This window comes from Sminthopsis crassicaudata, chromosome 3 (genome assembly GCF_048593235.1).
Source record: "Sminthopsis crassicaudata isolate SCR6 chromosome 3, ASM4859323v1, whole genome shotgun sequence".
NCBI lineage: Eukaryota > Metazoa > Chordata > Mammalia > Dasyuromorphia > Dasyuridae > Sminthopsis > Sminthopsis crassicaudata.
Window position 1 is genome coordinate 302,161,042 of NC_133619.1, and position 440,344 is coordinate 302,601,385.

The 440,344-nt window shown below is 35.4% G+C and overlaps 3 protein-coding genes across 9 annotated transcripts in view; 2 read left to right on the forward strand and 1 right to left on the reverse strand.

Moving 5' to 3' along the window:
- Window positions 1–15,489: 15,489 nt before the first annotated feature.
- CMSS1 (cms1 ribosomal small subunit homolog) lies at window positions 15,490–428,691 on the forward strand. 5 transcript variants are annotated; one of them, XM_074301006.1, is made up of 10 exons: window positions 15,490–15,743; window positions 391,017–391,117; window positions 402,008–402,091; window positions 404,053–404,182; window positions 414,020–414,079; window positions 415,060–415,162; window positions 420,287–420,347; window positions 421,932–422,019; window positions 425,338–425,426; window positions 427,714–428,691. In XM_074301006.1, the coding sequence occupies exons 1-10, from the start codon at window positions 15,668–15,670 to the stop codon at window positions 427,795–427,797; spliced, it is 876 nt and encodes a 291-aa protein (XP_074157107.1). In that variant the 5' UTR covers window positions 15,490–15,667; the 3' UTR covers window positions 427,798–428,691. The 5 variants fall into 5 exon arrangements, with proteins under 5 accessions (XP_074157107.1, XP_074157108.1, XP_074157110.1 ...); XM_074301007.1 differs by lacking the exon at window positions 15,490–15,743 and adding an exon at window positions 230,788–230,844; XM_074301009.1 differs by lacking the exon at window positions 15,490–15,743 and adding an exon at window positions 310,451–310,603.
- Window positions 19,437–260,886, reverse strand: FILIP1L (filamin A interacting protein 1 like). 3 transcript variants are annotated; one of them, XM_074301002.1, is made up of 8 exons: window positions 260,752–260,886; window positions 206,362–206,488; window positions 160,230–160,491; window positions 159,426–159,599; window positions 142,312–142,490; window positions 42,665–45,437; window positions 23,974–24,161; window positions 19,437–19,562 (listed from the first exon to the last, which is right to left on the reverse strand). In XM_074301002.1, exons 3-8 carry the CDS (start codon window positions 160,479–160,481, stop codon window positions 19,457–19,459), a joined length of 3,672 nt encoding a protein of 1,223 aa, XP_074157103.1. In that variant the 5' UTR covers window positions 160,482–160,491; window positions 206,362–206,488; window positions 260,752–260,886; the 3' UTR covers window positions 19,437–19,456. The 3 variants fall into 3 exon arrangements, with proteins under 3 accessions (XP_074157103.1, XP_074157105.1, XP_074157104.1); XM_074301003.1 differs by lacking the exons at window positions 19,437–19,562; window positions 23,974–24,161 and adding an exon at window positions 31,218–39,587; XM_074301004.1 differs by lacking the exons at window positions 142,312–142,490; window positions 159,426–159,599; window positions 160,230–160,491; window positions 206,362–206,488; window positions 260,752–260,886 and adding an exon at window positions 75,194–75,354.
- A 4,032-nt stretch (window positions 428,692–432,723) lies between the features above and the next one.
- Window positions 432,724–440,344, forward strand: part of LOC141559518 (cell cycle control protein 50C-like) — a 26,646-nt gene continuing 19,025 nt past the window's right edge. Inside the window, 2 exon segments of the mRNA XM_074297370.1 lie at window positions 432,724–433,506; window positions 438,342–438,452. Of these exon segments, the coding sequence (XP_074153471.1) occupies window positions 433,306–433,506; window positions 438,342–438,452 (312 nt within the window). The 5' untranslated portion in view covers window positions 432,724–433,305.

Consider the following 440,344-nt stretch of genomic DNA (forward strand, 5'->3'; position numbering starts at 1 on the left):
TAGGCCAAACCTGTGTCACCACCAGTAGGAATTTCTCATACTCCTAAGGCAGATGCTCGTACACAATAATCAATAAACGCTTACTGAATTAAACAAAGGTAATTTGTATTATACCATCCACACAATCATCTTCACATGAGTAGTTTTGTACTGAACTGTGATTTCGCACATAAAGTGTGTATCCCCCACAAAAAAACAATCGTGTCTACATCATATAACCTTAGAAAAGTTAAATAAGCTATCCAGACTAACACAGACAGTATGTGTCAGAGACAGAACCTCAATCCAGGCCTTTCTAAGTCAGAGTCCAGCTCTCTTTGACACTGTACTCCTCCTAATATGACTTTATAATGTGTTCAGTATGATTCATAACAGGAAATAAAGGCTTAGAATTCAGGGCCAGAAAGGATCTCAAAGGCAATTTTGCTCATCATCACCATATGACAGATGAAGGCCTAGAAAGGTTAAAAAACAAAAAAAAAAAATTCCAAGGGTCACACTGTTATTCATTCAACAAGTATCAACTACTTACTATGCTAGGGGAGACCTAAAAATGCCATACCTATTACATGCTAGAGGCTAAAGATACAAAGACAGAAATGCAATAGTCCTTATCCTTAAGTGAATACATTCTAATGTAGAGAGAGAATCAATACAAAATGTAGTAAAAACAAAATAACTCTGAGAAAAAGCCAATAGCAGCTGAGGGATTTGGGATAGACCTCAAGTACATAATAACATTTGGGTAGAAGCTTATAGGAAGCTAGGGATACTAAAAGTGATCATAAATAAAAAGATAATTCCAGGCGTATGAGGAGAATATTGTCATGAATAAGAAAGATAGAAATATTAAATACAGAGAACAATAAGTGGACCAGTTTATCTGGAACATAGAGGGTACATGAGACAGGGAGAAAAGCTAGGTATATGGGTAATTAGAACGTTATTCCCATAGCTGTCATCCATGTTAAAAGCAGTTATCTTTAACTTCTATTCATCAACATCATGGACTGCCCTGATGTTTACAAAGATTGGTCCACTTTCTCAGAAGAAATAGGTTATAGCAGAATAGGAATTCTGTGCAATTTTTATAACCAATACACTCATAGTGGGTTCAGAGAAAGTCTATTCCCTCAAAGTCCAGGATCCACTTTCACTGGTCTTTTGTGGCTAGAGGGAGATGTATGCTGTTAATTTATTCCTAGGCTGTTGGAATCCCTCAGTTAGAGGACCTTCTAGTCTTTTTCTATCTATGGGTAGTATAGAGACACAAATGATTTTTTATTATAGCTTTTTATTGACAAAACATATGCATGGGTAATTTTTCAACATTGATCCTTACAAAAACTTCTGTTCCAACTTTTCCCCTCCTTCCCTCCACCCCTTCGCCTAGATGCCAGGCAGTCTCATACATGTTAAACATGTTAAAGTACATGTTAAATACAATATGCATATACATAATTATACAGTTATCTTGCTGCACAAGAAAAATCAGATTTAGAAAGAAGGTAAAAATAACCTGGGGAAAAAATGCAAGCAAACAGTAACAGAAAAAGTGCAAATGCTATGTTGTGGTCCACACTCATTTCCCAGTGTTCTTTCTTTGGGTGTTGGTTCTGTTCATCACTGATCAATTGGAACTGATTTGCTTCATCTCATTGTTGAAGAGGGCCACATTCATCAGAATTGATCCTCACATAGTATTGCTGTTGAAGTGTATAATGATCTCCTGGTTCTGCTCATTTCACTCAGCATCAGTTCATATAAATCTCTCCAGGCCTTTCTGAAATCATCCTGCCGGTAATTTCTTACAGAACAATAATATTCTACAATATTCATATACCACAATTTATTCAGCCATTCTACTCATTTTCCATTTTCTGGCCACTACAAAGAGGGCTGCCACAAACATTTTTGTACATGTGGGTCCCTTTCCCTTCTTTAATATCTCTTTGGGATATAAGCCCAGCAGTAACACTGCTGGATCAAAGGGTATGCACAGTTTGATAAGTTTTTGAGCATAATTCCAAATTGCTGTCCAGAATGTTTGGATCTGTTCATAACTCCACCAACAATGCATCAGTGTCCCAGTTTTTCACATCCTTTCCAACATGCATCATTATCTTTTCCTGTCATTTTAGCCAATCTGACAGGTAAGACACAAATTATTTTTAAATTGATGGATGTGCAGGATTAGTCCTTGAACCAAGCCAACTAACTGTGGTTTCTCTAAGAAATTTGCTACTTTTGTTGTTTAGTTAATTAATCATGTCTGACTCTTTGTGACCCCATTTGGAGTTTTCTTGGCAAAGACATTAGAAAGGTTGACCATTTTATAGTTGAGGAATCAAGTTAAACAAGATTAAGTGACTTGCTCAGGGTCACAATGCTAGTAAGTAGCTGAGGCCAAATTTGGATTTAGGTCTTTATGACTCCATGCCTGGCACTCTACTACCATAGAGTGTACTCTATGTTCCTCCTACGTGTCCAATTTGTTGTTACCTGATCAAATTTAATGTATATTTAAAAAAAAACTATGGGAGAGTGATCTATGTGTACATTCTGAATTGTTGGGATGCTTTTTATGGTTTACAATTAGAAATAAACAGGTTATTTGTGCTGATGTACAGCATGGGAAGTACATTAGATATGAGTATATGTAAATATGTAACAGATGGGCTATGGAATTCATGACAGAAGATCACAAACAACTGGAGACCATTATTATAAGTGGGAAAAGAAGAAACTTTTTTCCTTTTAATTTTGGTTAAAGGAATAGGAATAGGTTCAGTAATCTTGCAAGGGACAAGAAGATTCCCACTGCTTCCTCTCTGAATTATTTCTAATTTACCCTGAATAAATCTGTTTTATATGTAATTTTATATCTGTTGTCTCTTCTATTAGACAGGGTTTCTTAAACTTTTTCCACTAGTGAACTCTTTTTGCCAAGAAATTTTTACTTGACCCTGTCCTGAGTCAAAGTGTTGCTGACAGCATTCGTGCATACACAGTGCAAAATGTGCATATTGTGTGTTCAGAACCAAGGCTGTAGTGAAAGAGAAATGCAACATAGCAAATGCTGGTAGAAATACCTTGGATTCATTATGCCTTTGACTTTTAATTAATTTTAGGTCATTGCATGGATTGTGACCCATAGTTTAAGAAGCTTTGCATTAGACTGCTAATTTTGTGTATGTGCATATAAAATAGTCAGTGTGTACATTTTTCCTTTCTACATAATTTGATGTTTTTCCCGCCAGCTGTCTGACCCATGTCTTGCCACTAGACTCGAATAACTGGAGGAGAGTGGCTGATGCCTCACTTAAATCCAATTCAGTTGCAAGTCAATAAATCACTCTCCTGATGTCATGGATCCTCTTGAAGAATGAAGGATAAACAACAACAATCTATCTTCTTAGCAAACTATTTTTACAAAAGATAATAGTATAGAAGGGGCAGCTAGTTGACAAAGTGGATAAGGTGCTGGGCCTGGTGTCAGAAAGACTCATCTTCCTGAATTCACATCTGGCTTCAGACACTAGTTGTGTGACCCTGGCTAAGTTACTTAAACCTGTTTCCTGTAAAATGAGACAGAATAGGAAATAGCAAACCACTCCAGTGTCTCTACCAAAAAAGTAAAAACAAAAACAAAAACAAAAAACCCCAATAGAGTCACAAAGAGTCAGATGATGGAAAAATGGCTCTACAACAACATTACCGAATCACTTGGGAAGTAGTAAAGGATATTTTCCCAGATTTGGTGGTATATGAAAGCAGGCTAAGTTCAATAACTAAGATGATTGCCAATCAATAGAAATCTCTGATTCAGTGCAATCTTCACTATGTCAAAGATCACTTCAGATTTTCACTAGAGTGACAATAGTTTATGAAGCATCCTTAATGGATAGAACAAAATTGTGTTGCAATAATGGATTCACTATCTCACCTAGTAATAGAAATAACTCCAGATACCTGTGTAATCATGTATAAAACTAGTATGATGTAGTGTGACTGTTTTCAAAATTTTTTGCTCATAACACAATATTCTTCAAGCAATCTGAAATGTCTAAATTGACAAAAAAAATTCATTCTGCATTCTATTATCCAAATCTAAGGAGTTCTCTGTTTCTCCTTCTCCTTATCTCTTCACCCTCTTCTTTTTTTACCTCCCTAGTGCTTAAAACAGATGTTACTGTGTTGATAGAGCTGATATTTGACCTTAAGTGGGCAACAAGTTACATCTGGGGACAGGGGCTAGGGAATTTGAAAGTCTTGGGGTGTAGAGAGAAGTTTCATAACAGACTTAGTGAAACTCCTGGATGTCTATTATGCCATGGGATACCCTCTGAGAACTACTGGCATAATTGAAAGAGCCCTGGTCCTTAAGCAACAAAGGAACTGGGTTTAAATGTTACTTTTTTCACCTACTCTGTAAACATGGTAATTTACTCTGAGCTTGAATCAGACTAGACCACTGAAGATTTATGATTAATACTGAAAAGAAATGAGACACTTGTAGGTCATTCATAAGTTAAGAAAGGGGGATTGATTCAGCCATAGTGGAAAGATGTTCAGCAAGGATCTCCATTGAAAACACACTAAGATGACTCAGCTGAATGATGCTCCTTGCCTCTGAGTTGCCCAAGTTGCTATACCCTTCAAGAAACAGAGAGTACCAACACAAGCTTCTCTTTGCTGTACTGAACACTCTCTGAATAGCCAGGCACAGAAATTAATGTTCCAAGTCACCAGTCCTTGGAGAAAATGCAAATCTCCAAGACAGTTTTAATGCTTTTTAAAGGAAAAACTAGTCTAATTTTCATGAGGTTGCAGAGTTAGGATATTGCTTCTACTACACAGGGACAAGTCAGTTAACTTCTTTGAGCTTAAGTTTTCTCTTCTGTAAAATTGGCATAATTTCCATATTAAATAATGTAAGTACCATTAGGACCGATAAAAATGTTGAGTGGATTAGACCCAAAGATGGATTACTAAAGATGGACCCAAAGAACTCATCTAAAGACCTTTCTCTAGGCTGACATTCATAGATAAATGAACTCCCTGGGACTGGTCATTCAATCACTTTTGAATTCATCTTACTGAATAACCTACATATTGTAGATTATTGATTCATCTTGCTGAATAACCTTCATATTATCCATAGATTATATCATTAATTTTTTTGTCATATGCTTGCTGAAATTTAAGTATATGGCACTATGACATTCTCTTGATGTACTGTCAGAATAAATCTATAAAAAAATGAGGAAATATTAAAAAAAATGAAAGTAAAGTGCTTTGCTAGTATTGTATAAACAAACCATATAAATGCAAATTATATGTAAATTATATATAAATGACAGTGAAGTACTTCCTCCTCTATAATCAATAAGATACTGTTTTTGGAAACCCTTATTAGTTAGAATCCTCAGTGAAATTCCTTAGGGATACTTGAATATTGTTCTCTATTTTATTCCCATTTAACTTAAATGCCAAAAGATTAAATGAGTTTTCTTTCTTCTCTGAGTTCAAGCCTTTAAGTCTCCTTTGCCTCTACCTACATCCTACATTCTAAAGAACATTGTAATAGTCCAGAAGTCCAGTTAGCTCAGGCCATGTAATTCTAAAGCATTTATAATAAACCAACGATCTACCTTTAGTCATTTTGCATTGTTTTTGTATTTCTGGGATTATTTCTTCTTGTATTTGTACAACTCATATGTTTTCTCATTTGGTCTGAATCAGAAAGGCTGAGTCCTTGCAATTGACTAAGCTTTAATGCATGTTTGCAATGGGTTTTGCTGCAACTTTTATGTTTACTCTTCATCATGCCATTTGTAAATGAGAGGCAGCATGATTCAAGGAAAAATGTGAAGGACAGGGAGTTAGAGATTTAGAATTAGAGAATTCTAACTCTGCTACTAATTACCTGTATCGCCTTGGATAATCACTTTACTACTATCTCATTTTTTTCATCTGAAAATATTTGTAGTAGATCCTATTAAGTGACCTCTATAGTCCCTTCCAAATCTAAATCTGTGATTCTATGATTTGTACTGACTGAAGCTTCTTGAATATATGTAAAAAACTTCCCTTGAGACAGTTCTGCCAGGGCAATCACTCCTAAACAGTCCTGGGATGATAGATTGATACTGACATCTGTGCCAGAATTTGGGAATTCTGGGACCTGGGATTGACTATGTAGCTTTTCCTTCTAATCTCATCCCTACACAGTTAATTCAAACCATGACTAAAGGCACTGCCAAACTAGGCTTTGACCCACACTTAACACCTTAATGGGTTCATGACCTAGGCATGAAGAATGAGATTTTAAATTAATTAGAAAAACAAAGGATAGTTTACCTTTCAGACCTGTGGAAGAGGAAGGAATTCATGACCATAGAAAAACCAGAGATCATTATTGATCACAAAATAGAAAATTTTGATTATTATCAAATTGAAAATTTTTGTACAAACAAAACTAATGCAGACACGATTAGAAGGGAAACAATAAACTGAGAAAATATTTTTACAATCAAAGGTTCTGATAAAGGCCTCATTTTCAAAATATAGAGAGAACTGACTCTAATTTATAAGAAATTAAGCCATTCTCCAATTGATAGTCAAAGGATATGAACAGACAAATTCTCAGACGAAGAAATTGAAACTATTTCTAGCCATAAGAAAAGATGCTCCAACTCATTATTAATCAGAGAAATGCAAATTAAGACAACTCTGAGATACCACTACATACCTGTCAGATTGACTAGAATGACAGGGAAAGATAATGTAGAATGTTGGAGGGGATGTGGGAAAACAGGGACACTGATACATTGTTGGTGGAATTGTGAATGCATCCAGCCATTCTGGAGAGTGATTTGGAACTATGCTCAAAAAGTTATCAAACTGTGCATACCCTTTGACCCAGCAGTGTTACCACTGGGCTTATATCCCAAAGAGATTTTAAAGAAGGGAAAGGGACCTGTATGTGCAAGAATGTTTGTGGCAGCTCTCTTTGTAGTGGCCAGAAACTGGAAACTAAGTGGATGTCCATCAATTGGAGATTGGCTGAATAAATTGCGGTATATGAAAGTTATGGAATATTATTGTTCTGTAAGAAATGACCAGCAGGATGATTTCAGAAAGGCCTGGAGAGACTTACATGAACTGATGCTGAGTGAAATGAGCAGGACCAAGAGATTGTTGTATACTTCAACAACAATACTATATGATGATCAATTCTGATAAACATGACTATCTTCAACAATGAGATGAACCAAATCAGTTCCAATAGAGCAGTAATGAACTGAACCAGCTACACCCAGCGAAAGAACTCTGTAATATAACTATGAACCACTACATAGAATTCCCAATCCCTCTATTTTTGTCCGTCTGCATTTTTTATTTCCTTCACAGGCTAATTATACACTATTTCAAAGTCCGATTCTTTTTGTACAGCAAAATAACTGTTTGAACATGTATACATATATTGTTTTTTGTTAGGATTACTAAGTGAGAACTGAGGTTTTCTGGACAATTACAAGGTGAGAACTCAGGTTGACTTGATAGAGGGGGCAAGCTCATTGGCTGGGGTGGTTCTTCCCAGAAGCCCTTGCATTATCCCACGCCCATTCTCTGGGAGAATAAAAGAGAGGACTCCCAGAGACAAGAAGAAGACTCTGAATTGCATCAGGCTTGACGGGGCTCTCTGCAGGAAGGGAAGTCACTTCTTTGGACAAGAGTTAACAGCAACTGCCTGGAGACAACGGTTCATTACAGGAAGAAGAATCTGTCGGAGAGATTTGAGTAGAAGACACAGCAGATCTCTTCCCAGAGAGTGATCCGGCAGCTTCTAGAGACAACAGCTCACTACAATTGGCGTCCACACGTGGGGCAAGGACTTTTGCTTATCCTGACAAGAGGAGCTAGACCAGACCTTTGCAATTTGGCGCCCGAACAGGGACAGACACAGTCCTGATTCCAGTGGAAAAGCTTCCAATCTAGATCTCAGTCTCTCTGACCCAGAACCGTGAGTAACGAGGAAACTTTGTTAAAGATTAAGTGAGCGTGCTAATAGATAAACAAGGAACTTAACTTGTTAAGGGCTAAACGAGGAATCTCTTATAGCTGAAATGGGGCAGATGTTAGCTATATTCAATCCCTGGACTTCAGCCGACTCATCCCCAGCCCCAGAAGCAACCTCAGCTCCACCCCCATTCAGGAGTGGTACTATAGAGAGTATAATCAACATAATTGAGGAGCAGAGTTTACTTGTAACCTGGGTACAGATTGCTAAACTCTTGGCTGCATTAAGACGCACATCTCCTTGGTTCTTAGAGGAAGAAAAGATAGATGTAGATAAATGGAAGCTAGTGGGATATGAAATGAAAGAATTTCAAGCAAAAAATGGGCCTCGTTCAATTTCTGCAGAAGTATTTTATATCTACAACATAGTTCAATTAGCCTTAAACTATCAAGAAAGTTGTAGGAGAAGGAAAAGTTCTAAAAATGAACAGAGGAGGAAGTGTGAGGAAAAAAGGAAAGATCAAGATCTTTCCCTAGAGCAAGAGGATTTAAATGAGGAATTATGGTATGATTCTCTTGAAGAAGCTTCAACCCTGCCTAGAGAACAGATTATTGACAGGCCCACATCAACCCCACCTTCAGAGATGGAGGAAGAAAGAGGGGAAGAGGCAGAAACACAAACAGAATTGCCTGTGAAGAAGCCTAAGCCTATGACAAGATTAGAAAAAGCATTGGTTAAAGCTAAGAGAGAAGGACAGGATATAAGTGATTTTATACATGCATATCCTGTGATTGAAAATACTGACTCTGTAGGTAAAAAAAGGAGAAGATATGCACCTTTAGATTTGAATACAATTAAGGATTTGAAAAAAGGTTGTACCCTTTATGGGGCTACATCAGCTTATGTCAAAATGTTACTAGATGGTTTGTCTTATGAAGTCCTAACCCCGAATGATTGGAAATCCATAGCAAGGACATGTCTGGAGCCTGGAGAAAATTTATTATGGCTTGCGGAATTTCATGAATTATGTAAAATTCAAGTCAGATGCAATTTGGAAATAGGAGTTAACACACAATTCACTTTTGAGCACTTAGCTGGTGAAGGTCAATATGGAGAGAATTCGGAACAGATTAATTATACCATGACAATATATGAACAAATTGCTAAGGCTGCAATAAAAGCTTGGGGTGTCCTTCCTGGACAGAAAGATCGTGGAGAGGCTTTCACTAAAATACAGCAAGGTCCCAATGAACCTTTTGCAGATTTTGTGGGACGTTTGCAAACTGCTGTCAAAAGAACTATTGGAGAAAATTCAGCTACAGAAATAATGACCAGACATCTGGCTAAGGAAAATGCCAATGAGATTTGCAAAAGAATTATATGGGGATTAGACAAAGATGCTCCTTTAGAGGAGATCATAAGACGCTGTGCTACAGTGGGAACAAATGCTTTTTACACCCGGACTATGATGAATGTGGAAAGGCAGGGTCCCTCCTGGCAAGGGCCTTCTAGAGAAACTCGGCGATGTTTTCAATGTGGAAAAATTGGGCATCTAAGAGCTCAGTGTAGATATGGAGATACAGTGAGAAGACCTAAAACTCCATGTCCAAAATGTCACAAGGGCCTCCACTGGGCCTCCGAATGTAGATTGACCCAGGGAAATGACAGGTGGGACCCAGCTTCAGCCCCCCAAGTGGGGCATGATGGCAGCCGAGGTTACATCCAGGGAATTTTAAGACATGATCAATCAGCCAAAAGGCAATCAGATGGAAGAAAGGGATTGAAATTAGGAAAAATAGAGTTGTGTGCAGTAGAGACTACCGAGATACTCCCTGGAGAAGTGAAATCTGTTCCTGTTGAGCCTATGGATCCTTTGCCTCCAGGCACAGTAGGCTTGACCATTTCACCTTCTGAGAGTGCCTACAAAACAGTGTCCATCCATACACTGATGTGGGAGACTGGAGAACGTGTATCTAATATCCCAGTCACTAACACAGGCAGACAACGTGTGATTTATCAACCAGGAGAAGTAGTAGCATCAGGCTTATTGTTACGGACCCCTAATAAGCAACCTAGTGATAGTCGCCTAGATTTTGACTCCAATGAACAAAATCCAGGAATATATTGGACAGCAGCTGTGACAGCTGACCGACCTATGCTTACTATTTATATAAACGGAATACCATTTGAAGGATTGGTAGACACGGGTGCAGATCGTACAGTTATTAGAGGTGCCAATTGGCCCGTTCACTGGCCAAAGATTAAAGCAGACACCTATATGTCTGGGGTGGGAGGATCAATAGCAGCAGAAGTTAGTGCTAGGCCTTTGAGATGGGTATTTGAAGGAGAAACAGGAGCTTTTACTCCTTTTGTGGTTGAAAAAATCCCCATCAATCTGTGGGGAAGAGACATTTTACAGCAGATAGGATTACAAATAAGCACTTCGGCTTTTTAGGCAGGGCTGCTGTTGAAGGCCTACCTGCACTTTCACCAGTTCCTATTCAGTGGAAGACTGATTCACCAGTGTGGGTAGAACAGTGGCCCTTAAGAAGTGATAAAATTCAGGCCTTATTAGACATAGTGCAAGAACAACTTGACCAAGGACACTTGCGGCCTTCTCTAAGTCCTTGGAATTCCCCAGTATTTGTGGTGAAAAAGAAATCTGGAAAATGGAGGATGATAACTGATCTAAGAAGAGTAAATGAACAGATGGAAACTATGGGAACTCTTCAGCCTGGACTTCCATCTCCTACTCAGTTGCCAAGAGAATGGCCTCTATGGGTTATAGACATTAAGGATTGTTTCTATTCTATTCCTCTAGATAAGGAGGATATGAAAAGATTTGCTTTTTCAGTGCCTAGTGTTAATTTGGCTGAGCCTTATAAAAGATATGAATGGACAGTTTTGCCACAGGGAATGAAAAACAGCCCTACTATGTGCCAAATGTATGTTGCAGCTGCTCTTGCTCCAGTAAGAAAAGCCTTTCCAAAAGTAATATTGTTACATTATATGGATGATATTTTGGGATGTGCACCTGAGGAACAAATGTTAGAGGCATGTCTACAAAGGACCATGGAAACATTAAAGTACTACAAACTGCATATAGCTACAGAAAAAATTCAAAGACATGCTCCTTTTCAATATTTAGGATATGAAGTATATCCTAAGACACTCACAGTACAAAAGCTTTCTTTAAGAACAGAGAAGTTGAACACCTTAAATGACTTTCAAAAATTAATAGGAGATATCCAATGGCTGCGTCCAGTGTTAGGCTTAACTACCAATCAACTACAACCTCTATATGACATTTTAAGGGGAGACAGTGCTTTAAATTCACCACGCCAGCTTACAAAAGAAGCACAAAAGGCTTTGAGAGAAGTTGAACTGGCTTTATCCAATGTGGTTGAAAGAGTCACTCAAAAACCCTTGGAAATATCAGTTTTTGCTACAAAAGAGGCACCCACAGCAGTCCTTCACCAAGGAGACAGAGTGATTGAGTGGGTGAACCTCCCAGCACAACCAGAACAAAGCCTTACACCTTACCCAGTGCTTGTGGCTAGGATTTTATTAAAGACTATTAAGAGAGTAACACAATTATCTGGGATAAGTCCTGAAAAAATATACACATTCTATACTAACGCACAGATTAATGTATGCTGTGAGACCATCCCAGAATGGCAAATTTTATTGGCCACCGCTCCAAATTTTGCACATGGATCTCCATTAAAGATTACCCGGCTACTACATAATTGGCGATGGATTTTTGAAGAAAAGGTTTCTAAGGTTCCTCTTAAAGGACCAACAATCTTTACAGATGCCTCCAAAGAAAATATTTGTGCCATATACTCTCATGATTTAACCATAAAGAGAGTAATCAGGACTCCTTTTCAATCCACTCAACAGAATGAATTATTTGCTATCATGCTAGCTCTCACTTATTACCCAGGAGACGTAAATATAATTACTGATTCAGCCTATTCAGTAGGTGTAGTACAAAGAATTGCCACAGCCCAAATAAAATTTGCAGCCTCCAATATTTATCAGCTCTTTAAGGAACTTCAAGAGCAAGTGAGAAAACATCCAGGCAAGATTTATATCTTGCATGTCCACTCACATAGTGGACTTCCAGGTCCCATTTTTGATGGAAATTCAAAGGCAGATAGCCTTCTAACCATGTTAGCCAGTAGTCCTTTATTTCAGGAAGCACAAGAATCTCATTCTAAGTATCATCAGGCTGCTCGAGCTTTACGTTTACAATTTGGAATCACAAGAGAGGAAGCTAGGAGCATAGTAAAAAGCTGTACAGCTTGTCTTCCTTTCCACGCTCCTACACTCCCTCCAGGGAAGAATCCTCGTGGTTTGAGACCCAATGAAATCTGGCAAATGGATGTGACCCATTATAAATCTTTTGGTCGTCTATCTTTTATTCATGTTGTGGTAGACACCTTTTCAGGATTCACATTTGCAATGCCAGCAGCAAAAGAGACAGCCCGAGTGGTCACTGAATTCCTTATACAGGCTTTTGCAATTATGGGTGTGCCACAAGCAATAAAAACAGACAATGGACCTGCATATACGTCCAAACATTTTACACACTTTTGTGCACAGTATAAGATTTTACATACCACGGGCATACCCTTTAATCCTCAAGGGCAGGCAATAGTAGAGAGAAGAAACAGAGATATTAAGACACTCCTCCAAAAACAAAAGAAAGGGGGAGCCACAGGTAGCCCTAGGGAACTTCTAAATTTAGTTCTCTATACCATTAATTTTCTAATTTTTGACAAAGATGCACTGGCTCCAGCAGACAGGTTTTATAACCCACCAGAAGGGCAGTGTCCAGTGAGAGCATCTCCACTGTCCTTAGATAATCGCCAGGTGATGTGGAGAGATCCAGAAAGTGGTGAATGGAAGGGACCAGATAGGTTAACTGCCTGGGGGAGAGGGTTTGCTTGTATTTCTTCAGCAGGAGAAGGAATCAGATGGGTGCCAACGAGTCATATTCGCCTTGTCCATCAGAGAGAGACAGAAAAAGAGAAAGGCCTCAAAATAAAGGAGAAGATCTAAGAAACATCTGACACTGAAAGAGCATGGATAATAAGAAGACTGTTAAAGAACTTTAAAAACCAGCAGGAATCATTGGACTTCCTCACACAAGATGAGACTAATGGACAATGGACTTATGGACATTTATAAATTTTCAATTTATGATTATGTTATATACTTCTAGCATGTGTTACGTTACTATGTTACTATGTGCTTATGTAATTTATGTAATTATCTGTAATACTTCCCATATTGATGGATTTATGTTTCAAGGTCATGACTGTCCTATGTTCTAAATCAAAAGAAAGGGGGAGATGTTAGGATTACTAAGTGAGAACTGAGGTTTTCTGGACAATTACAAGGTGAGAACTCAGGTTGACTTGATAGAGGGGGCAAGCTCATTGGCTGGGGTGGTTCTTCCCAGAAGCCCTTGCATTATCCCACGCCCATTCTCTGGGAGAATAAAAGAGAGGACTCCCAGAGACAAGAAGAAGACTCTGAATTGCATCAGGCTTGACGGGGCTCTCTGCAGGAAGGGAAGTCACTTCTTTGGACAAGAGTTAACAGCAACTGCCTGGAGACAACAGTTCATTACAGGAAGAAGAATCTGTCGGAGAGATTTGAGTAGAAGACACAGCAGATCTCTTCCCAGAGAGCGATCCAGCAGCTTCTAGAGACAACAGCTCACTACAGTTTTTAACTTATACTTTAACATGGGGAGGGGAAAGAGGGGAAAAATTGGAACAAAAGGTTTTGCAATTGTCAGTGCTGAAAAATTACCCATGCATATATCTGGTAAATAAAAACTATTAAAAAAAAAAAAAAAAGACTAAAGCCACTGCCCTCAGCCCCTTCGGATTTCTGATTGGAGGGTTGAAAAGTAGATATCAAACTCCTCCTAATACCTTTCTTTATAGAGAGCAGAAACTGGACTTTTAGGTTTACTCCACTCTACATCTGCTATTCTGCCTAGTTTCAATGACACACACACAAAAAGGCCTTTGACTAGAGACCTTCTGCAGTCCTCCTACTCCTCCTTATCCTTCTACTTCTTGTCTCCTTGTGTGTAAATTCCCTGAGGGCAGGGAATGTTTTTTTTCCTTAATATTTCTCTTTCAAAAACTCAAATTATGTTAAATTCTATTTATTCTTATAATTTTTAGTGTTGTGTTTTGTCAAAAGTTTTTTTTGCATCTACTAATATAATCATATAATTTCTGTTATTTTTGTTATTGATATAGTCAATTATTGTTTGTCTAATCTTAAGCCAATTCCACATGGTATAAATCCAACTTCAGATATATTGCTATACTAATATTTTATTTCATCTTTTTCTTTCTCTTTTTTCTTTCCCTTGTTTATGTATTAAAATAATATATTTTATATATGTAAAAGCTTACAACAATAAAAGAGAAAAAGAGCAGATCCACAAATTGGGCATGCAATAAAAAAAAAAAAGAAAACACAAATTAAAAATCTCTACTTAAATACCATATTAAATATCCTGAAAATTAAAGGTAACACTAATAAAACTGAAAATAAAAATACCACTGAACCAATAGATAAGACTAGAAACTGATTTTATGGGGGAGAGGAAACCAATAAAATAAACCATTGACTAACTTGATTACAAAAAAAAAAAAAAAAGAAAAAGAAAACCAAATTAAAATATAAAAAAAAATGAAGAGTAAATGCACATCCAGTTAAGATGAAATTGAAGCAATTATTAAGAGCCATTTTGCTCAACTATTTGCCAATAGTTAACAATAGAAGTGAAATGGATACATATTTGCAAAAATATGGTTTGCCCAATTTGACAGAAGAGGAAATAATAAAGTACTTAAATAACCCTATTTTTGAAAAAGAAATTGAACAAGCCATAAATAGCTTCCTAAGAAAAATTCCCCAGGATCAGATGGATTTAAAAGAAAATTCTACTAAAAAATGTGTGTGTGTGTGTGTGTGTGTGTGTGTGTGTGTGTGTGTGTGTGTGTGTGTGTGTGTGTGTGTGTGTGTGTGTGTGTGTGTGTGTGTGTGTGTGTGTGTGTGTGTGTGTGTGTGTGTGTGTGTGTGCGCGCGCATGCTCATTTCTTATAGTGAGCCACAAGTAGCACACTTCAGGATATCCAAAAGACACACGTGGGTCGGACTTTTTCCCGCGGCAACATCCCTTTAAAACTGAAGGGAAAAAAAAAAAAGAAACGTTCTTTCTTCTTTCTAGCACTTTCGATACTATTTTTCAGTCAAATCAAAAATTACAAAAATATTCCTTGAATATTTAATTAATAAATAAATGCCGATAAAACGTCTCTAAACGACATTCTATTTTTCGTATAATTTTTTCCTCGTCACCGTAGAGGTTCTCTCCCTTCACCAGGTGCGTGGAAAGTGCGGACAGCTGTGAGCCGGCCAGGAAGGAAAGACTACGTCTGCGCAGTAAGGGTGTCCCGGGAGGAGTTCGAGCGTCTGTTGGCCGCTGCGGGTGCGCGTGGGTTCGCCACTCCGCGTGCTTCCAGTAGGAGCGCAAGCGGCAGCAGCTGTATCTGGGGAGCGATTGCACTGTAGGCGCTGCGGTGTTCACTTCCTGGAGCCGGGATGGCTGACGACCTGGGAGACGAGTGGTGGAAATCGGACGGGGTAGGAGCTGGCGGCGGCAGCGGCAGCGGCGCAGGTACCCTTCGCTTCTCTCCCGCTTCAGTTCTGTTCCTTCTGTCGCGTTCTTCTCTTCGCCCTTGCAGACAACACGCGCACGTGCCATTTAGCTCTCTCTTGTAAGCCCCTTGAGCGCCCCTGGAACATAGCAGGCACTTAATCAGTGTGTGTCGATGAGATCGATTTTTCTGGTGTGATGGTCCACTCCTGACAGGTGCCCTTTCCCGGTGTTGACATCTAGCTAAAGGAAGAAGCCTTGTCTGTGGGCTGACTTGCTCCTTCCCCGCTTCTTCAGGTGGCACTGTATCCCCGGGATGCTCCTGGCACTCGGAGGTGCTGATGATGTGTACATATCTCTCTCTCCGATGACGGTCCCGGAACTGGAGACAATTGGCAGGTGCCCTTTATCCCGGGGTACTTGTCGAGTTTGGAAGCTAACGTTTAATGGGTGGGCACAGTTCCGTAAACGAACTGTACCATATAAGTCCGCCCGGCAGCTAGCTCGCTCCTTTGAGCGCGGGTTATGTTTTGTCAGGTTTTTTGGACTCACTAGCAAGTGGGTAAAAGGAAGATGGGCCTGTCACATGCACTTTAGTCGTTCTTAAGGTTATTTTTTTGACGGGGCACAAGGGCATGATAAACCATGACAGCTAGAGAGCGAGAATCTCTGACATCCGAACCCGCTTTTGAGGCAGTGTGACGTAATGAGTAAAGATGTGGCGCTCAGATCCTTGACTTCTCCCATTAGTTTTGTGCTGTACAAAATGAAGATAATTAGAACAGCTATCGATGAAGATGATAATAGATAGAATTTCTATAGAGCCGGGGTTCTCAAACTACAGCCGCTGAGGACATTTATGCAGCCTGCCGGGTTATGGCAAATGGGCTGAGGGGCGGAGACAGAGTGTGAATTTTTGTTTTTACTATAGTCCAGCCCTTCCACAGTCTGAGGGACAGTGAACTGGCCCCTATTTAAAAAGTTTGAGGACGATGATTAGAGCCTGGAGGTAGTAGAAAGCCCCTGGAGTTTATTGAGCATGGATGTGGGTAACATAGCCCTTTGCTTTAGGGGCTGAATGGAGGAAGGAGTGGTGTGAGGAGACCCTTGAGGCAGGCAGCCCCACGCGTAGGCCGTGCAGTAGTCCGGCTTGAAGTGATGAGGGCCTGCTCCAAGTTGGTGTCAGTGTGTCAGGAGAGAAGATGCTTGAGAGATGTTACAAAGGTGAAATCCACAAGCCTTAGCACAGATTAGGTCTGCGGTCTGAGAGATGGGAGGAGTCAAAAGTTTACTGCGTTGTTGTCTTCTATGATCGTACAGAAAGGGGTGGAGATGGGGAATAATAATGAATTCTGCTTTGGTGAGTTAAACATTTCTATTAGACATAGAATTTGAAACATCTGAAAGGCAGTTGGAGATGGGAGATTGGAGGTCAGCAGAGAAGTTGAGGTAAGAGAAATAAATTTGGGAATCATCAGCATAGAGTGATTAAAATCATGAAATCTAATGAGATCACCAAGTGAAGCAGTGTGGACAGAGAAGAAAAGAGGGCCCAGCACAAGCATAATTGGGAAAATATAAGAATTGCACCTGTGTAACATATATTGGATTACTTGCCATCTAGGGGGAAAGAGAACGAGAAAAAAAATTGGAGTGCAAAGTTTTATAAGGGTGGATGTTGAAAACTAGGCATATGTTTTGAAAATAATTTTTTTTTTTTTTTTTTTTTTTTTTTAAAGAGGGCCAGTACAGAATGCTAAAGTTAGAGGGCATTATAGGTGCAAATCAGTGAAGGAAACTGAGATACTCAGAAAAATTGGAGGAGAGCCAGGAAATAGTGGCAAAATCCTGGAGAGTAGCCAGGAAAACAAGTGTCATCAACAGTGTCAAAAGCTTCAGAGAGGTCAAGGAGAATGAGGATTGAGAAAAGGCCATTGGATTTGATCTCTGAATCCCTTCTAGTTTTAACTCAACATATGATCCTGTGATGTGACATGAATTACTACAATTTTAATGACCATTTTTATAGATTTGTGTAGTAAAACCATTAAATAGATAGAGACCCAGCTCTTTGGTTAGAATTAAGTTTTGAACACCTGATTTTTTGACTTAAAGTCCTAGTCAGCAAGCATTTAAGAACTGATTATATTCTAAGTTATAGTGATACCCATGGAAGCAAAAAGAAAAAAGTCTCTGCCCCCAGGAAATTTACACTCTAGTCGGGGAAGAAACACAATAAAGGGAACTATAGGAGGCAAAAAGTTCTAGGCATGTAGGACAGATAGTGAAAATGCTGTCAGAAGACAACCATTGTCATTGGATGCAGACTATAAAGAGAAGGGAATAAAGGTATAAAAATATTGGAAAGATAGAAAGGGGCTAGATTATGTAAGCTTTAAAAGTTAGTAAATATTTTATTTTGGAGGCAATAATAAATATATTAAACTGAGTTATTTCTATTTTTTAAAATTGGGCCTAATTAGCAGTGATAATATGCTTCCCAAATCTTAAACATGTAGTAGAACACCTTAAGTTGCAGACATTCTGTGGTTTGAGCACGCAAAACATAGACCTTGCTAGCAGTGATTTGTATGTGATATGTTTCCCAAACTAGGCAATGTATTTTCAGCAGAACACCTTAAATTGCAGAAATTCTGTGGTTTGGTCATGTAAATGATTTGGCACTATTCCCTTTCTTTTTGTGGAGTGCCAACTGAAATACTCCTTGCAAAATAAAACACCTAGTAAAGTTCTACTCTAACTGTATTCAGATTTAATGTTTTAAGTGATGCTTTGACAGAAAAAACTTTGTTTTCCAAGAATTTGGGGTTTCTGCTCTGTAAATGAAAATTAATTTTGGGGAGCAGCAAGGTGGCATAGTGGAGAGAGCACCAACCCTGAATTCAGGAGGACCCGAGTTCAAATGTGGTCTCAGACACTTAACACTTCCTAGCTGTGTGACCCTGGGCAAGTCACTTAACCCCAATTGCCTCAGCAAAGAAAAAGAAAAGAAAGAAAATTAATTTTTGTAGTTGAAGATATTGTCATCTGGGATCACCATGTTTCCTTACATGATACTGTTGAAAGATGCCTAATATGTATTTTTTCCTAATTTCTTTTTAATATCAGGAAACGTTCTGGAGGCCAACTGTCTTCTTCAAATTGTACTTTTTCAGTTGTCCCCAATCCCTCGGGAGATGTATCAGATGTGGACTATTTGGGTTCATTTTCTTTAAACTTGAACAACTTCAGTTACAAGTTAGAGTTCGGTGTTATTCTGGAGTTTGGCTTTATTATATGCTCTTTTTATATTCTTTGAAATGTTGTAAAGCAATATAAAAATGCAGATTCAGATTTAAAATGTTTCAGTAGACTTATATCCAAGAGTAGAAGTACAGAAAATTTTATTTTCAGAAACATTCACTGAACATTCACTGCCTGTCTGATCCTATGATGCTTCTAAATAAGTGGAAAGATACTCTATGCCTTTATAGAATTTGCTTTCTTAGATAATAGATATATATTTCTGAAAATGGCTATATGTAACAAATTTATTGAAATCAGTAAAGATCATGCTTTTAGTGACAGAAGTTTAAAAAAAGAGAAAAGACAAAAGTATGCTATTAGTTTTAAATTTTATTTTTAAAATCTCTCTACAGTGAATTTTGGAAAGGATGAACAAAAATTACAAGGAAATTAAACAGAAGAGAAAAAGAGGGTTTTATGTTTTGTTTTTAATTAAGACCTTGGGTAGTAGGTAAATGAGAACATAGAGCAATGAAGGGGAAAGCGGGAGGAGAGAAGATATTTTGACAATTAGTGGGATCCTGATTTCCAGCACTGATTCAGGGTAGAGGAGACAAAAAAGGCATGGGAAAAAAAAAAAAAAAAGGATGGGTCAATCTTTATTCTCTCCTTATTTTTAGATTTCATGGTAAAAAAAAATTTTTTTAAGGTAGAACTAAAAATAAAAGGTGTTATGAACCTATAATGAAATTATTCTTTAAAGCACTTTAAAAAAAAAAACTACAATTTAAATACATCATCAGTAATACTTGCTAAGTTTATGCTAAATGTTTTTTTATATAAGTTGATAAAATGCCTCTTGATAATCTTTAAAGCCCTATACCTTTCTAGATTAAAAAAAAAGTTAACTCTCCATTACATCAGTGTAGCTGAGTTTTTTAAACCACTGCATGTTTTCTAAATGCTTTATTAAATGTCCTGTTCCCCCCCCCATAAGAACAGAATTTAAACCAAGTATACCTACGTTACACTACAACTGCTTGATATTTTGCTAGCTTTATCATTAACCATGTTATTAAACTGCTTATAAACAAAATCTTTTTTTTTAAAGGATCTATAAACCCTCCTCAGCTTGTCTGCCCAGGCTATTGATACAGAGTATTTCTGAGTAAGACAGAATACTTTGAAAGAATTCAGTAATTACTTTGTTTTAAACTTAAATCTGATAAGCAAACTTTTCATCATTGATCATTTCAATTACATTGATAACATCCCATTAAAAGACAAAACTTTTATTTAAAAAGTTTGAATAGGGTAAATTTTTGAAAATCATAATGTGATAATACATATTGTAAATTACTCTTAATAAAACACTTTACATAGCATATCAGGTTTCACCCTCTCAACAGTCCTGTGACTTCGTACCTGCAAACCTTAGTACCATTTTATAGACGAGGAGATTGAGATTCTGAAGTGAAGGGATTGAAGTTAAATAACTGGAACTTGAATTCAGATCTTTTTATTCATTTTCTGCTCATTCCATTACATGAAGGTTGCTTTCCACATAATCATGACTAGGTAAACTTAAAAATGACTATAGTCTAGTGCAAAAATTCTAGGTCTTTGTGTGTGTGGTGGTATTTTTAAAAAGGATTTATATTGATTTACTTTAATCTACTGTTGCTTTCTGGTTTGTTTTTTAATTAGGCAGTTAAGTGTAAGTAGTTCAGCAGAATTTTTTCCTTTGTTTTAATTTAAAACTGCACTAAGACTTTTGGGACATCATGTTTTCTGTTTTTGCTTTTGTTTTTGTATTTTTAAATTTTTATAGCATCCGGGATTACTTAGAAAATATGCAGACTTTTCTTTGCAGTTTATATTTATAGAATTTATATTATATTTATATTATAGAAGTTTTGGCATGACCTTCATTTACAATTGAAGGTAAACTCATACTTCTTACTATTTTAACTGTTTACTCACACAAAAACTTGGTGTTTTTCTAGATTATATTACTTATTTTTATTTATTTTATTTACTAACTCATTCTTGTGACCTATCCTTTACTTTGTTAGCTTGATATATATATATATATATTTTTTTTTTTTTTTTTTTTTTTTTTTTTTGGCAAGCCTAACTGCCCATGAATAGGAAAAAAATAAAGAAAAATCTAATTTCATTAGTTTAGCAGACTCCAAATATAGAAATATTCTCCAACCCAGATGTAGCACATCTGTGACTTAATAGACAGATCTTCAGGAATTGCCTGAGGAACAGAAGGTGAATAAATATCTTGCTTAGTGCCACACAGCAAATAAATGTCTAGAGATTTGAACGCTGGACTTTCCCAGAACTCTTATTTGTTGTGGTATTCTTCTATAAACCTATTGGGGGGGGGGGTTTGGAGATTGGAGGGGAAGTCTGATGGATTAGTGAATCTCAAACCTCAAATACAAAGTATTCAATTATAGAATACTTTTTAAAAGTTATATTAGATATATTCTTCAATTATATACTTTCTCAATGATTTTTTTCTGATAGTTTTTCTTGTATTTTATTTCACATTTTATGTACTGCACCTATATTTTTTATCTGTCTCTATTGTTATATATGAATCCTCAGGCACTTTTCATCAATGACACTCTCTGGATTATATATTGCTCAATAAAATGGATTTTCCTAGCCTTTATCCTAGCCTTTGCTTCTTAGTACATTTTTGCATTAAGTCATGTCATGTTTTAACTAAGTGACCAATCCCTCACAATCCAGTGTACATATTCTCAGTTCATGGCAAACTTGTATTGAAGATTCATTGATAGCTTATGCTCTCCTATTGGATTATTACTTCAGTATTATATGTGTGGTAGTGGGGCTTAATGTTTCTGGTCATGTCTGACTCTTCATGACCTCATTTGGAGTTTTCTTGACAAAGATACAGAGTGGTTCACCATTTCCTTCTTCAGATCATTTTACAGATGTGAAAACTAAGGCAAACAGGGTTAAGTGATTTGCTCAGAGTCACACAATAAGTGTATGATTTCAATTCTGTGAGATGAGTCTTTTTGACTTCAGGCCTGGTATTCTAATCCACTGTACTAACTCGCTGCCTTGGTATTTAATATACCTATTTCGTTTCACTGTTCTCTTACACTCTATTGTCACTTCACCAAAGGTTTTTTCTTCTCCTCCCTTTTGAGACTTTTAAATCACCTTAGACCAAACCACCATCTTTCTCTCTGTCCAAAAACTGGCAACTTTACTACTTATTTTCTCTCTGTCTCTCTCTCTCTCTCTTTCTCTCTCGCTCTTTTACCTGCTTAACCTTTCAGGATAAAACAGCAGGGCGAAACTTTATTTCAAGAGGTAATTGGATCACAGAATTCACAAGATTTAGAAATGGAAAGGATTTTGGAGATTGTTTAATCTCACCCCCCCTTCATTTTACAGAAGACACACTCAAGAGCCATATAAGCATCTTACTCAAGATCAGATAGGTGAGAACCATGATTGAAACCATGGTCCTTTGTCTCTAAATCCAGGACTTTTCCCCCACAATAATGCCTCTTATGCACATTGCTGGTGAGAGGCAATAAGTTGTTCCAGCATTTAAATAAATCCACTAGAAAAATGAATCTGAGGCTCTTATTAGCATTTTTGTTTCCAGTACCTGATGTGTTCACAGAGTTGGAAGGAACACCATCCATTCAAACCTTGTACATTACCACATACCTCTCCCCAACATCCACAGTAGACTACCATATACTTTTTTGCCTGGAGATCTCAAGTGAGGATGAACTCTTTACCTCTTGCTGTATATCTAGATCCTAATTAATTCGAACTGACTCCCTTGAAGTGATCACATGTATTTGAAGTTATGATTATATAAAATATGGTCATTGGTTTCTTGCTCAGTTAAAGTATGTGAAGATGAATTTAGATCATATGATCATTTTAGCAGATTCATTATTTACACAAATTAAGTCTGTTACATTATTAGATAGTTCTGATTGCTATGAAGTTTTTTACCTTAAAGTGAGCTGAAATTAGCCTCTCTGCAACTTTGACCCTTTTCCCAGAGTCTTTTCTATGGCCAGAACAAGAAGTCTATCCCTGTCTAATAGCTTTTCAGAATAGTTATAAATGGTTAATCTTCCTTTCCCCAAAGACCTTTTTTTCTAAGCTAAATTATGCCCCACTTCCTTCAGTGGGGTTCCTTAAACAAATATGTGATTTTCTACTTTTTTTCTGGTAAGCTGCTGAAAGCGACTTTTTTGTTGTTTTACTGTTTCCTTTCCTGCTAGCACACAATAAGTGCATAACAATGTTGATAAGCTGATTGCTATTTAGAGGAAAATAAATAACCTTTTCCTTTCTTATGAGATTACTATAAAAACTTCTTATGACAGTTTGGAAACACTTTAATGTTTTTCTTTAACAAAGTTACTGCTAAATAAAGGTCTATAGAAAGGGACAGTATTTCTAGATATATTTGTAGTCAGGAAATTTAAGGCATGTAACTTGGAGAAACTAAAAGAATATCTAGCAAATGGGGAAATTAGCTTTGCAAGGACTGAAGTGTTAGTGTTCTTGCCAGCTTGTACTTTATTCTTTATTCTGAAAACCTGATTTCACTTTTTTGTGTTCTGGACTAGGAGAGTACGACCTAAGGATTTTCCCTGGGCTGAATTGGAAATGAAGAGGCTAAGAAGTTGGATGTATCTTCTGCCTTATTTTTCCCCACATAGCTGTAAATGTTTAAATATTTAAAAAAAATTTTTTTAAACATTGCTGGTCCTAGACACAATGTGGCACATTACTGGTATACTATCATAGCAAGCTGAACTTTAACCTCTTCCATCAACTAGAACAATTTCTTAGTTTCCTATTCCACTGTGCACCAAGATGGCAGCCCTTGGCCTGCTTGTCCTTCTGGAGTGGTGACTGGAGTTTTCCAAGCCTTCTATTGAATAAAATAGGTCATGATGGCCTTAGCAGCTTGGTTTACCTTTTCCCTCCTACTTGAAGATAAGTGTTCGACTTGATGGTCCTTGTGATATGTAGCTTCCCAAAGTCAGAATGATGCACTGTTTTTTTGATGTGCCCTGGGGGAGGCTTAGCAGGAAATTTGGTGATTACCATAGACTTCAGTTTAGGAGTCCTTGTTGGAATTGTGCGCTGGTACACCTCCTTGATCTTGAAGTAAACAGAAGGAAATGCAGTTAATAGTTTAATTGGTACACAGACACACAAAGGGATTCACTAAGGGTTCAGATCAGACATGAGAAGTTGGGAAGAAATTAAAGAGTGGAAACTCTGGCGTTTGAGAAAGAGAAGGGATAAGTTGTTTCAGTTCACTTTTTAAAAATAGGCAATTGGGGGTAGTATATTGGATAAAGCAGTGGACCTCAAGTCCATTAGAGTGAGTTCAAATGCAGCCTCAAAAACCTACTAGCTTTGTGACCTTGGGCAAGTAACTTAATTGCTGTCTGGTTCTGTTGCTTATCTGTAACATTGGGATAATAATACCTAACTCCCAGAATGGTCGTAGGGATATAATGAGATATTTGTAAATCACTTGGCAAAACTTAAAATCCTACATAAATACTAGTTTTTGGCTTTTCTTTCGACAAATACACAAACTATATATCTGTCTCTATATATATTTTGCTGTCAGTAGATTTCTTAGAATAATAATTGATAAAAATATATCAACAGTTTCTTTAAATGTGGGAAGCAACAACTCATGTGTCTCCCTCCTTCCCCCTTTTAAAAACCATGGAGATTTAATAACACCTTAAAATTGTCTTCCAATAATCAAATGTATTGGAAGCCATTTTTTTTTTTCCCCTCAGATTTATACCCAATGTAAGGAATAGGAAGTTTCAGTGACTGAGCTCTAGATTAAGCTAACCTCAGCTGGTCCCTCTCTGTTAAGTTTTCCTTTTATTTTACCCTTATTTATTCCTTATCTCATTCTTCTTGGTCACTGCTAAACTTTTTGTCTCAAATATCAAACCTACTTCTGCTTCCTCTCATTATAACGATACTTCCTCTTTTACAGGGATCAAAGATTGCTACGCAATGATTGAAACACACATAGTAGCTAACAACCAGTGCTTTCACCTTGCTATCACCATCATTTTCCTGAAATTTATTTATTTCCCACTTGACTTTCTCTTCCTTTGGACTCTCAGCAACCTCATCATCCTATCAGATCCAGTCAGCCATGGTGCTCCTATCTCACCAGTACCCTCTTCCCCTGAAACATCCAATCAAAGAACTGAAATCTTCTGTCAAGACTTTCAGTTAAGGGGGGCATCCAGGCCAGCTATGTCTTTGTCCCCTCCTCCCCCCCCCAAACTGTGCTCCTTTGGATTTTTTCATTATGTGAGTGAGTCCTAATACTGTACCTCTCTTCCCCATGCCTGTTTTTAGCTTCCTTTTGTATATCATCTTCATCCATTAGATTATAAGTTCCTCATATTTTAACATATTTAACATGTATTGGACTACCTGTCATCAGGGGAGAGGGGTGAGGGGAAGGAGGGGAAAATTTGGAACATAAGGTTTGCAAGGGTCAGTGTTGAAAAATTACCCATGCATATGTTTTGTAAATAAAAATCAAAAAAATAGATTATAAGTTCCTTGAGGGCAGGGACTGACTTTTCATTTTCATATTTGTATCCCTTGTATTTAGCAAGTACAGTATCTGGCACACAGTAGGTGGTAAATAAATGTTTACTGACTGACTGAAATTACTTTCTTTTTAAAAAAAATTCATTTCTGAATTTTCTCACTTTCTCTTCCTTCTTTTTCCTCTCTCACCCACTGAGAAAGCTAGAAAAACAAAACCCAGGGCAAATATGTATAGTTATACAAAATCGTTTCATTAGCCATGTTTAAAAAAAAAAAGAAGAAGAAGAAGAAGAAAAGAAAAGAAAAAACTTCAATTTGCAAAATGTCATTTATTTATTTATTTTTGGTGGGGGTATTGAGGTTAAATAACTGGTTCAGGATCGCAGAGCTAATAAGTATTAAGTGTCTGAAGCCAGATTTAAACTGAGGTCCTTCTGACCTTGCTCTATTCACTACCATATAGCTGCCCCTGCAGTCTGAATCTTTCCTTTTTCAACAATTAACTTTTTTTTTTTTTTTCCCAGCCCTCATTATTCTGGAGTTCGCCATAGCAACTGATGTTGTTGACTACCTTAATTATTTTTTTCTCTTCGTTTAATTGACATCAGACTCAGTTGATTCTCTTCTCCTAATCCTTCTATTCCTTTCCTCCTGACTTCTTTAAGATGAATGTTCCAAAAGCATTTTTCTTCCTAATTTTTCTTTTCTCTTTACAGTCCCCTCTAACATACATAGTCATTTCCCTTCTTTTATCTAAACTTGAAAATATGTGGCCCTCTTGAACTCCAGACCCAAATTTCTAATTGACTACTCCATGGTTGTCAGTAAAGAAAAGAAAAATCACCTTTTTATTACAAAGATTTGTTATCACATAGTTATTACATCACAGGGACCTTACAAATTGGGATCTAATTGGCCTGAGAGGAGCAGAGGATGACAACAGCTCTATTAATAATACTTGCAGGACACACTGGCCACTTAATCAATACTTTCTTCCTGGATGGTATTTCTAAATCCTAAAGTAGATCAAGGATCAATATGGCATCTCATATGTCTTTTTAGGTTCTCAATAAAGGAGATTTAATATAAAAACTTGTACCTTTTAAATTCATTTTATTTTTGTAGTAATTTTTGAAAATAGGTACCTCTACACGAGGATTGGTGTAGAGGGTTGTTTTTACATTGTGGTTATTACTAATTTATTGGCCAAATTCATATTAAAAATATATAGGATAGAACTTTCCCAGTGTTCCTAGAAATAATCACCTTTCAAAAAGTTGTCAAAGCAGTTGAGATCTCCAGTTGTGTGATATATCCTCTTAGTGTACAGGATTGTGTTTTGGAAATAACCTGGCCTTTTATTCCTAATTTTTCATATTATCAAGGTTTTCCTTTTTTAAAAATAGTATTTTATTTTTCCAAATACATGTAAAAACAGCTTTCAGCATTCGTTTTTGTAGGACTTTGTGTTCCATATTTTTCTCCCGCCCTTTCTTACCTCTTCCTTTTGTAAGACAGCAAGCAATCTCATAAAAGTTAAATATGTACAATCCTTTTAAACATATTTCCTTATTTGTCATGTTGTACAAGAAAAATTAGATGAAAAGGAAAAAAAGCCACCAAGCAAACAAACAATAAAAAGGTGAAAATACAATGCTTTGATCCACATTCAGTCTCTGTTGTCTCTGGATGCAGATGGCTCTTTCCATCACAAGTCTATTGGAATTGTTATCAAGGTTCTCTTTTAGAACATCATTCTTGCAAGTAAAAACAATTAGTAATATTAATATTTAACCCCTGATAATGGCATATATTGTGATCATTAAATATTTGACTACTGAAGGCCCTACTCAGCTCTAAGTTTTATGATTCTATAAGAGCATTTATCAGTATCATCTGCAGAAGTTTCCCCAAGATTCTTCAGGGAGTCCTCAAGATCAGAAACTTTTCATAAGAATACTAAGATATTATTTGCCTACTAAAAATATTCCTATGTTTTTCATCTATATAATTTTGAAGTCAGCTTTTCTTCATATATTTCAATCAAAAGAACATTAGAACAGATAGAATGCAGAAACATAAAGGAATTTTCTGTCTTCTATTAAGCCAAGCATTAAAGGTTTACAAAAACATATAAAACAATATCAATTTTCTCATAAATTTTTTTTGTTTTAGGTAAAAATATTATGTATGTAACATGGAGTGGGTTTATCATTGTTATTTTTAAATGATAAATATTTTTTAAATTATTTGTATTAATTTCTGATGCAATATTGATATCTAATACACATAAACAAGAGCTCTTTGGGGTTCTCTGTGATTATTAACAGTGTAAAGAGTTTCTAAGACCAAAAAGCCTAAGAATTGTGACTATCAAATACCTCTTAGGGAGCCTTCCTAGAAAGGACCACAAAGTATAATAATAATAATAATAGTAATAGTAACAACAATGATTCATATTTGTATGGTGTTCTACAATTTGCAAAATATTTTATGTACATTATCTTAACTTATAAACACTGCATTCCTTAATTTGTTTTTTAAAAGTTTTTTCTTCAATACTTATAAGCTCTCCTGAGGCAAGAATCATGTCATTTATTTGTTTTTTGTATTTTAATCAACTAAACCTGTCATATATGACATGACAGACAGTTAATTCTAGTTGGTTTATATCTTCTATTATAGTAATTTAAAATGGAAGTTTCATTGCTCTAGTTTGCACTATAAAGTTTCTACCTCTAGATGGTAGCAAAGGCTGCCTCTTTGCTTTGGAATTGCAAAAGCAAATCCATGTTTAGTTTACTTACTAGGGGAGCAGAGAATAAATGTATAAAAAATAATTACCAGTTGCACAAATGTAATTATACTACTAATAAAACTTTATTAAGATTTTTATATATCTATAAGACATACAAGAATTGCCTAATTTTTATATCTATTCCTGTGTTGATTTGTGTGACTAGAGGTCATATTATTTAACCTTCTCATTTTATAAGTGAAGAAACAGCACTGCAGAGAAGATACACCCATATAGATAGTAATTAATGTAGTCTAGGAGTTACAGAACTGGAGTCAGAATATTTGCTTACTCTGAATGAAATTACATTTTCCAAGTGCTTTGAACTTTTTGAAGCTACATGGTTAAGTTTTGTAGAGAAAATGATACTCTTGGAAAATCTGTCTGTTTGGGTTGATGCTAAAGGACAGCCATAGGACATAACATCAACTATAGGATTTTTAAGCAAAATGAGTCTCTGAAAGATCCAGTCATTTTGGGATTTAGTAGAAGGGAAATAAACAAAACAAAACACCTTAGAATTGAAAAAAAAAAAAAAAAAAAAAAAACCAGAGACGAGATATCTAGTCTAACCCCTTATTTCATAGAGGAATAAATTGAGATAAGAGAAATTAAATAACTTGTCCAATATCACTCAGAAAGTAGCAGAAAGAAGTGGGACTTAAAAATCTATTTCCTCTGATTTGACTCCATTCAAATCCAGTGCTTTTTCACCTTGGTGTAAAACTTGTAAGAGGTTTTCCAAGCTTCCCAGGTTTTCCAAGCCTCCCTGACTTCAGATAATGCCTTTACTATGGAATATCTGGATCAATGCATTATTTGAACATCTTTTCTATATTTTTGTTAAGATGCACAAAGGGACATAGTAGGACTTATAATTCTCTATCTGACTGGTTTTTAATAGACTTTTCCTTTAAGTCCCTAAACATACTACTTGCTAAGCCTATATATACTTTATTGTTTCTTACAATGCTTTCTATGTTTGTGATAACTTTCTCCCTTTTTTCTTCTGCCTATTAAAATTCACTTCCTTTCATTAATCTTATGTGACTACCTTTGGAAGACCTTTGATTCTTATTTGTATCTCATGTAGCATTATGTAAATTGTGTTCTAATTATTCATGTTCTTGTTATTCTCATACTCTAACCAAACTGTTATTCATATGTAAGAATTACATCTTATCTCATATACTATATAATATCCTTATATATCCCTGTATTATATAGGAATACACTATATCCCTGTATACTATAATACAAGAGGACGTTTATGCGGCCCATCTGGTTATAGCAAATGGGCAGAGGGGCGGAGACAGAGTGTGAGGTTTTGTTTTTACTATAGTCGGGTTCTCTCACAGTCTGAGGGACAGTGAACTGGCCCCGTGTTTTAAAAGTTTGAGGACCACTGCTATAATATAAAGAAAAAAATCTTGTAATAAAGGGGGAAATTTATCAAAAAAAAAAAACTTCCTTTTGGAAACTGGAAGATTATTGCTATTAGGTTGTTGGTGGGTGGGAAAAAATCAAAAGATGACAAGCTAAACAACCTGAAGGATTAGACTATTGTTTTGTATATTTTTCTCTTATTCAACATTATCATTCCTTTTTAGAATAAGCCTTTGTCCTCAAGAGTCTGACCCTTTTGCAAGGAAAAGAATCCTTTAGAAGGAATCTTTCCTATTGAAAATAATTTATCTAATGTTAACTAGTTGGAAGACCTATGAGGTAATTAGATCATACCCATTAACCTTCTGAAAAGAACATTTAGTTTTAAATAGATTCCCACTGTTCCTGAGTGTTATGATTTGTACTCTAGGGCGGTCCAATTTTGAGGTGAAGATTATAGTAATTTGGTCTTTTTAGATTATGATGTAATATGTCTTTGTGGTTTCTGGGTCTTTGACTGAAAAGGGAAATGTACTAATCTGCCTACCTCCTAACCCCAGTTACCCCTCATTTCTATTTCTACTGTGATTAAACTATGGACAGAGGACAATAGAAGAGTAAACTCTGACTCTAATTAGTCCACTCCCTTCTCTATCCATTCATTTCCTTCCTTTTTTTTTTTTTTTTTTTTTTTATGCCAGAGGAATATAATTGTATATAAAAGCATTTATTTAAAATGTACTAACCTTAGACAACTTGGAACCCTTCCTTGCTTTTTATTTCTTTTTGTCCTTTATTGCATGTGAGTTTTTCTTTCACAACCTTTTTCTTCCTATTCTCCTCTCCCTTTTGGTTTTCTTTCCAATTGTTTGATACACATTTTTTCAAGGCCCCTTGCTCTCTTTTCCTATCTGGCATTCCTTTTCCTCAGTATCTTTAAGTTGCCTGTTCCTTCTTATCGATTCCAGTTTCCCATCTTTTCTATCATTTTTCTTACTTATTTCCTTATTTATTCTTTGTTTCATTTATTTAGTTCCTTTGGGAGAGAGCAATTAAGGCAAGTTAAAATTATATAGTAAAAAACAAACAGGTCATTGACTTTTAATATAGCCATCGTTAGGCTGGAAAATCTTTATGTCTGATCATTAGTTTTTGCTATGCCTTTAGTTTATATAATGTTTCTTTTGCAGTTTTGCAGTTTCTTTTTGTTTTCTACTTGCCCTAATAGCTTTTCTTGTCCATTTTTCAAAGTTTATTTGAAAACACCTATTTTCAACACTTGCTGTTTTTTAAATGTTTCTCCTTTATCTGAAAAAGAACATTGTTCTCTAAGGATCTCTCCAGTTCTGCTTTTCTTTGAGTCTTTTCTTTGTATCTGTAGCAACTCATCTTACTACGGGGGATACAAAATGCATAGGTGAAAAGGTAGTCATTTCCACATTTTCCTGCAGTATGTCATTTGTTGCTAGAGTTGGTGTGCAATTGCAGGGAGGGAAGGACAGAAGTAAGCTGAACACTTAGCCTCCTTTATTGCTGATCGTTACTTGAATTGCTCTCATCCACAACTACTTGGCTTCTTTTCTCAATTGCATCATTAACTGAAGAAAAGTGAAATAAAAAATCTTAATGCAGATCTTTCTTTTTAGGTCTTTGCAGATCTAAAGAAGTATCATAGCACACTGAGGAATTAGAAAAAATAATCTCTTGGACCAAAGAAGCTCTAACATCCTTTAAGATATTCCAAGCACTTTCTGAAATGATTTCTCATTTGTTATTGTTGTGTTTCTGTCCTTTCTGACTGACCCCATTTGTGATTTTCTTGGCAAAAATACTGGAAGGGTTTGTCATTTCTTTCCCCAACTCATTTTGCAGGTGAGGAAACTGAGGCAAATAGGATTAAGTTACTTGTCACACAGCTGGTAAGTGTCTTAAAACTAGTTTGAACTTAGATGAGTTCCTAACTCCAGGCCTGGCACTTTATCCACTATACCACCCACATACTCCAACAAAGTAAACCAACTTTCCTAGGTTTCTAGAGTCTTTGGAAAAACTGACAATTGTTAGGAAGATGAAATGAGATAATGTATGTAAAATGCTTTCTAGCTATAAATCATTGCATAAATGTCAACTATTATTATAATATGTAACAGCCATTTTGTTTGCTCAGTTGTGAGAAAAATGATTTAGTAACTGCCTCATATGCCGTGACTGGCACTGCTGATAAAGGTAGATTTCTCAAACTCCTAGAGTCCTTCACAATTCGAACCTCACAGTTAAACTTACAGTAATCTTATTCTCTCACATCAATAGGAGTACTTTCAGGCTCCAATTATGAACTCTAGGTTCCTAAACTTGTCATCCAGTTCTCTTAATACCAGATTTTTGAATAAGAATAACCATGGGAATGGTGGCTGGACACCAGGAAAGGGGGCTAAATAAAGCATCTTTCACAATGGTGAAGTTTTGCTGTAGCTTTGGTTTCCAGAGTAAGGTGTCCCTATTTCTTCTTATTTCTCTTTTTTTCATGTTTCCTTGCCCCAGAAAACAAGAAGGCTACATTTATATAGGCTCCTGCAGTAGTGCTCATGAATCTCTGCAAAGCCTGATTCTAATTTTTAATTACTAGAACTCTGAAAGATTTCTTTAGCTATTACAAGTGCAGCTGACCCACAGAGAGATTAATGAAGTTATAATTTTCTTTTTTATTTGTTTAGGGATGAAAATATTGTAGGGTTGGCTCACAATGTAAAGGTTCTTGCTGTTCATTGCAGCAAATGCTACGTGCCTGACACCTTTACCATTCTGTCTGGGTAGTGTTGCCATTATAGAAACTTTCACTCTCTTGAGAAATTCTTTAAGAGGAATAGGAACAAGAATAGGCAATTCCTTAAATCCAGTTTTCCTACCTTATTGAGAGTCATAATCAGAGAAGTCTGGGTTTGACTTAAAATTATTATGTATCTTCTTGTTCTCCTAGTATTCTTTACTCTCTAGAGAAATCTAAAAATTGTTGAATAGAGAGATTTCCTTGAAACAGGTAGCATTTCCTGCAATATAGCTTGTGAAACAGATCTTAATTCAAATGGCTTTAAGACTAGACTATTGTGTTAATACACATTTTCCTGAGCTTGCTCTGGTAGGCATGATGCCATATCCATATCCTTATGGGAAATGTCGGGCCTCTGGATGGATATTATATTGTACTATGAACTTCATTGTGATATGAAGCTATTTACAAGCTAACTTTAATTTCTATTATTAACATTTTTCCCTGTTGAGCTAACTTTACTAAGAGTTTGATTATTGGACTGCTTAAAATAGAAACATTAAGGGTTCTTTTTGAAAGCAAAGACACTTTTTTCAGAGGAAAAGTGTTGGAGAATAGTTATATTACTGGGAATTACCTTAAGAAAAATGGCAATATTGTCTTGTCTTTTCAATATGTCTTTATTTATGATACTGAGAAATATGTAGTCAATGACTTATGTTTATTCCCTGTAGCCTAACCTTTGAGATAAGCATTTACTTGTGGCATAATTTATCTCCACTCTGTTGACTGTAATTGTTGGGGGAGGGGGAAAGACATGTAGCATTTTTTAGCACCTGAAGTTAGATATTCAAAGCCTGATGGTAGAATGGGAAGCCAGTATGCAGATCCAGTTCCTCTATTATCTTTGGTAAAAAGTATATATTGTAAATTAATTAAGTTTATTTGAGAACCACTAAATTTATAACTGTTAAGGGAGCTTTGATTCAGTATTTATTTGGAAGTTGTATTAAGTATAGGGTTATCCCACACTCTTGTGAAAGCCCCTCTGGATCCCCATGAATTTTAGTGCATTCCTTTGGCTGATTATTTCCAGTTCATTCTATGTATAATTTGATTGTAAATAATTATCTGCATATTGTTTGCCCTTTTACATTGTGAGCACCTTGAGAACAGAGATTACCATCTTTTGCTTTCCTTGAATCCTCAGCAATTAACACAGTATTAGACACATAGTAGCCGCTTAATAAGTCTCTATCAACTGATTGGAGACTCAGGATTTAAGAAGGGCAAAATTATAAAGAATGATGGAGATCTATAAAGAAAGGGAAGGAATAAATGGAAAAGAGAAAATGTGTTCTTATGATATTGTAGTTGTGTGGCCACTTTACAGTATCATTAGTTACCTTAATGTAAATATATGTGAATTGGTAGGATTTTTGTATAATTGGTAGGATTTTCTTAAAGTTAAAAACAAACAAACCTCTAAGTCTTTTAGTCTGAAAAGAATACTACAACAGGGACATTTGGATTGTTGAAAGAAAAACTCATGTTAAGAAATACATTTCAATCTTCAAAATATTACTTTAAGGGGATCACAAAATCTCAATCAGTTTTATGATTTTAAAAATAAGTTTTTTGGAAGAGCAATATTTTACCCAAGAGGGGAGCCTTTAATGCCAGAGTTCAGATCAGAGTAGCATTTGATAACATCCATTCATCTAATAATCTGATGGAGTAATTGCTGAGATATTCCTTAGTTAAATTCCTTGAATAACCCAAGTAACAATATTTCTTGCAATCATATTATCAAATTATAAAGCAGTTAGGTTTCTTTATTTATTTAGTTTGCTGAGCTCTCTGAGCATTCTTAGCCCTATAATTTCTTTTTTTTTTTTTTTTTTTTTTTTTTTTTTGGATAAATAAAAGGTTTATTGTAGAAATTGGAAGTAAAGTTCAGTTAGAAAGACACCAGGGCCAGAGGTGGCCACTGGGTGGGCAGGAACCCTTACATGGCCAGAAGGATACCATGTGTTGCCTAACCCTATAATTTCAACTGTCCATAAGATGCCTGGCATTGTGCAGGCAATCTGTTTTTTCCATTCTTGATTAAATTTGAAAAAATGGAAAGAGTCCAGTAGAAGTTCCAGGAAGGAACTTGCGACTTAAAATGGTTTTAAATTTTAAAGGTATGTAGGATTTTAAAAATCATTTCTATCAGATTTATTTCAGTCAGCAAAGGTGAGAGACAAAGTCCATATTCCTTCCTTTTCCTTTAGGAGGTAACTTTTGCCACATGCTTTATAATTGTATCTTGAAACTGTTCCCAAGAAACACAGCATCACAGGATCAAAAATCATGAAATTTTCAAACCGGAAGGGATCTTAGAAGTCATTTAGTCCAACATCTTTGTTTTATAGATGGGAAAAACAGGCCTAGGGACATGAGGTGACACAGGGAATTAATTTGAAAAAGCTGGCCTAAAGTGGGTGGAATTTTTTCTAGGTTTGATGTGGGGGTGTGGGATGAGTTTGGGATGGGGAAAGAATGAGAGCTTCCAGCCATCATCTGCTTCTTCATCAAATAGCAAGCATTTAAAAAAAAAAAAAAACAAAAAAAAAAAAAAAAAACCTTTATTTTACTATAAGACTCCTACTGGTCCTTGGATCCAAGTTAAAGGAGACTCTCTCAGGGGATTCTGTTTCACACTGACCAGAAGAGTGGAATAAGTTGAATTCTAATTCCATCTGGCAGAGTAGAAGTGTGCATATAACACCTGGTGGTGTCTGTCTCCCCTCAAGCTTCTAAAATGTTTTCCTCTGCTTATATTTTATTCTGGCTTGCAAAATTTTTATTGAATAGTGATTTTTATGCAGAAAAAAAAAACATGTACAGGGAGAAGGATTTGTGTGATAATTTATTGGAATATCTTTCCTTTTCTGTCTAAAAAGTCTTAAAGAGGAATCCCTTTTTATATAGGATAATAGGCATTTTGATGTATAACTTTCTGGAATATTACAATACAATTAATGACAATCCTGAGGATTATAAAGAAATAGGAAAATATGTAAAATAATGGAAAAGTGAAAGCAGAAATGGGACAAGAATCTCATTGACTTACATTTCAGAAAAATGTTTATGCCAACACAGGAGAAAGTTGAGACAGAGGGAATGATGGGGGTTAAGGTCCCTTTAAGAACACCCCCCCCCATGGCTGACCTTTAATTTACAAATCCTGGTCACCGAGCTGTCCCTTCCCCCTCTGGATCTGAACTAACTTGAGTTTTCCCAACCCCCTCAGTTTAAACCCATTGATTTCTATTCAGCGCTGACCCTAGCTGAAAGACTGCCAGGAACTTGGGGCATCACTCACAAGCCTCTTTTAGGTATAAAAGAGCCAGACTGGAGCTCTCTCTTTGCAGGAGCCTTTCCCCCAAAAACATGGTATCCTTCCGTTCTTGTAAGGATTCCTGCCCGCCCAGCAACCATCTCTAACCCTGGTGTCTTTCTACCTTTGGTTTTTTGGGCCTGTAAATTCATTTACAGGGGACACTGCTCTGTCATGGGACTATCCTTGCACCAACTAAACAGGGTTCCCCCTTTCCTATCTCTCATCAGGAATACTATACCATAGGCCATAGGTATAGTTAAATTAAAATTTGTGTTTTAAAATTAAATAGTTTAATCGATTTACATCAGGAATTCTTACCCTCATGATCCCCACTGATAGCCAGGTAAAGCCTGTAATTCCCTTCTCTGAAAAATGTTCTTAGGTGCATAATATAAAATATATGTTAACAGAGGAAACCAATTACAATGAAAATACAATTTCCAAAATATATATTAAAAAAACATTCTAGAACATCAAGTTAAACATCCATAATTTAGATAATACTTAAAGTTAATAAAATACATTGCTCCCTTATTTAGGACAGACTCTTCAATAGAATCAGGATTGTATCTAAACCATACCAGATAGAAAAGTAGCAAATTTTTTAATAGATTGAATTCTGCTTTGAATTCCTTTTCAGTCCTCTTCCTCATTTTCAGATGATTTGGGGCATTATTTTGATTGTAATGAATTACTAGATTTCCCAGAAATGTGTGTTCCTATTTGCTTAACAAGGTCACTCAGTATCATATGAAGTGACAAAAGTAGGGGTTGTTAACACTGGCATTCCATTTAAAAAAGCCTCTGAACACTTCCTAATTTTACCCTTCTGATAACATGAATTTTCCCTGTCTTTCCTTAGTGGAAGTTTTTCTCCATGAACTAGCATCATACATAGCATTTGCTCATGCAGCTGTATAGAAGGAATCTGACCAAGTCACTATCTTGCCTTGGTAAAAATTTCTGCCCTTCAAGGGTGATGTCACAGACACCCCATTAATACGGTACAGATTTCCATTTATTGCACAACCTCCTCTCCCAAAAGGGTAATGGATTTATTCTTTTCCTTTCTATTCTTATTTGTGAAAGGACTCACCTCAGGATTAGGGTATACAGTTTTTGGAACCCTGTAAAGCTAGCTGCCCTGTGGCAATAGTCAATACTTTGATTTGGGCATCCTTGACACTATTTTCTAACTAATTTTGTTAATAGCCACAAATGATTGATAATGGTTTAGTTTCTATCTCTGAAGATGCAAATAATAATGGTCAGGAGCGAATAGCATTATCCATTTTGGAATTCTAATGTTGGAAAACAAGTACTAAACACCAGTGATTATGCCTGTATGATGAACCTCTTGTTCTGAAATTTTTTAATTCTTTGAACTAAATTTGCATTTGTTAGCCACCATGTTTGAAAGATATTCAGGCTCTAGAGAGCCTAACATAGTAACTGCCACATAGTAGATGCTTAATAAATCTTAAAGCTTAATAAAAAAGAAATGATTAATTTGACTCTAGGAATACTCTTAGTCAGGACATTGGAACATCATGGGAAAAATGTTGCATAGTGGTATTAAGTGTTGACCATTTTCAGTCCTTTCCCAACTGTCTGATAATTTTAATTCTTATCTTTGGGGCTCTTTATAGCTCTAGTCCATGGTGTCAGAACAGCAAGAATTATTAGCTATGCCAGACTCCATAGTGGTTTTGTGATGGAGTCCCAAGTAGCTATTAGAGGGTAAAATTGAGACTGCCCTACTCCTTTTCACTTATAATATACGTTGGACTGGAATTTACAAAGTTAAGACTAGCCAACAACAACCCATTTTAAGTATAGTAATTCTTAAATTCAAATGATAGATGTTTCAGTATTCCCATATCCAAGTCAAAAGATAACTTTTTTTTTTTTTTTTTTTTTTTTAAATAGAGGAACATGAAGTGGGATTTTAGATTTCTCCCCCTCCTCCCCCCCAGGCTGGGGTTAAGTGACTTGCCCAGGGTCACACAGCTAGGAAATGTTAAGTGTCTGAGATCAGATTTGAACTTGGGTCCTCCTGAATTCAGGGCTGTTACTCTATCCTCTGCACCACCTAGCTGCCCCTGGGATTTTAGATTATTAATGCCCTGGATTTGTTATACTGCAGAAATTGTCTCCCACAAGTAATATTGAGAATTGTCATAAAATTATCAGTAAATAAAAATTAAGGAAAAAAATCCTAATTAATTTGGATTTTAAATATCTCTCAGTACTTTGGGGAAGGAAGAATGCTATAAAATCTGGCAAATCACTCCAAAAAGATTGTTAGGGTCTGACATTTTGAGTTGTGCGGAAATTAAAATTTGTCCTAAATCAAATCTGAAATTTTAAAAAGAGATGCCATTTCTTTTTAAAAGTAAATTCCATAATATCCTTTACATCTTTTAAGATCCTTTTTTTTTTTTTTTTTTTTTTTTTTTTTTTTTTGGAAAAAATATGGTCAACTCTACCCAAGCCTCTTTGACTGGTTTTGATTTTCTATGTAAATATTTCCTGGTGCTACCTTCTATACCCCATGTCATACATATTTTTGCATCTCTTCTGTAATGCCAATCTTGCTCTATCGATTTTACGTTTCAAAAACTTCTCCCATATGTCTCCTTTCCTACCTGATGCTCCTACCACACTTTGGTGCTGGTCCTTATTACCTCATGTCTGTGGGCTATTATAATCCCTTCTCTCAAGTCTCTCCCCCTACAGTTTATATACTACTTATTGCTATCAAAGTAATCTTCCTAAAGCTTAGGACTGACCATGTCAGTTCCCCATCATCTTGAGCATCATATATAACATCCTGTTTGTTGTACAGTGCCTTTTAGAATCTGCTTCCCCTTTGCAATCTTCTTAAACTTTATTCATTCACTCTTCAATCAAGTGATCCTGGCTCCTTGCCATTCCTCACAGGAGACACTCCATTTCTTTTCTCCATATATTTTTGATTATTCCCCATTCCTGGAATTCTTTCCCTCTCCCTCATCTATTCTTTGACTTCCTTCAAATCCCAACTAAAATCCTACCTCATAGGAAACCTTTCCTGATTATTCCTCAATGCTGTAACCTTCTCCCCCATTGTTGATGACTCTCAGTTTATCCTGTATATCTTGTTTGCAGATGATTGTTATTGTTAACATGTCTCTCCAGACTGGGAACTTCTTAAGAACAGAAACTATCTTAAGCCTTGTTTTGTATCTCATGTGCTTAACAAAGTGCCTGGAATATAATAAGCATTTAATAAATGTTTATTAAAAAATATAAAAAGATGAGGGAAGGTGGAAATCCTCCATATGGCACTAATACAAAGAAATATATTTTCAAGTGAAGAAAGATACAATTTCTTTTTCTTTCATGGCTTTTTAAAACCTAACCATAAATATGTACTTCTAAGTATATGGTTGTGTTTATATGGTTGTGTTTGTTTTGTGACTAGATATTTCAGAACCCATCATCATCATCTTTGCTTGACCTGCTAAGATGTTTTTAGCCCTTAGAAGTTTAGAAGTGGCCATCCTGGTGGGAGGACAAAAAGACCTCAGAATGGGGAGAGAAGTTCATTTTATGGCCCATTTCTACCCCATCTTCTTGTTGTTATGTTCACAGAAAATCCTACAATATAAGAAAAGGTGTGGAATTTTACAAGCTTTTCTTCATTTAATGAAGACATCTGAATTATTTAACAATCTGTTATAATTCATTTACCAGAATGTTTTCATTTTCTTTTTTATCTTCTCTATCCTTATATCATTATATATATATATATATATATACAGCTCACTCTCTCTCTCACTCACACACACACACACACACACACACACACACACACACACACACACACATTTTCAGGAGTCAGACTTAATGTATTTTAAAATTATGAACAGATGTTAATTGGTAGTATGTAAGAGGAAAATACTACAAAGTTTAGTTCTACTTAAGTGAATATGGAGCAGAGAACAGGAAATAAGATAACTTGAATACATTAAGATTGGGGGACCATTTTGCCATTTTCTGTCCTTGAGCTTTTAACACATGACTTTTTCCTTTATATAACAAAAGTACAATTTTTTTGTCAAATGAGAAATTATCCTAAATCAAAAACTAAGAGGTAAGAAATTATTTGAATAGTCTGAACTGTGATTTAAACTTTTATTACTTCAAGATCTAGCTGTACATAGATGATTTTGTGGGAAAAAATAATTTTTTAGAGATTTAAAAAGTGAGGTATTTTTCATAAGTCATGAAAGGTCTTCACTATGTATTCAATATAGGGGAATTGGAAAACAAAACAAAAACAGATTTAGGTATAGTTTATTAAGCTATTAATGTTCCTGAAATTTTATCCCATTTTAAAACTGTGAAGTAAAATAAGTCTAATGACTTTTTGTTAGAGAAATCTCTGAAAGAAACTAACCCTTTGAAAACGCTATTTTCTTCAGATTTGAGTTTAACACTAGGGGTGCCTAGCTACAGAAGCATTCATTGATCTAGGATGACAGTAAGACAATTAGTGCTTTGGAATCATGGCACAAATAAATGTCATCATGATGAAAACCCTGCAGTCCTTCAGTCTAAGGTAATATTTAGCTTTACATTGTAGTAGACATTAATTCCATGGAGTAATGGATATTGCTTATGGCCCAGATGTTCTTCATTCTCTCTAGTACTTATTTGAGTTGTGACCAGTCATCCCTCTCAAATACAAGGCTTTTAACTTCTCTATTGTTGAAATAGATATAATTTATTAGGAAACATGACAATGAAGCACTCTGAAATTTTCAGATCATCAGATGCTGGAGAAATGATTTTAGTTGATCCTAATAAATAATGCCTACCTTTTAAGGACTAAGACTTTGTATGTAATTTTTCTTAAAGGTTTTGCTTAAAATTTCATAAGACTAAAACTCCTTTAAACTGCTAAGTATTTTGTGGTATCTTTTCTTCTAGCTGGGTCATTGCTGGTTCCCAAGATAAATGTGTCTAAACACAAGGTTTTCCCTACATCGACAGACTCTGATTTTTGCCAAACTCACTGGATAATGATGCAATCCTGTGAAGTTGGTGTTGGAGTTTGTCACCATGGAGGTGTTTCTGTCAACAAAACCTTAGCTTTATGGTCCTTTAATAATTGATTATACAGAAAAAGCAGAGGATGCTTATGAAAGGAGGAAGATTGGTTTTATTTTTAATATCTCTCAATTAAGAGTGGTGAAATGAACTATAATAAATTTGGAACTGTATGAAAACTGAGATCTCATTGAATTAATAAATGGTTTTAGAGTTGGAAAAGGGAAGGTGTAACGGGCTGATTTGTCTTGGAACTCAGTCTAATTCAGGAACTCACAATGTTTCTCTCTGAAAAGTTTTGTTTTGTTTTTGGATTGAATGGATTTAATATAATCAATAAATCCCATAATCCAGGTTCAAAAAATTTCAGGAGTTTGAATGGATCAGTTCCTTATAAATTACAAAGGGTATAGTTGGTAACTAAAGAAGAATCAGTTCAGGTTATTTACATATATATACATATACATACATATACATATATACACATATATACATATATATACATGTATATATATGTGTGTGTGTGTGTATATATATATATATATATATATATATATATATATATATATATATATACTCTAGGTACCTTCTTTTTCACCCCAAATGAGTTCTTATTTGCCAAAGAACTCATTATACTCAAAAGCTTGTGTCATATATATATATAAAGCTTTTGAGTATAATCTAGTTATAAAAGTGTGGTACCAAGAAGAGAAACCTCAAGTTTTTTGTGAAGTAAATTAGCAGGGAATTACATTTTTTCTTTGAAACTGGTTGAGTGACTGTTAGCACAGAGCTTATTACATGATAATAGTTGACAGTAGGGGTTGGATTTTTTTCTTTTTATAGTTTTGGATGAGACATAGAAAAATAATAAAAGCTCTGTCATCCCTAAAAAAAATTTAATTTTAGACTGGCTACAGACCTGTATTTCAAAGCTAGTGTTTCCTATTCTCTTTTAGGGCTCAGAGGATGCAAACTAACTTAAACAATAGCTTATATAAAATAATTCTGAAAATATATTTTAGACAATCTGTTCTTTGGATTATTTGTGCCATTCATCCCATTCTTTTAATGTGGATATTCAAAAATATAGATCAGTAATACGTCTTGTTTTAAGGGTAGAATTAATAGATACTTTAGACATAAAATAAAATTCTATTGTACATGCAAAAATATCACACAAGATGACCAAAAGAAAATCCAGCAAGCAATGGTAAAAATAACAAAATTATTTACTGTTTTATAAGGTTAAAGTATTTCATCAAGACAAATTGCAGTCAAAATTAATGTGAGTTATGGAAAATGAAATACATAAAGATGCATTTATACAAGTGCAGACTAAATATTTCCCATACAGATAGGTAAATGAAAAAAACAAACAAATGATATACAGTAAGTGCACACTTGATATGACTATGCAGGCAAAAACTTAGTTAGTTTTATATATTCTTGTACAGTTCATGCACAAATCTCTCCCAAGTAAAAGTTCCGCCTTTTTTTTTTTTTTTTTTTTTTTTTTTTTTTGAGAGAGAGGTAAGAAGAAAGGGGAGGGTAAGTTCCTTGTAAGAATGTCAGTGTGGATGATGATGATGATGAGGGGGTCAGTTATATATATTACTTACTGTAATTTGTGATTGTCGAGAGAGAGGAGTAGTCGTTGGTGTGATAGTAATACTGCTGGTGACTTTATTTGTTGCTTTGCCCGCTATTCCATTAATTAGGGCTGGAGTTCGGGTATCTTGTGGTGGAGTTGAAGGACTGGCAGGCCTCACAGGACTGGCCACAGCTTGCATATAAGGGCTTCCTAAGTGGATGTGGATTTTATTATCCTCAGTAGTTATCACACTTGAACCATTGCTGTTTGACCTTTGAAACTGCCACGTTGATTGTCTCTCTGGGGAAACTCTGAAGACAGCATGCTTGGCCCCTACCTCCACTGGCTCTGGTGACCGTCCCTGTTCTGGGGAACCTGTTGAGCCAGTCACAGCCAAAACATGAATGGGAGACATTGTCCTTTCAGGAGTTAGAGAGCCACAGGATTCTGGCGTTGGTGCTCTGGCAAGGGCAGCCATGGCAATAGGGGATGTGCCTTGCTCTAAGTTTATGGGGCTATCCATTGAGGATTTTGACTTTACTGGAGTTATGGAGGCATTTTGAATAATGGTTATTCTTTGCTTTGGGGTACCACAGTTGGGTATCACTGCAGTACTTGTATAAGAGTGAGGACTTTCTGTAGTAGGACTTGTGATTTCAAGAGTGGCTGTATTTTGCCCATGGTCTGGAGTAACCTTTATGTGAAGAGGTTGACCAGGTGTGTGGCTTAGGACCAGATCCCCAGGCTGCACATAACTCCCATTCTGTTTGGCTGGTATTTTTCCATTTTGAGGATGACCTTCTTTGGATTTCATCCAGGGTATCCATAACTTTCTGTTGACTGGATGTGCAGTAGATGAGTTACATTTGAAGGACACTGTTGACTCATCATTAGGATCATCATCCTCATTATCACTTTCCTCATATAACTGACCATTAATTACAGCTCGATCCAAAGGAATGAGACTTTTATAATCAGGTGGTTCATTGTCTGCTGGGTCAGTTTGGACTTCTTTAGAAAATACTTGAAGGTCAGAAGTTCTTCTTCCATTAAGATTGGGTCGGAGATTCTTACTGAAATGTCGATACCTCTCCAATTCTTTAGTGAGACTTTCAATCTCTCTTCCTAAGTCCCTATTTCGGTTTTCTTGTTGATTGAGTTTCTTTTGTAGAATTGTATGGTCACCCTGTAAATGACATATTAAGTCTTCAGTTGCCATATATTCATGAATTTTTTCCTTTAATGCATCTACCTCTCTTGAGAGGTGACCAGATTTGGCTTCTTCCTCTTTAAGCCTTTTGAAAAGCCACTGTTCCTGACTGGACTCCGTCTTTTCTGCTAACTTGTACCTAGCAAGTTCCATTTTAACATCCTCAAGTTCCTCCGATAAAAATTTAGCTTTCTCTCTTTCATTAGTGTAGCGTCGCTCAAGAGACTCATATTCATCTTCAGTTTTCATGAGATCATCTTCAATAGCTTTCATGTCTTTTAATTTATGTTTCAGTCTCTCCACCTCTTGAGAAAGCTCTTTAATCTTATTGTTTTCTTGGTGTACAGCTATTGTTGACTTACCCATCTCTTGTTTTGATTTGTTTTTGAGAAAATCTTTCTCAATAGCTTCTAGTGATTGGAGTCTCTTTTTCAGAATGTTAACTTTTGACAAAAGATCATTTCCTTTCTCTTCTTCTGCTTTAAGCTTGATCTTCAGTTCATCCCTCTCTTTGGTCATACTGTACATCTTTTCCTCTATATCTGTATTGGATTTTAACGCTCTTTTGCTTTCCTCAATTAACTTTTCGGTAACCAATGTCACTTTACTTTGTTCTATTTGAAGCTGAGATGTAACAGCTTGTAGCTTATCTTCTGTTTGCTTCATTTTTTCACTCATTGTTTTCCTTTCATCAACCAGCATCACTGTCAATGTTTTCAATTTAGTTAAATCCTCTTTTAGGGTAAATTCTGTCTTCTCTAGCTTATTCTCAATTGTTTCTAACTCTTTGATTCTAACTTTTAAACCATCTAGTTCTTGAGACAATTGCTTTGTTGTCATCTTCTCTTTTTCCAGATTGCATTTCAGAGCATGACATTCCTGCTTGCTTTTCCCAAAGGCATCTTCCAGTTTTTCCAAATCCATGATCCTTTTGTTGAGTTTATCAACCTCCACTTTAAAGTCCTTACTCTGTGATGTCTCCTTTTCCAGTCTCTGGTGGAGATCGCGGCACTGCTCTTCCATTTTTATAAGTTCTTCATCTTTGCCTTCCATCTCTAATACTCTTTTTCTCAGTTCTTCCACTTCTGCCAGGATATTGGAATTACCACCTTCTCCCTTGTTGATCTTTTCTCTTATTTCTTGTAATTCTTCTTCTGCTTTCCTTAAAGACCTGTTTGTCTCTTCCAACTCATCAATTTGGCGGCTGAGTGCTGCCAGTTTTAGTCGGAGCTGCCGATTTTGACTGTCTTCATTAGTGAGTTTGGCCATTATTTCTTCCTGGTTCTCCTGAAACTCTTTTGTTTGTCTTTGCAATTCTCTTTCTAGCCTGCTCACCTTGTGCTCTTCTTCCTGAGCTTTGGCTTCAGCAACAGCTAGATTCTTGTGTGCTTGCTCAGCAGTTGTGGTCAAGTCTTGGATTTTCTGACTCTGCAGGGTGAGCTGTTCAGTGAGTCTCTGTTGTTCATCCACAACCATCAAAGCAAATGATTTCAGTTTGGTCAGCTCCTCCTTGAGTGCTGTGACTTTCTTCTTGTTCTCTTGTTCTCTTTCTTTGTGGTAGGCTGTTTCTTGGTCTATTAGCTTTTTAACTCTGAAAAACACAAAGCACATTCTGTTTTACTACTTTTGCCCTAGTGGATTGTTGGTAATAGTGAATCATTCTATAATTTTGTAAATCACCATCATTGGCTAAAGGATATTATCTGGGAGACAATATGGTATTGGTAAATAGAATGCTGGATTTTGAATCAAGAATACCTAGCTTCAAATCATGCATGTTTTCATGCAATCTTTTCTTTTTTATTATAGCTTTTCATTTACAAGATATATGCATGGGTAATTTTTCAGCATTGATAATCATGCAATCTTTTCTAGTCATAGTTATTCATCTGGCACATATTTGGGGTTATATAAATGATGGAGTTCAACTTGGTAGCTTTTCAAGGAACTTTTCATCTAAAATTCTATAATTTTATGGATTCTTTAAATTTTGGAGGGGAGGAAAACCTTGTTAACAAATTTAGGAGCTTGCTTGGTGCTCTTCCTTGATAATAATTTTGGTTTTCAAAGAATGCTGAGGGAAGAGAGTATTTGAATAAGGAAGATAATATTTGTTCTAAAATAGCTTGGAGACAGCCATGTGAGGGCTTAATTTAAACATTTTTACTTAGGTTTTATAATGAGTGGGAAGTTTAGATTTTAGACGACCTGGTTTCTTGATCTGCTACTTAACTGTGAATTTAAAACAGGTATTTGTTCTCTTTTGTGTCTCAGTTTCCTAGTCTATAAAAATAAAATCTAGGACTTAATGACTTATGAGGAATTCTTCTGGTTCCAAATCTGTATATAATGGTGTAATTTTGCCAGAATACTGGAGTAGTTTACTCATTTCACATATGAGGAAATGGAGACAAACTGGGTTAAATGACTTGCCCAGGATCACATAGCTAGTAAGACTCTGAAGGTCCCATTCAAATTTCTTCCAGGCTCAGAACTCTATCCTCTGGGACACCTAGCTGCTCAAAATCATCATAGTTCCTGCTTAAAAAGGGCTATCTTTGCTACACATCTGAAGTCTTAGGACTATAGAGACAACATGGGAAAAGGGAACAGGAAGCAGTCTCAGGTTTCTGTGAATGTGTTTGCTTGCTCTTTGGATCAACATTTATACTGACTTTATATATAAAGAGATGCTTCTGAACTAAGATTGGAAGGAACTAGATTTTTTTTTTTAAAGTAGTAGCAAGTAGCTTTAATTGCCTAGCCAGACTTCAAAAGATGGCTAAATGGATATAGTTTGTGAGTATGGAGTAGAGTTTCTTCACAAATTTTAATATGATTGTAATTTCCTTAGTCTTTAGTAATTATTATGCACATTTACATTTCTATTTGTGATGCTTCATTGCGTTTCAGAAATGACCCTCTGTTCTCAAAGATTATTTTCAGAGGAGCAAAAGCCTCATTAGATTTTCCCAAATTTTTTTTCTAGGGATCAGCCTACCTAAAATAAGCTAAGAGGTAGCAAAGAGTAAACAATAGAATATCCTTGGTAATTATGTATTTCCTGCAGCTGATCTTTTAAACTATACTACTCCATATAACAAAGGTATTTTCTAGAGTTTTGATTTGTGCCAAATATCTAATCTTTTAGGCTTTGAGGATCTAGATTTGAAAGAGATAAGCGTTATGTGTAGAATATTATTAATTAGACATGCTCTATTTCATGGTCATAGTCTGTGCTTCTACTAAACTGAGCTGTGCCATTGGTCAGAAGGAACCTTAAGCCAAGTATGTGATTTAAATTAGTTTAAATAAAGTGATATATAAAAATATATCACTGCTTCTGAAAAAAAAAAGATTCAAAATATGTATTTTTCCAATGGTTGGTCAAGAGGTACTTTGATATAGAAAGATTAAAAGATTGTTAAAAGCGATTTCTTCCCCCTCCCCATCCCACTGATGTTCAGAAATTTAAATGAAGTATAACCAATATTATGTACTTTTTATTTTACTTTTAAAGTACCTAGCTGTGCAAAACTGACAAGTAGAATAAAATGCCTGTAAGAGAGAAGCATGTGAATAAAGGAACCATTTGTTTTAATTAATTTTTAAAATAAGATTTTTATCTATCTCTTTATCTTTATTTGTATACATATATTTAAGAATATGCTTATATTTCAGACAAAAGTAGTTAACATCACTTAGTCACAGTATTCACAAGCATGTCCAATTACTGACCCCATAGGACTAAAGAACATTTGCTGAAACCTTTCCAGTAAAAACAGGCCTTGGAAGCTGGTTTTATAGACATAAATGTGAGGTGGTTAGATCCAGAAGTGTCTTGTTACAGCCTCCCTTTAGCCTTTCTATTATAACTCAGAACTTATATAACTTATTGTGGTTTATCACTGTAATTATATGCAATACTGATTGCTTACTTTTCCTAAAAAAAAAATTATATCTGTCATTTTGAAAACTCTTTGTTGTTAACCATAATTATTCTTGTTTTACAAATTATATATTTCTGTGTGTCTTTCCCTTTACATATTTAAAGACTCCCCGGAGGTATGTACACACATTTATTTCCTTCTGGAAGTAGTAAGGCTACAAGTGTTAACCAATTATATAGTATGTCATTCATATGAAACAGTTGGCATGCTTCTAAATGTCTTTACATTGTTTTCAGCTAAGTGTCTTTATATTGTTTTCATTCTGTGGGAACTGTAGTGTTTTGGACGGTTTTTAGAAAGGTTAGCTCAGAAAAGGGATGCTAAGGTAATTACTATGTAAAAGAACTTTTGAGCCATTTATGGAAATGTTCCCAAAGTAACATTATTGTGGTCCTTTCAGAGGAAGAGACTAACAGAAAGTAGTAATAACTGATGCCTACAATTGTGCTTTTAACTTGATATGTTGCCTTCTGTTACACACCACTATCTTATTTGAGCTTGATAGCAGCTTCATGAGATGGTTTAGTTGTTATTATCCCATTTTACAGGTGACATATGAAGACCCAGAGCATAAGTGACCTCACCACAATCATTTATTTGATATCAGAGGCAATATTTGAATTCAGATCTTCCCTAATTTCAAGTCATAGTAATCTTTCAGTCTTATTACACTGCATAAACTTAAGGAAAGGAATCTGAAATTCTCCAAACAACTCCTTCCCTTCTCTAATTTCTCCTAAATTTCCAACTGGACAAACCTCTTCTACCATTGAGGGCAAATAGTGATGTAGCTACAAAATAATGAAATCTCAATACTTCCCTAGTCATAGCTTTGTGTGAGATCCTGCAGTAGTACAGCAAAAAAGAAAAATACCCTACATGGCAGAACTATACTAGTTTTGTATTTAAAATACAACCCAACAAACTACCTTCTAATTAGAAAGAAATTCATTTTTAGGGTCTAGATTAATTTTTTTTCAGGGAAAAAATATAACAAGGGGGGAGGCTCAACATATATTACTATAGATCTTTGCATTCAAACTTCAGATGGGCATCAAGAGAAGTGTCACTGAGAGATTCTGAAGGGGACTTGGGGCACTTTCTTTAAAAAGTCAAAGAAGAAGCCAAGCACTTCTGACCAACATAATGCCTGAGCTGTCAAGCTTTCCCTTACCTACAAAATAAAGCCTAAGCTTTTATGTTCCTTCAAGAAACAATTTAGTCACAAAACTTTCCTGATGTCTTCAACTGCTTCTGACCTTTTTAAACCAACATGTATTTACATTCTACTTGCTGTACTTATTATCTTTAATATATGCTCACATAATATAACTTAAATATAATATAAAATGTATTGTATCTACTGTGTGTATAAATTTAAAGGGTGTATTTTATATATGTATATGTTCATATATATAGGTATCTACATATAAAGTGTATACTATAGATGTATATATGAATACATTTATATGCATATGTTTGCTTATATATATGTATGCATGTATGTTTGTATATATATGAGGGGCATATGTTATTTATGTATATACGAACATATGTTTTATGTGTATGTATGTAAATATGTACACATATTATATGTGTTTACATATGTACATATGAATGCATATGTGTATGTGTGTATATATGTCTATGTATGCTTATACATATTGTGTATATGTACACATACTCATGAATATCTTTTTTTTTTTTTCCTCAGTAGAATGTAAGCTCTTTGCCAGTATGGAGTGTTTCCTTCATCATATTTGTAATCTCAACTTTGTGAATTTTATTCTCAGCATTTCATACATTGTGTGGCACATAGTAGGTGCTTAATAAGTATTTGATCAACTGGAGGTAGCTAGGAGGCGCAAGATGGAGTGAGTGCCAGACCTGGAGTTCAGATCTTGCCTCTGATGCTTTGTGATATTAATTAAGTCACATTCCTTGTTTGCATGGTTCCTCATCTGTAAAATTAGGATAAAAAAATTAATAATAGCAGGGCAGCTAGTTGATGTGGTTAGAGCACCAGCCCTAAAGTCAGGGGGACCTGAGTTCAAATGTGGCCGCAGACATTTCATACTAACTGAGTCTGTGAACCTGGGCAAGTAACTTATCCCCAATTGCCTTAGCAAAAAATAAAAAAATAAAAATAGTAGCATCTACTTCACAGGGTTGTTAATGATTACATGAGATAATATTTGTAAAGCATTTTGCAAAAGAAAAAAAAAAGAAAATTACATGATAATTTTATTATGTATTTTAAAAGGAATACTAGCAAGTTGCATATAATAATTTGCAGTTTCATGTATAACGTTTTAAAATTATACTATGTTATGGAAATGTTTGTTTTATCCCATAAATTAAAAAAATAAATAAATAATGTAAGGAAAAGAAAGACTTTAATATATAAATCCTAGCTATTATTGTTGTTATTAGCCAGCTGTTATCATAAACTTTCAAACTTTTTTGTGACCCTGGGATAGTCTGCTTGGAAGACAATTTTTACCCATCCAACTTAAATGCCATCCCTATGCAGTCTTCCCTAATCTCTGAAGCTAGAAATAATCTCTTCTTTTTCTAAATCTATCTCTATCTCTAGTAGATCTACTTAGTACTTCTTATTGCTTTGTATTTATTCTTTGAGTAACCCATAATGCTTATTGAACTACACATAGTGAATGTTTAATGAATTTAACAAATGAATTCATGAATATTTGTATATGAGGCTTGTGAGCCTTAATAATGTTTCTTCCTCATCCTCCCCTCCTGGCAAAAACCCAAGTCTGTAGCAGTTGAGTTGATTTAGAATGTCCTCTTCCTCTACATCATTCCCTACGCCTCTGCACCTCTCAGGTGTTCTGGTTTTCTGAGGTTACCCTCATTGAATGGTATTTTCTAGTACTATGGACTTCTTTTCATCTTATAATAATAAAAAAGCCAACTTCCAGGAAAGATTACACTGATCATACTTGATGCCATGATAGCCCAACACTAGGGCTTTGTTGAGCCTTGACTTTTAAAGTATTTAATGCTGTAGTATATAAATATAGTATTGATTTGATGAACTATTAATGCGGGGGGAAATTCAATCTTTCTCTGGAAAATCTTTTAGTTTTTGCTGTCTTCCATTCTTATAGGTCCCTAATGAGAAGAGACATGTTGCTTCATTCTGATGAAGTTTTGCACAAGCTGTTGATCACAGGGTTAGTCATTAATTAAATGTTTCTATCAGCAATAAAGCTAGTCTTTCACTGCCTGACATAGAAAGGCCATGTCTGTAAATGATTCTTTGCCAAATAGGGCAGATCCAACTTTTGGCCTCTCATTTCCTTTTCTCCAGACCCTAAAAAATCCAGTAATGATGAGAATGTGTCTCCATATGGTCTCATATATCTGTTTCAAACCACTGTTTAAAACATGGGCAAGGACCCATTCAGTTGCCTGGTTTTAAAACTGGGAATGTTCCCAGGGATATAGTAGGATGTGGAATCTGGCTGCTATTTCCTCCATTCAACAAATACTTATTGAATTCCTACTATGTGCTAACTATTTTTCATTTTGCTTGTCTTTTGAAAGCCTCTCTATGAATGTTATTGTTACATTGATAACTCATAACAGGGTATCTTCTTCAATTTAGGAAAACTTGTGTTCAAATGTGGCCTCGGACACTTAACTAGTTATCTGACTCTGGGGAAGTCACTTAACTCTGCCTCAGTTTCCTCATCTGTAAAATGAATTACAGAAGGAATTGGCAAACTACTCCAAGAAAATCCCAAGTGGGATCATGAAGAGTTGAACTCATTTGGAAAACAACCTTACAACAACAAAATTCATTATAGTAGCATGGGTTCTATTAAATGATTCCATTATAGTAATTTATAATTGGGATAGGACCTTTCTAGGGGCAAGCCAGTATTTTCAAGGCTAATGAATTTATAGATCTTTAAGATATCTATTAGGTTTATAATGACAATCCCATAATCATGGGTAGGATTTTATTTCTCTATCTATTATTTGCTTTAATTTTTCTGCCAGTTGCATGCTACTTAGATTAGTTGAATTGTTAGTTTTATCAACTTGCAGAATGCCCAGTCTTATGGTGGAAATTTGTTGGTCTGTGGTTATGGATCTCTCCCAGTATATTTTGTAGTAGTTATTTTATAAGATGTAATTACTAATGTTAGCATTTTGAATGGACAGTAGCTGAGTAGATTGTGAAATAATTCCCAAGTTTCAAGCCCATTTGTTGAACATTGATTCACATTTTTTCATTAAACTCTTGAGGTTATGGGATTCAATGAAAAGGGTATTTGATTTGAAGTTAGAGACTTGGGTTTACAGCCTGAGTTTGTTAACTTTATCTCTCTGTGACTCCAGGGAAGTCACTTAACCTCTAAGTTTTCTCTTGCCTAAAATAAAAAGGTTTAGACTCTGAAATCCCTTCCTGCTCTGAATGTAAGATCCCAAGATAAGCAATTAATAGCTATTCTTAAGATGTCTATTTCTTTATTGTCCCCATTCTTTCTTCAACAAACCTAGGCCATATTTAGTGACATTTTTAGGCTTACTTATAAAAATAACTGTGAAGAGTCTTTTTCTTTGTATGTATTCTTGTTTCCTTTATTTCTTCCTTTGACAGTCAAAGGTTTTAAAAAAAAATTATAGCAGCAATAGCATACCACAGCCATAATGTCATGAGTTGGATTCATTTGGCTTGGTCAGCATGATGTCTCAGAACAGTAACACTTTTTTCTTTTTTTGGTGTCTGCCAATAGAGTGTGTGTCTGTGTCTGTGTCTGTTTAATGTCTTCTCTATTTAAGAGCGTGTCATCATTGAGATCATTGAGAAATACTACAAATGGGTGACTACTAATCTAATGAACTAGTTTTTTAACTGTTTCCCTTCCATGTGAACAAGGCATTTGGGTATGGATAAGGCAAATGAAGAAGGAGGAATAGTCTGGAAGTGGAGCTTAATTTGTGTATTTGGAATTATATGAAACCCTGATAGAAATATAATATTTCTGAAGACAATAACTATTTCCTCTAAGTTTCTAGCAGAGCAGTTGGTAAATTTTTGGTCATTTTGCAGTCATGTCCAACACTTCTTTGATCCCATTAGGGATTTTCTTAGCAAAGATACCGGAATCATTTGCCATTTCTTTCTCTAGCTCTTTTCACATTTACTGATGAGAAAATTGAGGCAAACAGCTCAGGGTCACACAGTTAGTAAGTGCCTGGGGCCAGATTTGAACTCAGGAAGAAGAGTTTCTGATTCTTAGTTCTTTTTCCACTAAGCTATCTTGCTTCCCACCCACAATAAAAGTAATAGCTAACATTTATGCTAGGGCAGCCAGGTGATGCAGTGGATAAAATTAGGCCTGGAGTCAGAAGACTCATTTTCTTGAGTTCAGATCTGACCCCAGAGACTTACTAGTTGTGTGACTCTAGGCTTATCATTTAATGCAGTTTGCTTCAGTTTTCTCATCTGTAAAACAAGTTGGAAAAAGAGTTGGCAAACCACTGCAGTATTTTTGCCAAGAAAATCCCAGTTGGGATCATGAAGAGTCAGATATGACTGAACAGCATCAGAATACAGCCACCTACTGTGTGCCAAGTATTTTACAATTGTTATCTGATTTGATCCATACAACCACCCTGGGAGGCAAGTGCTCTTGTCCCCATCTTACAGATGAGGAAATTGAAGCAAACAGAAATCAAATGATATGCCCAGGATCACCCAGCTAGTTAGTGTCTGAGGCTGGATTTGAATTTATGTCTTCCTGATTCCAGAACCAGTGTTCTAGTGCACTCAGTTAAGCTACCTCAAAATTTATTTATATATATATATGTATATATATATATATATATATATATATATATATATATATATATATATATATATACATATATATATATATATGTCTATTTGTACATACATAAATATGCATATTTATATTACACATATATTTAGACATATATATACAAAGACTACCACCACCACCATTCTTCTTGTACAATTTTAGACTTGGAAGGGACTTTGGAGCCCATGTAGCCTAAATGGCTTAATTGAAAGATGGAGAAATTGAGGTCCAGAGACAATGTGGAGTTTACATGAAATCACATAGCTAGTTGATCTTCCCATTCTACTCTACTGCCTGTAGTAAAAGTTAGTTTGTAATTTGAATCCTCTGACTATTTCTCCTAGATATAATCAATTAGTCAGCAAGCATTTATTAATTATCTACTAAGTTTTAGGTACTAGGGATCCAAAGGCAATAAAGTAATTCCTGCCTGCCTTCAAGGGCCTTGTAAATAAGTGAATAAATACAAAATGTATTCAAAATAAATAACTTGGGAGGAAGTTGGAAAAATCTTTAGTTTTCCAGATGCCTGGAAAGATTTGAATTAATCCATCAAGCAAACATTTATTAAGTATTTAGGGAGCTAGGGATTCCAAGAGACCAGATAAGGATGAGAATATGTTTCAAGCATGAGGGATAGAGAGCTTATGTGGAAAGACAAAGAGATGGAGAATCCATTTCCTGGAAGGATTTATCCTGGAAACAGCAAGTAAGCTAATTTGGCTAGAATGTAGAACTGGGGGTGAAGTGTTGTTGTTCAGGCTTTTCACTTGTATCAGTCTATTCATGACCCCTTTTGATGTTTTCTTGGCAAAGATCTGGAATTATTTGCCATTTCTTTCTCCAGCTCATTTTATAGATGAGAAAACTAAGACAGATAGGGTGAAGTGACTTGTTCAAGGTCATATAGTTAATAAGTGTCTGAGAGCAGATGTGGGGGTATAGGATAGTTAGATACAATAAACCTGAAAAGCAGGTTGGTGTTAGATTGCAAAGAGCTTCTTTGAATTTGAGTCTGAAGCATTTGTATTGATCCAGGTGAGTGACATGGTCAGATTCATGATTTAGGCAGTTGTGTGGAGGATGCATTAGAGAAGGTAGGGATAAATAAATGTTTGTTACCAAAAACAAACGAACAAAAAAACACTTGAATCAGGGAGACCAATAGACTTGCAGTCATCCAGCAAAGAGATGATAAAATCCTGAACTACAGTGATGCAGAGGGTCAGAAAACCCTCTTTTTAAAAGCCCAACTTTAGTGAATCTAGTTCTTTCTGACTCTAAGTCCAATGCTTCGTCTACTGCTTCTGTCCAAGTTGACTCTTGAGATCCCAGATTTAGTTCTCTAAGCTCACTTTACAAATGAGAAAACTGAGGCAAGCAGGGCTAAGTGACTCATCCAAGGTCACACAATTCTGAGGTCAGATTTGAATGCAAGAAGATGAGTCTTCCTGACCAGGCCTGGTACCCTATCTACACCACCTATCTCCCCAGTGCAACTATAAACTCTATCTGGAGGTGTAGAATACTACTAGGTGTTCTGGACATCATGCTGTCTCTCAAAACCCTTGTTTTTAGAATGGACAAATGTAGGCCTTATAACACTCATATCTAGAAAACTTGTGTATGAGGCATTTCAGGAGTGATATATTTTATATTTATATAAATATATTTATACCTGCAAAAAGCTCAAAGGGAAAAATTTATTTTATGTAACTAAGGAACACCTTTTTGTTTTATAAAAGTTTATGTATATGGCTATAGCACACACAGATCTCAATAGATACTGAATAAATATTTGTTGATCACTTGAATGAATCCATAAAATAGCTGAATTGACCTTTTTTTAAAATAGTGCTTTTGTTTTTATTGATCATCTTTTTTGTTGCTGTAAGTAGTACTAATAAATTATTTTGCTAATTTATTTTTGCAGAGAAATCCTATTCCTATATATAGAAAAAAAGTATTTTGAATATAAATATTCAATTCTTTCAACATTTATGAAGCACCTACTATGTTTCATGTACTGTGGTAAGCACTGGAAATACAAACAGAGACAAAAGGTAGTCAGAATAGGCTTTTCCCTTAAGGAATATAAATCTCTAATAGGGAAGACTCCAAAGATTCATTACCAAGTATTGGATCCAGAGTTTTGCCTACCATTTGACCTGTTAGGAAATTACTTTCCTGTTAAAGGGAATGTGGGGAGTGGCTGAGAAGAAGAGGACCATTATTAATGCTAGCTTCTCTCACCCATCAGTTTAAGGCTTTAACAGTATTTCTGCTAGAAGTGTTTTTTGACTTATCCCATATCAAATATATTAATAACAATAATTATAGCTAGAATTTATAGAGCACCTTGAGGGTTTATAAAGCATTTTATAAATATTATCTCATTTTAATCTCACAATAACCCTGGAGGATAGGGCTATTATAATCCCTATTTTACAGAAAAGTCAACAGAAACAGATAAAAGCTAAATGACTTAATGAAATTCACACAGCATATTCTGAGACTGCCTTTAAATTTAGGTCTCCACTAAGGTATATCACTCTATATACTTACTGCCATCCAGCTGCCTAACCATCAGCAACACATATTTGTTGAACCCTTTCTATGTACAAGATTTTCTACTAACATTGCCTTTAAAGTGTACAAATTGCTGTACATCCAATTGTCACAATAGTCCAGGGGAGGTGGTTGCTATTATTATTCCCATTTGATTGATGAGTCCCAAGGAAAAGAAGTGTAAGAGGCAACATTTAAGCCAGGTCTTCCTGATATCAAGTACAATCCTTTGTCCAATTAAGAATAGAAGTTGTGAGGAAATACAGGAAAATCTATTCTTATTTGAAAAAGTAAAATACTACTAAAAAAAAAAAGTTCTTCATAGTAATTCTGTGAGATAGCTGGTGAAAATAATATTTTTTAATCTCAGAGAGTTATTGAATTTGTCCAAACCTGCAGAGTGGGTAGAGGTATCCCTTGAACCCAGGCCTTTTTCTTCTTCTTAGCCCTGTCCTTGACTGGGTTCTTCATTTTAACAAAATGTCCCCTTCCTCATGCATAAGCTTTAGCTAAACAAAAGACAGCTAATTTTCTGTAGTTGTTATCACACCAGGAAAGGTAATTTCGCCTTGAAAAGGCTCAAAGGCATCGGGAGGTTCCATGCAGTTAGTGGATAACCTGGATTATGATCCAGCACAGGAGAACAGGAGGAGGAGGGGTCGTGCCCCCAAGAGAACATCCCAGAGACAACAGGGGAAATTGCCAGTGCCAAAGGCTGCCCAGAGATTGCAAAAGGATGAGGAGGGAGAAAAGACTGTCAATTAGTCCTGTAGAAATCATTGGTCAATTTGGAGATTGCAGCTTTTATGTAGCGATGAGTTTTTGGAAGCCAGCTGAGTGACTGGGAAGAGAGGGAATAAGAATTTGGTAAGGAAAGAGCATGGATTTGGAATCCCACCCATCTTCTTGAGTTCAGATCTAGCCTAAGACACTTATTACTTGTGTGACCCCACCTGGGCAAGTTTCCTCTGTGCCTCTTTACCTCAGTTAACTCATCTTTAAAATGAGCTGGAAAAAGAAATGGCAAAGCACTCCAGCATCTTTGCTAAGAAAACCTCAAATGGGATCCCTGAGGGTCTGACTGAAATGACTAAATAACAACAAAAAAGATATAGACTAATAGTATGAATGAATTGTTTCAGATGAGAGTGTTTTAAAGGCTAAGGGGCCTTGGTTATAGGATGCAAGGAAAGAAGGAAGGAATAGAGTGGGAGAGATTGAAGATTCAAAAATTAGAATGATTGTAAAGGTAGTCTGCAGGAGAAAAAAGGGGGATGCAATCAAGAATATATCTAGAGTTAATCCTTCATGGGAAACTGAGTAGAGAGACTGATATCCGAGAATTTGGGATGCAGAGAAGAGAAAGTAAGAATGTTTGGTCTCTATTTCTCAGGAAAGGTGGCATCCTTAGCTGAGAGGGTAAAGGGGGAAGATGGTATGGGATGTTTGAAGGAAGAAAGGAAGGTTTGGAATAACCTGCAGGCATTGAACTTGAAAATCAAGCTAAAGACCCTCTTGAGGTCAATGACAAATTTGTAGTGGTTCTTGCTACCTCCTTTACTTGGTGTCCTTCAGCTCCATTCATCTGCATATAAGGAGGAATAGAGGAAATGAATGGGGAGGAGTTATTCAGAAGTAGGGGTGTTACTTTATGCATATTCACTATCAAGGAATTTTAAAGCTGGAAGAGACCTTAGAAATCATCTCATCTAGTATTTCCCAATCCAAAGTATATGGAGGAATAGTAAAATGCCTAAATTCTCTATCTGGAACTTTTTGGTTATCCTAAATTAAACCTCAGCTCATTGGCAGTTTAGAGGGAGAGAAGAGAGAAGCTAGATGGCACCGTGCATAGTATTAGTCCTGGAAACAAGAAGACCTGACCTCAGACACTTTTAGTGTGATCCTAGACAAGTCTCAGTTTCCTCATGTGTAAAATGAACAGGAGATGGAAATGGCAAAACACTTCTGTATCTCTGCCAAGAAAACCCCAAATGAGGTCACAAAGAGTCAGACATGACTGAACAACAACAGCTTCCTGACTCCAGATCCACTGTGCCCCCTCCCTGCCCCATAAGGCAATGCTTCTGAGTGATAAAGCCAAAATGGTGAAAAGGGGCAGAGTTTTAAAAAACACCAGCACCTAAGAGAGCTCCACCTGTGCTGCTATGCTTAAAGACTGGTGACATTCATTAACTCTCTAGGATTGACATCAGTCTTCCTTTCAGTCCTGTTCTCTCCCATGGAAGTCCCAAATGGATTGTCATTTCTTTTTAATATATTTAATGAAAATAGTTTAAGAATAACTTATATTTATTGAATTCTTCATAATAGTGATAATTCTTGGTTTTCTCACCCAAGGCTCAAAGTTATTTGAGATCAGCCATTAGTTTTCATTTCTTCCCCCAACTCCTCAATATTATTCCAGAGTTTGAATGATGACATCATGTACCTTTCCTTGCATATATTTTGATTGTTTAGTATTGCTAAGTAATGAATTCTTAAGTGAAAATCTGATAGTTTCAAAGGGACGTACTTTGCTAAAGCTTGACCATCCTATCTTTACCTCAGTCTTTAACTAGTTGTGGGACTCTGAGCTAGTGACTTAGGCCCCATTTTTCTTCCCTTCCCCCCCAAAAAAAAGCATATAAGAATCAGTTTTAGAGAGAGTTTAGAAACCAATTTAGATAGTTCACCTTATCTTGAGCCTGAGAAATCTCACAGGTTGTCCATGGCAATGCCAATATTTGAACCTAGGTCCTCAGTATTCTTAGCACTGTACCACTTTGTTGTTGTTTTCTATTTGTATTATCTTTCTATTGGTATTCAAGTCTTAGACTTTATCCATTTATGTCCAGAAAAGGTTGGGTGGTCTCATGGGTAGAATGCTGACTTCTAAGTTCCATGCTTTTCCTCCCTTCCCTTCCTCTTCTGTTCACCCCACTCCTTTAGACTTGACTTTGTGACCTTAGAAAGAAATGTTGGAAGGATTAATAAGGATTTTTGTAATACTTTTTGAGCTGCTCAGAAAAAAGGTGCTAGATAAATACAAAATATTGGTGTGAAGATGATGTAATAAGTTAACAAGATGTCTCATGCCCAAATAGTCTAAGAAAAGCCAACAAACCCTTGGAGTTTTTGATGTTTATGCATTGAGTACTGGGGACTAAGCAATTCATTTTCTTAGAGAGTTTTCTGTACAGAGTTCAAGTGCATTGATTATTGGTATTGATTATAACCATTGATTCTTGGTAAAAATTTCATTGTATTGTATTTGTTAGTTATTAGTTAGCTATTGTAGTTACAGGACTAGAAAGGTCCTTAGAGGCCATATTGAGTCTAACACTTTCATTTGACAAAGCAGAAAAATGAGGTTAAGTGATAATACAAGATCTCACGACTAGTATCAGAGATCAGTTTTGAATCCAAATGTTTCTGACTCCCAAATGGCTCTATTCTCTCTGCTACATCGCATTCTGATTTTGGAGATCATAATCTTTCTCAAATAGGGAGAAAATAATGAAACTCATCTTCACCACTTAGAAAAAAAATTAAAATTCTAAACTGAAATTAGTTTTACAGTGCTTTTAAAAATAGAATAATATACAATGAAAATTTAAATCTTTAAAATTAAAGTGTTATAATAGCAATAATTATCTTAGTTATATACTATCTTGATCCAATATTATATCTTTCTTCATTCTCCCTGTTTGAAAAAGAATCATATGTAATATTGTCCTGACTTTTAAAATATGTGATATAAGTGACTTGTCAAAATCACAATTAATACATAAATTAGGACTCAAGTCCAAAATTCTTATCTTCTAACCTAATTCTAATTATCTTCTAAAACCCTTTCTACTCCAGGGTGCTCTAATTGTGCTTATTAGATAGATATCTTATACACATAAACATTTACATGAGGCATAAAAAGAAAGATGTAGATTTCCAAAGGGTTTTTTATTTAGAGCTTCTTAATTAGACTACTTTAGGACATATGTTTATGGTAAAATGGGATTCCCCAATCAAATTTAAAAAAAAAATTATACAGGATATGACCATAATTTATTAAGAAAAAACTTTTGAAATCACTTTCTGTAAGTTTTATGTGACTTTTGGTCATCTTCACACACTAAAATCATTACCTTATTAGATTAGCAACACATTAAGTCCAATAATTTGGCATAAATTAATAATTATTTTAGTATAATTTTTAAAAATTGGAGTTTTGCAAAAAAAAATAATAATACCCAGGGGAGGAGGATGGTTATAAATAACATTTCCTCGCAACATTTCAAGGAATTAAAATTATCGGAAAAAATTTTAGCAGGTAGTCTTATGCAAGTAGACATTGTAGGCCTGATACCATGATTCTCAGGCATAAGTATTGATTTTTAATTAGCAATTAATAATTTATGTGGATTTTTTCCTTCACTGATCAAGATTTAACCAATCTATTTAAATATTTCTTCTGTATCTTAAAAGTTTAAGGATTGCACAAATAGACCACTCCTCAGAAAAAATATATTTTATCTGTGAAGTATCTTTCCTTCTATTTTTAATTTCTGAATTCCAGACCACAGGTTATCTTCACTTATTAAAACGACAGTTTTTGTTTTGAGTTAATATGCAGCATTGTCTCTTTTAGCATCTTGTATTTAACATAAAAAACCTAGCTGGAGATCAGTTAAGCCATGTGCCTGAATGGATGAGTTCATCAGTGTTCACCTCCTTGTAGTCTGGCTGCCTAACATAATATCAGTGGCTGACATGGTATGTTTAAGAAACCCAAAATTTCCTAACTTGTTTAAAGACAGTTGCAGACTTAAACACACACACACACACACACACACACACACACACACACACACACACACACACACTCCAGAAACCAAAACAAAAGAAGCTTAAATTTTACTCTGACTAGTAGATTTTTTGAAGTTTTGGGAACTAGAAGAAAACCAAAAACAGTGGAATGTGTAACATTTTCTCTTGTTCCCTTCATGGAGAATTGTTTCTTTATTGCAGTTGCAACTCAAAGTAAATAAATGAATAAGTTAAGGGACAGAGAAAGAGAGTGGCTATATTCAGTGGAGGAGTGTGGGGGGGAGGCTTTTTTCAGGAAGTACTTAAAAAGAGTAAGTGGATTGAGTAAGAAATAATATGATCCTTAAAGAAGACATAGCATCTCAAAACCACTCCCCCTTTCCCCTTACCCCTCACTAATTTTCTTTATAGTAACTGAGGATAATTGGTTTAAGTCTTTGCTGAGATTTTTGGATAGCTCCAAGTTTTAGCCATATGTACTGCTTAATCACAGGCAGGTGGAAAGTTTTATTCCAGAATTTCAGCAAAAGCAAGTGGCCATTTTTCCTATGGCCTCTATTTTCAATGCCCCCTTGCGTGCAATGTAAAAATCTGTAAAATTGTTTTGGTCGTCCAAGCCTTGTTTAATTTTTCCCTAGACTAGCAACTCAGGACATTTGGATTACATTTTCCTATTCTCAGTTGCTCCTTCCAAGCTTAGAGAAGATTGAATGCACTGACACTTAGCATAGTTTGTTAAAACAAAAACAAAAACAAATCAACCCCTTGGTTTTTACCCTGTAATTAAATATGTGTCTGAATGAGAAAGGTAAACAGTCTGCATCCAACAATCTTAATGATCCCAGTTTGCAAATAGATTTAGAGCAGAAAGAAATCTAGGTTAACCACCTTCATTTTATAGATAAAGAAACTGAGTCTGGGGTCACAGAGCTTATATGTCTGAGGGAGGTCTTGAACCCACAACTTTCTGACTACTACACATTTCTACTTTTTTATGTATGTGGAATCTCATGACCTAGTTGTTTTTGAATGATCTCCTATTTGGTGTTTGCTTTTCTTACTTTGTGACAAGAGCTAAAATTTTAGGTATATCTTAATATCTTTTCGTTTTAGATTCATCAATAATTTATAAAGCTCTTAATGTCCATTATATCATTTCAGTCTCACAGCAAACACTTTTGGTAATTTTTTTAAACCCTGTTTTATAAATGAAGACGCTGAAATTCCTAGAGGTTACTTAAGTGACTTGTCTCTGATCATACTATGAGTAAAGTACTCAAAGATTTAAATGGAGGTTTTCTAGATTCTAAAATCTTAGCCCTGGCAACTGCCAGAAAGGAAGAAAAGGAGCAAATAACAAAAATCTCCCTTCTTAAAGAACTAAAAACCTTCCTAGAATAATAGGGGAATCCATTGGATAGACAAGGATTATACCAGTAGGTACTCTACTTCTCATTCTGTGACTGAATGACTATGTGGCTTTGCCTGAGTCCCCTAATATATCTTCTTCCTTCCCTCCCCACCCCCAATTAATGTTTTTCTTATGTCACACCTGCAAAAAGTCCAAAAAAAAAAAAAGTATTCTGCTGTTTTCTAGCTTATAAAGCCTTTGGGGAGAATAATACAACTCATATGTCTCTTCCTCTTTAAAATTTGTGAAATCATTTCCTCATATGGGTAAGGAAGCTGAGACTTAGGGATGCTGGGTTTTGTCAAATGTTGCATTGCTGATGTGAATGCTAAGTCTTGAACCTATGTTCTCCTGATTTCTGCACCTCTAGTCTAGCAGTTTTAAACCTTTTTTTTTTTTTTTTTGGTCACAGAGAGGGGAAGGGAATCAGCTTTTAAGTGCCTGCTACTTACAGTGCCAAAGTCTATGTAAATACTATTTCAGTTGGTCCTTACAGTTTCGTGAGGTAGGTACTATTATCTCTATTTTATGATTAATGAAACTGAGGCAGACAGATTAGATGATTTGGCCAGGGTTATTCAGTTAGTAAATTTCTGAGGGTGAATTTGAATTCAGGTCTTCCTGACTCCAAGCTCAGCCCTCTATATTCTTGCCACCAGCTGCTTCCACAGACCCCCTGGGGAGATGGATAAAACTTACAGAACTCTTTTCAGAATGTTTGTTGCCTATATTATAATTTATGGAAATGCTAACTTCAATTAGAGGCTAGTGAAAATAAAGATGTAACTTTTTTTTGGTCATTCAAGTTCACAGATCTCTGAAATTTATCCACATATCTCAAGTTAAAAACCATTGTTGTGGTCTCTCTGCCTCCTTCTACATTCCCTTAAGAATCTTCAAGTGAAGCTTTAAAAACTATAAAAATAATTACAAAATAACTTCCAAAGCAAACTCATGTTACAACTATCTTATACCTTAAGTGGTAACTTAGAAAGATTAGGTGTATTTCTTGTAACCTTTTTAGAGACAGGCTTTAACAACATGCTTTAAAAGCCTTCCTTTGGGTTTTATATTAATTTTTGTTTCTTTTTTAAGTAAAAGCATTAGCAGCAGCTACAACTAGTGATTTCATAAAGTTAAAAACAAAACAAAACAAAAAAAAACAACCAAACTTTCAACAGACTATTTTATTGAAAAATACCATACTGTTTTAGAAGAAGACTCTTAAGCAAGGAACTAGGGTGTGTAAGGAGCCAGTTAGTTTTCCCTAAGAAGCCCACCTTCTTGAGATTCATCTCAGTTCTTGAGTACAGGGTTATCAGATTTGGTCCTTATAGATGAGCTTTTTCTCTAGTATCTCTGTCCAATAGCAACCTTATTAAAGGGAAATAGATTCTTTGTGTCTTTAAAGAGGTTGACTGCAAGATACACTCACACATACACATGTTATTTCTAGTTTATCTTTTTATTATGTAACCATTTGAATCTTGTCTCTCTTGTTTGAATATGAGCTCTTTGAAAGTGTTTTTCTTATCTTTCTTTGTATCCCCAATATTTAACACAATGCCTGCTACGGAGGAAGTGCTTAAATCAGAGCTTCCTACAATTCCAGATCCTACTCTGTGCCCTCTGATTTCTTTTCAATTTTGAACTCTTAGAAAGGTATTTGTATTGGGGACAGGGATTGGAAATTATTGAATTGAAAGTTAGAGTCGAAAGAGACTTTAGTTAGATATCACCAATTTTGGAAATAGAATCATGGATAAAGAGGAGACCTCAGAGACCATCAAACTTTTGTCCAGCCCCCTTATTTTACAGATATATAGAAACTGAGGTCCAGAGGTTAAAGTAACATAACTAATAAGTGGCAGAACTGGGGTTCAAAGCAAGGGTTTTTGGTTTGTTTTTTGAAGAGCAGTGTTATTGTTTTCTTTTACAATATGGCTAACGTGGAAATATTTTTAGCATGATTTCATTGTAAAAATCCATATCAGATTATTTGGTTTTTAAAGGGGGTAAGGGCAGGGAAGAGAAAATTTGAAGCTCAAAATTTTTTAAAATGAAAGTAAAAATAATTTTTAAAATAAGAAAACACTTCACTAAACCCAATATATACTCTTCGAAACACCCAGGGTTAGTCCCTTTAAAACATAGCAGTTCCTCCCAGCAAATCTACCTGCTTTTTTCACTTTGATTTTGGGGCTTAGTAGAATATGAGTTTTTCAAGTATCATGACAAAAATCTTATTAAAGTGCCAAATTTTTTCCCCATATGATCTAATATCTTTGTTGTTTTCTGGGATTCATCTTTCTGGACACAAGTTATTTCCCTTATATACCAAATAAGTCAGTTTCACTAAGTGATCTTCTAAGGTCTGTTTATCATTTTTAGTATAGACCTCCCCCTTTGCCTCCCACATCATCTTTCAGTAGCCTGTTTTCACTTTTATTAGGAAATAATTCTTTGTAACTTTTTAAAGTTACAAGTAGATAACTTATTGCTTAGGGTAGTAACTTAGATAAAAGTGGAAAAAAATACAAATCCTCAGCCCCAGATGTTTAAAAAAAAAATTAGAGGAAAAACAGCCTTTTTTCCTTTTACCTAACTTGATATTCAAGGAATGAATCAAGTTACTGCCCTTAAGAAAAGCAATACTTAATTTCTCATGTGAGATAGCCAGGTATTGTAATAGGAATTGTGCTTGCCTTGGAGTCAGGAAGCTCTGAGTTCAAATTCATCCTCAAACACAAGCTGTATGACCTTTGAAAAGTTCTTTAACCTTGTTTGCCTCAATTTCCTTATCTGTAATATAAGGAGAAGGTAATGGCAACTACTGCAATATCCTTGTCAAGAAAACCTCAACTGGAGTCACAAAAAATCAGACATGATAGAAAATAAGACACCACCACATTTCTCATATAGTAGGACTTTGTAACTGTGTATCATTCTCTTATCACTTTTGATTCACAATTGTAGTTAATCTCAATTAACAAATGAAACATGATTTACAGTGTGGTTAAGAAGGAATTTGCTATAGTAGAAAGATCAACTGCTCTTAAAGCTAGAAGACAGTTATAACTGAATGACCTTGGATAAGTCAGCTACCTTCTCATTCTCTGGGAACAATAATAATAATAATATATTTCTTATCTTACCTCAAAGGGCCATAATGAGATTAAATTAATTATTTTATATAAAAATACTGTAAAGTAGGGAGTGATCAAGTTATTTTTATTGTAGCACTTTGTCACACAGGTGATACACACTTTTATTGTATTGAATTGTACAATTAATATCTACTGAATGACAAAGTAAAAAAGAGAAGTCATGAATTTTCAACTCTTGAGGTAATGCTTAACCTGCATCATGTAGCTCCCCCAATTTATTCAAATTTTATCATTATTAACATTACTTTTAAAAATAATTTGTTAACTTAAATATGAAAGTAGCAAAATGTAGTTAAAAAAAGGAATCAGGAAATACATGTTTTAGGATCTAGGGTTTTCTCTAGCTGTGAATCATTAAATCTTTGCTCATCTGCAAAAATAATAAAATTATATTAACATTAACCCATGTGCTTATGACACTTTAGAGATCACTGTCCTCACAGTTGCTCTATGAAGTAGTTAGTACAAAAGTATTATCTCTCTTTTACAGATAAGGAAACTGAGGTGCACAGACTTGCCTAAGTCAGAAATTACCCAGTTCCAAGTCCTCTGATTGTACATATTGGACTTCAGGTAGTCTCTGAGGCCCTTGTTAACTCTAAAAGTCACAACAAAACTTGAGATGCTGCATTTTGAATGTTTTTCCACTCTAATACTGATCCGTGATCAGGAATTTATTTTTTTTTTTTTACTTAGAAAAAAGAAAACTTATTTCACCTTTAAACTTTTGTTCTTGTAGTAGAATTGGTGTGCTGTGAGACACAAAATTTGGCAGTGGGCTCCAGTCAAAATGGTCCATCTTTATGCACTGACCTCATCCCTAAAGCTGTTGTTAGTGTCATGATTTTGAGCTGTAACAGACTCAAGTATTGAAGTAAAGATCTTTTATTCCAACTAAAGTAATAAATGTGATTCATATATACTTCTCCACTTTTTTTGTTTTGTCTTTGTTAAAATAATAATAATACCATGAATTTTTGCAGTCTTTTTCCCCAAGTAGCTTAGAATGCCATACAGATAGCCTTATATAGCATTGTTTTTTCGTTGTTAAGATTAAAGGGTACATGATTATTTTCCTTATTTTAGTATGGGGAAGATAAAGCTTTATGAGAATAAGCAGGCTAGCTCAGAATCAGTTGTGGAAGAGAAAAAAAACTAACAATCCCCCATTGTTTTCTTTTGTCTTGTGATTGTGAGTGTCTGGACTCTTCTGTTATCTTCATTATTTTATCAGGACATGAAGAAACTTATGTACAGCATTTATGAAAGAATTTTTTAATTGCTTTAGTCATTATCATTAATCCCTTACCAATTATGTACAAGGTACTAGATAGATCAAAAAGATAGTATAATTCTGCAGTTCTCAAAACTTCTTCATCTCTCAAAAGGTATTGAGGATCTCTTGACCAAAGAGTTCTTGTCTATTTTGTCCATTGATATTTTCATATTAATAATTAAAACATCAGGATGAAAATAGTTTTGACTTCATAGACTCCTCAAAGGATCTCCTGACTGATTGCAGACATATCTGGATCACACTTTGTGAACCCTTCTGATATAGCATGTAGAGAAATGGATCATAGGAACTATTATCTAGTAGTAATCAGCACTCAAGTGTTTATTAATGGTAAGGGCCAGGAGAAGTTTAATCCTTGGAGTAATGCTCTGCATAGCTTTGACATTTAGACTGATTACATTTGTGCCAATGGAAAAAGTCACTTCTTTTTTTGGTGAAATAAGGCATTTGTTGTCATTCAGTGATGTCCAATTCTCTGTGACCCCATTTGGAGTTTTCTTGGCAAAGGTATTGAAATGGTTTGGTGTTTCCTTTTCCAGCTCATTTCACAGATGAGAAAATAGGCAAATGGGGTTAAGTGACCTATCTAGGATCACCCGGCTGGTGTCCAGTTTGAATCTGAACTCTGACCTTCCTGACTTTAGCCTTACCTAGCCAACTCCTGTATTCCTAGAGAGGATCACCAAAGTATGGAGGAAGCAATAGACTATTGGGAAAAACTAAATGTAGTCATAGTGGATTTTTTTCTTCAGCTTATCTTCTAGGTCCCATCTGAAACTTATCTTGATAAGAGTAGTGCTATGAAATCCAAACTTCTCTATGAGCACTTTATTAAATCTAAACAGGACTATTCTATTCCCCAGGGCTTTTGACCTGGTACTCTTTCATAATACTCAATATTATTTATTTTGTGGGAGTATAGATGGGGATTGTGTTATACTATATACCTCTTGGTCCAAAGCAAAATCATTGTTTCCTATTTGAGCCTCTTTTTATTTTTACAACCAATACAACCTAGTGCTTTCTGATGACAGTTTAAATAATTGACTTCGAAAGAAAGTCTAGCAAAGTAACTACCTCCAGATTCTTGCTTCCAAAAATATCCTCACCCATATATATTGAAGTGGTTCCTTCATGGGTTTTGAAGCCCCAGGATGGCATTAGTGATAACTTTCTCCCTGTGCATGTCACAGAGCTATCTGCTGTCTTTCTCTGCTTCTGCATGGAGGCCATGTTGAAAGCAGGGAAATTGTTAGCAGAAGAAGTGAGCAAGGATAGAGCAATGCAAGATATTTCGTTGGAGGACTCAAGAGAGCGATTTCTTTTATTTGAGAGGCAGCAAACATTTTATTAAAGGCTGTTGGTGTTACTTTGATACATGTGAGGGAAGACACAATATAAAATACAGTATTTGCTCTTTTAGAGTTGTTTTGTCCTTTTTTTTTTTTCCTTTCTCATCTTTCATGTTGTTCTTATTTTTCAGTTATTTTCAGTCATATATGATACTTCATGATTCCATTCCCACATCTTGGCAAAGAAACTGGAGTAATTGTTACTTCCTTCTCCATCTCATTTTACAGATGAGGAATCTGAGGCAAACAGGGTTAAATTACTTGCCCAGCATCACACAGCTAGATTTAAATTCAGGAAGAAAGATCTTCCTGACTTCAGATCTAGCACTATCCACTGTGCCACTGCATTGACCTTTTTCTCATTTAGCCATGTATTTTTACATCTTCCATACTGCTTTTTTTTTCTTTTTTAAAAATCTTATAATCCAAATGTCTTTCAACTTTCTTTATTCTTACTAAATTACAGAAAATCATGAGACTTAATAATTTTCTCCTATAATGTCTTTTTTGGCTGACCAGTTAAGTGGCAGGAAATTTAAAGACTAGAACTTGTGTTTGACTAATACCATTCATCCACCACTAACCTGGACAATTTAATCAGAAACAAAAGGTGTGTAGAAATTTCAGGATTATTGCCTACTGTCCAAATGCATGTTTAATCAAAGATTCCTAGTATCTGGGCAATAAAATGCTGTTTTTTAAAAAGCATTTATTCAATCATTGGACATTTTGAAGTGCTTTCTATTTACAGAGTACTGAGTGAGGCACAAGGAATAAATAGAATTTAGATAAAATGTGGTTCGTGTCCTTTATGGGCCATAGTTTCTGTATAATCAGGAGTTTGGACCAGATGTCTTATAAGTAACTATTTCGCTCTAAAGCCATAATCCTATAAATTTATTTGGTTTGCTTCAGTATGGTATACTTTAGTATATTTAGTATTACATAGCAACACTGTGAGTAATAAGACGGTATTTGCATGATAACTATATTAGAGAGTTAAAAAAAAGTAGTTTGAAGAGGAAGGATACTTCTGGCTTTGGACAGGGAATCACGGAGAGTTTTATGGAGGTGATAGCACTTGAGAGGTATAGGAATTCAACCAAGAGAGAGAGAAAGACTATTTTAGATATTCAGTACAAAGAGCATGAGCAAAACATGGAGATATGAGGATACTGGATAGAAAATGGTGCATTTTGGTGAAGTGGAGAGTATATGGAAGAACATAATATGAAATAAGTCTGGAAAGGTGGGTGTTGGATTATGAATGGGCTTTGCATATTGGAAAAAAGGAATTTAAATTTTACTCAGTAGACAATATGATGCTACTAAAGAAAGTGCCAGATCTCTGCCATAAAGAAAATAATTATGACACTGATGTGGAAAGACCATGTAGGAGGTTGTTGTTAAGTCATTTTTCACTTGTGTCCAATTCTCCATGACCCCATTGGTGTTTTCTTGGCAGAGATATTAGAGTGGTTTGCCATTTCCTTTTTCAGCTTATTTTATAGATGAGGAACTGAAACAAACAGGGTTAAGTTGACTTGCCTGAGTGTCTGAAGCCACACTTGAACTCAGAAAGATGAGGCTTCTTGATTCCAAAACTAGTATTTTATCCACTGCGCCACCTAGCATCAGGGTATTTCATTTAGTTCAGGTAAGCTACAGTGAACATCTGTACAAGAGTGATAGAAATGGGAACAGAGAGAGGATATTTTGGGATGTGTTAATGGGGTAGAAGTGGCAGGACTTGGTAGTTTGCAGATATGAAAAATGAGTATGAACCAAGAGGCAAAGATAATTATAAACATTTAAATATGGGAGACGAGGTGATTGGTGGTGACATAGACAGAAGTAGCAAACTTATCAGTATGTTACTTGAAAGGTGCCAGGTATAATAAGACAAAGTGAAACAGCATAATGAGTTGCTACTTCACAGATTTGACTATGCCATAGGTCAGATCATGTCCACTCAAAAAAACCTGAATATAAATATATTTAATATAGAATATGCTGATCTGTATTAGTCTTAAGCTTCTTGTACCATGATATTTCCACCATGGCATTTTCATAGTCTCCTGTTTTTTTCTCCAAATTATCTTAGCATTTTGGTAGAATTCAGTGGGTTAGGGCCTAAACAATAGTGGTGAAAATTGCTCTGTCCTAGAGGTTGGCAGGACTAGGGTAGAGTTTTAGGAGACAGATTCTAGTTCTATATTTGCCCATAATTAACTACATGAGCTTGGGAAGTGTGTTTCATTTCATAATTTCCCAAAAGGTATTATGTGAAATGATCTCTAAACTCTCTCTTGAGTCTGTAAATATCCCTAGCCATTTATGTACATCCCCCAAATGTATGTAGGTTGGATGGCATGGAATGACTCAAATGACTTATGTCCATGTAATAACTTGTTTGTATGGGGTCCTTTAAGTTATTATGAGCACCTTCCTCATAATAAGCTTTTGAAGTTGGTATTATAAATATTATTATGCCTATTTTATAGATAAGGACCTTGAAAATGGGAGAGAGAAAATGAAAATGACAAGTCCAGGGTCAAACAATGAGTACATTCCAGAATTGAAAATGTATCTCTTGACATTGAAAGCCATTCTGTTTCTTATATAGCATACACTCTCAAGGTATAATGTAAATGATTGAATGAGTGTTCATATTGCTTCTGGTGAATAAGTGTCTGTTAATGTTTCTCCAGAAATGATAATTTAGTTGCTGGACTTAAGTGGTTGCTATGGATATCTTTTCAAACCTAGGTTAGGGTAATGATTGCCATGTGCTTAAATGTCCTTAAGGAGAGAGTATTTAGCAACTTCCCTCAAACTAATTACTACTCACACCTGATGAGTTTACAATATTCCTCTACCTTTATAATATGTTGTTTTATGCTAGTAGCCTCTGGTATTCAAGCTGGAACCAATAGTTAACTTTACATATGGGAAATCAGGCATTTAAAGTTCCTATGTGTGCATACATACAAGTGTTCTAATGACTATATATAGGATAGGCTCTATTACATTTCCTTCCTCATTCGAATATCCAGTAATATTTTAAAATTTGATTCATATTATTCTGAATTGGACAGAACATGAGGCTTTAAAGAAGGGAGAAAAAAAGAAGAGCTATTAATCTGGTATTCCCTTAAACAGCCACTATCATCAACTCCACTACTTAGAGATAATGTGTGAATGATTGATACATAGAATGAGATAATGCTCATGAACTTCAGTTTGAGAGAAAAAAGGGATTTTAGAGAGAATCTAGGCCAGTTCCCCCATTTTAAATAAGAGCAAACTAAGACCTAGAAAATGGTAACTTCCCTAAGATCATTATAAGTAACAGAGACATGATTCAAAAACTGAGTTCTTCACTAACTACAATACCAGGGCATTTTCTACTTCTTTCACCCTGTTTTCCCTAGTACTCAGGAAGGATAAGTGGTCTTCCTCACTTCATGCATCCAGAATTTCCCATCTATGGTAAATCAGCTTATTCTTTTGATCAGAATTCCTTTTAGTGTATCATGATATGATGGAGAGAAAGAAGGCTGACTAATCCTATGAGCTGTTCATTAGTTCTATATCTTTCTACTACTCCCCTGGATTCTGTTCCTTAATTGAACTCAGAGACTGTTTTCAGGCTAGAGAAAGAGTACATCATTCATTTAGCCTGTGCATGAGGTTGATAGATTTACCAGAAGCCCAAGAGTCTTAACTTCAGGGGCTGACTTCATTCTTTGATGAAAGGGCAGGGGGTGCAATATGCTAGGATTATGTAAAAACATTGTCCCATGCCATCCTATTTTTAAAAAAAATTTTCTTCCCTATATACTAATTTTGAGTTCTTTTTTCCACTTAGAAGTGTAGAAAAACAAAGCAAAACCTGACACTTATGTTCTCTATAACACACTAGTTCATTTCAGTGGGAAAATAGCTCATTAATTTATCATTCAGTGAGTACGGACTGACTCAAAAAAAAATTGCTAAAATACTTAGGATGTTGATCACCTGTTAGTACCTTTTCAGATTTTAAGCTTTGGCCAGATACAACTTGAGAACCCTAAGGATACACTTTATCTTGCTGCATACATCACAGTAGTGTAAAGTATGTAAGGTTTTTTGTTGTTGTTGTTTGTTTGTTTCAGGGGTAGAAGGGAAGAAAAAAAGTTAAAATCTTTATTACTTGGGTCAAGCCTCTAATATAGGTCAGAGGTCTGACATTTGGAATCATGGTTCCTTTCCAGTGCTTTTTATTAATGTTAGCCTTCTTCAGTCCCTCTCCCTTTCTCTCAAAGGGTCTTGGGAATCTTACCGCCAGTGATTGGTGTTACTGATATTATTATGATATCTGTATTGCAAAAGGTGTCCAAAAAGCAGAGTGATTTTGTCCTCCTCTCATTTTCATTTTGTCATACCAATAAATGTTTGGCACAAAAAAAATACTGGGGGGAAGAGTAGGAACAAAATCCCAGAAGCCTATTAAAGAGTTATATCTAATGTGAATTTTAGTTTGAGTGAACATTAAAAAGGGCTGGTTTGTATTTTCATATTGGCTGTTACTATAGAATCAATCACGAAAATAATACAGAAATGCCAGTGTTGAGCAGACGAGGACTGTCTCCCTTCACTGAGTAAAGAGGTAGAGTTGCATTAGCTTTATCAAGTTATATACATTCATTAACTTTGAAAGTTATAAATACATCAATTTAAAAATAACTTTTCTTAACATATAGATTTCCTGAGAATTAGGAAGTGATTATCCATCCTAAAAGAATACAAATTTAGAAATAATTTACATTTGAAATAGAAATGACCTTTGTTTAAAAACAAAACAAAACAGTAAACTAGGAAAGAGCTGTGGAATGTTGAGATGTAATTGGGGTGGAGGTAGAGGCATGAGGTCTTACTTTAAAAAAAAAATCCAGACTATGGGAAATGCAGCTGTAAAGAGCTTTTGATAGAGGTTATGATTTTCAACAGTCTAGCTGCAGCTTATGATACAGATGATACTTTGGGCATAGCTGAAACAGTAATTAATGGTTTCTGTTTCCCTTCTCTATTAAATTCAAAAGAGCAGAATAACCTTTTGCCTAAGGCAGGAATTTTTTCCTCTTCCAATTACAGCCTATACCAAATAAACAATTTTGTTATTGCATATTCAGTATTTCTTCACAATGGTCTGGGTGTTGGCCATTTTTTCTTTCTTATTATTATTGTAGGCTTCTCTAAGCTTAAAATAATAGCTAGGAAAACATTTATCAGTACTAACTTGCAGGTTCCTTAACCTGTTTTCAGCCTGAATGAAAAACGAATTTTTCTCTTAGAGTGCTGGAAACAAGAGCCTCTGATTGCTCAGCTACAATGAATTGGTAAAATTCTACTAATTGAGCAAAAGTGGAAGATATTATTGTCTTCATGAATTTATAAGAACTTGATAATAGCAGATAATAGTCATATGCATGCATGATCCAAATTTAGGGTGTATAAAAATTTTTACAAATGTTAAATTTCCTACTGTCTGTTTTGTCTTTTCTTTTAAAATTTAAATATTGAATAAAAAACATACACAAAACAATACACCGAATAACATACAACAATAAAGAGAATCTTAGCACTATGTTATTATGCTGCCCTGTTTAATCTTTAATAACAGTAAATGAGGTGGGAGTATTCATAGTCTATCAAATGCAGCGGTAGCTTTAAAAACTCAGTTATGGTTATTCATGTGTCAGTAAGCTATGCCTGTGAAACACTTAGTCTCCACCATACATACTATAAAACACAGGGGTGAGTTTTAAGAGGAAATAGTTCTGTCACAGTAGATTTAATTTTTATGTCTTCTAATATATGTTTAGTCCAAGTACAGCATAACCAAAAAAGCATATTACTATTTCACTCCAACTACAATATAGAGCCAATCTGGTTTCTCAACTTGGAAGAACTGTATACTTGTCATTAGAAGAAAAAGAAATTCTGCCGAGTTTAATTTTGGGAAAACAAGACAAGTACTATACATATTTTTAGTAAGCTTGCCGATTATATCTTCTTATACTATCAGAATTAATGTACAACAGGTTTAGATGTCAATTACATTTAAAATCCCAACACTTTACTAAATAACAAAATATTTCTTGTAGACATATGCTATCAAGAAAGAAGTTTTCTACAGAGTACACCTTGATCCAAGATATTATCTTAGAGTGAAGAGATTTAGCTCACTTATCCAGTAACTAGAGTTAAAGAAAAAAAATTTAGAACTCAAAGCTCTGGCAGTTACTTCCTCTTTCCACATTGACATTTGCATGCTCTATTCAGAAGGGAGAAGTATTGTGTATAGATAGATATAAACTAGTTAAATAGGGAGACTCAGGTTCTAAGACTTAAATTGGTTTTACTTTCATGCTGAACGTATGGTAATTTTTCAACATGTTCTTAATATTTAACACGAAGCTTGCAGTTCAATCACTAAATCGGTAAGGAGTATAATGATGGCATATGTGACTTTTGTCACCAGCCACAGTGATACAAATGCAGGAGCCAGTGAGTGATTTACAATTCATCTTTACTTTTTCTCAAGAGTTATTTAAACATAGGCAATACTCCATGTGCACTCACTTGGAAAGTGTGTGTAATAACCTAACTGCCCCCCCCTTTAATATTTAAAATAAAATGCCTTTTCCCATTCTTCTACAGCTTTTGTTTAAGATAAATTGAGAAAGGTTTTCTACAAGGGTTAATGTAATATACTTTGTGAAACTTGTTTACAGCCTGCAATTCTGAGAGCATGTTCAAAGAAAGAAAGGGAGAGAACAGACCAATCTACATTAGCTCAGTTCTCTTTCTGACAGAAGGGCCCCTTGTTTTCTTAAGAGGAAAAGAAAAGCCAGCATTCTCTGTCCTACCTTAGATGTGTTTGCTGTGAAATCCCATGGTTTTGCTCCTGCTCCTTAGTGCTGAGTCCTCTCCGACAGCAGAGATGTGAGCATTCCAGGACTTGTACTAAACAATGAGAGATAGACTCTTTGCATGCCCCAAGCCTATGGAGCATTACGTCATAGCATTGCCATATAAGGAGCTCTGTGTTGTGCAGACTCGTCGTGTCTGACTAGTGTACTTTAGTGATAGCCAGAACTGAGAAAGCTTATTAATGGGTTCTGGCTCCCACTGACGTTCAGGACTGTGTGAAGTATTTCATTTGTCTGTCCAGTTCACAGGGAAAAGAATGCACAGAAGGACAAGCTGCATGAGTTCCTTCTTATTTTTGATAATAAAGACACTGAAAGTTGATTAGGTTAATAACACCACATACCTTGGTTCCCTAGCTTTCCAAGCCTGGAAGGTTTTTGTGAATTGGCTTGGGGGGTTGGAAGGAGAGATAGGGAAGAAGAAGTAGGCAAGTAAATTGAGGAGAAAAGCCTCTGAAAGTGATTTAAAACCTCAAAAAAAAAAAAAAAAAAAAAAAACCACACACCAAAAAACCTTCTCTTTGTAAAGAGTTGGGGTCCTCAGAGGATAGTATTTTATTTCCTGATGATGTAACTACCAAACAATTCCTCATGTGATGATGGGAAGGCCAGATGAAATTTTATGTTTTTGATATTTTCCCCCAAAAATGAACCTTTCCTCTCCCTGAGGGACCCTCCAATTTTTTACATGCCCTTATTTTAGTTAATTCAGTTAGAAGTAATCAATTTCCTGAGAAATCTTTTTAGGAAAAATAAATGCCTTGTTTTATATTCACAGGGAAAACAATAATAGTAAGATTTAACTTAAGAACTATCTTCTTTATTATTCCTTCTTTCTGTTTGTACAATTTCTTAACACCTCCCTCCCACCCCCCATACAAAAACAATAAAAAGGTGTTTTCCTCAGACTAGAAGAAAATATAAATGAGTAAAATCTGCAACCTTCTAATGAAGGAAGTTTGCTTCTATAAATCCTATTTAGGGTTAATGAGAGTTATCTCTCCACAGGAATTAAGTTCTAAAGTTAGGGTCCTCACTGAATTGTACAATTTTGCTTAGTAAATTATAGATGTGGCTGCTTTATTTGCAGGCTTCAGATAAATTGAATGATTTTAATAGCTTGAATCTATTTAGAAGCTCTTTAAAAATTGCATTAAAGTAGGATTGCTTTCTAATATGATGTACATATGTCTATAGAATTATTGTTTCCATATGTTTGGCCAAATAAAAGTAATGAAAATAATGTGTTTTCTATTATGTATGTTCATGTGTTGAAGTTTTAGAAGATTAGATAGGAGAGATGATTTAGAATAAATATATTGAGTAGAAATTATATACTATATTTGACTTGATTGTTTATTATGGGCTTGGTTTAGCTGTTTCTCCATTGGATATCAAATCACTAGGTACCATCAAGACAGAATTTATACTGGCTTCCATCCTTTGATTTTTTTAATAATTTGTTTGCCTGACTGGGAAGGATGAACAACCATATTCTTTAGTCAAATTTAAAACTGAATTTGCAAACATCTTTCCATTAGCTTTTTAAAGACTAGCATGGTGTTGCTCATTGTCAGTGAGCATTTCTGTACTCTGAATTCATAAAATACTTACTTTACCATCATTTTATTGGTCAATTCTCCTTTATACCCCAAGTGGATTGAGAAATCTTTAGGAGGCTTTTAAGCCATATCATTACAAGATTGGGCATAGTGACTCTTATGAATATTATATGAGGCATAAGCTATTTTGGCAGAAACTCAGCCCCAGACTGATTACAGAGTTTCTAGTTAAATTTACTCAGATTTTCTCTATATTGAGTTTACCTTTGTCTCAAATATAAGTAATAGTGTATATTTACCAGTCAGACTTTGCTGTTGGTATTTTTAAGTGCTTTGTGTTTTTTATAATTTATTCTATATTTTTAGTTCAGATATAAAATAAGTTAGACTTATATTTTCCCTTCTCCTTTACATGTAGCAGAATCAGAGAAAGAGTTATTTGAAATCATCTTGCCCAAAGTCTCCATGTTATAGATGGTAAAATCAGAAACACAGATAAGTTAACTAGATGAAAGATAAAAGAGAAAGGCAGAAAGGAAGGAAGGAGATGGGAAGACTGGTCTGATGTCCATTTCTAGGATACTACATTATTCAGGTTCTAGGCTAAATCTGACAATATGACACCAAGAAGTCCCTTTAAAGGAAATGATGAATGTGTCCTAACTTGGGCTGCTTTTTGGCTAATTAATTCAGTGACCAGGTTAAGGTATGGTGCTAAGAAAGTGATTTAATTAATGCATTCCCCAGTTAATTTGCCTTCATAGCCATATTTTCATTACTCCATGTCCAACTAGCCATCCTACAAGACTTCCATCTTGCAGGTCATTAGAGTACAGCAAGCAAAAGAATGAATAAGGTTCAGTGCAAATCCATTTCTATTATGAAGATTGAGGGGATCTTTTAAAGTGAATTCCTTAGTGCTCTGGGTCAGAAGTGCCATCCTATTGACTCATACTTGAACCAGGTCAATTTAAGCCTCTAAACTTTTCTTGTAGTTCTTTGGATTTTTTTCTACGTGTTCATTCCCCTTATGAGGTATGTGCAAAAATTATTTTGTTCATTGTAGAACTAGGAATCATTCGCTCCAAACTTAGCTTAATTTTACATAATGAGAAGAAGCATGGCATAGGCACTAGAATGTTGGAATTGACTTCTGGGAGCCATGGGTTGCTCATGACACTAGCTATGTGATCTTGAACAAGTTTTTTAAACCTCTGAACCTCAACTTCCTTATCTGTAAAATGAGAAAATAGTACCTATTTGTTATTGTTGTTCAGTTATCGTAGGTTGGACTAGTGATGACCCCATTTGGAGTTTTCTTGACAGAGATACTCGAGTGGGTTGCCATTTCCTCTTCCAGCTCATTTGACAGATAAGTAAACTGAGGCAAAGATTTATGTGATCTATATAACGTCTGAGGGCAGATTTGAACTCGAGGATGAATCATCCTGATTCTAGGCTCTGCTCTATTACTGCTGTACCACATGCTGATATATAATGACTATAGTGTTTCAAAGAGTTATTATAAGGCATGAAATAATATGCATCCAGTTTTGTCTTTTAAGTTTCTAAGTATTATGTAAATAAAAGTTATTATTATATGAGAAATCTATTACAACTTATATATGAATATTATTCATTTCTCTTTTGGAGATGAATTCAGAGAAACTTCAGTTCTATAGAACTCTCTTGTATAGAAATATTTATTTTCTTGCCTTTCCCCCTCCCTAAATACTTTCTTTATGCAAATTTAAAATAGAATTACTGAGACTCAGATATTGCTTAAGGAAATAAAAAAAGTTACTGAATTTCTCATGCCCATTCTTTCTGTTTGCCATACAACTGACAACTTTATTTTTATATACAGGAAGTTACAATGCATCTTAAAATTTAAATCTTTCCTATCTTTGGTCATTCTGTGCCCCTTCTTTATCAGTAGAAATTTTAATATTTTTATCTATGAGGAGTACTGAAATTTTTCTTCCCAACTAAATGCTTTCTGAAATGTGGGAGGGTGATATATAAGAAATAATGCTGAATTGCTAAGAAATATTATTAGTTCTATACCAACATTATACAAATTACATTTTGCAATACAATAATTGTTATTTAACTATTTTTAAATGCTCTGAGTGCAGTAGGCACTTTATGATTATCAAAGACAGGACTCTTCTAAATTATTTTTCAAATGGCCTCAATATTTACAATGACTACTATAATACAAATAAAGTTAACTTTGAGAGGCCACAGATTTCTACTTAAATATAATAGTCATCATGAGTACTGTAGTATCAGTTAACAGGAATGCAGTGTGACGTTAACATTAACATTCAATAAATTGTTTTCAGATAATGTGCTTTGAGGTGAGTTTTATTTGGCTGTTTATTGGGGAATGACTTGTGTTATTAAAATATATTAAAAATGTTTCAATCTCTCCTTAAATTTTTTTAAAGAAAGTAACCTGTTCTTCCTTTCCTTCTTTTTTCATTTTTCATTCATTATATTAACTGCCTTATCTTTCATCGGTGATTTGGACCCATCTTCTGGCATTTAAGTCCAGTAAAACTTAGATTAACCCAAACCCCAAGCTCCCTTAATCTTTTTTGCCCATTTGTTCTTGGGGAGCTCATAGATAAAGTCTTTGCTTTGGAGTAGTCTGGAAGAATGCTTATTCTAAACTTGAAGTTGTCATCATCATTTGTCTGAAACAATATAAAAGCACTAAAAAAATCTTATGTTTGTGTTGAGGAGTAGATTAAGAGTAAAATGTGGAGAACAGAGTGGGAAAAGAGATGGGTACAGGAGTTCCTCATTTCTGTGTTGCATTAAATTCCCTGTTTATAGTTGGTGTTGGCCAGAGTGTGACCCTTTAGTGTTAATTTATTCTGTGCCACGGTATTCCCTCACATGTGCAACCCTCTTGCAAAGCAGCTGTGCCCCCGTGCATTAGTCAAGCCTGCAGTTGCCTGTTTCCATTTGCTCTACTGCCATACAATTCAATAAGAGAAGGCAGAAGGTGATTTTTTTTGAACACCAAGTAGAACAGAGAACTTGGCACCAAAAAGGAAGGCCGGAAGAGAAAGTCTCACTGCATAATGAAACCAACAAAAATGAAACCTGCAAAAATGTCCTTCTATCCCATATACTGCCTTCCCTCCAATGTGTGTGTGTGTGTGTGTGTGTGTGTGTGTGTGTGTGTGTGTGTGTGTGTGTGTGTGTACAAATATATTAATACAAAATGTTTAGCAAGTCTATATGCTGTAAGAAAAAGTCTCTCAAAATTCAGGTGCTTTTAACCACATCATTTAACTGAATGACTTTAAACTTTTGCATTTGATAAAACAAATCTTTTGCTTCCCATATTTAAGATTTGTAAGTTCATTTCTGTTCCCCAACATGTCACTTAATCCCTGTGGGCCTTGGATAAGCTGTTCACTGATTCTCATCTGTAAAATGAGAAGTTTGGGCTTTAATAGACTCTAAAGGTCCTCCTGGCTCCAAATCTATGTCAGCAGGTCCTAAGTGATGTACTATCTAGTACTGGGCTTGGAGTCACGAAGATTCATCTTTGTAAAGTCAAATCAAATGGCCTCATACACTTAATAACTATGTGACTCTGGGCAAGTCACTAAACTTTTCCTTCGTTTCTTCATCTGAAAAATGAGCTGGAGTAGGAAATGGCAAGCCATTCCAGTATTCTTTGCCAAGAAAACCCCATATAGGGTCACAAAGAGTTTGATACAACTGAAAAATGACTGAATAACCACATGACGCCCAGAAAAGCCACCTAACTTAGGCTGACTCTATTATTAGTTATCAGGCTATATTGTTAGTCTCATGATACTATTAGATAATGTTATTCCTTTTAAAGATATATTTACCTATTCAAATCTAGCCTCAAGCACTTAACACTTTCTAGCTATGTGACCCTAGATAAATCATTTAACTCCAATTGCCTCACTAAAAAAACTAACCAAACTAAGAAAGAAAAACATGTTTATCCCAAATCAGTGAAATTTAAGGGAGGTTTTTGTTTACTTTTATCATCAGGTTACTTTTCTGAAGAGCTTGCTGTGCATTCTCTCCAGAAATGATTACCTTGTAGTAAGTACTCTATTTTCAACCAACATTAACTGGTATTTGTAGAGCCGTTTAGTTTCTTCCTCCATATAAAGGTTGATCTTGAGTCCTCCAAGTCCAAAGGTTGAGCAAGACAGGCATGGAGCCTTGTACTTAACAAAGATTCTTCTATTTAATAGAAAATCTAATAGACTGAGTTTACACAGTAAGATATGAATTAGCCGCAGTTAACCCAGTGAGAGTGCCAGTAGGTCAGCAGGATGACTTGGCGAAAATTAAGGATTGATAAAATGACTCCACCATAAGAGAATTAAATGGGGAAGAGGAAAGCCCTGCTATTTAGGTTCTGTAAGTTTGCTTATTTATTTCTGCAAACATGTTTCGTTTCCTTAGTAACTAATAATAGTTTTGAGAAATTGTTGTACTCACAAGTATTACTGCAGGAGCAAAAAAAAAAAAAAAACCACCAAAAAAAAAATCCCAAACCCCTAGAATCACAGAAGTTAGACATGGGAAAGACCTATTAGGTCATCTTCTTTGTCCTTTGCCAGAACAGATTGTTCCCAGTGCTTTATCCAGTCCATTTTTAAAGACATCATGTCAAATAGTTTATGATTATTATACTAATTTTTTTAGTAGTGAACTTTTGAAGAAAACAAATGTGGCAGATTGTCCTTTTGTATATACATGGAGCTATCATTGACCAAGGAAAAACTATTTTTAGAAAAGTCCACAGGTACCAATTACAGTTAAAAAATGGCTTTATTTAAAGTGAATGGAAAATACTTTAGGGTATCACTAAGATGTTTGGCCAGAGTTAAAAAGGAGAGGTAGATTTAGTTTAACTATTCCCTTTCATCTTTGGAAAATCAAATATTCCTTATATTGATTAATTCAGGAAATTAAATAGTTTTACTTTGTTAATATATATATAGCTTGGTAAAATTGGCCTTTTGATTTGAAAATGTAAATCTACCAAGAAATAAATAAAAGACATATATTTATGTATGAATTTATATAGCTTTTTTCTTACATATAAACATACACACATTTTATATGAAGTAAAAATGTCCAGGTTAGTAATTTCTTCAAGTAAAATTCTGACCATCTCCTTCATGAATCTGTAATGGTATGGTTTTTAATTCTGGATCTGCCTCTAATAGTATGGATAGGGATATGGACCAAATCTGTGATTTCATTGATTTGGGATTCTCCTGGATGAGGAAAATATTCCTATTTTTGCAGGTCTGTGTAGAGTTTTAGGTAATTGGTTAGGGACATTTTTTACACACACACACACACAGTCATTATGTATCAGTAGTTGGACTTGAACCTATATCTTCTGTTAACAAGGCCAGTGCTCTATCTGTTGTACCATGCTATCTCTTGAGCCATATAATCATGAACAAATTGCTTCATCTCCCTGGTCACAGTTTTCCCACTTGTAAAATTAAGAAGTTGGATTTCATTGTCTACTCCGTTCTAAAAATTAATTTCCTTTGCTTTTATGTTTTCTTTCCTTTCCTCTCTTCTTCTTCCTCTCTTCCCCCTTCTCCTTTTCTTCCTCCTTTTTTCCTCCTTCTCTTCCCTTCCTCTCCCTTTTTCCCTGTCCTCTTCTTTCCTCCCTCTGTCTCTTCTTCTTTCCTTGCTGTTTTCCATTTCTTTAAAATAAAATCTATACCCAAGGACTCCACTTCCACTTTGGCCATGATGTTCTCATTATTCTATAGAAGTTGCACTCTCAAAGGTCACTAGTGACCACTTATTATGTCAAGATCCAGTGACCTATATTTTCATTCCTCAGCCTAATTAACTTCATTTTAGTCTTTTATACTTTTGACCACTTTTACCTTCTGGAGACTCTGTCTTTTTGGCTCCTAAGACTTTGATCGTATCTTTTTAACTCCTTTTCTCTTTCCTCTTACTCTTAGTTCTTTTCCTGATCTTCAAACATGGTATTTCCCAAGTTTCTGCCCTTCATTCTTTTTTTTTTTTTTCCTTACATGATTTCTTTCTTGACAAACTGATATTCCAACTAAATTTATATCTCCAGTCCTGGCCTTTTGCTTAAATTTTGATCTTTATCTCTGTGAGCCTAAAGAGACATCTCCTATTGGATATCTGATTTGTACCTTAAATCCAACATATCCAACACTGATATTTCCCTCCTATGCTTTTTTTTTTTAATAGCTTTTTATTTACAAGATATATACATGGGTAATTTTTCAGCATTGACAATTGCAAAACCTTTTGTTCCAACTTTTCCCCTTTTTCCCCCCACCCCTTCCCCCTGATGGCAGGTTGACCAATACATGTTAAAGTATAAGTTAAATACGATATATGTATACTTGTCCATACAATTATTTTCCTGTACAAAAAGAATTGGACTTTGAAATAGTGTACAATTAGCCTGTGAAGGAAATCAGAAATGCAAGTGGACAAAAATAGAGGGATTGAGACTTCTATGTAGTGGTTCATAGTCATCTCCCAGAGTTCTTTCGCTGGGTGTAGCTGGTTCAGTTCATTACTGCTCTATTGGAACTGATTTGGTTCATCTCATTGTTGGAGAGGGCCACGTCCATCAGAACTGATCATCATACATTATTATTGTTGAAGTATATAGTAATCTCCTGGTCCTGCTCATTTCACTCAGCATCAGTTCATGTAAATCTCTCCAAGCTTCTCTGTATTCATCCTGGCCACTACAAAGAGGGCTGCCACAAACATTCTTGCACATGTGGGTCCCTTTCCCTTCTTTAAGATCTCTTTGGGATATAAGCCCAGTAGTAACACTGCTGGATCATAGGGTGTACATAGTTTGATAACTTTTCTTCATATGCTTTTTAATATCATTACTGTTATCAGCGACATTTGCATTTTGATGTCATAATCATCACTCACTCATTTCCCATGTTTAAAACTTTGGTGTTATTTTTTACTCTTTATTGAGTGTTCCTGTTATAGGAATGTTATATAATGACTTTGCTATAATAATAGTAACAGATAGCATTTACCTGGTGATTTAAAATTTGCAAAACACTTAAGAAATATTTCATTTTATCCTCACAACAACACTGTGAAGTAGATGCTGTTATTATCATGTCCATTTTACAGCTGAGGAAAGGCAGAGTCGCTTGTTCAAGGCTGTTCAGCTAGCAGGTCTTTAGAGCTTCTTCATTCCACTGCAAGCACTCGACTGATTATGACACCTTGCTGCTTAGAACATGTAGGCTGGGGCATAAAAAGATGCCTAAGTATAACTCACTCTTTTCTCATCCCTTTAGTTATAGTAATACCAGCCTTCAGTAGACTATATCCTTATCAAGGCTGTTGTTTTTTTTTCTTTTATGCATATGGCTTTACTGATAGCCACATAAGCATAATCAAATTTCAATTGAAATTGTGCAGAAAATAGGGTCAAAAACTTGGATAATCTGCTTTGCTTGATCATGAATTTAGTCCTCAAACTCATTTATCTGCATTCAAACTAGAAACTTACGTTGAATTAAAAACACTTTTATGTGGAAAGAGCTAAAATTGGAGTCAGAGAAGCTGATTTCAAATCCTTACTTTGCCAGTTGTTTGATTTTAGAATAGTCACAATTATCTGGGTATCTGTTTCTTTAACTATAAGATGAATAGAGGAAATAGTGAAGGTTAAATAAAAGACATCAAAGCTTCCTTTTAGGCTCTAAATCTATGAGCTCATGAAATTTTTAGCATTTGTGTCTGGAAATGTCAGAAAAATAAAAGTCTTTCCTTTGTCCCCATTATTTGTTGTTGACCAGTATATCATTCCTTTGGCATAATTGTTGTGTAATATTTAAGATGGAGAATTTAGACAATTTTGGAAAAAATAAATAGTGTTATGTCATTTCCTCTTTTTTCTTATTATTTTGGCGGGGGGGGGGGCAGGAAGAGGATCTGTTCTTGTGTCTTTATCAGTCTAGAGAACACCCATTTATTTGGAAAAATCCATTTTGAAACCACTTCTATTGCTGCAGATATGATCAGCTATCTATAATTAATAGTCTTAGAGAATTTCCTGTGTCACTGAGAGGTTAAATAATTGCCTAGAGCAACATTGCCAGAAGTAGCACTTGAAACCAGAACCTCCAAACTTAATGCTTCCCCTCTCCAACTTTCCTTTCCCCAGAGCATAATAAATGATTTACCTGGAGGGTATAATTTATCCTCCTAAATTGCTGAGGAACTTGTCATCTTGTTTTAAAAAAAAAAAAAAAGAGTAGGTAGTAAGTACAGCTTTTTTTTCAGTTAATGTCTTAAAGATCACGTGTCTTCACATGTTGCCCAGAAGGTTTGTAATTCAGGTACAGGTTGAACTAAAGGACATGTGAGGTGTCTTCCAATTCCAGTAGTTTTGGATTTTGTGACTTCCCCCCACATTTTTGTAGGTTGGGTGCTAGCTTTAATATCAGTCATTGAATATTTATTAAACATCTATTATAATGACCTGTGATGAGATTCAGCATATTGTAGGATCATGAACTGGCCTTGAAGCCAGGAAGACTTTTTTTTTTTTTTTTTTTTTTAATCTCATCTCTGGCACATACTGGCTTGTATGACTGATCCACTTATATAACCTCTCAGTTTCTGCAGGATTGTAAAGTGTACATAGTCAATCAATAAGATGTATCAAACACCTATTAGGTGCCAGACATTGTGTTAAGTGCTGGGGATACAAAGAAAGGCAAAAAGACAATTCCTGCCCACTAAAGACTCATAGTTTTGATGGGGGTTGAGGTTCCTTTAAGATTCCTTTCTAATTGCCCAACCCATGGCTGACCTTGATTCACAAATCCTGGTCAAAGGCACCCTTTGAATATCCAGGCTCAGCCCCCATCATCAACTCAGCTTTCCCCAGCCCTCATCTGATCTAACTGAAAAGCCCGCCAAGAATTTGGGGGTACCGCCCATCATCTTCTAGGTATTAAAGAAAGGAGCCTGAGCGCTCTCTTTGCAGGAGCTCTTCCAGCCAACACATGGTATCCTTCCAGCCATATAAGGGTTCCTGCCTGCCCAGCGGCCATCTCTGGCCCTGGCGTCTTTCTAACTGAACTTTACTTCCAAACTTCTACAATAAACTTTTTGTTTATCAATCTAGGTTTTCGGGCCTGTAAATTCATTTACAGAGGACAGTGTGCCTCATGGGATTATCTTACTATCTATGCGCCAAGAAATGGGGTTCCCCCCTTTCCTTTCCCTCATTAGTTTAATGGAAAAGACAATCTGCAAACAAGCTGTATGCAGGATAAATAGGAAATAATCAACAGAGGGAAGGTGCTAGATTAAGAGCATTGGAAGAGGTTCCTTCTAGAAAATAGGATTTTAACTGAGCCCTCAAAGGAAATGAGTTCCTTCAAAGGAAGTCGGGAATCCAAGAGGCAGAGATGAAAAAGGAGAGCATTGCAGGAGGCACAGAAATCACCTGGAATTAGGTAATAGAATGTCTTGTTTAAAAGGAAAAAAAAAAAAAAAACCCAGCAAACATGTCTGTGTCATTGGGGATAAAGGATGGGAGCAGGAGAGAAAAATGTAAGGTTTAAGGAGACTGGAAAGGTGGGGGCCAAAATCCAACACACCTTTGCCACGCACCTGGGAGTGATAGGGAGCCATGGGGGGGAGGGGGAGAGGAAGGGAGAGGATGTGTGAGAAAAGTGTTAGACATGATCTGACCTGTGCTTCTGGAAATCACTTGAGCAACTGCATGGAGGATGAACTGGAATGGGGTGTGACAGAAAGAAAGAGGAGGTGATGATGATACTAGGTTGTAAGCCTGAGGGGACCAGAAGAATACTTTGAGAAAGAAACACAATAAGTTCAGTTTAGTTTAAGGTACCACAGAACGTCTGGTTGAAATGTCTGATAGACAGTTGGAGATAGAAGATCAACAGAGAGGTTAGAGCAAGAGAGGTAGATTTGAGAATCATCAGCATGGAATCCATGAGACACAATTATGAGTCTCAGTGAGCTTACCAAGTGATATAGATGGAGTAAAGAAGATGACTCGGGACAGTAGGGGTGACTTGGAAGAATATTCAGCAAGAGAGGGAGTCATCAGATAGGTAGGAAGAGGAATAACTAGGAGAGAGCAAGGTCAGAAAAAACAGAAGAGAAGAGGGTAATAAGTAGAATAGCACCATGAATTGGAGAGAAGTAAAGTAAAAGGGCTGAGAAAAGACTGTTGAGTTTGGTAACTGAGCGACTATTCATAACTTTGAAGTGGTCAGTTTTGTTGAATGATGAAGTTGGAAACTTGACTATAGAGAATTAAGAAGGGAATGAGAGAAAAGGAAATGGAAGTACCTATTGTAGAAGAAAGATCCTCTCAAGGAATTTAGCCACAAAAGGCAAGAGAAGTGGAAGACCAAGTGAGAGGCTTTTTTTGAGGATAAGAGGAGGACTTGAGCATTGTGTAGATAGTAGAAAGTGGCCCTTAGAGATGGAGAAATTGAAGATAAGTGAAAGAATAGAAATGCTAAAAGGGGTACTTGTAGGAGACTGGTTGGAATGGGATTACCTGTGCATGTAGAGATTGGCTTTATTAAACCGGACCATCTCATGTAAAATGGAATTGGGGAAGGGTTAGTAGAAGAAAGGCATCTGTGGTGTTGGGAGCTTTATCATCTCTTTGTTCCCTTTGCTAGTGAAATCATTTGTGAAATAGTTTTTTTTTTCTGTCTCTTGGGCTTAGCCCTGTATTAGACACTGGAGAAGCAAAGACAAAAAACCAAGGCATAAGTGATCCCATTGCATCCCATTTTCTCCAGCAAGTTGATTCGTCTACTATCTCTCTTGCTAATAATCTCCAATTTCTCCCTTTCTCTTGGCTGCTTCCTAGGTGAGGATAATTCTGCAGTCTCAAAACACCCTCCCTTGATATCCTCTCTGGCTAGTCCTATATCTCTTTTCATTTTCCTGGCTTCCTTAAGACTATCTACAGTCAGTGTCTTCACTTCCTTTCCTCTCCTCTGCAGTTGGGCTTCTGATCTCATCATTAGATCAAAACCCATTCTCTCCAATGAACTCTTTATTGCCAAATCTTAAGATCTTTTCTTACTCCTCATTCTTCTGGAATTCTCTGTAGTCTTTGGCACTGTCATCATTATCTCTCTAGGTTTTGGGGATACTGCTCTCCACTGGTTTTCATTCTACCTAATGGATAGCTCCTCATTTTCCCCTGGTGAATCTTTTTCTAGATCATACCTCTTCACTAGACTCTGTTCTGATTCTCTTCTCTTCTCCCTTTATAAATTTACTTGGTGATCTTATTAACTCTCTTGGATTTAATTACCAGTTCCCAGTGGAAGAATTTAGAATTTTATTTATCTTATCCTAACTTAATCTCCAGTCTTGCATTCTGTACTATTTATTAGATTTCTTGAACTGGATATTCTATAGACATTTTAAACTCAACTTGTCCAAAACTGAAATTGTTACCTTCCCCTCCCCCTCCATCCTCTTCATTTCCTGACTTCCTCTTACTGTCAAAATACCACCATTCTCCAGTTACTCACACTAGCAACCTGGATATTATCCTCTTATTCATTCCCTTTCACCCTTACCCCCATATTCCATCTACTGCCAAATTTGTGTCCATCTTTTCTTCTTTTGCAACATTTCTTGAATATGCTCCCTTCTCTGCTACACTCCCTCCTCACATCCTGCTTATAATATTGTAATACCTTTCTCGTCGCCTTTTCTGCCTTGTTTTTCATTTCCTTAAATCTATAACTCCAGTTCATCCTTTATCCAACTCACAAAGTGATTAATCCTAAACCACAAGTCTGATTAAGTCACTACCCTAATTCAATTAATCCTAGTGGTTCTCCATTACCACTAGAATCAAATATAAATACTCTTTGGGGTCTTTAAATCTTTTGCTTTGACAAGGAGAAAGTACATCTACTTAAAGGAATAGAGACAGGAGATAGCGGGAGATATATCTGAATACTATGAAATTACGTTGGGAAAAGAGGAAGCTCTCATTGTCTACATTTATCTCAGTAAAACATGAAGCAAAATTCTTAGCTGAGATGGGGGGAGAGAGAGAGAGAGAGAGAAACCATGAGAAGTTTTAGGAGAGATGAAAAAAAATGAAAAAAAAATCTGCTATTGGAGAATTGAACAGTGAATTTGTTAGGTGCAAAAGATTGCCTTGCTGCATTGAGGACCCAGTTGAAACAAAATTTTTAAAAATAGTAATTTACCTACTTATAATAGCTTAATAATTTTCTCTAACTTCATTCAGCAACATGAATATGAATGAAAAAAACTATGAATTATATATATATACATATGTGTTTGTGCGTACATATATAAGCTATTAAAATTTAAAGTGTCCTAAGACTTTTTGGACACTATGTACACATATACACACACATATGCATTATACACATACTTATACATACAAAATAAACTAAAAGTTAATATAAAGTTAGGGAGGGAGGTTACTACCAGTTGAGGGGCAAAGGAAAGGCATCATGCAGATGGTGGTGTTTAATTTGCAATTTGAATAAGTTAGGGGTTTTATGAGGTAAAAGTCATTAGGAAGTTCCTTTGAGAGCTGTGACCCAGCCAGTCTAAAGGCAAGAAGATTGGAAATGGAGTGCCTTGTGTGTCATTTGTGGGGAACAAAGATAAGACCAATTGGTTGCATCTGAGTTTGGGAGGAGAGAAAATGTGCAGTGAGCCTGGTAAGATAAGTCAGGGCAAAGTTCTGAGAGACTTTAAAGACCAAACAAAAGAGTTCATTTGTTGTCCTAGCTGCTGCAGTGGGAAGCCTTTACAGAGTAAGGGAGTGGTATGTTCGAATCTGAGTTTAAGAAAAGTCATTTTGACGGGTTATTGGAGGCTGTATTTAGAGTGTAGAGAAATTTTAGGCAAGGAAATCAATTAGGAAATCAATGGCAACATCCTGGGAGAGAGTTGGTGATTTAAGGTAATAGCTGTAAAATAAAAGATTAGAGAAAAAAGGCTGGTTGTAGTTGTGTAGGTTAAAACAACCAAGCATGGTGACTGAGCCAACTTGCAAGATGAAATAGACTAATGCTGAAGTTGTGAATTGGGAAACTGGAAGGATTCCTTTGGCAGAAATAAAGAGGTTCAATAGATGAGAATGTTGTGGGAGGGGAACTAATATTTTATATTTAGGGTATTGTGAGATTCAGAGATCTCCAGGATATCCTCAGTATTTGGTGATGAGGGACTAGCCCAGGAGAAAAACTGGGACTGGTATACATATATGTGTGTGTGTGTGTGTGTGTGTGTGTGTGTGTGTGTGTGTGTGTGTGTGTGTATATATATATATGGAAGTAGCTATTATTCTTATTCCCATTTTATAGATGAGGAAACTAAGGCAAATAGGATTAAGGGACTATACCTAATAAGTATCTGAGGTAGGATTTAAATCCCAGTTTTCCTAATTAGTTTTCTGTTCATTATACCTCCTCACTGTGTCAGATTCTCTCAAAAGCCCATCTTTTTAACAAAATTATATTTTCTTCATGTATGTAGCTTTCATTGTGTACAGTACTGGCTTCCTTCCTATCTCCCTTTCCAATAGAGATAATAGTTAAACCAATGACAGGTGACCAAAACAGAGCAGGCAGAGGGAAGAAAAGAGATTGGGCAAACTCATAATTAATGATGGGATAGAGATAATAATCCAGCAAAGGAAATGAAGAAGTGAGTCAGACTTGGCTAGATGCTAGGGATTGTTGTTGACGTTGTTGAGTGGTTTTACTTGTGCCTGACTCTCTAACCTCATTTGTGGTTTTCTTGGCAAAGATATTGGAGTGTTTTGCCATTTCCTTCTCCAGCACATTTTACAGAGGAGGAAACTGAGGCAAACAGGGCTAAGTGACTTGTCCAAGTAACTGCCTGAAACCACATTTGAACTTAAGAAAAGGAGTTTTCTGACTCCAGAGTTGAAGCTCTATTTACTGTACCACTACCCTGCCTGGCACATAATAAATAGGTGTTTAATAAAGATTGATTGATTTATTCACTTTAATTCCTATGCCCTTTGAAGCAATAGTGGTGCAATATATTGTCTATTTATACTTATAATAATTCTTCTGATTTCATAAAAGGTGATTATTTTTAGGGGGTGCTAAATAAATTAATAGAATTATTGATTTTTTGAGCTGCATTTAACTCTTTACATTGAAACCCCTTAAGCTCCCTTTTTATACATGAGGGAAAGTAGAGCACTGAGTTCAACTTTCCCAATATTAACAAAATTTCTGAGGTTGAATTTGACCTAGGTCTTAGTTATTACTTCAGAGCTAGTGTGGCTTAGTATCCAAGTAGTTGGAAGTGATGGAAACAGTAACTCTTTATAGAAAGCAATGAAGATAACAGCGTTTATATAATGCTCTAAGGTTTCCTCACTGCTTTACATATCTCTTCTTTGGTTATCACAAAAACTCTGAGAAGTAGCTATTATTCTTATTCCCATTTTATAGATGAAGAAATTTGGGCAAATAAGGATTAAGGGATTATGCCTAATAAGTATCTGAGGTAGGATTTAAATCCCAGTTTTCCTAATTAGTTTTCTATTCATTATACCTCCTCACTCTTTATACCTCAAATTCTCTCAAAAGCCCATCTTTTTAACAGACTATATTTTCTTCATGTATGTAGCTTTCATTGTGTACTGGCTTCCTTCCTATTCCCCCTTTCCAATTTTAGACCATTTGTTTCCAGACTAAACATTAGGAATAATTAACTTTGGGTAATTCATTTAAAAGAGATGAGTTAATTCTCACATTGTCTGGAGTTGAATTTATAGAAAAGTATAGCACTTAAAATCATTTTAGGAAAAACAGTCTCTCTTCAAGCATGAAACATCAAATCTGTTTGACCAAATTAACATGCATACCTTTTAAGATTTATTCACTCATTTAATTCTACACGTGGCGAGTCATTTGGCTTTGTAGAAATACCTAGTTACTCTAACTCAGAGTTGAGACAGCCTGTCATGAAAAAGCTATGATATTAGCTTTAATTTCTCAAATTGTAGTTTTATGTGATAAATTAACCAATGTTAGCTTTTTAGCTTATATATTCACAAACTTTATTTCAGTCTTAGGTAAAGCAGATATAACCTGGATTTTAAGAAAATCCACTCTTACTCTCCCTAATATTTCCTATTCTCTATTTCCAAAACACTTTTACACTACTACCATAATATTTTAAAATTAAAACAGGGAAATAATTTTGAAACAAAATGTTAGAAGTTAGGAGATACAGGTCAAATTGATAGAAATGTCCCTGAAAATTTTGCTGAAACTTTCCTCCTATGTACCTGACTGACCTAATTTCTTTTTGGATCCTATTTCTTTTACACTTGTGACTTTGGGTACTTAGATTTGAAGCTGGTTATTGAAAGAGATATTTCTCAAATATTTCTCATTTCAATAGCTTCCCTTCTGATATCTTTATTGAGCACTATATCATAGTTATTTGAATTCTGAGATCTTGAGAATTAAGGAAGTAATGTCTCCCATATCTTTCATTCTTCTAGTAACCACAGTTTAAGGAGATTGAGAAGCTGGAGTGTCTAAGGAGGGTAGCTAGGTTTGTGGAAGACCTTGAGAATGTCACGTGAAGATGGACTAAAGAAATTGGGCATGCTTAATCAGGAGAAGAGAAGATTAAAAAATGATATTACTAGTGTACTTTACTTGTCATCTCATTAATGGAATAATTTTGGGATAATATTGCACATGTACTAGTCAATAGAATGTAGCTTATCTTGCCATCATAAATTAGGAAATAAGATGAATCTGGGAAAGCTCAAATATAAGGTCTGCAACTTATAAATGAATTTTGTTCCCAGAAAAAAGAAATTAGGAGTAATTTGATTGCTTGAAACTCAGAAAATATTTACTTATGGACAAAATAAATTGTACATCTAGTTGGTGTTACAACAAGGTATTAATAAATAATTCTGTCAAGAATGCATAGGATTCAATCTATATGATTGATAGACTTTTATGAGTTAATTTGCAACTTGACTTCTATTTACAATATTATTTTCCTGGCAAAATACATTCAGATATTTCCTTATGTCAGGTATATATTTCCTTTTCCTCATGACAAGCCAGTATCTAGAATAGAAGAAATTCAGTGACTTTAGATCCAAGTCTCCTTTACTATGGATTGTCTAATTGGTAAAACATTAAATTAGTACATTTACATGTAGAATGTTCACAAAGTTCATAGACCATTAAGAATCTGTCTATTTTATTTAGATAATATAGTGCATAAGTTTCCAAGATTTGTTAGCAATGGGGATATTACTCCTAAATCAGCTGTCAATGTGTAGTAAGAGCAATGACTTGTCATTGCAAAAATCAGATTTAGTTAAAAAAAAAAAAAAAAAAAAAGGAAAATGAGTAATGAGAAAAATGTGTGACATAAAGTTGAAACATCTCAGTCACAACTGTTTATACTGGTAATCAGCTCCAAGAAATGGACATAAAAAATTACATTGACATGGATTATAATTTAATATAGAAGCTTAATGTAAATCCTTTACTAAAACAAGATCACAAGAGTCCAGAAAATGCCTTAGTCAGTAAACATTTGATTTACTTGCTAAATGAAGAGAGACAGCCTCCACAATCAACAGTGGTTTAAAATATAAATTCATTTGTAAAATCGCATAGAAGGTAGATAGACAATTGTGAACAGTACCAATTCATAAAGCAGAAAGAAAAGATCTGTAATTACTAGTTTAACAGTTTTTCCCATCTGATAAAAACCGTGGAATTGCCAGAGTTAAACCCTAATATCATAATACTAGTTGTACTCACAGCAGAGTTAGAAATGATAATGAAGAGACAGAAAAGAGAAAAAGAGTCATGTTGCATTAAATGTTTCGGGAAGGAAATACAGTACAACTCTCAGAGAGATGAGACGTTGATAGGCCTCAAATCGCTAAAAGATAACAAAAGTATGTTTAAAAAAAAAAAAATCTAGGATCCTACTAATAAACCCACTCTCCCAAAAACAACCAAGAAAACAGTAACAACTACCAGCATGTCTGACTGCTTTCCTACATTATGCAAGTCATCTATACATGAATCATGGATCTTTGATGAATGTTTAAGTAGGGAGCAAAAGGCTTTCAAAGGAAATATTCAGCAAAGGGATCACATTTTTATCCTATCACAACTGACTGAAAGATATCAAAAAAATATGATCCCATTAAGTTCATTGTTAGATAGTTATTTTAAAAAAAAGAGAGATCTCTCATTTATATATGAAAATCACTTGAGATTCAAATATAATGGTAAAAATAACTTTATTTAATGACTGATGCTAAGTACTAAGTTATTGTTAAATACAAAGAGATATTCACCACTGTGATGGAAAAAAGCTATCACCGTATCCAAATTGGGGAGAATTTTTCTGTTGGTGTGAGGTCTCTAAGATGTTTCAGTTTATTGGTAATATACTGGTTGTTTCAGTCTCCAGAACATAGTATAGCCTCTTCTAGATCTGTAATTGTGCAAAAAAATAAAATAAAATAAAAACAAAACACCTTGGCTTGACCATCCATGCAAGAAAAACCAAATAGGTGAAGATTGTTGACTAGATTTTGATATACATTTGGATGGAAAACCTATAAAGCCCAGGGTATATGTTTGAAACCATCAATACAGATGGACAGTGAGTTGGAGCCAAAGTTAAAAAACAGGAATAGGGTAATCTGGAATGCTTTCATGAAATTACAAGGTTTATTTAATCACTCCAGCATTGGTGTGCTGTTGTGTGGCAACATGGAATACAGTAGTCTCTGCAGAACTGAAAAAGAGTATCACAGAGGGGACCGTGAAGGGTCACATAATGGGTAGGAGCAACCTATCATATATGTTCATCAAAGAAGAAGAGTGAAAAATGTGTCTGAGGAGATGGATGATAAAAAGAAGAAAAAAAAAAGCTTTGTAATGTGAGAACAGGACATAGAAAGCCGTCAGCATTTTCAGTGGATGCCCTTCTGGAGAACTCATGGAAGAACATAGGCACAAGATAGTTGGATTGCTGTCTGTATTATGGGATGGAAGTCTCAAATTGATGAGATCATAGATCCACTTGAGGTTTGAGTAATATGTTCAATTTATCTGTATTTCATTACTTTCTATTCCTTAGTTACCACGTTTCATTCTGGCAAAGTTCAAATCACTCTTTTTAAAGAGTGAGTCATTCTACAAGCTTTGCAGTTAGCTTTCAGACTCTCTTGGGCTGTCATTTGATAAAATAATATACTATTTGAGTTTTTAATACATCCAGTAACATTTGATTTTTATTCCATGTACATTTGTTTAATTTTAAGGTTCTTTGTTTCTTTCTTGCTTTTTGGCTGAGGGCATAATTTTTGATTGACCACCCCTCCAAAGAAAACATGGGCAACCTTTAGGAACATCACTAGAAAACATTTTCATTTAAGAAATTAGTATAGCTACATATTGTAGCCATGTTAAGCAATAATGTTTTAATAATTCCTTTTTACATTATTTCCTGCTGATAAAACAAATATGTATAGAATTTCAAAAAGTTGTTTTTTTTTACTAATGGTATTTGTCAAAGAACATCTGAAGAAAATGCATTATCTTATTAAAATGCAATGCCAACTATTTTGCATATTCTTTCTAGAATTTTTTTGGGGGATGGAGCAGTTTCAGATTCATAAAAGCAGAATAACAATATAAGAATATTTTTTAAATTTTTAGTTATTTTCATTTTTAAATGATCTCCAAGACCCTCCATCTCTAAATTTCTTTGGTTAGTATCTATAAGTATAATTCATTTATTTTTATTATTATTTTTATATGTTTATATTGTTATCATGATAGATAGAATTATATGTTTATTTTTATGTTGTATATCAAAAACATAGATTTTAAAACTGAAAACAGCCTTGTGATTCAAGAAGGCAAGCCATTCATTTTATAGAATAAGGATACTAAAATTCAGAGATCAAATTACTCATCTGAGATTATATACTTATTAAGTAACAAAACTAGACCCTGAAGTGAGATCTCCTAATGTTTAGCTTGCATTACTCTTTCTTGATACTCTTTCTACCACTTTTTTGGGGGAGGGGAAAGAAGGGACGTACAGTTTATTTCCTATTTGTGAAGATAACTCTTTGTTCCTTTATGCCTTCTTCATCTTTAGTGGAAAATCTAGTAGGGGGTCTTACCTCCATTCTGTTCTTTCCCTCTTTGCTTTCCCCTCGTATTATCAGCTGTTGACAGACCTCAGGAAATAACCCCACAAGCTAGCCTGACCTCAAAGAACAAATGCTTCATAAAACGATTGTCTATTAACTGTTGGTTAAACTGTAATTGTGAGTTTACGTGAAAGGAATGTGAATGCTTGGGGAGGGGGTGGTTTGCAAAGGAATCCTCCACCTGGAAATAAATGTTTAAAGACAGTTGTAAAGGTGGCCTTTTGCTAATAGAGAAATGGAGGTGGATGGAAGACTGGGAAATGAGGGCTTCTGCAGCATGTTGTTAAAATGCTATATTCCAAAGCATGAGTCATGGATGTCTTTATGGTTACACATCCTTCCTTGCATATGAGGAATAAACTTTAGAGAAAAGGAAGTTAAGAGAAAACAGAAGTGTGAATAGCTGCTAATGGTGCTCTCTCTGGCTCCATTCAGTCTACTATTTCATCATACATATAGGGGGTAGTTCAGAGATTCCTTTCCTGGCAAATAAGTGGCAACATATGTTTGAAACAGTGAGTGGAAACTATAGGGGAAAAAAATGACAGGCATATGGCAGTAGGGAGGCAAGGGGAAATTTGTTGCCCTAATGTTAGCCACATAATTGCTACTCTTAACTATAGAAGGGCTATTTTAAAGAAACCTGCCTAGTATGTCAATGTGATTTTTCTGTGGATAGTAAACATTTTTCTAGCTTTTCTATGCCTATTACTGAATGAAAGTCACATTCATATCACAATTATATGTAAAGGTTATAGAGAAAAAGGATACAAAAAAGAAATGGTGACAAAGAGTTAGCAAAGAGAAAACCTTTTAAAAAAGCCTATCCTTAAAAAAAGAAAAAAAAAACACTTAGTTCATTTATTGAGATGATTGTTGTTTGTCCTTCATTATTGAAGAGGATCATGACATCAGGGAATTGATACTGTGACATGTAAGTGAATTGGATGTAAGTGAGGGAGGACTCCACAAGGTCACCTGCCTCACTTTCCTCTCCAGAGCCATCTGTGTCTAGTACCCAAATAGAGATCAAGAGGATTAGAGAAAGATATTAGCAGATAGATCACAAATCACTGTTTTATTTAAATGGATGTGAGTGACTCTCTATAAGACATTGGATTTTATTCTGTAGCTACCATAACTACTAGCCTTTGTATAACCATTGGAGAGTCCAAAATGTCTAAAAAGGAAACAGTGGTAATTTTGTGACCTAATTTTTAATAAAATACATTTTTACCAAATAAGTATAATAATATTTTTATTAGCAAGCCATTGAGAAATATATATGAAATATATATATATTTCATAGCCAAACTGCAATTTTCTCTCAAATTGATAGCCTTTTCTGTACTTTAATTATATCCTACTGTACCAGTAAATCTGTGGTCTCATCCTACACCCAGAGATGGAACACTGGGAAGTGAATGTAAATTGTTAGCACTACTGTCTATCTACCCAGGTTACTTATACCTTCGGAATCTAATGCTTAATGTGCAACAAGAAAGTGGTATTTACACACATATATTGTATCTAGGTTTTATTGTAACACATGTAAAATGTATGGGATTGCCTGTCATTCGGGGGGAGGGAATGGAGGGAAGGGGGGATAATTTGGAAAAATAATACAAAGGTTAATATTATAAAAAAAAATTACTCATGCATATATACTGTGAAAAAAAATTCTAAATAAAAAAAAATCTATGGTCTCATCAATGCAGATTATCTCTCTTGATCATAGTTCTTTTTTTCTTTTTCTTTAAATAGCTTTTTTTTTTCAAAACATACACATAGATAGTTTTCAACCTTTACCCTTGTAAAACCTGTGTTTCAAAATTTTTTTCTCCTTTCCTTTTTCCCACCCCCTCTCTAGACAGCAAGTAATTAATATATGTTAGACACATGCAGTTCTTCTATACATATTTCCACAATTATCATGCTGCACAAGAAAAATCAGATCAAAAAGGGAAAAAAATGAAAAAGAAAACAAAATGCAAGCAAATAACAAAAAAGTGAAAATACTATGTTAGGATATACACACTCAGTCCCCAGTCTTCTCTCTGGGTACAGATGGCTTTCTCCATCAGAAGTCCATTGAAAATTGGCCAGAATCACCTCGATGTGATCAAGCTTTTTTTAAATGAGCAAACAGGAGATTTTTTTTTTAATGGGTACTAACTGAGTTGTGTTCTAATAACTTCATCATTGAAAAAGAACTTCAGGAAGGAAACAAGTATTTGTTAAATACCTATATGTGCCAGACACTGTGCTAAGTGCTTTACAGATATCTTAACTAGGAGATTGGTGCCATTATTATCCCTATTTTATAGTTGAGGAAACTAAGATAGACAGGGGTTAAGAGATTTGTCCAGACCAGGGATAACTTTGAATTCTCCAGTCTCAGTGGTCTATCTTCCTCAAGGAAAGATGTTTATTATTCATCTGCAGAATTTTAGTATTTCTGAAAAATAATTTAATAAAATTTTCTAAACAAAATGAGTCTCACAAATTTTATTCTTTAAATCTTGAAGTTGATCCAGGAAATCATTCATAAGAACATATTCGTGTATGTGTATACACATATACATGGCTATAGATGTAATTGTTAACAATAACAACAGATATATAGGGTACATTAAATTTTGTGGAGTATTTGCTCATAATAACTGCAAGATTTGATGACCCGGAATTCTCTGTCCTTCCTACTTATAATTCTTCTAGTTCTTTAGTTCTTAAGAGTCTTGATTTTATCCTCCACCAAAATCAATGACTATATCTCCAAACCTTAGTAAATATTATTCTCCATGAGTTTCAGTGCCAAAAAAAAAAAAATCTAGTTTTTTGGATGAAAATTAATCCAGGTGGTCACTCCTCTGGCGATGAGCCTCTGCAAACTACTTTGTTATATAGGCAGAGCCTAAAAAGATAGTAAAATCACCTGTACACCAAGATGAGAATAGTGACTGACAGGTAAAATTGAATTAGGGTACTAATTATGACAAAATAATTTAAGTGCCTAGGGCTTTGCTTTTAAGTTTATTATCATTCCCTCCAATATCAAGTGCAATATTCTGCTATAAGTCAATCAACATTTATTAAGTGCTTCCTACATGCCAACATTATTGCTAAATATGAGGATAAAAAAAGGCAATTCTTGCCTTCAGGGAATTCACATTCTACTGAGGGAGATAACATGCAAACACACAAGTTACATACAGGATAAATTTGAAATAATTAACAGAGGGATACTCCAGATTTATGAGGGTTAAAAAAGCTTTTCTGTGAAAGATGGGATTTTACTTGGGACTAAAAGGAAGCCAGAGAAGCCAGTATGCAGATGTGGAGAGGAGAGAGCATTCCAAACATTAAAGAATTCCTGTAGCTAATAGATGGAGTAACACATTCATAGGATTTCAAACGTAATAATGTATGTAAAAAGTACATTTTAAAATTTAAAACACTATAAGAATGATCTTATTAATGTTCATTGTAATCTGTTGTAAAGTTCACATACAGTAATGACTGATGTTTATATAATACTTTATAATTTAGAGAAAGAAGATTTTGATCACAGCAGTCCTATCCACAGATGAACAGATGGGACACCATGGAATGGAAAATGAATTGTCTTTGATGGTTTTTTGAATTTTGAATTTTTTTTTTTTTTTTTTTACAAGACAACTGGGGAATTGAGGAAACTGATTTGCTCAGGGTCACACAGCTAAGAAGTGTTAAGTGTCTGAGGTTGAATTTGAACTCAGGTCCACTTGACTCCAGGACTGGTGCTAGAGCACTGTGCCATCTAGCTGCTCCAAGAATTGTTTTTGGTATTAAAAACAGGAATTTGAATACTGGTTCTTTTTACTCTCCTTGGAACTCTTTGGTAAATCAATTTAATTGGACTTCATTTCCTAATCTAAAAATGAAAGGGATAGGAATCACTAAATTTTAAGATTGTATAAAACATAGAATGTTATAATAGATTTAGAATTGAAGAGATTTTAGATATGGCAAACTGTATGTGATTCAGAATTGGCAATGAAAACATTGGAAACAGCCAAATGTTTGGCCTTAAACACTTAGCCTTTTCTGTGCTTTTTTGGAATCAGGATTAGCTTCTTAAATTTTGAACAAGGATCAGAAAACTACATTAGACTCTATACAATCTCCTTTCCCCAAAGACTATATAACTTGTTTTGAGAATGAACTATATAATTTATGGGAAAGCATAAAAGTAGCGTTACCTTGTATTCTTTTCTAAAACACTTCCTCTTTCTGACTTCTGTAAGAACAACGTTCTCCAAATCAGCCTGTATCTTGAAACTTTAGTGTTCATCCCATTCTGCATTTGTCTCTATTTTTCTCTTCCTCTTGTTACCACCCTAATGTCAAGGCCTTGATACCTCTCACCTGGACTAACCAAATAACTTTTTGACCAGTCTTGCTTCTGAATTTCTTTTTATTCTAACACACTTTTCATTGCTGTTTCCAAAGTAGATTGATTTCTAAAATCATTCATCTTTTGCTCAAAGGTCCCATTCCTTATCAAATAAAGCCTAAGCTCATTTTTTTTTGGCATTAAAGACTTTTTATCATCTAAAAGAGAAGCCATTGTGTGGTGGAAAGAGGCCTGTTATCCAATCAGAGGTCACTGATTCTAATCTCACTTCTCATGCTTAATGCTTTTGTAACCTTGGGTAAGTAAATTAATTTCCTTGGGCCCCAATTTCCTCAAATTTAAAATGATAGAATTGCATTATTAGAAATTCCTAAGTGTTTTTGTCTTGTGCATCCCTTTGGGAATCTATTGAAGCATGTGGATCCTCTTATTAAATTCCAATTAAAACTTAGTGAAAATAATGGTGTAATTTTTTTCATCCAAATTCAGGGACCTCCTGAAATCTCTCTACAAACCCCAAGTTAAGAACCACTACACTAAAGGGTCTCCAGAGTTTCAAGTTTCTATCTATGACCTTAACTTCTCAACTTTTATCTCCCATTGCACTTCTTGTTCTAGAATTGTACTTCCTCTTCTCCAAATATGCTTAAAGTCTCTCCTGGCCTTTGTTGTTGTTGGGTTATTTCAGTCTTGTCTGATTCCTCATGATCTTATTTTTTATTTGCTTGGTAGAGAGTAGTTTGCCATTTCCTTCTCCAGCTTATTTTACAGATGAGAAAACTGAGGCAAATAGGCTTAAGTGGCTTGTTGATAGTCATACAAATGCCTTAGGGCCAGATTTGAACTCTGGAAGATGAGACTGACTTAAAAGTACTCTGTTCACTATACCACACAGATGCCCCTTGCATAGTTCATTTTGTGGGATTTTTTTCTGGAATGATTTTTCTTGTTTGCCCTTTGCATACATACAAGACTATTAGTATGATATGGAAGTGAATTTAAATTTCAGATAGCATGAAAACAGAGACAGATATTCAAGCGAGACTTGACTACAACTTCTTGACCTAATCTGTTGACTTAATGATTGCTCATTTATATAGAAATTAGAAGTGCTAAGCATAGGTTTATAAATAAAAAATTTATCACTTTTGCTCTGGAGCATTTTATATTGATAATTGCACATTTTTTTCCTTGATCACAGATTTTTACATGTGAAATTTTTTGAAGCCTTCAACAAGTGGTCCCATATGAGCCTTTTTCTGTTCCTCAGCCAGAAATAATTCTTTCTACTCCTAATTCTGCTAGCTTTTTGTTCATACCTCTCTTTTTTAGTATGTGCTGTGTTCTGTGTAAGTTTTATATGTATGCTACCATATTAGAAACTTCCTGAGAGCAAAGACCCCATATAGTTTATCTTTGTACCTATTAGTTACTACCATGTAGTCGGTACTTGTTATATTTGTTGAATGAATGAATAAATAAATGATGAATATAAGAGCTATGACAAAAAACATTTCTGGGTTAAAAGAACCCTTGGGCATTCCTAGGACACTAGGAGACTTATCAAGGGATTGATGTAATTTTCTGTTTACCACATAGTTCTTGCCACATTTCCCATTTTGTAGTGCACATGATGAGGAATGAAGGGTTGAATTGTAAAGGATATAGAAAAATTCAGAAACTCTAAAATATCTACTATGAGCCTAGTACTGTGATCCTCAGTTTCCTTTTTTATAATATGGAAATAATTGCACTGGATAGTACCCATTTCTCAAGATAGTTAAAGAAGATAACATTAGATACCATCTGTGATGTATTTGGCAAACTTCGAACAGTTACAATTCTTGTTTACAAGATATAAAACAAAAAATACTAAATACTAAATATTTAGATTGGATCTCTTTTATCAAGCAAGACTGTGTGAAAATAGACTAGTGTTGGCAGGCAACAAAATCTATTCTTAGAGATTATAACTACTTTCAGGGAAGGCATTTCCTTATTGGCCTAGATGTACGCCCTTACCAAAAGACATAAAACTCTGAATTTTAAATAAAATCATAGCTCATAGATTTATTGCCAGAATAGACTTTAGGGTTTACCTAGTCTTGTCCCATCATTTTGCAATTGAAGTTACTTAGGCCTAAAGAGAAGTGAATTACTCAGTGTCACAAAACCTAGACTTCTGACTTTAAATCCCTTGCTCTTTTCCAAAAATTAGCATTGTTCTGTTCAGTACTTGCATAAGTGATTTGTGAATCAGTGGAATGAAATTGCCCAGCAGATGACCTATTGGCATGTTGCTGTATCATCAATCCTAACAAGAAAACATAAAAAGACAATCTGAACAAAACTTTTTTTGTGTAACCACAAATCTGCAGTAGATGGACTTGGAAATTTATGTGTATGTACTCATATACATACCCCCCCCACACACACAAACAGATGTTCATTTTGTTTAGTATATTAGTACTTTTTCTTATTTACCCTCTGCTAACACATAAGACTATTAGTATGTCTTAGAAGTGAATTTAAGTTTCAGATAACATGAAAACTGACATTTTCAAGTGAGACTTTATGGAATTTCTTGAGCTAATCTTCTGTTTATTTAATTATTGCTCATTTACATATAGATTAGAAGTGCTAAGCATAGGTATATAAATAAAAAATTTATCACTTTTGTTCCAGAGCATTTTATGTTGATAATTGCAAATTCTGTTCCTTGATCACATTACATAAGATTTTTACTTGTGGAATTTTTTGAAGTCTTCAACAAGTAATCTTTGTTTTTCAGATAAACATAATCAGTTAAGAAGAAAACATGTCAAATATTGTTCTCTTTTAATTTTTATATTATTTAGAAAGAAACCAATCAATTTCATAGAACATTGGTTATAAAAACAAACTTCTAAGATGAAAATATTGTAGTTTTGTAAGTTTTTTATTCGTTTCTGATCATTGTGGATCTTTCTCTCTTCTTCTATGGATATTACCTCCAGGATCAAATACGTAAACGTCTGTTTGGCTTTCAGAGCTCTTTATAACTCACCTTTTCTCCCTCCTCAGCCTTTCCAGTCTATAAATTACATCTTCACCTTCCCCCTTTCCTCAACCCACATATACTCTGTGATCCAGTGATGCTGGCCTCCTTGTGAGTCCTGAATAAGACATTCCATCTTCTCTTTGGGCATTTTCATGGACTGTTTCTGAATATTTGAAATACTTCTCCCCCACATTTACCTCCCCATCTCTGGTTACTTGTTTCCCTAGATAAACTCCTACCTTGTATAAGAACCTTTGCTAATCTCACTTAATTCTAGTGCCGCCCTGTATTGATTATTTCAGTAATTTCCTGTATACAATTTCTTTGTAAAGGATTGTTTGCCTGTTGTCTCTCCCATGTTAGATTAGTAAGATCCATGGGAGCGGGGACTGTGCTTTATATTTATTTCTCTCCCTAGCATTTAGGACAATAACTGGCAAATAGGAGGAACTTAATAAATACTTCTTGACTGACCTTAATAATGTACTCAACTGAAAGGGAAGATTGACATTAATAGTGGAATTATGCATGTTATTTTTAAAAAGCAAACAACTATTTGTCCTAATCATATAAATTACTTTGTGACAATTATAGAAATTAATAGCTCATTTATGTAAAATTTATTTTTGATGATTTGCTCTGTATTATTTGTTTTCTCATAGTCACTTAATATATGGTATAACTCCTCACTTGCAATATAAAACTCTTTCCAATATAAAACTGGAAAGAGTTACCTCTTAGACAACCAAATGATAAAATGAATAGAGTTGGGTCTGTTGCTACTTACTGTGTGATCCTGGGCAAATCACATAACCTCTGTTTGATTCAGTTTCTTCAATAGTAAAATGGGGATAATGACACCAGTCTTACCAGGGTTGTTAGAGGATCAAATGAGATGCTTTTAAACACTTAGCACAGTGACTAGCACATAGTAGGCACCATACAAATACTTAATCCCTTCCTCCTTATAAAATACCTCCCTAAATATGTCTTCTCTAAAATGCTTAGTTTTTTATTTATTTCAGTATTACTGACATATGTGGTATATATTAATGCCATGAAATACCAAAGTACTTATCTTAATAGCTACTTGTTTTGCTTCAAGAGGATAGAAGTAGGGTCTGTTAGGTGGCACCAGCCTGAAGTCAGGAGGACCTGACACTTAACACTTCCTAGCTATGTGACCCTGGACAAGTCACTTAACCCCTATTGCCTCAGAAAAAGAAAAAAGAATAAAAGAGGATAGGAGTAAACTTGGGAAAGGAATGAGTCTGTCTTTGAGTTTTGGTTTCACATCTTCTCTGGTGATCAGTATCAAAAACATTAAGTACTATGTGCAAAGCCTTATTCTAAAAAGCTTGCATTCCACTGTCTGGATCAAAGTCAAAGTTGTGTGCTTAAAGTAAAGTAAAATAAAGTAAAGCTCTTTGAAAGGAAAATATATATACTTAGATATATACCAGGGGTTCTCAACCTGGAATAAAGAACATGTTTTTGTTGTTGCTGCTGTTGTTAGAAATTTTTAAATGGGAGTGCCTTTGTAAATACCTGTGTTATGTAGGCAGGAGAAGGAAAAGCAGAGTATAAAGGAAACCAGGAAGGAGGAGGTTAGAGAGATAAGGATTAGTGTCAGGAAAGACTGGGTGAGTCAGAAGTGGATTTAAATCCATCTCTCTGACTTATGTTAAGTAAATTTTCAGAGTTGGCCTAGATGATCTCTGAAGTTCCCTCTAGTTCTAAATCTTATATTCTAGAAGGTATTTAAGCAGATGAGTGGCCATCAAATGCCATAGAGTTCTCAAGAAGGTTGGAAATTAAGAAAAGACCATTGGATTTGCCAATTGGGCTAGAGAAGGATAGAAGTGACCCTTTGAAAAAGTAGAGATGCCAGAGGTTACTAGAGTGTTTCTAGTTACTTTGGTTACACAGGATACATTTCAGTGTTACCTCAGGACACTTCTTAATTGTTCTTTGCCCAGATGAGGATTTTGGAAACCCTAAAGTAGAGCACAGATCTCATTTTGGTCCATGGATATTCCATCTTTTGTAGTTATTCCAGGCCTACTGGTGAATTGTAATTTTTATTCCACTATAATTTATCTTCCCACTCTTGTTCCTAACCTGATTAAAGTCTATAATCAGTAGATTTTTTTTGCCAGGATTTTGGGGACACATAGTCTGTTTTGAAAGGAAGCAGCAGGGGAATAGCTAGGTGGTGTAGTGGATAGAGCACCAGCCCTGAAGTCAGGAGGACCTGAGTTTAAATCTGGTTTCAGACTCTTAACATCCTCCTAGCTGTGTGACTCTGGGCAAGTCACTTAACCCCCATTTGCCTCAGCAAAAAATAAAAAGAAAAAAGAAAGAAAGCAGCAGATTTATGAGTATCCTAGTTTGTTTGGTGGTGGTTGTTATGGGAGGGGGGGTTGTGTATAGTGTGTGTGTGTTGGTGGTATTATTTTGTGTTAATGATATGTTCCCTTTGGGATAGAAAATTGTTGAACCTCAGTGGTCCTCAAACTTTTTAAATAGGGGGCCAGTTCATTGACCGGACTATAATAAAAACAAAAACTCACACTCTGTCTCCGCCCCTCAGCCCATTTGCCATAACCTGGTGGGCTGCATAAATGTCCTCAGCCCAAAGCATCTGGCCTGTGGGCAGTAGTTTGAGAACCCCTGATTTAATTGAAACCTGATCATTCCCTAAAATGCCCAGTTACTAATTCTGATGAGATATGGGTAACCCAGTTGTGTCATCTGATTTCAGTCATTAGATTAAGTTTCTTGCCCTCATAACCACTTCTTGGATTTTCAAAGATGACACTCCGTCTCCCATTATTTTGTTTTTGTCCTAGTCATCCCTCATGTGTGAAATGCACTCCCTCTTCAACTTTCACTCTTACAGTTTCTTTTCCAGTTTATGTACCATCTTATGCAAAGACTGCTACTGATTTCTTTCCCAAATTCTACTTAGTATTAATTGTTGTTGAGTTGTTTTTCAGTTGTGTCTGACTCATTCTGATCCTACTTGGGATTTCCTTGGCAAAGATACTTCAATAGTTTGCCATTTACTTCTCCAGCTCATTTTACAGATGAGGAAATTGTGGCAAACAGGGTTAAATGACTTGCCCAGAATTATACTGCTAATAAATGCCTGTGGCCAGATTTGGCCTCTAGAAGGTCAGTCTTCCTTATTTGAGACCTAGTGCTGTATCCACTGTAACACCTACCTGGTTTTTTATACATACATATATATGTACATGTATGTGTGTATATATGTGTGTGTGAATAGATAGACCTAGATATATAAAAATACAAAGAGACATATACAGCATACATATATATGTATACTTATATATAAATATTTATTTGTAATTAAATACTAGGTAGTTTAGTATACATATATGCCTATATTTGTGTTTGTTAACATATATTTACATTCTACATATTTTATATGTTCATATCTCCCTCATTAGTATATGCACTTATCATAAATAAGGTTTATTTCAGTCTTTGGGTTTGTATTCCCATCACCTAGCATAGCAAATAATAGATACTTAAAAATAGCTGTTGATTGATTGAGCCTAATAGTAATGGCATAGATTAAATTGGGCAGCAGAAAGTGATAATGAGACTAGATTTAATGGACTTTACTACTTTTTAAAGAAATAGTACCTTGGACCCAGGGGGCTGGAACCAACTTAAACTGTCTGAGAAGAGTGACTGTTAAATGTTTAATGTGAGCATTTACACCTTGGAAGTCAGCAAATGCTACAAAAATCAGTTTGACTTATTGTTTTGTTGGTTATCTAGAGTAAACAATGTGATGGAACACCTTTAATATCGAAAATTAAACTTTAAAGTGTGTTCTGTGGACATTTTCACCTCTAGTGAGCTGGTTTTTAAACGTAAAATGTTAACTCATAATAGAAAACTTCATCAAAAAATAATTTTTGGAGAAAAAAAAACAAACAAAATGGACATAAATAAGTAAAGAAAATTGCCCTAATTTAGCAATTCAAGCTTGGTGGTTCAATGAAAAGATTAGCATGACTTTAAAAACTGTTTGAGAGAATTGATATTTTATTTCAAATGTTTATATTTTATTGTCTTAGAAGATTAATACCAAATCCCTGAAAATGTAATGACGAGAGATGACTCATTTTAGCTCATGCCAAAACAATGCACTTTTGTAATTTTCCTGTCCCTAGAGAAACTATTAAACACTAAACAAAATGCTTCAGAATGAAACTTATTGAGTGTTTTAAATTATGTCCTCTTGACTGGTTATTTGCCAGACACTCTGGAGAAGGATTACTGCAAATCAAAGCCTGTAATTTACACTGGCAATGATAATATACAGTTTATATTGCTTGAATCTCCACAGTGTGCATTTTAAAGTTAAATAGTCAAACAAAACTTCTATTCTTTATATAAACAATTTGTGTAGCTTTATACCCAGCCAAGTGTTTTTTCTTTGTTAAGCACTGGATGGGATGTGCTCTATGGATAAGATATGCTCTCTGCTTTATCTTGTTGATAAGTGGAACTAGGAATCCTAATAAAATACTTAGCTGTAATCTCATTTAGACTTGTGTCTCTTTTAATAGGCTACATTAAATTTTCTTGCTGTATAAAGCCATATGCAAATTAACATTGTATCCCCCTCCTCCCATTTATTCCCAGAAACAAATTACTTAATATTAATATATTAATTAATACTTAATATTTCTCTCTCTGGTCTCATAGATCTCAATGTATCTTTTAATTATTTAATGTTAATTACCAAAATTGAATAAAGGGTGTTAAATGCCGAGTATGTACAATGTGGAAAAAAGTGATATCTTAATCTTTCCTATGTTTAGCATCTATTATCTTGGAGGATAGATTCCATAGAGATCAATTTATGACAGTTGGTATTCTGCATAGCACCTAGGGATAATATATATTCAGCAAATATTTATTGAATCAACATTTGATTTCTCTGTGTTGTTGCTCATAAGTTCTGGTAGGTGAGTTTTCACAGGTAATATTCCTTATCAAGACCTGGAGAAAGAATAGATGAGAAGAGATTTCTAACTGTGTTAATTATATTAACACCTGGATATTTAAATGTAAAGCTTAAGGTGACAAAGTAATGCAGTGAGCAGAGCTCTACATGTGAATTGGGAGTTTGGTTCCTGGAAGAATCAGTTAACTTAAATTAAAAAAAATTCCAGTGAATTTAAAAAATAAAAACAAAAACAGATTAAGGAGGAAGTTCAGAAAGGGACACAAAACATAAATAAAGTAATCTAAAAACTACCAAGTTAAATTTTATATGTATTATTTTTAAAATCAAACTGTACTTATTCAGTGTGATATACAATATTTTCCTTTTTTTTCTTTGTATAAGGAAATCTCATATTTGTTGATGTTTCTCAGTTTCATAATAAAAAATAATTTGAAATAAAATTGTAGACTCTCATTTTTGACCTGAGAAGAGATTTTGATTGCCTTTTCTTTCAAGAGATCAGATTATTCTATTATAGCAAAATGTCTAATTAAATCATTATAATTGCCCCAAAGACTAATCAAACAAAACAAGCCAATAATAATCTTGTGGAAAGCTATAATGTATCCATATACTTGGTGTTCTGGACAATACACATGGAGGAAAGAAATGTGAGGACTACAGAAGAGCATGCAAAATGACTGAGTAGTTGCCACAACTTCTATACTAAATAAATTGGGATTTTTTTTTTTTTTAATTGTAAACTCCTAGAGGGTAAGTGCAGACTTGTTTATCCAATTCCAACCACTAGAATTAAAGCTTAGAGCATGAAGTTCTACAATACAAATTGAGTAGTAAACATATGTAACTCAATATTCTGAATTGTTGTAGATAAATATAAATGTAGAGAATATAAATAGGTTAAGGAAGGGCTTAGCTTAATTCATAGCTGAAGAATCAAAGTAAATGATTAAGGTCAAGTTTAACTTTTCAGGACTGTGTCCTGAAAGACAGCTGTCATTCTAACCCTTAAATGCCCTTCATCCTGAGCAGCATAATTCTTTCAATAATAATTAGAAATTATTATTCAACTAAGAATGAAAAATATGAGTAACGTAATAAGGATATGTCATGAAAAATTTTTAAAAAGCAAACTGAAAGATCACTATGCACAGTAGCCATATAAGACAGGAATTAAGTTCTTAGAGGAGAGGTACTGTCTTTTGCTTCTTTTCATATTTCCAGCCTGTCTAGCTTAGCACATTGTAAGCACTTAATAATGATTGATTGATTGATATATGTATCAGTCTCAATCAAGTCTCATAAAAGTTTCTCTTAACATTTATAACTAAAATGGAAACATACTTACCCTTCTACTTACATGTATACATATATATGTGTCTGTGTATATGTATGTATTTTATATACATATATGCATACATGCATACTCATAAACATATAATACATATAAGTTTATAATTGCATATATATGTAAATAAATATATACATACATACATACATATCCAGCTTATATTTGTTAAAGGATCACAGAAAGACCACTGAAAAATAATTCAAAAATGATGTAAGCTCTTCCATCCAAATCAGCATTGCACTAGAAACTAGAAAGTGTGGGTAGAAGGGATTTGACTAGGAAAGCAGGGTAAATTGAGGTAAATGTGGAACCCAAAGGAAGTAGAAAGAGGGATTTTTTTTTAAAGGAAGCTAGCATGAATTATGGTAGTCAAGCCAGAATTTAATGGAGATCAAAAGAAGAGATACCCAAAGAGGCCAGCAGGAGCTCTCTGAAAGGAACCTAAAACTAGCCCTTGTTTTAAACAGGGATGTTATTACAAGCTAGCTTAGGCTCTAATGATGTAGAACCTGAGGATTAATCCCTAACCTGGGCCTATGAGGACAAAAATTGAGGATAGAATCAAGTAACATAATCAAACCCAGAATACAATAGCCCCTCAATAACTAAAACAAGAAAAGCCTCAGAGGAAAAAAAAATAATAGTAACTTGCCTGTATGGACTATGGGTAGCTGGAAGATATGAAGGAAGGGGTAAAAAATGAAATTATAAATGAAATGAGAGTTTGAAAGGAAAATTTTTAAAGGAGACTAAATAACCTAGATCAGGATGTGGAAAACTTGACCCACTTCCTGAAAAACAATATGAGCAAACAGAATTCCATGCTATAGTAAGAAATGTAGTAAAGTCAGTAAATTGAAAAATTAAGAAAAAGAACTGATCTGGAAAACACTAAAGACAATTTATATATCAGATTCTGATACTTGCTTCAAGGTTTTTTGTCTTGTATGTTTTTTAAATTCTAAATTATCTTCAAATTTAAATTCAGTTAGTTTGGTTCTTGATAAATTCCTATTAAATTCATGGAATTTTTCTTTTTTCTCTGAGTAAAAATCAAGTTACCCCACACTTATGGATTCATTTAAATGGACCAATTTGTTAGAAGTGAAAAAGTGCTCATGTTTACAGGAGAAAAATATGCCTTCAAGTAACAAAAAACCAAGCCTTAGCTAATTGATTAATCAGATTCTTAGTTTTCTCAGAAAAAGTAGCAATTGAGATAGGCATTTTATTTTTCCAAACAAATGTTCCTACTTCATGATCTTAGTTGGTTTTAGGATACTTGCCCAATTTTCAGTTTTTTGGTAACAGTGATTGTGATTGATGTTGTTATTGTTGCTTTTAATGATAAATACATGTTTTCAGTCCCAGCTATAAACAGTTCTGTAAAAGATCTTAATTAGGCCATATTGTTTTTCATTTGGGAAAGTTCCAGTATTAATGCTTCTTTTTTTCCCTTCCCATCATTAACCTCAGCATAGGATTCCTAGGCAATGGGAAAAAAATTAATCATTTCACAATTGGAAGAGATCCCAGAGGTCATCTTATATAACCCATATTTTAATAAGAATCCCTTTACATCACAGATAACAGTTATATAACCTTTGTTTGAGGACCATTAATGAGAAGAGGAAACCCACTAGTTCCTGAAGCAGTTCATTCTATTTTTTGATAACTCTATTAGAGAGTTTTTCCTTTCAGGATAGAATATCAGGCCTATAATCGGGAATACTTATCTTCCTAAATTTAAATGTGACCTCAGATAACCCTGGGCAAGGTATTAATCCAGTTACCAGTTTCTTCATCTCCCAAATAAGCTGAAGAAGAAATGGCAAACCCCTCCAGTATTGCTGTCAAGAAAACCCCAAATGGAGTCATGAAAAGACAGACATGACTGAATATCTCAACAAGTCTCTATTCTTTTTTGTTACACTGGATAATTCTAATGCCTCTTCCATGGAAAGCCCTTTAAATTCTGAAAGAGAACTATCATATCCCTTCAATTCTTCTCTTCTTATGACGTAAATATCTTCATTTCCTTCAACAAAATACCTCAGAAGACATAAGTTCAAGGTCCTTCACTAACTTTATCTCCCTTCTTTGGACACCATCTAGTTCATCATTGTCCTTCTTAAAATATGGCATTATGGAAAAATGGAATTAACACAATTATCTAAAAATAGTCTAATCCTGCAGGGCCACTTTGCCAGGATTGAGTGGGTGTTATTGTTTTTGTTTTTGTTTTTTAATCAAAACTTAGACTTGAGCCTGTTTAATCTTAAAATTTGTGATTTTAGAACCACCCACCTACTATGCTACTCTGATCTAACAAGAAAACATAGAGTTGGGAGTTTCTATTCATGATAGAGGATATATTACAGATGTTATTCAACAACTAATTCATTTCAGATTCTTATAATCATTGTAAGAATTTTTTTTTTGACACTTTTGAGACAACTTTGTGTTTCTGCCTCAGAATATCATGATAAGTTATTTCAAAAGTAGGAGTTATAGGTTTAATTTAGCATAAAGAGATGGCAAAGGTGTCTTGAGGGAAATTAATTCCTTTTCCTTTATCCCCAGAATTGTGGCTAAGATAGGTAGATCAGGTTCCTACTGGCTGGTTCAGTCAAAAATCTAATCTTTCATAACATTTTTTTGAAAGTATTTTTGCATAAAATAAAAAAAAATCTTCCAAATTAATAATATTTTAAATGTGAACCCAGTGAAATGAGGAATATTGTTCTGTTTGTATAGTATTTCCTAACTCATTATTTTTCCAAGGTATAATACCTGTCTTTGTTTTGGTTTGAAGAACCCAGGAATGATAGTGATAAGCTTGTTATAACTTCCCCAGCTCAGTCAATTCTGGTTTCATAGTAAGAGAATGTCAAGGATCAACCACTCACATATATTAACCTGAAATTTCAGTCTTTTCCATACCACAAAACAATTATCTGAATTATAAATGAGGATTTCTTATCCAAATCTCTCTTTCTTCCTTCCCATCCTTTATTTAAGGTGCTACAGAATTGGGATATGGATGGAACACCTAGAGGAAGAGGTGGGGCAAAAGTGGCATCAGCCCAAGAGGAGTATGTAGATAAACAGTAATTGATCATTGAATTGCTTGCAAGTAGTCCTGTTTACTTCAGGATGAATTTTTCTTTGCCCCTTGATTTCCTTTAGTCTTAAATATATATATATATATATATATATATATATATATATATATATATATATATTTTACTGCAGGGAATAGACTAACAAAGAGAAAAGTATTTTGTAACCTTCAAACTGGTACACAAATGGGAGTAGCACAGTGCTGCTCAGTGTACTGGCTTGAGAGTTGTGATAGTTTTGCAGACACTGGAATCCTAGTCCTGTCAATAATTGGTCATTGGTAGTATTTGTGGATTGGAACCTGTGGGAAGAGAGTAAACTGTCCAATTTTACTTCTTAGGCTCTCTGCTTTCTGTTTCCCTCAACATTAGGTAGGAGTGCTTGTGTTACCATTTTTTGGTAGCAACATTCTTAATAAAATGTGACATTTTTTAGTGGGATAGATGATGGCAGAAGAGAGTGATAGTGAAAAATGAGAAGATTGAGTGTAAAGCACTGTTGTCTCCGGAAGCTGCCGATCACTCTCTGGGAGGAGATCTGCTGTGTCAACTCAAATCTCAGACAGACCCTTCTTCCTGTAGAGAGCCTACTTCCCTTCCTGCAGAGAGCAGCCTCAAGTCTCGTCCAGACAAAACGCTCTCTTTCCTCCAAAGCTGCCCTCTTTTATCCTCCCAGAGAATGGGAGTGGGATAATGCAAGGGCTTCTGGGAAAAATTACTTCAACCAATGAACTTGCTCCTCCTAAGCATGCAAAACTCCCAGTAAAGGCCAGAACTAGAGAATTGTCAAGTACCTATTTAGCACTTAGTAAGAACCTAATATCTCATTATCTCATTAGCACTTAGTAAGAACCTAACAATTGAGTATTCAAAGTTGTTTGTTTTTCTTTTACTTCCATTCCCTACAATAAGCTTTCATGTTTTCATCCTGAATATGTTGTCAGGAGTCACAGATATTTCAGTGATAACCAATGAGAAAGATTTCTTCTGTGGCAGAGCCTTTCTTGTCATAAGTAGAAAGATTATAGAATTGAAGGACCTAATCCCTCTGAATTTACTAGAGAAGGAGGTCTTCTTGTATGATGAGTCAATTAAACAAAGTTAATGAAGATGTCCTGTATAATTGGTCATTCATGCTTCTCTCCCTCCACAGATTTAACAACTCCATTAGAAAGGGCAGCTAGATGGAACATCTGGTCTCAGACACTTAATACTTCCTGGCTGTGTGACCCTGGGCAAGTCACTTAACTCCCTTTGCCTGGGGGGGGGGGGGAACTCCATTAGAGTATAAATTTTAAGTTATCTGAGTTGCTATAGGCTAATAAAATCAGATTACTTATTTCTTATGACACTTTTCCATTTCCTTATATAATTTAACTGGCAGTTGTATTTTCAAATACAACCAGCAGTACAACCAGAATGTTAAAAGATCATTAGGAAACATTTAACAAAATAAATAAAAATAAAGCTGAACAGAGATAATAGTAATATATATTTTTTTAAAAGCAACATGCTGCCTGAAAGGATCCTTACGTACAGATGAGTGGCCTACATTTCTCTTTTGAGTTTGTCACCGCAGCTCAAATTCACATAACATAAGGAATGAGAATAATGGTCCACAGTGTCACTTCTTTTTCTCAATAGAAATGAACTCTTCACATTTAGAACTCATTAATCATTATCAACCAGAGCTGTCAGCATCTATCCCAAAGTGAGAAAAATCTGTGTTCTTAAGACAGACAGCTTATGTAGGCCTTAAATTTTGATTATGGAGTCATAGATTAAGAATCGAAAAGGATTGTAGAGGCCAGCTGATGTCTTTCCCCCAACCATTTTCATTTGCTCTATGAAGAGCTAAGGTCTTGGGAGTTTAAATGACTTGTTCAGAGTCACAAATCCAGTTACATGTCAAAGGTGGGCCTTGAACCCTGTTTTTCTGAATTGTAAAGCCAGAACTTTATATACTACCTAAATAAGGAACATTTTTATTAGTTATAAATATGAACTTGAATTTAAAATCTAAATTCTCCCATTACATTATTGAGCATTAGATTCCCCTATTTTATAGAGCCAATGGAATTTTTTTAATATTATGATTTTATTAAGTGTATTTATAATCTCTACTCAACATGAATTTAAATTCTGCCTGAAAATATATATGAATTTCAGAAGTTTGTGGAAAATTAAAGGGATGTAAAACATTAAGAAACTTCACTCAGTTAGCATGTTTACTTAAATGTGTCATTAGAGTTCTCAGTTTTCTTATTAGAAGACTCGGTAGGGACAGACTGACTTACATTGCACATTGATAGAATGCAAACACATTTAAAATTTTGTTGGCGAGATTAATGCAATGAAAACAGAATTCTTTGAGTTTTCAACAGTGAAGTAGGCTTCACTCCTTTAATAAATCTTCCAGTCGAGAAATTATTTGAAATTAAGCAAATATATGTCTTCATAGTTGTCCTATTCTGAGCTTAAGTGGCAGTTTCTTACTACCCTATCTGGGATAAACTCACAGTACAAAGCAAACAACAAAACAGAATGAGCTGGGACATTTTTGTAGCAAGATCTACTACCCTGGAGTTCCGTCCTTGGAAAAGACACTGAACTGGCATATAAAAGAAGCGGATTCTTGGCCTTGTTCTGCCCCCAACATAAAGTCACCTCCGTTCTCTGGATCTCATTTATCTCACTTGTCTAATGAGAGGCTCAGTACCTTCCAGCATTGACGTGATTTGAAGTGGCCATCATGCAGTAAGAAAATGGCAAGAATGTATGTGCCCAATTTGAGTAAACGGACTTAGTTAACAGTATTGATAATATTTTTCTAAGGTACCCCAGCACCCTAATTGCAGGATTTTAGTCTCCTTAGACCATGTTCTCAAAGGAAGTTACCTAAGTAGCAAGCTACTTATATGAAGTTATAGGAAGTGAAATTTCTTCTTGGCAGAGCTGAAGGTACAGTTTAAAAATAAATAGATACTCCTGTTCTTTCTTTTTGAAAGGGTAGCTTTTCTTCACTGCCATTTGTTCTAAACCTGCTATAATTAGTCAATTTAGGGCTAGGATAAAGATTCTTTGGCACATAACACATCCACACTTACCTTCCCGGGATATAGGACAGAATGAGATTCATTTTTCCACTTACTGAAACTAAGTGCCAATACCAACATATCCCCCTCCCATACCTTTTTTTTTTTTTTTTTAATGAACCATTATCTGGAATCAACCCTGTGCTTCCAGTTTATCTTTAAAATGACAGTCTAGTTTTAAAAGGATCTGGTTCTTTATTGTATTTTGCTTTCCTGAAATGCTTCATGATTTTTTCCCCCATAGACTTGACTAGATATCAGCAGTCATGTCAATATTTAGCATATTGCTTTGGCAGTACATTATTTGCACACACTGCTTATTAAAGATGATGATGACTTAAGTTGTTAAGGCATCTCTCCTTTCTTTTAGTCTTTACAGGGTACTTATTGACTTCTTAGATTATCCCAGATCTCAGCTCTTTCTTTTCTCATAAATAATTACCTGTCCCTGGCTCTTTCCTTCTTTAGTATCTACACCTACAATTTCCCTAGTGCTTGCTCTTTGGTCACAGACCAAGAGTATCATCTATCACTAAGAGGCCCTTCACTTAATACCCCAGGGGCTCTCTTATACACACTTTGGATTATATAACTAACCCATTTCACTTCATTATAGGAACTTAGTTCAATCAGTCTTTATCATAGCTGACAAAGTACTGACAAGGTTTTTAACTAAATATCCTGGATAGAGAGTTATAAGAGCAGACTGCCAAAGGTAATCCTCTAATCAGAGTTTATTTGAGATGCTGAATGAGTAATTGAATGTCTGTATTTAGACATTTTATCCTCTTGCCAGACAAGAGGAAAAGAAATGGACCAATGGGGATTGTTTTAAAGTTACAAGCTAGGAAGTACTTTGAGATTGGCTTTTAAGATTTTTATACTTTATTTAGAGATATTAACTTCACTGAAAGTTCATGAGTCTGTTCTTTGTAGGTTCATGTATTAGTTACATTGATCCATATACAATCTTTTATTGATTTATTTTGACATCAAGACATAAAATGAAAATAATATGCATCCTTAAAATAGCATGCTCTGAGGGGATGCTAGTTTTACAATTTCAACCAAACTATATTTAATTACAGTAAGTAATAAATGTTCTTATGTTTATTCATTCTCTGAAATCTGTCATTTGGTTTTACTCAAAGAATTGTCTCTTTCATTTGATGAAGACATATAACAATTAACAAAATCACAATTTGTATTCAGAATGCATCTTGACATATATCTGATGCTTTAGACCATAATTCTTTACTTAAGAATAAGATTAGAGAGACCTTTGAAATTATATTCAATGGTCCATTTTTATATAGTAATTAGTATATAGTGCCATAAGTTCTATAATATATATCCTGTGGATCATTCTAAACTCTAGAGGGGCTCTTCTCCTTATAATTTTATTGCCTAACTAATGGTTTTGACCTTTTGATTAATTTTAAGATCATTTTATACTCTTCACAGGATGTCTGATTGATATATATGTATATATTCATATTAGAGGAATTGTTATTCTTGGATTATATTCTACTTCTGTGAATAAACTTATCTTTCTCATCTTCCCCTTTCTCTTCTTCTTCCAAACCTCCACATACATGAGCAACTTTATATGCAAATAATAACTTTAAAAATATATGCATATAACTGCATATCTTTACTACATATAGTTGCTTTCCTTTTTAAAAAAATATATAACATTAAAGGAATGGAAACTGCTTAGTAGGTAGAAAAGATTCATTGCATGCTTCTAAGGAGGCAAATGAAGAGAACTGAAAGGCCAGAGTTTCTCTGAAACTTGTTTGTTTGGTTTCTTTATAAATGAACCAAGCACTATCAGAAGTACTTTCCATTATCATCACCATCACTATCATTTATCCTTTCTATGAAGAGAGGGATTAACACCACTATATATAATGAGATCAATATCTAAAGAGACTGTTAGGAAATTGTTTCAGGCTGTTGTAAGTGGCTTAAATGATGATAAATTGAGGGATCAATTTGATGTAGTGACAAATGTGAACTGATGCCTTGGTATTGGCATCCAAAAGTGATTTCATCCACATTTCTTGGTCCTTCCTTTTCTCTAAGTCATATTAAACAATTGAGGTAACTTTGTTCATCGGTTCCCTGATGACCAATATATGTTTCACCAAGGAGTTACTGCCACAAACTGAGAGTTTGTTCCAGGGCAGAGTACAGATGGAAAAGGGATTCTTTGTAGTTGGAATTCTTTAGCTCCTCCTATTTGCAGGTTATCTCCAGCCCAAATAGTCTAGACAACAGTAAATGAAAATTGTCTATTGTTCCAATAAAGGTATTACAAGTTGTGTCACCAGAAGTGTCTTTAGGCTACTCTTCAAATCACTTTAGTCTTTGTAAAAATAATAATAATAATAATAATAATAATTGTGGAAGATAGTCTGTTAAATTTTGTTCTTGGTTTAATTTTTGTCATTATTTTTCTATAAGTCAATATAAATCATACATGGCACTTGAAATTAGTAAGATTTTGGAATGGGAATTTAATCTTCAAAACCTTTTTTTGGTCATTTTTAGAAATAGAGAGAACATTTTGGTAATTACGTGAAATGACTCTTTTAATGAAAGTAATTAATTAAAATGTCTACAGGGACTCATTCCTTTTTTCCATTTTAAAAAAATGTAAAATTATAACTTAAATCATGGCCTTAAAAAAAAAAGCAGAATTCTGGAAAAGGATTAATACTTCATTCTAGTAATATTTCTGGACAGAATCAAATCTGGTACTTCTTATGCATTTTACCTCTGTGTAATGAGGTAAAGAAATAATTAATGGACTTTATCCCTCTATAGGTCTTCCTACCAAATATAAACAAATTATAGGCATCATCATCCACAAAAAGCACTTACTATTAGGGGCAGCTAAGTGGTGAAGTGGCAGAGCACCAGCCCTGAAGTCAGGAGGACCTGAGTTCAAATTTGGCCTCAACACTTCCTAGCTGTGTGACCCTGGGGAAGTCACTTAACCCCAATTGCCCCGGGGGAGGGGAGGGAGGGGAAACTACCCATTTGGTGGAGGTGTGGTTCAATTGTTTGTTACAAAAGAGGTTCACGTTTTAAGTATTAAGATCAAAAGCCCAATCTTCCTCCATTTTTCATAATATCTTTTCATGAAATCCATGAAGAAGAACAGGAAAGTGAATGTGACTAACAATTCAGTATTCTTTGAGGCAATTAAAGAAAAATGGAATGATTTAGAATCTTTGGGAGGAAATGGAATGTAGAACCTTACACCTTATGGATGGCTATCTAATCAAGATAGCCCTTCATATTTGAAAATTACATAGTACTCCTTGATTTCTAATCTTTTTTAACATTGGGGAATTCTTTATTGTACTTCATTTGAATGAGGTAAATTAGCAGTACCTGAAATAAATTTTCTCTTGTGCTTCAGAGTTTTTGTTGGTGATTTGGTTTCTTAATTTGTATTAGTTTTGATGCTTTAGCAGACGTCCAAGGGGAATGCAAGCATAGTAAATCATAGAGAACTTGGAGTCACATAGCTGTTGAATTTGAATTCTGCGCTGTCACTTATTATTTGTAAAACCATCAAGTCATTTAACTTCATTGACTTCATTTTCCTTATCTGGAAAATGAGGAGCTCAAAATGAATGACTTCTAGGGTCCTTTTCAGCCTTAGGATATGCTTATATGCAGGATTTCTTTGATGTACATACTCTCTTCAACAATATCAATTGCATATCTTTCATACCATCTCATGTGTATGAAACATTAATAATATTCCTTTTAATTTGTCTCTGGTATTTTTGCATATAAATATTTTCTGTTTTTCATTATGATTACTGACAAATTTCTCGGTATGCTGGTTTATAACTTCTCTTGGGGAATAGAAGAACATAGGATTTATCTTAACCTTTATATTTCAGTATGATCTATGTTAATATAAATTATTTGTCAACAAAATTCCTTTAAAAGATAAAATTCACTATTCATATTTAACAGGAAAGGAATACCTAAAACCAACAAGTGAAAAAAGTTGTTTAACATACAGTAAGTGTTAGAAAAGGTCTTGGAAATAGTATTTCATCAGTTGGGTCAGGTTGGTTTGCTGCTAAATATCTTCTTAAAATATTTTTATATTGGGGTTCAGTTGAATTTTTTTACTTATAGTAATTTGTACTTTAAAAATTTTACCTTGATGGTAAGGCCAAAATGCAAAGCTTAACTGGCTAGTGATATTTGAGTTCTTATAATTGCTTTTCAGTCAGGAAGGTTTGTAGTAATGTTATCAACGTTGCATTATAACAACCACAAATCTTATTAGATTTTTATAGTTTCTTCCTAGAACTGGAAGTGGAATTTAAATAATTACTCCACCAGATGATTTAACAGTCCAAAAGAAAACCAACCTTAGACAACACATGGAACCAGAAGAGAGAAGCAAAATGACTTGCAAAGTTAAATAGAAAGTCAGTATATGGTTTGGGCTGGTATATAAAAGATTGCCAAGATTTATTTGATCTATTCAAATCATTCAGATCTATTCAGATTCACCTTTGGCCAGCTCCAGAAGAAAAAAAGAAATTTAAGCATATGCTATCTGAAGAACTACAAGACGCTGCTTCATCTGATTTGCTTCCCCTTTGTTATTGTTCTAAGACTGCTTTTCTTAGAATTAAAAGAAAAATTCAAGCTCAATCCATTCTTCGATTCCAGATTTTTATTATTGTTTGTTTTTTTAAATATTATTTATCATAAATAAGATTGTAAACAGTAAGGACAGCTGAGAATGAGCCATTTTATTCTATTAAAAGAAGAATAAGGCAGATTTCCCTACTTCCTCCACAAACAAATGAAAATAATTCCAATTCTTTTTCCCACTGATTGATGCTATCATATTTGAACTGAATTTGAACATATTTACTGAATAGCTTGAGGTTCTGTGAGTGATTTAAATCAGGAAGCAGGGTTTTGAGTGGTTAGGAGATCAGTTTACAGTACAAAATAACTCAGTGTGAAGCAAATAACTGAGTTTGCTGGGCCAGAGGAATGGAGTCATGTGGAATTTTTCAACAATAATGTTGAGATTAATTTGGTCAGTAATATAAATATTGGTAGACATTCAGTTTTTGGAAATCTCTAGTATCTGATAAAGGAATGCTTGCTTTTATAATATATTAGTAGGTCTTTTGATGGATTTTTCCCATTGCACTAAGTTTTATAGTTTTGTTGTATTTTAGGGTTTTGGGTTTTTTTGAAACTTGCTGTGACATGAAATTCCATGAATGTTTTACCAAGTTTGTGCAGATAACAGAAGTCATAATTTGGCAAAAGTAAATTAGAAATAATTTTATTTTAAGCAACAAGGAAGTATAAGAAACATTTAAGTAGCATATTTGACCTTCAAATTTCAATTAACTTTCATTCCCTTTTGAAAGGCCTTGTATTTAGGAATTATTCCAGCTTTAACCAGGTATGACACAATATTTTATATGATACATTTCAAAACAACATTTTTAAGTATATAATTTATCCCATATGTTAATTTGATATTGGAAATTTCGAATATTTCAAATTGTTACTGAGATTTATTAAAATAAATGGGAAAAATTACATGTTGTACATGGGTATGTTGCTTAAGAAATTCTAGAGATGGCGAATGGCTTAGTATTTACTTCTCTGCATAATTATTATATGATCCTTAAGGACAGAGACTGTTTTATTTTTTCATCTCATCATCTGTGTCCAGAACAGTATCTTATATGTGTTGCAATTCATTAGGACTATTGTGAGGCTAGTCATATTTACAGTTGTGAGTAGTAATAGGCTATAGTTAGAAGGAATATTAAAAATAAAAAGGCTAAGTAATAGATGAGACACTTTAATATTGTGAAGCTTTCTTTCCTTCACCTATTATTTTTCTCTGATAACATCCACATAAAGCACTAACAAAATTACTCACATGAAAAAGATGGTCATTTTCTTTAAGGAGTAGCTTTTGCATATTTAAAAGCAGTTAGAAGGAAATGCTCATCAGTTGGACAGCTGGGGAACAGAGTTTATTTAGTATGTGAGTATATATGGAATATTTTTGCACCATAAAAAATGATGAAATGGACTTATTCAAAAAAGTCTAGGAGGACTTTTGTAAACAAATACAGAGATAAACTGAGCTAATCCAGGAGACCAGTTTATACAGTGACCTTTCATATCTCCTAAAGACAAATGAGAATATTGTTTCCTACCTCCTGGCAGAAAGGAGATAATCAAGATACAGAATAAAGCAAGTACTTTTTAGAGGTAGCCAGTGTTAAAAGTGTTTTTATGTAAATAAAAGCACAAAGAGCTTTTATTTATTATGAGGAGGGAGTGTTGGAAAAGATGGAAGGACACTGATAGGCCAAAGGGATAATGATAATAAAAAGAGAAAAAGTGTTTAAATGTCAATACACACACGCACATATATTTAAACAATAAAAACACAAAAAATTTTTTTAATGATTTTGGATCTTTTTGTTAAATAAGATCCTGTATTATTCAGGGGCTTGAAGTAATCAGCACGTCATCTGCAAACAAAGCCCTTCTACAGGATCTCACCACATAGGAAATTCCTCTTTGACATGCATCCTCCATGACAAATCAATGTACACTAGTCAGTCAAAAAGCATTTATTTAGTCAACTATTTACCATGTGCAATTGTTGATGCTAATTGTCGGGGACTCAAATGAGAAGAATGAAACAGCTCCTATTCTTGTCATTTTTTTGTCCATTACAAGAATATCCTATTCTTGAGGACCTTACATTCTTACTAGCTAGACAAGTTACCATTATTGTCATCAGAGAAGCTCACATTTATATTAATAGCTACTCTGTGTCAGACTCTGTGCCCTTGTTGTTGTTCACTAGCTTTGACTTTGTCTAACTCTGCGATGCCATCTGGGCTTTTCTTGGCTAAGATACTGGAAGGGCTTGAGATTTCCCTGTCTGGTTTATTTTCCAGATGAGGAAACTGAGGTAAACAGGATAAAGTGACTTGTCCAAGGTCACACACCTAGTAATTCTATCTATCTACGTCCAGATTTGAGCTCAGGAAGATGCCTTCTTGTAACGAGCTGTCGTCTCCAGAAGCTGCTGGATCGCTCTCTGGGAAGAGATCTGCTGTGTCTACTCAAATCTCTCAGACAGATTCTTCTTCCTGTAACGAACCGTTGTCTCCAGGCAGTTGCTGTTAACTCTTGTCCTTAGAAGTGACTTCCCTTCCTGCAGAGAGCCCCGTCAGGCCTGATGTAATGCAGAGAGTCTTCTTCTTTCTCTGAGAGTCCTCTCTTTTATTCTCCCAGAGAATGGGCGTGGGATAATGCAAGGGCTTCTGGGAAGAACCACCCCAGCCAATGAGCTTGCCCCCTCTATCAAGTCAACCTGAGTTCTCACCTTGTAATTGTCCAGAAAACCTGAATTCTCACCTTGTCACTATCCAGACAACCTCAGTTCTCACTTAGTAATCCTAACATCTCCCCCTTTCTTTTGATTTAGAACATAGGACAGTCATGACCTTGAAACATAAATCCATCAATATGGGAAGTATTACAGATAATTACATAAATGACCTTGAAACATAAATCCATCAATATGGGAAGTATTACAGATAATTACATAAATTACATAAGCATATAGTAACATAGTAACATAACACATGCTAGAAGTATATAACATAATCATAAATTGAAAATTTATAAATGTCCATAAGTCCATTGTCCATTAGTCTCATCTTGTGTGAGGAAGTCCAATGATTCCTGCTGATTTTAAAGTTCTTTAACAGTCTTTTTATTATCCATGCTCTTTCGGTGTAAGATGTTTCTTAGATCTTCTCCTTTATTTTGAGGTCTTTCTCTTTTTCTGTCTCTCTCTGATGGACAAGCCGAATATGACTCGTTGGCACCCATCTGATTCCTTCTCCTGCTGAAGAAATACAAGCAAACCCTCTCTCCCAGGCAGTTAGCCTATCTAATTTCCTTCTATTTACCACTTTCTAAATCTCTTCTCATCATCTGACAATTACATTGGAGTTGTTTGCACTGGACACAGCCCTGTTGATTTAAAAGGCCTGTATTCTCCCCAAGTGTAATCCATTTTTGCAATCTGATTGCCTTTTGGTTGACTGATTGGGTAATCCCTTTCTGCCATGTGATTGCTTCTCTGCTGATTGATTAAATCAGAGTCCTGGCCTTCTAAAGGTTCTTTGGGTGTAACATCAGCTGCCATCATGCCCCAAGTCTTTTTTGCCTGGGGCCCTGGACCTGAGCCCCTCATCCCATTTCCCTGAATTATTCTACACTCTGATGCCCAATGGAGTCCTCTGTTGCATTTTGGACATGGGGTTTTAGGTCTTCTTTCACCCTGTCTTCTCACTGTATCTCCATATCTACACTGAGCTCTTAGATGCCCAATTTTTCCACATTGAAAACATCGCCGAGTTTCTCTAGAAGGCCCTTGCCATGAGGGACCCTGTCTTTCCACATTCATCATTGTCCGGGTGTAAAAAGCATTTGTTCCCACTGTAGCACAGCGTCTTATGATCTCCTCTAAAGGAGCATCTTTGTCTAATCCCCATATAATTCTTTTGCAAATCTCGTTGGCATTTTCCTTAGCCAGATGTCTGGTCATTATTTCTGTAGCTGAATTTTCTCCAATAGTTCTTTTGACAGCAGTTTGCAAACGTCCCACAAAATCTGCAAAAGGTTCATTGGGACCTTGCTGTATTTTAGTGAAAGCCTCTCCACGATCTTTCTGTCCAGGAAGGACACCCCAAGCTTTTATTGCAGCCTTAGCAATTTGTTCATATATTGTCATGGTATAATCAGTCTGTTCTGAATTCTCTCCATACCGACCTTCACCAGCCAAGTGCTCAAAAGTGAATTGTGTGTTAACTCCTATTTCCAAATTGCATCTGACTTGAATTTTACATAATTCATGAAATTCCGCAAGCCATAATAAATTTTCTCCAGGTTCCAGGCATATCCTTGCTATGGATTTCCAATCATTCGGGGTTAGGACTTCATAAGACAAACCATCTAGTAACATTTTAACATAAGCTGATGTAGCCCCATAAAGGGTACAACCTTTTTTCAAATCCTTAATTTTATTCAAATCTAAAGGTGCATATCTTCTCCTTTTATGACCTACAGAATCAATATTTTCAATCACAGGATATGCATGTATAAAATCACTTATATCCTGTCCTTCTTTCTTAGCTTTAACCAATGCTTTTTCTAATCTTGTCATAGGCTTAGACTGCTTCACAGGAGATTCTGTTTGAGTTTCTGTCTCTTCCCCTCCTCCTTCTTCCTCCACCTCTGAAGGGTTAATTGAGGGAGGAGATGGGAGGTGCTCCTGTTGCTGTTGCTCAGAATTGTACTTAACTTCATTGTTATCTGATTCATCCTTTTCACCTAGTTTAGTTGACACCTCCCCATTTTGCTCCTTCATCTCTTCCTTTAGAATAACATTTTTTAAAGCCATTTGGATTAAATTATAGGTATGAATTGTATCTTTGGAAACTGAGTTTGGTCTGGAACCAAAGGGTAAAATGTCACAAAGGTAATTGTACTGTTCACCTAATTGCTCTCCTACTAATTTCCACTCATCTGGATCCAATTCTTCTTCCAGAGAAAAAGAAGGACATATGACCTTCACAGTTCTTAAAAGTTCAGTAATCTCCTCTAAAATTATAATCAATCCTTGGCTTTTCATAACCTTGATGATGCTCTCTAAACATTTTCCTTGAACAGAAGGTGTTTGCCCCATTTCACTATAAGAGATTCCTGGTTTGGCCTTAACAAGTTAAGTTCCTTATTTATCTATTAGCACACTCACTTAATCTTTAACAAAGTTTCCTCTTTACTCACGGTTCTGGGTCAGAGAGACTGAGATCTGGATGGGAGGCTTTTCCACTGGAATCAGGACCGTGTCTGTCCCTGTTCGGGCGCCAAATTTGCGAAGGTCTGGTCTAGTTCCTCTTGTCAGGATAAGCAAAAGTCCTTGCCCCACGTGTGGACGCCAATTGTAACGAGCTGTCGTCTCCAGAAGCTGCTGGATCGCTCTCTGGGAAGAGATCTGCTGTGTCTACTCAAATCTCTCAGACAGATTCTTCTTCCTGTAACGAACCGTTGTCTCCAGGCAGTTGCTGTTAACTCTTGTCCTTAGAAGTGACTTCCCTTCCTGCAGAGAGCCCCGTCAGGCCTGATGTAATGCAGAGAGTCTTCTTCTTTCTCTGAGAGTCCTCTCTTTTATTCTCCCAGAGAATGGGCGTGGGATAATGCAAGGGCTTCTGGGAAGAACCACCCCAGCCAATGAGCTTGCCCCCTCTATCAAGTCAACCTGAGTTCTCACCTTGTAATTGTCCAGAAAACCTGAATTCTCACCTTGTCACTATCCAGACAACCTCAGTTCTCACTTAGTAATCCTAACACCTTCTGGACTCCAGACCTGGCACTCTCCTGCACTTGTTGCTAGTGCTTCAAAAAATATCTCATTTGATTCTCAAAACAATTCTGAGAGGTTATTTTCTTCCTTTTTTTTCAGATGAGGAAACTGAGATAAAGAAAAGTTAAGTGACTTTATAATCTAAATATGTAACAAAATAAGCTCAAGAGAATAAATACAAGATAGTTGGGGAGGGAGGCCACTGGCACTTGGGGGGAAGGTAGAAGACCAGAAAAGGCATCATATAGAAATTGGGTCTTAAACTGATCCTCAGTAGAAACTAGGGATTCCAAGAGGCCAAAATGACAACAGAGTGCCTTCCACACATTTGCCAGTGCAACAGTATGGGAAATGGTGTCGTGTCATTTGTGAGAAACAAAGGACCAGTTTGTTTGGATTGCAGAGTATAGGAGGGGAAGTAATATAATTAAAAAAAAAAAAACCTGAAAAGATAAACTGAGAGTGAGTTGTTAAGGACTTTAAAATTTAAACAGCATAATTTTATTCTACCAGCAATGGGAAGTTACTTGAAATTACAGAGGATTGGCATTGTAAAAATCTATTCTTTTTTTTAATTAAAGTTTTGTTTTTTTTGTTTTGTTTTGTTTTTCTGTTGTGGCAGCCCTTTTTGTAGTGGCTAGAAATTCAAAATTGAATGGATGCCGATCAATTGGATAATGGCTGGATAAATTATGGTATATGAATGCTATGGAATATTATTGTTCTGTAAGAAATGACCAGCAGGATGAATACAGAGAGGCTTTGAGAGACTTACATGAACTGATGCTGAGTGAAATGAGCAGAACTAGGAGATCACTGTACACTTCAACAACAATACTGTATGAGGATGGATTCTGATGGAAGTGGGTATCTTCAACAAAGAGAATATCTAATTCAGTTCCAATTTATCAGTGATAAACAAAACCATCTACACCTAGCGAAAGAACACTGGGAAATGAGTGTGGACTGCTTGCATTTTTGTTTTTCTTCCCAGGTTATTTTTCCCTTTCTAAACCCAATTTGTCTTGTGTAACAAGAGAATGGTATAAATATGTACACATATGTTGTATTTAAGATATACTTTTAATATCTTTACCATGTATGAGACTGCCTGCCATCTGGGGAGGGGATGGAGGGAAGGAAGGGAAAAATTGGAACAGAAGTGTTTGCAAGGGTCAATATTGAAAAATTACCCATAAATATGTTCTGTCAATAAAAAGCTATTTAAAAAAGCCTTTTATTTTCAAAATATAGGCATAGATAATTTTCAACATTCACCCTTGCAAAACCTTGTGTTCCAAATTTTTTTCCTTCCCATCATCTAGAAGGCAAGTAATCCCATATATGTTAAGCAGGTGCAATTCTTCTATACATATTTCCACAATTATTATACTGCACAAGAAAAATAAAATCACAAAGAGAAAAAAAGAGAATGAAAACAAAATGCAAGCAAACAACAATAGTGAGAAACTTCTTAAAGAAAATCATTTTGACAGCTGTGCATATAGAATGGATTGTAGGAGGAAAGGACTCACAACTAAGAACATTGACTTCTGTTAATATTAAGTTCCTACTATGTGACAGGTAGTGGGGATGCAAAGACATGAAATAGCCCCTACCCTTACAGAATTTACAGTCTAGCCAGGGAATATCACATGTGCATATCTAATTATTTGCAAAAATGATTGCAAAGTAGATAGTCGACCTGTTTGCCTCAGTTCTTCATTTGTAGGAGAAGGAAATGGCAAACCACTCGTGGCTTTGCCAAGAAAACCCCAAATGGAGTTATGAAGAGTTAGACATGACTGAAATGACTGAACAGATACAAGATGATTTTTTTAAAAAGGCACTAGCAGATGGTACTTAAAGTGATACTTGAAAGAAACTAAGGATTTTAAAACATGGAGGTGAAGAAATAATACTGCATTCCAGTCAGTAGGAAGCCACCAACACAAAAGTACATAGACAGACTTCCGGCCAAGATGGCGGCGTGGAGGCAGACAGCTGCTTGAGCTCCTCGTTTTCTCTCAGAACTTACTTCATGACAAGCCTCTGACTTAATGCTTGACCCAGAAAGAAATCCACAAATTATCACCAAGAGAAGACATCCTTGAAAGTCGCCAGAAAAGGTCTGTGTTTGTTCGGGGGAGGGTCAATCAGACTGGGCGCAGACTGAGGGCAGACAGCCAGAGCAAGACAGGCAGCTCCCACAGCTCAGACCGGAGGGGGAGGGGTGTGATCTCTGCCGTTTCTGTGAAAGGGCTTTTGCCCTAGTGTGGATGCTCCATCTTGGCAGCAAGCCAGGAGCGGTGGAGAGGGTGTAAACACCGGAGGTGAAGATTAAAACCCCAGAAAGCCAGAGTCTCTCAGAGCCCGGCCACCCCCAACCCCCATCTGGACTGACTTGGTGCGTTCTCAGAGCCTCAGAGCGCAGACTCAGTACAGTCATTGCTGTTCTGTTGGTGGCTCTCTGCTGCCCTACCCCCAGTCTGTAGAGGAAGCCCATTAATACCATCCAGCCCCATCCCCTGCAAAACAGACCAATTGTTTCTCTTGTCAGTTTGTTTTCTTTGATTCCTACTCTGACAAAATGAACAAAAAATTCAAAAGGGCTCTAACCATTGACAGCTTCTGTGTGGAGAGGGAGCAGACTTCAAATGCTGAGGAGACTAGGAACAGAATGTCCCCAGATGTATCCCCTGGGAGGGATATAAGCTGCTCCTCAATACAAAAGAACCTCATAGAGGAAATCAAAAAGGCTCTCACAAGAGAGCTGGAAGAGAAATGGGAAAAGGAAAGGGAAGCTTGGCAAGAGAGCCTGGAGAAGTCATCCCATGCATTCAAAGACAGAGTGGATAAGGAAATCAAATCATTGAGAAACAAGGATTAGTGAGCTGGAAAAGGTAAACAACTCCAAGGAAAACAGGATTAGAGAGCTGGAAAAAGAAATCAGCTCTCTAAAAAATAAAATGGATAAAATGGAAAAAAATTCCATAGAAGATAAAAACTCAATTGGACAATTACAAAGAGATATAAAAAAAGTGAGTGAAGAAAATACATCATTGAAAATTAGACTGGAACAAGTAGAAATTAATGACTCAAGGAGAAACCAAGAGGGAGTCAAGCAAAACCAGAGAAATGAAACAATTGAAAAGACTGTCAAGTACCTTACCAGAAAGACAACAGACCTGGAAAACAGATCCAGGAGAGACAATTTGAGAATAATCGGACTCCCTGAAAAATGGGAGGAAAAAAAGAGCTTGGACACCATTTTTGAGGAAATTATCAAAGAGAACTGCCCAGACGTTTTGGAAACAGAGGGTAAAATAGACATTGAAAAAATTCATCGATCACCTACTGAAAGGGACCCTAAAATCAAAACGCCAAGAAATATAGTGGCCAAGTTCAAGAACCATCAGACAAAGGAAAAGATATTGGAAGCTGCTAGAAAAAAACAATTCAGATATAGAGGATCCACAATAAGGATAACACAGGATCTAGCAGCGTCCACATTAAAAGAACGCAGGGCCTGGAACATGATATTCCGAAAGGCTAAGGAACTTGGTATGCAGCCAAGAATAACTTACCCAGCAAGAATGAGCATCATTTTCCAGGGAAGAACATTTAATAAAAAGCCAGGGGAAAATAGACCAAAAAATAATTGGAAACTAAATAATCTTATACTAAAGAATGATTGGGTAAAACAGCAAATCATAGACATAATTAATAACTTCACCCAAGAAAATGACAATAATGAGACATCATACCAAAATGTGTGGGATACAGCCAAAGCAATAATAAGGGGAAGTTTTATATCTCTACAGGCCTACTTGCATAAAATAGAGAAAGAGAGGGTCAACGAATTGGGCTTACAACTAAAATTGCTAGAAAAGGAACAAATTAAAAACCCCCAGACAAACACAAAACTTGAAATTCAAAAAATAAAAGGTGAGATTAATAAAATTGAAAGTAAAAAAACTATTGAATTAATTAATAAAACTAAGAGTTGGTTTTATGAAAAAACCAACAAAATAGACAAACCCTTAGTAAACCTGATTAAAAAAAGGAAAGAGAAAAAGCAAATTGATAGTCTTGAAAATGAAAAGGGTGAACTCACCACTAATGAAGAGGAAATTAGAACAATAGTTAGGAGCTACTTTGCTCAACTTTATGCCGATAAATTCAATAACTTAAATGAAATGGAAGAATACCTTCAAAAATATAGCTTGCCCAGATTAACAGAGGAAGAAGTAAGTAGTCTAAATAGTCCCATCTCAGAAAAAGAAATAGACCAAGCTATTAACCAACTTCCTAAGAAAAAGTCCCCAGGACCAGATGGATTTACAGGTGAATTCTACCAAACATTTAAAGAACAACTAACTCCAATGCTATGCAAACTATTTGAAAAAATTGGGATTGAAGGAGTCCTACCAAATTCCTTCTATGACACAGACATGGTACTGATACCTAAACCAGGTAGATTAAAAACTGAGAAAGAAAACTATAGACCAATTTCCTTAATGAATATTGATGCTAAAATCTTAAATAAGATATTAGCAAATAGACTTCAGAAAATCATCCCCAGGATAATACACTATGACCAAGTGGGATTTATACCAGGAATGCAGGGCTGGTTTAATATTAGGAAAACTATTAGTATAATTGACCATATTAATAATCAAATTAATAAAAACCATATGATCATCTCAATAGATGCAGAAAAGGCATTTGATAAAATCCAACATCCATTCCTACTAAAAACGCTTGAGAGTATAGGAATAAATGGACTATTCCTTAAAATAATAAGGAGCATATATTTAAAACCTTCAGTAAACATCATATGTAATGGTGATAAACTAGAACCTTTCCCTGTAAGATCAGGAGTGAAACAAGGTTGCCCACTATCACCATTACTATTCAATATAGTACTAGAAACTCTAGCCTTGGTAATAAGAGCCGAGAAAGAGATCCAAGGAATTAGAGTAGGAAATGAAGAAATCAAATTGTCACTTTTCGCAGATGACATGATGGTATACTTAGAGAACCCCAAAGACTCTGCTAAAAAGCTATTAGAAATAATCCAGAATTTTAGCAAAGTCGCAGGATACAAAATAAATCCACATAAATCCTCAGGATTTTTATACATTACCAACACAATCCAACAGCAAGAGATACAAAGAGAAATTCCATTCAAAATAACAGTCGATAGTATCAAATATTTGGGAATATATCTACCAAAGGAGAGTCAGGAATTATATGAGCAAAATTACAAAACACTTGCCACAAAAATAAAGTCAAATTTAAATAATTGGAAAGACATTCAGTGTTCTTGGATAGGCCGAGCGAATATAATAAAGATGACAATACTCCCCAAACTAATCTGTTTATTTAGTGCTATACCAATCAGACTCCCAAGAAACTATTTTAATGACCTAGAAAAAATAACAACAAAATTCATATGGAAGAATAAAAGGTCGAGAATTGCAAGGGAACTAATGAAAAAAAAGTCAGAGGAAGGTGGTCTAAGTGTACCTGATTTAAAGCTATATTATAAAGCAACAGTCACCAAAACCATTTGGTATTGGCTAAGAAATAGACTAGTTGATCAGTGGCATAGGTTAGGTTCACAGGGCAAGATAGTGAATAAAAATAGCAATCTAATCTTTGACAAACCCAAAGATCCCAAATTTTGGGATAAGAATTCATTATTTGACAAAAACTGCTGGGAAAACTGGAAATTAGTATGGCAGAAACTAGGCATGGACCCACATTTAACACCACATACTAAGATTAGATCAAAATGGGTCCACAATTTAGGCATAAAGTACGAAATCATAAATAAATTGGAGGAACATGGGATGGTTTACCTCTCAGACTTGTGGAGGAGGAAGGAGTTTGTGTCCAAGGGAGAACTAGAGACCATTATTGATCACAAAATAGAACATTTTGATTACACCAAATTAAAAAGTTTCTGCACAAACAAAACTAATGCAAACAAGCTTAGAAGGGAAGTAACAAATTGGGAAAAAATTTTTACAGTTAAAGGTTCTGATAAAGGCCTCATCTCCAAAATATACAGAGAATTGACTTTAATTTATAAGAAATCAAGCCATTCTCCAATTGATAAATGGTCAAAGGATATGAACAGACAATTTTCAGATGATGAAATTAAAACTATTTCCACTCATATGAAAGAGTGTTCCAAATCACTATTGATCAGAGAAATGCAAATTAAGACAACTCTGAGGTATCATTACACACCTGTCAGATTGGCTAAGATGACAGGAACAAATAACGATGAATGTTGGAGGGGCTGTGGGAAAACTGGGACACTGATGCATTGTTGGTGGAGTTGTGAAAGAATCCAACCATTCTGGAGAGCAATCTGGAATTATGCCCAAAAAGTTATCAAAATGTGCATACCCTTTGACCCAGCCATAGAGAAGGGAAAAGGTCCTGTATGTGCCAAAATGTTTGTGGCAGCCCTTTTCATAGTGGCTAGAAGCTGGAAGATGAATGGATGTCCATCAATTGGAGAATGGTTGGGTAAACTATGGTATATGAATGTTATGGAATATTATTGTTCTATAAGAAATGACCAACAGGAGAAATACAGAGAGGCTTGGAGAGACTTACATCAACTGATGCTGAGTGAAACGAGCAGAACTAGAAGATCATTATACACTTCAACAATGATACTGTACGAGGATGTATGCTGATGGAAGTGGATTTCTTCAACATAGAGAAGAGCTAATCCAATTCCAATTGATTAATGATGGACAGAACCAGCTACATCCAGAAAAGGAACACTGGGAAATGAATGTAAACTGTTATTTTTACCTTCTGAATCCAATTCTTCCTGTGCAACAAAAAATTCGGTTCTACACACATATATTGTATCTAAATTATACTGTAATATATTTAACATATATAAGACTGCTTGCCATCTGGGGGAGGGGGTTGGGGGAGGAAGGGAAAAAATCTGAATAGAAGTAAGTGCAAGGGATAATGTTGTAAAAAATTACCCATGCATATGTACTGTCAAAAAATGTTATAATTATAAAAAAAAAAAAAAAAAAAAAAAAAGTACATAGACAGGAAATGGCATACCATGTATGAGGAGCCTGTTTGAAAGGAGCATGTGTGAAGGGGATAATAGGCAATGAAGCTGAGGCAGTAGAATGTCAGGGTCTGATTGTGGAATGCTTCTTCCAAATGTTCCAGATATTGGAAAATCATGGGAATTTATTGATTATGGAAAGAGACATAAACATTCTCCCAGTTTTATGATATTAATATCAGAGACTGATCAAATAAAGTTCTTTCCCCTGTAATATATTTTATGGTTTCTTGTATAATTTTGTGTAGGAAACACCGGTGGAATACAGTCTTTCTGAGATATTGTGTTGTAGCAGCAATAGTGGAAGACCCATTTTTGAAGTTTGGCAGTGAAAGGAAGGAGAGATAAAAGACCATCATTTGAGACTCAGGTTTCTTTTTTTTGTTTATTTGCTTGTTTGTTTGCTTATTTCTATTTATCTATTTATTTATTTAGGGGTGGTAGGGTCTTGGGCTTGCTTATTAACACCCAAGAAGGAGCCAATAGAAAATGGATAAATGTAAATAAATAAATAAATAAAATATAAGAAAAGAAAAGAAAAATGGAGAAATGAAGTTGAGAGGAAAGGAGAAAACAATGGTTGAGAAAAGCTTTCAAGACATGAAAGTAAAATGTATTAAGACTATAAGTACAGGGATTTGTCTTAACAAAAATCGGGCCAACTTTTCTCAGAACCTAGAACAAAGGATGCCAGGATAGATACAGATATATGTCGTTTGAGGTGTGATGGCCTCATTTTTTTTTTTTTTTTTTTTTTTTTTTTTTTTTTAGTAAAATTGGAAGAATGAGAAGAAAAGATTTGCAATGGGAGATGAAATAAAACATCCATCAGGAAAGAAAAAAGTGGCATTGTAGTACTGAGGACTCAGCTGTCATTAGATAACATGATTAATAATAAACAGTTGCCTTCTACCACTCATACCCTTACCATCTTTAAACCCTGAGTCAACTCCTCCACATTTACTTTCTCTGTTCTTTACCTTCTGTTGGATTCTGTTGGAGGAAATCTAACAACTATTACAAATTCATTGTGTGTAATATCAATTTTGTCTTAGCTGCTCCTTGGCATTATTTATTTTTTCTGCCAAAATTGATTTTCTGAGACCTTAAAGATCATGTTTTCTGCTCTCTTTTCATGAGAAATGAAATGAGCAAATTTATTTTGCTTGATTATATGTTTGTGTTCTTAGGGTTTTCTTTTTTTTTTTTTTTTTTTCTCTCCATAGCAAGGCAGAAAAATGGAAGGAAAAGAAAATAAGTGATTTTTAAATTGAAATCACTTTAATACTGTTTTAAAATAAAACAAAATAAAAAAATACAGCCAGAAAGATAAGTAACAACTTGACCCAGATCACATATCTATTCTGTGGCAGAATTGTCACATTTCTTCACTTTTAGGCTATATTCTTTCAATTACAGCATGTTACTCAAATTTTTTAAAAATGTCGCTCACAATACATTAAATGATTATTGTATATTAAATCTTCCTAGTAATCTGAGATTTTTTTTTTTTGCAATAAAATTTTAACTTGGTTCTTTTTTTGAAAACTCATCAGACATCAGTATTTCATTTTTTTGACTTCTGTAATTAAGCACAGCAAGATAGAAACCATCAAACTACATAGTTACAAGTATATGGTTTCATGACTTCTATAGAAAGTTAAGTTATGCCCTATAACTATAAATGAGAATTTTTTTAGTACCATAACATGAAGTAATTAATCTCTGTGCATCATTGCCTAAATCTTGTCTTACTATCTTGGGTATATGGATGAACACTGGCCTGACGTCTGTTATATGGAGTTACAATTGAAGTCGGGTTTGTGATGGGTCTTCATATTATACCTATCTGGTATACCTATATACTGGATATCCATGAAAAAAGGTCAAATGTATAAAGATCTGGTGTCCAATTCACAATTTGCAAGCCATGATCTCCAGGGCATGTAATATGTGTAACCTGTTGCCAGAAAACTCTGAAAGGAAATGATTGCATTTGAGTACAATGCATTCTACAATAGCTTAGTATATATGAAATTTAAAACTGCTAGTTGTCCACAAATGATAAATAAGTAGATTTAGTTTGCTTTGGTTAAATCATTATACAAATGAGTTATGCTTTGTAATCTATCTAAAATGCTGATATTAAGATCATAAGATTGCATCTTTTTGTGGCAATAGTGAGTTTCTTGGACTTGAAATCTCTAATAAATCACAAGTTCACAAGATAATAGTATTAGAATTGGAAGGGACCTTTAAGGCCATCTAGTCAAGCCACTTTGTTATGTAGTTAGGGGATTGAAGCTGCCTGACTCATCTAGGGATATTAATAAGTGCCTAATTCTTGATTCCAAACCTATTATTTTATCCTCTCCACTGTGCTGTCTCTATAATGAGATTCATTATAATATTACACATCTAAAACTGGAAGAGACCTCAGAGCCCATCTCATTCCCTTATTGTACAGATGAAATAATTAGGGCCCATGAAAGATCAATAACCTGATTACAGTCACCCAAGTAGTAAAGTACCAGAGATTCCAGACTCTAGAGCCGAGGGCACTTTCCACTACCTCACATAATATTGTGGGATACTTAATGTATTAACTGGAATGTAAAATCTTACTGAATAATCTGTGGAATCATAGTGATTATTTCACAGGGTCTTAAAAATATCCGTTATCCATTATTAAAAGCATCAGTCATAAAAGTACTGTAAACATGGAAGGTTTAGCTAGGGAGCACACTGGATAGATTACTAGCATTGTAAGGAAAAGTTATCTTTCTGAGTTTAAATCTGGTCTCAGACACTAACTGTGTAACCCTGGACAAGTTATTTAGCCCTGTTTGCCTCAGTTCATCATCTGTAAAATAAGCTAGAAAACGAAATGGTAAACTATTCTAATATTTCTGCTAAGAAAACCCCAAATGGGATCACAGAGAACTAGTTGAACATGTCTGAAGAACAACAAAACAAGGAAATTTTAGTTTTCTACAGGGGCAACAAAGCTGAAGGGGGAAAAAAAGCAAACAAAGAAAAAATTCAGTATTTTAGAGAAGGCTTAAATATAAGTCATGGTGGACTAGAACAGTAATAGAGTTAAATACAAAGCTCTTCAAAGAGAAAAGGAAATATTTCATACATCAGATTTTATTTTACTCCATTCTGTGAGATAGGCAGCATCCATTTTACTGAGGAAACTCGAATTCCAATTCAAAATATGCCACTAACTAACTCACTTTGTGACTCTGGGTATGTGGGAGGGCAGAGGATGGGATTCCAGGCTGAAGACAGGAAGATCTGAGTTAAGATTCAGCATCAGATACTTATTAGTCACTGTGTGACTGGGAGCAAGTTTTTTTTTGTTTGTTTGTTTGTTTGTATTTTGTTTTTGTTTTTTTTAATCTGTTTGCCTCAGTTCTCTCATCTATAAAATTGGGACAGTAATCTCACCTACCTCCCCAAGTTTGTTTGTGAGGTTCAAATAAGATCATTGTAAACTGCCAGACACACAGTAGGCTTTATATAAATGTTAGCTACTATATCATCATTATTATTTAATTTACTTGAGCCTTTGTTATCTAATCTGTAAAATAAAAGGATTGGATTAGATGATCTCTAAGAATACTTCTAGTTCTTATACACTAAGATATGGATATTAATCTCATTAACCATTTATAGTAATGGAAAAAGATAGCTTTACTCAATAAAATTAAAGACAGAAATAACTAGCTAACTCAGCTAGCTATCAAGCCATCAAGGACACTATAGCACAGGATTTGGAAATTCTGAATACAGTTGTATGGTTTGAGCTCTGTCTAAGTGCCTGTGGAGAAGCTTAGTGACTTTTGTGGCAGTAAAATCAGAAAATTGACGCAAGCCTATTCTGTGGAGTCATCATGGAATTGAATTTAGGCTTTTAAAGCCTTTGGATATCCATGTTTTGAAGCTTGATTTTTATAAGGGTACCCTTTAATAATGGTCTTCGGCCTGTTTCCATGGTTCTTTCTAAACTAGTGTTAAGACAAAAGGTTAGGTTCCACAGGAGAAGATGCTCTTTCCCTCCCTAACTCCCCCCCCCCCATTATCTTATTTGTTATACACTCTGATTTCACAAAAGCCAGTATTATAAATTTTGTTTAACAAAGCAAACTACTCCCAGTGATTTTTTTTTAATTTTTGTAAGTTTTTTTTTTAAAGCACAGACAAAATTGGCACTTTACTTATGGGAAAATTTTTCAAAATTGCCCTGACTAAAAGTGATTTTTGTTTTGACTTTCCTGTGAAGTCATCCAAAAAAGCCCAAATTACTGCCATTGCTTTGTGTATAGAACTTTTCACATAGACTGTACTTGTCCTCCAGCCAAATCAGTTAATTCAGGTCGTGGAATGACACATTTATCCACATATTGAAAATGTGCAAAAAAACTAAAGTCACGAAATCTGTATGTGTCCCGGCTTTATAGACAGACTAAACTAAATGCTATTACAGTAAAGGAAACTTTGTATTAATGTCCTTGAGAATGGGGTTTCCTGAACAGCTCCCCTCCCTTCCCCCCATTCCACTCCCCTTTCAGTAGGAAAGGCAGTTGCTTAGTGATTACAAGGACGACATCACTTGGCTAGTATGTTGGACTTAACTCAGCATGTGACATCAGGTTCTAGGGTTTTCCACATAAAATGAGTTCTCCAAAGAAAACACAAAAATTTAGCCTTAATCTGAAATCCATTATTGCATCCTCTAAGGTCTCATTAGCCACCTCAATAAAGTGTTTTTTAGTTTTTATTTTATTTCCAGGCAGATAGTCATAAATGCTACATATAATCAGGGTAAACTTTTGCCATATTTTTTAGGATTTTGGTCGTGTAGTTAATAGAATCAAAAATTCAGAGCTAAAAAGAACCTTAAAGGTCATTTAGGCCAACCCTATCATTTTTCAGATGAGAAAACTGGGGTTCATGTTTAGTGGTTTTCCTAATATGCCACAAATATAAAATTAGTACCAAATAAAAATTTCTATCTGGAAATTCTGCCTTTCCAAAGCATTTTCACTTTACTCCTCCTTATTCATGCTATGACCTAGTCAAACTCTTCTAATTACTGTTCCTTGCACAGAATTTTCCATCTCTTACCTTTCCGTCTTTGCATAAACTGCCTTTTCTCTTTTCTCCTTTCTGAGAAAAGTGAGATCCTTGAGTCTTAAACCATTTATAGCCTTCATTTCCTGAATAAGATAACCCTTGTTTTTGCCTTCCTTTCTTTTTATATTTAATTTTTGTTTCATTTTTTTCAATTATATATAAACAATTTTTTTAAACATTTCTTTTTTTAAAATGTGAGTCCTAAATTCTCTATCCACAATTTTCTCTCAAAATATAAGCTGTCACTTGTCACTAGATCAGATAAGAGGTCTTACCTGATCCAATGCCCTATTACTGCTTTTCTCCTCCAAAAAAATTTGTTTGTTATATTTTTTGTATTTACTTATGTATTTATACTTTGAATTTATAAGCTCAGTAGAATCTAAATCCTTGAGGGCAGGCACTGTTTCATTTTTATCTTTGTGTATTTTCAGCTTTTAGCATAGCACCTGGAAGATAGCAAATGTTCCACAAAATGCTCAGAATTCAGTTAAATACCTTTGTTTTCTTTAGTATGGAAATCTGAATTTTTTTTATGTAATTCATATCACTTAAATTTTGGAGATTATTAAACTTCTTTTAAAGGATCAGTTTTGTTAATGCTTCTGGAGAGGACTAGTTAAATCCTTGACCAGAAGTAGCCCAAATAAAATGTAATAACATTTTGAGTAGCTTCTTTGTGTATGTTTTATATTTCATAGCATTACCAAGAGAAAAATCAGGATCTCTAATTTCTTTTAGTTGTAGTTTTATACTTGTTTATCTGAAAGCTTTAAAACTTTAAAAAACATGTTCTTTTTTGTCTCTTCTGTATTAGGTTATGTAGAGTTTATTTTCATAGTTTGATGCAGAAAGCCTTAGAAAAGGTTAAAACCATGTATGTAGGATTCAGTATTTGCAGTGAACCTGAAAACAGAGGCACGCGCTCAAAATTCCAAGATGTGTGACTCATGATGTGATACTGAGGAAGCCAAGGGGAAATTATCTATGCATCATGTGAGTGGAGAATAGGTTTACATTCTCACACCCAAACATTTCCATCTGGAAGTTGTTCCTAAGCAAATGATATATAGTATTCTCCTATTTTTTCCAATAGTAGTCCAGGGAGGGAAAGACTTTCTTCAATAATTTTTTTCTTTTTCCTTCTAGGTGACTTGTTTAATGCCTTCTCCAAGTTGAAGGAAACTGCTAATTTTTGTCCATCAAAAGATCAAAAAAATCTTAGATGTGAGACGTTTTCATCTCATTTGTTGCATTTATTTACAGAAATATCCCTTTTCAGTTAATTCTAAGTTGCACACTCAAACCCCATCTCATATTTTTGTCTGCTTACTTTAAATATATATATTTTGTTCTTTCACATTGCTTTCTGAGTTAACTTTACCCCTTCTGTCATCATGCTTAATACCCAACAACTGTGTTGTGTTTCACAGTCCTCTCTCCGGCTTTAGATGGCTCTCTTCATCAAAAGATCATTGGAACTGGCCTCAATCATCTCATTGTTGAAGAGAGCCACATCCATCAGAACTGATCATCATATAATCTTATTGTTGAAGTATACAATGATCTCCTGGTTCTGCTCATTTCACTCAGCATGTAAGTCTCTCCAAATCTTTCTGAAATCATCCTGCTGATCATTTCTTGCAGAACAATAATATTCCATAATATTCATATACCATAACTTATTCAGCCATTTTCCAACCTACTGACTTTTAGATAGTCTCCAACGCTATGATACCTTTCAGTACTAGATGCTAATAGTCATGAAACAGTAGACATCAGAACTATGCATTTGAGGGTTGCTTCCTACCCTCTCAGAATCTCAATTGCCTTATCTTTGTTAACATAGCTAGTCCCCAAGGCAGTGACAACCCATGACTCTTGGTGCCCCACTGGGTCTGGCAGTGTTGAATAAACATTCATGATAATGAGACATGAAAGGTTATATCTGCAAATTATTGCTAGAAAACTGTTAAAGGTAAATAAGGCCATGAATGCCACAAACTATGGGGGGTTCAAAATAATATTAATATAATACTCTTTATTTGGATGGCAAGTGTAATATTGCGATGACTAAGAAAAAGAATCTCCTTGCTACCAAATCTCCCTTCCTTCCTTCCTTTTCTCCTTGCTTTTCTCTCTCTCTCTCTCTCTCTCTCTCTCTCTCTCTCTCTCTCTCTCTCTCTCTCTCTCTCTCTCTCTCTCTCTCTCTCTCTCTCTCTCTCTCTCTCTCTCTCCCCCCTTCTTTCCTTCCTTCCTTCCTTCCTTCCTTCCTTTCTTTCTCTCTCCCTTAATCTCCTTTCCTTTCCCTCTCCTCTCTCCTTTTCCCTTACCCTTTCCTTCTCCCCCTCCCTCCCTCTCTCCTTCCCCCCTCCCTCCCTCTCTCCTTCCCCCCTCCCTCCCTCTCTCCTTCCCCCTTCCCTCCCTCTCTCCTTCCCCCCTCCCTCCCTCTCTCCTTCCCCCCTCCCTCCCTCTCTCCTTCCCCCCCTCCCTCCCTCTCTCCTTCCCTCCCTTTCTCTGTCTATCTCTCTCTTTCTCTCTCTCTATCTCTTTTTTTTTTATTCCTAAACTCAGGTCCAATTTACATTTAAAAGTCCATTCAAAACAGCTTGCAAGGCCACCACAAACTTCTGAGTAGATAATAAACCTATTCTGAGAATGAAAAAGGATGCCAGATGTGTGAAGGACATGGGAATTGTTGGCAGTGAAGGCTCATATCTCTTGCCAATTCTTTTCTATTTGAGTAGACCTTTCTGTACCACCATCTGTTGCCAATTGATTACAGGATTGTTGCTGTTCAGTCTTTTTCAGTCTTTTTTGACTCTGTGACCCCAGTTGGGGTTTTCTTAGCAGAAATAGTTTGTCATTTCGCCTCCACTTCATTTTATCAATGAAGAAATTGAGGGAAACATGTTTAAGTTACTTGCTCAGGGTCACACAACTAGCAAGTCTCTGAAATAGGATTTGAATTCAGGAAGATGAGTCTATCTACTATGCTATCTCACTGCCCCTGACTACAGAATTATAAATAGATAAAATAGAAGAAATCACTTATTGCACTCTCATCCCTATAGCATTCTTGAATACATTTTCTGTGCAATTTTGTAAGGAAAAAAAATAACATCAATTTACTAGATTCTAAGGTACCCTTAATTTTGTCTTTCTTTGTTCATAGAAATGAATAATTCTCACTGTAAATATATTCCAAAGTTCTACTATCACTTATTTAGAGTACCAGGAGAAGATTATACTTTCAGTGTAACATAACTCCTGGTACTTAAAAAAAAAGTCAGTGTGGAATGTTAAAATGGGACACAACCAATACTCCACTGTTTAGTTTTAAGATTTTAAAGTATTTTCATGCCATTTTAGAATAAAAACTTACCTTTCCTGCTCTTTTCCCATCAAATTTATGAATTCATCACTCTTTTCCACGTATTCTTTATGTTTTCTTTTTTCTTCCTCTAACTCCAATATTGTTTGTCTGTGAGCTTTTCCTATTATCAAAAGCTGTTCAAGCATTCGTTTGTAAGATTCTTTCTGTTTTTCAACAACTTTGTCCAGCTATAAAGGAGGGAAAAAGCAATTACAATTCCTATACTATCTGCCATAGCAAATTATTCATGTCCTTCTAGAAGTACACATTTTGACTTAACTTTCAAATACAGTATTTCTAGACTCTTCAGAATTCAGTAGCAGGAGGATGGTTGTAATCCCATGGAAGTGTTTATTAGTGTTTTGCCTATTCATCTGGTTGTCAAAACTGTGGCTCCCGGGGGAAAAAAATTGTCTCCCTTTTCTTTAAAAATAAAAATAAAATTTATATTAGCTTTCACCCTTCCAAAACCTTGTGTTCCAAATTTTTCTCCTTCCCTCCTGCTCACCCTTCCCCTAGATAGCAAATAATTCAATATAAATTAAATGTGCAAATCGTCTAAACATTTTTTCATATTTATTATGCTGCACAAGAAAAATCAGATCAAAAAATAAAAGAAAATGAGAAAGAAAAAAAGCAAGCCAACAGCAACAACAAAAAAGGTGAAAATTCTGTTACTATCCATACTCGGTCTCCATAGTCCTCTTTTTGGCTCTCCCCATCACAAACTGGCATTGACCTGAATTATCTCATTATTGAAAACAGCCAAATCCATCACAGGTGATCATCATATACGCTTGCTGTTGTTTACAATGTTCCCTTGGTTCTACTCACTTCACATATCATCAGTTCATGTAAATCTCTCCAAAACTTTCTGAAATCATTCTTACATCACATTCATATACCATAACTTATCCTGCCATTCCCCAGCTGATGAGTATCCACTCAGTTTCAAGTTCCTTGTCACTAAAAAAAGGGCATATAAGTTTGTATAAAAACATTTTTGCACATGTATCCTTTTCCTTTTTTTTATAATCTCTTTGTGATATAGACCCAATAAAGTATTGTCTCTCTTTTCTCTTAGCATTAGGACACAATTTATACACACACTTCTTTCCAGAAAAATTAAACCTAAGGAAGCCATAGAGTGCAAAATCTGATGAACGTGTTTTCACTCTTTGGAAACTTTGGCCTTTGACCATATTCATCATAGCTATTGTCCTTGTCCTAAAAGCTCTTAGATCCATATTAAACATATCTGTCTGGGTTCATTGATTTCTCTATGCTTTAGTTTCTCATATTTAATATGAGAGGGCTGGAAAAACTGTCCACCAAGATCCCATTCATCACTAAATCTATAAAACTATGACTCTTTTTACTGGTTTGCATGTCAGGATTTTTCAAGGTTCAAGTTTTATTGACTGTAGAATTTGAAATTAAAAAAAATTAGTTTGAATAAATAAGAAGTAGATCCTGAAACTGTAGAAGTCTATAATGTAATGAAATTTTAAAAGCTTACCTGTTAGATCCATATTGTGAAATTAGATTCTACACCCCTCCCCCCTTAGATTTTATGGGAAATTTGTCAAGGATAAATATGAAGATGGAATTGGAAAGAAAGGAATCTTGGTTTTAAATATCTTAAAACAATGATTATTTTGCATAATGTTGAAGTAATGATTAGCTTTCAGTAAAACTAAGTCTGGTCCTCATGTATCTAGTTTAGAAATATCCTTTTTAACAGAGTCCATATTGCTTTTGTTTTTTACAAAGCTCATTGCTCACAACCTGTGAGAACTGAAATATTAGAGTAAGCAGCCAAGAGTGAAGTTATGAATTTACTCTGTGATTTGTAAAACCACATCTTTTTACTTTTCTGAAGAAGTAGACAAGGGGGGCATGTGGACTGAATGAGGAAAATGAGATTTAAAATATATTTTTCGTGTATTCCAATATCTCCACGCTTCCCCATCTCTTTTCCTTCTCTGAAATGATTTGGAAACATTGTTTGAAGAAAAATTCTGTTATTTGAGTAAGTTGCTAGACTTAAACTACTGGACTCTTAACTCTTTTTAATAGCAGAATACTTACAATTTCTTTTTTTGAGAATTGCCAGCACCTACTGATTCTTCTCTCTTATCAAGAATGGAATACCAAAAAGAAAGATTTTGGGATGAAGATCAAAGTATATATGAGAATTTTTTTTCCTTTTCCTATTTTCCCCTTATATGGTTAAGGTACAATTTAAGACAATACAAAGACCACTTTCAAACTTTCCCCAATTTCCCAACTGCTAGTACTTTCCTTTCCTCAAATTACTTTGTATATATTTTGTATATAATCATGGTTCATCCAAGAGTATGTAAGCTTCCTGAAAGCAGGGACTGTTGGATTTTTCTGTTAGTATCTCCCCACTTTACACAGTGCTTACTTAGCACAGAGTAGATGCTTATGCTTCATAAATGCTTAATTTGATTAACTGATTGCAGTAGTGAAAGGTCTCTAAGAATCTCTATTCTGAGAGATGTTCAGAGGATTTTCCTAAAGCTCTTTTGTTCATTTTGAATGATTATTTAAGGTTGATATATGGTTTCATTGATTGTGTAGGTGATATAACTACCCAGAATGAAGGTTCTAAAAGCTCTTTGACAGTTAACCCAAACCTTAAAAGTTTTTCTAAATGCAATAGGTTTTTTTTTTTTAATCTTTTTTTTATAGCTTTTTATTTACAAGATAGATGCATAGGTAATTTCTCAGCATTGACAGTTGTAAAACCTTTTGTTCAACTTTTCCCCTCCTTCCCCCCATTCCTTTCCCCAGATGTCAGGTAGTCCGATATGTGTTAAATATATTAAAGTATAAGTTAAATACAATATATGTATACATGTCTATACAGTTATTTTGCTGCACAAAAAGAATTGGACTTTGAAATAGTGTACAATTAGTCTGTGAAGGAAATCAAAAATGCAGGCAGACAAAATTAGAGGGATTGGGAATTCTATGAAATGATTCATAGTCATCTCCCAGAGTTCTTTCACTGGGTGTAGCTGGTTCAGTCATTACTGCTCTATTGGAGATGATTTGGTTCATCTCATTGTTGAAAAAGGCCACACCCATCACAATTGATCATCATATAGTATTGTTGTTGAAGTATATAATGGTCTCCTGGTCCTGCTCATTTCACTCAGCATCAGTTCATGTAAGTCTCTCCAGATCTTTCTGAAGTCCTCCTGCTGGTCATTTCTTACAGAACAATAATATTCCATAATATTAATATACCACAATTCAGCCATTCTCCAACTGATGGGCATCCACTCAGTTTCCAGTTTCTGGCCATTACAAAGAGGGCTGCCACAAACATTCTTGCATATGTGGGTCCCTTTCCCTTCTTTAAAATCTCTTTGGGATATAAGCCCAGTAGTAACACTGCTGGATCAAAAGGTATGCATAGTTTGATAACTCTTTGAGCATAGTTCCAAATTGTTGTCCAGAATGGCTGGATGTATTAATAGTTCCACCAACAATGTATCAGTGTCCCAAATGCAATAGGTTTTTCATGTAGAACTAAAATTCTGAGGTGAGCAGGACCATATTCCTTTCACTGCCACCATCCTAATTACTATCACCCTCTCCCCATTTTACCATATTTTCCCCAGTGAATTTTCATTTAAAAGAGTCTGTATATTTAAAGATGCTTAATATGCAAGTCTAGACTCCAATATCAAAATATACTATTTTTTTAAGTTGGATTAAATGACAGAGTTATTAAGAGCCTGGATTGGGGGTCCTTAAATCACCTACACAATCAGAGAAACCATTTATCAATGTTAATTAACTAATCTTTCAAAATATTATATCACTCTCAATAACTGGAGTATCTTGAGGGATAGTTTTTAGTGATCTCACTAATGTGTTTAGCAAACATGTCATTTGGATTATTTTTAGCAATGTAAAAAACAAACTGCAAATATAGCAAATTTCATTTTGGGAGAAGACATGCTTATAGTAGTTTAAAGATCTTTAATTTTGTCTCGTTGTGTATGCCTTTGCTCTACAGAGATCACAAAAGTCTATAACTCAGATACTCTGTGTTATTGTGGCTAAACAGTTCATCCTGTGTGACCATCCTGGTGGTGAGCTCCTCCTAACAGAACTAGGCTGGTCTTTAAACAATAGACATCTATGTAGGACTATCTCTGAGACGATATCTAAATCCTTTCCACTTGGAAGGACGTTGTTTTTGGCTCTATTGACATGGCATTTGAGAATTCAGGGTCACCTTAGTGCCACTGGGAAGCACCGGGAGCCTTTTAGTAGAGAGGTGTCTGAAGTGCTCTAAACTCGTAAAAGTCTTTTATCTGAAATGTTGCATGCACTTTGAGCAATGTGGTGTAGTAGCAGAGTTCAGAAAGTCTGAGGTTTTGCTTTGGCCCTCCTAGGCAGGCAAATATTCCTTTTCTTACTTGCTAAAAGGAGGGGTTCTATGAGACTTTTAAATTTCCATTTCTGTTTCAAAATCCTAACATATCTCTGAGTAACAGAGTGGAAGTTTAAGTCCAGGCCTGCTAGAATTATATTCTTTTCTCTAACCTACCCCCCCAAAAATTAGCCATCTAAGTCAGCTCTCTAGTGATTACTGCTAACAATAATAATAATAATAATAATAATAGATAACAGTAATATGACACTAAATTTACAAAGGATTGTGCATATTTTATTTTATCCTCACAATAGCCGTGTAGGAAAGGTTTTATTATTCTCCCCATGTAACAAATGCAATAATGCAAGTTTCCTAGAATGTCACAATTATTAACATGTCTGAAGCAGGATTTAAACTCAATTTTTCTCAATTCCAAGTCTAGCATTTCAGATTGACTTCTAAAGAATCCATATGTTCACCTTTTAAATCTCCATCCTCAAAATGACAGACATTCTTACTAAATTGTCTTTTGTAAGTTGCTGAGGATTTTTTGTTTAGCTTTTTTTTTTTTTTTTAATTCAACCGATGATGTCACCTCTTTGGTAATGAATCTGCTCAAAATTAGCTAGAATACTTGTTAAATTACAGTTGTGGTTCATCACTGAATCTGTTTTTGAAGCCTTTCTAGGGAGGAATATTTTGGTTTGGAAAGTTAGAGGAATAGTAAGTGGAACTTTAAGGGAGTAAATCAGGATATGTATTTTTTAGAAGCATGGCTAGAGTTCTAGGCCTAGAGAGAAGTGAAGCAAGCACTAATGTAGATGGATTCAAGAAAGAGAGGACAAGAATGAGAATTCTGATCCTGAAAGGTTAACTCCTCTAGAGCTTGGTCTATGGAATCTGGAAACATGGTAGCCAAAGAGGCAATATAGTAAAGAGCTTTGAACTTGAAGCCAGAAGAAATGTCAATTCAAATTCCACCCCAAAACTTAGTAGCTATGTAACCATGCATAAGTCAGTTATATCTCTGACCCTCAGTTTCCTTATCTGTAAAATAGGAACAATAATAACTATAGTACCTATCTTATAGGGTTGTTGTGAGGATCAAATAATATAACACATATAAAGTTGTTTTAATGCACTGATTATGTAAGATATAATGTATATTGTATAATATGCAATGCTAAAATAGAATATAATTATATATTGTGCTTTATGTGATATATAATAGTATGATGGAATAGAATTATAGAACATATAATGCTGTAATAGACAATAACTATAATATCTAATAATAATATAATGCTATTACTAATATTATTTACTACTGTCAAACATACCTTCTGTTTTTCTCTCTATACCTCCAAATCCTTGGAAGCACAGCTCAGGCCTCATAAAGCTTTCTTCTTCTATGACCCTAGCTAATATTGATCTCTGTTCTTTCTGAATTTATGAGGTATTTATTATTTTTACTACAGAGAATATTGCTTCATTATTTTGTGCATGCTTGGTTTGTCATCTACACTTCAGACTTCCTGTAAGCACAGAGCATGTCTTATATTCTTTGTGTGGGTCCCTGGAGAATCTTGAAACTTTAATTCTTGTTGCAAAGTTGGAACCTTATAGCTACTTGTTGGTTAGGTAATTGACATATCTGATGTATGATTGACATACATGATATATAACTCATGATTCTTTTGAGCTCTTAGCACACAATATTTTTATGTATTTTATATACTATTTTACATATGTAATATATAATATTTATATATAATGGAATGTAGTATACATGGTATTTATATACATGCATATATACATTTATGTAATTTTACAATTTTGAACCCAGTTTGTATATTTTCTCAGTAAGTATTTGATTGATGGCTATAGAATTAAATGAAATAGTCTAAATGGGATACATAAAGTCCATAAAGTCCTGTACCTCCAGAAATAAAGTAATTTGAAATTAATATGCAAGTTACATCAGTTGTTCTTTTGGTTACTACTTTATATTTGTGTTTAACTACTACCTGCTCTAATGCCCATTGTGACACAGAAGTGACTATTGGTTCCTAAAGGTAAAGCCAGCATGATACAAACCCTGACAAGTCATGTATCTTGTGAATTCAGTTGCATTTTCTTCTAATGAGTATTGTCCCTCTTTTATCCAAGCAAGAGATTTCTAGGAACTTAGAATATTGCCATTTCTGGCATAAAATTTGTCAGGGATGTCATTGCTATACCCAAATGCTAGAATCACACTTTGGGAAAGGAGATTGGTTATCCGTACACTTTAATCTCACCAACTAAATACACTGATTGGGAATCTCTGCCACCTTGATTTACTGTGTACACATTGCCTGAATCAGACTTCACCCTGAGTCTCAAAACTGCACTGCCTCCCCACATCCATCTTTTGAGCTCCCAAATTATTTATATATATATGTATACACACACACACACACACACACACACACACACACACACACACACACACACACACACACACACAGAGTCATCCACAAACTCCTTGGTATCAAAATTCTCAAATTAACCTTGCATCATCACTTGAACTTCCACAGGAACAGATACTGACTTACACTCTCAGCTTTGACATTGTTATGTCACGATTCACTTTCTCTCATGTTCCTAGTAACAGTCTCTTTCTATTCTCAATACTCTCTTAATAACTGTGGCATATTTCAACACAAACTATCCAGAAGCTTCCTGACTTACCTGTCTCTTCTGATTACCAGTACCCCAGTTAAGAAAACTTCTAACAGATCTTTTATATAGATTATATGTCATATATGTTTTATATATGTGTGTGTGTGTGTGTGTGTGTGTGTATAAAATATGTATTCAGAGAAGATGGAATAGATGGATAGCTGTGAGCCCTCTTCTTCTCCTACCTCTTCAGTTTCTAGTACTACTGGACTCCAAAGGTTTTTTAGTAAGGGCCTACCAGTCAGCTCTGTTTTAGGACCTGGCTTAGTTATGGTTGAAGATCTGACAATAAAGTGATTTACCTGTTACTTGATCTCTCTAGACCTTAGTTTCCTTATCTTTAAAATGTGAAGGGTTAAACATACCCTCTTGTATGTATATTCAGAGCATACAGACTCATTTTTACATTAGGTAAATGTAATATCATAGGTAAGATCATAGTTAGAAAGTCATATAATAAATTCCCAGTGCAATTCTAAGTGATAGTTTAGTCTGAAAGCAGCATCAGGGTTCCCTTCTATTAGCAAAGGTAGTTGGAGTTATAGATAGAAAGAAGGAAGGAAGGAAGGAAGGAAGGAAGGAAGGAAGGAAGGAAGGAAGGAAGGAAGGAAGGAAGGAAGGAAGGAAAGAAAGAAAGAAAGAAAGAAAGAAAGAAAGGAAGGAAGGAAGGAAAGAAAGAAAGAAAGAAAGAAAGAAAGAAAGAAAGAAAGAAAGAAAGAAAGAAAGAAAGAAAGAAAGAAAGAAAGAAAGAGAGAAAGAGAGAAAGAGAGAAAGAGAGAAAAGAAAGGAAGAAAGGAAGAAAGGAAGAAAAAAAAGGAAAAGGTAGGTAGGTAAGTAGGAAGGAAGAAGATAGAAGCTGGAAATAGAGATAGAGAGAAGGCTAAAGATATAAATATGTATGCAAATGTATGTATATTTGTGTGTATATGTATGTATACATAAACAATTATATTTAAATTATGTTAAACTTGCTCTTTTCCTCAAGGCTCCTAAGGTTGGTATGGAATTGAAATTGATGTAAAATGGGATCTTTTGGGGGGAAATAATGGTGGTGAACCCTGAAACCGGCCAAACTCTCCTCTGGGAGAGGCCCACCCTCAAGGAAGCCAGTTAAGTGGTCTCACTCAGTTGGAGATTGTGGCCAGGGACACAGTAGCTCAAACTCCCAGTTAAGTGATTTTATTCAATTGGAGATCTCAGCCTGATAGTCCTGTGTTAAGTAGCCCAAACTGCTCCCAGCCCCCAGGCCAAGATTTACCTTATATAATCAAGGCTTAGTCAACCTATCTTCACAGACATATTAAGCAGGACCTTGCCCATTTTTGAAGATTTTTCCCAGTATAACTCACCTTTGATATATTTCTTGCTCACTAGGAAGTCTGTCTTTCTAGGAAGCTGGCTTCTCAATGCCAATAAATCCCTTTTTGCCACACAGATTTCAGGTTTGTGAATTCTTTTACATAGGACCTGCACCTCCCATTAGAGGAGATCTCCAACCTCAATTCTCACACTTCGTCAAAATCTCTACTTCAGAAGAATGAGTTGGCTTAATTGCAAAATGAGAGATTTGAACTAGATGATTTTTAAAATTCTTATGTGGCTGGGAGTCTTATAAAAAGTTTTGAAAATGGATATCACAAAGGTAACAATGGAAAGGTACCTGGTGGGTAAGCAACATGTAATAAATGAAAAATATTAAAGAACTAGAGCAAAAGGTTTGAAAGCATGGGAATCTTCCTCTTTTTGCATTGTGGGTCTCTTTGGCTGTCTGGTAAGGCTTATGGATACCTTCTCAGAATATTTTAAAATGCACAAAATGAAATACTTAGAATTACAAAAGAGATCAATTATGTTGAAATAATGTGGTTATCCTGATATTCAAAACAAAACAAAAATTCAAGATCCCTTGAAATCTAAAGCTGTGATTTTAATGGCAGAAGAAAATAGGCTAATTATATAGGAAAGGCAGAAGATGATGGCTCAAAAACTCCATTGATATCCTCACTAGTCTAGCTTCTGACATGTATGGATGCCTTGTAGTGAACTTCTAGGAGGCCATGGGCAAGAGTTGCATTGAATATTCATTGTGGGAGGGAATATTCACAACAGTGAGATATTCAGCTCCATTCGAAATATTCTAGGTGCTTTCCAGCTATCAAACTTCCACATTTCTTACATTTTAAAGTTGCTAAATGCTGTCAGCAGTGATAAAAACTTAAAGTCTCTGTACTTAAAGACCTTACAGTTAAGGATAAGATACCTAACAGGTGAAACAAGAGTGGGTAGAATATTGCAGCTGAAGTCAGAAGGATGAAGCTCAATTTTGATTTTGTCATTGACTAACCATTTCACTACTCTGATACTTAATTTCCTCATCTGTAAAATCAGGATAATACTTCATATGTTTTTTAAGGAGTTGGAATATATAGAATCACTTTTTAACGGTAATCTGCTTTACAAATATAAATTATCTCTGTTAAACTCCCAAAGAATTTACTTCTCTGTTCCTTACTCAGCTGGTGTCTTTCGTTCTCAAAGAGAACCAAAATGACATCACTGTGTTAGAGTTGAGTTAAGGTGTGGCTATGTCACACAACACAATACAAGCTCAGGGTACTCTGCTACAGGTTAGACACAAATAGTTCCTGTGAACATTTGGGGTGGACTTTCTAGCTCTATACATCTCTCATTTCTTCTGAGCTAAGGCATTGACAGATTGTTAGAATGATAGCATTCTAAGACCTGGCCCCTCAGGATTACTGCAATATTTCCTCTAGAAACTACCCTTTGAAGGGGAGAACTGCCCTCAAAAAGGGCTACAACCCACAAACACATACATGACTAGAATGCATGCTATTACATCATAAGTATGAGAAACATTTAAAAAACAAAATGTTCTGAAATTTCTGAGAGGAAAGGTAATTATCAAAAAACAAAACGTTCCAAAATATCTGAGAGGGAAGGTTATCATCATCTGGTAATTCAAAAAATGCCCTTTGGAGGAGGTGGAATTTGAATTCAGATTTTAAGGATGGCTAGGAATTCAATAGGTGAAAAAAAGGGAAGAGGAGGCAACAGGTTGTTTCAATAAATCTGCATAAATCATGGTCAGCATTATAGAACAGCATGGGAAAGAGGTAAGATAGATTTTAGGTATAAGAAAGAATTAATTTAATACTTCACTTTCCAGGCTTATTATTCATTACAGCCTTTAATTGTCTCTATTTTTAACCCAGCCACCATTCTTTCTCTTCCTCAGTGACTTGCTGTCTTCCATTTTTGTTTCTGTTTCTGTCCCCCTCCTCAACTTTGCCTTCTGGAATACCTAGTTTCCATCAAAGCTCAACTCAGTAGGCAGGCCTTTCCATGAGGAAAGGGATAGGAAGGATGGAGAGAGAGGCAATAGGCTGATTTAATATTTCCATCTGCTAAAATCCTCTTCTCCCCTACCCCAAATTACCTTGTATATCTTGTGTATATAAAAGTGATGGCTGTCTATTTTCTCTGCATTCTTTTAGCACTTGTTACCTGTGTTATGTATTCACTTCCTGATTATCTATTCTCCCCCTATGTTATGCTCTAGTCTAGGTCTAGACCAAAAGGAAAAGCTTTTAATTGTTTTGTAGATAGAATGCAAACTCCCTTAGGGCAAGGACAGTTCATTTTTGCTTTTGTAGATATCCCTACTGTTTAGCTCTGTGCTTTGCATGGTCCTCTTTTATGATTCCCCTGTGTTTATTACCCCCATTTATCCAGCATTTTCTTTGTACCCAATTGTTTACATGTTGTCTTCTGTTAGAAGGTGAGCTTCTGGAGAGTACAAATGCCTTTTACCTTTTTTTAATATCTCAGCACTTAGCACAGCACCTGGCACATAGTAGGGCTTAATTTATTGTTTGATAATGCACTAATCAATATTATTTGATTCTTCATTTGAGTTTAATTTGAAGTTGGATAAACCTTAGCAAAAATCTGGAGTAGATACTGCAGATCCCCTTACAGTTGATCAGGGAGTGAATTAGATTGTCCATATAACTAGAAACTAGCAGAATCAGAATTTGTATCCAGGATTACTGAATCCACATCCACTGTTTTTCCTCCCACATCATGTCTTGTCTTTCTGCTAATTTAATAACTGACAATTTTGTCCTCATTTGTTCATTTAATAAATATTGGGCTAGGCAGAATTCCTGTATTGGGTAGGAGGTTGAACTATATATGATGTGATTTTATGAGTCTTGGTATGAAATGGTTACTGTTTAGATAACTTTGTATCTTCAAGGATGTTGTACTTAAGACTGGAAGATAATAAGCATTAAGAAAATACTTTTTAAATGAGAGGCTAAGTGATTTACTTGCTTTAAGTGTTTATAATAAGTATTTCCATAAGATAATGCATTCTGGAATATCACTGAGAAAGGTTCTTGACAAATGCAAAGTGGCATTATATTGAGACTTGGCACCTTTTCTGCAAGAGCTCAGATTGCAGAATGGTCATTAATTCCATCATTCTTTCAACACTCTTGTGAGGTATGTGACAAGTATTATTATCCTCACTTGAGAACTGAAGATAGACTTCAGGCCAGTGGTGGAGATTGAGACAGAAAACAGGACTCATGTCTCCTAATTGTGGAAGGTAAAGACATTCCTTACTTTACCATAAGCTTCCTTTAATTTATATAATATTTTTTAATGTTGTTTCCCTAAAAATTAGCTATTAAAGGGAATTACCACTAGTACCTCTTTAAAAAAAAAACAAAAAAAAAACCTGTTTTATGGTATAGATTTACCATTTCAAGGCCTTAGGTATCTCTTTGTGACATTAATGTATATTTGAATAGAATAGATCAGAGCAAAAAAATATTTGAAGAAGAAGGAAGGATAAAATAGAATAGGGACAGAATAGAAAAAAACTTCCTAGTTTTCTTGATTGATTCTATTCCAATCTGGATTAGTAGGTTTCTTCACTGTTAGTCAGTGCGATAGTTGGAACATCACCAGTGATTTTAGGATATGACATCTTCCAGAAACAGCAGAGATATATCTAAGACCTCCTATACACTGAGGACTTTCTATAAATGCAAAATTATTTAGCATTACTGGCTGCTTATATTATCCATCTGTCTAGAAGGTGATAATAAGAATACTCAAGAGAGAGGGTGACAAAAACATACCATTTCTTTTTTTTTTTTTTTCAATCAACATAGCTTTTATTCTCAATGAGACTCATCTGTCTTTTTTTACAAAACTATTCATTGATATAGACCAAAGTTTACAAACAAGCTTGCAATATACTCCACTTGGTTAATTTTTCATAACTACAAGGAATTTATTTACTTTTATTTATTTATTTACAAAGCATATGTGTGGATAATTTTTCCAACATTGACCCTTGCAAAACCTTTTGTTCCAAATTTTCCCCTCCTTCCCCCCCCCCCACTCCTCTAGCTGGCAGGTAGTCCAATACATATTAAATAAATCATACCATTTCTTAGAATGGTCCTAGCCAAAGACTATCTGTGGAGTTAAACAGATATAACCATGCATGTTTTGCTCATCATTGTGTTTATAAATGTAAGTTTTTTTCTCTTATTAGAGTTATGATTTTATGAAAATTTCCCATATGTCGTCAAAATTCAGAGGCAACAAGAAGAGTTAATGGTTTCTTTTGTGCAAATGAAAAAACTATATGCATATTTACATATTTTATATATTTACATGTATGTTTTATTTAAATGTATCTTTTTTTCCTTACCATACACAAATATCTAAAAGGAAAAAAAATTAGGTATGGACTTTATATTATAGTATATCCAAAGTTGAACCTTGGATCATTCTCTTTTGGCTTAATATATCCAGTAGTAAAATACTAGGTAAAGGGAGGCTTGTCTTTGTAGAATTGCACTGCTTGGAAAGATATGAAGTCCAGAGTCACAAAACTAGTAAATACATTAGGCAGGATTTGAACTCGAGTTTTATCCATTCCAAGTCCATCACACTATCTAGTACCTCCTTATTTGAGGGTTCTGTTCTCCTTTTACCTTCAATTGATTATAAGCTCCCTGGGAGCAGAGATTTGTCCCACAGAACTTATTTAGCTTACAATACCTTACACAAAGCCAAGACCTCTTGTCATAAATATCAATAAAATAAATGAGTAATGAAGCAAGCATTAATCAACTAAAATAGGAGTTATTCTAGAAATCAGGAATTATATATATATATATCCTCACTGAGAATGGGACTTTGGGACAGGCTATATATCCACTACACCCCATCTTGTAAAGTAGAGATTAAAAAAAGAGCTTCTCTTATCTTTGTTTCACAGCATGACTCACAGGGCCTGAATGCTTTGGGTTTTACCCCTTTATATGTAGAAATAACCAATCACCATCTATTTATAAAGCATACACCATGTAATAGACATATGCTAGATACTGGGATTATGACAAGAAAAGTGAAACAGGATCTTTTCTTAATTTCTATATAGTAAAATAACATGTAAGTAATGCAAGATCTGTCTAAAGCAAATAAGAGGTGATACTGTTATGAATGTCAGAGGATGTAAAAGGAAATAACATATTGTCCTGTTATCATGACTTACAGTCTCTTAACCTCCTCAGTTCTTGGGCCATCATGCCTGCACTAGCTCCTTCAAGCTTCTTCTTTCTCCATCTCGACACTGTGGTAACCAATTCTCTTGAGCCCTGTGCCCCCTTATCAAATCTCTAATCTTGCCCTGCCAAATCCCAACCTTGGATCACTCCCACTACTCACTGACTTAATCCTACTCACATATCATTGAGTGAAGCTGGAAAAAAATTCATGAAACTGGTGACAGTGTCTACTACAAATTTTTGTTACATAACTGGGCCCTCACTGCTGCAAGACATTCTCTCTATACCTACTAATTAATTCACTATGCCACTCTCCATAACAATTCTTCTATATAATTTCATCTCTCTTCAAATCTTTCATTATTTCTCTTTCCTTATTCTCCCAGCTAAGAACCTTGTTTCTTATTTTACTGAAAAAAATTGAGTCCATTTGCTGAGAGCTTCATATTCTTCCCTCTTCAGTATTTTCTATCACTCCTATGTCTTTTGCCAGATCTTCTCCTTCACCCCGTCTCACACGATGAAGTGGCCTTGTCTTCTTTCCAAAGCAAACCTCTCTAATGCACAACTAATTCCATTCCATCTTGTCTCAACAGATTGCCCCTTCTGTCATCCTCACCCTCTCACTTATCATCAGTCTCTCAATGTCTTTTAGCTGCCTACAAACATGGTTCATGTTTCTCCTAGCCTTAAAAAAAAAAAAAAACCCTCACTTTATCCTTCCATTTCTGTTATTTTGTATCTCTAACACCCTAAATTTAGCTTTTTGTGGTTAAACTTTTTGAGAAGTCTTTCTACAATAAGTGTCTCCACTTCCTTTCCTCCCATTCTCTCATTCTCTTAACTTTCTGAAAATTCTTCTGACCTCATCATTCAATCAAAAATGCTCTCTTCGGGCAAGTTACTAATCATTTTTAAACTGCCAAATACAATGGCTTCTTCTCAGTCCTTATCCTTCTTAATCTCTCTGCACTTCTTAAATTCTCTTCTCTAGTTTGCAGGACACTATTCTCATAGGGTTGTCCTCCCATGTGTCTGTCTACTTCTTGATCTTCCTTGCTGGATCTTCATCCTAATCCCTTCTGCCAGTCACGGGAATTCCATAAAGTTTGGGCCTGGGTCGTCTTCTCTTCTCCCTCTTTCATTTGATGATCTCCCCAGCTCCCATGGATTCAGTTATTTCTATGTTAATGATTCTCAAGTTTACTTATCTAACCCTGACCTTTTGCATCTCCATTTTCAGACCTCTCAAACTGAATATTCTGTAGGTATCTTAAATTAAGTGTGTCCAAAACTGAAATCATTGTCTTTCTCCCCAATATTCCCATTCCCCTCCATATTTTCCTTTTACTCTTGGAGGGCGCCATCTTCTTCCCAGTCATCCAGAATTGTTGTCAACATTGTTTTCTCACTCTTTCCTTCACTCCCTGTATTTCTTCTGCAGATTTTTACCTTTGTAATAACTCTTGATTACTTCCCCTGATCTCTTCTGACTCTGCTACTTTGTCTGTTAGCCTATTGAGAAGTCTGTTGTCATAAATGTCTCCCCATTCCAGACAATACTTCAATCAGCTAACAAAGTGATCTTCATCTAAAGTGCAAGTCTGACCATGTTGTCTTCTCCACAATAAGCTGTATCAGCTCCGGAATCAAATATAAAATCCTCAGGTGTCTAAAACCCTTCATAACCTACCTCCTTCCTTTTCAGGCTTTTTACACTAAGTGTAATGATTGACTAAAATGCTTACAAACTTCTTGAGAAGACATGAAATAATTAGCTAATAAGAATGCTTTTTGTAAATAAGCTGACAAATTGTGTAGACAATACATAGAGGATGAATTCAGAGTAGGGAAAGATCCATGTGGTTCAAAAAGTTGTAGACAGCAGAATGAAGGAAGGAATCAACAGACTATATTTAAAAAAAAAAACAAAAAACAGTAAAGAAGTTCAACCTGGCTACACTAAGGCTTTGTGCTGAGAAAAGTACTTATATTTTAGGCATTTGGAGAAAATGAATGGGGTTTTAATTTTGCATGGTTTTTAAAAGAATTATTTTGTAATTGAAATTTATGTTACTATACTATAGCACTGGGGTTGATCCATTTGCTATATTTTATCAACTTGTTTTGGAGTTTTGTCACAGCATATGCCCTGTGGTTATTAATTTGTATTGTAGGAATTTGTTGGCTCACTACTATGGAACTGGTGATAGAGGTTCTAATTGTTAAAGTATTTGGAGAGGTGTCTGTGATCCTGTATTGCTTTTAATTTGTTGGGAGCCAGTAGAATGGTTTAATATTCCTGAGTTTTCACTTTGGCTCCCCATGCTTAAAATTTGGATTAAATCGTAAGTCAGCAAACTTTGGGTGGTCTAGGCCCAACCCCTCAGAGATGCTGATCTACATAACCAAACTCCTTCACAATTTGGCAAGACTAGGAGTGTCTTTCTCAGGAGACATACAAGCTGAGAATAGCAAGGATATTAGAGGTCAGTGCTGAACCCTGTTGCCAGAGTCATGTGGAGAAGTTTGTCCAAATTATGCCTTCATGATCTTCAGCTTTAGTTTGTGCTTCGAATCTCCTAACTTATTTTTATTTATGAGAAATTGATTTAAAAAAAAATAATCCCATCAAGACTTCAAAGGAAAATAAAAAGGCTAAAACAACCCTAAGACAATTGAGAAGTGTCAGCCAAAGACTCATAAGCCACTATACATTTGCACCATGGTTGCCATGTTTAGAACATCATTTATTATATCTGCCATTGCAATTGCTGAGCAAACTTGTGTTGAAAAGTTTTTTGCTGTAAAATTTTGAAGGAAAAAGAGAGTATGCACTTATGCAAAATACATGACATAAGTGTATATTTTCAAAAATTATTTCTTGGATAGCTCTTCAGGTCATTTACATTCATGCTCAAAGTTTCTATGACATAATACCTCACTGTTAAAAAAAAAATTAACTTCTGCAGTTGAACTTTATCTGTTTTTTATTATTGCCTAAGATATTAACCAACAAACCCCTGAAAGATGTTCTAATCTCTATCTTCTCACTTTTTCCTGTTAAACAAATTCTTTATCATTTAGTAGCTTCTAGTTTGATATCTGGGAAAGAAAACTTAGCAGAAGAATACTGTTCCTGCTTTTTATATGTTCTTGATTTTCCTTAAACCATATGGTATTGAATTTTATCATGTCATATTCTGCCTTTAGTATGCTTCCTCTTCTAGTTGTTTAAATATTGAAGAAGACAAAACAAGGTTTTTACGAGCTAAGCCTGGTACTTGGCTAAGCTGTCAGATTCTTTCACCTTACAAATATACTTTAAGGTTTCCTGTTACAACACCTTATATGGTACATACCTCATTGATTGGTTTCTCATAGATGTCTTCCTGCCACGGAGCAACCTTTGCTTGAATAGCATCTCGCTGGAGAGCCTCTAACACCTTTTTTGGAGTGACAAACCCATACTGAGCTTCCAGCAAAGCCAAGTCCATTTTTTCAGCCTTTAAAATGCCTATGACTTCATCTCTAGCCTGTTGGAACACAAGGTACACAAAAACAGGCTGTCTGAATTAGCAGCAAGTGACTTCTTAATCAGCATAACAATAGTTCTGACATTTCAAACACAGTTAATGTTAAATTGTAATTCTTATTGAAGAGATAGCAATGGAGATGTGTTCCTTTGTCCTCCTACTCTTGATACCTCTTTTTAAACTAGCATCTAATTTTTTATTTCATTGAATCTTCAAATGTAGGTAACAAGATTTTCCAAGTCGCAGCAGTTGCTTTTAGGCTTTTCCAGTAGGTTAATATATTAAGTGTAGAACTGAGTACAAAAGCAGCTATTGTTATTGAAAATCACCCCAGAAGTCACCTGGTATTATTGTTATAGATGCATGTTTGTGCATTGAAGCTGAGGATGTGACCTTTCACAATATGCATTCCAATAGCATGTCTTAATGACAGCTCATTTAAAGATGATTAATTGCTCTCCTCATTGGCAGAAGGGATATGTGTAGGGAGGGGGAGGAGGAGTTTGTGCGTGCGCACACATGACCGTAGGCTGTCATGGGCATGCAAATACATATAACATATGAATGCGTGGCAGAATGTATACCAAATTTAAAATTGAAATATGGATAAGGACTCAAAATGTAACTGACCTGCACTTCCCCCTCCAGAATGCTTAGGAGGAATAACAAGTCGTCTCTTGAGAGATTGGCTTCTTTGGGAGAACTTCCATTCTGTGTAGGATCTGATTTGGGACTTCTGAGGATAGGACTGGTTTCAAGGCCATAATCATTCTTTTTATTTCCCCTCTTCATTGTTTTGACGCCTTGGATGGTGGGATCCTCATTGTATTTGCTGGTTGGTGTTTGGGGTATATGTTCAGGGCAGCTACTTCTGGAAGGCATTTTTCAATGCCTAGAATGAGAAAATCAGCAATTTTTAACCTTTGATAGAGGTGGCTTTTCCCATTTTGACAAAACACATCTGCATTCCTAATATATTTGTCAAAACTAAAGACCAAAACATATAAACTGTGTAGAAGAATACTAACAAATTAATAATTTGAATCCTATTTTATATTTCTCTGAGCAAACTATCTCTTTTAAAGTATATGCTTCCTTCATTATATGTTTAAGTAGAAATGTATTTGAATGTCCATAAGTATCTTTGAATTACCATAATTATGTTTTTTAACCAGGAAGTACATGATTTTCTTTTTATAAATTTTTGATAATTGTACTTCAATATAATTGGTTCCTTTTGTACTCCTTTGCCTTTTTATTTTATGCATTTAAAAACATTATTTTACGAAGAGATCAGAGTTCATTAGAGTGCCAAAGAGATATCTAACACAAAAAAAGTTTTAGAAACCTTATCAAAGAACTATTCTTAGTGCTATTCAATCATTTTCATTGTGTCTGACTCTTCACTTGGGGTTTTCTTGGCAAAGATACTGCAGTATCTTTTTCTCCTTCAGTACCATTTCCTTCTCTACTTTATACATGAGGAAACTGAGGCAAACAGTGTCAAATAACAGCTAGTGTCAGGTATTATAGATGTAGGTGGCATTGAGGATAGAGCACAGGACCTGGAGCCAGGAAGACTTCCTGAATTCAAATTTGGTCTCTAATACATGTTAGCTTTGCTAATCTGGGCAAGCCATTTCACTTTTCCTGGATAAATCTCTAAGAGGATGAATTGCAGATAAGCTGCTGAACTGCATTGGTGGAAAATGTTTCCTTGTGGGGAGTTGCCTGCAAGGCTGAAATCATTGGTCCTATTGTCTCCCTTTTCCAAATTCCCCCCTTAACATAGGATCCTGGTTTAAATGACCAATCAATCCAGCCACTAGCAATGAAGCTGAACCACCATTATATTGACATGGTTCCATCAGTGAAATCACATGGCAGTAGCTATAGTTAAGTGGAACAATATCTCACAAGTTATCCTCAAATAAGATTATTTAGTTTTCGTTAGTAAAGGAAATGCCCATATTGATAAAATTTTGCATATATTAATATCTCTTTGCTTTCCTCTATCTAGCCTTTCACACTTTTATGAGGATCCACATTCCTTTAATCAAGGCATACGTTTTTGTTAAACTGACATTTAACTGATACCAACCAGTAAACATTTATTAAGGACTTACTAAATGCCAGGATATGTGCTAAGCTCTAGGGATACAAAAAAGAGGCACAAGAAAGTCCCCACCCTCTAGGAGCTTACAATCCAATGACAATAATGATTTAACTCTAAATGTGTATGTTAATGGAATCCTATCTTTGGATTTGATCATTTTTTTCTTTGCCAGAGTGCACAGCTTTCTTTAAGAGATATAATAGCTAGCATTCTTATAGCATTTTAAGGCTTACAAAAGACCCTACAAGTAATCTCAGTTGATCCATACATGCTGTTTTTATTCCAATTTTATAGATGAAGAAACAGAGCCTGAGAGATTAAATGACTTGTTCAGGGTCACACAATCTAGGGAGGATTTGAACTTGGGTCTTCCTGACATCAGGCTAGTACTTTTTCTGATGATTCCCTTAGCCATAGCCAAAGCTTTAAATACTTAGCTGTGATTTCCCTCCTGCAGTGTGATTTCACTGATGCAAAGTAATCAAGAATAACTTCTTAGCCATCACAAAGAGGTTTAACAGAATGTTCTGTACTCCTAGCAAAAACTTCTAGATCAGTCTTGGATTAAAATAGTAAAAGACCTGGTCCTAGTCCCCGTTCTGGTTCCTTGACTGAAACTTTGCACTATAGTATTGAAAAGAATGCTGGGTTAGTATGAAAATGAGCATTCTCCTCTTGGCTCTATCTTCACTTATATATTCAACCTTAGGAATATAACTTAACCCTTTGAGGCTTCAGTATCTTTATCTATAAAATGAAGCAAGGATAACAGAATTAGGGGGGTTTACGCCTTTAATCTTTTATACAGACCTCTTGGACAGACTAATAAAACCTATCCCAGAATGAAAATTTTAAAATACATAACAATTTTAATAATTAGTTATTAAAATAGTAATAATTTTGAATAATGCTATATTGCCAACTATTTTATTACCTACTTCTATAAAAAGTCTGTGACATGCTGTCTTAGAAAGAGAGAGGGAAGAAAGGGAGGGAGAGAGGAAAGAAGGGAGGAAGATAGGAATGAAGGGAGGGAAAGAAGGAAAAGAGGTATGGAAGGAAGAACTATTAGACAATTTTACAAATATTATTTAATCTTTACAATAATCCTCCTTACCACCACCACAAAAAAAGTTCTCACCATCACCTTGACACTATCAACTTCTACATGATAAAATTCCTTCCCTAGGGAAGAAGTGGTTCAGTGGATAGTGTTAGCTCTGCAATCAAGAAGGCCTGAATTCAAATGCAGCCCTGGGCACTTACCCAGAGCAAATCTTTTTTAAAATCTGTCTGCCTCAGTTATTTCACCTGTAATATGGGTATAATAACAATGTCTACCTTCCAGGTTTATTGTGAGATAAGTTAGATAAAAATTACAAGGTACTTTACACAGTGCCTGACACATAGTAAGTGCTTTTAGTAGGGAAATACTTTTTCCTTCTTTCCTTTTTCAATACTTTGAATTTGAAGCGTGTCCGCTTAGATAATTTCAAGTTGTTTTCACAAGACAGGATGATTCATCTTTCATATATTACTTATGTCACTTACTATCACATGTATGACCTTTATTAAATGCTGGCTTTTACTTTAACTATATAAATTGTACCAATTTTGTCTCTTCTAGGCTGTAAATTTGTAGATTACAAGTAATACATTCTCTCTCTCAACATATAAAAATGTTCTTTCATCTTTAAGCCTTTATTAAGGGCTAGTTATATCAAAAGAACTGTGCTAGATGCTGATATTACAAATACCCAATGAGACAAACCCTTAATGCATCTTCTCTGCCTTTCTATAATAGCCAAAGATTTGTAAATGAAATTTCTGCTGAATAGCTAAGTTTCATAAATAGTACCATATCCTGAGACCATAAAATTAGGCAGTTGAATTAGAAACCCTTTCTGTGGAATCTATATAGAGCTAATATTAGTCTTACGTAACACATTTAATTATTCAGCAAATCCAGAAAACATTTGAATTCAAGTTAAAACATGCTGAATAGTTAATATACTATAAAACATAACTTCTTAAATTGTGGGTTATGACCCCATATGGGGTTCTGTAACTGAATGTGGGGCCACAGAGTTATGATTTATTATCAGTAAATGTTTGATTTTATATACTTCTATAAATTATCTAAATACACAGGTTAACTTGAAGAAGTTAAATACACAGTTTTAACTTGAGAATTGTTTTTATACATGGTGTAAATGTATGTCAAAAGTGATTTGAGTGTTTTCAGAATTCTCATCTTTTAGGGCATAGGAAGAGGTAACATTTTTATCCATTGATGAAGCCAACCCCATATTGTTTTGACAACATTTAACAATAACCAATTATTTGTAGTATCAGAAAATGCTGAAGGAAAGGAATGAACATGCTCACTTGTTTACAGTAGTTGAGAATACAGTTCCTCTGCCAACAACCACAAATGAGGAATAATGAGAAGTAATTAAACATCTTGATGAAGAAAGGAAAGAGGCAAATAGGATGATGCTCTCAAACTTTGTAGGATCAGTAACTTCATTGTTTCTTGGCAGATTCTTAATGCATTGGTCATTGACTCTGGAGGATGGGCTAGGAAAGGATATATGGAAATACCAATGGTGTCTGGGATTTTTGTGTTCACTCCCTCTCTCCTTTCTACCAAAAGAAAGCATCTGTTTTGTTTATGTGAAATGACAATGTAAATCTTATTCTTTTAGAAAGGGTATATAGAGGAGGAAAATTCTCTTCAGTTTTCAATTTTTATTCATTAATATTTCTTGATTGCCATCATTTTTAGTGTTTTATCCTTAATACTTGAAATTACTTTGTGTTAACTTTTATATATTTTGTATATTTATCTACATGTTCTATTCCCTCTTTCCCCCATAAAATTTAGATTCCCTGAGGGTAGAGGTTATCTTTGTCTCTGACCCTTTAAGTGGTTAGTGTTTGTTGAAGGGAAGTGAATTAAATAAAATTGAATGGAATGGCAGCATATGTGGTAGAGAGAGAATTTCTCCAAACTTTTAGTCTTGGCTAAACTCTAAAATAGCTGTTTTAACATCTATCATCCTCAATTTTCCTACTTGCAAAATAAAAGGTGTGGTCACAGTTGTTCAGCAAGTTAGACACAGTAAACTGGTTAATCTGCCCATAACTGTATTATCATAAAGTTTTATTCCTTCCTCCTTTCTTTCCCACCAGTAACCAAAAGTCAACACCCCTCCTTAATTGTTTGATTTCTAGATTTTAGTGACCAAAACAACAACAACATGCCTTCATCACAAAACTGGTTTTAGATTGAGTAAAGCTGGAGTTGAAATCACCCAACACTGAAATTGGGTGTTTTTATGTCTTCATGATAGATGACTTCATTTTTATGGACACGGTACTATTTAATAGAAGTAACAATTTGTTTTGTTTTCCTGTGTGATAGTGTTCAGCATTAGCTGAGTAATCTTAATTAAGATTATTGACCAAACCAGTTAAGCTAGGTTTATTTTTAGCTCTCTGTGAAGATAAATAGGGAATTGGCTATTATTTACTTGATTTGTGGAGAGGTAATTAGCAAATTGGAAATTTCATCCCCAAATAAAAATCTCTGATACTCTCCAGTGTCAGATTAATAGAGTGGAATGATTGCTAAATGTGTATTAATATAAATACAGGTTTATGGAATCCATAGAATCTCTGAGTCTCTCTGCTATAGAATTTGAAAGGATATATGGTTTAAAAAAAAAACAAGGTACATATGGTGATGTTGAATTAACCAAGCAAAAAGGACCTGGATTTACATAAACTTACTTATGCATCTAAAGACAGATTATTACATTAGAGCTATGTAATACATGTTGTCATGATATACAGTTTTGCTTAATAATTCATATTACAGTTGACATAATGTACTTTTTGCTAATGTTTGTCCAATTAATTCTTTTTTAAAAAATTCTTCTGGAAGTCCCCATCATTTTAACTATTCACTGAGACTGTTTTCTTTTGAGGTGCTTTTTTATATATAGTAGAAAGTATGTAGATATATTTGCAAAAGTATCCTATTTATATATAGCAAATATTTGTGAATATCATTTAAGTCCTTTGTTAATAAACTTTTTCAGGCTTTTTTCAAATGTAGATCACTTTATTCTGATGGAGACTTGTTAGCTTCTAACCTGCTGCAGCCAGGGAAATTTTCATCCTGAGACTATGTTTTTAGTTAGATTGGATTACAAAGGATAGTAAGAATATGGGAATATCCAGAGGGCAAAATTAAGGCTAATTTTATGGTAGCTCTATAAAAGTAATTGACAATGGGAATAAAAAGTTGAGTCTTTAAGTATCTTTATTTTTATTTTTTCAATAAAGTTTTTTTTTTTTTTTTTAATTGATCTGGTAGTTAAAAGGTAAAAGGTAGGTAAAAGGGTCTAGGATGTTTGGTAACTTTTCTGGGCATAATTACAAATTCCCAATATATAGTTCCACCAATAGATATTAGTAACTTGTTTTTTCCATAATCCTTCCAAAATTTGTCATTTTCCTCTTTTGTAATATTATTAGTCTGATAAATATGAGGTAGCATCTCAAAGTTTTTTTTTAATTTGTTTTGTTTTGTTTTATTTTGTTTTTAACTTGCATTTCTCTGATTATTAGTGACTTAGAGCATTTATTGAGTGACTACTGTGTACCAGGTACTCCACCAATCCTTGAGGATACAAAGCAAAGCTAACATTCCCTGATATCCAGGAGCTCAAGGAAAGGAAGAGATAGCACGCAAACAAATGTAAAGTATGGGTATAGATGTGAGCTTGTATTAAATTGGAGGTAATCTCCAAAGAAGGGCACACTCATTAAGGAGGACAGGGAATGGTTTCTTGCAGAAAATGGGATTTTAGTTAAAATTTGAGGGAAGCCAGGAGAGAGGTTTAGGAGGGAGAAAATTCAAGGCATGGGATTATAGCCAATGAAAATGCATCGAGTAGGCAGTTAATTACCATGACCAAGTTTTAATCTATATTCCTTGATAAACTAATCATTATAATTCACCTCCACTGGGCCCTTCTTTTTATAGAAAGAAGCTTTATTTACACCCCCACACATTTCCCCCCCCCCCCCCTTATTTCTCAGCTCTGCCCATCAAGAGCTAACAATCCATTTAGGAAATACAGGTGAAAATATCTTTGAACTGATTCTCTTGGACTTGGAAATAGGTCCTCAAGTGCAAACAATTCATTACTAAACATATTTTTATTTGATAAATATCCCATATTTTATTATGGTTTGGAGCAGTGTGTTTGCTGGCTTTGCATTTGAGTTTCATCCTTTTCATTGAACTGCAATTCAACTCCATAGAAGGGGAGTGGAAAGAGATATTATAGGATGGCCAGTCTTTAGTTGAATTGGTTGGGCTCTGGATATTAACTGTCAACGGTAAATGTGATTCATCTGCAATAATACTAGCTAAAAATAGACTTTTAATACTGCTAAGTTACAGAAGAGCCAGGTTGTTCATTGCATAGCCACATAAGGAAAAAGAGCATGTTGGCCTTTTTTTTTTTTTTTAACTTGGTGTATCTTAAAATAAAAAAATAAGAACATTGTTTCTGTGTTTAATTTTGTTTCATACTATCCCCTAGACACCAACATTTAAAGTCACTAAATCTAGCCATCCACAGTAAAACTTGATAACTAAAAAAGGCACATTGAGAACTAGATAACCTAATTTAGCAATTGCTTGTTTTTATCTCCTTTCTACCATTTTCAGTCAAATTAAATGAGCATTTCCTTTTTTGTATTCTGCTGTTTTCTCCATGAACAGGGATAGAGAGGAAGAAAGAGGCTGAACAGAATGTTCAGTGCAAATTCTCCATGGCTTCACTTCAATCTTGAGAGACTCTGTGAGAGTCTCTGTCAAAATTTTATATGGCTCTTGCCCCCAACCTAAAGTTTCCCCTGGCAACATCAGAATTTGGATTAAGAGCCCTAAGCTTCCATGAAAAGACTCAGGCTAACAAAATATTGACTATAAAACAGGTCCTCAGCAATGTTCAAATTTTTTCATTCTTAACAACAAATTTGTCATAGATCCTTTGAGTTGGATGGGTCCTTAGTCATGAAGCCTAATTTCTTATCCAATTAATTATTTTGGCAGATGGTCATCTAGTTTTTGTTTAAATCACTTATAGCCACAGAGAATTCAGTGGTGCAGGAGAATTCTCTAAATTCTTGTTAAAAACCCATTGTTAAATAATTCATATTTTTTTTGAAAATAGTTTTCCCTTTTCAGCCAAATTCTATTGCCTTTTAATTTTTTTATTCATTTGTTCTGGTTCTGTCCTCTGCAGTAATGCAGAAAAGTTTATACCCCTCTATACAATATATATCTATACATAACTGAAGAATTCTCATGACTCTAATTTCTTATTTCCTAAAGGATGAGGTTCCCAAGATCCTTCATCTCTTTTTTATATGACATAGTTTCCTGACTCTATACCATTTTGTTCAAATTTTTCTGATTATATAGTTTAAAATGTGATCCACATTCAAGTCAGTACCCTAGATGTTGAATAAAATACTTTAAGAATTGAATCTAAGTAGGTTGGGTAAGTGGAATTATATATAAAAGCCATTGTCTGCTCTGATCTTCAGGTTTTTAAAGGTTGTTTGTCATAGAGGCAGGATTCTAATAATAAATATTGAACAAAATATTCTTTTTTTATTATAAACTTTTTATTTATAAGATATATGCATGGGTAATTTTTCAGCATTGACAATTGCAAAACCTTTTGTTCCAATTTTTCCCCTCCTTGCCCCCACCTCTTCCCCCAGATGGCAGGTAGACCAATACATGTTAAATATATTAAAGTATATGTTAAGTACAATATATGTATACATATCCATACAGTCATTTTGCTGCACAAGAAGAATCAGATTTTGAAATAATGTACAATTAACCTGTGAAGGAAATAAAAAATGCAGACGGACAAAAAGAGAGGGATTGGGAATTCTATGTAGTGGTTCACACTCATTTCCTAGAGTTCTTTTGCTGGGTGTAGCTGGTTCAATTCATTATTGCTCTATTGGAATTGATTTGGTTCATCTCATTGTTGAAGAGAGCCATGTCCATCAGAATTGATCATCATATTACTGTTGTTGAAGTATATAATGATCTCCTGATCCTGCTCATTAGTTCTCAGCATTAGTTCTGAACAAAATATTCTTCCAACCTCCCTCCAGACAAATAGGTAACTGTCTTTAATCCTATATATAGTCTTTATTTTGAATATACTAGGTGGTTTGCAACTGTGATTCAATTTTCCTCTTAATGACTATTGAAAATGATTTTGGAATTCAAAGAAGAACATTTACAAAGGACATATCTGTTAGGATTACAAGGTGATAACTCAGGTTGTCTAAACAATTCTCTAGCTCAGAATTCAAAAGTGATCACTTCACCAGAAACCCCCCTACACAGCATCCCTGAAAAGTGATTATCTAATTTCCATTTGAAGACTTTCATTAATGGGGAACTGAGTGATTCCTAAAGTAACTTATTCTACTTTTTGGCATTTGTTAACAAGCATTTATTAGGCACCTGCTATGTGTTAGGCACTGTGCTAAATCCTGGGAACATACACACTCTAATAGAGGAGAAAACATGGAGCAACTAGGTATAAATGAAATAGATAAGAGTCAATTAGAAGTGTTCAACAGACAGTAAGATTAGGAAAAACTTGGAAAGGGTTCTTCCAGAGAGGGTGGTTTAGCTGGAACTTAAATGAAACTAGGGAAAATAGAAGGCAGAAGTAAGCATGGAGAAAGTTCCAGGTATTGGAGATAGTCAATGGAAATGCCCAGAGAGGAAAGATGGAATGTGATTGAATTGCAAGTACAAGGAAGAAGAATAAGTTATAAGGGGACTGGAAAATTAGAATGGGTCCAGTTTATGAAGAACTTTAAAAATCAAACAGAAGATTTAATATTGATTTATTAAGAAGTTTTCTGTTAAGGAGAGTTAAAATCCTTTCTCTCTGTAACTTCTACTGTCTTCTAGTCTTCCCCCTGGAAGCAGTTAGGTGGCCTGATATATAGTAATATATGTAATTGCCCGTATATAGTAATATGTAATTGCCAGATGATAAGGAGAGATTTAGAAAGTGGTAAATAGAAGGCACTAGATAGGTTAACTGCTTGGGAGAGAGGGTTTGTTTGTATTTTTTACAGACAGAGAAGGAAAAAGATAGAAAAGGAAACAGATGAGTGGCAATGAGCACCTGGAGAGAGACAGAAAAGGAAAAAGTCCTCAAAAAAAAAAAAAGGAGAAGATCTAAGAAATATCTGACAATGAAAGAGCATAGCTGATGATAAAGATTGTTGGAGGACTTGAAAATCAGCAGGGATCATTGGATTCCTTGAGATGAAAAATTGTTGATGAGACTATTGCAGGACTATAAAACTTGCAGGAATTATTGGATTCCTGGCACATGAACTAATGGACAATGGATTCCTTTTGGACTATTTCTGGGATTTATGGACATGTATAATTCCTCATGTTGATTCATGTTACATCACTACTAGCCTGTGTTATGTTACTATGTGCTTATGTAATTATGTGTAATACCTCCCATATTGATGGATTTATGTATACCTAGATTCACTAGTTGGGCAGAAATATAAGCAAGAAGCAATCAGGGACAAGCCCATAGGAATCCAGAAGCCCACTCCTGGAGGCGGAGTCAAGATTTATTCCAACTTCTACCTTTGTGCTGGATGGAGACATTTGGAGAGAGCTCTCGGAACCAAGGAGAGAGATAGGCCTCTAAGAAAGCTAACAGGGCCCAGGAAAAGAGACAAGACTTTGAAGAAAAAAATAAAGGATCTGGACTTTAACTCCTGGCTGCTCCCCAAAAAACCTGCTTCCAGAAAACATTATAATTTAGAGAAGAACATTACAACTGACTTCATTGAACCTAGAAAAAGAAAGATGTAAGTTCAAATCCAGCCTCAGTATGCCTCAGGTTTTTAAGCTGTTAGGTGGGGGTAATTGTGTCTGCCTCAAAAAGTTGTTATGGGGATCAAATGATAAATTATTTGTAAAAAGCTTAACATAGTACCTGGTACATAGAAATTATATAAGCATTTGTATATTGATTATATAACATATATAAACATTTATTCCCTTTTCTCTTCCCTGAAATGAAGTAGAAATCTAATCTTTCTAAAAACTTCTAAAGTCCTAAAATCTGAAATCTTTTATTATGCCTATTTCATTTCCATCTCTTCTCCAGCATGACTATCCCTAGTTTCTTCAACCAGTCCTTACTATTCTAGATGTTTTCTTTTGAACACACACTTGTTCAGTCTTCTGACTTCAAAACCACATTGTCTTCCTAGCAATCTTGAGTATTTTACTGTTGGGAGCAAAATGAACCCCACCCAAGATAATACTATAGGTTAGAAAGACTGCATAGATCCCTAGGCAAGTGGAAGCCCATCAAAAAAGAGGGAGATTTTTGATTCTTACATAACCCTCAATTATTTCCTTTTGGATAAAAATCTTTTCTAAGTGCTATTATAAAGCAAATTGCATAAGTCCTGGGACTCTTGAAGAGAAAGGAAGTTATCTTGACTGTTGATTAGCTTGTGCATTTTATGTGTCATATTAAATAAAACCTATCTTGGATTCAGTTTTTTTGTTATCCAGAGTCTCTTCATGGAAGCTTAGGGCTCTTAATCCAAATTCTGATGTTGCCAAGAGAAACTTTATGTTGGGAGTATGAGCCACATAAAATTTTGACAGAGATTCTCAAAATTGAACCCAAGCCATGGGAGACTAAGCACTTTTCTAATGGTTTGCACAAATCACTAATAAAATTGTTGAACACAATAGAGCCAATCCCTGAGTCAACACACTTGAGACTTTTATCCTCATTTATACTTATCCATCAATCACTCTTTTCTGAGTATCAGGCATACATTTTAAACTATACCTATCTAACTGTATAAAAAGACTACTTCTCTCCTAGTTCTTAGAGATATAAGGAACTTTTTCCAGAAGGCTTGCTGAAATCCAAGTATACTGTTTCTATCACAACCTCTTAGTCTTCCAGTCTCTCATTCCAAGAGACTCCTGGCCTTAGATAAGAAATAAACAGCCAGTACAGTGAACTCTAATGGAGCAGCATTACATCATGGCATTTCTTTGCTGTGTGTTATGAGACAGTTGGAGGACATAGAGAAATATAGAAATTAGTATATATAAATAGATGAACTATCCAATTTTTCCATTACAAATCAGTTACTCTTTAAAGATTGTTTTCTTATTTAAGAATGAAATATGAGTAAGAAATTATTTCAAGTCCTTAATAGAACAGGGCAGAAAAAATTACTTTCGTGTATAGTCCAAGGTCATTTTTAAATATTTTAGAATTCCACCTTCTCTTCCCTAGGACAGCACTCTTAAAATATCAGATGATTTTTTTTTAAATGGCCTAAAGATCACTTTTTACAAATCTCCCTAGTATACAGCTAGTTTCTTTGTATTCTTAAACTTCAAGGTACAAGTTCTTAAAAGCTTAGTATTGAAACATGAATGGTATATATATCCTCTTCTTCAAAGGATATGAACAGACAATTTTCAGATGATGAAATTAAAACTATTTCTACTCATATGAAAGAGTGTTCCAAATCACTATTGATCAGAGAAATGCAAATTAAGACAACTCTGAGGTATCATTACACACCTGTCAGATTGGCTAAGATGACAGGAACAAATAACGATGAATGTTGGAGGGGCTGTGGGAAAACTGGGACACTGATGCATTGTTGGTGGAGTTGTGAAAGAATCCAACCATTCTGGAGAGCAATCTGGAATTATGCCCCAAAAGTTATCAAAATGTGCATACCCTTTGACCCAGCCATACTACTACTGGGCTTATACCCCAAGGAACTACTAAAGAAGGGAAAGGGACCTGTATGTGCCAAATGTTTGTGGCAGCCCTTTTCATAGTGACTAGAAGCTGGAAGATGAATGGATGCCCATCAATTGGAGAATGGTTGGGTAAATTATGGTATATGAAGGTTATGGAATATTATTGTTCTATAAGAAATGACCAACAGGAGAAATACAGAGAGGCTTGGAAAGACTTACATCAACTGATGCTAAGTGAAACGAGCAGAACCAGAAGATCATTATACACTTCAGCAATGATACTGTACGAGGATGTATGTTGATGGAAGTGGATATCTTCAACATAGAGAAGAGCTAATCCAATTCCAATTGATTAATGATGGACAGAATCAACTACATCCAGAAAAGGAACAATGGGAAATGAGTGTAAACTGTTATTTTTACCTTCTGAATCCAATTCTTCCTGTGCAACAAGAAATTTGGTTCTACACACATATATTGTATCTAGAATATACTGTAATATATTTAACATGTACAAGACTGCCTGCCATCTGGGGGAGGGGGTTGGGGGAGGAAGGGGAAAAAATCTGAATAGAAGTAAGTGCAAGGGATAATGTTGTAAAAAATTACCCATGCATATGTAGTCAAAAAAAAAAGTTATAACTATAAAATAAAATTAAAAATATATATATATATATATATCCTCTTCTAAAACAGACAACCCAAGCAGTACTTGAACCCTGAACCTATAGACAACTCCTATGAAACTAAAGTCTTCTGAATGTATTATTCAGCCTTCTGTTTAGAAGCCTTGGAAAATTGACTGGATTTTCTGAGTTAAGTAGCATTTTCTTATTTTCATTTATTGACACATCATCAACTATAATTTAGTGAGAGAATAAATTTAAACCAGTTCAACATAAACACTTCTAAATTTCATGTTGTGCTGAGTGTACCAAATAAAACAGGTCACTCAGATATGCATATTATTAGGCAAAATTCCCAAGGGCACCAAGCCATGATTGCTCTCTCATGTCTCCCAAAAGTGGGCATGATAGTACAAGCTACTCGACAAAGCTTCATTGTTTCTTTTGGTTCATTCAACCCTATCTGCATTTAAAATTACTATACAGAACAAGATGATTGATATGGTACCCCTGGACAGTTCTGTAATATTTCCTGTCACATTGCTAGATGTTAATTGTGAAAATACTTCAATTTCTCCCCCATCTCATGCATCCTTCCCCACAAAAGTACAAAAAGACACCACCCTACAATGTCCTTAACTCAATTACATGGGAGCGACAGCAGTTGAGTTAAGCTATGAAGGATGGGTAGCACAGACATAAAGGCTAACTCCATTTAAATCAAATATTCATATTCTTGTTCTAAATACAAACTTTAAATCTGGTTTTGACAGAACTTTGGAATGATTATTAATAATTGCACTATTAGTAAGAGGCAACAACCCCTTGAAGAACAAGAAAGGAAAAAAAAATGAACAAAATATCTTCACTTGAATTGAAAAGTTGTTATAAATGTGTAAATATTTATAATTAGTTAGCTTAGATAGCATTATGAATAAAGTGCTGGACCTGGAGTTAGGAAAACTCTTCTTCAGTGAGTTCAAATCCAGCCTCAGACATTTACTAGCTATATGACCCTGAGCAAGTCACTTAATCCTGTTTGCCTCAATTTCCCCATCTGTAAAATGATCTGGAGAAGGAAATGGCAAATTATTCCCAGTATTTTTGCCAAGAAAATACCAAATGTGGTCATAAAGAGTCTGTCACAATGAAACAACTAAATAACTAAAATAATTTTAGTTGGGCAATTTGTATTTCTTAGCAGATCCCTCTGTATGTATACATTCTTTAAAAGAGAACTTCTTTTACAGCTATACTGTATATTTGTACCAAGACAAACTCTAAGGCAGTGTTTGTGCCATGTCATGAACAAGAGAGAGAATAATTTTCTTTGCATCATTTTTGCACCATTTTTTAACAAGTAAGAAATAGGAGAAATGGAAAAGCTGGAGAGTCACAACTTTTAAAATATTTTTTTCTGGATTATAATCCTCGTCTCAAACTGTGTGTGTGTGCATGTACATAGATACACATGTACATATGTACAAGCCAGTCCTGGGCCTTCTTCCTGTTTCTCTCTACTTACCCTCTCAATATTCTTACCAGCTCCCAGTGACTCAGCTATTCTCTTATGCATACATATACCATCTTAATAGTCACAGCTTGGTTCCAATCTAACTTTATGGCATCACTGGACATAATTCCCCCATACCCCATATTCTCAGATCAAGCCAAACTGACTTTATCTCTTTTCATCTTATGCGGTTCTCCATCTCCTGGCTTTTTGCTTTTGCGCTGACCATCTACCATGTCTGAAATGCACTCCCTTTTCAACTCTGCATCATCTTTCAAGACCCAGTACAAATATCATCTTCTACGTAAAGGCTTTTCTGATTCCTCCCTGCCCCTTCCAACAGAGACTATCCTCCCTCTTAAATTACCTCAAATTTAATTATTTTTATTTGTTATTATTTTTATATTAGATTGATATCCCTAAAGCACAGGTCTGATTTAACTGTCACTTCCATACTCTCCAACCTCTAGTGGCTTTCTCTTCTTCTTAAATAAAGTAGAAAATCCTCTATTTGGCTTTTGAAATCTGTTGTATTCAGCCTTCATTCTGATTTTCCAGTATCATTTCTGATTATTCACCTTCATAAAGTTTATGCTCCAGCCAAATTGACAAGTTTACTGTAACCAGCATATAATAGTCTATGTCCTCCCAGTACAGTTTTGTACAGGCTCTCTTCCTTGCCTGGAATGTAGTCTCTTATTACTTCTGAATCTTTAAATCTCAAAGTTCCTTCAAAGCTCATTTCAAGTCCTTGATTCAAGCTAGCTTGATTTCTTCTCCTTCTACTTCACTCTTTTCTTCTCCACAATTGCTAGAGTCCTCCCTTAAGAAACTACTTTATGTCTACTTTCATTTCTGTGCACATGTTGTTTTTACCTATAGAATTAAGATCTTTGAGTGCAGGGACTATTTTGTTTTTGTTTTATCTCCTGTATTTAGTAAAGTGCCTGGTTCATTGTAGTCATTTACTGAATATTTATTGAATGCCTTTACAATTTTCAGTGAAAATCATTTACTACTCTCCAGCCATTAGACATTTAGATTACATTACTTTAGACACAGATTTAAATAGACTTTTATCTCAAATGAGGACAAAATTGTTTTTGAAATGTTAATAGATATCCTAGTCTGGGGTTATCAATACTTTTAATTGGTTCAATTAACAAGGGTTTGTTAGAATTCAGCAAAGAATCTCATCCTTGGGTGTATTCATTAACAAAAAGGAAGAGGCACAAGTTGGACTACCCATTCTCTGCCTGTGTTTTCATATATGTGTATATTGTCTTCCACTACAATTCTGTTCTGATGCCCTTTTGTGAAACAAGAGGACTCAGAATTTGGGAAAATTACACTAGGAGAGTTCCAGTACTCACAGGCCCTACCAAATGGAGAAGGCTGCAAGTACCAATTAGACATGGATGCTATCTGGTCTCTGAGCATCTGTTTAGTTTTAAAAACATGAAGAAATTCATCCCAGAGGGTTGGCTAGTTACCCTGATGATGGTTTGTTTTTACCACAATAAGAATAGACAAGTTGGAATGGTGAAGAGAGTAGCTATATCAATGACATCCCAAATTCTTGATGTGCTTGAGATAAGTGTGTGAGTTCCTATCTTCCATTCTGCTAAGTATTGATAAATAAGTCTGCTAGGTATTAATAAATAAATAAATTGCTATGTCTATTGCATGTCTATTACAGCTTAATCTGAGGCAGAATTTAGAGTTTTCCAAAGAAAAGCCAGTTAACCACTAAGTGCTTTAAAGCAAAAGATCTTGATTCAACACATTATTAACTCTGAGAAGCCTTGCGTATCTTGACCTGAATCCTGTTGGGTTATGAGCAGGGAATAAGGATATATCTGGATCAACAGTGATATAGCCTGTTCTCTGAAGGGTGTTGATTCAAGCCTTAGGTGAGTCAAACCATGACAAGAAGAAGGAGGGCATAGGTGATCCACTGAGAAACAACTCTCTTCTCCAATCTAGTTCTGAGGTTATTCTGGACATTCATTCCTCCCTCCCTCTAACAGGAGTACTTAGGTATAAGGATAAGGACCAGAATTTTGTAGGAAGGGGTAAGGTCTTATTCAGGAGGCTTCTCTGATTCTATTTCTACACCAAAAATGGGGATGGGAGAGAGAGGTGAGAAGAGGTAGCAATGTTATCAACAAATACACCAGTGTGGTACTAGGACAAGGGAAGACTTGTACCTAGAATGCCCATTTGAAGAAAGACTAGATCCGGAAAACCAGAGATTTTTCACTATATAATAAAGGCATCGGGGAAGTCTAAAGAGAGGGTATGTTAGTTTAGATATGAAAATAAAAGTATTCTGGCAAGCCTTCTCTATATTCCTCTCTTATCCCAATGCTTAGGATGTGTACCCCAGAGACCACCTTATTAGCTTCTGAGCACTTTGATGTAGTATGTCTTCCAGATGACTCATCTGGCCTTCCAGCATGAGTACTTGCAGTCATCTTCCTGAGGACTTTAATCCATATGGCTTCAAAATGTCTGACTATTAACCCCCTCCTTCCTTGACAAATTGTTTTTTAACTTTGATTTCCATGGTCAGCACATCTGAAAAGAGGTGACATGGTGGAAAGAACAATAAGCCAGAAGAAGTCCAGCTCTGAAACCCATTAGCTTGGTGATGATGGGCAAATCACTTTCCCTCTGAAACTCAGTTTCCTCTTCTGAAAATGGCAATAATAATGCTTACCCTACCAATCTTATAGTGTCATTATATATAAAGTGCATTATAAACTGTAAAAATATGTGCAAATACATGGTTATAATGTGACTCTTAAATGATTCAATTTTGCTACAGAAATGAAATTACTTCTTCTAGAGAGCTTGAGAATTTTTTTGCTTTCTCCTCGTTTATAATTTTTGTTTTGTTTTGTTTTCCTGTGCCTCATTACTTGCTTTTTTATTGACTTTTTTTAAAGTGAGAAATGTCATTATATTATTCATTGAAGCAGCTATTTCAGACAGGAATCATTGAGTATCCATGTGGTTAATTATATCATTATGGCAATAGTAGCCTCAAAGAGAAAAAAAAACCACATTAATATCTGGCAGCAGTAAAAGTCTTTCTTGCCTTTCATGAGAATGAGTAAGATGCTGCTTGATGTTTACTGTAGAAAATGCTCCTGGAAGAGGAGGGAAGGAAGAAAGAGTATTCAAGATTTTCAGTGTTTCAGACAATGCATTATTTTAAGTCTTCTCACTAGTTTCCTTAAGCAACTACACAGCTCAGTGGATAGAATACTGGGCCTGTGTTATAGGCCAGAACTTAAAACAAGGTGTTTAATCAGTGGAATTGATAGAGACAATAGTTATCTAATTTAGCGTGGTGCTTAACAGTTCTCTAGTTCAGTACTTACTACAGTTCTACAAGATTAACACCTTTAAGAGAGCCACATATAAGCTAGGATCCTCAACCAGGAAAGGAGACAAGACTTGGAAAGAGACAAAAAAGGATTTGGACTTCAACCCCTGGCTGGTTGCACTTGTGATTACTGACCTGAAAGGAAGGCTGCCTCCAGAGACCCTAAGAAACCAAAACAAGAGAATATTACATTTTAGAAAAGAATATTACAGGCCTGGAGGCAGGAACTGAGTTAAGATTCTGTTTAGACTCTTATTAGTTGTGTTACCCTGAGAAAGTCCTTAATCCTGTTAGCCTGATTTGTAAAATGGACTGAAGAAGAAAATGGCAAGCCACTCCAGTATCTTTGCCAAGTGTGTGTCTGTAGGGCCACGAAGAGTAGGGCATGACTGACCAACTTCAGTGTCGCTAGGTAGTGGCTGATTGAAAACCTCACCTTGAGATATGTTGTGTTTTGACTGAGATAGGATATCATTTAATAAGCATTTATCTGATACTGTGTACAAGGACAAGAATGTAAAGAAAAGGCAAAAAAAAGATAGTCTGCCCCAGAGGAGCATTCTGAGACATTGTTAAAACAAATTTAATCATACTCGCTCTTCAGAATGAAAGCTTTGTCAATATAGTCATCATGGGAACCAATATACTCTGTGTAATAATGCTACCATGACTTAAATTGTCATGGGAACTTCTCATTTACAGTTGCCTTTAGGGCAACTAGATAATCTGGTGGTGGATAGAGTGCCAGTCCTAGCATCAGGAAAACTCATCTTCTTGAGTTCAAATTTAGTTTACTAGTTGGAAGACTCTAGGCAAATCACTTAATCCTATGTGCCTCAGTTTTCTTATTGTAAAATGAGTTGGAAAAGGAAATGAGGGAACTACTTCAGCATCTTTGCCAAGGAATACCCAAATTGGGGTCACAAAGCATTGGACATGATTGAAAAGTGACTGAAGAACTACGTTAGAGTTTTGATCAGATTATTTTGAATATCCTCAGTAATGGCAAATTTTAAATTCTTGGATGTGAATTTGAATTAACTTTAAACAATCCAATCAGTCAGGCTGGTTATAGAATTGAATCAAAATTGTTCTCAAAATAAGGAGGGTTGTGAAGTCTGGGATTAATCTTCTTGTATGGCTCCCTGTAAAGTGATTATACCTTTCTCCTTGGTGGAAGAATAAGAGACCATAAGGACAGAATCTTGCAGGTTGCCTGACATAGGCACTGGGGTCATTATTCTGGAGGGTTTTCTTTGTGATAAAATACCTTAGATAAAAAATCTCTTAGCACACTATATAAAGTGTAGTGCTTTGAAACACATTGTTCAGTCATTTTTTCAATCATGCTTCACTCTGCTTGACCCCATTGAGTTTTCTTGGCAAAGGCACTGGAATGGTTTGTTTTTTCCTTCTCCAGCTTGTTGTATACATAAGGAAACTGAGGCAAACAAAGTTAAGTGACTTGCCCAGGATCACACATCTAGACCACGCATGCTCTGATAGTGGATGTGAATGCAGGAAGATATGTCTGTCTACTATACTATGCTGATTACAGGCCTGGCACTATCCACCCCACCACCTAGATGCCCATTGGCACATAGTAATCAGAGTATAAATGCCTCTTTTCATCTGTACTAGAGAATTCATTGCTGAGAAAGAGGTGGGATGTGGCACGACTATCTGTCATTCAGTCATCCCATCAGTAGACATTGATTGAGTAAATCTTATGAACCAAGCACTGTGCTAAGCTCTGAATGTACAAAGAGAGGTAAAAGACTTGTCCTCATTGAGGAACTCAATTCAATGAGGGAGACATGACATAACTCCATAATTCGGTACAAGCAGACTATCTACAGATTAAATTTGAGACTATCAACAGAAGGAAGACACTAGATTTAAGGAGATTGGGAAAAGTTTCCTGTACAAGGTAAGATTTTCTGAGAATTGAAGCAACTGAGAAAGCCAGGAAAGAAAGTAGTTTAAGTATAGGAGACAGCCAATGAAAATGCCCTGAGTTAGGAAGAAGTGTCTGATGTTCAAGGAATAGCAAAGAATCTAGTTGTACTGGCAGGGCCAGGTTGTAGGGGGCATGGAATAAGTATAAGAAAACTATAAGTATGGCAGAGGAAAGAGAACAAAAGGCTTTGTTTTTGTTTTGTTTTGTTTTTGTTTTTCCTCAATAGTATTCAGATACATGTAAAGATAGTTTTAAACACTCATTTTTATAAGACTTTATGTTACATAATTTTTCTCCCTCTTTCCCCCTCTCCCCTCCTCAAAACAGCAAACAATCTAATTTAGGTTAAATATGTGCTTTTTTTTTTTTTTTTAACATATATCCATATTTGTCATGTACAAAGGCCTTTGATCAGCAAAATATTTTATATTTTATTTTGGAGCTGAAAAGGAACCACTGAAGTTTGAGTTTATTGAGTTGTGGGGAATGGATGACATTGTCAGACCTCCACTTTAGGACATTCACTTTGTCTCCTGAGTGGAAGAGGGACTGGAGGGTGATGTCTAAACAGCAAACATCAGTAAAACTTATTTCTGTTGAATAACCATATTAAGTATCTTTAAAGAAATTCTAAATGTGGGCAGAGAGCCTCCAAATAAGCTTTTAAGCAGATGCAGTATTCTTAGAAGTTTCTCAGTATGTAACTACTTTCAGTGAGAAAAATACTGATTTATATGAACAAATTTTGTTACTTAAAATCAGTCTCGTTGCTTTATAAAAATTAATTCTTATGTAGAAATCCTCTTCCTTATCTTATTGCCCTGGATATCTTATAGATTTAGTTTTCAGAATCCAAAAATAAGTAGAAAAATTAAACTTGGAATACTATAATAGGGGCACTGAAGTCTCACAGTGAATAGAGCACTGGCCCTGAAGTCAAGAGTACTTAAAGTTCAAATTCATCCTCAGGCATTTATTAGCTGGGCAAGTCACTATTGCCTCCCCACCCCCTTAGAAATATAGCATGACTACAAATGCAGCAAAGTTATCTGGACCCTTTTATACCTCTATGTTCCATTAAAGTAAATGCCTTACCCTCATCTCTCTAGGGAGTCATTGTGAAGTCTATCTATATGTAAAACCTGGAGTTCCAGATAATGTGTTATCCTGTGCACAGCTGGGGTGGGGAATAGCAAGCTGCTGTGACTGATTTGAATGAGGAAGAAAGAAATTACTATTTAACAGTAAGGGGATATGAAATCATCTATTGGTATTGTTGCAATTTGAACCATCTGGCTATCTTAAACGAGATTAGTTAAAATGAGTGTAAAAGATGACAAGGTTTATGATCACCTAGATAAATAAACGTGTCAAAACCTTCTATTTCCTACCTTTTTCTTTGCTTCTACTCACTATTCTTACATCCTTAAGAATGATCATTTTGCCCTTCTCTTAGCAAATGTCATACCGCTAATAGTTGGGACTATTTAAGCAAAGATATTGAATGCCTTTTGTTGTGTCCACAAAAGTCAGAGGTAAGAAAAGAGAAAGAAAAGCCTAAAGAGAAAAGAGGTAAGGGAGAGAAAGGGAAAGGGATAAGCATATATTAAATATCCACCACATGCCAGATACTGAGCTAAACAATTTATTGGTTTAGCTGTTATTAAATTGACATTAAATATTCTGTTTGATATGCCAACAAATTTGGAAAAATCAACAGTGGCCACTGGATTGGAAAAGATCAATTTATGACCCAATGCCAAAGAATGTTCAGGTGACCAAACAATTACATTCACTTCACATGCCAGCAAAGTTTTACTTAAAATTCTGCAGGTTAAGTTGCAGCAATATGGGACTCAAGAATTTTTAGAAGAGCAGGTTGGTTTTCAAAGAGGCAGAGAACTAGAGACCAAATTGCCAACATCAGCTAGATTATGGAGGAATCAAGGCAGTTCCAAAAGAACATCTACTTCTGCTTCATTGACTACACTAAAGCCAACACAAAGTGACCACACTAAAATATGGCTCACAGCAAAATGTGGAAAGTCCTCAAAGAGTTGGGAGTTCCAGATTATCTTACTTTTCTCTTGCAAGATTTGTATGCAGGCTAAGAAGCAACAGTTAGAACCAAACATAGAACAATTGATTGGTTTAAGATTGGGAAGAAGTATGACAACACTGTATATAGTCACCTTATTTAACTTATATGTAGAGTGCATCACGGGAAATGCCAGGCTGGATGAATCAGAAGCCAGGATTAGGTTGCTAGAAAAAATATCAACCATCTGTGTCATACAGATGATACCATTCTGATCACAGAAAGAGAAGACAATTTAAGAAGCCTTTTGATGAGGGTGAAAGAGGAGTATAAAAGCTGGCATTAAAAAAAAATTTATGATCACAGCAACTGGTCCCCTCACTTCCTGGCAAATAGAGAAAGAAGCAATGCCAGATTTTATATTCTTGAGTCCCAAAATCACTGGAGACAATGAAATTAAAAGACAAATGAAATTGCTCTTTAGAAGGAATGCTTTGGCAAATTTGAACAGCATATTATAATGCAGCCATTACCTTGCTAACAAAAGATTCTTATGTCAAAGCTGTTTTTCCAGTACCAACATATGGCTGTGAGTGTTGGACTCCTAGGAAAGCTGGGCACTGCAGAATCAATACTTTGAAATTATGATCCTGGAGAAGACTTTTGAGAGTCACTTGGACAGTAATGACATCAAGACAGTCAATACTTTAAAAAATTAATTCAGACTATTAAGTGGAAGAACAACTACAGAAGCCACAATTTAAATAGCATTGGCCACACTGAGAAGATGGAACTCTTGGGAAAAGATCCTGATGTTGGGAAAAGCCAAAGGCAAAAAGTGGAGAGGACAACCAAGGATGAGATGTATGGATCATGTCATGGAAGCTATAAACATAATCTTGGAAAGACATTGGGGAAAAGTGGAAAATAGAGGGGGTCCTGGTGTATTATGATTCATGGGATCACAAAAAATAGAACATGAGTGAATGAATGAATAACAAAAATATTATTTGATAGAGAGGAGGTTTCAACTATCAAAGATGATAGCTCTAAAGCTGGAAGGGACCTTATATTATCTAGTCCAATCCTCTCATTTTATAGAAAAGGAAGGTGACCCCCAGGAACAACAAAGTCAGTTTCCCAAGAACACCAAGAAAGGCAAATGTTGGTCCCAGGTTTTTTGAATTGATTACAGAGTCATGACTTTCCGCTATGTTATGCTGGATCCTTAGCATTCAGCTAAGAGACACTTTTTTTTTCCTTCTATTGCATTGGAGAACACTGATCTTTCCATTTACTTTGTGTAACTTCACTTTGCTTTTCACCAGGAAAAAAATTAGAATGATCATGAATAGGAATTGACTGACTTCAGAGGATAATTGCTGCTAGAAGTTCAGTAAAGAAATGAATCTCAGAAGCTTACAATTAAGGGGTAAAAACAAGGCACCATTACCCTCTCCAAGCATCTTGCTTTGGATATATTGGTAACAAATATGGAGTATTTATACATAGACAAAACTAAGCCTTTTGTGAAAATGCACAAAAAATGCAGAATTCAGACATATTTGAACATTTTAGGTCTTGATGTTCAGATTTCTTTGCTGCCTTCCCCCCCCCCCCCCAGGAAGAGAATTATAAAAAGCCCTTATGAGAGAATTAGAGACATTTTGACTTTAAAAACAGAATAAAATCCTGTCAGTGGAGAATCCTCTTATTCTTGAATTTCTAAATTCAGGCTTAACATAGTCAAAAAGAGGAGCCTTCTGGCATAGAATTCCACTCTCCAAACACACACACACACACACACACACACACACACACACACACACACACACACACACACACACACCACTTTGGTACCCACAATATCACTCAGTTATGGCCTTTTTTGTTTCTACTGTGTGTTAGCTTACCATAAATTTTTGTTTCCTTTTTAAATGTGTGGCATAAGGTTTTTTAAAGTGTGTACAGATGGTGGGGAGAATCATCCATTAGAGTTAAGATCATGCAGAGAATGTATTTTTGGAGTTGCAATTTTATTTTGCATATTTGGACTGCCCTATTGGACTTTTCTTTTAAAACTAGTATCCTAAAACATATTTAGTTAATCCAAGTAGCAAACCTGTGTTCTCTATTTCTTGTTATTTAGTGGTCTAATTAGGTGTTAATTCCACTCATCTGTTGGAAGATATAATGAATGGCTTAAATGCTTCCCTATCCTTTATATTTACAGTCACTTTATGTGACTTAGCACATAGGGAGAGACTATATGATTACTGAATACCAAACTGGCTTTGAAACCAGAAAGACCTGAGAGATTCAAATGCCATCTGTGTTATAGTCTGACCTGCAAGCCTGGACAAATCAGATAACCTCTCTAAGCTTCAGGCTTCTCTTTAAGGCTATAAATTATGGAGACAGTGCCCACCTTCATTGGTAAAAGAAGTTTCTCTCATGCCAGTGAAGTCACAGATCAAGTCAATAAACATTAAGTCCTTACTATGTACCAGGAGCACAAAGAAGGATTGAAATAGCCCCTCTCCTCAAGGAACTTCATTTCACTGGAGCAGATAGCATATGTATAAATTGGTATGTACAAGAGATAAATAGAACAGATAGGAGGTGAATACGGAGACAATGGCATTAGCAGTTAGCAGAAGATATCCAGAGAAACCAAAAAAGGTGGAGGGGATAAAGGATATCATTCCAGGAATGGGGGATAAGCCAGCACAGAGTCATCTCCAGGAGAGAAACTGCAGGTAGGTCAGTGGTGCTGGATTCTAGAGTTCATGAAGGGAAGAGTCAAGTGTCATTGGCCGGAGAGGTAAGGAGGAGCCAGGTTTCAGTATTAAACAGAGGCATTTACATTTGACCTTAGATGTAAATAGGGAAGGAACCCAGGGAGATGACTGAATTGTCTGAATTTAAAAGAGAAAGAAGTATGAAAGCACTGTTATTGTCTTAGGTAAAGTTTTCATCTGGAAGGTTGTGGGGAGGGTATGCTAGGGAAAGCCTGAGGAGAGAAGAGCAGATGTTCCAGATTTTGGAACATCTGCTTTGCAAAGTAGGATAGTGAATTGATTATAATGAGGATATAATTGCAGTGGAGGCTTTGGTTGAGATAAGATCACAAATTTGTAATGAACCCAGTTAGGACAGTTTTCGATGTGGATGCTGGGAACACTTTAGGAGTGAGTTTGTCAGGGAGTGTGATCCATGATCGATCAGAAGCTAAAGATTCAACAATAGAGATGGTGTACAATTGAGTTGATTCACCAAGGAATCCACAGGGTATGAAACAGAGAGTATTCTTTGTAGGGGTGAATGGCCTGTGGAGGAATTGAGGTGGTGGGAATGGGGATCACAATGAGTGTCAGTGTTAGATGCAAAGGATACAAAAAAAGGTTGAAGTAGCCCCTATTTTCAAAGGACTCACCTTCCAATAGAGGAGACAACATGTGGTTAAATAGGAACATACAAGAGATAAGCAATAGATAGTATACTATCACAGAGGTAGACCAGAAAAAGACTACAAAAGGTAGAATTTGAGCTGTGTCTTGAAAGAAGCCAGAAAAACTAAAATATAGGGGAAGATAAAATGATAAAAGATCATCATCAGATAAAAAGAATTTCAGGATTGGTCAAAATGGGAATGGACCATTTACAGTCAATAATCAAGGTAGGGGATTATTATTTTTCTTTTTAGGGAATTTCAGTACACTAGGTAGAGGTTTTCTGACCCTGTAAGAACTAGATGATCTAATTGCCTCATCTTAAACATACTTTCTGACCAAGGACTAAAGTAGTCTATGACATATGCCATATGGCACTGCTGCTGAGTGATAGCTGAAGTAAAGGCTTACTAGCCTTACATTCTCCTCTCGTCTTTTGTGTCTCGTCTTTTTGCTTTAGTATTTTGACTAGTTCATTGAGTGTTAAAGACGAAGAGCCTTTGCTCCTGATTTAAATTTTTATGAAGCTGGCTAAATTTCCTGAGAATTGACGCTAGCCGAAAAGAATTTACGTTGTTGTAAGGTCATGTTTATAATCCTCACAAGATCTTTATCACAATTTCCAGTTATTTCTTTTGTTCCCCATAAGTTTACATTTGGCTCATTAAAAACATAAATCATACTATTTATAATTAGAAAAAAAATTTTTTGACAGTATATATGCATGAATAATTTTTTTTTATCATTATCCCTTGTATTCATTTTTCCATTTTCCCCTCCCTCCATCTACTCCCTCCCCTAGATGACAGGCAATCCCATACATTTTACATGTGTTACAGTATAACCTAGATACAATATATGTGTGTAAATCCAATTTTCTTGTTGCACATTAAGAATTGGATTCCGAAGGTATAAGTAACCTGGGTAGAAAGACAGTAGTGCTAACAGTTTACATTCAATTCCCAATGTTCCTTCTCTGGGTGTAGTTGTTTCTGTCCATCAATGATCAAGTGGGAGTTGGATCTTCTTTCTGTTGAAGATACATGATCTATTTTCAGTTGCAAGGTGCAGGGAGTTAGGGAGAGGCATGGGAAATGGAGAGAATGAGAACCTGAGAGATTCTCTTAGAGAATAATTTAACATCTCCATTTTCAGTCCTTAAATTGAAAATATAGAATTGAAAACCTTTGGAATATGCATGCAAGTAGCTTTTTCTTGCTACTCATGGAAGTTTATTTTCATAATTTCTTTCCTTATTTAATTTTGTGGTAGTTTACTATTATACTCACAAATGACTTCATCATACAGTTTAGTTCCAAAAATGAGGACTTCATTTGAGAGATGAGAATGAGTAAAGCTTCAAACAAAATAAAAAACAAAGTAATCCAGACACCAGTGACATTTTTTTAAAGGCACATTTGAACAAAATAACATGGTTTTCCAGCCCGGCATTCTGTTTTTGATTTATAGTATGGCCATTATCATACTTCGACTGTATTTCTTAAAGTTGGCATCATAATACACAATCTTCTGGGTACAAAAAACATTATAGTAGAAAAGCAAAATGTTGCTGGGTTTAAAATAATAGCAGATCATGAAGTCATTTCCAAAAGAGATTCTGTCATATATCTGATCTATACTTTTGTTACAAACAGTTATCAGGAATCAGATCAATTAGTTCAAAATAAGTCCAAAATTATTTAGCTATCTCAGTTCTCAGTATGCTCTTGTTATAATGTCACCAAATATTGAAAAACTTCTCTGCTGAAAATTTTTTTATAAAATAGAGTTTAAAAAAAAAACTCAGCGAGAAATTTCAGAAATGGGGCAGAGTTTAATAGCATTGTAGACAAGTGGGTATATTGTTGTTTCTTATGGTTCTCAAAAGAAGAACCATTTTAGGAAATAAACTTTGAGTTGAAAATATTTTCGTATATAAAATTAAATTTCCTTTGGTTATAGTTTGGAGTTTTTAAATAAATTACTTCCTTAAAAGATTTAGGTACTTGGGATGACTTAGAGTCACACAGCTAGTTGGTGCAGAGGATAGAGCACCAGCTCTGAAGTCAGGAGAACCTGAATTCAACTCTGACCTTAGACACTTAACTCTTCCTAGCAGTGTGACCCTGGACAAATCACTTAACCCCAATTGACTGGGGGGGGCGGGGAACCTGACAAGTATTTGTGTGAAGTATGAAAAGAAAGGGAAACTGATAATTAGCATTAAGTTTTGAATATATCTTAAAGGATTTTGATGTTTTTGTGCAAAAATGTGTCTATTTCCTTAGGTGGTGTGTTTTGATACTTGATCAGGAATTTGGATTCAAAAAGTGGCTACATTTTGAAGCATTTGCTGATTTTTTTTGAAAAGCATATAGGAAGTGCATGATGCTATTATTTTCATATTTCTTAATCAATAATGCTTAACTGGACTTTTAATCCTGTGCCAAGAGCAATGATCATAGTTATGAAAAACTGTTGTCCTTCACTTAGAAATTATATTTCTAAAGAGAAATTCTTATGTTTTAAGAATTCCAAGTTTTAGAAGTACAGTTTTACCAGGAGTTTTTAATATGCCAACGAGCTGCTTAATGAGAAAGAAGTTCCCTCTTTCCTCTTCTATCAGATTAGCAGCATTGTGGGTGGCTTCATAAAACATTCTCAGCATTGTGTTTTCTTACACAAACTATGATTTTACCTTTTGTTTAAAAATTATCTAGAATAACATTTAGATCTGTAACCAAAGGTATGTTCCCGGATTCATTTATTTTGGCAGCCTGTTTGTTAGATTTGGGGATAAGATCTTTTCAAAGACGTAGTAAATCATTTTTGTGACCTAAAACAGAAGATGAAAGTTGAGTTTTAATAAAACAAGCTAGAACAATAACAAGTCATATTGGAGCCTTTAAACAATTCCAGATAAGACACTATATGTATGTATATATACACATATCTGTATATGTGTGTGTGTTCATTCACAGACTTAGGTTCATTCACAGTCATTTCAATGACTTCCCTTTTATCCCCCTATACCATTAATGTACCAAAAAACTAGTAACTTATTTGCTTTTCCAGGTATAAAATGCTGTTGTTCATCACATAAGTTTAGATAAGAACTCACTTGTCCTTAACTCACTTGGTATGTACAGTACAAAGCAACAGAAATTCAGAGCTACATGAAATCATCAACCGGAATTCTGCTATCCTGGCATTTTTTACATTCACCTGGCTTGTAGAAAGTGACAGCAAAAAATGCTACATGATGCCCTTCTTGATGCAAAGTTAGATGTTTAGAGAGGAAATTATTCTTTCAAACTCTCGTTATCTGAAACTACTAATAGATTTCTGAGGAAAAAGTTGTTACTGTAAGGCAGCAGTACTAGTGTTGTGTAAAACTCAGTAGTTCATCTCTAAACTATAATCTCATAACCCTTACCCATAGTCTTATCACCAGTCATGATTGGGATTCTCCCAGTTTTGATTCCTTTGCTTCTCCTATTCAAGTACTGATAGACAAAACTAGAGAAAGTCATGAAATAGTGCTGATTGGGTCCACTACTAATTTGTTATTTGATCTCCAAATAGCTTAAATACTGAAAAGATTTCTTGTAACATTTTCACAAGTAGCAGTCCTAAAGCAGACCCTGAAGATGGGCTTATATTGATTGTACAAAACTACTTTTTATTCCAATAGAATATATGTTTTAAGATCAGGAGTAGACTGATACTTATTTAATTACAAGTTCTCCAAATACATAAGGCATATTTTAAAGTTTAATCTACATTTTTAACATTTTCTTCATCACTCACAGTAAAAAAAACCCAAAACAATAAATCAAGCCCTGATTCATAATGTTTTCTGATTTTTGAGGTGTAAATGCTCAGCCTTAAAATTTTACAATGAGCTAACTCATTTTACCAAATGAGTTAGCTCCAGCATTTAGGGTATAATTTGGCATTACTAAGAACACAAGGTACTCAATATCATGTAGTATGATGCCATAAGCAAAGGACTTTACAACAAGATTTTTCTGGACAAGTGAACCAATTACTTGATTTAACAAGGAGAACTGCATTCCCTATTCGAGCATAGATGTGATCTCTGTGACAGTGTTCCACTGTGTCTTAAATAATAGTGGAACAATTCCAAGGGAGTTATTTTTGGCTTTAACTCTATGTCTCAGCTATTTTCGTAATGCACAAATTACAACATTATGTTGTAGCCTCCAAGCAGCATTTTTCTCAGCTGTTCATTTTGCAATCACATTGTCTGTTCAAATCTAGGAAACAAAAGCCAATCCTGCACACATCCATCGAGCAACTTCCAGTGATTGAAAATCAGTTTAAAGATATTTAGTCTCATGCTAAGTAAATTACTGCAGATTTCACTTAAACACGGTGAGATAGGCAAGTATATATCACCTATCTTGTACTAATCACTGTACTAAGTGCTTTACAGATATTATTTCATTTCATCATCACAACAACCCTGTGAGATAAGTACTATTTTACAATTGAGGAAACTGAAACAAAAGACTTACCCAGGGTCAAACAAATAGTAAGTGCTAAAGCCTAATTTTAACTCAAGTCCTCCTGATTCCAGGGCCAGTGCTCTATCCATTGTGCCATTCAGCTGTCCCGGGTTGTTATATTTATTTAAAATATATGTATGTCACTGTGACTTCTATTCTTGCCCCAGATCCCAGGATTTGCTGGATTTGAATCTTTCTAGGCAGTTTCAGTACTGAATTTTGTATGTATGTGTGTGTTGGGGGGGAGGGTTCATTAATTTTAGTTGAAAAGATAGACTGAAATAAAAGCTTTATATGATTATTTTTGTGCATTATGAAGACATTTGTACATATTCATGTGTGTCTGTGCAGATTCAAATCATGTCAGTGGTTTGGATGTTCTTAATTCTCTCACTTTTCCAGTTAAAGCTACCTTTTTTTTTTTTTCCTTAAAGATTCATGCCAATATGCAGGAAGTTTTTGTTTGTTTCTATTTTTTATAGATATCTGTTGTTTTTTTTCCATCACATTCATTTTCATCTTCCTTTACTTATCTGTCTAGCATTTCTGTATAACAGATTTTAAAAGAGAACAGATTCGGATAAAAACTAAAACATTGACACTTTCTGAAATTTGAATATAAGTTGCTTGAAGGAGGAATGCTATTAGGTTACCTCCCTTTTATATATATCCCCAACACCTAACAGTGCCTACACATAAGTGCTAAATAAATGATAAAGTAATAGTATATATACCAAAATTTCTTAAACTGTGATTTTGAAGTTATGATTTCATAGATATATAAATAAAATATTTATTGATGTGATATTTTATATACCTTTATCCCCGGGGTCACATTAAAATTTCTTGGGTATAAATGGGTTGTGAGTAGAAAAAGTTTAAGAGACTTTGGTATATACACTATTCCATACCTATAATTCTACACATCTCCAGGTAAGGAGAAGTTAAACTCAGCTCTTTTCTCAGTTCAAACTTGATTGTTAAAATTACAGAAAATTGAGTTTCATTTCTTTAGGCTTTCCATTTATATTGTTGTAGTAATTGTGTATATCATTCTCACTAGTTTTGCTTACATCATTCCACACCTCTTCATGTTGTGAGAAATCTTATTTCTCTTTTATATTTAATAACCAAATATTGAATAAGGATCAAGTATTTTCTCCTTTTCTGTATCCTCATCCAGAAGCCACCCAATGTAGGAAATCTGTCTTAAAGATTTATCTAGACCGAGATCTAAAAAGATAGTAAAAGAAATTGTAAATTTGGAGTGATGGATATATCCCTGGTCATTGTGTTTGCCTACATCTTGCAAAATTTGAGTCCTTCCTTTTGTCTGACAGGTAACATGTAAATTGATCTCTCTTTGACAAGATTTGGGTGATCTGAGTCATGTACCTCAAGACTTTCATTTTAATAATATAGCCCATCTCACATTGTATTAACCATTGTTGATTGGCACTCTTCAGGAACACCTACTCTTCCAAGGACACATAAACTCTAAGCCCACTGCCATTAGAGAGTCATAGTCTAAGAGAAATGGCCAAATTATCATCCTTTTATTAATAATGTGTGAGCCTTATTAATAAAATGATTAAATTATCCAGAAAGCATATCTCTTAAAACTTTTAGTCATCACAATATAAATCTTATCATATTTCTCTGATTCTTCATATTCAGTCTGTGGTACAGTAAGAATATAGACATTTAGCATAATTCAGATTTGCTTTCCAGAATGGCTAGTCCAATTCATAATTTTACCAATAGTGTAATGTGTTTCATGCAGCCTCTTCAACATGGACTCTCATCTTTGCCAATTTTCTTGGTAGGAGGTGAAAACTCAGGCTGGTTTAACTTTTCTCCATGTCATTTAAACATTGGAAATAATTTTTAATCCCCTGATACTATGAAAAGATCCCTTTTGTGTGTCCACTTTCCTTTCATTCACTTTCCAGATCCATTGAGCTATCTAACTGTCCCTCTGTAGTTGTTCATCTTGGATGTATTGAATGTCTTTTTAATTTCTCCCCTTCCAGGATGTAGTTTTAATTTTTTAAAAACATAATCATCACTAAACACAAACATTTCAATATGCAAAGAACAAAAATGTGAACTACATATCGAGTTTTTGTTTTTGTTTTTGCTGAAGCAATTGGAGTTAAGTGACTTGCCCAGGGTCACATAGCTAGGACATGTTCAGTATCTGAGATATGATTTGAACTCAGATCTTCCTGACTTCAGGGCTGATGCTTTATCCACTGCATCACCTAGCTCCCCCTTTATGGAGTTTTTAAAGTATATATTAAATTACCAAGGTAATTATAAACCTTCCATTTATGTCCCCTTTTTTGTTCATTTTTCTCACCCTCCAGTAGAATAACCTCTCTCAGCACTCCACCACCCCTCAGTAAGTTTATACTTGAGCAAATAAAATCTAAACATTGGCTCTGCCACAAAAATGTTTGTCTCATTCTAATCCAGCACTTCTCAGCCAAGAGGAATGATATTAAGACATGCTTTACCATCAGTCTTCTGTCTTGATTAGAGTTCTGAAATCTTTTAAAATTATTTTCTTTCTACATCATTGGGGTCATCATGTAAATTGTTCTGGTTCTTCTCATTTCACTCTTTACTAGTTCACAGAAATCTTTCTCTGAAATGCTTTTTTGTAGAAAAAAGAATCAAAGTTTCTCACAATCTTTCATTAATTCATCATTTTTATAGTGCAGTATTCATGTGAATAATAATTCATGTGAACATAAGTTCACATGCCACAAATTATTCACCCATTCCCTAGTTGATGTATAATTGCCCCCTCCTTCCTTTACTTTCTCATTTTCTTTTGTCTTTCTCATAGGAAAAAAAATTGAAATTTATCTCTTCTATTGAAGATCTTTCTTCTGACTCTGATCCCTACAGAATTATACTCAGTTTTGCAGTACGTTATTCTTGGTTATATTCTTTGGTGTATCATTTTCTAGATTTTCTTACTCTATTTTTCACATGGTACCCAGCATAAAGTAAGCCCTTTATAATTATGTCTTATCTTCATTGTTGCCTAGTGATCTGTGATCCTTATTGTGCTTCCTTGATAGTTTTTCTCTTTCTTTCTGACTGCTTATGATATTTGACCTGGAAACTCTAGATTTTGGTTATGACATTTAGTATTTCAGGACATTTTTCTACTATAATTTTTTGAAATATTATATCCCAATGTTAGATCATTGTTTTCAAAGAGGTCAGTGATTTTTTTTTTATCTATCTTTACCTAGATTACTCCAGTTGCTTATTTTTGATAGTAGAAACCATGCATATTTTAATTTTTTAGTTTTTAAAAAAAAATTTTAAAGCATATTTCTTGTTGTATCACTGAACCATTGAGTTCATTTTGCTCCATTCCAGGTCTTTAGTACATGGGTAAGGCTCTATCCATTCTGTGTTCTAGGTTGTTTATTCTCTCTTTCGAAGTGCTGTAACTTCATTCTTTATCCCTTGTTCCATCTCTTTATTTCTTTCATTCATTCTTGAAGTCTTTGTGTTTCTGTGCTTATGATTATCATTATTGTTAAATTATTTTCTTCTAGTATTTTATCTTGAGATTCTGTTCATCTGGAGTATTTCTTCCCTGTAGTTTGAGATCTCTTGTTCGCTTGCTGAAGATAAAATTTCAGTCTCAGTTCAGGATGGTGACTTTGTTAAGGCCAAGCTTTGTACTTTTCTATAGTCTTGGATCGGGTGGGTAAACCCAGGTCCTGTCTCCTACTGCAACGAAGCCCACAGTGAGATGATGTTATAGCAGGTCCTGGTCCTGCTCTTGTCCCTCCCTCAGTGTCCCAGTCCCTTCCACAGTCTGATTCTTGGTCCTCTCTCCCGTATCGTAGTCCTTGTCTGGAAAGCTGCCCAAAACAAGTCGCAGCATAGTCTCATCCTGAAGTTTCATGAACAGACTCCACCATGGGTCCTACCCAGTGCTATAGTTCAACTGCCCTCTAGCCTGGCCTTTGATTAGGTTTTTCCTATTTCCTCTGATATTCTTTTCATCAATCCTTCTGTGTTTCTCAGGGAAGCTGGGATTGGCTAGAACCTTTCATGTTGCTCTCTGGTCCAGAAGTTAGCTAGGACATCATTTTCTAGTATGTAGATGACACAATTATAAACTTTAAGGACAAATGAAGATTGACCCAAATTTGTCTAAGTTGCATATGTGTTTCAGGAAATATGTTTCTTTTTCTATTGAGGTGGGGATTTGGAGGGAGAGGAAGGAAATAAGTTCTATTAATTTCTTAACTATGGGGATGGAGGGCACTACAAATTCAAACTTTTAAGAAGAAATTACATATGTTCATTTCTTTTTCTGTTTTTTTCCTCATTCATGGTTTTTCCCTTTTGTTCTGCTTTTTCTCTCCCAACATAATTCATCAAGCAATGCATAGGAAAATAAATAAATTAGAGAAAACATTTTAGAAAGGAAATCACTGATCACTATATTATTAGTGTTTCCTTTACTGTCAGTCAGTGAACATTTATCAAGCACCTACTTTGTATTAATCACTATGCTAAATAGTGGAGATACAAAAAAGAAAAAGAAGACTTCAAATCTAATATTAAAAGACTATACACTAAGAAAAGCTAAAAGGGGATGAAGGTACCCAGCCCAGGAGTATGGTGGTATGGTGATATATCTGCTCTCAGGAGTACATTTGGTGGGAAATAAAGAGTTGGCTAATCCATGAGTCCTCTTTAAATGGAAGCTGTTGGAGGAGTTCTTTGCTCTACCGGGCCCACCAACAAGGGGGAGGAGTCCTGACAGTACTGAAGAGATCTGAGAGCACACAGCTGATTCAGTTTCACAGGCTGATGGTTTTACTGGTAAGGATTCCCGGTACATGATAGTGGTGGAGTCCAAGTAAGTAAGGAAAATATTTTTTTTATTTTGTTGTAAGCTCTCCCATAAAGTGGGAATAATCTGTAAGTGTTTATAATGTAAAAACAAAATACATCAATGAAACTAAGTTTAAAAATGAAAAAAATAAAGTTCCACTTAGAGAAAAATATTTGTATAATGTCTTAGAATACTCAGCACACTTTCAAATACATGCTCTCATTTGATCTGCACAGCTGCTTAATTGATAACAAACTTTTCAATAGCATCTCCAACAAGAACTTATGCAGCCTTGCTGGCAGACTCCAAGACCTCTCAAGGCAGCCTTTTCCACTCAGGCCCAACTCTGTGATAAGTATTCTTTTTTCATATCTAGCCTAAACCTGACTTTTTGCAACTTCTCTCCTAGGTCTCCTAATTCTACTTTCTGAAGCCAAGAAGAATAAATCAAGTAATCTCTCTATTATATGAGATCCCTTTGGATCCTTGAAGCCAGCTGTTATAGTTCCCCTACATCTTCTCTAATCCAGACTAAACTCTCATAGTTTGTTCATCCTATTCTTATATAGCATAATCTCATCATGGTCACCTTCCTTTAGATTCTATACAGTTGATCAGATTCCATCATAAAGACACACAGAGGAGAGGCAGATGTTTGCCCATTCTACTTTCTCTCACAGTTTTGGATTGGGTCTGTGGGCCCAGGTCCTGTCTCCCACACAATCGGGCCCACAGTAAAATGACATTTTAAGGAACCAATTAATAGGAACATCCCTCTAAATCTTGCTTGAAGGACAAGCCATCAAGCACATGCCAATCACGGGTTAGTTCAGACCTGTATCTCTAAGATAGTTCCAAAGCAAACTTTGTTCAAATACTTTTATTTGAACCTAAGTCAGAAACTTTTTTTTTTTTAATTACTAATTCAGATTGGCCTGAGGAGTTGGAAATTACTACTCTGAGTGACTAATTTGATATTGTATGATTCGATATGTTTTTAATTATTATCTTTTTAAAATACTCTTGTGTTTGTGAGAGTAATGTATGCACTCATGGTTAGGAGATTTTTTTTTTTTTTGAGATTTCTTCATCTCCATTATTTCACAATGTACTTCCAAAAAACTGTTATCATCAACTTAAATCTTCCCACCAACACATCCTATAATGCTTCAAAGCAGTTTTATGTATGACTATGACCCCTAAAACATTCATTATCTTGTAATCAACTTTCTGAACTTAACTAGGTAGGTCTCTGAGAACCAATGTGATTCTAGAAGACTCAATATGGAGAGTCAAGCCTCAGGTTAGGAGAGGAGAATAGTAGTCCTGGTAGAAGGAAGCAGATTAGTGGTACAAGGCTGAAGTTGAGATCATCTGGGTGGATGTTTGGAAAGGCTATAAAGCTGAAACATAGTCTGGTGTCTAGCACAGCAATAGATATAAAGGACATAGGGGCCAGTTTGGATACATCCCAATCAGTTGGGTTGGGCACAAGATGGAGAATTCCAAAAATGAATGAATTAACTTGTCCATGGACTGAAGACCTAGATCTTGGAAGACCTAATTGTGAAGGTCCATGTTTAATCAGGAGGTAGGGGAGTACAGAATCAGTACAGATACTCTGTGTAGATGGCTGGAACAGATGTAAAGCTGAAGCACCATGTCACCCAGTTTTGCTCTGCCTCAGTTATCCAGGCTTAAAATGGAAAACATGCTGAAAAGTCAGTAATATTATTTGTTACATATCAGAATTTCATGTAAGGAAGCTCTTTCTTGGACTCCATACAAGGAGATTCAGTCATTGAAGTACCAAAAAGCACATCATGATTTGGCCGTTCTAAGGCAATCACATGGAATAGATTCCCAGATAGTGCTATGGTGAGACTCCCGTGAGCTATCAAATTACCTTCCAGAGCGGGGGTGGGATTTTTGACTGTTGAATAATTAAAGCAAAGGATTTTGCAAAAAAAGGACTTTTATTTTAAATAAATACTGAGAAATAATGCCATGAGTCATTTACAGGCTCAAACAACACGGAGGGCATAAAACTTATGCTGTCCAACAGATTTAGGTTGTAGTAGGGGGAATATTGAGGCAAATGCCCTTCACCTCATGTAAAAAGAACAGAATAATTACATCAAACTATGGGATGTCCCATATTTCATTCTGTCTGGGTTAAAATAAAAGCTTCAAATCCTTTTCTGTCTTATGACACAGCAACATAGGAAGAATCCATTGTCCATGCTCTTTGCTACTAAAGACTATATGGGCAGTAGTAGTCTGGAGTGGAGGTGGGGCCAAGGGAGTCCTCTGAAGAAGCTTTTCCCCCCCTTTAAACCAATGGAAACATCTGTTCCTCTGCACCAAGGGAAGAATCAAGAAGAATGAGATCTTGCAGAGAATGCTTTCCAGATGACAAATACAAAGATATGTAGGGGTTACCCCAGTTTGCAATATAAAACATATACAACATATAAGACATGCCAGGTCTTATTAAAAAAATTACTAATTTGCTCCCCTTCCTTTTAGTTCTTTTATTACTTTGTGATTAAATTTGTAGCTTAAAGGTGTGGAGTCCTTAGTGATGTTAAGAAGGGGGACTCACTATCACTTTGGGACCTTTGTTTCTGCTTCCTTTTGAATGATGTCATTTCTCCTATCCATTTCATGTTTATTTACTGTCTGAATCCACATCCATTTATGTGCCTTTGGATCTGAAGTATCATTTATATATTTTTGTGTTGTTAATATTTTTAATTGGTGTTTTTAAAGTAGATGTACTTTGTGTATTTGGCAGGCCAACAAAGTTGAGCATAAAAAGGGCAGATTTTTAAAAAGTAACCATATAAGGTGAAAATTCCCTTTGTGTATGTGGATGTGTGTGGGGGGGTGTATATGTGTGTAAATGTCAGGTTTTATCAGCTGTGATATTTATTAATATTTATTGTAACAGTTTACAATGCAGACCCATGATTTCTTCAGGAATATGAATGATCCAGATGATGTAACTTTGGAAAATGCAATAAATCTATAGTTGAAACCTTTTCTTCTAATGGGAAGTTTCTTGAAGGTTGTAAAGCTAAATTGCCCCTCCAGGATGAAGGAAGCACTGCCTAGAGTTATAGGCAATCATTGTTTACCTCTTGTGTCACTTTATTTACTTTTTCCTTTATTTGTGATTGTTTTTTTAAGTGTTATGCCATGGCATCCCAAAATCATCAGTTTATATAGTAATGTCCTGAAATTTCATAGAATGATGTCAGTGGTCCTGGCCTTGGAATCAGAGGAACTAGCTTCACTTCTACACTAATGAGACCCATGACCTTGACTGAATGACTGAACAATCTCCATTTCTTATTTGTAAAATCAAACTAGATCATCCATAAGTGCTAATGTTCTTGATTCTGAGTTGGAACAAATTTTAGAGATGATCAGGTCCAGTCATCTATTTGTTACAGTAATATCTTCTCTAAACATCCTTGACAGGTGACCACCGAGCTTTTGCTTGAACATCACCAAGATGGAGGACTCACTGGAAAACCATATTCCATTTTGAGACAACTCTGATCATTTAAAAAGTTCTTTTTTATATTTTGAAACTAGACTTTCTATTCATCCTGAGTCTTCCCGTGATCCATAGAATAAGTCTAATCACTCTTCCAGATGACATTCTTTCAGCTATTTGAATACATATCACCATTTTCCCATTGTTTTGTCTTTTCTATGTTCAGTTTCCAAAATTCATGTGGTATGGTTTCCATCACCTTCACCATTCTGGTTGTCTCAATTCTTGTGCTTCATTTTGTCAGTGTCCCTACTAAAATGTCAGTAAACATATCAGATATACTTTGAGCAATGTCAAGTATATTAGGACTGTTACTTACTCTGTTCCAATCTCTATATGTCTGGCAAGAAAGTCTTAAGATTTTTAATTAATCTGGCACAGTTTATTTCATTGAGTTTATGGTCCTGTAAAACCACTAGATTTTTATTAAAGGATTGCTTTTAAGCCAGATCTTTTAAGTCCCATATATATGCAGTTGATATGCTAACTAAAGTTAGCCTTGATATTTATCTCTATTAGCTCTTCATCTTGTTTAGATGCTTCTAACCTGGTAAGATCTTTTACAATCTATTTCTGCCCGTGTGGATCAAGGCACCTCTAGGTTTGTGTCAACAATAGAGCTGACATCTTCTTTGTTGTCATTCGGTATTTTTCAATTGTGTCCGACTTTGTGACCCCTTTTGGAGTCTTCTTGACAATGTTAGTGGAGTGTCGGCCATTTCCTTCTCCAGCTCATTTTTTCAGATGAAGAAACTTAGGCAAACACAGTTAAGTAATTTGCTCAGGTTCACACAGCTAGTTAGTGTCCGAGGCCAGATTTGAACTCAAGAAGGTGAGTCTTCTTATTTTCTAGGTTTAGTGCTCTCTATGCACTATGGTGCCACCTAACTGTCATGCATATGATTTAGTGGCCCCATTTCTATTTGAGTTTGACATCAATGCTTTAAACCAGACTTGCCTCATCTAAGCAAGATGGTGATATATTGGACAATGGTTAGAACTAACCAGCCTTTTGAAATGTTCCTTCATATTTATAAAAAACCTGTTTTATATTCACTTACAGAATTAGGTTTTCCTCTACTCTAATCTTCCCTTTCCCCTTATTTTCTTCCTTCTAATTATACTTAGTTGTTTGTTGTTGTTTTTTCTTAATCTTTGCCCAAAATATATTTTTTTAATCATTGTAGTTCCCCACCCCCAGTTATGTAAAGTTTTAATGTTTGGAAATAGATGTTACTCAGTTTAGCAGGTTTTTACTTCCCCATCAAGGATTGCTATTGTACGGGGCCCCATCAAAATAGTTTGGAGACTTAGTCAGAACTGTTCTAATAAATGTAATGTGTTGGATTTGAAAAACTATTTAGAGAGCAGGATCTTAGTGAAGTTATATGGGCCACCTGTACAAGACGTAACTCTGAGGAGAATGAACTCAATGGACCGTGCTATACTTGGAAGAAATAGCTTTTTTTTTTTTTTTTTTCTTTTCCTCTTCTTTTCTTTTTTTTCCTCCCCTCTAACTGAATTAAATCAAGGTGGCAGTGTTCTGAGCAGCTTTTATTGAGAGCCCTGGATAGGAGATAAATGGAGCCTGCCTGTCTGAGTTGCTGTAGTATCCATCTGCAGTGCAGGTGAGTGTTGGCTAAGAGTCTAGTTGACCACTACATGGTTCCTTACTTCCTTTTCTAACAGAGATGGGATAGAGAAATTTTTAAGTCCTAAGGAAAAATACAAAGTTCCCACCTCCTTGATTATGAAGAAAGAGTTTTAGAAAGACTTGGATTCAGACTAATAGTGGATACAAGTACAGGACTTTTGGAGTCTGTTCTTGGCTCTTGAAATTTCCTCTGACTTTGAGCAAGTCAGCTGCCCTCTCTGTTTCAGCTTCTCCTCCTGTAAAGTAATATTCCCTCTGGCATTAATACTTACCTCATAAGGTTATCTAGAGGATAATGGTAGTAATAATGCCTTGTATGTTTACATCATTCCCTTCTCAGTAGAACTCAAAGCACTTTATAAACATTGAGCCTGAACCTGCTCATAAGAAGAGAAAGTTTTTGAAAATGTACTAAACTCACCATGGTACATTTTAAGAGTAAGAAAGTTAATAATTTGATAAATTACTCCAGTGACCTGAAAGTTTTCCATCACTTATAGCCTTATCCTCTTTCCTTGCTGCTGGGTACAAAACAAAACAACATTGAATGTTGGAATACACGGGAGCCAACTGACAGTGGCTGCTGGAAATCCAACCCAGACCTACAGAATGGATCTCCTCATGTGAAAGGATGATCCAAGGAGACTGAGAGGCAGTTGCTGTTCTCTGACCTGACTGAGAGGCTGTTGCATTGTATAACCTCTCTCCTCTTCCCTCTTCCTCCAATTTATTTCATTCTTAGTCCGCAACACATGTGTCAGCAAAGACTGCCCTACAATTCCTTCAGATGCTATGATCCACAGCTGTGAAGGTTCTTGAAGAATTGACCTGCCCCTTAACAATTGAGTTTAACTGAGAAGGATGGAAATGATGATAAAGATGGAAGAATGCGACTATCATATATATTTGGACTAAGAAATTGATGTGAATGACCAGGACAATCTACAGTGAGGGTTGAGACTTTAGGATCAGCAGAAACTCCTTATTCCTGAGAAAAGTTTGAGATATAGATAAACAATTTTTACAACCTTTAAAGTACTACATGAATACAAGTTGTTATTCTTACTCTCCTATAGGCCTCAGGACATTTAGGGAATTTAACATTGACCCTTTCCCCATCCAGCACTCCCCAGTGAACAATCACTTGGAGATTGACATTTCCTACTGGATTCTAATCTGTAAAGAATTTGGGAATATTTTGAGTGTGATTGTGGCGAGAAAGGGAAGAAGAGATGCGCAGAATTTGTCATTATTTGGCTTGGCCCATAGTACCTTTGAAATAATGATAGCTTTTATCTGATGATTTTTGTGCTAAGGAAACACAGGCAATAGTTTTGTTTTGGTTTTTTTTCCTGGGCCCATGTGTAGGTATTTCCAATACAAAAGCACTAAGAGAATCATCAATTTTTTCCAAGATCATATGTTGGACTACTGGCAAATTCCAGGAAAATAATAGTCTCTTGGTTCTGAGTCACATTGTGGTATGATTGGAGTGCTTTCCCACTAACTGAAGCTCTTATATGTTGACCCTATTCCACCTGAGTCAGGACTCCAAAGATCATTTGTCATTAAGAATCAATTCTAGCTCAATAGTGCCAGCCATACACTGTAACTTCTGTTAACTTTACCTTTATGGAAGCTTCCTATACTTTTTCACTGATTGGGCAACTAGGTAGTCCTGTGGATAGAATAGCTGTAACTTTCCACCTTTTTTTATCCTGATTTCCTCATCTATAAAATGAGCTGGAGAAGAAAATGGCAAACCACTTCACTATCTTGCCAAGTAAACACCAAATGGGGTCACAAAGAGGTGGACAGGACAGAAAAATGACTGAACCACAATAAAGATACAGAGAAAGAAGCATGGCAGTGGGGCCATCTTCCTTGTGTCTTTCCCTCCACTTTTGAATAGTTTGAACTGTTTCTTCTTCCTCCCAAATGAAAGGTTCAATGTAAAGGTAAGATAGATGATGATATTGTGGAAAAAACTGAACTTGAAAGTCAAATGATGTTGATTCATACTCCCATTCTGCCACCCTAAAAGGGAAAACTGGCCTTGTGCAAGGATTCAGAAACATTTCACTTTGAAGTAAACACATGGTGAACCCATATGGCACATTCAGCATGGACACTGGTTGAGGCATTAGAAAGTTGTTAGGTTCCAAAGATTTGCCTGTGGAAAATGAGTGCTGTGGAGAAGTTACCAGACTTTTTAATTCATCAGGGGACTCTGGTGATATCATAAAACGTGAGGGACTGGGGTCACCCAGCAGCATCGGGAACCTCCCTCAGGGTTTGATTTAGATCTGGGCCACCTATCCCATCCCTACCCATTAGTTATTACAATCATAACACGTTGATGACACAGTCGGCTCTGCTGGTTCTGCTGCCAGCTACAACTGCACCCAGTCATTCTTTCCAGTGTAAATAATGGTTCATGTTTCCACAGCTCTGTCGCGAGATCGTTCTGTGCTTATGAAGTGAACCCATGTCACCACCCTCGTTTGGGAAGACTTAACATATGGACAAAGCCAGGGAACAACATAGGAAAGCCAGGGTTTTTTTTTTTTCCTCTTTCCTAGATACAGCTTATGCCATGTGAATATTTAGATTGGCTTGGTGCCACTGATTTGTAGAAATGTAGAATGTAGGATAGAAAAATTCTATCTTTTACAACAGTCTGATTCAACAATTTCTCATTGGCATTTTTTTTCATTTTTTATGTAAAAAATAAATATCCTTTTCACAAGATGACATTTTGCAAGCCAGGAATGATTTAGACAAGAACCTCATTTGGCCCTCATGCCTTTAGGATTGAGAATAAGAAGTTTCTATAGCTTCAAGTTAGAAAAATGAAGCAATCACAAATGACTGCCTTTTTTCATTCCCAGAGTAAAACAAAAAATAGTAGGAATCTGGGGGAGAATGTCAACAAATAATAATAATACATTTATCACTTTAAGTTATACCACAGACCTATTAAAAAAAATGATAAATGGTAGTCTCTATTGTTGGTCAGAGCCAATAACAACAGAAGTAGAGGTTACTAAGATGCAAAGGGAGATGAAGCTGATAACAGTGATAAAGGTGGAGTAGGAAATGCTTTGGCTGTGGATGGAGTCAGAACACCTAAATTCAGTCCTGCCTCTAACACTTATTATCTTAAGCAGGTCACATTATTTCCTTGGACATCATTCTCCTCCTTTGTAAAATATGGAAGTTGCACTAGATTGTGATCTGTTTTCTGAGCAACTAAATATGACAAAGTTTCATACAGTTTCATAAATCAAATTACTTAGTTTTCACCCAAATTATCTAAGAAATAGTACTTACATATAAATAGAAATTGAATAAGTCAAAATAAATAAAAAGAGAATAAGTCAAAATGTTTCTCTTTTCTGTCTCTTCTTTGTGTAAATGCCTAGATGGATATTTTCAAATTTTCAAAATAGAAAACTGAAAATAAATTTTCAAATCACTAGAGGCAAGAAAGCATTTATGTCTTCCCCCCCCCCCCCAGGCTGGGGTTAAGTGACTTGCCTAGGGTCACACAATTAGGACATGTTAAGTGTCTGAGACCAGATTTGAACTCGGATCGCACCACCTAGCTGCCCCCAAGAAATTTATGAAATTTGTCAAGTAATCCTTTTAAAACAAGCCTAGACTTTTCTTCTTGATCTCATTTAAAGAGAACAAGGACAAAAGTCAGACATGCTAATGTAGATTCACATTAGAATAATCTAGAATAAATAGAAAGGAAAAACAACTTAAAGCACACTAGTACAAATACTAATATGCATACAAATATAACATGTATGTATATATGTTTATAATATTATATAGTAAGGTTTTTAAATTTGCAACTATGAGTAATAAAAACCCAAACTTTGGGTTTCGTTTTGTTTTTTGTTGATTTTAACATTTTAAATTTAAATAACAAGAGCCAACTAAATGGCAGTAGATAGAGTACTGGCCCTGATATCAGAAGATATCATATCCAGCCCCAGACATTTAATAGCTCTGTGAACCTGTGTAAGTCACTTAATTCCAGTTGCCTCCAAAGATGAAATAAAACAAAACAAAAATTATAATAACAGGTTTTATCTAGAAAACAGTTGCTTAAGTGTACAAAAATTATAAACTGTGCACAGATAAGGATATGAAAGAATTAATTCCTTTACTACAAGGCCTAACTAGCATGCAATTTATAATTGATCAACTGAAAAAATGCTTAATATTAAAAAAATATACTTCACATTCTTTCAAATTATATTTTCTTTGTTTAAACAGGGGTTCTTAACCATCTATAGCAAGACATCCCTAATCCCCCCCCTTAATTCTAAAGCCTTCCCTCTGTTAATTTTTCTTTTTTATCCTTTATAGCTTGTTTTATATATATATATATATATATATATATATATATATATATATATATATATGTATTTCTATCTATGTTGTTTCTCCCATTAGATTGTAAATTCCTTGAGGGCAGGGGCTATCTTTTGCTTCTTTATCCCCAGCATTTAGCCCTGTGCCTGGCATACTTTGATTGGTTTTTTTTTTTTTTTGCATCATTTTTGTGCCCTTTGACAGTCTTCTAAAATCTATGGACCTCCTCTCAGAATAAAAGCATTTAAAAAGCATAAAAAATACATAAAACTATAAAGAAAACCAATTATATTGAAATAGTTACCAATTTATTTTTTAAAAAAAGTTCACAGATCTGACATTAATAACTCAATACAAATTTCTTATATCCCACTTATTAGGGAACTTTGAATATTTGTATTCTGTTAGATAATTTCTGTATCTTTTTCACTTTTTACATGCTTGATCTTCATGGTTCACACATACAGAGCATCCTTCCTGTAAAGTTAAAAATAATCTTTTGTGACAAAATATTAATTATATTTTAATGAAAAGAACTATAGAACTTTTGTGATATATTCTTCAATGTCCTGTTTTTGTTTATAAGCTTAACTAAGCAAAATTTGCCTAAATCATTCTGACACTGTTTTAGATATCTAAGAACGCAAAAAGTTCTCTCAGAAAAGGGCAAATTGGAAAGGAAAGTCCATCTATCTACATTATACTCTTATGTAATTCCATACTATCAAATTACATGAAATGAATACATTGCATTTAGGGCAGATCATATGCAAGATCCTTGGTTTAGATGGTAATTAGATAAAAGTCTCAAGTAAGCCACCATTCAGTGGATTTCAAATCTGATCTTCATCTTTTCACCTCTAGCATAGACTGTGCCAAATAGGTGAGATATGGAGAGTTTTCTGCTATTACACTTCTTCCTATGATCCTCTTATGTAAATTTAATGTTGGGTCAAATTAATGTTATTTAGTCATTTAATGTTGAGGCCAATTTTAGCATTAAGGGAAAGATATGTTGCAGAAAAATAATAGCTGACATTTATACAATAATGTCTTAAAGATAAAATACTTTATATTATCTGATTAGAGATACCTATATGAAAGAAAATTAAAAATTTAAATTAAGAGACACAAAAATAGGAGACACAGACACACAGACACAGAGACAGACAGACATATGTGGTTAAGTGGATAGAACATTGGGTCTCTAGTTAGCAAGACCTGAGTTGCAATGTTTCAGATATTTACTAGTTGTATGACCCCCGGACTAATCATTTTAACTTTTTCTGCTTCAGTTTTCTAGACTGAGGAATTGGGTATAATTATAGCAGCTACTTTCCCAGGGAATTGTGAAGATCATTTGAAATAATATTGGTAATGCACCTAGCACAAGTGCCTGGCATAACGTAGGCACTTAATAAATGTGTTTCCCCCCTATCACCACCCCTTTTATCTGATCCTCACAATAATTCTTTACCAATAAACATCATTCCCATTTTACAGATGATAAAGTAGATATCAGTAGGTAATAGCAATAGGTATTCCGATTTTAGAGATAAAAATGCTTAGTTAGTTGTTCATGGTCACCAAAAAACAATTAATGCTAGAGATAATATTTGAACTCAGATCTCTGATTCCCACTCCAAAGTTCTTTTGGCTAGACCTTGCCACTCATTTGCAAAATCAGCATCAAACTTTTTAATTTTGACAAATTAAAAATATATCTTACTATGAGGTTGACCCAAGAAATGAAGATGTATATCTAATGCAGTAAGTAGTTCTCAGATGGATTCCAGTCTTCAGAACACTTCAGAATGGTAAAGATGTCTCCGCCTACTACTTCACTGCCTTCCAGTCTGTTAAAAAAAAAAAAAATACAAGAGGAGAATGGGACTGAAATATAGGTCATAAAATACGGGGCAAAAAACTAGAAGAGAACTCATTATTTGAGGAAATAGCTAGTTTTTACTAAATGTTTTAAGGAAATTATTAATCTATTTCAAAAACAAGTGTAGATTGTCCAGTAAGAAAAACATAATACTATGAGGAAACAGCAGACAACTTAACCTACTAGTGGTCTCTGGATTATATTTTTGAGAACATTATTTTTTATTAATTTAGTAAATTAAATGTTAAATTAGAAAAGAGGATACATGTATCCTTTCTATTCTTCCATTTTTATTTCTTTTTTTTTCTTTTTTTGCTGAGGCAGTGGGGTTAAGCGACTTGCATAGGGTCACACATCTAGGAAGTGTTAAACTGTCTGGGGCCAAATTTGAACTCAGGTCCTCCTGACTTCAGGGCTGGTGCTCTATCCACTGCGCCACCTAGCTGCCCCCATTTTTCAACTCGGAGAATAATGACAAAACTTGCATTTTGGAAGTCATTATGAGGTATAATAAGCTAATATTCTTGAGAAGCTCAAAGGACACCTACACTATTGCTATCGTAATCATTATAAGCAGTAAGATTCTTGCTTTCTCTTCTAAATCAACCTAAGACATTGTTCCAATTTCTCCATGCCTCACACTTAGTGCTGCCACTCTGTCATTCAAAGGTACAGAAGCTGTAATTATTTTGTACAAGATTATTAAATTAGAGAACTGGGTCCAGTGACTTTTCAGTGAGTCATTTTGATAGTCATAAAGTTATGTATACAATCATTCTAAATAAGATGACCGGGAATTTTACTATTGCTTTTCCCCCTCTTTATTAAGTGGCAGTGTCAGAAAAGTCATGTCACTGAACCCAGGATGGATTTTTAAGTATTTTCTTTCTTTAAGGTGCTTATTAGGTTTATTTTTGCAAAGTTTCATAGAGTTAAAAAACCAGAGATTCATACTACTTCTCAGTCATCAACCAGCAGTTGTCACATATTGCCTCTACAATTCCAGATGACTTCATTCTTATATTAGCTTTACAGTAATATATTTTAGATTTGAGGGGGGAAAAAAAGAATAAAAAAGGATCCTTTTCTAGAAAAGTATACTTTTCATGGAATTATTGCATCTCTGGTTGTCGGGTTTTTTTAAATAAGATTTGTATTTATTGAAATTAGATGCCAAAAAAATTAAATATACAAAAATGCTATTAGAAAAATTATATCCTCTCAAAACATGTTACCTGTTTTGACAAATGAGCCATAAATTAAATGCTTTTTCTATGCATTTAAGTAAAGGGTTCTTCATTCATAATTTGATTCTGTAGAATTAACTTTATCCTTGAACAGAAGATAGGAAACTGTCAAATGAAATGTTTCATTTTAGTATTCATTCTCTGTATTTGTTGAATCAGTCAGTAAGGCAAAGAGTTCCAGAACTGTTTTCCACCCAAGAGTTGCTAAATAGTTTCCCCTAGAAAGTATCTGTTTCTTCTTTTATCTAAGAAACTCAGGAATGTTCTCTGTTAGAAAATGAGAAATTACATTTTTTTCCCTCTTATCTCTGTTGTTACTCTAGAAATAATTTTCTACCTCCAGACTCCCTTTAGCTCTAATGTAATTCTCTGATTCTTTACCAGTTGTTGGACACATTATAGAATCTCCTATCATGATATAGTTCTACCAGATGACTCCTAGCTGCCTTCTTGAATGAAGATTCTGCCCTATGATTCCAAGTGTGAAACCTACCAAGATAAATCAGGAAAGGGTGGTGGTTGTTTTGGTTTGACTCTTCATGACTTCATTTGGGGTTTTCTTGGCTAGAGTGATTTGCTATTTCCTTCTTCCACTCATTTTATAAGTGAGGAAACAGAGGCAAACAGAATTTTATGACTTGGTCAGGCTCACTCAAGCTAAAAAAGTGTCTGAGGCCAGATCAGAACGCAGGAAGGTTAGTCTTCCTGACTCCAGGCTTGGCACTCTGTCTATTGAGCCACCTGGATCCCAGGGGTAAAAATGATGACCTAGGCTCCATCAAAGGGAGACACCCCTTAGAGAAAGAAATGTGAGTGGAGAACTGTCACCTGTGATGAATAAAGAAAAGTGACTTTTGACGTTATTAGGTGGTGGTATTTTCTCTTGCTTTTCAAACGTGTGTCCATGAAAGTCACCAGTGCCATCTTTATAGTTCTGTACCTTTGTACTCTTAATCCACTGGGATATTTTTTTCTTTCTAGGTCACTGATGATTTTCCCATCTATTCGAACATTTATTATTAGTACTGTAGAAATATGTTTGTAAGCCACCTCACTTATACTCTTCATATGGATACATGGTATTTCATCCTTCTCTCATACTGTGGTTTATTGGTTAATGGTGTTTGGCACAGTGCTTGAGAATGCTAGAGGCTTAATAAATGCTTCTTGATTGATTGATTTTGTAGCATTTACGAGAAAGAGATATCATCTCCCTCCCTAAGTTAATGCAACCTTAGTTTTATGTTTTGTTTTGTATTTAAAGCTAAAGATATAATTCTTGGCTTTTTTATTTCTTAGTACCTCAGAGTCTCTAGCATAGTTCTTGAAAAAAATATAAAGACCAAACAGATCCTCTTAAAATTTACTTCTTTCCTCTTGTACAATTATATATATACACGTGCACATATGTATAAACATTATCTCTTGTGATTTGCGTCAGTTAATAAACATTTATTAAGTCTCTACTGAAGATAAGTGAGGATACAAAAATAAGCAAAAGATAGTCACTGTGCTTAAGGAGCTTATATTCTAAGAGCAAGAAAATATTCAAATAGACATAAAATAAATAAGATAAATAAGAAATAATTAATAGAAGGAAGGCACTAGAATTGAGAGTTTGAGGAAGGGTCTATATAATATAATACACACTACCCAAATACTAAATTGATTGGATTCTTCTTAATCTTGAAGAATTTATCTTTATGAGTTGTAGGTGGCGCAGTGGATAGAGCACCAGCCCTGAAGTCAGGAGGGCCTGAGTTCAAATGCAGCCTCAAATACTTAACACTTTCTAGCTCTGTGACCCTGGGCAAGTCACTTAACCCCAATTACGTCAGCAAAAAAAAAAAAAAAAAAATTTGTCTGCACACCACTGCCTGTAAGTAGTAGAAAATATTTCTCTTTCCTTTTTTATCTCTCAAAACACATACTCCAAAAAACCAAACCAAACAAACAAAAACCAAATGATGAAGTGATGAAATGACTATCCAGGAAATAAACATATTATATAATAGGCCATCATTGTAGTTCCCATAAAAATAAGGACAGCAACAAAAGTCAGCAATTTAGTTTCCAAGAATTACCAAAAACTTTTTTATTTTAATATTCAGCAGACTCAGTAGATAAAACCGTATACTATTTTATAGTTTTCCTAATCATGCCCATTTTGTCTACAACTGAGCAGGGAATTCCTGACTATTCACCACATGACTTTGGCTTCCTCATAAACTAAACAACTGAGGCACCCACAGCCAAGTGAACATGGCATTTTTTTTTCCTGTTCCTGCATCCTTTATCATTTTGCTAATGAGCTGGAAAATTGCCAATATCCAGGCAGCTAGAAGTAGAAGCCCAGGTGCAAGAAAGTAAAAGCACTTTCTTAACTGGGTTAAAAGAACTTATTTTTCCTCACTCATTCACTGTGAAGAAACTAAAATCAGTTTTATCTCATCCCTTGAAAACTGGAAATATGATTTATGGAAAATTAGTCATTTTAACAATACCATTACAATAGGATTTTTCCTTCCCTCTTTCCTTCCTCCCTCCTTTTCCTTTTCTCAATTTGGAATTTTTTTACCTGTACACTGCTAAACTCATTTCGCTTCTCCATGTGAAAAACATTTTAACAAAGAAAAACTGATTTTTAGCATGCAATATGTGTTTAACAAATTTGAACTCCAGGGAGAGAAAAAGAGAGAGGGTAGACAAAAATTAAGAGTATTATCATTTCTGATTCCAGAGAAATTTAGCTTCCAGAAAAGCAATGAAACCAAGTCATTTTAACTAGAACAAAAGACTAATGAGGTAAGAATGGTGTAGAGTAGATTCCCACATCAGGGAGTTTCCTTTGCTATGTTTCTGTGCTCCACAATTGAAGACTGCCTAGCCAGGTAGTTTGAAAATATAAATTACCAAGTGTGGTAGTATACATCTGTAATCCCAGTTTGGGGAATTACAGAGATTGGGGCTGTCAGATCTCTTGAACTCAGGAGGTTTGAGTTACAGTGCACTAAGGTCCAAGGCCATCAACTCACATAGAATTGGGAGCCATTAAAGTAAACTTTACTGTAGGCCTCTTGTTGACTATTTTATTGTATGTTATTTCTTTTGTTAACTATTTCCCATTAAAAATTTTATCTTGTTTCAGACTGAACATGTTGTGGGCTGTGTTTGTCTACGACACTTCTGGATTAAGCCAGTAAGATGTCTTCAATAAGTAAGCCTTAATATGATTTGTACCCCCTGAAGAGGATCTAGAACCAGTTAGCTTGAGGAGGAAGAGAGAGAAAGAAGAAAATAACTCAAAATATATAACCCATTCCTAACAAATCAATAGCTCTTGATTATGAAGAAGATAATAAAGAAGTTCACCAAATTTTTTTTAATGGAGCAGGTGATTACTGGATATTGATATACCACCCATTTTTCCTTAATCATAGCAGTTAAAAGTGGAGAAAGATCTAAGGGAAGATTGTCATTGTCAAAGAAGTGAAGGTGTCTTCTCATACCTTTTCTTTGGGACTAGGCAATTTAGTTAATATATATTTTTCATTATGTGGTAACTGTTTTATATAATTTTGTTTCTTGCCTCTGCTTATTTCACTTTACTATAGCACATAAAAGTATTTCCATGCTTCTCTGTAATCATATGCATCATTTCCAAAGCACAGTAATATCCCATTACACCCATTTATCATAATTTGTTCAGCTCTTCTCCAAATGTTTGGCATTTATTTTGCTTCTACTTCTTATTTGCACAAAGAATAAATATTAGGTGCATATGGAACCTTTCTTTTTATCAGTAATAGACTTTCAAGCTCACAGGGTATAGATGCTTTAACTTATTTTTTAGCCTTATGGCTTCATTCTGGAAGACAGTTTTAAAAGTTAGAAGTTGCTAACAATATTCATTAAAATAGAAAGATTCTTTTAAAAAAAAAAAAAGATTTTTTTTTTTACATAACTTTTCAGTAGAAAAATTCCTTAGTAGTTTGCCAGAAGTACAATAATATTGTTGTACTCATCTTGATAACTGAATTAATGGAATCTTATTTCTATAGGCTTACCCATTGTTTTCTTACTTGCTCCTTATCAGAAATCTCCTTAATGTAATAATCTTACTAAAAGATTAAGCTCAGAGGATAATGACATAACAAGTAAATAAAGTTTGATTAGTTTCATATGAACTCATAAATTCTTTAGTGTTTATTAAATTAAGCATTTAACTAGGATTGCAAATGTCCTTCATGCTTAGAGATTAAATAAGAAGCATTCCTTTTATTCTCATATAGGTTTCTAAACTCATTTATGTGAGAGAAGAGCCTGGCAGATAGAACATCGGTGGCAAAAAATCAGGCTAAAGAATGTAAGAAATGGGGGGCAACCAGTAGTTAGAATACCAGCCCTGAAGTCAGGAGGATCTGAATTCAAATGTGGCCTCAGACACTTAACACTTTCTAGCTATGTGACCCTGGGCAAGTCACTTAACTCTAATTGCCTCAGCAAAAAAAAAAAAAAAAAAAAAGTAAGAAATGAAAATATGCTTTCAAATATAGAAGCATTTTACCTACTATTCCACCTAGAAACCTAGGAATTAGGTAGGTAATAGGTAATAAAGGGGGCAGGAAAGAGATTAGGCAAAGTCATCTAGGGAAAATTAGGGAAGAAGTAATCACTAGCAGCTTGCAGGAACAAATAAAAAAAATTTAATTGGAGAAGGTCATATATGGGCTGTACTTTAAAGGAAGATAAGAAATTTATTCATAAGAAATGAATTGCACAGCTTAATAATTGGTACATTGCCTGACATTAGTAAGTGCTTAAATATTGGTTGACCGATTGATAAAATTTAGATATAGTGGATTCTAGTCCTGGGGTAAGGGGGAGGTATTTTTCAGTATAGAGACAAAAAAGGAAAGTTCATGTTTAGTTCCATGGTGTACATTAAGAGAGTCATGTGAAATAAGCCTGAGAAGGTAGCTTGAAGCCAGTTTATATAGGATCTTAAGTGCCAAGCTAACAAAGAGGATATTTAATCCCAAAGGAAATAAGGAATCCCTGAAATTTTTATCAGAAATAAATGACCTAATCCCTCAGAAAATTATTTATGTAGTTATGCCAAAGATTGATTTGAGATTGATGACACAGGAGGCAAGCATACTAATTATTAGAACGCTGATGCTTAGTAAAGGTGAAAGCTGATCAGGCCTGAATTAGGAGGGTGGCTGAATTAGTGAAAAGGGGAAACAAAATGGTAGAGGAACAGAAATGGATATGTGTGTGTGCATGTATGTACATATACATACATGTGTGTATATGTATACATACATATATATAGGAAATGGGATATTATGTGTGTTTATGTAATAGATGTATTTTTTAAAAAGAAATAGAAATAGATAGAATTTGAGAGCTATTTGGATATGAAGATAAGGGAGTTGAAAGAATTAAAGTTCACTTCAATGTTATGAACCAGTTACTTTAAAAGATAGGAATGAAGGAGAGAATTTTCAAGAAACCATGTTTTGTGATCCTGTTATAGGACCATATTCTTTTAGTAGATTCCAGCATGCCTTGAGTGTTCACTAACAGCTCATTGTCTGTTTATTCGGGTGTCATGTAATTAGCATGTTATATCTGTTGTCTTGGGCTGCTAGGTGGTATAGTGGATAGAGCACCAAATCTGGAATCAAGACCTAAATTCAAATTTGGCTTCAATACGTTTAGCTGTGTGACCCTGGGCAAATCACTTAACCCTTGTTTGCCTCACTTTCTTCATGTGTAAAATGAGCTGGAGAAGGAAGTGGGAGACCGCTCCAGTATCTTTGCCAAGAAAAACCCAAGTGGAATAACAGAATCAGACATGATGGAAATGGTTGAATTTCAATAATATGTTATCTAATTGAAAAAGAACTTAGCCCCATGAAGATATATGTGGGGTTGGCAGAAAAGGAAATAGATTTAGTCGTTTGCATTTAATCATTGAATTATTTTCATTTCTTCCTCTCATGTCATTTCTTGCTTATATAAGATCATAGAGTGCCAATCCTGCTTGCGCACTTTCCTCCTACCAGTTTAAATAGGAGAAATATATATAATTATGACCACTTTTAAATCACTAGAATGGTCTGCATGAACTTATATTTTAGAATGCCATTGTAGAATGATCTTTCCTAATTCTTCAAAATGATGGTGCTTTAGAAAGCTCCCATCAAAATGATGGGAGTAGAACAGTTCAGCCCCTATAAAATGCTCATTTATTCAACAATAAAAAATAAATAAATCCATTTAACGTGGGCTTACAGCTAGAGGCAGCTGTGTGATGCATGTTTTTGGTCTTTTACATCAAAGTGAGGCAGACAGCATTCCACACCAAAAGCATAGACTGAATTTCTTTGAAGTAGAAGTTGGATATATTGCTGCCCACAACTCTATAGAATGAGTGTAATCATTGCTCTTTCCTTCAGGAATAATAATATAATCATCACACACTTTTTCTTTCCAACAATTATTATTCTTTCCAACAGCTCAATCTATTATTTCACATGCTTTTAGATTTTCCCCTCCTCCTCTCACCCCAAAGCATTTTCACTGGAACTTTTTTTCTCAAATATTTCTATGAAATTCAATTAGATAGTGAGGTACAAGCTTTCCTGGACTAATGCTCTAACCAATATATACACCTTTTTATAAGATCTAAAGTCATGGTACATAATATATCACATGAAATTCTAAAATGAAAATAAAGGGCTGGAAAACTCAATAAATGCACACTCACTAATGACCTACCACATCTACATGAAATAGAGATGCTACTGGATCAATCTGTTAAAAAGGGGATAGAAGAGAACAGTGAACAGGAGCCTAGATATAATCCTACATGAAAGGATGTAGATGATTTAATTATATATAATGTTATTTTTTTTCTTACAATTGCTTAATGAGTATGATTCAATAGCTGATATCATATATTGAGGATTTTTTTTCAATGCAATATAGAGGTTGAAATGAAAATCAAACCAATTCTCGTCAAATGTTTAATGGTGAACCCTGAAGATTCTGAAATTCTTTTGTTATGCTCTTTTTGTTGCATTTTGGACAAAACAATTGAACTATTTCTTTGGAATAAGATCACACAAACAAGTAGATAAAAAAGCTTAAATGGAATGTGAGTTTTAGGAGCCAAACATTCATACTTTGAGTATAATTTTACTAGTAGCAATTAATTTATTTTATAGAGATTCTGTCAAGTAGAATTAAATTTTTTATTTTGTCTTCTTTATCTGTAAGCAAGAGCCAAGATTAAAAAAAAAAAAAACAATCCACATAATAATATATTTTTAGTATTAAACTGTCCATTACTGATAGATAATGACAGAATAGAAGCAGAAGGCACCAGTTAGTCTGCATTAGCTCATATGCCCTGGATAACTCTTTGGTGAACTCTGTAAGAAAGATTTCTTAAACTCTACCACTATATAATGACTTTGTTATATTTCTGATATGATAAATTGTCCCCTTTCCCAGTCTTTGGTAGGTCACATCATATGTTGTCAAGATAACATTGCTTTCTGAAATCATTTGCCATGAGAAAATATTTTATATTCATTAAAATCATTTAAGCTATTAGTATTCTACAGATGTTACATTGAATTTGGCTAGTTATTTTGAAATACAAATAATTAGAAGAGGGTATGGTGTAGAAAAGGAATTCTCAACTTTTTTGCATCTTGGTCCCTACATACTCTTCAAAATAATGTTGTTTTTTAAAAAATTCATAATTGAAAGAAATATTTCATATCAGTAAAAGTTTAGTAGAAAATAAGTGTGATTTTTTTTTCTCCATCCAGATGCACAGACATGCATACATCTTCCACTACTACCACCACACAACGAAGTCTATCCATATCCCCAGCTGAAGATAGGACCTAGAGTCAAGAAGGACTGAGTTTTAAAATACTTACTAGCTGTGTGATCCTGGACAAGTCATTTAATCTTGTTTGCTTCAGTTTCCTAAACTTTAAAATGAGCTAGAAAAGGAAATGGCTAACTGCTGCAATATCTTTGCCAAGAAAAACCCAAATGGGACCTTGAAGAGTTAGACACAACTGAAAAATGACTGAACGATAGTGTGTACAGTACTGAATAGAAGAAAACTGAGTTCTGGTCTCAATTCTGCCACTAACTAGCTAGGAAAATACGAATGACAAAATTAGGATTCAAAAAGATCCTAGCAGTACCAACAGACCAATCTTTTGAGTTTTAATAAGGAGGGGCAGCGAGGTGGCACAGTGGATAGAGCACCAGTCCTGAGATTGGGAGGACCTGAGTTCAAATTTGGTCTCAGACACTTAAACATTCCTAAATGTGTGACTGTGCATAAGTCACTTAACCCCAATTGCAGGAGGGAAGGAGGAAGGAAGAATTTTAATAGGGAAAAGAATCTTGCTTCAAATAAATACCCACATACAGAATGTAAAATACATGTCATGAAAATGGTGCCAGCGGCTAAATAAGAGGGGTTTTCCAATATCAGTTCTCCATTTCAAGTTATCTTTAAGTTGTAAAGCATGCAGAAGAGGAGAATCAGAATGGTGCCATATGAGAAAATGTTGGGGGAAAAAAAAAAAGCAATATTTCAGCTGAAAAGGAGAATGACTTTGTCTTCAGAAATTTAAAGGTTTTTCATCTAGGAAAAAAATAAGAACAACTCACAATAGGCAACACTGGGCTGGTGATTGGAAGTTCTGTCTCCTCACCATTACTATTCTTCAACATATATCATTTCCCACCTGTTACTACTAATAATAACCTCCTAAATGGGCTACTTGATTCCAGGTTCTCCATTCTACAAAAATCCTTCACACAACTGCCAAATGAATATTTTTAAAGTACAGAGCTGACCATGACAATCCCCTACTCATGAAGCTTCAGTGTTAACCTTGTGCCTCTAGGATAAAACAAAAATTCTTTTCAGCATTTAAATTCAGTCACTATCTAGTTCCAACCCAGATCACTTGGTTATAGTAAAGTTCAAGGTGAATCCTCACTCAAATTTAATCTAGAGTGAGGAACCTCTCTTTAACTGCTACTGCCTCGTTTTTTTTGTTTTTTTTTTTAATTCTTATCCTTAATTATTAGGGAATCAAGGGACATATTTTAATTTCCTTATTAATTACTACAGTTGCAACATCTCTTAACTATAAGACCTGAGATCCCATCCCTGCTTATTACCTATCATTAATTTAAAAACTGGAGAAAACTCTTATTATAAATGCTTATATTTTTATAGAGATCAAAATCCATCTCTCAAGCTTAAATAAACATCATAGTGGCAATTAATACTATTTTATTAATAGTACCTAAAAATAAAACAAAGACATAAATAATTATTAGTTGTAATTACATATATATATATATATCAATCAGTACATTAGCCACAATTACCTTTAATCATTACTACAATTGCCAACTTCTCTGTTTGGAAAATAGTTTCACTCTTGTTTTCTCAAGATGTCAATTAAAGCATTATTTCAAAAGTTTCTTAATGTTTCTTTGCAAAATAGAGATTTAATTCAATTTTCTCTACAACTAAAATTTCTAAATCCTTTTCCTTTGCTAAACTCCAAGGTTGTCAAACTATTAAGTCTTAAAAAGATACAGAGAGAATGTCTCTATAGACCAGCCTGTTGAATCTGTGTTATAATGTGTTTCAGTCAAGTTGATCTCCCCCCCCCCCCCTTTTTCAGGCTGGGGTTAAGTGACTTCCCCAAGGTCACACAGCTAGGAAGTGTTAAGTGTCTGAAGTCAGATTTGAACTCAGGTTCTCCTGAATTCAGGGCTAGTGCTCTATACACTGTGCTACCTAGCTGCCCCAAGTTGATCTATTTTTGATCCCCAATTAACTGACATGCTATCTTTTGCTTCTGTTCTTTGCTCAACCTATTCCTTTTCCTGTCTTGGTGTTGCCTCTCCCATCAGTAGACTAAGCTCCTTAAGGAAAGAAATTTTCGTTTTTGTCTAGTATAGCGCCTGGCATATATAGTTGGTTATTAAAAATTACTTATTAAATCAAAATTAAAAAGAGGGACAGGAAATTTCAGTTAAAAATAAGGGAAAAAAAACTTTAATGATTAGAATACTTTAAAAATGAAATAAAAAATGTATGAGTTATATGCCCCCTTTCAATGGAAGACATACTTTAAAGAGATTCTTGTACTGAATTACTTGAAACTAGACTCTTTGTTTCTAAGATTTCTTCTAAGTTCTTAGCGTCTGCAATTCTATGAAAATGAATTGCTGGATCAAATGAACTTAAAGTCCCCTTTCATTTCTAAGACTGTGTTACTTGTAATTATGTGTCCTTGAACAAATTGGTTAATCTGTCTATACATAAGTTTCTTCATCTTCACATATTGATTATTATATGAAGTTAGTGATGTTAGGTATGTAGATAAGCTTTGTAAATTACAAAGCAGTGTCTTACAAGTCATTTTCTCATCTTTTCAACAGAGAAATTAAGTCTCTCCTTATCTCTTTCTTCTAAAGAGAGGTAAGAGTAAATGAGATAATTTAATTATGTTCACAAAACTATTGTCATTATTTTTAGCTTATTGAATTCACACTAGTTCAGAAAACAAACATTTATAGTAATCTCTTTTAGGCTAAGCACTGTAGGAAATACAAAGGTTATTTGACCCAGCCCTTTGATCTCAAAGAAATTATGTTTTATTAAGAAAAATAAAGCTAGTTTTCAAGTAGACTATCATATCTAAATCTCTATCTCATATCATATCAAATATGATAGAGGCTTGATTTAATTTGGGACGTTTCATATAGAGAAATGGTTTCTGGAAGGTATGATTAAAAAAGGTTTCAGGGTTGGGGTGGCTGTTGAACCAGGCCTTGAAGGATTTTTTTTTTCTGAATAATAGTTGGGCATTAGTTTTTTGTTTGTTGGGGTTTTTTTTTTGGGGGGGGGAGACAATGGGTATTTGGAGAATGTGCCAGGCACAAATGGAAAAATAAGTATAAAGATCCCAAAGTGGGAAAGCACAAGGAGAGCAAGAGTTGAGTTGGGAATGACATTTAATCTTATTTGATTGGAATGTAAGAAAATAGAGAAAGAAAAAATTAGAAAATTAGATAGGAAATAATGATGGAAAACTTTGTGTTGTTTTGGACTTCAAAATCATTGAAAATTCTTAATCAGCAAAGTCACGTGATCAAAACATATTAAGAAAACAATCTGGTGTCAACGTGCAGCATGGACTGAGTAAAGGCAAGGAAATCAGATAGGACATTGCAGGAATCCAAAAGAATATTTAAAGGGCCCAGAGTAGTGTATTGGCCATAGAAATGGGTACAACTGACACTTTTTAAAACAGTCTACCAGATTTGGTATCCTTGAATTTGGGAGGAAAGGTGGACACAGGAAGAGGAAACAATAAAAAATGACAGTTTCAGTTTAGTTGAGTAGCAGGAAGAAGAGCTAGTTTGGGAGAAAAGATAATGATTTTAGTTTTAGATGTACACTTTGAGTGAAATATGAGGCCATTAAAAGGAACAAGACCTTGAGACAGAGGTAAGCGTCGAAATTCAACATTTAGAAGTTATATAGATATGATGAATGAAGATATAGATACTGATAAATGGCAAGATGAGCTTAGCGAAAGAGAAAGAAGAGTGGTGAACTGAAAGAATACCTTGGGCTTTCATATTTAATAGGAGAGGGGAATAGCAAGAGACAAGGAGCAGTGATACAAAAGCATCAGTGAGAAACAGTGGAAGGGTTGTTGTTCTCCCAAGTTGCAGGAGTTAAAGTTATTAAGAAGAAGAAAAAATTCTTATTGAATGAGTTAATTTATGCTCTTCAAGAAAATAGTTTTATAGAATGATATGGACTCTAGATTGTGATGGCTTTAAAAATGATTGAGTTGCACTTCCAGTTGATCAATGATGGACAGAGGTAGCTACACCCAGAGAAGAAACACTGGGAAGTGAATGTAAATTGTTAGCACTAATATCTGTCTGCCCAGGTTGCATGTACCTTCGGACTGTAATGTTTATTGTGCAACAAGAAAATGATATTCACACACAAAAAAAAAAGATTGAGTTGGAAAGAAGGGAGGGAGGGAGGGAAGGAGGAAGAAAAAGCTTTAAACTGTACATACCCTTTGATCCAGAAATACTGTTCCTAGTTCTAAAAACCAAAAAAAAAAAAAAAAAAAAAAAAAAGAAAGAAAGAAAGAAAAGACCTATTATAAGAAATTTTTTTTGTGGTGACAAAAAATTGGATACTGAGAGGATGCCCATAAACTGAGGAATGCCTGAACAGTGTGAATGGAATATCATTGTGCTGTAAGAAATAATAGAATGGGGCAGTTTCAGAATGCTCATATGAACTCATGCAAAGTAAAGTGAACAGAACCAGGAGAACAATTTATGCAATAACAACAATATTTTAAAGGTAATCAGCTTTGAAAGGCCTGGTATTTGTGATCCACAAACAGAACTTATGATAAATCATGCTATTAACTCCAGATAGAGAGCTAAGGACTCAATACAAATTGACACATGTTTTCTTCTCATTCCTTCTTTTTATTCTTCTTTCTTTTCTCTCTCTCTCTCTCTCTCTCTCTCTCTCTCTCTCTCTCTCTCTCTCTCTCTCTCTCTCTCTCTCTCTCTCTCTCTCTCTCTCTCTTATTTTTTTTTTTTTGGTCTTGATTGATGCATAAATGTGTTTTGCATGACTATAGTTTATAATGGATTTTGTTTTTGTTGCTTTTTCAAGGAGCAGAGGAGGGAAAGGAGAAAATTTGAAATTGAAAATAAAATAAAGTTTTAAAATAAATAAAAGAATGATTAAGTGGAGAAATGGAAACAGAAAATCTTTTTTAAATTTTTTTTAATTTAAATTGGTTGTGAAAGAAACAAAAAAAAAAAAAATGATAGTAGCAGCTTCAAAGAGAAAAGATTTTTGATAGACCCAGGAAAGACTGACAACTAACCTAGTTGCAGTTTAAAAAAGGAAAGGAACTATTGAAGAAAAATAAGTTAAATTGAATGCAAAAGAGATGAGTTGGAGAAAATTGATGGAGTAAGGCATAGAGGAGATCAGTGATTTGTAACTAAACTCATAACCTCATTTGCAATAAGCCCTTTGCAGTTCTTAAGAAAAGCTGTTTACTGGGACTCCCTTCATAAGCTTGGATTTCCTATTCAGCTTTTTCCAGACTAAATAAAACTATTCTCTTTTGTTTTTAAGAGAAATTGGAAGCAGAAAGACATGAAAGTGCAGATAGAAGAGTTAGCCCTATCCAAGAGAAAAAAAAAACCTTCTGAGGCTGAAAGGAGAGAAAAATGAGTGAAGATCAAATGGGGAGTTTTGAAGTAGAGGGAGAAAGGGGAAGGAGTGGTCCCTAGGGGATCTTGATTTTCTTAGGAGAATAGGAGATGATATCATTTGATGAGAATTAAAAGGAAATAATCATTTTATTATGATTCAAAACTCAGAATTAGCACTGAACCCTTGATGCTTAGCAAATCTGTTCATTGCTACATATAATTAAAAGATTAAAATTGTTTTGAAATTCCATTTTAAAATGCCTATTCATTGAGCTGTTCACCAAAAATTCTTTTGTTTCCAAAAGTATCAAGCATTTCATTGATACTGTAAACAGTAGTTTAGATATTTTAAAAAGAAAAAAAAACCACCCTTATTTTTCCTCTTAGATGCTAAGATTTGGAAATACATATATGATGTTTCTTGTCTTGAGATCTAGCCATATTGCTTCTACATAAAAAGTGGGGAAAAAAAGATTAGATCCCTTGCCCCCCCCCAAAAAAAATGTGTGGATACTTATTCATTCCAGGGAGTACCCACTTCTTAAGAAAAATTTGGAGGTCTTTATCCTCTTTCAATAGCCTTTCCTTAATTTTGAATAGAGCCAACTTTAAAAACTAAAAGTGCTGGATTGTTTAATTTTAATAATTTCTAATTACTGCTTTTAGAAAGCTCTGGAAATTTTACTGTGATTTCTGAATTCCTCTCTAGCCTCAAAAGAAAAATGGTATTTTCAGTGTTCTATAATTTTCTGTAAATTTTTATTTTAATAGAATAGTATTGCAGTTGACAAATACTAAATAATAATAATAATAATAGGAAAAGTGATTTTTGTCATTTCATCTCAACATTCAGAAAAGTAATTGACTTGGAATGTCTCCATATCACTGTGGTTAAACTTTGAAGAGGAATTTTACAGAAACACCTGTTATGCTGACATTCCCACTTCCATCAGTGGCCAATTGTCCTTGGGGCCAGTTTCTCCCATTTGTCAATTATCCCTTGGTCATAAATTTGGCAGTTGCCTTAATTCTCCTAACACTAAATCTTAGTCTTGCACTGAATAATTAAAAGCTTTCAGAGTTCCTAATATCCTGTACTAAAATAGAACACTTGTGTATGTGTAGATACATACATGTGTATGTTATTTGCCTGTACATGATGAGGTGAAGTCTAGTTTTCAGGGCTCCCGGTATGGGACCAAAAATATGATGAGGTTTAGGTTTTGGGGTTCCTTTTCATAGGGAACCAAATGATGAGGTCTCAATTTGGGAACCAAAATGAATTTCTGGTGGTCAGGGAGTTAAATGATAAGGTCTAGTGGCAGGTTCAGGGTTCAGGGAACCAAATGGAGAGGTTTGGCTCCCCTGCATCCCCTTGGGATTTGGCGCATGGGTAGGGAATTTTGGGGAACTCTTTTCTGGTGGCGCAGAGATTCTCTGTAAAGGAATTTACAGACCTGAAAACCTAGATTGAGAGGTTTTATTACCTAAGACTGAAAAGCTTCTGCAGACAAAATTAATGTATTAATATAAAATTAATGTGGTCAAATTGGGGGAAGGGCATAGTGCAAATCTTTGTATCAGATTTCTCTCATAATGGGTTAGTATCTAAGATACATAAACTATTAACATATATGTGTGTATATAAAACTAATAGTGATTCCCTAATAGATAAGCACTCAAGGATATGAACAGTTATGAAAAGAACTGCAGAATATTCACACCATATGAAAGAATGCACTTTCATGCTTTCAATATTTGAAGATAACCATTATATCCACTCTTGGTTTTCTTTTCTCCAAACTGAACATGCCCACAGTCTCCAACCATTTCTGGAGACAAGACTCTGCCAAGCTAACTCAGTCATCCCCTTGGTGAGATCCTCACTCAGGTCAGGGCCTTGGATTTGGGCAGCAGCCCAGGCTGGCCAAACTTCTTAACTACAGGGTCCCCTCTAGGTACTTTCTCTTTAGTTCCCATTTGTGTGCTGCCTTCCCGCATTAGAATGTAAGCTAGTTTAGGGAAGGAATTGTCTCTCTTTTCTACTTGTTTTTGTAGCCACAGCACTGGCATATAGTAAGCACTTAATAAATGCTTGTTATCTACTTACTCTGTGGCCCCTCAGTATGCTGTTTGCTCTTATCTGGAAACATCATTTATCAGTGCCTTTCTTAAAATAGAGCACTTTTCCCTTACTACCCTGTGTTCTAAGGGATCAGTCTTGAAAGCTTTATTCTCAATGTTCTGTCTTGGGTCATCATCCCATATCTTGACCTTTATCTGTGGGTATATCCCAAGTCTCTAGCTTGGGTCTTTTTCTGTATACTCTCTCTAGACTTTATTTTGGTGATTTTATCAACTCACATGGTTTTCCTTAAGTTATCTTTTCCACATAGCAAGGGTGAGGAGCAGAGCATCTCCTGCATTCTGGAAAATCTGTGTAAAAGATTTTGGCCCTCCCTTTTTACCCAAGAAGAAATCTGAATTTTTTTTATGGGGTGTTTATAGTTCCTTATTGTAAAGTTTGGGTTGATATTATACAATACTATACACATTTTTTAGGCATTTCTGAGTTTCTAAACTTTTTTCTCATTAGCTGCTGGCCTTTGCGTGTTGTCTGTGACTTCCACATAACTGCCCCAAAATTTCCATTTCTTATGCTGATTCACCATGTATTAAAACAGCAATAAGGAAAGTCAGAATGTGGAAGAAATATCTGTATTCAGACATTCCCATATTTCTGTTTTCAACTGAGTCTTTTTTCTGCCTACCAAATAGTTCAAATTTGATATCCTTTAGGTGTTTTAAATTCAACATGTCCAAATTAGAAATCATTATCTTTCCCCCAAAATCCCTTCTATCTTCCAAATGTATTCTACCTACATAAGTTCTATTTCATCTTCAATTTCTCATCCTCCTTCAATACCAACTCAGTCCCAGTGCCAAGTTTTCTTTCTCTCTTTATGGTATCTCTCATGTACCCCCTTTTCTTTTCTCACATGACCATAAGCCCTGGGTCACAAGCCACGAGCTCCCAGCCTTGAGTATTTCTCTGGTCCAAACCATCCTCCAAATAGCTTCCCAAATGATTTTCCTAATACATCCATTTGACCATATTGTTCCCCTACCCAATAAATTGCAGTAACTCTATTACTTCTAGGATCAGATACAGACAAAAAGAAATCCCCACAAAGAAGAGGCATCCAGCTTTAATGAATAATCTCAGTTTAATCAGCAAAATATGACATGAAATCCTTAGCTTAGAGGGTGGGGCAAGAACTACATGGGAGGTTTGAGAAGAGAAGAAAGAAAAGATTTGGAACAGCTTCTGAGATAAATGTGATACAGAATCAATTAATGAGATGTAGAATGATTGCCTTGCTGCAGTTGAGATCAGATAATATAAATTTGTGTTGTATCCAGTCAGAATACTTTGATGACTCCATACAGCTGTGCTCAGCAGCATATGAGTAGGAGTAAAGAAGGAGAATGGTCAGAATAACCCATTGTTGGGACTTGGCAAGGCATGACAAGGAACCAGGGATCAGGAATAAGAAAAATAGATGCTATAGAGCTGAATTTGTTCTCTTGGGGGGGGAGGGGGGTTTGAGATTGCTAAAGAATGTCCATATCAGGGATAATGGCCTGGGAAAGGACTGGGAAGTGAAGGAATTGAAAGACTGAGTGAAGATGAAAAGTAGGGCTGGTTAATAAAGCATAGAGAGGAGAGATGGTATGATCAGTGGTAATTTTGTTTAATTGAATGTGATTTTTCTGATGAGTACTTAATTTTGAATAAAACCAGTATTTTCTTCAGAATATCAATTGAGGAATGGATGAACAAGTTGTGGCTGTAACTTGTTTTGCTGTAAGAAATGACAAGCAGGATAGTTTCAGAAAAACCTGGAAGACTTAGATGTATTGATGCAAAATGAAGAACCAAAGCTAGGAGAATATTGTACAAAATAACAACAGTATTTTAACTATGGTCAACTGTGAAAGACTTAACTACTCTGATCAAGACTGACTCAAGATAAATCTAAGGGACAACAAACAATGCTGTCTATCATCAGAGCGAGATCTAATGAACTTTAAGTACAGATTGAAGCATATTTTTTCTTATTTTTTTATTTTGTTTTTGCAATGAGGCTAATGTATTTTACATGATTTCACATGTGTAAATGATATACTGCTTGCCTTCTCAAGGGGTCAGAGGAGGACAGGAGAGAATTTGTAACTCAATTTTTTTTTAACAAATGTAAAAAAATTAAAAGAAAAAAGTTTTCAGGATATATAAATATTAGAGTTCTGTATAACTTTAAAGCATCTGGGCCTTTTTATGCCTTTCCTCCAGAAATATTTTCTGCATAGCTTACTATGCCTACTTGTGCACTTAAGCACAATACATGAATGGATAATTTTTTTTTTTTTTTTAGGATCCTTAAATTCATTTATTAAGTGTGTAATATGTGAAAAGCACTGGTATTAGTTCTTTTTTTTTTTTTTTTTTTTTATAATTATAACATTTTTTGACAGTACATATGCATGGGTAATTTTTTACAACATTATCCCTTGCACTTACTTCTATTCAGATTTTTTCCCTTCCTCCCCAACCCCCTCCCCCAGATGGCAAGCAGTCTTATATATGTTAAATATATTACAGTATAATTTAGATACAATATATGTGTGTAGAACCGAATTTTTTGTTGCACAGGAAGAATTGGATTCAGAAGGTAAAAATAACAGTTTACATTCATTTCCCAGTGTTCCTTTTCTGGATGTAGCTGGTTCTGTCCATCATTAATCAATTGGAATTGGATTAGCTCTTCTCTATGTTGAAGAAATCCACTTCCATCAGCATACATCCTCGTACAGTATCATTGTTGAAGTGTATAATGATCTTCTGGTTCTGCTCGTTTCACTCAGCATCAGTTGATGTAAGTCTCTCCAAGCCTCTCTGTATTTCTCCTGTTGGTCATTTCTTATAGAACAATAATATTCCATAACATTCATATACCATAGTTTACCCAACCATTCTCCAATTGATGGACATCCATACATGAATGGATAATTGAACTCATTTTTACCAATTACTTCAGTTTTTTAGCTGTGAAATGGATGGGAATTCAAAATTAGCTTTGTGGTGGTCTGTTTCTTTAAAATTGTATTATTCTTATTACCATGTATCCATTTTCAACTATTCTGCTGTGGTAACTCTGAAACTGAAAGATGAGATTAGGTATAACTTGATAATTTTTTCATTAGTGGTTAGTTGACACCAAAAATTAGATAAATTATGGAATGAATAATTAGCACTGCAAACTCAATTATTATATACTTGAAACAGGACTTTTTTTTTTTTCCTTTCTGGAAAAAGAGGGGATAAAAATTCTACAACTGCTTCCCCAAATTCCCACAGTAGATTGCAACTTGGTTTTTTTTTTTTTTTTTTTTTTTTTTTTTTGGTGCTCAGTTTAAAAAAAAACAAAAAAACTTCCAATTTATACTAATCATGATAGTGATGATGATGGTGGTGGAGGTAGTGGTGATGATAAGGACAGTAGCATGTGAGTTTTGCAAAGCACTTTTACAAATTTCATTTTATCCTTACAATAATCCTGGCAGTTGATTGCTATTATTATTCCCATTTTACATATGAGGAAACAGCGAGACAATTATTTGCCCGGTATTATAAAGCCAATAACTGTCTAAAGTAGAATTGGAACTCAGGTTTTTCCAACTCTGGGTCCAGTGTTCTATCTATTACACCAACTCTTGTATTATATATACCCAAAAGAAACTATTATTTAAATATATTTTAAATAGGCCACCCGGTAGTTTAAAAAAAAAATCCTTTCTACTTGGCATTTACTTCCTAATTAGAATAGAAATATTTCAAAGGGCATTGACTATGCATGATATTCTAATCAAATAATAAGTTATTTTTCAGATGGTAGTAAACTTGGTTCCTTCAGTGTTCCACAGTCCATTTTCAGGAGTATCTCTATTCTGTTCTCTCACATAAGATTAACTTATTTTTAAAATGTGAAGACATTTGTCTTTCAGTCCTTTTAGAATTGCCGACTTGCTGCATAGTTTAGTTCAAACTCCACTTTTTCATGAGGTTTCTTTCGATCCCACCTTTTACCTCACTAGGTACTTGTGCAGGTACCAAACAATAAGTCTAGGATTTGAATCCAGATCCTCTAGCTTCAAATCCAGTACTTTCCACTTAACCACACTGCTTCATTAGGAGCATCACTTCTCAAGAAAACAAAAAAGTCTTACCCTATTTGCCGAGAATTTAATAGGAAACCCCAGTTAAATTAGATTATTCAGATTATTCCAAAAGCATTGTAGATAAAATCTAGAACTAGAGTAAGATTCAGACCTGCAGGTGTCAATGAGAATAAAGTATGTTTCTTTATATTTTTTTTATAAGTGTTGCCTTGTACTTTGAATTAGTATTAAATATTTGAGTTAATTTAGAGGTGGATTTTTTTGTGTCTCTGTTCCTTGAAATCCCATACTAGACTGCCAGACTTTAAAAAATGATGTGTCAAAAGAACCAAGGGGAGAGAGAGTTTATTAAGAAGGGAGGAATTGATCATTTGTGTCAAGTTTTAGGGAGAAATCAGGAAGAACAAAGACAAAAACTTGGGGGGGGGGGAACAGGTTCACCAAGATGGTGAAGAAATTGGTTTTCAAGGGATTAAGAGGTGATTTAGGTGCAAAGAACATGGCAGCAGTGAATGGTGAACAGGGTGAACAATGAAGCGTTTTTTTCTAGAACTTTGACATCGAGTGTCAGATGAGGAGAGTGCCTGTTTTTAATTTGCAATAGTAACAATTTCAAGAGTGGACACCTATGTCTTTGTGGACTGTGGAGGAGCTAATAGTGCCATCCACACCTTTATTAAGTACCTACTATGTGCCAAGTGCTGGGGATACAAAGAAAGACAGTTGTGAATTCACAACCCAGTAGGGGAAACAATATGCAAGCAAATATGTACAAACTAACTATATATAGAATAATTTAAAGATAATCAATCAAAGGAAGGCACTAAAATTAAGAAAGATTAGGTCATTTCCTTTAAAAAGCAGGGTTTTAGCTAGGACTTGAAGGAACCCAGAGGAAGCCAGGAGGTATAGATGAGGAAGGAAAGTATTTCCTCAGGAAGCATGAGAGACAGCTAAACATGTTCAGAGCTGAGAGAGAAACCCTAGTGTTCGGGGAATTGTAAAGAGATGTAAGGTATAAGAAAACTGGAAGATACAAGGTTATGAAGAGCTTTGAATGCCAGAGAGGATTTTGTATATGATCTCGGAGGTTATAGCAAACCACTTGAATTTACCAAGTTTGAAATGATTCAGACCTGCATTTGAGGAAAATCACTTAGGCAGCTGAATGGAAGATGGATTGGAGTGGGAAGAGATTTTTAAAGACATTAGAAAGCCGCATCATTGAGATCACAGATCCATTGAAACAATTATGTGAGCAGGAAATTACTTGTAGACTACTGTTTTTGGCATGAATTTTTAAAAAGTGATTCTTACAGTTTCTAAAGATTATAGAATAACACTATATTTTGTGCTGCAATTATGAATTGTATCTATTTATTTGGTATTGATAGTGTTTCTCAGTAACTGAAGCATGTCATTTTCTGGATCACTTAACCCAATCTCCAACTGCTCTCTTCAGCCCTTCTATTCACCCCCACTTTTGTGTATATGTGGCATTTTCCAAATTTAAACAGATATAAAAACAAATTACTTGTCTTTTTTTTCCTTCTGCATATACAATCTCATGCTAATAATTTATATTCAACTAATTGATTCTGAGGGACTATATGATTAATGAATCATTTCAAAATAAACTGAGCATGTATGAAAGAGTAAACTGAAGGATTGAAAAAGGATATGGGAGTATTTTACATAACATCTACTCTGTGCCAGGTATCCTCATAACATCTATGAAGTAGGTGATATTCCTTGCTTAGAATCATACAATTGGAAAGAATTTGAATCTGCACTTGAACTCAGGTCTTTCTGATTATAGTTCCGATGCTGTATGCATTTTGTCGCTTACATGCCTCAAATCCAATGAGGGCAAAGTGTCATAGAATTAGAAGCAAAGTTGAGATACTCAAACCCAAATTCCTTATGCTAAGTCCAGGGCTCTTTCTATTATTTGTTTGTTTGTTTTTCTTTCTTGTGTTTTTATTTTTTTATCTGATTTTTCTTGTGCAGTATAATAAATATGGAAATATGTTTAGAAGAATTGTACATGTTTAACCTGCATTGGATTGCTTGCTATTTGGGGGGAGGAAGACAACACAAGATTTTGCAAAGGTGAATGTTGAAAACTATCTTTGCATGTATTTGGAAAAATAAAATACTATTAAAAAGAAAAAAAAATAAACTGAACATGAATATTTGTGGATAGTTGTGGGTTGTTTTTGGGTTTTCCTGTCAGTGATATTTTAGGAAGACCTGAAAAGCCCTTGCTCCATTTAGTGAGATGCTAATAACAGTTTTCAGGATATTGGGAAGGTGAAAGGGGGAGGATTAGTAAGTAATTGTTTTTCATTTGTTTTGGTTATGCCCAACTCTTCCTGACTCCATTTGGAGTTTTCTTGGCAATGATATTGGAGTGGTTTGCCATTTCCTTCTCCAGCTAATTTGTTAGCTGGGAAAATTGAGACAAATAGGATTAAGTGGCTTGATCCAGGGTCATACAGTTAGTAAATGGCTAAGTTTATCTAGATTTGAACTCAGGTCCTCCCAACTCCAATGCCAGCCACACTCCACTGTACCACACAGCTGCCAACCATTCTCCTATCAAGTTGGTCATCTTTCTTTTTCTTTGTTTTTTACTGCATTCTCCCTGTTAGCCTAATGTTAATGAAAGTAATAGTGACCTTTTTTCAAAATATTCGTGAGCTGAAACTTCTGCATCTATCTAAACTAGTTTGACTAGTGTCTGCTGCCAAGCTACATAAATTGTTCTGGTTAAAGGGCTGGTATTTCTGTAGTGCTCTCCCCAGGTGTAATAGGTGAAAAGAGAAAAGGGGAGAGGTGAAAACTACATACCTCATCAAGTGTAAATGAAGCTATGAACTATAAATTGTGGATTTTGTCTAGATAATTCGAACCAGATCTAGCTACTTCACTACAGTTTCAAATCATTATCAGTAATTCTCTGGTCGCTAGAGATTTCACTGCAAATCCTATAGTGCTAGGTGTGAGTGCTAGTGGTGGCCAAACTCTTAACATCAGAAAAACTCATCCAGGTGGAAAGCATCAGTGTGGGGCGCATACTATTCAGTCTTCCATCTCTCTCTCAAAACTTGTTTATATATCTTTACACAGTTGTGTCTATCTGTTTGTTACAAGGGGCTTTTATAATTGTTAACTGAATTCTTCCTGTAACTTATATTTTAAATGCTGTATATGCATTTTCTGATTTCCAACTCCCTATTTCTCCATATGCTTTTTTCTGCCTACAGTAGTTTCTCAATCATTAATATTGATCAGTGGACTTTTGGTTCTTAGCTTCAAAAGGGAGTTTAATGTGTTTCTCCCATCTATATATGTGAACATCTCTGAAGTCACCAATTGCTTTCTTGGCCAAGAAAGTTAAACTTTTTTTTTTTTTTTTTTTTTTAGGTAAAGAAAATGAATATTAATGAAGGCTGGATTTATACAGTGACCTATTTCTTTTTTTCAGGTAGAAAAACAAAAACTCCAAACCTTAAATTGAGTAACTAGGTAATTAAGACCAAAGATGATACTGTGCCTAAATTCTATATTTCAATCACTTTCCAAGTAATTTAAACCTGGTTTCAGAATCATAACCTAGAAATTACCTTTGAGATTCATCTAATTTCAGCATTTGAGGAAACATCCAAAATGGCTCATTCAGCTGAGTGTTATGCAGATGGTTTGGATGCCCAAAAGATGTATGATGTGCCATGAAATAGAAGTGACTAAAATCTGCAAAAACCAAATTCTTTTTGGTGGACAGACACAAGTTTTTGCTTCTTGAAGTACTATTTCAATGAAGGAGAACAATGGAAGATTAAGTTGGGGCACTCCTTGCTTTCCCTGTCATGTCCTTATATGTGTGCTCTAAATGATTCTTTGCTGTCTACAAATCACACATTCTTACAGAGTTGCATCAGAGTTGGGTGACATGATTGATGCAGGAAAGTTAGAGGAGCAATGACGTCATGGCTCATGCAAGGTTTACCTGAGAATTATCTCTAGCTATGGACTGTTTAGTGTCTGTGTGACTCATGTGCTAAAGCCCTGCCATCCCCTGTTATTTAGCAATGTAGACTCACACTTACCTCACCCTGTGCTTCTCTCCTTTTCATGCCAAATCTGATTAGAAGCACTTTTGTTTGAAGTCTCGTATTTATGAAACAGTAAATGTACTAGTATGAGTGACATGGTAAAGAATGGGGGGGGGAGTGGAAGAGTAGGTGTGGATCTTTCCTTCCCAAGAATTCTGGGAGAATTCTTGTTCCCCTCAGTTTTAGTGGTATAAATTCTCAGAGGTCGTTCTGCAAAGAGCCAAACTCTCTTCTTCAATTTGGTGGTTTGGTGGCATTTGTCCCCATGAATGATCTAAGACAAAAGAAATGGACCAGAATTCTGTGTGTTTGTAGCAAGGCAACACCATTCATTAATTCATTTAATATTTATTAATTACTCTATTTATTTATTTAGTAGATATCAATGCCTACTTTAGTCAAGACATAAGAGGAGGTACAAAGATAAAAAAAATATTAATTCCTAACTTTCTAGGTTTGTAAAGGGTCCATGGTCTCAAGAAGCTTATAACTATGATGATAAGTAAGGTGTATGACTTGTATAATTGTCAGGAAAGAGTAACTCTGTGGTTGAATTGAAATTTGCCAAATTTTGAACTTCTTTTAAAATGAAATTTTGTAAACCAAAAACATTTTCCCTGTATACTAAAGAATATTTCAAGACTTTCATCAATGTGAATTCTAATTCCAGTGCACTTTGTGACATTTATTTAATAGATAATCTTTTAGAGTAGAGGTCAAAATATTAAGGACTTTATGTTAACCTGGCAATAAACTCCAAACTTAGCTAGGTTCACCTTAAAAAAAAAAAAAAAAGAAAAAAAAAAGAAAAAAAAGACATTCTTTGAGTTTCAGCCCATATCTGAGTAGATCCTACCAGATTAACTCAGCCTCTGGGAATCAAAAGTCACTTCTGTGGAACTATAAGACATTTAAATAAGATTTTAGGAGAGGCATTAGTCAGAATAAATTTAAAATACTATGATAAATCAAATCTGTCATTTCAACTGATTCAGATTCCCAAATGTAAATACTATGGCAGTCCTGCTTTTACTCATGGCTGGGGAAAGAGCTTTTCTATGTATGACAACCTCTCTAACAACTGAATGCATAGAACATGGCACCCCTACATGGCTAAACATTCAGGAGAGGGGAGACATGGTTCCCATTTCATTCATTTCTCTCATCTGGCTCTGAACCCCAGTGTATATACTTCATGTGTGATTATATTTTGAATGAAAAAGGGAGATCTTGTGAAGTTTTTAACCAAAACCCAGCCATTGCTCTTTTTTAAGAGTTTGTTCATATACCGTTCAACACACACAGAAACAGTTTATCCCTCATTAGCCCAATCAGCAATGCAGGACCAGAGTGTTAAGCAAGAACCAGAGAATTTAAGGAAAGAAGGTGTATGTCTCAGAATCCAAGAATTGGAAGGAAGCTCAGAGATCATCAGAGAATCCATACCCAAATATTCATCTTGCTTTTATTAGGAACAAGAACTCTCCTCTGTTTTTTTTACTTTGTCATAAGTCTTATGTAGGTTATTCCACAGAGTCTAAATCCACCTAACCATACTACTGGTCAATCAGAAATGTTTTCTAAATGTCTACCATGTGCATGGCACTGAACTAAGCTCTGGGAATCAAAAAAAAAAAAAAAAGGCAAAAAATAATCCCTGCCCTCAATAACCTTAAAGGCTAATGAGGGAGAGACCTTGTGAAACTGGATATATACAGAGTGAGCTAGATAGAGGTTAAATAGGAAATGATTAAAAGAGGGAAAGTGAAGAGGGGCTAGGGAAGGCTTCCTCTAGAAGGAAGAATTTTAGTTGGGACTTAAAAGGAGACCAGGAGGACAGTGGTAGGAGTGGGAAGAGAAGTCTGGGAATAGTCTTAGAAAATGCCCTTAGCCAAGAGACAAAGGGCTTTGTTTAGAACAGCTGGGCAGCCAATATTAGGGTATCAGAGCCTGTGCTCAGAAGTAAGGGGAAAGGAGAATGGAAAGTGAAGAGGGGACTAGACAAAGGGCTTTGAATATATAAGCATGTCCCTGTTTTAGGACATAGTCTTGTGTCCTTTGTGCCTACATCTTGCTCATATCGCCGGCCAGCTAGACTCTATTTCTACAGCCTTCATCAGCACTTACCTTCTAGAAATCATTCTGTCCTCCTCCTTCAGATATTTAAGAGCACCCACTTAAAATAAGGTCATTTTAAAGATGAAAGACCCAAAACACAGAAAATTTAAGTAGCCCACCTAAGCTCATACTTCTCCTACCATCACCACCACTACTATATCATGCTTACTGCGTACCATGCACTATCCTAAGCACTTTGCAATTATTATCCCCATTTTACAGATGAGGAAACTGAGACAAATAGAGGTTAAATGACTTGTCTAGGATCACATTAAGTTTAAAAGTATCTGAGGCTGCATTTAAACTCAGGTCTTCATGACTCCAGGCCTAGAACTCTATCCACTCTACCACCTAATTGCCTCTGTCAATCCATCAATATATATATATATATAAGTATTTGCTAATCTTCTACTATGTGTCAGGTATAGTTATGCAATAAGGATAACACAACCGATGATACAAAGACAAAATTCCAGCTGGGAAGAGAAAACATATGATGGATGGATAGATGGACGGAAGGATGGATGTATATGAGTATGTATTAGATAGATACAAAATATGTATCATATATAATATGTACTGTGTATATAGGTACAAGATATATATTGTATATTATAATATGCACACATGTATCTATGTATGTGGGAACAAAATGGCATTATATATCATATTGCATAATATGTATATATGTATGTGGTTACAAAGTATATGTTCTCTATGCATTCATGTATGTGTACATATATACCTACTCACACATGAATATATGTGCACCACACATCAGGATGACTTAGGCTAGAGTCGATAACAGTTGCTAGAATTGGGATAGACTCCTGTGCAAATAAATGTCACTTAAGCTGAACCTTGGAAGAAATGAATCATTTGAGATAAGGAGGTGAGGAAGGGGTCAGGTGGAGCAACAGCTTAGGGAAGGGAGAAGATGCCAGGTGTTTGGAGGTACAACAGTTGCATGGAGGGGATGGCATAACATGCAACAGGTCTTAAAAACTTGCTTCTGGCCAAGTTGTGAAGGGCCAAACAGGAACTGATATTTGATCCTTGAGGTAATAAAGAGCGACTAGAATTTGTGGAAGAGAGATATCGTCAGATTTGCCATTTGGGAAAATCCACTTGATAGCTATGTAGTGAATGGATCAGAGAGGGGAGAAACCTGAGACCTGGAAACATGAGGAGTCTGTACACTCACCAACATGAGAAGTGGTAAGGGTCAATTAAAGTAGTGCAGAGGCCATGTGCATTGGGGAGAAGGGCACATCTTTCTTGAGATGTGGAGGTAGAAAGCCACACGATTGGCAATTTAGTTACCTAATGTGATCTTATGAAGTGAGTGAAGGTGACTAGTCAAGGATTTAGTCCCCAGGTCCTCTGCCTCCTCTTCCACTTCAAAGCTTCCATGGTATGTATGGTAATGTTGCTTTCCATATTGAGTCACTTTAAATTTTCCTCCGGGATCACTGTAACTATTCACATGTGCTAGGCAAAATTTTACATACACTTTTTTTTAGAGAAAGCTTGGTACCAGACTATGAAATAGGAGAGGATCAGATTTTCATGTATTAGAGATAGAGTTGCTTTAATTACAGAAATGTACTACTGTCCACTATGGCTGCCTCCCAGTGATATTTTTGAGGCACTCTCTAAGAGTGTTAGAAAAAAAAAATTAATTGCATAAACTATTGGCACTCATAATTTATACACATACAAGTATAGAACTCAACATTTATGAGGTAATTTAAAGTTGGAAACTTTCCACAAAACAACCCCATATTTGCAAGTACTGTTATCCCCAAATGGCTCAGAGAAATTGTCTTAAGATGATTAGTAGTAATAATAATAATAATAATTTCACAAATTCCTATTATGTTAAAAATTTTACAAATATTATCTCAAACCTTTCAACAATTCTGGGAAGGTAAATGCTACTATTATACTCATTTTACAAGTGAGGATACTGAGACAAACAAAAATTAAAGGACTTGCCCAAGTCATGTAGGTTATGGGTGCTTGAGGCTGGATTTAAATTCAGCCCTTCACAAAACATTTCCTATCCATTTGCCTCAAGATTAGACAACTAGAATGTCTAGACTCAAAGACACATAGAAAATATTGATAATGCAGTTTAAACTTGTATATGTATCCTGCTTTTCAGAAAACCAGTTGTTAAACATTTGCCAGCAAACTACAGGTAATAATAAAGACTAGTACAAAAAAAAATAGACAACTACTATATGCTAGATATGGTTTGAACTTGAGGGTACTCCTAACTTCAGTGTCATTTTCCACTATCTTTAGCTCCTCCTAAAACATTCTAAGTTCACTTGCCTCAGGGTCTTTACAATTACTTCTGTTCTTCATCATTCATGTTCAAAATTAAATTTACATATTGCATTGGTTTTCAAGAGCTTAATTACTTAGTTACTGCCAGAATTCAAATAGATATAGGTATTTTATATGATCAAAACTATATGGGGGCAGTGGGAATGTGATTGAATCACAAAATTATTTCTTGCTTAAGCTCCACCCTTTCCAAGAACATTTTCCCAGGTCCTTCCCAAAATTTTATCACTTCTCAGAGCTTTTAATATCAGAGTTGTACATTTTGTCCCTTAATTATATTTTTATAATTCTGTAATGACTTTATGTAAATTTTTATTCTCCAATTAAATTATGAACTTTAGAGTAGGATCCAAGCCTTAGACTTCTTTTGTATCTGAACCCTTCCTCTTCAGAAACATAAAAGATATAGTACACTAAAGGTATTTGCTACTTTCTGAATGAAAATACTAAGTAGGTTCTTACCTCAAATTGACAAATATGAATGATAAACTTTCAGATCTGAAAAAATGATCAATTTTCATTCTGGGAATGATTGCAATCACATTAGATCAACTTGTATTTTTCCTCAAGGCTATAGTTTTTCTCAGATTATTGTTACACTTTGCTTAGAAACTTCTGGTGTATGTTAGGATTACTAAGTGAGAACTCAGGTTGTCTGGACAGTGACAAGGTGAGAATTCAGGTTTTCTGGACAATTACAAGGTGAGAACTCAGGTTGACTTGATAGAAGGAGCAAGCTCATTGGCTGAAGTGGTTCTTCCCAGAAGCCCTTGCATTATCCCACGCCCATTCTCTGGGAGGATAAAAAGCAACAGTGGGCCTGGAAAATGAGTCTACATGGAGAAGGATAAGAGCTGGAGGAGATTCAAGGAGAAGACTCTGCATTGCATCAGGCTTGACGGGGCTCCCTGCAGGAAGGGAAGTCACTTCTCTGGACAAGAGTTAACAGCAACTGCCTGGAGACAACGGTTCGTTACAGGAAGAAGAATCTGTCAGAGAGATTTGAGTAGAAGACACAGCAGATCTCTTCCCAGAGAGTGATCCGGCAGCTTCTAGAGACGACAGCTCACTACATTTGGCGTCCACACGTGGGGCAAGGACTTTTGCTTATCCTGACAAGAGGAGCTAGACCAGACCTTCGCAGGTGTAGATTATTTTTACCTTCCGAATACAATTCTTCCAACAACAACAACAAAATTCAGTTCTGCATATATATATATATTGTACCTAGGATATACTATAAGATATTTAATATGTATGGGAATGCCTGCCATCTAGGGTAGGGGGTAGAAGGAAGGAGGGAAAAAATTTGGAACAGAAGGGATAATGTTGTTTAAAAAAAAAAAATTACCTATGCATATGTACTGTCAAAAAAAAGTTATAATTATAAAAATTTTAAAAAGAGTGAGAGAGAACTTTATTATATAAATGAAAAAAAAAAAGAAAAGAAACTTCTGGTATTTGCTATCTCAATCAGGAAATGAAAACTAAGAACAGATGTAGCTAATACTGCTTTAGATCAGATCATCACATGGACAATTATAGTCACCCAAAGTAAACAACAGCCCAAAATGGATTAAGTAATAGTACATAGGGCAGTTAAGTGACAGATAAAGCACTGATCCTGGAGTCCCTGAGTTCAAATTTGGCCTCCTAGAGTTGAGAGATCATCTTTCAGATCTTAGCTCTATCACTTACTTATCTCTATGGACAAGTCATGTCCTTAGCTATGTGAACCTGGGCAAGTCACTTAACCCAATTTGCCTCTGTTTCTTCATCCATAAAATTAACTGGAGAAGAAAGTTACAAACCAGCCCAATATCTTTGCCAAGAAAACCCCAGATGAATCTTAAAGAGTCAGACATGACTAAGCAATAATAATAAATGATCTTAAATTTTTGATTACTAAACCTTTAATAAATAAATATACAAGTTAATCCCTTCTTTTGTTTTACAAATGGTTGATATCATCAATATTTATAGCTGACATACTGGATAGTGCATCAAGAAAATTAAAAAGACCTTATTAGTTAAAGGCCACTATATAATTTTTGCCTTCACATGTAGTTTGTCCAAAACTTATAAGAAATATTTCTGTTTTTATGATTTTCTTAGCTCCTTAACTGGTGCTTTCCATGTGAAGTTCACACTCATCCCTGACTTACTATATTTCTTATGTCCTTGGCATTCGTGATTCTGTTGGCAGATGTTTGAAATGGAAAGAAAAGAAGCCATCACCTGTAATTTTCTGCTCTGTAGAGAGTCTTTGCTATTTTTTAATATTTCTTCTTGATCATCAAAGAAGACTGCCACTTGAGGCCCACAACATCTATACTTTATATTTGAAATCACTAAATGTTGGAACTGATGGAAGAAACTAAGTCATCATCTTAATCTTATCCCATGTGCCCAAAGATGAGGAAATAGAGGCGTTTGAGATGTTCAAAATTGCACAGTTTGTGACTGAGGCAGGATAAGTTTTCTGACTTCTGATATAGTCTGCTTACCAATACACCCTATAAAATTAGATGACATTTGATTCTACCAGCTCCTTAAATTACCATCTTACCTCATTTAGATTTGCCAACAAAATTCTGGAATTTACCAAATAGATGGATTTCATTTACGTTTCCGGAACTTAAAAAGAAAGCATTTGATGTAGGGTTGAAAGATCAAGGTTCAAATCTTAGCTCTGTCATTTAGCTATCTATATGGGCAAATCATTCCTCCTCTCTGGGACTCTAGTACCTGATGTGAAAAATAATAAGCTGGATGAGTTCAATCCTAAGGTCCGGTTCTTCCCAGTCCTAAATCTTAGGATCCTAATGAGCCATAAAGATAACATATAGATAGGTCCACATCCTGCATTATGTGGTAATTCAAGAGATGCAGCAGAAATTTCTGAATTACATATTTCCAAATTTTTTTTTATTTCACTTTGCTTCTGATTTTTGCTAATGTGTTTTAAAAAAAAAAAAAAAAGCAAAGCAAATCATGATTCTTTGCATCCACTATGGATTGAAACTTAAATGAATAAAAGAGAACAAAATTGCTCTTTTGACTTCCACCATAAGTAGTGATACAAGGATCGTCTCCAGGTCTCTCTTTAGAACTCTAGCATTGATTATATGACATGGGAAAAACTGGTATAGGATCACCCAGCATGATATGCTCTCATCAGAGAACATGCTTGCTCTGTGAACAAAATAGAATTGAATCACTCAGAAGAAACATGAGAGGTGTAAACTTAAAGAATCTACCCCAAATGTTCATGGGGACTATTTGGGCCCAACCTGTGGCAGAGCATTCTGGACTTGCTTTGGTTTGCTCAGCCAGTCTAAACACTGTAGATCAATTCTTACACAGTAATGTCATTTTGGGCCTCTTCAAGAACAAACATCAACAACCAATTAACAAACCAACCAATTCAGTGATGAATGGGTGCATGGTAATATGCCGTGCTTGGAGTGAGGAAAATTGGGTTCACATCTTGCCTATGACACTGACTTCAGAATGGCAGGCTCCTTAACTGCTCTTAGCTTCAGTTTCCCAGTCTGTAAAATGGGGACAAAAGGCAGCAATGTGACACATCAGTTGCATGGTCAACATCAGAGTTAGGACAAGGCCTGTCATTTTCAGTTGTGTCCGACTCTGTGACCCCATTTGGAGTTTCCTTGGCAAAGACACTAGATGTTTTTCCATTTCCTTCTCCAGTTTATTTTATAGATGAGGAAACTGAGGCCAGTAGTGTAAAGAGATTTGTCCAAGTCACAAGCTAGGAAGTATCTGAGGCCAAGTTTGAGTTCAGGAGGAGTCTTCCTGACTCTAGGCCCAGAACTCTATCCCTCCCCACCCCCGCACCACCTAGCTCCCCTTACAGGTTATATTATGCTAGGCAAGTCACATCCCCTCTTAGTCTCTTTCCACCTCCCAGGCAACTCTGAGGCTATAACAAAACAAAATGTTTGCAAAACAGGTGACAATTTACATTGGTTGAAATATTTTCCTTATTCGAGCTCCCTAAGCCAATAAAATCATGGGTCAGGACCAGAAAAAGTTGGAGAGAGTAATTAACACCTGCATTTTTTTCATTGTTTTAGGGTTGTTCGGTTGAAACCAAAATGAGGTATTAGATATTTGTTATCAATTTAGAAATATGAACCAAATATAGTCTTTTTAAAAGTTTTTTGATACTTGATAAGTTTTGGGGCTGGTCCCTTCAGTTGGGCTTGGTTTCCACCTTCCCACCTTCTGTGAGTCCTATAAACAGGGCTTCTCTGCCCCAACCTGCAAAATTGGGATAACATTTTCTATCTTTCTGATATACCAACTAATGTTATTGCAATATGTTGTTGCTGCCACAGATGATGATGTTGAGGGTATAAAACTATATTCCAGGAGTCATTTACAAAAAGAGGTCTTCAGAGAAAAGAGGAGAGAAACATTCTTTCCATTTCTCTGAAATTCTTAATGATTAAGGTAACTGCCCCACCTCTCATTCCCAATTAGGTCTCTTGCCAACAACCAAATGTTCTTGGGTCATTGCCAAATGCTTTTGTGACATAAGGACGCATTTGATAAAAGCTAAGCAGAGCAAAGAAGAAAAAACAGTTCAAAGATCCCAAATTAAAATGTATTTCCAAGATTTCTATGTGAATTATAACCAGTGTACCCTTTAACAAATTTTTACATTGGATTTGCTATGAGCATTAATACCCTGCATCACTTAGCCTATAATTCTTTGACTCAGAAATTACCAAAAAATATGAGGATGCTCATTTGCTTGCTGTCTCCTCCTCCCTTTCCATACATACACACACACACACACACACACACACACACACACACACATACACACACACACACACACACACACGGGTGTTACATATAAACACTCATGAACATGTATATTTATACATGCATGCACATACACATATGTAAAGGGCTGAAACTTTGGATAGGTGCACTTGAATCAGACAATCGAGCACTAAAGGCTAATTACCTATTGACAATGACTCTATTAGCATATGTTTGGAAAAATGGCCCTTCTCACTATTCCATACTGGCTCAATGTTTGGGGTTAAGAGAATTGTAGGTAAGGATTAGGGGGTGGTGTGAGACAGACAGAGTACTTTACTTTGCAGCAGGACCAGGAGAAGGGAGTTTGGTGACAAGCTTGTGGCAGTTTCGTCCATCTCCTTCACTTTTCCCCCTGAAGACCAAGGACTTTTGCTTATTCTGACTCTGGCTGATCCTAAGGCCTCCAGGGAGCTAGCTTGGACTTTACACACATATATAAATATCATTGAACTAACCGGGAAAAGTAGTGATATTTACTTTGTTCTATCCTTTCAACTATTACTATACATATTCATATATTTTTATATGATTCAACAAATATAATACATATGCTCACTGCTATCCTATTAGCATTTAATTATTCTCAAATTCTTTCTTTGTCAATCTTTTCTACCCATTTAGATTGTAATCTCTTTTAAGGTTTTGAGTTGTCTTTGAAATTTCCACCTCTTTCTTCCACTGACACCTAAACTTGGGCTGGCCACTTTGCAGGTGCTTATTAAATCCTTGATGAAATATCAAGATTTTTCTTAGAGTCAGTGTTAATGATAATCACCACCATAATATTTGCCACCTCTAATCTCTAAATTTCATAAATTCTAATACTTTAGACATCAGTATTCATTGCATTTTTATTATAGTTGCAACTGAATTTCCTGCTGGGAATTTATTGCTACTATCTGCTTTATGCTAAAGGTATAAATGGTTTAAAAACTAGTATTAGTATAACAATAAGAAATAATTAAAAAGAGAAGAGAATGAACCTGAAGATACTATCTATATTTGAATGAACAAATTTTGAATAATGAATTATATAATGTGTTGATCAAATAAAATGAATACTATTTGCATTCACCTCTATTCAAAGAATTTAACTGATATTTTTTGAATTCCCAGTCCTACTATTCTGGAATGAAATGATGGCTGGTAATTTTTTTTCAAATGGGCATATCCTCATTGATTACACTGAACTCACAGAACCACTAGTAACAATAACAGAATTAAATTAAATACAGGAAGACTTGCCTGCCCTATTGACAAGTTGGCAAGGGACATTAATGAATGGGCCACAGAAGCAGGAGGGAGATTATAGCAAGGTCAAAGCTTAAATATACAAGCAAGAGCAATGTGAGAAACTTTCATCACCTTTGCTATGCTGTGCCTTTTCTCTGGATAGAGAACATTCTTAATTTCCCAAGGTTGTTAATCTGGCACCTTTCATGGCCATCAGTAATCACTTTGGGCAAAATTTTTTTTTAAAAATATAAAGCAAACAAGGAAAACATCATCAGAGTGTCAAGGGAAAAAGAAAACCAGCAGAGGAAATTACAGTAGTTCTTAATACAGTGATCCTTTTTTCTTTAGTTAGAAGGAGACATGGATATTTAAGAGTTTTTAGTATGTTGCAGTTCCTTCTTAGGATGGTAACCAAAGGTCATGGGAATAGAGTGTCTCATAGCCTACCCCAGTGTAGCCTATTATAGATATACTATTTTTTCCCAAATGTTTTTGATCCAAATTTTACACAGCTACTATGTGTCAAGGGTAGAATTTGAATCCAGGACTTACCAATTTGGAGGTTTGCTCTCGTTTCTCCAATATACCATGCTGCCACAGTGTATTTTGTCTGCCCCCCGAACACAGTAGCATTTTACAGACTAATACCCCGATTGTATATGTGAGCCAAGTGATTTTGAATCAGACATGACTTCCTTTCTCCCTTGTTTGCTCAATGCTTGCAGTTTCCTTTCTAGCATTAACAACTGTTTCTATAGAAATTACTATTTCCTCCACTGGTAAAGCTTCTGTTTGTTTTGGATTGTCTACCAGTTGTTAAGATACCTGTGCAGTGTTTTTAACAATCTTTAGTATTCTGGAGGTATAAGCCTGTATTTGGTTCTCACAGGTTTTTTTTTTTTTTTTTTTTTTTTTTTCCCCTCTCTTTGTTTCTAGGTAAGGCAACTTGATTGGAATAGCTCTGAATTTAAAGGAATTTTCCATTTGGTAAAGTACTGCTATTTTTACAAAATACCATAAACTTTTGTCTTAGCAATTTCTCAAGCAGCGTTTTCCCACAGAATTGATCTCAGAAGTCCTCTCACTAGAGTCCAAAAAAGGCAATCAGAGAGGAAGGGTAACATATAAGATAAAAGAACATAACCTAGTTATACTGAAAATTTATAAAATAATATTTTTTAAACATTTCTTAAGGTTGTTTGCTTTTTAGAGGTTTAGAAAATGAAAGAGACATATTTCAGAAGAACTATACTTTAAAATTACATTATTAGAGTACCAGCCCTGAAATCAGGAAGACCTGAGTTCAATTCCAGCATCAGACACTAGAGGTTTACCTATTGTATGACCTACCTGGTCAGGTCACCTAACATTGCATTACAAAAATAAATTTTAAAAAAAATTAATGCTAATCTATACTTTTGTTTATTCATTCAATTTGTATTTAGCATTTATTTATTTTAGCACTTATTAATTACTATTTCCAAGCATTAAACTGCTTGGAATTGAGGGAAATGCTGTAATGAATATGGCAGAGTCTTAGTGAGTCTAACAGGGAGAGTTAAAAGGCAGCCTGGTATAATAAAAGAAAAACTTGATTTGGAATTAAAGGATCTGGGTTCGAATCCTGTTCCTGCTATTATTACCTGTGTAACCACTGGCAAATTATTGAAAATCTCATACTGTGAAATGAGGGGCTAAACAAAATGATTTGCAACTTTGATTCTACAAATATATTTAGGTAACATAAAATCAAAAAGTGATGAAAGAATAACAAATAAAGTCCTTGGAACAGTGATTTTTACCTGTGTCTTGAAATTCTGGAATTTTTTTAGAATGAAAATTCTTAATCTGGGATCTATGAACTTTAAAAATATATATTGATAACGCATTTAGAAATAATAGATTTCCTTTATAATCCGTGTATATTATTTCTTACATTTGTTGTTCATCTTTTGGGGGTCCACTAGTTTCCCCAGATTGCCAAAGAGTTCCATGACCCCCCAAAAAGGTTAAGCACCCCTGCTCTGTATTTTGTTAGTTTTACGAACAGTGTACCATATTGAAAGCTTTTGACATTTTGAGCCTTAACTTGTTAATTTATTATTCATTTATTACATCTTTGAACATAGCTTTTCAATAAATAAAAAAAAAAAATTCCTAGTAGAGTGGACAGAATTCTTAATCAGGAAAATACACAATTAACTCTTGTCTCTGACAATTACTAGCTCTGCTGCTGTAGGCCAGTTGATTAACCTAAGTTTCAAGAAACTCTAATACAAAGATATAGATTAGTTGTAGTTTGCTTTAAAGGAAATAGTTCCCATACCAACAAATTATAGGTGCTTGACAAATACTGTGGTAGTCAACAAAATGGAAAATATTCACCCCTACATAAACAATGAATAATAATTTACATTTATATAGTACTTTAAGGTTTGCAAAGATTTTCTTCATAACAGTTTTATGTTTCTTCTTCATTTTATTAAAAAAAGAAATCAAGGGCAAGATATTCATGTTGGAATTGGCTCAGGATCATACAGCCAGAATTTGTTAGAGACTGAGTTGGACCCAAAGTCTTTCTGGCTCAGAAGCCATCTCCTCTTTTTGACTTTTTCCTTTCCACCCTCTTTTTGCTCTTCTCCTTTCTCCCTTCTTTCTCCCATTAATTCCTCTTCTCTCCTGTTTCTCACTCTCTCATTTGACCTGCCTTTCCTGTACTTTCCCTTTCTATACTTCTCTCTCCCCCTTAATTTTCCCTATCCCTCTCTCCTATATCATGCTTGATTTCACTTGGCCCATAAAGAAATGTTTAAATAATTATGTTTTTTTTCTTAACTGGCAAGGAGTCCCCCTCTTTTTTTTTTTTTTTTTTTTTTTTTTTTTTTTTTTTTTAATTCCAAGACTGTTGGGCCTCTGGGATAAAACTCAAAGAGATGTTAGAGCATGCTATTAGAAGAAAACCATTTTATTTTTACTTATTAATAACAATTCACAGTTATATAGAATAAGATATATAATAAAATACTTGACATCTATTATCTCTTTGATCTACATTACTACCCACCTCATAGGATATTTAAAACTAAGAAAACCATCCTTAAAAAGATGAAATGATTCACCTATGTCACATATTTAAACAACAGACTTAGGATTCAAGTCCATGTCTCTCTAACCCTTTACATTTCATTAAGGAAATTAGATTGTTTTGCTAATGTACAATATGGGGTATTTAGCAAACTCTTATTGTGGTGGAAGCCAGTCATTTGCATCTTAGTTGAATCCTATTGAACAGTGATAACCCAGTAAATATTTGTTCTTTGATCTTCCAAGTTATAAGTATTGAGCCCAGAAGGCTGAGATGAAAGAAGACCTTTGCAAAATAAGACCAATGTCATTGAAAAGGAAAACTAGGACTTAGCTGGTACTTACAGAGTAGAGATTGACACATTCTCCCCTGACTCTCCTCTACACAGTGGCCTGTTTTTCCCATACTTATCATAAAACAGTGTTAGTTCTGTGTCCTATGAGATTCAACCTAAACTTAATTTTATTTTAGTCTTTATTCTTTTTTTAATAGATATGCATTCTTTTGTACTCTTACAAAAGTACTTGGTATAAGAATTTTGTACTTAAGATTAAGCCTAAGAAGCACTCTGAAATCTTCAAGTTCAATCCTCACTGGATAGAAGGGACCACAATGATGTTTTTATAATTTTAAACTGATTAGAGGAGTAGTTTGAGGTTTGTTGCTACATTACAGTCAAACTAAGAAGAAAAGACAACTTCTCATACACTGGGGTTTTTTTCTTAGATATGAAGATAAGGTGGTAACTAAATTGAGTTCTTTTATTGGAGCAAGAAAGTTGATTGATTGGATCTTTCGCTTTTGTATTCACCTACACATTGGATAGAAAGTCCTGACTTTTTCTTGTTTGGTTGTTTTTAGTTGTTTCCAACTCTTATGGTGCCATGTTGAGGGTTTTCTTGTCAAAGAGACAGGAATGGTATTCCATTTTGTTCTCCAGTTCACTTTGTAGATGAGGGCATTGACACAAACAGGGTAAAATGACTTGCCTGGAGTCACACAGGCCAGGTTTGAATTCATGCAGATGGGACTGCTGACTGCAGAGCAGCACTCTATCCACTATGCCACCTAGCTACCCTTGCCTAAAAAACATTATTTGCTGCTATTCTCATTCACCATAGTGGTTTGTAATACATTCAGAAATGTCATGTCCTCCTGCACACAGAAGATAAAAAAGAGATTAAAAAAAAAGCTATATTTCAAGTTCAGGCATTACATTTATAATCTGCACTTCTGGAAGTATTCTCATGTTTCTTACAAAGGATAGTGACTTTATTCTGGTATGTTAGAGTGCCTATTAGGTTCAAGTCCCCAATGTTTGGGGAAGTGACAATGATAGCGTAATTCTTAGGTTACTTGATATGGATATTGAAATGATCTTTCCTTTCAACAGTTCATTAACTCTGGTTAATGTGACTCCAAGATAGCATGTCCAAAAAAAAAGATAAGTAAAAACATGATGCTAATAATGAAAATTTTCCTAGGAAGAGTCAAATATTTTTCAGTAGAATCTTTTTTGGAGCTGATAGGTAAGAATATGATTGATAGAGCACAACTCCCAGAATCAGGAGGACCTAAATTTAAATGTGACCTTAGATATTTAAATGCTGTGTGACCTTTGTTCCTTGTCCTTCCTTCTTGAAGAAGACATAAGGAGATATCCTGACTTGCAGATTAATTGAATTTAAGTGAGAGAGGGCTGTACCAAATTGCCAGCCTCACTATTTGCTCTGGAGTCCTCTGGATCCAATGGCAAGATATAGATCAGGATGACTGGAGAGGGCTTGGGTGCAGTAGGGAACCATGGTCTTTTTAAACTAAGATTTTTAATGGTTTGACTAAGGCAACCCTCCATTTGTGGGGTTTCTTAGTAAGAACTTAAGTACTTAAAAACTTAGTAAGTACTTAAGTAAGAAATGAGGCAGAAAATGGGCTCTTTTACCTAATAGGGGAAAAAAATCTGAAAGAAAAAACCCTCAAGGTTTCAGTCCAAAACAGAGACAATTATTATTAGCATTTACTCTGAGCCAATTTGGGCCTAAAAATGACCAAATGAGGTTTGGCTTGGGGCTTGTTTTTAGCCAATCAATGAAAGTGAGAGGGATTTGGATTTAAGGCATGGTCCTTAAGAAAGATATCTTATTTCATTAAATCCTTAGATATCTTTTGAGATTTTTGCCATCAAAATTTATATTCCTTTAAACAGATCACCTGCAAGTAAAGTTTTGGTATCCCATGTGGACAGAGAGAAGAAAAAAGACTTAGACCTAGAAAGATTAAGGGATTTGACCAGAGTTACAGCATATTAATGGGCATGTCTAACCCCATCCTTTTGTAGGAATGGAAAACAAGCCTAGAAATATATAGAGCCATTCATGTAGGAAGGATCTGGACTAGGAACTGAACCAGGTCTTCCAACTCTCCTGTTCAGTAGTTTTTCTTCCATATTTCTTCAGTCCTTTTATTCTAAAAAGTACTATCTAGATGGAAACATCTAGGAAATCAGTCCACTGTGGTGCCTTCATAACTTTCTATTGATTTAGAATTCATAAGTTGACAACCACCTTCAATATTTGCCAGCTATTTCTTGAATGAAAATAAGCAAACTTTTATATTCCTTTGTATATGAGCCCCTTTTTTTCTTCCTCTCAACATGTTTGGCACTAAAACCCATGCTTTGTATGTCTCCAAAAGATTAGTTTCCAGTTTTTAGACACTATAAAAAGAGCTGCCACAAACATTTTTGCACATGTGAGTCCCTTTCCCTCCTTTAAGATCTCTTTGGGATATAATCTCAGTAGTAACACAGCTGGATCAAAGGGTATGAACAGTTTGATAGCCCTTTGGGCATAGTTCCAAATTGCTCTCCAGAATGGTTGGATCCATTCACAACTCCACCAACAATGTATCAGTGTCCCAGTTTTCCCACATCCCCTCCAACATTCATCATTATTTTTCTCCTGTCATCTTAGTCAACCTGACAGGTGTGTAGAGGTATCTCAGAGTTGTCTTAATTTCTCTGATCAATAGTGATTTGGAACACCTTTTCATGTGGCTACAGATAGTTTGAATTTCTTCATCTGAAAATTGTTCATATCCTTTGACCATTTATCAACTGGAGGATGGCTTGAGCTATTACAAATTTGAGTCAGTTCTCTATATATTTTAGAAATGAGGCCTTTATCAGATCCTTTGGCTGTAAAAATGTTTTCCCAGTTTATTGCTTCCCTTCTAATCTTGTCTGTATTAGTTTTGTTTGTACAAAACCTTTTTAACTTAATATAGTCAAAAGTATCTATTTTATGATCAATAATGATCTCTAGTTCTTCTTTGATCACAAATTCCTTCCTCCTACACAAATCTGAGAGGAAAACTCTCCCATGTTCTTCTAATTTGTTTATAGTATCATTCTTTATATATAGATCATGAACCCATTTCGACCTTATCTTGGTAAATGGTATTCAGTGTGGGTCTTTGCCTACTTTCTACCATACTAGTTTCCAATTTTCTCAGCAGTTTTGTCAAAATAATGAATTCTTATCCCAAAAGGTGGGGTCTTTGGGTTTGTCAAATACTAGACTGTTATAGTCATTGGTATTTTGTCCTGTGAACCTAACCAATTCCACTGATCGTCTAGTCTATTTCTTAGCCCATACCAAATGGTTTTGATGACTGCTGCTTTATAAAATAATTTTAGATCAGGTACAGCTAGGCCACCTTCATTTGATTTTCTCTTCATTAATTCCTTTGAAATTCTTGACCTTTTATTCTTCCAGATGAGTTTTGTTGTTATTTATTCTAGGTCAGTAAAATAGTTTCTTGGGAGTTTGATTGGTATAGCACTAAATAAATAGATTAGTTTAGAGAATATTGTCATTTTTATTATATTCGCTCAACCTATCCACGAGCATTTGATATTTTTCTAATTGCTTAGATCTGATTTTATTTGTGTGGAAAGTGTTTTGTAGTTTTGCTCATATAGTTCCTGACTTTCCCTTGGCAGATACATTCCCAAATATTTTATATTATCAACAGTTATTTTAAATGGAATTTCTCTTTGTATCTCTTGTGTTGGATTTTGCTAGTGATGTATAAAAATGGTGATGATTTATGTGAATTTATTTTGTATCCTGCAACTTTGCTAAAGTTGTAGATTATTTCTAATAGTTTTTTAGTAGATTATCTGGAGTTCTCTAAGTATACCATCATGTCATCTGCAAAGAGTGATAATTTGGTTTCCTCATTACCTACTCTAATTCCTTTAATCTCTTTTTCTTCTCTTACTGCCAAGGCTAGCATTTCTAATGCAATATTAAATAACAATGGTGATAGTGGGCAACCTTGTTTCACCCCTGATCTTATTGGGAATGATTCCAGTTTATCCCCATTACATATGAGGCTTGCTGATGATTTTAAATAGATGCTACTGACTATTTTAATGAAAAGTCCATTTATTCCTATACTCTCTAGGGTTTTTAATAGGAATGGGTGTTAGACCTTATCAAATACTTTTTTCTACATATATTGAGATAATCAGATGTTTTTTGTTAATTTGGTTATTGATTTAATCAATTATGCTAATAGTTTTCCTAATATTGTACCAGCCCTGCATTCCTGATTAAATCCTACTTGATTGTGGTATGTTATCCTAGGGATGATTATCTGTAATCTCTTTGCTAATATTTTATTTAAGATTTTTTCATTAATATTCATTAGGGAGATTGGTCTATAATTTTCTGTCTCTGTTTTCGTTCTATCTGATTTAGGTATCAGTACCATGTCCGTGTCATAAAAGGAATTTGGAAGGGTCCTTCATTCCCTAATTTTTCAAATAGTTTATATAGTAATGGAGTTAATTGTTCTTTAAATGTTTGGTAGAATTCACATGTAAATCCTTCTGGTCCTGGGGATTTTTTTCTTAGGGAGTTGATTAATAACTTGTTCTATTTCTTTTTCTGAAATGGGACTATTTAAGTAATTTATTTCCTCTTTTGTTAATCTGGGCAATCTATATTTTTATAGGTATTCCTCCATTTCACTTAGGTTGTCAAATTTATTGGCATAAAGTTGGCCAAAGTTACTCCTGATAATTGTTCTAGTTTCCTCTTCATTGGTGGAAAGTTCTCCCTTTTAATTTTGAGAGTAGCAATTTGATTTTCCTCTACTTTTTCTAATCAAATTAACTAAAGGTTTATCTATTTTGTTGGTTTTTTCCCATAAAACCAACTCTTAAGTTTTATTTATTAATTTAATAGGGTTTTTTTTTTTTTTCTAGTTTAAATTTTATTGATCTCTCCTTTTATTTTTAGAATTTCAAGTTTGGTATTTGATTGGGGGTTTTAATTTGTTCTTTTTCTAGCTTTTTTAGTTGCAAGCCCAATTTATTGATTTTCTCTTTCTCTATTTTATGCAAGTAAGCTGTGTTGAATCTTCTAAACTTAAATGCACTACTTTTTGATCCAAGTACCATCCTTTTTTGTCAGTTGTATTATTAGCTGTATTATTAGGTAGGGCAGGCAAGACCCCATTACAAATTCAATGTAAAAATATTTCAGTGCATGTCATGATGCACTTTTATCTTTAGTTTAGATGTTCAAAATTAATTTATCAAATATTAGATATTTTTCTAGATTCTACAAATGGATAAAAATTCTTCTTTTCTCTGTCAACAAAGATTGTGGATATCATTAGCTCTTTGATTATTTTTATTTATACAAAATCATTATGCCCCTTTAAAGTTTGCCACCTCATTAAATGGCCCCAAACTAGTTGCCTTGAAAATTCCACTTATTGTTTTGGGTTTTGGTGGAGGGATTTTTTTGTCTCTTGCTTTGTAGTCCTCTCTTCTTGCCTTGCATAGCTTGTAGCAGCTTCTATTCATCCTCCTAACTTAACTGTTTATAAATTGTTATGGACTTGGAAACCAGATTTATTAGACATATGTATAAATTAAAAGTAAATGGAATCAATCAGTGCCTGTGGGATCCTTCTGTGAGTATAAGACATACATTGGCTTTAGCTGCTGGGCCTTTGTCATCCAGCGCGAATTTTAAGAAACTTTTCTCACCTCAATTTCTCATTTCCCTGATTTCCAACTCTTTTTTTTAAGAAAGATGAGGGTCCCAGACTCCCGATTTCTGGACAAATTAAATATTACCATAATTTGCTAAATATGGAAAAAGCAGGAAGTCTACTCTTCTTATTCCTACTTTCAGCAATATGTTCAGGAAAGACTCTTCTCTTGACTATTATTCAAGTACTCATTAGGCCACATTGCCTAGTACTGACATGAAATTTATTTGCTGGCTAAAAATAGTAAGCAAAAATTTGCCCTAGAATGAAAGCTTTAGAAATAGGTCATCATCCAGTTAAAATTCACAGCTTAACTTGAGAATCATTTTGGTTTTTGCCAGAGATTTAGGTTATGTTTTGGTGCACCATAACAGAGAACTTTAATAAGATTTTTATAGCTTTTTAAAATTCAGCAGTTTGAAATCCCAGGCATAAATTAATTCTGGGGAAAGACATTTAAACACCATGTAGTTTTCCATAATAGAGCCATAGAAATGTTCATATGGATCCATATCTTTGGTCAAATTATGTATCATGTGGGGAGAATATGGTTTGGGAGAATGGGAGGAATATTAATATTTGGAAAGGTCTCCATTTTCTTATTATTTATATGACTACAAAAAAAGAAAAAGTAAATGAAATACTAGAAAAATAGCCATTCTAATTCATCTATTACCTATTGGTTCAAAAATTGGGTATGGGTTATTTAGAGCATTTCAAGAGAGAAGTTAGGACTCTTAACCATGAAACTTACTGAGTTTTTTGCCTAAACCACTTCCCTCTGCCATATGAAGAGGGTCAGCACTGCTCCTCTGGTAATAGAGGTATCCAGAAATGGAATAAGGAGTGGCAAGTTAATTGTCAGAGAACAAGGACACATTGTAATGAGATTTATGATTTGGATAATTATTGGACTCTGAAATTCCTTCCAATTTGGAATGTCTTAATCCAGGGCACCATGTTTTATAAAGAACAATGGACACAAGATACCTAAGGGTAAAAACTCTGAACAACATTTCCATATTATCTTATTTTTGTAGGGAGACAATAACATCAATATTTTGAAATAGTATCAAAGAAGATCTAGTCCCAGATCTACCTTTAATTTTTTAAAATATTTTAAAGTTCTTCATTTAGAATCCTAAGCTAGGCATTGGAGGGAGATGTATGCACACACAAAAAAGAAAACTTGTTACCCTCATGAGCTTCCATTTTAAAAGGGAATAAGTCATATTTGCAAATAATTTCAGTACAAAGTAAGACATACTAAGTTCATAGCCCTTTCTTTGCAAGGTTGATATGGTGAAATCACTTAACCTCCGAGGGCTTCACTTGCCTCATCTGGAAAATGAAGAGCTCACCCCTTTTATCTCTGAAATCCTGTGATAGTGTCATCTGTTTACAGAATCTAAAATTTTCTTATAGATTCAACCATAGGCCACTTTTCTATTTTATAATCAAGATTTTCTCTTTAGCAACATACAAATGTAACAAGATATGTGTTTGTATATGAGATTCATATTACTCAGTTCTGCATTTTTATTTCAATCTGTTACCATCAAGTTTCATCCTGTCTAGCTGCATGATTCATTTCAATCTCATTTTCAGTATGATTGGAATTGATGAGAGGAATTTTGTGAGGTCTATACTATTTATGTAAAGGGCTCTCTTTGAAATTAAAGGGCAATTTTTTAAAGTATCTTGAAATATTTATACAATATTTGTAACTTTATTTTCTGAGTAGTATACTCTTGACTTTATCATAATCATACTTCGGAGTGGCTCTGTAATTTTATATATACCCTGAGAAATCTTATCATAACCAAGAATTTGTTCATGTGCCTTATAATTAAAGTTTTTGAATCATGAAGAATTGAATTTCAGTTTATCCTTTGCAATTTCCTTTCATTCTCCAAACATCTATCTTTCTATTACCTATCAATTATCTTCGTTTATTTTACAATTCTCAAAATATTTTTTGTATTTGAAAAAATTCTTTACTATTCATATGCTAAGAAAACAAAAGCAGGCAAATGCCTTTTTTTTTTTCCCAACCAAATCAGAACATTCTTCAAAGAGACTTTTGTATTATGCTAAAAGACAAATTTATGAGCAAGAGTTCAATAGCAAAATCTTTACAAGTTTTATAGTGAAACTTAAAACATTCCCTTATAGTCATGAAACCTCAGAAAAGATGTTATACAATACAACTGGCTCTGCCAGTAGAAAAATTTTTCCAGTAGAGCTACCTTCCACACTATTTGTGGGTCTATCCATCATGTCATAAATGTCAACTCCCTTCAAAGTATAGCAACAACAATTTCTTATGGCCTTGGGAGTTTGTGAGAGCAATAAGTAAGTTGGATGCTTAAGAACTCAGTACTGCCTGGATCATTAATTATTTGTGTTGTAACTGTTACCAAGGCCTATGCAGACACCAATAAACACAAGTAGTAATGCTCTTGACAGATTTTCTAAATCCTATGATTTTTGTGATAGAGGGAGAAAAATCTAGAAATAAAAGAGACACCCACTGATTTTACAGAGTGGCTGAACAAATTTTCCAGTATGATTGTGATAGAATATTATTATGCCATGAGAAATCACAATTAGGATTACAGAAATACCAAGGGAACAATACACATAGTGACCAGAATAATGTAAAGAAAAATAATATTAAAAGATATCAGCATTAGGACCAGATTATTATATACTTCAACAACAATACTATATGATGATCAATTCTGATGGATGAGGCCCTCTCCAACAATGAGATGAGCCAAATCAGTTCCAATAGGGCAGTAATAAACTGAACCAGCTACACCCAGCGAAAGAACTCTGGGAGTTGACTATGAACCACTACATAGAATTCCCAATCCCTCTATTTTTGTCCTCCTGCATTTTTTGATTTCCTTCACAGGTTAATGGTATACTATTCCAAAGTCTGATTCTTTTTGTACGGCAAAATAACTGTTTGGACATGTGCACATATGTTGTATTTAACTTATACTTTAACATATTTAACATGTATTGGTCAACCTGCCATCTGAGGGAAGGGGTGGGGGAAAGGAGGGGAAAAGTTGGAACAAAAGGTTTTGGAGTTGTCAATGCTGAAAAGTTTTTGTAAAAAAAATAAATAAATAAAAAATGATTTTTGAAAAGACCTTAAAAAAACAGCACAAATGAAAAAGGCAGTAGATAATACACAATTAAACCAGCATCAGAAAAAGAAATTGAATTAGATCCTTAATGAAATGTCACATAAAAATACCAAGGCTAAATGAACCACTTATTGAATTCTCTTTTATAAGAAATTTGAAAAGTAAAAATAAAACAAAACAAAAAAAATATATCAGCATTAAATTAAATTCAATAAACAATTGACTCTAGAGGACAGCTGATAAAATATATCTGCTTTTTGGTACATTATTTTTGCAAGACACACTATCAGACATGGTCAATATTACTGTTTTAGTTAATGTTATTTCCCTCTTCCAAAAAAAAAGCATTCTTTTTTTTGGAAAGGGAGGTAATTTGAGGAAATAACATTATTTTGGAAAAAAATTAATAATTTTTAAGGACATTGATCAAAATAATCTAGAATTCTCTTTATGTTCTGTTCCCTGTAAAATTGGTAAAGAGCAAAAAAATTGTATTCTTGTTGCCTCAAATATAATTCCCTTAATTCATTTCTAGACTTTCATGTTAAATGTTTTCAATATCAGTTTCTCTAAGAACAAGACAATGGTTCCCAAGTGTTCATTGGAAATGTCAAAACTCAGGCCAGGAATAAGAAGCTTCATTAGAGAGAATATTCTTGAATGTTTTGCCCTAATCCAAAGAAAAGAAATAGCTGGGACAATATAGAAACAATAAGGAAAATATATATTAAGCAGTAACCCTTAGAATTGGAAGTTTGTTGTAAGTAATTGGAATTTGTTGTAAGTAACCTTTGGAGAAGAGGATTGACCTTTAGGATTTAAAATGGTGTTTTTGGCAAGCCACTGGATTATTTTTATATTTGTTTGAATTTCAGCTCTTTGTGTCTTTCTATGAATAATACTAGGTATACCTTCCAAATACTCTGAGCAGTAACAGGAATTTTAAACTCAGTATTCCCAGAGCAAGAGAGAATCTCTTCCCTTTTCACCCATCACCTTTTAGCTTTATATTCAGGGTGTACCTGGAAGCTGCCAAGCACTATGGGATTTACATAGGCACGAGTTCAGAACCTTACAATAAGAACATTTAAAATATGTTTTGATATAGAAGTAAAGCTATGATTTTTTTTTTAATCTGTTCCCTGCTGAAACAGCATGACATAGTGAATGATGTACCAGACTTGGAGTAAATGGAATTTAAATTCTGTCCCAAACACTTCCTAGCCCTGCCACCCTAGGCAGATAGTCTTACCTCAGAGGCCTGCAGTTTTCTCATCTATAAAATGGGAAATCAGGGTGAGGGGAGGTTGGATCTAGATTTGTGCTCTAGGCAGGCAGCTCCTACCCTTCCAAACTGATTTTTAAGTTTTCAGTATGAATATTAACACTTCAGAAATCAGAAAATACTACAAATCAGTACCTTGTTTATTGTTTTATTGATTGTCAATACTTATTTGTCAGTGCTTTATTTATTGTTTTATTGACTGTCAGCTCTTATTTGTTTTATTAAAATGATGGAAAATGATAGGGCAGTTAGGTCCAGACCTAGAGTCAGGAAGACTCATCTTGATGAATTCAAATTCAGCCTTAGATACTAAGTGATCCTGGACAAATCACATAATCTTGTATACCTCAAATTCCTCATCTGTAAACTGAGTTGGAGAAGAAAATGGCAAACTATTCCAGTATACTTGCCAAAAAACAAAACAAAACAAAACAAAAAAACCTCACATAGGGTCACAAAGAGTTAGACATGACTGAAAAAGACTAAACTACTACCAAGAAAGTGATGGAAAAAAATGTTAATAAATAACAGTTCAAATTTTTAAAGTTTGTAATATACATCCTTTTTATTCTGAAGAGGTAATTCTTTTGTTTTGCTGAGGTAATTGGGGTTAAATAACAAGCTCAGGGTCACACAGCCAGAAAGTGTTAAAAGTCTGAGGGCAGATTTGAACTTAGGTCCTCCCGACTTCAGGGCTCGTATTCTATCCATTGCACCACCTCTCTGCCCTCAAGATAATTGTTTAAAATTTGCCAATGTACCCCAGATTGGGTCTGATGATATCAAAAATACCTTCTAGTTTTGAGTTAATTATTCTATGCCCTGAGAAATGATGATCTTTTCCATTCTGGCCTTTCTAGAAAAGTAGGTTCATAGCTGTACATCTAGTGAATGATTTCTGATGTTTGAGGTCTTTCTCATAGAGTAATGAGAACCTTAGATGATATAAAGTAATTGAACCTTTCAGGAATCTCAGGGTTAGCTGGATTGAGTTGCAATATCAGCAGACCCCCTTCACAGAGTACTATACTGATGCTTCATGGCAGCATGAAATAACACTGACTTCTTGAAAATTCTGCCAGATAAATGCAAGATTTGCCCCATTGTGCCGATGTCATAGCAAGTGCATTATTAGTTATTTATCATTACCTTAGATGCTTTCTCCTTCTAGTTTCAAAGTCTGTATTTTCTGGACAAGAATATTCATCACACAGTTTTAAAAAATACTCCAGTTTCTACATTACCGATTGCATATGCAGGCAACGAGGCAGCTAGAGGGTTCAGTGGATAGAAGGCTGGGCCTGAAAGCAGGAAGACCAGGTTTAAACCTGGTCTCACACTTACTAGCTGTGTGACCCTGGGCAAGTCACTCAATGTGGAGTAAGCTTCACTGGAGAAGGGAATGGCAAACCACTCCAACATCTTTGCCAAGAAAACCCTATGGTGGGTCTCGGCACACTAAGGTCCACAGGATCACTACAAGTCTGACATGACTGAATAACGACAAAAATTCACATGCAGTGATCAAAAATCATGAAGCACAACTGAAGGAAAAATGCACAGATTCCTTTTGTGGGACCATGGCAATCCCAAGTTCAAGGAGGGTGTGGTGTCTTGACTTGTTCTCATATTGAGTTTGAGTGAGACAACTGCACCCAGTCATCAAACTTGCTCTTTCCTTCAGAGATTGAAATCCAATGGAAAGAAAAAAGTGAATATCACTCAGAAGATTAATGACAGTTTCACTATCTTACCCTAATAACTAGCATTATAATTGAATTCCAAACCTGCTGTGTACAGATTCACAGGAGGATCTGTAAACTCAGATGAGAGAAAAAAAATTACACCTTTATTTATATTACATCTTTCATTTTGTTTACCTTCAATTGAAATTAGCATTTTCTTCAAGTATTTATAAACATATTTCCTCAGAAGAGATTTGTAGGCTCTTCACAAGTCTGCCATATGGGTCTGAGATACATAAATCTATCTCATAGGGAAGAATACTAAATTAGTATTACAGCTAGCAAGGAATTAAGTGATATCTCTGCATTCTATCTCATCCAGTTCATCCAGGCTACAATAGACCTAAATGCTGAGTACCATGTGTTTCCATAGACACTGTTCTATGTTGTATTTCCTCCATCCAATTATTCACACCTCTTTGAAATTATCCAGAAAGAGAAATAAGGAAAAAAAGAATCTGGGAAGTATTGCATCCATCTAATGTGAGAAAAAGATGGCTTTAAAGCAGAATTTACCCCTCCTAAGTTAATACTCTTTATAATGTATCTAGCTCAAGGTTTCATACTGCTACCTAACTGCTAATTGCAGGCAGAAACTACCAAAAACACTTTTTTTCCTGGGCTTCCATAACCTTTGGCTGAAATGACTGAGTTTAAATGATTTAGAATTTAAATGAGCATGGAGAGAAGAGATAAGAGTATGATTTAGGGGGAAGAATGATAATAATATCTAGCATTTATATAGAATTTTAATATGTTCAAAAAGCACTTTAAGGACGTCATCTCTTTGGGTCTTCACAACAACTCTATGAAGTAGATGCTATTTTGATCCTCATTTTTTTTTTTTAATCCTCATTTTACAGATGAGAAAACTGAGGCAAACCAAGGTTAAGTAATTTGCCCAGGATCACATAATCAGTCCATGTTTTACAGCTAGTAAGATTAAATTGAACTCATATCTTCCCAACTCCTAGTCCAGTGTAACTCTGTCCACTGAACTCTTAGCTATCTAAGACCTAGTAATTTGGAAATGTAAGGCTTTCAGATGATGATAGAATACTACCTCGTTGCAAGGTCCTTGGGGCTCCCGAGGCTTCCTCACATCCTTCAGGAGTTCCCACTTTCCACTTTGTTTCCAGATAATGTTGTGGTACTCTCCCCCTCCCAAATCAATCTTGTAGTAGTTAATTATTTCTACCCACTGACCCACCACAAACTATTGTTCCTTGTTTTTCTATAATGCTTGTCACAATGCTATGACAACTAGCTGGTTTTATGCAAACAGACCCTGGCTCAGAAAAGACTGTATGTCTGAAAGTCAAACATGGATGGCAGCCATTGGCACGCAGAGAAGTCAGAAACCACAGATTGTTTTCTCGTTGGATGAACAGCTTAAAGCAACGTAAAGTTAATTGAAGAATTCCTTGAAAGTGAAGTCAGACTGAAAGAAAAGCTCTGAGTCTATAATTTACTAAATGTGAAAGATCTGTAAGCAGGAGTGAGGCTGAAAGAGTTTGGATAGGAAAAAAGAACATTTTTGTAAACAGATCTGGCTTGTATTACAGCCTGGGTTGTTTTAATTATTTGCTCTAATAATGTAGATTTGCAGGAGAATCTCTAATTAGGTAAGGTTTGATTTATTGAGTTGGCCCCATATAAACCATGATGTCATCGTGTACTGCAGAAAATTACAGGTCTGGTCTCGCCATTGAAAACTTTTTTTTTTTTCCCCTTAAACTTGGAATGCTTCAACTCTGCATGTCTTAGTTTAGTTTCGTGGACCCAAAGCATTTTTATGTTCTCCTGTTCTATATCCTTTACCCTAGTAAAATCTATTTATCTTATCTGTATAGTTTATTAAATTTTATCAAATATTTTATCAAACATGAAAGAACTGGGAAAGGGGAGGTGACCCCATTTCAAGCCTAAAAGACAACATACTGCTACCTGGAAGAAAACAGAGACCTTCAATTGTTTGGAGAAATGGTATTACACCATCAAATGAACATTATTAGATATAACCAAATAAATGCAATAGCTGATTGTCCCTGAACAGCAGGGCAATAAATGGAAAACTGTCTTCCTCTCCCCCTTCCCCTTCTTTCTCTCTGTCTCTGTTTCTCTTTCTGTCTATCCTTTCCTTTCCCTTCTCCAACAACTTAGTTAATAGCTTTGTACCTCTATTTCTTTGGTATCATTAATTTTCTCTAACTTTGAATAGACCCAGGGCCTCAGTTTCATTATCTGTAAGATGGGCTGGAGAAGGAAATGGCAAACTATTCCAGTATCTTCTCCCAAGAAAACCCTAAATGGGGTCATGAGGATTTGGACTCAACTCAAACAACTAAACTGAAACAAAAAAACAAAGTTTGAATAGAAAAGTTGTACTGTCCTTCAAATTAAATCTTAGAGCTGGAAGCAACCTGAAAAAAATCATCTCATCCAATCCTTTCTCATTGGAAATGAGGCCTAGAGTGGAAAACTTATTTGTCCAGTGCCTCAAAACTAATCAGTAGCAGATCCAGTTTTAGAGGATAGGTAGGACACAACTTTAAATGCACAGTCTTTCCAGAAGAACTATGGAGAGACATTAAATTCTGGTCTGTTATTTTGCCTTTGCTGGTGTCAGGTTGTTTGAGTGTGTAAATGCATTCAATGAAGGTTTTTTCCTCTTGTCAATCTACTTTAACAAAGATTTGTATCAGCCTTCTGGTGCTTTATATATAGACTAGCTTTAAAGAGGTCCAGACATACCGAGAGTGAAGATCCTTGTATTCTTCATGATTGAAGCCAAACAAGGTTGAGCAAGACCTGCTTCTTTCCCCAAACACTTAATATCCTTTAAACTAGGTGCCCTGACCATCTTTCAGGTTGCCAAATCAAAGGATTCCTTTATTGCCTCTCAGAAAACTACTCCCTTAAGGGCAATAATGTCCAGTATTAGGAATACACAGAACATCTAGCTGTAAAGGAGGTATGGAGAGCCTGATCCTTGGAGTTTAAAAATTTTTTTTTCCTTTAAATTTTTTTAAAGTCTAATATTTGTGGCCCTCTTTCTCCTGTTGTAGTTCTGGAAGCTTTGTCCAGTGGGTGGTAAGTGGAGAGTAAAGAGGGGAAAATAGTATAATGATTGTGTTCAAGGAAGGACCTGTTTATGTAGTCCTTGTCTTTAAAAGAACATTAAGCTTTATAAAATGTCTGTAAAGACATTACCACCTGAGCAGTTTTTTAATCCTCTTAAAGAAAGTGTATTAAGCAGAATTCTGTTTATTTTTCCTTTCTCATGAATAAAATCAGAGCCAAGAAGACTTGCCCAGAATCACATGGTGGCTTAACATACAGAATTAGAACAGTTTCATTACCTGGTTGCTTGGTCCATGTTCCTTGCTTGTTTCTCCATCCACTCACTCATCTCTGAGTACAAAGTTCAGAAATATCAACCGTCCTGAGTCTATATTCAGGAGAGATTTGCCCTTCCTGGTGCATTACTCCCTGGGTGTGTGTGGATGGGCGTGGGAGAAGTTTGGTTTTGTTTCTAAGACACCATTTTGTGACAACTCTGGCTTCTGATAGTTTTAATTTGCTGTAAAAACTTACCAGCAGAATTATTAAATCCCACCTCCACCCCTTCCATTCATAAGTTTCATTTTTGTTTTGTATCCCAGTACTCAACACAGTGACACACAATGGATCCTTAATAAATGCTTGTTGTTTGCATAGTAGAGCTTCAAATTAATATGAAAATATCTCAAAATAAAACATTATTAATTATAAAGAATTCTTATTAAAGTTGGATACCATTTTTCTGTAGTTGTGGAAATGATCTGTTTTTAGAGAAGTAACTGTGGGCTGCTAGGTGACACAGTAGAAAGAGTATAGAATCAAAAAGATTCATCTTCCTGAATTCAGATCTATCCTCAGACAGTTATGTGACCCTAAGCATGTCAGGTTCCTCATCTGAAAAATGAGCTGGAGAAGGAAATGACAAATCACTCCAATATCTTTACCAATATAGTTCAAATAAGGTCACAAAGAACTGGACATCACTGGAAAGTGACTGGTATATTGGGAAGAGCCCTAGATTTAGAGTCAAAATAACTAGATTAAAATCCCATCCTTGATATTCACAACCTGTACATCCGTGAAAAACACCTTAACTTATCAAATTTATCAAATTATTTTTGATAATTTATCAAAACCTACTTTTTCTTCTAAGATTATAAGATAGTAATCTGAATTCTCTCTTTACAAGATTGTTAATCTGGAAAGCCATTAATAAACTTTAAGTTCTTTAATTTCATGTTCTTATTTTAAATTGTTTCATTGAGAATAAATCAATACTGATTTAAAATAGAAAAGAAGGTTCCTGCATTCTTCCTTGAAGTCCTTATGTCCGATCTGGTGTTTTCAACATGTCTGGTTAAGAAAACTATTCCAGGAATTATCCTTTAAACTCAGATCAAAAACACTGACCAGTTTACTAACAAATTCTCTATAAAATGGGGAAGATCCTTTGATTTAAGGGGATAAGTACAATAAAAATTTTTCACAATTACTTTAAATTGCAAGAGCTTTGCCAAATAAACTGTAAGCTGAAGCATTTTCATATCACAAATTTTTAGAGTACTCTATGCTGTTAACAAATGGCTGCTTCTAGAATTCATATTTTAAGAGCCACATTGACATCTGGATGTCTTAGAATAATAATCTCTGACAGTCTTTTTCCTCATAATAAGGCCCTTAGATATGCTACCATAGTGCCTTCTACATCATATTCATTCAGTTTGAAAATTAATTGTTTAGGCTGGCATAAGTAATACGGGCTGGAGGGAGTGACATTTTTTTTCTTATAATTATGATCCAGTTTTAACTTTAAAAACATAAATTGCCATAAGTTATATAATGCAAAATTAGTGTTTTAGAATTGGAAAAAACCTTAGAGATCATCTATTTAATTCCTTACTTTACATGTGGGGAAAAATAAATGGAGCCTTGAAAAAGATAAAAAGATTTGTTCAAGATCACATTATTTTTTTAGTGAAGGAAGTTATAAACCAAAGGTCACCTAGTTTTGAGTTCTTGGTTCTTTTCTACCTTCTTATATGTTTTATTTTGTACATTTAAAAATATTCTGTAAACAGCTCCATAAGCTTCACAAGAGTCCCAAAGGGGTTCATGTATAAGAGAAGTATAAGTAGAGGAAGGGGGATGTATACCCTAAGAAGAAAAGGTGGGGGTAGGATGGACCAGGAAGGGGGATGTTCAAAAGGAGGAGTTATACTGTTATACTGAAGAGGAATTAGGGAAGAACTAGGAGGAAGGTGAAAGTTGGGAGGAATCAAATTAGGCTTGATGTTCAGAAAAACTTCCTAAAGTTATCCATATCTGATCTAGGCTGCTTTGAGAAGTGGTTTTAGTTATTTTTGAACCAGATGGTTGCTGAGATTCTTTTACAAGGTGGTGTTTTTTTGTTTGTTTGTTTGTTTTTTTTAAGAGATCAGCATTTTCAAACACAAAACTTAAAGCATGAAATATATGAATTATGCTAAGCCTGTTATTTCTAGAGAATGAGTGATTGAGACTCATGTGAAAAGAGCTACATGCTTCTCCATTGGAAATTAGGCTATGTGATTTATTACACTAGGCCTGAAATGAATTTGGAAACTACACTATAGCTAAAATTGACAATTCTCCATCTTTTCTTACATAGCCCTGGTAAAAATTCTCTTATTCCTCTTAGTCCATCTCTAATCCATTTTAGATGTGTATATTTGTGGTTGTGTATGGGGTGGGGGACGGCAGGGAGAGAAGAGGAGAGGGAAAGAAATGGCTTAATTGTCATTGTATTTTGGAGAGGGAGACTTAGAAGTGACCTTATTTGATCCCATAATTTAACAGAATCTCAGATTTGGGTGAGATCTCAAAGTCTATTTAATCCAACCAGTGCCTGATGGATGATTTCCTTCTTTTCCCTCCATCCTCCACTTTCCAACAAGAAGAAGCCAAGGCTCTGAAATATTAAATGACTTGTCCAGAATTGCAGAATTAACTAGGGAAAGGACTAGAATCTAGGTTCCTTATTTCCCCATCTAACACATTTACCACTATATCAAATATATGTTTTCTTTTAATCACTTAAGTAAAGATCAAGAAGTAAAGTAACTTTACTTAAAAGTAAAGATTTAACTTGAAATTTTATTCTCTCTAGTACTGAAGCTGCATGAAAAGGGGTCTATCAAGGGTAATTATCAAGGAGGTCTAATAAAAAGAATACTAAAATGTTTTTTCTTTCCATTAGTCTCTCCTTTAAGTGGTTAGAACATTTATAAAAATGAAAATTCCAGTAGCCTGCCATTCTTTATCTTTAAAAAAAAAAAGATACTGTTATTAGTAGCATGAGCTTCCTTTACTAATAAAATATTGTTCAGTATGTAAACCCAATGATATGTTTTCAGTCACATACAGCATTCTTTGGAACAAGATTGGTGTTCTTCTGGTTTCCCTGTCATAACGTTCAATAATTTCATAAATCTTATGAGTACATACAAACAAGGAATATAAAGTACCACAGACTTACAAACAAGATTGACCAAGACAGGATAAAATGCCAAGTCATTTTCCTTCTGTGAATGCACATATGCATTGCAATATTTCATTTATCATTCCCATAGTAACCTAGCCACCACAATTGTTTACATGGTCCCTTGACATTTATCTTAAAAGGGAGGAGGGGAGAGATGAATTATAGGGAGCCCTAGGTAAAAAGCAAATAACCTGATATTAGAATTCCTGGACCAACAGGCAACATAATAGTTCCTTTCTTCTTAATTAACTCCTCTATTTTACTAGGAAAAAAATTTAGTCTCTCTCTAATTTTTATGAAACTTTTAAAAGGTAGATGATAGCTAAGAATCATTTCTTTATTAGCAAAAGGTAAACATCAGAAATTGCCTTTTTTTTGGGGGGGGGGGGAGGCTGGGGTTAAGTGACTTGCCCAGGGTCACACAGCCAGGGAGTGTTACGTGTCTGAGATCAGATTTTAACTCGGGTCCTCCTGAATTCAGGGCTGGTGCTCTATCTACTGTGCCACCTAGCTGCTTCCTAGAAATTGCCAAATTTTTAAAAAATCTCTCACCACAAAAAGCCTGTAATGAAGGAATTCACATTTCATCAGAATCATTAAATGAAAATTCCAAAAGTGTAGAAAAACCTTCTCAACTTCTAATTTTGATACTTGCAATTTCTATTCCTTTTATAAAGAAATTCTTATCTCCATGATGATTTTCTTAGATGAAAGTAACATTTTTATACCCCCCCAAAAAAGACAAATTATAGCATTAAAGAGAAAACTGGGGAAAACCTTCAATTATAATATAGCTCAGTAACTGAATTATTTTTATCATGTGTTTGCTGCATAATAGTCTTCAGCTTTATAACTTTAATAGTCTTATAGTTTTGGAAAATCAGATCATCCCTTCCCAAGGAATGGACAATAAAATCCCTATTCACATCATAATTGGAAAAGATCAAATGCTGTGCCTTCTATGTGGAGAACGTGCCTTGCTTTGGCAAGCTGATAGAATCAATCCCACCTTTTAACAGCTACATTCTATGAGTGTATGTGTCTTTTCACATCAGTCCGTTTCCAAGCAGACTATAGTATCCTTGAACTATTCACTGTCTGAACTTGCCCCCAAAGAATTCTTCCTCTCTGTCCCACCCCTCAAGCAACAGCCAATGAGAAGCCCATGGATGTAGCAGCAGCAGCTGTGGAGAGCTTCCAGCTTCTCATTCCCACGTCCCCTTTGTATGTTATGGCTCATGGAGTTCACTGTTGTCTTACTGAAGGGCAGGACTAATGTTCATGACATTGTCAAGCCTTCACAGTAAACATTTTCTTCAGTGCCCCAACTCCTTAACTTAGTCTCTGTATTTAATTGGCTCACAAAAATCCATTCATTGCCTCTACGCTTCTTGACTGTTAACTCTTACCAGTAACTGGGAAAGCCAGTATTCAGGTCTTTTTCAAATGGTCCTTCCAAAGACAGGAAAATGTGAGGGTTCTCACTTAGCAGAGTCTATTTTTAATGCTTTCAAAAGGTAACCCCTTTTTTTTCCTAACAGGTCATATTTTGATGAAACTGATTGGGAGTTGGAGAATATTATGGGGCACTACTTTTCTACCCCCTGAAACTCAAGTCTTCTTTCCACAAGTTTTATTTTAGAATCTTAAAGGCAAAACACCCAACATGTTGATCTCAGAGGAAATAATTTCATTTTTCCTTAATATTCAGAGCAAAAACTGGCTGTTTTATGAGTGAGCAGTACTAAATTCCGTTTATAGCCAGCCTTTTCACATATGAATCATGTTATTTAATCCAGATTTCTTTAAAACCACAGCCAGACATGCTGTATGGATATATGCTTCAAGGACCTCAGTTTGCTCCTATTCACTCCACCACATTTATTTTGTTTAAATTAATAATCCATTATCACACTACGGAAAAACAAATACATTTCCATAATCCACTCTTGAAATTTGCAGGTTTCGATGATGGAAATTATGCAGACAAATACTTTTTGAGTGATAATGTGCTGTTCTACTTTGTGTCCCTTTGTTTTTTGTAGAATCCCACTGCCACTCTCCCATCCCACCCTCCCCAAGCATCCATTGCCCAACAAACTCCAGGAAACAAAAAGCATACAAATACACTGCTCTGCTATTTGGTCAAACATAGGTTCAGAGGCACAATAAGATGGCTGATTGACTCATGTTTGTTTACATGTGAACTGCATCATGTTAGCATATTGCAAGGTGCTCTATCCAAAATGGAAATGATGCTTACGCTTTTTCACATTACCTCAAGGAAAAAACCTTTTGAATGATTCTTGGTTAAAGTTACCAATTAGTGTGTATATCTCAGAAAGCCTTCCCAAAGTTGCTTGAATATTAGAGGACACTAATATGATAGCATCATAATCTTTTCTGAAATGATGGTTATTGGTCACTTAAGTTGATTTCCTTATCAGTAAAAACTCAAAGAGATGCTTATTTTTTAGGTTTTGACAGAAAATGTCTACTATTTAAGTATAGTAGTGAGCTCAAGATTTATAGAAGATAAACCCTCATAATCCAAAATAGACTTTCTTAAAAGAATGTTGATAAAGAACTTCAGCATGCAGTTTGCTTAAGGGAGGAGGGGGTTGAAAAATTCCTTTGGGATCCAAACATTTCCAGTAAGTAGCTGACCTTGGACAGTTTACATTCTCATGTCATTATGTAGTATATATATTTTTTCCTCTTTTTTTTTTTTTTCAATATAATATCTCTCTCTCAGAACTTTTAGTTCTGTGATTTTCTACGTCAGCCCTAATCTTAGTGTTTTGGCTATGAGTTTTATGCACTTGAAGAAAAAAAAATTATCCCTGAAACAAAAGCTTTGGTTTTTATTTGTTTGTTTGTTAACCAATAATTAATTTTTTAGGCAAAATCTATTTCCCTTGCTTTGTTGCTTTAAAGAGTTAATTTGAGATACTTGATTAAATAGAACATCCAAATTTATTTCATTTCAAATTCTTTTTATTTTTAGCAAGTTATGGCAATGATGATTTGCAAAGTAAACTATTAGAATTCTCAGTTTTGTAGACAAATGATTTAAATCTATATTCAGAAAGAAGTAGAGAAACAAATTTGCAGAATTTTACTCTATTTACTTGAAAATATATAGAAATAAGCATCAACATATGTCTTATGTGGTCTTTTGATCATTTACCTTTAAAAAAAAAACAAACAAACAAACCTGAGACTCTCTACTCTATCTAATAGTTAATATTAATAATCATTAGATATTTATTAAATATCTACTATGTGCAGGCACTGTGCTAAGTTCTGAAGATATAAATAAGAAAGAAGAAAAACACTCTCTGCCCTCAGTGGGATTACAGTTTCATGGAAGAAGACTACAAAAAATTGAAAAGAGAAGGCAGATGCTAGGTGATACCCAATCAATTAGCTGAGCCCACTGTAAAGAGAGATTTTGGAAGTTTATTGATCCATCCTCCATTCAAAGAGATGCTGAGCAAATATTTGAGTATTAGTGCTGAATCATTTACTTATAATGATGAGATTTCAGATAATGAGCTGGAGAAAAGGGGGAACAGCCTTTGAGACTGAAGCCAGTGGTATATAACATAACTCACTATTCTATGGATTTGGGTTCAGCTCTAAAGATCATTTCATCTTTCAAAAGATGAAAAAAACAATGAGAATGGGGAACTGTTCTTTTGGATCTGATTCTTCTAATAAGGATAAAATGGTTATAAGAGAGGAAGTGACCATTCTAACCCCATTCCCGCTTAGCATATTGTAGAATCCAAGCACATCCTCAAGTTTTGAAGATCAGATTTCCAGTGGTACATAGAAAGGATAAGTAAGATTCCATGGACTAAAATTCTGTAAGAGAAGTCAGCCCAAAAGGAAGGGAAGGACCTCAAGTTTAAAGTTCTAAAGACAGAAGGGTCAGCAGTTCTGAAAAGGAAGAAAAGGAGTTACCTAAAGAGACTAATGTGGCTAGAAATGCATTGACCTGCTTTGATTTTCTGAAAGTGATATACTGAGGATAGAAATTAAGAGACGGTAATAGGATTAATACACATAGTCCTATAAAAAATCATGTCAGCATCACTAAAATTCAGAATCAGCTGAAGTTGGAGGAAAACAAGCAATAAAGTGTGTCATATTTATTTTTTTTAATTATCCTGGAGAAAAAAGGAAAACCAAAGACAAAACCAATGCAAAGTACATAAGATTATGATAAGAGAACTATTCAGATCTTATTTTGTTACCATTTTTCCTGCCAGTAAGAATGATATTTGGACTGAATAGGACAAGAAAAAAATGACTAATACAGACTTTAAAGCCAAAATAGTTGAAGGATTTTAAGAGAGTACCACTAGGTACCAATAATTCATTATTGCACTAATAATGCAAGGGATTTCTTATAATCCTTTGCATTATTTAAATGGTCACATTATTCAAATTTACACTTTTCAAAATTGTAACTATATACAAAATATGGTCATTGGTTCCAGCCCAATAGAATATTGTAATGAAATTTTTAAAAATAAGTTTGTCATCTGTTTGCTAATGTAATATAATAGCAAAAGATAAGAAAAACGTATTTTGATTCAACTTTATTGCAAAGTAATAGCAATAGAAAGCAAAATTTTAATGCTTAAAAAATAACAATAACCAAATATATTGACAATGCAGTAAAAATGTCTTTAGCTCATTTAAAATATTTTAGCTGAAGATTAAACTGTCTCCTCTCTCTTTCATTCTTCATACATATGTTGATGGGTACAGATAACTTTATCCACACCTTCAAGGATTTGATTCAATATGTAAGAATGTGAGCATGCAAACGTTGGAGGACTTGGGGCATCATGTAAAATCATGTAAAAAATGCTTTAAGTGTGGTGTTGTTGCCCTTGAAATATTTTCTTCAACTGGTTGTTGTTTTTGTTCATTTGTTTTCAATTCTGTCTCTTCATTTGGGGTTTTCTTGGCAGAAATACTGAAATGGTTCCTTCTCCAGGTCATTTTTGAATGAGGAAACAGAGGCAAACAGGTTAAATGACTTGTCCAGGATCACACTGCTAGTGTATGAGATCAAATTTAAATTCGAGATGATGAGTCTCCCTGATTCCAGGTCCAGCATTCTATCTACTACACTATCTGCTAGCTACCCCTTATGGACAGATAGGCTAAAATAATTTGAAAATAGCTTTTCATCACTCATGCTTATTTGATTTGACCATCAAAAACTTGGAAGTAATCATAAGAAGGGAAAGCACAGCTAGATAAACATCTATTGGGAGGAATGTGGTTCCTGATCTATGGACTCAATATAAGCGTGACACAGCATGTTCATCTGGGCTTTATGGAGAAGTATATTGTCCTGACACTCGGACCTAATCAAGCCACATCTATTTGCTTGTTTCTAGCCTTTATCCTTTGCAAATTCCACATTGTAAACAGAGCACAGAGGACCTGAAAAGCATTCGTAGAAGAGTAAACAGGGTAATGAAGGACCCTCAGGTCATCCTATAGAAAGAACATTTGAAGAAACTTGGGGACATTTAGCTTGGTGAAAAGAAGACATGATAAGTGTCATTAAGTTTGAAAGGCTATCTTGGGCAAGGGAGAATACATTTGTTCTATTTGATCCCAGAAGGTAACATTTAGAAGCAATGGATAGAAATTGAGGAGAAACAAGCTTAAACTTGATGTGAACAATCTGAACTATCCAAGAGTTCGATGACCTGTCTTGGCAAGTTCAGAATTCTTCACTAGAAATCTAGTAAATCATGGATGACCATCTGGGTATGTTATATACAGATTTTTCTCATGCAGATAGGTATGAGTTAGACTAGATCTCCATCTGTTTGTCCAGCTTTTAGATTTTGTTATTCTGCAAATATCAATCAGGAAATTAGTGACCTCTCATAGAAATCTTATTTTGTAATGGCAAAGCAGGATTAATGTTGGATTGAAGCAGTTAAGTGGCTAAAGTTTCAGTAGTGGAGTCAGGAAGACTCATCATTCTGGGTTCAATTTGACCTTAGACACTAGCTAAAAGACCCAGGGCAAGTCATTTAAGCTTGTTTACCTAAGTTTCCTCATCTAGAAAATGAGCTGAGAAGGAAATGGCAAGACACTTAAGTATCATTGCCAAAAAACCCTCAAATGGGATCATGAAAAATCAGACATGACTAAAATGACTGAAGAATAATAACAATACTGGATTATTCTGAGGCTAGATAACCTTTATGCTTCTTTTCTCTCTTATTTATTTCTTCATGATTTTTGCCATTAAAAAATGGAATCTCGACCCTGTCAGTATGTGTATGATTTACAAGTAATTATGTATCCCTGGGACTGAAATCTCTTTATCTGTAAAATGAGCAGGTTGGGCTAGATCAAAACTTCTTAATATTTTCTAAATTATTAACACCTTTGGCAAATTGGTGAAGCCTATGTACATTTTCTCAGACTAAATTTTTTATTGAATAAAACATTAAAATCCTAAAATTATGAAGGAAACATATTGAAATAAAGTTATCAAAATATTTTAAAACAAGTTGATGGTCTCAAAGTTGAGAACCTTTAGATTAGATCAATTCTGAAGTCCCTTCCATTTCCATCATTGTCTTATCTTATGTACCTTTTAGCACCAGAAAACTTTAATAATATTGTGTACATTTTAAGGAGGTTTTTCTCTTTGATCTTTGTGTGTGCTAAAAGTATAAGAAAATAAAAGCAGTGATTCTATGAATTTGGAAAGGAGCTCACATTGTGCTAGTCATTCAAATATTTCTTGTTAGCTCTAAATATAAAAAGGACATTGAGATAAGAAATTAAAGCTTAAATAAACTGAGACTAAGAATAGATTTCGAGGTTTAAGTAATTCTTATTTCTAGATAAAAATATTTTTGTAGCATTTTTCCTATAAAAGGAATTAATGAAATTGGGAATATAACATAATTACTACTCATTTGGTTGAGTTCACTATGAAAGATTGAACTGAGATTTTTTTAATTTATAAATTCTTTTTCAAAAATATATCTTACATAAATGTGTATAGATAGACAGATAGGCAGGGAGACAAACAGAAAGGCATCCTTGAAGAATGGAATGCCTGGGATGCCTGAGACTCACCTTTACAATTTTATTTTCTTGTTATCCAAGACAGCAAAGTTTAATGTTTGTTTTCAGTGCCAAAAGTTCATGAGTGCAGGTAATCATGTACCTGAATGGTTAACATATTTAGCACACCTCTAGCCAAAATGCATAAAGAAATGGCACCTGGTGCTTTTATTTGTTTGTTTCTGGCCTTTATCCTGTGTTCTGTCCCCATAAATATCTAATTAATATTTAAAAATTCACTTTAACTTTTATATTGCTTACTTATATAAATCTTACAAGTATAGCCCTTCATTAAAAATAGTTGCTATCTTTACATTGCTTTAAGGATAGCAAAATACTTTGTGTGTACATTTATATCTGTTCATATGCAACCCCATAAGATAGATATTGGAATATTGGTATTTTCTTTATACAGAAAAGAAAACTGATTACACAGCAAGTATCTGAGTCACCAATTAGATCCAGATCTTTCTTATTCCAAGATTAGCATTTTTTCCTCTTTACTCTAAAGTGAGTTATGTTCAGTTTTCAAAAGGAATACAATGAACATCCCATCTATAGATGGGATAAAGTCTTTTTTGTAACGACTGTTTTGAAGAAGGAAATCTATAGAATGGCTCTCTAGTATTTGACAAGCTATCCCTTACTCAGCTTCTGGATTCCTAACAGAATTCCCATTGTTTTCTAAACTACAACCACAAACTCATCTAAGAATCCTTTCAACTGATCAATCAGCATTGGTTCTGCTCCATGGACGAACTGGGCACAAGTAGATTTTGCTGTTGTGCATCTTGACATGATCTAAGGGTAATTAAATTTTCCTCTAGCGTTCTTTTAAGTACAACAAACTTCTGTTAGTAAAGGGTCTTGCTTTTAAAAAGCCTCAGACTGCAAAATTTGACATCATTGTTCCAGTGCGGTCTTAGCTACATCCTATAGGAGACTTTACCTACTACCTACAGATATTAATACCCCATCTGAATTACTTTGTATTTACTTATATGTTTAACATGTTTCCCCTATTAGACAATAAACTCTTTGAAGTTAGATACTATTGTATTTTTCTCTTTACATCCAAATTCTAACCTATCACCACCTGGCAGATAGATTTGTAATAAATGCTTATTGACTTATTAATGACTATTTCTGCACAGAGGACTTCACTAAATAAATTAGATTAAAGAAGGAAGCTAAATTCAGTCATTAAGATGATTTCCAACACTATATTATCTACTTTTAATTTTTTCTTGTTTTCTTATTCTCATATTTCCTAATTTTTTTATTATTCTCATTTCTATATTTTCTCTATATATACAGAGATGTAATTGAGCAGATCCTTGCTGTGGTGACAGCAGAAAACTCAAAAGCATAATGCTGATTCTGGATCAAGAGATTACAGAAAATTACATATATGCTTAGATTACTTTTAGAAATTAGAATGCTGCAATTTGTTTGAAACTAGATACATTTGTTCTGCTTTTTTTATAGATAGAATTTTTAAGGGCTACTCATTGAAATTGGAAACAAGTAGAATACAGATTTATTCAGTGTCTTGCTAAGTATTCTGATTAATCACAGGATAAATTTTTAGCCAAAATCACCTTTAAACAAGATATTAAAATACTTATTAGTCATTTTTCAATGGTCCTTTTATAGTTAACAATTTTTGTGATATAGCCACCTGGATTTTACAGACCTGCAGGTGGAACTCTAGGCAAAATGAATGGGATATTTCCTCCTCTTACCCCACCTTCTCTACACACACCTGTAAGCTTTCCTGTAGAGATAAGACCTTAAGACCCAATCTTTCAGTGAATAATTAACAATCTGATATCATATAATAAAGAAGCCATTATTTATTGACTTTTTTCAACATTGTCAAAACATATCCCATGATTTTCAAATTTAGCTGCTCCATTTGTATGTTGGGCTTTTTTCTTACCATTATTCTAATAAAGTCTGCTTCTCAGTAGACCCATAAATGATATATTAAAGCACTCTTCCCCAGAGGCTTCTATGTATGGTTCCAGTTAATAACATTGGTATTTTAATAAGGAAGAGCAAAGACGTGACAGTGGCTCGAGAAGCAGCTTAGGTAATATTAAGAAACATCTGTGCACATTTCTCTTATAGCTTGAGAAAGACAGCAGAATTTTGTTTAATCTCTGATTCTGTGCCGTCTTATTCCTTCACTCTATATTAATTCCATAAACCAGTGAATGATTAGATGGAATTAGTCTAGAACCTTCAGTTAAATGATTATGACAAGCACACAGACAATCCGTGCTAACTTGGGCATGCAGACTCCATGTTTTCTTCTTGCAGCATTGAGTACATATCTACTGCACAACTGAATAAGATCACTTATACCTATAAGCTTTGAAAGTGTGGAGAAAATTATATGCAGAATTCTTCTAGGACTATGTTCATGTTATAGCCAAAGAATTTAGTATGCTTTGTAGGAACATTTTGCCTCAAGGAGAGAAATCTTGAGTCAGGGTCTAGCTGGCTATATCACCTGTCCCTAAAGTATGGATATATCTTGAAGAAATTTGCTATCAGGATGGGAGCATTATCATCACCAGGATGTAGGAAATGTCTGTAACACATTTTCTGTAACCTACTATAAAATTAGTTCTAAACTTAAAGGCTCTCCATATTATAAAATAATACAATAGTCATCAAAAGTATTTGAGGAAAGACTCATAATTGCCAAAGTTGACCATATATAACCTTTTATGTTTTCCCGAGACTGTTAGATGTGATCATAGTGGTGTTTGCCAGGTTTATTTCAACTCGAATGTAACTAAAAGGAAAATCATCATACAACACCTTTCTTCTATCTGCCTCGCCCTAAGTCACCATTTTGGAACCAGTTATGGGGTCTAAAAAGTGGTACATGTGCCAAGTTAAATTTGAAAGTGACTTTTTATGGCCAGTTTACAACTGCTTTTGAAAAACTCTGACGTCCTAAGCTGTAACAAATGAGTTGCTATAGACGATGAATGCAGGGTCATGTCATGGAGCTAAATATTTACTTTTCAGATGATTTAGTATGTCTTTGTTCCTTTCCACACTGAGCTTTTCCGTGCATTGCTTCGTTCCCCAAGCTACTTTTTGTAGCTCTGTTATATCAGTGTTTTGTGATGTTACAAAAAGCAAAGAGAATAAGGTCAAAATTTCCATTACATACCTCTACAAGAATGCCAGGGAATCTAGCCAAACTAGGGCTATAAAAAAAAAAAATTACAGGAAGGATGATTCATTAATCAACAATTGCCTTACTAGAAAATAAAATTAGTTGTATATATTTGGGTTTTAGAGGGAGGGTATAAGACAGCCCAAATAATGAGGGTGAAATAGGGTGATTATTTTATGCTTCAACAGCTCAGTTTTAAATCTCCTAAAGGATCTCTTGCAACAAAGGTACCATGTGTTCTGTTTTTTTGTCCCCAAGCTTTTGTCTGTTTGCACACAATGAATAAGTTTTGTATGATGTTACATAGAAACTATATGTCAAAGTTTAAAAAAAAACAAAAAAACAACTAGACACAATAATCTTGAAAGGGCCTCCTTATGGCAGTCAAGGGACAATGGAAATAAAGTAGAATACATACTCTCTTCTTTCCCAAACAACTCTGTTATTTCCTTTCTCTTAACTTAGAGTTCTGGAATCTTATCATGTCTCTATCTCTGTCATTTGCCATAATTTCAAGATAACACTGGTTTTACAAAGTCCAATGTGTGGGGTTTTATAATTAAAAAAAGAAAAGTCTATACTTTTCAGTTTAATGCTAATTTTTAATATAAGAATAAAACAGACATATATGTTCACCAAGTAAGCATTTCCCCCAGATTATGCTTTTTATAGAATTATTATTCTGATTACATTAAACTCAGGATACTACAAGAGCTCAATACTATCTACAGCTAATCAAAAGAGAGCAGACAAGAAATCCACAGAAGAAAAATGGTTGAGGAATGCTGATTACACTAGAGAGATCAGGGGAGGCTTCCTGTATGAGGTGGCTTATGAGCAGAAGGAAGCTCCTTGAGAGCAGAAACTTTTTCAATATCACAAAGCATTCATTAAGTGCTCCTCCTTATCTCTAGAGACTCCTGACTTCCTTGGTGCCAAGTCAAATCCAACCTGATCAAATGCCCTCCTTTTGTTGTATTTCATTCATTTTTTTTCAGTTATGTCCAACTCTTTGTTGATACCATTTGAGGTTTTCTTGACAAAGATACTAGAGCTGTTTGCCATTCCTTCTCCAGATTTTTTAACAGATGAAGAAACTGAGGCAAGCAAGATTATGTGACTTGTCCAGAGTCATATAACTAGGAAATGTCAGATCATATTTGACCTCACGAAGAGTCTCCCTGACTCCAAGCCCACTGTGTCACCTGGCTGTCCTCTTTCCTCTTTGCTTATTTCAAAATTATACTATATATAGTTTGATTTACATAGTTGTTTGCCCTCCCTCATCCCCCAGAAGACTATAGCTCTTAGAAACAGGGACAATTTGTCCCTTTTATCTTTGTGTCCCCAATACTTAGCACAGTACTTGCTACATGATAGGTGCTTAGTAAATTTTTACTAATTGATTGATATTCCAAAATTACACTAAGAGAGGTACAAAACAACATGTTGAGCAAAGTTGTAGCAGGGAAAGTCAGGAAATGCTTTGTAACAAATAATTAGATTTTAAAGTTTGGGACCAAAAAATAAGATACCTTAAAAAGTGTCACCCTAATTGAGCAAAGCATTCCAAACCACATTTAATGTCCATTACTCTTCAGATGAAGGTGCATTTTCAGTGTCCATTTTGCCTTGTTTGGGGATTTTATGTTTTGGGTCATGTAAATCTCTCTGGTGTTTTGTTTTAGTTACCACAGCAATGACAAAGCTGTTTCCCATATGGCACAATATTCCCATTTAGCTGTGGACTTTTTATGTCTTACATTTTTGTATAAAAGAAGAAAAAAATCAGAAGACAGGGTTTCTAACATGGAATAAGTTCCAAAGAAAAATGGAATGATTTTCCTCCAAGGAAAGGTATAGTGATTTTGCCATGAATGTATAATTTACCCTCCAGCAGTCCCTCAGAGAACCAGAATTTCTAAGAATGCTGATAATCTTATAGATATAATCAGATTTTGCCTGCAGAGATAGTCTTATATCAGTTGCAGCTATAATTTATTTGTTTGGTTTTTTTATTTTGAATCACAGTATTTAGACCTGGAAGGTATCCTAGAAATAATATTATCCATTCCCCTCAGAACCAGAGATGTAACATGGTTTGCTAGAATGTTCCAGAAGTAAAATTTGAATCCAACATTTTCTAAAGAGAAAAATCAAAATTCCTTTAAATGCCATTGCAAGAACACAGAGTGCTATCCCATTTGTACTTTCACAGAAACCTTGATAGAAACTTTTACCACAAATTCTTCTCTAAAAGAGAGGCCTAGTTACCAGCATCATCACTGAGACATTCAGCATATCGTCCCCATACTGGAAATCCCTACTAACCACAGGCAGAGATTATCTATCTAATAGTAGCTTCTGCCTGTGTTTAAACATGCCCAAAACCTATCAGGATAAGGGGGTGAGCTGAACAGCCTAACCAAAGACTATTGACCCCATGATAACCCCATTGTCTGAATCTCTTTATTGGTGGTCCTGATTCTAAATAATAATAGTCATGATGATGAAGAACATATATATAAAAAACACTTGAAGGTTCACAAGGAGCTTTGCTTGTGTTAACTTAATTAACCCTTACAATAACCCTGTGGATCAGGTGGCATTATTTTCCCCAATTTATAGACGAGAAAACTGAGGCAGAGTGAGTAAATGAATTGCCCAGGGTCTCACAAGTGATAAGTACCTGAACCAGAATGAAAATTCAGCTCTTCCTGATTCCAAGTTCAATATTTTATGAGATGTTCCACTAACAAAACTTCCATTCAAAAAAACATTTAAGTGTATATCACATGCAAGCAATGGGGATACAAGGATGGAAACAAGGTAGATCCTGCTTTTAAGGAATTTGTTATGTTGATGCTGAATAACAAATTTAATCTGTCATTCTAGTCTTGTCTGACTTTGGAGTTTTCTTGGCAAGATACTGGAGTGATTTGCCATTTCCTTCTAAAGATGAGGAAACTGAGGCAAATAGGGTTAAGTAACTTGCCTAGGGTCACACAGATAGTAAGTGTCTGAAGCCAAATTTGAACTCAGCAATATAAGTTTTCCAGTCTTCAGGCCTGGCACTCTATCCACTACACCAACTAGATGCCTAGGAAGTAATATAGTATAATTTGAAATAATAAAGGAGAATAACAGCTAGGATGGTCAGTAGTGTCATTGGTCCAGTTGCATGATATCCAACCTCAACTGGGCCCTCCCTACAAACAGGGCAGGCCATTTCTTTCTCCCTAACTAATTCCCTTTATCATTCCCCATAGAAGCTATTTCAAATTTCTTGCATTCTCAATCCTATCTACATACTCCTTCATGTTTCACACCCTTTGACTCTTTACTGGGGGGACGGAGGGGGAAGGAAGGCATTTGATGTGAGCACTCTCATTTCCCATTCTTTTCAAAACAGAACACTTGATATCATCTCTTGCTCACTCCACATTTCCCTAGTCTTACCCAAAGAGGTGATCCTTCACCTTGCCAAGGCTAGCCCCTTCTCCATCAGTGCTCAATCTCATCACTTCCTCTCGTTTCCAACAGATTATATCCTAATTTTCCTATTTCTCTCTTGAATCTACTTCTTCTCCCTTTCAACTTTTTTTTCCTTCCCTACTGTCTTTAAATATGCCCAAGATATTTCTGGATTATGCAGTTGAAGATATCCAGTCAGCAGTTGGAGATGGTGGTCAAGAGACTAGGGCTGGATAAATTGATCTAAGAATCATGTTGATAAAGACTGAATCCATGCAAACTGATAAGATCACAAGTGAAATAGGATAGAATTAATAATCATCCTCATGCTAAACTTGTGCATCTTAGTTAATTCCAATCTCCCTGGTTAAATATATTTAAAATACCAGTTGTTCCTTTAAAAAACATTTCTTGATATCTTGCTATTAATCTCTGAAAACAAGTGTCAAGAAGGTCAGAAGCTCTTTTGAAACTATTTGAAAACTTAAATTTTTCTGATTGAGATCTAAACAGAAATATATGCTAAGCATTGCTTAATACTTCTTGCTACTTTGGTATTTCTGAAAATAAGTATTCTACTGCAAACCATTGTTTTACGATCTGAATAGTACATAATTGGAATTGTTCAGCATTATTCCAGAATTTCCCCCAAATCATTGATTGTATAGGATCCTTTGATGATGACTGTTTTATTGGAACTTCTCTCACTTTGTTAAATTAAGCAGAATGGGGGGAAAGATATTTATGTCCACAAGGCCCGTGAGTGATGGTTATATTTAAGTCATGACCTAGAAAGGAAAAACCATCTTCTCTGCTAGAGGGCACACATTACCCACCCTTGTCATACAACACATATATTCTTATATGCTCTGTTTCCAAAGTGGGGTGTTTTGAAATAAGCATAGACTAGGAAAAAATAAAGGACCTAACCCTTTAACAGCTTAAGAGTAGTTGGAAGGAGGGTTAAGCAGAGCTACAAGTAAAAAAGCAGATGCATAAGCATAACCAGAGCAATGGCTCTAGGCTGCTTCCTAAACAGCCATCCCTGTATGACCCAGTGTCATTTTCCTTCTCCTCACACACGCTCACAGTGGTGGGCCCCTCTGACAGTTTGCTGATTCCTCTTTACTGCTGACTCCCATTTGGCAAAAAAAGAGAAGTCATATATTCTGTGACTTAATAAAAACGCTTAAAGTCAAGATTATTATACTAGAAAAATAGCACCAGGACTAATCCAAATTATTAACAAATAATTAACAAATGCCTACATCTCTTAAATGATGACCTAGATGACTTCCTATACCACAAGTTACCTATGGAGTCCAGTGGTGTCCTTAGCTGAGTAGAACATTTGGGATAGTTTAAGGGAGGTGAGGAAGATGGAGGATTGTTGAACTGGAGAGCCCCTGCAGCTGCAGCTAACCAAAGCAAGCTGCTGACATAGGCAGCTGGCTCCAGTTAAAACAGAAGGCCACCATGGCAGTAGTCCTTAGTGTACCAAGAGTGGAAGATTGTTGTTACACTCCATTGTGCATGGTAAGGGGACAAATTCTTTGTAATTTAAGTAGAGGGGGCAACTAATTCTTGAGCTTCCTCTCATTGCTGCCATTTTGCAAATTTATTAGCAGCCTACAGAAAGCAGTGTTAAGCAGATGGGTGATAATTCTCTTGAGTTCCATGATCACAACTAAGAACCATGATGTTTAGTTGTCCTGACTAGCCTCAGGGTTTTCAATGATTAAATTAACTTTTGCCATTACACATATGTATGTTACTATTTTTCTTTTCAAATCTTTTTTATTGAATCATATTTTTTTGAAAAGGTTTAATCATTTAAATATGAATTTGGACAATTGTTAATTGTACTGTGAGGTTAAAGGTCAGCAGAGAAACAATCTATTTTCAAATTTAAATGCAGTTGAATATAGTGGCCTAATGTTTGACAAATCCAAAGAATTTAAAGCTACTGGGGTAAAGACCAAAACTACTGGGAAAGTTGAAAAATGATCTTGCAGAAATAAGGTTTAAGCCATTATCTCACCCTAATATATCTCTAGATATAAAAGGTGATAGTATAAACAGATCAGAGGAGCAGAAAGAGAGCTACTTTTTACAACCTTGGATAAGGGAAGAGTTCTTGACCCAACAAGGGACAGAACAGATCATAGAAGGTAAAATGAACAGTTTGGAGTTTTGGGAATATAAAAATTTTTATCCAGTCAAAATAAGTACAGCTAAAAATTAGAAAGAACACAGACAATGCTGAATGAAATCTTTGCAGGAAAATTCTCCCATAAATCGTGATAAAGGAAATATAAAAGGAATTGATATAACTTCCACCCATTCCTCTTATTTTTTACTGTGGCCACACAGAATACACTAAAGAGTCTGCACAGTGTTCTCCCACCAATTCCTTTGAGGAACCAAATCACAGGGGAAGTTTTTGAAAATGGCATCATCTTGACCACAGAGAAGTCTTCAGTTTTTACTCTTGGCTTTGGCTGTTTTATTTTTAATATGAAAAATGGCAATTCCTCTTGCATCCTATTTATAAAATAAAATATAGCAGTGGCATGTGCTTAGCTTTTCCACAATCTTGCATTTGTGGCTTCACCTCCCATAAGTTGAACTGCCAAGTAGGCATGTTCAGCCCTTTCTTCCTTACTCCTAATTTAATACCTGAAGGGTAAGGTCTTGGAGATGACATATTAATCCCCTAAGTCTCTTCTGGTTCTAGATGTGTAGATCCTCATTAGCTTTGTAGAATCACAGAGTTAGAGTTGCATTGACCCTAAGAAACTCTCTTGAGGAAAAAAAATCCGATCTGGGGAGGTTAAGTCATTTGCCTATAGTTACATTTGTAGTAAGTCTTACAGATAGGATTTGAACTCCGGGCTTCTTCAGAGCCAATGCTAAACACACCCTAAAATCAGTTCCTTTGCATCTTCCCTTTTCTCTCTGATTACTTTTACAACAGATTCCCTTAGAGACCTTAGGGTCACCCCCTTTATTCTTGCTAATATTTTTTTTCTGTACCCACATTGTTCTTCATCATCTTTATAGTCTATTTGATCCAGTTTGAGAGTCGTATTTGTCTTTCAGAACAGATCTATCATATCCCTTTCAGTGGGATTCATAAGATATAAAGGCCCTATCTACTCGCTATTCTTTGTACATTACTCTCCATATTTTGCCTCCTGCCTTTCAATTGATCAGGCAGGTGCCCATGCTACACTTCCATGCCTATAGTTGTCTCTCCCTCCTCATACATTCTGTATATATTTCTATATACTGCTGCTTCTGTTTAAACAAATACTATTTCTTTTGTCTTCAAAGTCCCACTGCTTGCTTAAGACAATGCCACTTAAAACTTAATGTTTAAGACAAAGGCACTTAATAAGTGCTTGTTTGTTACTGATCTTATCCTAAAAAGTCCTATAGAATTCTGAAAAACATTCCTTTTAACATTAAATTATTTGGTCCCATGTTTATACTTTTAACCTGTCTTATTCCTGACCCCTTAATATGCAGTTCCCTTTTGTAGAGGAGGAGATATGGTTTTTTGGTTTGTTGTTGGTTGTTTTTGAGTTGCTTTTTTGGCAGCACCTATTTAAAAAGAAGATAGTTATGGCAATAAAATTCCTTTCTAAAGAATTTTCGAGGAAATTCCTGGCTCATCATTGCAGAAGAATTCCATATTAATCATATTTTCTTTAATCATGAAACATATTTTTGAAATTTTAAAAGTAAGAATTATTTCAAACTTTGTACTTATGTCCCCAGTGCACTAAGTGGGCTCGTAATAAATTCTTATTGATTAATTAACTGTTTTATGATTCATACTTTAATTTGAGAGTCTTTTACATTGTTACAGGACACACAGTAGTATAAAGGAGAGTGTCTCAGTCCGGAATGAACTAACTTTGGAAATACTACACAGAAAGATAGCTAACCAGGAAGTGTATGATAAATGCCAAATTGAACAATTAAGAGATAAGAGATCACTGATGAGTTCTCAAAGAGAAGAGGAGACTTTGGTCTGAGCTTAGGAGCAGGAGAAAGGAGGAAGAAGGACCTTCCATGCAGAAATAACCCAATAGTAGCATTTTAACAGTTTGAGACAAACAAAAACAACACTGAGATACCTATAGAAGTTACAATAGATAGCTTATAGTTAACATTTATTAGTGCCAAAATTCAGATCTAACATTTTGCCTTTTAATTTTAGTTCATCTGCTGTGTTTCCATTTAATTAAGTAACCTTTGCTCAGAAAGAAATACCAGCTGAATGAACTACTGCTTGTGTATTTAGGTTCAGTTCCACAATTGCCATTCCAAATGATGTCAATTTCAAACATAAATGTGGGTTTAGCTTTAGTTTAATTAATTAACAAGCATTTATAAAGTATCTGTCGCATACTATGCACTGAGGATATAAATATAAAAGTGAGATAATTCTTGTCAATAAGGTTGCATTCTATTAAGAAGGAAATACAAAATTTGTATAGTAATATCTGGAGAGAGGTCAGGTAGTATTTTGGAGAGAATGGGCATCCAAGAAAAGGTCCCATATAGGAGGTGGCACTTGACTACCAAAAGACAAAGGTCAATTGGGAAAGTATCCCAAGTATAGGGTGCAAAAGCGAGATGGATGATACATGTGAAGAACAAGAAATAAGGCACTGTACAATCTTTTCTGTTCTCCACTCAATTCTAGGCAATCTGTGGTTTCCTTATACCTAGCTTAATAGTGCTGCCATGTAACTGACCATGGCAGCTACACATTTTTTGTGAAACAGTAGGAAACTTCATGGCAGAAAACCATAACTTGAGTGGGGTAGTGTAAAGTGCTTTGAACTTGAAATCATAGAATTGGTTCCCTTATTACTTCTATGCTTCCAGCAAGTCTCTTAATATGACCTACCTCTTATCCCACGCTTGTCAGCTTACTTATCTCTAAAATGAGGAAGAATGAGGCCTATTCCCAGAATTTTTAGCTATTGTTGATTTTGGGATTTCTTTTTTCTGTCCACATCTGTAATTTCATCAACAAAGAGAGTTGGAGGTAAAGAAAATTCCCCCTGCTGATACCAACAGACACTGTTCTGCAGTTTATGGAATTAGTTGCCTAGAGGCATCAGAGAAGCTGTGATTTTACACTGCCAGTATTGTGCCAGAGATGGGACTTGAATCCACATCGTCCTGACACTAAGGCTGGTCCTCTGTTCACTATAATGTATTGCTCCCTCGTTGTATTAATGTGAACTGTTGTTATATGCCCAGCAGAAAAATAATGAGTGATTTGACACACAGTACCACATCAGACATGAAAAAACAGCTAGTGACTAAAGGTGGGTATTTAAGAAATGACTACTATCTCTATGCAGGAAAAGTTGAGAATATGGAATGTTTCTTCAAGGAAAACATGATGCAAATGTGCTCTGTAATTCTGGCCTCTCTTTTGAAAGTTTAGCACATCAAATTTAGAATCTCATTGCATCGTTAGGGAAAAAGAGCCAGTAGGGGTGTAGGGAAATCAGTACTTGATACTCAGGAGAAGGATCCTTTTTGAACTGTGGAATATCTTTTTGTTAATGGTCCTGATTTGTGTGTCTACATTTTCTCCTCAGCTTTAAAATATCACATATTTCTTGGTATTGCTAACATGTTCTGTCTATTGTTATGCATCTTGCTAAAATTCTTGTTCTTAAACTCTTTATGTGCCTATGTAAATATTATCTGCCTTTCAGTGTTAGCCTCCTGAGACCAGAGAATATGCCTTTTGCTAATCTCTGTTTCGAATTAGCTAAGTTGGTTAAAATCCAGACTTATGGAATCTTTCCCCATGGGGGACAATGTCTTATGCTGAAAAACCTCATACATTCATTCATAAATACACACACGCACATATATGGGTAGGTATGTGTTTTATATGCTTATATGTACTTTATATGTGTGTGCATATTTATGTGTATTTGATCACAGTAGGAATGAGATGAGAATGTAATTGTCTCAGTATAACCCACTGCTACTGGGAGAAAAAATGTCTTAAAGCATCTGTCCTAATGAAGAATAAACAACAACTTATGAGGGGGACTTTATTTCTTCATTTAAATAATTAAGTTTAGCTTTTACATGTTAATGTATTAATCCAATGTCTTCTTTCAACGTATAAATGAGCTTCTAAAATATTTTTGACATAGTCCCTGAAAAAAAAATAATGTGAATAGAATTTGTTTTTTAAAAACATAATAACTTCTTGTTTATGGCATTTATACCCCCACTTTTTTTTTTTTTTGCAGTCTTGAATATTTGTAGATAATAATGCATTAACAATCTCATTAATAGGCACTGAGTGGTCCATGGAATCAGGAAAAGCTAGGTACAAATTTCACCTATGAAAAATTTTGACTCTATGTCCCTGGGCAAATTAATTAACTTCTCATTTCCCTCAGGCAATTCTCTAAGGCTATGTTGTGGATCTATATTGGTAGAAATTCTTAATTAGGAGAGTCCTTTACCTAATGAAATCTCTGGTTCCATCCTCATTCTCTACCCACCCATGCCAGACACACGCACACATACATGTTTAGTTAAAAAGAAAAAAAAATTCAAGGTAACTAAATCTGGGCAGTAGGGACAACTATGTTTTCAGGCTTCTCTGAATAGTTTTACCCATTAACGATTGGTTCTCAATGGTAGCATCTTCTGAATCTATTCTTACTTAGCATTTAGTCATTGCATGGGCTTTGCCTTATACAAACTAAGTCCTAGGAAAGACTTTAATTTAGAGAAGCCAAGGTCGCCCACTCTGTCCTGGACCATCACCAGTCATCTTGACTTTGCCTTGCCACTTCTGTGACTCTTCTGGGGTGGGGGGGCTGAGTTCAATGCAGTTCTGCCTCACTTGATTGATGCACAAGTCAGGATATCACCTTCATGATGTCATCAGTCCTCCTCAAGAATGAAGGGCAAAGGACAAGAAATAGTTGCTCTTCTCACCCAGCTCATCTTTTTGGGGCCTACTTTTCTTCTTCTCCTTCTCTTTCTCCTCCTTCTCCTTCTCCTTCTTTTTTTTTTTTTTTTTTTTGGTAGTTTTTATTTACCAGATATATGCATGGGTAATTCTACAACATTGACAATTGCCAAACCTTTTGTTCTAATTTTTTCCCTGCTCTATTGGAACTGATTTGGTTCATCTCATTGTTAAAGATGGCCACGTCCATCAGAATTGATCGTCCTATAGTATTGTTGTTGAAGTATATAATGATCTCCTGCTCCTGCTCATTTCACTCAGCATCAGTTCATGTAAGTCTCTCCAGATCTTTCTGAAATCATCCTGCTGGTCATTTCTTACTGAACAATAATATTCCATAATATTCATATACCACAATTTATTCAGCCAATCTCCAATTGATGGGCATCCACTCAGTTTCCAGTTTCTGGCCGCTACAAAGAGGGCTGCCACAAACATTCTTGCACATACTGGTCTCTTTCTCTTCTTTAAGATCTCTTTGGGATATAAGCCCAGTAGTAGCACTGCTGGATCAAAGGGTATGCACAGTTTGATAACTTTTTGAGCATAGTTCCAAACTGCTCTCCAGAATGGCTGGATGTATTCACAATTCCAACAATGTGTCAGTGTCCTTGTTTTCCCACATCCCCTCCAACATTGCACATTATCTGGGGGCTAACCTTCTTAGTGATTCAAAGTTCTTGATCTACCACAGAGTTCTTTCAGTTCATCTTTACCATGGTTTCTTTCCCCTGCACCTCTGATCCCCTTGGCTACCATACTAGTTCATCTCACCTTATATCAGTATTTCAAAAGATCCTTGAATCTAACCATATGACCATATAACCACACTTCTACTGATACAGACAAGCCTTCCATACCATCTTCATAAGGTGCTATGTCCAAAGTGAGTCATCACCTGGCAGCCAGATTTTTGGTGATGAGCCTCTGCGAACTCAGCTAGACTGGCTCTCAGACTAGGCATACACAATCTGTTTCTGAGCCCATTCTGGCCCTTCTTTTCTTGTGCTTCATTAGCACAACCTTCAAGAACCTCATGCTATTTTCATGTCAGGAAGAAGCATCTCAGCAGGACTTCTATGAATGTCACATTAGCTGGGGTGCCATAAATTAGCAAAATGCTATAGAAAATAATGGATCATATTAGGGATCATATTTTATGGACTTATAATAATAGAGACAATAATTCTCTTTAAAAGCTTAATTATATCTCCAGAATCATTCAGTGGTTCTTAACTTAGAGCCCAGGAATTTGTTGGATTTTTTTCTAATATTTTTATAACTAAATTTCAATATAATTAGTTTCCTTTGTAATCCTATATATTTTATTTTGTGCATTTAAATTATTCTAAGAAGGAATCCATGTATTTCATCAGGCTACCAAAGGAATTCATGAAACAAACAAAAAAAGAGGTCAAGAACTGTCTCAACTAAAAAATAATAATTTTATGAGTCATTGGCTAAAAACATCATCCTCCAAAACCAGCCTTTTGGCAATGAACGTCTCTTAACTCAATTGATAAGATATATACACTCCATAATTCTATATGAACTTTTCACAGCTTCCTCCCCCAAAAAGCTTTTCAAAGTTTTCCTGCTTTTTAGAACTTTCCAAATCTTGCGTTCAGTCCACTAATATAGCTTTTAAGAACCTGGGTTTTGAGATAGTATATGACAGCATTACAGTAAGATGAATTCATTTCTATCCCACAAGCACTTATTGGATCATCTGCTGGATTTCCAAGTCAGGAAGACTTCCATTTGAGTCCTGTGCTTAATCACTGTGTGCACTACTCAAAGTAAATCTATTAAACTGTCTTCTGTGCTTCAGTTAATTCATTTGAAAATAGGGTAGTAATAGTACCTGCCTTGTGGGATTTTTTTTTCTTCTTTTGTGAATAACAGTAATATAATATATGTAAAGCAAACTTTAAAGTATTAGATTCGGAAATGAGGAAGTCAAACAAATATGAAAACTCCCCCATTCTCAAGGATTTTGCATATCATTAGATGAAGTTTGCTTGTTATATGCAACTCAGTCATCCATCCCTACTGCTAGAGATTTATGTATCTACCTGTGATTTTCCTTTTAGTTCTTAATTCTCAAATTGTTTGTTTGGTTTTTCCCAGACCTTATGCTCTAGGATAAGTCTTTGAGACCATGGGCAAGTGACTTAACTTCACTGAACAGTTTTCTTTTCTGTCAAAGAGAGACAAAATTATCTATAGTATCTGCCTTACAAAGTAGCTGTGAGATTCAAATGAGATATTATATGTAAGCATTTAATATGTAAGCAACCTTAATGCATTACTTAAGTGACAACTATTACTTTCATGTCTTATAGAGTTAGGAACTGGACCTAGGTATGGAAATTCCCTCTACTAATGCAGATTAGCATCTTTTCTGTATCTTATAGACTTATAGGGAAATAAGAGGTTAAATGACTTATGTAGGTCACACAGCCACTACATGTCAGAGGCAAGATTTGAACCCAGTTCTTTGTGGCTCCGAGGCCAACTCTCCACCTCTCCATATTATAAATAGATGTAATTTTATGAATGAAGTCTTTTTAATTTCCACTTTTTTAAGAGTTTAAATCAATAAAATGAGATTCATCTTCCTGTTTTTTAAATTTATGGATAACAAGGCATTGAAATTAATCACATGGTCAACATCCAAGACAATTTATCAGTGTCAAGCTGGAAAAAGGCCTTTCTGTTACCCTGCCTCACTGTAGCAGCCTTTATCCTTATCTCCTTGATCTATTAATTCTTATTCATCACACTTTCTCTTCTAACTCCCTCATCCTACCTCCCCATTTCAGGACTATTTCTCAAACTCATTTTTCCAGAAGAATACACATTGACTAGTTATTCCTTATGCCTTTAATTAAGACAGTCAGGTAGTGCTTCTCTTAAAGCTGAAATGACTTTAAACAATATTGTAGTATTTTTGAGTATTTTTAAAGGAAGAGGACTGAAACAATGCTGGGGATATACTCCCTTTAAAAAAAAAAACAGTATTAAAAAAAGGAAAAGGTTGAGGGAGGAGAATTATATGAGAATAACTAGGAAAATGGTTTCTGAATATAAACTATGGTATTATACTGAATGTATAGTATGTGTGTTCTAGACAGCACTTAGATTGTTGTGGATGCCATTAATTACTCAGTATCAATAGCCATCACCCAGCCTATAATTCACATTATATTCCTTACATTTGTTAACAATAGCTTTCCCCTCTTAAGTGTTTTATGTATATAAATTTCTAAATCAAAATTGTTATCAATTACTAGGTTAAAAAAAATTTTTTAAAGCCAAGCTATGAATATGGGAAAGCATACTTGAGAGTGCTTGAAAACAAAGACATTGCTTGGGCAAATTTGTGACATCAAATAAAGCATCCTCCAAGTCACATGGTGGGAGGACACCCAGATAAAATAATCATCAAATAATTTAAAACAGCAACTTTACATCTTTAAGAGGAGAGGCAGAGTGTCTGGGCAGGAAGATTCCAGGCAGGTCCTAATCCCTCAGCACTCTGACCATGGATGCAAAGCTACAACTCAAACACTTCCAAACTTCTCAAAGTCCAGAGTACACTAATCTCACCTACTGTAAAAGGTCCTAAATACTGCAACATTTTAAAGCTACATAATTCAGTAGCCTGTGCCCAGTACAGACACACAGAAATTAGTGGAAGAACTGCAGGGAATCAAAGTGAAGACCCATGTTGACCATCCATCCAAGAGTTTAGGGAAAAGCAGGACTTAGCCTATACAAAAGTAATGAACCAGGAGCTAAGCTGGGTAATGAATAAACAGAACATAACAAATACCAGGAAGAACTATCATGATACCCAACGAAAAAGACCGGAAGAAAAAAATAATTCTATATCCTCAAGCTGAGCCAATGATAAGTGGCCAGATGATAGAGTAAATAGAGTGCTGGGCTCTGAGTCAGGAAGCCTCATTTTCATGAGTTCAAATCTAGCCTCGGATACTTCCTAGTGATGTGACCCTGGGCAAGTGGTAACCTCTGTCTTAAGGAAGAAGGAAATGGTAAACCACTCCAATATCTTTATCAAGAAAACCCTAAAAGGGCCACAAAGAGTCAGACATGGTTGAACAACTCAACAACAAATATAAGCTCCAAATGTGGGCTGCTTTTGATAAAGCATACGACTCAGAGCAAAATGAAGTCAAAGACTTATCTCCCTAGAGTCTCTAATGCATACTTTAAGATGATTCTTATACATACATAACTATAGGGTAATGTGGTTCAATAGTACAAAAGATTCTGATTACCTGTGCAAAAAAAGGCAGAAAACTTTGTGATACATCTTTTCCAAAACTGCATTGTCATGGAGACTGTCTTACTTATTGAGTTCACATGAAAGGATGATTCTTTACAAATGGTGACTTCCTCCAAATGTTTGCAGATGACAAGATTCCTGATTGCATTAATACTTAGAATACTGGAGAGTCTCATCATTTAGATCCACTCAAAAGACTAAGTACAAAGGAAAAAAAATTGGTGAAAGTGGCCTGTTCTATCATATATAGCATGGATGGATAAACAGCTCATTGAGTTAGACCATCAGTACATATATTTATGTTGTATATTTTAGATGGACAATGATCTAGAAGGAAGAAAGCAAAAGAAGTTGTGCTGTACTTTCAACGATCACAAGCTGCTCATAGGCACAAGTCATTTTATTCTTCTCAAAGTACCATACAGTTATGTGTCTTTGAAAGCCAAAGATTCTAGGAAATCAAGATTATCATTGACCCAAAGAACAATGAATAGGAGAGGCACACGTAGGATAAAAATAGACCAAATAGAAAGTATTACCTTGACTTGCAAAAAACAAAAAATATTGTTAAGGAAACATATGTTTGAGAAAAGAGGGATTCTAGTCATGTAAATAAAACAAGGAATTAACAAGTTGATAGGCCAAGTACATAAGCCCAGGGAATATTTTAAAACTAAATTTTTATTGATATCTTTTTTAAAAATCACCAATAATTCCCCTAGCAGAGAGTCATCTTTTGTAACAAATAACATTTTCAAGGAATAGACAGAATTTCAAAAAAGTCAACAAAATTGATTTACACACCAGAAATATCCAAAAATTTGTGCCATATTCATACTCTTGGACCAGATCTTTCTTGTCTTCTTGGATCTTTTTTTGGAGCTTTTGAAATTTTGCTAAATTTTTTTTTTTTTTGCAAATTTTTAGATTTTTCTGTGAGTTGGTTCTTTTCTATTTATATTGTTGAAGTCATTGTGTATATTCTTTTTTTGCTCTACTTCGTTTTTCATTAATTCATCAAGATTCTTGTGTGTATTCTATATTCGTAGAATTTTGTCATTTTTTATAATATAGTAATATTCTATTATGATCATTTACCACAATTTGACTGTGAATCTTCCACAACTAATAATGTCTTCCTGAGTGATTTTTATAAAAAGATCAGCTTTTACAAGATCACAGAATTTGACAACTGAAAAGCATTTCAGTAGCCAGTCTAATCTAATGCTATAGAAAAGGAGTCCCATCTATATAATAAACCCAACAAGTGGTCGTCAGCTCCACAGAAATGGAATCCTCTGCTACTCAAAGCAGCTCATTCCACTTTTGGACATCTCTAATTATTAGGAATTTTTTCCCCAATAAAATACTAAGTTTGCTTCTGTGCAGCTTCTACCCTGTTCTTGATTCTGCTTTTGGAGCCAAACTGAGGGAGTCTCATTCCTCTTCCTTATGATAATTCCTCACATATTTTACAACTGTCATTTTCTTCCAAGACTTCTCTTCTTGCTAAAACCACAGCACTGTTTTAGCCAGAACATTGGATCCCCATTCTCAGTGATGATGTTCAGCACTGAAATCATCCATTGTCAGCATCAATTATATGCACACATTTGTGCTAAGCTCAGAGATGAACAATCTTTAATTCACTTCTTTTTTAGAGAAGCTCTGCCATGAATTTATTTTGTTCAAATTGTGTTTTTTATTCATAAGAACTAAATTCTTATCCATATTTACCTAAATTTTTCTCTTTTGGGTTTCTTTTTTCCTTTTGAACCATCTGAAAATTTTTATTGCTATTCCATATACTTGCAAATCTGCAAGAGTCTGTATGTACTTCATTAAACATCATGTCACTGTCCTTTATCTTGTACCATTTGGTAGGAGCTTTGAAATTCTTTGATAATTTAGCATTTATCCTTCCTTCTAGTTTTAAGATAATTTCTGTTGATTTATCATTATTTATTTTTTAATTCCTCCATCCTTACTTGGCTGGTGAGCAGCTAGATGTCACAGTGTGTAGCGAGCTGTCGTCTCCAGAAGCTGCCGGATCGCTCTCTGGGAAGAGATCTGCTGTGTCTACTCAAATCTCTCAGGCAGATTCTTCTTCCTGTAGAGAACCGTTGTCTCCAGGCAGTTGCCGTTAACTCTTGTCCAGAGAAGTGACTTCCCTTCCTGCAGAGAGCCCTGTCAGGCCTGATGTAATGCAGAGACTTCTCCTCTTCCTGGAGTGCTGTCCTCCAGCCCTTGTCCTTCCCCAGTCCAGACTGCTCTCCAAGCTCAATGTTTCCTCTTTTTATCCTCCCAGAGAATGGGCGTGGGATAATGCAAGGGCTTCTGGGAAGAACCACTTCAACCAATGAGCTTGCTCCTTCTAGGATTCCTAAGGTGTAAACTCCCTTTACAGGTCTGAGCCAGAGAACTGTCAAGTCAACCTGAGTTCTCACCTTGTAATTGTCCAGACAACCTGAATTCTCACCTTGTCACTGTCCAGACAACCTGAGTTCTCACCTAGTAATCCTAACAACAGTGGAAATCACTTAGTCTTTTTTGCTTCTTGCTGGAGAGAAATAAATGGCTAGCATTCCAGTATCTCTGCCAAGAAAAACTCCAAAAGAGGACATTAAAAGCCCTACACAACCAAAAAGTAAAAAATTTTCCGAGGCAGGGCTACAAAACTGCCTTTGCTTTGTTCTTTATTGGAGATTTAGCATTCACCAGCCTGGGTCTCTGGTCCTGAATAACAGGAGGTTGGCCCTACCTGAGTTTTAGCCCATTTTCCTTCAAATCTGTCACAGACACATGTGCTGACCCTTTGCCCTTTTGTTCTCTTCTGGTTGAGCTAAATTAGCATCTAGATCCTTTTTCCCCTTTCTTTTCTTTCTTTCTTTCTTTTCTTTCTTTCTTTCTTTCTTTCTTTCTTTCTTTCTTTCTTTCTCTCTCTCTCTTTCTCTTTCTCTCTCTCTCTCTCTCTCTCTCTCTCTCTCTCTCTCTCTCTCTCTCTCTCTCTCTCTCTCTCTCTCTCTCTCTCTCTCTCTCTCTCTCTTTCTTTCTTTTTTTCTTTCTTTCCAAGGTTGGGATTGAGAAAGGAGAGTGTATTCTGGTCAGCCTCTCTGCAGTCTTGGTGTTCCAAGTTGTACACAAACACTTGGGCCTTATCTGTGTCCTATCATGTCTGAGCAGAATCAGTATCTGCCACTTGTTTGGGTTGAGGTTTCTGAAGCAGAAGATGCCAAGATGAGCCCCAAGCACAAAATTGAGGGTCACATTGTGTATCCCTGCCTAGAACATGGAATCCCATGAGAGAAGGGGCCTGAGTCAACGCTTTAAGATCAGCATTGTCTGCTGTTAATTCATAAATTTTTTTACCTTGCCAACCATTCTTTCTTTCTTATCTTGTGAATTCAGCTATAACATCTTGCACTTAATTACTCTTTTGGGGGGTTTTGAAAAGTAACAAAAACTGGAAAAAATATCTAGTCTTCCATCTTACTCACAATTAACTGCTAATATACAGATGTGAACATAGTCTGGACCAAGAATTGGTGACCTTTGAAAAGTGTCATTTTTAAGATTGATTTTAATTTTTTTATACTAATTACATCAAAAGTTAGCATTCTTGGTACCAAAGGAAATTTAGCTTCATAGGATTCTGACCTAGTTGTAGGCTCATGGATTTAGATGGGTTTTTTTTTGTTTTTTAATTAATGAAGAAACTCAGGTCTCCAAAGTTTAAATGACTTATTGAAGATCATACAGGTAGAAAATAGCAAAGATAAGATTCAGACTCGCGTCATATTTAAGCTAAATCTCATGCCATTTTTCCACTAAGCAGATCACTGGGAACAGGAACTGATGCTGCATCTATTCAGTAACAGGTGGAGAGATAAGCCTAATCTTGCTCCATGTTGCTCCTAAAGCTTGTCACTTTACCATATTATGGAATTCATACATTTTAAAGCATTGACCACAAAACCAAGCTATGAGGCAGCTTGGTGGCACAGAGTGATCCCTAGGCTTGGAAGCAGAGCTCCAGATTTCTGACTCTGTAAATTCCAGTGAGTTGGAAAAGTCATTTGTCCCTCCTGACTTCAGTTTCCTTACTTATCAAATGAGGAAAATAATACTTTTGCTACTTAATTTTCAAGGTGGCTGAGATTTAGTGAGAAAAATTTTATAAATTGCAAAGAGTTTTATAAGCTACAAAATCTCTTTTTCTGTCTGGTCTCTTTCCAAAACCAGCTTGGTAGTTTTCAGTACCTGGCTCTATTGTTGTAGACTCTAAAGGACCCAAAGGGCTAGAATGAAGGAAGTGTAATCCTGACAAGAAATTAAAAGGGAACAATAGCTGTCTTTCTTTTCATAATCCTAACTTGTCATCCTAGAGTCTAATAAATTCATTTGAGTTGAAGTTCTTTCAGGTAGGAATTACACAAAAGTTTCTTTAACTTTGGCTTCTCAGTTTAACTTGTTAATAAAGACTGAGAACCAAAATCTAACAGCTGGGTACTTGTCCCTTCTTCTACATTATTATTTAAATGACATTTAAAAGAACACATTATTTAAAGGACACCACGCCTTTATATTGATGCATGTCTTTCCCACTATGCTTTTTTGATCTGTTTCAGTAAAACAATCTTTTCTATTTTTCAATCAATCCTGTGTGTGTGTGTGTGTGTGTGTGTGTGTGTGTGTGTGTGTGTGTGTGTGTGTGTGTGTGTGTGTGTTGGTTAAGAATAGAGGGAAATGTACTGATGACCTTCATAGTTTGTGTAAGTGTGTGCTATAATTTATTGGGGTAACTTGTTATAGACTGTATTTTACCTTGTGACTAGTACATCTTGATGCTAAAGGCAGAGCATTTACTTAAAAGATCTTTTGTCCATCAAAGAAGATGGGAGGTCCAGATCCAGAGAAGGAAAGTTCTATAGAAAACACCCTCTGCTTCTGGCAAGGAACTTGGAAAATGCTTACGGTTTTAATGGAACTTGTGATTTCCACATGCTGCATTTTATGTAGCCTCAGAGTCGTTGGGGGCATGCTGGCAAGTCATATCCATACACAGTGCTGCTTTTAATAAGTTCTGTGTTGCCATCCAACATACAGGACTGTTTTTGCCAAACAGCTAATTATTGAAAGAATTCTACAGTTTGGATTTCACAGAGAATAGATAGACAGTGTTAGTGATGATTTGAGTAAAGGTAAAGTTTTAAAAAATTCAATCAACAAATATTTATTAAGAACCTATTACATTCAAAGTTCCTCTGACTGACAGTGCCATGGGGAGGCATTTTCATCTAAGTTTTCCAAAGGTACAGAGGGCTGATTTAGGAAGTCAAGGGTTCCTCCTCACTGGAGGTCTTCAAGCAAAATATGGAGGCCAGATATTTGTTGTTCAGTGTGTTGTTGGGTAGATCTCGATCAAATTTAGGTTGGCTTGTGAGAGCTTTTCCAAATCTGAAACTCTATGAAGTCCTAATAATTCCTTTTCTCTAGTTGGGAGGTAGGTTTAAGGCTTAGGGCCTGAATTGTGTAAGAAAAGAATAGAAATTCATCAACTTCTATTTTGTGAACTAGACAGGATAACAGGAAATTTAGAGTGAATAAAGTCAAGGGGAGATGCATTGTTGTTGTTTTTTTTTTCTTTTTTTTGTCTTACTAGACCTTTTCCCCACAACCTCATCTCACTTGCCCCCCTCAACAAAATTCAGATACTGCTTCTCTGAACTGGAGGAAGGATTCCCAAAAATTAAGTGAATAACATTTTCAATGTTCTTCCAGCATGACTGAATGAAATTCTTTAACTAAGCACTTACTATGTGCAAAGTAATGCACTGAAAACTGGAGATACAACAGAAAAGTAAAATAGTCCCTGCTTTCAAGGAGTTTTGAAGGTTATTGGGGGAAAACAGGTATAGGTGACAAAACTTGATTATTCAATCAAATGTAGCTTTGTAATGAGCTGTCAAAAAAAAAATCTAGAACAGTGTTCTGCACAGTTACTTCTGTACCACTGTTTCAAGCGAAGGGTTGATTTTGATGTTTGTTTTTTTTTTTTTTTGGTCAGTCCCCAATATCACTTCGTTACCTCCTACCACTTGTTCTACTAAATATTTTAGAGGTTTGTGTCTAAGTTAGTGATTACCAAAAGGCAAAAACCAAAAATAGAAACATCCCAAAAATGAGCTTCTCTGTCATAAAAGTAATCCAATTATAATTTGAGTTTCCTGTAAATAAATGGTATAAACTTTATATATTCCGAATATATACAAATGACTATGTCAATACAAATGTGACCCCCTATTTCATATACCTGAATATAATCCTTGTGATTTCTTAGAAATTACTCACCTAAGATATCAACCTTCTCAATCATTATCCTTATTTCTCAAAATTTCTCTTCCTATCTCCCCTCTTTTCCTTTGCTCTATGGTTTCATAAATATTATGTGGGTTTATATTAATAATTTTTAAACATTTAACCACTATAGAATCCTACTTTTATTATCATTGACAGGGGAAAGGAGTTGATGATTTTGATTTGCTTTCCATACAGCAAAGATCACTCCACAGGCTAATGAATATAATATAAACTTCTTAGTTTGTCATTCAAATTTTGCTAGAATTGTGCTCCAAGCTACTTTTCCTTATCTTACTGTCCATTATGAAATATTTCCAACCTGGATTTACTAACTAAATTTATCTTGCCATATCCTTGTTTGCTTTTTTTTTTTTTTTTCACTTTAACAATATCTGAAAACTGCTTTAATAAAAACCAATACAATATTAGGCCTATCAACTTAAAGCAGCCAAAAAAAGATTAGCACTTCCAAACCTAAAAAGAGGAGAAAGATTAATATATGTTCTTAGAGTATGTGACACAGATCAGAAGCCTATGGAAATGCATTTGGACAAGAATACCTCACTGAACAGGAAAAATTGGATTTCTCTGACTTAATTGAGGCATCATGGTATAATAGAAAAAGTACTTGTGCTAACATCCTAGGACCCAGGTTCAAATCCTACTTCTGATACTACATGAATGACTTTGGCAAGTATCTTAAGTTTTTTTTTTTTTTTTTTTCTGTAAAATGAGAAGATTGTACTAAACGGCCTGTGAGGTTCCTTCTAGCTCTTTATCTTATTATCCAGTGATTCTCTGCTAATTAAATGGAGCCTATAAAACTAAGATCTAAGAGTGTTCTCCATGTGTACCATTTCCATGAAATTCACCAAAAAAACAAACAAAAGTCAATCAACAACTTTCAAATAGCTGGCTGTCTACAGAGATTTATTTAGAAAAATCAAAGAAATGATACCATTTACATTGAAGATTTTAGTGCAGGTCATTGTGACCAGAAACTATACATGAGTTATTGTTAAGGAGCCATACTTAATCATCTAAGATTTCATACAAGGAAACAGTGGCAATTTTGCAACCCTTCCCTATAGATTTTGTAAAAATTTATGACCTACCAGATACCTGGCAAGATGAGAACAGAAATTAATTTTCTCTCATGACAGACTTTTACTATAAAACAAATTGCTGTACAATGGATGGAGCCCTGGGCCTGGAATTAGGGAGATCTGAGTTCAAAGCTGACCTGAGTCACTTATTAGCCTACACCGATCCCTTAACCTCTGTTTCCCTTAATCCATTGGAGAAAAATGGCAAATTACATTAGTCTCTTTGCTTAAAAAAACCCTCATGGGCTCAGACACAACTAAACAATTGAAACACTATAAATACAGACTTCAAAATGTCCTGGAGAACTTAGCCAATTAAGCATGCAAGTATCCATGCCATTGCCACAGATGAAATTATTGCCCACAGTCATGTGGATTTAATATTGATTCATAAAATCCTAATTTTTTTTCTAGCTTGATAAAAGAGGTTTATTATGGGGTTTGGAAGTAAAGTTAAAGTCTAGTTAGTAAAAGGTGAAGTAGAGGTAAGAAGTCACCAGAACCAGTGTTCCAGTGGACAGAGATCCTTGGCAGCCAGGTGTAAGGCTGCCATGTTAGGAACCTCTGCCAAATCCTAATATTTTTAATAGATGTTGACTATCCAAATATATTTAGAAGGTATACACAAAACTTGTATATACTTCTGTGAACATTTGATACATTCATATAGAACAATAACTGTAATGTGCTCTCCTGGCAGTTACAATTTCTAGTCTGTCCTAGACCCACCAGAGCACCTTTGACCACTGTCCTTTGCAGTGTGAGCTCTACCCGGCTCGCCTCCTCTGAGGCCTTCTAAGGTCTCTGGCCACAATCTCTTGAATCTATAGCTTAGTAACCGGTAGCGCACTCAAGAACAACCACGTGTAATCTTAAAAGCCTTTATTATACCTACTCACATAATGCCTTAACTGATGCCCTGACTTGTTGGTTCCCTAGTGAACACCTGGTCAGAAGACCCATGTGTTCACTACCAAAATCCTTACCTCTTTCGGCTACCCATCTTGGCTTGGCCACCCAGGCTAGGAGCCAGGGTGAACAGCAGGAGGTTAAAGAGGGAGGTTGCTGCCTGCAGTGGGCTTATATAGGGCCTGTGAGGTCACACACACAGCCAATCAGCGAGAGAGTCACCCATTACAAAACTATCTCAATATGGCCAGGATCCCGCCCAAGGGCAGTCCTAATATCCACAGAAATTACTTCTGGGCCTCAATCCCGATGCACTGTGTCCGCCCATTTAAAGGGCCCTTACAATTCCCTTTCTCTTGTTTTGCGGGAACCGCACATCTCACCAAGCTAAACTTTTAGCACCAGCTATAGTTCACTTGATCCATGAGATGACAGAGTGTGATGCCCAAGGAGGTACAAAGCAGCAAATCAGTAAACAGAAGTATGACAATGAGAACCAGGCTCAACAGTGGCCCAAATGTTCAACCCATTCATCAAAGTCATACTCGAGATAATAGGCCAAAGAGATTGGATGCCAATGAGGTAGGATGTCAACACTGAGGTGGGAAGTCAACAAGGTAAAACATCACAATTCTAGTTAACAAATATCAGTAGGTAGGTTGCCACAATTCTAGTTACATTTATCACAGTTCTAGACCAATTCTAGTTTCTTACAATTTTCTGTTGCACTTTTCACACTCCTAGAACAATTCTAGCTTATCACAATTCTCAATTGCACTTTTCACACTCCTAGAACAATTCTAGTTTATCACAATTCTCAATTGCACTTGTCACAATTCTAGAACAATTCTAGCTTATCACAATTCTCAATTGCACTTGTCACAATTCTAGAACAATTCTAGCTTATCACAATTCTCAATTGCACTTTTCACAATTCTAGAACAATTCTAGTTTCACAGGTGCACATAAGCAGTCATGTCCAGTAACATTGTCTCAATAACAATGGCAGGTGGGTGTGTTGGTTTTTCACCCACTAATTTAAAAGCATAGTCCTTCAATAGAAAGCATAGGGCAAAGCCTCTTCCCAGGCCACCATATGGCAAGTGGCCACGGGAGAAGCAAGCAGGCCCATTGTCCATTTACAGTCTTTATATTGCGTATCACCCAAAACAGTCCATTTCAGCTGCAACACTGGAACTGTGTCTGGTGTCTCTGGTCACGGTCAGGAGGGGCATCACTGCCATCAGCGTCTGAAGGGCTGCGGACATCTGGCTGGTCTCTCTGGACTGTTGTCTGGTCCTTCTCTTGGATCCCCAGGTTACAAATGTCTCTGGTGGGGATGAACTCTGCTGCTGGATCTGCACCTAGGAAGGAATGTCCCTGGGGCCCAACTTGGGCCTTTCCAAATGCCATCCAGGCCTTTCCACATCACAGTGGAAACAAAGTTGTTGTCAAAAAGATTAACAAAAGTCAGACAAAAGTTAGTCAGTCTGTCACTTAGCTGCACTTTCTGTGTATGCCCGAAGTGCATTGCTAAGGTAAAATGCAAAGAATTTAAAAATGTAAAACCAAAATAATTTAAAAGTGTAAAACCGAAATAGATTAAAAATATAAAACCAAAATAACTTTAAAATGTAAAATCAAAATACTTTGAAGATGTAAAATCAAAAATGTTTAAAAATGTAAAATCAAAATTTAAAAATTGTAAGCAATCACATATCCCAAAATTCCCTTCTCTTGTTTAGAAGAGAAGATCTTGGGGATAGTCTGTGCAGTAATGACTTTACTAGAACACTCGGCTATATCCCTGAATTCTTTTGCCTAAAAATCAAAGTTTGAGTTTCTGATACCGAATTGTACTCCAGGAGTGTGAATCAATAAATCTGATATTACTTTTCCTCCTGGGTCAAAGATCACACACTGTCTATTTATTCTAGTGATTAAAACAACAATTTTCCAACCCATTCTAAACATAAACACTGTTTTATAAGTACCCGTAGGGGGTTGGGAAATCAAGCTCACCTGTGGAAGTGGAAAATCCACGAGGTAATAAAAGAGGAGTTCCAACTCTCCAAAGACGATCCTAGCAGTTTTAAAAATATAAAACTCCACTCTCTCTAACTGCAAGGTCTTGTCCCAGTAAGGTTTCTTAGAAATTAACTGAACTGTATTTTTAAAACTTTTCTGATTATACTCAATACCCCACAATTCCTTTTTGCCTTGGGGCATAAAGCCTACTCCGGTCCTTTGAGATGAAGACACAGGAGTTTTGAATGGATTAATGGGCAGTGCTGATGGCATTATCGCCCTTCCTTTTCCTCCTCCCCCTTCTCCCTTGGCCCAAGAAGGTGAGGCAGAGGGAAGAAGAATTGGAAAATTCCCCAAAGGCTGATTTAAAATCAAACCTGAGCTTTGCACATAAAAAGAACTAAACTTCTTCTCAATGAAAGAGTAATCAATAAATTCCTTAAAACAACAATGCAGGAGGTAAACCAACAAAACGCTAAGAAGAATTTCTACAACTGAAGTCCATGTGATTCGTTTATTTCCTTCCTTAGTTTCAGCCACTGGTTTGAACTCTTCCTGTTCTATCTGTAGTAACCTAGCTTTTTCTTCTTTCTCTATCTCCATCTGTAGTTTAACCTGCAATTCCAGCAACTCTTGCTGTGGCATTTTATACTCTCTACTGTCATACAATCGCATTAGCTCTAGGTTGCTCCCTCTCCTAGCTCTATTTACTGGGTGTGGGGATAGCCTTTGTGGAGCTTGATTACAAGCTTCCTGCTGTTCTTCAGTGGTGATCTTTGTTAAAAGATCTTCCATCTGGCTCTTTAACCTCTTTATATAATAAGCATTATGTTCAGCTGTGTCCTTGAGTCTGATCCCAGATTTACCTGGGTCCATATTGCTTCTCTGTCTTCCCTCTTAAGTGGCGTTTCTACCGGATCTTTCAGAATCTTAATTCTGAATATTAAATATTTTCAAAACCTGATAATTTCTGATGCGTCCACCACGTTGGGCGCCATTTGTAATGTGCTCTCCTGGCAGTTACAATTTCTAGTCTGTCCTAGACCCACCAGAGCACCTTTGACCACTGTCCTTTGCAGTGTGAGCTCTACCCGGCTCGCCTCCTCTGAGGCCTACTAAGGTCTCTGGCCACAATCTCTTGAATCTATAGCTTAGTAACCGGTAGCGCACTCAAGAACAACCACGTGTAATCTTAAAAGCCTTTATTATACCTACTCACATAATGCCTTAACTGATGCCCTGACTTGTTGGTTCCCTAGTGAACACCTGGTCAGAAGACCCATGTGTTCACTACCAAAATCCTTACCTCTTTCGGCTACCCATCTTGGCTTGGCCACCCAGGCTAGGAGCCAGGGTGAACAGCAGGAGGTTAAAGAGGGAGGTTGCTGCCTGCAGTGGGCTTATATAGGGCCTGTGAGGTCACACACACAGCCAATCAGCGAGAGAGTCACCCATTACAAAACTATCTCAATATGGCCAGGATCCCGCCCAAGGGCAGTCCTAATATCCACAGAAATTACTTCTGGGCCTCAATCCCGATGCACTGTGTCCGCCCATTTAAAGGGCCCTTACAAATAACAACAAAAACTTTCAAAATATAGAGCCTAATTGAAGAAATCCAAACTGTATAGGAACAAAACAAGGCATGTACCTTTTCTGTTGCTCTGCTAATAGGATATAGCAAAAATGCTTTCATTAAGCCCACGGATGATGAGTTTCCAAACTAATTCAACTACAGAAAGAAGTTATTCTATTCATTGGTACCATAATTTATGGAATGGAAATAAAGAATAATAACATAGAATGGAAATATAGAATGAAATAGTGGATAAGGGAATATTAGCAGTATAACAACTTGGAGCAGAAATTTTTATTCTGTATTTGAATCCTAACAAAAATGTTAAAAAAAAATATATAGTCTCATATATTATATTGCCTCATAGTTTATTTTTAATTAATATTTTTTATTTTATAATTATAACTTTTTTTGACAGTACATATGCATGGGTAATTTTTTACAACATTATCCCTTGCACTCACTTCAGTTCCAAATTTTCCTTCCTTCCCTCCACCCCTTCCCCTAGATGGCAGGCAGTTTTATACATGTTAGATATATAAGTTATAGTATATCCTAGATACAATATATGTGTGCAGAACCGAATTTCTTGTTGCACAGGAAGAATTGGATTCAGAAGGTAAAAATAACTTGGGAAGAAAAACAAAAATGTAAACAGTTCACTCTCATTTCCCAGTGTTCCTTCTCTGGGTGTAGCTGATTCTGTCCATCATTGATCAATTGGAACTGAATTAGATCCTTCTCTATGTTGAAGATATCCACTTCCATCAGAATACATCCTCATACAGTACTGTTGTTGAAGGGTGTAATGATTTCCCGGTTCTGCTCATTTCACTCAGCATCAGTTGATGTAAGTCTCTCTGGGCCTCTCTGTATTCATCCTGCTGGTCATTTCTTACAGAACAACAATATTCCATAACATTCATATACCATAATTTACCCAACCATTCTCCAATTGATGGGCATCCATTCATTTTCCAGTTTCTAGCCATTATAAAAAGGGCTGCCACAAACATTTTGGCACATACAGGTCCCTTTCCCTTCTTTAGTATTTCCTTGGGATATAAGCTCAGTAGTGACACTGCTGGATCAAAGGGTATGCACAGTTTGATAACTTTTTGGGAATAATTCCAGATTGCTCTCCAGAATTCCAGATTCTTTCACAATTCCACCAACAATGCATCAGTGTCCCAGTTTTCCCACATCCCCTCCAACATTCATCATTATTTGTTCCTGTCATCTTAGCCAATCTGACAGGTGTGTAGTGGTATCCCAGAGCTATCTTAATTTGCATTTCTCTGATCAATAGTGATTTGGAACACTCTTTCATATGAGTGGAAATAGTTTCAATTTCATCATCTGAAAATTTTCTGTTCATATCCTTTGACCATTTATCAATTGGAGAATAGCTTGATGTCTTATAAGTTAGTCTAATAGAGAGTTGTAACTGTGGCATTAGAGAAGAATGGACAAATATGATACATCAGATGTGTTTATAGATTGGACAAGATTTAGTTACTGACATTAGATATAAGAAGTGAAAAAGAAAGAGAGATCCAAGATAAATAAAATCAAAGATAGGGTAAATTAAATTATAGCATATCTTAATTTATTTTGTTTTAATTAAATTGCAGCACAGTTTCCGATAGTAAAATGCTATTCTTAGCAGTAATCAAGTTCTATTACACAACTAGTGTTTATTTAAAGGGTGACACAGAATGGAAAACCAGTTTCATCAAAATGTTAGTTTCTTTAGCTCTCTTTATGTACTAAAGCAATGTACTAGGTACTGGGAATTGAATATTCTAGGCAAACCAATGCAAAAGTTTCCAACATCTTACAATTGAAGTGTTTATATTATACTAGCTTTCCTTCTACCCCAACTTAGCTTTCTGGTGTATTTTTTTTTTTTTTTGACTGGCAATAAAAACCTGCTGCAGCTATTTTGTTTGTTTATTTGTTTGTTTGTTTGTTTGTTTGTTTGTTTGTTTGTTTTTTCCTTTCATATCTTTAGGAAAAGATTCACATTTAGAACAACTTGTAGACATTTTAGTAATGTTTCTGATGTTAGTCACTTGAAGTTTTTTTCTCCCTGATGTTCTGAATTGCAAATGATTCTTATAGAGTTGAATTGTTTTATTTAAGCAGTCATTTACCATGTGGTAAGCTTGGGAAATAGACTAAATAAATGGCTTGAATAGTGATGTCATGGGTAGTGTTGATTAAAACAAGGATAATGCTGAGGGTGTGTTTCCTAAACATAGCATAGACCAGACTTAGCCCCTGGATTTTTGGATCTAAGAATCTTGATTTTGTGTGACATATCTACAATGGATTTTTATTTGTTTCCTTTAAGGATATTAGGTTTCTGGAGAAAAATGTGTTTATCTGCTCTCAATAGAAATTGAAATTTGTTCTTGTTCTAATTGATGTGGATCTCACATGTGGAAGAGCATGTATGAGTTGGTGCTAGATTGGCCAACTGGTATACCCTATCCTACAAGGAAGCCTTTAAGTAGTTATGTAATTTCTTAATTTTAAGAAAGGAACTGTGAGATAGGGAAACTGTAAATCAAGGCTGCTTTTTAAGCCTCTATAAGTACAAATTTTGGAACATTTTCAGATTTTTCGCTTTCCTCTTCCTTTCCCTCTCGTTCCTTTACTTTTTTTTTTTTTTGGCTATTCTGCCCCTCCACTAAAAGATAGAATAAGGAAATTAAGAAACTCAAATTTTCAAAAGCTGATTATCACCAGTTTTGAATAAGGATAAGCTAAACAGTTAAAGATAAAATAAGATATGCTAAACCTATAAATGACATTAGGTCAATTTACCTTTCCCCATCAACAAATATAACAGAACTATCTATGGTTTTAGGTAGAGTCTGAACTGAAAAATCAACATAATCTGAATTTTGTAAAAATGATATTTAGTATTGGCTCATTTTATATCTAAAATAAGCTTTGGGTGAGGTACCAAATAATATACTTGATTAGCCAGTTAAGGGAAAGTGTTCTCAGTAGCTTTGGAGGGTCTTTGAGTTGGTGAATTTATTGTAAATGGCTGGCTAATATCAGTAACATGTTGTACACCCCTATGGCTAGTAGAGACACACCCTTTTGTAGAATACAATTTCTTGTAGATTCAATGTCAGCTCAAAAAGGAAAGTACAGCTTTTAGTCATAATGGCACTTACATAACTTGGTAAGAAAGTCCCTGTGGTCTCATTGCTTAAACCACCATATAAGTAAGTGGAAGTCCCTAGAGCGTACCCAGTACCAGACCTCCCTGACATAACATCAGCACTGCCAGCTGCCCTGAGCTCAGGAGCCCCAGGGCTCAGCCCACCAAGGGAGCAACAGTCCTCTGACTTTAGCCAAGCTCTAAGGCTTCTCAAAGCCTACCTGAATGGAAAGAGAATTCCCAACCCAGCCATATACCTTGAGATTTTCTAGCAGCTTTACATTGATGAGATAAAATTCAGTTCTAGTTTTCTTAGACCTTTTACCTAGGTGACAGTTCTGCAATGACAAAATTGGACCATTGTCAGCTTTTGGGAGATAGTAATATGAAACCATGAAGTCTATATCACCAATAGAGAGCATGAATTTGTAGCTATAAAAATACTACTATAATCAGCCTTGTTATCTTCACACAAATAGTCTGTATTTTTTATTAATCTTATTTCCTCTTCTATTTCATCCATTCAATTGCAGGAGATTCCTTCTATTCTTCTCTTCAACCTGTAATAATATATTTCTTTTGCTGATCTAAATTCAAACATCATTTATCTCTCCCCCTTAAAAAACTTCTTTCCCTTTCTTACCTCTAGGTCTCAGCTGTTTGTTCCTACTACTCACCACATCTTCCTCAATGATAGTGACAGTAATTATAATGCCACTTCCTATTTCTTTAGGGCTTTATCCTCTTAATTATGGGCAACTTTAGGTGGCACAATAGATAGGACAACAGGCTTGGAGTCAGGAAGACCCAAATTCCAATTCAGACATAGACACTTGCTGGGCAAGTCACTTAACTTATGTTTGCCTCAAATTCTTGGATTTTAAAATGGAGATAATAATAGCATCAACCTCCTAGTGTTGTTGTGAGGACTGAAAAGGGTAATAGTTGTAAAGTGCTTTGCACACTGCCTAGCGCATAGTAAATACCATATATATATTAATTATTGTTGTTATTACTTATAATGCTTTCACGTGTATAATATTTTTAAAATTCCTTAATACCAGTGTGAAGGCTTTAGGGTAAGGATTTTATAGCATTAAAACTAAGGATCAAAGAAATTAAATGATTATTAGTTTGCAACCAAGGGGAAACACAACAAAATTTTTTATTGTTTTATTCATATGTTTTATTTTTATACCACAACAGATTTCTTTCTCCATTGTACCCTCCTTTGGGGGAGAGAAAAAAAAATTGCTAGACATGATAGAATGTGGCAGCTACCACAACTCAAAAAACAGTTTTCTACCCTCAAAGGTGACTGAGTTTTCTAACATCAATTTTCTAGAATTGACATAATCATTATTTTTGATCAAAATTCACTTGAAGCCATTGCTATGAGCTGTCTCCTCTCTTCCACATCTCCTATCATTCTGATGCTTCATGGCATTATTTCCTACTTCACTTCATGTCTCACATGAAGAGATGGCCCTTCTCTTGCCAAGACAAACCCCTCTATCTGTGCAAACTCTTATTCTATCCTTCTCCAGTGGATTGACCCCTTTCTCATCCTTACTTTCACTTATCTTTGTTTACTGTCTTCTTCCTTTTTGCCTACAAATCTGTTATCTCTCCTATCCTGAAAATATCCTCACTTGATCCTTCCACCCCTGCTAACTATGATCCCATATCTCTTCTGTCCTTTGTATTAGAAACTTTTGAAAAAAAATTTTTTTTTTTTACATCAAGTGCCTCCAGTTTCTCTCCTCCTACTTTCTTCTTAACACCTTATGAGAGAGCTTCCAACTTTATCATTCTACCAAAACTATTCTCTCCAAAGTGCCTCTTAAGTTTGGCAAAGTTGTCATGGAAAGCATGAGGCAACCTTGTATAAAAATATGAAGATCTACAGTCATGTGCCTCAGCTTCCAGATATAATGACTTGGACTACATAGTTTCTATGCTTCCTTTGAAAACTGAAGTTCTATGACTTTTAAGTCAAGTAGAGTCTAAATTTGTCACTTGAAATGTCCTATACAGTATTCTGTTTGAAGCTTCCCTAGTATTTGAGGTTTTCTCCACCAGCTTTGGAGAGCTAAATATCAAATGTTCTTTGAAGAAGTTTATTAATGATAAAATTAATCAGTAAGTATTTATTAAGCACCTATTACAGACGACACAGTAGGACTTGGAATCAGGAAGATTCATCTATGCAAGTTCAAATCTAGACTTAGCTGTTTGAGTCACTTAATTCTGCCTTACTTCCTCATCTGCAAAATGAGCTAGAAAAGGAATGGCAAAGCATTTCAGTACATTTGCAAGAAAATCCCAAAATGGGATCAAGAAGAATCAGATTGAAATGACCCAACAACAATAAAAAATGTCAGACAGCATGTTAAACAAACACTTTTAAGAAGGAAAAAAACAAAAGAAGCAAAAGACATTTTTTAAAAATTGTTTTGATTGATTGAAAGAGAAATAGAACAGGCTTAACTTAAAAATCCCACTAAACTTTGTAACATCTTTAATTTCTGAAAAATAGGAGCTAAATAGGAGCTCACTAGTACAAAGACTGTAGCTAGCTAATATGTCTCTGTTTTCATGCTTCTCTTTCCTGTTTTGCATGTTTCAGAGGAAACACTAATCAACAAATCATGCTTAACCAGCAAAGCTGAGTTGATTAAGCTGCTTTTCTCTGATCTCGACTTTTGGAGAGAGTAGTGTTCCCACACAGTGGAAACCATGAACACTCATGTCTCCTTTCCATGAATTCATTATTTGTGTATTGATTAGAGAAGTCTTTTTTTGGCTCCTCATACCTTAAAGTACATTGAGAGGAAGGCAAGAGCTAAGTCCCCCATCACTACCCAGCAGATGGCACTCTGCAGTAATGAGAACCTCATTAGTGGTGGCCTAGACTTCTTCAGCAAAGAATAGGATTGAAAATATCACGTAGAGTACTATCTCCTTTGTATCCAACAAGATACCAGTGGAGTCATCTGGAGTGCCCGGGCTTCCACACACTTTTTGTACAGTTTTATTTTCATTTTAAGTTCACTGGGAATAAACCTTCATATGCTGGCATTAGCAGAGACTCTGTGGGCTTTTAAAATGTGAAGTGTTGGTTTTGCCTTTGGACAAGTAAGATAAATAAAATTCCACTCAATCATTCATTTTACCCCCTCTAGGGCTTTCAGTTCCGATGAAAATGTTGTAACTTCTAAGGCCAAGCATCTTTTTCAGGAACATCACCCCCTCCCTTCCCACCCACCCTTCAAAAAGCACCTCTACTTCTACCCAGAGCTAACTGATAACTATTGAATCTGCAGGGCAATCTGTTATTCTACCTTGGGTATCAGCTGTGAAGGTGACCTCTCCTTAGAGGTATATGCTTATTATTAGAATTAGCCTTTTGCATTTCTCTTCCTCTCCCTCCTTCTCCGTCAATGTGTCTCTCTCTGTCTCTCTCCCTCTCATCCCCAACTTTCTCTCTCCCTCCCTCCCTCCCTCCCCCCCCTCTCTCTCTCCCCTTCCCCTCCCCCTCTTTCCACCCACTGTCTTTTCCTCTCCCTCTCTCTCTCAGACTTTTTTTCTCTCCCTTCCTTCTGACTGATAGTGGATACCTTGGGACTCTGAAACAGCAACCAATTGAGTAAGTGTGTCATGTTTTAAAGAGCAGTGATCCGGCCAGGACATAGTCTCCTGGGGCACCAGACAGTTTATGCTCAAAAGAACTCTCACTTCTTTTTCACAGACATTAATAGTTTCCTGGCATGGCCTTTCAGGAAATGTCGTCATAGTCTAGAGGAACCAATAAAAATACAAGTAACCTGTTTTGATGGCTTTTTTTTAAATTTTTTGACCAAAAAAATGGGGGGGGGGCATTGAGGGAAGGGGGAGAACCAATTCATTTGGGTGAATGTAAGGGTAGTTTTTTTCTCTAGGAATAGAGTACTGAAATGAGTTCTAAGCATGAGAAATAATGAGTTCTGAAGCTCTCATGGTAATTCCAGTTAATTTGGGAAAACTTTTTTTTTTTCCAAGTTGAAGAGAACCTTGAAGCAAAGTTAGATAGGCCTCTCTATAAGTCTATGTGTTGTTAATTCCCTTGTGGGATCTTGTAGTTTTTGTTGTTTTCCCTTCCTTCAACCTATATTAAACCTAAAAATCACAAATCTCTTGATCTTCATACAAAGACTTTACACTTTTAAAAATAAATAACATTTGAATATGGGCATGTACATGTCATGACCTATTTATGGAAAAGGCAATGGATTTAGATAAGTATTGCCAAATGTTTAATATTAGATATTGTATAACTCTTTGTCAATTATACTCCAAACATTGATCAACAATGTGAAAACATTCAGCTTTGCAGTATGTTTACTTAAATTAGATATTACTTTTGAAGATCAGTTATTTTTGTCCACTTTTTTTGTGTCAACATGCATTTCTAAAACTGTCAGAAGTTTCTACAATTAATGCACACCTTTGTTATAGTTATAAAAATATAAATATATAAATACCTGAGTCTAAAACATTTTCATAAAATTGTACTGCTAGCTCTCCTGTTAAATACCCTGCTTTGTTTTTAGAACTAGAACATTAAATGTTGGTTTGCTTTTTTAAGAAATCTGTAACTTAAAAATTCTAGTGTTAAATTTTTTTTTAAATCACTAATTTTGTTCTTAAATATTTTGCAGGATCATTAAAGTTATAAATTAGTCTTCTCAGGTATAAAGAAATTACATAGATTATATAAGATGCTATTTATTAACCACTGAAAGTAATTCAATAATAATAATAATTCACATTTTTATGATACTTACAGCATAGCACAGTTTTCCAAAGACAATGTAGCCTAGTTTCTTCCTCTTCTTTGTTTAGTTCAGGACCCAGCCCTACTAAAATTTAAGGTGTAGATACTGATTAAACTTTTCTGTGAGTTGTCCATCTAACATATCTATCTTAGTCTAGACATTATGTTTTCATTTTTCATTTGGGTTTTTTTTTTTATGTGAATAATCAGAACAAAATTAGATCTTTTGGATCTCACTTAGGAGACTTTATAAAGTTCTGTGTCTTTATGTAACCAGCACAATACATCCACAGTATGGAGCATCTGGAATACTTAGCAATCTTTAGGGAATTACTCTTCCATTTTGACTATGTGGTATCCATCCTTTGTAACAGTCTCAAATATTTTTGGCTAGGATATAGTTCCCTATTTTATGCCTCCCTTGATACCAATAATCAGAGTCCTTAAATACTCTTGTCTCAATACATCTTTTGAGAAATCCTGAAATACTTTTTAATAACCTTATATTTTTCCTTGGGGGAAAAAAAGACCCAATTTTTTTAACAATATTTTTTGAGTGTTATGTCCAGAAGTCATAGAATACTATGGTCAATCAAAACTTAACCAAAAAGAAATAGAAAGATACCAGCATGGTTGCTTATTCAATCTCATTATTACAGTGAAGAATTATTTTTGAAACTAAATAGAAAGAATACCATTAGAGGAAAAACAGAAGATAAGATAGACATGTGGCAAAAATGAGTATAACCAATGAAAATCCTGTAGGCTCCATTGTTATCCACAGAATAAAATGGCCAAAAGGTACCTAATATACATTGAACTTATCTCCTATAGAAAATGTATGGTAGGATATGCACAAAATCAAAGGTCAGTGATAGCTTAGTTGGCTGTAGAATTCTCCTTGGGTTCTGAATTTCATGTTGTAGAAGCATTTCATGGTTCAGGGATAGACTTGATGAGATGGTTTTTCTTCCTCTTTGATATTCTATCTGCATTCTTTCTTTAAAAACTCTATGGAGCACTACTGCAGGTAGCTTGAAAAGATTCATAATTATTATTTTATTTCAATACATGTATTAGAATGGAGTGATAAGAGGAAAGAGCTACAAAAATCAAATGCAGGAAAATATTTGGGGGTCTTTTTGTTTTCTTTCCTCCGTCACAAGTGGAAAATATGAAGCAGATCCTGTTTATATTGTGTAACCTCAAAAGGACTGATAGGCTGTTGTCATTACGGAAGAATCCATGGTTGTTTACTTAGCAGTCAAGTACTAGAGCTCTAAATATGAAACCCCTTTTACCCCCTGGCCCTTTTAGGCCCAGACTAAGGAGAGCTCTTTGCCATTCTCTGGAGACACTAATGAAGCCCAAAGTAAAGGCTGCTACTAAACCTCCTCACTCCACTCTGGGAACAGACAAGATGTCACTGTTATGATTTTATAACAAGGCAGGAGCCTTCAAAGACAGCTTTACATTAATTTTGGCTTTGAAATCTGTCATCTAGAGGTATTTCCCTCCTTTAAAATGGAGTTTAATTATTTCTTTTTCCTTTTCATTTTTCTTCAAGCAACTTATCATGTTCCAGTATTTCTTTTACAAGTTAATTCTATAGCTCAGTTCTTAAAGTTGTAATAATATGTTTTCCTATTTTGGGGAATAGTAAAATGGCCCTTTAGGAATGACTCTTCCTCTTGTATTTAGAAAATTGTCCTCCCATGTCTCTTTTTTTTGTTGCCTGTATGTCTGATGATTTTTGATTTCCTCTCTCTAACTTACATAATGACAAAGGCTCCATTTACAAAAAAAGTAACCATCCCCTCTCCTTTGACAGTTGAGATTTATTTCATTGGTCTCCATTAAAAGATAGATACATACATACATACATACATACATACATATTTATGTGTACACATACAGAACTAGGTATACATGTGTGTTTGGAACATCTGTTTATACCAAAGCAGAGTTTTGCCAAGTTTGATTTAGAGGAGTAGAAATTTTGTCAAAAACTTGAATTAACTCTGGCAAAGACAGTCTTATATCTTACACCCACTGGTTGGTTTTTGCTGATGTTAATAGAGGCCACATAAATACAATATGTTTTCTCTTTTTATAAAATAACAAACTCATAATGAATGCAATGTGTTAAGTGCCCAGAAAACACCAAGCACAGTCACAATGACGGCTGCTGATGGTAAACCACAATCTTTTTTAAAATAAATTTTCTTTTTCATTATGAACTTAAGAAACATCAACAGACATGAATATTCAGTATGTCTAATAAAACAGGAAGATTGCAGATGAAATTGAATTTTAATACATTCATATTTTTATTAAATGAAACATTTTTAAAGTATATGAAATTTAACATGATAACAAAACTGCTCTACTCATCAATATGGTCCCTTCTGGACTTATTAATATTCTATTCTATGTCTTTCTAAATATTTCATTAATGTTTTCTCTCTCTCTCTCTCTCTATCAAAGTAAGGTAACAAATAGCAATACTTAAAACAATTTATTGGCCATGTCTGAAAACATAACTCTGCCAAAGGGCAGAAAGAATCATGCTTCATCATCAGAATTTGGAGACTTGGCCACTTTTGTTCTTAAGTTTTTAAAGAGTTATTTCCATTTATTGTAAGCATAGTATAAATTATAATCCTGGTTTGCTCATTTTTACTATACATTAGTGTATTCTTGTTTTCCCAGCTTTCTCTGAATCCTTCATATTCATAATTTCATATAGTATAATGATATTCCATTACATTTATATGCCACAATGTTTTTTCCTTTCTTCCATTTAATAGCAGCCCACTTTATTCCCAGTTCTTTGCTGTAACAAAAAGTGCTCTTATAACTTTGGGTCATTTCCCACTAACTTGGACCTCTCTGGGATACATGCTTTGTAGTGTTATTGCAAGTTGAATGGCATGCAAAGTTTAGTGATTTTTGGGCTACAGTTCCAAAATGCTTTCCAGAACAGTTGGACCATTTCATACTTCCACCAACTGCACCAGTACCTCTGCTCTTCCAGTACTTGTTACTTTCCTTTATTGTTATATCATGAGGTAGAATCTCAAGAGTTGTTTTAATTTGCCTTTCTCCTATTAGTTATTTAGAATATTTTTTCATGTAATTATGGATAACTTGCCTCTTTTCTTCTGAAAATTGCCTGTACATATCCTTTGACCATTTGTCTCAAGACTTATTACCTTTCCCTCAAAACTTTCTTTCTCCTTCCAGACTTCCCTATTATTGTGAGGGTACCATCATTCTCCCACTCATTCAGGCTCACAATCTAGATGTCAAATTCCACTTTTTACTCTCTCTCACCTCACACCCCCCCAAACCCATCTATAATAAGTTGCCAAAGACTGTATATTTGACTTTCATCACATCTCACACACACCTGATTCTGTCCTCTGACATTACCACCAGTACCTTATATGGACCCTCACATACCTGGAATATTACAATAGCTTGTTTGGTTGGTCTGCCTATCTTACATTTCTCCCCACTTCCCATCTTCCACACAACTGTCAAAGTGATCTTTTTAAATTCAAATATAACTGTCATCCTCCCACACAGTAAACTCCCTAATCATCTGTATGATCAAATATAAAATCCCATTTGGCATTCAGAATCCAACATAACCTAATTCCTCCCCACATGCCTCTCCTGACGTATACTCTTGAACCTAATGACACTGGCCTCCTTGCCATTCCTCTAACAAGATACTTGATCTCCCAACTGGGCATTTTTACTACCTCTCTCCTTATGCTTGAAATGTTCTTTCTCATCTCTGCTTCCTGGGCTTCCAACTAAAATCCTACCCACTATGGAAAGGATTTCCTAATTCTAGTTTCTCCCCTCTGGTACTTGTTTCCTATTTTCCCTATATATAGTTTGTACATAGTTATCTAATTCTCTTCTAATTGACTTGTTGCTTATGTAACTGCTTTTGAATTTTATGGAATAAAAACTGCAACTTATTTTCTATAATTATTTCTGTTCCTTGTTTAAGTAACAGTTCTCTCTATGTGAACACTATCTCTTTCCCTTCTACTTAATATTTTTGAGTAATCTTTTAAATATTTGGGTCATATATCCATTTACAAATGGTTTATTATAGCATGTAGTATGAAATATTTATTGTAAATCTAGTTCCTCCTAGACTGTTACAGTTTTTTCCAGGTTGTCGTTATTTTTGTTTTTTGGGTTTTTGGTTTGTTTTTTTGTCAGATAGAAAGCCCTTACTCAATTACTTGGTATCCTTGGATTCATCAAACACTATACTACTTTGTTTAGTTGCTTCTGGGTCTGGTATACCTGATCTGTGCCATGGAATAACTTTTCTGTTTTTCAACTACGACCAGATGTTTTTGATGATTATTGCTACGTAATATAGTTTGAGATCTAGTAATGCTAGACCACAGTCTATTTTTTCTTGTTTCCTTCACCAAAGTGGTAAATTCTGGCAGAATAAAGCAACTAAAAGGAGTAATAATTAAATTTCATTCCCAGCAAGGCATGACCATCTGCAGAGCTAAATTTGGTCATTATTTCAAGATGAGAGTAAGCAAATAACCAGCTAGCTTGAATGAAGAGTATCTCCAGGTAATAGAGAATTCTTCTTTTCTGTAAGAGTTGATAAAGTTTCACAGAATATAGTGATATGTTATTCAGGGTAATGGGCTCTGTTGCTTTCTGTATTCTGACCCTTCTTTATTTATATTTTCCCAACTACAAATAAGATGACCTAATAAGAGGCAGGGAGATCAGTACATTGGATAAAGGCCACAGTACTTGAGCTCTTCTGCCTGTGCCTTTCATCTGCTTTGTGACCTGTGTCTAGACCACCTTTTCCTTGATTTCTCTAGCTTCCCTAAGACACAAGAACTTAGAGAAAATAGTAGCATGATATTAACATAAAGTTCATTAAGTCATTGGAAATTTCACAATTTGAGAACAGGGAAAGATTAAGTAAAGCATTTTGCAGTAAGGCTAGTATTTTGCAGAATGGACTGTTCTTCCCAGTAATAACAAACAGAAAGAACACTGAATTAGCCAGTAGCCATGAGGCATGGACTCTAGTCCCATCTGCTATACCAAGAACCTTGATTTCTTCATTTTTTCTTGCTGTGTAAAATAGTTTGAGATCTAGTAATTCTAGACCACACAGTTTATTTTGTTTTGCCTTCTTCAACAAAGTGGAAAATTCTAGTAGAATAAGTCAACCAAAAGGAGTTTTAGATAGACGGACAGACATGTATATATGTGTATATCTCAAGAATGAAGATATTTAAAGTTGCCTGAATTTGTTCTTCACATATGTAAGATCACAAGGAGAGGCATGTTTTAAATCCAGTAAAATTCAACAAACTATTCAACAGATTTCAATAAAACTATGCTACATTATATGCTTTTTAAAAAAATTGAAGACCAACTGAATTTGGCAAATATTAAATTGAACCAAGAATCCACACATTGTTTGCAGGTGCTTACAAACAGAATACACTTGCTCCCTTGCCTCACACATTCTACTACTAGTTATTTTAGGTTAAATGATGTCCTAAATTCCAGAGTTACCATTTTCAATTGACAAAGAACTGATACCTCTCCTACCAGAATGGGTGGCTCATTCCCCTCTCATCCTTCCCTCTCTAATCCTTGAAGAGCTATCAGAAATAAAACCAATCATCCCACAAGTAGTTAGTACCTACTGTATGCCAAAGATATTGTAGGTACCTGGGAGCTGTCATGGGAACAAGGAACTTTAAGATGATTCCTTCAAAAAGTATGTAAGCTGGTAAGAGAGATGTAGAAAATGTGCTGTATTTGAAATCAAAGACTTCAAACCCCAGCAGTGCTATTGTGTAGCTTTGGGAAGGTTACATAATCTCTCTGTTCTTTCAATAGGAAAGTGAGGAGGTTAGGCTGCCAGATGGCCCTTCTCCTCAAGTGTACCATTAATTATCTCTGTGACCTTGGACAGATTATATACTTCAAGTGTTTGAACCTTACATTCAAAATGAAATGATCCACTAAGAATGAGGCAGCATGGTAAATATTAGCAATCATAAAATGCTATAAACTTTGTAAGGTACTTTACAAATATTATGTCATTTTACCTTTATAAAGTGTGAACAGACTTGATTTAATTCAGGTCTTTCTGGCTGGTTTAGACACAACATGCTATCCATTGTGGTGTCAGAACTCCAGGATAAACAGGGGTACTAAACTATACATAATGGGATCCTGCAGCAACATACTGATTTAGAAAATCACATGTTAATATTATTCATGTTCTATCATATTTTTATATATTTTGTTAAACATTTCCCAATTATTACATTTAATCTGGTTCTGGTTACCCTTGGTAATGTTGCCACTAAATGCAGCCTGAGGACCCCTTATTGCATACCTCTGTGCTTACATCACCTGTGTGTTTTAGGCAAGAGTAATAAAAAGATCATACTCTAAAATAGTACAATTGGAATATACCCAGGCTCGTTAAATTCAGACTTTGAATAGCAAGTATATTTTCTTTAAATTCTAGATTCAAAGGCTCAAATGTTAAAGCTAGAAGTGTCCTTAAATGTCATCTAGTACAACCTTTTCATTTCATTTTTACTTAAAGTTTATGTCCAAACAGTAGAAGTATGACCTGCCTGAGGTCTCGCAGATAATTAATGGCACAGTTGTGGCTAGAACCCTGTATTTCTTTTATTCATTTTTTAAATATTATATCTAGTGGAATGGGTGTTATATGCTTTAAACAAAAAATGAAAATAGCATTTCAATAATGGAAATTCTTTGTGCTTTATTTCTTCATATAACACATATTTTTGCTGAATCACTTTCCAGTCATGTCCAACTCTACTTGACCCCTTTTGAGGTTTCCTCAGCAAATATACTAGTGTGGTTTGCCATTTTCTTCTCTATCTCATTTTACAGTTGAGGAAACTGAGTGTCTGAAGCCAGATTTGAACTCAGGAAAGTGAGGCTTCCTGACTTTGGCCAGATATTCCAAGCGCTATGGCATCACAGAGCTTGCCTTATAGCACATATTGCATCAGTGCAATTCTTTTTTTTTTTTTTTTTAATCATTGGTAATATAACCAACTCTTATTTTTCCTTGGTCAATATTACTTTCAGATTCTCTGACATAATCCAATTACTATGAAAAAATCTTAGTGCCAATTGCTTTGTGACATTGCCTGTATCTGGTTGATGTCAGCTCTAGCCCTATATAGAAAAATCTCTTACTTAAGAAATAAAAATAGATCTTCAGCGTCATGTAGACAAAACATTTGTATTCTTGACTGAGTTTTTTCACTTTTTGCCCAGATCTTCTTGCTTAGTATAGATATAGCCATTGTTGCTTTTGCTTATTTAATTCTTGGGTAGGAATACTACATCGAAAGCCTTTCTGACCTTCTTCAATCAGTCTTCACAATGTGACTCCATCATTTCATCTGAAGTGCTGCAAATTCCTAGAACATGAGATAGTTCTATTCCAATGTCAGAACAGAAATGTATTTTAAAAGTAAGTTTTGTTTGTAATATGGATTGCAGTTATCTGCTTCTTCTCCTCTGTGTTACCTTGATAATTAAGATTAAATATCATCCTCATGATCATTTTTAAAAGTTCACATATAATAGATTTTCCCCAAATAATTAAATTAACTATTATAAATACTCAAATTAACTACAAAAGACTTACAAAGGAAGATGCTGTTTGCAAACAGAACTGGTAACTAGAAGCAAGTATAGAATGATTTTACACATATTTGTGTCTAGTGGTAACCATTTCTTGGATAGGGGGAAAGGAAGAAGAGGAAAAAAAAGGAAAAAAGAAATTTACATGATAACTTTATTATATATTTTAAGGGAACACCAAATTGTATACCACAGATTTTCAATTTCATGTAAAGTGATCTTTATATTCTACTATGTTATGGAAATACTTGTTTTATTTCATAAATTAGAAAAAAAAATTTATGAGATGATCATTCTGCTTATACTGGAAGTCATGGTCTTAACTGATTAAGATTCCTGTGGTTGGAAGGGAAATGGAGCAGACAAGAAGATGGATGCAGACAATAACAGACAAGATGGGTATAGCAATATAAAATATACAAAAATGCAACCATAGGAAAAATAAACATATCGTAAAGTCGGCACAACCCCTACTAGTGGCCTCCCACATCATCTCTTCATCTTTACCCCAGGTTTCTTGTTAAATAAGAAGGGCCCCTATTTTAAAATTTTCTCACAAGATAGGCTGGAAGACAGGTGGCTTTCACATCATCAGGTTTGCCATCTTAATGATTTTTACCTTGAATCTCAACCTCCCCAAGGTGATCATGACTTTAAGCCAAGGGGTTGCTTCTGGTTTCACCTGCTGATGTTTCTTCCCATCTCCCTACCATATTTCTTTTTGCACTTCCAGCTGATCTCCCACCAAAGACCTTGAAAAATACCTAGGGAGGATTTGTCACAGAAATAAAAACATACACCCTCCTCCTTGAAGCAGGTAGGCCTCTTCCCCAACTACCTAAGAAAAAAGTTCAAGTTGGGTGTGAAGAGGGGATTAGTATTTGGATCCCACAAATAATTAGAGAGTAGTGTAATTGCTTAGGCAGTATTAGTTAATCCTTTATTCACATGGGAGCAGGCAGCTTTGTAAAAACAGAAAAACAGAGAGCTATCATCATTTTTCCCTAATAAGGTATGGACTGAATTTTCTGTGGTGGTTACTATTTCCGGGTAATTGTATGTGTTTTCCCCTCCTGGTTACCAAAGCAACCCCCTAAAACAGACAGCTACTGCTTATTTAAATCAGCTGCAATAAAGCATAGGTTTGTAATATAAATGGCATTAGATGAGTGTTTGCAGAGGTAAAGGAGGACACAGCTTTTTCTATGTCCCTTCCACAAACACACTATGTGCCATAGCATTTATGGGTGTTCAGCATACCTAGAGGCTGTGTGGGGAGCTCATTGTTGGCGGCCATTGACTCCCTCCAAGTCTGGTCATTCAGGTTGACCCCACCTAATTACTGAATACTTTGTCCTGGTCTATAGAAGAAGAGAGAAGATGAGCTTGTTCTTTTAAAAAGATGGGAAAGTGTTACAGTAACAGAGAACATACTACATGTATGCTACCCCAGCAGGTTAAACAACTAGGTGGCATGGTGGATCCATGGTGGACTCAGGAAGACACGAGCCTCAGCGAACATGGGATGGTTTACCTCTCAGACTTGTGGAGGAGGAAGGAGTTTGTGTCCAAGGGAGAACTAGAGACCATTATTGATCACAAAATAAAAAATTTTGATTACACCAAATTAAAAAGTTTCTACACAAACAAAACTAATGCAAACAAGATTAGAAGGGAAGTAACAAATTGGGAAAACATTTTTACAGTTAAAGGTTCTGATAAAGGCCCTCATCTCTAAAATATACAGAGAATTGACTTTAATTTATAAGAAATCAAGCCATTCTCCAATTGATAAATAGTCAAAGGATATGAACAGACAATTTTCAGATGATGAAATTGAAACTATTTCCACTCAAATGAAAGAGTGTTCCAAATCACTATTGATCAGAGAAATGCAAATTAAGACAACTCTGAGATACCACTACACACCTGTCAGATTGGCTAAGATGACAGGAACAAATAACGATGAATGTTGGAGGGGCTGTGGGAAAACTGGGACACTGATGCATTGTTGGTGGAGTTGTGAAAGAATCCAACCATTCTGGAGAGCAATCTGGAATTATGCCCAAAAAGTTATCAAACTGTGCATACCCTTTGACCCAGCAGTGCTACTGCTGGGCTTATATCCCAAGGAACTACTAAAAAAGGGAAAAGGACCTGTATGTGCCAAAATGTTTGTGGCAGCCCTTTTTGTAGTGGCTAGAAACTGGAAAATGAATGGATGTCCATCAGTTGAAGAATGGTTGGGTAAACTATGGTATATGAATGTTATGGAATATTATTGTTCTGTAAGAAATGACCAACAGGAGGAATACAGAGAGGCTTGGAGAGACTTACATCAACTAATGCTGAGTGAAACAAGCAGAACTAGGAGATCATTATACACTTCAACAATGATACTGTATGAGGATGTATTCTGATGGAAGTGGATATCTTCAACATAGAGAAGAGCTAATCCAATTCCAATTGATCAATGATGGACAGAATCAGCTACATCCAGAAAAGGAACACTGGGAAATGAGTGTAAACTGTGAGCGTTTTGTTTTGTTTTGTTTTGTTTTTCTTCCCAGATTATTTTTACCTTCCGAATACAATCCTTCCTTTGCAACAACAATTTGGTTCTGCACATATCTAGGATATACTATAAGATATTTAATATGTATGGGAATGCCTGCCATCTAGGGGAGGGGGTAGAGGGAAGGAGGGGAAAAATTCGGAACAGAAGGGAGTACAAGGGATAATGTTGTTAAAAAAAAAAAAAATTACCTATGCATGTATAGTCAAAGAAAATGTTATAATTATAAAAATTAATATAAAATAAAATAAAATTATAGATGTGTCTGACACACAAGTTGTATCTCCAAATATAAAATATTATACAGATTGCTTAAAAAAAAAAAAAATTCAGCCTCAGCCACTTAGTAGTTGTGACCCCCGGGCAATTCACTTAACCTCTGTCTTAGCTCAGTTTCCTTCTTTGCAAAACGGAGATAATCATAGCCTCTACTTTCCAGGATTATTGTAAGTTCTAAACAAGATCATATTTATAAAGTTCTATATAAATATTTATAGTTATTATTGTTATTATTTCCTTAGCAATTCTCCATTAGTCAATAATCAAACAAGTACAATTAATGCTATTGGAGGGAAAGAAATGAGCAGCAAGTAGCTGTCACTGACATTTTAATTTTTAAGCATTCAAAAAATAGTTTTGCCAGCTATTTAAAGTGTCATGGACATTGTCAGAGGTTCTAACAATCCCTAGAAAAGAAATCAAAGCCAATAGAAAAGAGGTTTTCCTTCTCTTAGATTCAGGCAGACGTATATGTATCATTTCTATTTCCACAGAAAAATTTTATAGCCTAATCTGTAAGCAAATAAAAGTAAATTTTCATAGGAGAAATGTTTTTAGAAACACACATTAATTTGTTAACCTAGAGAAGCATGATATAATGGAAAGCATAAGACTCGGCATGAACACTAGAACTTTAGGGTTCAGCAAAACTTGCATTCAGGTCACAACTTTCATAGCTAATTGAACAAACCATTTCTTTCAGGCACCCAGTTGACACATCTGTAAAGTAAATATTGTAAAGATTGTGCTACTCAATTCATAGGTTGTTATGAGGAAGACACTGGGTTAACTTTAAAGTATTATATAAGGATAAGTTATTACTGTTAATATTTTTCACATTATGTTTAGAAGAATTGCATGTGTTTAACCTATATTGTTTTACTTGCTGTCTAGGGAAGGAGGGAAGTGGGTGAAAGAAAAATTTGGAAAACAAGATTTTGCAAGAGTGTTGAAAACTATCTTTGCATGTATTTTGAAAAATAAAAAAGCTACTATTATAAAAAATTTCATATTATTACTTGAAACTGAAGTTAATGTTACATATTTTTTAAATACCATAAGTACCACCATCAAGTAGCATTCATAAAATGTTTACTCTATGCTAGGTACTGTGTTGAATACTGGATTATAAGGAAAGGCAAAAATAGGGCTCCTATCCTCCAAGGTACTCTATTCCTAAATGTCATAAATTCTGTTTATCGTCATGATGGTTATAAATTTACCACAGTTGCACTAAGATGCTGCTTCATTTGATTACCTAGAATACCTCTCAGTTTTCTTTTGGTTAGTATGTGCTAAATATTCCAAAAGATAACAATTTAGATTGCCTTTGTGGCTTCTCTTGCACCATTTCCAAAGAATAAACAAAGATCTCAGCAGTCTTGCTAAACTCTCTAGAAAAGTTCTTGTGTAATTGAATAATTTGTATATCTTTATTTGATAAATGATAAGTTACAATGAAGTATTTTTTCCATGTCGTCATAGTAATTTAAGACTTTTAAAAACTGCTAGGATGGAAGAGATTTTTTTTTTAATGGTTAAACATTCTGGGCATTAGCACCTAATAATGGTAAATCAGTTGAGATAATTAAAAGAAATTTTTTACTTCATGCTGCAAATCTACCAAGAAATTTAATGTAAAAATCAAGTTTTTACAGTATTAAAGCTCTGCTTTGCACTCCCTTTTCTCAACTTTAGCAATAGCTAGTTAAAAGCAACAGCCAAAAGGTTACTTTAGATCATTATTACTATAATATTTGGTTTGTTCTTCCTAATTAACACTTGGTACTGGAGTGGCTTTTTTTCCCTCCAAATATTATGAAAGTGGAAGTGCTGTTCTGCCACATGATGTCAAATGTTTTATTTATTTATTTTTACTTATAAACTTCTTGATTTCCCTCAAGTTATTGAATCTCTTACCTTATTCTTTTAAAAAAAATAGTATTTGTTAGAATAATCAGCCTAACTATTCTTTTGAATCTGTCAGCAAGTATCTATTAATCATTTACTATGTACCAGGTACTGTGTTAAGCACTAGGATTGCAAATATAAATGAAAAGACAGTCTCTGTCCTTAGGAAGCTTATATTCTAAGGAAGAAAGACAACTTAAAAAAAAAGAAGAAGAAGAAGAAGAAGCTTAAAGCGGGATGATGAAAAAGAGGAAAAAGTCTTTGGTGCCATAGAAGAGGAAATCTAGAATGAACTCTGGTGAGGAATAAGATATGGCTGAACCTGATGACTTCCTTCTATGGAGTTATAAGAAGGAGCCATTCCTTCAGGAGTGAGGTCACAGGGGAGAAGGATATTTACACTGTAGGAATTCCAGGATTTTAGAGAAGCTTCAGGATGAAGGTCTGGAGTGAGTCCTGAGTACAGCCTAAAAAGGAATGAAGTTTTTCAAATCTTCTAACTTATGTTGATCTCATTTTGTTTGATCTTTCTTTAGAAGGTTCTGAAATCACTTTTGCCCTCAAAGCCTTTAAGTTTTGGTTAATTATTAGAGGAGAAATTATGGAGATTGTCATCCTCAAACTGTGTTCTCTGGTCCTTTTATGGTCACGCTGTCCAAAATACCTTATCAGTTTCCAAGAGAAAGTGATAGTGAAGATTCCTAATTATTCAGTAAGAGACTTTCATGGATTGTATTGTATCCATCTTGTATGTGTATATGATTACTGGTTTAGAGTCAGTCCTCTCATATTTATTCCTCCATTGGAAAGAGAAGTTCCTCGTCTCTCATAATTCATCCTTTTATTGTAACCACATTCTAAAGACAGCCAATTTGGATACTTCAGGATGAGGGATTTTAATTTTATATTCTTGTTTCAATTATAAAATTAGGTAGATTGCTAATTATCTGTACTTTCGAGTTTTATTTTAATTCAGTTCTAAATCTCTAAGCCTAGAAGCATGACCTGAGTTTCAAATCCTGCCTAGTTCTGTCACCTTGTGCAAAGTCTCAGTTTCCTCATCTGTAAAATGGGTTTAGTAATAACAACTGCCTTCAGGGTCACTGTGAGGATCAGATGAAGTAACTTGTATAAAGTACTTTATAAACCTCAGAACATTATATAAATGCTAGTTATAATCTGACCAAAGACCCTTACTCTACAAGTAAGGAAGTGAGCATCCCATAATCTCATATTCTTTTTTATTGCACTTGCCCTCTCAAGATATAGATTCATTTTTTCCAAAAAGGCAATCTTGACTAGATGTGTGACCTTAAGTCTCTAAACCACTTCTCTGTGTCTCAAATTATTCATCTTTTAATTAAAATTTTGGACTGACTTCCAAAGTTTCTTCTCCACTTCTTGGATTTCTATGAGTCTCTAGCAGCCTTGAAGACATGTCCAAAATCCTGTTCTTCCTTTTCCTTCTGGGGAACCTTGGAAGATATATTTTAAGCAAGACCTACAGTTTCTCAGTGCTGGCCCACCACATAATGTTACTCTTTCCCTGGTTTGATGAGAATGTGATGATGGGAAAGACTGAGTTTTGATAGGTGAAAAAAAAGTATAGAACCCTCCACATGTGGCAGAGATGCTTTTTTTACTGAATTATCCTTCCTAAGAACATGCCTTTTTGACTCTGATCTGTAAATCTGAACTGGAAAGTTACATTGTGGTGCTGTGAGTGGCCACTTATTTAACAGCCAAACTAGAGGGAGCTACATATGTCTTTTATTCACTTGATATGTCTCTAGAGACATCCACCAGTAGGAAGCAGGAAGATGGCTTTTCCATGAGTATCATGCTCTGAAATGTGAGTTTGGTGGGTTACTTATTCGGTCTTGGATTGGATTATTTGCCACATGGGTCATGATTTTTAATAAAGAAGGTCATGGGTTTAGTTACTAAAAGAGTTAATAGCTGCTATAGTTCAGAGGTCTGGAAGTAGATAAAATATTTCTCTTTTTTTCCAAAACCAAATCTGACATTTGATTTCCCTTGAGTAATAAAAATAAATATTAGTAAAACAAAAGAGTTCTTTTCTATGACAAACTCTATAGCTGTTATGTTGAGATAGCTTAATTTTATTCAGCCTCCTGGAGTTATGTTATAGAGAAACTTTTTATTTATATGGACTGCTGTGAAAGTCTTAACTCAAATCTTACTCAAAGATGAATCTTACACATGTTTGATTTTTTTTTAAGATTTTGAAATAGTTTAAGATTTTTTAAATAATTGTGGAAATTTAATATAAATTAAATATTAATATAAATAAAAATTTTCTTCTTATGTAGTTTTAATTGGGGGTTAGCATGAGAGGGATCAATATCTACTCCCTCATTTCAGTGGCATAAATAAAAATTAATGTTTCTGTTGATTTGCCCTCCAATCCTTTGACCATATTTGTCCTCATGAAAAGTATATAGAAAGAGAGCTTACAGTACTATTTCATATCCTATTACATTTTCTAAATTTTTTATTGACATCCTCACATGCTAAACTATCCAAGACATTTGGTTTTGTAGTTTTTTTCACTGGAATAATATTGGCCTCTTACTGGACTTTTTCTAGTTTTTATTAACTTTTTTAGTCAATAATGGATTGATTGACTTAATGAAAGGCCAAAGGAGCCTAGCTTCTTTTGCAGAAGCAGCCCATAATACAAATTCTCAACATAGAGAAAATTTTCTGGTTTTTGTTTTATTTTTTTTTAACATGTTCCTAGCCAGGGTATCAGAGAAGATTTAGAGATTTCAAAATATTGTCTTTAGAAAAGAACTCTTTTATGAAATCCATTTATTTATTGCCTTTCTTTGGGATTCACGACCACTTTCTTCAAGAGGCCTTCCTTTAAATGCTGCCCAACCCAGTTACGAGCAGACTCCCACATGAAACTGTTTTGCATTTGCTTAGAATTTTCTTATGTGTACTTACATATTGTAACTTTCCTCAGTATATCATGGAGTAGCTTAAGAAATTAACTGAGCATTTGGGGGAGTTTTGTGGAAACCTCATGTTATCTATGTGTATATGTGTGTATATACACACACACATATCCAGTGTCTATATATAAGGCATTATGTTAGGCTCTGGGAGTGTATTATATATGTATGTACTAGATAGATAGATAGATAGATAGATAGATAGATAGATAGATAGATAGATAGATATAGATATATAGATATAGATATAGATATATATACATGCACATACATACACATGCATTTGTCTATATACATACTTGTATGTATATGTTTGCATGTGTGTAGGCATGTATAAATCCCCATGCCTAACATAGTATCTTGTACACACAACAAGCACTTAAAAAATGTTTAATCAAATTAATTCAAATAAAGGAACATAACCACTGCTCTGTAGTAACTGAATCAAAGACTAAAGGTTCTCTAGCATAAAACTTTCCCGTTTATGTTTATAGTTCTTTCTATAATACAACCAGATAGGTCTCTTTAGTACCTTTGAAAACTCCCCATATTGTTACTACGGAGAAAAGTTAGGTGAGCCTTTAAAGAAAAGGTCACTGAACTGAGAGAGGGGACATCCAGTTCCTAATCCTAGTTCTGCTGTTAATGAGCTTTTTGACAGTGGAGAAGTTCCTAAAAATTTCTCTGAGCCCTCTCCATTTCCTCATTCATAAAATGAAGACATTGAATTGAATGTTGTCTAAGGTCTCTTTCAACTCTAAAAAGAATTTCAGGATACTGAGAATATCACACACACACACACACACACACACACACACACATCCTTCCTCCCTCTCCAAACTTCTTGGCCAAAGTCAAATACTTTTCTTATAATAGAAATTTAGCCTTGTATTGACCATAAGAAACCTTATTCGCATTTTCTCAAGACTTTTATATATTTTCTTCTATTTGTGGTTGCCTCCTTTGCTTTCTTTTAAAAGAATTAAAAAAAAAAAAACAACCCACCACCACAAAACTCTAAGTCGATGGCTTTCCTTCCTTGTAGAAACACTCCATGATCTCATGACTCTTGTACAATACCTGACATTGAATGTGACTTTGTTATAGAGGTTGGCCATTGTCCTCTCAGAAGCAAATTTAATTGTCCTACTCTACTAGGTCATTAAAGATAGTCAAGGGACTATTAGTTCACTATTAAAAAAAAAAAATTGAAACCTTCTTTTCTAGTAACACACAAGTGAATACCATTGGTCTCAGACATATTCTAACTGTGGTTTTTAAGGTGAAAGGTTATTACTGTACCTTTAAGTAGGTTCCTATAAGCTAGGTATCCAGCTGACAGAATTACCACACCAGCTTTCACAGAATCACTTTATGTTAGAGCTGGAAGGGGGCCTGGGGAACAGTTGACCTAGTCACTTTAGAAAGCTTTACAATGGAAATAACTTGCCCAAGATCACATGGCTAATGAGTGCCAGTGCCAGTAGTAGAACCCAGATCTTTTGAATACATCTTATGCTATTTTTTATTATGTTTTTATTGACACAAGTTATTGTTTCAAAATGGCAGAATGGACTCTGCAAGACTATTAGTCTTGATGATAGATTCACAAGAACTCCAACTGCTTCTCCTTTGTCTTTGACAAGGCGATCAAGATGGTTTGCAGAGTTTGGGGTCCTATAAAACTCCCCATTTCATGTTCTACAGGATATCTAAGAAATCTACACATTGTGTTCGCAATATTCACATTCTCTCACAACACTCCCTTGCGGAGTTTGACTCAAGGTTCCTCATTTTTGCTTACACTTTTAAGGGCATTTATCTGTATGCAATTCCAACTTGAAAGCAGCAGCCTAAAATAAAGTTTTGACCCCATTTTTTTGCATCTAGCAGCATCACAGCAACTGTACAATCATTTTTTTGCATCTAGCAGCATCACAGCAATTGTACTACTCAATCTTTAAAAGCTCTTTAACCCCATCCAAAAAATCTTATTGCTATATTTCTCCAGTCCAGTAAATATAAGTTACAAATAGTTGATCCTTATGCTTCTTTTATTTAATTTTAGTTTTCTAAATGTAATATTCTCAAAAAGGAAACATTTCCATTAAAAAGTAGGACAAAAAAGAGGGTTATATATGAGATTACAAATGTCTTGGGCAGCTAGGTGGTGCTGTGAATAGAACTGGACCAGAATGTGGAAGAGCCGAGTACAGATCTAGCCTGATACAACCTCTGTTTGCCTCAGTTTCCAGATTTATAAAATGAGAATAATAATAAAACCTCCTCCCAGAAGAATCAAATGAGATACTTGTAAAGCACTTTGCACAGTGCCTGGCATGTAGTAGAAGCTATATAAATGCCAACTATTATAAGGATGATTATAATTATAATGCATAGCTTGCCTTTTTTTTTTTTTTTCATCTTTTTAATTAATTTTTTAAAAAATTTTCTAACATGTTTCCAAACCCCACTGGGGAAGAAAAAAAATCCTTGTATCAAAAAAGTTCAGTTAAGCAAAGCAAATTCCTATTTTGGCCATATCCAAAAATACATTTCTTGTTCTGCATATTAGCACATTTAAAAATGATAAATTCATATATTACTTTAAAAGCTGCCCTTTCGGTTTTATGTTTCCCTCCAAATTTTTTTCTGTGCTTTTTCAAAACACACAGTGATCCTTTTTTCTTTCTTTTCTGGGAAGACATGGCTATTATTAAATCTGCCTTCTCTTAAATCTTCTTTTGCTTCTCCAAAAAAAAAAAAAATGCAATTTGTATATTATATTAGTCAAGCAAAATAAAATCCATATTCTTTTTTACCATATCCAAAATTGTCTCATTTGGATGCATCACTTCTCTATCAGGAAGCGTCACATGTTTTATTATTGGAGTCATGGTTGGTCATTGCATTGACCAGAATGATCATCTTTCCATGTTCTTTTTCTTTTAAAATTTTGTTTCTGTATAAATTGTTATCCTAGTTGTACTTCCTTCATACAGATCTCTCCATCTCTGAAATCCTTGCTTTCTTCCTGTCTTAGGGCCCAATAATATTGCTTTTTTTTTAATTCATAATTTATTCAACCATTTCCCCAATCAATAGAAACTTTTTTTTAATCTTCAGTTCACTGCTGTGAACTGCAAAGTAAACTGTGATAAATATTTTTTAAATAAAGGTATTTTTATTTTCTTTAAACTCCTCAAGGTATTAGCCTAATAGTAATACTGATTCCCCTAGAAAGTATGCATAGGTAGACTTCATTGCATAATTCCAAAAAGTTTTTCAGAACAGCATCATCAGTGTGCTTATCTTCCCATACCCCTCCAACAGTTGTAGTTTCCTGTCTTTTGTCATCTTTACCAATCTAATAAGTATGAGGTAAACCTTGAATATTAGGTGTCACAGTGGGTTAAGTGCCAAAAGATTTAATTCAAATCTGACCTCAGATACTTACTAGCTATGTCATCTTGGAAAGTCATCTAACCCTGTTTGCTGCAGAAATAACTGAAATTAATGAGCAATAACAATTTAATGATTTGGAACTTTTTTTGTTGTTCATATGAGCATTGGCAATTGGAATATCTTTCTTTGAGACCTACTTTTTCATATCCTTTGGACGTTTAGCTAATGGGGAATGGTTCTCATTCATATATATTAGAGTCAGTTCTTGAGTAGATAAGGAAATTGTATAATGGAGTCAGATCTCCATGAATGGAAAAAAGATGGAAAGAATGAGAAAGTAAATGGTTTAGGGTGAAAGTAAGTTTGTTACCTGTGGAGCAAACATTCCAGAATACACTGGATGAGTAGATAGAGCTTGAGTGCGACATGACAGGTTGGACTGAGGGGGACTGGGTAGGAGAGGATGAGAAGGGGGCGGGCGTTAATATAATGGCATCAAAGATTCAGAATCACTGGGATGGGTTGGGCACCAGGGTAAAAGTCCTGCTAAAAGTGAACTTATATAGTTTTATAATACCAGAACTTACATTTCCTTTCTTTTTCCCTATGGCCCTCCCATCGTGGAGGTTGCTTTCGTATTTGGACATAATTTTTTTAACTAGCCTTAAATATCTCAAACAGTTTTAAATTAATATCTTAGATGATTATTTTATAGGTTCTTTACTTGGACTTAATGCTTATTGGGTTTTCCTTTAAGATGTCAAAAAAGAAATCTTGATATTGGGTTTATCTGGGGAGAGGGAATTCTTGTCATCTAAGATATTTAAAAAGGAAAAAAAAGATATTCTTGAGGTTTGACAAAGTGCTCACTATTGTACCAAAGTGTTTCTGATTCAATGTAAATTTCCTTAGCAAATGTAGAAACCAAATAGAATGGTCTCCTTTTCTTAGAAAATTATATCCTTTTAATCATAGTATGAGTAAATTTATTTTCATTTCACTTTGTGATTCACTCATATTGCATTGTGTTCTAATCCTTAGACTTACTCATTGGGCTCCACCAACCTAATCCTAGCCCAAAACAGCCTTTTAAACAGATTTATTTTGTCTTCACTGTGTGGCATTTAGAGGATTTTGGATGATGTTGCGCTGGAAAGGTAAGGGCTAAAATCTGTTGTCTTTGCTTACAGATAAAAAATTCACCCCAGCATATCTGTACTGTACAGGTTCTCCAGTACATAGACAGCTAGGGGTTGCTTGTCTTCTGTAGAGACTTTCACCTCTTGAAGCCTCCCCACTGTCATGCCATCCGTCTCCCAGGCCTACTTGCCCACTTCATCTTTTAAGGGAAGATCAACATGCTATTCTGTCCAGGCACTCTTAATGGCATTACCCTCCCTCCGTGAATTTGCCCCAGGCAACATCTGGATCTTTATAACTCTTCATCCCAGGGGTCTTTAGGAGGATACATTAAATAGACAATTTACTGAAAACTTACCGAAGTAGTTGCTGATAACTTTATTATTCAGTTCTCCCTTCACCTAGCATTGCATTTAGAGAGATACGAACAACTATAATAACATGTAGGGCACCAGGAAATTTATTGTACAAATTATATAAATTTAATAAGATTGTATAATTTACTAAACACTTTTTCTTAGGATGTACTTCACAGAATCTCAAAGCTGGGTAGGACTTCAAGAGTTCAAGACAAACTAATACCTAAATAGAATCTCCTCTACAATATCTCTGACAAGTGATCATCTATCACCTAATCCTCATACACCTAGTCCAGTTAACATTTCAGGTACCCCCCTCCCTGATTCAAATCACACACAAATTCTGCGTATGTGTACACACACACACACACACAAATATACATATCCTTGTCTGGAGGCTATACCTCCAAGAAGTTAACTAGGGGTAAAATTGAATCCTAAGCATAAACTCAAGGGCATACTAAGAAAAGCCCCCTCAAAGGGCATTTTAAACAAATAGTTGGACCACTAGCCTGATAAGAATGCTTTCAAGTCTACTATTGCTTACATGATAGCCTGATCTTATGGGAATTTGATGTCTCCCTCTAAGTCTACCATGTCCTTACTTTGCTCATTCCATACAGCATGATCTGCAGTGTATTTTAAGAAAATATGAGCCTAGTCCATAAGGTACATGTCAGCAACTCTGACTTTATACAGGTAACTTTAAACCTGAGGTCATCATTCCAAAGAAGGTACCTCCAAAGATATATTCTTACAACCTTCTACTCCCTTCCCCCCCCCCAAAAAAAAAAGTCATTAGAATTTCTTATTTTTCTTAGTAAGGGGAGAATCACATAGGATTGAAGGTATGAAACTAGGAACAAAGTGGTAAGAAGGGACATTCCCATTTAAAGCCAGCGTTTAGAAGAACATTGATTCCTACCACACTGCCATAATTCCTCAGCAACAGGCTCCATAAATTATTCTGTCAGTGGGAAAATAAACATGTTCTGACTTTGGTTCCAACTTTCAAAGAATTTACTGGCCATCTAATTTTCCAGTTAATCCTTTCATTTGAACTCACTTGAGTTCCTGTTTTTGCCATTGTTGGCAGAGAAAAGATGGAATGGGGGGGATAAAGATTTTTCCATCAATCATGTCAAACAATAATTAGGCTTCCCTTCTCTAAGGTCTAAGTATTTAAGGTTTCAAGTCTTTTCCTTTGGAGCAAACATCTCTCAGTCTCTCCTTCTCTCTAAACCAAAAATACATAATGGGATAAGGTTGCTGAAATTCTGAATCTACCTTCTCAAAGGATCATATTTTCCTACTCTTCTCATTTCCTTCCTTTCCTTCAGCACCTGTCTTTACTCAGGTTCTTGTGGAACTTGGAAGATTCAAGATTGGTTTGATCAAAATCATAGTTTTCATCTTCTTGACAAACAGAGATACTCATATTCTGGATGCCACTGCTGGGATTTCCCCTTCCTCCTTTTTGATGACAGTGATTCATTTCTGTTCAATCTGTCAGTTTTTTAAGTTGTCATTTTTCCCCTTACTCCTTAGTTATTTCTCTTTGCATAGGACTTATCTGATAATAAAAGTTCCACGTGCTTGTGACGACTAGCATTTTCTAGGAGTCTCAGGGTCATATTTTAATGTTAACTGAAAATTTAAGAAAATATTAAATTACCGACAAAAATTGAATGACAAAGTTTAAAATAAAAGACCCCTTGTTCAGCAACTTTCCACTATTCTGGTTCTTTGTTCTATTCAAAACTCAGTGTAATATGGGAAAAAGCACTCCCTGGGAATTGGGAAATCCAGTATTCAAGGCTCAGCTCTACTATTTCCTAGTTTTGTGAACATGAATAATTTACTTACTGTCTCAGTTTCTCCCCATGCAAAAGGAGTGTGGTAGTAATATTTCTCTTAAAGTTTAAGAATTTTGCAACGCTCTGTATAATGTAAAGAGTAGCTATTATTATTGTCTTACATTGCTGACATAGTTATCTTACTGAGTAACCAGGCTTGGATGGCATAGTAGATAGAGAATTGGCCTTCAAGTCAGTTTCTGACTTATAGTGTGTGTGTGTGTGTGTGTGTGTGTGTGTGTGTGTGTGTGTGTGGTGTGTGTAACCTCTGTGTGTGTAACCTTGGATAAAGTCACTTGACAACTCACTGTTATAAAACAGTAGTTACCAAACAGTAACCAGTATCTATTGGTGAGTTTTTCTCACTAGGAGTTTCTTTACATTCTTTGACACTAAATCCAGGCTCAGATGGTGAAGACGACGTGTGCATGTATTTGTACTTGCAGTGGTGCTGTGTTCAGGACTCTCGAAAATCTTTTTTTGGTTGCATTTTCCATTTTCTCTGCCAAGGACCTCCTTTAACAACTAGATTTAGTGACTTGTGTATCATAGTAAAGCAGGTATTATCACAGGACTGTTATTTAGAATGGCCCCTATGATAGTCATTATTTTTACATCAGTAACCAAGTACTTAATATTTATGATATTGAAGAATGGGATCTATAATTAATCCTGTATGCTCTTGGTGGTTGACCTGATACATCATAAAGAAATATATTTATAATTATAATAATAATAATAATAGCAACAAACTGTGTGCCAACCAACCACATTAGGTGCTTTACAATCATTATCTCATTAGACCCTCATGACAATCCTTTGAGGTAGGTGCTATTATTATCCCCATTTTATAGATGACAAAAGCAAGGCTGATAGGTTAAATGAGTTGTCCAGGGTCACACAACCAGTAAGTGTCTGACTGGATTGGAACTCCAATCTTCCTGATCCACTGCCATCACTACACCACCTAACTGCTACATAAAAGCTTTAAATGTTAGTTTTCTCATCTAGAAAAGGAAAAGCATTAGACTAGATCACTCTATCTTATAATGCTGAGCACCCTGTGCCTAATGTAAACATATCATGTTTGTGATTCTACTGTCAAAAAATATGTTTTGGGGGTTAGAATGATGGGAGGTTTCACCTGATTAGTCTCAGAGATGGGAGAGAAGCAACATTTTCTTCCATTTTCCACAAGAGAAAACATATATAACTATTACTTTAAACACTTTCCATCATTTAAACATTCAGAAGGTAAGTTAATTGCTACTATTATTTTTTAATAGAAAAATCTCTAAACTTGCCGTCACAGTTACCATTCCTCATTCATGACAGTCCACCTCCTATCTATGTGCCTTCCTTTGCAGATGATGCCCCAATATTTGGAATATATTCTTTTTCGCCTCTCCCTCAGTGAACCCCTCACTTATCTCATAGTATAGCCCAGGCTCCAACATCTACAGAAGGCCTTACATAATCCCCCAATTGTTAATGCATTCTTCCACTTGAAGTTAGTGGACAGAGTGGAGTCAGGAAGACCTGAGTTCAAATGTGGCTTCAGATACTTTGCTGGCTGTATGACTCTGTACTTAACTCTATTTGCTCAATTTCCTTATCTATAAAATGAACTGGAGAAGGAAATGGTCTATTTGCCAAAAACCTCCAAATGGAGTCATGAAAAGGCAGACATGACTGAAATGGCTAAACATCAGCAAAAAGCTGAAACAGACCTCCCAAGGCCATCTCATCCAGTCTGTGACCTCCTTGACAACAGTGGCTATTTGTGGGTCTATAGCCCTATGGCTTAGCACTATGTCTTACTCATAATAGGCATTTAAAACCTACTTGGGTGGCAACTAGGAAGCACCTTAGATAGAGTACTAGACTTGAAGTCTAGAATATCCAAATTCAAATCTTACCACAGAGACTTCCTAGATGTGTGATCCAGGACAAATAACTTATTCATTCTCTCTTTCTGCCTCCCTCTCTCTTTCTTTCTCCCTCTCCCTCCCTCTCTTTCTTCCCTTTCCTTCTTCCCCCCACCCCCAACCATCAACTTCAGTTTTCTCATTTCTGAAATAAGGGTAGTAATGTCATCTGCTTTACAAGGTTTTGTGTGACATTAAATGAGGCTATATACAAAGTGCTTTGCAAACCTTAAAGAGCTATATAAATATTAGCTATTGTTACTGTAATATTCTTCTCTAAAATGTAATGTTCTCTGGGAGCGGGTTTCTTTTCAGTTCATTAATCACAAGTGCAGCCAGGGATTAAAATCCAAATCCTTTATTGTTTTCTTTTAAGTCTTGTCTCCTTCCTGGGGTCCAGTTAGCTTTCTTAGAGGCCTATCTCTCTCCTTGGTTCCTGAGAGCTCCTGCCACTAGTCCTTTGCCTCTGCCAGCTTCTGCCTCTAGCTCCCTCTGAAAGTCTCCAGCCAGCACAAAGGTGGAAGACGGAATGAATCTGTCTCCTCCTCCGAGAGCTTCTAGTGCCCTTCTGTGTCTGGCCCTGAGAGCTTCTTGCTTATATGCTACACACTGAGTACACACCAATCATTATATCACTAGGAAACCATTACTTGTTGTAGGATTAAATCAATGCTAAACTACATTTAACCATTGTCTTCTCAGTTCCACTTAGTACCTTGTTTCAAGTTCTGTCCCATAACATCTCCTTATAGGATTAAATCAGTCATACTGAACCATGCTAAATTAGATAACTATTGTTGCTATCCATTCCATTGACTCAGCACCATTTAAGAATCCTAACATATTACAATTTACTGAATTGGTCCTATGAACTGATTGGTTCCCTTAGATGTATGCACTTCTGATTTAATAATATCCCGGTGATACAGATTCTAAGTTTTTCCTTTTGAATTATCTCCAAAATGTAATAGGTTTCCCAGTTCTAAAAAGGACAAACCTGTGTATCTAAACTTCTCCTCTGGCCAAAATAACTGATTTCACTTTGATACTCTTGTATCTATCTGCCAGGACAAAAGCCTTGCTGAATTTTCCCTTTGTATATTTCTATTTTTATTGTTCAGTTGTTTATTAGTCCTATCTGATTCTTTGTAACCCCATTTGGAATTTTCTTGGCAGAGATACTAGAGTGATTTGCAGTGTCCTTCTCCAACTAATTTTCCAGATAAGGAAACTGAGGCAAACCATGGTTAAGTGACTTTTCCAGGGTCACACAGCTAGTAAGTGTCTGGGACCAGATTTGAACCTAGGAAGATGAATCTTACTGATTCTAGGCCTGGCACTCTATTTACTGTACCTCCTTATGGCATCTTTGCGTTAAATGATTAAGGATTTTTTTTTTAGTTCTTTTATACAAAAATCAATATGTTCCTCTGCTTTATTAATTTTATCTATGAGCAACAGGCCAAATCTGGTGGGGTATTTAATTTTTGGCAGCTGGACAGCTATTTTAATATTATAAATTAGACTATTTGGATTCTAAAGTTCCTCCCCACCCCCACTGCTGACTGTGGATTCTTTTAAAATCCTGATAACCAAATGGCCACAGGTCTGTGACTTCCTTGTCTCCTGGCCCAGAAACAGTTTGTTATTGCCAAGTCATTGACCTTTTCTGCCCTAATTGTACAACATCCCTGAAGAAGGTCTTCAAGGTCATCTCCTGGCAGCTGAAGGAAAGAATGTTCAGTTTCATGATGGGAAATAATTTTTAAATGATTTTATATATGGCAATGCTTATGTCTTTAGTTATAAGATAGATGTATAATATGTATGTATGTATTTGTCCAACTAGCATCACAGTAAAAAAAAAAAAAAAAAAAAAAAAAAACTCCTTCAACCCATGCAGAGATTAGCAACTAATCTAGCATTTACTGACTGCCTAGAACACCATGAAATGAAATGATTTCCCAGGTCTTCTAGCTCTTTCCCTTTACTCCCTGGTTTTTCTAAATATCTTTCTATAAGTATTAATAATTAATACCTGAATACCAGTTACTTATTATTCTATTGTTGCCATAAAGGGTACTAGCATCTCCTCCTAAAAAGTCCTAGAAATAAATTTTCATTATAAATGAAGGATTGATGCTTTATGTGTAGATCTCTCACAGATAGTTCTATAGAAACAGATTCCCAGTTTTTAAATAGTTGCCTTTCTATAAGAGTTTTAACATTCACAGAGGCCAGAGATTAGAAAAAAAAACAAAACATTTCAGTCATTGTTTGTAAATAAATGCATATTCTTACATCAGATTTTGCTGCTTTTCAGTGTGGAGAAACTAAATTGTGATTGAAAATAATGTAGAATTCAGTTATGGATATAAAAGGATTCAAGTCAGAGTTGCTATTGGGTTATTTTATGAATAATATATAGTGTTTGCTCATAGGAAATGTGAATGAATAGCATAGGATTCAGTCATGTAGATAACATAGGGTTCAGTAGAAAGATTGTATGTAAAATAAAGGAGTAATTTCCACTTAAACTTTTTGCTTTGACAAGCCAAGTTGCTCATTTTTCTTTGCTTATTAGAAGTTATTCCTTAGATTTCTGCCAGTGAGCATTTTTCATGAATGACCAGCAGCAGACTTGAACTGTCATTTTAGGGACTTTATCAGAAAGTTAAATCCAGAGTGGAACAGTATTGGGTTTCTCAGTTTTCCAGTTCTGAGAAGTAACTTAGTGTGGGGTTGTAGACAGCATCATTTATCATTTTAAAAGCCATATAGGATGTAATCAAATATATAATCACATGCTTATTCTAAGTAAAATCCCTGAAAGCTTAATGTAAAGACTGATAATGACAGCCTTTTGGAGCCATCACAAATACATAATACCCTATCAACTCCAGAGTATTCCCAAAGAAAATGTGAACTAAGCCAACAGTAAAATGAAATATGCCATCTTCTTTCTATTAACATTTAGTTTAGAAGCCATGGAAATCCAGGTGAGGGGAGGAGGTAAGGGAAGAAGAACACCAGTAGTGTCCCATTAGATCAGTGGTCCTCAAACTTTTTAAATAGGGGGCCAGTTCACCTTCTCTCAGACTGTTGGAGGGCCAGACTATAGTAAAAACAAAAACTCACACTCTGTCTCCGCCCCTCAGCCCATTTGCCATAACCCGGTGGCTGCATAAACGTCCTCAGCGAGCTGCATCTGGCCCAAGGGCCATAGTTTAACCCCTGCATTAGATTGTAAATCCCTTGAAGGAGAAGACTATCCTTGGCTTGTTTTTGCATCCCCAATGCTTAGCACAGTGCCAGGCACACACTAGGTACTTAATACATGTTGGTTGATTGATTGATTGATTGATTACAGAAGGTTGAAGAGAAGTTCTCACAGGTTGGAATAGCTTAAATATTATTAATCTGAGAAGTGGGTATCCTGCTGCCACTTACTAGCCAGTGATAACCTCTTCTAGCCTCAATATCTTCATCTAAATAATGAGGATAATAATATCCATTCTCCTTACAGGGTTATTGTGGAGGCCAACAGAGTACATGTTTAAGAAAATGGTTTGAACTATAAATTGCTATGCTAGCAGAAAGTATTTTAGGCAAGTGCACCCCTGGTGCAGTGACAAGAAGGAAGGGTAAAGAATGACCCTGAGGTGCATTTGGAGAGACTTTCCTCCCTCAAATCTCCCCCTTCTGTTTGATATCTAAAATCCTTTTAATTGGGGAGTATTTCATTTCACAATTAGAGCTAAAACTTTACATATAAATATGTTTGTCAAAGATTGATAAACTCTCCTGTTTCTGATAAAAGATTTTGGTGGAAGAAAAGAAGGAAAGACCTTATAGACTTTGATATTTGAGGAAGGATAAGCAAGAAATCTCCAAAAAAGGAAGAAAGGAAAAATACATGGATACTGAAGACAAGCTTATTATTCCCGGTTAAAATAGTTCATTTAAAAATTGAAATAACACATTTTTTTCTGGGCATTGCTTCTCTTAGGATTTCATGATCTTTGTATAAATAAAATGTCATTTTTGTTTTTCATATATGGTACTTCTATCCATTCACCCTCTCTCTTAGCCAAGGATGGCTGCTATGATAAATGAATATTCTAAATTAAAGTAACACTGAGAAAGGAACTTGGCTATGAATTTTGCAGATGAGTTCACTCACAAATTAGCTGAATTTGGGGAACTTGGCCGGTTATGTTTGCTGGTGATTAAGAGGCAGACAGGAATCTCTATGTAACTTCTATTAAAAAATGAGATTTTTGTTCCAAAATAATGCAAGTATTTGTTGGAAACTTGTGAAGCACCTTATCATAGTACATGAATTCTGCTTTATTAGCAAATGTGAAATCCAAGGATTTTTCCATATTTCTCAGCTATCTACTTGTATTCCAGTGATTCTGTCTTAAAGAGCATACATAGTTCCATTTCCTTGAACTTTGTTCCAATGCCCTCAGTATACTTGCCAAAGATCTATGATGTAGGGAATGTTGTTAAGCCTTCTACTCAAAAATAACCCTCCTACCCTAGAGCTGTGCCAGGGAAAGATAATCTAAAATGGGAAGGGCATTTAAAAGGGAAAAGTAATCTGATATCCTTACAGGTATGGAAAAACTTTAAATAACCAAGGAAAATCTGGTGGATAAGGTTAAAATTTCTTTTTAAAAAACATCCTCTCATCAACTTCTCTATACTCTTCTCAGCAATCTAAGACAATTCCAAAAGACTCATGATGGAAAATGCTATCCACATCCTGAGAAAGAATTATGGAATCTAAATGCAGATCAGAGTATACTATTTTAATTTTAATTTTTTGTTTTTTTCTTTCTCATGATTTTTTCCTTTTGTTCTGATTCTTCTTTCACAACATGACTAGCATGGAAATGTGTTTAACACAATTGTGTATGTATAATCTATATCAGACTAATTGCTATCTTGGGGAGAGGGTGGAGGGCAGGAGGGAGAAAAAAATCAAAATTAAAATCTTATAAAAGTAAATGTTGAAAATGAATAAATAAATTTTAAAAATGAAAACAAACCCAAAAAAATCCTCTCTACTGTATTTTTATTTTCTTATGAATCTTGCAATCCTAGGCCAGAAAGAATTACTAGTGTTCTGAAGAAATAATTATTGGCTCACATTCTCAGACAGTGCTTTCTAGTTAAAATGGTCTTGACCCTATTATCATCTGACCCTTGTAACTGTCCTCTAAAGTAAGTAGTATTTGTATGATCTCTATTCTATTGTTCATTTAACATGTATTCTGTGTGAAAGGCACCATGTTGGGCTTAATACTGGAAATAATAATCTGGACACAGTCCTTCTCCTCAAGGAGTTCATATTCTCTTAGTGAGAATGAAACATAATATAAATAAGTATGATGTAAGGCAAAAGCTCCAGATAAAGTTCTTTAAAGTCTAAATAAGTATGATACATAGGAAGGGTCCAGACAAAGTTCTTACACATACAAAGCACTTAATAAATCCTTATTAATTGACTGATTTGGTTGATTGTTGATAAGTTCTAAGGATACATCATTTTACCCAGGAGGATCTAGCAATAAATTGCCCAAGATCCCACACCTAATAAATGGAGTAACCAAGAGCCAAGCTTAAATCTTCTTCCTCTAAATCTTATACTCTTTCCATTGGATAATGTTTTATCTCTCTGCTGCACACAGAGTTGGACTTACCAAGAAGCAGAACAGGTGACAGATAGCACAATGGATAGAATTCTAGGCCTGGAATCAAGAAGACATCTTCCTGAGTTCAATTCTGGCTTCAGACACTTAGTAGCTGGGTGATCCTGGACAAGTCACTTAATCATGTTTGCCTCAATTTTCTCATCTATAAAATGAGCTTAAGAAAGAAATGACAAACCACACCAGTACATTTGCCAGGCAAACCTCAAAAGGAGTCTTGTAGAGTTAGATAAATCTAAAAAATGCCTGAACAACAACTCAATAGAGAGGGACAAAACCAGTGACAGAAATGGTCATACTATTTTTAACTTTGGAAATCTTTATACCAGTCATATTGATTTAGAAAACCACAAATTAACATTATGGATACCACATTGTCTTTTTTTCATTTTGTTAAACATTTCTCTATTATGTTTTAATCTGATTCTGATCCCACTCATTTTATATAGGACTCAAGTTTGGCCCCCACTTTACACTGTGTTCCCCACTTTGGGACCAAGGGAAGTACTACCATGATTTTGTGAAACTCTTCTTAGTTTTGTTTTTACAAATTCCCACATCCTGAATCAGGCTTATTGATTGGAAGACCTAATCAAGAACATATAATTAATCTTTTACATTTAATATAATAGAAAGGAATGGCCAGAAAACGCCAATATTGAAGAACAGTTTGTGTTAGTCTATTGTTACTTTTCCAGCATGTTTCAGACAATATACTAAGAGACCTAAACAAGCAAACAAACAAAAAAAAAAAGTTGCCCAAACTCAATTAGCCCTAATAAATCATTTCTTCAAAAAACAAGAATGACAACCTCTGAAATAGGAGGGCTTCATTTTCCTTTAAAAAAGCATCTTGCATTCGGTATATTGGAAATATTATTCAACAAGAATTGACTTTTATATAAAATCCCTCCCCCCAAAAAATATTTCAGGCATAATTCTTGCCAAGGCCTGTGCTATCTTGTTTTATCAGCTGCATTAATGAGGTGCTTTAGAATCCAAAGGAAGCTTCTACTTCCACACTTCATTGACTCTGTATTCATGTCACTAGATTAGTGTTCCCTAACCTCTTTTTGAGAAGAGATACTTTTTATTTTCCTGACACCATCAAGTCACTGGTGGTGGCAAAATAGGATGGGGGACTCGGGAGCAAAAGTAGGAATACTGTTTTTGGCTGCCCTTTCCTGCCCCCCAGAAATCTTGGCAGCCCACTGGCAAGGATTTGAGGGAAGCACTAAATCATCAACTTGGAGATCTATCAGATAAGGCTAAATCCTGTAGCGAGCTGTCGTTTCCAGAAGCTGCCGGATCACTCTCTGGGAAGAGATCTGCTGTGTCTACTCAAATCTCTCAGACAGATTCTTCTTCCTGTAATGAACCGTTGTCTCCAGGCAGTTGCTGTTAACTCTTGTCCTTAGAAGTGACTTCCCTTCCTGCAGAGAGCCCCGTCAGGCCTGATGTAATGCAGAGAGTCTCCTCTTTCTCTGAGAGTCCTCTTCTTTTATTCTCCCAGAGAATGGGCGTGGGATAATGCAAGGGCTTCTGGGAAGAACCACCCCAGCCAATGAGCTTGCCCCCTCTATCAAGTCAACCTGAGTTCTCACCTTGTAACTATCCAGACAACCTCAGTTCTCACTTAGTAATCCTAACATCTCCCCCTTTCTTTTGATTTAGAACATAGGACAGTCATGACCTTGAAACATAAATCCATCAATATGGGAAGTATTACAGATAATTACATAAATTACATAAGCACATAGTAACATAGTAACATAACACATGCTAGAAGTATATAACATAATCATAATCAAATAATCATAAATTGAAAATTTATAAATGTCCATAAGTCCATTGTCCATTAGTCTCATCTTGTGTGAGGAAGTCCAATGATTCCTGCTGGTTTTTAAAGTTCTTTAACAGTCTTCTTATTATCCATGATCTTTCAGTGTCAGATGTTTCTTAGATCTTCTCCTTTATTTTGAGGTCTTTCTCTTTTTCTGTCTCTCTCTGGTGGACAAGGCGAATATGACTCGTTGGCACCCATCTGATTCCTTCTCCTGCTGAAGAAATACAAGCAAACCCTCTCCCCCAGGCAGTTAACCTATCTGGTCCCTTCCATTCACCACTTTCTGGATCTCTCCACATCACCTGGCGATTATCTAAGGACAGTGGAGCTGCTCGCACTGGACACTGCCCTTCTGGTGGGTTATAAAACCTGTCTGCTGGAGCCAGTGCATCTTTGTCAAAAATTAGAAAATTAATGGTATAGAGAACTAAATTTAGAAGTTCTCTAGGGTTACCTGTGGCTCCCCCTTTCTTTTGTTTTTGGAGGAGTGTCTTAATATCTCTGTTTCTTCTCTCTACTATTGCCTGCCCTTGAGGATTAAAGGGTATGCCCGTGGTATGTAAAATCTTATACTGTGCACAAAAGTGTGTAAAATGTTTGGACGTATATGCAGGTCCATTGTCTGTTTTTATTGCTTGTGGCACACCCATAATTGCAAAAGCTTGTATAAGGAATTCAGTGACCACTCGGGCTGTCTCTTTTGCTGCTGGCATTGCAAATGTGAATCCTGAAAAGGTGTCTACCACGACATGAATAAAAGATAGACGACCAAAAGATTTATAATGGGTCACATCCATTTGCCAGATTTCATTGGGTCTCAAACCACGAGGATTCTTCCCTGGAGGGAGTGTAGGAGCATGGAAAGGAAGACAAGCTGTACAGCTTTTTACTATGCTCCTAGCTTCCTCTCTTGTGATTCCAAATTGTAAACGTAAAGCTCGAGCAGCCTGATGATATTTAGAATGAGATTCTTGTGCTTCCTGAAATAAAGGACTACTGGCTAACATGGTTAGAAGGCTATCTGCCTTTGAATTTCCATCAAAAATGGGACCTGGAAGTCCACTATGTGAGTGGACATGCAAGATATAAATCTTGCCTGGATGTTTTCTCACTTGCTCTTGAAGTTCCTTAAAGAGCTGATAAATATTGGAGGCTGCAAATTTTATTTGGGCTGTGGCAATTCTTTGTACTACACCTACTGAATAGGCTGAATCAGTAATTATATTTACGTCTCCTGGGTAATAAGTGAGAGCTAGCATGATAGCAAATAATTCATTCTGTTGAGTGGATTGAAAAGGAGTCCTGATTACTCTCTTTATGGTTAAATCATGAGAGTATATGGCACAAATATTTTCTTTGGAGGCATCTGTAAAGATTGTTGGTCCTTTAAGAGGAACCTTAGAAACCTTTTCTTCAAAAATCCATCGCCAATTATGTAGTAGCCGGGTAATCTTTAATGGAGACCCATGTGCAAAATTTGGAGCGGTGGCCAATAAAATTTGCCATTCTGGGATGTTCTCACAGCATACATTAATCTGTGCGTTAGTACAGAATGTGTATATTTTTTCAGGACTTATCCCAGATAATTGTGTTACTCTCTTAATAGCCTTTAATAAAATCCTAGCCACAAGCACTGGGTAAGGTGTAAGGCTTTGTTCTGGTTGTGCTGGGAGGTTCACCCACTCAATCACTCTGTCTCCTTGATGAAGGACTGCTGTGGGTGCCTCTTTTGTAGCAAAAACTGATATTTCCAAGGGTTTTTGAGTGACTCTTTCAACCACATTGGATAAAGCCAGTTCAACTTCTCTCAAAGCCTTTTGTGCTTCTTTTGTAAGCTGGCGTGGTGAATTTAAAGCACTGTCTCCCCTTAAAATATCATATAGTGGTTGCAATTGACAGGTAGTCAAGCCTAGCACGGGACGCATCCATTGGATATCTCCTATCAATTTCTGGAAGTCATTTAAGGTGTTTAGCTTCTCTGTTCTTAAGGAGAGTTTTTGTACTGTAAGCACCTTAGGATATACTTCATATCCTAAATATTGAAAAGGAGCATGTCTTTGAATTTTTTCTGTAGCTATATGCAGTTTGTAGTACTTTAATGTTTCCATGGTCCTTTGTAGACATGCCTCTAACATTTGTTCCTCAGGTGCACATCCCAAAATATCATCCATATAATGTAACAATATTACTTTTGGAAAGGCTTTTCTTACTGGAGCAAGAGCAGCTGCAACATACATTTGGCACATAGTAGGGCTGTTTTTCATTCCCTGTGGCAAAACTGTCCATTCATATCTTTTATAAGGCTCAGCCAAATTAACACTAGGCACTGAAAAAGCAAATCTTTTCATATCCTCCTTATCTAGAGGAATAGAATAGAAACAATCCTTAATGTCTATAACCCATAGAGGCCATTCTCTTGGCAACTGAGTAGGAGATGGAAGTCCAGGCTGAAGAGTTCCCATAGTTTCCATCTGTTCATTTACTCTTCTTAGATCAGTTATCATCCTCCATTTTCCAGATTTCTTTTTCACCACAAATACTGGGGAATTCCAAGGACTTAGAGAAGGCCGCAAGTGTCCTTGGTCAAGTTGTTCTTGCACTATGTCTAATAAGGCCTGAATTTTATCACTTCTTAAGGGCCACTGTTCTACCCACACTGGTGAATCAGTTTTCCACTGAATAGGAACTGGTGAAAGTGCAGGTAGGCCTTCAACAGCAGCCCTGCCTAAAAAGCCGAAGTGCTTATTTGTAATCCTATCTGCTGTAAAATGTCTCTTCCCCACAGATTGATGGGGATTTTTTCAACCACAAAAGGAGTAAAAGCTCCTGTTTCTCCTTCAAATACCCATCTCAAAGGCCTAGCACTAACTTCTGCTGCTATTGATCCTCCCACCCCAGACATATAGGTGTCTGCTTTAATCTTTGGCCAGTGACCGGGCCAATTGGCACCTCTAATAACTGTACGATCTGCACCCGTGTCTACCAATCCTTCAAATGGTATTCCGTTTATATAAATAGTAAGCATAGGTCGGTCAGCTGTCACAGCTGCTGTCCAATATATTCCTGGATTTTGTTCATTGGAGTCAAAATCTAGGCGACTATCACTAGATTGCTTATTAGGGGTCCGTAACAATAAGGCTGATGCTACTACTTCTCCTGGTTGATAAATCACACGTTGTCTGCCTGTGTTAGTGACTGGGATATTAGATACACATTCTCCAGTCTCCCACATCAGTGTATGGATGGACACTGTTTTGTAGGCACTCTCAGAAGGTGAAATGGTCAAGCCTACTGTGCCTGGAGGCAAAGGATCCATAGGCTCAACAGGAACAGATTTCACTTCTCCAGGGAGTATCTCGGTAGTCTCTACTGCACACAACTCTATTTTTCCTAATTTCAATCCCTTTCTTCCATCTGATTGCCTTTTGGCTGATTGATCATGTCTTAAAATTCTCTGGATGTAACCTCGGCTGCCATCATGCCCCACTTGGGGGGCTGAAGCTGGGCCCCATCTGTCATTTCCCTGGGTCAATCTACATTCGGAGGCCCAGTGGAGGCCCTTGTGACATTTTGGACATGGAGTTTTAGGTCTTCTCTCACCCTGTCTTCTCACTGTATCTCCATATCTACACTGAGCTCTTAGATGCCCAATTTTTCCACAGTGAAAACATCGCCGAGTTTCTCTAGAAGGCCCTTGCCAGGAGGGACCCTGCCTTTCCACATTCATCATAGTCCGGGTGTAAAAAGCATTTGTTCCCACTGTAGCACAGCGTCTTATGATCTCCTCTAAAGGAGCATCTTTGTCTAATCCCCATATAATTCTTTTGCAAATCTCATTGGCATTTTCCTTAGCCAGATGTCTGGTCATTATTTCTGTAGCTGAATTTTCTCCAATAGTTCTTTTGACAGCAGTTTGCAAACGTCCCACAAAATCTGCAAAAGGTTCATTGGGACCTTGCTGTATTTTAGTGAAAGCCTCTCCACGATCTTTCTGTCCAGGAAGGACACCCCAAGCTTTTATTGCAGCCTTAGCAATTTGTTCATATATTGTCATGGTATAATTAATCTGTTCCGAATTCTCTCCATACCGACCTTCACCAGCCAAGTGCTCAAAAGTGTATTGTGTGTTAACTCCTATTTCCAAATTGCATCTGACTTGAATTTTACATAATTCATGAAATTCCGCAAGCCATAATAAATTTTCTCCAGGTTCCAGACATGTCCTTGCTATGGATTTCCAATCATTCGGGGTTAGGACTTCATAAGACAAACCATCTAGTAACATTTTGACATAAGCTGATGTAGCCCCATAAAGGGTACAACCTTTTTTCAAATCCTTAATTTTATTCAAATCTAAAGGTGCATATCTTCTCCTTTTTTTACCTACAGAATCAATCTCTTCAATCACAGGATATGCATGTATAAAATCACTTATATCCTGTCCTTCTCTCTTAGCTTTAACCAATGCTTTTTCTAATCTTGTCATAGGCTTAGGCTGCTTCACAGGCAATTCTGTTTGTGTTTCTGCCTCTTCCCCTCTTTCTTCCTCCATCTCTGAAGGTGGGGTTGATGTGGGCCTGTCAATAATCTGTTCTCTAGGCAGGGTTGAAGCTTCTTCAAGAGAATCATACCATAATTCCTCATTTAAATCCTCTTGCTCTAGGGAAAGATCTTGATCTTTCCTTTTTTTCTCACACTTCCTCCTCTGTTCATTTTTAGAACTTTTCCTTCTCCTACAACTTGCTTGATAGTTTAAGGCTAATTGAACTATGTTGTAGATATAAAATACTTCTGCAGAAATTGAACGAGGCCCATTTTTTGCTTGAAATTCTTTCATTTCATATCCCACTAGCTTCCATTTATCTACATCTATCTTTTCTTCCTCTAAGAACCAAGGGGATGTGCGTCTTAATGCAGCCAAGAGTTTAGCAATCTGTACCCAGGTTACAAGTAAACTCTGCTCCTCAATTATCTTGATTATACTCTCTATAGTACCACTCCTGAATGGAGCTGAGGTTGCTTCTGGGGCTGGGGTTGAGTCGGCTGAGGTCCAGGGATTGAATATAGCTAACATCTGCCCCATTTCAGCTATAAGAGATTCCTGGTTTAACCCTTAACAAGTTAAGTTCCTTATTTATCTATTAGCACGCTCACTTAATCTTTAACAAAGTTTCCTCGTTACTCACGGTTCTGGGTCAGAGAGACTGAGATCTAGATCGGAAGCTTTTCCACTGGAATCAGGACCGTGTCTGTCCCTGTTCGGGCGCCAAATTGCGAAGGTCTGGTCTAGCTCTTCTTGTCAGGATAAGCAAATGTCCTTGCCCCACGTGTGGACGCCAACTGTAGCGAGCTGTCGTCTCCAGAAGCTGCCGGATCACTCTCTGGGAAGAGATCTGCTGTGTCTACTCAAATCTCTCAGACAGATTCTTCTTCCTGTAATGAACCGTTGTCTCCAGGCAGTTGCTGTTAACTCTTGTCCTTAGAAGTGACTTCCCTTCCTGCAGAGAGCCCCGTCAGGCCTGATGTAATGCAGAGAGTCTCCTCTTTCTCTGAGAGTCCTCTTCTTTTATTCTCCCAGAGAATGGGCGTGGGATAATGCAAGGGCTTCTGGGAAGAACCACCCCAGCCAATGAGCTTGCCCCCTCTATCAAGTCAACCTGAGTTCTCACCTTGTAACTATCCAGACAACCTCAGTTCTCACTTAGTAATCCTAAGTAATCCTTAGTAATCTTCTATTGGGAGAACCCTGAGCTAGTTAATTATGATTTCTCTGCTGCAGTAACAAACAGAAGAATCTTCTGGAGACAAAATGATGTGATGTATTGGCAGTACTGTGCCTTATTTATGTTTCAAATTAGCGGAACCTAATCAAAACATGTAAATATTTTACAAATTACTACTCCAAGGACCTATGACTTGCTAGTGTAGCACAATTTCTCTCCAACCACTCAGGTAAAACCCATCTGTCAGTCAGTCAGTAAATATTTATTAAGTGCCTTCTGGGGATACAAAGAAAGGTAAAAAGCAATCCCAGCTCTCAAGAAGCTCCCATCTAGTGGAAGAGATTATCTGCAAACAACTATGTACAGACAAGAAAGATACAAGATAAATTGGAAATAATCAACAGAGGAACTGGTCTAGAATTAACTCAGATCAGAAGAAGATTCTTGGAAAGCTAAATGCCCGAGTCTCAAAAAAAGTGAAGTGTTTTGCCCACTGAACAGGTAGTAAGTAGGAAATGCAGAAATGTGAAGTAAATACTTCTCATCGTAACTCCAAGTCTAGTACTCTCATTGACTAACTTCATATTCTTCCTCCATAAGCAGTTACTAAATATATGGGGTCTTGCAGAGAGTATTAGTTTATTTTATATTACCTAAGGTCTCTTTTAGCTGTGAAATTTATGAGATAGTTTGGTTAAATATTAGAAAAGTGAGATGTAGAGAGGTAAGATTAGAGCAGATTGGCTACTGAAGAGAAGTTAATTTTTAGAAATGCCATTTTCCATATTAATACATATGTGCATATATCACAAGCAACTAATTACTAGATATTTTAAAATAAATTTTACTCTTGAGAATTGAACATTTTAATGACTTTTAATGACATTTTTAAATGACATTTTAATAACAGTAGTTTGGAGGAAATGTGATTATTGGTACCTGTGCATCTTCTTAGTTCCTAAAAGAAATAAACTAAATCCTAAATGCAATCAGAGCAAGCCACACATTCAGTAGAAAGGGTTGGGCCCTTTCATCATCTCAGAAAATGACTGCCTCATTTGTTTTGCTGCCTCCATTTTCCTTGTATTATGCCAGATGAATTAGAGTGGTGAAAATGACCATCTTTCCCAACTTGATGTCTGTTTAGACACTGGAATGGCAAAAGTAATTTTAATAATATAGTAATAGTAATTTAGACATTCTTTTAGGTATGTGCAGATGCCTGTAAATTGCTTTTTGTTTTGTCATGACTTTTTTTAAAAGTTAATTTGATAGCATTTTTTTTCAAGAAAATCTGAAAATTTAAACATCTTTAGCTCTGCTAGTGCCTCATTTCAATGGTTATGACCTCAAATCCTTAAAAATTATGCCAGTCAAGTACACATTATAAAAGGGTCTTAAAATGTTTCCTATATGGTCACTTAACCCTGATTGCTCCCTCTCTGTGTTTCTTTCTCTCCCTTTCTCTTTCTCTCTCTCCCTCTCCCCCCCTCTTTGTTCTCTCTCTCTCTCTCTCTCTCTCTCTCTCTCTCTCTCTCTCTCTCTCTCTCTCTCTCTCTCTCTCTCTCTCTCTCACACACACACACACACACACACACACATACACACACAAATTTCCTATTTGTATCTAGTAATGGACATCATATCTGTTACTCAAAAACTAGTCTGGAGTTTGTAGAGATGAATTAACAGGAAAAGTTTAGCCATCAGGTTTTTTTTGGGGGGGGTTATTTTTGTTTTTTGACTATTGAAACTCATATAGACCATCTACTAAGGTATGGGAAGGGGCTACTCCTGCCTATGAATTTCTGTAGCTTTTAATGCCTATATTGCAGTAATAATAAACAATTTTCCTCTTTAGTTATTGATACACTGCTTCTCAAAGTATAATAAATATGTTAAGATAAAAAGGAACAAAGATCCTCAGTGTGTTTTTAGGTGCCTTTAAAAAAACAACAACAACAACAACAACAACAAAACCCTTCAGCTCACTTTTCCATAAAATAATGTTCCCTATTTTAACCACCATCTACCCATATCATCCCCTCCAAAAGGCAACAAATTCAATTCCACAGCTTTAAAAAGCACACTTGTAATTAAGGTGTTCTGCTTTTCTGACCAAATGGGAACTTTCTGAAAGCTCAGTAATCATTGAACAAAATGGTTAAAGAACTGTATGGTTAACCAGCCTTAGCTTAGAACCCATTTTTTTCTCTCATATACTCTTTAAGCATAGTGACAAGGCATTTCCCAGAGATTAATGACTGTCTGAGTTAATGGTCTGAGGTCAGGTCATTAATCCCTGCATTGAGTTAGTTTGGAAAGTAGAAATGAAAAATAACTTCTGGGTCAAAATGATGCAATTTCACAATGCCTAAACGTGAGTTCCCTGTTCAATAGTTCATACCATTGTTCTAATTTGACCTCCCTCCTTATCATTGTAACATTTAATCACATTTTGTTTTCTACTTCTTGGATACAAGTAGTAATACATTAGCATTGAATGAGGGAAAAAGCATTTATTTGGCCCTTATAGTATAGTTTATCAAGCACTATGGACACAAAAAGGAAAATTGAGACAGCCTGTATTCTCAATGTACTCACACTTTTAATTGGAAAGAGGGCACATATATAGATGGACAACAGAGTCCAGAACTCTTCTCCAAGCCCCTAGAGTGTCTTAGGGTATATTGGCAATGCAGATGGTAGTGCCTGGGCCCACACTATGACCTAGTGGTCCTCCATCTCAGAATATTGTACTTTGCAATTCCCAGTTCAGGCAAATGATGTCACCACTTTGTGGAAAGATGAGGAATTTAAAGGGGCCTGACACCACCAGTGAGAAGCAGGGTATAGGCCTTAAGGACCAATTAAAGCAGCAATTCTAAGTATCCTCCCATGGGGTGGTAATGAAGAAGAAGTCACAGAGAAGATGGTCAGTGTCCAGCTAGGAAGGATAAAGAAAAATGGCCATTAGTAGAAGAGAAGTCTCACTGTCTTGCTAATGCCCCCTTTTCCTTTACCTTTCCTGGCTGGACATTGACCAGATCTCTGTGCCTTCCTTCCCCCACTACCACTCCTGTGGGAGGAAGGGAGGTAAGGAAGGAGGAAGATCTCACACTGAGAACTCTACATGAGATAAGTTCATTAAAGGAGGGAAGGGAACCCCCACCTGAAATCAGTCCTTGACTCAAATGTAATTCCTTTAATGAATTATTTTCTTAATTCAAACTGCTAAACTTTTGATTGAGTACAAGTAGTAGAATTGAAGTCAAAGGGCCGGCCTGGCTTTGAATTTTAGCTCAGCCACTTACTACATATATGATTCTTTTCATCATGTGTTTTTTTGGGTTTTTTTGTTTTTGTTTTTGTTTTTTTAAGATCTTTATAGTCCCTTCCAATTGCAAATCTATGAGCTTATGGTCCAGTTTCTTTTAAGAATGGTTTAAGAATGGTTTCATGCAAATTAAGTTTTTAGGGATCCACCAGGAAGTAGAACTAAGCTTCATTTGTTTAGTTGTTTTTTAGTCACAAAGAGACTAGAATGGTCTGCCATTTCCTTCTCAAGCTCATTTATGGATACCTGAGGAAACTGAAGTAAATAGAGTTAAGTGATTTGCCTGCTTAGCTCTCTTTTGCAAACGTGTCCTTCTGCCTAAACTATGCCACTTGGTTTTCTTCAAATACACTCTGTCTGACTTTGAGTTTTCTACCTTGGTTACTTAGCTTTCCCCCTGCCTAGAATGCTCCCTGTCCCATCTTTTCCACCATAAGGAGGAGGAGGAAGAAGAAGAGAAAAGATAATATCATTTGTGTAACATACTATATACTAGGCTCTTTGCTGAACAATTTACAAATTTCATGTCTTTTGATCCTTTCAGCACTCTTTGAGACAGGTGCAATTATTATCCCCATTTTACAGTCAAGGAAATTTAGGCAGAGGTTAAGTAATTTATCCAGTCACACAGCTAGGAAATGTCTGGGGTCTGAATTTGAACTCAGGTCTTCCTGCTTCCAAGCCTTGTGCTCTATCCGCTGCATCATCTCACTGACTTTGTGGATCTTATTCAGTTGTCCAAAGCCCATCTTATATGCCCCCTCTTACACGAAGCCCTTCCAAATTCCCTTAGTCCTTAGTGACCCTGCCCTTATTTGAACTTTGTAGCAATTACTCTAGTTCTGTGACTTTGTGTGGCACTTTCAACCCTCTGCTGCATATCATAGTTATCTGTAAATGAGATTTCTCTCCCACAAATACGTTATGCCCCCTTGGTAGGCAGGCACTGCACCTTGGTTTCTAGCACCATCTGATCAAGTACAGTACTTGATAAATGAATGGAATACAGAGAGAATACCATAGAAATTATTCCACGTTTAAAACTTGTCCATGTATAAAACAGGAGTTCCCACATAGCCAAGTTGGCAGTATAGATAGAAATTTAAGAAATTAAACTATCTGGACTGTTTGACTGGCAACCTAGGATAATGAAAGCAACAGTAAACAATAGCCAAGAAATCTAAGATTCTAGACCAGGTTTTGCCAATCTCTGAGTAACTTTGAGGAAGAAATTGTGCTTCCTGATTTATAATAGATGCTTAATAAATGTTTTTTGACTGACTGATTTAAGTGCTCTGATTTCAGGGTTCTTGTCTGTAAAATGAAGTAATCAAATTAAATATCAAGGTTCCTTCTGGTTCTAAAAGGTTCTGTTTTTGTTAGGTTGAATTCTCAATCTATATTAATTTTTAATCTGCTGCCTTTTTCTTTTTAGTCACCAATTTTCAGACCCTAAATCTGTATGTGTGCAAGAATTTGCCAAGCTGTATTTTCTAACCCCAAATATTATTTAAACAGATAATCTGTTTAAACAGCTTAACAGTTTAATTCAAGTCAGGCCAATTCCAATAGATTTGTGATGGAGAGAGCCATTTGCATCCAGAGAGAGGACTATCAATTCTGAATGTGGATCACAACATAGTATTTTTATTTTGTTGTTTGCTTGCTTGTTTTTTCTTTCTCCTTTTTTCCCCTTTTTATCTGCTTTTTCTTGTGTAGCATAATTGTGGAAATATGTTTAGAAGAATTACATATGTTTAACCTTTATTGGATTATTGCTGTCTTGGTGAGGTGGGGAGAGAAAAAATTTGCAAGGGTAAATTGAAATTTATCTTTGCATGTATTTTGAAAAAAATGAATAAATAAATAATGCAAAATAAGGCATTAGAATCTGTGACTAGCCTCAGATTAAAGTTTATAGAAATAATAATAGAATTTAGTTCTTCTATTAAATTAACCTATGGATCGGTTCTGCTTTTAAGTAATTACAATAGAAAAATATGTGAAAAGTTATGTTACTTTGTTACAGTAATATTGTAATGTTACTTTTTGACCTCATTAGAATTTCATTGAATATTCCATAAAAGAAAAGAATATTTTTCTGGTTGTAGATAATTGTCTTCTTACCCAGACAGTATTTTTTTTTCAATTACTGTTGAGGAATAACGTGAGATCCTTGAAAACTTCTGCATTGTAGAAGTATATCATTTGACATAAAGGAGGGACTCACTTATGCACAAGGTTAAAGTAACCTCTTTTAAGGCTGGGGAGAACCAACAGTTAGAAAAGAAAAAATAGGCAGCTACATGCCAACAATTCTATACATGAGCTCCATGGGAGTGTCATAAGTATCCATCTCAAAGTATTGTAAATATGACATTGATGATTGATATTTATATTTTTACAACAGTATGGATTGGCACCTTGTAAAAACCATATATACTTGGTAGAAAGAGCAGCATTTATTGCATTACCCAGAATAAAACCAAATTTTCCAAGACTTCTTGGGGCCATATCCAGTACATACAACTTTCATAAGAATATTTTATTTCTGCTTGTTAGCCTCAATCATCTTTCAACTCTTCATCTTTCATGACACTTCCATTTTACAACTAGTAACTCCTCAAGGAGCTTCCAATCTAATGGTTATGAGAGATGAGGAAAAAGGAAGAGTCATCAATAACCTCACAGTTTCAAACAGAGAGACTGGAATAATAATCCCATCCCTTATAGAAACAATGGGGAAAGAAGGGAAGAAAGGAATAGGTAAAAAGCATGCTGTAAGTTTCAAGTGCAAATTCCAAATGGAGATGGATTGGAGTTATTTGAAATGTAGATCTACCAGTCAAAAATGAAGAGAAAAATCAGTGTCCAGAAGTCCTATACGGAAGTGGTAGCTGAAGCCATGGAAAGGAATATGTCCAAAAAAGACAGTATCAAGAGAGAAGAAAGAAGGCCAAGAGTAGAAGTATGAGATACATCCCCCAAGCCAACAAAAGGGAAAGAAGAGATGAAAGAGTGAAGACCTGGGAGGTTCCAAACATTTTTTCCTCTTCTTCAAATCTCAGGTCACACTCCCTTCACATCCTTTTCTAATAGCAGAGGAATCTGCTTTAATAAGAAGTCATGGATACCATTTCTTCTGTTATTGAGGGAAGCGAAAAGTAGGTAATGAAGCTAAGAGAATTGAAGGAGATTTTGGGAGATGGACTCAATATTACTGGTAAAATAGATTAGATTATTTCTTTGTAAATGTGAAGAGAAAAAATAAGACAAACACTACGGAGAATGAGATAGGGATTCTATAAGTCATCAAAGTAGTATTATCCAAAAGATAGATTTTTTTTTTAAATCAGGTAGGGAAATGATTGTAGATGCACATAGCAAATTCTAGCTACTCAGTTGGTGTTGTTAGTCTTAACTATATGTTTGTGATAGGGAAATTTCTTAGTCGTATAGTTTAATTTGAAATGGATTAGATTGGGAAATTATACACAGTGCTATCATTTGAACATAACACTATACCACACACATAAGAGAAGCTATATATAGGTGAAGAGTATGAGTTCTGAAGTAACCATTTAGTTTGATACACCTTACAATTCCTTCTAGTCTTTCCAAATTAAGAGAGAAGAAAAGCATATAGAAGTGCTATTATTATGTTACCCTTTTAATTTTACCTTTTAAACAAGCTATGGTTCCACAAGTAATTATTACAAGACGAGAATAATTATTTGCTAATCTGTATAACTGACAGATGCTCTGAAATATTGTCGTCTTTTTAGAATGCACTGTAGTCTTAATTTTTTTTTCTTATAGAATTAATTACACAATTGAAGAGCAGCTAGGTGGCATAGTGGCTAGAGTGCCAGGTCTGGAGTCAGAATAATTAATCTTCCTGAGTTCAAATCCAGCCTCAGACACATTAATTAGGTATGTGATTCTGGCAAAGCCATTTAACCCTGTTTACCTCAGTTTCCTCATCTGTAAAGTGAATTAGAGGAGGAGATGGCAAACCCCAGTAGTATTTCTCTAACAAGAAAATCCCTAATGGGTTAATGAAGAATTGGTCAAGACTGGAAACCTGAATTATATAATTGAAACTTTAATGGAGAAGACCCAGTGGGATTACATAAACAATGTCTGTTTTAAAGGACAGAGTTTCCCAAGGAGGGAAAGTGTTCTAACATCTTTTATATTCAAAAGAAAAATTCTCTTTTCTTTCCATAATGATACCTGAACCTAGATAACTATTTTTTCTGAAAGATTAAGAGTGAAAGATTCCCCTCATCTAGAGAAATAAACCACAAGTTAATGGAATCATAGTACTTGAGAATTGAAAGGGAGATCAACCCCAGTCTGATCCAACCCAAATGGACTTTCTCATCAGAACAAATCTAACAAATGAGAATCCCTCCACTGACCAAAGACTATCAGTGCAGTAAACCCATTCCTCTTTTGCACAATTCTTACTGTTCCTTTGGTTTTTCATAAAGGGACAGACTTTGAATGAGGTGTGACACATGGTATGTATTACTATTATTAATAGCAATTATAGAAAGGAGTTTTTAAAGTCCTTTCTATCCTGAACCTGGCTCATATTCTACCTAACCTTATATATTTGGCTCTCATCACATTGCTTTGGTGATGTAGCAAAGTGAATGTGAAGAAACCTATTTACCACCTTTCCTCATCTCTTTCTTATCTATTCATTTTCAAATACATAGTCTATCTGTATTCCAGGAACATCAGTCATTAGATATTATGCTTATTCAAAAAACAGTCACATTGCACATCTATGGATGACAGTAAAACACAAGGTCTTTCAGTGGAAGGACTTGGTTTTCCCTCTTTTGTAATTATCCATCCTTGTCAATGCAATCATAACTCTAAAAGACTAATGCTGAAGTACCATTTGACATACATAGACTGCAGAAGAAAGCATATATTTTCAGGTATGCCTTATATGTGTGAATTTATCTTGCTTGACTATACTTGTTTGTTACAAAGAGGTACTTTTATGTATAGGGGGAAACATTAGGGGATAATGGATAAGTAGTGAAAGTAATGCAAAAAAGAGGACAAAAGCCATCAGTGAAACAGACAAACAAGGACATGTTACCACTGCCATGTTCAATTTAATATATCTAAGTTGTGGTTTAATATGCAGCACTTTTATACACATAGAAATAAGCATGTTTGTTGAATATACTTATTAAATTAATCTTTTTTTAAGAGATCTGGATTCAAGTTCTGCCACTCATTGAGAAAGCCATTTAATTCATCTTAGATTCATTTCCCCTCATCTGTTTAAAAGAGGTGGTGAGACTGAAATTATCTCCCCAAGTTACTTTCCACCCAAAAATTTTATGGTTTTAAAACTTCAAAATTGTTTTTTTCCTTCCCCCTACCCATGCAGCATGTATTGATACTTTTGTCCTTTCCCCTAAAAAGAAGAGAAAGTATTCCTATTTGAGAGAAAATATTAAAAATTTTATTAACTCTCAAAGCAGGACTCTAAGTTTGAAGAAATTATCAAATATTGATTATTTCTTAAATATCATGCATTAACTGCATGTTTCCACTTGCTCGCATGATTTGTTGCTGGTTTTTTGTTTGGGTTTTTTGTTTGTTTGTTTGTTTCTCTTTTTAAAAGCATCTTGCCATTCTTAAAAGAAAAAATGGTTAGGTCATAAATAATAGGTGGCTATTTTCTACTGTTTTCCCATTTTCTGTGGTTAATAATATATTATTCCTAATTGATGGAATCAGTGGTCTCTAGTCCAGAGAGATGGGTCACAGTAATGGGGCTATCCTATTGGATTCATGTGCTTTGACACAGCTGTACAGACATAGGTGTACTTGCATGATAAATGGTCACACCGCTTTACCTTCAGTCAAATAATTTTGATCTCCCTTTCTTGTGCATTTTAAATAAGATGTTTCATTTACCCAAATAGCAATTCAGAGGGAAATTGCCATGTTCAAGTAATAATGATGTTTTAAAGAAATCCAAGTCCCTAATTCATACTGATACCTGTTCTTTGCTCTGTTATAATGTTACTTCCTGCTATGAGTTTCAAGAAGATTGACAGTTTCTTAAATTTTAAACTAATCACCGTACCTGCTTCAGTTCTGAAATGAAAATATAAAGAACAAGGCCCTGGCCCGCGTGCTCTCTGACTAAACAATCTTAAAATAGCTTTACTTGGTGAAGTTTAGAGCAGCTGAAACAAAAGATTGCTGTGTGTACTTCTAGTCACTGCATCATTTTCACATACTGAAAACAGTTACTTCTTTATCAATCTGTTACTAGATCATAGTGAACAGAGATTCTTGGAAAAGTTAGTCTCAGTCCTAGTCCTAAGAATCCTTCCTATGCCCATTTTTACTCACATAAAGGTCTCCTTGTAAACATTGACTCTTGAACTCAAAGCTTTTATAATCTGTGGCTACATCTTTTTGAGTTTTTTCCCCATGTCTTTTTTTTTTAAACACTAATTTCCCTACATATCTCCACTTCCCTGTAGAACTTTTCTTGTAGCAAAGAACAGTTAACATAGTAACATCTTGCAGTTTTGAGGAGGAAAGTATGTTCCATCACCTCTCCTCTAAGGACCATTATTTTTTTTCCTTTTCTTAATGCCCAGAATAAGCAGTCCCTAATAAAATATTAATTGATTTATTGATCTGAGATGAATCAGTATTTTCATTATAATAGTAATGTACATTCTTCTGATTGACACAGCTGTGCTAGAAAACTTGTATTTTCATTTTCATTATGATAGGCATGTACATTCTTCTGATTCTGTGATCTTTACTCTGCTTCAGTTATTCTCTTGTTTTTCAGAGATCCTTATGTTACTTCTTATGGTACAATAAAAAGGCCAGTTAGGTGTCAGGATAAAGTGCCAGGTCTAGATTCAGGAAGTCTCATCTTCCTAAGTTCAAATCTGGGCTTAGACACTTTCTAGCTGTGTGACTCTGAACAATCACTTAACCCTGTTTGCCTCAGTTCCCTCATCTGGAAAATGAGCTGGAGAAGGAAATGGCAAACCATTCCAAGCATCTTTATCAAGAAAATCCTAAATGGGATCACAAAGTCAGACATAATTAAAAATTATTGAACGATAAAATAGTTCAACAATGAATAGTACATTCATTCATTCTCCATGTATAGACATCTATTTTATTTTCAGGTTTTTTTTGCCACCACCAGACTTTTGTATTACAAATACTTCAATATATTTGGGACCTTACTGTCTTTGACCTCTGTCACCTTGCTTAAGAGTTTATGCCCAAGGGGCAGCTAGGTGGCACAGTGGATAAGGCACCAGCCTTGAATTCAGGAGGATCCGAGTTCAAATCTGTTCTCAGACACTTAACACTTCCTAGCTGTGTGACCCTGGGCAAGTTACTTAACCCCAGCGGGGGGATGGAGGGGGAAGAGTTTGTGCCCAGTAGGGGGATCATTACCAGATCAGATATGGAAAGTTTTAATGATTTTTCTTACATCAGTCCAAATTGTTTTCTGAAAGAGTTTTTCTCATTTGTAATTCTTCTAACAATGTATTAATATGTCCTCCCATTTGTGTCTTCCCAATGGTCATTCCAATCAATATTAGCTATTTCCATCTTTTATTATCTTTTTCAAATGAATGGATAAAGTTGTTGGAATGAATAAATTAACAAAGTAATCAGATTAAGAGCTGGAAGGGGCCCCAGAAGTTATCTGAATCTACCTTTTTGTTTTATAGCTGAGGCTCAGGGAGCTTGTCTTACTTGCCCAAATTCAGCAATTAATAAAAGCAGGATTTGGACCTATATACTACTATGTCTCTTTTGTGTGTGTGTGTTAGTCTGCTTGCAGGAGAGGCAATACCTCAGAGTTGTTGCAATTTGATTTTTTCTCATTATCAGTGATTTGGAGCACTTTTTAAAAAATGTTATTAGTTTGCATTTCTTTTTAAAATTACATATCTTTTGATTGCTACCTATTAGAGAATAGTTCTTAGTTTTGAGGTCTCCATTTACTATTCTTCTTGTTAGAATTACATTGACTTTGGTTATACAAAAGCTTTTATGTTTTTTACAATAAGGAGCAGCTAGATGGGGAAGGGACAGAGTACCAGCCCTGGAGTCAGAAGTACATGAGTCTCAATCCATCCTCAAACATTTAAGACTTCCTAGCCGTGTTAACCTTGGGCAAATCACTTAACCCAGGTTGCCTGACTGCTTTGCCCCTCAAAAAAACTTTATATCAAAATTGTGCACTTTGTATTTTGTTCTCTTACTTGTTTTTGAATTTCCACTGTAACAATTTTTTTAAAAAACTACCTTCCATTCCCCTATTTTTTTAATATCACCTTTTCACATGGATTGCTTATTGTTTGTTTCAAATTGTTTTCAAGTTGTTTCAACTAACACAAAACAAAACAAAACAAAACAAAAAACCTTTCTTCAGTACCCTCAAATTGCTCTCTATTTTTTCCAGAAGTTTTTCTTCTAGGAGTTTATTTTCTTTAATTTATAGAATATTGGACTATTGCATTCATTTGTTACTGACTCTTCTTAATCTGTTCCATTGATCTACTTTTTTTTTTAAGATGGCTAAATAGCTTTGATGATAATTACTTTAAAATGTAGTTGAAATCTGATATTGTCAGATGCTCTTTTTCCCTTCCCCTTCTCCCCTCCACTATATCCTCTTATTTCTTATTTTCTATTTTTTTTTTCTTTGCCTTTTTTGTAACTCCAGATGACTTTTAAATTTTTCTCTAGCTCTGTAAAGTAACCCTTTGGATTGTTAGCACTAATATCTGTCTGCCCAGGTTGCATGTACCTTCGGATTCTAATGTTTATTGTGCAACAAGAAAATGATATTCGCACACATGTATTGTACCTAGACTATATTGTAACACATGTAAAATGTATGGTATTGCCTGTCGTCGGGGGGAGGGAATAGAGGGAGGGGGGGTAATTTGGAAAAATGAATACAAGGGATAATATTATAAAATATATATATATATATAATAAAAAAAAAAAAAAGTAACCCTTTGGTAGTTTGAGTGGCATGGCATGACATTTGTAAATCGGTTGTAACCTACAACTTTAGTTGTACTTTCCAGTCTCCTTTGCTATATTTTCAGCCAGGCCATTCTGTGCCCACTTCTCTTCTTCTTCTGTACTGTTTCACTTGATGATCTCTTCTGCTACCATGGATTTATTAGTCATTTCTATGCTAATAATTCTCAAATCTGCTTATCCAGCCCTTACCCCTTTTCTGACTTTCGTCCTGCCATCTTCAACTGCCTTTTAGACATCTTGAATTGAACATTTTAATTTTTTTCATTTCTAATAATAGCTTTTTATTTTCAAAATACATGCAAAGATAGTTTTCAATCCTCACCCTTGCATAACCTTGTGTTTCAACTTTTTCTCCCTACCTTCCCCCCTCTCTCCCACCCTGACAGCAAGTAATCCATTATAGGTTAAACATGTGCAATTCTTCTAAACATATTTCCACACTTATCATGCTGCACAAAAAAAATCAGGCCAAAAAGGGAAAAAAATAAGAAAGAAAAATAAACAAGTAAGCAACAACAAAAAAGATGAAAATACTATGTTGTGATACACATTCAGTCCCCAGTCCTCTTTCTGGATATAGATGGTTCTCTCCATCACAAGTCTATTGGAATTGTCCTGAATCACCTCATTGTTGAAAAGAGCCAAGTCCATCATCTATTTGATCATTGCATAATCTTGTTGCTGTGTACAATGTTCTCTTAGTTCTATTCACTTCATTTAGTATCATAAATTGAATCATCCTCCCAAAACCAAGATTTCATCTCAGTTCACTATCTTTCATCCCATCCTCATCCCATTGTCAATCTGTTGCCCAAGTCCTGTCTTGCCTATGTTGGATCTTGCATACATCCCCCTGTCTCCTCACATATGTTACCATCCTGGGGCAGGCCTTTATACCGTTTAATCTCCCTGCCACAAATTGCTCCCCTTTCTAGTTCATTTTCCATTGAGCTGTCAAAGTGATCTTCCTATTGAATTAGCCATTCTTGAGAGCAATTTGGAACTATGCCCAAAGGGCTATCAAAACTGTGCATACGTTTTGATACAGCAGTGGGCCTGTACTCCAAAGAAATCATAGAAAAGTGGAAAAGAACCTACATGTGCAAAAATGTTTGTTGTAGCTCTTTTTGTAGACATGGCAAGGAAATTGAGGAGATGCTTATCAATTGAGGAATTGCTGAATAACTTACAGTATATGAATGCATTGGAATATTATTGTTCTATGAAAAGTGATGAGCAGGCAGATTTCAGAAAAACCTGGAAAGACTTACATGAACTGAAAAGTAAAATGAGTAGAATCAGAAGAGCATTATCCACAATAATAGCAACATTGTGCAAATGATCAGCTATGTTGAACTTCTCTCTTCCCCATGATAAAAGTGATACAGTTCTTATAATGTTCTTGAATTGTGAGGGTCTGTCTGCTCAATTATAATCCTTCTCTGGGAGGAGATCTGTAAAATCTTTTCCTCTGTGCGCAGGTTTCTTGGGAGCGCTGAATCTCCTCCAGCTCTTGTCCTTCCTCAAATCAGACTGGTCTCCTTTCAGCCTGCCTGGCGTCAGAACTCTATCCCAGAGTCGATTCTCTCAGATCCAATGCTGCCCTTCTTTTATCCTTCCAGAGTATAGGCAGGTGAGAACTCAGTGGGGCATGGGGAAATACTTCCACCAATGAACTTGCTCCTCTTAGAATTCCTAAAGTGTAAATTCCCTTTAAAGGCCTGAATCAAAGGTCTGAGCCAGAGAACTGTCAAGTCAACCTGAGTTCTCACCTTGTAATTGTCCAGACAACCTGAATTCTCACCTTGTCACTGTCCAGACAACCTGAGTTCTCATCTGGTAATCCTAACAAGTTCTAAAAGACTTGTGATGGAAAATGCCATCTGTATCCAGAGAAAAAAACTATGGATATTGAATGCAGATCAAAGCATATTCTTTTCATCTTTTTTTTTTTCCTTCTGTCATGGTTTTCCCCTTTTATTCTGACTTTTCTTTCACAGCATGACTAATATTGAAATATATTTAAAATTATTGCACATGTATAACTTATATCAGATTGCTTACTCTCTTGGGGAGGAAGGAGGGAAGGAGAAGAAATTAGAACTCAGAATCTTACAAAAATGAAATACTTTTAAGTGAAAAAAAAAAAAATGATCTTCCTAAAGCTGTACCGGTCTGACCATGGTACTGAATAAACTCCCATGGCTCCCTATTCAGGATCAAATATAAAATCCTCTGAAGTTCAAAGCCCTCCAACAACATGCTCCCTCTTCTATCTTTCTAATATTCTTATATTTATACCCTATTCTCACATTCTGTTGAGTCTAAAATCATTGACTTCCTTTCTGTTCCTCAAATAAGACAGTACATTTCCTGATTTCAGACATTTTCATTCATTGTCCTCCATTCCTGGAATTTCTCTCTCGTCTCTATCTGCTGCCTTTCCTGGCTTCTTTAAAGTCACAGCTAAAATGTCACCTTCTAAAGGAATTTTCCCTATCCCTCTTCATTTTGGTTCTTTCCCTCTGTTGATTATCTCCAATTTATCCTGTATCTATCATGTTTGTACATAGTTCTTTGCATGTTGTCTCTTTCCCACTCCTATTGGACTGAGCTGCTAGAGGATAGAAATTATCTTTTACCTTTCATTATTATTATTATTATTATTATTATTATTATTATTGTTAATCTTCAGTTCTTAGTATAATGACTGGCACATGTTGTTGAGTTGTGCCCAGTTCTTCATGATCCTGTGAACCATAGCATGTCAGGTTTGTCTGTCCTCCACTATCTATCAGAGCCTCTCAAGTTCATGTTCTTTTATTGATTCAATGATACTGTCTATCCATCTCATGTTCTGCCATCCACTTTTCCTTTTTGTCTCCAATCTTTCCCAACATTAGGGTCTTTTTCAATGAGTTCTGTTTTCTCATTATATGGCCAAAGTACTTAAACTTCTACTTCAACACAGACCTTCCTACATCTGAATTAATTTCTGTAAATAATGATTAATTGGATCTCCCTTGTTCAAGGAAAATCTCAAGGCTTCTGCAGGACCACAATTGAAAGTATCATTTCTCTGGTGCTCCTGAATATAGTGGGTGCTTAATAAATGTTTACTGACTTACTGATTCTCCTGGTCTCTACAATATCTCTCACATCCATCCCCTTTTCTTTACTCCTATGACTATCACTCTAATTCAGACCTTAGCACCTGTAAGCCCAAGTGTTCAAATGTCTTCCTACTTGGTCTCCCTACCTCCAGATTTTACTCTCTCCAATTCATCTTGCACACAGCTACCATATTGATATTCCTAAGGCACAAGTCTCACTGGCTTATTTTCCTGCTCAAAACATTCCAGTGGTTTCCTAACACCTCTAAGATAAAACATAGATTTCTCTCTGCCTTGTATATAAAGTCCATCACAGGTTGACTTCACTCTCCCTAATCAGGCTAATTATATTTTGCTGTACACTTAACACACCCTATATGTTTTAGCCAGACTGCCCTACATATTGTTTCTTGTGAGAACTCTGCCTCCTATGTCCTAGGCTGTCCCTGCCATGCTTGTAATGGATTCCATATTCACTTCCAATTCTTAGAATATCTCTTTTCCTTCAGAGCTTAGCTCCTAGATCAGCTCCTTAAGAATTTTTCTCATTCTCTTGTTAGCTTGTTATTACTCTTTTAGGGTACTAACATCAGTATTATCATTAGCTTTTTAGTACCCTCTTCCTGCCAATGTGTGTTTACTTTGTCTGGTGAGACAAAAGAAAGGCTTAAGAGAGGCTCTGATAGATAGTGGAGGACAGACAAGTAAATTTTATGCTTATTTATCAATGTATATGTTGTTCTCCCCTCACCCCCAATAAAATGTAAATTCCTTTAGGGCAGAGAAAATTTTTTTAACTTTACATTTTATATTGCCTATCCTAAATATGTGGCACATAACAGGCACTTCATAAATGTTTGTTAAATGATTAGACAAATGGTCTTTGTAATATCAGTTTGGTCCAACTATAAATAATGTCTCTTTTATTATAGAATTATTTCCATAACAAATGTTTATAGTTATAGTTTAGGTGTGTCCCATTTGGTTTATTACTATCTTTTATACATGTTGAATTTATCTTAATGGAATTTCTCTTTTAATCTTTTCCCCTTAATGAAAATTGTTAGCACTAATATCTGTCTGCCCAGGTTGCATGTACCTTCAGATTCTAATGTTTATTGTGCAACAAGAAAATGATATTCGCACACATGTATTGTACCTAGATTATATTGTAACACATGTAAAATGTATGGTATTGCCTGTCGTCGGGGGGAGGGAATAGAGGGAGGGGGGGTAATTTGGAAAAATGAATACAAGGGATAATATTATAAAATATATATATATATATATAATAAAAAATAAAAAAAATAAAAAAATTTAAAAAATTAAAAAAAAATCTTTTCCCCTTTGCTTTTATAAATATCAATAATTTTCATGGCTTAATTGTTTATTCTGAAACTTGAATGAAGCATCTAATCATTTCAGTTTCTTTGCTTCTTCTTTGGACTTTAAATAAATCATTCTGTCGTCTGCAAAATAAAAAGTAGTAGTTTTATCTCTTTTTTGCTTTTTTAAAGTATTTTCAATTTCTTTCCCATCTCATTGTTATAGTTAGCATTTCTAGTATAGTGTCCAAAAAATGGAGCAGAAACAGAGTAACCTTTGTTTTATCCATATATTTATGGGATAGCTGTATGATTAGTCATCTCAGATTCATCTCAACAATCACCAAACAAGTTGCTGCCACTATCCTGTCACTCCTTGATTTCCCAAAGAGGAATTAAACATGGTGGACAACTTCAGTAAAAATAAGTAGCAAAGTAGCATTAGGGAGGGAAGAAAATGTGATAAAAATATAGAAACATTTGTCTATTTAATTATTAATGAATTAGCTAGGTTTCACTAGTACCAAGAATTAAAACTCAATATACTTATCTGTGTTATTCCTCTTTCAAAATACTGATAAAGTTTCAGAAATGTATTTTGATATAATCATTACTGCTGATTATAGAAAGGCCTGGATTTACATGAACTGATGCTGAGAAAAGCAAGCAGAATCAGGAATACATTATACACAATCGCAGCAAGAATATGTGATGATCAACTATAAAAGTCTTGGTTCTTCTCAGTAGTTCAATGATCCAAAGCAGTCCCAATAGACTTTGGACAGAAAATGCCATCTGCACCCAGAAAAAGAGCTATGGAAATTGAATGTAAATCAATACATGCTATGTTCACTTCTTTCACTTCTTTTTCTGTTTGTTTGGGTTTTTTTCTTTCCTCTCCCATGGTTTTTTCCTTTTGCTCTGATTTTTCTCTCCCAACGTGATTCACAAATCTCCCACCCCCCCAGGCTGGGGTTAAGTGACTTGCCCAGGGTCACACAGCTGGGAATTGTTAAGTGTCTGAGATCAAATTTGAACTCGAGTCCTCCTGAATTCAAGGCTGGTGCTCTCTCCATTGCGCCACCTTGCTGCCCTGATTCATAAATCAATGTGTATTAAAAATAAACTTTCTACAATAAAAAAGGAAGATATCCTCATTACTATATTGGTAAGACACATTTAATCAATATTGCTTTTCTTAGGTCTAGGCCTAACTTGCTATTTTTTAATCTTATTACTTTTCCACATGACAAAATTCTTTCTGCTTTAACTATTGTAATGTATACAGTAGGCAGCTAGGTGACAGTGTATAGAGTGCTGGCTCTGGAGTCAGAAAAACTCCAAGTTTAAATCTGTCCTCAGGCACTTCCTGGCTATGTGATCCTAGACAAGTTGCCTAACCCCATTTACCTCAGTTTCCTCATCTGTAAAATGAGCGGATAAGGAAATGGCAAACCATTCCTGTATCTTTGCCATGAAAATTCCACATGGGGTCATGAAGAGTCAGACATAATTGAAGCAACTGAACATCAAGAATTAAATACAGAGACCTCCTTTCCCATAAACACCATTTATTACTCCTACCAAGGACTATTGTACTGCACAATTCAGTGATCTGAACACAGGCTTATACTTATGAGTCTTATACTGGTGATATTCATCAACAAATTCTGAGTTAGTCATTTAGATAAATTCTAGACTTATAGAGGGCCGGAACTCTGGAGTATACTTGAAACAAGGTGTTAACTCAGTGGAATTAATGAGATAATGGTTCTCTAGTTCACATATATACTTAGTACTTAGTATGGTGATGTAATAGTTCTGTAGTTCACACATATTCAGTATGTTGCAGTGATGTAATTGTACTAAGGTACATAAAAGCTGAAAGAACTGGAAATGAGACATTCTCCTGCACTAAGAGCAAGACTGGGCCAGAATAAAGAATTTAGACTATTCTTGACCATTCTCCTGGTGTCTATTCTGCTGATACCAAGGCCCCGTCCGAAGGACCTCCAGAATACTAGCCCAAACATTACATAGACTATTCTTAAGCAAGAGTCAAAAGCTTTTTAAAAAAAAAAAAAACTAATAATATGATGGCGTAATATTTTTATTCTTGTATTGAAAAGAATCTTTAAAATCACTGTAATACTAAGATGGCACATGGGGATCAGGAGAAACTTAGGCTGGTGAAACTGCTCTCAAAGATCCTGGCTCCGCCACCAAACTTTCTAGTGACAATTCACATCTAGTGGAGAATTACAGAGATTTATTTAAATAAATTTGGTGCTAAAACTGTCTTTCTCAAACATTTTCCCTTCAGGATCCCCTCTTCCTGAAGATCGCTTCAATCATTATGTCATACTTCATCCAAAAGAATTGAACAAATTCTTGACCTTCATTGACCACTCAGAGGAAAGACCTTTCAAGAAAGCAAACAGCCAAGATACAAAAGGCAAACACCAGTTACAGAACTCCATTAGCTACTACCATTGTTCCACAATCTCTTAAGTTTTGCTAATCTTCCAGTTGAAAAAAATATCTTTGAAGCTGTTACCATACCCATCTGTCAGTGTTAGAAAAATCTTCCCCAGAAGGTGGTGAAGTAGTCACTATTGTTTTTTAATGTTTGACCTCTTGTGTATCCCAATTACTTGCTTTGAGAGAGAGATCAATAAGAGACATTTTTAGTTCCTATCAAATTTGAACCTAAAAGCACAGATTTAATTAACCCAAACAACTGTGGAACAATTCTATTTTTTCTTGTGGTTTCCTCGGGGGACTTCTTGTCTTGTTCAATCTTCTGGAGGAGACTTTGTTACTAAGCCTCTTGTCTAAACCTCCTATAGCCTCAGAAGGAAATGTTAGCCTCCCAAAAGGAATGTCCCAACATTTATACTACAATGCCTATTCATTCTTAGTACTTGGTTTCTATCTTGAACTTTGTTTTTGAGTCACAAGAACTGAGTAATAGAATTTTTAAAAGAAAGATGTTTTCTCAATTACTTCTTTTCCAGAAAACTCCATTTAAAATCCCTAGCTTTTTTCAAAGCATAACTTATATATTAACTCCTACATAGAGTGTTTTTTAAAATTCCTCCTCATTGTCGATACTTCACCCAAAATTATATATTTACTTTAAATATATTGTTATATATGTGTGTGTACGCATACACGCATATGCCACTGTCAATGGTATAAGAAAATTATGTTTTATAATAAGGTTCATCAGAATTTCCACACACACTGTTCTGCAGAACCACTATAGTTCTTAAATTTTTTGGTGTCAGGATCCCTCTGCATACTAAAAAAAAATTGAGGTTCCCAGAGTTTTTATTTCTGAGTTATCAATATTTACCATTTGAGAAATTAAAACTAATAAATTTAAAGAATATTCTTTTAGGGGGGCAGCTAGGTGGTACAGTGGATAGAGCACCAGCCCTGAAGTCAGTAGGACCCAAGTTCAAATGTGACCTCAGACACTTAATATTTCCTAGCTGTGTGACTCTGGGCAAAGTCACTTAATTCCAATTGCCTCAGCAGAAAAAAAAAAGAAAGAAAGAAAGAAGAAAGAAAATAAAAAGAATATTCTTTTTAAAGTAGTAATAAGCTCATTATATCTTAACATATAATATATACATGTTAATGTATATAAGAATTTTAAGAAGATAACTATGTTTACCAAAACAAAAAAAATATTTAATAAGAAGGGCATTCTTTCTACATTTTTTAAAATATTCTTACCAATCTGTTTGATATAAAACAGCTAACTACTCATTATATGATTCTACATTCAATCTGATGTCATATTGTTTTTACTGAATAACATGAAAAAAATCTGACCTCGCATAGATATAGTTGAAAAATGGAGGAGTATTTTAATATGAAAACATTGTTATTTTTTGTTGTTTTTCAGTATTTCAGTCAGGTTCAACTATTCATGTCCCTTTGGGCATTTTGTTGGCAAAGCTATTAGAGTAGTTTGCCATTTTCTTCTCCAGTTCATTTTAAAGATGGGGAGATATGAACAGGGTTAAGTGACCTGTCCAGTGACATCCAGCCAGTAAGTATATGAATCCAGATTTGAAATCCAAGTTTTCCTAACTCCAGACTTAGCACTCTAGCTTCTGTACCACCCTATCATTATCATCATTATTATTATAAAAATAGTATTGTTGGGGCAGCTAGTTGGTGTAGTGGATAGAGCACCAGACCTGAGTTCAAATTTGGCCTCAGACATTTAATACTTCCTAGTTGTGTGACCCTGGGCAAGTCACTTAATTCCAATTGCCAAGGAAGGAAAAAAGGAAAAAACTAGTATTGTTATGCTTGTAATATCTAGTTTTTGTTTTTGTTTTTTATTAACAATCTTAGAAATCTTGAAGAGTTTTCAGACCATACTTGGAGAACTACGGATCTAAATATCCAGCCTAGAGCCAAATGTTTACTCCCAAGTAAATTTCAGGCACATAATTTTAAAAAGGAAAGTCAATTTCACATAGAATTTAACATCATCAAAACTGTTGAAAACATTTTGCATTCTCTTTGATCCAATATTTACCTTCCTTTCCTCTTCAACTTTTATCTGAAAGGTTTTTTCTTCATTGACTTTCTTTGCCCAAATTATAGAAAAGGCAAAGGTCACTTAGAAAACTCTATTCAGAATAGAACTGATTTAATTGCCCTATATCCTTATTTTAAGGAAATGGCACAAAGCCATGAAAAAATTATGATTGTCACAGAAGTTTTGCAGTATCTTTGAAAATCTAAAAAATTTATGGATTCTCAAAAAATAATCATAAGACTTATATGAAAGACACATAGAACTTTAGTTTATAGGCATGGACCCACACTTAACACCACATAGTAAGATAAGATCAAAATGGGTCCATGATTAGGCATAAAGACCGAGATCATAAATAAATTAGAGGAACAGAGGATAGTCTACCTCTCAGACTTGTGGAGGAGGAAGGAATTTATGACTAGAGGAGAACTAGAGATCATTATTGATCACAAAATAGAAGATTTTGATTACATCAAACTAAAAAGTTTCTGTACAAACAAAACTAATGCAAACAAGATTAGAAGGGAAGTTACAAATTGGGAAAATATTTTTACAGTTAAAGGTTCTGATAAAGGCCTTATCTTCAAAATATACATAGAATTGACTCTAACTTATAAGAAATCAAGCCATTCTCCAATTGATAAATGGTCAAAGGATATGAACAGACAATTTTCAGATGATTAAATTGAAACTATTTCCACTCATGAAAGAGTGTTCCAAATCACTATTGATCAGAGAAATGCAAATTAAGACAACTCTGAGATACCACTACACACCTGTTGAATTGGCTAAGATGACAGGAAAAAATAATGCAGAAAGTTGGAGGGGATGTGGGAAAACTGGGACACTGATGCATTGTTGGTGGAGTTGTGAAAGAATCCAACCATTCTGGAGAGCAATCTGGAACTATGCCCAAAAAGTTATCAAACTGTGCATACCCTTTGATACAGCAGTGTTACTACTGGACTTATATCCCAAAAAAATATACTAAAGAAGGGAAAGGGTCCTGTATGTGCCAAAATGTTTGTGGCAGCCCTTTTTGTAATGGCTAAGAAACTGGAAAATGAATAGATGCCCATCAGTTGGAGAATGGTTGGGTAAGTTGTGGTATATGAATGTTATGGAATATTATTGTTCTGTAAGAAATGACCAGCAGGAGGAATACAGAGAGGTTTGGAGAGACTTACATCAACTGATGCTGAGTGAAATGAGCAGAACTAGGCGATCTTTGTACACTTCAACAACAATACTGTATGAGGAAGTATTCTGATGGAAGTGGAAATCTTCAACATAGAGAAGATCTAATCCAGTTCCAATTAATCAATGATGGACAGAATCAGCTACACCCAGAGAAGGAACACTGGGAAACGAGTGTAAACTGTTTGCATTTTTTGTTTTTCTTCCCAGGTTATTTTTACCTTCTGAATCCAATTCTTCATTTGCAACAACAACAACAAAAAATTTGGTTCTGCACATATATATTTTATCTAGGATATACTATAACATATTTAATATGTATGGGAATGCCTGCCATCTAGGAGAAGGGGTGGAGGAAAGGAAGGGAAAAATAGGAACAGAAGGGAGTGCCAGGGATAATATAAAAAAATTACCTATGCATATGTACTGCCAAAAAAAGTTATAATTATAAAATTACTTAAAAAAAAAAAAGATAAACAGAGCAAAAAAAAAAAAAAGAACTCTAGTTTGACATTCAAAAATAAGGTATTTCATTATTGGTCACTTATTATGAGCAAGGGGAAAAAAAAGATTGCAGGATCTGAGATTTGGAAGGTGTCTTCAACTAACACCAGAGTGGTTGTCCAGCATTTGCTTGAAGGGCAATCCACACTACTTCCAGAAATAGCCAGTTACACTTAAAGTCCTGCCTTCTCCCACTTGTATGGAAGCTCCTTATGGGCAGGAACTATTTTTCTTTTTACATTTGTATCCTTAGCCCTTTGCACAGTCTTCAGCTGTGTGTGTGTGTGTGTGTGTGTGTGTGTGTGTGTGTGTGTTAACCACTGCAGAAACACCTAAATATTGATCCTTGAGTACTCCCTTTGGTCAGAGAGAGAGTAATAAAAAATGATTAAGCAAACATATGCTACAAACGTATGGTACTTCCTAGATTAAGTATGTTTTTGTAATTGTTTCTTTTTAAAATACACTTTACATTTACAAATGATTATTCCTTGATGACTTCCCCTTCTCAAAACTTTGTAGAACTTTTCATCTGAAATATAAAATAATTCAGTACAAATTAAACATTTATTAAGTCCCTAGTGTGTGTAAGGTACTATGTTCCTTGCTGGGTATATTAATAAATAAATAAATAAAGTTGGGTACCCTCAAGGAGTTTGCATTCTACAGGAATGATATTACTTTGTGTAATATTAGCACATTAATTTAAGAAGTGGAAAGCATAAACACTTTAGGAAAATGGATGAATAGAGAATATATTCCAGCCTGTAGCTTATGCAGAAATAGAGAAGTGTGTAGATGGATCATCATGTATAGGAAACAACTAGTAGACCTGTTATTCTGGAATAGAGTGTATATAAAAGAAAATAATATAAAATAAAACTGGAAAGATAGATGTGCACCGTATTGTGGATGATTTAAACCAGGTATTTTATGCTTAAGGCAATGGAGGTCCACTGAAAGATTTTTGATGACAGTCAAATTCTTCTTTAGAATCATCATTTGGCAATAATGTGGAAGATGGGTTGTAAAGGAAAGAGACTAAATGCTAGGCAACCAATTAAAATGATTTTGTAATAATTAAGGTAAGAAGTAAAGAGGACTTGAATTAGGGTGACAGCTATATAAGTAAAAAGAAGGCAATGTACCTAAGAAAGGTTATAGAAAGAGAAGATCTAAAAGAATTTAGCCTACACTATTCTTAAAATATGGCTTCATATTTATAATAATAGCTACACTATGCCTTTTCCACCTACTATACCTGCCAAACTTCATCAACCTTAGTCATGGTTTTGAATTATTCTTTAATAATATCAAAAGAGAAAAAAAAAACATTATTTACTAAATTAAAGTTTGTTGTAGTTTCTTACTTTTAAAAAGATAACTGTATGGCCTATAATTTAAACCTTTCTTTTGACTAAATTCCTACTCTGATGGCTTATTGTAGGTTGAAAGTAATCCTGGGTTTTGCCTCAACAGTGCAACTTTGGGAGATCTAACCAAGATAGAGATTGAGTGGAGAATTGACAATAGGTTATGTATCATTTTTTCAAGAACTAACCTAGCCAAGTTTTAGAGTCTCCTTCCCAGAGAACTCATCACCATAAGATGATTTTTTCACTTTTTTCAAAGGCAACAACTAACAAAGTGTTTCCACTAAGGTTGGCGTGAGGATGAGTAGTTCTCTCTGGTTCAGTGAAATATACTTCCACAGATTAGATCATGAGTCCTTAAAGTAGGGCTCATAAGAGTACAGTCATACCTCAAAAATATTGTGCATTCAATTCCAGACCACCTCAATAAAGCAAATATCATAATAAAGTCACAGAAATTTTTTGGTTACCTATGTTTGGGTATAATGAAAGTTATGTTTGGGGTACAGCTAGTTGCTGTAATGGGTACAGCACTAGTCCTCCTGACCTGAGTTTAAATCTGGTCTCAGACACTAAATACTTCCTATTGTGTTCCCCTGGACAAGTCACTTAACCCCAATTGCCTCAGCAAAAGAAAGTTATAGTTGTACTATGCTATAGTCCATCAAGTGCTTAGTAGTATTATATCTAAAAAAAAAATCTTACATTAAAAATTATTTATTGCTAAAAATGCTAACCTTAATCTCTGTCTTCAGTGAGTTGTAATCTTTTTGCTGGCGGAAAGTTTTTACTTGTTGGTGATGGCTGCTTACTGATCAGGGTGATGGTTGCTTACTGATCAGGGTGATGGTTGCTTAAGGTTGGGGTAGCTGTGGCAATTTCTTAAAATAAGATAACAATGACATGCTGCATCAATCGATTCTTTCACTTTGTAAAGGGCTGAAACTCTTGAGTCAATGCACTGGGGTCGGACAATCGAGCACTTGAGGCTAATTACTGATTGGACAATACTCTATAAGAATATGCTTGGAAAATGGCCCTTCCCACTATCCTATGCTGGCCCAATCGTTTGGTGTATACAGAGAATTGTGGGAGGGACTAGGAGGTGCAGTGAGACTAGCCAGGTTCACTGAGAAAGAGAGAGAGACAAAGATCCTAAGCATCCAGTCTGCTCTCTTCGCTTTTACTGATAAAGATCTAGAATAAAGACTTTTGCTTATCCTGATTCCAAGATATCCAAGGTGCTAGCGCAATTGCCACATCACTTGAACAATTAGAGGCCATTTTAAAGTTATTAGTTGGCCTAATTTCAATAGGGTTTCAGGTATTAGAAAACTCATGAAGAGAAAGAGATGAGTGAAGGATAGATCAGAATATACACATTTATTATTTACCATCTTATATGGATGTAGTTTATGAAACCCTAAAATAATTACATTAATTACATCAAAGATCACTGATTACCATAATTGATATAATAATGATGAAAAAGTGTGAAATATACCCAAATGAGACTCAGAAATCTTGTGAGCACATATTAGAAAAGTAGGGTCAATAGACTTGCTCAATGCAGGGTTTCCCCAAATCTTCGATTTGTTTAAAAAAAAAAAAACGATATTTGAAAAGCATAATAAATAAAAGGTTTGCCTGTGCCTGATTTTTTTTTAGCACAATATTATTTCATTGAACATAAAGGTCACATATTTAGATATAGCATTTCTATTATTTTTTTTTTATCTGGTCCATCATAAGTATATGTCATACCTGAGAATTACCATTTCTATTTTGAGACTGTTAAAAATAAGTCAAGCCTCGCTCCCTCCTGGACAGCAGTGTTCGCAATTCCTATCTCCCAGATTACAGGGAAATAGAATATCACCACCTGTTCTCAGTGACAGCAAACATGGAATAAAGCAAGCTTACCTTATGGTTTGTATGCCTTTGCTTTAAGGTTTCTGTTATTTCCTGGCAGCACTCTTCTTAAATCACTCCTGAGTCCAGTTTCTCAATCATGCATTAAAGAAACTGACCGCTCTTTTTTTTTTTCTCAGAACTCCCAATAAGGTTGTGTCTGCAGGTAGAGGAATCCTAGGGTTTCCTGCAAACAATCCTGATGCTTCTCCCTTTTCTTTTTTCTTTTTTTTGATCCTTTCTCAGTTTTTGTTCTGCTACCTGCCAAAACAAAGGCACTTTGCAGACTGAGACCTGAAACAGTAGCAGTGCAAAGGTGAGGAGGTAAGGACCCTGACCCTGTCTGGGACCAAACACGAAATGTAACCCCCCTCACTCTCTGTCCAACACTCTTCATACTCTGAAGGCAGAGGACCTTCTCAGAACACTGATCCTTCAGCTTGTCAGTTTTTAGAGAAGAAAGGAGCTAATTAGACTAGATTCTGGTGCGAAGAGACTCGGAAGCAACTAGCCATCTGCCCAGAGTAGACAAGTAATGACAGGTACATGCCGTGTTTGTGTTTATGTGTGTGCACATGAATGTGTCAGCTGAAATTCACATCTGTCAATACCACCCTCTTTGGCAGGCAGCTGGCGAAGGCAGCCTCTAGAAGGTCATTTCAGTTGCATGTGCGAACGTTAGCCGAGGTAGAAGCCTCCTCAGAGGGAGCCTCCGTCCTCTTTTCTTCCCTGCTGCCATCTCATAAATGGCCTTTTTACTGAATGATTTGAATGATTCATACTGAATAATTTAATACCTTTCAACCCTAAATTTCTATTTCTTTGCTAAGGGGATGATAAGACTAAACAAAACAACTTTTTTTTTTCTTTTAATAGCCTAATCCAAAGTATTCTGTGTCTTTTTAAATATTGTACTAAATTTGAACTTGAATGATAGATGAAAGAAATAGATTTGGGCTCTGAAGATCTGAGTTCAGATCCTAGCTCTGCCTCTTAAAGCATGGATCTTGACAAGCCGCAGGGCTAGGTGGTGTGAGAGTGCATCTAGATTCTGGCTTTGGATACTTACAAGCTGTGTGACCCTGGGCAGGTCACTTAACCCTGCTTGTCTCAGTTTCCTCATCTGTAAAATGAGCTGGAGAAGGAAACGGCACTCCAGTACCACTGCCAAGAAAACCGCAAATAGGGATCTTCCTGACTGAAAACAATTGAACTCAATAAACCTCTGTCCAGTCATTTACTTTCCTTTTCTATATCTCCTTGTAAAGTTAGGGGTGGGGATTAGAAATTACTAGATGACCTCACAGATTAAACCCTTGATTCTTTGTGTTCACTTATCTGTGTCTCTTACTAGGAGCTTTGAGGTAGTTGTGAAAGTATGCCATCTAAAACTTAGCTAGGAAGATGTACTTGCTGAAATATAAATGGATATTTGTGAAAATACAGCTGGCTCTTCATTAGCCATAAGCAGATTATTTGCTGATCCTCTGTTTTGAGCAATGAGCACATTCTCATTTCACTTGTAAAGCCTGAAATATGTCTGGAACAACCTGTCAAAAATGATGCAATAGCAACAATATTTTACCCTAATCCCCCCCACCCTCTCTGATTGCAATCATCTCTTCAGTGTTCTTATTTTTATGAGCTATAGTAAGTAATGTACATGATCCACATGTTTCATAGTAAGGCTCTAGTTAAAATAGACAGTTTTACTTGGACCACCGCACTGTTCAAATAACTGAGCTCATCTTGAATCATTACATGAGGCTAAAATACAATACACATCCTATAGCTATAATACTCTCTCTAGTTCGTACATCGAGTCAGTCATTCCAAATTTTGCAAAGCTCTTTTTCAATCATGGATGTGTAAATGATTTAAAGAAGCCCAATGCAGTATTTTTCTTCCCTAGACTTTTCTGTAACTATACTTACCACAGAACACTTTGGCAGATGCTCAGAAGGCATAAGACTGCTCATATCTTAATATGATAAAGAGGTAAGAATATATATATTTGAAGGGAATAGCAAGTTGTACATGCTAAATGTGTAGTTTCATGTGTAATCTTCTTATTGTATTGGGTTACAAAAATGCTTGTTTTTTAATAATAAATGCTTTTTAATTTAAAAGAACAAAATCTTAACCCTGAAATTATTTTAAAGGATATTTGATATATTTTGTTGCAAAGTGACAAGCATTCCAAAGGTGAGTCACACGGGTAGACCATCTGACAGGGATCCATCTACTGCTGTAGTCTGAGTAAATGAATAGTTAGAAAATCTTGGAGTTAGGAGAAACTTTAGAGACCATCTCATTCAGCCCTCAAAGCCTCATCTTTGAAACTGAATACAAAATAGATTTCAAGAATTGCCCAAGGTCACTTCTATTTAGGGACAAAGTGGGAGTCTAAGCTGGTCAGCTAGAGAACCCACATCTTCTAAATTCTAGACTAGTTGATGGCTTTTACACTAAACCACACTACAAGAAAAAAAAAATGCAGTCATTCCCCATGACAACCTTTCTAACAACTATCAATTATCTATGATATTAGAAAATAAGAAAAGTAGATATGTAACTCATCTTTAAAAAAAAAAAAAATAATCATTTTATCTAATCTTAAGCTTCCTTAAAAGACTTGAGGGGGAGAGGTGGAAGAGTAAATTCTGTGATTTCATTTTTGTTATACTAATAGCTTTTTATTTTTCTAAATACATACAAAGATAGTTTTCAACGTTCACTCTTGTAAAACCTTGTATTCCAATTTTTCTCCCTCACACCCCTTTCTCCCCCTCCCCTAGATAGCATGTAATCTGGTATAGGTTAAATGTGATATTCTTCTAAACATATTTCCACATTTATAATGCTGCATAAAAAAATCAGATCAAGGAGAAAAAATGAGAAAGAAAAAAACAAACAACAACAACAAAGATGAAAATACTATGTTTGATCCATGTTCAATCTCCCCATAGTCCCCTCTCTGGACATGGATAGCTTTCTCCATCACATCTATTAGAATTGGCCTGAATCTCTGATTTCATTAATGTGAGGAAACTTTCTTCAATAGTCTATCATAAACTAATATGCAGAATTATTCTTTGAGAATTAATTGGGAAGTTAAATGTTTTTGGTCTAGGATCATACAATCAGTCCTCCTGACTAAGGCCAACTCTTTTGTCTAGTTAACCACACTGCTCTTCACCCAGACAGCACTGATTGTCCATTTTGAACATAATTTCATCTCTCTGCCTGTAACTTTACCTGATGGAGGCTATCATTAATAGCAAAAGTATAATGATAGAGTACTAGTTAATCTGTGAACTAGGGCATTATTTGAATAAGTAGGAAAAGATGGCATTTAAAACCATTTAGAAAAACAGAATAGGGGCAGCTAGGTGGTATAGTAGATAGGACACCAACCAGCTCTAGAGTCAGGAGTATTGGAGTTGAAATCCTGCCTCAGATACGACTAGTTGTGTGACCCTGGGCAAATTGTTTAATCCCATTTCCCCCTTTCTCTTCCCCACCTCAAAGAAAAAAGAAAATTGGAAAGAAGAAAACTTCGTATGTAATGTGCTTAAGCTCAGGATTTCAGAATTACAGGTACAGATATCCCACCTTCTCACTTTTATCAATTAAAAACTGTCTGTTTGTTGTGCTTTTGTTTAATATGAGAAATGAAACTGCTAATTCTTTGGGTTGCATTTAGCCGTACTTTGATCCAGGTTTCAGGATCTATTTCATGTACCCCAATGAGCCAGAAATACCAAGGGTCAGCTGCTTCAGCTATGAGGCATTCCTAAAGCATTCTATTCTGATACTATTACATAATGCTCTCCTAATGGCATATAATTTCCCAGTAGCCTTGTCAATTTGTCTTACTGCACAAGTGTTTTTGCTCTATATTCATCCACTTTTCAACAATGCATTGATGATTAGGGGAAATGAGAAAGAAAAGAAAGGAATAATTCTAGTATGTTATACCCCCTTACATACACACACACACACAAAAACCTTAATTCCCCATTGGCTTCCGAATCAAGGCCATTATTAGAACATTAAATTAGGAGCTAGGAGGGATCTTATAGATTCAGTACCAGAATACCATGAAAAGATAATTAATTTACCTTTGATTTCTACTGTATTGATTTTAGAATATGATTGTTTTGATGTTACATTGATTTTTATAGTTGAATTAGTATCTACCTGTTCTCTCCTTGCTTAGAAAGTGGTTTTCCCTCTGACTTAGTTTAAAGTTGTGATAGAAAGGGAATGTTGTTCTCATTCTTGAAGTTAGCCCTGAGCACATGTGCTTGTTGTCGAAACCCCAGTCAGCCTAACTTGGTGCCATCCTAGCAAAAGTCAAGCAGTCTGTCTGGCCTCTGTCCTTATGCAATTAGGAGAGGTTTGATTTTGCTCCAGGGAACAAACTACTTGGTAATTCTGATCTCCTGGCCTAGATTGCTAGAGGCAGATGAATCCCATGAAACAATTAATGTTTCCAAATAGTCAGAAAAGGGTGGGCCACACCTGGATTCTGACCCACTTTTCCTAATATAGCCAATTATAAGATTTCCAAAACTAGTCAGGCTTGGGGAAATACTCAAACCAACTAGGTGATCAACGAATAAGATGAGGCATTTATTCAGGGTCAAATAACTGAAATTCAAGACAACACTCTGCCTTATTCTGACAGGGATGCCAAGGAGGAAGGGAAGAAGGGGATCCTTATAGGGCACAGTTTTGAGAAACAGCAGGAGGGCATATAATCTGGATACACAGAACAGCTGAACTGCAGAAAGAGAGGGTTGAAAGTATTGAGGGATTACAAGGACAGAGTATCAGAAGTGTCCTTGGAACTTTGTCTGGGAACAGGGGTGGTTAGAAACTTCTGGAGTTTACTGGGATCTTCTTAGAAGCAGCTGGAAATTACTGGTCAAAGCAAGAGGTTGATAATCACCCCCTCCTTTCCTGAGTGAGAATAAAGAGGGTTTCTTCCCCCTTCCTTTCTGGGTCTCTGGCCTCCCTGAAACCAATCTGACCCAAAGTTAATAAACTAATTGTTCTTGGAGCATATATTCCAGCTTTTCTTTATTGCATTTATTCGTCGTGATAATACCAATGGTCAACTTCAACTCCCTCTTTCATAGATAAGGAAGTTAAAGCCCGGTAAGTCCTAGAGCCAGAATTCAGATTTGGCTTCTCCAACTTTAAACCCAACTCTCTTTAGATAACTCTCTTTACACTATGGTCTCTCCTTTTATTTGTCTTCTGATGATTGAGGTGATATTTTCTATATTTTCTAAAGATAATCATGTTATCTCCATGATAGTATATTTTAAGTGTCTGGCACTCTTTCTTTTCATCCCAAATATCTTGACACTAAATGAAAAATAAATTGCCTTCCTAATTCAGAAAAGCATTTTGTACCAAACCAGATGCTCAACAACAGCCACTTTGAAACTTTCCAATTGCACATATACAGCAGGGTTCCACTTTCCGAGTCCTCTCAAGTCGAGGAAGGGTGGTCCTAATAACATAAATAAATGAGAAGACTCTGACAGCAATCCAACAGCTTACAGGAACTAGTGGCAGTGGGAGGAAAAGTGTCACACTAACTTTTTTATTCCTCCATTTAGCATTTCCACAGGACTGTATTTACAAGCAGCTTGGGTGTCATTTCATGAATTATTTCTCCCACTTCTCCCCAAAACCTCCAAGTCATTGCCCTTGCCTAATATTAATTGGACCAGAGCTACAAAGAAGTGTGATCTCTCAGATGAGCTATGCAACCTCAATCCTGGTCTACTTGATCACCTGTGACTCTCGTGCTTTTTATAGGAACTGTAGCCCTGACATAATTTTCAGTTTGCAGGTTTGTTGACTTAATGCCAGCTTCCCATTTGTTTTTTCCGAAAATCTAAGATATCATAATGGCCAAGGTTATGCAAACCTACTGAGAGGGAGAATCAGATATGCTGTTCCTGTTTACTTCCTGTCTAGAGGTGTTATGTGGCATTGCCACAACTCCTACTTAATTACTATTTTTCTCCCTAATGTGGCTACATTCCAGGAGTGAATAAAATGAATCCCAGACTGAATAGAAGGTGCTATATACATGGAAAGGGCAACTTGAGAGCATCTGGTTATGGTTTATATGGCTTTTTTTTTTTTTTAGTGGTTTTTTTCCATGTTCCAGTTATTTAAATATGACTAAAAGTATGTTTTGGCATTTTTCCAAAATGTGACAAAAATTTCAGGTCTAACAATAACTTGAGGAGTACTAAGTTTGGGGGTCTCCCTTTTGCCTTTGACTCTGATGTCATTGACATAGTAAAAAAGATGCAATAATTCATCCTCTGTTATTTGCCATTGACTTTAGTTAGAGGAATCTGTCTTTCTCCTTCCAGTCTTTCATGTGGAGTTGGGCTGGAAGGTATAGCATAGGTAAGGCAACTTTGATCTCCTGATCATCCTTTCAGCTTCAGTACGTGATCTTTTTCCTTCTATGTCCTTTTTTACCCTATGTGGGAAGACCAGAACTCTCCATAGTACTAGGTGAGTACATCTGGGGCAAATTATACAGATGATTCTCTCCTCTCCCACCACCACCAATAATTGGTATGTTAGAAAAGGGGAGGAGAATGGGGGTAGTCTGCCACTTTGCCTTACTAATAATGCCAAGTCTTAGAGGTAAGATAGTAGTATATGTCTGATTCTATACATAAAACAACTTGTGTAATACTTAGGCCTTCTTTTTTTAGCAACACCATCTTTATCAACAACTTCTTCCCTGAGTTGTTAGCTTGGTAATTCCCAAAGCCTAAAGGCCTCCAAGCCAGTGGGATCTGCCAGTCACCCTTATTTAGTGATCCTTGTGGATAATTCTGACTGTATCAGCCCTCCAAAATCATAAAGTCATACCATACTATGGTTAAAGGGAACCTCATTTCTTGTCTTTATTTTTATACTTCTCCTATAGGACATCAGGGACTATGGGGCTAGAGTCCAAGTATGATGGTTCTGTTGTCAAAGAGACAGAACAGTCTCTTACAGGAATCTTGAGAACTCCTCTCCCTTTTTGTCTCTTTAGTCTCCTCACAGTTTTATAACGTGACTGTTCTTGGATGAGCTGGCTTCACTGGGTCTCTTGCCAAGCTTTTCCCCACTGTTCATGTTATTTATTAACTATAAAAATCTTTTGATTCTAGAGAACAAAGAATCATTCCAAAGTCAGGTAGTGGGTAAAGCATGAGGCCATGAGACAAGAAGTTGTTGTTCCACTTATTCCCATTCTTCATGACCCTATTTGGGGTTTTCTTGGCAAAGATGCTGGACTATTTGGCATTTCCTTCTCCAGCTCATTTTACAGATGTGGAAACTGAGGCAAAAACAGGGTGAAATGACTTGGCCAGGATGGATTATACAGATAATAAATTCATTAACTTATTTATTATTTGTGATGGTCAGGTTTACACCTACACAAAAAATACTGGAGTATCATGTCATTTTACAGATGAGAAAACTGAGGCAAACACGGTTAAGAGATTTGCCAAAGATAAGTCAGCTAGCGTCTGAGGGTGGATTTGAACTCGGGAAGATGAGTCTTCCCATCTACTTTTCACACATATCTAGGGTTAAAGAAAAAGGTGATAGTGGTTAGTGCTTGGCCTTGTCTTGGACATATAAATATTAGAAATGTTGTTTCTCTTTATTAAGTATTCTCTGACTCTAAGGAAATATTATAGGGAGGAAATGAGTAAAGTTGGTTAGAGTATGCCTTTAAGTGCCAAAAATATATATTTAACTTAATAGAGTTGGTTTAGAATAAAATGATTTTGCAAACTTTCAACTGCTATAAGACTTAAGTTTTTAACAAACCTGAACATTTGCCTTCAGAAAGGATAAGTGTGTGTAGAAAATTAGCATGACATAATGAATAGAGAGCTGGCCTCATAGCTATAAAGAATTGTGTTCAAATTCTGCCTCATACATAATCACTCTAGGACTTGCAGCGAGTCATTTAATGTATCCGTACTCTAGAACAAATCTTTACAACTCCAGGTTTCTGCAAAGGTGCCCATCTGCATTAGAAGAGTTTCTTCACCCAAGCATTCCCAATACCTACAGTTATGATCCAGTTCCTATGCCTCTTTTTGTTTCTTTTGTTCTACTTATGTGATATATGTATAATGCTACTTAGAATGTAAATGCATTTAGGGGATAAAGCTTGCCACATAAATAGTGCATGGCATGTTTTAAGAGTTCCCTGAATATTAAAACAGCAGTCATGGCTAGCAAGTATGAATTAGGCTATTATTGCCTCTCAGTTCTTTAGTGAGTTTCCTTTTTATCCATTTAGGTTAAACTTGGATGCTTAAAAACCATCAAAGATTTTGTCAGTATGGACACTACTCTTATACCTCCACTCATATCACAATAATATTCCATGTGATTTAGACTTAACTCAGCAAACAGTCTTTTTAGCTAGGTGCCTGAAAAGTACAATCTTGAAAAGGAATAGCTTACTATATCTGTAAATATATTCTTTAGTCATCAGTAAACAATTATTAAAACCCCTACTAGCCAGTCACTAGCCTAAGTGCAAGGGATAACAAAGAAAAGCCAAAAAAAAGTCCCTACTTTTTTGAAGCTCCCAGTGTAGTGAAGGAAATAACATACAAAGAACTATCTTCAAATAAGTGATTTACAAGCATAAAGTCAATATAATCAACAGAGGGAAGGCACTTGAATTAAGGTGTCTATCAGGAAAGACTTCTTTTGGGGGGGGAGGGAAAAGTTCCTCATGATTAATATGGAAATATGCTTTGCCCGACAGCACATGTGTAATCTGTCAGATTGCTTCAATTGTCTCAGAAAGGAAGAAAAAAGGAGGGAGGAAGAGAATTTGTATTTCAAACTTTTTTTTAATGAATATTTTAAAATGTTTCTACATATAATTGAGAGAAAAAAAAAAAAAACTTGTCTTAGCAAGGAGGTAAGGTTTTAACTGGAACTTAAAGAAACCAGGAAGTGGAAAGAAAAAGTGTCCCAGGGACTGGGACCAAGGACAAGCCAGTCAAAATGTCAGTTTAGGAATGAAGTGTCTTGTCCAAGAAACAGCAGAGGCCACTGTCACTAGATGTCAGAGAAGGGTTAAGATTTAAGCAAATTGGCAAGGTGTCTGTCCTAAGTCATTGTCCAATTATCCTTTTTTTTTTAATGAAGTAAATGTTCAAATGAGTCAAGTAATTAACAGACTGTATTGTAATTAGGCTGCCACCTAAATCTATCTGCCACCTCATTAGCTCAGTCTCATATGATATGTACTGTACTATGAATAAACTGACCAAACTGCTGAGTTCCAAATGTCTGTTCATCTATCACTATTATCTTTCCCCTTACTGGCATCTTCTCCCTGACAATATAGGTGACTCTTCTACACTCTTATTATTATTGAAGGTGCTATCCTGACTTCCATGAAGTTTATAGGAATAAAGTAAGAGACATGCATATTTAGTCTTCTCTTTTACTGCATATAAATTAAAATAAAGGAGATTTCAGAGAAGACAAGTTGGGATTCAGTAGGCCAATAATTACAGAGTGGACAGTGTTGGTGCTATACATCCTCCCTTTGTAAACTTGAAAAGTGGAAAGTGGCCTATAATATGAGAGAATATCTTTGGGGGGGGGGGTGGAGGACAAATGTCAGCAAGTATCAGAAATAAATTTTTTTAAAAATCAATGAAGTAATTAAAAATAAATCTCCAACATAGATCCTACGTGAAGCAAAATATGTAGCAGGTGACACTTTCAGGGATTTAAAAAATTTATTTGGCAAAAATAAAGAATTGTGTTGAGCAGCTGAGTGAGCAGCTAGTGCACCAAGCACTGAGCCGGGAGTCAGTAAGACTCATCTTCTTGAGTTCAGATCTGGCCTCAGATCACTTATAAGTTGTGTGATCCTGGGCAAGTTCATCTATAAAATGAGCTGAAGAAAGAAGTGGCAAACCACTCCAGTTTCTTTGTCTAAAAATAACCCCAAATGGATTCATGTAGAGTTAGACATAAATGAGCAAATATAAGAAAAATTGTCTTAATGTTTACCATTGAAAATTATGTTAATGAAAAATAAATTCAGGTGAACTGTCTCAATGGAAATGTGTTCTCTCTGTAAAAGGTTCCCACTCTTTCAAGTGTAGAAGTAATGTGCATCATTTTTCTGAATCCCAGGAAGTATTTAAAATATTGATGAGTTAACAGGGTCTCACCCACTTTTGTTTCTACAATGAAAAATTCCTACAGAAATTCGGAGTAGCAGTGTACATCTCATATTTGACAAAACATGATAAGGGCTATAAAAGTGGTGTATTTTAGATTCTGCTGGGTCTGTATCTCTCTCCCCATTAGAGCCACAACTAATGTAGAGGTCTGATGAGGAAGTTTGGGGGATCTAGAGTTTTCAGTCTCCTATTTGGAGATGCTTAAGAGAGAAGCTAAGAACAACTAAGTAAGGCAGTGGATAGAGCACCAGGTTTGGAAGCAGAAAAATGTTCAAATACAACCATAGGCACATGTTTGCTTTGTGACTCTGGACAAGTCACTTAACCTCTATTTGCCTTAGTTCAGGTTCTATAAAATGGGAACACACTGGAGAAGGAAAAGGCAAAGTACCCCAGTTTCTTTGCCAAGAAAACCCCATGGAAAAAATTTTCATGGAGTCATATAGAGCCAGACAAGACTGAACAACAAGAAGAAAGCTGCATCTCAGAGAGCTCAGAACAAGCAAACAATTCTGTAGCTACCATTAGCAGCCCTATTTCCTGCCAATTCAAAAGTGATTCATTTTCACCATTTCTTCACTTGGTTGAGCAATAAGAACAAGTGGTAAAATTTTATATAGCACCTTAAGGTTGGAAAAGTACTTAACATAAATTATCTCATGTTAACTTCTCTTTATGAATGGTAGGCCTGTGTTTATCACTTGAAGGATCATTTTCTATTTTTTACACATAGGAAAAAGACCTTTAAATCTGCATAATTATTCTGTTTTAATATTATCTATGTTTGTATGTGCTTCATATAACTTTTTAGAATGGGTATTTTATTACTATTTCTTCTTTTTAGAAAAACAAAGAATATGAAAGTAGATCAAGACAAGGAATAAATCATTTTTATAATAACATTAGTCTTTTTATGAACATTGAAACATTTTTTAAAGGCAGAGTATGGTAGCTGCCTCCAGGGAAATTGCATAGAATCTTGCAATATGAGTAATAACCACATAAATGGAGTTCAGTAAATGTTTAATTATGTTAAAAAATAATATATCTAGTTAAATCCCAATATGGAACAGTCTGGGGGAAAGTAAAGTCTATGTCTTTGTCTATTACCTGTTTCTAAGCATTCCCTAAAAGCAAGAGGTTCTCCCTAGGGTCTATAATATCTTTACCAGGTACTACAGGGATCTTCTCCATCCTATTTAGAGAAATTCAATCCTCACAGATTGTTATATTTAACCGAATTTTCCATGTTTTCATTTTTTCTCTGCTGACTAGTGTTGTCTTTATTTAATAGTGTCTTTGTTTTACTAAAGAAATGACTGGAGGAAATGGAAGTTATTTCTTTGTAGCCTCTTCCCCAAAATTTTTATGTAGTTCTTTTCGCCTCAATTTAAAGTTCAGATACCCTCCACCCATTTTTTTCACTCTGTTTTCTTGCTATTTCCTTTTTTCCCCCCATTAATCACAAATGGAAACTTGTTGAAATGGTTATGTATACATCCTTCTTACCTTCTTATTTTCACATACCAAGACATTATCTTTCATAACTGAACACTTAAGAGTTAACTAGCTACATGTCATTTTTCTTTAAGTAATTAAACTTTCTGCATAGTCTTAATATACACTCTGAGTCTTATGGCTTGTTCTCCCCTTTTAAGGCTGGAATGGGGAAATTGCTGTTTCTTAGCTCCTATAAAATGTATCCTGTTTTATAGATCTACCTGGACAGCCCCATTTTGATAGTTGCAACAGTTCAGTTCTTGAAACAGTGAACTCCCAAGATCTGAATCTATGTCTCTATGTGGAAAAGAAAGGGTACAGAGACATATCAGTATGCTAACTGAGCTGTGAACTATATGATGGGCTCTACATAGGCACTCACATCAATAGTAGTCATATTTGAAAAGGATTCCACAAAAAGAGAAAATCATTTCCTTTTAAAGATATCATTACTTCCTTCATTCAGCAGATTTTTTAAACACTTAAAATCTGCCAGTCTGGAAAAGGAAATGGCAAAACGCTCTAGTATCTTTGCCAAGAAAACTCCATGTACAATACTGGCATGATATGGTCCTTGAAATCATAAATAACAATAGCGTGCCTTTGCTGAGCTTTGAAAGGTACAAGAGTGACATATGCAAAAGCAAATATGAGAAAAGGTAAAATATAATGGAAGCAAAGGAAAGTGCAATTAAGAATATTTGAGGAAGGCAATTCTAGTAGTAGACTTGTGACGGAACATGTCATCTGCATCTAGAGAGAGAACTATGGAGACAATGTGGATCAGAACATAGTATTTTCATCTTTTTTATGTTGTTGTTTGCTTGAGGTTTTTTCCTTTCTTGTAGTTTTTTTCTCTCTTTGACCTGATTTTTCTTGTACAGCATGACAAATATGGAAATATGAGTAGAAGAATTGCTCATGTTTAAACTTTAAAAAAAAGAAGAAGAAGAAGATTTGAGGAAGAGGTCATTTTTAACTGAATGGTAAATGAAGGAAGGATTCACTTAGAAGGAAATAATATTTGAGCCTCAAACTCAAGCAAAGTAGATGCAAATATAGAATTTAACAGAGGAACAGATAGCAACCTAATTTGGCCGAAAAAGGTCTCAAAGAATGTAATGTGAAATAAGACTGAGTTGGAGCTAGATTATGGAAGGCCTTAAAAGCCAAACCAAAGAACTCATATTTTATCCTATAGGCAGTAGGAAGTCATTGAAGTTTGGTTTTTTTGTTGTTGTTTTTTTAAACCAGCTATGTGACATGGCCAGGCCAAGCATAAGAAAGATTATTTTGACAGCTGTGGTTTTAATAAGGCGGCAGAGTGTAGGGGAAAGATTGCTTGATTTGGTGTTAGGAGATGACAAGAGTTCAGATCCCACCTCTCCTAGGTACTGTGTGTGACCTAAAGCAAATCTCTAAATTCTCTTACCTATAAAACTGGTCCCTTCCTCATTAGAGATTGAGGTGCTAGAGTCTAAATATGCTGGTTTTGCCATCAATGACTGACAGAACTGTCTGTCAGAGGCATTTTGAGAGCTCTTTTGGGTCTCTTCATTCTTCTTACAGTTTCATAATGTAACTGGGGATGAGCTGGCTTCACTTGCCAGCTTCATTTCCCCATTGTTCATGTTATTTATTGATTATAAAACTATTTTGATTCTAGAGAACAAAAGACCACTGTAGATAGATGGTGCAATGGATAGGACATGGGGAGATTATTGTGAGGTTTAAATGAAGTAATACATGGAAAACTTTTTTTTTCCTTGAGGAAGTATGTAAATTTGGCCATCTTAGAGTAGAGAGATCAGAGACATATAGAGTTCATAATGTAGTTAGTACAGGTTAGAAGTAGATAGGGAGAGTGGGTTAGAGAAGGGGTGGGAGGGAGAGAGAGAGCAGAGAGACAGAGACAGGAAGAGAGGCAGTGTTCCCATGATACACTCTAGTTCTTAGTCCTTCCATGATTTATTCCTCCTTCCATTATCATCTTCATTATAATACACATTTATATACCATTTATGATTATTGTAAACAGGCAATCACAACTTCCTAAAACTTACGTGAAAACTAGGTTTATTATAATAGAAATGAACATGCATATGAAACCTAAGAATTCACAGTCCATATAGAATTTTTCATATTTAGGGCAATAGAACAAAGGAAGGAGGAAATATTCGGAAATCTCCACATAAAGGGGCATGGCATGGACAGGAAAAGGTTCAGTTAAGGTAGGAACAACTTCCTCCCCCCCCAAAAAAGAGACAGAGATACAAAGAGAGACAGAGGAAAGCTGTGGAGAGAGGAGCAAGGCAATGACAAAAAAGTGCCATTCTTTTCCTTTGGGAACTGCTTGATTATGAATATAGGAGGACCTGTTTAACTACAAAGGTCCCAACTGTACAAGCTGCTTCTCAGCCTGGTGCAGACTGACTGTGGCCTGTCTTTACTCCCAAGGACACACAGGATGTCTAGTTTGGGATTCAAGCAACACATTATGTCAGCTGGGGGTATTTCATCCTTGACACATTCACGGCCTTCTAAATGCTCTTGAAAAATATGGTAATTCAAAAAGACAAGTTCAGGAGACCCTTAGTAGTCCTTAACATAAGCTGTTTTCAGCTGTGTCCAATTCTCCATGGTTACATTCAGAGTTATCTAGGTATTTCCTTCTCCAGCTCATTTTACATATGAGGAAACTGAGGTGAAGAGGGTTAAGTGACTTGCTTAGTGTCATACAACTAGGATGTGTCTAAGGCCAGATTCTGACTCTAGGTCCAGTTGCCCCCATACCATTTACGTATTCACTTAATTTATATTATCTCATTTGCCCTTTACAATAATTCTTAAAAATGGATCTTATAGGTATTTTGGAGATGAGGAAACTGAGGCTTGGGACTAAATGACAGATTTAATAAGCATTATATATTAGATTTGAACTCATAGCTCTACTAGCTCCAAATCTAATATTTGTTTCCTATATCATTATACTGTGAATGAGAAGGAATGTGATTAGGCAAATCCAGCATATTAGAATCCAGATTTATAAAGCTCTTTAAGAATATTTCTTGTGAAACAATCACTTGATGAGGTTTATGTCTCAACATCTTTTAGGGCTATATGTTTTTCTGGGGTTTTTTTTGTTTGTTTGTTTTTGTTTTTTTGTTTTTTTAAGATCCACTTAGTCATTTCCATGACTTATGATCAAAGATGAAAAATCAATATTTTATTAACAAGGCTCAGTGGATTCAATTCTTTACTTAGAGAACATCAGCTTAAATTTTTCTCCATACCAAATCAAAAAAATATATATCTTACTGCTTTCCAATATCAAAGCATTGCCCATTCAGTAAACATAACAATTATAATAACCATTTGCAAATTTCTCTAACAAAAGTCTATGCATTTCTAGAGAGAGAATTGATGGACTCTGAATGCATATTGAAATATAATTTCTTCAATTATTTTTCTTTCCTTTCTTTTGGCAACATGGCTAATAAGGATATATGTTTTGCATGACTTCACTTGTATAACTGATATCTCATTGCTTACCTTCGCAATGAATGAAGGAGGGGCTTAAAGAGAGGGATAGAATTTGGAAGTCAGAATTTTCTAAATTGTTAATAAATAAATAATAAAATCTTTTTAAACCAACACTTTTCATGAGTAAATTCACTCATAAAAGTTCAGTTGAAATTACTCATATGTTATGCATCATTGTAGGGGTCTATCCCAGAACCAGATATTCATTCCAATTAGAGCTGGAAGGAACATTCAAAATAATTTTATACAATCCTTTCACTTTACCTGAGTTAGCTAAGTCTCAGAAAGCTTAAAACTTCTTAGATCACTCAAGTAATTATTGACAAAGCCAGGATTTAAACCCATGCAAAAGAAGGATCATGATACCACTTATGGTTTGCATCAGGAGAGAGACAGAGAGGAAGAGACAGAAACAGAAACAGAGAGAAGAGAGAGACAGAGAATATGGGAAGAAATAAAAGATTACTGGGATGAATCCAGACTTGGGGATATTTATCCATTGGCAGAGCCTCTCTAGTCCTGCCTTTTTTTCTCTGAAAATAATTCATGAACTGCAGTGTGATCTGTATTGGTCTTTTGGCTCTAAAGCTTTCACATTGTTCAGCCTTGTGGTCATGCCATTTGAATGTGGGAACTATGCTTTTCCCTAATTAATACTTGTGGGAGTCACACATTGAATTAAGAGCATAATCTTGGAGGAGTTGTTCCCAGAACAGGATATCTTGGCTAAGTTTAATATGCTTGCTCCTTAGGGATGATATATGTCATCAAAACTTTGGGCCTTTTAAAGGACAATTGTGTCTGTAGCATCATGCAGTATCAATTACCCAAACAATAGACAACTCACTTCCAGAGATATGCTACAGTACCAGAAAGGTAAAATGTGATCAAATCTAACAGAAAGGATTCAGAAAGTCATGGGATGTTGGAAGGGACCTGGAGCTATCATTAGCCTTCTCTGTATGTACTATAGAATAAGAGCAAAAATGTCCCTTACATATATGTATGCAATAATAGCTAACATTTATAAAGTGCCTTAAGGTTTGCAAAGCATTTCAACATATTTTATTTGATCTTCACAACAACCTTGTGACATACTTTTATTATCCATATTTTATGGATGTTCGAACATACTGAGTCTGAGAGAGGTTTTAATGATTTACTAGGATCATGTCATATCCTTGACAGGATATGAACTCCCAGTCCTGGTACTCTATCTAGTTACCACCTAGATGCCCCAATTCATTTATTGGAATACTCACTTTTAGCTGTTTAGTGATGTTATTGTCTTTATCTTACAGAGAAAATTATTTCCTACTTCTAAGTGTAAAGTTGTATTTTTCCCAGTTTGGAAAATAGAATCTTTGGCTCCTACAATTCTTGACAAAACTTTGGAAAACAAAATGCTTAATCATTTTTTTCCCACTAGGAAGCTAAACCCAGATTCTTTGCAAAGGTCTAAAGTGATGGGTATTTGCTCATCCTTCTAGTCATCTCTGCCCTTTCTGGCCTAAGTTAGAAACAGGATAGTATTTTACTTCTTCTTTTAGTCTAGCTGTCTCCAGCCATGGAAGTTGTGTATTTTCTTTTAGTGAAATCTTTTAGTGCCTACAGGGAGGCATTTTGGTTATTGGAGGAGTGAAGAAAAAGACCTGGCTATTCTCTGTTGGATTCATTGCTCAGGAATGATTGACTTCTGGGATTGAAAGAAGAAGCATCTGTTTGATGGGCTTCCTGACACTTAAGCAATTAGACCTGGCGAATTGGAGAGGGGGGTAAAGTCCTGCAGCCTGATAGTTTTTAAGAGGCCCCACTTTTTTGGCTACTGTCTTAATGGATTCTGAAGAATCTTGTTTTCTTGTCACAGTCTACATAATGGCATCAGATAACTACTAAAGAAACAAACTACTTCATACAAGTTTCAATAAAATGAAATTTTCCTATTTTATATGTTATCAGGTTTCCTACATAAATTTTGGAATAAGAATTTGACACATTTTCACAGTATTTTTATAAGCCCTGGGGATACAAAAAGAGGTAAAATTAAGGCAATCTTTGCCCTCCAGGAGTTTATAATCTAATGAGGAAAGACTACATGCAAACAAATTAACACAAAGCAAGCTATATACAGGATAAATATGAAATAATTAAAAGAGAAGGCACTGAGTTGGAGAAGGCTTCCTGTAGAAGATGAAATATTAAAAAAAAAATTTTTTAAACCTAATGTCTTCATTCTTCATAGGTCTTACAGGCTTAAGAGACCTTTAAAGAATATATTATTTAATTTCAAATCAACTTCTTGAATACTGATGATATATTTTAAGTGTCAATTTCAAATGACTGGAAAAGTCCTGGTGACTAATTTAGTCATTAGAAACTGACATCTGAAATACATCATTGGTATTCAAGAAATTGATTTGAAATTAAACAATATATTCTTTAAAAGTCTAGATTTGCCAGTCTACCCTCCTAATATTCCCTTAACCATCCCTGTAAGTTTCTAAATCCCTCCATAGTCAGTATTCTCCTGTAGATACTGAACTCTCTCCGTTAGAACATAAGCTTCTTTAGGGCAGGAGTTTTAGGGGATTTGTATTTGTATTCCTAGCCCTCTTGGTTCATAAGTGTTTAATGAATGCTCTTCCTTTTGTTTATCCATTCTGTTTAAAGAAAAGGGAACTCATTTTCTCTTCTTCATGATTTTTAAAGTGCCTTGTTTTTGTTCTTCCTTTCTTAGATACATCAGATAATGAAGAAAAGCAAAAAGACAATAATATGGCAGAAATGATGCAAGAGGAATCCACCCCTGTGCCTCTTTCACCCAAGAAAGACAATCAGGTAACCTATATTATTGAGCTGTATAAGTTTGTAGTTGCCAAAACCAATTTTTCTCTCTTTCCTAGTCAAATTAGAAGCTTCCAATGTTCCAAAATAAAATAAAATTAAATTAAATTATTAGGGGGAGGAGGGGAAAAGGGGAAGTAGACCGGTAAAAAGGGGATTATCTTATTTGACCTTAAAGTTTTAGAGGTTCAATGAAAAATAAAAGAATGATTGTCAGGATGTTCTCGCTCTTTTTTTGTATATATGGAACTGCTGTATTTGTAGTGGAAATAGTATGGATTTAGAGATTGGGTCCAAATTTCATCTCTACCACTTAGTACCTATAACCTTAAACTTAGAAAACAGTGCTATTGAACTATTGCTATGGCTTCTGATTAAACCCAAGTATTAAAAAATATCTTAAGAGAAATATTAAATATATGTAGTCAGAGATCTCATTCTTTTAGCAATTTTCTTAACTTTTCATTTTATCCAAATATTTTTCATGTGATTGAGAATCCAAGTAATATCTAGTTCAAAATACAACATATATATATATATATGTTAAATCCAATATGTGTGTATATATATACACACACATATTGGATTTAACATATATTTTAACATATTTAACATGTAGGGGAGGGGATGGGGGGAAAGAGGGGATAATTTGGAACAAAAGGCTTTGCAACCGTCAATGTTGAAAAATTACCCATGCATATAATTTGTAAATAAAAAGCTTTAATAAAAAAAAAAAAAGAAATAGATTTTTAAATGGAATAAAATTTAATTACAGTGAAAAAAATTGACATGTGACAAATTCACAATGGCCATTCTCTTTAGCAAAAGGTAGATTTATTTAGGGAAAAAGATTACAGACAAAATGAAGGGAGAAGACAAGCACCAGGAGAGGCAAATATTTATCTAAGATAGTCGAGAGGGGATTTCTATCTTAAGTTTGAGTTGACCTAGGTGCCTCTTCATTTCCTTCCAACTTTAGTCCAATCATTACAAATAATGAACATTTTCTAATTACCTGTTATATGCAGGCACTGTGCTAAGTACTAGAGATATAATCAATAAAAATTAAGACAGTCCCTACTCTCAAGGAGTTTACAATACAGGGGATAGAAACAGGAAAGCAAGGAGGAACCCAACAGTAATAGTAATGGAGGCAGAAGATACTAAGTTCTTTAATTTAGCAAGTAGCATTGGAAGTGTCTAAAAAAAATAAAAATAAAACCAATAAAATGTAAAGTAGCTGGAGTTTAGAAAGTAAAGGGAAAAAAAAGAACATAGAAGATGAAACTAGAATGTATGTGAAGATTTTAGTGGGGAAGAGAAAAAAGCAGGAATAGGGAAGGTGATTTAAAAAACTAACTGTGAAGCAGCTGGAAGAAAATGAAACTGTAAGAGTTATGGATGGACAGGTGGACAGAGAGGTAGGCCCAGAACTGAGCAGATGGAATTCAGCTCAACAATGGAAAATTGCAATGTCTTTTAATTACTTCAGCCTTGTACCTGGAGAAAAAAAAGTGATTTGTATTCTTAACAGCATTATTCTTCAGGAGATATCATTTGACTACAGATATATGGATTATATACTATTTCCAAAGAGCTAAAATTGAGGCGCTCCTGAAGCCAGGGGTTCCCAGCACAAGGTTATTTTATTTCTTTGAGTTGAAACAAGGCCAAGTGGAATAAGCCAGAGTCTCATTTCTGCCCTCTCTGAAGGAAGACATGGGGAGAGTTTGGTACTCCACATCCAGCCCTCCAGTCAAGGAGAGATAGCCTAGGGAAGTGTTCGGTCATCACAGTGATCGATCATAGTGAGGAGATGAGAAGCAATGAACTTAACTGTGAGGATCATTTTGTTCCTTGGCATTGAGACTAGGCAGAGAAACAGGGACCCATTGTAAGTGGTTCCACTAGAAGTGACCTGCTTATACTGTGGTGTAAAACCCACATTTCCTTCCTCCAGTACTCTACCAAATGATAACATTTTGAATTTCAATTAATTTTCTAATATCCTTTAGATATTTTTCATATTTCATCATTAAAGAAACTGGCTTTTTCTGTGTTATACCAGTCCTGCAGTGCTTTACATGGTAGAAAAGTAGTTTTAACTAATTCTTCAACTTTTTCAGTCCTAGGACTTGTAAGTTGTTCCACATTTCTTGCTGTTCACAATTCTTGGCTTTCTACTTACAAACTGCAAATTCCCTTTAGTTTGTTAAGCTGTCACATTTGATTAATTTCCTTATGAGAAATGCCATTCTTTTTTCCTCTTGTTTTGCATTTCAAGCCCTTTACAACGTGGCTCCTCCTGGCTTTGGTTTTCTTACATTATATCCTACCTGTAGTTTAACCACAGTGGCCTTGCTGTTGCTCAAACGTAATATGCCTTCTCTGACTTGGTGCATTTACATCAGCTGTTCCCTAGGCCTGGAATGGTTTTTCTTTTTATCTCCACATCTTAGCTTTTCTGACTTTCTTCAATTATGAACTTACATCTCATTTTCCATAGGATCCCCCCCCCCACTACTATCATCATTGTCCCCACCACCAGTCCCATCCCTCAGAGATAACCTCTGTTTATGCTATCCATATCTTTGTGTTCCATTGCTGGAGGAGATGAGGTTTTCCACAGGCTAGAAGTGCTGCAGCACTTGCAGGCTTGAACCTATAAGTTCAGGGCTGATCACCACAGAAGCTTTGACCTGCTCTCTTTCTGACACAAGACAATTTCCCCCTTCTTTGAGGGCTTAACTTACCCTCCACTTACCACCAACTCTGAAAACTCATAATATTGGTACCAGACATAGTACAGACTCCCAATTGGCTTTACTCTTTCTATAACTCAAAACTCCCAAATTCAGCCTTAATCTTCCCACTAGCAGACTATGGGCATGAGCCACCACAATAGACTTCATAATTATTTACATGATGCCTCCCTCATTAAAATATGAGCTTTTTGAGAGCAGGGATTGGTTTTTTTGTCTTTTTGTCCTTAGCACCTAGCACAGTGCTAATAATAAGGGTTTGTTAAAATGCTTATTGAGTAGCTAACAGACTGTTTCATTGTCTCATTCCTATTTTCAAGATGTCTTCATATAGTTCCTTCTTTCTCTCTACTTTTGGGGGTTCCACTTCACCCCTGGCCATTGAATTGATATTTTCCCCCTTTTAATATCTTGATATCATAGACTCTTTCAAAGATTCACAGTCCATCTCTCTTATAGTCCCATTTTCTTCTAGCTATTTCCCAATATTTTTTAATCACCTTCCTTGTTCCTGCTTCTTCCCCAATAAAATGTCTATATACATTTTACTTGCATTTTCTATATCCTTTTTTACCCTTTTCTTTCTAAACTCCAGCTCCTTTACATTTCATCTTTTTTTAAGATCATACCAGTACAACTTGCCAGAAGAACAACTCAACATTCTCTTTCCCCATTATTATTACTATTGGATTCCAAGTTCATATTTTCTTTCCCTTACTGTTTTTCATCAGTGATGTGTTGGCAACGATAAAGTAGAACTGCTCAGACAACCTTGTTTTACTCTTCTTATAACCTTTGTCACCTTTATAATCCTTCTAATCCAGTTTGAATGCTACTCACATCTGTTTATGATTTTCCTTTATCTCAAACTTGGGTGGTAACGTGTAATTTTTGAAAAATTCCCCACATTGCCAGTGTGTTCAGGTCTAAAATGATCATGTGCTGTAAACTTCTTGTCATTGTAGAATGAGTTACAGTCCAGACTGAATGTAGTGCCTATCCATTAATACATGACAGACAGTGCAGATGGACAGACAGCAAGGTGGTGGGCTCAGAACTGAGTAGACAGTATTCAGCAAAACTATAAAAAATTTAAATGTCTTTTAATTACTTCAGCCTTTTCTCTGGGGGAAAAAAGTGATTTGTGTTCTTAAAACCATTATTCTTCTGGTGACTACATTTGACTACAAGTTGTAGAATATACTATTTCCAAAGAACTGAAGTTGTGAAATCTCTTAATGGCAATGGAGGGGCATATGTTTGAGTGCGAACACTCTGCAATCCATTACAAATGACAAATTAAAAAAAAAAGACTGGGGGAGGGTGGAGAAAGGAACCGACGTTTTAAATCCTGGAGGACGTGCAATTTGTAGTATTAGGATCTTAGGTGTTTCAATTTATATCAGAGTAAAAATTCATTAGGGGAATAGAGGGAGGAAAAAAGGGTCTACAATCCAGGATTAAGAAAAAGGGTAAGCAGAGGAAAAAAAGGAGGAGGCTTTTTTCATGTTATAAGCAGCTAAGCTAGTGAATAAACCAGAGGGCCTAAAGTCAGGCAGACCTGAATTCAAATCTAGCCTTAGGTATTTCCTAAATTCCTTGACCTCTGTTTGCTTCAATTTCCTTATCTGTAAAATGAAATACAACACACACACATACATACACATATAAAATATCACCTACTTCCTAGGGCTGTGGTGAGGATGAAATGAAATAACAATTATAAAGTGATTAGCACCGTGTCTGGCACAGTATAAGTACTATAGATTAACTATGTGTAACTCCCCTTTGCATCATTCCAAGCTTCAGACAAACTGGACTTCCTTTCACTCTCTGAATACAGACATACCATATTCTTCTCCTTTTTTCCTTTAATTGGGTTATTTCCTATTGCTTGGTTGTCCACCCTATCTGTTTTTTTTATTTTTCTTTTCCCAACTTCTTGTTATTATTTTCTTATTATTCAGTCATGTCTTATTCTTCATGACCTCATTTGGAGTTTTCTTGGCAAAATACTAGAGTAGTGTACCATTTCCTTCTCCACATCATTTTTACAAATGAGGAAACTGAGACTAACAAAATTGAGTAACTTGCCCTGATTCACACTGCGAGGAAGTGACTGAGGTGAAATTTGAATTCAAGTCCTTCTGACTTCAGACTCTGCACTCTTTTCTAATTGAGCCACCTAACTGCTGGTCTTGTTCTTATAGTACCACTTAAATGGCACATCCTCCAGGAAATCTCCTAAGATTCCCTCAGTACTTCACTTAGTATTCTGCACAATTGATTCAGTTTTATTGACAGACTGCTCAATAAGAAATAAGACAGCTTATAAGAATAAGACAAGAAATAGCTTATAAGAATAAATTGAAACAACACTGAATCAAAAAATAATTAAAACTACAAAATAGCTTAACTGTTTTATATATGCTTTTTAAAATCTTTGAACGAGCTTTAGGTTAGCTTTTCTCACATAAACTGCCCCATTTGTAAAGTAAAACTCTTACAGGGCATTAATAGATCTATAATTATTATATGCTAAGTTTTTACTTCCTGATACTCCCAGAGCAGCATTGTGGACAGAAGGCCTATTCTAACCACTCCCTGCCACAAGCATATCTCACTTTTACCTCACTCTAGCCCACTGTCCAGGTCTGCCCATTACCCCACCAGCTGACTTGGAATATTACAAGCTCTCCTTAACTATACAACTACATCATCTCTAGCAACCATTCCGTGCCTAAATTATATGTAAACGGTCCTTCTTGGCCTGCTTTATTCCAGAGGCTTGCCAACACTTCTCATTTTTTTCTCCATATGTTTCTTCCAAAATAAATTATACGCTGTCCCGCTCCTAGAGATGACATCATATTCTTTCATCCTTGGCATCAGTCACTTCAGGAATGTCTATCAGAGTCATCCCTAGTGAGTTTGCAATGAAAGTTCCCAGAATATAATCTCTTCTGTGGGATCTTAATAAATTCCTCTTGGACCCTTATCTGTGATGTTCATAGATCTTGAATGATGCCATAAACTGTTATTTTCCCCTCAGATTGCATAGGACTTCTTCTCCCTCACGCTGAGTGTGTGTGTATGTGTGTGTGTGTGTGTGTGTGTGTGTGTGTGTGTGTGTGTGTTATACCTTAAAACAGCAAAACGGGAACAATGATACCTTTTTCTTGCTTAACTCTCTCTTTGAAATTGTACCTTCCTTCTCCTTATTTAAGCATGAATTATGCCCTATCTGTATGAATTAAACTATACCTACCACTTCCCAAGGTTGTTAAATAAGGATCAAATGAAATTATTTTTATAAAGCATTTAGCACAGTATCTAGCACATTCTATTGTTGTTCAGTCACTTTACATCATATCCAACTCTTCTTAACTCCTTTTGGAACTTTCTTGGCAAAGATATTAGAGTGATTTGCCATTTCCTTCTCCAGTTCATTTTACAGATGAAGGAACTGAGACAAATAGGGTTAAGTGCACAAGGTCACATAAGCTACTAAGTGAGTGAGGATGGATTCAAATCTATCCAGGAAGAGAAGAGTCTTTCTCAGTCTAAGCCCGCTGCTCTATCCATTACACTACCTAGCTGTCCTTGCCTGGCACATAGTAAGCACCTAATAAATACTTGTTTCCTGCCTTTATTTTTGCACATAATACATTTCAATTCCAAATTACTTGTTCTTTATCTAACTCTTTAGTTTATGCTCTTTAGTTAAAACTCTACATTTCACCTTTGTTTCTTTACTTTGCTCTAATATTGCTATTCTCCAAGTCTCCCCTTTTCTCCTCTTCTTTTTCTTCTTTTTCCTCCTTACTTATCTCCAACTGCTATACAAACAGAATGTACCCCCTCTTCTTCTTCACAGATAGTGACATTTTGACCTTTTCCCTCAAATCTATGACTTTACCTCCCATGAGATCTGGAAGCAGATGTTATAATATTTTATTTTCAAAAAAGATTTATAGTCATTTAAAGCTTTACTTGCTATTCATCACAAACTAGCAAATCCCACTTTTCCAAGGATAGAATTATTTGTTGATTTATTGAGTAGTTTATGATCAGATTCAGAAGTACGCTAAAAAAGAGGATTCTAATAGATTCAGACCTTGGACACCATTTTTAAAAAAAACTACATATTCCCCTTTTGAATTCTTTTTATATTCTATTGAAGGTATTTTTATTTTGTTTTTGTTAATCTTCAAAATGCTCTGTTTCTATTTAAAGATATGGTTTGTTTTTGTCCTTGTGTTCTTTTCCACAGGTGACCATATTGAAATCCCTCAGTCTCACCCAGTTCCCTTTATGAACAACATCCAAATCCATTCAGTATCCATGCAAGAATCTAGCTCTGCAAGGAGCTACTGGCTCATGGCACTAGCTCCACAAAGTTGGATGTATTAATGGTACCATGCTTTAATGAGCTCAGTAAACAAGTTCTTTATTCTTTGAGTAGCTGATAGAAGAACCACGTGATTATTTGAATCTTTTCATAAATCTAATTGCATATATTTGCTAAGTATAATAAAGCATTTTTATCCAAATGATTGGCATAGCCTTACCTTTTATCTTATGTATTGAACGGAATGGGACCCTGTAACTAAAGTCATTCCCTGATATTTGGCCGGCATGATGGTGTTTAGACTTATCTGTCTTCTGAACTTAAAAGTTCAGATCATAAAACTCCTTTTTCCCATACCCTTTGTGAGAAAATAGAAGATGTTTCTAGTGCCTGCTTTCACAGCCTTAGATACTAGTGACTTTGAGATAATGTGTTCATTGCATCCAATTTTCTTATCTTTTTGCATCATAGCTTAACCTGTTGGCATATTCATCAAAAGCTTTGATATCTTTTGTCATTATCTGATGGTTTCTGAGATATATTAGTGGCCCCCTAATTCATGAATATCAGCATCACAAGGACAGCACTTTTAAATGAAAATATTCAGCCTTGGATAAGTGGGGCAGCTAGGTGACATAAAGGATTGAGTATGGACCTAGAGCCTAGAAGATTCGTCTTCCTGAGTTCAAATCCACCTTTAGAGACTTACTAGCTGTCTAACCCTGAGCAAGTTATATAACCCTGTTTGTATCAGTTCCCTTCCTCACCTGTAAAAATGAGCCGGAAAAGGAAATGGCAAACTATTCCAGTTTCTTTCCCAAGGTGGACATGACTGAAATGACTTAAACAGACCTTAGGTTAAAAACTGGAACTATCCATATTTGAAGAGAGGTATTTTGTTGTGTTTTGTTTTGTTTTAATTTGCAAGGCTAAGCGACTTACTCAAGGTCACACTTAATACTTAGAGGTCTGACTTAGAGTTGAACTCAGGTCCTCCTAACTTCAGGGCTGGTGCTCTCCCCACTATACCATCTAGCTGTCCCTATTCTTATTTTTAAGCAAGAGAGATCATAACATCAATTCTTCAATTCTAATGTATTTTTCTATTGACATGTTTTTATATTGGCAGAGAAGGCCCCAGAATCTCAAGATTTCTTCATGTTACTCGATTCCTAAATATTTAAAATCTACACTTCTTTTAACTGAAACCGAGCCCCAAAATTGTTTAACTGTGGCCTTAGTAATTACACAGGAGGGATTATACGGAACCATGTCTGCTGCTGGCTTTGGCCCATGTTCATCTTTAAATAGCTCATTGAATTTGCAGATTGTCTGCAGTCCTATAATGAAAAGGCTTGTCTGTAATCTTTTTAAAAGGAGATGGTGAGGCAAGATTTACACTGATTATCCGTTCTCCCATTGGTAGCAAGTATTCCCAGTTGGAATGGAAACTGAAAGGGGAAACTTGGAATCTTTTTATTTTATATTTTAGATCTTGGCAAGATGTTTTAAAATATTGAGTAAAAGAACCCAACACAGGAAGCATTTTATATTCTGCTTATGATTAATAAATAAGGAATTTGAGGCATTCTTTTTCATAAATCAAGGTCTTAGTCCAAATATCCTGTTTTTCTACATTTAAAAAAAAAAGTATAAAAATAGAGCAAGGCACTTAGGAGTCAAACCAACAGACTGTCTATTTGGGGAAGTAGGAGTGGTAAGGATGATAATACCTTTGTAGAACTTTAGTATGAGCATCATTGTACTAATGTTGTTACAAGACATACTTCCTAGAATGACCATACCATTTCACATCTGTACCAGCCACACAGTAGTGTGTCTTTCCTTCCACAATCCCTCAGGCAGCATTGATTTTTCCCATTTTTTTTTTAGTTGACATAGAGAATAAGGGGAAAGCTTCAAGGTTGTTTTAATTGTTATTATTGTTATTGTACTATAAGTAATTTGAAACACGTGGTCTTAATAGTCAATAAAATAATATAAATAATAAATGTTTTAATAATTACAGTTTTTACCTAAAACACATTCTTTGACCACTTATCTACTTCAAAATTACTCTTTTTTGTTATATATTTTTGTCAATTCTGTTTATTTTTCATCTTAATCTTTATCAGTGGGGTTAAATAGAGATGCTTTTCCCACTCTTTGAATTTTTTCCTAATTCAGTCCTTATGATTTTATTCATGCAAAATATTTTAATTATATGTAGTGAAAGCTTTCATATTCTTCTCTACTTTTTTGTTTACTCCCTTAGCTATAGATATTAAAGGCTGATTTTGTTGTCTTATTTTTTAATGGTATGACCTTTTGTATTAGGTAGGTAGGTGATACAGTGGATAGGGTGCTGGGCCTGAGGTCATGAAGGCTCATCTTCCTGGATTCAAATCTGACCTCAGACCCTTACTAGTTGAGTGAGTTAAGTCACTTAACCCTGTTTGCCTCAGTTTCCTCATCTGTAAAATGAACTGGAGAAGGAAACAGCAAACCACTCCATAATCTTTGTCAAGAAAATCCCAAACGAAGTCATGAAAATTCAGACATCACTGTAATGACTGAACAACCACAGAAATGGGACCTGATCCTGATTTCTGCTGTTCTTCTTTCCAGTTTTCCTAGCAGTTCTTTGTCAAAAAGGAAACCAGCCACTCAATGTTCTTGGATTTATTAGTACTAAACTACACTTTTCTGTTGCTTAATTATTCAGGTGCTTAATTAATTGGTTGATCTATTTCCAACATAGGATTTTAAGTCAGAAATCTTGGCTTCAAACCCTAGCTCCCTATTCTTTACTATGTACACAATCGTGGGCAAATCGTCTTATAACATCAGAATTTTAAAGATAAGAGAACTGAGAAAAGGCTATGTGATAAAGGTATATAATTAAACTTGCTTCAAAAGACATGAGTTTGAATTCTGCCTCAGACACTTATTAGCTTTTGTGACTATGGGCAAATCATTTTATCTTTCAGCCTGAATTTCATTTGCTATTAAATGAACATAATAATAACATTAATAGCACTAATCATATAGGATTGTTATGAGACTCAAATGAAATAAGATCTATGAAAATTCTCCAGAAAGCTTAAAATGTTATATAAATGTTAGCTCTTTTCATTATTGCTCTTGTTATTTCTTACAATTTCTAATCTGTGATCCCCTCATCTTCCTATTGGATCCTGCAGATAGGGATTCATTCATTCATCCAAGATTTTTTTTTCCCTCTGAGGCAGTTGGGGTTAAGTGACTTGCCCAGGGTCACACAGCTAGGAAGTATTAAGTGTCTGAGATGAGATTTGAACTCGGGTCCTCCTGAATTCAGGTTGGTGCTCTATCCATTGCGCCACCTAGCTGCCCCAACTTTAATTTTGAGATCATGATTATCACTTCTGTTTTTTTATATGAAAATTTCCATTTTTGACCTTTATTTTTTATCTTTGTGTGCATTTTCATTTTTGTAGCATTTCCTGAAAGCAATATATTGTTAAATTCAAATTTTTAATCTGCTAACAATTTCTATTTCATGGGTAAATTCACCCCATTCCATTCTAAGCTATAATTACTTGTTATATATTCTTTCCACTTGGTAATCTAGCTATCTGCAATCCCTGAAAAATAGTACATTATTGTTTTACAAGTACCCTCTCCATTTTTAGAGTACTATCATGATATTTTGAAGACTAGATGATAAAAGATACTCAAGGAAAATTATCATTTTCCCAACTTTCACTCAAAACTGAAACTCTTTCTCAGTTTGCTTTACAGCCCCAAGAATGTTTCCTGTTGAGAGCAAAAGAAAAGAAAGAGAAGGTTTCCAAAACCAAGAAGAGACGAAAGGTATTGCTTAAATTTAACTAACCAACAGTTGGGGATTCTCTCGCCGACTCATACCATCTCTGTACATTAGAGCTAGTTATAGTCTTTGGACTAGAAAGAACTCCCGGAGGTCATCTAGTATCTATTTCTCAGCTATAGAGTATGGCTAAACTGTCCCAGCTATGCCAGTCAATAATTTTCCAAAGAATAAGATCCATCTTCCCTTAATGATTCTTCCCAATACTTAATGTAGTATACCTCAAAACAGTTCCCTCTGAACCTGTAGCCTAAAAATAACCTTGCTTCACTTGTAGAGAGGCCCTCAGTCTCCCAGCTGAAAGTCAATTTAGTACTTGTCAGTCTGAACGTTTAGAAGTTAAAGTCAAGCAAACAAACACTTACTTTGTGCCTGCTGTGCCAGGGCTAAGAAAGGCAAGACAGTCCCTGTCCGCAAAGAATTCTAATGGGTGAGGCAATAAGCAGATAACTGTAAAAACAAGTTAATCACAGAATAAATGGAAATAATCAGCAGAGAGAAGGCACTAGTGTGGAGGGAGATCAGGAAAGATTCAGAAGTGGGGATTTTAGCTGGGATCTAAAGGAAATCAGGGAAGTCAAGAGGTCGAAGTGGAGAAAGAGAGCTGGTGAAAATGGACAGAGTTGCCAAACTAGATGTCTCAGGGTCCCTGGGTCACAGAATAAAGAGGTAGCAGGTGGCCAGGTTAGGCCAAACAGAAGATTTATATTTGGAAGACAGATACCACTATAAATTCCTCCATATATATAGATAGAAATAGATATATCTATAAGTGTGTGTGTGTGTGTATGTAAATATATTCAGCTTTGGAAATACAATGGTGAACATAAACCTAATTTTGAAGAAAACAGCAGCAGAGTTTTCTGCCTGCCAAAAAGTGAAAAGATATTTTATGGAAGGTAAGTAGAAGTATTTGGGCCTAAAGGAAAGAAGATGGACTCCAACCAATTACTTAAAAGTGGGCTTTTAGATAACTCTGTGTATGTATACATGTGCTTTAAGGGGCCCAGATAGGAAGATGGAATGATAATGCCGTGCTCATTGAGACTTGGCATGTCCTAGAAAGAAAGGAGTTCTACTCTTTTTGTACTGGTTCCTAGGCCAGTAGCTTTCTGAAATATCACAACTTGAGTGTTCGAAGTCCGGGCTGTAGTTAGACAATTCTGGCTGAGATTGACGCAAAATGTGACTGCCAATGACATAGTTTTTTTTTTAACATTTGATACTTTTAGCAGGGTTCTTAGTCACTAGGGCCTGGAACAAGGAAATGAAAATAAAAAAGGACAGAAAGGGAGGATAGGAAGCAGCAAACAATGGCCCCAAAGAGGGACCTTGTCTATCTGAACAGATGAAAGAAGATAGGTTTCCTATCTTTGCTATTATTTGAAGGTTTCCCATTGTGCTTCTTTTATTGCTAGGGACCTACTTTCCCAAATTTTAGTATGCACTCTCACTTCTCTCTACCATGTCCCCAGAAAAAACAACTTGGGGTGTGGAACTTCCCAAATCTACAAAGAATTTTTTCAGAGAAGCCCTTCCAGTAAATAATTTCATAACCATAGAAGCCTAAAAAAGTAGAAGCAAAGAAATGAGGGCCTCTGCACTTTATGAGAGTTTTCCATCTTACCAAGCAGCCTTGTCTATCTTTATCTAAATGAAAATAATGTCATGTTAAGTTATTAGAAGCTAAGTTCTCATAGGAGACATGGAACACAGAGCCATAGGGTCAGCTCTTCATTCTTTGAAGTACTTAGTTATGCCAGGAAATCTTAAAAATTATTTTTTTTCAAATGTGTTTATTTGGGTTCACATTCAAATTTGAGTTCTCACTGGAGACATTCATTCCTCTCACTGGGCATTAAAATGCTATTAAAAATCAACCCATCAAAGGTCAAATACATTCTTAACCTTCACCTTCCTCTTCTTCTTTCTTTCCAATCCTTAGAAGAAAATTTCTGATATTCTTGCAAAATCAGAACCCAAACCGGGAGTCCCAGAAGACCTGCAAAAACTGGTGATGGATCAATTGAGCGTCAAGCATTCAGTGATTGAATTAGAAGAACTGAAACTACCAGGTAGAACAAAGCATCAGTGAAAGGATATTTTGTTGTCTGGAATTTGGGGCACACAATTATTTTTTCTATGTATCGGCTTCTTTTGTATTGTTGATAAAGCCCTTTAGGAACAAGGTAAAATTCATCATTTCCTAGATTTTTTTTATGCACTCAGAGAAAACTAAGCTGTAGTTTGAGGCTTTTTCTTCCAAAGATAATATAATTTCTACCATAGTTTTCAAACTATCAAACAAACTGATATTCAGTTGTTAAGTCCTGATTAATTCAAATGACTAAATCCAGGAAATGGTCACATTTTCAGACTTGCACTGCATATTTCTGTTAGGTTGGAGCCAATTAGCATGTTCTACCTAATTACTACTTCTGATAGTATGAATTGAAATGCATAGAGCAAATCATTATTTGAAATAACTGTGATCTGGTTGGTATTATAAGCATAGTGGTAATCAGTGTTTAACATTATATGTGTTCAGGGGGCAGCTAGGTGACGCAGTGGATAGAGCACCAGCCTTGAATTCAGGAGGACCTGAATTCAAATTTGATCTCAGACACTTAACACTTCCTAGCTGTGTGACCCTGGACAAGTCACTTAACCCCAGCCTCAGGAAAAACAAAAACAAAACCATCCTATTGTCCTCCCCATTTTACAGGTGAAGAATCTGATTCTTCACCTGTAAAATGGGGAGGACAATAGGATCAAACTCCTGGAGTTGTTGTATAGTAGTTGTTATATACTATAGCATTGTTGTAATCATCTTGTACATGGGTCTCTTGGTTTTCCTTATTTCACTATCAGTTCATAGAAATCTTCTATGTTTTTCAGAATTTTCTCTGAATTTGTCATTTATTACTGCACAATAATGTCCTATTCCATTAATATACAATAATTTTTTTCAACCATTCCAATGACCCATCAGCTTGTTTTCAATTTTGTGCTGCCACCATATTCCGCTAGGTATCTAACAACCTTCATATCCTTCATATCCTTCAAACTCCAATCATTCTTTCCCTGATACATAGTAGGTGATGTGATGCAGTCATGGTCAGAAACGATGAGAACCTGTTTCTACTGGCAACTTATCAAACACACAAAGGGAGGATATCTGGGACTCAAGATCAAGGCTTACTCTGCTTATCAAATCAGATAAGGGACTCTTCTTCCTCCAGCAGACACACTTATGCAGGCAAATTTCTTCTGGCCTGGAACCCTCCCTAACTCTCTGCCCTATCCTTTTCCCTCTACCCTTTAAGCAGTTCCCTTCTCTTACAGCCCAATGCTAAGTCATTTTGATTTGCCCCTGCACTTTCTTATAACAGTACAAGGCTTCTTGTGGCCATGATAATGTCTTTGTGAGTTTTTCTCATTCCAAACCACTCTCCCAGAACCTGGTGTTTCATTAGTAAGCACTTAATAAATGCTCACTGACTGACTAATGTATCTTTGTCACCCTCTACTCATGCGCGCATGCACACACACACACACACACACACACACACACACACACACACACACACTCTATTTTCCAGCCAAACTGGAATATTTGCAATGTCCTATAAACTATATTCCCTCTCTCACACTTTTGCACTAATTGTCTCCTATGCCTGAAAGGCACAATCTTTCCTCACCTCACTTCTTGGAATTACTTTCTCTTTTTGAGGTTGAGCTCCAATTCTACTTCTTTTTTTATTTTTATTGAAGCTTTTTATTTTCAAAACATATGCATGGATAATTTTTCAACACTGACCCTCGCAAAATCTTGTGTTCCAATTTCCCCCTCCCTTGTCCCCAACCCTTCCCCTAGAAGACAAGTAATACAATATATGTTAAACTGGTAAAAAAAAAATGTGTGTGTGTGTGTGTGTGTGTGTGTGTGTGTGTGTGTGTGTGTGTGTGTGTAAATCCAATATAGGTATACATATTTATACAGTTATCTTGCTGCACAATAAAAATCAGCTCAAAAAGGGAAAAAAATGAGAAAGAAAATAAAATTCAAACAAGCAACAACAAAAGAAGTGAAAATGCTATGTTGTGATCCACATTCAGTTCCCACAGTCTAGGTATAGATGGCTCTCTTCCTCACAAGATCATCTAATTCTACCTCTTAAAAAAGGCCTAATTTGGGGCAGCTAGATGGAATAGATAGAGCACCAACCCTAAAGTCAGGAGGACCTAAGTTCAAATGTGGCCTCAGACACTTAACACTTCCTAGCTATGTGACCCTGGGCAAGTCACTTAACCCCAACTGCCTCAGCAAAAAGAAAAAAAAAGCCTGATTTCCATGTGCCTCCACCTAATTGCTTTCTTTTTTTATATAGTTTATATTTACTTTTTTCTTGAACATATCCTCTTCCCCCATTCCTACAATATGTAAGTTTCTTGAGAGCAGATCTGTTTTGCTTTTGCTGACATATTGTAGGTGCTTAATAAATGCTTACTGAATTGAATCAATTGAAGTTTTCTTACTCCAAGACCCATGCTCTCTTCATTCTTAATATCCTAATTCTATCAACATATACAAGTTTAGTAAATTCTGCCTATATTGACCCACATTCCCCCTATAATGATTTATTTTTTAATTGCTGGCATCTTTCTTCATTAGGCTTTACTAGTTCATAAAAATGGAATCTATTTAGCCTAAGTGAGAAATTATGGTTCGGGTTTTTTCTTTCTTTCTTTTTTTTTGAAGATAAAGCCATTTGTCATACTGCATTCTTAACACCTTTTTGACCTTTTGAATCTCTACAAAGCAACCATTTTTTAAATAATAATTATATTGAGAATGTTAAATCAATACAACTGTCATAGATAAATTTGCTCTTCATTCCTGGACATTAGCTAGGTCAAATACTTAGACACATACATCTTAATCTGTTTACATTTAACTTTTTAATCCAGAAATTTCTTAATGCCTTGACTGCCTAAAGTACCTCTATTTATCCCAAAAAGTATCAGAAAATCTGAACAAGCCATCTCTCAACTTCAGAAATTTTCTTAGGTTATCCCTCTTATCTGGCATGTTAAATCCTATCTTGTACAGGAAATCTTTCCAATCCTCCTTCATTTTAATAACTTTCCTCTATTAATAATTTCCTATTTATTCTGTACATAGTTTATTTCTACATAGTTATTTGCTTATTGTCTCTCCCATTAGACTGAATTCCTTGTGATCAGAGACTGTCTTTTGCCATTGTATCTCTCACACATAACCTAGAACCTGGCATATAGTAGACAATTAATGTTTACTGACTGAATATTGATTAACTTGAATGAAAATTAATTTTATCTAATTTAAGAACTGGGCTGTTAATAGATGTCATTAAGTTGAGGTAGAAGAATAACATAATTAAAAAGTTGTTCTGTATAGACTGCTGACAGAAGAGCATCTTTTCATGTACTACTCTTTTCTTTATCAAGGTTAACTTGATTTCCTTTTCCCATAAGGTTAAATTTTCTTGAAGCCTGGAAAAACAGAAAAAGGGTCTGGTCTCTAATTTTTATGATTCCTTTGTGACATGCTTTTTATAAACACACATTAGGTTTGGAGAAACAATTTCCCCTGTCTGGTTCCAGTCCAGCAAGAAAACCCTTTAGGCTGATGAAGCAACCTATTTCCACGTGAACAGTATCTGGTGTCTGAGATTTGCCAAGCCCAAACTACTCCAACAGCTGTCAGAAATCATTCCTGGCAGCAGACGAGGCCAGGGAAAAACAGTCCTGTCTATGTTGTTTCATCTTATCAGTCAAATGTTAGACATTTTCTGCACAAACTTCAAATGAAGCTTGGTTTTGTCTGTTGCTACTTAGTGGCTTTTTTCTTTTTTTTTTTTTTTTTTTAATCTTTTCCTGTGGACATAGGTTCTTCCTGGGGAGGATTTATGAGGTAATGAGACAATGTCTAGTATGGTATGACCCTATGAAAGGCCATGAGCCTTCATTCTCTTATATACAGTAAACTCATTATAAAATCATTTTAAGTTTGTAACCCTCTTTTGAGCCATATCCACAATTTTTTTTAAGTTCAGTAGCACATCCAAGAAGTTTGGAGTTAGGAAGACCTCAGGGACTATTTAGTCCAATCCATACTTCAAAAAGAATCCTCTCAATAACACACTCAAAAACTGAGTCATCTAGTCTCTGCTTGAAAATCACAAGTTAAGAAGAGCCCATTGCCTCCTGAAGAAGCCCATTCCACTTACAAATAGCTCTAGGTTTTCCTGACATCAAGCTTAATTCAACCTCTTTATAACTTCTGCTCATTGCTCTGGTTTTGCCCTCTGGTGACCAAATGGAGCAAGTCAATTAAATTCTGTCTCTGTAAAAGACTCTCATAGACAGTTGTCTAATCTTAAGCTTTTTCCTTATCTCCAATCACATCTCTGCCTCCCTATCAGATATTTAGAAGCGGATACCCTGTAGTCATATTGAGTTCATCATGCCCAAAACTGAACTCCTATTTCTCTCAGACTCTCTCTTCTTCCCAGGCTCCCTATTACTGCTGTCCAGGGTACCATCCTCCCAGGCTCAGCACCTCTGTGCAGTCTTTGACTTCTCAACCCCTATATATAATCAATTGGCAAATCTTGTCCTTTCTACCATTTGGGCATTTCCTGCCTCGCCTCCTGCTTATCATCCTGCATCTCTTCCCTTAGATTGTGAGCTTCCCAAGGGCAGGAGCTGTCCCCTCTGTCATTTGATTGCTCTCCTCTGAGTGCTTCCTAACTAAATCATGTCCTTTCTGAGCTGGGACTCACAGAACTCAACATAGTGCTCCAGTCACGCTCCACAAGAACAGTGAAAAGAGGTATTGTTATCCTCTCCTTACTCCTGGAAGCTTTTCCTCCGCAGCTAAGATTTCATTAGCTATTTTGACTGCTCTCTCATTTGATTGACTGTTATTGGGCCTGTTGTTTCAGTCATGCCCAACTCTTCCCTACACCATTTGGGGTTTTCTTGGCAGAGACACTGGAGTGGTTTGTCATTTCCTTCTTTACCTCATTTTCTGGATGAGGAAACTGAGGCAGAGTTAAGTGACTTGCCCAAGGTCACACAGCCCATAAGAGTCTAAGGCCAGATTTGAACTTAGAAATATAAGTCTTTCTGACTCTAGGTCTGACACTATCCACCGTACCACCTAGCTACCCACATTGAGCTGATAGACTGCTAAATACCCTATTTTTTTTTTCAGATAAATTGCCATCCAGTCTTACTTCATCTCATTTTATTCTTGTGAAATTCTTTTTAAAACCAAGTTTAAGACATTCTGCTTACTCCCTATTAAATTTTATCCTATTTAATTCATCCCTTGTTAGATTCTGATTATTTAGCAGTTCTATGTTATCTAGTAAGATGAAAAGCATGTCATCTCAACTCAAGTCATTGATAACACTGTTCAGCAGCATAAGGCCCAGCACAGATCTCCCCCTGAGCTGACACTGAACACATAATCATTCTTCTTGAGGTCAAGGCAACTGACTCTTCCCCCACCCCCTTGCACATATCACTGTGCAGATAGAGTTGCCAGTTCAGATGAAGAGTGGAAGTAAATGCATCCAAGAGTAAGAGAAAAAGACAAGTGTTTGGTCAACAAGACCAAATTCAGGAAAAACTATGAAAGAAAGGACATCTTAAAATATTATATCTCCGTTGTACCTTGTGTGTCATATGTGAGATTTAGTTGTCAAAATTTGCTTATAATTATATTGCAGGTTTTATGTCTTTTAAAATAGCATTATACATTGAAAATGATTAATATCTGACAAATAGGAATATACATAACATTTTAATACTCTAACAAATTTCGGGGTTAATCATTTTTCTAACTATACTCTTGAGAAATGGGTTGATTTTAATGATCTTCCAAAGATATGGAAGGAATTAGAAAAGCATAATAGGTTTAGAGTTGAAAGCAACTTTAAAGGCCTTCTCATCCAAATTTCCCATGAGATGAGGGAAGTGGAGGCCCAAAGAAGTACAGGAATTTGCTCAAAATCATATGGCTAGTTAAAGGGAAGATTTGAATCCAGGTTTCACTGATTTCAAGGCCAGCATTCTGTTTTCTACTCCACCCAGCCTAAAAGTTGATTAAGCAATTCCTATGGGAAAACAGGAAGAAAGAAGGGAAGGAATTTACTTTCCTTGAAGCATATTATTGCATAGTGACGAGTCAAATCCTGCCTCAAATACTCATTTAGTTGTGACAAGTCATTCAGTGCTTCAAATCCTCAGTTTTCCCACCTATAAAATGGGGTAGTAATATCTTCACTAGCCTATACCCAAAGGATCATTATTGAGGAAAGCACTGTTTTAAGGCTAAAATTTAAGGCTATTATCATTTTAATAAGTTTTTATAACAATATGTTCCTTCTTCCTAGTTGTGTGACCCTGGGCAAGTCACTTAACCCCAATTTTCTCAGCAAAATAATAATAATTTGTTTCTTACATCACCAAAACATCTCATGTATGAATGTATCCCTTTTCCTCTCAGAAAGCTATCCTTTATGACAAATAGTATTTTTGGAGAGAAAAAGAAGCACAATTGATTTATACTTTTAATATCTGAAAACATGTGCAATGTGTAGGATGTCCCACCTCTAGAAAGTGATAGATTGGGGGTATCCCTTCATATCTCTTCATTTGAGTACTATTCAATCTTTTTAATTTTGTTATATTGACTTTTCATTGGTTTCTCTATGGTTATTTTTTCCATTTCTAATATAGTAGTCATTGTGTATATTGTTTTCTTTCTTCTTCCTACTTCACCTTGCATTAGTTCATATAGATCTTTGCATTCTTCTCGGTATTCATGACTTTCAGATCAGAGAAAACTGATAAAAAGATTTCTTCCCATCTTATCCTAAATGCTTTAATGCCAGTGCAGAAGCTTTTAATTTTCAAATGTCATCTTCTTCTATATAAATAGTATTATATTCCTTCAGTTACTTTCATCTTTATTTTAAGATAACTGTTTCCACTGATTCTCTTCTTCTCACTCCTGACCCCATCTTTTCATTTAATGCTCCTTTCCATTTAGAGTTCTGCTTATTAATTACTTTTTCTCTCCTGTTTTTTATCTGGTTATAAAGTTATTATCCCTCTTTTTTTCCTCTCAAATATATTCCCCCTTTTTCTCTTCCCCTTCAGCTAGACCTGTTCATAAATTTTTCAGTTTCTTTTCTGTATCCCTTTCCAAATAGGATTTCTCTCTCCCTCTCTTTATTATCCATTTTCTCTTTCTGTTTACTTTAAACCCTCATTCTCTGGTTTATAACCTCTATGATTAGCTGGGCTCTCTCTTTTTTTCTGAATTCCTCATGCATAAAAGCTTCCAAGGTATCCGTCTTTAGCTCGTCCTTCTAGGCACCTTCTGTTACTGCTTTCTAGCGCTTAATCCATGGATTCCCCTTTTCCATTGTGTCTCACTCCCAACAGTGCCTGTTATTGTGTCAGACTCTCTCCCCATCCTGTCCTTGATAATGCAGTTTACCACAAATCAGTATCTTTTTGACCATTTTTGTTCTACATTTACTTTGAAATTGCTTCCCTCTGTCCATGCTCCCCCATTCCTCCAAGTGCCAGTTGTCTCCCAGAAGTTCCAACTGCTCACCTTTCCAGGACAAGTTCCAGAACTTTTCCATCCTCACCTACCTTCACCAACTACCTCTTTTCACTCATAAAACCATTCAGCAATGGGTTCCCTCCAATCATCAGCCTCCTTCTCCCATTCCTTTTCACTTTTTCTCTCTTCTGATCACCCACTCCCCTATTGCCACAGTTGCTATCCCTTTCACACTAGATTATTACCTACTCTTTTCTCCCAGTTTTTACCCTTTCTTTATGTGTCCTCCCATGTTGTAATGCAATCCCACAAAAAAAGCATTGATACACCTGTAGGTAGAGTATCACCAGGTTCTGTTGATAGTATCCCTTCTGTGCCTCTTCACTCTTAACTTTACCAGAATTCCATCTTTGTGCACATTCAGAAAGAAGTTTCTTACTGGTCTTTTTGTTGTTACTCTATTACTATTTCCTTGCCTGCTGCTCACTCCTTCATTTCTGTTGTTTGAGTTGTTTGAGTGACAGATCTTTTCAGTTCTGATTTTCTTTCTAAAACATTTTAAATTCTTCTTTATTATCACACAGAATAGGTCACTTTGGGTTGCCCTAAGCACTCTCACTCTTCAGAACACATTCCATTCTCTCCTCTGTTTTCTAGTAGATGTGGAACAGTCTTGTGTTATTCAGATGTCCTTTCCTTTGTAATTCTTCTGATGCTTTGCTAAACTTGTTGCTGAATTGAATTGTGAAATTTAACTACTCTGTGTGTCTTGGAATTTTTAGTCTAATCTTTTGTTTGTTTTTCTGTAGGTGATCTGTGAATTCTTTCAATTAAGAATTTCATTTTGGGGGGCAACCAGGTGGCACAGGGGATAGAGCACCAGCCCTAAAGTCAGGAGGACCTAAGTTCAAATATGACCTCAGACACTTAACACTTCCTGGCTGTGTGACCCTGGGCAAGTCACTTAACTCCAATTGCCTCAAAAAAAAAAATTCATTTTTTGTGTTGAGAAATTGTGGGTAGATCTCTTCTATTATTTCCTTCATTATGGTGCTAAATTTTTTTTTCCATTTTGTTCTTCTGAAAGACCTGTTGTCTCTGCACATCCAGGCTTTGAGTTCAGGATATTTTCTTGTATAATAATGAGCATGTTTTCTTTCAACATTATTTTTTGCTACTCCTTGGTTGTTCTTCACTTTTTGTGCATATGTATATTCCCAATCTGTTGTTCTCTTCTGTTTCTTTTATGAGACTTGCAGCTTGTTGAAGATTCCAATTTTTCTGTTCTGCTTATCCTTTTTTCTATGCAGGGCATAAATTCCGCTCTCATAATTCTCATTTCCCTTTTAAGTCACTTGGGAATATTGTATTGTGCTTTCAGTTCTCCTTAAATTACACAAAGTCTTCTGTGTCATCAAATAATTAAGGATTATTTTATTTTGCAATATTTATCCATAGATCCCTGATCTCATTTACTAGATTTCTTTCGTTTAAAAAAAAAAAATATGTATTTTTAAATTTCTTTTACTGGTTCAAATATCCTTCTATTGTTACCATTTTTATTGTTGATTTATCATTCTTATGTTCAAGGTCTCTAAGTTCTGCTTCCTCTCCTTTTATTTTCCTCATCACTTGCTTCCTGACTTCCTCCATTCAGATTTTGGTTTCCTTGGGTACTGAATCTCAAGTGCTTTAAAATCCTCCCACATTGGGCAATTCATGGATTACTACACTAGGTCTTGCCCCAAGTGAATTTTGGGTAGTAAACAATCCCAGCTGGATGCTCACACAGCATCCTGTCCTACTCCCTCAGTTCCTTAGTTCTCTCTCTAGCCACCAACCATTCAGATCCTCTTTTCCCCTGTTGAAGCCCAAGCAAGTCTTCAAAACCTGGAGCCAGGGTCTCCATAGCCCTGAAATAGAAGGGAGGATGGAGTTGTAGGAGTGGACTTTGATTTAAGCCTATATTATATCCTTGGGTCTGCAAGTGTATCCTTGCTTCTGGAGATGGAGGAGGGATGTTGGGTGAGCTCAGGGTCAAAAAAATTTAATTCCTGGGTTTGGGGTTGTTTGTTTGTTTGTTTTTAACTTTTGGATTCTGGGAAGACTGCATCATAAAAACAGCTAGAGTTGCTTTATCTTTGTTCTGTAATTAGTATTTTGGACTGATTTGAAAAGTCATTAGGATCAGCCTAATTCACCATCTTATTACTCACATATTAGTTATTACCATTTTTAGGTAGTATTATTGTTAAAATTCTCTATCTTTTTGTATTTGTAGATTCCTGTTTTCTCCCAGCCAATGATCTGTCTCATAGCCTTTCTTCATATCTAAAACAAAGTAAGTAAACTCCAATAACCTTTTGCTTTACCAAATTGTCATTATTATGTTGAAGAGATAATCTTCTTGTTTAAATAAATAATCTAGATTATTTAAAAGAAACTCTTCTCTATCCTTGTTTTCTGTTTATATACCTTGACCCAATTGTCTCCCTTATCTAGAAAGCATTCCCTTCATGCTTTTCCCTGTTAGTTCTTAAGCTTCCTTTAAAGTTTACCTCAGTTGCCATCCCCAACAGAAAACTGTATTTCCCCTAGTTAGTGTTCTTTCCCTCCTCAAAGCATTGTGTATTTACTTATGAGTATATGTATTATTTCTCCCCAGTAGAATGAAAGCTGCTTGAAGAGAGGGACAAATTTTCCTTTTATCTTCATATTCCAGTATCTAAGACAATGCTTCCACATTTAATAGATGCTTAATAATTAAATTAAATCAATATTAATCAAATAATAAATTTAAATTAATAATAAACCAATGTCAAATTAATATTAAATTGAATATTAGTCATTATTATTATTATTCATCAAATCAGTGTGGTTATTAATTAATAGTAATGATTAAATTGAATTTTCTAATCAAAACACTATATTTTCAAAACAAAATTATCTTTAACAGATTTTATGTGTAAGTAGAAATTCAATAGTGACCTTGTTCATTTCTGAATTGTTTAAATTTAAGTTTTATGTTGTCTTTGTTTTATGGTTGTTTATGAAATGGTAGGCAACAGACTGAGGGAAGAGGGGGCTTGCCTTTTTTAAACTTATTAAACGTACAGGACATATTTACTACATGACATAAATCTCTTTTCTCCGAGCCTTAGATGTATTCTTTTTTCTTATCTGTAAAAGGAAGGGTCAGACCAGGGGAGAGAAGCAAGATAGTATTGTATAAAGAGCATCAGATCGATAGTCTGGAACCCTAAATCCCTATGTGACCTTGGTCTGCTGTATTTGAAATGACTAACTTTTTCTTTGTTGCAGTCTGTCCCAAATGGGCCAAATTTCGAAAGAACCACAAGGAAAAGAAGTCATTGATAATGCTGATAATCTGTAGTTCTGCACTCCGGGCCTTGGAACTCATTAGGTTTGTAGACTACCATAATAGTAAGAATAACAATAGCTAACATTTCTCTAGCACTTATTATGTACCAAACACGGTGTTAAACCCTTTACAATTAAGATCTCATTTGATCCTCAATATAACTATATTATTATCTTTATTTGGCAAAAACTAAGGAAGACAGAGATTATTTGCCCAGGGTCGGTCACACAGTGAGGAAGTGGTTGAGGCTGGATTTTAACTCAAATCTTCCTAACTCCAGACTCAGCACTTTATCTATTATATCACTAATCCCTTTCCCCTCCTACCACCTCAACTCAAAATCCCTATCATCTTCTTAGGCATAATTAGGAAAGGGAAGACTAACTAGTTTTCACCTCTAGTCTTTTTCTCAAATACTATTGGTAATTCATAGCTAATATGGAAGTATTTATAACCTAGATCAAAGTTCTTGCATTCTAAAGGAAAGGTCAGGGGACAGAGGGAGGAAATTTGGAATTCAAAAATTATAAAAAATGAATGTTGCAGATTTTTATGAATAATTGAGAAAAAAAAACACTGTTTAAAAGAAACAAATACTTTAGATAAAAGTGACTTTGACTAAATAAAATCTATAGGTGATAAAATCCTTAGGCCAATATCCCAACTATTTATTAGAGCAGCCAACAATGAAGTAGTATGTAGGTTTAGAATTTTACCTTCTTTCTCATCCTCTGCCCATTTTCCTTTGGAAGACATGCCAATGAACAGTAAAATGGACAAATATTCAGGGGAAAGGAGGTAAATAATAGATAAATTAAATGTCTTCTGCTAAGACTGCTATTAATTTGCAGTTGAATGAACTTGTAATTTATCAGATTAAAAAACTGGGGAGCTCAAAGCTTCTTTTGAAATGGTCAAAGGCACAAAGTTAGTCTGTTAATTGCAACTAATTAGCATTTATTAGAGTACCTATAAATTAATTCCTACTGTGTAGTGAACCCTCTACTGGGTTCTATAGAGAGAAATAAAGGCAAGAAGAAACATAGTCCAGATAGATTGTAAGCTTCTTGAAGGCAAAACCTAGCAATTTCATTTTGGTCTTTTTTAATCTCAACACAAATGATATGCTTAATAAATATTTTTTTAATTGAAGTCCCTGATCTTCTTAGAAAAGTTTCTATCCTGCATACCTGGAGTATAACCACTACCCTCTCCTAAATCCCACCTCTTCCTGTTAAATCCTTTTGATCCTTCATAATCCAGCTCAGATGCCTCCACAATTACCTCACTAATTCCTCGGCCAAAAATGATCTCTCCTTGCTCAGGACTCCTGAGCCTTCTTTATGAACCCTAACATATTTTAGGTAGCCACCAGCTATCACATTTCATGGAGGAGAGGGCCTGGAGAGAGTAAAACTCAACTTTATGACTTCAAATCTGGCTTCAGACACATACTAGCTGTGGGACCTTGGGCAAAGTCACTTAACCATGTTTACCTCTGTTTTCTCACCTGTAAAATGAGATAGAGAAAGAAATGGCAAATCACTCCAGCATTTTTGTCAAGAAAACACCAAAATGGGGTCACAAAGAATCAGACATGGCTGAAATGACTGAACAATAACAAAAATTCATGCATAGTAATGTGTTCTTGTCTTCTCTCCACTACTGGATTATAAGCCCTCTGAGGTCATGGACTATGTCTCATTTATCTTTGTATATCTCTAGAGTGTCGCTGTGCTTTTCAGAGTAGATGCTATTTTGCCATTAGTTGAACAGTGGTTAAATTGATTAAGTATACACATGAAAGACACTTGTGCAAATTTACCAAGTGGAACAGTTTTCAATAAAGGCTTCTTTCACAAGTCTGTAGCCAGCTGTTCATAGGTAGAGAAGGAATTTAGAAATATATATAATTAATCACTGATTTTCAGCTTTTCTCTTTTAAACACACACATGTAACTTAACTCCATATAAACCCTTCTCTCTATATTACGTCTCATCTTCAGCTGGAGTTCTTCCGTAAAAAAATCACTGTACAGCAAAACAATTGTTTGGACATGTATACATATATTGTATTTAATTTATACTTTAACATATTTAGCATATATTGGTAAACCCCTTGGGGGAGGGAAGGAGGGGAAAAATTAGAACAAAAGTTTTGGCAATTGTCAATGTTATAAAATTACCCATGCATATATCTGGTAAATAAAAATTATTAATAAAAAAAAATCACTGTAATCCTAAGAAGTCTCCAAATGTTTTTTACTCTTATACACTGAGCTGTTCCACCTGGTGTCATAAGAATTCATGTTGACTTTTCATTGCTAATAAGGAGGAAAAAATAATATGCTACCACCATTTTTTGCTATTTTGAAACGTTTAGTAGAAAAAAATTCATTCCAGATTTAAAATATGTTGGCAAAGAGGTTGGCTCAGGAAGGGCCTTCCTCTCAAATTGATTTGAGCATTAAATGTGCATAAATACCTTTTGAGGAGAGAATAACATACTCCTGCCATACCAGGTTTACCAGTTTTTAATGTTTTCATGTTCTCCTATAATCGTACATTCTCTTTCAAGGTTAGATTTGACAAATGATCTGAAATAGGGGTTGGCTTGTACAGACTAAGTTCTCTTCATAAGGGCTACTGATGAATAGCCTTCAGTTTTGCCACTCAGAGCTGTGTGCCTGACATTAATGCCCCTTAAAGCATATTCTTCATCAGCTTAGCCAGTTAGAAAGCACCATAAAAAACCAGCCAACATTAAGGATCAGTTCAAATACAACAGAATCCATTATTCTCGGTCATTAGACATGGCTCATATTCTACAGATTCAGATATAGCATATGTTACATCAGATTGTCTGAAATATAACAGTAATGCATAATAAAATCCTTATCTGTCGAAGAAAGGGAGCACATGTGACCCATCCTCAAGCAATTGAAGAGTTATTCTAAGGAAGAGAAATTTTATTTACTCCATGTGTCTCCAGAGGAGACTTTAGGTAAGAGAAAAACTCCAACAACTAGAGTGGACTCTGAATTGGAATGTGCTACCTTGAGAGGTAATGGATTTCCTCTCACTAGCATTTAAATAAATGTTGGAATGCCACTTGTGGATGTGTTATAAAAAGATCTTCTTTGTGTAGGAATTATAGTCAGTAACCTCTTGGGTCTCTTCCAACTCTGATTCTGTCATAGCATAGAATGTGGACACCAATGGCCTCCACTAGTAACAGTCCCTTAATGTATTGTTTTCTCTGCAGAATAGAATTTTTTTCAGTAATTTTTATTTAATAGTTTTTATTTACCAGATATATGAATGGGTAATTTTACAACATTGGCAATTGCCAAACCTTTTGTTCTAATTTTTCCCCTCCTTTCCCCCCCCCCAGATGGCAGGTTAAATATGTTAAAGTATAAATTAAATACAATATATATAAATATATATATATATACATATATATGCATATATATATATATATATATATATATATATATATATATATATATCCAAACAGTTGTTTTGCTGTACAAAAAGAATCGAACTTTGAAATAGTGGACAATTAGCCTGTGAAGGAAATCCCAAAATGCAGGCAGACAAAAACAGAGGGACTAGGAATTCTATGTAGTGGTTCATAGTCATCTCCCAGAGTTCTTTCTCTGAGTGTAGCTGGTTCAGTTCATTACTGCTCAGTTGGAACTGATTTGGTTCATCTCATTGTTGGAGAGGGCCACGTCCATCAGAATTGATCATCATATAGTTTTGTTGTTGAAGTATACAACGATCTCCTGGTCCTGCTCATTTCACTCAGCATCAGTTCATATAAATCTCTCCAGGTCTTTCTGAAATCATCCTATTGGTCATTTCTTACAGAACAATAATATTCCATAACATTCATATACCACAATTTATTCTGCCATTCTCCAATTGATGGGCACCCACTTAGTTTCCAGTTTCTGGCCACTACAAAGAGGGCTGCCACAAACACAGAATACAATATTTGAGAAAAAACTTGAACCTCAAGTCTTTATCTGGACTGTAGACAATTGTGAAATTTCCAGTATGAGCATTTATACTTTTGAAATAAGTAAGCCACAAATCAGGACCCAGTTTATTATTGTGTTTGGCTGCCTTGATTTAAGAAAATGTTAATCCTATGTTTTTTTCTAGGAAAGCCAATTGTTAACCTCTGATTATCTCTCTACTCTCTCACTCTCCTCACCACTGATTATAAGAATTGTTGTCTGATAAATGTGGAAATATCTATAGAAGAATTGTACATATTAAATATATATTAGATTACTTGCTGTCTAGGGGAGAGAGGGAGGGAGGGAGAAAAATATGGAACACAAAGTTTTGCAGAGGTGAATGTTAAAAATTATCTTTCATATATTTTCAAAATAAAAAGTATTACTAAAATAATTAGTTAATTTAAAAAGTAATTGCCTTGCACTCTGTGGTGGCCAGAAACTGGAAACTACGTGGATACCCATCAATTAGAGAATGGCTGAATAAATTGTGGTATATGAATATTATGGAATATTATTGTTCTGTGAGAAATGACCAGCAGAATGATTTCAGAAAGGCCTGGAGAGATTTACATGAACTGATGCTGAGTGAAATGAGCAGGACCAGGAGATCGTTGTATACTTCAACGACAATACTATATGATGGTCAGTTCTGATGGATGTGGCCATTTTCAACAATGAAATGCACCAAATTAGTTCCAATAGAGCAGTGATGAACTGAACCAGCTACACCCAGCAAAAGAACTCTGGGAGATTACTATGAAGCACTACATAGAATTCCCAATACCTCTATTTTTATCCGCCTGCATTTTTTATTTTCTTCACAGGCTAATTGTACACTATTTCAAAGTCCAATTCTTTTTGTACAGCAAAACAACTGTTTAGACATGTATACATATATTGTATTTAATTTATACTTTAACATATTGAACATGTATTAGTCAACTTGCCATCTGGGGAGGGAGGGGTGGGAAGGAGGGGAAAAATTAGAACAAAAGGTTTGGCAATTGTCAATGTTGTAAAATTACCCATGCATATATCTGGTAAATAAAAACTATTAAAATTAAAAAAAAAAAAAAAAAAGGTAATTGCCTTCCACTTCCATTCATTTTTTGTTTGTTTGATTTTCCCATAGATCAATGACAGCATTCAAAGGTGACTGTAAAGTGCTGAAGTTATTTGCAAAACACATAAAGGTGAGGAAAGAGCTATGGTATATTGACAAAAGAAGCTCATGTGGAAAGAATCCTATGATATCAGTGTGGATGGACATATATGGTGCTCTTCAGTTTCTTTCCCCAACCTCTTCTCATTATTTTATCGTTGTTCAGTCAGACTTTTCATGAGCCCATGGACAGTAATATGCCAAGCCCTTCTATGTTCTATTATCTCTGGAATTCTGCCCAAGCTCATTTGTTGTTTCCAAGACACTATCTGTCACATCTTATGCAGTCCCCTTTTCTTTTTGTCTTCAGTCTTTCCCTTCATCAGGGTTTTTATCAGTGAGTTCTGCCTTCTCATTATGTAACCAAAGTATTTCAGCTTCAATATTTGACTTCCTGTAAATAACCTAAATTAATTTTTTTAAGTACTGACTGATTTGATCTCTTTGCTGTCCAAGAGACTCTCAAAAGTTTCATCCAGCACCACAATTCAAAAGCCTCAATTCTGCGTCACTCAGCTTTCCTCATAATCCAACCCTCACGAACATACATTGGTACTGGAAAACAATAGGTTTGACTATGTGGACCTTTGTTGGCAAAGCAAGGTCTCTACTTTTTAGTCTACCATCCAGATTTGCCATCGTTTTCCTTCCAAGGAGCATCTTTTAATTTCATGGCTGCAATCATCATCTGCAGTGCCCAAGAATAGAAAATCTGACACTACTTCTGTTTCTTTTCCTTCTTTTTGCCAGGAAGTGCCAAGATCTTAGTTTTTATTTAATATTATGCTTTCCACTTTCACTCTTATTAATAGGCCTTCTCTTTATAACCTTTCCTTTATTTGGGAAGCCATTGGGTTAGTCAGTCAATAAACATTTATTAACTACTTACCATGTGTCAGGCACTGTACTGAGTGATAGGGTTACAAAGAAAGATTAAAAAAAAAAACAAAAAAAAAAACTAGTCCTACTCTCAATCTAATGGGAGAGCAACATGCAAAAACCATATATAGAAAAACTATAGACAAGTTAAACAGGAAATAATGAGTGGAGGAAAGGCATTAGAATCAAGAAGGAGTAGGAATATCAAGGGAGAGAGCCAATGAAAATTTTCCCTAAATTGGGAGATGGAGTGTCTTGTTAAAGGAACACAAGGAGGCCAGTGTTAATGGATCAGTGAGATGGTGCTGAAACTTCATCCAGGAAGACCTCAATTTGAATCCTTCAAGCAATTTGCCAGTTGTGTTATGCTGGGCAAGTCACTTAACATCTGGGTTTCAGCTTCCTTATGTGCAAAATAGGGATAGTAATTCACAGAGGTTTTATGAGGCTCAAATGATATGATATACATAGAGCACTTCATAAATGCTAGTGATTGTTATTATTTGTTGTTATTAACCATAGGACTGCTTTCATTTACTCTTGCCAGGGCTGCATGCTCACATGCCTGTTTTCATAAGATTGTGTTCCTGGGGTCACCACATGCTATAGTCTAGGTTAATTCTGCCATTGACACTTTTTGCACCCTTTTCTCATCCTTTATCTTTGAGAGAAATTTCTCTAAATTTGCCTATTTTTTGATACCCCTTTTCTTGTCTTCTCTTCGATCTTGGAGCAGATTCAGGAGCAGGTAAAGTTGTTGGAGAAAGGTGTGGTCCATCTGGGAGTGGGAACACCTGGAAGGATCAAGGCACTCATTCAGCAAGGTAGGAACTCCAGGAGCCTGAGTGAAAGTGTCATGGGGCCTCTTAGCTAAATGTGTGAGAAAATGGACTCATTTAACCTTGCTTAATTCTGAAAGTGGAATGTGAATATCTTACTGTCATAGTATCATTAATTTGCTCCTCTTCTGATAGAAGGCTGAAAGATAAAATAAGAGAAATAGTTTTTGGGGCTCTCTGTGGACCAAAAGGATATTGTCCAAAGAGATAAGTCAGCATTTATCGGGCATAATTGTCTAGACATTCAGATACACAAGGAAATTTAAAACAAAATCCCTGCCATCAAGAAATTTATATCATATTCATAAAGATAAGATACTGATGCATAAAAAGTAAGTAAGATCCAGAAAATTATAAATGCCAAATGTTGGCAGGAAGAGTTCAGAAGTGTGAGAGAACAGTTTGGACTGGGGTGATCTGAGGTTTGACAAAAGAGATGTCACAGGTGCTGGCATGAAGCAAAAGTACAGGTTGGGAAGCATGTGATGTGTTGGGGAGTGATGAGTATATGGGTCTGGCAGGAGCAGAGGTCTTGTGTAGAAGGGTGGTGAAAAATAATTTAATAAAAAGCACCTTGAAAGCCATCAGAGGTATCCAGGAGCCATTCAAGATTTTTAAGGCGAGATGGAACTTGATGAAAGCCTCAGAATGCAATTAGGATCTTCTATCTTTATGTGAGATAGAGGCCTGCCCAGAAGTCAGATACTATCTTTTTCTTTCCTGCCTGGAAACCAGTTATTACTGATGTTTTCTGTGAAGATGATGCATAACAACACATTCATCTAATGCTTTAAGGTTTACAGAATGAGGGCAGGGAGGCTTAGAGATAGTGACTTTTCCAGGGCCCCCAGGTGCATAAAGAAGTTAATTGGCTTGCCCAGGTTCTTCATCTAGGTTGAAGGGTAGCTGCACTCAGACCCACTTTGGAAAATATGAGGAGGGATTTTCCCTACTATCCCCTCTGCTTGTACAGACTAGCCACATTGGATAGAAGAGGAGGGAGCTTCAGGCTTCATTTCTAAGTCTAGCAAATGGGGAGCCAGTGTAACATAACGGAAAGAACACAAGAGGCAGCAGACATATGCTGCCATGTACTCACGGTGTCAGGGTACGTGAGTATGCAGGAAGGAAGCCCCTCTGGTGGCTGGGCTGTCAAGCCCTTCTTGGGGCAGCTTGCCCCCCCCCCCGGGGTATACCTTAACCCAGCTCCCCTTGTGCACATCCAAGGACTATACCTTAGTAAAGCAGACAGGCTAAACCACAGTGAGGGTGAGTAAGGAAACGTTTATCCCAAGCGTAGGAAGACCTCCCTGCTCTCCCCAAACCACCCCACCATCACACACACACCCTCCCCCCCCCCCAGGGTCATCAGGTGGCTAAGAATAGTCTGTTCCAACAGCAAGGAAAGCAGCTGCAGCAGGGCTCTGGAGCCCTTAGAACTTGGTCAAGCATTGAAGACACCAAGGTCATCCATAGCATCCCAGGTCATTGACAGCTTTTTCTTTCCTGAACTTAAGGAACAAACGTTTCAGTAACACAGCAGAATAGGAAAAAAAAACAATTACATACAAAATTGTAAATTTATTATATACAACTTGCTATTTCTTTTAAACATACAGCAAAGTTATGGTATTGATGGGTCAAAGGGTATAGGCAGTTTAATAACTCTTTGGATATAGTTCTCAAATATGACCCAGTATTTTTATTAATATTTATGAAAGTGACTTTATTTCCTTCAACTACCTAAATCAATGATATAAAATGACTGAATGAATATATATTTACAAAATAAAGTTATCACGTAACTTTCTTTTTCTGCCTTTTTTCTTTCCTTCCCCACTATCTTTAGGATTAATAAAATTGAATATAAGGAAACTGTTGAATTAATAAATAAAACCAGGAATTGCTTTTATGGAAAAACCAATAAAATAGAAAAATCATTGGTTAACATGATTTTTAAAAAGAAAAGAAATTTTCTAGGATTAAAAATAAAAGGGGTGAATCTACTACTAACAAAGATGAAATCAAAGCAATTATAAGGATTTCTTTTAACCAATTATATGCTGATAAATTTAATAATTTAAATGAAATAGAATATTTATAAAAGTATGAATTGCTGAGATTAGCAAAAGAGGAAACAGAGTACCTAAATTTTATACCTAAATAGACCTTATTTTGGGAAAGTAATTGAACAAATCATAAATGAATTTCCTAAGGAAAAAGCACTATTACTAAACAACAGATTTACAAATGAATTCTAGCAAACCTTTAAAAGCCAATCATTTTTACTTTTTTCTTTCCCTGGACTTCTATGATTCAAGAAGAGAGGGTGAGGTTTGTTCAGCTGTGAATCACTTAAATCCAACTTACTACAGGTTATTACCTGTGATAGCATTGATACTCTTCAAAAAGGAAGGATGAACAACAACGATGGGACAATGGATGAGTCAATCTCGTTGGGCCTTAATTTTCCTGTCAGTAAAATTGGAGGAGAGTGTGAGATTGTTAGACTTAAAAATCATCTCTAAAGATAAGTGCATTTGATGTTGATATTGTCTGAAAAGAAGTAGAGTCAAATTTATAGTCTTATAGTTCTAAGAATGGTAAGAGAAAAATTGAACAAATGAAGCTTTTGTGATCATATATGAATTGAGAAATAGTTTCCATTCATCTTTTATCGTTTAAATTTGATTTAAAAAAAGATAAGTGCATTTTATACCTCTTGTGTGGGGAACCTGAGGTATGGAGTGGTTAACTGATTTTGTAATGTTAAATTTTTTAAAATTCTGAAAAGAGCCCATGATCATGATTTCCCCTTCTGCTCCAACAGCTATATTAGATGCTGAAAGTTCCTCACACAATTTGGTTGCCCATGCTTCCATCTGATTCTCAGGATCTCACTGATGAGTCTCACATACCTCCCCTGAAGGGTCACTAACCTCAAACCACAGGATGCATCTTACCAAATTGTTGCCAGAGATGAAAATTGAGTCTCTGCGGTTTCACATAATGGCGGCTTGGGGTGGATTTCCTGCCAGGACATGAGCTTAACAACAGGATTTTCTCTTCCTTTGTATTTTTCTTCAGAATCAGGGGCAGGATTAGGGGGTGAGGAAATCTGAAGAGTGCTTGGGTTTATTTTCCACTAGGCCAGGAGAGCACTTAATGTCCTAAGATTAGTTGCCCGGGAAGAGGACCACAGCGACTGTAAAAGCGACCCAAAGAGGGGGTGGAAGAAAAAGTCACTTTGATAAGCTCGTGCCATGTGGTCTTAACTAAAGCAAATTTCTCTGACCCTTTCAGATGTCCTTAACTTGAACTCCCTAAAGTATCTGGTTTTTGATTGGAACTGGAGAGATCAGAAGTTGAGGAGACTGATGGACATTCCCGAGGTACCATGTAACCAGCAATTGTTTTTAATCACATTTTCTTTCAATTTGAAATTGAGTTCAAACATGGTAATAAAGTCGGTGACTTTGGGAGCCAGCACATTCTGGCTCTCAAATTGATTTCTGGCATTTGACTCTGAGGTAGCTTATTGTGGAGAAATTAACCCTTTTGACAACAATATATATTTTCCATTTCTTAAACATTCTTGAACATTCTGTGTTATATAAATCCTCATGCTTTAACTTTTAAGAGACAGAATATCCCAAAGGATTTACATATGGCTCATTTAATAAGCCTTCTACCTCTCAACTGCACCTTCTTTTCTATGGGCTTTTTTAATGCTCATAATTTTATTTTGAGGGTTTCTTTTTTCCTTTTAAATCAAAGTAACAACTTACATTGATGCATTGCTTATCTGAGAGGGAAACATTGGCTATAAGCCAAGTGGCATAGTGAATACAGTATGAACAACCTGAGTTCTTTTTCTGCCTAGCATATATTAGCTCTGTGATTTTGAACAAATCACTTAACATCCTCGTTAAGGTTAGGCACTTTCCTATCTGTAAAATGGAGATAATAATAGCACCCACTTCACAAGGTTAAGGCTCACATGGATTAATATGTACAAAGTGCTTTGCAAAATTTAAAGCATTTACACAATACTAGCTATTACGAAGTGTTTTGTAGAAATCCAATATCAAAGTAATATAGGAAGGGAACTGGGGTTAATCTTTCAAACTTCCTGAATATTTTTAATTAGTTGATGGATATTATGGGGAAAGCTTACCCTCTGTAGTATACATTATACTTACATTATCCCATTCCATCCTCAAAATAGTCTCCTGGGAAGGTCAGTCCATGGGTAGGCCATTTACTCCTGTGTTCAGGTCGCCTTTGCTATGAAACAAGACAGTGTGGCTAGTTATTGAGTCCTTTCAGCCATGTACAACTCTTTGTGACCCCATTTGGGGTTTTATTGGCAAAGATACTGGAACTATTGGCCACTGCCTTCTCCAGCTCATTTTGCAGATGAGGAAACAGGCAAACTGGGTGAAGTGATTTGCCCAGGGACACCATAGATAGTAAGTGTCTGAGGTCAGATTTGAACTCCAGGCACAGCCCACTATCCACTGTGCCATTTGGTTGCCCAGAGTGGCTAGTATTATACATGAATTGATTTCTTCAAATTCACACAATTCATGTGAAAAAGCCCAGATTCATATGGCAGTCTTCTGACTCCAAGGCCGGTCTCTCTTCCATTATCATTCTGCCTTTCTTAGCTAAATGAAGATTTTGTTCAGAGCTTCATGGCCATCATTCTGAAGATCCCTGATCATGGTTCCATACTATCAGTGGAGATTCAAAAGTTATAGGAAATCAGAATGAATATGCACTATATCCAGGACATAACAAGGTGCCCAATTACAACCAGAAATTATATAGTTAACACTAAAAGAAGAATTTTCTTACTGCTTAAACCAATTTTCCTAGCATTGCATAAGCCAAATATGATTGAATTATTAGTCTAAAATGATAAGTTTGATTGGGAAAGTTGAATTTGAATGATTAGCTGGTAAGCTACCAATTTATTTTTTATTTTGTTTATTTTTTGACCAGAAGTAAGATTTTATTCAGTTCAGACATTCCTCAGTTTGGCCCCCTCCAAAGCCTTCCTCCACTCCCAACTGGCAACTGTCTGTAATTTATTGTCTTAGTTGCCTGAGGACTAAGACATTAAGGATCTTAACCATGATCACATAGCCAGGACACATCAGAGTCAGTCTGGTCCCCTAGCTCCAAGGTAAATCAATCCTTTTGCTACAATATCACACTGCCACCTTTAGAAATAGGATGTATTTTTATCTTGTGATTAATTATTTGATATTATTTTATTGTTGATTGTTAGTAATATTAATAAAGATAATAATAAAAAAATTGCTATATTGGAATATTATGTCATTTATAACAATGAACCCAAGGCTGTAAAGAGTCCAGAAGGCAGACCTTGGAAATCCATTGAGATGGAATATTTTAAAACAGATATAAACAAGAGACTATTTTATGAAACTGATGCTTTCTGCAGGACCTTTTCATTTAGTTACGTAAACATTTCACCTCCAGATCAGATGTGGGTTTGGACATAATCCCTCTCTGGCCATGTCTCTAATAACAGCTGAGTAAATAGCAAGAGTCAAGAACATTGAATTAATTCAACAAAATATCTCTTCTTCACATTGAGAAGTTTTCCCTTTTTCACCATTGTTAATCATTTGTTTTTCTCTTGTTCAGATAAGAAAAGAAGTTCTTGAACTGTTGGAAATGAGACTAATAAGTCTATGTAGAGCCGATTCTTTGAAGCTGGGACTTTTTTAATTCCCAAATTCTAATGAAGATCCAAATTATGACCTAAGGATAGAATTTGCATCTGTATTTAATGCGACCACACGCTGCCAAATGAGTCATACACAATGGAAGTTTGCCTTTTGGGATGCTTTAGCAAACCTGTATCTTATTGCTTTTTTTTTGCCAGATCTTTATAATAAAGTAGAACAAATTTGTGTCATTTTTACTTGATTCATGGATACCTTTACGTGCTATCTAATATTGGTCTAGAATGTTACTTTTATGGGAACAGTATATAAGACATATATAAGACACTTCATATTCATAAAAGATAACACTACAGCTCTCATAATCAGCCTGTAAAATGCTATATTTGAATCTTGACTTAATTTTTTTTAATCAGCCTTAGCTCTAATAAAGTAATCTTAGGTGTTACCATACAAGGTGACAACTTTCTTATGGCTCAGCAAGTGTTTGGAGCATGACAAAAAAAGAGAACAAGGGGAATAGGATTTATATTGTGTAACAATTTGAGATGCCCCAAATAATAGCTAAAAACCCGTGTATAAAATAGAATTAAAATCCATATAAGCTAATAAGTGTTCAGTGAACATTTATTAGAAGAAACAGTATATCTTTCCTCTGTTGACATAAGTGACTCCATCTTTGAACAAGAATCCTTTTCAGAGTAAATTGAGCAGGCAAGTCTGCTTCCCTGGTTTTAGATTTTATCCCTACCCCAACACATTGCTAAGATTTTGATAATGTGGTCTTCTCATCATCAATGTTCTTCTCACAGTGACAAACAAGGTTTGAAGATGTTACATATATATATAAAACTCTGTCATCTATCTTTTCTCCTTGTTTGGAGCACTGTTACTTTGAACTTAGCAATAAATTGCAATGCAACTCCCTTCATATTTACTTCTTTGTTTTCTTTTATATGTACTGGCTGGAAATTATTTCTAATTAGTCCTCATTGGGCAGAGTGAACTGAACAACCTCTCCCTACCATGGCTTATTGTACTTGAGTAAAACTTTTACCAGACCTGCACCCTAAACCCTAAAGTAGAAGCCCTCTTTAACCATAATACAAATAATGCTGAATGATTTCAAAAAGTTGGAGAGACAATTGACTTAACTCTGGAAGAGAGTTTGGGTTTTCTAAGTACAGAATGTTTCACGGGCCACTGATGAAATGCCCATAAAGAGAAGGATGCTCTTTGCTTATAAGGGAAGAAGGTAAGAGCATTGGGCCTCCCCTCCCCCGACCAAGGCCCAAATCTTATGGGAGTAGTTTGTTGGTATTACATAGTGTCTTTGACTAGCCAAGAGAACATCCAGAAATCATCAAGTAAGAAAATAGTAAAAATCCAGAGCTGCCAGATACCCATGTGCAATCTAAGGAGGCATTTATTTGCCAGACCCAGGAAACAGGGGTGGTGGGTAAGGGCTCCTGCATTCACTGCCAGATTCCCGTGTGGATTCCAACAGTTAAAACACGACAAGGCAATGAAATGTGAGACCAGCCCATGCATCCAGGACATCTGGTCACCCTAAAGAAAACTCTTGGAAAGGCAATTCCAATAGACTTGTAATGGAAAGAGCCATCTGCATCCAGAGAACTATGGAGATTGAATGTAGATCAAAGCATAATATTTTCACCTTTTTGTTGTTGTTTGCTTGTGTTTTTTCCCTTTCTCATGGTTTTGTCCCTTTTGTTCTGATTTTTTCTTACACAGCATGATAAATATGGAATTATCTTTTTAAAAAATTGCACGTGTTTAATCTATACTGGATTGCTTGCTGTCTAGGGGAAGAAGAAGGGAGGAAGAAAAATTTGAAATGCAAGGTTTTATAGAGATGAATGTTGAAAAATATCTTTGCATAGATTTAGAAAAACAAAACTATTATTAAGAAATATTTTTAAACTTCAAAAATGAAAAAAAAAAAAGAAAGTTCTTGATACAACGGTAAGGAAGAACTGAAGGCAAGGACTTAATGATTATTTCTCTGAAGTGTCCAATAGCAATTTTGTATGGCCAACAGAGACATATCATCTCACCACAGCTGTGACAGATCATCCTGTCAAGGTTACATAGGAAAGAATGGCAGCATTCAAAAAAGACTAAAACAACAGAAAGCACATTTATAGATCTGGTGCAAATCTACTTAGCAGACTGAGGAAGGTGTAAATAGAAAACAGCTAGTCAATTACATGGCTGTTTTCTCTCACAGGGACTGTTCCTAAGACATTTTAAAAATCAAAACCAAAGCCCTTTTAGGATAAATGAAATATCTGTGAACTATTTTAAAAATATATATATTACTCTAACATATTTAACATGTATTGGTCGACCTGTCATCTGGGGGGGAGGGGAAGGAGGAGAAAAATTGGAACAAAAGGTTTGGCAATTGTCAATATTGTAAAATTACCCATACTTATAGCTTGTAAATAAAAACTATTATAAATACATATATATATATCATATAAAATTCTTCATTATCCTATTTAATGAATGAGAAAAGATAATATATCAGCTCATTGGTTGGGAAGAACTTAAAATTTTAAAAAGAGACTGTCATGTAGGCAATAAATTATCATCCACATTACAAGAGACTGAAGCTAAGCTCAGAAGTCAGCCAGTCTAACCCAGATCTGAGTTGGAATCCCTTCTACAACATCCCTAGCAAATGATTAGACGCTGAGAGACTTCCAGTGCTAGGAAACCCACTTCCTCCTATAGCAGGTCATTCTGTTTCTGCACAGTTCCAGATCTTATAATTAATCTTGAAGGGAGGAGAACTTAGATCCCAGTTCTTCTCTTGACACATATTATCTATAGCACCATGGACGAATCATTTAACCTCTCAATTGTCTCAGGCAACTGTCTAGCATTGCTAGCTATGAATAAATCGCCCAACTGCTTCAGGAAAGGACAAGTTTCAGTAGAAGGTAGTTTCCTACATCATGGTCTGCCACAGTCCTGCCCAAAAAAGTCAAGACAACAAGCATTTATGGAGCACTAAGTGTGTGCTAAACTTTTTTATGATTATATTACTTAATGACTACCTTGCAAGTCTTTTGCTGAGTAAGGAAAACTCACCAAGTAGCCTAAATTAGACCCTTTAAAATGCTGCCTAAAATTTAATGTACTACCTTTATGTTTAAACTAGTCACAGAGCCTTTACTGCCTTTCACACCCAATCCCTTAACTATATTTGCTTTAGCAAAACAAATAATGGAAGTGAATTGGAGGCATTCTTTGCCAACCCAGTGCCTACCACCATGTGCATTTTCCCCCATCACCTCCAAGCCAGCTGGTATACCTCTTTCCCTTACCAGCCTTATTCCACTTGCAGCAGGGCCGCTAAGTCATAGAAACCGCAAGTTCTTACCGTAAGTATTATATCTCCATTTTTACTTCTCTTAAATGAGGTGTATATAACTAATAATTGTATCACCTGAAAACAAAGCAAGCACAATCTGGCTTCTTAGGTGAAACAAATAAGTTTGGGAGATGGAAGAACAAAATTTTCTAGCCACCTAAAGCTAAAACTTCTGAGTTCTATTGTCTACATTGTAAATTCAGAGAGGAGATAACTGTTTCCTCTCTAATTGGGGATCTTAATGGGAAATTTTCACCTAGCACTTCTAATCAACTTTCTAGGCTTAGTCCTTCTAGATGACTCTCTTATTCAGACTGATAATTCAAATGATTATCTAGACCCCTCTTCTTTTTTCCTCACTGTGTCTTGTTGCCAAGTTCCTTCACCATAAATTGAAAGGAGCAAGGTATTATGCCCACACCTAAATCCTTATTGCTGGTAAGGCTGAAGTTGGTGGACCGCCTGAGTTAGGAATCTCTGAACCACAGTTAGGCTAAAGACAAAAGGTATCCAGACTGAGTCTAGCATCAAATTGTGGACCCACAGGAGTAAGGAATCACCAGGTTGCCTGAGGAGGGATGAACTGGCCCAGAATGAAAGTTGGAGCAAGTTAGTGCTTTTGTCCAGATTAATATTAGGATCAGTCTCTAGTGGCTACTCAAATTCCAGCCTGGATGAAACAGAGATCCATTCTCAAAAAAAAGGGAAGGGGAAAGGAGATGCAGAGTGAGCTAAGGATAAGTATAGGGACTGGACCTTTGATTTCATTGGTGCATCAAGTTCCAGGTGAGAAATTTCATCAACCAATACTGGTCAGCACTTTCTATGAAACTGGAGTTACCTTAAGCATTGAAAGGCTGAATGAGTCAGATCTTGCCAAAAGTAGACTTCCTAACCGAGGTTATGTCTGTCTCCTAGAAAAGGAAAGAAAGAACTAAAAATGTTCTATTTTTCCAATTGTAAATAATTCTGAAAAAAAAAGATTAGTAGATTGAGGCTGAGGAAGCAAAACTACTGAAGTTTGGAGTTTTCCTTGGCACTTTTCTCCATTACGTAGATACAAGTAGTTTTCCAAATTAGTTTATAACTAAAATCTTAGTGTCAGAAAGAAATTCAAAAGTTATCTGATTCAATAATTCTCAAACTTTTGAGGCAGGATTTCCTTTATACTCCTAAAAATGAAAACCCTAAAAGGTTTTTGTTAACATGGATTATACTTATTTATATTTACCATATTTGAAATTAAAACATCTTAGTATTATGAAAATAGTTTTGATCTTGTGGATTCCCTAAAAGGATCTAGGGGACTCCCATACTACAATCCCTACCTATAGTATTAATCTTCTCCACAGTATTCCTATTTCTATTTGAATACCTCCAGTAACAGAACTTACACTTGTGAAAGCATCCTATACTGTATTTGAACACTACTCATGGTTACCACACTTTCTTATATTCAAGGTCAATTTGCGTCTATATAAGCAACACACTTATTGGTCCCTAGGACTTCTGAGAGGATCTAGTAGAATAAACCTTAGCTCTTCTCCTGTAAGAATGTCATTATTATAAGACAATGATCCTTCTCCCCACCGCACCCCTAATGTTCTGTATTTGGCTACAGCCACTTGGGGCAGGGGGAAAATATACTATATTCATTACCCAAGAATTAAAGAAACTCTTACGGATCAATTAAATATTGTTAATGGGCTTTTTTTCTCCTTTCAGAAATTATTGCTCTTAAATTAGTATGCCAAGTCAGGGTATAAGAAATCACTGTTTCATGGAAGCAGATTTCACTGGGTATTAATTACCACAACTCTCTACCACCAGCATCTACACCAAAATAGGTCAAGTATAAGACCCTACCTGGGATTTTTGCAGTGAAGGTCAAAAGTGTACCAGCCCCTTTGAATCAAAATAAAGTTCTTGTAACCATAACCCAAGCCTACTCCCTCTATGTCTCTCAACAGAGGCTAAACTAAAATACAGGTGAAATTAATGACTAATAGCTAAATATTCATAAAGTTGATGCTTTGCTACCTGGAACAAGAAAAAATTCTGGTATTATTAAGAATGTTAAAATTATTAGTAGTACTTTAGTAATATTTTCCATACCCAGAAAACCCATGAGCCACCCAGAGAGCCAAGATGATGATGAAAAGCAGGAGCTTTCAGGGTCTGCCCTCCAGAATGCCCGACAATACTGCATTTAAACAGCAGCAGTTGCCAGCATGGAGACCGTACCTCACAGCCCGGACAGTCCTCTCCGGCTTCTTTACCACTGGAGCATTCTTCCTTGGCATGGGCATCCTTCTCATATTATCTGCAAAGAGCATCAAAGAAATTGAGGTTTGTTCTGGATTCATGGGGTTTTTTTGTTTGTTTGTTTTTTCACATAGGGCAGGCAAACTGGCTGCCTGTGGCTGGGGAAGGTAGGACCCGAGCAAAAGAGTGGTATTGAGGGTAAGCAATGGAATCTTTGATAGATTGGGAAATAATCTGGCCAAATCCAGATTGCAAAGGTGTAGAACCATGACTAGCAGGTGTAAGATCATTAAGATGATCTCATCTAACTTCTTTCATTTTACAGATAAATAAATTCAGCAAATGGAAGCAAACTCTTTGGTTGTTGTTTTGTTCTTTCTCATGGTTTTTCCCTCTTGTTCTGAGTCTTCTTTCACACTTATGTGGAAATATGTTTAACATGATTGTACTTGTACAACCTATATCAGATTGTTTGCTGTCTTAGGGGAGGAAGGAGGAAAGAAGAGAGTAGAAAAATTTGGAGCTCAAAATCTTGCAAAGATGAATATTGAGCTCATTTTTTTTCTCTCATGATTTTTCCCTTTTGTTCTGATTTTTCTCTCCTAACATGATTCCTAAAGAAATGAGTATTTTAAAAGTTAATATACACATATTTAACATGTATGGGACTGTCTGCCATCTAGGGGAGGGGGAGGAGGGAAGGAGGGGAAAATTCGGAACAGAAGGGAGTACAAGGGATAATGTTGTAAAAAATTACCCATGCATATGTACTGTCAAAAAAAAAGTTATAAAATTAATTTTAAAAAGTTAATATACAAGCATAACCAAAAAAAAAATAAAACAATAAAAAGATTTTTAAAAGAAAATTTAAAAATAAGAAAGATGAATGTTGAAAACTATCTCTACATATAATTGGGGAAAAAATAAAATACTATTAAGCAAAAAAGAAAAAAAATAGATTCAGAGAAGGAGAATAAATTAGCTAAGATCGCTCAGATATATGATGTTCTGGTAGACATCCCAAATCCTGAACTTATATGGACTGGGTTCAGTAGCATCAATTAGTCAACAAGCATTTAGTTAATAAGCACTCTCTGCCACCCACTATATAGAAGAAGCAAAAGGGAAAGTCAAGAAATGTGCATTCTACTGAAGGAGAAAATATGGGCATTTATAAGTATATCCATAGCAATAGAAAATGGAGCTGTGATTTTACTAGTATAGGGAATTCCTAGATGAGGAAAGCCCTTCTACCAATGCAGGTTAGACTTACTTACCCATGGCCACACAGTTAATACATATTAGGCAGAACTTGAACCCAGGACTTCCTGGCTCCAAGACTAGCTCTCTATCACTGCACTAAGCTGCCACTTAGAAGGTATAAATTAATGCAAATTTGATTGGAAAGGGAATCATTAGCAACCAGGGGCATTGGGACACTTCTTATAGAAGTTGTACTATATCATGAAGGAAACCAAAGTCCAGAACAGAATTTGAATCAATATCCTTTATTCTAAATTTATCTCATTCCTATGTACATGTGTATATACATACATATACATATATACATATGTATTCTATACATGGTAGTACATGATTAAACATATCCCAGTGTGGGGCCTCTGTCATGCCCATCTACAGGGCCAAGAATAAGGATAAAAAATATGGCAGAGGAGGAGGAAATAAATACAAATTCTTTACATCATCATGGCGATTTGGTTCACAGTGAAAAATCAGAAAGGGCAAAAAACTGTGTGTGTACGTGAGAGAGAGAGAACTTTCTGAGATCACTATTTTTATCTGAATATCACAAGACTCTGGTGCCTACCACCTTTCTGCAAAACAAATTTGCTCTACTGAGAATGATAAAGGCCAAAACTAAGTCGGAAGACATAGGCCCATTGCCAATTCAATTAGAAAATTGTTTGAGAACTAAAGTAAGTCTCTTCTAAAGGGGAAGGAAGTGAGAAGAGTCCTAACTAAGCCAGTTGTGTGCCCAGAAAGGCAGTATGGGAGCGAAGCCTTTCTGAAGGGATGGAAAGTTAGGCTTTAATTGGGACTCCTGCAGAATCTCAGCACCATCCGGTGTAACTCCTGTCCAAAAAAGGAGCTCCTCTGTAACATGTCTGACGAGCAGTTACCCATCCTCTGATTGAAGATCTCCAGCAAGGATGCTCCTATTCACTTTCAAACCAGCCCTTTACACAACTATTAAGAGCAATTATTGAGGGTAGCCAGGTGGCTCAGTGGACAGAGCACTGGGCTTGTAGTCAGAAAGACGACTCCTTTTCCCAAATTCAAGACACTTATTAGCTGTGTGGCCCTGGGCAAGTACCTTAGCCCTGCTTACCTGATTTTCCTCATCTGTAAAATGGGAATAATAATGCATTTACCTTACAGAATTGTTGTATCTAATGAATAATATATATACATTACTTTGTAAACATTAATGTTATGTATATTCTAGTTGTTATTTCTGTGTTTCAGGCAAAAGTCTGCCAGAAGCTTTTATTTCTTTTAACAATCCAAGCCATTTTTGGCTTAGAGACATTTAAATTGGATTAGTTCCCCCGTGCTCTCTGGCAGGTCTTTCTCTCTTCCCAAGATAATTATTTGAGTTCATATTTATAGAAATCTTGGACAAGGAAAAGATCACAATATGTTAAAATAAAAATTTAACAGTCCAAAACAATAGATACTACTCCGTTCCTCCCCTCAAGGATTGAAAAGAATCTCCTCCCTGAGATCATCCTCCTAGGGTAATAGAGAAGGCTGAACACCATCCCTTCAGGAGATGGGGAAGAGGAGACTGTCTTTAGATGAATCATAATCATTTCCGGGATAGCAGGAGGAGGTGGAAGATGGCAGTGGGGAGGCAAAGAAGACACTCTTTTCTTCTAAGTTTTAGTTACCACCCTTAAGCTATTTCCCTAAGAAAGATCTTTTGTCTTCAACCAGAGAAATAGATTTCTTAATAGTTTCAATTTTACTAAAAAAGGCTATACTAGGACTTTTTGAATACAATATATTATGTCAGTTCAACTCTTTCTACAACTAAGAAAATAATTAAGATTAACAGTCATAGGATCACAGAGCTAAAAAGGTATAACTAGTCAAACGTCCTTATTTTACAGATAAGGAATCTGAGGCCTAATGAAGTTAAATCATTTATCTACCGTCACAGAGAATAATGGCAGAGTTTGAATGCAGATATAATCCAAAATCTATTGCTCTTTGTGCTAGTAATTAACATTTATATAGGTTCGTCTAGGTGGCGCTGCATTACCTATACTCCAGTGTCTTTGCCAAGAAAACCCCAAATGGGGTCCCATAGTGTCGGACATGACTGAAGTGACCACACAATAACAACAAAGCTATTAAAAAATTTTATATAGACATTGGAGTGGTTTGCCATTTCCTTCTCCAGCTCATTTACAGATGAGAAAACTGAGGCAAACAGGGTTAAGTGACTTGTCCAGGGCCACAGAGCTAGGAAATATCTGAGGCCAGATCTGAACTCAGGAACATGAGTCTTTCTGACTTTATAAACTACAGTACTCTATGTACCAATATAGGCATACACATTTATACAATAATCTTGCTGTACAAGAAAAAATCAAATCAAACCAGAAAAAAAATGAGAAAGAAAATAAAATGCAAGTAAACAACAAGAGTGAGAATGCTATGGGGTATTCCACACTCAGTTCCCACGGTACTCTCTCTGGGGGTAGATGGTTCTCTTCATTACTGAACAATTGGAACTGGTTAGAATCATGTCATTGTTGGAAAGAGCCATGTCCAGCAGAACTGATTGTCACGTAACCTTGTTGTTGCCATGTACAATGATCTCCTGGTTCTGCTCACTTCATTTAGCATCAGTTCATGTTCTAGGCCTATATTATATATTATAATATAATAATTATTATATACTTATATTAATAATAATATAATATATAATTAGTATGCAATTATATAATATATAATATAATTATATATTTATATTAGTATATATTATTATATATAATATATCATTATAATAATACTATAATTAAATTATATGATTTTATATATAATTATATAATAATTAATTATAATAATATATAATATAATTATATTATATAATAATAAATTGTGTATTAATTATATAATAATTATTATTATTATATATTATCTATATGTTTCTAAGATTGTATGTTATCTAATATTTAATCTATAATGCAATTATGTTGTGACATAGTAGAACCTATATGTTGTGTGTTCTATATGATATATAGAAATATTAGCTATTTTACTATGGTGAAGAAAATTGATGAGAAAAGTTTAAATCAGGTAACTGAGACTATTCAGGCTGAAAGCATCATCAAAGGGGTGGTTAAATGAGGACCTTCAGATCCTACAAAAACGCCCTTAGTGTGTCCATCTCCACTCCAGACAGAACGGGAGGAAATTTCAGCCCCAGAGATTTAGATTAAGTACTAGGAAATTTCCTGATAATGAGCAGTTAATGGGCCAGGACAGACTGCTGAGAAAGCTTATAAAATCCCTTTCCCTAGAGGTTTTTCAGAGTAGAAAAGCCTCTTGTTTTGAGTATAGTGGCTTAAGGGCAGCCTTGCCTGACAAAGAAGGATAGAATTGACTGAATGAGCTCCCCAAACTCATCCAGGCCTTAAAATTGGCTCTGCTACTTACTGCTCATACAATCTTGGACAAGTCATTTCTCTTCTTCAGATTTTGTGCTCCAATTTTATAAAAGAAAGAAATTGTAAAAGATAAACTTCAAGTCCCTTCTAATGCAAAGACAATAACTTCAGGAGATGGAGATCAGGGGTGAGGTAAATTGGCAGTAAGTGTTAGGACATAAGGTCACCTTGCTTTTCTAATGAATTGTTATATGTCTCCTTTTTTTGTTTGGCTGAAAGATTACATATACGGACATATGCTCAAATTGTTCAAAACTGAGGGAAAATGCCTCTAATTTCTACAAAGAGTGTACCTGCTCAATTCATTTCATCATTCCAGAAAAAATGCCAGTAAGTAGAATGCAAAAAACTTCAAACTATTCTTCTTCTGTTGTTTATTCATTATCAATAAATTAGCAATTACTATTTATAAATTCTTCACATTCACACAAAAAAAAAAAAAAAAAAAAAAAAAAAAAATCAAACAACCTGGAAATACTTTTTGGAGGGAGAAGGGAGGAAGGGGGCAGGAGGAGAAAAGAAACTAAACAAAGAAAAGGCATTCACATAAAATTCATATATTTTCTATTATTTTGGACTCTCTCCTTTGTCCCAGATTTCATGATTTCTATCTCCTTTCGAGTTCCTAAGAGGATTTTCAAGCCCAAACAGGCAAGCTACATCCAAAAGCAATGTGTAGTCCAAAAATATAGCCCTTTCAGGGCAAGGATGGAGTGAGTAGGGACTGATTGCCCTTTGTTGATGGGAATAAATCCAACAACATATTTTTAAAACTTCTATTATACCTCAGACTTCAGGAATTGGGATAGGGACTGGACATAGGATTTCAACTTTACCCCAAATAAAGAAATTGTCTCTTCCAATTCAGATCTTTAAAATAATGCATTGCACATCTTAAAGGGCAGCTGGGTAGTGACACAGAATATAGAGCACTGAGCTAAGATTCAGAAAGACTCTTCCTAAATTCAAATCTGACCTCAAACACTCTTAGCTGTGTGAACTGGATAAGTCACTTACCCCAGTTTGCCTCAGTTTCCTCATCTGTAAAATGAGCTGGAGAAGGAAGTGGCAAACCACTCCTGTATCTTTGCCAAGAAAACTCCAAATGCTATCACAGAGTCAAAAGCAAGTGTTGTTCAATCACTTTACTCATGTCTGACTCTTCTTGACACAACATGGGGTTTTCTTGGCAAAGATACTGGAATAGTTTGCCATTTCTCCAGCTCATTTTACAGATGAGGAAACTGAGGCAAACAAAATTAAATGAGTTATTCAGAATCATAGAGCTAGTAAGTGTCTGAGACCAGATTTGAATTCAGGAAAATAAGACTTCCTGACTCTAAGCACGCATCATACCATAAGCTTTGTTTATTCCCAGTCATGGAAATGAAAAAGAGCATCCCACACATGACCACTCCCTGGTTTGTTACTTGTAGTTCATATTCCAGTAATGAGAGACAATCTGTGAAAACCATGAAGATTGAAAGGATGGAATATTATATATGAGGAAGAGTAAGTGGATCAATTACCATGGGATGGGGATGGGAATGGGGAAAGGAAGTACAGAGAAACATAATTAGCTTAGAAAGAAAGAAACATCTCAGAAAGATAGAAAAGAGAGAAAGAAAAAGAGACAGAGTAAAGAGTTTTAAATTATAAATGGAGAAATTTGCATTTTATATTAAAAATAGTGAGAAACCAAATAGGCATCTTGACCAGAATAGTGAAATAGTCAGATCTGTGCTTAGCAATATAAATTTGGCCACTTTGTGGAAGGTGAGTTAGAGAAGGGAAATATGGGGAGCCTATCTTAATAATTAGGTAAGAGATGATGAGGGTTTGTCCAAGGCTGAATATGGAATGAACAGAAAAGTGGGGACAGATACACAAGAGGTTAAAAAAGTAAAACTGACATTTGGATGTTTGAAAAAGGACAGGGGGAGTGATTGTAGAAGAAGGGCTATTCAAAGGATGACTTCCAGATTGTGGACCTTTTTCTCATTTGTTCAATGGGGACAATGATACCTGAAGTCCTTTCCTCAAAAAGTTATGTCCACTGAGATAATATATATAAAGCTCTTTGTACAATGAAAGTAATACTTATATTTTAAAATCAATGTAAATAAATTTTAAATTGAAAGGCTGTAAAGAAATAATTCAGCTGTAAAGAAACGTCAATTTTTCTATTAAATTTACACATTATGGTCTTCCTCCCCATTTCT

Coding starts and splice junctions, on each gene's coding strand:
- CMSS1 (XM_074301006.1), top strand. CDS start 15,668: ATGGCTGACGACCTGGGAGACGAGTGGTGGAAATCGGACGGGGTAGGA. Junction 15,744..391,016: donor CGGCAGCGGCAGCGGCGCAG/GTACCCTTCGCT, acceptor TTCCTTTCTTAG/ATACATCAGATAATGAAGAA. Junction 422,020..425,337: donor CAAGGCACTCATTCAGCAAG/GTAGGAACTCCA, acceptor TGACCCTTTCAG/ATGTCCTTAACTTGAACTCC.
- FILIP1L (XM_074301002.1), bottom strand. CDS start 160,481: ATGCCTTCCAGAAGTAGCTGCCCTGAACATATACCCCAAACACCAACC. Junction 159,600..160,229: donor TTCTGGAGGGGGAAGTGCAG/GTCAGTTACATT, acceptor GTGTTCCAACAG/GCTAGAGATGAAGTCATAGG. Junction 19,563..23,973: donor CTTCAAGTAGGAGGGAAAAG/GTAAACCAAGCT, acceptor ACCCTGAATCAG/TGCTGGAAATCAGGATCCCA.